The sequence below is a fragment of the Lissotriton vulgaris genome, chromosome 9 (assembly GCF_964263255.1).
Source record: "Lissotriton vulgaris chromosome 9, aLisVul1.2, whole genome shotgun sequence".
In the NCBI taxonomy this organism is placed as follows: Eukaryota; Metazoa; Chordata; class Amphibia; order Caudata; family Salamandridae; genus Lissotriton; species Lissotriton vulgaris.
The window spans coordinates 1075112636-1075598498 of NC_141697.1; the positions used below are offsets into that span (position 1 = coordinate 1075112636).

General features: G+C 45.1%; 1 protein-coding gene across 4 annotated transcripts; it reads left to right on the plus strand.

Moving 5' to 3' along the window:
• Positions 1-90868: 90868 nt before the first annotated feature.
• Positions 90869-454553, plus strand: PXK (PX domain containing serine/threonine kinase like). Of its 4 annotated transcripts, none has more exons than XM_086939058.1 (19): positions 90869-91240; positions 188417-188467; positions 190909-190956; positions 264845-265031; positions 278188-278265; positions 287943-288016; positions 293765-293839; positions 310921-311025; positions 330614-330715; positions 333468-333629; positions 335080-335197; positions 346261-346339; positions 359706-359754; positions 374714-374791; positions 375086-375172; positions 408643-408712; positions 428829-428891; positions 449210-449239; positions 453262-454553. In XM_086939058.1, exons 1-18 carry the CDS (start codon positions 91139-91141, stop codon positions 449224-449226), a joined length of 1545 nt encoding a protein of 514 aa, XP_086795184.1. In that variant the 5' UTR covers positions 90869-91138; the 3' UTR covers positions 449227-449239; positions 453262-454553. The 4 variants fall into 4 exon arrangements, with proteins under 4 accessions (XP_086795184.1, XP_086795185.1, XP_086795182.1 ...); XM_086939059.1 differs by having other exon boundaries at positions 428832-428891; positions 453262-453399; XM_086939056.1 differs by lacking the exon at positions 449210-449239.
• Positions 454554-485863: the final 31310 nt, after the last annotated feature.

Sequence of the window (485863 nt, forward strand, 5' to 3'; positions counted from 1 at the left end):
GGTTTTGGTACCAAAAGCTGCCCCGCCGGGCACCACACCTGAATTGAGATTCTGTGTGGACTACCGAGGACTAAATTCAGTAACCAAGACTGACGCTCATCCCATCCCAAGGGCGGATGAACTCATCGACCGGCTGGGAGCTGCCCAATACTTGAGTACCTTTGACCTTACTTCCGGGTACTGGCAGATTTCCCTTACTGAGGGGGCAAAGGAAAGGTCAGCCTTCTCCACACCTCAGGGACACTACCAGTTCTGTGTGATGCCCTTTGGGCTCAAGAACGCCCCTGCCACTTTTCAGCGGCTGGTGAACAAGGTCCTTTCTGGTATGGAAGCTTTTTCTGCTGCTTACCTGGACGACATTGCTGTCTTCAGTAGCAGCTGGGGGGACCATTTGCAACATTTGCAAGCTGTTCTTCATGCCCTGCAACAGGCTGGCTTGACAATCAAGGCCAGCAAGTGTCAGATCGGGCAGGGGTCGGTGGTGTACCTAGGCCACTTGGTGGGCAGAGGGTCGGTGCAGCCCCTCCAGGCAAAGATTGAGGCTATCATAGCCTGGGAGCCCCCCAAGACTCAAACTGAGGTCCGAGCCTTCCTGGGCCTCACTGGATACTACCGTCGCTTCGTGAAGGGGTATGGCACCATTGTGGCACCCCTCACTGAACTTACCTCTAAGAAACAACCCCGACGGGTAGTCTGGACGGAGGCTTGCCAGCGAGCCTTCATGACCTTAAAGCAAGCATTGTGTACTGCTCCAATACTCAAGGCCCCTGATTTTTCTAGAGAATTCATTGTCCAAACAGATGCGTCAGAACATGGCATTGGGGCAGTGTTATCGCAATTAAATGATGAGGGCTTGGATCAACCCGTAGTTTTCCTGTCTAGGAGACTACTCCCCAGGGAACAGAGGTGGAGTACCATTGAGCGAGAAGCCTTTGCGGTGGTTTGGGCTCTGAAGAAGCTGCGCCCATACTTTTTGGCTCGCACTTCCTGGTTCAGACTGACCACCGGCCCCTTCGTTGGCTGATGCAAATGAAGGGGGAGAATCCCAAGTTGTTAAGGTGGTCCATCTCCCTACAGGGAATGGACTTTCGGGTGGAACATCGGCCTGGAATGGACCATGCCAACGCAGACGGTCTATCTAGGTATTTCCGCCTTAGTGATGAGAACTCCCAAGGGATTGGGTAGCTCTCCCCACTTTCAGCTGGGGGGGACGCGTGTTAGACCTGTCTGCATCTGGGGGTGTTCTAACCATCATTATTTATTTTTGTCACCCTTAGCCTCCCAGTGTTTCTATTTTTATTTTTATGTCCACCAGGATTTTTCAGTGCTGTCAGGGGGCTAGGTGTTCCTTGACTATGAGGCCATTTTCCCCTTCATACTCTGTGAGGCCTAGTTAAGCTTCTGGAAAATCTAGGGACACTCAGGAACCTAAAATGGTGGCCACCAACTGCCATAACGGACATCCCAGGAAGGCAGACCCATAGGTTAACATGAGGAAGGTTCCAGAATCATCTAGTGGCTTCCAGGGGTCTGAGGCCAGCCTATAAAAGGCCAGTGACCAGCAGCCGTTTTGTGCAGTATCAGGAGTGACCAGTGTGGAGAGAGGCAACTTGAGGAGGAGGATTGCGCACCAGTAGTGACAAGATCGACCTGTGGGGCCGGCTGTCGCTCTACTGGGAAGTGCCCCCGTTTAGGCTGACCAAACCCCACTGTCACAGCGTTCATAAACAGTGACCAGAGACTATGTGCCAAGCTTTACAAATTACTGTGACTCTATGAAGAGTGACCCCCGAGTGACCTGACCGCCCCGCCCTGAAGGCCGTGTGCAGAGCAGGTGAATTTCGACCCAGAGACGTGCTGCCTGGCCCAGGAATCCGGGGGCGAGGAGTAAGGACAGCCGCAACTACAGCACTCGAGTCCGGGACCCACTCTGAGGAGAAAGGCGGTAGAATCGGCTGTGGCTCTTACCTGAGAGAGACGCCGTCACCAAGCCTATCCCTGAGGCGAGTCCGGAAACGAGTGAAGTGCCCAGCTGTCCCGTGTGTTGACGGGAGGAGTCGTCGCTGAGGGAGAGGCGGAGTCCGGAGACGGGAGGAACCCGGCGGCGTCAGAGGAGGCGCGCCTGAAGCCAGGCCAGCTGGTCGGAAGAGGCGGAGCTTTGGCCTGAGGGAGGGCGGAAAGAGGTGGAAGCGCCGTCACAGACCCGCCGGTGGAGCAGCCTTGACCGGAATAACTTCTATTTTCCCCCAGTCGCCAACTCCCACGGAGCCCTCATCTGCGGCGCCGGAACCAGACACCGGAGCGTGCGAGCAACGCCAGCCGGGTGGCTCTCTTCTGAGAAAGTAAGCGGGGGAAAACGTTGGGAAGCGGGAGGCGGCACAGCCGGCGAACAGTGTCCCCTGAATCGCCGCTAGAGCGAGTAACTGAAAACTGTCATCCCGCTTGGAACAGAAACTTGTGGAACTCGGTTTCCAACCCTCCGAGTATAACATTGAGATATTGGAAGGAGTTAGAAGGGAAACGGAGCACCGGGTTCAGGAGCCTTGCGCAAGGGTATTGAAAGCTGGGCTACAGGGTGCCAGTAGCAATCAGAAGCTCACCCTGAAAACCCCTCCAGGCAGTGAACCCTTTTGAGTCAGATCAATTCCAAGAGGGGTATAGTAGTAGAATAGACAAAAGAAAGCATAATTAATTCGCCTTGTCTTCTTTTAGCCATCTAGCTGGTTGCAAGCTTTGTGAGGAACGCTGCTGGGGGTAGAATTCTGTTGAGCTGTTCTGGACCCTGAGTGCAGATGGGTAATGTACATGCCAGGTTTATGTAAAGTGACGCCTTGAACCTATACAGTGAATTTTCCCTTCTATACTAGCTAAATGAGGAAGCAATACTGATGTAACTGATGGTGATTTACCTCAAATGTAATGTACCTTTGATTAATCTTCGCTGAATTGAGAAAAGTGTTGAAGATTGTGAATTGTATATGAAAACTTATGCTGAACTGTATGTAAACTGCTTTTGACTAAGAAAAGATCAAAGAGAACTTTTATAAAAGGTACTGGTATTTTTCTAAATTGGTGTAGTGTCCTTTATTTTTAGTGGTTAGTCATTGGGATACTGTGAGTGGGTTCTGTAAGCACTTAACCAACGCCTTGGAGTTTAGCTGTTCCCCCTACTGTGCCAGGCTACCCTATGTAGTCTAGGATACCCTAGGTCTAACACACTCACACATGCAACGCCACTCACACATGCAACGCCACTCATCCACGCAACGCCACTCATCCACGCAACGCCACTCATCCACGCAACGCCACTCATCCACGCAACGCCACTCATCCACGCAACGCCACTCATCCACGCAACGCCACTCACACATGCAACGCCACTCACACACGCAACGCCACTCACACACGCAACGCCACTCACCCACGCAACGCCACTCACCCACGCAACGCCACTCACCCACGCAACGCCACTCACCCACGCAACGCCACTCACCCACGCAACGCCACTCACCCACGCAAATCCACTCACACCCACGCAGTGCCACTTTTACCCACACAGCACCACTTTTACCCACACAGCACCACTCACACCCACGCAAGCCCACTCTCACACACGCAACGCCACACTCACCCATGCAATGCCACTCACACACGCAACGCAACTCACACACGCAACGCCACTCCCCCACGCAATGCCACTCACCCACGCAACAACACTCACACATGCAACGCCACTCACCCACGCAAAGCAACTCACTCAAAGCCACTCACACCCACGCAGTGCCACTTTCACCCACACTGTGCAGTGCACAATAGTTCTCGCAGTAGGAAAGTTGGAGCTATTGGTTTTGTAAATGACAAAGCCCTTTATGTTTTTAAAATGAAAACAAAAATAAAAGGCATTGTTATTTGCAATTGTAATAGCTCCAACTTTCCTACTGCGAGACCTACTGGCAACGCCAGTGCTTGTTGCATTTGTCACCCTCTAAACACTTAGCAGCTTTTGCCAGACACTTGTCAAATTTAGATGAATGTGACATGCTGCCACATCTATAACACACAATGTTAAGGTTCTTTCTTTCCTTGTTCCCAAAAGTCTCCTCTTCTTCTGTCCATCTTATGAACATTGTAGTTCACACTGCTTGGTCTATTCTTCTGTTTACTGTCTGAGATTTTCCCAGCAGAGTCAGCTACCTTCTTCTCCTGCGATAATGTAGCTTTAGCACAACGATCAGACAACACTGCTTTTTTCACCATGGCTATAATGTCTTTGAGGCGGACTTCCCCTTCAACCCATAGATTGACTTGAATGGACTTATTCTTTGTATACTTTACGATCTGGTCATGCACTAATCCATCATGTAAATTGCCAAATTTGCACGTGACCGCCAAATTTAAGAGCAGATACATAGTCCTCAATGGTTTAATGTTTCTCTTGCTTCCTTTGATGCATAGCAGTCTTGTGACTGTTATGCATTCCATTGGAGTGAAATGGTTATCAAGATCTAAGATCACATTCATAAATACATCCAGATCACCTCCAGTTCTATCGCGTTTGTGTAATTGAGTGTATCTGCGTAACCCTTCAGGTCACAAGCAATACTTAAGGATTCTTTTTTTCCTCTCTGCTGAAAATGAACAACAAAGTGGCAATGTAATACAGAAAATATTCTTTCCATTCGTTCCATTGGACAGCTGGTTCCCCAGGACTAGCCAAAAATTCTTTGGGTGTATTTAAATGTAAAGGGTTTCCACTCCATTCCCTGCTGCTGCTCCACTAGCCCACATGCTGGCTAAAATGCTAGCACAGGTAAAATGTACTTTGAAACACTTAGGGCCAGATGTAGGTCGCCAATTACCGGTCGGTAATGGCCGAATTCGGCCGTTACCGACCGGTAATTGGTGATTGAGATGTAGGGGCCATTATTTTACAGAATCGGTAAATTTACTGAATCAGTAAATTTACCGATTCTGTAAAATACCGAATCGGTAATTTTACCGAATTCGGTAAATCAAGATGTAGGTGGCACTCCACAGAGTGCCACAGGCCCTTAAGAATCGGTATTTTACCACCCAATCCTATTGGGTGGTAAAATACCGAATTCAGGTGTGCATGCACATCTGTGCATGCACACCTGTGCCATGTGACACACACACATGGCACACAAGCCGGCACTTGGGGTGCTAGAGGGTGTCAAAGTGACACCCCCTGCACCCTTGCTGGATTCGGTATTTACCGATTCGGTAAATACCGAACGGGTATTTCCCATTGATTCCTATGGGCTCCAAAGCCCCTAGGAATCAAAGGGGAATACCGATTCTGTATTTACCGAATCGGTAAATACCGGTAATTCAAAATAAAAAATTACCTACATCTCCCTCCTTCTAATTTACTGATTCATAAATACCGATTCGGTATGATTCGGTATTTATGAGTCGGTAAATTAGATTTACCTACATCTGGCCCTAAGTTCCTTACTCCAGCTGCATGCGTCCTCGTTTGTTCAGAAATTAATTGACTCCGATGCGCGCTGCACTTTTGTGAGGCTCTCAGAGTCTGCAAGCATGTAAACACACAAAATTACTGCTGATAACTTTCCCAAAATGGCTGCAACAGAGCAGCCCACATTCGGGGTGTGGTGTGTGCTGGTCACTGCACACAATGCATGAAGATGCGTTTTACAAAAACCTCTTGCACTGTAACACAGTTGCAGTGGCTGACGTTGCAAGCTCAATCAGCACAGTAAGTTAACTTTGGCATTCATCCTACGCCGTGCTCACGCAAAAGTAGCCCACTGCAAACCAACGTTGCCAGCAACACCTCAATGATTCCTTTCACAGAAAACATGAAATACAGTTACAGTGTTCAAAGTAGTTGAGCGTGTAATCTTGAAGTAAAAGCTTCTGTACAAAATTGTACGCTTTCGTCCACTCCAGCTCGTCGCAAATTGTGTAACATACTACACCACACAAAGGATTGTCATGTATAATGCGCCTTTATTAAGATGTAGGATACAAGGATGTCACAGCCTAGCAGACGTGAACAGCTTCCTCTCCAACTGCCCTGCAGGGTTCCATCACCTCCTACATATGCATAGAATATGACCACATTCCAAATGCTACAGGAGCTAGTAATTCTACAGGAAACTAACCCAAATGCTACACTGCTCTGACAACTCAAAGCGCCGCTCTCCAGGTACACACTCAACCATCTAAAGATAAGTGGCCATTACAAAAAAGATTACTTATTAACACATTCTTAAATCAACGCAGAGGATACTGAAAGCAAATAATGCTAGACTATTGCTGGCGGTTAAATGATCTTCTTCAAGCATATGCAGATTGAGAGGTAATCTTAACAGGGGCTTTCAATCTACACAATCTGGGCAATTATTCACATAATGACTAACATAGCCTGTTGGATGGTCTAGACCTGTTAGCCAAACAACTTAATATCTTACTAGCAGGTGCGAAACTACAAGCTAGGCATATTAACAAAAATTAAAAATAAGCATTTCCAAGCTCATGTAGAGGGATTTCAACAATTGACTACATATGTTTACAGATTTACTACTGTCTGTTTGCGAACAGTTTGAAATTATGCAATTCAATGACAGTAGCCATTACCCATTGACCTTCGGCCTACTGGTGGAATACCAGACCTCTGAGGGGATAATATGTTGGGAGTTTTAAAAGGAATTGAGACCATCCTGTTAGTGAAAAGGTGAAGTGGAACGTCCTCTCTTGGGCACAATGTATTAATTAAAATAAAATGGTACTTAAAGAGAACCTGCTAGATTCAATAAATAAAAATCATCAATTCCCAGGTATGTGGCCCAACATAATATCTTCACCTCTTAAGTGTTGAAAAATATGGCATAAAGGAGGGCAAAGCGCAAATGAACCATTTAACAAGGAAAATAATCCTTGGCATACCTCAAGAGTAAGAAGATGCAAAACAGAAAAATGAAATGTTGGAATTAATGTATAAACAAGCAAAGAAACAATATCAAGCTATTCTATGGGCAGAAAAACCAAAATATATAGAAACCTAATGGACGCATCTATTTTCATAGCTGGGGGAAAATAATCAGGCAAAATTCTGGGATTATGTTAATATGCTAAACAAACCATTTAAAGGAGGGAATGGAGTTACAAAGGCGCCATGATCACTTACGTGCAAGGCCTGTAAGCAGACAACATGGCATAAGGCACCCACAAGACAATATTAAGTGGACAAATCATTTATTACAGCAGCTAAAGTAAAGAAGGCATTGCAATCAATCAGAGAAGATGGACTACCAGGGACAAATGGTCCTCCAGCCTGGATCATTATTTAAAGCAGACATTGAGTTCTGGACTAAGTGGTTAATTCCACTTTACACTTCATCATTTACCCATGCACTCGTACCAGAATCATGGAGAGGATCCATTCTCCATCCAATTTACAAGAAAGGTGACGACATTGATCCAGCTAACTATCGTTTGATTGCTCTGCTGGATGTGGAAGCAAATGCCTATGCCAAGATATTACTGGCAGCTTGAGGAATGGACTCAAGAGGAAACATGAATACCATTCTACCTGACATGATTTAGGGACAACTCTTCCATGTAGGATAATAAAGTAGCTCTATCATACATGATAGATGGCTCAACGCTGCCCATCAGATGACCGTTGTACACCTGCTTTGTCAACTACTCTGCTTCTTTTAATGGAGTAGATCGTGATCTACTATGGTCAAATCTTAAGATTTGGAGTATCTCACAATCTTTACTTAAAGCAATAGATTCCTTGTAATCGGACAATTGGGTACAAGTTAAGTTAGGAGTCGGTGGGAAAGAGACCAAATAAATTGACATTAATGAAGCCTGAACCAGGGCAGCATCTTGGCCCAGATTTTATTTAATCTTAATATGGCGGCATGGAGAGTGCACTCTCAAGGCGAACCCCGGAATTGGAGGCAGCAGTCAGGACTGGACACGACCTTCCCGCGACGGCCATCGCACGCATCCGCCATACAGCGGAACACAGAGGTGAGCGGTCCGGCCTTGGATCCCTGGGGGTGACGCACAGCGCGGCGACCACAGGCAGGAGGTGGCGGACGAGCAGGCCGCAAAGCACCACATGCGCAACCCTGGTGTGGACCCTGCTTCTCTTCACCTGGTCACCAGCAACGCCAACACAGAGCCGCACACCCGCAACCAAACGCAGATCCCCACCTCCCCGCGGCGCTACAACCCCCAGCTCACAGGCGGCAATAACACCGGAAGCCTGCAGAAGGAGCGGCGGACCCCAGACACATAAGCCCGGACCGAGAGAACCGGCGGCGATCGCCGCCCACAGCCACGAGCGGTGCCCCCAGCCCCGGCGTGAACGCGGGGAGCGCCGGAGATCCGGACGGGTCGGTGGGCCCAAAAGCGCGGCCCGCAACAGCCTTGCAGCACCCACGCGCCAGTGCACTAGAGATCGCCCGCACCGCGCGCCGGAGGGACATCAAGGAGACTCGACTGCAACGACGCGGCCGGAAATCCCACGCACTCACCGGAGCTGATCGCAGGACGCGCTCCGTGACTGGGAGCGACCGCTTGGCCTGAACGCAACTCCCCAGCAACGGACATCGTGCAGACCCACAACGCACGGGGGAGAGGAAAAGGGTGCGACTGGACTCTCAGCACCTTGGGAACAGATGGGTAGCGGAGGCTGGATCACACACTAAGACAACTACCAGCCGACAGCAGCGGACATTCAGGCTGCACCACGCCGGCGCACCACACGGCCCATATGGATGCACACAGAACCTGAGCCCCTTGCCACAAACAAGCTCGTGACTAACCGGGGGCACAACGTGGAACCACGCCGTAAACTCAGCGACGCCCAGACACACTGCGCTGTACCGGGGAGAGCGGCGCCCAATAATTGCCTACTCCTCCAGGAGTGAACAAGTGCCACGCAATCGCCACACAAGCAGAATCTACCGACATCAGTTGCCAAGCCCCCACCGGAGGCCGACGACCCACAACCACCCACCCGCCATTGGCCAGGCTGGACGGGACCAAGCCGTGACAAGAAAAGCGGACTCCCCATCAGACACTGATGTCTGGCGGGACCAGGGCGCGGACCGGCACTGGGTGCGCGAAGCCTAAAGGCAAAATGGACAAAACCGGCAAAACCACAGATCAGGACCAAACGGCAGCGAAACTCGATACCATGCTAGCAGCCATGGAGCGACTGGAAGAATCGATTCAACTCACGCGCACCTCCCTGGCCACTAAGATTGACAGTGTAGCCATAGACCTCACGCACCTCCGCGCAGACCACAAAAAACTTGCTGACCGCACCTCGACGCTGGAGGGGACTGTGAAGGAGCTCCAACCCCAAGCCCGTCAGACACACACCCACATACAGGACTTACTGAACCGAGTGGAGTTCCTAGAAGACCGGGCCGAGGATGCAGAAGGCAGGGCGCGAAGGAATAATGTACGCTTAGTCGGCGTTCCGGAGAAATGGGAAGGGAGAAAGCCGGAGGAACACATGGAAAGATGGCTGGCAACCATCCTGCCTGAGGGCTCACTCTCGCCTCAATTCGTGGTGGAGCGCGCCCATAGAGTCCCGACCACACCCCTGGCGACAGGCTCTAACCCAAGACCCATGCTTCTCCGTATCCTGAATTACAGAGACAGGGACTCCATACTGAGAGAAGCGCGCAAACTTGATGAGGTGAGAATCGAAAACACCAAGGTAATGTTCTTCCCGGACTACACCATACAAGTACAGAGGCAGAGACAATCCTTCCTAGCGGCGAAAAAACGTCTGCGCCAGCAGGGCCTACAGTACTCCTTGCTATTCCCCGCGAAACTCAGAGTGATAGCCGGAGAGAGAACCTATTTCTTTACAGACCCAGATGAAGTGGAGGCATGGCTGGACAGCGGCACAGACACAGCCCCCAGGACTCCGGCAGACCGCACAAATGGACGCCAACCTGGCGGGAATAGAAGACGACGCCGCCCGAAGCAACGGGCGCAGGGGCACGTGAGCGGGCCACGGAAGATGCCTCCCCCTGCGGACGCTGCGCAGCAAGAAAAGGAAGAAGCCCTCCGACTTGTGCGGGAAGTCAGTCACTCCCCAGTGCCCAGCGAACCAACTGGCAGCGGCACACAAGACCTCCCAAGCGACGACGAAGCAATATACGGAATGTCGGACTCTCCTGTGACGGATCCTGGACCAGATGTCACCCCCCAAACATCAGACTACATCGGCTAACTGACTCCCAGAACATATCCACCGAGATTCTCACACGAGCACTCGGAAGACCATCCGTGAGGAGATCGCAGACTCAGACTGATTAAACCTGGCTCGACGAGACCCCTGGAAAGCTGTGAGCTACGATTTGCCCTGATGATGCCCCAACGGACACTGAACGGCCGGCCCCCTACTCCTGCGGCCAGCCATCCTGCTGCACGCTCATCAAGACACGTAATGTATGGCATTAAATGTTTGCTTTGTACCTATAACTCTTAAGATTGTGGCTGGCTTAGGCTTCCATGCACCCCCCGGGAAGGGGAGCAACCCCTATACGATGACTCTACAAACACTTAACCAGCTGCTACTGCTAGCACTGCACAGCCGCCCCCAGAACTGAACTAAACTTTGTTACTCTCCTTGAGAGCATGGACGGGAGCACGTTTGCCCACCGACCTTTTGGTATTTCGCATGTTTGCGATGTTCATTGGCTAACTGTTTTATTGGCCATGTTAACTGCCTGTTTTCCCCCTTCACAATACTGCAATGGCGTGCGGGACAGACAATGCTCCTTACGAACAGCGGGCGGGCGGGAGATGGGGCGGGGAGGCCACTCTGGGGAGACCGTTAATATAATGCAATGTCTGTGATCAATATATGCACATGGAATGTGAGAGGGATGCACACACCGTCCAGACGGTATCAAATATTCTCATACCTCAAACGCCACAACGTGCAGATTGCTCTCCTACAAGAGACGCACCTCTGTGCAACGGAAGTCACCACCTTACGCCGCAGATGGCGTGGCCACCTATATGCCACACACCACTCTTCCTATGCTAAGGGGGCACTGGTGTGGATACGCCCGGGCACCCCATGGATAGTGCAGGACACCTTGGTGGACCCCGGGGGGAGACACGTAGCAGTCAAGGGCAGGATAGACGGGAACCCGATAGTGTTAGCCTCGATCTATGCACCCAACACAGGGACACAGGATTTCTTAACACAACTATCCAACATCCTGGCGCCATGGCATGGCATACAGTGGGTACTGGGCGGGGACTACAACTGTACACTGGACCCTTCCCTGGACCGCTCCCGTCCTCCACTCCCTAATTCCCCAGCTCATCACGCAGCGCGAGCCCTCCTAGACTGGTCCGTGCAATGGGACCTATAAGACGCATGGCGCAGCCACAACCCAGACACCAGGGCCTACTCCTTCCACTCAGGGGCACACAACCTGCATGTACGCCTAGATAGGTACATGGTATCTAGAGACCTACTGCCGGCGATCAGAAACACACAATACATGGGCCGCACACATTCGGATCATAATCCACACCTCATGACACTCGCCTGGGAACAGCCGAGACCGCCAATCCCCACCTGGAGACTACAACCAGACCTCTTACTTGACGGCGCATTCAGAACCTCGATAGGGGCACAAACAGCACAGTACTTCGAAGATAACAACGACACTGCCTCCACACCCCAGCTAGAGTGGGACGCGTTCAAAGTGGTCCTGAGAGGGCTATGCCTAGGCACCCAGGCACACACCCGCCGACAGCTGGAAGCAGACCTGAAACAACTGGAAAGGGATTTGCTACAAAAAGAACAAGAGGCGACAGAAGGGGACGGTACGGAGCTGCTTGAGGCTAAGGCGGAACATGACAGACTGATAGGCAGACTGAAACAGGTCAACTTCACTGCACACTCGGCACGCACACACCGTTACGGCGACAAGCCAGGCAAATTACTGGCCTGGCTGATAAGGCGAGAAGACCGCTCCGCCCCAGTAACGGCCATAAGCCCTACCGCGGACACCGTGGTGTACACCCAGGCGGGCATACATGCTGCCTTCGTGGCACATTACAAGACATTATACCGGTCACAAATGGGCAATCCGCAACCAGACATCCAGGCATACCTGGAGGAACTCACACTTCCCGCCCCAACTGACAACCAACGAGATGATCTCGGAGCGCCGTTGGTAGCAGAGGAACTACGCGAGGCCATATTTGCCCTCTCTAACGGGAAGACCCCTGGCCCGGACGGACTGCCTGCAGAATATTACAAAGCATATTCAGACATCCTCATTCCTGAACTGCTCAGAACATATTCGGCAGCCCTAGACGACTCATCCTTACCAGCATCCATGAACGAAGCGATATTGGTATCGCTTCTCAAACCAAACAGGGAGGAGACGCTCCTTGGGTCATATAGGCCGTTAGCCCTGCTCAATACGGACTACAAAATCCTGGCATCAACATTGGCCCGTAGACTAGCGGCCCTAGTACCGGCCCTGGTACACAAAGACCAAAATGGGTTCGTCCCAACAAGATGCACATCCCAGAACATTCGGAGGCTGTTCCGGGTGCAGGAGTATGCAGTCCAGACGTGGCCAAGATCGGGTTGCCTGGTGCTGGACCTGGAGAAGGCGTTCGACTCTGTCGAATGGCCCTATTTATCAGCAGTACTGCGTAAGTTCGACCTGGGTGAGGACTTTATAGAACTGGTGAGCCTGCTGTATGGGAAACCTGAGGTGAGAGTACGCACTGGGAAACTGATCTCAGAGTCCATCAATGTCAGAAGAGGCACCAGGCAAGGTTGCCCACTTTCCCCATTATTATTTTCCCTGGCGATCGAACCCCTGGCTGAACGGCTGCGCGCCAGCGGAGCACGATGGGGCATCCCGCTAGCCGACGGCATGCATGTCGTGTCACTATACGCAGACGATTTACTATTGTATATCAAAGACCTTGATAATGTGCCGCCGGAACTGTCAGACATATTCCGCACGTTCGAATTAATGTCAGGCCTCAAAGTCAACTGGGCCAAATCGGGGGCATATTCGTTCACCCCTGACGCCCCGGACCCTGTACTCCACATCAATAATGAAAGACTGCCATGGTATCAAACCACGTTCAAGTACCTGGGCATTCATATATATAGGACCCCCCCAGACATTCTAGACGGCAACCTGACACGGGCCATAACATCTGTTCGAACACAGGTCGCCTTCTGGAAAACTCTTCCCATCAATGTGCCGAGCAGGGTGACCTTAGCGAAAATGATAATACTCCCCAGGCTCCTGTACTATTTTGCCAACCTCCCGCTCTATATCCCTGTCCGTATATTCAGGGAGCTGGAGTCCATGCTCAGAGACCTGATCTGGAACACAGGCAGGCCGAGAGTAGCACTGACGAAGCTCTACAACCCGGTCACTGAAGGCGGCATGGCTGTCCCGAACCTGGAGCTCTATTATCTAGCAGCACAGGTGCAATGGGCGGTGGCCTGGATTTCAGGCAGGAACCTCGAGGACACGGCTACGACTACAGACATCCTCTCCCCACTGCAAATACACACCCTATTCCACCCACTGACGAGCCCTAGGAAACACCCGCAATTACATGTAGCTGTAGCCACGAAATGTTATGACAGATGCTTACGTCTCACTAGAGCCACCATACCATACGCGCCAGCGTTGCCACTCCTGGGTACCCCCAAGGCCACGTCAGTCGTGACAGAGGCGGCACTGGAACAGTGGACACGCGCAGGCATAGAAACAATGACAGATTTGTACGCGGATGGCGCTCTGCTTTCCTTCGAGACACTGGCTGCTGATACGGGACTGCCCGCGGGACAATTCCTGCAACATGCCTCAATACTGCGGACACTCACGCAGAAGTGGGGGAACATTGCTGACGAACCGCCCACACACCAGCTAGTTCAGTGCATGCACGTGATGGGCAACGGGACGCATGTGGTGCACTGGCTAACGCAGGCGCTGCTCTCGCACACTCAAAACACATTGCAACCTCTCCGGGACAAATGGGCGGTGGACAGAGGGAAGGCATGGACGGACAAGGAGTGGGCGGTGATACTCTCAGGCCCCCGCAATATTCCCCGTAATGCACGCTTCAAACAGATCCAATTTTATGTCCTACACCGCGCATATCTATCCCCGGACAAGATAAACTCATATTTCCCGGGCACGGGAGCCACATGCCCGAGATGTGACACGGAGGGAGCAGACCTCCTCCACATGCTGTGGCGATGTCCCCGACTTCAGGCATACTGGCAATCGATACTAACGCTGCTGAAGCGCTGCACGGCGATGCCGATCCCATTCTCGTGGGAGGCATGCCTGCTGGGCCTCTTCCATAGGACCAAACTAAACAGGGTGCCTTCCCGCTTCTGGGATCTTGGCCTCATCACGGCCAAAAGACTCATCACAAAGCATTGGAAACGGGCGGCACCACCAGCGATGGAACACTGGCACGCTTCGCTAGATAACTGGGCGAAAGCGGAGAGTATATCTTTACATAATGAGGAGACAGCGGGATTGCGTAAATACCCCATAGCGGCACTCTGGGACGACATGATCCGCTCCTTCCACAATGGACCCCAGACACCAGAGACTCCAGAGAGACAGACGCCCCCAGACGGGGAACACAGAGATGGCCACCACACTCCAGGCGCCGCAGACAACAGCCGTAACGCCCACACTCCAGACCCCTAGACACCTCCTTTTCCCCCCCCCCGGCCCCGTTGACACACCAAGATTGCTGCCACCCTCCCGCATCGCCAACATAGCTCCCGAACTTGCAAGAACAGACACGAATCGACTGAAACATTACTACAGGACCTTCCCCTCTCTCTCCTTGACCCCCCCCCCCTTCCGCAGATCCCGCCAGCTGTTACACCACACGCCACAGGACCCCAAGTTTGATACCCTTTTCCCGTTACGCTTTTATTGAAGTTGCTCCATTAACAAGATACAATAACAGAGACGGCATGATCACGCAATGTTTGAACGTTAACTTTCTCAGCGAACTGTTGTAATATACTTTGCGATCCACTCCATGATCTATGTATGCATTTCTTTAACTACTGAATCCTCATACATCAAGACTCTGTATGGCATATGCTTGTTTTGTTTTTCTCCTTTGCACCGAATAAAAGATATATTTAAAAAAAAAAAAAAAATGGAGAGTGCACTCTCAAAATCTAATAGCTCTCCACCGAGACTTGGCACTCATACCATCCAACTTATTTAGTATGCAGATGGTCTGGTTATTCTTGGTCAAACTAAAATAGCAATGCAGTGCACTTTGGATAAACTGCACAACTATAACAAACTTCAAGTACAACCAAGGTGATGATATTTGGAAAATCAAAGATTAAGCCTATGAAATACTGGAATTTAAGTAAGTTAAAGATAGGATATATTACAACACACTACTACTTGGGCGTATTGGGCTCAGCAACTGGCGCATCGATTATTCACAGGAAAAATATGGAAAAAAGGTCTGTAATCTAATTTTTACCCTTTGTAAGCTCAACTCACAGTTATATAGCCCATCAGCAGAAGCAGCACTTCAAGTTACAATATCCAAGCTTATTCTAATGGTCTCTTATGGACATCTGACATTTCCTTTAAAACTCTCCCAAGTTATGGATAAAATTAATCGTACAAATTGCAGGTGTATTTTTGATACAACACAAGACACTGTTCAGGCACCGATACAACTAGAGTTTGGATTTTTAAGACAGGATTTGGAATGTGAGTAATCCTTTAATAAATATTATCACCAAGTCATGAACGCTTAACCTGATACACTTAAGATGAACATTCAAGATATTTTTTAACCAAAAGAACAATCCCTGGTTAAATTATCTGGCTGCAGCCACTAAAGACAATCTTCATTCTGGATTCCTGTTTTTGCACTATACCATATGTGGCATTGAAATCTATATTAAAAAAGCATGTGTAACACTTATCCAGGGAAGCAAATTTAACCAAAATACAAAGCAGGTCCAATTTAAACAAATTTGTAAATCACATGAGAAAGACCAGATGCAGCCATACCTAAAAAAACAAAGCTCTGAGCAGACAATTGAGAAACCAAATCCCGAGTGCAAGGTTCATGGTCTTGCGAATGAAGAGTACAGAGCAGCTTGGAATGAAATACAATCGGATAACAAGGGCTGTAGATTATGTAAGTAGGTAAGCAAATCGATAGCGCACTTACTATGCTGTTGCCCTGATTTTTCAACTGCATGCCATGCTCTACTCGGGCCAATGTTTTTATGAAATGCAATCAGTGCTTAATTTGTAAAATAATAAGCACCAGGGCCCTGGCCAGGAGGCCTCTGCAAATGTGAACCACCCTTTGCCCCTGTCATCACTGCGAATGACAATACCAAAACAACTCTCTCCCCTGCGAGTGCGACAGTTCAGATTATTCGGGGTCCCCGTAAATAGAGGAATGGCTGGGAAGGAGGACATTATTAATTTTTAATATATATTATATAAATAAACAACCATTGTTCTGCTCATCTCCATAGTAGATGAGCAGCTCCACCTTGTGGCAGACTGTCATAGGTCTGCTGTTGACAATTAAGTGCTGGTTCCGAGCACCGGAAACCACTGGCTCAAATTAGGCACTGAATCACTTGTGGCCCAAAAGGTATTATAAAACAGGATATGCATTATCTCCTTCTGTCGGTATCTGTGCAGACAGGTGTGAATGTCCTGTTGCTGACCAGGGCCAGAGGCAGGCCTCCCTGCGCAATGGGTGCGATCCAGTATAATCTCTTTATCCCACAGGTCTGGCACTATATGTCGAAAGAATCGGCGTACCCAGTCCTTAAATTTGCCAGCGTCCACTTGAAGTGCCATACCTTTGATACGGATATTGGATCGTCTCGAGCGGTTTTCCAAATCTCCCAGTTTGAGGTAGAGCTCCTCATCCGTTCATGAAGATCTACGAGTTCCCGGGCTTGTTCAGTGATTTCTTCTTCTCTGTGGTCCCCATTGCGTTCCAGGGAGTCCACACGATCTCCCACTTCCTGGATCTCCGTCCGCAACTGTTTGATGTCAGAGGCCACATCTTGCCGCAAGCCTGAAAAACCGTCCCTGAGTGAACTAAACAGCTTCTCCAGGAAGTCCCGCGTGATCGGGTCATCTGCTCGCCCAGCGTCCGGATCCATCTCCTTCTTGACAGGCTGGGCCATCTGATGTTCGTATCCAGAACCCCCTATTTTCTTTGTGCCCGGCTTCTGTAAAAAATCTTTAATCCTTGCGTCCTTCTTTGACCACGGCGTAGTCATTGCAGTGGTCTGGTGTTGTGTGGGTCTGAGGAATCTCCAGATTAAATATCTTCAGATTGGGACCAGTTCCGCTCCAATCACCCACTACGCAGTGGTCTTGAAGATCTGCTCTATGAGCACTGTGGCCCGTCGCCAGAAGGTGCAGGTGGGGACTCTACCTGATCACCAGCCTCTGAAGCTCTCCGTCCCCCGTCAGCCCTCACACCACCAAGGACCACTGTTTAAACCTCTGGGTTATTACTTCTGGCGCGAGGTCTGGGCCTGTTCGTGGCAATCAAAATGGCCTTTCCTCCAGTTGGGAGCAGGTTCCAACAAGGCCTCTCCACAGGAGTCAGCACTCCGCTGACCACACCCTCCTTGAAGAAACGCACCTCTGGCCCTGGTACAGGGCAGGTCACAACAGTGGGAGTGCGGCACTGCCTTCTGGCTACAGGCACCTAGTTCCCCGCCTGGCCGGCCTGGCTGATTGGGAAAGTCTATGTGTGACCGGATCCCCAGGTATTGGCAAGGATAGGGCAAGGATTCAGGGCCGATTCTGCCGTTGGGAGCTATCCTTAAGTAGGTACTCACAGTTCGCCGAGTCCACTTCGGGGCCTATAAAAGAGATTCACTCAGATATTGCAGCCTGTATGATGTCCAGTCTCCTGTCCAACAGAACTGCTAGTCCAACCTGGGGGACCGTCTCCAATCGGTGTCCAGCGAGGCCTCTTTGACGAGCCTCTCACCACGTCACCCCCATTGCACTGGCACCGCTCTGCGCCTTTCCTCACTCCCACACTCCCACACTCCGCCCGTGGCTCCGTCTGCGCCAATATCTCCAAGCGCCGCTGGCTCCTTGCTCTCCTTCTGCCTGCAGCATCTCGTGGCAGCCTTCACTCAACCCCAAACATGGCCGCCGGCCGTAGCTCCAGTCTCTAGTCCGCCACTTGCAGTGAGCTACGGGTGCCGATGCCAAAGCATCCCAACTCTGCTGCCCAGGTCTGGTGGACTGTCGCTGCCGGCCTCCTAATGCAGAAGTCCCCATAAGGCTGCGCGTCCTCTACAGGGCCTCCCCTGAGAATGCCGCTCCGTGGTTCCAGGCCCCAAGAAGGCCTCGTCGCCACTCCCTGCAAGGCAGCACTCCTGCCAGCACAGGCGCCTCTCCTCGCCGCCACCTCACTGCTGTGCACTGCCAAGGCTCTCACGGCTCCTATGTCAACAGGCGTCACGCCCTTTCTCAACAGACTGGCTCCTCATGGCGACCTCTGCGCTGTCTTCTCAGCTACCACTCGCAGCACCAGAATCGCCGCTGCCGGGTACAGCAAAAACCAGGAGTTGCCCTTGGACCTGCGCTGGCTTCTGACATCCAGGGCCCCTGAAGACCTCTCTGGAGCTGCCCCGGGATCTCAGAACTGCAGATTGATGCCTTGTCTTGGCCTCGGCGAGCGGAGCTCCAAAGAAACGGTGCTACTCCGCCGCCATCTTGGCCACACCGACACCCAGTTTATTTATTTACTTGTCTTGTTAAGCACCCGAATCACCCCCAAAGGGGTATCTCCGCGCTATGGAAGTGCTATAGAGTCAACGGAGGGGTTCAGAATAGTTCGGTTTTGAGAAACCTGCGGAATTGCAAATAGTTGGTGCATTCGCAGAGATGTAAAGGAACTTGATTCCAGTAGGAGGGGGGCAAAGGATAGAAGGCTTTCCCACCTATACGAGATTTATTACATGAGGTACCATAAGGGGCGATTTAGAGCCAGATCGGAGCGTTCTGGAAGGCTGGTATCGTATGAGTCTGTCTGCGAGCTCGCTGGGGCATGGCCGTGTAGGGCCTTGTGCACTATGCTGCAGATTTTAAAATGGATCCATTTGTGGTCGGGCAGCCAGTGTAGTCCCAGGAGCAGTGGCAAGTAAGCAGTCCTGGTAGGAGAATTGGAAACTAGGCGAGCCACCGCGCTTTAGATCACCTGGAGTCTATTAAGAGAGGATTCATTAGCTGAGATCAAGAGAGCATTGCAATAGTCAAGATGACTTATTACTAGTGCCTGAAGGAGTGTTTTTCCGACTGTCATAGGGAGGAAAGGGAAAACCTTCCTCAAAAGACTTAATGTGTGGAAGCAGGAGCTCACGGTGGTTGCCACTTGCTCTTTCATTCTGAGATTCTAGTCTAGGTGTACTCCTATGTTTTTCACCACTGCTTTCAGAATCGGTGCAGGACCTAGGTTGGTGGGCCCCCACTCTGGAGACTAAAGTAAGGGTGCCTCTCCAAAGAGCATGATTTCATTTTTACTAGCATTTAACTGAAGGAAGTTGTTCCTCGTCTAGTTCGAGATGGCTGTCATACCTACAGAGAAGGCGGACTGGGTATTGGTGGAGTTTTTGTTCAACGCCATTAGGAGCTGGGTATCATCAGCGTATGAAATTGGGATGAAGCCCAGTTTCCTAAGTAGATCTGCAAGAGGAGCCACATAAATTTTAAACAGTGTAGGACTAATGCAGGGTCTCTGGTAAACACCTTTAGTCAGCTCTGATGTTAGAGAGAGAAGGTGCCGAGATTTACAGTTTGGGTACGATAGGTTAGGAAGTTTGACAGCCATTAAAAGGCAAGACTTTGGATTCCAACCTTTCTTAATCTAGTTAGTAGGATGGAATGAGATGACATGTCAAATGCTGCTGACAGATCCAGCAGCACCAATAATGCTGCCTGTCCATTGTCCAGGAAGGGCCTGAGGTTATCCGTGACTTCAATAAGTGCTGACTCTGTACTGAATCTGGGACGAAATTCGGACTGCGAGGGGCCAAAGCCTTCTGAGTGTCTTCTTTAGATTTTTATGGTATAGGGCCAGAAGGCTCTTGTAGGCTTCTTTATCAGTTGTTTCATGGGAGAGACGCCAACTTCTTTCTAGCTTTTTGCATTGGCTTTTTTCTTTCCGTGGTTCAGGAGAGAACCATGTCGCCTGTGTTCTGCCGGGATTTGGTAGGGTAGGGTAGGGTTTTAGTGGGGCCAGTTGGTCTAATGTTATGTTAACTAGATTGTTATAGTTGGCCAAGTCCTCCTCTATATTATTTAGTGTCAAATTAATATTGGTGACGTTAGAACTTAGCTACACTGGCAGAAATCAGATCTTGACTCTTTGCTGGTGAAACCTAGCAAGCTGATCTACATCTCTTTCAGGTGTCTGGTACACCAAATCAAACTGTGTTTATCGCATGCAAAATTACCTAAAACCATTGTATGTAAGTATGTACAAAAAATAATTTTAAAAACAGCAATACAGTGTAATAAAAACATTATTTGAGAATATTAAAATCAAGTAATTGGCTGGAACTTGCAACGCTGTTAATTAGTCTGCAGACAGGACAATTGTTTTCAAATTGAGCCATGAACTTAACAAAACGAATATCCAGGAACACATTTTTGAAGGCTTCTAGTCTTCAATCGGGGTTTATCTGAAGAGTTCTTCACTCATTTAAGAGGCCAGGCGCAAGTATTATGAATAAGGGTTTTGTTATCCAGTTCTTTATCCACGTTGCATATTCTGCAGACAGAGGATGCAGTAGACTTTATCCAGTCCAGAAGATAATCACGGGAGGGAAAGACTCCAAGACGAAAGGGCATATATTTGGCTTTTAGGTACTTGGAATAGCACGTTGCCATGTAAGTCTGTGTTCTTAGCTCAGCATTAGAATTCATTATGAGCCAGGCATGAGAGCGACGTGCAAGAGTGTTTCTATCCTCCAGAGTGGATATCTTGTGCATGAATATGTTCAAAGCTTTCTTAAAAGCATCAGTAGATATTGCAGCATTCTAGAGCTCTCCTGCCTGCCTGAAGGCTCTTTGTGGATTCTTCTAGAAATTGACGATATGCGGACTTCTGTTTTTGATACTTGACAATTTCCAACCATAATAAAATGTCTAACATATCCAGGGGCGTAGCTTCAGGGAGATGTGTGGGGTGTTGCACCCCGCTAATAAATGCATTTTCTAATTAATAGTTGGATACTGTTGCTTTCAGTCGGGTATAGAGAGCTGTCTATCGGATTTCATCAGGAATATTTTACATACGCACAGACAAAAAACACACACTCCCTCTCCCTCTTTCTTCTTTTAAAAACTCTCAAAAATGTTGGATATTTTACACTTACAAGATGTTCGGGCACATGCATCAAGCGATTTTGGAATCACAAACGGTGCGAATCGCAAAATTCGGCCGTTTGCGATTCCAAAATCACTTTTTTCGATGCATCATTCATTTTTCATTTATCGCAATTTAGGAAATCGCAATTTCTCAAATTGCGATAGCATTTAAGAAATAACACATTTTGAGATTTTTTAAATACTATGCATGATTATTTTTTGGGGGCGAATTCGCAATTTTGAAGGGGAAAATTGCCATGAAGTACACCTTCATGGTAATTTGCGAAAAGTTTCAAAAATGCAAATAAATGCATTTTTGAAACTTACATTTTACACACACACATGCCCTTGGGACATGTGTGTGAGTAAAATGTACTTACGTGACATTTCAGGGGTGCAGGGGGGGTCCTTTGGACCCCCCGCACCCTTGAAATTGCATTCGCATTTTGTGATTCCTTAATTGCGAATTCGCAAAATGAGAATGCCTTCCCATTGATTCCTCTAGGCCCATAGGAATCAATGTAATGCGTTTCCTTATTTGCGATTCGCAATTAAGGAATCGCAAATAAGGAAAATTAAGAAATCGCAAAATCTTTTGCGATTTCTTGATGCATAGGAATTTGCGATTCCTAAATTGCGATTCCTTAATTTTCGCAATTTAGTAATCGCAAATTCCAACAATGATGCATGTGGCTGGTTGTGTTTTCCCTCACTTAGTTCTCCTACCAATATGTATTCCTCTCCCTTTCTACTATCACTTAAGCCCTTGTCAAGCGCCCTGCTAGTCTTATGATGTGCTCTAGCATTATGTGTGATAACGCAGAAAAATGCCTATAGAAATAAATCAATACTGATGTCAATTTGTCCCGAGATTGAATACGAAAACACATTTTAAAATGACACGTAGAAAATGGTGCAGAATGCACAAAGCAGACATTTCTATTGACAGAGCTTTAGCCTAGGCCTTTTCTTTCTACAAAATAGATGCTTCAGGAAAATGCTGAACTTTGCACAATCATATTCAGTAGAATGACCTTAATGTGACTATTAGATGGTGTCATAACCGTACAATGTGGTGAGCTTATAAAATGTATTATTTCTCCAGCTACATATTCGCGATAAACTAGAACTGAACTTTCTTCATCGTCACATGTTCATATGAAATTGAATAGACAGTGTATTTTGAGAATAAATGTATGCTTATAAGCAATTGACTGCCAGTACCTAACAGGAGATCTGCAAGCAAATGTTTCTGTCTTTGGTGTAGTTCATTGTTCCTCAGTGAATCATTTAACAAGTAATAGACCGAACACTGCAATATTCTTCCCTGGGAACCAAGGCTAACTTGTCCCAGTCTCAGAAATATTAACATGAGATGATACTTTTCTGGTAATGTATTGAGTGCTTCACATGTCTGCTGTGGGAAAGAAGGAACAAAATCGCTTACAGATGAAGGATGCCTTCTCACTGAAGGGGAACTTTCGGAAATGAAACATTGTAGTAATGTGTTTTTATGTCTTGCATAATAGTGTGTGTTGCTAGTTAGAGGGAAGCCATTTTTCCCTGAGCACCCATTCATGCTATTCTCTTATGCACTTGTCCTTTTTAGGTCGAGCTATTACATCCCGCAGGGATTAATAGCTCGAACATATAGTAGTTGAAACAAACTCTTGACCAAGCGAGGATTGTCCCCAATGCATGAGAGGTAATCAAGCGTAAGGCTTCGCCAGCGTGCGCTTGGCCTCACTTATCACTCACACCCTCTTGTTCCCTTCCACTCGCTCGCTCCCCTGCTCCCCCGCCCCCCCACCCGACTTGAAAGGAAGCCTCGCACACCAACATTTGTCTCTCTTACACCACCATCAGACATCAAAGGATGCTGCTCCAGACCCCTCACAGCAATGCCGAGAGCTTATTTCTTCGGCCTTTGTTAAGAATTATATGGTGAATTACCGGTTTCATGCCTCTCACTCACGAAGGCAACGCATTTAAATATAACCCTACTAAGCCTTTTTTCGGCACAGAATCCAGTGCGCTGTTATTACATTTCTCTCAGTGTCCCGTTTGTGAGTCGCAGGAAGGATGTGTCATCCCTGCAGGGTAACTATTACCGGCTATTGCCGTGATCCCGCCGGTGAACAATGCACATGACTCAAAAGATCCTTTTACGAAGCCAGTTAAAGTCGAGCTTTTGATGTAGATGCTGCGCTTTCATTATCAGTTACATGAGTGTTTCATGCCCTTCAATTCTCTAGCAAACCGTATGCCCGTGGTCTGTTTTTTTCATAGTTTGCTAACACAAACACACAACTGTTTTCCACTTCGTGCCCGTGGTGGTACAGTTGTAGAAACGATTTTCGCTTATTTTCTTGATAAGACTAAGAAACATAGACTCCGATTAAAGCGCTGTAGTAGCAGAAACCCCCCCACAGCAATGCCAAGAGCTTGTTTTGTTTCTGTGAGCGCCAGTTGTTTACATTGTGACAAACGGAGACGCTTAATCAACAAAATTCCCCTCGGCTTTTTTGCACTTTGACACATAGTCCAACACACATTAATTTATTTATTAATATCCCGTAAGCGCATTCGATGGAAAGCTATTGCACTGGTCAACTCAAATTTACAGCCAGGGCTAAGTCGTCACTTAATTACTCACATGACGTATCCCGACAAAGAAAATAAACAACCTTCCTTAAGAGCGCTCTTCTGTATATGAAGATGTTATAAATCGATATAGATGCTTTCGGTGTGGAAATATGAAATCTCTAAATACTGCATCCATTTTGTATTTAGCCTCCATTTTTGTATTGCCATCACCCAGGCCTAATTTCTCGAGTCATCACTCCCTGCCCCCGAAAACACATGCAACGCCTGCTTAACAAGTAAACCATTCATTGTTGACTCTGCTCGATAGGAACAATCCTTATACCAAGGGGATTATGTGAACCACTGACCTGCATTATGGCCCATGTTTGAGGTAGAGTTTGTTTATCCTTGTGCATTGTGACTCATGTTTGTGGTTAAGCTGTCTGTTCCTGTGGTGGGTGGTCTAAGTCACTAGACATGTTCATGAATAACTATGTTGCACGAGTGAAGAACTGAAGCACGTGATGATCCCGCCGCACTTTAGCAAACAAGGAATTCACTGACTGATTGGTTCAGTTTGTTTAAATGTGGGTTGGATATGGGTGTGTCTATTGCTTTAAAAGATTGTACGCTGTTGATTCAAGCAGCAGTCTCCCAAGAACGTATTTGTATTTTACTTCTGGGACCACTGTTCATGGCTGCAGCCAAATAAATACTTGCTCTTCCTCACAAGTAGAGTGTTCTGTGTCTCTGTGTACCTGGACAGGTGAATTCGAAGATTTCAGGTGTGCCCTGCACCACTGGGCCAATAAAAGGTCCAGTTCTTCAATTGGCGTCCCTGGGTGGGCGTCTTCAGTGGTTGCGGTCAAGCCGGAGGTTGGTGAGAGGTCTCGTGAACAAACTCTGAAGGAAGCGCACCAGCTAATAGACCCCTGCATGTCTTTGTGGACACAAGGTTTTTGTAGAGCTACTTCTCCTTCTCGAAGGCTGCCTGGCTGCCGCCCTGACTGACGCCCTGTCTTGGTCGCATTGGTTGGTTGAGAGAGCGAGACATTAGACGGACCTCTACCGGTGAGAAGAGAATTGGGTCAGGTAAGAGTGGGTAGCTCCCACTTGTCTGGTTTAGTCTTAGATGGTTTATTTGTTCGCATTTTGCAAAAGGCGAAACCAAGGGGTAAGTACTTGGATTGAGAAGTACATAATTAATTTTACCTCTTGATGTTTGTTTTTCGAACCAGAGATTTTTAAAGATGCCTGGTTTTAGCAAATTTCGTCCGTGGTGCTGTTGCACTTGTTCAAGGGACTCCCGACTGGAAGACACTTGTCCAGTGCCTCCGGTAGGAACTCCAAAATATGAAGTTTATTCAAAGCATGGGACTGGGCCTATCATTTTTATGGACCTTTGGGAAAAATACACTAAGAACAATGGTATTTTACAATTGCCCGGGATGGTAGTTTCGAGCCCTGTGTGTTGGACAATTTAGAGGAGAGATTATTTAAGAGAAAAGTCCGTCCGGCAATGTTTGATTCATTTCGCATATGGCGAAAAGAATCAATGCAAAAAGAAATTAGGCAACAGAAAATTCAGAATAAACAAGTTTGTATGTCTATTATACAAAAAGCTCAGAAACATGAGGATTACCAAATTGAGAAAGACATAGAGATAGTAGATAGGAGACATAGAATGGAGATAGATAAGTGTTATCCGGTTTTGCCTACTTCTCCGGCAATAGATGAGGAGAATGAAAAAGACCCTTTAATGTCCTTTATGTTGTCTGCTCCACCGCCTTATGTACCAGCTCCTGCTCCTCCGCCAGTGCCTATTATGCCTCCACCTGTGCCTCAACCCTTGATACCAGTAGTGGTCCCAGATACTTCTGCTGGTCCAATAGTCCCTGTGATATCTCCTGCATCAACACATGTGTCCACCTCTACTCCTTTATCACAAGCTTCTATTTCACAAACGGTTCAAAGAAAGGAGAGTGGATTCTTTTCAGCTTTTTCCCCCATATTAGATAAAGTCTGAAATTCCCCAATTATGAATAGAACTCTTCGGAGTCAAAATCGCTTTAATTCCTATGAAGAAACAATGCTTCGAGCTCAAGCTCGAAAATGGATGACGAATGAAAATATGTATGGGTCATCCGATATCCAAACTGTGACTTCACAATGGCCCTCATCTACCCAGCGTTATGTTTTTGACCTCATGTGTGAAATATTAATTCAAATGTGGGAGAGTGAAGTTGAGGATGGTCCACCTAGGGAATTAATGGAATTACAAATGAAAGTAGCTTCTGGAGCGTAGTAGGACAGGATTATCAAGATGCAGTAGCACATTTAATAACATTTTGAGATGTTCTGTTCTGTAGAAATAAGGAAGCAAGGGTGTTTGATACATTAGGTAGAACATACCCTATGCGAGAGGTACAACCAGTATGGCGTGATGCTGTAGGAGGAGCTCACCCTGTGGCTGCTCATTTCCAGCAAGTTTGGGTACATGTCCCATGGAAGAGATCGGAGGCTATTGCATTAAAACACGTATTACCTGATCCACGTAAAAACCCAGCAGGTTACTATAAAGAATTAACACAGACATTATCCTCTTGTACTTTAACATTATCCGATATAGATATGTTGATGTACCACGTAGTCCCATCTGAAATATGGAATAAGATTTGTAGGGAAGATCATGCAGCCGAGTTAGGTGGTAACTGGGCTGCCATTTTACAAGCAGACCAAAGACAAGTGGGTGGAGCTAAACCAGAACCTATGATAGCAGAATTGCCTGACAGAATAGTAACACTTATGAAAACTATAATGCCTGCCCAAGCAGTTAATTGGGATAAATTATCCGCTTGTAAACAAAAGAAAGATGAGTCGGTGTCTGATTTCTTTACCCGTTTTGAGGAATCATTTGTTGATCATAGTGGGCAGGATATGGCCGCACCAGATGGCCAAAGATTATTCGTGGATAGGTTTGTCTCTAACTTACTGCCGGAATTATCTATAGACTCAAGATGTCTGAGAGCGCATGGCCTGTGACAACGCCCTCAGGTATTTTGACGATGATCCAGTATTATGAGAATAGGGATTTGGAGGAGAAAGAGATGATGGAAAAGAAAAATAAAGATCTTAAAACGAAAGTTCTTTTGCAACAGGCTTTCTGTCCACGGGACCAACAGAGGATCCCTCAGAATGCGCCTCAAATTCAGAAACCATATCAGTATCAACGTCAGGGATATAATTTTCCGCGCTCACCACTTGGTCCTAATCAGTGTGCTTACTGTGGCACTTTTAATACCACACCCTTAAGCCACAGGTTCCCCAAGTGTAGAACCATTTTCTTTTTTTTAAAAAGACACACAACAAGAATTTACTCATATGGTAGAATTGATCTCAGCTCATTCCTAATAGGACCATGCAAAGAGAAGGAACAAATATAAAAAAAGGAGGGTATTTGTATAAAATTTCAAGTTAGGAGAGAATCATATACAAAGTGATATTCTTTATTATTATTATTATTATTGTTAACAACAGGGAGGAGGGTGTATTTCTAAAGCGAATTTTGAATGGCAGCACTACATAGCATAAAGAAGACTAGGAAAGGTGAGGTTGAAACCTACTGTGACAGATGAATATGAGTGAAGTAGCTGGTCATGTAAGACAAATGGCAGTAGAAGTTGTTGGTGGAAATGATAACGTCCGTACCAATCTATATTGCACAGAGAAATATAAGGATACGTGTATAAAAAATGTGTATGCGAAACAACTAAAGGTAAAACATATATCCTCCATGACCAATAGGTCATCCCTCCCTTTTAGTTTAAAAGCGACCAGGAATGGAAAACATACCAAGATAGTGAAAAACGTCACTCACAACTGTATGGATGTGGTGAAATATATATGATCACTTATTTGAAGGAGACAAGATCCCTGGTCAAGGATATTGAAGGGTAGGCTGTGATGAAGACTGTAAACAAAGTTGCAACGAGAGAGAAGACAATATATAAATATGAGTATGAGTAAGAGAAAATGTATCATTTTACCAATGCACTCCCTAAATTTCCCTTATTGGTCCAAACGTTCAAATGGTGTGTAGCGCAATACGAGTTGTGTACCGTCTATGGACCCGGTCAAGAAAAAGAGACAACATGGGCAGTAGCTATTTTGACAACTAACATACTTGAAGTTCAAATGATATTTATCCTCTAATTGCCTTATTTTTTTATATCTATTCCCACCGTATATTGGGGTGGGAGCACCGTTCGGGCCCTGGTTATTTCCTGGTTGACCCGATTACCCAGTAGTGAATCTGGTTCTGCTTCGGCTGTACAGTCAGGCAGTTAGAGGATCGCAATTAACCTCTTTTTCGGGTTCGTTATAGGCTTTTTCCCAGGACTTCTGGTGGGGATCAGCTAACTCTTAAACTCAGACGGGACCCATCTACCCCTACGGACCCGGTTATTCAGTAGTGAATTAGGTTCCACTTTTGTTGCACATTTTTAGGCAGTTAGAGAATCGTCATTACCCCCTTGTTTGGTTTTGTTTTAGGTAATTTCCCTGGACTTCTGGGGTGCTTCATCTAACTTTAAACTCAGGCGACCCTTTCTAAACCCCATGGTAGGTAATTGTGCTATGTATTTCTTGGGATATGTCTGTTTATTATGTGTTCACCTTTTATTTTTCGTCTTACTGTTCGACGGTCTGTAAGGTGATGGTTTCTTCTGTTCTCAACTCTATTTTGTTGAGGTTTTTTTCTCTACTTAATACATTAGCTCCCATCCTGTGCACATGGCATATTTTTTCTCTTGGTCTTGGTGGAGGTGCTCCAGCAGCGTATTGAAGTTCTGATTATTGTCTTGTAATTCCGATATTGTTCTCATTGTCCCAACAGAGATTGTTTTCATTCATTTCAAGTCGCAAGAAACAGCCCTACGATACCCTGATTTCTTCTATTCAAAAGACTTAATATTGTTGTAATAATTGAAGTAATCCAATTATCCCAATCAATTGTATATATGATATCGTTTTCCTTGCGCCCTGACGAAGGAACTGTGGATTATTGTCCTTTCCAAAACGCGTGTTGGCGCTTTCTTTTGCCTGTTTAATTTTTGTCTTTCTTCCTTTTTGCCTGTAATTCTGTTTGTCATGATTGTTTTGTTCCTTATTTTGATGTATGCTTGAGAGGATGCCTGTGAGTATTAGTATGATTGAGGGCTGTATGATGTATGATGTTGATCTATTTGAATTGTACATATTTGTATATATAGCTTGTATGAAATTGTTGCTTTCTATGGACGATTAAGAATAAAAAATCATATGTTTTTCTAAAGAAACCTGTTTGTGTGGGACTATGATGCTATATATAAAGAAATGGATGTTTCACCTATAGATTGTTAATGTTCTAGGAGAGGTTCTCTGTTTTTTGATATATCAGCCGTCTTCAGCCAGGTTAGCTGGACTCCAGTGATGTGGAGAGCATGGGACTCACGTCTGAGCATACCCATCCCACTCGGGGTGACTTCAAGATGGAGGGCATCCATCTACTAAGGGATCTTCTTCAAGAACCAGTTTGGATGGTTTGTCTCAATCTCAAGGATGCCTATCTGCCGGGCCTCATTTGTACCTCCAGTGGTCGAAGTGGGGAAAAAAAATTAGGGGAACTGTGGGCGGAGAATCAGGGGGCGGGAATAACCAAAGATTGGATCAGGGGGCGGAGTCCGGGGTGTGGCTAGAAATGGCAAAACATACCTTTTTTAGTACGTTTAGCATTTCACTGACCAGTTACAGCTTATAACGTTATTTAATTCAAACAATGGATAAACATGTTTATTTGAGGTTTAATCCAGGAAAAAGCCAACACTCATAGGGAATACAGGATTATGTAAAGCGTGTGAAATATAAGCAGGAACAACATGTTCCCTTGCTTTTACTCTCATTGTTCAGAAATCCATGAGTATTTTTTGTCTCAAACATTGAGGACATGAATACAGGGCTCCTCCTTTACACGTGTTAGGCAAGGCTCAGAATAGAAAGTTACTGTCAGGAGAATCTAGACTCACGGAAACCCACAAAGGCTCCTTCATAGTCATGTCAGCCAGTTAGCTGCTCAATCATAATATAGCAAAAAGAACAACTCGTGAACAGAATGCAGAACAATGTCATACATTCACCCCAGTACAGAGATATAGGCCTAAGTCCATTGTTTTTTTGCTCACCATGCCATTCCAGTTTGGACCCAGCCATATGCAAATCAGTCTTGATCCTGCGCCCAATGGGATCAGTCCAGCCCGAACTGCCAGGCCATATGTATTCAAGTGTCCTTTCATTCGGGAAGTGAACACAAAGCAGTACCCCTTGAACTATGCACATAAAATATTGCTCTTTGATATGCATGCTACACGTTCTTTCCAGCAAGCATGTTACCCCTCTGCGCTACCTTAGGTGAGTAAAACAGCTACTAGACAAAACATGCTCCCATCTCTCTCCAGCAGGTACATTGATCACCAAAGTTATCTTGGCACTTGTATTGTTAACCGGCACCTTCTGAATATACAAAGAACTTTGCAGTGTTTTTAAAACTCCTGCACTTGTACAAAACCGGCCCCCCCAAACAAAACTAGCCCCCTACCCTTCCAGTCGCCCTGGGAAACGCCTGATGCCTGGAACGGCCAGACCGGCATTGTTACCTTTTTCAATGCAGTACTGCAGATATGTATGCTTATTAGATATAAATGTAATGGATCACTGTGTTTCAAGTTTAGTGTGCACAGGTACCCCATTCAGTGTAGTCAGTTTGTTAAAATAAACTAGTTTGTGTGCCTCCCTGCACCACAGCATCCTCTACACACAGAGGATTTTACACTCCTTGTTCTGGAATCCACTGCTAACCAAGGGCCGATATTGCATTGTCAACAGTCTGCTCTGCTCTGTTGTGTCACCATTTAATTCACAGTTGTCTGATGGCCCTTTCAGAGTTGCTTTGCAGGCCCCTAGATAGAAGGGAAGGGGGAGGAGGTCATGGGCACTGCAGAGTAGGGTGCCCAACTGGCATGGGTGCAAATTCAGAATGGGGAGTGTAAAAGATCAGGACAAGGGGTCAAAATTCACAACAAAAATTCAGGACAGGAGGTCAAAATTCAGGACAAAAATTCAGGGCAACAGGTATGCTTTGCAGACACATCAGTGGATGTCATGCAATGGTATATAAATAAATAGGCAAGGAACATAAGTACAAGTCACTTCTCCTGCCCTGTCACTTTCTCCTGCCTGGTCACTTCTCCTACCCCATCACCGCTCCTTCTCTGTCATTTCCCCTGCCCCGTCACTGCTCCTTCCCGTTCACTGCTCCTGCCCCGTCACTGCTCCTGCCCCGTCACTGCTCCTGCCCGTTCACTGCTCCTTCCCGTTCACTGCTCCTTCCCGTTCACTGCTCCTTCCCCGTCACTGCTCCTGCCCGTTCACCGTTCACTACTCCTGCCTGTATACTGCTCCTGCCCGTTATCTGCTCCTGCCCAATATCTGCTCCTTCCCGTTATCTGCTCCTGCTCATGCCTAATCACCTCTCTTGCCCCGTCACTTCTTCTGCCCCGTCGCTGCTCCTGCCCCGTCACTGCTCCTGCCCGTCACTGCTCCTGCCCCGTCACTTCTCCTGCCCCGTCACTTCTCCTACCCCATCACTTCTCCTGCCCTGTTCACTGCTCCTGCCTTGTTCACCGCTCCTGCCCTGTTCACTGCTAATGCCCTGTTCACCGCTCGTGCCCTGTTCACCACTCATGCCCTATGACTGCTCCTGCTCATGCCTAACCATGCTTCTGCCCAGTCACCTCTCCTGCCCGGTCACCTCTCCTGCCCGATCACCTCTCCTGCCCGGTCACCTCTCCTGCCCTGTCACCTCTCCTGTCCCGTCACTGCTCCTGCCCCAGTCATTGCTCCTGCCCCGTTCACTGCTCCTGCCCGGTTACTGCTCCTGCTCATGACTAATCACCGCTCCTACGCCATCACTTCTCCTGCTTCGTCACTTCTCCTGCCCGTCACTTCTCCTGCCCGTCACCTCTCCTGCCCCGTCACGTCACCTGTCCGTCACGTCACCTGCCCGTCACTTCGACTGCCCTGTCGCTTTTCCTGCCCTGTGGCCTCTCTTGCCCTGTCGCCTCTCCTGTCGCATCTCCTGCCCTGTCGCATCTCCTGCCCTGTCAATGCTCCTACCCCGTCACTGCTCCTGCCCCGTCGCTTCTCCTGCCCCGTTCACCGTTCTTGCCCCGTTCACCGCTCCTGCCTCGTTCACCGCTCCTGCCCGGTCACTTCTCTTGCCCGGTCACTTCTCTTGCCCGGTCACTTCTCCTGCCCGGTCACCACTCCGCCCGGTCACCACTCCCGCCCAGTCACCACTCCCGCCCGGTCACCACTCCAATCCCGGTCACCACTCCTGCCCACTCACCTCTCCTTTCCTGTTGCCTCTCCTGCCCCGTCATGTCACCTGTCCGTCACGTCACCTGCCCGTCACTTCTACTGTCCTGTCGCTTTTCCTGCCCTGTCGCCTCTCCTGTCCTGTCGCCTCTCCTGCCGCCTTTCCTGCCCTATCGCCTCTCCTGCCCCGTCACTGCTCCTGCCCCATCACTGCTCCTGCCCCGTCGCTTCTCCTGCCCCGTTCACCGTTTCTGCCCCTTTCACCGCTCCTGCCCCGTCACTTCTCCTGCCCGGTCACTTCTCCTGCCCAGTCACCACTTTTGCCCGGTCACCACTCCCGCCCGGTCACCTCTCCTTTCCTGTTGCCTCTCCTGCCCAGTCACTGCTCCTGCCCCATCACTGCTCCTGCCCCGTCACTGCTCCTGCCCCTTCACTGCTCCTACGCTGTCACTTCTCCTGGCCTGTCACTTCTCCTGCCCGTTACTTCTTCTGCCCGGTCACCTCTCCTGCCCCGTCACCTCTCCTGCCCAATTACCTCTCCTTTCCTGTCGCCTCTTCTGTCCCATCACTGTTCCTGCCCTGTTCACTTTGTGTACACCATGGACAAAGTACACAAGGGGGCATGTTCCTCAGAGTACTCTGTTTGGGGAAAGCTCCTCTGTCATCACTAACTCTGACCTAATTGCAAACAGGAAAATGCGTTGTACCACAAATTCCCTGAGTGTGCGTCTTCCATCGGACTGCGTTAACACCTGGCGTGCATCGTGTTAGAGTTTTTTTTGTAAGCTTGAACAATCAGACAATTGTTATTATTGTTATTATTGTACAGTCTTATATAGCGCTCGACTTACCCTGGAGCATCTCGGCGCTTGCCTTGGGAACCCGTCCTGGCTTTTCCCTGTGAGATAACCCATACTGGGCATCCCCAAGGTGAAAGCCAGGCATCCCACCGTGGGGGGGCCATTGTGGAGATTAAGCAAGCTAATGCCCAGAGTTGCAGAGTGTGAACCCATGATTCGAGTGGGCACCAAAGCGAGAATTATCGAGTCCGTGGACATTTGGGCTCAAGACCCTGCCGCGTCGGGAATTGAACCCTGGTCCCGGGTCTGACCTCTGCTTCTGGGTCTGCCTCCTCTAACCAGTGAGCCACACTTCTCACTAATAATAATAAGGGCACCTTGTAAACTGTGGTATATTTGGAGGATCTGGACTAGAGGTTTTTACAGAAGACCTATTATATCCTGAAAAACGATCGATTTAATTCACTGATGACGCAGTATCCTAAAAGTGGAAAGGTCTTCACACCAAGACAGTCAAAGGAGGGGGATTTGTCTCGCAGAACACCATCCCTCAATCTCCAGATCCACACAAGATCGGCACACCATCGTCAAAGGCAGAGGGCGGGCCCATGTCTAATCAGCCTCAATCGGAATGACAATGAGCCTGCCCACAGTCTGTAGAACTCAGGGAGGGGCTGCTACAGCCTCTGGAGTTCACCAGAGAAGTGCGAGCAGCACCTGGAATGTAATGAAAAAAGTTATCGTTATTAAGTAGGACTATTCTTGCCGTCCCGAGACGATTTTTGAAAGAAAGAAGTAGGGGAACGGACTGAAATTATTTTTTGAAGTAGGGGCACGCCGTGCCCTTCCGATCCCGCCCACTTCAACCACTGTGCCCCTCATCGTCGGGTCCTGCAGTTCCACTGGAAAGGCCAATGAAACGAGTATCATTCTCTTCCATTCGGCCTATCCTCTGCCCCATGGGTGTTCACCAAACTTCTGAAACCAGTCGCTGTCCACTTAAGGGAGATGGGGTTTCATATGATCATCTTTCTGGACTACATGCTCCTCTTTGCTCAAGATCAATCCCTTCTGTTAAGTCATTTGTTTTGGATGATGTCTCTCTCCGCGAACTGGGATTTGTGATAAACACTAAAAGGTCCATGAATATTCCATCCCAGCAAGTGGTATTCTTGGGTTTTCAGGGGGACTCCCTAAGGGTGCAATTGCTTCTTCCTCCCTAGAAAATAAAGTCCATCAAGAGGGAGTTGAGATCGACTCTTTCGAAATAGATGGTGACTGAGATTCCTAGCCCAGATTGTGGGTTTGCTAGCATCTTCAATTCAGGTGCTTTTCCCAGGCCTGTTGCATTACAGAGCTCTTCAATGTCTGAAGATTCACTGCTTGCAACAGGGTTTCAGTTATGACCATCTAATTCCCTTGTCTGCCGAAGCCCAAGACGGAGTTCAGTGGTGGCTCCTCCATATGGATGCGTGGAGTGGCAAAGCCATTTTCGGATTACCCCCCCCCCCCCCCCCCACCCCCCCCCCCCCCGAAGTTGTCATCGAGTCAGACGTCAGTCGTTACGGATTGGGTGCACGATGCAGAGAATTTTCTATCGGCGGTCGTTGGTCAGCTGAAGAATTACGACTTCATAATAATTGCCTGGAACTTCTGACTGGCTCTTTTGCCATAAAATCAATCTCTCTCATCAAGAGCAACTGCTGCATTCTCCTGCGTCTTGGCGGTTCGGTTCATTACATCAACTGCTTGGGGGTAAGAGATCACGCCTGCTGGCCAACATTGCCTGGAAATTCTGGCACTTCTGCCTTGCCCAAAAGATTATGGTTCTGGCAGGACAATCTACAGGCAGATTGGAATTCCAGATTCCTGATGGACCACAGCGACTGGACACTCCACCCTTGCATCTTTCAGGAGATAATGTCTACTCAGGTCCGTTGCATCCCGGCTCAATGCTCAACTGAAACAGTTCTACAGTTGGAGGCCGGATTCAATATGGTAATGGATGCCTTCCTTCAATCATGGAAGGATCAGGTGAATTATGCTTTCTCACCGTTTGCCATGATTCTGAGGGTGGCGGCTCAAGTCAGACCCTGGTTCTGGTCACCACTCTGTGGAAGACACAATCTTGTTTTTCAAAACTTCTAGATTTATCTGCCGCTCTTCCCATTCTCTTTTCTGTTTTCCCTCTGCTACTCCTGGACTCAGTGGGTTCTCCGCATCCTCCGATACTTCAGGACCAGTTAACCCTCATGGTCTGGAAGATTTCAGGAGACATGACTAGATTGCAGGGCTTTCGGTGGCAGCTGCTGCATTTATTAATCAAGCTTGGGCTCCTTCCACCCATAAACAAAAATCTTCAGCATGGATAAGTTGGGTGGGTAGGTGCCTTCAATGGGAGGTGGATCCCGTGGGATACTAATTGAAAAATGTTCTGAATTTCCTTTCTGAGTGTGCTGAATCTGGTTTGTGTTACAGGTCAGTAAAAAATTTGAGATCAGCAATGTCCGCTGGACATAACTAGGTGGATGACAAGCCTGGGGATGTCCATCCCATGGTATGTAAATTAATGAAAGGTATCAGGGTGACTCATCCTCCGAAACCAAAATACACTCAGTTATGGTATGTTACAAATGTTTTGTCTTTATTGGAGTAATGGTCAGATAATCAGGATGTGATGTTGAAACAACTTTCTGCTAAATTGACTATGCTTTTATGCTTGATTTCATGCCGACGAGTGTCGGATGAACAAGCTCTGGACCTTGCAGGTAGGTTGTTTTCTAATGATGGTGTTTTATTTCTTATTTCGAAAAAGAACCAAAAAGAACAAAAACCATGTCACGGTCCATTGATTATCCTGCTTTTCCTCAAAATGCTAAATTATGTATAGTAACATGTTTGAAGGTTTATGAAGAACATACTTTAGCTCATAGAAATGATCTTCTTGGTCCTTTATTACTGGCTATACAAAAGCCTTTTTGTCCAGTGTCAGTAGCGACATTGGCGCGTTGAGTTTCCTGGGTCATGTCGGAGGCTGGTATTGATATTTCTGTCTATGGTGCTCATGCATCTGGGGTGCTATGGCATCTAAAGCGTTTGCTCTTAGGTCTAGAGTCGAAGATATTCTTCGGGCTGCTGACTGGTCATTAGATTCTATGTACAAGATATTTTACTATAAACCTATTGTGCATGTCTCTTCTGTTGTTGTTGATGAGCTTTGAACCAGCATAATCGAAACCTCCGGTCCTGCCATAGAATAGAAAATGTTCTAGCATATTCAACAAGAATTTTAGATTCTATTAAGGACAAGGAGGTGAGGATTATCCCACCCATGGAGACAGGTAAGAGTGATGATCTCATGCTGGTATTGTAATGTGTGATATATATCTGATGTTTCTCCCACCAATGTATTAGAATTTATGTGAAGGTGGGATTCAATTTCTTTTTTCCTTTCGGGTTCGGATTCTAAACAAAATTAAGACCATGGCTGGGCTGTTCCAATGGTTGGTGTTTTCTGTTCCGGTAGCTCTCCTTGGATTTCATTGTTCAGCTGGGCACTGTTGGTCTGGACTAACTCTCCATTGAGAGACTTTGAAACAATGTGATTTTCCCCTTTTGGACAAAGTTCATATTGGTGGACTGCTTGTCCGCAAAGAAAGAAGCAGAAAGATGGTGCCTCTCTATTTTGTACTGCTTAATGACTGTCTATTGGTGGGTTTTAGGAGGTGTGGTTCAAAGCCTCTTGGAACATGTAGTATTTCTGAATGTTTACTCTTTTTTCATTGGCTGCTGTTTTATTGGCAGTAAAGATTGAGAAGCATAATCCTCGCCTCCGTGGCCTTAACAGAATCAAAAAATGTTGTTGCGTATGCTAGAAAATTTTCTATTCATGAAGGGTGTGAATGCAGTCTATCTTCGTTGCCAGTGTTGTTGGCTTTTCCACGCAGCCCACCGTCGGCAAAGCGCATCAAGGAAACACGCGCACTCAGACAGTCAGGTGTCAAATGTGCGCACCTGCAGGGCAGGTGGACTTGTTTAGGCAATTGACGTCACTCGGGTTGGACTACATATTTTATTTAGTTAGAGCAGGCGCTCCAGGTTAGATGGGAGCACCCTTGTATCTAAGTGGTTATGCACAAAACAGCACACCATTGGCCTCTTTGTGCACCAGTTTTGGCAGTCACTATGGCGACTTCTCCACCACTTGGGGATGCAATGAGAGGGCATGCAAGACAATGGTTGTCTCACTGCCACCTCTTCCGTTTTTAGGGCTCGCCCCTCGCGCTGCACGCCGCAGCAGTCCTCGCGCAGGCGAGCCCTTTTGTACGGGGTTTGAACATGGACCCTGGAAGCGCACACGCTCTTGTGTGTGCTTTTACTTTTGGGTCGCTATTGGGCTTTGTGTGCGTGTGTTTTTTTTAACAGAGCACGCAATAGGCCAAAGGCGGGCGCATTGCTCTGCCCATGGCCTATTGGTGTCTGTTACGCGCACCAAAGCCCATATGTTTTCAATTATCGTGCCCAGACACGGGCATGATAATTGAAAACATATGCCCCACAGTGGCACTCGCTGGCGTTTTTTTCTTTGCGCCGCTTGTTTTTTATTGTTTCTTGTCGAGTCTGCCCTGCCTTATCAAAGGCATTAATCCTTCCCTAATAATGGCTGTATCAGCCCTTGTGAGACGCCAAAGTTATTCCATGTGATTTATTTTGCCGGGATTGTTCCGTTTTCTCTTCTTATGCCATGTTGTTGCAAAAGCTGTTAATTTGTAGTTTGTGAATTGTCCGTGGTAGTACTTTCAAAGTGTTTAGGAAAAAAAGAACATTTATTTTGCAAGGCTTGTTTGTGTGGACGGTGAATGTGATAAATAATATGTTTACCTGTGATTCCTTTAATGTATGTCTTAGTTTGTTTCTTGCTCAGTCTGCCTCGCCTTATCGGACCATCAGAAGCACAATCGATTACGTGCAATTTATTGCGTCTCCTGCATGTTCCGTTTTCTTCTTATTTCGTGTTGTTACTAAAGCTTTTTTAGTTTCTTTCAGGGTAGTTGGTGATACCTTCGTACTTTCTTTTGCAAAAAATTTACATTATTTGTTTTGCACGGCTTGTCTGTGTTGATAGTAAATATTATAAACATTGTGTTTCCAATGTTGTATGCCTTTGTGTGTTTGGGGCTTGCCCTGTTAACCCTGTGAGAAGCCCCGTTCCGCTCACAGTTGACTGAGTTTGATCCGATTTACCGCCTCTGCCAGACGCCGCCTGCCTCCATCCCAGCATTGGTGGCCGTGCAGAAGCTGCGATTTATATACGTGCCTGCCTTTGTTGTGAACGTATCTAGGACCCTAATTAAATATTTCCGAATTATGCCCTTATGTGGTTATAACAAATCATACCATTAGGAAAGGAATAAGAATCATATCCATATTTAGTAATAGCCAATGCAATCCAAATACGGCAAGGCTACTTCCTTAGACTCCTAGAAAGTACAACGAGTTCTTTCAACAAACCAAACCTCCAGCAACCTGGGAATTCCCCATGCTTTTGTTTTGATTTGTCCTAGAACTCCTGCGAGTCGGAAAGAACGGGCAGTTCTTAGTGACATCTTTTATTGACGTCTTATGTCTAACCTTACGTCAAACACGGCACCTTCCAGGTATAAATATACCAATGTTTGCCTTAAGCAACACACAGTGGTTTGGAGCAGAGCGGCTATCTACTTATCCGAAACCCAGCTGATGCCTGTGCCGAAGGAAGCCGTCCCTCCGATTTGACGCACTGAGAAAGACGCTGTCTTTTTCTCCTGCCGAGAAAATCCAGCTCCAGTGTTTCCAGTCACCCTTGCGGGTTACTGGGAGATCGAGTCCTGAGAGCGAGATACAAGACCTCCTTCATTCTAAAACCAAGGTACGGAGCTAATTAGACCCTTAGAGAATTCTTGAGTCAGATTCTTGGCAAAACTAACTTAACTTAAACTGCAAATTCCTTACTCCTTCCCACGTACTAGGCTTAGGTTAGGTACACTGGGGTAGGCGTATTTAGAAGCACCAGTTGAGTACGTTTAGTCAACTTTTATCATTGTATGTAATTGTATATATTTTATACCTTTTAAGTATCATATGGCTCAGAAACCATATCAATGCTTTTACAGTATTATTTCATAATACTCCTTTTACTGTACGCACTTTACTTTATGACAAGTATTGCAATTGTAGCAATTCACTTCTCTTGCATGAGAAAGAAGACTGCTCAATAAATAACACCTTTTATTGAAAACGCCCGTCTCTCTATTTCTCTGCACTCTGGTGAAACTAAGTATGCACGATTGACTGAGTGAAATAGCTATCTATTGTTTTCACAAAACTCTGGAGATATACTCCTTATTCTGGGGGAGAAAAGTTGTCATGTTTATGCGGTTGTCAGAAGCTAATCCCTTCTTGTCTAATCAGGGAGGTTAACTCCTCCCTGTTCATTCGAGAAAGTTTCTAGTGACCTCTGAGCTTGCTGGCAAACCTAATTAATTCTAACATATTCAATAGAGACCTAGTCGACCTCAGTCCTACGTCTAAACTATCGTTTATGTTATTCCAATGCGCAGAGCCTATTGGGAAAATAGGAACTGCACTACATGGTGCCCAACGTTTGGTAAGGCGATAATCTAACGCAAGATACTAGAGTAACTCAGTCATGCTTTTTCACACAGACCCCTTTTCCCGTAAAAACTCCAATCGACGTCCGGAGTGGGTATAAGGATAATATCCGCCGAAACTTAGTAGGATGAGAATCCTATGTATTAGTTTTTGGTTTAGTCAACGTTGTTGGATACAGTGTTCCAAAATATTGTGCACCTAATCTTTGTTTCCTCAAAACTTGCTCTGCAAACTTTCTGTCAATAAAAATGTCAGACAGTGAGGACGAAAGAGACAGAGTTAGACTAGCAGCTCAACTCGTAGCGGACGACACACTTGTCCGAGATAACGACCCGGATGCAATAATCATCCCGGTCAATATAAGAAAAACCATAACTATAAAACTTATAGAAAATGGAGTAACATCAAGAGGTGGTACAGTCGTATTTGTGGTAGAGGCACATGAATATTGGCAGACAGAGATATTCTATTCCTGGATAAATTTTCCAGCAGCACATGCTGTAACACATGAGTTCCACTACTACAAAATAGTGGAAGCTCCAACGGAATACTCTCCTTTCGAGGAAGTTGAAATTCCAATAACATACCAAGAGCACCTGCTCTGGTTTAATGGCGCCCTAAAACATAAAAATCACATTACCAGGCTCGGTCCACTAGGTAGACCAGGAGCCACATGGCCGGTTCTAGACAGCTATACACCACACCCCGACATTGAAAAAATGTCAAGCGAAGTGAAAAGCATATAGAGATTTAGTTCAATTAACACTTTACGGTAAAACCTACCGACTAAAAACACTAACTGAAAAATCCTATGAAGAATTAGGCAGAGATAGTTTGGATGGTAAACCAGTAAAACCCCAACTAATTGAAAATCCTGAAAAAACTTTTATTAAAAATAATCTCAATTCTCAAAAGAAGACGTGGGAGGGTAATAAACAAACCACTCCCAGAGAAAAACAGTTTCAGACCAGAGGAAGGTCTCCCCAAAGAAGAGATACATCTCCAGAAGGGGGGGCAAGTCTCCCCAAAGGAAGCCCTCTGAAAAAAGACACAACCTTAGAAATAGGGACAATTTGAGAAAACCTGACAGATATCAAGATATTGATACACGTCCCTCTCGATCTTTTCAGACTTCATCAAAGAAATCGGAAAGAAGAGGACGGTCAGAACATAAAGAAGAGCACGTCAAGTCCAAAGTCAAGGAACCTGCTCATCAAAGTAAAAAATTGCAATTTCCCAGAAAGAAGGTAGCCAGTAGTAAAATAAAACATGCAGAGAATCCTGAGGACACAACTGAAAAACGGAGAGTGGGCCCAGACAATGCTAGACAGCGCAGCAGAAGTGAGCATAGATCGCAAGATCCTGATGAATCTTCTGGAGACAGTGGACACGAATAAATACATTCAAGTGGAAACTGCAGACACCCGAGTGAGCGTGCCCCATAAACTATATGAAATAACATTACGTATAGAGGGAGATAAAACTAGGAAAATAAAGGTCTCTTTTGGGAGAATCTATCTAAAGGCTATGATATCCTTTTAGCAGAGAAAGGCTGGCCACCAGAGTTTGTCAGGGAGTGCCCACATGGCAAACAAAATGATTATGCCTGCCTTCTCGAATCACATTCCGATACATAAAAAATACACACTTGCTAGAAAATGGGCAGTGGTCCAAGCCCTTGCATTATATAAAAATCATGTAGGATGGAATGAGGATTCTCCTCACCATAAAATCCAGTTAAAAAATCAACCTACTGCACAGAGGCAGTATCCTGTTAAGCAAGAAGCTAAAAAACAAGTAAAAGACGTTTTAGATCAACCTGAATATCAGGGGGTGATTGAAACATGCACCTCACAAATGAACAATCCTTTGTTTCCTGTCTCCAAGCCAGACGATTCATATCGTCTAGTTTTGGACTACAGACATCTAAACTCCTGCTGTATAACTTTTGCAGTACAAAACTCACACAGTGCAGCACTAATGAATAACGTTGTGCGCAAGAAATATAAAACGACATCAGATATTTCAAATGGTTTCTTCTGTCAAAACATAGCACCTGAAAGCAGATATTTGACCGCTTTCTCCAGCATGGAGACCCAAAAACAATTTTGTTGTCTCCCACAGGGATTCAAGAACAGCCCAGGATTATTTTCATCCAGAGTAACAGAGTTACTACAAATGTATGATGACGAGGCATTATCCTATGTCGATGACATCTATCTTACAGGCGATGACCTGGAGACTCACTTGAAAAGAGTGAACACCATAATACTTGGGTTCGCATCTGAAGGGTACAAATTTAACTTTAAAAAAGTCACAAATTGCCCATCTAACTGTCCTATTTTTAGGATATGATTATCAAGTGAAGGCAAAAGCCTAGCAGACAACTTCTTAGAGAAGTGTGCAGTACTCCAAGCTCCAAAAATGCTCAAGAACTTACAATCAATACTAGGTTTCCTGAATTTCGGAAGAACATACATTCTAAATTATGCTGAGAGGGTTAAACCTCTCTATGAACTAATAAAACCTGATTTTAAACCAATTAATTGGACTCAAAAACACACAGAAATTTTAAGATCATTACAGACAGACATGTTAACCAAAACAAAACTGCAAACACGCGCAAACGAATGCAACCTTGTAATCCGAGCCATCCCAGGAACATGCGGATTCACATACCTGACCTCTAATGAGGGAGAAACGGTACCAATAGCTTACAAATCACATTTGAACACACAAGCTGAAATGAGATTCAGTTCTACTGAAAAAATTCTAACTGCGGTTCAAACTACTGTAGCAAAAGAAAGCGCCCTAGCCCAAGGAGATAGGATATCTGTTTTAACAGCAGTATCAGCCCTTGAGGCGGTAACAATACCAGGCAATCTTAATGCTAAAGCTCTAGATCCAAAATGGATAAAATGGGAAACTTCTCTTGCAACAGAAGACGTGACACATGCATTTGATCCGAAAATGAAAAAACTAGAATATCTGGAATATGAAAATGAATGTCCTCTGCCGATCGAAATTCTGCCTCTCGAACAGTACACCTGTGTAATCTACACGGACAGATTTGCACAACACTACGTTGTGGAAAAACAGATTCACAATGCAGCATGCGCGATTGTTAAAGGTCGCTGGCGCTTAGGTAAATTCAGACCGATGGTCACTAAAACTGAATCTCTCAGAAACTGTACAGCTCAACGAGCTGAAATAAGATCTCTAAAGATGGCGCTTGAAAATTCTGATCGTGAATTCCCGACACTAATAGTGTGCGATTCGCATTACTGCGTCCGATTTTACAATAATTCCATGCAGACCTGGATAAAAAACGGTTACAAAGATGAGACAGGTGCCACAATAAAGCATAAAAAAATATGGGAACAAGTAGTTCTTTTGCAGAAAGAACTACAAAAGACTCACGTGATACATACGCAGAGTCTTCAACGTGATGGCGTTCATGTTGCAGGGAATTCATTGGCTGACAAAGCCACAGCGGCAGCTGATTACTCGGCTTCCGTAGCTACAAAAAAGCGTACGAAAAAACAAATAGATGGCGAAACGCTGCTTGTAGTAAAAGCCTCAATGGAAGGCAATTATGCGGCGTTACCTCTAAACTATCCACTCTGCAATACATACATAATTGATGCGAACTCCGTTCTGCTTGCTCAAATCCCTGGAGTGGGGGATAGAGTAATTCCAAACACGAACCGGAGAGTCTTCTTGATACAAGAAGCACACATGGGATTGGGTCTGAGGCACCAAGAGATCCTGAAATCTCTAATAGAATTACAGTCACAATACTGGTGGCCGGGGATGAGCGTACAAATGTATAACTTTGCAATGAATTGTCAGGACTGTAACAGAGATTGCAGTTGTGAACCGGACCAGACACCAGCCCAGACACCACTATTAGACAGCATCAGGCTATCAATGCGCAGACGTCCGACCGGACAAATGCGGTCCCATAAATATTAAGATGAGATTCATTTGGATGTGGCCCGATCGCTCGGCTGACGCCAGAACTGTTATAAAAGATTTGCGAGTCTTTATCCGCACATTCGCAATTGGCATGCCACATTCTGACCAGGGTCCTGCGTTTAGCTCTCGGGCTTACAAGGAGGCCATGGCCAGCATGGGCATTGCATTGCGGTATTCTATTCCTTTCTATCCCAAGGGAAATGCGGTAGTGGAGAGAAAAAACCGGGACATAAAGCAATCTATAACAGCAGGGTATTAGGTTCGGGTGACGGGTGGGTCAAACATCTAATAAGTGTCCAACAAACTCTTAATAACATGCCAAGAAATTCTCAAGGAGTTATCAGTCCGTACGAACTTTTATTTGGTACTAGAATGATCATTCAGGACTTGGGTTGTCAGACTTCAGTGGTGCAACAAAAAGCCTTTGAATTCAAAGATCGTTTGGCTGTTTTACAGGACTTAAATGAAGCAAGAAAAAGTCTGAGTAAAGAAAAGCTAAAGCCAACTACCACTGAAGAAAAACCACCTTTCCCAGCAAGACCTGTCTGGATTCCAAAGATTGGGGATCTGGTCAGAGAAAAGATCGCGGTGAAGAAGGAATTTGGGCCTTCTTACAGAAAAGCAGTACCTGTCTTAGCTGTTAGCAGAACAAGATCTTGCTGGTAAAAAGGAGAACCGAGTTGTATCAATCGACCTGGTGAAACCAAAACCATGTGGCCAATAATAAGTAGTAGGCCCAGTGGACTCCCAAGAAATAGCAGAAGACCAAATCTTGCTACAATCCATGAGGTTCAAACTGAGAGACTAATCCCATTTGACAAACCTGCAGTGATTAAAAAAGGACTATGCAACAAAGCCATGGAACTTGTGCCTCTTGAAACCCAAATTGCAACAGTTCATCAAGAAACACCAGTCTACAACGATGTAGCCTCGGACTATACATACATAACAAAAGAAAATGCAAAGATCAATGGAAATCCGGAAGCAATCCCACCAATTGATAGAACTGCATCTGGCTACTTTATCAACTTTGATGACTTTTCCGATGATCCAAGTGAACATGGAGATAAGCCAGCAACAAAAACTTTCAAAAATAAAATCACAGAGCTCTTTCATCAACTCAGGGAAACATATCTAACTTCACCATGGATTAAATTATGGATTGTGTTAGGTGTACTTTTCCTCCTTCTATGGCTCATCTTGGTTTTAAGTTTGGGTAGATTTATTGATGGAAAAAATAGTACAATGGACACAGCAAGTCAGAATATCAACTTGGTCCTGAAACCACACAGATCCTCACACATCGAAAAAAGAGAACTGTCATCAGTCAACATCACAGCAAAGCCTATACCTGGTGGTATAGCATGGGACAAAACTGATTATGAAATCTATGGCCCGGTTGAGCTCTTGAAATATCCACACTAATTTAAGATCTCCTTAAGTGACTTTGTATCACCTAGTATTTTCTCTGATGATTGGGACTTTGAAAATATTAATAATATGATGTCAGATTTAGAAATGTCAGCAAAATTTACAGAACATGATTATTTACAGGGTTCGTCGAATTATGAGGAAATGTATTGTTACAATCACTTTGGGCATCATTATCTGCATAAATCTGCAAATCCTAGAAATATTTTCAGTTATAATCAATGGGAACATTGTCCAACTCCGCCAAAAGGCAGTTCAAAAACATTTTATGAGAAATTCCCATACTTCTCAGGGTTTAATGTCACTGATCCTGAAACATTCTATTTCAAAATGTTAAATAAGGCAGGAGTGAAAAACATGTTGACAAATACTAAACTGATTTATTCTGAAAAATTTTATGAAAAAATGTCTACATTTGGTTTTGAATTTTGGAAAAACAACATTGAGACAAAAACCATCTGGGGTACAAAAGAATGGCAGGTACAAGGTTTAGAAGCATTGTTCAGAGCCTGCATGATCCCAGAACAAATAATGTTCCTGAATGACACAATTCAGCAAACAACTTGTCTTGGTTTAGCCAAGATAAAAGATTTAAACAACTCGTCTATACCAAAGCCTATGCCTGATAGAAACACCACTACAGATGGGGTTAGACGTGGCCTATATTTTAAAACAAAACAGAACACTTCCTAACTGGAACAAATGGTTGATCTGGCCCACAGACACTTATAACTGTCAAGATAGATTCCTGAACAAAATACAGGGGTTGAAACAGAACAGGCCAGACCCAAGATATTCCCAGATACAACATCCAGGGATAGTTACAACATACAGTGTAGGAAAACTATGCCTCGACTGGCTACAGAGATCCACACTTCCCGAAATTAAGCAACACTTAACTTTACTTAAAGAAGGTGCTGACTTGCGAGATTTCATACTGGGACCTCGCAAACAGCGTCAAAAACATTTCATATATGCCGGTATATACGCAGCTTACAATGAAGCTTGGAAATTAAATCGAATTGAAACTGGAGAAAAAATACGAGAAATTGATCGTATTAATTTGGAAAAAACACTTTCTGTAGTGGACAATGGGTTGACAACTCTGTCCTCCAGAATCTATTCACTGGACAGCATTGTATCATCTGCTATAATAGAACAGGATATGATAATGTTACAACATGGTCAGTCCCAATTACGTTTTATTGTACAGCTAGGCTAGATGTTACAAAACCTCCGTTCAGGTCACGTGCCATGGCGTCTAATCAACATAACGTCATTATTTTCTATCTTTAACCTTACTGATAGACAAATCTCGTCGGCACAAAAAGGAGCAGACTATACGGTGCTGAGCATTGAAAAACTTGAGAGATTACCACTGACAATGTCAGAAAGACCTGTCATTGAATGAATAATACATGGCACCATTACAATCCCGATAACAACTTTTCAGTTTCAATACTGCCAAAAGTATATACCAGAAGGCGTGTATGAAAGGTTGGGTAAAGGATACATCGAATCAACCTGGAATTTACCTTATACACATAGATGTTGGAGTGGGGGCAAGAAAGAGGTATTTCTTAATGGTAATAATTGTAAAACATCACTGAGCGGTATACTTCTATGTCAAGGTATAAACTTGCATGGAGCCTGTGAAGGTTCATCAAACAACCTTTCATGTCATCTGCACAGCACCCCAGCTACACAGATAGAGCCCTTTTTCAGACAACTTTTCAACAGTAGCTACGTTATATTAAGTGACCACAGCTGTTGTGGCATGATGCCAGGAAAACCCTATCTCGTGAGCGTTACTTCCAGGGTCATTTGTTGTATGCAAGTATTGTATCCAAACAGCAATCCCGTCATCAAGGCAGCATTTTGGCCTTCTGTGAATATCTCTTCTATTCGAATTGATACTTTAAGCAGAATGAAGTCTATTCTTTTACAGACAACTGTGCCTTTAACCTCGTCCAAAGAGTTGTATGACCTGCAAGCTGCAAGGACAGCGGCAGAGATACATACCCTATTATCAACAAATTGCCCTGTGCATTTTGTAGAAATGTTAAGCCAAATTTTAAACTTGTCAGATACCAGTGGCATCGCACATGTATTTAAGACAATTTTTTCGGGACTGTTAGCACCTTTTGAAACAGTTCTGGGCATCTTCCCGAATTTTGTGCATTCTCTTATCGGAGGCCTGCCTCTTATTTTGGGACTCGTAGCAGGAATTTTATGTTTGTTCCTTCTGCTCCAATATGGCAAGCCAAGTCACAGACAGAACTCAGGCTACGATGGAAGAAGCGATCCTAGCAATACGATATCGAGACCGTATCACTAAGGTCCTCGGATTGGCCCGGCTAAGAGATCTGAATTCTACCTGGTTTCTTTCATTCAGACCGATCTGGCAAAATTGCATCTTACCTGTGCTTCGATGTCTGCTATGCGGAGAAGAATGCGTGTTGGACGTCTGTCTTACACTACCATCAGCAGTACCAATGGATATTGACGCTTTGCTTTGTCCGGTAACGACTCATGCAACGTGTTGTCCCCAGCGGCTACCGATTCTGATGACGGCATTCGTTGAGACTTCACCATTACGATTAGCTGGCGGTGAAGTACGAGATGAAAGCAGCAGCACACAGGTACAACCTTCTGTGAACATTGCTGATCTGAACACCGATGATGGCAATGCATCGCATATATGCACTATTTCTGATTTTTCAGCGTTGGCCCAACTTTCACCTACTGTTGTAGACGAATTTTTTGCTGGTCTAGCTGAGGTAATGTTCTCTCCTAACAATGAGAATAACAATTGAAATAGCGAGCACACAGCGTTCCCTGAACTCTGAATTCGGCCTTCAGTTTTTATAAACAGCACTGCTGAAAACACTTGGAGCTATTTTTTTCCCTTGAAAGCAAAATTATTTTTTCCAACTTCCAAAATATTTACCTTTTTTTTGGCACTAGGTACTCTGCTTAAAGTAGAACTATTCTTTTTTTTTTTTTTTAATTTTTTGAAAACCTTTATTTTCAAGTCAGTGCACACAGCTATTTAGCCATACATCCCGGAGGCTAGGCAGCATATCATCGATCAGAAGGCTAGTGTACAAGAAGCATGTTACCAAAGCATACCAAGGTTTTATTTTCTGTTTTTGTAGGAAATTAACTAGGACAAGAAGGAGAAAGCACCAAACTAGTGCTAAGAAGCAAGGCAATTTAAACAGTTGTGCAACAGAGACCGAACATGGGAACGGCTAGGCCAACTAACCTAAAAGACAGTAAGAACAGTACCCATTTGCAAGACCATAGAGGGGGGGGGGATACAGGATAGATCTGCGAATAGAGCGTGTGTCGGAGCCATAGACTACGGGGTCAGTCGTTCTTCCAGGGGGGCGGTGTCAGGCGGTATGCAGATGTCACCCCTATACTCGTTCCAGGCCCCCCATATCTTTTGCCACTTTTTGGGTTTACCCCTGGCCACATAGACCGTCTTCTCTCGGAACATACACCAATCCATGTTGGCCTTCCACTGTACCACCTTTGGGGCTGTAACAGCACCCCACATCTGTGCAATATCTCGTTTCGCGACCATGTTTCCCAGGGTGACCCATTGGGTTTGTGCACTGTTATAATCAGTAGGACCCCACACATTCAGTAGGCAGTGTCGGGCCTCCGCCTGAACATCCACCCCAGTCACTTTACTCATGATCATATGTATCCGCCTCCAGTAGGAGGCTACTGCACTGCACTCCCAGATAATATGCATAAAGGTGGCTAAAGCACCACAGCCGCGCCTATAGAGGCCGTCCACTGAATGACCCATGTGTATCAACCTGGGACCCGTCACATAAACCCTATGAAGAATCTTTTATTTATTTATTTATTTGAGTCTTATATAGCGCATGGTTACCCTTGGGCATCCCAGCGCTTATCAAGGAGTCCATCAGGCCGATGCGAAGCTATCCAGCGTGTTAAGATGGAAAAAGGTGTGTTTTCAGAGACTTCCGAAAACGAAGGATGCAAGTCTCACGACGCAGTTGCATAGGGAGCGAATTCCAAAGGGTGGCTGTATGCACCGAGAATCTTCTGCCTCCAGTGCGAGCTTTGTGGACTCTGGGGACCTGTAGCAAAAGTTTTTGATCAGAGCGAAGAGCTCTGTTGCTTTTGTAAGGCACCACCAGCTTCCTCAAAGAAGGGGGTCTTTTCCCTTGAAGAGTCTTGTGGGCCGTACAGAGAGCCTTAAACTTGACCCTCTCTCTCACCGGGAGCCAATGCAATGCTTCCAAGGCGGGCTTAGCTGATTGTCTCCTTGATGTGTTAGTCAGCAGCCTAGCCGCAGCATTTTGCACCTGCTGCAGCTTACTGAGCGTGGCTTCCGGAGCACCAAGGAATATGGCGTTGCAGTAATCAAGCCTGGAGATAATTAACCCCTGGATGAGTAACCTCCTCGATGGCAAGGGGAGGAGGGGCAGGACTTTACGGGCTGAACGAAGAAGCCCAAAGCAAACCCCCGCCGTTTTCCTGGCCTGAGTTTTAAAGGAGAGATCCTGCTCCAACCAGACTCCCAAGCTCTTGATCTCCTGCTTGGGGCTGGGGAGCTCCCCCAGACAGCTGGGCCAAACGGTCAAGGGGAGAGAGGGAGTCTTGTGCCCTAACATCATTATCTCCGTCTTGGAACCGTTTAGCTTAAGCAATGATTCACACATCCAGGTGTGTACATTAGTCAGGCATTGGACCAGCCGCAGCCTGGCCGGGATAGCCACCTCCTTGGGGGAAGACACTGCACATTGCCAGTCTTCATCGTCTAGCTCTATCCCATCACGCACCCACTGGTCTTTCACCCCAAGGAGGAGGTCAGTACGGACATTAATACGTTTTTTATAAATTAAGGAAATGGCGCTGTCCGGCATGTGGCCGTCCAGCACCCTATCCTCCAACGGGGAATACTCAGGGATCTTCTCGCCCTCCGGCATAGCAGCTAAAAGGGCATGACGCAGCTGGGCGTACCGGAAATATTCCGTTCCACCCAGCTGGTACTCTGTCTGTAAAAGAGTAAAGGATTTTATCTCCCCTTTCACAATCATGTCTTCCACCTTAGATATGCCTATCATGTCCCACTTGTCGAATCCCTTCGTGTGCCATAATTTGCCTAGTATTTCAGAATCAAAAAGAGGGGTTGCCATCGTAAGCCTACCCTTCCACCCCTGCGACTTTGTAATCGCCCGCCATATGTGTACAGCTGTCTTCGTTGGTCCCGACATTCGACCATCCAGAGATCTCGAGTATAGCGCCCTATGATACTTCCCGTCGTCCAGGAGCCACCGATCCATGGCATAACCTGGGTTTACTGCTGGACCGTAGAGGCCGTGATTAAGGGCTGCTAACCGGGAAGCCCAATAGTATCTCCGGATGTCAGGCAATGCTATACCCCCGTTATACCACGGGAGCGTAAGCTTCGTAATGGCGATGCGTGGTCTGCCATCCCAGAGAAGGGCCCGTTGCAAACCCTCGACCTCCCTAAAGTAGCTGGATGGGACCGGATCCTGGGTATTTTGTAGAGCATACAGGAACCTAGGCAGGGACATCATTTTAACAGTGCCGCACGCCCAGGCAGGGAAAGCGGGAGTTTTCGCCAGCCCTCCACGTCACGCCTGAGACGGACAAGAGGGGGAAGCAAGTTATTCATGTAGCGGATCTTGGGGTCTGTTGAAATATAGATCCCTAAGTATTTAAATCCCTGCCGCGAAACCTGCATGCCGCAATCCCTTGGAAGTCGAGGCGTCCCCCCTCTCAGCACATACAGGTGCGACTTCGACCAGTTGATAACCAGGCCAGAGTGCCAGCCAAAGAGACGGAGCACATCACACACCACAATGAGCGACTTACAAGGACAGGTGAGATACAGCAAGATGTCATCAGCGTATAGCGACACCCGGTCCTCGAATCCAGGGGACCAGCGTATTCCGTTCATATCTGGGTGGTGTCGCAGCCAGGCAGCCAACGGTTCAAGTGCCAGTGCAAACAACAGGGGCGACAGGGGGCAACCCTGCCTGGTACCCCTGCGGAGAGCAAAGGACGCAGACACACGACCATTAACCGTTACATTGGCCAGCGGACTAGCGTACAGAAGCTTGACCCACCCTATGAATTTCGAACCAAATCCGAACTTCGCTAACACTGCCCACAGGTAGTTCCACTCAAGGGAGTCGAACGCCATCGTAGCATCCAAAGACACCAGGACGGCTGGCTCCCTGAGCGTGTGGGCCCTGGCGAGGGCCCCATGCAGTCTCCGAAGGTTAAGGGCAGTGTTGCGGTGTGGAATAAAGCCCGACTGGTCCAGGTGCACCAAGTCGCCAATCGCGCCAATCAAACGGTTAGCTAGCAATTTGGCCAGAATCTTGGGTTCAGCATTCAACAGAGAAATGGGACGATACGATCAACACAGGTCTCTGGGTTTCCCTTCCTTATGAATGACCACAATGGTGGCCAGTCTCTGGTCCAGGGGAAGCATGCCCGTCTCCCGCGCCTCCAGTAACATGTTCCGCAGGGGTGGGGAGATGACATCAGGCTTAATCTTATAGAGCTCCACGGGTATACCATTGGGGCCGGGCGCTTTGCCGGACCTAAGGGAGCGAATGGCGAGGGCAATCTCATCGGCGGTAATATCTCTATCCAAGTCGTCCCGATCCGCTTCCGACAGACACGGGAGGTCCGCCTCCGCCAAGAGCTCCGCGGAGTCGGTCTCGGACTGGTCAGAGACCGAGGTGTAAACAACCTCAAAATAGTCTGCAAACGTCGCGACAATGGCACTCGGATCGGTGACAGTCACGCCGTCATCCCCCAACACCTCCGGGACCACCCGGCTGGCTCTCTCTTTTTTGTCCAACCAAGCGATAAGCTTGCCCGCCTTATCCCCGACATCGTAGATCCTACCCTGTTGCTCTCTACTCATGACCTTGGCAGTGTCAGTGACAGTAGCACGATATTCTGACTGTTTGAGTGAGAGAACATGGAGTAGGTCCGGTGTAGGGTCGACTTCCAGTTGGGAGTCCAGGTCTTTAATCTCAGATTCGATACGCACCACATCCTCGTCTCTGCGTCTCCGAACATCAGCAATAAGGGAGAACGCCTCACCCCTCAAGACCGTCTTAAATGCCTCCCATAGGGTGACAGCTGATGCAACCGACCCTGAGTTTTCAGAAAAATAGAGCTCAATAGCCTTGGCCATGAGTCCACGAGTCTTGGGGTTGCGGAAGTACCACGGATTAACCGATACCACCCTCTCGGTCACCACAATGTCGAAGTCAAAGGACACCCAGACCGGGGAATGGTCTGAGATGCCCCTAGCCATCAATCGGGCTTCAGAAACTGCCGACGCGTGGGCCGCTAGAGCCAGAACATAATCGATTCTGGAGAGGCTTCCATGTGCCCCTGAGTGGAATGAGTACTGACTCTGGGTAGGATGCATGAGCCGCCAGCAGTCAATAAGTCCCATAGTGTCCAGGAAGTCGGGTAGCCACGATTGCGAACTTCGGAGATCTCTGGGTGGATGTCTGTCTAGGGTCCCCGAACAAACTGAATTGAAGTCGCCTCCTATGATAAGCAAACCCTCAGGTAGACCCAAAATGGCGCTCCCAAGATCCTGAAATGTGTTGTTTTGCAACCCAGGGGGAACGTAAACCAAAACCAGAACCAAAGACCGTCCCTCCCATCTTCCCGAGACAGCAACGTACCGCCCCCTCTCATCAGCAACACTAGAGTCAATCTCAAGGGGGAGAGATGCGCGCACCATGATCCCCGCCCCCCGGGACCCCGAAGAGAACCCAGAGTGTGCCACCATCTTGAATCCCTTCCTATTAAGCGCTTGGCACGTATTTCCCACCAAGTGTGTCTCTTGTAGCAAAATTACGTCAGGCATACATCTTTTAAACAGTTGCAGAACCACACCTCTCTTTATGCGATCCCCCAGCCCGTTGACGTTCCAACACAATACTTTGTTTTCTACCCCCCATCGTCAAATCGTGGGCCTTTGCCGATCCTGGCAGGCATCATAGTTACACAAGTAGAAAAATTACAGTCTTTACGTTGCCTTGAAGAAGAGAAAGAGAAAAAAGGAAAAAACACACAACCAACAATAGAACCACCCGCCTCTCTGCACCCCTGCATCAGACTAAATAGCCCCCCCAACCAGCAGTGTGCCTGTCACCCCAGAAAACTACGCTACAGAAAGACCCTAGAGGAGAAAGGAGATCACACAGGCCCCCCCGCCACCCTCCATAACGAAACGAAGGATATGCGTTATAAAGTGCAGTAGTGTGACATCGGTTGTCGCCAACAGTTCCACCGTCCTATAAAGTTGCGAAAGTAGTCTCTACTCCTGTTGCTCAGGGCCTCCCGAGGCGCCCTTCGAATGTTCCTCTCGTTCATCATGTCTCTGCGGCAAAGTGTCCAACCACTCGCTCACCACTTCAGGCAAATCGAAAAATATAGCACGGCCATCATGTTCAACGCGCAGTTTTACAGGGAACATCATCGAGTACTTCATCCCAGGGTTTCTAAGGCGCCTCTTTACCCCAGCGAAACTTTGCCGCTGCCGCTGTACAGACCGATTGAAGTCCGAATAAAAGTTTATGTCCGCATTCTGGAACTTGAGCGGCCCATTCCTTCTTGAGGCCTGCAGGCTAGCGTCCCGATCCCTGAAATTGAACAGCCGTGCTATAATGGGTCTCGGCGGGGCACCCAGTTTCGGGCGTCCCCCCGGCAGTCTATGAGCTCGCTCCACTGAGAAGAAACGGCTGAGGCCCGCAGGAGCCAGATGTGTTTGCACCAGGTCTTCCACAAAGAGATCAGTGGCCGATTCCTCTGCCCCTTCCGGTACACCAATGATTCGAACGTTCTGTCGCCTGGCACGTCCTTCAAAATCATCCAGTCGCCTCGAGAATAGATCGTTGGCCGACTTCAAGTCTCGGACCTCTGTTTGTAGGTCCGATACATCAGTTGTGAGGCTTGTGGTTTTAATATCCAACGATTTGACCCTATCGTTGGTCTTACCCAGATCGGCTCTAATCAGATTGATCTCAATCGCCAAAGTGTCGACTTTATGCGTCAGGACCTCGTGTTGTTTGTGCATCTCGGTTTTGATGCCCGCAATGGCGCCCATAACGTCTCGAAGTGTCGGGTCCGACGTGTCTGGCGACTCTTCTCGATGAGAGTCCTTTGGCCGGGCAGCCGCACCTGGTGAATTCTTCTGCTGGGCGTAGCGATCCATTTTGTTCGACTGGGAATAAGTAGTTTTCCTACTTACTCGATTTGTCGCCTTGTCCGGCTCGCCCTTGCCCACCATGATGGTTTCGGAGACCAGAACAATGGGTCGTACACCAAGGCCACCCCGGCTATGCAAAGCGACTTCCAAGTGTCGCGGCCACCAGTTGTTCCTCAGCGATGGATCACTCCGTAACTCCGCGTGCTTCGTAGGGCCGGCGGAGTAGTCACTCTCACAGCACTCCGTTTTTGTGTTACAGCGTCGCCGTCGTCAGCCACCACATAGACAATAGCACATCCCTGGCCCGACTTTCCAACACGGTGTAACTCCGTCTAGGAGTGTCGGATTTTGAATCGGACAGCGGGTCCCGTCTCAACAACCGTTCACCCACAGTATTCCACTGCCGTGGATCAGGATTTCCATCAGGATTATGCGGAGGGTCGGAGGGTCTCCGGAGCTCCGAGCTTACGCAGCCATCTTACTTGCCTGCGAAGCTCCTCCCCCCAAGTAGAACTATTCTTAGAGAACAGAGCTTCTATTCCTAGAGACTCTAGAGACAATATTTTGAATCAGCCTCTAGCACATGTACAATCTTGTATAAATATGTGATTTAATGGTCTCGACCTTCTCTTCTGTATTAAGAGCCATTTCATAAATGTAATTTTCGCAATTCATTCAGCTGATATTTATATTTGCATTATCTGAATGATACCACTGCTTGAAAGCGTACAGTATAATACTAATTTTCGTGTATCTATACCATTTGGCATGCATCTGATGTATTTTGGGGTGGGCTGGAAAACACATGCATACCTATATGTTTATATATTGCTTAGTATTTAGTAATTATGGACATTATACGTAGAGTGGGTGTTTTGAACGTATCTAGGACCTTAATTAAATATTCACGATTTATGTCCTTATGTGGTTATAATAAATCATACCCTTATAAAGGCATAAGAATCATATCCATATTTAGTGATAGCCAATGCAATCCAAATACGGCAAGGCTACTTCCTTAGACTCCTAGAAAGTACAATGAGTTCTTTCAACAAACCAAACCTCCAACAACCTGGGAATTCCCCATGCTTTTGTTTTGATTTGTCCTAGAACTCCTGCGAGTACGAAAGAACGGCCAGTTCTTAGTGACATCTTTTATTAACGTCTTATGTCCAACCTTACGTCAAACACGGCACCTTCCAGGTATAAATTTACCAGCGTTTGCCTTAAGCAACACACGGTGGTTTGGAGCAGAGTGGCTATCTACTTATCCGAAGCGCAGCTGATGCGAGTGCCGAAGGAAGCCGTCCCTCCCATTTGACGCACTGAGAAAGACGCTGTCTTTTTCTCCTGCCGAGAAAATCCAGCTCCAGTGTTTCCAGTCACCCTTGCGGGTTACTGGGAGATCGAGTCCTGAGAGCGAGATATAAGACCTCCTACATTCTAAAACCAAGATACGGAGCTGATTAGAGCCTTAGAGAATTCTTGAGCCTAACTAACTTAACTTAAACTGCAACTCCCTTACTCCTTCCCACGTACTAGGCTTAGGTTAGGTACACTGGGGTAGGCGTATTTAGAAGCACCAGTTGAGTATGTTTAGTCAACTTTTATCATTGTATGTAATTGTATATATTTTATACCTTTTAAGTATCATATGGCTCAGAAACCATATCAATGCTTTTACAGTATTATTTCATAATACTCCTTTTACTGTACGCACTTTACTTTATGACAAGTATTGCAATTGTAGCAATTCACTTCTCTTGCATGAGAAAGAAGACTGATCAATAAAAAACACCTTTTATTGAAAACGCCTGTCTCTCTATTTCTCTGCACTCTGGTGAAACTAAGTATGCACGATTGACTGAGTGAAATAGCTATCTATTGTTTTCACACGACTCTGGAGTTATACTCCTTATTCTGGGGGAGGAAAGTTGTCATGTTTATGCGGTTGTCGGGGGGCGTGGCTTGGACGCCGATCGGGATGGCGGCGTGAGCTCGTAGCTCCGCGCGGATTCCCGCTAATTCTCCTGTTTTTCGGGACCCCAGGCGACCCGGAGAAGACGTTCCTGCCCTCTGAAGTGTAGGGGGACAGCTGGACATAATCGGTTAATTGCTGGGGGACTGCTGGCCCCGAGGAGATCGAGGAAGAGGCGGCCGAGGTGTAGACCAGGGTGTGAAGAAAATGGCGGCGAGGAGATCGGATGGTCCCGAACTACAGCCCTGAGTCCGGCTGTCGCCAAGCAGAGAGGGACCCTGCACCCGACTGCCCGACGCACTGGGATTGGCGGCGCGAAGCCTTGAGACCGGGGGACGCTGCCCGATTCACCCAGGGGACCCGGGGCCCTCGTCGGCCGCCGTCCCGTGACTCATCCTCCCCCCACCGGACTAGTGGGGGTGACGGACCGGAGCTCATCCGCCTGGTCATTACTCCTGAGACCATTGGCGGTGACATTGTGCTGCCTGGTGCCCGGTGCTCGGCACGGGCCCACGAGAGCGCCCCACAGACAGGGTGGCCGGACTTGTGACGCAGCGCCCTGACATGGCGGCGATCGGAGGGCCGACACCCGGGAGCCGCGAAGGGGACTCGGCGACATCGACCCGGTTGAGTGAGAGTCCCTCCCCGGAGCTTGACCAAGAACAGCGGCTGAACCGGCGCTTGGATGCCATCCTTGAGGCGATCACCTCCACCAAGGAGGCGTTACATAACGACATTGCCCAAGTGGCCACGGGCCTGGGGCTGCTACGTGCGGATCACGCGAAGCTGGCGGATCGGGTCAAGGATCATGACCAACTGTTGCTGGACCTGAAGCCCTCGGTGGTGACCGCGGAGCACAGGATTACAGACATTTTGGCCCGGCTGGACACTCTGGAACGGAGGGCGGAGGATGCCGAAGGCCGCAATAGGCGGAACAACGTGCGGGTCGTAGGCCTGCCGGAACGGATTGAGGGGGAGGATGCGGTGGCCTACATGGAGAACTGGTTCCGCACTGTGGTGGCGCCGGAGGGGCTTACTCCATTTTTTACTCTGGAGCGAGCCCACCGGGTGCCCGCTCGCCCGCCGGGGCTTGGCCGCCCCCCCCGTCCAATGGTGGTGCGGCTCCTCCATTACAAAGACCGAGACCTTCTCATCCAGCGGGCCAGGATGTCGGGCCCTTATGGGGTGGAGAACAGCAAGGTGACGATATTTCCGGACTACACGCAGGCGGTCCAGAAGGACAGGGCATCGTTCCTTGCTGTGAAGAAGGAGCTCAGGGAGGAAGGCATTCAGTACTCCTTGCTCTACCCGGCCAAGCTGCGGATTATCTTGGATGGCACCACACACTTTTTCCAAACTCCGGACGAAGTTTGGCACTGGCTTGAGTTGTACAGAGCGGGGACGGACAGGACACACCAAAGTAGGCGAGACCAGCCCAAGCAGCCCCGGGTGCGGCAGTCACAACGTATCAGGTCCCGCAACAGGCGCCAGCGGGAGAAGCGGGAGGCCCAAATGGCGGCGGAGAAGAGGGACGCACTCGCGGCGACGGCGGCCATTACAGGGTCGCAACAGAATAGTGAACGAGCCGAAACGGACTCGGGAGGAGAGGGCAGCAGAACAGGAGAGGAACTTTCGGAGGCAGAGAGCCAGAAGGGGCTGACAGTGACCCCACAGACTTCGGATAATATTATCTGCGGCTAAGACGGACTTTGGTCTTGATCGGGACTTCATGGTAGGGTGATATCCTGTTGCCGGGTGGGGGAACGGAGTGTATCTGAGGGGATGAAGGGCGGACGCGGGCTCCGCTGGCTGGGGTCGGCGGCGACTCACCCCCCCTAGGCCCTTAAGGCCGACTGTGGTGGAGACCACAGGGTAAGTGTGCGAGCAGTTGGTTCAAGGTTTGGATGGGGGCGGCCATTGGGTTCGTATGCTCTGTCCTGGGGAGTGGGGGTTGGGGAATGTTTCAGTTTTGGGGTTGTTGGGGGGGGGCAACTGCATTGGGGGGGTCATGGACCGTTGGAGTGTGAATTGGACTGTACGGACTTGGAATGGGGACATTACCTAATTTGAAATGCCTAACGTGGAATGTCCGGGGGCTGCGGACTATGGTGAAACGTCACAAAGTGCATGCATACCTGGTACGCAGGGGGGTTCAGATAGCTATGCTCCAGGAGACTCACCTCACTAAAAAAGAGTGCGCTGCCTTGCAGAAAAGATGGCGGGGCCAGGTTTTTGGCACCACTTATTCAGCGTATGCCAGGGGGGTCTTGATCTGGGTGAGGGCGGGGATCCCCTTCCAGGTCCTGAATCAGGTAATAGATCCGGATGGCAGGTTTGTAGCGGTGGAGGGGAGACTGTATGGACGGGATGTGGTTTTATGTTGTGTTTATGCACCTAACACTGACCAAGGCCGATACTTTGATGGCCTCTCGGGGTCCTTGGCCTCTTTCCTGGCGGGTCCGATAGTATTAGGGGGGGACTTCAATTCAATTACGGATGTGGCTCTGGATAGGTCCCATCCCCCCCTAGTAGACTCTCCTGTGCGCAGGCTGGCCGCGCACAGGAAGGACTGGCAAGAACGGTGGGGGTTGCTGGATGTCTGGAGGGAGAGGCACAGGGGAACCAGGGATTACTCCTTTTATTCTGCCTTACATGATTTACATGTTAGGATTGATTCGGTGCTTTGTGGGGGCTCCCTAGCACCATTGATCACCCATGCTGAGTACCTTGCTAGGACGATATCTGATCATAACCCCCTGTTGGTGCATATTCAATGGCAGAGGGAGCGCTCAGTAATTCCAACATGGCGGCTTCGGCCGGAGACGCTAGAGGATTCTGTGTTCGACGATGCGGTCCGGCAGGGCATTGATAGTTATTTCGGTGTGAACGACGGAACGGCGACGAGCAGGTCTGTTGAATGGGATGCAATGAAAGTGGTGGTGAGAGGGGTGTGCCTGGGTAGGTTCTCGAATGCTCGAACGACTGTGCTGAATGACCTAATGAAAGCGGAGGAGACTTTGAGGGACCTGGAACGCCGCAGGCCAACTAGGCCAGATTTACAGGCCCAGTTACTGGACGCGAAGGAAGTGGTAGCCGCGGAGACGGAACGCTTGAGATGCTATGATTACAGGCAGTACATGATTAGGGCGCACGCAGAAAGGGACAAGGTGGGTACCCTCTTGGCCAGATTAGCTAGCCCGGAACTTAGGGGTTGCCCGATCCTCAGCATTATTGACGCACAGGGAGAGATGGTGTACTCTCAGGCAGCTGTAGTGGACCGCTTTCGGGGTTACTATGAGGAATTGTACCGGAGTCAGCTGGGAGTGGGGGTGCAGGACATCGTGGAGTACCTGGGGGAGAGGCCGCTTTCGGTCTTGGACGAGGGCGACGCGAAGGACCTGGGTAGCCCGATCACGCTAACGGAAATCCGAGTGGCTATCAAACATATGGCCCGTAACAAGACACCAGGGGTGGACGGACTCCCAATCGAGTTCTATCAGCACTATGTAGACGCTCTGGCGCCCAGGCTGCTGGTGGTATATACGGAGGCCTTCGAGAAGGGGGTGTTGCCTGCCTCCATGCGGGAGGCCTTGATAGTACCACTCCTCAAGCCTGGCCGGGATGCCGCGGACGTGAGGTCTTATCGCCCACTGTCCATGCTGACGGTGGATTACAAGATCCTGAGTCGCATCCTAGCCACTAGACTGGCCCCGCACATGACGGGCCTGGTGCACAGGGACCAGGCCGGGTTTATACCCACGAGGAGCACGGCGATGAATATCCGCCGCCTAGTGGGAATAATGGACGCCATCTTGGAAGGGGAGGGGTCGCCAGCGGTACTGTCCGTGGATATTGAGAAGGCCTTCGATAGTTTGGAATGGCCTTTCCTGGATGGAGTGCTGGAGCGGTTTGGCATGGGCGATGGGTTTAGGAGGTGGACGAGGGTCTTGTATAACTCGGCGACGGCGAGGGTACGATTGGGCGGCCTGGTATCCGCCGCGTATCCGGTGGGCAGGGGAACACGACAGGGATGCTCTCTCTCCCCTCTATTGTTTGCCCTGGCGATGGAACCCTTGGCGGTCCATGCGAGGTCCGGCGACCGTTACGCGGGAGTAGTGGGGGATGGGCAATGGCATTATATATCGCTTTATGCGGATGACCTGCTCCTGTACCTAGCAGACACCTCGAGGGCATTGGTCGGAGCGATGGCTCTGCTGTCCGAGTTCGGCCGATTGTCGGGCCTTATGGTCAATTGGGCAAAGACCTGCGTGTTTCCGCTGAGAGCGGGATCGCCAGCCCCTAGCAGCGACCTGGGTGTGACGTGGGAGCCCTCATGCATCGTCTACTTGGGTGTCCGCATCTACCACTCGGCCGCCGACCTCCTGGAGGGCAACATTGGCCGTTGTGTCCGGTCACTGCGGGGTAGCTTGTCTTTCTGGTCGACCCTACCGCTGACAGTCCTGGGCAGGATAGCATTGTTGAAAATGGTGGCGCTCCCGCGCTTCCTTTATTATTTCCGAACGCTACCGGTTTGGATTCCCCAGGGGGTGTTTAGGGACCTGCGGTCAATGATTATTGGCTTTCTGTGGGGGCATGGTCGTCGCAGGGTAGCCTTGAGCACGCTCCTTCGCCCCAAGCTGGAGGGGGGCATGGCTGTACCCGATCTTGAGCTATATTATTTAGCGGCGCAGTTGCAGGTCCTAACGCAGAATGTAGCCAGGGTGTTCCGGGGGCCGGAGGAAGACCGGGGTCGGGGGATACAGCGCCACGTGCTGTCGTACATCATTATGCAGCAACAGCTCGAATTACGGGCCCTCACCATGGAGGAGCGGACGCTCCGGCTGTGCTGGCAGAGGAGCCTTCGGAGAGCGAGAGCATCGCGGCCTTATGCCCCGGAGATCCCGATCGGGATGTTGACAGCTTTGCCGCACGGAGGGGACTGGTCCCCGCTGATGGATTGGGAGGACGCGGGGTTGCAGGTGGTGGGTGACTTGTATATAGATGGGGCGTTGGCACCGTTCGACGTGCTCCGGGACCAGTTCGGACTGCCTGAAGGGGGCTTCCTACTGCACGCGGCTATAGTGGCTGCCGTGCAAAAGCACTGGAAGGAGGGGCTCCTGGAACCCGCGACGACTATGGCATGCCAATATGTGGTGATGGCGGCTGGTACATTCAAAGCTGTGACGTGCCTCCATAACAGGATGCTGAACGATGGGCTGGAACCACTCCATGGGCTCAAGGCTAAGTGGGAGGAGAGCGTTGGCCGGCCCATACCGGATACGGCATGGGGCCATATCCTGCGACGCACGTGGAAGGGCACTAGGAATGCGCGCTTTCAGCAGGTCCATTTTTATGTGCTCCATAGGGCCTACCTGACTCCAGAAAAACTACAGCGGCACTTTAGGGTGCCGGATGCCTGTTGCCCCCGGTGCTCGTCCCTAGGGGCGGACATGGACCACTTGTTTTGGGGGTGTCCGCAACTGGGAACTTATTGGGCGGAGGTAGGGGACCTCCTGAATGAAGTGACTGACAGGGAGGTAGACTTCGACATGGCGACGTGTCTATTGCTCTGGTTCCCACATACTAAGCACACCAAGGTGACCAGTAAATTTATAGATCTGGGTCTGATATTGGCTCAAAGGGAAATATCGTGGCACTGGAAGGCCAGGGGGGGTCCCTCACTGCGTAGGTGGAAGAATGAGTTGCTGCGATGGTCTGACTGCGAGAGCGTGCTCCGGATGAAGCAAGCAGTGAAGCTGGGGAATGAGAAGGCTCTGGATGCAGCGCGTGCGTGGGAGTTAGTGGTACAGGCTCTGCGGGATGCTTTGGTTGAGGATGAAGACGGCGAGGACTAAGCCGCTGGACACCGCGGGGCGAACACAGGAGTATGACATCACGCACTGTAGTGGAACCATCCAGTTCAGTAGAGCGAAACACGCACCTTAGCAGTTGCCAGGGGGGGGGGGGCGTTGGGGGGGTTAGTTGTAGGGGGGGTTGGGGAGGGCCGGAAGCCGTTGGAGGGTTGCTGGTGGAGGCCTGGATCTACTGGGACTGGGGGTATTGAGTGGCGGGCGGATTGAGTGGTTGGAACGGCCTGGCACGAAGGCCCGAATAGCCTAGAGCAGGCCCCGATGGGGGCGATTACGTTGATACCTCGGAGTTGGCTGACGGGACTGTTGTTGCGGGTGGGGGGGTAAAAGCAGATACTTAAAACGACCTTTCGCCAGGGTCCCAATGGGACGTACACTGTGTTGTGCTCCTCCGGAGCGATCTGATATGCCGCCCGGCCTCCGGGATGCGGGCTGAATGGCTGTGTACAATTGTGAACTGTTACTAGTGGGAGGGGCCCACAAATGTACTGGCTGATTACTTTTTCCTGCTGTTTATAACTCTGCAATAAAAATATATTTAAAAAAAAAAAAATGTTTATGCGGTTGTCAGAAGCTAATCCTTTCTTCTCTAATCAGGGAAGTTAACTCCTCCCTGTTCATTCGAGAAAGTTTCTAGTGACCTCTGAGCTAGCTGGCAAACCTAATTAAGTCTAACATATTCAATAGAGACCTAGTCGACCTCAGTCCTACGTCTAAACTATTGTTTATGTTATTCCAATGCGCAGAGCCTATTGGGAAAATAGGAACTACACTACACCTTAGAAGTGCCGGCTTCGATTCCAGCCTTTCTGTGGTGTCTCCCATTCGAGGGGAACCACCTCTCCTGTGGTCAAAGCTTGATGTAAGACTGGCCACAGAGGACGGGGCCTCTGACCCTCACTTGTGACAGGCAGACAGCACTGTATAACAACATCCCGCCCTCTGAAACAGAGCACAGACTGTAGCAACCAAAGTTCAAACACAGCTTATTCCATGACTCAGCTACATACCCATGTAATAACATAGCAACCAATATTACAACTAATGGACTGTGGTGAAAGTTTTTAAAAATCGAAAAGGTCATTTGTGCATAGTAGAAAGGGGCAAAGATTAACAGGGGTCTAAAGGGAAATCTTTGTTTGAGGCTTCGGAGCTCGGATCATCCCAGGTTCCCTCCTGGTCAGACACTATGCGGCCTGGATGTATGCCACAACCCGAGCATAGATAGGTGACATCTCCAACTGTTGGCTTCAGTCAGCGGCTTCCGCTCCATGATGTCTGAGTGGTGGTATCACACTCTGCCTCGTGGGGTTCTTGTCCGTGCACAGGAGTGCATAACATGGGACCGGAAGCGCCTGCATAACTTCACTTTGCTGTTTCTAGCAGAAAAATCAATTTGTTTCAATGCATGTAACATGGAAGAAACATTTTTTTTTAACATTAAATTTTATTGAAAAGAAAAAGCAGAGTCAATAATCCAGTCACACAGAAAATGACACTGTAGAATCAAAATACAGAATAATCAAAATGATAAATCAGTGTTGAGTTCGACATAAGGGTCCAGCTCGGTCCATGGCTAATTCCGTTGTCGGAGATTCACAGAGTTCACCACGGTATTTATTCCAATGGCCCCATTTCTTATCCCACTTCGTGGGGCAGCCTCTAAGTTTATACACTGTTTTTTCAGCCAGCATGCTGCGGTCCAGCTCAGCCATCCAACCCACCACCAGCAGCCTTTCAGCAGAGCCCCACTTCATAGCAATTGAACGTTTAGCAATCAGGAAACCCAACGCCGCCCACTGTAGTTCCAATTCGTTCAGGTCCGTGGCCCCCCATATATTAAGGACATTTTCTTTTGGCGACAGTGGGACGGGCTTTCCCAGACAGTCCCTCATTTTTTGAACAGTTCCCCCCCAGAATTGTTGTATTACCGGACAGTCCCATAAGACATGATAGAAGGTGCCAATCTGGCCACAGCCCCTTAGACACAACTCATCAGGGCGCCTCCCGATTCTGGCCAGTAGAGTAGCGGACAGCTAGGCCCTATGTAAAACCTTTAATTGGATCAATCGGAACCGATGGTTGATTACTGTCTCTCTAGGGGACATCAGGGCCGCCCGCCATTCCTCATCTTCTAATAGGCCTAGGTCTGCCTGCCATTTGTCTTGTAGGGGCTGGAAGGTGTCAGGGAGATTGTTACAGAGTTTACGATAGGTGTAGGATATGGCCTTTGCTGGGAGAGGTTCCGAGAGCAGTCTATCCTCCAAGGGGGAAGTCTCAGGTAGGGAGGAGAGGTCAGGGATGGCGGTGAGGATGGCATATTTGATTTGGAGATAGCGGGAAGCTTCTGTCCGTGCGAGTGTGTATTTGGTTTGCAGGTCCGCAAACGTCAGTAGCTTGCCTTTGTGTACTTGGTCTCCCTCAGTCGAAATCCCTATTGTGTCCCATCTATCGAATCCCAAGTCGAAGCAAAGGGAGCCAAGTTGTTGCGACGACCATAGTGGTGTTGCTTTGGTAAGTTTCTTCGACCAGCCCATACACTTGTTGGCCTGGTGCCATATTGCGACTGTTTGTGCCATGGATCCTATGTACCTCTTCCTGACCGGTTTGCTGTAGAGGGCCCCTAGATAACCCTCCCGCCCAGTCTGATATCTGTCCAGGTGGAAGGCCGGATCCAGGGGCGAGCCATGCATCCAGTGGCTAGTGGCCACCAGTTGCGACGACCAATAATAGAGTCGCAGATTAGGCAAGGCGATGCCTCCGTCATACCAACTCTGGGTAAGCTTGTGGAGGGCGATGCAGGCCGCCCCGCCATCCCACAACAGAAGCCGCAGATCACTCTCCACAGCATTGAAATAGTAGTCAGAAACTGGAAAGGGACAGTTCTGTAGGGCATACAAGAAGCGCGGGAGCGCCAGCATTTTAAACAAGGTCGCCCTACCAGGGAGGGAGAGTGGTAGAGATCGCCAATGAGCTATGTCACTGTGCAGCCTGCATAGGGGACCTAATAAGTTCCGGTCATGGAACACTGTAGGGTCCGAGGTGACAAAGATACCTAAATATTTAAAGCCATCTTAGGCCACTGTAATGGAAAACCCTCGGGGCAACAGGGGCCGGGGGCCGTGCAGCATGTATAATACCGATTTAGACCAATTGATCGAATAACCCGAATATTTTTCGAAGTTGGTGAGGACATGGAATAGACTATTAATAGAGGACCGGGGGGAAGTAACATATACCAGGATATCATCGGCATAGAGGGAAATTTTGTTGGCTGCCTCGTCATTCCATTGGAGGCCTCTAATGGAGACGTCCGTGCGGACCCAGTGGGCCAGAGGCTCCAGGGTCAGGGCGAACAGTAGTGGTGTCAAGGGGCAACCTTGTCGGGTCCCCCTGTGGAGCCTAAATCGTCGAGACGTATGATTATTGACACGCACTTGGCCCAATAAGCCTGTATATAAGAGTTGTACCCATTGGATAAACTTGGGTGGAAGAAACATTTTAACATCAGGGAGCATAATGTGGTTAGCTGTGCTGGGTGCCAGTGACGTCACTAGCCATGCACAAGTGAGACGGCAGGGGGCAGTGTAATCATTTCTGCAGAGCAGCGAACTGCACGCTTCTAATTTTTCCATTATTGATATCTGTGCTTGTTATTACTGTAACATTATTCTTTTTTTAGGTCTCGCTGAGTCAGCGCGCATGCGCTGCACGGAGAGACTTTGGTAGGTGAGTTTTCAAAGTGCTGCTGGCTGGCGACAATCTTGCATTCACTTGAGCGTGCACGCACGAACCGCCAGCCTTCAGCCCCATCTGTCTTTCCTCTTGCTTGCTCCCTGCCTGCTCCCTGCTACAACAGTTTTGGCACACTACCCACGCACCCAACCGTCGAACCAACGCCACCCTCCGCACCTGGACCACGGTGACCACTGAAGACACAGCCCGCACGATGAACACCATCCACTCCGGATCTCCGACTGACCCCTGCCCCCACCACGTCTTCAACAAGGCCAACTACACCATCGCACCCCAACTCCGAGACGTCATCAACACCTCCTTCGACACCGCCACCTTCCCGGAGAGCTGGAAGCAAGCCGAGCTCAGCGCCCTACTGAAGAAACCAACAGAGGACCCCACCGACCTCAAAACCTTCCGCCCCATCTCGCTCCTTCCTTTTCCTGCCAAAGTCATCGAGAAGATCATCAACAGACAGCTTGCCGCCTTCCTCGAGACAAACGGATCCCTCGACCCCTCGCAGTCCGGTTTCAGAGCCAACCACAGCACCGAGACCGCCCTCAGCGCAGCAACCGACGACATCCGAGCCCTGCTCGACAACGGGGAAACAGCGGCACTCATCCTCCTGGACCTCTCCGCAGCGTTCAACACTGTCTGCCACCGCACCCTAATACAGCGCCTCAGCAACATCGGCATCCAAGAGAAGGCACTGGAGTGGATTGTCTCGTTCCTCGCCGGAAGAACACAGAGAGTCCGCCTCCCCCGTTTCGATCCGAGGCCACCGAAGTCATCTGCGGCGTTCCGCAAGGATCATCACTCAGCCCCACCCTCTTCAACGTCTACATGAGACCTCTTGCCGCCATCGCACGCCAACACAACCTCAACATCATCTCCTACGCCGACGACACCCAGCTGATCCTCTCCCTCACCAGAGACCTTGACACCGCCAGAACCAGCCAACACGAAGGGATGAAAGACGGCGCCGAGTGGATGAAGAACAGCCGCCTGAAACTGAACTCAGACAAGACGGAAGTCCTCATCCTGGGACCCTCGCCCTCCGCCTGGGATGACTCCTGGTGGCCCCCAGCCCTGGGCACCGCTCCCAAGCCAACAGACCACGCACGCAACCTGGGATTCATCCTGGACTCCTCCCTCTCAATGACCAGACAAGTCAACGCCGTCTCCTCATCATGCTTTCACACCCTACGCATGCTTTGCAAGATCTTCCGATGGATCCCAACCGAAACCAGGAAGACGGTCACCCAGGCCCTCGTCATCAGCCGATTGGACTACGGAAACACCCTCTGCGCCGGAACCACAGCCAAGCTACAGGAAAGACTCCAACGCATCCAGAACGCCTCCGTCCGACTCATCCTGGTTATCCCCCGACGCAGCCACATCTCCGGCCACCTGAGGGACCTGCACTGGCTCCCCGTCAACAAGAGGATCACGTTCAGGCTCCTCACCCACGCACACAAGTCTCTCCACGACCTGGGCCCCGAGTACCTCAACGACCGCCTGACCTTCTACACGCCCACCCGCCAGCTACAGTCTACTAGCCTCGCCCTCGCCGCCGTACCACGCATCCGAAGACCAACCGCCGGAGGCAGATCCTTCTCCTACCTGGCGGCCAAGACATGGAACTCCCTCCCCATCCACCTTCGGCTGACCCAGGACCACCTCGCCTTCAGGAGACAACTCAAGACCTGGCTGTTCGAGCAGTAGCGGACCCCCTCCCCCAAGCGCCTTGAGACCCTTCCGGGTGAGTAGCGCGCTATACAAATGCTATGATTGATTGATTGATTGCCTCCGCCCCTCTCCTTGCCTTTGCGCTTACAAGCCTTCGGGATTCTCCCACACACAATCACAACCACACACACAACCACACATACAACCACACGCACACACACACACAACCATACCCAACCACACACACAACCACACACCCACAACCACACGAACACACACACAACCACACACCTTCAACCACATGAACACACACACAACCACACCCACAACCACACACAACCACACCAAACCACACAACCACACACACAACCACACACACAACCCCACACAAAACCACACACAACCACACATACAACCACACACATACAACCACAACCACACACACAACCACACACACACAACCACACACACACACACCCACACACACAACCACAAACACACACAACCACACACACAACCACACACATAACCACACACCACACACACAACCACACACACACACAACCACACACCACGCACACTACCACACACAACCTCACACAACCACACACACAACCACACACAGCCACACAAACAACCACACACAACCACACTCACAACCACACACACAACCACACATACAACCACACACACAACCACACACACAACCACAAACACAACACACACAATCACACAACCACAACCACAAGCACAACCACACATACAACCACACACAACCACACACACAACCACACACACAACCACACACACCCACACGCACAACCACATACACAACCTCACACAACCACACACACAACCACACACACAACCACACCACAACACAACACACACAATCAAACAACCACACGCACAACCACACATACAACCACACACACAACCATACACACAACCACACACACAACCACACACACCCACACACACAACCACACACACACACACACAACCACACACCACACACACAACCACACACAACCTCACACACAACCACACACACAACCAATCACAGCCACACAAACACCCACACACAACCACACTCACAACCACACACACAACCACACATACAACCACACACACAACCACACACAACCACACACACAACCACACACACAACCACAAACACAACACACACAACCACACACACAATCACAACCACACACACAACCACGCAGACAATCACACAACTACAACCACACGCACAACCACACATACAACCACACATACAACCACACACACAACCACACACACAATCACACACAACCACACACACAACCACAACACAACCACACACAACCCCACCCACCCACACACAAAAGCACACACACACAACCACACCCACAACCACCCACACACACACAACCACACACACAACCACACGCAACACCACACACACTACCACACACACAACCACACACACAACCACACACACACATGCACAACCACACACACAACCACACACACACATACACAACCACACACACAACCACACACACCACACAAACACCACACACACAACCTCACACACACAACCACGCACACAACCACACACACAAACACACACACAAACACACACAACCACACACACCCACAATCACACAAACAACCACACACACACACAACCATGCACACATACACAACCACACAGACAACCACACACACAACCTCACACAACCACAAGCACACATACAACCACACACACAACCACACACACACAACCACACACACAACCACAAACACACACAGCCACACACACAACACACACACAACCACACAACAACACACACCCATAACCACACACACACAACCACACACACAAACATCCACACACACACAACCACGCACACATACACAACCACACATACACAACCACACACAAACAACCACACACACAACCACACAGACAACCACACACACAACCACACACAAAACCACACACACAACTACACACACAACTACACACACAACTACACACACAACCTCACACACAACCACACACACACACACAACCACACACACAACCACAACCACACACAACCACACACAACCACATACACAACTACAAACACAACACACACACAACCACACACACAGCCACAGACACTCACACACAAGCACACATACAACCACACACACACAACCACACCCACAACCACCCACACACACACAACCACACACACAACCACACGCAACACCACACACACTACCACACACACAACCACACACACAACCACAACCACACATACACAACCACACACACAACCACACACACAACCTCACACACAACCACACACACACACACCACACACACACACCACACAAACAACCTCACACAACCACACACACACAAATACACACAACCACACACACACAAATACACACAACCACACACACCCACAACCACACAAACAACCACTTCATTTCATTTTTCAATCTTTATTTCGACCATTTGGTCATAAAAGATACACATACATTAAAATCACGTAGATACTGCCACATTTGATAAAACATCAGAGCATAATTTTAAAATCAAAAACCAGACAATATTAACAATTTTAAAAATTAAAGCGATTCTACAATCTACCCAGCATTTTTTTTAAAGACGATTACGCGTATGCCAAACATTTGTAAAGAATTTGGAAAGTGCAAAAACAATTGGGCCGGAAACATCGCATTTTAAAATCCTGTACATAGGTGTATATTCCCTGCCACCCAAATTCTTAATCAAGGGCAGCAGCCAGTACTTTCTGGCTGCCTTGTATGCTGGGCAGAAAAAGATCACATGCAAATCATTTTCCTCTTTGTCAGTGCAAAGGGGACAGTACTTGGTTGAAGGGACTTGTGACCAGGTGCTAGAAAAGGAGCGTAAAGGCAATGTACCATATCTCCACTGGAGAAATAACTTTCTAGTGAGTATGGGATATATGGGATCAAAAGCCTTTTCAAATATATAGATATCCTTACTTTGCAGGAATTTAGAAGAAAGGGACCCCTCTGTCTGGGTAGCTAAGGCCCTTACCCTTTTGTGTTCGTGATACAGATTCGCCAAAGATCTCTTGGAGATTCTTGGTGCTGTATTTGCTGGTTCGGTCCACAATTCGGGGAGCCCCAGATCTGTGCAAATTGACTGGATATTTTGGACCCAGGGAATACTAAGCGCCTTGGGGTGTTTTAATAATTCGACCAGTTCCGCCCTATAATCGGCGAGATCGTCACTGCTCCATAGCCTGCGCCAGAAGGCAATGGGTCTTAGACTTATCTCGTCGGCGAGAGGCCGTAACCCTAGATCAAGCCTCAAAGGGAGAAGTGGAGTGCTAGGGGGAAGTGAGGTAATTTGTCTTATAAACCTATTTTCCGTGGAAGACAGGTTCCGACATGGGATGTGGCCCCACAATTCAGCCCCGTACAGGATCGCCCCCCTGGCCTGTGCCTTATATATCTGAATTAAGGCCCCCAATGGGCGATAGGTCGAACCGGTCATCATCCGGGAAATACCCCCGGTAATTTGTATTAGTTTAAGGTTAGCCCTGGTTTGATGGGTCCCCCAGGTCATATTTTCGTTCAGTGTCACGCCGAGATATTCAAACGTGGCTACTCTTTCCAGCCGCGCTGCTCCCAGTAGGGGATTCGGGCGCTGTTTGGGGCTTGGATTCAAAACCATATATTTGGTTTTTGTAGGATTGATTTCCAGCCCTCTATCCTGACAGAAGGCCACAAAGGCATCAAGTATCCTTTGGATGCCCATGGGTGTTTTAGATACCAACAGTGTGTCGTCCGCAAACATTATTGCGGGCACACTGTTGCCATTTAATTTGGGTGCATCTGTGTAGTCGGTGGCGTTTAGATGAGCGATTACCCCGTTGACGAAGAGGCAAAACAGGGTCGGCGCCAGCACACAGCCCTGTCTTACCCCTCTGCCCACGGGGAATCTATCAGTCAGCTCCCCCGACCTCCCACACCTCACCTGGGCATAATTGTTGTGGTGCAGCCTCTGCAAGGTCAATAAAATATCTGGTGGTACGCCCATCCCTGCCAGAATGACCCAGAGTTTTCCCCTGGGCACTAGGTCGAAGGCGGCTCGTAGGTCCACGAAAATCGTGTACAAACTACCACCCTCGAACCTCACTGTCCTCCAGTAGACCAGATTCAGTCTGAAGACCTGGTCCACAGTCGATACCCCTTTCCTAAAGCCTGCCTGATATGGACTGAGGGCGCCTGCCTCCTCGATCCATTCCTGAAGCCTATTCAGGAGGACCCTGCCGAACAACTTCTGCGCTACATCTATCAGGCTAATCGGCCTGTAGTTGGCTGGGAGGAGGGGGGATCCCTTTTTAAAAATCGGGACCACCTCTGCCCCCAGCCAAGTACTGGGGATTTCCATCCCACCAAGGATACCATTAAAAAGAGCAGCGAGGTAAGGCGCCCAGACGGTGGGCTCCTGCTTGTACAGGTCTCCCGGTAGCCCATCCAGCCCAGGCGCCTTCCCCGAGGCCAGGCCTGAAATTGCAGCAGTGACCTCGCTCAGTGTTATTTGATCCGCCTGAGGGCCCTGCCTCTCTGGTTCAATTGGCACAGGAAGTTCTCCGGACTCAGCGCTATATAGAGACTGGAAGTGGGCCTGCCACACTCCAGGAGCTATGTTAGGCTCCACTGCTGAGTGTAAGCTCCCTGATCCCCCGTTTACCAATCTCCAAAACAGGCGTTGATCTTGCACTGCTAGGGCCTTTGTGAGTTCTTCCCACTGGTTTTCCTCCCATTCTATTTTGGCCTGGGCAAGAAGTTTCTTATAGGCTTGCCTACATTGCTTAAGGCGTTCCCCTCCTTTGCCCTCCTTAATTACTCCAAGAAGTTCTGTTTTGGCCCGTCTACAGGCTACATTGTACCATTGTGTTTTGCCTTGGCACCTCTCTCTTGGCTTTCGTACATTACGTGTAAAGTGGGGTGCCGCAACTTTTATAAGTTCCTTATGGGCATCAAACAGTTTACTCCTTATATCTGTTTTATTTGCTACACTATCAAGGTCCCCAACAATTTCCAGGATGGGGGTGATCTCTGCATAAAGCAGTGGGAGTTTGTCCTTATTTGTGACCATATGCTCCCACCTAATTCTTCTCCTGCTGTTATCTATGAGGAGCGTGGGGTAATTCCCTTCTTCATGGGTCACTAGGCCCTGAGGTGCTGGGTGAACAAGGTCTAACTCAAGGGCATTGTGGTCACTGTCCAGCCTGTCTGTTACCCTAAAATCCTGTATTGTTGACCACCTCGCTAATTGGACCAGAACGTAGTCCAAGTGTGACTCTCTTCCCCGGCGATTATAAGTATTTTTACCTGGTGTGTCTGAGTTAACTCGCCCATTACACGCTCTGAGTCCATACCTTAACGTAAGGGCAGTGATTTGCAACGCTAATGGGGTCCAAGCTTTTGGAGATGGGACATCAACCCCTGGTACTGCCCACCTGGCTTCTTCTTCTGATAGGAACCCTTCCTGGAGGCCGGGGAGTGGCTCAAAGTGAGAGTTAAAGTCCCCACCCACCACATAATATGCATCAGTCGACAGTTCAGATAAAAAGATCGAGAGTTCATTAAAAGTCGGTGATTCTTTTGTCTTTCCCATCGGCCTGGAATAGATGTTAACCAGCAGGAGGTTAGCTTTGTTTGGCCATGTTAATGAGACCGCCAGGATGTCATCAGAGTTGCATGGGAGCCGTGTTGCCACACAGCCCAGGTGAGCAGCAACCCATGTCGCAAGGCCCCCTGATGGGCGGCCTTTGCCTTCCCACCTAGCTGGAATAAAGAATGATGTGTAGCCTTGATGTCCATGGTCCTCTCTCGCCCAGGTTTCCTGGAACATACATATGTCACCAGTTTCTACATACTTTTCCCAGGTCGGCTCTTCCAATTTGTTTGCTAATCCCGCGATGTTCCAGGAGATTATCCTCAGATGTTCGGGGGTGGGAGATGACAAAGCATAAAGATTGGAAGAGGTGGGTCCGGGCTCCACTTGTGTTGCAGGGCCTGTAGCGGGGGGAGCAAAGGATGCATGTGGCACCAGGGATCCCCGCTCCCCCTCGCCAACAAGGAGAGGAACCGTAGTTATCCCCTCAACAGCAACTACTCCATCAGTGGCTAGGTGGGGGAATTCGATTCTGCCGTAGTCTAAGGCAGATGGATCATTCAGTGGGCCAGAGGTTGAACCGGAGGACAAAATGGGGGGGTCCAGGGGGCCACGGGCACCCGAGACCCCTGGCACTGTCTTACAGGCAGTAAGTCAGTCGACCCCATCCAAACCGTCCAGACAGTTAAAGCGATTAAAATCACAAAAAGGTGTGTCCTGCGGCTGGAAGTACGGGCGTTGTACAAAGCCTTTGTGATTGCGTCTATGTTCCACCCTTGTCCAGTCATCGTATATTGGGACCTGGTGCCTAGGAATCGGGGGAAAGAAAAAAGAAACTGGGAGGGTCTGTATGGTGGAGTCAAGGGATCGGTTCACTCCTCTACAAATGTGTCGGACCGTACCTGGATCCTTGAAGGTTACCATGATACAGTCCCCCACTATGGTTTTCCTGGTCTTCCCTAGCCATGGAACCCTTCTCGCCATGATGATTTCATTATTAAAATGGGGTGGCAAGGGTCGGTTCCAGTTAAGCCATTTGATTACCTTTTTCTTAAGGGATAGGTAATCCTCATTTTCCCCTGATCTTAAGTGGGGGGCACCAGCTAAGACCACCATTAATCTGTTAGCCTCAGGTGGGAGGTCTGGCCTCCGAGGTCTGGGAGTTGGGCGAACGGGCGTGAGTGGGGGGGCATTAACCTGATCTTGAAGTGTCCCAGAGGGCTCTATTTGTGAGCTATATGGGGTTAAATCCACTGGATGAGTAGGTCTGGTGCTTTGATTGTTGTGCCGTGCCTGGAGTTGGATGGCCATAAGCGGTTGCAGAGGAGGGGCAGATGGCATACTTCTACTAGGGGGGACTTTATTGGCATTGGTTGCGGCTTCTACTTTGGAAGGTTCCCCAGCCGAGGAATGGGTTTCCACTAGCTTTGTCGGCTTACTTACTAGAGTGCTCAGAGTGGTAGGAGAAGTTTCTAGTAAGGTGAGTCTAATCTCGACTTTTTTTAAGCTGTCGGTGATGGGCTGTAGAAGGGAGCGGAGTAGAAATTCAATGCTCCCCTTAGCAGGGAGTGGGTTGTTTGGATTCAGCGTAATAACCTCTGGTTCTTTAGTGGTGGCAGTTATACTGGGGTTTGAGAGCTTCGGAGGTGGCACTATCTCCGTATGCTTCCCCGGTGGAACGATATTTGGACGTTTCTTGCCAAAATCCAGATGTGATATTTTGGATTTCCCCCGCCCCCCCGTTGTTTTCCGAGCACGTTTACTGGGTGGGGGCCTATGTAACTCCACCACTACATTTAATTTGGACTTGCTCTTATTAGCCAATTGGATAGGTGGAATTTGGGTTACCAGGTTAACAGGAGTATGGGAAATCTCTAGGGGGACTGGCTCTATGTTTTTTACAAGCGCTATCCCAGGAGTAGAGGGAATTTCCCTTAGTAAGACGGGGAAATCCTCTAGTATCGAATTATTTAAACTGCTGGGTAGCACGCCTACCTCTTGAGTGGTGGGATAGGGGCTGATATCAAGCACAGGCCTAGTTTTCATGGATTCAATGGAGCGCCTGCGCTCCACCCTGCGTTTCTCCAGTGAACCTTCCATATCCACCTCTCCTTTATTGGGTTTGAAGTAGTTATCCAAAGTCCCAGAACTGGAGGCACCATCCCTTGAGGGGGTTTCCCGAGGTGGAGGCGAGGGCATTGCCTTGGTTATAACACAGAGGGGAATCAAGAGAGAGGGCCCAACCCGGCCTCCTTCGGCCACTGACGGCCACAGACGGTCCCGCCCTTGTCCCGGGCTTCTCCCGGCGTGCTCCCGCGCGCTCCCGCGCAGCGGCAGATGCAGGCTCCTTTGTGGATGTTGCAGAGGTGGGAGGATTGTTGGGGGCGGGGCGATGAGGGAGAGCGGCCCAGGTGGAGCGGGCGGGGGAGGACCAGAGACTCCTGGGAGATGGAGTCCTTGACGTAAATAATTAATTTACTCTCTTAATTTCTATGCAGGTAAGTACTTAATCAATAATAACTCAGATCGGATGAAAAAAGACAGAGTCCGTGGTGTTAGAGTTTCTAAGGGTTTTATTCCTCATAAAGGAATGGTCGTGACCAAGATATCGGATTCTGAACACCACAGGGGTGTCAGAAGGGATAGATGAGCGCGCTCCAGTTTATTAACAATACATAGCTTATATACTTAATTCACATCATAAGTAATAGTGCAGGAGGCGTAACAGTTGAGAGAAGACAAGATAACAGTATACACGTGGTACTAGTACGTAATCAAGAGGCGTGAACTAGGCGTGAACTGGAGGTGTGTGCTAGAAACGTCACAGATGGGTGACGCGAGGGGGTGGTACTAAGCAGAAATGTGGCAATGTCAGCAGAAATCGGAAGCTTGGATGCGCGCGCAGCTGCATGACGTGTGATTGACGGGGTGCAGGGGACTTGACATTTACACTGACGGAAAGAGACAGAAGTCTGGCATGTCAGATCAACTTGTACTTCTATCATATCTGATATCTGATGTTTAGGAACCATATTATCTGGACGGAAAGGTCTCTAGGGCAGAAGCTATTCCATGCTAACTGTGGATGCGTGTACAAGCGCCTAAGTGTCTGCATGAGAAGCGTGGGGCACGGGGCCTTCCATGGAAACATGGTAACAGAAGCTATGATTTTACTTGCATTGAGACAGGTCGGCCCTTTGGCTCTGCAGCTGGGGAGGATGTTTACTGAAGCTAGTAGGTAGGAATGCATTTTCGAGGAGCGGAACAGATAACTCGAAGGTTATAGTCAGTCTTGGCAGAAAGCAGGCTGAGCTGAGCGCGAGGGGCCGCGCTGGATGTAAGTCAGAGTTCACGGGTACAGAGGTAGCCTGGGCAGAGGCTGTCAGAGTCAGAAGCCAGAAAAGAGGCTCGATGGCAGGAATTCAGGGCCTACTCTGTCAGAGCAGGAAAAACATGTAAAGTACACTACAAAAAGACGGTGGCATAGCATACTTAGGAACGGACTATATAATCCATTCAGGGTGGATCTGAAAGAGGACAAGTTAACGTTGGACGCAAATGTATTTGCGTCTTCATAGCTGGTACAGGAGGGAAGTTACATGCACTTTAAGCTGGTACATGGAGTCGGTGGGGTACGCGCTAGGGAACATAACATGACCAAAAAATGTATATTTCCTCATTCCCTCCTTGTTCCCTACGGACCCTTCATGATATATCGATCCTCATAAATCGATCAGTTTGTTCTTGTAACATCATTTGTTCTTCTTTCTTTCGTTTACGTTTTGAGAGACAACTGGAATGTTCAATACAAGAGGTGGCACATAGTCCACAAATCGCTGGCCCACACTGTAGGCACAGGCAGCAACTGAATACTAGGACTAGGCCAATGCCTAGGAAGGATAGGATCTTCCATCCCCAAGCTGTTAACGTTGTCCAGAACCAACCGGACCAAGTCCAGGTGCCTGGATTCTGATGTATCTGATTTGCAATTTTATGGAGACGGGTGATAGCTTGATATACAGATGGTGCGTTTTGTGGTATGAAAACACAACAACTTGACCCGATGACCTTACAGGCTCCACCTCTATCTGCCAAGATGACGTCAATAACAAGACGGTTCTGAAGGACAACAACCCGCATGGCGGACTGCTCTTCTGTTAAGTTACCTAAGGCGGAGGCAGTTTCATTTACTACTGCTTCAAGTGTTCTAGTTAATCTACGTATTAATTTACTATTCTGAACAGGTCCTAAAAAGAAAAAGAATCCTTTATTAAAATCGGTGTACTGTTCCCATGCCGTTTCTGTGTAGTCGACAAGTGGGATATCTCTTCTGGGTCTATTCTTCACTAGATTGGTATTTCTATGGTAATCAGGGGGAGCTAGGAAAACAGGTGGCAGGAGGAATGCAATGTAACAGGTACCATCCCAATCTGGAGGTAAGCGTATGTATGCGGTATGACCACAAACAAAGTAAGAATGACTAATAGCTTTAAAGGACGATTTTCCATGATCACTGAATTCGACCACAGTAGGGCATTTACTATGACCTAAGTGTACTGAACCTTTCTTCCTGATACATAATTCACCAGTGACTGGCAGTACTGACATGATGGGTAGAATTGGCGTGTCTTCGGATTCAACAGTAAGAATCATAAGGCTAATTGTATAATTACCTAATCCATACACTTCATTTTCTAGATCAGTTCCTATTCTAGTGGGGAGTCCCTCCTTATCAGGGAAACAGACGTCGAGCAGGACTAAGTTCAGGTTTCCCCAAACCCAGCCCCCATCGAAAACAGCAATATCAGGATCTAAGGAATTAATTATTTTAAACCATGCTCCGCAAGAGCCATTGTGAGTGAACGGGTACGGAAAGAGGGGCAGAGCTCCCTTGTAGTTCTGGTAGGGAGGGAGTCGGCCACATATCCAGCAATTTGTAGCATTGTTAGTTTGATGAGAATGGTGTAGCATGCTAATGAATGTGTTGTTGCGCAGCGCAAGTCTGTAGGAAAGCTCGTGTGGAGGTAACTCACTAAAAGTGTGTTCAGCAGATACATTATAGACAGATTGTTCACGCTTGAAAATAGGGTAGTAGATAGGTAAAACGATGCTAACAACAATAATTAAAATACTCAGAATAAACATGATTAATAGTGTCACTATACAGTGACTACGAAGTGATTTACAGTATGTACGTTTCTTGGCTTCTCTCTCTCTCTCTCTATCTCGATCTAGGGGATACATGTCAGAAACTATTTAACCGATTCACCTAGGGGAGGACTTAAACAATTAAACTGTCTGACTTGCTAGATCGGAGTTTCATGCGATACACTTCTTGAGGAGTTTTTTCTCGTTCAGATTCTGTAAAGTCTTTTGGCTCGACACAGTCTTTGGTGGGGGTGGACGAGTCTCGATCTGGTTTCAGTCCCAAAAATTTTTTCACATGACTCGTGTGAACCCACCCCTTTCTTCCTTCGATTTTCACGGCCGTCCTCGTGGTGAGAAGAACGGTCTTCGGGGACTTCCAGCGGGGCTCCAACGGACTCTTTCTATCAAAATTACGCACTAGTACAATGTCCCCAGGACGGACGTCGTGTGGCTTTACATCAGTGTTGTCAGGGAAGGCTGCAGCAACCTGTGAACGACATGATTGGAGTGCAGACATCAAGGAGGCAAGGTAATCTGTCAACATATTACAATCAACATCAGTAATCTTTTTCGGAATGGCCGTCCCCCACATGTTCGGTGGTCTGCCAAAGACCACCTCGTACGGGGATAGCCCTGATCTCGAATGGGCGACCATTCTCATGTAGAATAGTGCCACTGGCAGGGCGACTATCCAGTCAACCCCTTTCTCCTGACATATTTTGGCAAGGCGGATCTTTAGTGTCTGGTTATGTCTTTCTACAAGGCCTGCGGCTTCGGGATGTCGGACACAATGGAACTTCCACTGGTATCCCAGTAATAAAGAAACTTCTTTCATTAATGCAGATGAGAATGGCTGACCGTTATCTGAGTACACGACACGAGGCAAGCCATATCGTGGGAAGAATTCACGAACCAGCTGCTTGGCAGTGGTCGGAGCAGTGTAATCTGGGACTGGGTATGCTTCGGTCCAGCGGGACAGAGCACAGACAACTACGAGAACATATTTAAATCCTCGACAACGGTCCATCTGGATATAATCCATCTGGAGGACTTCAAAAGGGTGATCGGGAGGATGAAATCCACCTTGCTCTACAGGGACACTTTTACCTGGATTGAACTGACAACAGATCATGCAAGTACGCACTTTCTGTTTCGCTGCTGCTCGTAAGTGTTTATTGTTCCAGAGATTTTGTAAACTGTCTAACATCGCTTTCTCTCCTAGGTGCGCTGGGCTATGTGCTGTATTTATCATGACTTGAACCATAGAGTCAGGGAGAAACCATGTAGATTTTCCCTTCGTCACCCAACCTTGATCCGTTTGGATCCCTCCTTGTTCAATCCATTTCTTTATTTCTTCTGGAGTAGCATGTGTCTGAATGTCGATAACATCTAGTGTGGGATCCCTGACTGTCATACAGTTTGTCGGATCGGTTGTCTTTGTCGTATCAGTTGTCTGAGTGTGAGTCAATGCTGTATGTTTTGCTGTCTGATCTGCCAGGTCGTTACCCTGGGAGACAGAATCGGTGCCTTTAGTATGTGCTTTACACTTCATGACGGATATGGCTGAAGGCAGATGTATTGCTTCTAACAGTGCTTGAATGAGGGGGCCATGTTGGATCTTGGCACCATGAGAGGTCAAGAAACCTCGTTCTTGCCATAGCATGCCGAAGTCGTGTACAACTCCGAACGCATAACGGGAATCAGTGTATATGTTAACATTTCTGTTCTTGGCTAGAATACAGGCTCGGGTCAGAGCGATGAGCTCTGCCGCTTGAGCAGACAGTGTATCAATACGATGTGTTTCTTAAACTTCGGTTTCAGTGGTCACTGCATACGCGGCCACTAACTCTCCTGTACTTGTTCTCATACATGAACCATCCACATAAAGTGTCAGGTCTAGATTTGTCAATGGAACATCTGTTAAATCTCGTTGGGGCTTTGTTACTGCATTAATGATCTCTATGCAATCATGCGGAGCTGGATCTGTCATAACTGTAGGTAACAGTGTTGCTGGGTTCAGGATACTGCAGCGTCTGATTTCTATGTGTGGCTGGAATAGTGTCAATTCGTAACCTGTCAGTCGTGCTATAGTCAAGTGTTGAGTTTGGGTTCTGTTTAACAGAACCTCTACAGAGTGTGGAACTTGTACTGTTAACTGATGGCCTAAAACAATTGAATCGCTCTGTCTTATTGCTAACGCTGTTGCTGCTACTGACTTTAAGCACGCAGGGAGTGCCTGGGCTACTGAATCCAATGTACTTGAAAAATAAGCACAAGGCTTATGTGTACCTGCCTGATCTTGAGTGAGGACAGACAATGCTGTGCCGTCACGTTCTGTAACAAAAAGTGTAAACGGTTTGCTGTAACATGGTGTCGCTAAAACTGGTGCTTGGCATAATGCTTTCTTTAATTCCTCAAAGGCTTGTGTGTGTTCCTGAGTCCAAGGGAGGGCAATCGAAGTTGCTGCCTCCTGCGTCGTTAACTGAATGAGTGGTTTAGCTAGAAATGCATATTGCGGAATCCATTGTCTGCAGTACGAGGTGAGGCCTATAAAGGCCCGCACTTCCTTTTGTGTCTGTGGTCGTGGCATATTTACAATTAACTGAATGCGATCGGGAGTGAGCTGTCTCCCCACTTTGGACAGCAAGTGACCCAAGTATACAACTTGCTGAACACAGAATTGTAGCTTCGAAGGAGACACCTTGTGTCCCTTGTCGGCCAGGAAATGTAAAACTGTCAATGATGCTTGTTCACATTCGGGCTCACTTCGTGCGGTGATCAGTAGATCATCGACGTATTGCAGTAAAGCGGTGTTAACTGGCATTTGAATACAATCTAGTTGTCTTTTCAGTGCTTGACTATAGATGCTGGGGCTTTCTGTGAATCCTTGAGGTGCGCGGGAAAATTTGAAACTTCGTCCATTTAAACTGAATCCGAAGAGATATTGGCTCTCCGGATCAATAGGTACACTGAAGAAAGCGTTCTTGAGGTCAATTACAGTAAAGAACGTTGCTTCTGAATCAATAGCAGTCAATAGGGAAGAGATATCGGGGACCACAGGGTACTGTGGTACAATACATTTATTCAGTTCTCGAAGATCAATCACCAGCCGATATACTGGCGGTGCATTGGGGTCTGTACGTTTAAGTATTGGAATGATGGGTGAATTACAGATATTGGAGTCGGTCTCTACGACCACTCCCTGGGCTATAAGCTCTTCAATTATTTTCAGTAAAGCCACTACAGCATCGGGTGGTAACTTGTATTGTCTGATTCTCGGTAGAACAACTCCTGTCTTGAGTGTAACACGGTACGGAGTGATATGCATACAACCTACGTCAGCTGGGCCTTTTGCCCATAGGTGATCTGGTACATTTTTCAATCTGACATCAAATTCTCGTAAAACGTAATGACCCTTGAAATCCCGTAGAAAGAGTCTAACTCCCTCCGGGGAACAGCATATTATAGCTCCTAGAGCCTTCAGTGTTTTTATTCCTAACAGATTTTCTGGGCATGAGTTCGTAAGTAACAAATCTGTAATTCGTGATAATGGGCCCACAGCCAAAGGTACTGGTTCCGATACTTCATTTACAATAGGCTGTCCTGAAAAACCAAGGGAAACATTCTGCAAGCCTGAGAGGGGTGCCCCTGGGACTTCATTATGACTGATTGTGGTGCGGCTTGCCCCTGTGTCAATTAAAAACTTTCTGTCTTTTCCCAATACGTGACTGTGTACATAAGGACCTTCTTGATCTACAGGAATTTCAATAAGAGGCAAACCACCTTCCCTCTCTAGGCTGTTTCATGTATATCGGGGGTAATCTGGATATGCAGATTGGGCATACTGGTACATCTGTTGTGAAACTTGTTGAGTCGCGGCAATGGGCTGTGGTACTGCTACTGTCTGTGCTGTATGGGATGGAGCATGCATAGGCTGTGTATTCTGCATTGGCTGTACATTTTGTGAGGTCTGTTGCTGGACCTGATCTTGTCTAGGCGGATGCGGTCTTTCTTTAGTTTTACCTGTTGAAATGTTATGTTTCAGGACTGGGCATTCATGTACGTAATGACCTGGCTGTTTACAGTAATTACATGTCCCCTTAACGGGAGCTGTAGTATGACTTGTCTGGGTCCCACCTTTTCTCTGACCGTCGGCTGGGACCGTCTGAGCTACTAACATTTTCATCTTTGTGTCTTTCATACGTTTCTGTTCCTGATCTTGTTCTTCTCTAATTCTGTTCTGATGATATTGTAACATTTGTAACATCTGGGATGGCGTATTTGCCTGCCAAGTACTTTCAACTTTGTACACTCTATTTTTAACTAATGGTAGGGAGTTCTCGACTAGTTTTGATACAAAAAGGTGTGGATATGACTCGCTGCTTGGTTGTAGGCCACTATTTATAATGAAACATTTCTCGAATCTTGAATAGAAGTCACTAGTATCTTCATCATGTTTCTGTTTACAGGACGAGATGGCGTCCCAATCTTCCTTTCTAGTTGTCAATAATCTTGGCAAAACCTGTACTATTAATCCGGGTAATGCTTTAGTCTTGTCCCCAAGGCCTAACCCTGGGACCCGTTTGCTTTCTTCGTCTTCTATTTCTGCCCATGCAATCTTTGTGTCCCCCACCTCCCATTCTTTTTCCTTTAATTTCTCGTAAATGCCCGTGGGCAACAGTACCTTCAACATTTTCATGATATCATCATACGTGTAATCCCCCATTAACAACATGTCTTTAAGCTCTCTGTGAAAACCTGCAGGGTCTTTATCATGACACGGAACTAGTTTCTTCATTTCTAACAGTTCTAACTTAGTCAGTGGCGTGTGTACTTATACACGTTTCAAGGTGTGATCCGTACCCATAACTGGGTGTACTTCTCGTAAGGGGTTCTGACTTTCAATGCCACTACCGCATTGCATGTGGTACATTTTCCTTTCTGGAGGTGGGGCCGGAACATATTCGGAGCTTATGAAGGTGTTATATTTATGTCGTTGTTCTAGAATTATTTGTATCAACTTGGTACTGAACCCTCTCCATCTATCCATGAGTAGTGCTTCTAATGTTTCATGTAAGGGACCTGGATCGGAATGATGGTTCCTGTACTTGATGAGGAGGTGCTGAATCATGTATACACCTGCTAATTTCTGCTCGTCTGGGGAGAGGTTCAAGAATGTCTGCGCTAACGTATCATCATTATATATGTCTGGATTTTCGGCCCATAACACGGCTGACCGAGCTAGTTCCTGTTCATCCATAGAATTCAATACATGGTACCCCATTCGGTCTCGAAGCCTTTTATCAGTTTCCTGGAACTGATGTTCAGAAGAATTCGGGTTTGTTAAAGCAGAGAGAAAAACTCTCTTGTTTTCCGGACGGATGCCTTTCCTAAGGTAGTTTCCCTTACCTACATACGCTATAGTATCTGTAGTCCTTCCTGGTTCTTCAGGTTCTTCTTCCTCCTCGGAGGAAGCTTTGTCATTCCCTTTCTGGTGTACCGTTATCACTGCTTTTCTAATTTTCTTGTACATACTGGCTATGCAAGCCCCCCTGTCATGTTTTCCATCGGCTATATTTTGACCCCACTTGTTCAGTGCATCTAATTCACTCTGATCTGTTTCAGGCCTGTCTCGTTCTCTTATTAGACAATTTATGAAAAATCGTAGTATTTGTGCTTGAATGTCAACTTTCTGTTTCTCCATGGCATCCTTGATACTGTCAGGGTCTTTCCCTGTCTGAACAAACTCATATATCCTATCTAGACGGTCCTTCATTCCTACATAGCATAGCAAGATATCAGTAGCAGATCTTAACCGTAGTGATGCCAATATCATTAGATCGTTTTTTCCGGGTACTGGATCATATCTGCAAACTGACATGTTTTCCTTTAATGCGTCAAGGCGGGGAGACTGGAACGTGAGAGGACTCTGCATATCCCTGAGATTGAATCTGCGTGTTAATGGCGGGGTCCGAAGACCCGCAGTCGCACCTCCTGAAGCGGATGCTTGGGCATTATCTCCCTGCGGAGTCTGGATCTGAACTTGAATTTGTCGTTTAGTAAGATCAGGTCGGAGTGGTTTCGGCAGGTCATTTTTTAGTGCGGGAAGTGGCGGAGCTGGCGGAACGGGGGAGGTCTGTCGCGGTACTGGCGGAACATGATCTGGGGGCGTAGTGCCACCCCCGTCCCTGTCAGTAGGCAGGGCACGAACAGGCAAATTGGTATAAGCTGGTGCTACATCCTCTAGATAAGAATTTAGGAATATGTCTTTAGTAGTCTTATGCATTACTTTAGTTGGAACTAATGGTGGCGGTAAGTTTTTCGGTATTTCTGATAGGGCCTCAGATGTGCCCTCGGCTGCAAGATACATACCGTTTACAAGATTGTTTCGGGCACGGTCTATTTGTTCTGTTTTTACTCGGATCCCTTCAATAACTAATTCGTTTTCTTGGGCCTTTTCTGATTCTTTAAGTCTGTCTTCTCTACGGAGTGCTTTCTCAGCACGCTTATGTGATTCCTTACGCCAAAATTCTATGGCGTCTTTCTGAGATTGTCTAGCTTTCTTTTTCCATAATACTTCTTCTACCTTCATGATGCACTCGGCATCCCATGTTCCGGTAACAGGCCACCTGTGTCTTTCGTCTAGGTGCTTGGTGTAATCGGCCCATAAGTCCAGATACAATATGGCATCTATGCCATGTTTATGATACATAAAGTTACCTGGAGTGTCCCTAGGGGGAATAGGAATTTCTTCCTCCAGTATCCCTTTCCTAGTTCCTATCTGCTTTAACTTGTTGAAAAACGGCATTTTGCTTACTTATTACTGAATACTCAATCCTTACTACTTAATACTGGTTACAGCTACTTTATACAAGAAACACAAAAATGCACATTAAACGGTCACATTCATACCACGACATTAATCACATAAGAAGACATTTAGAGACATAGATGACTACCCCCTATACTGGATGTACTGCTCAACAGTACAGATACACTGGTGTAACAGTGCAGAAATTCGGAATACTAGATATACTGCTAAACAGTACAGATACACTGCCTAAAAACAGTGCAGACCGGACTTGTGTACCCAAACCCGTCTAGATACGTCCCAGCAATGGTACTCACCGGGAAGCACGGAAACAGAAGGCCTCGGAAAACTTGACTGGACTCGACTCGGTACTTCGGAAAACTTCGGAAAACTTCGGAAAACTTCGGAAACCTGGTGGGCCTCTTGACACCTCGGACCTTGCTTCTTTCGGCTAGGCTCTGGTCGGGATCCTCCGCACTCCTCACCGCCTCGTCTGGGCACTGATCGCAGTCTTCGTCACCTCCGTGGGCCAGAGGGAGATGCAGGAAATCCTGCCAGTACGCGTAGGTTCCGTCTAACTGATGGCAGGGGACAGAGCTTGCAACGCACCAACCGGCGCGTGAGGTGGGGGAGGGGTCCCTATTCGGGCGCCAAAATGACGTAAATAATTAATTTACTCTCTTAATTTCTATGCAGGTAAGTACTTAATCAATAATAACTCAGATCGGATGAAAAAAGACAGAGTCCGTGGTGTTAGAGTTTCTAAGGGTTTTATTCCTCATAAAGGAATGGTCGTGACCAAGATATCGGATTCTGAACACCACAGGGGTGTCAGAAGGGATAGATGAGCGCGCTCCAGTTTATTAACAATACATAGCTTATATACTTAATTCACATCATAAGTAATAGTGCAGGAGGCGTAACAGTTGAGAGAAGACAAGATAACAGTATACACGTGGTACTAGTACGTAATCAAGAGGCGTGAACTAGGCGTGAACTGGAGGTGTGTGCTAGAAACGTCACAGATGGGTGACGCGAGGGGGTGGTACTAAGCAGAAATGTGGCAATGTCAGCAGAAATCGGAAGCTTGGATGCGCGCGCAGCTGCATGACGTGTGATTGACGGGGTGCAGGGGACTTGACATTTACACTGACGGAAAGAGACAGAAGTCTGGCATGTCAGATCAACTTGTACTTCTATCATATCTGATATCTGATGTTTAGGAACCATATTATCTGGACGGAAAGGTCTCTAGGGCAGAAGCTATTCTATGCTAACTGTGGATGCGTGTACAAGCGCCTAAGTGTCTGCATGAGAAGCGTGGGGCACGGGGCCTTCCATGGAAACATGGTAACAGAAGCTATGATTTTACTTGCATTGAGACAGGTCGGCCCTTTGGCTCTGCAGCTGGGGAGGATGTTTACTGAAGCTAGTAGGCAGGAATGCATTTTCGAGGAGCGGAACAGATAACTCGAAGGTTATAGTCAGTCTTGGCAGAAAGAAGGCTGAGCTGAGCGCGAGGGGCCGCGCTGGATGTAAGTCAGAGTTCACGGGTACAGAGGTAGCTTGGGTAGAGGCTGTCAGAGTCAGAAGCCAGAAAAGAGGCTCGATGGCAGGAATTCAGGGCCTACTCTGTCAGAGCAGGAAAAACATGTAAAGTACACTACAAAAAGACGGTGGCATAGCATACTTAGGAACGGACTATATAATCCATTCAGGGTGGATCTGAAAGAGGACAAGTTAACGTTGGACGCAAATGTATTTGCGTCTTCATAGCTGGTACAGGAGGGAAGTTACATGCACTTTAAGCTGGTACATGGAGTCGGTGGGGTACGCGCTAGGGAACATAACATGACCAAAAAATTTATATTTCCTCATCCTATCCCTTGTGCTCGCAGCCCTCAGCCCCAGGTACGCCCCAGTCAGCTGCTCCCAGGTGTTGGAAAGTGCCTCGCAGCGAAGCGGGACCCGCGCAGCGGGTACCGCGAGGCGTGGAATGGAAAACCGGCAAATGTCCTCTGAGATGCAGGGTCAGCAGAAACAAACAGCAATAAGGTCCCACGTAGCAATAAGCACTCCTCGCTTAAGTCCGTGCACAGATCTGTTGGGGGCGGGGCGATGAGGGAGAGCGGCCCAGGTGGAGCGGGCGGGGGATGACCAGAGACTCCTGGGAGATGGAGTCCTATCCCTTGTGCTCGCAGCCCTCAGCCCCAGGTACGCCCCAGTCAGCTGCTCCCAGGTGTTGGAAAGTGCCTCGCAGCGAAGCGGGACCCGCGCAGCGGGTACCGCGAGGCGTGGAATGGAAAACCGGCAAATGTCCTCTGAGATGCAGGGTCAGCAGAAACAAACAGCACACCACAACCACACACACAACCACACACACACACAACCACACACCACGCACACTACCACACACAACCTCACACAACCACACACACAACCACACACAGCCACACAAACAACCACACACAACCACACTCACAACCACACACACAACCACACACACAACCACACACACAACCACAAACACAACACACACAATCACACAACCACAACCACAAGCACAACCACACATACAACCACACACACAACCACACACACAACCACACACACCCACACGCACAACCACATACACAACCTCACACAACCACACACACAACCACACCACAACACAACACACACAATCAAACAACCACACGCACAACCACACATACAACCACACACACAACCATACACACAACCACACACACAACCACACACACCCACACACACAACCACACACACACACACAACCACACACCACACACACAACCACACACAACCTCACACACAACCACACACACAACCAATCACAGCCACACAAACACCCACACACAACCACACTCACAACCACACACACAACCACACATACAACCACACACACAACCACACACAACCACACACACAACCACACACACAACCACAAACACAACACACACAACCACACACACAATCACAACCACACACAGAACCACGCAGACAATCACACAACTACAACCACACGCACAACCACACATACAACCACACACACAAACACACACAACCACACACACAACCACAACACAACCACACACAACCCCACCCACCCACACACAAAAGCACACACACACAACCACACCCACAACCACCCACACACACACAACCACACACACAACCACACGCAACACCACACACACTACCACACACACAACCACACACACACATGCACAACCACACACACAACCACACACACACATACACAACCACACACACAACCACACACACCACACAAACACCACACACACAACCTCACACACACAACCACGCACACAACCACACACACAAACACACACACAAACACACACACAACCACACACACCCACAACCACACAAACAACCACACACACACACAACCATGCACACATACACAACCACACAGACAACCACACACACAACCTCACACAACCACAAGCACACATACAACCACACACACAACCACACACACACAACCACACACACAACCACAAACACACACAGCCACACACACAACACACACACAACCACACAACAACACACACCCATAACCACACACACACACAACCACACACACAAACATCCACACACACACACAACCACGCACACATACACAACCACACATACACAACCACACATACACAACCACACACAAACAACCACACACAAACAACCACACACACAACCACACAGACAACCACACACACAACCACACACAAAACCACACACACAACTACACACACAACTACACACACAACTACACACACAACCTCACACACAACCACACAACCACACACACAACCACAACCACACACAACCACACACAACCACATACACAACTACAAACACAACACCCACACAACCACACACACAGCCACAGCAACCACACACAGAGCCACAGCAACCACACACACAGCCACAGACACACACACACACAAGCACACATACAACCACACACACACAACCACACCCACAACCACCCACACACACACAACCACACACACAACCACACGCAACACCACACACACTACCACACACACAACCACACACACAACCACAACCACACATACACAACCACACACACAACCACACACACAACCTCACACACAACCACACACACCACACACACACACACCACACAAACAACCTCACACAACCACACACAACCATGCACACAACCACACACACACAAATACACACAACCACACACACCCACAACCACACAAACAACCACACCTACACACAACCATGCACACAAACACAACCACACACACAACCACACACACAACCACACACACAACCTCACACAACCACAACCACACATACAACCACACACACAACCACACACACAACCACACACACACACAACACACACCCATAACCACACACACACAACCACACACAACCACACACACAAACATCCACACACACACAACCACGCACACATACACAACCACACATACACAACCACACACAAACAACCACACACACAACCCCACAGACAACCACACACACAACCACACACACAACCACACACACAACCACACACACAACTACACACACACAACCACACACACAACCACAACCACACACAACCACACACACACAACCACATACACAACTACAAACACAACACACACACAACCACACACGCAACCACAGACACACACACAAGCACACATACAACCACACACACAACCACACACACAACTCACACAACCACACACACACAACCAACCACAGTTCGTGCTATATTTAAAAAAAATTAAATTGCAATGCAATAGGTCTCACATTACTGAATCTTTGAGCTGCTAGTGTTGCATTATTAATGGCAATGCCAACAGCTCAAACTTTTATAATGCAAGACCGAGTGCATTGCAAATGCTTGTTTACGAGTCTGGCCGGTGTTTTTCTTTGGAATCCAGCAAAAAAGGTGGCAACCGTATCTCCAATTGAGGCCCTAGTGTACTTTTCATTTTACTCTTTTTGTTGTATTTGCGGGTTGTGTACATTTCTTTGTGATACTGTTATTGGTGCCAGCCACACTATGGCATGAGTGCTGCTGGTCACGGTAAGAAGTAGGCTGATATCACAATGAGTAAGAGGTTAGTGGCAGGCTATCGGCTACAAGGATAAGGGATGCTATCAGATTCTGGTGGAGAAGGAGCGGCTAATAGGTAGGGGGAGGAGAAAAGGGCGGTAGGTGGAGTTGTAAATTAGCGAGCGACAGATAACTTGGTTACAGGAGGAAGAGCCAGAGGAGTAGACTGGGTTGGCAGTAGGAGGAGAAGTGGTTGTTAGGGGCGTAGAAGAGGATGGCAGGAGGCAGGGAGGGGGCTGGCTCTGATTAACAGAGGGCGGAATGGGGGAATCCGACCGCCGGCGGAGGTGGCGGAGGGAAGGAGGTTCCTTCACCCGACCGCATGCCAAGTGGTGCTTGCGCAGGGCTTTAGGACCCAGCGGGCGCCGGGGCTGTCCTGTTGACAGCAGGCCCGCCTCCGTCTCCAGCGCCGAGCCCCACAGAGCGCCGAATGCTGCCGGCCCGAGCGCTTCCCTTGCCGCTGCCCGTCCCCCGTACAGCCCGCAGCCGCGCGCGGCATGGCCTTCATGGACAAGCCTCCGGCCGGGAAGGTGCTGCTGGACGACACGGTGCCGCTGACAGCGGTGATCGAGGCCAGCCAGAGCCTGCATTCCCACACGGTAAGGGATCGGCGGGTCGGTGCGCTGGGGGTTGCCGGAGGGAGCTAGACCGAGCTCCGAGGCGGGTTAGTCGGGGCTGGGAGAGCGGTGCGTTGTCCCGGTCAGCGGGCCGGAGCCTTCCTAGGAGGGAGTGTAGGTTGCCTTGGGAGCGGGGGACGCCAGTGGACAAGGTCCTGGAAACTCCCAGGCCTCCTCCGTATCTGCTTATTCCCTTCCTTCGTTTTCTCCACCTTTGCCCCACACATATCACTCTGTTTTTATTTACATTTCTGATGCTCGACTCTGGGTATTTATGTGGTGGACGTGTCTTTACTTTTTTTCTTATCTGGCTCCATTACGTTTCCCGAACATCTTTATATCTATCTGTCAGTACATTCTAATCTGTATTCGTGTTTTCTTCTGTTTTTCCATTTTTCCCTTCCTATTTATGTTGTCTTGATCTTTCGCTCTTTTTGTGTTCTTCTCCACATTTGCTATTTTCCTTGCTCCACAGTTCTCAAACACATGTATGAAATCCTGTCTCTGTATTTCCTCTTGTCTCGTTTTATCTGTTTAGTGCCCCCACCTCCTCCCATCCTTGGCGGTTCATCTGTGTTTTTAGTGTTAACGTAATTTCTCTCTGACGTTTCCCTGAGACGCTCTTTATGTTTGTGTCTTGTATTTGTCTCCTCTAAATATCAATTTCCCCCACTGTCCGTTCCTTCACCAGTGAGGCGTTCTACCTACTTTCATATTTTAATTTCATGCTCTGGCGACTGTCGCCAGTAACGGCATGGGAATGAACATGATTGATAGATTATCAACAGTGTGCTAAGAAGGGCAGCCATGGAAGTCATAGCCCAGGTTCAGAGGAAGGCTAAGGCGTTCTGTGGTGTAAGCTCAGTGCTGTAGGACATATTTTGCTTCATTTTGCCTTGTGTGTGATACTGAGTTTATTCTCGCCACAGTTTCTGGTCTGTTGCCAATTTATAATTTTCCCTACTCGGGTATTCCCTAAATTGAAGGTTTTAACTATTGTGTTTTTACTGTTCGACGTTAGGTGATCAGTATGCACTAATGTGAAGTTCAGGGTACATTTTGTAAAATTCCTTTCCCTTTCTTCTCACTATAATTTGAATGTGTTTGCAGTTCTGTATATGCTCCTTTTTAATGCACTGTGTGCAAATGTCTGTTGTACTCAATAACTGATTACAATCTCATTAAAAGCAAGTGGTAAGGGCATCTAAAATCTTATCAAACTCACTTCACCCACCAGACACAACTCTACACTTCCCCAAAAGAGTCCAGTTTTTTTATTCTTAATATACATAGGGTTTTTACAGTAGAAAAATCATTATACAATCCAGCTGACACATTTTTTCACTAAATTACTTAGCCTTTTCAAAGCATGCTATCGTTTCAAGTTGTTGCAACTTAGGGTAAATATTTTGGGAGTACCTGTGTGTTTTTCTTTTGCCTGCCTTCTGAAATGTTAACCAAATTAATTTTTGCAAGACTTGGAAAGCCAATCACAGTTGCCAAATTCCTCCAGTTATTATGTCATCATTATGATCTTTGTCTTGTTCGAATTGGTAGTTTAAGCAGAACAACCCGGATGATGTTCACTAGTCAGTTTTTCGCCTCTCCTCTCCTGCAGCCTTAAGGTATACTAAGCACTGTGTAGACAACCCCTAACTTTTTTACTTGGCTGATGTGGGGTGCACAACTGCTGGTTTACAGCTGGTAATGATTTTTTTTTATTTAAACATTTTTTTTTTAGTCCTCATCAAGCAAAAAAAGATTTAGAGTATGGAGGAGTCAGATGCCCCGTTTCCTAGTTTTGACCCACTCTTCTGCACTGCTTTTTTTTCTCTCTCGGGGTACGGTTTACCTTGTACTCAGGGGCCCCCTTTTGTCCATATCTAGGCACATGATTATCGGCGGGAGAGGAGCTAGTCATTTTGACTACTCAGTTCAAAGCTCAGCTTGAAATCGATGTTACCTTTGCCTTAATCAGTTACCAAATTGTATTTTTCCCAAATATTCCAGAACCTGTTTTTCTTACTCTGCCTCCCCTGTTTGTCCAGTTTGTATACCCTTAAAAGTGAGTTTAACCATTCGGAGTAGCTTGGTGATGTTTGTTTTATCCAATTTATGCAAATTTCCCTCCTGGCTAAGAGGATTAGTAAAAAGAGGATACTTTCTTGGCCCTTGGACAGTGTGATACTTTGCGAGTTATTTGTAGCCCCAAAGATAATTAAATCAATGCTTACCTCTATTTGTTGTTCTAATACCTCGGAAAGAGTCTTACCGATCTGGTCCCAGTAATCCTCCAGCATCACGCTCTCTCCGAAAATGAGTAGGTCGTCCGCATTCTCTGTTCCACATTTGGGACATTTCTTTGCTGTACTGTTTTGAAATTTTGACAGTTTTTGGGGTCCAATAAGCTCTATGTATTGTGAACAAGTGTTTTTTTTTCATTGGAGCAGATTTTACCACCCTGCTAGCAATGATGTTCGAGGTTTCTCAAAGGTTTGCAATGTCGAGGTCTGGCATTGATTTTCCCCAGATATCTTGAGGTACTTTGTATTCCTCCTCACCTGATCTTATCAAAGCCCAATACCAATATGATTTCTCTTTTTTGAATGGCTCTGTGTTCAAGAGCTTTTGTTCGATGATTTCATCCCCTTGTAGATCCTCTTTTACTCCTTTAAGTCATCCGTTTAATTGATAGTATTTAAATCTGGATAGCGTCCCCTGGGTTTCTCTATCTAGGATCTCCCATTCTGTGATCTTATTGTCTTTTATCAATTGACCCCAGTAGTTTTTATTGGCTTCCTTTAGAGGGTTTATTAAGCTGTCTTTTAGACATTCCGGTGTGCCTGGGGATTCCCAGATTGGGGAGGATTTACTATAATAAGGTATTACCAGGGTAGTTCTTATATCGTACCAGGTTCTTGCTGCTGATCTAATCATCTTTAGTTTGATTTTTTTTGACAAATTTGGGGTGTCCAAATTTGTATAGGTAGTGATCCTTTCCAGGTCCGATTAATACTTTCCAGTGCGTAGGCCAATTTTCACTTATGCCTAGAAAAATCCTTATATTTTTGAACTGGAAAGCTTTATAATACTCCAATATGTCTGGGCTGGCTATGCCGCCTTGTATCTTACTACTTCTCAATTTTTTCCAGCTAATCCTTACTCCTTTTGAAGCCCATATAAAGCCAGATATCTCCCCTTGCAGCTTTTTCATCTCTACCTTGTTAAACTCTAATGGGAGCGAGTTAACCGCATCGCTGCTGCGGTGATTTTTTCGCTGTGCGGCTGTTTTCCGTTTTCCGCGTTACATGACGAGCTCAGCTCGTCATCAGCACACGCCACCCGTGGCTGACGACGAGCTGAGCTCGTCATCAGCAGCGAAGGGGTTAATCAGATAGTGCATTTCGGCAATACTGTCTTTTTTATTAGGTTGGACTTCCCTAAGAAAGATGTAAGCCAGACCAAGCCTTAAGGAGTATGCTTATTTCCTTATGTACTCTCTTGAAATTTAAACTGGCTATTCCTTCAATACTTTGGATGTACTCAATTCCCAGATACTTTATTTTGTTCTTCACTAAAGGGTTCCCAGACACGTCAGTCCACTCCATTATTTCAGATTTTAATTGATTTGCCTGGTAGCCTGAGACTGCCCCATATTTATTTATGATATTTTCTATTTTTGGAAGTGAAGTGGTTAAGTTTCCTGTAAATATCATTGTCATCCGCCAACAATGCGACTTTCTTCTCCCATCCTTGATAAGTGAAATGTATAATCTCTTCATCACTTCTTAAAAGACATGCTAAGGGTTCTATATAAAAATTAAATAATAAGGGGGACAGGGGACAACCCTGTCTGGTTCCTCTTTTTATTTGCACACTTTCTGTAAGTCCACATTTGGCCCATAATAGCCCACCACTGTGTATATGTTATAGATTTTTGCTTTCACGCTTACCCAGCTTCCCTTCTTATCTACTTCTGATCTCTCAATCACTGCTTTGAGGGATTTCTTAAATATGATCGCCACTCCTTTAACGTTCAGTTTTGATTTGTGCAGATGCAGTGCTCTATCCAGCTTTGATTTTTCCACTAAGGTTCCCATTCTTCCTTAGTTAAGTGAGATTCTTGGAATATTCTCTCGCAGTCACTGTTTTTTAAATATTCCAGTATTTTTGATCTACATTTTCTTATTCGCAGCCCATTTACATTCCAAGTTAAGACATTAAGCTTTTTTCCTTTCCCTCCTGTATTTGTATTAATCATTCTTGTTCAGTTTCTTGCATCTTGCCCTTTTGTATATCAGGTGTTTTTTGAGGTTCTCTAATTTTCTCTTCGCTAGAGCCCCTCTTCTCTTGTACCTTGAAAAAGGAATGGAGTGATGGAGTGATTTTTTGAGTACTTGTTCCCCCCGGCTTTGCTAGACCATTTTCCTTTTTCTGGTCCTAATGAAAACCTGGGATTGACCTCGTATAGGTTGAAACATGTAGACCATTCACATAGATACTTGCGGTCATAATCACCCACCAGTATCTTTTCACTATTTTTAATATTGTCCAGTTGCTTGCGAATAAAGTTTTTTCAATAAAGTTATACCAGGACAATTTTTAACATCGCTGCTTTTTTTGCACCAATCACTCAAAAAAAAAAACAGCTCCACTGAAGTTCAGATGTCGCAGCACACCCTGGTAACACTCGGTCATCAGGGTGGACCCCAATGATGAAGCATGCCACCAACCAGGTTGGTGAGTGAGAGTTTTTTTAACAAAGGGTAATACTCCTTTGGTTCTAAACACATCCCATTCATAATCTTCCTCAGATTCCTATGGTGATACTCCATTTTTGTTATATTTATACTTTAGTCCAGGAGACTTGGAGTGTATCCCTTTCACATATGTGAAAAAGTCCCTTACTCTCTTCCTTGTTTATACATGAGTCTGACTCATGCCTTCATATCCCTGTGCAAGTACGCTAAAAAGTGCACCAGTGCTTCATCCATCCCACATAAAAGAAGGTTTGACCACAGCTTTGAATCATTTTCAGAATCAAATGCTGTGGTCAAATCAATAAAAGCCAAATATATATAGAGCATTGTCTGGCTACAGTATACTTCCTTATAATTAAGGTCAAATTTAAACACTGTTCGATGGTCCTGACCCAACTTCAGAATCCATATTGGCAAGGGTAATGTGCTTCTCCTCTGACCAATCCTTAATCATGTTGTCCAGATGCCTTCCTAATATGTCTAATGTTGAGGCTATTAGGAAAATGGGCGTGTAACAAACTGGCTGCATGCCGTCACCCTTTTTGAAGATGGCCTCTATAATAGAGGCTGACCATGAGCTCGGCAATGGAGAGTGTACAAGATTGTTAAAATGGTCATTAAGAACTGTGCCCAGAAAGCAGGGTTATGCTTAATAAGGTCAATTAGAACTCTATTGGACCAGAGGCTTTGCCACCCGTACTCTGTTCTATTGCATCCTTAACTTTGCTCAACAGAACCTGGACTCCTATACCCCTTTGGGACCTAAAGGATTTCCGCCTCCTCTGGATTGGATACATAAATACTTGTAATAGTCTCCTCCCATGTTCCACCAGTGACGTGACAAGTAATTGGGATCAGTGCCTACATGCGTCTCATATCCGATACAGCAGACCAAAAAAAGTCTGCTGTTCTTTGCATTATCCACCGGCACCAGTGAGTCCCACTGTTTGGTTAGAACTTCCCTCTTTCTCCTAATGGTGACTACTTTATATTCCTGACATAGAGATGTAACTTCCTGTGGATCCCTAGGTTTTGCCATAAGAGCCCTATGTAACTGTCGGTTAACCTTAGAACATTCTTTGTCAAACCACCTGGGCTTATTATCGGTTGCACACAGTAACATCCTCCTTATATTAAGACAAAGCTGGCTAAAGGCACCAGTTACTTGGTGTTCGATATCAACCTCTATTAAACAAGTCTAGATCAGTTTTGGGTTCTCCCTACTCACTTTGTTAAAAAGTTGGGCAGGTTCTTCGACTCTTCTTACCAATCTTAAATTGTCAATGGTCAGTTGGAGATTTCTAGCTGTGCAATAAATCCTGTAAATAGGCTTGGGTATAGTTCAAATACTACCTCAATAGAGTTGTGGTCGCCATAGTGTGATGAGACAACTTTCCCATGCAGCAATGACTCCCTCCAAACTAGATGATATAAAAATATAATCTATCTAAATGCAGCAGCGTCTACCAGTAAAGGTGAGGATAGAAAAGTCATTTCTACCTACTACATCCAATATATTGTTTAAGTTGTGCGCAACCAGGTACTCCATCAACTCAAACCCTCTAGTGTCAGTGCTATTAAAACAAGCATTTGCAATGCAATGGTCTCGGCATCATTAAAGGTAGAGCTATTGGCATTGCTCATGACATTTTTTTTCTTTAAATCAAAAATAAATGGGCATTGTCATTAACATTGCCAATACACAGCACTCTGCACTCAACAGCACACAATGCTCTGCACACTGGCTCTGCACACTCACTACTCTGCACCCTCACCACTCTGCCCTCACCACTCTGCCCTCACCACTCTGCCCTCACCACTCTGCACTCACCACTCTGCACTCACCACTCTGCACTCACCACTCTGCACTCACCACTCTGCCCTCACCACTCTGCACTCACCACTCTGCACTCACCACTCTGCACTCACCACTCTGCACTCACCACTCTGCACTCACCACTCTGCACTCACCACTCTGCACTCACCACTCTGCACTCACCACTCTGCACTCACCACTCTGCACTCACCACTTATCCACCGTTCCCCTCGCCCCCCACCCACCCCCTCAATTAACTGCGCGTGTTGCATACAAACTGCACAGAGCAGACGTACTTTTTCGTCGGGCCAAATGCTTCCATTGTAGCTATGAGTTCGACTTCAGCATGATTGCAAAACGCTAAAATAAGTATAAATTGAAGTGTGCAGAGGTCCTGAGGCACTATGGGTGGGGTGTCGAGCACAGCAGGCCCGGGGGCGGATCTAGTCCAAACTTTAAACATAAAAGGCCACTCGCACAACAGGTTGGTTGTATGTGCCTTAAGTGGACAGCGTTAAAATGCAGCCTGCATCCCGCTCTCCTGGGCTTGTGTTGGACACGCCACAAAGGGTCACGGCTATGTGAATATTCGCCATGCCTTTCCCACGCTCAACGCCATTTTAAATTCACCCCTAAACTAACTGGCACACGTGGTGCAGAACGTGGGAAAACACAGAAGCCCTTGTTTCACATGGACAAAAGCATTAAATGTGCTGGAGAAATACCTTAACGCATTTTAATGTGACGCAAAATGCTCAAGGGTTTTAAAGAAAAAAAATCCCGATAAGTTTTTAAAGAGAAATTCCCAATAGGCCATACGTTTTCCATGAATTAATATAGTTAGTAAATGTCTAAAATAAATTATTGTGGCTGCAATTTTAAAATTTTTTTTTGGTGTGGGGGCAGATAAGTGAAAGCCCTGCTTAAGCCCAACCTGTTTGCAGTTTTCTTGCGCGGCCGCCCCGGAAGTCAGGCACGGTCGCCTGTGACGGGGGCGGGGCCACGTTCACACCGGAAGAGGAGGCAGGCGGAGTCGTAGCGTCTCGCGGCCCGGGGCTCCTGTGAGCGGTGTAGAGCCCCGGGGCTGCGCCAGCAGGAGGTTGGGCGCCGCGTGCTGAGGTAAGGTAGGTGCACGTGTGTGTATGCTCGTGTGTGTGTGTGTGTGTGTATGTATGTGTGCGACGGTGACGGCGGGGGAGGGGGGGGCCTCGGTGCAGGGGGAGGGGGGGCCTCGGTGCACTTGTGTGTGTGCGCGCGTGTGTGTATGAGTCAGGGGTGGTGTCTCTGTATGTATGTGCGTGCGTGCATGGGCGCGTGTGTGTGTGTATGCGCATGCGTGTGTGGTGCTTGCGCTTCCCAGTAGACAGCGCCTGGCCACAGCGCGTGTTCCAGTTACAAATCGCCTGGAAGGATGCGCGTGGCCAGGACTGTCTCCTGGGAATGATAGTCGCTGACAAAAGATCTCGGCGGAGACGCGCTTCCGCGCGTTGACGCCGAGACCTAAAAACATTCTGGGTTGTTTAGGACGTCAATATAGTGGGTGCTCGGGGAAGCCTGTATCATCTCCTCTGACCTAGATAGCCTTACTTCATCAAGCCTGCATTGTGTCCTCTGACACTGATAATTAACTCACTGTGTCTTCCATTATCGTCATCCAGTAGATTTTATAAAAGCAACTTTCTATTAGATTTAAATTCCGAGAGTTCGAGGGAGTGGGGATGTAGCATTGTAATTAATAATTTGTGGACTGTAGTTCATCTACATTGGTTTTGTTTTCTTTGCTTCTTAGTAAGCAACAATGGCAAACTCTTTCTTTCTAAAAGGCCTTTAATCAGAGATATTTTGCTGCCACTAAATAATCTCCATTTGTAAGCTGAGCTCTTGAATAAATCTCTAATGCAGTGGTGAGAGAGAGTTTTTTCTCCCTGGCCTATATTGAGTTTGCTGTCTGATTTGAAATAACCAAAAGGCCATTCATTGCCGTTGTGTAATTATGAAGTACAGCAATAGGAATGATGAACTAAAAGATCTGGTCGAAGTGTATTTTTTTCAGGTTGGAGTGGCGGGGGAGGGGAGGTGGCAAGGAGGGTAAATGTGGGGGCGAAAAACATTTGCTTTTGAAGCACCTAACGTATTTGTCTGACCTCTTCTTGCTTTGTTACGCCCCAACATGGGTCCTGTTTCCCCACCACTTTTTAGTTAATTTTATATTTTATTTATAAAGCATGGGTTCTACTAAGTCTGCATTTTGCAGTTAATACAGCAAGATCTTCTAAATACTGATTTTTAAGATTTGTTGCACCTTTTATCTGACCTATACTTTTTTTGTGAGTAAAGTTGGCCCACTGATCTTAACCGTCGGGCTTGAGCCTCAAGTTTCCCACTGTGGTTGGTTACTATACCTTTGATAGAAGTTGTGTGCTAATCTTTTTAACAGTATGATTTGCATAGCCATATGTGATGAAGGGCTATGCAGAAAGCATTATCACCAAACAAATTACAGAGCAACCTTATACCCTTTGGGGAATAGTGGTACAATGCACACAAAACAGGGGATTTCCAAGGGAAGTGTTTCTGTACATGGTTTATCTACCCAGTTCAGAAGATTACCCATACAGCCACAGTAAGAAATACATTAGACGTTATTCTTCATTCAAAATCATAAAAGATGACTGGGCCTGGAGACCATTGACAGTTAATTAGAGTATGTATTTGAATCCAATTTAGCCATGTACACTATTTTTAGAATGGATAAATAATGGTCAGTGATGTGAAAGATTAAATTAAAAGTCTACTCTGTGTAAGAGAAGTAATCCGTTCTTACGCAAGTTCAAGTTATTTCGAGTTCTGGATGTGTGAGTTTATCTAACAGTAAAGTTCCAACCTGTAATAGCAACGTTTTGGTCCGTGAACATCAAATGGCAGACCCTCTTCAGTATGGAATCATTCACAGTGGCCCCTGACTTGCTCATTAATATTGTGATGGTATGTGAACGCAGGAGCTGTTCCCCCTCATGCGATAGTGGGTGAATCCCACCAGGCACAAACAAGCTGAATAGATTCGCCTATTTGGAGCGATTGAGGGCCCTTAAGAAAATAACAGAAACATAGAACTACACAATGTACAGTACCAATAATAGACATTTCAAGATGTGGGGCCAGGAAGTTAATGGGGGAGCCAAAATGTAAGTGTGAGTGCCAAAAATATAATTGACAAAATTGAGATATTTGGTTCAGTTCAATGAGGGTGAAAAAGGCAAAGGTAACTGTCTACACTTATTAGCCAGATAAGAATAAGTGAAAAATATTTACTGAACAGAATGATGAATGACCCTTGGGTATCCCTTGTGTTTAGTAAGAATTGGCAAAGAGGATTCAATGTCTTTACTAGAGTTGCAATTGAGTGTTTTGTGCTCTTGAGGGTAATGTACATATTAAATGAAGCACTGTTAGTTTACCATATGTTTGTGATTGTCTGTAAGGCTGTTCCCGCACTCTGCACTGCCGAAGTAAAACGACATATTGACTACTTCTTAATGTTTGGTCTCAAGAATAATCTTTAAGTCTACTTATTGACGGTACATTTGAAAATGTTGTAGAGCCTGCCATTGTTACAGTGGTTTGTAATGGTAAATTAATTCTTAGTGTATTGCTTTTAAGATAATTGGCACCATTGAATGTTTTAAGAACATTTAACAGTAAGCTTCATGCAGATGTTACAAGGTTATTCATTCTAAGTACTTAGAAGTATTTAAAAAAAAAGAGATATTAGTATTTTAATTTCTTACCACACAACAGTATACATACATTTAATCATCAGTTGTACAAGTCATGGTAGTTCCGCAGCGTGTTTCGCTACTTAGGTTACAGTAGTTCAGGTTGCTTGTATCATTCACTGTTTATCGTTGGTCATTTCTACGATCTCATTCCTAACAGTGTTGTCCTCCCGACTTCCGTTTAAGAACTGCCCCCCCCCCCCACATACCCCTGCGCTGCTGTCAACTAAAAGACCTATGGCTCTCTGATGTGTGTGCGTGATCTGGGTCTTCCTCTACTGTGGCCAGGTGTGTTGGGCCGTGCACACCTTTCCGCGGCTACTGGTTTGGTATGTCATTGCGCTCCATACTACTCATGCTGTCCCCTTCGGGGTCTACTTGGGCCGGACTTACAGGTCGGGACGGTCCCTGAGGTGTGCTAGGCACGCAGACTTCTGTCCCTCATTCCTTATGTCATCGAGTAGTGTTCCCCACACCTGTGCCCTCTCCAGCCTCCCTATTCCTCGTTCTGCATTTCTGAGCAATATTCTGTGGTCACAGCCTGCCCATTTTGCTAATTCGCACTTCCACCTGATGACCCTAGGGCCCGCTGGAGCCTTCCACCTGCTGGTCAGTTCTCGCTTCGCCAGTATTCGCCACTTTAGTCTTCGCTGAGTGGGGAACAGGTTGAGCAACGCGTGGCTTGGCGTGCATGGTTCTACCCTTCCTGTGATTCGTGCTGTTTCCCTAAGTACTTAGAAGTAGCAATGCTTTCGCAGCATTCAACACCTGATTGCATTTTGGATGTTGTATTAGTTGTAATTCCACACAGAAGTGGAGGGCTGCTTGAAGACTTTGTTTAGTTCTAGCTAATCGGTGTTTGAGAAATAATTACCTGAGGACAAATGACAAATGGTGTAAGAGTCCTCAGCTGTATCTCAACTATGATTTGTCCATGAACGTTTGTGTGGAAGAATTTTGAGGTAGATGGGATGATGCATTCTGCCTGTCCTTATGAATCGAAGCTCACTGAAATCTCTTCTTTATCCTTCTTATAAGTACATTTTGTAAACGGGGTGGTGAGGGGTGGGTTGGAAGGGAGAACCGAAATCTGAGGGAGGTACTAATTTCAAGAGATGTTATAGGTGGCTCTAGTCTGCTGTATGTTGCTTATTTTTTGAAAAAACAATAAAAAATATTTTTAAAAAACCTTAAATGTTGGAAACATCATAAACGAGCATTTGCAATGCAATAGGTCTCGCATTAGAAAACTTTGAGCTATTGGTATTGTAAATGAATTTTTTTTTATTTGTGTGTTGGTTTTGTAAATAGCGAAATTATTGGCTTTGTCATTCACAATGCCAATAGTTTTAACTTTCGCAAATGTGACACCTATAGCATTTGTAATGCAATATGGGTTGTATTTATGTGACTTCGATGTATTGATATTACAAACAATGGCTTTTAATTTGTAATAATGAATACTTAAATAAAAGTTATTGTAATTTATAATGGCAATAGCTTAAAGTTTTGCAAATAACTTTTGTGAAGATTATCTTCAGTGTATTTTATTGTGACGAAAATCAAAGAACAGAAGTGAAATATTAACATCTTTTTGTGACATTTGTAATAAAGCTTGAAACATTGAGAGAACATATTTGAACCAGTTGTTGTTGAATGGTTGCACAGATTGATGCTGTGGTGGCGACGAGTGATGCTGTGGTAGCGCATAGTGATGCTGTGGTAGCGCATAGTGATGCTGTGGTGCCCCTGAGTGATGCTGTGGTGCCCCTGAGTGATACTGTGGTGCCCCTGAGTGATGCTGTGGTGCCCCTGAGTGATGCTGTGGTGATGCGATAGATAGATAGAGTGAGGGCGATAGAGTGAGGGTGTGTGAGGTGGTGAGGGTGTGTGAGAGGGTGAGGGTGTGTGAGAGGGTGAGGGTGTGTGAGAGGGTGAGGGTGTGTGAGAGGATGAGGGTGTGAGAATGAGGGTGTGTGAGGGTGAGGGGGTGTGTGAGGGTGTGAGGGAGGGTGTGAGGGAGGGTGAGGGGGTGTGAGGGTGAGGGTGAGGGGATGTGGAGGTGAGGGGGTGGGTGAGGGTGAGTGGGGGTGAGTGAGGGTGAGGGGTGATAGGGGGGTGAGGGGGTGTGATTATGAGGGTGAGGGGGTGTATGAGGGTGAGGGGGTGTGTGAGGGGTGTGTGAGGGTGAGGGGTGTGTGAGGGTGAGGGGGTGGGTGAAGGGGTGTGTGAGGGTGAGAGGATGTGAGTGAGGGTGAGGCTGTAAGGGGGGGTGAGGGTGGGTGAGGGGTGAAGGGGTGTGAGGGTGAAGGGGTGTGAGGGTGAAGGGGTGTGAGGGTGAAGGGGTGTGAGGGTGAAGGGGTGTGAGGGATGGTGAAGGGATGTGAGGGTGAGGGGGTGTGAGGGGGGGATGGGAGGGTGAGGGGGTGAGAGGGTGTGTGAGGGTGAATGAGAGGGTGAGTGAGGGTGAGAGGGTAAGTGAGGGTGGATGAGGGGGTGTGTGAGGGTGAGGGAGTGTGAGGGTGAGGGGGTGTGTGAGGGTGTGAAGGTGAGAGGGTGGGTAAGGGTAAGAGGGTGGGTGAGGGTGTGGGTGAGGGGGTGTGAGGGAGGGTGAGGGGATGTGAGGGAGGGTGAGGGGATGTGAGGGTGGGTGAGGGGATGTGAGGGTGAAGGGATGTGAGGGTGATAGGGTGTGTGTGGGTGAGAGGGTAAGTGAGGCTTGGTGGGTGAGGGTGTGTGTGAGGGGCTGTCGGGTGGTGAGGGGGTGTATGATGAGGGGGTGTATGAGGGTGAGGAGGTGTGTGAGGGTGAGGGCATGTGGAGGTGAGGGGTGGGTGAGGGGGTGTGTGAGGGTGAGGGGGTGAGAGGATGTGTGAGGGTGAGAGTGAGTGAGGGTGAGGGTGTGTGAGGGTCTGTGTGGGTGAGAGGGTGGGTGAGGGGTGAGAGGGGGTGTGGGGGTGTGAGGGATGGTGTGAGGGATGGTGAGGGGATGTGAGGGTGAAGGGGGTGAGGGGGTGTGAGGGAGGGAATGGGAGGGTGAGGGGGTGTGTGAGGGTGAGGGGATGTGTGAGGGTGAGAGGGTGTGTGAGGGTGAGAGGGTGTGTGAGGGTGAGAGGGTGTGAGGGTGAGAGGGTAAGTGAGGGTGAGAGGGTAAGTGAGGGTGGGTGAGGGTGTGTGTGAGGGTGAAGGTTTGTGTGAGGGAGTGTGAGGGTGAATGTTTGTGTGAGGGTGTGAAGGTGAGAGGGTGTGTGAGGGTGAGAGGGTGTGTGAGGGTGGGAGGGTGAGAGGGTGTGTGAGGGTGAGAGGGTGCGTGAGGGTGAGAGGGTGCGTGAGGGTGAGAGGGTGCGAGAGGGTGAGAGGGTGCGTAAGGGTGAGAGGGTGGGTGAGGGGATGGGAGTGAGGGTGAGCGTGAGGGGTGTGTGTAGGTGAGAGGGTGAGGGCGAGAGGGTAAGTGAGGGTGAGAGGGTGGGAGACGGTGAGGGTGTGTGTGGGTGAGGGCTGTGGGGGGGTCAGGGTGAGGGTGTGTGAGGGTGTGAGGGTGAGAGGGTGCGTGAGGGTGAGAGGGTGCGTGAGGGTGAGAGGATGCGTGGGTTTGAGAGGGTGCGTGAGGGTGAGAGGGTGCGTAAGGGTGAGAGGGTGGGTGAGGGGATGGGAGTGAGGGTGAGCGTGAGGGGGGTGTGTAGGTGAGAGGTGAGGGGGGTGTGTAGGTGAGAGGGTGAGGGCGAGAGGGTAAGTGAGGGTGAGAGGGTGGGAGACGGTGAGGGTGTGTGTGGGTGAGGGCTGTGGGGGGGTCAGGGTGAGGGTGTGTGAGGGTGTGAAGGTGAGAGGGTGTGTGAGGTTGAGAGGGTGTGTGAGGTTGAGAGGGTGTGTGAGGGGGTTAGGGAGGGTGAGGGGCTGTGGGGGGGTGAGGGTATGGGATGTGAGGATGAGGGGGTGTGAGGGTGAGGAGGTATGAGGGTGAGGAGGTGTGAGGGTGAGGGTGAGGGTGAGGGTGTTTCAGAACTCAGTTATTAACTTGGAGCCAGCGACATTTTGCAACACATGTATGTGTAATGCTAATGACTTCCAATGGCGTACAGGTACACACGCTAATTCGATACAAGGAGTAAGGCCAAGATGATGTGCCCTCACTTGTAGTGTATGTGATGGACAACACACTTTCAAATTAGTTATTAAATTAAACACCAAGCAAGCCTTTACTTTAAGTGTCAGCCCTGTGTTACGGAAACCACTGGTGAATCAAGATTGGGCTGTGCAACTAATCACAGGATAGTCAGGCGCTACACATTTTGCAGGAACCGTAAATATTGTTTACAGAATTGATACCAATTACAAGCCATAAATAAACAGATGGAACATGGGGAAAAGTGGCAAAGGAGTTTGCATATAACTAAGTGCCCTCCTGCGTCTCCCATCAAAACTTCAGATACTAACTGCTACCAGCTACAGTAGAGAATGTAGCACACACCCTTCAGCAGCAAAACTGTGCAGATCGATCCAGCTTGACTGCAAAAAACAACTGCGTGAAAAGACTGTGTAGCAGACTGATCTGGACTTAACAATACGTTATTGACCGACGTTTCATAACGAACACTCTCAAGTGCAAAGCAACCCAAACAGAAAAGTAATTCACATTTACCCAGAGTACAACATATGAAATATATTGCTTGCTCGGCCTGTGTAGTGTGTTCCTGTGAGCCCACTGTAATCTATTGTGACGCACTGCCATGCAAAGTATGGGGAGACTCACCGCGAAGACGGAAGCTCTGCACTGCTTGTAGATGACTGGCTGTTGTGTTATTTTACAGCCCCAGCTGGTGGTTTTGGTTTCACGTTTGCTTTTTTTCAGCTGCTCACAGGGTGCGTGGCTCTTCCTGTATCTGTGATCCTGAAAAACAAGCCCCCTCGTTGCCGGGGTAACCCTCCAAGCTGGTGCCAATCCCGGAGCGGCTTGGTGGTGGTCGATGGACTCTGGTCCCGGTGAATTCAATTTTAAGTGCCCTTGCGTCTCCCGGGCCAGCGGCGGTTGTGTAATCTGCATGTAAAGTGCAAGTCAAACAGGGGCATCAAAGGAAGCAGAGGAGATGGTGGGGGACAGCTGGGCATAGCGACGCGACCCGAGCCCCTTACAATAAAGACCTACCCCAGAGAACACATGGGAGAGGACTCGGCAAGGTGAAAAGGTACGGCTGTGAGACACGCTCTGTGTTGGGGGAGGGGGAGGAGCGTTAAAGCGCGCGCTTAAGAACAGCGATGCGAAGTGAAATTATAGCAGAGCAAGCGCAGGAAAACTGTAAGGAAACACCCAGCAGGGAAATAATAGAGTGAGGCAGCACACGTGTAAAGAAACACCCAGCAATGAAATCATAGCCGAGGAAGCAGCAAACGAAACGCCCGGCAGTGGATGCAGAGCAAGCCCAGCAAACTTGCAAAGAAACATCCGGCAGGGAAATCATAGCAGAGAAAGCGCAGCAAACGTGTAAAGAAACGTCTGGCAGTGAAATCCTATCAGATGAAGCAGTAACGTGTAAAGAAACGCCCGGAAGTGAAATCATAGAACAAGCGCAGCAAACGTGTAAAGAAACAGCCGACAATGTTGAGCAGCATAAACAACGCACCGTGAATTCAAGTCACCGCATCGAATTCACGTAGGAAGTGCCGTGAATCGATCTCGGAGCGGGGTGGGGAGACTTAAAACAAGCATTGGCGGCCGCAAAAAAACGGCAGCGAAATGAAGAAACAAGGCAGCGCTGGGAGTGGGGCTGAGCAGAAATGCGAGTCACGGCCTGGCGGCCGTGAAGTGTGAACCAGTGGGCGGGGAGGCAGAAGCAAATGGTAAGGGGAGCCTTTGAAGAGCAAGGCAGGGGGATAGAAGCGCGGTCACGAGCACGTGCACTTCTACAAATCCGCATCGTAAAAAGTCAGCTTTGTGGTTTGGCTGCAATAGGTCTCTCTGCGAGACCTAACCAGGCATTGCTTCAACCGGTAATTGCAGAACTGCATGCCAGAAGTTGCAATTAATACCTTGTGTGGAATACTGAGATTGGCACATCCAGAAGAATGCCTAGCTAGTTGGTACTAATTACTGGGGTGTGTGTGTGTGTGTGTGTGTTTGCTTGTTATGAGATACGGAGATGGGTGCTAAATTACTGTATTGCCCATATACTGCTGGAGGTTAACAGACGCTAACTGCCCTTCCCCTCAGGCACCTTTTTGCATCAAGCCCTTTATTGTGTGGTGGTAAATTAAATGCAAATAAGTTTTCAAGAGCACACTACCAAAATTAGCACCTTGTTCATCGAACAATGACGCTTAAGTAGCACCTGGGCTTTGTGGTAGAAAATGTATTTATATTTCATGTGCCTTTCGAAGATGTGACTGACATCCATGTTTTGATTAACCTCCACTTTGTATTGAAGTGTAATGTAAGATTTGTTTTTACTGATATATATCCGGCTCAATACTCCATTTCGCTGCGCAAATGAAGGGACTGCACACTTCAAGGTATTCGACTAAATTTATTCACCGAAGATTTCTATCTATCTATCTATCTATCTATCTATCTATCTATCTATCTATCTATCTATCTATCTATCTATCTATCTATCTATCTATCTATCTATCTATCTATCTATCTATCTATCTATCTATCTATCTCCAGTGTTCATTGCTCTCAATAGTGCGGGTGCAGCAGCTCGTGGAGGCGGTCTGTGATAATATTCTTTCCCAACAATATCTCCATTCGTGATAACAAAATGCTGCGCACTCTGGCTCGATATACTGATGATTCATTGCAGAACTCTTTCAATAAATATCCATAATTTAGAGACTTACATTTCCTGTATATTCAATGTACTGTCAATTATCAAAATTGGCACACTACTCGAATCCCATTCTGGCTCGGGATTTTGGCAAGTGCCTAATTCATCCTACAGCTATCAATTAAGCCAACGATTTTATCTACAGTGGGTCTAGAATCCTACATTCAACCTACTCCTCATATAAATAATTAAATGAGCATACAAAGTGTAAAATATCATTGAATGTTTCAATAGTAAAAACATAAAAATACATATTAAAATCATACCTATTTCAAATGTTTCCAACACTAAAAGCATCCAAAAAGGTTTTCCCGGCGGGGTCAAGTCACATAAAGTGCAAGTGCATTGTAAACAGACCTCTTCATTTTCATATTGTCTATCTATATGGATAATAAATCTATAAATAATGTTACCTTTGCGGCCAATCTATCAGAAGTAGTTTATGGTAAAGTACAAGTGCTTCTTTTAATGTCTACTTTAAAGTGCAAGTTTGGACTTCTAGTCAGTACAGTACATAAGATTGTATAGTGCAAGTGGTTTTCCAACAATTAATCCATTATTTGCCACCTACTAGACCATGTATCCCCATGGAACAATATGAAAGGTGCAAGTGCACTTTGAAATATAAGTATATATAAATAAATCCATTTGATTGCTGTAATATTCCAACATATTACCATCCTGATTCCAGATGCTAAAATCATACAATTTCATCCAATTGTTGTGCAATGTTCTCTGAACACGTCTAACACATTAGTCAATCTCGTTGTGGATTAAGGAGCTTGTTATTAAAATGAGCCAGCTGACCTGGATAATATTAGTGGCCTAAGAGTACATGTAGTCCTCGTCTGTTTTCAATCCTGACTTGATTCTGGTATTGAACAGCATTATGTATTTTGATTCCAACTGTCGCAATTTTCCCTCTCTATTACCTCCTTCTCATTTTAGCCACCTGATCAACTACAAAATTAGTTAGATCTTCTAATCTGCCCTTGTGTATCTCATTTATGTGGCGTACCACAGGGTAAGTTTTATCATTGTTTTTGACTGCCCGCATATGCTGGAGTATACGAACATGGACCATGTGGATGGTACTTCCTGAATATAACTTTGGGCAGGAGCACTGTAGGATGTAAACTACATGGTCACTCCGGCAGTTCACAAAGCATCTCATTTTCCATGGGTTTGCCATTAATGGGGATATGACTGATTTGGCTTTTTGGGCAATTGTACAGGCTCTACCCTTTTGGAATTTATAAAATACCTGTATTTGCCCTGAGCCAACTCTCCCATTTTTATTAGTTCCGGACTGCTGTAGACCAGCTCTTGCCTCATAGATTTGCCACTTTTGAATGTCACCTGTGGCCTGCGTTTTACCACTGTACTGAGCATTGGGTCACTTCTTATCAGGTGCCAGTGCCTACTCGCACAGTCTCTCACCTTTGTGTGGTAGGCACTGTACCCGGTGATCAACCTCCTTGTCCTGCCTCTCTTTTCTTTCTTTCTTTCTTTCTTGAAGAGGATGCATGATTGTGACACCACCTTTCTCCTTGCTTTGTAAATTCCTTTTCAGTGATTTCTTAAAGAGACAGTAGCAGGTACATGACATTCTTGGCAATCAAAAAGCAGTTCCAACTAGTGCACAACTCAAACAATGATGCAGCAGTGTGCGTTACTGCTGACAATGAAGAAATTGACATATCGGTTAGCCTTGACATTCCTCAGAATGTTTTCCACGTAAGCGACGCATTTCAGTTTTGTCTCCTTATTATACAATAATATAGTCTTATTGTTTAGGTCACTGACCCCCAGATCAGGGTACTTAGTACCCTTACTTTCCCGATTATTCTTCTATAGTCGAAGGTGACTCCATTATGCCATCACCCATTCATAGCAGGCATACTTTCCCAACTGAAGAGTACTTTTCCCTTCATAAATAATAAATAAATACCCTTCACTTCAAGTTCAAGTTCAAATAACTTTATTCGATTGTAAACCTTACAATCATAAAAGCACAATTCATAAACATACAGTTAAAAACAAACCGACCATTTCATTTATGAGATAAGAGTTTTCATAAACAATATAAAACAGGAGTAACAGGCAGAATAAACATTTTAAAAATATAAATAGTTACAGCAAGATAAAGTTAAAAATACCTAACGGCAACAGCAGCATAGTTATCCCTCCATACTTTTCCTGAAAGTAATTGCTAGTTTCAGAAAACATACAAACAAATAAGGTGCAGTCACATTTCAGAAGTTGAAGGTAGTAAAGTGCTGGTTTAATCTGTGCAAATTTCAGTTTTTTGAGGCAAGGTTTTAGATATAGCCTCCGAGGTACTGTATAATAAGGGCAAATAAGTAAAGTGTGCCAGATCTTGCGGAGACTTTCCTTCGCAGCCGCAAGCTGGCAACACCTGGCCTCGATGGGCCCCACTTGGTACCGCCAGTAAGAGATGAAACAGATCAAAACGGAACCTTGTTAATAGATAACGTTCATAGCCAGTCATGGGCCATGATAGATATGGTTCCATTTGTAGACAGGTTTTAAGTAGAACATGTTTCCTAACACTGTCTTTCTGCAGCTCAACCTCCTCCCGGGCAGTGTACCTGGTTGTCATAAATGTGTTTTTCACAAAAGTGACATCTGATTTGGTAATAAGGTTTGGGGTTAAAAACTTATTTTACCCTATTGTTTGTTATTTATTGGTTTGCTAATTAAGTAAAGGCCGGTAGCGGTCCTTTCTCTGGCATAATTTGTACGCAAGGGAAACATGCATGTCTTTTTTGTTCATTTGTATTTTTAAAGAGACAAAACATATCTTGCTAATTTAATTCCTACTCTTTCTTGCGATGAAACCATACAACTCCTATTATAATGAATCATTCTCCTTTTGCAGGAAATGTTCATACGTTGCCTTAGAGTTAGAATGATGTATGGTACTTCTATTTTGGTGTTAATAAAGTAGGCCAGGGCCTTCTTTCGAGCAGTAAGATATGAATCATTTCCTCTTCTCCCAATACAGTTCAGCAGGTGCTATGTGCAGGTTTATAATTCTCTTGTGGGGGTTGATTCATCTTCCGGCATCCGAGGCACATTGTGCAAAGAGAGCTACATTCAGCAATCATGTCTACAATTGTGTTCAAGTGTCATGAGCTTTTTCCTTTTGTGCAGTCTCTGTATCGATGCAAGTTATGTCTCTTATGCTTTGCCCACTGGGTAGGTCTAATGAATGATACCTTTTTTGTGTATAGCGCTTCTTACCACACAACTGCTAATTTATTTTCCCCATATGTTATTTATATTTTGTAATACGATATCCTCTACATACAGTTTTTTAAAAAGTATAGATATGAGGCAAATTTTTACAGCCATAATCGACAGGGCTGCAAAGCTGCTCTAACGTATATTCTCAAAATATTCATAGTATGTTAATATTTCTTCATATTTTAAGGAGGCATCACGATTACTCACTATATAAAAAGCCAGTTCTTGAAATTTCAGGGTTCCTTGATTGCACCAATTTCCGTTGTATATATGAAACATATGACCGGTTCCTATCCATGAGTTCCATCTAGCTAGTGCCATTGTTAGTCACGAGTGATACTTCGCGTTGCACTCTAGCTAGTGCCATTGTCAGTCATGGATGATATATTGGGCTGCACTCCATCAGACTAGGGAAATATGTTCGTAGGGGGACACAGATGTTTTTAGGGTGTGATGAGCCTTGCAATAAGCCAGATCTTTTTGCTAGCCTTTAATGATGGGCATTGCCCCATCCAATGTCACCTCAGCGCTTAGCCAGCAATAATGAGAGCACCATATGTTTTCCATTTAGGGGATGGAAGCTCCTTCACATAGCCCAGTAGGGCCAGCAGTGTAGATAGGGTAAAGTGTACAAAGTCGGCTTCTTGGTATTGACATCTGGGACATTTCTGGTCTACTTCTAGGCTGAAGGATTTTAGTTTCTTTGAATGTGTCACGCGGGATCAGAAAAAAGGAGGGGCAGGGGTTGAATGTCTGCGGTTGGGTGGCTCGAACGTAGGGTGACCAGATTTTGAGAACCAAAAACCGTGGCAGGCTAGAAATCAAAGTAGGACTAAAGGATTTAGTCTTACTTCTATATCTGGCCTGTCCCTGTTTTTGCGTAGCCTTGTAAAAATGAGTGTATATTTATGTATATATCTATATCACTTCCGAAAATGCTGCTGGCTTCTGTTGTGCGCCTGATCGAAGGGCGCATCGTCAATGAGCGGATTCCGCAATCTCAGCTTTAACTCCTTTTTCCCTTTTCCTTGTATGGTAAAGGAGTCGACGCTTTGTGAAGAAACTGCAGTCGTACGGATATTAGCTCAGCTCCAAACTTATTTGTGTGCACCCGAAATTACCACTAGATGCGTTTTTGCTGTCCTGCAGCCTTGCTTACTGATAGTGATTCACCATTATGCATGTGTATTTACAAAAAAGTGGTGTGCAACTTCATAATAGACAAGGAGAAAAGACTTTTGCAAAGACTGTCAAAATCTTACAGATTACTGTATTGTACATAATTCATTTAAGTATGTTCCGCATTTCAAGCATGCCTGATTGTGAAACGAGCAAACACAAAATTACATATTACTCTGCATATTTTTTCCAAAGTTACTAAGTAAAAAGTGATTGAGTCACAAATAATCCAGCCCAAGTGGGCAAATTCTATTGAGCTTTTCATTTCCTTTGTTACCCATGGTAGGTACCCTCCAAAATATTGTACATTCAATCAAGAATAAACTTATTGTGGTTAGCATTGGTAATATAAATATTAATTGTGGAGAGTGAAACGAAACAAATTGGAGTATGACAACATGTAAACCAATTATATAGCACAACCTACTCATCAATATACACATATGTTCTATTAAGACCCTCAGTGGGTAGCATACCTAAATAATTCCTTAAAGATCTTTTTAATAACACAGCTACTGTCACAGGGAGTTAAACATCCAATTTATTACCACTAACAAAACAGACATGTTTCAGCGCTCGGCCGTTGTCAATGTCAGGTCGCCAATCACAATTTTCTTTTTTTAAACCAAATCACTTGATACAAAAAATAAAGATTAACGTGATGTTATAGTTGGGCAAAATTGTACAAAATTAAACTAGTTAAAAACCTGTTTGAGATGTGTTGCACATAGATATTAGAAACAGTTCAAAACAAATCAGTTAAAAGAAAAAACGGCAGTTGCTCGGAATCTATAGAAACAGGCAGAAAGATTCCAACTCTTCTTTAACTATCTAAGTAGTGCAAAATTAGGTATGTTCCCTCTGCTTGCCATTGTAAGCTAGGAAAATAGAGCAGAAAAAAGAAAAACAATGTTCCATTTTCAGTGCTAAACAGGTGCTTCATTTATGCTCCTTGACCTGATCTGCCTTCTAGCAGCAGGGATTGTGATGTCAGAAGTCTACAATAATAACTTATAATAGTCGAGCTCAGCCATCTTTTCTTTATAATGTGTGACTGGGTGCATCACAAGCCGCTAATTATAAACAAATTAGAAACACGTTTATAAAGGGATTGCAGAATCCCATGTATTATATGGTAATAATATCTTACTTTGCATTAAAAAAACTAAAACCTCAGCAATTCACTGAAAAAAGTAAAGGTTATAGTTGGGCGAATTTGTCAGTTTAAATGTAACTTTTTAAACTAAAAAAAACTTTTGAAATTCAAGAGGGATAGTTATTTCAAGAAACTAACTTGCCACCCTCGCCATGCACTGCTTATACCCTTACATGTTATATAACTTCACGACATGTAATTGTTGACAACACTGTGCATGGCGGAGGGGGGGGGGGCACAACTGACATTGTCACCTAAGTTTAATGTCACTTTAAACATAGTTTTTTTTTCTTTGAAAAAATGAAATCTATATATAATGCCCTCTGCCGTACATTTTAACAATATTGCAAGTTATCTCCGCATTCCATGACCTTTTAATGGAACATTGCATATCGTTTAAACCGGATTATATGTATATTTTTTATGCAATCATGTGTTTAAAAATACATTTTATGACCAAACTATCAAGACTCCTTAAATGGACCTAGTACACAAACCAAGATTACTTTCACCGAATGCCACAGTGTGATTTTCACGGTTTCAGCACCACTCTTGTTTAAAAAACAAAAAAAATGCTGAGATTTACAGATCCGCCATGATTGTCATGGCAATTTAAAAAAAAAATGCTTTTAGGCATAGCCGGGGACCCTGGGACCCCACCACAAGACCTCAGGGGTCACGGTATTCCTATCCTGCCCATTCTCTTTTTATTTAACTTTTTATCATGGGACTTATTTCGTTGAAGTGTTGACTGCCAATCAGATCTCACCATGAGATCTGTCTGATGCACCAAGGATCCAAAGTCCCTAGATACACATTTGTTTTTTCTTTAATAACTCACAAAGTATATTGAACGGATTCACAGCAAATCACAACAAGCATTTGCAATGCAATAGGTCTCGCATTTGTGAGAGTTTGAGCTATTGGCATTGTAAATGACAATGCCTTTTATTTATGCGTTTGAAAACCAGCGAGCTGTGCCTAAACAAGCACTTTGTACTTGTAGTCCTTGCTTATGAGAAGCAAGGCTGGTAGTCTCCTTTTCTGCAAGCCTTGCTTCTCGTAAGCAAGGACTATACGTACAAAGTGCGTGTTTGTGCACTGCTTGTAGATTTTCAAAACAAATTAATAAAAGGCATTGTCATTTACAATGCCAATAGCTCCAACTCTCGCAAATGCAAGACCTATTGCATTACAAATGCTTGTTTTGACTAATTGTGACAGGGAGATGTCAGTGAAAACTAAGGGCCTGATTACGATTGCACAGTATTTATAGGATAGTAAATCTGCACACGAGATTTACATAACTGCGCAGTAACATCAAGCAAGTACTAAGCAATTGCAAGTTGAACCTCCTGGAATAAGGAATTAACACCTTGGACCTTTATGCAAATCAGAACAGCATAATCTCAAAAAGACAGCAAGCACACAAGTTACAACTATGGGATGAAGTAAGCCATCACAAGTGCAGGTGAATCTGAAGTCCGTTTAATGCAATACATTCAAAATAAACATGGTTGTGGTTAATTATTTCTGTATTTTACAAGTTTACCAGTATTGTTAGAGTCATAAATATGCTTTGCGAGGACACACTGGATACCTTTAAAACATATTTTTCCTCTCAGTTGTCCACAGATGTTGATATTCAAACCAAAATAAAAGACTCTGCGTGTATTCATGAACATCTCACAAAAACTGTATCGATGGAAGGGCTTCTGCTAAGCTGTTTTGTGATTGCAAAATTGAAGGACAGGGAGAAATATGCAACAAGCACACTTGCAAGAAACCTCTAGACACAAAGTGCACTGATAAACTCTCAAAAGGACACCAAGCCTACTAGCTGTGAGGAAACCATTTCTATGTATGACTGGTGCGTGTCTCGGTCACTGGGTGTGTTTTAGCCAATGACCGTGTAAGTTATATTACACACTTGTGTGAGTGATTGTGCAAATGTGTGACATACTGTGAGTGCAAGCCTATATATATATGGGTGCGCGAGTGGATAGGGAGTTGGGCAAATTCCTATGTGCTTATGTGTGTGCATGAGAGGGGGTGTGTGTATGTGTGTGTGTATGTTTATAGTTGGATGCGGGACTGTGCTGTGTGTATGTTTGGCCATAGCACAATGGGCCCACATGAACAATAATGCCTTGAAGCATGCTCGCCCACACAAATGTTCTCCCCCCACACCTGCCCGGACATTCTTTCATTTGATGTTTTAGCTGCTTATCTGGAGACAGTTCAGAAGCCTGAAGCTATTGGCATCAATGACCGCAGCACCGTAGCATAACAGCTGACTGACATAATCACATTTCACTGACAAACTTTAATGCTCAAGTAACAAGTGTGAAAAGCAGCCTGGCTCGGAATAAAGCCCACACAGATTTGCCCTGCACTGCTTGCTGCATTCTACCAGCTACAAGATCTGCACAGGGCCATTTCATGCATACAAAGGCCTGCTGTACTGAACAGCCAGCCTTTGCCAGAATAGCACTGTAGGTGGAAAGAAATATGAGACTTCCGTTTCCAGTGAATAAAATGAGGCAGCAGGGAGCCTCTTTTGTATTTAGAGGTCAGTTCCTCGCGGATTACTCCAGAGTTATGACTGCCCCATAAGGCATACATCTCTGCCCAACTCACCTGAATCACTCACAGATTAGCTCCTCACGCTGATGCCAAGTTATTTGCGGGAGTGGGCAACAGTGTGTGGCAGCAGGGGGTGAGAGGGAGTTGGGAGGGCAAGAAAGCATGCTGATGACATATTAATAACCGCGCCTGCAGCAGGTTAAAGAACAAGAACAAGACGTGCAGGGCGAGTGCCGGTCCGGAGAGAAGGGGCGGGACTGCGAGAGCCGATTCCGACGTGCGCCTTCGGATTGGGCCGCGCGACGTCACGTGAGCTGTCTACGGTAGAAGCTCACGCGCTCGACCCGATCAGAAGGCGCGCGTCGGAATCCGACACCGCCATAGGGAATGCTGGGCGCGCGGCCAGCTCTTGTCTCCCCTCGTCGTTTTTCGGCTGAGACGCCAACTATAGTTCTCGCTGCGAGAACGCGCTTAGCGCGTTCGTCGTAGCGAGACCTAAAAAGGGTTCTTTCTGGACCAAGGGCTAGCTTTTGGCCAAATTTAGTATGGTTCGGGCTGTAGTTGTCTCATATCTCTATAAAAATTTGCATGGGGAAAACTCGTTTTGCCCCCCCCCCCCCCCCCTTTTTCTCGTTCCCTGCTTGATGAATTACCCCATAACTTTCAACAGAGCCGCTGAAGTGAGTTGCAAAACTAGTTTTGAAAATTTCACGAGGATTCGTCAAACGGCATCAAAGTTATTGGCAAACCAATAAATGCTTTCCCTATGGAAACTAGGTGCTAACTATAACTACCTACTTGCGAGATATAAATAAATGAATAAATATATATATATATCTATATCCTCGCAACTTGCCTCGTCGCAGGGGGGGCACTCAGGAGCTGGTGCCATCGGCGGGATCAAGGCAGTATCCCGTTTCTGTATTCACACAAATTCGATGTTCGAAAATGATGGCACTCCACTCGGAACTTTTCAACAGCTTTTTATTTCACAACTGCGATCACCTACGTGTTTCGAACGTATCGTTCTTGTTCACGGTAAATATTCAAACAGTGAGTCCCAACGGGGTTGAACTAATCAAGCCGGTTCTTAATGGAAATAAAAGAGAGCCACTTCCTCTGAATTGTGACAGCAAGCCACTGATGAGATGCGAGGTGCATCGAAATGCGTAAGGCAGACAGAACTTACAAGCACGCGGTGGGGAGCAGGAAAAGTCAAGCCGGATGGTGTTCTTTTGGCAGAGTGACCCTCTGAAACAGCTTTCGGGCATTTGGTGTTTAAATACACATATATATATATATATATATATATATATATATATATATATATATTCTCTCCAGTTGATCCATTTTCACTGGCGCTGTGGCGCTTTTTTTGTATTTTGGTGGAGCGGACAACGCCACTAAAATCCCAAACAGCGTTACTGTTGCCATAATGCAAGATGAGTCGTACTCCCAAATCAGGGTTGTAATTCCATGTGTTGGTACTACGGTGGTGAAATGACTCTGACAAGGCCCAACATTTTTGTTTTCTCCTGGACCTTGCTCACAGGATGGATGTTACAGTACTTTTACTATGTTTATATCTGTTCTAGATGTTTTTATCTCTCTCTGTTATATGACAATTATAGTTCAAATATAATGCTCTACGATGTAAAAATTAGTAATTCAACAGATCAAAGTCATGCAGATTAGTGAGTGAGTAAAAGTGACTGTGCATTTACAAAGTTGGCACAGCTATTTTGGACTGAAGCAATTAGGCATAAAACGATTACATGACATTCAGTTCATTTGGTTTTTCAAGTCCCAAGGAGTCACTGTAATAACCTTTTCACTGGCTGTAATGACAGATTTTTCTGCTTCTTCGGGTGTCTCAGCTAGTTGTCATCAGCTGTCGTCAGCCCGCATGCCCTCCCCTCCGCTGACTACATCCTCCTGGGGGACCTCAACTTCCACCTGGAGAACAACAATGACCGCAACACCAGCACCCTGCTCGACAACCTCGCCAATCTTGGACTCAAGCAGCTGGTGTCCACCCCCACCCACCTCGCCGGACACACACTCGACGCAGTCTTCTCATCCAGCACAGACATCGACTTCAGCCACGCCACAGAGCTTCAATGGACGGACCACAGCTGCGTCCACTTCACCTTCAAAAGAACGACGACCCACCACCACCAGCAACAGGCTGCCCGCAGAAGCTGGAACAAGATCACAGCAGACCAACTCGCCACCTCCCTGAGCCAGCACCCTCCTGCCAGCTCAGCGAACCCCAGCCAGGCCGCCGACAACCTCACGAAGTGGATCAGCAACTGCGCGGACGAGCTCGCCCCGCTGAGGACCCCGCCCAGCAGACCCGGCAGCAAGAAAGCCCCATGGTTCACCGACGAACTCAAGAGCTCCAAGAAGAACTGCCGAGCCCTCGAGAAAGTCTGGAGAAGGGAACCTACACCGGACAACAGGACCACCTTCAAGCTGGCCACTCGGAAACACCACCAGCTGATCCGCGCCGCCAAGAAAACTGCATTGAAGGACCGGCTGGACAACAACGCACACAACTGCAAGGAACTCTTCAACATCGTGAAAGAGCTATCCAACCTCAGCGCAGGAAACAACGACATCACCCCATCGCAAGACCTCTGCAACTCCCTCGCCTCATACTTCCACAACAAGATCGTGGACATACACAACAGCTTCAACAGCCAACCAACTCACACCACGACCGAACAACCACCCCCCACCACCACCCTCCACGCCTGGACCCCGATCCGCACCGAGGACACCATCCGCACGATGAACTCCATCCACTCCGGATCGCCGACCGACCCCTGCCCTCACCACGTCTTCAACAAGGCCGATGCTGTCATCGCACCCCACCTGCGAGACATCATCAACACATCCTTCGACACCGCCACCTTCCCTGAGAGCTGGAAGCACGCCAAACTCAGCGCTCTACTCAAGAAACCCACAGCGGACCCCACCGAACTCAAGAATTACCGCCCCATCTCGCTCCTCCCGTTTCCAGCCAAAGTCATCGAGAAGACCGTCAACAAGCAGCTGGCCGCCTTCCTCGAGACAAATGGATCCCTCGACCCCTCACAGTCTGGCTTCCGAGCCAACCACAGCACCGAGACCGCCCTCATCGCTGCCACCGATGACATCCGAGCCCTGATGGACAACGGAGAAACAGCGGCCCTCATCCTCCTAGACCTCTCCGCGGCATTCAACACTGTCTGCCACCGCACCCTAGTACAGCGCCTCAGCAACGTCGGAATCAAGGACAAGGCTCAGGAATGGATCATCTCCTTCCTCGACGGAAGAACACAGAGTCCGCCTACCACCGTACAAGTCAGAGGCCACCGAAGTCATCTGCGGCGTCCCTCAAGGATCCTCACTGAGCCCCACCCTCTTCAACGTCTACATGAGCCCCCTTGCGGCCATCGCACGCCAACACAACCTCAGCATAATCTCCTACGCCGACGACACCCAGCTGATCCTCTCCCTGACCAACGACCCCGCCGCCGCCAGAGCCAACCTGCACGAAGGGATGAAAGAGGTAGCTGAGTGGATGACGACCAGCCGCCTGAAACTGAACTCAAACAAGACGGAGGTCCTCATCCTGGGCTCTTCACCCTCCGCCTGGGACGACTCCTGGTGACCTCCCACCCTGGGCACCGCACCCAAACCGACAGACCATGCACGCAACCTGGGCTTCATCCTGGACTCCTCCCTCTCCATGACCAGGCAAGTCAACAACGTCTCCTCGGCGTGCTTCAACATCCTACGCATGCTACGGAAGATCTTCTGGTGGATCCCCACCGAGACCAGGAAGACCGTCACCCAGGCCCTCGTCACTAGCCGACTGGACTACGGCAACGCCCTCTACGCCGGTACCACCGCCAAGCTCCAGAAGAGACTCCAGCGGATCCAGAACGCCTCAGCCAGACTCATCCTCGACATCCCACGAACCAGCCACATCTCCGGACATCTGAGAGACCTACACTGGCTCCCCGTCAACAAAAGAATCACCTTCCGCCTCCTCACCCACGCACACAAAGCCCTACACGACCAAGGCCCGAGCTACCTCAACAGCCGAATCAACTTCTACGCTCCCAAACGCCACCTCCGATCAGCCAACCACGCCCTCGCCGCCGTCCCCCGCATCCGAAGAGCGACTACAGGAGGAAGGTCCTTCTCCTACCTGGCCGCCAAGACCTGGAACTCCCTCCCGACCGACCTGCGCCTGACCCAAGACCACCTCTCCTTCAGGAAGAAGCTGAAGACCTGGCTGTTCGAGCAGTAGCGGCACCCCCCCACCCCCAGCGCCTTGAGACCCTTCGGGTATGTAGTGCGCTCTATAAATGTCTTTGATTGATTGAGTTATACAAACACCCATTACTTATCCGAGTCCCTTCTCAGATTGCCTAAGAATAACTCACTTCAGAATACTTACCTGAGAAAGGTATAGAACTAACTACTAAAGATGAAATAATTCATAGCACCGAGGGTATGTATAGCAACGCCTTCTGACGAACAACGCACATCTACGTGAGCAACGCACCCTAGTGCGAAATCAGCAACGTCTCCCGACGCGAATTCAGCAACGTCTCCCGACGAACAACGCGCATCTGCTCGAGCAACACACCCTGGTTTGAATCAGCAACGCCTTACGACGAACAACGAATCTACGCGAGCAACGCACCCTGGTGCGGAATCAGCAACGTTTCTCGGCGAACAATACGCATCTGCACGAGCAACACCTTTCGGTGAAAAATCAGTACATACCTCATACGCTATGTTGGGTTGATCTACTAATACTTCTGTTATTCCTGCTTAGGAGCGGATTTCCCTCCGTATCAACAACTACTTGTTTAGATGGGAAATAACTCATCCCTCTGTAAGCACTTGGTAAAAAAAGGGGCCCGACCTTCCTCTACAAAGAATAAAAACCAAATTCACATTCCAAGGGTCTTTATTACATGATAACAGTAGTGGCAAGAAATAAACATTAACACATACATTCAACCTGAAAATAAAAGGTAAAATTAGATGTACATGGAACATCTCACCAGGCTAGGCATCTGTAGCTTGAAGAAGGGTCCAACTCGCTCTCTCTGTCCCTCTCTGGTTAGACCAAGACTCTCTGCTCCACAAACACGACTGCACGTCTGCACCGTGAAGTTTCACCAGATCATCAAAGCTGCCAGACTGTTGTCTCACAGGCCATCAATTCCACTCTCACCCTCTACTTGGACCCGCTTTCCTAATAAGGAATCTAACCCTTTCTCGAAGCTTCTGGAAGAACCCGCCTACCGCTCTCACGGAATTCCTGTACCTCCTCGTACCAGATCCACAACAGCAGCTGGCCAAGCGTTCATGACACCGGTGCGGAGAGTTTATGATAGGTAAGAACAGGAGTACTGTCCTCGAGTTCAGGGTGTGCACACGCTTTATCATGGACCAATGATAGTCCTCTTAATCCATAATGTTTTTCAATGAAAAATCTTTAGAAACAATGTCCTTTATGTCATCTTTATTTGTATATTTTTAATGATGATTTCTCATTAAATTCGTCGTTTTTCAAATATTAGCAGGTTTCAATGGTACAACATTACACTTTCACCCAATGCATTTCGGGTACAAATGGACCCTTCGTCAGGGGTCTCTACGGAAAGAAATAAAGAATACATAATGAGCCCCAAGCTACGTTCAAGGTCTTTAAGTAACATAACTCATGTTCAAATAGCTAGTATACTACAAATCCTGAGTTTTACCTCTTAAAATAAACGAGTTGCTAAACCCATGCCTGACCATGACTTCATAACATTGTAAACTAAAGGTTAAGCATTGACAAAATTAAGAACCGACCGGCATCTAAATCATACATAACGCAGTTTAAACAAACAAAATTCCTCTCGCATTTGTGTGGCGTTGCTCGCCCATACTCACAGTGAAATGTAGCGTCACAGCTTCCTGCTCTATCATCCAATGCCTGCCGCATTTGGATTCCCTAGCGCAGACGCCCCTTATAGCTGCTCTGATAGGTCGGTTACGCGATCACGTGGTCGCTGCATATTATAGATGTTAACATTGCGTCTATGTGTAAATTAAAGACTAACTACCAATGCCCACTTGATTTAACATATATTATCTCTACATGAATCGAAGCTGAGGATTATCGTCCGTAATGATTTTTATGAACCTTCACGAGGTTATTGAATGTGAAACATATATAGGGCATTAATTAACTAATGGGAACTCTTAATTCTACAACATGTACAATATTAGTAGGCATGATAAAGTCTAGGTATAGAACACGGTGTATTTTTACTTTACTCATGCAAATCGGCCTGAAATCAAAAGCGGTCGGCCATTTTGGAACGGGCAATCGGATTCAATTGAAATACAGAGGTTCTCTGTGTTAAAGAGGAAAACGTATATCACAAAGTAAAACAATGAAAATTTCAAAAAACAATTCAAATGATATAACAAAACTCATGTTGCTTTCAAAATGTGTCACACAACGTCATGAAGACAAGCACTATGTCCTCCGCCCTGTCAGGGCAAATCCTGTCTCATAGTTCAAAGTTCTATAGAAAACATGTAAGTTCCAACCTGTCATTGAGCCCATCTGGCTGAAGGCTTCCCATTTTCTTTATCCAAAAGTATTCAGATCTCAGTCTCATTTTATGAGTATCAACATCTGGGCGCCCTTTGACCACTTCTAATATGGTGAAGCGTAACTGAGCGATATTATGTCCTGACTCTGTCCAGTGGGCTGCCACTGTGGATTTTGAATTCTATAACCGGATATTACTCTTGTGCTCGGTTATTCTTACCTTAACCTTACGTTCCGTTTGTCCCACATACAACTTACCGCATGGGCACTTGATCCCATATATAACTCCTTTGGTGTCACATGTACTTGAGTGTTTTAATTGTATCACTTGTCCCGTCCTGGGATGTGTAAAAGATGATCCCGTTATTACATTGTTACAATGTGTACAATTTTCACATTTTCGCATTCCTTTATATGTGGGTTCATTAGGATCTTTGTTTTTGTGCTTAAGCAATTCTTTTAGATTCTTGGATCTGTTGTATGCGAATGTTATCCGGTTAGCAAATAAAGGCTGTAAATCAGGTTCTTGGGTGATGATGGCCCAATGTTTTCTCATGATGTTTGTAATTTTGGCCGATTGCATAGAATATCTCAAGACACATACTGTGAGTTTTTGATCCATTTTGTCTTTTTTAGTTAGTAAAGATTCTCTTGGTAAAGCCATGACTTTCTTTTTTGATTCTTTTAGAAGTTGGTTGGGGTACCCTCTTTTTTCAAATTTCACGATCTGTCTGTCGATAGTTTCCGAAGCTTCCTTGGTGTCTGATGTGATCCTTTTATATCGAATGAATTGAGACATCGGAAGATGTTGTTTCAAAGCCTGGTGATGAAAACTTAAGTAATGCAACCCACTGTTGCGATCTGTTTCTTTGATATGTACACTTGTGTGTATTTGGCCCTGTTTGATAGCGACTTTCACGTCCAAAAAAGATAGTTCTTGCTGATCTATCACATGTGTGAACTTGATTCTGGCATGTACCGAATTCAGTTTCTCTATGTTGGTTGTCAGTTCTTCTTTTTTCCCTTTCCACATGATGAATATGTCGTCAATGAATCTTTTAAAGACAAGCAATCCTCTTTGCCAGTCCGGATTGTTCAAAATGTGTTCGTTTTCGAACTTGGACATGAAAATGTTCGCGTAGGAAGGTGCCCCAGCAAAGCCCATGCTGGTCCCACTGCACTGCGCATAATATTCTTCATCCCATTCCAGGTAACTATGGAATAGTGCAAAGTGTAGAATTTCCATCAAAAAGATTTTTTCTGAACCTTTCACTTCATTCTTTAGTAGGCACCACTCCATTGCCTCGAGTCCCTCGTTATGGGGGATCGAGGTATATAGTGCAGTGACATCTATTGAACTTAGCCAAATTTCTTCATTTTCTGCGTTATGTATGATTTAGATGCCGGTCGGTTCTTAATTTTGTCAATGCTTAACCTTTAGTTTACAATGTTATGAAGTCATGGTCAGGCATGGGTTTAGCAACTCGTTTATTTTAAGAGGTAAAACTCAGGATTTGTAGTATACTAGCTATTTGAACATGAGTTATGTTACTTAAAGACCTTGAACGTAGCTTGGGGCTCATTATGTATTCTTTATTTCTTTCCGTAGAGACCCCTGACGAAGGGTCCATTTGTACCCGAAATGCATTGGGTGAAAGTGTAATGTTGTACCATTGAAACCTGCTAATATTTGAAAAACGACGAATTTAATGAGAAATCATCATTAAAAATATACAAATAAAGATGACATAAAGGACATTGTTTCTAAAGATTTTTCATTGAAAAACATTATGGATTAAGAGGACTATCATTGGTCCATGATAAAGCGTGTGCACACCCTGAACTCGAGGACAGTACTCCTGTTCTTACCTATCATAAATTCACTGGACAGTGTTCATAGACAAAACACTCACAAGGGTGTTGCACCAAATTAACTTGGCTAAAGAAGCAAGATAAATATCAAGAAGAATACTCAGAGTGCAACTGTTGATCAATATAAGTATTTCTCAGTGTGTCTACCCCCCACAGTTAGCACCAACCCCAAGAAACAAGGATGAATTTGGAAGATATAGCATTAATTACAACCAATAAGGCAGAGACCTTAGCGTACACAACAGAAGAAGCGGAAGAAATATACGGATTGATTAAAGAAACGAGAGCCTTCAGCCCACAATTAAGCACAGCAAATCAACTATTAAAACAACTTGAGTATATAAGTAAACGGGAAATCAGCAAACGGTTACATGCCACTACATTAATTCATTATCATCGAAACAAACGCATACCAAGAGGCCTAAGAATAGCACTTAAACCAATGCTATGCAGGAATAACAAATCCTTTCTCAACAAGTGGTACCAAATTTTAAACAAATGCAGTTTAGATCTGATTCTATTGATAGTGGAGGAACTTTCCAAGGAATTAAAAGAAGTTGAAATTGAATTGGAAACAGTCAAAAGTGAACTTAATAAATATGATGATCTAACCACACAACTGGAAGATATAAACAGAAAACTGGAAAAATATGCCAAAGAGATTGAAGATAGAAAAATCAAAAAATACAAAAGAGACACAGTAGACTATAAGTTGGAAGAAGTTTACAGTTGGGCGGAGGTGTATAATCAGCGAAAGTGGCAAAAACCTACCACCAATATCACCTCGTCTCAGGAGAGTGTCGTGTCAGATTCGGAGACAACCCAAAATAGAAGACCGATAGAAAAGACATCACAAACAGGTCAAAAGACACAAACGGATAAGTCTTTTTTAGATGTGAGCTCGGCAGCCAACAATGCACCGACAACATCCGCAATCGTAGAACCTCCAAAACAAGGAGGGGACAAAGAAAAACCAAAGGAATCAGAAGCGGAACGCGAACTGAGATCCAAGAAGAAGAAAATGAACTTGTCATAAACATCTCAGACAGATCATTAACCAAGGCACAAATGAATTTATTGAATAAAGGCATCTCGTTTGTCCCAGTGTACAAATCTAATCCTGAAGAGACCGAAATAGCTTTGTTCAAATTCTTTCGTAACTTGAGGTTAAAGAACTTTTTCAGCACTCTTCCGCCCACAGACAGAGAATTAAGCACAGAGAAGGAATTCAAGGTGAAAAGCACATTCTGTGCTCCCATCTCACATAAAACTATAGATGCATATGAGCGTGTGGTGTCCACGGAAATTAAGAATATCAACTACAAAAGCGGTACTAAAAGCAATTTCTCGAAGAAAGAATGGAACACGTTGAACACTTTGAAAAAGATGACTGATATAACCATCCAAAAAGCGGACCAAGGGGGAGCCCTGGTTGTAATGAACTCAACTTTTTACAATGAGAGTGTGAAACAACATTTACAAGACACTACCATTTATCACAGACTGGAACAAGACCCTACAGAGACTTTCGCTATTACATTGAAAGAGATATTAGACAAGGCTCTAGACATGAAATGGATCACTAACAAAACTTATCAATTTCTGAATATAAAGTACCCAAGGAGACCACAGTTTTACATGTTGCCCAAGGTGCACAAGCACCCAACTAATCCACCGTTCAGGCCGATAGTATCAGCCTGCGGTTCGTTATCCGAACCCATTGGACAGTATCTCGACTGGTTTTTACAACCACTAGTTCAAAATTGGCGCACCCACCTTAAAGACACTACTGCTTTTTTAAATGTTCTAACAGAAGTCAAGATTCCAGAAAATGAAGAAATTTGGCTAAGTTCAATAGATGTCACTGCACTATATACCTCGATCCCCCATAACGAGGGACTCGAGGCAATGGAGTGGTGCCTACTAAAGAATGAAGTGAAAGGTTCAGAAAAAATCTTTTTGATGGAAATTCTACACTTTGCACTATTCCATAGTTACCTGGAATGGGATGAAGAATATTATGCGCAGTGCAGTGGGACCAGCATGGGCTTTGCTGGGGCACCTTCCTACGCGAACATTTTCATGTCCAAGTTCGAAAACGAACACATTTTGAACAATCCGGACTGGCAAAGAGGATTGCTTGTCTTTAAAAGATTCATTGACGACATATTCATCATGTGGAAAGGGAAAAAAGAAGAACTGACAACCAACATAGAGAAACTGAATTCGGTACATGCCAGAATCAAGTTCACACATGTGATAGATCAGCAAGAACTATCCTTTTTGGACGTGAAAGTCGCTATCAAACAGGGCCAAATACACACAAGTGTACATATCAAAGAAACAGATCGCAACAGTGGGTTGCATTACTTAAGTTTTCATCACCAGGCTTTGAAACAACATCTTCCGATGTCTCAATTCATTCGATATAAAAGGATCACATCAGACACCAAGGAAGCTTCGGAAACTATCGACAGACAGATCGTGAAATTTGAAAAAAGAGGGTACCCCAACCAACTTCTAAAAGAATCAAAAAAGAAAGTCATGGCTTTACCAAGAGAATCTTTACTAACTAAAAAAGACAAAATGGATCAAAAACTCACAGTATGTGTCTTGAGATATTCTATGCAATCGGCCAAAATTACAAACATCATGAGAAAACATTGGGCCATCATCACCCAAGAACCTGATTTACAGCCTTTATTTGCTAACCGGATAACATTCGCATACAACAGATCCAAGAATCTAAAAGAATTGCTTAAGCACAAAAACAAAGATCCTAATGAACCCACATATAAAGGAATGCGAAAATGTGAAAATTGTACACATTGTAACAATGTAATAACGGGATCATCTTTTACACATCCCAGGACGGGACAAGTGATACAATTAAAACACTCAAGTACATGTGACACCAAAGGAGTTATATATGGGATCAAGTGCCCATGCGGTAAGTTGTATGTGGGACAAACGGAACGTAAGGTTAAGGTAAGAATAACCGAGCACAAGAGTAATATCCGGTTAAAGAATTCAAAATCCACAGTGGCAGCCCACTGGACAGAGTCAGGACATAATATCGCTCAGTTACGCTTCACCATATTAGAAGTGGTCAAAGGGCGCCCAGATGTTGATACTCATAAAATGAGACTGAGATCTGAATACTTTTGGATAAAGAAAATGGGAAGCCTTCAGCCAGATGGGCTCAATGACAGGTTGGAACTTACATGTTTTCTATAGAACTTTGAACTATGAGACAGGATTTGCCCTGACAGGGCGGAGGACATAGTGCTTGTCTTCATGACGTTGTGTGACACATTTTGAAAGCAACATGAGTTTTGTTATATCATTTGAATTGTTTTTTGAAATTTTCATTGTTTTACTTTGTGATATACGTTTTCCTCTTTAACACAGAGAACCTCTGTATTTCAATTGAATCCGATTGCCCGTTCCAAAATGGCCGACCGCTTTTGATTTCAGGCCGATTTGCATGAGTAAAGTAAAAATACACCGTGTTCTATACCTAGACTTTATCATGCCTACTAATATTGTACATGTTGTAGAATTAAGAGTTCCCATTAGTTAATTAATGTCCTATATATGTTTCACATTCAATAACCTCGTGAAGGTTCATAAAAATCATTACGGACGATAATCCTCAGCTTCGATTCATGTAGAGATAATATATGTTAAATCAAGTGGGCATTGGTAGTTAGTCTTTAATTTACACATAGACGCAATGTTAACATCTATAATATGCAGCGACCACGTGATCGCGTAACCGACCTATCAGAGCAGCTATAAGGGGCGTCTGCGCTAGGGAATCCAAATGCGGCAGGCATTGGATGATAGAGCAGGAAGCTGTGACGCTACATTTCACTGTGAGTATGGGCGAGCAACGCCACACAAATGCGAGAGGAATTTTGTTTGTTTAAACTGCGTTATGTATGATTTAGATGCCGGTCAGTTCTTAATTTTGTCAATGCTTAACCTTTAGTTTACAATGTTATGAAGTCATGGTCAGGCATGGGTTTAGCAACTCGTTTATTTTAAGAGGTAAAACTCAGGATTTGTAGTATACTAGCTATTTGAACATGAGTTATGTTACTTAAAGACCTTGAACGTAGCTTGGGGCTCATTATGTATTCTTTATTTCTTTCCGTAGAGACCCCTGACGAAGGGTCCATTTGTACCCGAAATGCATTGGGTGAAAGTGTAATGTTGTACCATTGAAACCTGCTAATATTTGAAAAACGACGAATTTAATGAGAAATCATCATTAAAAATATACAAATAAAGATGACATAAAGGACATTGTTTCTAAAGATTTTTCATTGAAAAACATTATGGATTAAGAGGACTATCATTGGTCCATGATAAAGCGTGTGCACACCCTGAACTCGAGGACAGTACTCCTGTTCTTACCTATCATAAATTCACTGGACAGTGTTCATAGACAAAACACTCACAAGGGTGTTGCACCAAATTAACTTGGCTAAAGAAGCAAGATAAATATCAAGAAGAATACTCAGAGTGCAACTGTTGATCAATATAAGTATTACCGGTGCGGAGAGAACACATTCTTCCGATACGAACCGGTCCGTGCTGGTTCACTGCTAGCGAATAACACCTCAAAACTAAAACATAGCCTCTCACCTAAAAAGGCTCAGCAAGATGGTGTCAGGAAAGAACATGGCTTCGCTTGAGCACAGGCCCTTAGGCCCGAAAAGGAGCAAAAACTGTGCATAAGACAGCATAAGGTTGTCAGTCTATAGGCAAGCCCTATAAATAGGTGGAATAATAGTCGAAACTACATCATATAATGAGATGGTGGTGGGCAATGGTCATAACCAAGCCATTCAGAACCGGTACCGCAGTCATTACACTGGCTCTTCATTTTTCCATAGGTTACTGTTGAGATTTTCCCCCTTTCATAATATTTTATGCTTGGCTCCACTGTACTATGACCAGTGCACCCGTACTCCACATTCTGGGAATTGTAATCGTAGAGGCGTATTCAAGTTTTTCTTGTTTTGCTTTCCCTAGTTTTTAGAGTGCCCTGTTTTCCATTTATTTTTCCATTGCACCTGTGGCTTTTTCATTTGATTTTCCTCCAAGACTCTGAGCGCGGTGGCATTTTTATTACTGTGGACCACCTGCGCTTTGCATGCTGGTAGTTATAGTTATTTAGAGACAAATAATCATTGTGGATGTTGGACTGCTGGAATTTGATAATTGTGTGTCGCTGATATAGCTGCTTATACGAGTGTACTCATTCCATTGCTTCAATGTTAATTTATACCCTTGCACTGCCCTCTAATTGGCTGTTGTTGCTAGTCACTTTGATTGAATTAGTTTCATTAACTGTACTTGTTTCAATACTTCTCTATGTTCTTAAAACACATTACATTTTCTTCACCCGTTAGTGGGTAGATTTATTTGCTTATTTCTCTGCTGTTAAATCATTCCTCTTTTATTTTTATTAATCTCGGTGTATGTGCTCATTGGTTATTTTACATTCGATTATAATCCGTGTCAGATGTTTTGCTGAGGTTTTCTTTGTGTTTCTCACCCTGTTTGGGGGAACTCATCACATTCTTTCTTCAACTCTAATTGATGTTGTTACTGTTTCTATAGATGGACATACAGTTCCTCGTTTTGGTTCATACCATTCGGGTTAGAGTACGTAGAAGCAAGATATAGGGAGATTCTTTTTGTTGCAAACTGCATTCTGTCTTCAACTTGATTATCTTATTCTATTCGTTCTATTGAATAAAATCCCATTTGTGACCAATCACTTTGATGCTGTTCCAGATGTTTGGCTACTGCATTACTTCTATCTTAGTTGTTGGTGGCTCTTATAGGCCGGGCCTGGTGGCTCAGTGGACTTAGGCATCCACTGCAGTGTCTTGTGTTCGACCTCATGGTCACAGGTTTGAATCCTGGCGGGTCCACTCAGCCTTCCATCCATTTGAGGTCGATAAAATGAGTACAATTAGGTTGGGTAACAATAAACTTATGTTATGTTATATGTTGCAGGATTCTTTTTTCAATTCACAAATTGTGCTGCCAATATATTTTAATCTACAAGGGCACTCTATGACCAAGATTACGTATTAGCTTTTGCACGTAATGTGTTAGATTTTCAATTTGTGTTCCTTTGTTGTGATGACGTCTTGTGTCTCTATTGAAATTTTACAGGCTTTGCACTGTTTTCATTTCCAGAATTATGGATGTGTCATCCAATGTGTTTTTGTTGAATTGAGGGTGACTGTGCACAAGTCTATCTTTGAGAATTTTGGCTCTCCTGGACATATTTGAATGATTGCCAAATATGTTGCAACTGTTGGATCAAGTTTGAGTAGGCCCCAGTGTTTTCTCAGTACCTGATGTACTTGTTTAGCTTCTGCAGAGAACGTTGTAATCAAGCATATAGTTCATTTATCATTTCCCTTCATTCTTTTGGTTTTGGCCAATCCAGGGTTTATTACATGTTCTGGGTATTTTCTAGATCGAAATGTTTTTCTGTGTCCAGGCTATGTCTCTGTTTCTTTTGATTCTCAAGAATTCCCAGTGGCTCAACTTTAAACAGTGTTGATTGAAACTTTCAGCGTGCAACACTGAGTGTCATTTTGACTGTGACAACTCAACATAAGTGGTTTGGGCTGGAATTATTTTGGGATGGAAATGGTTGTCATGTGAGCCAGTTTGTGCTCAGGTTTATAGTAGCTCATAAGTGGATGTTTCAAAATCTCACCATAACACTTCACTTTTCCAGTTCAACTTGACTGGTGTACTGATTTTTTGTTTTTCATATCTTTTGGTATTTTTGTAAACACGCCATGAGACCACTTAAAATTTCAGTGCGATGTGTTCTTCTAGAAGACCTTTTCCTTTAAAGTTGCTACCGCTAAAGTTTTTAAAGCCTGTGGTGCTTCACACAACATGAATCTCCCCACTAAATCATGGCAGAGGTTCACACTGGTATTTTATTTTAAATATTCGCTTTTAGCGAATTTATCAAGTTATTTACAGAAAGCAGGTGATGCATGTGCAGCGCATGATATGTATTGAAAGATATTGTCAATATAGGTCCGGGCGGTTGTTAATAAAATGGATAATCTGCTAGAAAGGGCCACAGAAACAGAGCTGGATGTGGAGTGGGATGGGGAAAGTTTGGACATATTGACAGTTTCAGAAGTTAGAGAAAATTATTTGAAGCTGAGGGGGGACAAAAGGATGGTGGCCACGGAGAGAGGAGGGCGAACGCAAAGTAAACAAATAAGAAAAATAGGCCAGCTCCAGTGTAAGAAAACAAGCTGGGGTGATTGAAAGCTGGGCAGAAAAGACACAATTGTGTCAACGCAAGAGAGGAGGTGACTACAGGATACCAGGGAGAAGAAGAAGCATAGAACAGGGAAACATTGAATCAAATAGAGGGATTAGTTTATTACCCAGAAAGGGGACGACACAGGCTTCGAGTCAATATGGTTGGGGTAAAGAAAATATGCATGTAAAATTAAACAGATGTAACTGGAAGAAACAACCAGGGCCCATAGGATGATGGGTGTAGAAACGAGAAGTTTGGTGTGGTGTTATTCACAACTAAATTCGAAACAATTGCTTGAAAAATAAAAATATAATTAATGCAGCCTTCGGAAATATTTCACTAATACACACTTGCATCATAAACAATGTGCTTTTTACTCTCTCACTTTCCTTCCTTCCCTCTAAGGAAGTCGGGAACCTGGAGGGTAGGGAAACAAACATTTTTCATTCTGCAAGAGAAGAATTTCCTATGTTCAGAGACATCTTAACCTGCTGGTAGCGGCTCACCAAATGTTCCTGTAAATGGCTTCAAAGAAAGAAACACACAGCTACGCATATGCTTCAGTACCAAATGTTTTTCTTAAAAATCAAGAATAGCCATTCTATCCCTGCAATTGAGAGAGACCAAGACAGTCTGGGTAAACTCAAATGTAAATGTTTTTTGAGGTTAGAATATACTTTTCTTAGCATTTGTATGTCACCAAAGATGTGATCCTCATGTCGAGCAATCATGCAATTCTCTTCGAGAATGGCCTTTTGTACAGATGTGATTTGCCCGAATAAGTGTATATAGTTGATTCTATTGAGGGACCAAGGTTGCCACAGTGTATCTGTTGGGTCAAGGTTGTGTTTCTATGTACATTTTTAGACTGGAATACTGTGATGTATGTTTTGTTAAATTTTGATTCCAGTAATAAATAATATCTTTCCATGTTAACATGTTAATTAAAATGTACATTCTAATAACTCCAGAATCTGTTTCACGACTGTAAAAACAGCCTCTTTGTCCCTCGTGTAGTCTGTGAATTGAACAGTGTGGGCGCCTGGTTTTCAAATGAAGCAAATGTCGTTGTTCTGCTTGGTGGAATTGTAAAGAGTGACACTGAAAAGCTGACAGTTTCTCTCATTTGCAAAACCTTTTGGATATTCTCTAGAAGGCTGCCTCCTTTTGTGCAGCTGAAACCAGAATTTACTATGGAATTGATAGCAATGTAGAAAGGGTATTGACTATTAAGCTGTTGTCTAGTGATGTGCTTTAGTGTCACAAACTGTTAGGAGCCCGATATGTGGATCGGTCCGTAAGGTTTTTGTTTTCCAACTTTTTTATTTTCGTTTTAAGATATATATATTTTTTTTGCACTAGAAACAAGTCAAGCTTTAGTACAAGGAATAGTAAAGAAACAATAAGATAGATGGGTATTCATAAAATTATACTAAATACATTGTATCAGAAAGGTATTGGATAGAAATCAGAGTGAAAAATAACATTTGGCTACTCAGTTGTCGTATGAGACTCTATTGATCTCTAACTCCTTTAAATGCCCCGCCCCAGTCTTCTTTTCCTCCAGTCTTCTTATGTACTGCTGCCAAATCTCACTTCTCATGGAATTCATTTTCACTACTCCCAGCACACCAGATAAAGACTATCTCAAATCTCTGCTCATTCATAAGCAAAGTTCAAACACATTTTGGAAGATTCAGTGATTTAATAACTACATTACCCTGACCAAAGCTATTAAAAAGAACTACAGACAACTTTGCAACCTCTCGCACTTATCCCTTCTAATTGTATTTTTCCAGACTGGCTTAAAGTTAGTCATATCGACCCTCTTCTAAATTAACCTTAAGCTAATCCAAGCTGACTTGTCAACTTCAGGCAGGTAACCAAATTACCTTAGTTGGACAAAGTAATCTAGAATTTCTTGGCCAACCAACGCAACACAATCATTGACCAAAACAATCTACGGGTGTTCACAGCTGGTTAACTTCTTTTTTAGGCATCTGCTACAAAATAGTCAGGATGACCAACTCCATCCCTTCCTAACTACATGTTGTGTTCCCCAAGGATTTGACATGGGTTACATTTTATTCAATATATGTATGGAGCCATTGAGAGTATTGATGGAAAAGCCAGTGGTGTTTATAGATTAAGACACATTTCTACAATTCACAATATTTGTTGTCACAAAAACTGCTGTATAAAAACCCACAATTGCATGTCCTAACTTCAGTAGACTAAAAACTGAATAAATATAATGTTTCCTCCTTTACCAGCAACATGAGGCCAGACGCTGTAAGACTGTTGGCTGTACTGGGCATTCACACCTTACCTGGTCCATAAAGCAAAATTGTTAGGTTTGTTATCAGACCCTCACATAACTACTTCGTCTGATGTTCAACTCCGAGTGGAATCCACCAGAGTGGCTCTTCAATTGCTAATAAAATAAAAACCTCTGCTTCAGCCATCGAAGTTCCACACTGCTGTACATGCAGTGCTAATCTCTTGTGTGAAATAGGGTGATACCACCCTAATAGGAACGATAATAGCCAACCTTGAGCTTCTCAAAGTGATTCTGCACGTTACAGTTAGACTTATGTCAGGCAAAAAATACTGACTTTATCCACTCCTGTTCTGAGAGAACTACATTGACCCACCGTAGAGTCAAGAATGTAATTTCATTTTCATCATTTAAATAACGCCCTTCACCAAGAATAATACCAATAATACTCCGCCTAGAAAACATGTTTAAGTAAAAAAGACATTATGGGCAAAGATTGTCCTTACTCAAAAAGATATAAGCATCATGCTGCACCAATCCGATCATTGTCTAGAGCATCATGTGCTATGCAACTATTTTATACAATAACCAAAATACATTGAGGACCTTTTCTGTGTTCTGGAGGAACTTAATACTCCTCTTTTTATATTATATTTCTAGTAGTAATTTAGCTCTTTCTTCCATAATCTGTACTCTTCCCTATTTTGCCACTCTATCTTTCTTCCTACTTTGGGTTCATCTCCACTTATCCCTTTTCAATTTCCCACTTTCCACACTCTGTCACTTTCTCAAACATCTAACCTATCCTTATCTGTCCTCCACCCCCACTTTCTCATATTTTCACCCACCATCTTCCCTCACCATACTTTTCCTTCTATCGTGTCCATTTCTATCCTTCTTTCTGCCATGAATGGGATAGGAATATCCCCTGCATAGTAAACAGACGCGTACGCCTTCTCTTTGTGCCCAACTACCTGTAAAGCTGTTATCCTGACTTTTTCTGACTTTTTCTATGGCTCCAATGTCATGATAATGTGTGCTGAAGTCTAGGCCTGTCCCTGGTAATATGAGGTCCCACAACCTATTGTGTGAACTACAAGAGGCCCTCACAGTCAGCACAGGGCTACTGTCCATGCCCAGAATGAGACACATAACCGGTGGTGGCATCATACTGTGTTTTATCAGAGGGAGTGCGATCTACTGAATCTTCCTCTGACATCCTGTTAAGAGGCTGTGTGTGTGCATTCACTGCATGTTTAGCATCTGTATCTTAGTAGGACTCTGTGTGGTATGAGTCTGAGTACTGGGGCCAGTGGTGTCCATTTGAATGTGCGTTGTTTCGAATCATACAAGACTGAGGAAGAGTACAGCTACCCCAGACATTGAAATTGTTTTTCCTAGATTCCTGTGGCTGAAGAGTGGTGACCCAGACCCTGAATTGAACGAGGGTGGAAATGGACCTTAGAAAATTAGGAAGGGCCTTGGTATCATAGGGCTGCGGATTAGCTCTTCTTGAGCACTGCCATTTCGTAGACCTTCAGGTTGAGGGGTGGAACTGCAATTTTGATATTCAAGACTGACGACAACTACTTCATGGTGCCCGTGTTTTGATACTTCTTCCTGAAGCTAGTCCCATTTCTAGCTGCTATGAGAGCCATCACTTTGCACAGAGGCTGCGTCTGAAGAACTGTCCGAAAATAAAATTTGAAAGAGAATCAGTCTAAGCAGGTTCTGAGGTTTTAAGACCGTGTATCCACAACCTGCGTGTGGAAATTGTGTTTTAAAATGAGATTCTAACCTACCCATTTTGTTCCAGTTCTAATACCTGCTTGACCAAGCAAGTGACTGCTCTGCAGAGTACTCGAAGAGCTGCTGTGTGACCAGGTGTAGTGTCTGCCTGGCAGCTGTTCTCCTAAGTGTGAAGGAGCATCTGTCTGCTGAAAGAGAAAAGGAGCTGTCTATGGTGCCTTGAAGTCTGATGAGAGAGGGAAGAAGTGTGCCTGGTCCTGCAGGAAGAGAGTTTGTCCAGCAGGAGAAGCTTAGTGTGCTCTGGATGTGGGGAGCACCCAGAGAAAGTTGACTACCACAGACAGTGAAGCCAGCACCAATGCTGTGAGATGGTCCCCTGCCCTTCCTAAGAGGTTCCTGTGTGAAATGCGCCTGAAATTTTCAAGATTAAGCACCACTCAGTCGATCAGCAGTTCATTGTGAGTCCAAAACACTGATGCGGTTGCTGCTGCTGTATGGAGGGGAGTGTGATCACCATAGATGTGAAAAAGCCCTGATCGGCCTCAACGCCACAACTGCTAAAAACACCTCTTCAGAAATGAATTAGCAGGAGGCAGCCCCTCCGAAGACGAGTGCCGGCTGTTCAGACCAGCCATGCCAACTTCATTCAGTTGCCCCGATTGAACGCGAGGTTGCCGCTCCGAGGTCTGGTGTGAAACAGCACCCACCACACTACTAGAACTCTTAACACCAACCTGCAGATAAAAGCAAAGCTTAGCCAGCAACCAGAATGAGAGACTGGACCAAATGTGACGAATCTGATGCATGGACTTCAACTGTGCAGAGTAAACTCGAGGGGTAAAAAAACTTTAAATAGAAAAATATAGTAATTTATTTCTACGTCTAACTTGTAAATAAAAATCTTACTGTGGGTGGGATTTGGTTTTTTAAATATGTCTTAAGAAATTATTAATAAATTAAACAAATATTTTTTTATCATTTAATACACGTTCAATTTAGTGAGGTAATGTGCTGTAAAGTTCGAATTTATTAGTACAATATATATAATATTTTAAATTATGCTAGATTAACATTTGTTGTTATGTTGTTTAAAAGAATAACAATCTTTCCTTTAAACAGTTCTGAGACATGTTTGCAGGATTTCCATCTACCTGTCACAATTTACTAGTAGTAACTTTACACTCTTAAATCTTGTTGTAGGAAGCTCCAATGGGAGTGGAGACTAGCTTGTCTATGCTTAGGTGTACATTTACATTTGGGAATGGCAAAAACGTGTTGAGTTACACCTTGCTGTAGTAGTCCATATGCAAGTGAGTTAACCTATCCATCTTTATTTACCTTTTTGAAATGTGGCCATTGATTGTGAATGATCTTTTGGAACATAAGGATATATATGAATGGTTGAAAACACGTCAAGGGAAATTGTTAGACTTAATGCTGCCAAAAGATAATAGAATTATCTTTGACGATTATAGTAAGAGTAGGTGATTATAACCTGGTGCAAGGTCATTTTTTTTTAGATAAATTTGTGGTGATTCAATTGGGTAGTAAAAAATGTCTGAAGAAGCTCGAAAAGCTGACCCCTGATTTGAAAGTAGTGGAAGAATGAATCTTTTTCTCTTACTATTTCATAATGGGTCATTTATTTGTGATTATACTGTGTTTTACACAACATATTTACCTAGGAACAAGGGCCAATAGTTGTATCGGACCATGCCTCAGAAGTCCTAAAATTATCCTATGTAAAGGATGATAAAAATGTAAGCCGACTTGGAGCCCAATTACGATGTTGGATGGACCTGAGTTCGTCCGACATCATTTGGTAACTGGGACCGACTGACATCCTGTTGTTAGTCCCAAGCCAGTGTTCGGTCGCAATCCTATTCTTGACAATAGGAGTATGCAACACTGGGAGTATGCATTCTGACAGGAATGCATGCTCTCATTGGAAAGAGCTGAGGTGCAGTTCATCCCTGCACCCTAAGGTGCCTGCCACGGGTTGCAGGGATCAACAGGGGGGCACCACAGGTGCCCCCTCGGCCGCCATCGAAGGCCTTGCACCCATGGGAGCCCTACTGGGGGCTGCCAAAGTCCGAATCCCACAGCCTTTCTGTATCGGAGAGGCCAGCACAGAATTGCTGTGGGAATCTGCCATCATAATCCCTCTGGCGGAAAGAGCCGCCCTTCGGAGTACGGGCCTCTTTTCGAATGGCAGATGGGCTCTCCGAGCCCGTCGTAAGCCATTCGGAAATCCTGTTTGGGTTAATTTCTGACTGACTCCATAAAAATTGGTTGGTCAGAAATAATTAATCCAAACAGTAGATTACGATGCCAAAGGAATGGCACCGACCGAAGGTCGCAACCGTTTCCTAATGCATCGTAATCGGGCCCTGGATGTGGAACTATTGAAGGAAAGTGAGTTCTGTTTGTGGTTAAACACATAAAGACATTTATGAATAAAAATTGTGTTTCAAGTTATGGATAATTTATAGGTGCCCCTGACATCTTTTATCTGAGGAAGATCCATGTACGAGGATGTGGCATTATGGCCAGAGCTGCTGACTTTCGCAATAGAATGTTATGTTAAAAATTTCTTATAAAGCGCTCTTACACCGATTAGTTTATTGGCGCTGAACTTAAGAATTTTGCTGGGACCTCATGTAGCTAGTTGTCAACAAGTCTAGTTAGAAGCTTGGATAAATAGCCAGATCTTCAGAAGTCTACGGAATCTAACAAATTCAGTGCAGGTTCTAATGTCTATTGGGAGAGTATTCCAGAAGCTGGGAGCCAGTACTCCAAACAAGCAGCCACCTATTTGTTTCCGTTTATAGGAAGGAATGGTTAAGAGATTCTTGTGGGCGGGGCCTAAGCTCCGTGCAGGTAGGTATTTCTGGACAAGTCTGGATATATATTTTGGGCTAGCAAAATGTAAGGCTTTAAATATGAGGCAGCCAACTTTAAACGCACATCTTTGCGGGATGGGGAGCCAGTGTAGCTCTTTCATAGTGGGAGAGATGTTTTCCCATCTAGGTTGTTGGGAAATCAACCTTGCTGCCTGGTTGTGAACCATCTGCAGTTTTTTAGTGAGGTAAAGCGGAATGCCAAAGTAAAGAGAATTGGCATAATCCAGGTGAGATATTACCATGGCTAGGACCACCTGGATTAGGGCTTCACAAGTAATCTTCCTTATCTTCCTCAGCTGGAAGAAACAAGTGGAAGTTCCTGCTCCTATCTGAGATTTCATAGTGAGATCGCTATTGAGGATCACTCAAAGACTTTTAGCTGAGGAAGAAGGGTTAGGTGGGGAGCCTAGGTCATTTGGCCAGAATTGTGCGTTCTAGGTGTTTAGGGAGCCACCTATCCGAATCACTTCTGTTTTATCTGGGTTCAGTTTTAACTGGTTGTTTATCCAGTCACGTATATATAACATCGTTGCTTGGAATTCAGATATCGAGTCAGATGAATTATCGATTGAAAACACTAGTTGCAAATCATCTGCATAATTATACGTGCATACCTTCCAATTTTTCAAGGAGTGAAGTAAGGGAAGAAGGGAAAGATTAAATAGGTGAGGGGACAATGAGGAACCCTGTGGTACTCCACATGTTGTTGCCATTTTAGGTGCAGAGAATTGTGAGAAACGCACTGACTGAGTATGTTGCTCAAGAAATGACTCAATCCGACTGGACACCATCCTCTTAACACCGGCCGTCCTGACACGGTCGATCAGTATACCATGATCGACCGTGTCAAATGCTGCCGACAAATCCAGCAGCACCAAGGGCTGGGGGGAGCCCTTATCGGCTTCCTTTCAAAGTGTATCCAGCACAGTGAGTATTAAAGCCTCGGTAGAGTGGGCTGGGTGGAACCCTGCTTGGTTAGGATCAAGGTACTCCGACTGCTCAATAAATGTGCAAAGACATTTGGCCATGTGAGATTCCAATATTTTGGCCAAATAAGGAAGCAGGGAGATAGGCCGGTAGTTGGTCAAAGTCTCAGGGACCAAACCTGATTTTTTTTTTTTTTTTTTTAACTATTGCTTCTTTAAAAGCTCTCGGAATACAGTCCTATGTTAGAGAGTCATTAAGGAGTGCCAAGGCGGGTCCAGGTAAAATGGTGAAAACTTCTCTTAAGATGTGAGGCGGGCAACTATCCGTAGGTGACCCAGACTTCACATAAGGTTCAAGTCTCAGCATCGGCTCAGCATCCTATGATTTTAGGCAGATCACTTAATCGCCCTGTGCCAAAAAGTAAATAAATGATTGCGACCTTGTGTAATGTAAACTGGTGCTCATGTGAAGCTCTCCAATACCTTCTGGCCAAGATTGCGATATATAAAACTGCAACAACAAAATCCATTTGCTCAGCATAGAAAGAATGGAAATAAATAGGATTTTAAATAGCAAAACTAATACATTTGATGTATACATTTAATTAACTATTTGACAATACAGAATACAACATGTTCTAGGTAACAGCAGATATTTTGAGAAGCAGGGGAGAATAATGGAATGTCATATTAAGCTGCACAATTCTGAGGATGAATAGAAAGCACAGTAATGACATGGAAGAATTGTAGTACTCCGGGATTAGTTTGCTTTCCTCTGCTCTTGTTAAAGGGTGCTCACATTGACCTCTGGTTATCCAAACGAAGTGAAAGATGCAGCCAGGTGACAGCTATAGACCAGCAGTGTTGTTGAATGTGGATCCTGTGATTGTTTCCATGTATTGGGCCTCATCCGTTTGCTTGGCAAGGTGATAAGTGACATTATTAAAGTAAAACAGACTGGTTTTCTTTAGGATTCGTGGCTAGTGACAAATGGTGAAAATAAAAGGATTCACCCATAACAAAGTTACCAATAAACAATGAGAATCAGTAGAATGCCCACTTTTGGGATCTACTTCGGGGTTCTTAACCTTTTCAACCCCACTTAATCATTACTGGAACCCGGGGACCTTTACCGAATCTTAATGGGAGTCCGAGGACCCCCACTGAGTCGTTACTTGAAGCCAGGGGCCACAGCATAAACATTTCGAAGATTTGAAATGCAAAACAACACACAAAAGATACAGAAAAAAGCATTCATCTAGCAAATACATACGTCATATATTTTATTGAATTCACAAAGAAATATTTAAAAAATCCGAACTTTAATTTTCATGGGAAGGTTAGAGCTTTTATAAATTCAATTTAGGCCACTCATCGTCTATACTATATTCTTTTTTGTGCACTGCTCTCATGAATCAATCTAAGGATTCTAACTTAATTTTAGCCTCCAATTTCAAATTCCTATACATTTACAGAACGCTTGAAAAAGTTCAACTTGAAATATTGCTTCTTCGTTTATATACATTTTATTAATCTACTGATGTTATTTAATTTTCTAAGCAGTTGCAGTGCCCTGAGTAGGCTTTGTTCCCCCGCCCGAGGGTCCCTGGACAGCAGATTAAGAATTACCAATCTACCTTGAAACATTTATCTTTTTATTGCCATCAAAAACATATGACAGCGGTATTCAGCATAATCGATATAAGATCTATAAAGTGCATGAAATTACAATTGTCCGGATATTGAAATTACATTTCGTGTCTACCATTGTTTCTTCCTGTCTTCTGAGTTCAGTGGTATATATATATATATATATATATATATATCACTACTTTATGAATTTTCTGTTCCACATGAATCTTCATTAACAGGCAAATGAAGCATACATCTACTCTTGTTGCAGCGCCCCCCATTCTTGGTCCATTTGTTAGAACAACCCCTACTTTCATACACCGTACTCTCTGCCTGCATACACCAATCCATATAATTTTTCTATTCATTCAGGAGGTCCTGAGGTTGCCCTCCATTTTTTGCCATGTTAGGTTTTGCCACCATTACGCTAGCTGCAAACATTTTAGATTTTCAAATAAATTTTGCAGTTTGATATTGACCTCTGAACTAATACTGAATATTGCATTACTACAAATGGGTTACTGTCACCTACATTGAAAGCAGAGAAGGGCATGAGGCAGGAGTGCCTTCTTCCACCCCTATTAGTTGTCATTTTGGAGCACATATCAGAAATCATTAGTTTCAATCAAGCATTTGTGGCATTAGTTATGATGGTATGCAGCAAAAAAGAGGTTACGTATTAGAAAAAACAAAGCTTTGATATCAATGTTTTTGAATGTTAAGACAAGTTGCACGTTTGTTGGGACATGAGAGCTATGTAGTTTAGTGTGAGATGTAGAGAATTTCAAGGAGGTGCGTGTATGCAAATTGTTAGTATACCTGGCATTTTAGTTTAGTGAGAAAAATTACAGGAGAGATGGTTCAGGATAAATTGGACACTGTTTTTGAACAACTGAAAATATATATGGATAGGTGGGAGTTACTTTTTTCGCTTTAGACGGAGAAGGAAACTTTATAAAAATTATTTTGCAGCAATACACATATTTATAAAGAAACGAGCCTCTGTGACACAAGTAAGTTCGTAATTTGAACAGTAAGGAATATCCCTGTAGAACAAAATGCTAAATTGGGTGAGAATTGACAAATCTTTCATTAAACCAATGTATCTTTCTTTGGTGTTGGCAACTTTTTTCAGAAAAAAAGCTGATTTGCTCCTTTTTCATTAAAAAAAAGTGAAACGTTTAGAATATGGTAGATGCTAGTTTGGAAGATAATGCTTTAGTCAACTCAGAGGCATGCACTCGGGGAAATCTGCTGCTATCCAGTAAATTAGTATGGGATGTATGAATCACAAAGGCTATCTTGTATTTAAAACAAATATGAAAAGATGGAATGGTGTTCTCTGGCAAATTGAAAAAAGATTCTGGAATTTCAGATGCATAGAGGGGCAGGTATCAGAAGTTGGTGATTAAAGTGAAAAGTTAGATTGAGTTTTTTCCCATGGGCATGGTGGGAAGTTAAACATTATTTTCTATGACGACTGCCCTTAACATCAATCCATTATGTCTTCAAGAAAATTTTAAAACAGGAAATGGGATGGTGGTACTTTAGTCAAGGTAAAAAAAAAAACTTTGAAATATTACGTTTTTAGTTTGAAGCTGTAGTGGAGGGCTATGCCTTCCTAAAAAGACAATTGTATTTGTATTCTGTATAACAGTTTAATTAAAACATGTAGATAAAAAAGACAATTGTAGTTCTTGTCAGTGAGTGTCAATTTATTGCATATCAGAAAAAAAATGAGGGTCTATGGTGAACATTAAACAAGATAATATCTCTTTTGCAATTGTACAAGAGTAATTGAAGACCTAAAATGCTTCTTTTGGAACTGTAGCCTTAAAGCTGACGTTTGACAAAGGATATTTGAAAAATTGAGCACGATTTTGAAAAACGCTTTGTGAAATACAGACATTTCTTCATAATCGGTTCTGAGCAGCCTTTGTCCTACCTGCCACCACCAATCTCATCTGCTCTAGCATTTATTAAACTTTTTTGTCATTTATTGTTCAGCAAACTACTTTACGCTTCTCTTTCTGCTTCAGTTATTGTGATGGCGGTAGATGACACTTTTGAGGTCAAACCTGGGCAGCTCATGCGGTGCTGCGAGGCATGCAGTAGTGGAGTATGGCTTTGAAGTCCCGCCCACTCTCCGTCCGTATTTTTAATTGGCTTGTGTCATTGTCCTTCGTAAACGCTGGCTTCCGAGTCATTATTAGGCTTGTTAGTCCTTCCTTGGTACCGCCTTATCTGCATTTGTTACCACCAAATAACGACTGGACCTTTTACTGGTGGTGTTACACAGTCTGCTTTATAAGTCGGTGAGCACTATTTTATTTAATGCTCTTTACCTATTCACCCACTACCTCGCATTTTAATTTTTACTAATGGCGGTCCGCATTACTATAGCAGCTGCGTTTTTTATTAATTTCTTTTTGCAGCGAGGTCCGCATTTAGCTGCTGCACTTATTTATTAATTTATCAGTTTACTAGCACCCATGCGGCGCTTTGACATTCATGGAGGCCGCGCCCCTTTCTTTACACAAACCATGTCTGAAGAAAGGTATATGGCCAACATGAAAGTGAAAGGTCTTTTACCTAAAAAATAAAAAAAAATCTGTTTGTCAACTTGACAAAGAGATGCTTTTATTTGCCAAAGACCCCATGCCACAGTTTCACTTTAATGTCAGACACGCCCCTTTCTTTAGACGCGGCTTGTTTAAAGAAGGTGTGCGACTTTCATGAATGTGAAAGCGCTGCATGGGCGCTAGTAAATAAAACAAATATTTGCTATGTAATAGGTCTCGTTTTTGCGAGAGTTTAAGCTATTGCATTGCTAAAACTTAAACTCTTGTTAATGCGAGACCAGTTGCATTGCAAATACTTGTTTAATCAGCCTCCAACAGCGAATTGTAGTGCATTGATCTACAGTGTGTCTGTGTACATCTTTAAATGCCTAACACCATCACAAACACGACACTCAAGTTTGAAAGCATTTTTGTGTTTTCCAAAGTGAAATCATGAAGCATTTCCAAGTGCTGTTTCAACATATGTTGTTGCATCAGTCGATGACCCCGAAGGACGTGGCAGCAGAAAGCTAATAAGCATAGCAGAGAATTGTTTCATGACAGATCTGCCGCTGACTGCAGTACATTGCGTGAGCAACGGACAGTTTTGCAGATAAAAGATAACATTGGTGAGACTGAAGTGTGCTGTAAAACAAATCTATGCGCTTTCTCTCCTCACCCCATCCCTTGCGAGAAGAATCAAAATGAACTGTACAAAACTTTGCTGTATTTTGAAAGCAGAAATTTTGAATTGCCGTTTTGCTCCCAAACTACTTATTTATATATTTAGGTGTTTTTAAGGGCCTACATGTCCCCTTATAGCTCATTTGTTGCACAGAGATCAAGTCGCTCTGGAGCATGAGCTTTGCCTAGATGGGACCTTACAAAGGTTCAAAAGTGGTAGAGAAAATTTAACATCTCAAAAAAGCTCGAGATAAGAGGGAGTGTTGTAGTTAAAATAAATAGATTAATAACAAAATATTAAAAAAAAAACACAGCTGGGGTAAAAAGGTGAGCAATCTGTGTCTCCCATTTCAAAAAAGCTTAAAGTCAAAAAAAGGAAAATCCTATCTTAAAATAAATTATGAAAGATTTAAGAATGACAGAAGGAAATGCACACCCATGCTCACAAAGCACTCCACGACGCTGGACCAGCATACCTCAACAAACGACTCCCCTTCTACACTCCCAACTGCGCTCCACTGACCTCGCCCTCGCCACCGTCCCACGCATCCACCTAACGACCACTGGTGGCAGATCCTTCTCCCACCTCGCTGCCAAGGCATGGAACACTCTCACCATCCACCTGCGACAGACCCAGGACCTGCTGACCTTCAGGAGACTCCTCAAGACCTGGCTGTTCGAACAGTAGCAGCCCCCCCCCCTCCTCCAGCGCCTTAAGACCCGCGCTCTACAAATGTTTGATAAATTGATTGATTGACAAAACATGAGCATTCTGCTGTGAAATATATCCCATTGAAATGCCAACCAGAGACCATATTTAATCGAAAATTAACCAGAGGGTCGCCAATGGGTAGCTTGTGAGCTGCCAGTAGCCTCTAAAACAATCATAGTTGTGGAACGTAACCTAGTATATTTTTAATAGGCACTTAGTGGAACTGCCTCCTGGATATTACCACTCAACTCCTGAACCCTGCTTTAGCATCTAGCCACCAATAGTAATTTGTTGTGTTGCATTCTCTCACAAGGTCAGTTACACCATGTGTTTGGAAAAGTAGTGTCAATGGTAACCTTTGTAGCTCAAGTTTGGGAATAGGAGCGGCCAAGGAAACATTTCTGAGCTGGGCGAGAGAGCTTCTCAGGAGTCAAAGTGCTGGGTCCAGAGCTGGAGCAGGGACAGACCAGTGACTCACTGGCTATGTGGGTTGGGTACGAGTCTGTGTGCAAGCATGTCTGTGTGCATGCTGATGTTAGTGTGTGTGTGTATATATATAAGTGTGTGTATTTGTGAACATGTGTGGTTTAATGACATTCACTGGCAAACAGTGGCCTTCTGTGGCTGCCTTCTCTGGAATCTGGTGGCACGTCTGACATAACTGACTGTGACTGGCACATAGGTGGCCTTTCCTCACATAAGAAGCACAACAAACCAGAGCAGTGTTGGCCCCTAGAATGACCGCACTGGTGTTAGTATTAGAAATGCCAAAAAATAGGTATCAAACTCTTGTGGTTCCGCTGCTCGAGAACCACTATACAAACACCAGACTCTATTGAAGAGGGAACACTTCAAATATTTAAAAAAATCTTATTCTCAAAGTTCAGATTGATTCTCAGTTTAATCAGACTAATTTTCTTCTTTTGGTACACATAAGAGGAGAGAGAAATAATAAGATGTCCAAAAAGAACGTCTTTATTAATGTTTCATCAATACTTGGCAATCCAGTCCAGCCAACGCATTTCGTCCTGTACAGGACTTCATCAGGGCTGTAATTTAAAAATACATATAATTTTCTTGCTGAAAGATAATTTACACTAAAAGATATCAAATATTTTTCAAAAGACATTTACTAGTTACATCATAATCTGCATTCAGACATTAGAGAATATATATAAGGCTTGAATGAAAAACAGAAACCATTAAGACTTTGCACACCCTCCCAACAATTCACAATCGCAACACAAACAGTCCCCACATGTATTATTTATATTTTGCACCCCGGAAAGAGTTAATAATGATCCCATTCCACAACAAGAAAATGCTAGTTTCCAAAAACTTACTTTAGCATAATATAACACAATTTTTACACCCCCATTCATATGCTAATATTTGTAGCTCATAGGAGTAGGTACAATCATCCTCTAAAAATGTCTTATTAGCGCGTGATTGAAAACAAGCTAATATTGTTGAAATGTACTCACTGTGCGTGGTAGGGTACAAATTCTCTGAAACTAGGTAGAATCTGTATGAGTATGGCATTAAACAGCCAGCTTCTCCCAATTGGGATCTGGAGAGAGAAAGGCCAACAATAGAGGGGCTCTATCGCTATCTAGCCATTCCTAACTGAGTCTCAGTTTGTCCAAATGTTTTTAGCTGGCAATTGAAACAAATAAATATTGTCCTAATCTACTCACTTTGCATAATAGTGTAAGATACCTATTCAACTGGGTTGAACCAGTGTGAATATAGTATTGAACGAGTCGTATCTCCCAAGTGGGATCTAGGGGAAAAGGTCGAAGAGAGAGGGGCTCCCTAACTACCTTGACCATTCATATCTAAATCTCACTTCGTACAAGTCACTTCTTACTGGCAACAGTACCACACTGTACCAAATTTAACACTAGTGTCCTTTATAAATACCACACCCTCTTTTTTCATATACACATTTAAACTACACTTTCACCCTTCAATCATTGTCTCATACTATCAGTTCATCTCAATTCCAACCATGACTTTTCCACTCTAGTTTCGTGGCTCACTCCATTGATTTCATCTTCCTTCACTGGCAGAATAATGCAGTCTAGCATGCAATGGTGCTGATATGGATATCGGTTTCAATCACAGTCGGTCAGCGCATTATGTGCACATTTTATAATGCACCCTTGGCAATCCGATTCTCCCAAAATTCGAATTTACCAATCCTCCATTGACCTTAAAAACTCAATGTGTTCCTCATTATTATTATCCAATCACTGTGTCGTTTAACTTCCTTTTAGACAAATCATCCCACACATCGCAGTCAAAGCGTGACATTCGTAAATAACCCTGTACTTCTTATTGCTCCTTTTAGCGTGTGTGCACCATTCAATCGAAACGCTCAATTTTAAATGAGCCAATCGCCAAGTGTGCCCATATGGAGGCCCTGAAATTTCCATTGCAGCTAAAACTATCTAATCTCACATTGTTATCTTGTAAAGTGAACGTGATCGCCACTCACCAGGCGCAATAATTCAAATACACAAATTATCCAATCCTAGTGAGGAGCACGAGTGATGGATCAGAAATGCACCATGCTGTTCGTGTAAACGTTGCCACACATATTGCAAAACCAAAATTGGCTTAATAGCTGTATCCTCAAATTTAAAATGATCACTAAATGTAGGTAATACAATAGAAATGTATCCGACACAAACAAATCTAGACACAAACCGCGAAGCAATCAAAACTCTTAAGATTCGAAGTAAACCAATCAGATAGGACTAGCGTACAATTCCTGTAACCTGTTAATTCTGTGAGCGACAAGACCAAAATGAAAGAATACCATGCAACTAAATCATAAGACCACACGTTTAAAAACCTGTTCGGCCTAATAACTAGGTTCCTTGGATAAAAAAAGAACCCTGAATATGGGTCACACCTTTATAAGTGGTCTGTCAAAGAGAAATTATGAGCACCAATTGTCACTCAATCAAAACTCTTGAAATTTTAAATGGGCCAATCAGATGAAACCATCTACCAATTGCAGCGTCGGGCCATATTGTGGGTTCGAAAATGACAAAATGGACAATAGCATACAATTTGATCACTAACCCATGTTTCACGGCATATATTCTGCTGATGAATTATATTCTCCCAATATATGGTTGTGGACATAGGACACCACACAATCAAAGCTTGGATGTGTTGAAGAACCATTAAAATGAACCTCCTGTTGTTGAAACATTTTGATACAAGGTTTACTCCGTCACAGGTTTAGTTAATGAGTGTCCAGGATTAGAAAAGAGCATCTCGCCAAAATACATATATTCCATTTATAAATGGGATGTCAATGGGACAGGGATCCCAAACATCATTAAATACGTTTAAACACGCCTGTACTCTCAGAAGGACCAATCAAAACAGAGTCCATGTGTGTTACATAACCATACAAGCGACAGTCAATCACTCATTTCAGATGTCAGACCAATATAATATCTAGTCTCAGTTCCATAAACGATATACCGTCTATCAATGTGAGGTCCAACGAACGTGTCCTGATATGTCAATGTTCAAAACATCCAGTCCTTCCATTACACATTTGTTTTACCATTTTACAAGCACTGTGTGCCCTGAAATTTTGCTAATATGATAGGCTGTTATTATACCGAAAACCCTCCGGATGCAGCTGAAATGTTACTGCACTAAGATGCGAACACAATCGTACTCTGCAGCAAACAAAACGAGAATTCATGAGCAAACAGAGTCCATTAATCAATATACCAGAAGCATCATGGGAAATTGTGTAGCTCACTTTCCAGATTCAATCCTCGTTCCAGCGTTCTTAATCTAATAATCCATCTTGCCTCTGCTTGGCAAATATTGCAGGCTGTTATTATGCCGAAAACCGTCCGGGAGCAGCTATGTTACCGTACTATGATGGGAACACAATCGCACTCTGCTGCAAACAAAATCCTTTTGGTGGGCCTTGCGGCCAGTTCTCCTTGATGTCTCTAGGTGGTTCTAGGTAGTTCCTCATAACTTTGTCTCTCTCAATATTGGACCCGTTCTATAGATAATAGTAGGTTTTGCAGGAATAACTTCTGGCAAGCCTTGCATACCCATTGAGAGACATGCCTCAAAAAATCATAAAGCTTTTACCAAACATGCCGATCTAGTGACTTAATCTACTCAGCCCAAATGTAATGCTCTTGACCCATGAACTGGTTTCAAATTATGTGATACGGGGCAAATACTTTAATTCACTGAGCCGCCATTTTCTTTTGAGCACCTTCAAATATTAGAGTTGAGATTGTCTGCTTTACAAAAAGCTCTTTTGTTTGAGTTAATAGACTAACCTTTTGCTCAATATATAATAGAAATCTAGCCACATATAGGACACATATGACCCCTGACGTTCCTCTTAGTTCATTAGCAGCATTGTCATGAGGTTGGGTCTGGAATGTTTCTAAAGTCATGTTTAAAAGCTATCAATTTTAATAAATACTTAACTAAAGCATGAAGTGGTAGCACATTGTCTTGACATCTGCAATCAGCAGATTTTTCAATGAAATAGCCACAACATTTCCCACTGACATGCAGTTTTACTGGTAAAACTATATAGTGTACAAACAATGTTTGGAATTCGAGTTTCTGAAAATATTTGGCATTTGAACATCACCAAGTAAAGTGTTCTGATTTTATTTTGCTCCTATTCAAATCTTTGTTTGCCTCACACTTCTGAATAAAAAAAGGGCTTTCGTTATTCCTAATATATGTAGAAATATTTGTACTACTAATTTGCAAGCTATTTAAATGTTGTGTGTTAGAAAAACTGACATCCTACAGCCTTTCATTTCAGAATTATTGTCAGACAGCTCATTTGGCAAACACCTCTAATTGTAGTAAGGGAAAGAAAGGCAAACCTCATTTTCTAGGTTAAGATAAGCAGCAATTAGTAAAAAGACAAACTGACATTGCAGGCCTTGAAAAATGACAACAAAATTACTAGGCCTGCAGATCTAGTGATTTGAATAATCTGCTCGACCTAAAAGAAATGCACTTGACCCATAAATGTGTCCAAATTGCGTGATCTTAGGCAAATATTTTATTTCACCTTTTTTCCATTATTAAAAATGAGAGCACATTCGAATATGTGAATTCAGCATGTCTGCTTTACAAAAAGTCTTATGTTTGATTTAATAGACTAAACATTTGCACAGTGTTTAATAAATATCTAGCCCACAAAAAAGGTACACATGACCCCTCACTTGCCTCTTATTTTATGTTATGGAGTTGTACTGATAAAACTATTTTTTTTTAAATGTTATTTATTTATTTATTTTTTCAAATTAAGGAAAGCGAATACAAACATCATCTTCCACATAGGTACCATCGCATGATCATATTATACTTGCCAAAACAACCACATTTATCATCCGTTAAGTCTTACAGCGGTATCATATATCTTAGTGGTACATTGACATGTCCAGACAAATAGACAATAAAATCCAAAATGGAAGATCTGAAGAAGAAGCGCTGAAAAGACCCCAAAATAAACAAAAAAGGTAGCACAAATACAATCTTGCGGCTACTGCAGATAATACGTCCTAGTCCTCGTGCAGTCCAGTCGTCCTTGATTCCCGAACGCTGCCTGTCGCTCCCATTGAAGGATCCCTTCTACACAATGCAGCACACGCCTCGCCCCCCCCCCCCCCTCTGGGCACTCCGCACCCACACATAGCTCACTCATGTTTATTCAGCAGATACAATCGCAGTGGTTCCCATATGTCCCTCGGTCTCGACCTGGTGGGCAGTTCCTTGCATAGACGACAAGATTATCTCGACAGTTTACCAGATCGGTCAGCCATGCCTTGACCACAGGTCTGCGCCCCTTCCCTCATGTGATCGCTACCCTGCAGGCAGCCAGCAACAGCGCCAGGCGCACCAGAGTGCCCCTCGCCCCTCTCACATGCGGCACACAACACAGAAGACATACTAGAGGGGTGCAAGGGAGGTCTACCGCAAGCATTTCACGCAAGCAATCAACCACCGAAGCCCAGAAGTCTGACACCTTCCCACAGTGCCAGACCAAGTGCAGGAAGTCTGCATCATCTTGTCCGCACCTATCACACCTCGCCGACTTACGCAGCCCATACTGGAACAGGCGCGCCGGAATGTAGTATACCTGATGGATGTATTTAAAATGTATGATCTTAAGATTGCCATTCATACAGAGTGTCCCCTTTAGCGAGCAAATGTGCTTCCAATTATCCTCAGAGATGGCCGCAGGCAGGCAATCATTCCATTTAGTCCAGCTCTTGTCCACCGCATCCACCGACTCATCTTTAATGAGTTTATTCAGATTGGATATCAGCCTCTTATTACTAGGGACAGTGATAACCGATTGCAAAGACAGTAATCCCGGGGGCTTAGCTGGAAAATTGGGGTAGTGTACGCGGGCCGCATGACTCAATCTATGTATCGCAAAGTGAAAGAGGAGCGACTGGTTGGTGATATGCTGTAGATCCTCCTGCTCAACGCAGGTGCCACCGGGATAGACATTGCGCATATGTGAAATACCCGCCTCCCTGAGCACTCTCATTGACGGCGCCTTGTGAGTAACAGAGAGATGCGGATGATGTTCGAGACGCATAGCCGGTGCGTACAGCGGCAATTTCTGCGCCAATTTCCCAATCCTCTGCCAGGCCGAGATCGTAGCGTCTACCGCTTTGATCTCTGACTTCGGAGTACCACGCGAGTGGTGGGTGACCACGCTCAGTAGCTGGATTGGGGCAGTGTCCCCCTCCTCCACGGCGACATGCGGCGTGAATTCATGCGGCCTGTACCAATAGTAGAGATATTGAGCCTGCGCACTGAGGTAGTATGCATAGAAATCAGGTGCTGCAAAGCCCTCCCCCCCTCTCGTAACTCTTGGTGAGGGTCAACCATTGTACCCGCACAGCCCTGCCCCCCCAGACCAGTCGCAGTAGGTGGCCTCGAAGAGTTTTGAAAAATGCCATGGTGAGCACTATTGGCACATTCACGAATAAGTAAAGAAACCTGGGTAGCACCACCATTTTAATTAAAACGATGCGATCCGCGAGCGACAGCGGTACCGAAATCCAGGTCTCAACCAGGGCCTCCAGCTTCGAGCATTCTCTGCCATAGTTTTCCCTAACCACAACCGTGGGGTCTCGGTGTTCCCTCACACCTAGATATTTGACCGGGTCCTCAGACCACATTAGGGGGAATTCTAGTCCGGGCTGTGCAGTTCCTGCCGTGAGCGGGATTATATAGGACTTCTCCCAATTGATTTGCAGACCAGAGATGAGATAAAATCTCACATACTCCCGCAGAAGTCACGATAGATATGTAGCAGGCTCACGTACGAAGAGGACCATATCGTCCGCATAGAGCGGTATTGCGACTGGCCGGTGGTTAAAGTTCAAAGAAGAATCCCTGTGCTGCTGCCGTATGACGCAGGCCAGTGGTTCCAGGATAACTGCAAACAGCAATGGCGAGAGAGGGCATCCCTGCCTAGTTCCTCGTTCGGTAGTCAACGCCTCAGAAGGGATCCCGCCTACATGTACTCTCGCCGTCGTATTCGCATACAACACCTCTATCCACTGTATGAACATTGGGGGGGAACCCCATACGGCGTAGCACTCGGTACATATATTGCCATTCCACTGAGTCGAACGCTTTTGCGGCGTCCAACACCGCCGCTGCTGCAAGAGTAGGATCTAATACATGAAACATCGAGAAGAGTGTACGTAAATTGTGTGAGGTGGAGCGTTCCGAAACAAAGCCAGACTGATCAGGCAGTATCAGCCCCTGTAATAGCGGTTGCAATTTAGTGGCAAGGATTTTTGCCAGAAATCTTGGCATAGATATTAATTAATGACAATGGGCGGTACGACTTACAGCCATCTGGTGGCTTGTCTTTTTTGAGCAGGGTGACGATTAATGCCTCGCTCAACGAAGGGGAAGTATCCCCTCTTCATGCGCCTCTGCATAAACTTCTAACAGATGCGGCGCTAACAAATCTGCATACTTTTTGTAAAATTCCACTGTGAGTCCGTCCGGCCCCGGTTCCTTACCATTTGGCAGCGCCGCTATGGCCATTTTTATATCTTGTTCGTCTATGGGGAGGCAGAGATCTTTACTCTGCGCATCGGACAGCCAAGCACACGCAATATCTTCCAGATACCTATCGAAATCCTCCGCCAATAGTGAACCTCTCATGCTGTATAAATCAGCATAGAACACACGGAACTGCTCAGTAATAGCTTCCGGAGCGAAATGCTCAATCCCTGCGTCATCCACTATCCTGTCTACGCTTTGTTGGTCATGACGCCCTTTGATCTTAAACGCCAGTGTGCGGCCCGGCCTGCCCGCTTCGCATACCGCCTAGCTGTATGTCTACGAGATAAATATTTGATCTCCGACTCGGTGAAGGAGTCATATTCCCGAAGCAACTCTTGTATTCGAGCTAATTTTGGAGTCTCGGGCCGGCACGCATACTCACTTTACAGGACGCGCAGTTCCTCCTCTACTCTTTGCAGTTGGTGTCGTATATCGCGCAGTATGCTCGCTGCCGTACCCATGCACACTCCTCTTATGGTGACCTTCAAGGCCTCCCATAGAGTCGCCGCCCGATCCACTGTGCCTTTATTCATTGCAAAGTACTGCACTATGGCGTCATGCACGGTCTTCTCGTAAATAGGGTCTAGGAGGGCCTCGGAGCGTAGTCTCCACGTGAACGGGCGGTGTCCCTTCTTCGGATAGCGCATGGACAGTCTCACTGGATTATGATCTGATAATGTGCAAACTAGCGGCATCACCTCGTCAACCCAGTCCATCAATTCCCCATCAACCAGCCAGTAGTCTAGCCTAGACCAGCTGCCATGCACAGCCGTTGCATGCGCACCTTCCCTTTTGTTAGGATTCCGCGTTCTCCAGACATTATACAATCCAAACTCTTCCATAACCCTCTTCACCCTCTCCGCTACCCTTGGGGTACGATGCGTCATAGGGTTCGACTTGTCTAACTGCACATTAAGATAGGTATTCAGGTCACCTCCACAGACTATTGGAGCAGCCGGCCACTCTCGCAACTTACCACACATACGGTCTATACATGCTGGGTCATCCGCTATCGATCCATATAGGTTAATGATCGTGATCAACACTCCACGCAGCTTCTCACACACCATTGCACACCTCCCTTCCTCATCCACGTAAGTACACAGCTCTTGGAAGTCAACCCCTTTCCTGACCAATATCATCACACCTCTTGCGTACGACAAGTACGATGCAGCCAGACAGAACCCCGCCCATCTGCCCATCACGTCACTCGCTGCGTGTGGCGTCAGATGTGTTTCTTGTAGCAGGGCGAGTTGTATCTCATGCCTGTTCAAATACGCAATCACCTGTCTCACCTTCTTTGGAGAATTAAGGGCGCGCACATTCCAGGTCAACATAGCACATTTATCTGCCATCAGTCTATCATAGATCCTTAAAATCACTGTACACGTCACAGAGCCCAGAGGGGGCGCAGCGCAAGCAACGGTAGGCGACACTAGCAGCATCAAAACATTCTGACCTGACCTGCACGAATTGCCAGACCTAATACACAAAAAAAACATAGAAGAACAACCCATACCCAGCCCCCCCCCCGTGCCTCCCACTCCAACCTCAATCAGGTCGAGGACAGTATTCCATACTGCTACCATTTAGGTAATACCCTCTCGGGGAAGAGGAACAGCAGCGTATACACGCACTGGAGTGCGGCCGCCGGAACTATCATTGTCCGATCGCCTTCCAGGCCCGAACTGAAGACTTATAGCATCAACAAAAAACAGTCTCCTCACAGAACTCGAGGGGAATATTCTAGTTGGACCAACGTTGGCGCCCCCCCACCCCCCAACCGCCCCTCTCAACAAAGCAGAGAACCATAGTGTCAAAGGCAGGGCTCGCAAAGACGTTTCGATATGAACAGCGAACAATCAACTGTGGTATACTGTCTCTAGTCAGCGTCCTCCAGCCCTGATGTAGCCGGTTCCTCCTCCTCCTGCTTTCTATGTGGCTTTGGTTTACAGATATGCTTTGTGAATTTCAGCGCCGACTTTGCATCTGTGAAGAAGTGAGATTGTTCCTCATGCGTTACTTTTAGCTTTGCAGGGTAGAGCATGGCATATGGCACCGACGCCTCCCTCAACAGTTTTTTTACTGGCACAAATTCCCGGCGCGCAGATTGCACAGCCGGTGTGTAATCCGGGAAAAGGTATAGAGTATCCCCCCTTGTACACCAACGGCTCCTTTGCCCTTGCCTCTCTCAGGATAGCGTCCCTGTCGGCGTAATTAAGTAATCGCTCAATTATTGGACGCGGTGCCGCTCCTGGCTTCGGTCTGGGCCCCAGTGACCTGTGCGCCCTCTCCACAATAATGACACTGGACAATGCAGGGCCAAAGAGCTCGCGCAGCATACCGTCAATGAAGGGCTCCATTTTGGTGATCCTAGTGGTCTCTGATAGGCCAATAATGAGAACGTTATTGCGCCTAGAGCGCGCCTCTAAATCCTCATTTTTCAGCCTTATCACCTCGAGGATTTTCTCCATCTGGAGTAGCTGTGTGTGCACCTCTGCTTGTGCATAATGCTCATCAGATACCCTGTTCTCAAGCACATCTATGCGATGTTCATGTTTATCCACCTACTTCCTCACAACGTCCAGTCCGGTCGCAAGAGCATCTATTTTACTGTCAATAGATTTCATTCCGGCTCTCAGTTCAAGCAGGATCGTCCTGGTGTCGTCTTCCGTGTCGACCTGACCGCCCTGAGCACCACGCTGATCCCCCTGCTCATTAGGCCCATCCACATTGCGCGTCTGCCTTTTATTCTCAAATGTCAGCTTCACCTGCTTGGGCCCCGACTTACCCATTGTATATCACTGCCAGGGTCATCGGTCTAATCACAGCGGCAGGGCAGCGCGTTGGGAATGTGCGTGCCGCAGCGAGGAGAAAGAGACCCACCCAAACCACACCAGGCGCCCGCTGTGTCCACTGTCCCACTGCTTGCCCGCTGACCTGCCGGTGAAGAGCAGGTACTGTCGTCGAGGGTCTGTTCCACACTCAGTAGGCCATCACCGGGTCTCGCGAGCAGCCAGATCCGCAGGTTGACTAATGACCTTTCCCAGCGATGACCCATGGGCCAGACACTCAGCCGTGCGGGGAAGCGCCACAACTTGAAGTCTCAAGGCCACTCTGCTGCAAATTAGCACAACTGCGCTTGAAGCTGGGCCAGTCCTGTGTTCTGTGTCCTATGCCGCTCTGACCTGCACTCCGGAGGGCCAGCGACGTCGATGTTCTTATAAGGTGCTCCGGGTAGTCCGTCTGAGCCCAGCACAGACTCCTGCGGCGCCTCGGTGCCCCCTGCTACCCCCTCGGTCACCCGCAGCCGATTAAGGCCACAGGGCTGATCGAGATGGCCGACAGAGCCCCTCGGGCCTCTAGAGCCACCCAGTGCCCAGCTGAAGGTAGAGGGGAGCCACGGAGGCCGTAGCCCACTTAGGCCCTGCCGCGCAGACCCACCAGGCGCCGTCACTCCCAATGGGTGACTCATCCCGCGAGCCCCATGCTGCTTGCCCACTGAGCCCGGCCCCCCCCCCCAGTCCCACACCACGCACCTTCGCTCCTCGTGTGCTCTGCCCGCACCTTCCAGCAGCTCATCTGGTCCCCAGATCAGGCGCCGCTCTCCAGCCAGTTCACCGGTCCGAGCGATGTCACTCCTGTTCCCCGCCAATCGTCCAGGTGCTCACTAAGCAGCAGCTCGGCGGGCCGCCTGCAGGCAGTCAGAGCCCCCGCAGGCTGCCGGTTCTACTTCACGCGCCGCACTGCCGATCCTCAGTCATCCGTCCTGCGTCGACCGGGAGGGCCGCCCCCTAGGCCCCCCGTGGCTACACGACTCCGGCCGCGGCCTCCAGGCGTGCAAGGAGTCTGTGACGGCAGCTGGCAATCAGAGTGCTCTCCCATCTGCCGCCATTTTCTCCAGCACCCCTCGGATCACACTAGCACCGGTTTGAGGGGGAAAGCGCCAGTCACCAGCCCTCAGCTCCGGCTGAAAACTTGCCACAAGTCCCCAGAGCTCCTCCGAGGCGTCTAAATTTGGCCCCTGCGGGGAATCAGGATGGTAGTCGTCCAGTGTTCGGTTCCGGCGCGCGGAGCTCCCTAACTAGGCAGCCATTCCACCACGCGCCGTAGCCACGCCCCCAGTTTTACTGATAAAACTATATAGCGTACAAACAATTATGGGGAAATTGTGTTTCAGCAAATATTTATCTTTTGCACACCACCAAGTAATGTGTTCTGATTTGTTTTGAAACTATTAAAACATGTGTTTTTATCACACTTTAGAATTTTTTTAAAGTGTTTTCCCAACTACTGAAATATATATTTTGAAATATTTGTACAGTCGATTTACAAAGTATTTAAATGCTTTTTTAGAAACAAAACTGACATCCTCTAGCCTTTCATTGCACACTGCATGATTTTCAGACAGTTCACATTACCTTTCTTTCTCAGATGGCAAAGTTAGAGAAATGTATAAACAAGTTCTCCAGGATAAAATAAGAAACAATTTGTAAGAAGACATAAACTGACATCTGACCTCTGTCTCTGAATGCACAGCAAATGTACCAAGATTTAAAGGCATCTGTATTGTTTTTTCACTTTTTTTATTAGAAAGGCCATCTGTTCTTTGTTAACTGGAGTCTCTCACCATAGGGGGCCAGTAGTCCCTAAAAGTAGCTTGCCCTGATAATATCTGGCTCAGTATAGTGAGTTGGTGAGTAGATTTCCTGAGGCCTGAGAGAGACCATTTAAAAAAAAAATCTTGTATACTTTCCTGTGGTCCTGATTGCAAGTAGTTATCAGTGCCACTCTGTCAGCACATTTTTTCTTTGGTTTCTGAAACGGAGTAAGATTGCCATCCATTTCCGAATCCTGTTCTCTGCTCTGTTCAATAGATTGTCTTACCGTTGTGCATGTAATCTATATCTCGGGTCTCTCGAACATTGATCAAACTCCTCCTGACTGCAGTTCCTAAGTAGTCTAATCATCTCACCATATGGGATACCTCCAATTACTGAAAAAGGATGTGCACTATTCGTGCTCAATATACTGTTAGCAGTTTCCTTATGGTACAATCAGACAAATAATTGCACATCCAGAAAGTTTATTTTAACAGGACTGTGGCACATTGTAAACTGTTCATTAGAATTGTTCTTATTTAGGCACTGTACATATTCTTTCAAGCTCTCATTTTTTCCAGTCCAGGTGATCAGCACATCATAAATGAAGCACCCCCAGAAATAGACTTATCCCATCCAGTTTCCAGCAGATGGGGTCCAGGCATGCACCCTCTTGAACCAACCCATAAAGTGGTTGGCATAAGAGGGCACAAACCTGGACCCCATCGCAGTTCTCTGGGTCTGGTGGTATCAGTTGCCATCAAACAAAAATAAGTTATTTGTCAGAATCAATTCCAACATTTCTGTCAGCATTTTGGAGTGTTCTACCAGACTCGCACTCCTGTTGGATAAGAAATAATCCAATGCCAAAAGGCCAAACTCATTGCACATACAGGTGTTCAGTCTACTACATCTAAAGACACAAACGTCTTCAATGCCAAATCGCTCAACTTATTTAACAAACCCATTGTATCCCTTATGTATGAGGGCAATTTTACTACCAGAGGTTTCAAAAACATATCCACATACTTAGATAAGTGTTCAGTGAGACTCATCACATAATACCGACCAATCCTTTCGTAATAATAGCCTTGGCATAATAATGCTCCTGCTTAACTTTTTGGGGGGATTTAACACGTAATTATGGCACCCAGCATAATACTGGCCATGTTTAACATATTTTAACCTTCTTGGCCTAATTGTGGCTTTTCATAGCATAATGGTTCCAATCTATCTGTTATTATGTAATCATGCCCCCAGCACACTTGTGGTCATCCTTGGCACAACCGAGACATAATGGTGACCATTCTTAAAATATTGTGGACATCCTTGGCCTACTTATTGCAACTCGTAAGTATTTGATGAAAATGACGATCTGCTATTTGGGGACTAAAAATTAATTTATTAAAAAAATAAAAATGGTATTTAAAAGTCAAAAACTATGGGTTTTTTCCAAAATGGCAAACGTTTGTTTGGATAATGTTCAGAAACTTATAGGATTATGATTGAAGACAAAATGTTTGCATGTCCAAAATATATCTAAAACTGATAACTGGATGATATTCAAGACTGCCAGTTTTCATTTTCATTGATTTTTATTTTCATGTAGAGGGACTGAAAACAATGTGTTCAATTTCTTCAATGTTTGTATTTATTTTATTTATACCAACATAAGCATAGAGAAATTATGTCTTTTATTTAGTGACTCTTCATGTAGTCAGTGATGTCATCCTGGCCAATATTTGTGTAACTAGGGATGGAGGCCCGTAAAAATCTGCAGATGTGCACTTGTTAGTACTACTATGGCGATATTTTATTGTTGTATTTATGTGGCTCTGAATCGTGCTAAAACCCAAAAATCATCTAAGTGTGAGTGCACATATATTGTTTAAATAAAAATGTAAATGAACTATTTGCAACTTCCTTTCTCGCAGCACACATAATAAATATTATACACCCGGGGGAAAAAATAAACATGGATAATACAGATGGAAATGTTAAAAGTGCATACCACAGCGCCAGGACACCCCAGGGTAACAGAGCGCTTTAAAAATCCCAGTAACATAACATAAAACGGGAACCCTAATGACAATTCGTGCAAAGTTGGATGAGAATTATTGTAGATGTTGTTTCCTTGGTGTCTGAGGCCACTTGCTTTCATTGCTAACATTTCAGAATTCACAGGGAGCCATATACTATTGATAGAGTTGTATGACACTACTTTTGGTAAACCTGTTTAGATTGCTGTGGTGGTCGCTATAGGTAGTCCTGCATAGAACTCTCACGTTTGTAGTCTTGTCTGATGTGGTCACTTTTGTAACTGGGGTGATATTTGTTAATAGATGAGGGTGATTTGCATTGACAGACGTAGTTCTAGAAAAGGTTGAAAACCCCTTATTTAACCCAATGAAATGTATTATTTATTGAGAAAATGTATATAACACTACTTGACCTGCTTCGATCCTGAAAGATGTACAGAGGAGTGACACACCTCACGTATTACACTGATGATTGGCTATATTGTCTAAAATCATCCCTTGGAATCCTTTCATTTCTGACATTTCACTTCCTTCTTGCCTAATGCGTCAAAAGAGCAGATGTCAATGGGAATCGAAAGGAATCTGTAGATACAACCTGGTCTCATTAAAAAACCCAACCTGACAGAAAATCCAATTCTCATTTCATTTATTGTTGCATTGATTTGGGAGATATTTAATACACTCAATAAACATTCTTTATTTAATGATACGCCGCACTGCGCTGCATTTTTTTCGACTCATTTCAGGCATATTGTCTGACAAAAATGGCATAAAATTCTGATGCGCGTCTTCTCGTACACAAAGTGTAATATCGCACATTCACTTGCACTGGAATTGTGATGGGCACTGGAATGAATTCTAAAAGCCATGTTCTCTATTATAGGAATTATAAAGGCCCTCCCTTGTATTTTTAGTGATGACTGTGCAGACACTTCAGCTATTGCATCCATTAGGAAACAAATTGCCCCGTTTTTAAACCTTAGAAAAGCATATCCTTTATTATAGTTTCATTTAAATAGATTTGTTTTCCTTTTTTAAAACAATCTTTATTTAGCATTATGTGTATGGCAAAAGAATAAACAAGATTTCAGGGTCAACTCCCTACTTTCTCCCCATCGTTGCAATTTCTGTGTCTCATGCCATATCATTTCTCCATTCAGTGTACAGGGGCTTAGTCAATGTGATTTGGAGGGTGTGAATCTCAGATTTCTCAACTAAAACAGCAGTGAGCCACAGGGTGAATGTATAAAGTGACCAAGTTTCTTGATGGACTTTTCCTATGAGGAACAAGGTCAGTACTGATTTGTATAAGGTGGTCCTATGGGGATAATTTAGAGTTTGGCGGGCAAGTACTCTATTGCAATGGATCGTGATCTGCCCACCATATGTTTGGAGAAAGTGTTACTCTGTCAGTGTAAAACTTCCTTCAATGGCCCAATAGGGTAGGTGTCATCGGAGATAAGCTGTCCGTCCTTTTTGGAGTGGACGGTCAGATGCCTTTTTTTCACTGTCTGTTGAAAAAGGAACAGTAAAAAAAAAAATGACCCCTACACCATGCGAGAAAATCAATGGATCCGTCAGTTACACTTTTCCTACATTGACTTGACTACAGTTCCTGCCAATGTATTGAGATATCCGCTGTGTTGGCGGACATAACTAAATTTGGCTGGCGGAGGAAAGTCTATAAATTTCTCTGCCAGCCTGTCTGACTGTACTCCGACAGATAATCCTAAATCAGGCCATCTTTCTAGAGTGGCTCGGTAGGTGAAAAACAGTGGTTTGTAAGGCTACCCCCAGGAATTGCCAGTGGTTCAACAATTTGCAAGCACACATCTCATCACCTTTTGGGTATTTGATTGCCAGTACTGTACCTGGAAACCTGAGGCTGGTGTAACTTGCCAAGTATACTATTGTCAATGTTTGTGGATTTTAAGAAGTAGTAAATTTGCATCCACTTGAGGAATATTTCTATGGGTGCAGATCTTCAAATTGTTTGGTAAACTGGTCCCTAAAGAGCATATTTAAAAAAAAGTGGCGCAATGCAGTGCAGTAAGCAAAGTTGCTGTGCTGCCTGCGTCCCCTGAAGATAGCAAAACTGTGCAATATAATCATGGAAATGGCACAGTTCTGCTCGCTCCATGCACTGGTGTACTTTGGGCTGCCTTGCGCCAACACAGGCACATTTGCACCATAGTGCAAGGGTGTCGTTATCATGGTCAGAATAGTGTTTGGTGCATGAAGTAGTACCTTCCTGCACCAAATCTATCCTTGGAGGCTTTTTCCTCGTTTTATGTGACCTACATTCTGCAGAATTCAGCACACAATCAAAGAGTTAAATAACAAGGCGAAATAAAGATATTTCTCCTTGTTACACAAGCCTCAGGCAAGAGCACCATTTTGGTGAAAACTCATGTTTACAACTCCTCCTAAATATGGGTTTGTGTCAAAATCCATGTGTAGATGTACGGGACCGTTTATGCGCCAACCATGGAACGTCTACCTGATCCAAACGAACACAAGGCAGCGTGATGTGCTGCCTTGTATTACTTTCCCATGCAAATTAACATTTGCATGGCTTTCTAAATACCAAAAAGGATTTTGCGTCCAGGCTGCATCAAAAATGTAATACAACCCCAATGCAAAATCTTTGTAAATCTGGGCCTAAATATACTTATGTTCCTGATCCAAAAAATTAGCTAGTTAAACCCTCGTAGTGAAATCAAGATAAGAACAAGCACTGGCGTTGCCAATAGGTTTTTCGCATTTGGAAAGTTGGAGCTATTGGTTTTGTAAATGACATTTTATATTTATATATCGTTATTGGCATTGTCAATAACAATATATGAATATAAAATGTCATTTACAAAACCACTAGCTCCAACTTTCCAAATGCGAAACCTATTGGCAACGCCAGTGCTTGTTTTCTAAGTCGAGATCAACTTCCAATTCACCCAACACTGCTCCCTCTCAAACATACCACCCGTATTCACAATTAACAGCGTGGAAACCGCCCTCCATTAATTGTATGCAATACTTCTAAGCACCAACAACTGGTCACAACAATAAAGACCCGAAAAAAGGTCAACAAGGCTAATAATCAGACCGTAGGCACAAATTAAGCACTACAAATGCATGCATTGGAACTACGCCTAGCAAAAAACAATATATAAAAAATGTATCTTAAATGTTATGCAGCCAACAAAAGTTGCATCAATGATCAATCCAGTCCTCAAGTATTTAAAATGGATATTTTGTTTGAAGTCTCGTTCAACATAACAAACTTTTGTTCGCACAGGTAAAATATATATTATTTGTGGTACTGCGCTGACGATGACCTGTGTTCATCAATTCATAATGTTTGCTGCAGCCATATTTTTGCTTATTGTCGCTGATATTTGTGACGGAGGTGCTTTGACGGCTTTCAAAGTGCACGAAAAATGGGCGACTCTGTGGTAGTCATATCACATCTAAATATTGTACAGTAAAGCAAATACACCCAATTTCGCAACCGGTTAGTCCCGGGGTGGGAAGGGAGGGTGTCGATTTGCTGAAGGGCCCAATCAGAATACGAACTATTTGCACTTGGGTTTAGTGTAAAGGTTCGAGGGGGCCGGGGGGGGGGGGGGTGTTGTCTTAAAAGCGTCTAGTCGAAGCTCAGATTCCCACACTGAACATCAAACAAAAGGCAATCAGGAAGCAGTTGTGGGCAGCCCCCCGCGTGGCTTTGTAGTCAGTCAATCAGGTGGAACTTCTCGGCAAATCACGGTCGCACTTCCAGTGCCCCCGCAAGGAAAGGGGCGCCGGGCAGGCTGAGGTAGACACTCACTAGAAGGGAGAGGTGTTTGGGGGGGAAATAACAAAGGAGATGCAAAGTCTGTACCAGGCCGGGCTTCCCTGCTCTGATTTAAAAGAGTCGGGCTAGAGAGCTTAAACTGGGCACACGGATTGTTCAATGCAACATAGAAGTCGGGACCAATAACGGCTGGGCTTCTAAGCGGATACAACACGAACAGTATGCCATTCTGCATAAGTAACTGTTCGTTATACGGTCACACGCATGGCAAAGCCTGGCTAACAACTGTGCCACAACATGATATGAGATATTGTAAACAGTTCGTGTTTGATTCAATACAGTTTGATATTTACTGTACAACTCCGCCTGGGCTAATGACTCGTGGACCAAATCGTTAGAATGCGGGGCACAATAATGTATACTTTGTTTCAAATGATGCTTTGAAAACATCGAGCGAGGCTGTTTTTAGAGTAAGCATGTTTATCTCTTTTGTAGCGTTTGATTTTCCAAGTGACATACCCAGACAGCAAAAAGTCTCATCCCGGGAGGTTAAGACATCGTCGTCCAGTGGACAATGTGATTCACACAGCTCAGTCACACACTCAGCCAAACAAGCGCCTGCCTAGGTTGCTTGCAGTGCAAGCGCTACAGAAAGAAGAACCTGATTTTTCAATGAAACTTACTGCCCTGGCTACATACACAGGACAATAAAGGAAGCAGTAACCCTAAAATTTCACGTGCAAAACTTTGCTTGCCTGCAGCTGCGGGGGTTGTGTGCTCTAGATCGGAGAGGCCGCCGCATCTTCAGACACGCCCATATTGCTCGGAATTGAGGCGCAGCAGTTCTGAGTCACTGTCTGGATGTGTCACGGGTTGGGGTCTGTTTGACTGACTTTGCGGGTAACGAATAAGCGCAAGATTCAGCAGTTGCTGGATTTTCTGTGCAAATGGAGACAGTGCAGTTCCTTGATGGACGTCTAGATGCGCGTGCTTGTGTGGTCACGTGACCCGCTTTTGTGGTCACGTAACTCACATGCACTGTGGAAAAACCGCAGTGGTTTGACGAGTCGATTAAGCACTTGAATTTTCGCCTATTACATTCGCAAGCGAATGATAATAGGCGAAACCTAAAAAACTGACACAGACCTAGCAGACCCGACTCAAGGCCCCCAGAACCAACTACCAAGGCAAGAATGTATTTATTTGGTGGGTGTCACACTCCAAACATCGCCCTCCCTGAAGCTACGCCCCCTGACAATGTGGCTGTACACTATATAGGGTCACTGCATCAAAAAATGTGAACTGCTGACAGAAGATAACACATTTCCCTCTGAAGGAATGAAAGGTATATCTGTATGATGTTAATATGTGATCGAATGTGTCCAAAACACATTATAAGTCTATTCTATTGTCCTCCTTAAAAGTCCAATCAGGTTGTAGGGTTGTAGTGGTGGGTTTCTAACCAAACATGCTTATCTTCGTGGCTTTCTATTAATGGTAGGCACCTTGGTGCTGTTGTTGACCACAGGCAGATTGGCAGGCTCGGACTGAGAACCCAAAGCAGCCCTGGCAAATTTTGTCTGACCGTACTGTAAATAGCCAGTGCGGCGAGCGCGCCTGACCACTACAAAGGAGGATTTTGGGAGGTTCTCCCCTCAAAACAATTTGGGAACAATGGTGCATTCTACAACACTTGTCATTATATATTCAGTTGTATTCGCTTTTAAAGCATAGTAAATGATTACTTTACTGTGCAGCAGGATACAGCAATCTTTGTTGGGGCTCTTCAATGACTCCCTCACTATCAACCTCCCAACAGTGCCTCTCGTCTCTCCATAGCCCCTCTCTCACATGTATTTTATTTGTTTTACAGTACCTCTCGTACCAGTGTAGTGTGTCGGAGCACTTTACATCACACACACATACAGAGACAATGAATCATACATGTGTAAATTAGTGTATAGAAAATGTGACATACGGTAAAGTGGACTATAAGGTGTAGGATTCACATGCCATCAATACTGGTAGGGCACTTTTAAGAGTGCTAGGACTGTAGAAGCACACATTTAGGATTCAAAACATAACACAGTGGTTAGGGTTGATTTAAATAATAAGAATGTATTTCTACCCAAACAGACTATTTTTTTTCCAGCAACATCAGAATAATGAAAGTCTGGAGGGAAAACATAACTTTCTAAACTGTACAATGCAGCTTGCATGCAGCTTTTTGATGGCAGTTCATGGCTCAATGTGCTAGATTAACAGCCAGATCCATCAAAGTGAAATCGGCTCGCAAAGGGCCAGATTCTGAGAATCTGGCCCTTTGCGAGCGCTATTTTTGCATTTGGGATTCATCATCCCAAATGCAAAAATCGCAAGTCTAGAAATCGCTAAATTGCGATTAATTGCATTTAAGGAATCTCAATTTGAGATTCCTTAAATGCAATTCATGAACCATTTTTAAATTGCGAATTCGCAATCTGAGGCAGCTATTTACCGCGAAGTCTAACTACATGGTAAATAGCAAAAACTTTGAAAAATGCACTAAAGTGCATTTTTTAAAGTTTCATGTTGCGCACACACATGCCCTAAGGGCATGTGTGTGTGCAACATATGTGCACACATCAATTTCAGGGGTGCAACAGGGTGTCCTGCACCCTTGAAATCGCAATCTCAATTTGCGAATCGCTAATTGCGATTAGCAAATTGAGATGGTCTTCCCATTCATTCCTATGGGCCTCCAGGCCCATAGGAATGAATGGGGTGATATTCCTTAATTGCGAGTCGCAAGTAAGGAATTATTAGAAATTGCTATTTTTTAAGTGATTTCTTGATGAATAGCAGTTTGCTATTCCTTAATAGCGAATCGGTATTTTTCGCTATTAAGGAATCGCAAAATGTGTTCTCGATTAATCGAAATTTGCCTAGCATAGTAACTGTAAGTTTCAATTCTATTAAGGACACGGAGGCGAGGATTATGCTTTTCTCTCTTCGCTGTTTATTCAAAATTAATCGCATAGCAGCCAGAAAAGTAATAAACATGGAAAAAAATATCACATATACCCAACATCGGGCTAATAAGAACATCAGAAAAAATCGGAACACATTAGGGAACTACATATCCCATCAGTCCATGCTCATAGTTCTTCTATAGTGTCCACAATCCTTAAGGTAGGGCATCCATCTTGTGGTCTCGTCCTTCGCGCGAGACACGCCACATCATCAACGGTCCTGCTTTACACCATCATTACCTAGCAGGAAAAACACAACAGCGTGAGCGTTGCCATTCCGCTAGAAAAAATAAGACCAAACCGTAAGAACAACACTTGTCACAAGAACAAGTCTTAATGATCGCATTTAAAAAATAAACTGATTACTTACACCAATACGGGGAGGGATCTCCGCAGGAAGTGTTGGTGGGATAATCCTCGCCTCCGTGTCCTTAATAGAATTTAAATTTACGATTACTATGCTAGGCAAATTTCGATTCTATGTCAGGACCGGAGGCTTCAGATTATGCTTGTTCAAAGCTTATTAACCACCAAACTTGCAATATCCACCACCGGCTTGAAGTAAAACCCCTTGAAAGTGGAATCCGAGGATCAATCCGCTGCACGCATCGGGTCCTCTAAACGTGCTCCCAAGGAGAAAGCCTTCGAGGCTATAGCGCCTCTAGCTGAATGCGTTCCAAATTGTTTTGTATCAATGCCAGCTTCTTGGAGCACCCACCGAACCCAACGGGCTATGGTGGGGGGAAGACACCGCCTTGTGCGGTTTTGTAGCGCAATTAAGAGTTGCCTCTCGCCCGGAGGGCGAAATTCCACTGTAACGTCCTCGTATGTCTTCAAACACTGCACAACACAAAGCTTGGGAACGTCCACAAAGGCTGGATACGAGATAGACCTCGTAGCGGACTTTGTACGGCGCCCAACAGTAAAAGTAACCCCCTCTGGGGAAGACATCCGTGCAGAAATATCCAAGGCACGCACATCAGAAACCCTATGACAGGACACCAAACACAAAAGCATAGCCAATTTAGCCAATAACTCTTTCAGTGAAAGATACTAGTTGTGCTGCCAGGAAAGAAAAAGGTTTAGAACCACATTCACGTCCCACAAGACTGAATATCTCGGCTCCGGGGGTAAAGAAAGACGTACACCCCGAAGAAGCCTGCAAACCAAGGGATGTTCCCCGATGGGGGCCCCATCCAACGGTTCGTGCGCTGCCGAGATCGCCGAACGCATTGCATTAATGGTTCTATAAGCCAGCCCATCTGCCGCCAACTCCGCTAGGAAATTTAGGATGGGAACAACACCTGCGACCAGGGGATCCAGGTCCCGTCGAAGACACCAACGAACCCAATTGGACTATGCTGAGCGGTACCTCTTTGTGGTACTGTCAGCCCAAGCTTTAGACAAGAAGGACTCAGCCGAGCCCAAAAGTCCTGGGATCGACCAGGATTCTCTCAGCCATGAGGCGGAGAGAATCCTGCATGATGAGGTGATGAGGCTCCCCGTCCGCGTTGAGAAGGAGACGAGGAAACCGGGGGAGTAGGATTGGAGAGTCCCAAGAAAGTTCCAGAAGAACTGGAAACCAAACTTGCGACCTCCACCAGGGCGTCACCATCACCACGTCCGCTTTTTGGCGGCGAAGATGGGCCGCCGACCTCACCACCATCGAAAACGGAGGGAAAGCGTAAGGCTTTTCCCGACTCCAGTCTTGCAGGAACGCATCGGTGGCCTCTGCCAGGGGATCTGGTCTCCAACTGAAAAACCTCGGTAACTGGAATTCGAGGTGGGACGCAAACAGATCCACCGAAAACGGGCCCCACATGGTCTCTAACCAGTGAAACACCCGCGCGTCCAACTTCCAGAGACTCTAATCCCGCAGGTACCTCGAATGCCAATCCGCCACCTGATTGGCCTGGCCCGGCAGGTAGTCCGCCGTCACCGAGACCTGATGGGCTAGGCAGTAATCCCAAAAATCCTTTGCCAGATCTGCTAAGGCCCGCGACTGAGGGCCGCCCAGGTGGTTGACATAGCGGACAGCTGAGATGTTGTCCATCCGTAAAAGCACGAATGACTTCGCCGAGTCCTTGGTCCAACAACGGACCGCGAAAGAGCCCGCCAGGAGCTCTAGACAGTTGATATGGAGTTGTTGCTCCTCTAACGACCAACCGCTGCCTGTGGAGAAATCCCCGCAGCGGGCGCCCCAGCCCGTCCTGCTGGCGTCCGACTCTATTATCAAGTCCGGAACCGACCCGAAAATTGCCTAGCCGTTCCACGCCTCCATATGGGAGAGCCACCAGGACATCTCACCTTTCACTTCCTCCGACAGAGGAACCAACTGCTTGTAAGTCAGGCCCCTACTGAGGTGGTATGCCTTGAGGCGTTGAAGGGCCCGATAATGAAGTGGCCCCGGAAAGATTGCCTGAATCGAGGACGATAGAAGCCCTAATACCCTGGCAATCTGGCGTAGGGACGTGTGAGACTTGACGATCGTCTGTCGAAGCCCGTGCCAGATTTTGGCCATCTTCCGTGAAGGAAGGCTCAGAGACGCCTGCACCGAGTCCACAACGAAACCCAGGAACACCAGCCTCTGGGAGGGTGCAAAGACGGACTTGTCCTTGTTGACAATGAAACCCAGACCCTGCAACAAAGAAATTGTCAGGTCGAGTTGAAGCATCAACTTGTTGGGGCATTGGGCCATAAGCAGGATGTCGTCCAGGTAGACAATCATCCGAATGCCTAGACTCCGAAGGACTTCCACTGCCGGGCGTAGCAGTTAGGTGAAACACCAGGGAGCCGAGGAAAGACCGAACGAAAGGGCTGTGAACTCGAAAATCTGGTCCCGCCAGAGAAACTGTAGGAACCGACGATGTGACAGATGTATGGGAACTACCAGATAAGCATCCTTGAGGTCCAAACGAACCATCCAGTCGTTGGGCAGAAGCACGACTCTCAGGAGGTGAATCCCCTCCATCTTGAATTGGTTGTCGACCAACCAGCCGTTGAACTGCCGGAGGTTTATTACAGGCCTCTTGCCCCCATGTGTCTTTTCCACTAGGAAACAATATCAAGGGGGGCGTAGGAACATCCCACGCTGAATCTTGAGGAGCACCAATGGGCCTTGGCCTCTAGATTGTCAGACGTTACTTCAGTTTAAAGTTGGATATATCTTTATTCCAATTATATCAGCATTGTAGTATATTTGAACATCATATAATCAATTGTAGATTAGTCATTGGAATCGACATTTGCGTTACAATCCTTTAAGAATCCCGTAGTTAATCCCAATGCATTTCGGGACATGGAGTCCCTTCATCAGGGGATCTAGTAAGGAGATAAACATCGTATTAGGGCGGACATAAGAATGGGACTCATCTAACACCCGTGGGATTAAAGAAACAAGAAAGTGAGTATGCCGCATGAAAGTAGTAGCGTCATATACCAAATCCAGTTACTTATTGTATGGTCCATCCAGAGTCAAGGTGATGTTAACATGCAGGTGGTGTAAAATTAAAAAAACAAAGGCTATAAAAAATCTTAAAGCCGAGTGGAACGAAATTCAGTTAGAATCTAACGGAAGTTTCTGTTGGAAGCCCCGGAGATCGTGAAAGTGAACACATTGTAACAAACAAGGATAATAAACGGGTGCAAGAACCAACCCAAATTCGGAACCAATATGATAAATAAACATAAGTGCTCAGAGCGCAATGACTTCTGACGGACCCTAAAGTCCGATATAAAGTGCTTAATGGGACTCACCAAAGGGTCGGGCGTGTAGTTAGTAATCTGGCGTTTCCGTGTTCAGTGAAAGTGATGGCGTGCAGGGACGGATGAATAAAGTAAAAAACGGACTAACGAGATTTGGACGAACACATTAAACAAAAACATAAACAACGGACTCAGGAGAAAGAGTTACCAGTGAGGTGGTGGAGGATTAGAAAACGGACCATTGGAGGAGACTGGGGCGCTTGACACAAACATGGGACTATACTTGAAACCTCAGTCGAGTGAATTTGCAAATGAACATAATTCAACCCTGTTTTTTTCCACTAGGAAACCATTGCTGAGGAATTTGGGGGATGTCTCGTTGATCGGCAAATGGCCCCTTTGCGTAACAACTCCGAGACCTTTTCGTTGATCAACCGGGCATCTTCCCGGGAGAAAAGAATCGGGTGCGGGGCGTTCCACTGGTAGGGGCGGTCGTAAAATTCTATACAGAAACCCCGCACAGTCTGAAGAACCCAGGCGTACCTCGTGATGGCCGCCCAGGCCTCCGGGAAACAAGTCAACCGCCCCCCTATTAGCACTCGGTCCACCGGGATTACACTCGCTGTGGGAACTATTGTTTCCTGCGTCGTTCCTGAAGCCGCCTCTTCCTCGAAAGCGTTGGACTTTGGTGGGATAAAAGTTGTTATAGTTGGCCGAGGAGTTGTACTGGCCTCTGCCAGAGCCTTGCCCCTTATTGGGTTGAGTCTGACCGCCACGGCCGGTCGTGAGGCCCCTACCACGACCGGCCCCCCTAGAAAACGCTGCTGGAACACCCTTTTGATGGTGGATTGAACACTCTTTTGATGGTGTATTGGGCTTTGTCTAGGGAGGGGAAAGTGGAAACAAACTTCCCCAGTTCCTTTATGAATGGGTCGCCAAACAGGCCGCCTTGCGCCACCGCTCCCGCCTCCGAAGAGGCCAGATCCCCTAACTTGGGGTCTAATTTAATGAGCAGCGAGCGCCGGCGTTCGGTAGAAAGCGCACAGTTGGCGTTGCCCAAGAAAATGACTGCCCTCTGTGCCCAATTAGATAAAACGTCTGGGGCTATGGTAGAGCCCGATGCCTTGGCCTCCTCCGCCATATCGAGGATCTTCGTCAGGGGGCCTGTAGTATCCAAAAGCTTATCCTGGCACGACCGCCAAGAGCGGTCGATGCCCTTGCGAGGGTCCTTCACAAATTTTGCCATAAAGGTGGCCATCTTCCCGTCAAGCTCCGGAGTCATGGCCACCTTCCCTTCCAGCGTAGGACGCGGACATTCTCCCCTCAGGCAAATACGTGCCTCTTTCTCTAGAGGCTTGCGGAGGCACCCCGCCACGAACTTCGCGACTTTGTCGCCCGGCGTCCTGGCGGCCGACCTCGAGTGGATTATATCGTCCGGGTCCAGCATACCTGAGGCAACTCGGTCGAGGTACCGGATGGGCGCCAAGACTGAACCGAATCCTCGTCGGTTGTGTCCGCAGCGGAGAACCCTCCTGGGGAGGAAGGGGCTGTCCCCGTGTGCACCGAAGGGCTCGGGCCGGGAGCGACGCCGGAGCAGGGTCAGTTGCCTTAGCCAAAAACGCATCCCTTAGGCGTTCAAAGGCGTCCTTATCCACACCCGGCACACCCCCCGAGCCACCGTCCCTACAGACCTTCTTGGGTGCTGGCGGATTCCCCTCCAAGGGGGTCTGGGAAGCCACAGGGGAACTCAGTGGCGCAGGAGCTAGCTTCGCGCACTCATCTGGTATACGGGCCGAGAGCCTATCCTCCATAGCCATACTATCTCCTGCACACACCTATAGATGGATTGATCCACGGCATCATAAAATTCATCATCCCCCAAATACTGATGGGTCTCCTCCTCCACATTATACCCCTCTGCCATGCTTGCCGCTCTGCTATGCTGCGGAAAGGCAGAAGTTCACGACTGGCACTAGGGACCAGGGATATGGGCTAACCGAAGGCTAGCAAAGGTTTTTTGCCACTGGCGAACCAGGGAGTATAGAGGCAGCACTCCTCCCACAGCGCGCAGACCCTCTTAGCCCCCCTGCGCGCTCCGTTAAGGTAAACGCTGGCCAGCGGACTAACCGCCAATAGTGCTGGGAAAGTACAGCCCGAAGGCGTAAATTGCGGTAATCCGCTAGTACAAACCCGTCAAGGGCGTAAATCAAAATGGGGCAATACAACCCAACAGGGCGTCAAGGTGAGGCTGCAGAGGAAGGCTCCGGCGTGACTCCCCTCCTCAGCGCGGCTCCCGTCTGACAGGGAACCGCGCCGAGTAGAACGAGACCCGACGGCTCCCTCTAGCGGCGAGGAGGCAGCGCCGCAACTATCGGGGACAGTCGCGTCAGGGGCGAAACGTCCCCGCGACAATAAATAAGGGCTCTGAAAGATAAAACTTGCTCGTAAATATCAACGAAGAGCCCCTAAGTTCATCTACAAACACAGTGCCTAGAACCCAAAACACCCCCACAGTTACAAGAACGAGTGAGAGCATAGGAAAAAAGCACTTAACTTGCTGCGAAGCAGCGAAGAAAGAGGAAGAGACCCCAATTTGGATGCCCTACCTTAAGGATTGTGGACACTATGGAAGGACTATGAGTATGGACTGATGGGATATGTAGTTCCCTAATGTGTTCTGATTTATTCTGATGTTCTTATTAGCCCGATGTTGAGTATATGTGATATTTTTTTCCATTTTTATTGCTTTTCTGGCTGCTATGCGGTTACTTTTGACTAAACAGCGAAGAGAGAAAAGCATAATCTGAATCCTCGGGTCCTGACATAGAATCTGGGGGTAAGATTGTAATTTATGAACTGCATAGTGACAAAAAAATCTCTGACAAAATCAGTAACCCACTGAGTTATGCACGTAAATATTGTTCTTTGATAAGCATGATAGACCTTCTTTGCAGCAGGCATATTAAACCAATGCGCACCTTAGATGAATTAAAAGTGCCACTAGCAAAGCTCCCATCCCTCTACAGCAGGTACATTAATTACTAAAGTTAACTTTACACTTTTATCGATTCCCGAAAACTGTTGAATATACAAGGAACTTTCCACTGCTTTTAAAACTGCTGCAAATCCGCCCCCACTCTTCCAGACTCCTGGGAAAACGTTGGTGCCCCGTAGGGCCAGTCCAGCCTTGCAGTAGTGATGGGCGTTGCGATACTGGCAGCAAGAAGGCTTGTGCACTTGACCTCGTGGCGCTAGAGGTGACCTTGGACATGGGGGTCACAGGTGCACTGTCGCTGATAACTACCACTAGAAACTAAAATGATTTCATACAAAACAATTTATACTTTATGGAACACATGGGCTTTGCTATTGCTTTCAATTTGACCCTAAATATACTAATAGTTTGTTTTCATGCCTTCCCCCAAAAGCCCACATTGAGGTATCTGTATGCGTAAATACCTTGGCTCCCAGGAGTATGTCATAAATACATTTTGAATCAACGAATGGCCAGTGGAATGCGAGGACATAAGTGGCGCTGCCTTGTCGGTCTCGCTCGCGCTCGCTCTCTCCCCCCGTCACGTGGCCCGGGCTCTTATTTGTTTTGGAGGCAGGGGCTGCTGTGGGTGCAGAAAGTCCTGCTGAGCTGGCTGTAGCTGCCCTCCCCCGCCCACTCGCTTTCTTTTCAGTTATCTTTCACCACTTCCTGAAGCACGGGCTGAGAATCGGAAACCGAAACCAGAAAGGCAGATGCTCTATTGAACCGAGAGGATGTTTTCTCTCCTGTGCAGTTACTGGAAGAATAGCCATTATATTATTGTATGTTATTCGAATGAATCTGTGTATATCGAGTTGTGCTCGGCACATATTCATGATTTAAAAAAAATAGTGGTTTCTTATTTTATATGCTGTTTAAAAAAATTGCAGTACTAAAGCGAACAAGGTGAAAATAGATTAACGTCTGTCGATGACTCCCTTTTTACCAATCTACCGTCCTGTTATTCATTTATCTACAACCAATGTATTGTCTTTACAATTTAAATCAATAGAGACCATTACCAAGGCATTGTGACATACCAATTTAGATGTGTATTCTCGACAGACTTCTTATTTGATACATTCCTTATTTGCATAAATTGGGTAACAACTCATTTACAAAGCTTAATAGTAGCAGACACAAGGTATGAAGAGCTATCTATATAAACAAGCACCGACATAGTCAATAGGCTTGACTTACATCTGATAGTGTAGGCAAACTGCATTTGTACGTACCTGTGTTTCCATGTATCAGCACGTTGTTGCCAGGGGCCGGGTGGCTCTGTCAGTGCTTGTTAATAGTTTGTAAACTTTAGAAATTAATTTGGTTGTTTTTTACAACCTTGGGCGATGCGATTGATTTCGCAAGCCTCGCATATTCACCCTTTTCAGGACCCCAACAGCAGTGTTTCTAATACCAGCTAACATCAAGCCATCATTCAACAGTAGTAGTCGGGCTGTAAAACGTTTAGCTCAACAGTGAGAACTGTGAAAATAATACATAAAAAAATACCACTCGCCTGTCAGCCATCATCATTATTTATGTCTTAACTCGGGTTAGTTTAAGGAAGTAGGGGACCCCTATATATGAAAAACACTAGTTATACATAGGGAAAAAAATGTCTAATTTGAAAAAGGTCTATAACTAGTACAATTAACACATAAACGAATAGTGATATCAAGAACCCACTATATATAAATGATCGTGAACCACTTTGTTGTATTTTTATTCAAAATGTATTATATTGGATTGATTTTGTAAAGAATATATACTTTTTTTAAAAAATTTTTTTTAAAAAATTGAGTTTTTTAGAGGATGACTGATAAATAGTTTTGAAGAAACCTTTTATACAACACTAAATCAAATTGGTTTGTTATTAATGGTGCAAAAAAACATACATATGACAGGACATAAAATCAGACAACAAAAAGATGAATGAACATGATGTAGGCAAAGTGGTAGATACACACTACGTGCGTTTCGACTCGTTAGCCTTCATCAGGTGACCCGTCTTTGACTAAAAACAGCGTAGGATGAGTGGAATGCTAGTCCAGAATATTAGCTAGTTGTACGTTCAATGTAGTAGACCTAGCATACTGGTAGGGAAGGTGCTGATGCAAAGTTGAATTATACACGTATAATTTCCTTAGATGTATTTTGATCGCGACGTACAGTATTTCATTAATTCAAGGAATAGATATGGTGCTAGTGATAAAACACTTCAAATATTTCGACGTTGTGGTTAATCGCTCTTAAAATATGGACATCTAGAAGAAAAGCCAGATCGATTTTCATATGGAAATGATAGGATGATTTTTTAAGGGGTAGAAAGCAGTAAATCTTCTGGCTTCTTCAACGCATCATAGATGATGGATCCCGGCGTCTTGATATCACTATTCGTTTATGTGTTAATTGTACTAGTTATAGACCTTTTTCAAATTTAACTCGGGTTATAACCATAAAATCAAATACAAACATAACATGCCTAAAAACAACATACACAGCAGTAATAATACATGTTACGGACATAGAATAAATATAGCTGCAAAATCGTGATAAAATAGCAACCTCACGGGGCACATAATTAATGGCAACGGACTTAACCAAACACCGACTCCCTTTCATCCAGCTCTTAAAAACAAGACACTTAAAAAATAATATGTTCGTTAGGTAGCAGCTGAAGGAACATAAGAGACTGTCTAACTTGACCAGGATTCAGGGACTTTAGTAAGGCTTCATATACATTCTCCTGAGGGGGGCTTAAAATAACTGCAAAACATCACAAAACAAAGGGTGTCCTGCGGAGATGCATTGTTGCTGCCGCAGGGGACCAGTGAGCCTGGGAGAGTCCAACCCCTTGGAAAGGCCAGGAGGCGATGCAGTACGTTAAATCTAAATCTGTGCAAAAGAAATCGGGTCCCTGTTATTCTTCAAAAATCAAGTTCCATGGACTGGACTGTTTTTATCAACATATGCCCCTGTACCATGCATTTCAAAATTTCTGATTGTTCTCTACTTAAAGACTTGCGTTCTAAAAGGTTGTCCCTCACTCACTTCAAGTCTGCAGTACTCAAGGTCTGGGGTCTATAAAATAAATCCCACCAGCCCAGGTTGCTGAAAACATTCTTAATATATTCAATTCACAGAATTTTAACGGCATGATCCAAGGCTAAACAATCGTTGAGGCTCAGCCTAGTCCAGACCTTAATCCAACATATTAATGTCCTAAATGCGATCATATCTCCTACATACTGTACTGCCAACTTGTCATGCATGCAAGATGCGGAGTACTTTATGGAACCTGCAGCAGACGCATTACAAACTTATTTTCAATGGGCTGGATGCTGTCCACCTTAATGTAACCCCAGACTTCACTGCCATATAGGGCCTTAGAGATACGCTTGGCCTGTTAAACCTTGGTTAGCATTCTGGGTGGGCGGCTCCCCAATCTCTGAGCAAAACACATGACCGCAGCATTTGCCGAGCTCCGTTGTCTTGTTTTCACTCAAGGGCTTCCAATTTTTTATCGGAGTTACAAAACTCTAAGATACGAAAAGACTGGGACTTTAACCAGGGTACTAGTGCCCATTATAAATGTTTTGTATTTGGCACTCCTCAGGCCCTCTACCATCACATGGGATTTAGTAAAAGTAACCGTAAGGTCCAAGCCGTCCATAAAGTCTACAAACTTGTCCAGTAATAGCTGTAAACCCACGGCGATCCTCTCCATGAAGACCGCATCACCTGCATACAGTAATATCGGTAGCAGTCTTCACCCAGCCTTAGGGCAGTCGGCCCCCACAGAAAGAAGGGCAAGCTTCAGCCCACTGACATTTAGCATAAACAAAAGATTGGCAAGAATGCACCCTGGCAAACCTCCCTGCTAGGGCTAAAAGGCTGTGTGCAGGCCAAACCCTGAGAGTATTGCACCAATGTTGTTGTGTGGGTGTTTAGGATGCTTAACCCCTTAAGTGCTGCCGTCGGCCAACGGTCGTCGCGAGCACTACCTTGCCAGTGCTGCGCACGACCGTTGGCAGACGGGCCAGCATTCGTTCTTCGAACGTTCAGCACTGGGCGCTGAACGTTCGACGCAGCTATGAGGTTAAAATAAGCACAATGTTAGAATCCACCCCCATCGCGAGAAGTAAGCACCACCATTTCTCACGATTGTCCCTGTTAAAGGTGAATGTCAAATTCATGAAAGCCGTGTGGATTGACTCTGACCGTGTTCCGGTATACTTGTCATTTCATTTTATTTTCTTGACTTTATTCGGATAAAACATATCCATAAAAGACAAATGGTGTAATCAATAAAACATACAGAAACATGACAGTTAATAGAGCATAAAATGATGAGACTTGCAGGTTTTTTAAAAACCATCATTCAGTATTCATCGAGTTACGAGCTCCGAAAGCAGTATTCAAAAAAAGCCAGAGCGCTAATAATTAATTCATCATTGCCCAATTCAAGAAGAGTTCTATATGCTTCTCTATAATCAACATTAAAACATTTCTCAAAAAGGGGAGTAAAAAGAACTTTGTACATTGCACATAATACCTACAGAAAATAGAAAATGTAATGAAGATTGTCTCGAACGTCTGCCGCATGGACAGGGGAGGAAACAAGGTTACGCAAAAACCCAGAGGAAAACACAATAAGTTCTTAACTTTAAAGCTTTGTGGGGTCATTCTGGGACCGTCTTAACCGCCTGCCCAGAATCTGTTGGAATAAGCACTGCCTGGAACTCAGAGGGGATGCTAGCGCAGCTTTATGTCCCACGAATCACTAGAGAAAGGGGGTTATGGTCGCTAAAAGGGCAGTGTACCATACTAAAGGTAGAAATACAGGGGTACATGGGAGCTGACGCAAAGATGAAATCAGTTATAGAGGTGCACTGCCTACCTATAAAGGTAGGTAAAATACAGGGACTGATTGAGTTTACGAGATTTTCCAAGGAGAAAATAAGGTTATGGTTTCTTAACATCGCATTTAACTCAGAACCTTCCCTGATATGCACCATTTGTTACCCCTTTACCAACCAGCATTTGGGCTTGGTATTATTTGAGACCAAAAGGTGCTCCCAAAGATGACAATTGACATTACCCACTAGAATTACTTTCTCCAATCCATACCTTTGGCCTTTAAAAGGTGTCCAAAGCTAAGCTTGGAGTTGTAAGGTTAGAGAACTCCTCCATCCAGGCTTTGGCGTCATAAAGGTTAAATAAAGGAAAGGAAGTCAAGCCATGAACAGTTAACTTCAGCACTTGTAACAGATGTGAATCCCAGGCAAGATCAAACCCCCATGTAGGCCGCCCTGCCACTGTGGCCACAGCCGGGGTAAAATAAGTTCTGTACCCTTCTAGAAACAAAAAAGTTTGACTCTTCCCACGTTTCCTGTAGACCGATCACCTGATATCGCTTGACAAAGGAGAGCCAGTGAACATAATTGAATTTGGCTAAAAGGCCTGCAATATTTCAAGATAACAATAGAAGTTCTTGAGGGTTATTGGCTGATAATTCGGCAGGGAGAATTGAGGTCTGTGGACAACAGGAGGCAATGGCAAGGAAGAATGGAAGTTTTATCACAAGCCTCAAGGTTACTTAGAGGTGCAAATCTGTTCACTGACCTTGGTACAGGAGCTACCGAAAGAGCAGGTAGGCGTCTACCCTGAAGGACCTTCCCCTGAAGAGGCTGCTTCCTTATGTTCATGTGAACCATTTCCAGTCTGTTAAAAAAAAATAAAGTAAGGTGCTGGATGTTGGTCGAACTGAGATATCTAAATTAGCCTAGGGTTGTCAGAACTCATGCCGCAACAGTGTGCCTGTTAAAATTCATCACCATACAGTCCCCTGCCCACCTCTTCACATGGGGCTCTTCACATCTGACCCCAATCAGTTCACCCATCACGCCATATTGATGGTACCATATATCTGCCTCCCCGGGTTAGAAAGCCTATTTAGCCAATGTACCACTTTATTTTTAAGTTCGCCATAAGATTCTGACATTGGCCTGGTCAATAGAGGGACCTTACACAAAACCACTACATGCGGCTTGGCTTCAGGTGGTAGGTTCATTACAGTCTCAGTTTTAGGGTACATGGGAAGAGCCGCATTGATGGTACAAGAGCCTGGTTTGGGCCAAAAGGGGGGCTGAAGAGCCAGTAGGGGCAATGGAAACATTATGCAGAGCCCCAGTAGGCTGGGGTATTTCAAGGGGAGGATCCAACCTAGTATTACTCTCTTACAAAGTCAGTGAGTAGACATGGGATGGTTTATTAGATAAACCAGAGCTTAATCAGCTAGTTCCGGGAGTTGGGTCTCCAGCATGGTTCATCAGGTCTATTATCTGCAACAGTCTTGATTCAATGTTTGTTAACTTTGAGAGGCTTAGAGCCATGTTGGCACTAAAAGCACAGTTAAACTCCTTCAGGCAGTCATCAGACTAGGTAATCTTGTGGTGAAAAAGCTGAGCCAATCTCTCAGTTTGCATGGCCAAATGAGCATGAGTGCTCCCACTTTTGGGCACCGGGGCCTGTCTCCTGCGCTTGTTCTTGGGGCTTGAACAAGTTTCTGTAGGCTCATCAGATGAATTGACTGGAGAACCCACCCTTGCCACCGAAACTGAAGATGCTGAGGCTGATAGTGGGTTTCCCCTCTGTCGAGCTCCCCCCCTCAGAGTTATGGAGCTCATGACGTACAAAAAAGTCCCCAGGCGGATGATTGGGGATTTAAGAAATCAATCCAGAATCATCCCCAGTCAGAGATAATTGTCTCTCAGCTAGCTCAATATCCTTTGACTCTACCCCACTGCACGTGTCAGGAAGCTGTCAATTGTGGTAGCTCGATGGACCACTTGCGGGTGCAAAGGCTTCGAGGGGCAGCCTTTTTTCCCCCCATGATCAGCTGATATTTAATTAGGATGGGAGCGAAACGTAGCTCTCCAATTAAGGCAACCACAGAGGTGTAAAACAGAACATGTAAACAGTACCTTATCCTCGCTCAGGAGATGAAATCAAGGGGATCGTCCAAACGAACCAATGTAAGGTGATGATGGGCCCTGTCTTGGCCCTGGCGCATCCTGCGTTGCTGGGTAGGGAAGTGCTATTAAGGGTGGTGTTGAGGATGTGGGCGGCACCTCCAGGCGTAGAGCAAGGTGGCCTTTTTGGTCCCCAGCAGCCTACAACAATAAAGGTATCCCGCGTTGTGAGGTAGTGAAGCACTATTAAGAGCGGAGTCGAGGTGAGGGTCATCACCAACTAATGGACTGAGTGACAGGGTTCAACAGCCTTCAACCTATGTGTTAGTATGTCACAGTATTAAGTCCCCGTGTGGGATTACTTGTCTGCCAAAACCATCGGCAATGAATGAATGATGTGATGTATGTAATAATATAAAATGCCAATAAACAAGTTTTACAAAACAAAAAAAAAAGAGCGAAGTCGAGGGTGCGGGTGGCGCCTCTGGGCGCAACACAAGCTGGCATTTGAGGTCCTCAGTGGCCCACACTAATGAAGGTGACCAACTGTCAATCGACTGAGACCAGCATACTGATGTTAGAATAAACCATGGATCTACATATATTGTACTCGATCAACCTAATATAAAAGCTAATAAACTAGAACAGCTATGGTTTGTGTATCACAAATATACGTGCATTTATTTTTACTGTAATTGTGCTAAATGAGGAAATTATGGGCCAGCTCTGCTGTTGGCTATGAGACAAATGTGGCTCGATGGTGAGGGGGACCTTTTTTACGAACAAGCTTTGGTTTTTCTGTCATAGAAATAAAAGCAGTATTAAAACGAAGCCTCTCTCGCTACCCGATGTATGTGTCACCTGGGAACAAAAGGAGGAAGAAAGGTAGACTCCTTTGCTATCCAGCTTTCACCTCACTCGGTCTAATACGAAGAGACCTTCAGCACAGCCCTGCTAAAGTTTTTATGCGAAACCAAGTTCAAACTGCAAGGAAGCCTTCGTTATAGACCTGCTACGTCATAGAAAGATAAGCATGACTGTAATGAAGGCTTACTTGCCCTGCGAGTCGGGCCACTGGAATCATACGATTCTGCGGCTGTGGCATTTCCCCCATATTTATGTATTTGTCGCAAAATTCATCACCTGCTGTATAATCTCGAAATTCTTACAAAAAACTTGTTTCCAGCTCAAGCGGCTCAAAAGTTACTAAAAATGCAGCAACATGTGCTGCCACGCAAAGGAAGGTCCTTCACAAAAATTGATTGGTCACCTTTCAATTGCTTATTGATATGTTTGTGTGTTAAAACGTAACTAATGAGGTGAGACTTTACCCATACAATGTTAACATGACCACAAGTAACAAAATTAAATAATACTATTCCAAAATGTGCAGCAGTACTCTGCATAATTTGCCATTTCTTGACGCATAATCTAGTCAGCCCTGCCTCAAGCTTTGGTCCTCGTCTGCTGCATGATACCAGGCCCAGCCTATGACCTTTGGTTTGAGATAACAATTTGTCAATTGCACCTGTTCCTAGCAAAGGCCTCTATTTATCCAGTTTTTCCAATAACATGAGCTTTTTGTTGTTGCAGGAATGCTTCTGATGAGTCTAATTCTTTGTTATCCCCAAGGTTGATGTATTTTGAGTTACTTAATATGCTATACCAATATCCCCAATGGATGTTGGCTTTCTTTACCCCTATCGAATACTCCTCTTTTCAGAGTTGAAGTGACAAAAGGTGTGTGTGAGAAACCTTCTGCGACATACCATTGAATATACTGAGGAGATTTTATCTACATCTTTACTCTTTCTGGCCTGTAGTGGATTTGGGCCTATGAATACATTTACGAATGCTTCAATTTCCTACTGAATTATGTTGGGTATTTACAATTACAACCTCTAACATGGCTCAGTGAGTTAAACAGTTTCTGCTGACATATACTGTGATTTGAAGGCCACAATTGCCAGATAAGGCCAAGTTGGCATTCCTTTCTTCTGTAGTAAGTACATTGAATGCAATTAATTTTGGTGTGTATGTATGCACTATTTGTGTAGTGCAACCCTAACCAAAAGGCAGAGGAGCAATGTACAGATTTGAAGGGGAGGTAGCTGGGTTCTGGGAACAGAAGTGTTACTCTGTCATCAACTCTTTTCTAAATTGGAGAAGTGCCGAGGGAGTCCTGATCGATGGATATGGGGAAATTGCACCTGATCCAAGGTGGATAAATAGAAAAGGCCTTCTGCCTTTAGCCCCTTGCCTGCGGTCGGAATTCCGCTCCTGTGCGGCACATTCCGATCGCAGGCGTGGTCGTAACGGCTCCCGGCCGTCATCAGCACACGAGCACTGTGTGCCATGACGGACGGGAGCCGTCACCAGCATGCAAGGGGTTAAAATGGAATCAGGCTTGCCAGGTTAATGCTATCTTAGTAACAACTGTTATTTACCCTACTAAAAACGTTTCAAACTTGTGCTGTCAGCTCAGTACTTTGGTGAAGCACCACCATTCCCACCTCCTCATTTGGTGTCTTAAAGTTCTGACACCACCTCCATGTGTGTTGGGCTGGTAGCATCCCTGAAAAGTGACCTGCACTTTTATCCACTACAAACACAGGCCTTATGCAATAGACCCGGAAAATGTGCTATCTTTGTCACTTGAGTGTAGGGACAGCATACATGTTGTGCATGTGTATGAGGTGGTGGCTTCCTCCTGCACATAACCAGTGGCACTACTTAATATATTGTTTTGCCTACTCTGTTGTTCCCAGTCCTTGTACTCAAGACGCAGCTATAAAACTATAACCAAAGGCATTGACTGTATGGTTTCTGTTTCTCCCAACTCTAAGAATTTTTAGTGAATAACAAACCTCCCTTCTGCGTTTTTTTTAAAGTTCCTATAATCTATCAGTGAAGGCAGAATGTACCGATCCGCCTTGGTGCCCAGAACACCTAGTGATAAAACACCATCTATGGTTGATAGTTTCTTTGGTTGATTGGTAGGTATAAGGCATCTTGTTTTGGAGAAATGTCTATTTTCACTTTTTATTGTAACTAAACATGCCATAATATGAGATGTCTGTCTTAATGTGTCGGGATCTATTTTTGTTTGTATTTAGCCCTGGGTGATCTGTGGATGTGAGGATTTGTGGGTGCGCACATTTCTGGGCATTCGTGACGCGTGGGTGTGTGTGTTGTATTGGAGTGATGTGTTTAGAACTGGTAATGCACATGCTGGTGAAAACAGAGCTGTAGGAAACAGGTTCCCTGCCACTCCAGCTATCTTGCCCTCTTCTTTCTTTTATGTTTCACCTCTGGCATTTTCCTAAAGATATTTATCTCAAATTGTCATATAACTTGTTCTTTCAGTAAATCTTGTCCTTAACAGTCTGGCCTTCAGTGTGAGCCTGTCCAGCAGGGAAGGGGTCCCAAAAGCTCTACGTAGTGCCCTAATCTCTTGAATCTGTTAAAATCATCACCTACAATGTTTAATTTCCCATAAAAAGACTGTCTCTCCACTGGACCCGGCTTCAGAATTGAAAGTTAAAGGCCTTACAGAAAGCGAAGTAAATGGGAAAGAGCTTTTAAAGGGAGCCCCTGCACCACAGTGTCTGGATCACTAATCACAGGACTGCAGGTATTACACTTGCACTGCCTGGGAAGCTGTCCTCATCCTCCATTTCGAGCCATATCAAACTAGAGGCTTCCTAATCCCATTATGCTTTACACTGTAAGCCGAATTTGAGATGAGGAACATAAGCAGACGTCCCCTCCAGCATTTGCAGAATCACCTATCGGTGTTTGCGTCCAACTGTTACTTTATGCTAAAAACCCTGAGCTCATTGCAGTTTTCCCGATTCGAGTGCCTAGCAAACATACCTAACATAGTATCTTCTCATGCAAACTATATTGTTTCTTTCTACATACCTGCAGTCTCAAATGGCATGTTATCTCAAAACATGCCCCTATATTCCAAAACTCCATCATGAAAAACAGATCTTTATTTGAAACTTCCCTTCTGACCGCAATCTTCTCTAAATCATGTGTAGATTTTCCCTTAATCTCTATTAATATACTTTTCCTTTTAAATTGCTCTCGCCTTCCTTTCCATCCTCTGCATACCTCTTCTCTCTGAGCACCACATCTTTAAATTACGCTTACGTTTTCATTCATCTCTATTAATGTATTTCTGCAAATTGTCCACGTCTCTCTTTAAGTATCACAAGCTCTGCTTTTTGGAAAGTGATAACCCTGCAACCTAACACTGCCTAATCTCCTCTCGCTCATATACCCCAACAAACCTCTGCATGAAGTCATATGCCCGTCTAGCTCCACTAATGATCACACCTACATTCTGTTACATTAATCTACTACAAAGAAACTGAAGTGAATGCATGGAATAGTTCTAATCCCAGTTACCAACAATAACCAATAAGGCTGAACTAACTGCTAACCTTGGGTTTCGGAGCAGCGCGCTGCCCGGGATAAAGCGCTTCAAAGCCTTGTCAGAGGTAGTAAGCGTTATATTAATACAATTACAAATGCATGAAGCTCGGAATAAAAGGCAATATATGAAATAACAGAACAGAGTATAATTCAGATCCGTAAATAAGTCAGACGTCAGAGCTCAAACCAACTGAGTGTTGTCTTCCAGAGATTTGGGGAAACTGCTCCCAACACCCTCTGGGTGAGGGTCATTTGAATGCGTGAAATACAGGGTTCGTACATTTGGTGTGAATGTGCAAAGTTCTCGAAATGCAACCCAATCATGTTAAAGAAAGAACAATAGAGTTTAAAATCACCTTTGTCAGCACTTTCCTACGGATTCCTTTAATGTAGTTTCAATTCCATGTGCTACTATGGCATAACGAGGTCATAACACAGGCCCCTACAGCCCCTACAGAGCAGTGGGCCCCCCAACCCTTTAGGGGGACCCCATCTCTTCAAGAGATTCCCATTTAGCCCAATGCAAATTAATATCTGCAACATATGAAAGACTCAGAGGCCCCTCATTCTGTTCTACAGGAAGGCCCCAACATTTTGTGGTGCGCCACTGTGGCACAAACAGAACGGAAAACAGCCTTTACAACGAGGTTTTTACTGTGTTGTACCTTTATCACACGTTTTACCATGCAAGTTTTTAGAACGCATATGCTTTTACAACTTATGCCTTTACCACTCATTTAATATAAGTTCGGGGGCGTGTGGGGTCTCCCCCACAAGTACATTGTTTGTATATAAATATATATATGAACAATGTGTGGTAAAGGCATACGTTGTAAAAGCATGTGCGACCTAAAAAAAGGCTGGTTAAAAAATGTGTGGTAAAGGCATGCATAGTATTTCCCCGCGTTGTTCCGTCATACAACCAAACAAAACAAATTACTCTAAATCAAGGTTAAGTTCTTATGAGAATTACATTGTGGTCCCAATAGGGTGGATCTTGGTAAACATTCACTGTACTAACCATGAAAATAAAGCTTGATAGCTAAACATCATGCTGTACTCAAGAGAATGAGATCATGTTTCAAAACGTGTACAAAATATCCACTGAATGAAAGGAGGACAAAGATCACTGCGTGCTTGGGAAAGAGGGCAACAAACAGGAGAAGCCATTTTGAAATTGAGGCCTACTTTATCAACGCCGCTTCTCAGCTGAATATCTTGAATTCATTGTGCGTTAATTACATTGTGTTAATACAATTATGTTTACATTAAAACCGCTACACCAACTTCCAAAGGAACTCATTGCCATCGTAGCCTCGGGCACTTGAGTGAACTACTTAGTGTGTGGACATGCGCCTTGTAAACGTGCTGAGGGTCTTCACTCACTGTGAAGTTAACCAGTGGCTTAAGTGCGATGACCCACTGCCCCATGCTGTAAAGAGTAGTGGGCGGATTAAAAGCAGTAATGGGCCAATAAATGAAAACAATTCGTTGAAAACCCCTGTAAGCTACAAGTTAATACCCATGGCATGTACTTCTTTAAGCTTTGTGAAAACCAATAAAGAATTGTAATACAAAAAAAGAAAGCCCCTTTCAGTATTATTCATAGAATCTTATATATAGAATCTTCTCGCTCTATACATTTCTATTGCTTCTCCCTTTCTACATCACCATTGCCCTCTTTTGTACATCACTAGTGCACCTCCTCCTATATGCAGTTCTTCTTTTTGAATACCTTATTGGGGCTTCTTTTTCAAAGTATTTCAAACCTGTCTTCTCACTCCATTAATTCCATTTCTGTCTATTTCACGTGATGCTGATTTTCTATTCATATCTTAAACATCTGCTTCTCTGTAGATAACACGAATGTACTTCCGCTGTCCCTTTCTCTCCCTCAGGGGAACGTTTTTTAGTTTTGTCACATATGGGTGCCATCCATGCCTCTGTTCTTTATTGCATCTTCTATCCAGATAATGCTTCTATGCAGTCGGGTCTCATCCAATCAAAGAGCTGGAGACGGATTTCTAAAACCAGATTATAACTGGTTTTGTTCCCGGCAGAGCTTTTCATTTCAAATGACGGTCTTTATCTGTCCCTCTGGACCGTTCAGTGTTAAACTATTATCGACCGTAAGAGCCAGTGCTGAGTGTGACCCTTCACCTGGAAGTGCTGCTTAGGTTGCACATTAAGGCCTCCATATTGCCGTCCATTTTGAGTGCATAGAAATCGTATTTTGTTTATTTTAACAGACTTATGCTTGTTTATTTATTTTCCCTTCGATTAATCTAGAGTAAGCCTATGCATGTACTGTGTGGTGCTTGAAAAGTGTTCATACAACGGCACATGCTGGCAGAGGCATGGCAGCTCAGGGGTGACGCTCGAGTTACAAATAGGCTATCTGCTTGCGATAGGCCCAGGAGCTGTGTTGCCCGGCCGGGGACTGCAGCGAATTAGGAAATTCAGTATTTTAAGCAAGCACAGACTCGTCACAAAAAGCGCGCTAAAGCTTACATGGTTATTCCTTTCGAGTTAAAGAATGAAAATCTTATTCACTTATATTTTCAAAACCCACTAAAAATATTACGAAAATGGTATTGTATTTCAGCAGTCGGGCGCACATTTGCGACAGGTGAGACATTTCAGACCGTGAACACCAGTGTGATAGGGAACACGACTCGAGCTTTAAATTTGTATTTCAAATGAAAGTGTTTGCATAAGTATTCTGCAGGCGTGAAGTCTGCTCTTGACTGTGAGACGTGAACTGTTCGATCTCCTCATGTTTACACTGTTGTTTTTTTCAGGAGTACATCATCCGTGTTCAGAGAGGGATCTCCGTGGAAAACAGCTGGCAGGTGAGTTTGTGCACTGCATTTCACCCCTCCTCAAGCCTTTGAAGAATGCATTGTGGGGGGCTCCCACATGTGGATTGCAGCTGGCATACGGGAATAATAAGGAATTTGTAACTGCGGGAATTGGAATAGTATGTCGAAGGGTTGCCAGCCGTGAGCATTTTAGTAAACTATTTAGGGAAATTGAATATTTCAGAGCACACGAGCAGTGAAAATAATAAAGTATTTAAATATTGTTTTCCTGAGGTACCGCATGGGTTGTTTCCCAAGAGTTTTTAGGTCTGCATGATCTTTTGTTATCATCCATAGACTGAGCCCTGCCTCGTCCCAGATAAGTCTTTATCTCTACTCTCTCACCTCATGCTACTGGTTGTTTGTTGTATCATTCCACCTTCATTGGAGTGCTTGTATTGCATTGCACAAGGGACTATTTCTTATCTTTTAAAGTACACTATATTTATCAAACATTATATTCTTTATTTCCTATATGCATGCTTTTTATGGCAACGGGTGTTTAGTCAGGGTCAGGGCTCAAAGCAGGACGAACCTATTGTCTTTGCCAATCCTTGTCCATAAATACAGTGGTAAGTGGCTTAAGTGTAAGGATAGTGAGCGAGTAATATTTTCAGAACTAGAAATGATTTTAAAGAAACCTCTGGAGGATTCTGGTCCGAGGGAATCTTGAGATCTCTGACATGGAATTTAGGGAGAAATTAATGGCAACATAGGTATTTGACAGTACACTGCAAAAGTAACATTGCCCAAAACTGGTCTGGATTTTCAGTATTTATGTGGTATAGAGCCAGATCTTTGAACGTATCTTTGTTTTGAAGGCCACTTTTAAAATAGCTTTAGCCCATCTAGATTTTTTCATCCGAACGTCATTGAGTAATTCTCCATAATGCTTACGTTAAAAAAAATAAAAAGTTCCTGTATGGTATTATGCACTCATGCCTCTAATGGGACATGGATATTGTTTTAGTGTAGTCTAGCTTGCCCTCGCAGTAATCAATCCATCGTTTGCTAAACTTAACTAATGTTCTTCAGTGGTGTGCTTTGCTCTCCCTGGAAGTGACCCTCTGATGCTTCTGTCAGAGCCCCTCGGTTATGTTCTACATCAGTGGCGTAAAAAAACTTGAGGGGGGCCTCTCAAAGTACATGGAGAGAGGCCTCCACGCTTTGGCTCCAGTGAGTAGCTCTCAGGCCAAGGACCCTATGCCTGTGCACAGTGCCAGACGGCCCCCCCTGGAGCTCAGTGCACCCCCCACACCACAGGGGCTGCTGGGGCTATTGTTACACCACTGATCTACATCTGAGTAACACCTATACTGCACCTTGCATCATACTGGCAACTGTTGATTCACAAAGGGCCTGGGAGATTGTGACGCACCAGGATCTCCATTTTGGAATTCCAAATTAACTTGGCTAGAAACAAACAACGTAAGGTGGCCAGTACCACCTTCTGAGCTCCAACGCCCTTTTTATTGACACTCCAGCTCCTAAGAAAACAAAGAGACTAAAGCAATCCCTCTTTGGAAGTCCATACAGGGTGTGACCCTTCATTCCACATGCCATCAACCGAGAGTAGTTTCAGTGTTAACTCCCACCTATACATGACACACAATGTGTGGTATGGTAAGTACATAAGCCAAACAACTGACAGTGATCACTTTTGTTACACTTCTGTGAGGTTCCCCCAAGCCAGGCCTGGTCTAACTCAAGTCCTTGAACTTCTACTGTGACATTTCAGGATCTGCACCTTCGTACCCAGAACACTCTTCTGAACAGATATCTGCCCAGTAGATGCAATGGCCTTCTAGGAAAACCCTTAAGACTCACCTTTTAAAAACATAGCCTTTCTCATGCCTCCAACACATCTTTTTATCTAGACCCCTCACCAACTCCCCTCAACCATGCTGGTTATTGCAACCAACCGCCATACGAAAACCGGTACCCTGCCCACACTACCTGACATAGGTTTTATGCATAGTGGTAGTGCATTAACAGGACAAGGAATCTGCCTGCTTCTTTTATTCACTAGGGATTCATGTGTTATTTTTTGTTTTAGGAGAAAACGCCTCTTGTAAAGTGTGTAAGTTGCTGCTGCAAACAAGAAATTCTGCCCGTGTGTGAAATGGTTCCCATGGCATCGGGCTGCTTTTGTTCTCTTTTAGTGGCTGTTTGGCATTGCCCATCTGGTGGATTGTTCACATTTTGCTCTCTTTACATAACTAATGGAGATCTTACAATCATGCACTTTTGTGAATGGTCAAGTGCAAGAACTACCCCTAATCTGGTGGTGGAAAGGGCTTTCACCCTGTAACACATTAATATTAATACACCAGTATTAGGTGCCCCCCACAGGGTCACAGCACTAGAGACATCATTGGCCTAAATGATGATCATTCCATTGTGACATTCATCTGATTATTGCTGTTTTGCAGATTGTGAGACGGTACAGTGACTTCGATATGCTAAACACCAATCTTCAGGTAAGACCTGTTTTTTTATTGTTTGTTTGTTCAACATTGACCTGCGATCCTGCTGTAAGTGATTTTCTGGAGGCAGTATGTGAGGTGACCACAGTTGAGTTTGGCACCGCAGAATCTAAAGTGCCTTTTGAAGCAGTAACTTAGCCCATGCAGCCATATCATATTCACTTTCCATATTCATATTAAAAAAAAGCACGATTTTGAAATTGTTTTCATAAGAACATTCCAGGTGGTGTGCAAACAAACGTATTATCTACAAAGTAGAGTATTTAATACCATACGGTGTAGATATCTAATTTGAACCCTCTCCAAGTCCGCTAAATCGAAGGTTTTTTAGTTTTTTATCATATGTGACATTCATTGTAACTGATCTGTAAAGAATACCTTAGTAAGGTAGATTACTGTTGCACCTGCGATGAATGCGGCCAGCAAGTTAGTCTTTAGATCTTTCGGCATGTGGCCCGCTTCTTCTATTTCTGTTTGGTGCTCGTCTTCTAATTCATCCCCTCCCTCTTCTTGGAGCCAACTATCTTTGTTTTGCTGAAATGCTGATCCAATGCAGTAAAGACTTGTTCCTCAAAGGAGATGGATGGCATGCTAACCTCATCCGTAAAGACAAGCGAGTGGCATAAATCCTCAGGTCATAGATGTGAGATCCTCTTCAAAACTATCTTGTGGCTCCCAGTAGGCTCTAAAGGATTTGAGCCTCTGTGCCAGAAACAGAGAATTTCTTTGGCATGGAGTCTACCACTGACACATAGCAAATGTTTATGCCAAGGCTGCTCTCAATACCTGCGGCCCTTACACGTTTGAGGAGTTCTATTGTATGAGGAGAGCACTGCCATATAGAACATCCAGTATGGATCCAAAATATGCTGAAAATACTTGAGTAGTCTCCAATGTGAGTAAAAGCCTAAATCAAAGCACCTGCTCACAAAGAATCCTGCTAAAACCATCAATTTAGGGAACAAACATATGCACACAATATACACTCTTACCCTATAACTCGCCACCAGTTTCCTTCAAAAGTGTAGTAACCACACAAAAGCATCCGTGTGCAAGCTATAGCTTGGTATGTATTTGTGAGTGTGGGTATGTGTATGATATAGGTCAGTCCGTGCCAGATGTGCACAGGGATGCTTCTCCTGCGCTCACTCGCAAATGATGCCCTCTGCATAAAACAAATGTACGTACACCTAAATTAGCACATTGAGGAATTGTAAAACAACTGAAAATAAGACCTGCACATGCAAATTCATGGAAACCATCATACATATCCTTACACGAGTCGATGCACCAATTATTAAATCAAGAGAGTCGTTAAGCAGGAATGGGATTCCGAGTATCTCATATATTTAGTCCCCGGCTATCAATAAAACTGCACATGACAAAATTCTAAAGTTATCTACCTCCTGGGTTTATTCAAAATATAGCTCACTACAGAAAATAAAAGTAGTTAATAATTCAAGCAAATTAACAACAGACTGACTAAAGGTCCGTCTTCCAAAGAGAAGATCAAAGAGCTCTCGAGGCTAAGCAATAAATCTCATAGCAAAACTACAGGCAGCAAATCTGCTAGTAAGAGGTTAGGCGCATCCCAAATTCCATTGCTTTAAATAATGTCTTGGGAACAGGAGGCATATGCATTTCATGATACTTTATTATGTGGAACATAAATGTTTCAGTGATTCGAACCAATTAGTCTAATAGTTCGTACCACACCTCTAGAAACGCTTAATTCCTTAAGCATCTTATTGGTTGAAGCTGCACATAATGAACTAAGGAGATAAACTCATGATTATGAAATACAGGGACAGAATGGTGTGTTTACCAGCAGAACTCGCTTGGCTGAACGGCCTTGACATTCTTACAGTAAGACATTCGCCTACCTTACCTCTAGAACAGATTAGATTTACAGGCAGAGAGCATGACTGACACAGTATTTTTGATGAATTTCTGAAAAGAGAGAAAGACATGTGCGTGTACACCTAAAGTAAAAGCTGGCTTTTCTGCAGCATGTCATGCATGATTGTCAATGCAGACAGCTGCTTCCTAGTTATGCTAACTAGAGCATGCCTAAATTAATCATTATTTTCCAACAAATTACAATTTTCAAACACATGCACATACCTCCTTATCCACCACTGTGTCATGGTAATCACCATTGGATGATTCTGGAACATAAAAAGCATGCACATGCACAGAGATCACCTATAGGCATACACTTAAATACAATTACAGATTGCCTCAAATGACAAGTGGTGTCACACATACAGAAATACATGCACCTACAGATCAGCCATACCCAAAGATCCAGAAACACGACAATTTGTAGGTATACCCACAGAACTTCTCTCGGCCACACTACATTAAAAATCAAAAGAAATCTTCAGATATCCATAGACCGCCAGAGTCAAATCCACATGTCACAAGACATCATATGCATAGGCTAGGTAAAGGTAGATTAACATGCGCGTGTGTGTGTGTATGTGTGTGTGTGTATGTGGGTGTGTGTGTGTGTGTGTGTGTGCGTGTGTGTGGTTGTGTGTTTTCGTGTGTGTGTTCGTGTTCAACCTCAGGGCTTTGTATGAACTGCTGGCAACTCTTTTGAGAAAGAATGGCATACAGAAAACCTTTTGGCATTTCGAAATAAAAAAGTTGTCTTTGCTTGTCGTCTGTGGGTTCATTTTCTATCCCGAACGAAGAGTATATCAAACTAGTTATTGGAACATTCACTGGAGTTTTCAAAAACAAGGAGATTCTAGCACTTGTAGCTCTCATAAAATCTCATTGACAGGTCATGCAGGGAGCATGAAAGAGCTTCTGGAAAGCAGAGAATGTGGGCAAGGGATTGTGGTGATGGGGTGGCAGCGCTGACAAATTCATATTGTAGGAGCATTACTGTAAAGAGCGGAGGAAGCAAGGTTAAAGTTAAATCCTTATTTATTTAAATATATCAAATGACCCACTGGTGCTCAAGCTAAGGCGTCATGCCAGATCCGCTCCAACCGCTTCTCTGGCGTAGAACCTCCGCTCTACAACAAATTCGTTCTACATTACATACTAGACATTGAGTGATGTACAATAATTCTACAAAATCACAATGACCTAAAATGTTAAAGAACTACAATAGAAAGAGAAGAAAGATATTACCACATGTATCTTTTCTCAACAAAATAAAATAAACGAAAACAATACAATACAAAATTAGTCTAAGATATAGTCATCTAACTTTTTAGGCAATTTTACATTTCTTTTATGCAATACAAGAGAATCTTGTACAGATGTACTCATAGACGCATTGTCTGAATGAAAAGTTGAATCAAGAACAGATGGACTCGTACAAGCATTGTCTGAATGAGAACATTTCCCAGAATCATCACTACAAAGAAAAGACTTCCCAGATAGCAATGAATCACCAGATATATCCTCAAACAAAACACCATCACCATCTTTCCAAAAAAACGTTCCTGACCTGGTTTGAGAATAACCACTGACCTTTTGTTACACCAACCTTTGCCTTTTAGTAAAAAAATAGAATCTGTGACGTCTCAACTTCAAAAGGTACAGTAAATTTTAATAAACCTTTGGGTGTTAAAGTAGGTTTAATGATTCTTGCCCAATCTCCAACCTTTATGCTTTTATTCTTACAATGGTGAGAAATATTGTGGTATTTTTTTCCATACATGCGAGCAGTCATCCTGTTATTCCTAGCTTTAATGATAGAAGTTTCTAAAGTATCTCTCTGAAGTTTTCCTTTACTCAAGAAAGGCATTAATAAAGATCTTGCTTGTCTGCCTCTCATTAAAATTTAAGGAGAAACACCTGTGCAAGCGTTAGGAGTTAAATAGTAGCTCCAAACTTTCTCCTTAAGAAATTCAAACACATCAAGGTTGCTTTCTAGAGCAGCTTGAATACCTTCCATGAAAAATCTGTTAGCTCTCTCAACTTGACCATTTGAACGAGGACTATAAATAGGAGCTCTTTTTGCACATATATTAAACTTTTTCAAAGAATTTTGCTTGAAATGAATTGGACTCCATTATCAGACATAATTGATATGGGTGCCCCTTCAATCCTGAAAATATTATCCAGAAAGAATATTACTTCATCAGTGGTAGGATGTTCAACAAAAGAGTAGTACAGCCATTTTGAAAAATCATCAATGAGAACAATTAAAAATCTTTTTTTCTCTGCCTAAACATTCATAGGGTCCAGAAAAATCAATAGAACGTTTTTCCCAAGGACCTACAGGGGCATCTCCAATAGACAAAGGTTATGGGGAAACATCCCAGTGTTTTTCTGATTTAATGCACACTGAACAACTATCTGTAAATCTTTCAACAGATGCTTCAATTCCAGGCCACCAATAATGATTTTTAAGTAATGATTTTGTTCCAGACATACCAGGATGTCTAGAATGAGGTATATTGATGAGTTTGTCTCTGAGATTAGTTGGTGGTATAAATAGGTCTTGCCTCAACAACATGTCATTTTCAACACTCAGTTCCCCAGCAACTTGTGCAAAACTTCTGAGGGGTAATTCTAAATTCTTAACTGAGGGCCATCCATTGATTACATATTGCTTAACTTTATTCAAAACATTATCATTGATAGCATGATTCCATTCCTTCTCAGAAATAGCGAAATTGCAAGAATCAACTGCATCAATTGAAGCCACAACACATTCATGAAGATCTAAAACTTCATCACTAGATTCAATAACAGGTGGTAGTCTAGACATACAGTCTGCTGTAAAATTCTTTCCACCAGGAATATGTTGGATCTCAAAATTAAATTCCTGTAGTCTAGCAATTAATCTGACCAATCTAGATGATGCTTTTCCACTTCTAACTCCATCCATCATGTAAACCAGAGGTTTGTGATCCGTAACTAAAACAAAAGGTCTTCCCCACAAAAAAATCTTCAACTTTTCTACAGCCCACGCACAAGTTGGAGCTTCTTTTTCAATAGTATTGTAATGTACTTCTGCATCTCTGATGCGTCTGGAAATAAAATAAATTACTCTTTCCTTTCCCTCAACAAGTTGCGTAAAAACAGCTTCTAAACCTACAGTACTAGCGTCTACTGTTACAAAAAATTTTCCCTGAGGATCAAAGGTGTTAAGTCCAGGTGCTTTAGCAATAAACTTAATCACATTGCTAAAAGCTTCATCATGAACACTGGCCCACAAAAATGTTGAGCCTTTTTTGAGTAGTTGTCTAAGTGGCTCAACAACAAGAGCATAGCCTCTTACAAGCTTGGCATAATACTCGCCTAAACCAAGAAACAAGCGTAAATAATCTTTATCCTGTGGTTTGCTAACCCTTTTTAAGGTATTAACAATATCTTCTTTAGGAAAGATACCATCAAGAGTAATTTTGTGACCTAAATAATTGATTTCCTTAACCAAAAATGTACATTTATCTTTACTGACAGTCATGCCTTTGTCATTCAAAGTTTTTAAAACTCTCTCTAAAATTAAATTATGTTCCTCACAAGATTTAGCAAATATCAAAATATCGTCTTGGAAAGACTGCACTCCTTTTAAATCCTGGAACAAACTCTCAATTAACTTCTGGAAGACACTGGCTGCTGATGCCAGACCAAGTGGCAGCCTCAAAAACCTGTACAAACCAAACGGAGTAATAAACACCGTGAGATCTTTCGAGGATTCATCAAGGGTAACCTGATGATAGGCAGATTTTAAATCAATAATTGAAAAGAATTTTGCACCATTCACAGCAGTCAGCATCTCTTGAATTATTGGTAATGGGTATGTTTCTACGACAATATTCTAGTTAAGAGATCGGAGATCTACACACAATCTGATATCTTGATTTTTTTCAAGAGCGATAACAATTGCAGAAACCCATTCAGAACTGTCAGTAGGCTCTATGATACCTTCAGAACACAGATCATTAAGATGTGATTTAAGTTTATCTCTCACCCCCAAATGCACCATGCACACTTTATGTTGAACAGGTATTTCTCCCTTCTTAAGTTTAATTTTGTGTGAATATCCTTTAACCTCCCCCATACCATTTTGATAAACTTTCTCATTCTTATGGAGAATACAAGTTAAAGATTCTTCCAAAGAAATATTGTCAATAGAAATATCTCTTAATTGAATAGGATGATCAGAACCAGGACATAAATTTACTTCTAATATGCCCAAATCATCCCATCCAACAATATTTTTTCCATCAATTGCCACATAAATTTTAGTAAAAATCATGCGATTCTCAAATTTCAAAGAATCTTCAAAGAACCCTAACATCTTGATGTCAAAATTGCCAAAAGCTTTGGGATTGATGTCTGAAACAGTAATATTAACTCCTTTCCAATTTTCATTGAAGAAAACATCAGATAAAATAGTCACTGGAGATCCAGAGTCAGCCATAGCCTCAAAAGCAACATCACCAACTAAAACAGTTCCTAAAGGAGCTTTACAAGGAAGTGTGATTTTATTAATAGAACTGTCAAATGAATCATCATAAATGGTTATGATTAATTTTTGCATATCCTGTTCAACACTTGAAATGCTATTAACTGTGGAACTAGAATTAGAATTTCTTCTTAAAGTTCGGCAAAAAGACGAAAAATGACCAGCTTTCCCACATTTGGTACACTTTCTTTTAAGAGCAGGACAATCAGTAAAATTTGCCAAATGTGTTTTTAGATCCACACCTAAAACAACTTAAATTGAAGTCTTTACCTGTTTTAACACTACTCTTATTATGAGTTTGAACAGCACAGACAGAAGAATTATTGGTACTTTTAACCTCTTCGGCAGCAATAATTTTAGAAGACCCAATAGACCTCTAAATACCTTTAGCTAGGTCTATGACCTCAGCTAAAGTAGGGTTGCGACATGCAAGAAGTCTTTCCTGTACTTTCTTAGACCAACAATTAAATACAAATTGATCTCTGATTGAAAGATCCACATAAGCACCAAATTCACAATTGGCAGCCAAGACCATTAAAGCTGCCACGTATTCTTCAACTGTTTCATCAGATAACTGTTTCCTTTTATGAAAAGCATGTCTTTTCAATCATTACATTTGGCTTATCTTCAAACTGTTTTTCAAGTCTTGCTACAGCTTCTTTAAACACATTCCATCCATCACCCCCATCACTTGGTGGCGCTATAGGCACAAGGTTCTTAAAAATTTCTATTGCACCTGTTCCCAGGTAACTGAAAAGAATAGCTTTTTTTCTTTCCGCTGAAAACTTAGTACTATTGATAGCAACAATATAATTCTCAAATTTTTCCAGCCATTTTTTCCAACGCAATATGGGTTTTCCAGGAATTTCAAGAAATCTGGTAGGTTGATTACAAATTTGAGAAGCCACAGTATTCAAGTTTTATTGTATAACCAACAATGAGTACTTATAAATAGTCTGTGTGCAGATCACAGCTGTTAAAAACTTGTAACATGCACTTTAAATAATTTGTGTGCAAATCACAGCTGTTGTGAACTTGTGAATTTTTAAAATTGCTAAAATAACTTTATTCAACAGTAAAAGTTGAATTAATAATAAATAATTTGACTTGCACTTAATATTAATAAGTGTGCAAATTACTGATATAGTTTCCTCCTTCAATTTTAAACAGAAAGTAGCAGTGTGCGAATCACTGAATTCGCGAAGATCAATTTGTAGAAAGAGCTCAAAATCAGCTCATTAATGTAAGCACTGCTTCAATTTTAACCAGAAAGTGGCAGTGTGCGAATCACTAAATTTGCGAAGATTAATTTGTAGAAAAAGCTCGTAAATCAGCTGCGTTCCACCATCAACAATGCGTTTCAAGAGTCATAGCAACTGTTGCCAATGCGCTGACGTCACAGTTCCTTAAGACGAATTGCAGGGAGCGCACGATGATAGAGGCGCGAGCAGCTTCAAACCGATGGTAGAGGCGCTAGCAGCTTCAAACCACCAACGACCTTGTATCCTCAAAATAATTAATCTCCACAGTACCTTAATTGCCAGCTACAAACACCGCTGAGGATATCTTCACATGAGACAGCCGATCATGCAGTAAGTCCGGAATTGATTTTTCTCCGATATCCAAAATGAAAGTTGCTCGGCAAGCACAGTGGGTCGATAAATTAATTAAATAAAGCTCAACGCCATTGTAAAGAGCGGAGGAAGCAAGGTTAAAGTTAAATTCTTATTTATTTATTTAAATATATCAAATGACCCACTGGTGCTCAAGCTAAGGCGTCTTGCCAGATCAGCTCCAACCGCTTCTCTGGCGTAAAACCTCAGCTCTACAACAAATTTGTTCTACATTACATACTAGACATTCTGAGTGATGTACAATAATTCTACAAAAACACAATGACCTAAAATGTTAAAGAACTACAATAGAAAGAGAAGAAAGATATTACCACAATTACTTCAGTATTTCTAATTCTGATCCAAGACATCCCTGAACACCCCTATTCATCTTTGTCTTTGCTGTTTCCTATAAATAATGCGAGGACAATAATTAAAGTAGGTCATTTCTGTGCTTACCATTGCTACATCATCTCTTTGTTTACCTGTGTTACATTATCTCTTTGCTTACCAGTGCTACATAAATTCTGTGCTTACCAGTGCTACATCATCTCTGTGGTTACCAAAGTTTAATTTTCTTGAGTCCATCTAACAGTTCAGGCGGTTGTTTTGTATGACATGACAGCTAGTATATTGTTGTATGACATGACAGCTAGTGTATTGTTGTTTCCATCTGACTACTTCCTGTTGGGCGCCAGGATACCCGTAGGGTGACATTTGCGCGTTATAAATAATTAATACAATACAATACTACAATACAATACAATACCAGTGATTCATCATCTGTGTTTACCAGTGCTACATGAGCTCTGTGGGTACCAGTACTTCATCATATGTGTTTTCCAGTGCTACATCAGCTCTGTGGGTACCATTGTTTATTTTCCATGTTAGATGCATTGTGGGAACTGTTAAAAACTGTAAAGAAGAGTTGTAACAAATACTCCGGTCTCCGGGGTGGCACTTAAAAAAAAAAAAAAAAAAAAGTTATTGCTGCAAAAACAACACTGGTTCAGAGTCCAGCAGTGTATAGCTATAAAGGAACACATCAGGTTCAGGTTTAGGGTAACATTTCTTGTTCAAATGTGAGAAATTCTAATATCTCCAGAAGTCATTTTGCTTAAGACACTTTGAGATCTCATACACGTTTAACTATTCTGCAAAGGAATCGTGGGATTGCCTGTTGGTCTCTTGTTTCTGTGTCTGGTAAAGAGAATCAAAATGGCACCAAAGAATTAACTAAGAACCCTCCTTTTCCCTGGACATGTAGAAAAAGGAATGTGTGCCATCCATGTAAGGATTCTTCACTAAAGGCTAAATAAGATGTGAATAGATTTGTGTTTTATCCACAGGGGTCTTGTGACTCAATGGACTAAAGCTTCCTCACTGGGGGTCTGTGTTTGACTGGTTCACTCTACCTTTCGACCTTCCGAGGTCAATATCAATGAGTGCCAATAAGTTGGATACCAATAAGCATCTGTTATTTTGTGCCAAGATGTCCGAACATGCACCTCACAAAGCAGGAAAGGAGATAATAAAAATAAGATTTTTCTGGGGAGTCCAGTCATGAACCTCTGTGTAATTCACTTGGCCTGGGCGGGGTTAGTGTAGTTTTGCTATGCTGAACTCTGCGAAGTACGAAAGAACTCTGCCGCACTCTGCATGCGGCAGAGTGCAGTAAGTTGTGCTGATTTTTTTAGTGGCAGGAGTTTTTCCTGTGCTGTAAATATGGCACAATGCGCAGCACAAGAGTACGCTGCTGCTTTCTGCCGCTCGAGTAGATGTTCTACTTAAGTTTCAGCTTCCTTAACGCGAACGACAGGTTTCTCAACGCGAGCGGACGTGACCTGCTGCGACGTGACCTGTGGAGAAGTGTGGCTCACCGATTAGAGCGGCAGACCCTGAGGCAGAGGTCTGGCCCGGGCCCAGGGTTCAATTCCCGACGCGGCAGGGTCTTGGGCTCAATGTCCACGGACTCGATAATTCTCGCCTAGGTGCCTACTCTAATCATGGGTCCCACTCTGCAACTCTGGGCAATAGCTTGCTTAATCTCCACAATGGTCCCGAAAGCGCTAGGATGCCTGGCCTCACCTTGGAGGTGCCCAGTAAGGGGAATCTCACAGGGAAAGCCAGGAAGGGTTCCACAGCGGTATACAGCGCCAAGATACCTTCTAGGTGATAGTGCGCTTTACAAGTATACACACATTTACATTTACATCCCTCGTGGAGAAATCTTGCCAGGAGATGGTCTAGCTTGTGATAGTCTAATGTTGGCGAGCCACATAAGAGCAAAAACTCCGCTCCACTTCAGTGTTTTTCAGAACTCTGCGCGGAGTAAGCAAAACTTGGAATTCATCGCCCACCCCTAGAATTCACCCGTAGGAACATGGGTTGGTTGAAGACACCCCTCTTAGTGCGTGGAAGATGACCATGTTTCAATCCTGCTGCCCATTACTAAAAATAAGACACCTGACCATGGGGTTGTCATACATCTTGACACTGAAGGGGTTGATGGCATTGTACAGGAACACTCTGTGATATCCTGACCTTGTTCTATACTGAATAACTCACACGTTTCATTTATAAACCGTACAAGTAGTTGTCGGGCGCTGCAGCAGTCCAGACCTGAGAGTGACCTGGAATTCCTGCCTGCTCAGAGCCCTCACACTGCTGTGTAATTAACTGCTAAGCCTACTTTAACACCAAGTCCCGTTTATTGTTCATAAAGGCCTGCAGAGAATTTGATGTAATAATGTCTCTCTCTACCTGCCTCCCCGCCTACATGGTTCAGTCTGTCTGCCTTTTAGTCTGCTTGTCTCATCGTGTCTGGGTAGGTCTGGGTTTGTGTAGCCGGGTCTGGTGGCTCAGCGGACTAATGCATCCACTGCAGGGACCTGTGTTCGACATCATGGACACAGCAAATTCAAATACCGGCGGGTCAACTCAGCCTTTCATCCATCTGAGGTCGATAAAATGAGTACCATTGAGTTGGGTAACAATAAACATCTGTTATTCAGCGCCAAGATACCCCGTTCGGGGTGAACGTGCGTTTTACAAAGACACATGGTGTGTTATGTTATCCTGTAGTTGCTTGCTTCGTGTCTGCTTTCATCTAACTGCCTGTGTCTAGACCCAATTCCCAGTCTGCCGCTCCGGTAATCTACCTGTCTTTTGGAGTAATTATTTCACAGTTTTCATGTTTTTTCTCTCGCTGGCTGCCACTCACTTGCCTGCTAGTTTCTCTTGTTGGTGTGCTTGCTTCCTCTATGGTCTGCCTGCCTCGTCCTGCCTGTGTCTGCCTCTACCCAGCTCCTAGTCTGTCTCTTTGTATCTTATTTTCAGACCCTCTGACTCATGGCATGCTTGCTTGCTTTGTGATCTGTCTGCCTTTTTCTGGCTGTGCTTCTCTTCATCTGGCTGTGCTTCTCTTCATCTTCCTCTGATGGCCTGCCTATTTCTTCTTTCGTCTGTCTGCTTGTCTATCACTGAGTCAGTCTGGCAGAAAACCTGCTTGCTCTGTCCTCTGCCTACCTCTTTCTACCCTTCTGTCGGCCTGTGTGCCTCTCATTCTGTCAATCTAATGGTGTGCTGGCTTGCTGTTTGGTCTGCCTGCCTTGTCCTGTCTGTGTCTGCCTCTACCCAGCTCCTAGTCCATCTGCCTCTGTATCTATTTCTCGTTGCATGCTTGCTTGCTTTGTGATCTGCCTGCCTTTCTCTGGCTTTGCTTCTCGTGGCCTGCTTCTTTCATCCTGCGTCTGTCTGCTTGTCTATCACTGAGTCCGTCTGGCAGAAAACCTGCTTGCTCTGTCCTCTGCCTACCTCTTTCTACCCGTCTGTCGGCCTGCGTGCCTCTCACTCTGTCCATCTGGTGGTGTGCTTGCTTGCTGTTTGGTCTTCTTGCCTCTGTCTGCCACATACGCACACTATTTCTCATTTGCCAGACGTGCAGTAGTTTGGACATGTTTACTAACAATACTGAATGAAATGGAAGCCTCAGAATGTTTACGTCATCACGAACGCTTCTCGTGCATGGTTAGCACATGCGCTGACAATAATAATCACGCTCCTGAATGTGATCCCAAATTTACCCTGAGGCACCTGTACATTGTAATTAAACTGCATTGCGAGAGATTAAAGTACAGCTTACATAATGTTGTTTTTGGTATCGAGGTGCTATATTTAGTAACATCCCATTATCTTCCACCTCCGGGCCACAAATAGTAAAAGGTTGATATTTTAGTATTGGGATGAGGATGCGTTAATAATGCAGAGATATTAACTGTTGACAGCGTTTTCCAACATGGCAGCGTGCTTTGAATTGGCGCGAACCATTATTATACTAGTTTCCTTGTACACTCTTTAGCCATACCTGACTACTGTGTTTTTTAGGCTCCCAAGTTTTGGAGCACATCTATACTACTATAATAAAGGAAGAACTTTGCACCTTTGAGGCAGGTTAACTCGAGAACCACAGCGCCAATCCACACACCCGATACATCATTGTAATCGTCAGGGTGTTCAGATGGACATAGGCTATATATATTAAAAAAATATATGTTAGTTAAAAAATTGACCATAAAAAAAAGTAGTCCCTTGCAAGTAGCGCCGGCCGCGACCTGCGTGGTGACCTCAGGAGCGCGGGGAGAAGCGGCGTGCAGGAGCGGAAGAGGAGCGGCGGACATGGTGCGGGGAGGAGCAGTGACAAACGGCGGAATGGTGGTGAGGACCGGCAGACAGGCGGGTGGAGCGGTAAGCGGCGAGGAGCGGTGGAGTGGTGAAATGAGGCGCGCGGGGAGGAGCGGCGGCTGCTGAGGTAAGGCTCTGGGCTGGCGGGGATCGGGGCAGGCAGGGGACGGGGCAGGCGGGGGACGGGGCAGGCAGGGGACGGGGCAGGCAGGGGCCCGAGCTGCTTGACAATGTCAGGGCGGGCGGGGGGCCGGGCTGCTGCACAATGTCTGGGCGGGCGGGGTTCCGGGAAGCCTGATTGCTTCCGGACAAGGTCGGGACAGGCTGCTAGTAAATAATAAAGCCGGGGTTTGATAAAGCAGGAAAGAGGGCAACATGTGACCTTACATTAGGGATATCACAAAAAACCTTATAAGCCAATAATATCCGTAATTTGCCAGACCATTATGGAACAGGCTAAACAATACCCCAGAACCCAGCTAAAATGTGTCCAACCCATGACGAGAATAGGGTTGGAAGTTAGGAAAGAACTTCCCAGCTTCCAACAAGCCTCTCCTCAGGTCCTCGCTGAGCATTATGCTTGAAGGGATTCGTCCCTACACTTGCGTCAACATCCTAGAGTTGGTGAATGCTTCCCTTCTGCAGAAAGCTGCCGCACACCTTTGAAACATGCAGTTTCAACCCCTCCAAGCAATCACTGCAGACGCCAAAGGGCTACGTTACTATTGATCAGTGGTGGCTGGTGACATTTGAAAGTGGTGGGGGGCGTAAAAGATCGAGTGAGCGCCTGGTGGCAAGCGAGCATTGTGAGCACACCATCATAAAGGGATTTTGGGGGTGGGTTCTTCCCCTGAGAAAAGTTTGAAAACATAGAGGGCAAATGGCGCATTTTCAAGCATATTTGAGAAAGGAAGAAGCAGTTGTTAAAGTGTCTGCATCCAGATATATAACCCAGCAACTGACATACATTTTAAACCAGACAGGACTTTTGGCTTTGTCAATGGAGAGTAACCATGATTTTGTTATAAATAATATCGAAAATATGTTTCAGTTCTGAAATTGTGAGTCTGCAAATTAAACATGACGGGGGCCCATGGAAGGAGTAGTGGTCTTCAAAGTGTCGCAGTCATGCCTGTTCAACTCATTCCACGTTAGGCATGTGCACTCATATCTCGTCTACATGCATATCTCATCTTCCACAGCTTCTTTTCACTGACCCCTGAGTGTGCTTCTTTACCAATTAAGCCGGATGGAGTGTGTGAGCCACTATATGTGGGAGTGGAAAGAAGTGCGCCTGAGTGACTAGTGGGCGAGTGCGTAATTTTGAGGCTTTATAGGGTGTGTGGTGGGTTAGTGTGTTATTGTGTGCATGAGTTTAGAGAAGATAAGGTGTGAGGACATTTGAGCATTAGGAAATATACTCATGTTGATAGCACATACTGAAGACTAAAAACCGATGGTCTTTGAAACACTCATTTTCAAGTGGTAATGATCATCCTGGTTGTAGCACACTGAAGTCAGACACTGTAAATGCAGCCCCAAATCCCCAATAACTAAAAGCGTGCATAGCCATTCCCTTCTAAATAATTGGAAGGACTAACCTTGTCGTTTACTTTCTACCACAATCTCCTTCTCATAAACCTTCCTTGGTGTCGTTTGAAAACAACTGGAGCATTAACTGGACGGTGTTGGAAATTAGGCGCACCGAGCTCTGTGTTGTGCAAGTTACATTGCCATGTTGTCTTCGGCCGATTTAAAATTTGGCGGGTCTTCCCTGACATGTTTTATTACCTAACTTAAAAGCATGCATTTAACTAGGTCGGTTGGATGAAAACGGTCTCATCTGGCCACGTTGGGTTTCGAACCTGTGAGTATTAGATGATCACACTCGGACTTCTGCATTAACCAAGCGAGCGGTGACACACGAATTACACATCACAATAATTACATTTCATTTTTGAGAATTGCTATATTGTTGTGCATTAAGGAGCTTTCGTTCAATGCTGTTCTTTGGTGCCTACTGATGTATGTGAGGCGTGCTGAGTGTATGTCTACCAAGTAAAGTTTGAAGAAATATTGCACGCTTGTTTCACACAAGGGAGAATTGTTTTCATGCTTAAATATATTTTTTCCTTTAATTTATGAAGGGAACACACAGAGCCACACATTGTTGAACAGCTCTTTTATTCCAATACATATTACTTCAAGTAATTTCTACCCTGATTGCCAGTACGCATAATTTTTTCATAAATCATCAACACGACCCAAGTCAGTCGTCCGCTCGAATGCTGGAATCAACCATGTCATTGAGGCTGCTGGAGGTGCGCCTCTCTTTATTGGGAAGTGAAATGGCAAGTACTACATCCGTCTAGGCCAGGGAGTAAAGTTGCGTAGAGGTACGTACAACGGAGGCCCCCACCTCCCACCGAGGCATCTGCAAGACTGCGCATGGGGCTGCTGCGTCCTGCAGTGCTTGGAGCCCCCCCCCCCCCCCCCCCCCCCAGCTCTGCATGGCGCTCGATAGCTGGCAGTGTGTGGCACCGAGGCCTCGGGGCGGGTGGGTGAGTACAGGAGGCCTGCGGTGTCGGAGGTGCTGGCAGGGGTCCGTACAGTAGCGCAGGCCGGGATGTAACAGATGGAGAAGTTTACGTTTACCAACAGGCCACCTCGGTGCAGCAAGGTGTCGGAGGGGCTGGCACTGGCAGGGGTCAGTAGCGCAGGGATGATGTCAGGAATGCTGAGCTGTTTAACATGGGATCGATGGAGAGGTTTACCCTCAGTAGGGGCTGGCAGGAGTCAGTAGCGCAGGGATGCCGTTTAACGTCATGGGATGGAGTCTAACGCCATACTTGCCGGCCACTGGGCTGGGTGATGGGCAGCTCGACTACCATGATGACGAATAACAAAATTGTGATAACGGCGACGCCATTATCACCATTTTGTTATTTGTCATCATGGTAGTCGGCCTGCCCCTCACCCAGCCCAGTGGCCGGCAAGCAGTCGGTGCGCAGGTGACAGGTCGCAGGAGACTGTGGAGGCCGCCTCTCAGGCCGGGTTTAGTCTTCTAATCTGCATGCACACTTGACTTAATACTTACTGCCCCTGAGCTCCGACTCCGAGCCGAGGTCTAAGGCAGGCTTAATACGCCGCCACGCGCCACCAGCCCAGTCGTCAGACAATTGCGCCCCCCCGGCCCCGACAGACATCAGATGATGCATGCGGGTACAACCACCCACCCACCCAGGCACACACCCTGTAAAGAAGGAGGAATCTGGTAATCGTACTAAATTACGAGTTTATTAGGAAGCAAGCAGGTCCGTCCTTTCCAGTCAGGTACCGTACACCAACAGATGATTCTCTTACATTCTGGAGTGTGGATGTGGTGCATCATCTGATACTATGACAACCAGAGAATGCACCACGAGCACAACACCACATCTTCCCTCTTTACATTGATAGAAAAACACAAGAGCAATAAACTTCATAAAAAATAACTATGCAAATTAACATTGCAATAAGGTAAACTAATTGCAAACGAATTGCAAAAATAACAATGCAAAATAACATTGCAGAATAGCCATTCAAAGTAACATGCAATGAACCATGCAAAATAACATTGTAATGAGGCAAACGAAGTAAGAATAACCAACATAACCCACACCCCCCTCTTCCATAATTAAAACTGAAGGAAGAGCAAACACTACAAAGGCAAAAATGAGTTACATCACATAGCTCCTATAACGAGCAGGGACCTTAATTTGCCTACCAGTGCGTGTGGTATTCTGGTTGCTAGCAGATGAAGAATGCATCAGTGTGGGCAAATTAGAAGACGGCAACTGAGAAGGAGACGAACCAGACAACTGCGGAGAAGACTCAGATATATCATTAGTAGAAGCTCTAACAGCATCCTTCCCCACAACACCACCCTGCATAACTTCATCCCACATCCATTCAAAAGAGGGGTCAGGATCGGTGTTAGCCTTGGGACAAGAGAAGTTTCCTTTACATTTTGCCAATCTATTATGATGCCAAACTTGGTTGTCACTCAACTTAGCAGATTTCGAGTATAACTCTGTAACTTGCAAAGGATTAGAAAATTTACTTTGACCTTTCTTAACCCTGGTATCAAGTTTGATTCTGACCCAATCCCCAACTTTGAGCTCAGCCTCTTTTGTGACATTTTTCCTTCCAAAATCACTAATGTGAGAATCTTGAATCTTCCTTAGTCTGGAACGGACTAAAGGAGGAGACCATTTCCCAACAATTTTCCTTTGAATTCCAAGCAACGTTATCCTTAGTAAAGGGCTCCCTACCCCTAAGGATCCTGAAAGGGCTGTAATTGGTACTAGTGGGAGTGATTCTATAGGCCCAAATGGTTTCTAATAACTCTTTTTCCCAATCCTTATCAGCACTAATAGAGGCTTGGATGCTCCCCATGATTACCCTGTTGAATCTCTCAACAATGCCGTTGCCGGCAGGATGGTAGACAGGTGTCTTTTTAGGGGTAATACCGTTCCTATCCAAGAACTTCAAAAAAAATTCAGATCTAAATTGTGGACCAATATCAGTTAAAATGTTCCTCGGAACACCTTCTTGCAGAAACAACTTGCGAAGAAAAGCAACAACAACTTTAACATCAAACTTCTCAGTTATCTCAACCTCAGGCCATCTGGAGTAATTGTCAATCACAACTAGGATCTATTTAATACTGCCTTCACAATTTTCAACTGGACCCAACCAATCCATACTTAAATCCTCCCACGGATAAATAGGAATATGTCTAAATCCAAGAGTAGGTTAAAACACACGCAAGGACTTATCAGCATTAGCACAAGTATCACACTCTTGGATAAATCTCTCAACCTCCTTATCCAATCCAGGCCACCAATATGATAATTTTACTCTTGATTTCAATTTCATGATACCCAGGTGACCTTCATGATTGATGGATAGAATTTTACCTCTCAAAGAACAAGGAACAATAACTCTCTCGCCTCTACATAGGTGGTCGGCATCATCTATACAAAGCTCATCCCTGATTTCCCAAAATGGTCTCAGCGCCCCCTTCAAATTAGATTTAAGTGGCCATCCACTAATGACAAAGTTACGGACAGAGTTTAAGATCTCATCATTATTACAGCACACTTCCCAGTCTTTTTTAGAAATAGCTACTAGTCTCTGATCATTGTCCTCGTGGATAACAGCAACCTCATTGGACTCAAAAGAATCATCACAACCAGGTAAAGGAGAGCGACTTAAATAATCTGCAACTACGTTCTTTTTGCCAGGAAGATATTCAACATCATACGTATAGCCCAGTAACTTAAGACTCATTCGTGCAAGTCTCGGAGTGGCCTTCAACATCCCTTCTGAGGTAAGAATTTTTAGTAGGGGTTTGTGATCTGTCCGCAAGGTGAATCTAGTGCCCCAGACAAACTGTCTAAACTTCCCGATACCCCATACGACGGCCAGCATCTCTCTCTCAATAACTGAGAACTTCCCCTCAAGAGTGGTTAAAGACCTGGATGCAAAAGCAATGTGACTTCGAATCCATCCCTGACAGACTGTGAAAACACAGCACCTAATCCTTTACCACTAGCATCGCTAGTGATTATGTTGTGAAGAGAATGGTTGAATGCTTGGAGGGGAAATGCATTATCAATTTCTTTTCTTATATTATCAAAGTCATTTTCTAATAAATCATTACAGACAAACTCTGCTCTTAATCTAAGTAATTGTCTAAGATTAAAAGTTTTGTCAGCAAAACCCTTCACGAATTTGGAGTAAAACTCAACCATCCCTAGAAATGACCTAAGATCATCTTTAGAGCAGGGAATAGGAGCATTTTCAATTGGCTCAACCAACTTCTTTTTTGGAAAAATGCTCTTCTCACCCACTTCATGTCCTAGATAGGTCAAGGAATTCATACCAAATTTGCACTTTTTTAACTCAGCTGTTAAACCATTACTCCAAAGTATTTTTAAAACAGAAATCAGTCTCATGTCATGGTCATCTCTGGCTTTGCCCATTACCAGTATATCATCCTGGAAGTAAGTCTCACATTCCATACACTTGAACAATTTATGCATAAGGCGTTGAAAAACGGCCGCTGCCGATGCCAGTCCAAATGGCATTCTTATGAACTGATAACACCCAAAGGGAGTTATGAATGCTGTAAGCTTTTTACTTGACTCGTGCAGAGGAATTCGATGGTAAGCCGATACCAAGTCTATAGAAGAGAACCATTTAATACCGCAGCTTTGTGCTAAGAGTTCATCAATCCTAGGGAGAGGAAATTTATCAATTACAATGTTTTTATTTAGGTCTCTTAAACCAATGCATAAGCGGAGACGGCCGTCAGGTTTTCTCGCGACGACCAATGGCGCCAACCATTCAGAGCTTTCAATTGGCTCAATGACTCCCTTCTTTTCCAATATGTCCAAATCCTTCATGACATCACCCCTGATGCTTAAAGGGATATTCCTTGCTTTATGGCACACTGGTTTGGCACCATCCTTCAAAATAATTTTATGAGTAAAGCCAGCCAATTTTCCGATTTCACCTGAAAAAACTTTTGGAAATTCTAGGATTAAAACCTGAACATCGCTTCTTGCATTTAAGATGATACCCAATGCACCTTGATCGATCCAGCCAAGAACGGATGGACCAACTTCAGCAACATATAACTTGCCTAAACACTTCCGCCCTTCAGATTCAAAAATTTCCTCAACAAACCCCACCATGGGAATTTTTTCACCAGTATACGTAACCGGCTTAATGTCCGGTGGAAGTAATTCCTTTTTTAAAACATGTGCAAACAACTTTTTCCAAACATCACGTTTAACAATTGTGTAAGGGGAGCCAGAATCAGGTACAATGTTAATTAAAACTCCCCCTATTAAGTTTTTTAGATCTGCAATTTATATTCAAAACAGCGTTCTCATCTTCCCAGAAGTCGAGGATGCAAAAGATGCTATCATCACTAGATGCATCATAGTTCTCAGCTTTTGGCTCATTAGAGTCATCAATGCATTTTACTATTTTCTTATCTTTCCCAGACTTAAATTTACAAACTTTAGAACAATTTCCAATTTTATTGCAAAAATTACATTTTGATTTTAAGGCAGGGCTTTTCGGATCATTAGCATAATGTCCGTTGAACCCACATCTGAAACAATTAGGAATGCTTTCCTTCTTATCTCTAGAAGATGGACCAGGATTAGTGTTCTTTTTATAAGATAAAGAGGATTTATAATTGTTCTTTTTTTGGTAGTTATGAGACACTTTGCTCACAGTTAGACCATCATCTTTATCATTGTCCTTGAGGGCAACTTCAGCACATCTCTTAGACATCTCTGCCTTTCTAACAATTGCAAAAATTTCATTAAGTGGGGAATCTCCACAAGTCCAAAGCTTTTCTTGAATTGAGGTATTGTTGCAATGCATTACTAATTGGTCCCTAACAAAACTATCATGAAGAGTGCTAAACTCACAGTTAATAGCTAACTTCTTTAAAGATGAAACATAGTCTTCAACGGACTCAGACTTGCCTTGTTTTCTTTTGAAAAATTCATACCTGCTTATTCCTACACAAACTGGAGGATGGTAATGCACATCTAAATCTTCCAGAGCGCCTAGGAACACAGTGTTGTCATCAGCCCTAACCTTTTTCTCCATCTGATTAAAAATTCTATTCCCTTCTGGTCCTAGACTGTGTAAAAGCATTTTCTTTTTCCTTTTTTGAGAAAAAGCATCATCCTGTTCTTCTTCTAAGGCCTCTATATAATTAAAATAGTAGACCTTCCAATCCGACCATTTAATTGACGGTTCACCAGGTCGGGGTAAAAATGGAACAGGAGTATTCAACCCTCCTTGAGATGCCATTTAATAATTCAACAATTCAAAGGTAACCTGGAAAAAAAAAACGTTAATGAAAGAGTAGAAACACAGAATGAAAAATAAAAGAAATAAATAATAAATTCATAAGGTGTGCATGTCACCGAAACTTTCAATAGGACATGCGACAATGGTGTGCATATCACCGTCGGATTAATTCCAAAATAGTTCAAATGTTTCCTGAATTCATCGAAGAAGGATAAAAACAGTACCTTGAATAATTAAAGAAATCCGTTCGAGTAATGTTAAAATCTTCGATCACTCGAACATGAAGCATGGAACAGCTGCGAGTAATTTGACGAGCGTAAATGAAGTTGACATAGAAACAAAATGGAGTCACGTTGCGTGACCTTAATCACGTGATGATGCGGAACGTGACGTGCGTTGAACTTTGCAGCGTAGTTTCAAGCTTCCGTAGGCAACGTCATAACACTGGCAGAAGGAGAATGGAGCACATCACAGCAAGAACACGCATCTCTCTCCAGAACGTTCAGTCAATTCAAACAATGCGCAGGTACCGTTACTTTAAGAAAATTACGAAGTGCCGTTGTTTTCGATCAACTTGACTTGGCAATTTAAAATATAAATGTTCCCATTAAAGTATTAAAAGGTACCATTCAACTTGTGCGCATGCGAAATTTTGACTCAACAAAAGCAAATGGAGTCATTTTCAAGACGATCACTAGACAAGTTCAAATGTCATACTCAGCATAAAAAAGTCATGACAAGGTACTCACTGTACGCAAATGTTCATAGAAGAATTCCTGAGCTCAAGATTACGAAGTTCCTTTTTCCGGTGTTTAAATTCAGGAAAGGAGTAAAAGATGATATATATATTTTTTTTAAATCTTTGCATAGGTTCTTGATCTTCCTGCTTGCTAATGGAAAGCGAATCCTATCTTCTGTCGCCAAAATGTAAAGAAGGAGGAATCTGGTAATCGTACTAAATTACGAGTTTATTAGGAAGCAAGCAAGTCCGTCCTTTCCAGTCAGGTACCGTACACCAACAAATGATTCTCTTACATTCTGGAGTGTGGATGTGGTGCATCATCTGATACTATGACAACCAGAGAATGCACCACAAGCACAACACCACACGCCCCCCTTGCTGTACACACACAGACACTGTATCACACAGTCACAGTGTGACTGTGTAACTAAAAAAAAACTTACTACTTACATTGACTGTACTTGTCTGACTTAGTGTACTGTGTGTACACTACAAACAGCGGCGAGCCGGAGCCAAACACGAGGTGAGCAGAGCACTACTACTCACACACACACGACAACGACTGGGGTCGTGACTTACTCGTCTCGTGACTCGTGTACTGTAGCACAGGCACTAGCGCGCCGTGCACGGTGACGTCACGTCAACAATACCAACACTAGAGGAAATACCTGGCCAATCCACTGAATGGCTTCGCTTACGCCATGGTGTGATTGGCCATGCAGTGTGACATGAGCAGCCACCACCACACCCACGCGCGGGGGCACCATCTGTAGTCAGTGCGGTGACTACAGCCAATTCTGGCGCAGCATTAGCAGCGCTACTGCGCCAGGATTGGCTAAGAGCAGGGGTTATTCTGCCCATAATGAGACCCGGGGGCCCGGGTCCCTGCCAATCTCCCAGTTACAATTTAGGGAGGTCAGAAGCAGTACTGCGTGTGCGCATGCACGGGCCAGTACTAAAAATTACTAGGCCTAAAATTGACATGCGCACACTGACACTCTCTGCTGCAGATGCTGCTGATTAAGTAAATGCTGCGCTGTCACTCACTGCCTCAGCCCTGCCCCCACAGTCCGCAGCGCGATGTCCCGGTTCAGTCGGGCTTGTCCCGGCAGAGCTCTCTCCAGGCGAGTGAGTCACGAGTGCGTAAGTGCGCTCTCAGGAATAATTTTTTTAATGAAATAAAAGCGTGCATGAGCAGCATGACGGTCGTCCATGGCTAGTGGGGCAACGCCCCAACGCCCCCAGTGGACGCACTGCCACTGATCCATTTCAAATCTACTGCACCCTCGCCAAAGACTCTCGAGAACATGAAAAGGAGAAAGAACTCTCAGCCTGTTACATGACTACCAGAGACTGCCCTAATGAACATCAAAAAGAATTTCCTTAGTGCCTTAAATGGAGACCACCATTCCGCATTGCGACTGATTGACCTACAAAATGCTAGCCTACAAGCTATTACTTGAGTGAAAACGTAGAAGGGAGTCTCAGGCATAACCAGAGGGTCGATCAAATCAATTCTGAAATGTCTTTGCCAGGAAAACTGTTAGTGTGAATTCTTCAAAAAGAGTTGAACCATGATTTGTGCTGCAAGAATTATTTCTAGATCCCTTGCTGTTCCTCTTTGCCCTCATTGTAGCTTACCATCTGCTATTCTGGATGTACATCAGCAGTGCCAAGATCTGTCTTTGAGAGCAATGCACAAAGGTGCCGACTTCTAACTGTCCTTGTGAACGCTCTTGTGCTCTTGAGGCAAGTTGCCATGTTGAGTTTGCCACATCTCTAGACTTGACTTATCTTTGGAATTCTAACATTATCTACACAGGTCTCCCCAGAAGTTCTGCAATTATGAGCACTCTGATTACTAGCATAAGTTGCTCAGCACTCTAAATCCCTCAATTTTGTAACACCACGTCAGTCTGCTAACCACAAAGATAAACCGAGTGCACATGTTTTATACTGTGGAATACACTTGATTCAGCCAATAGTGTGCAGACAAACCACCTGGTCTTATGAAAACTCATAAAATCTACATTTTTGTGCTGGCTTCCAACTTCTAACGCAAACACCGGCATCTCTGCTAAGTAGCTCCTGGGACAGAACTCGTTCCATGTCGTGACCGACGTACACCTGTCCCAGTTCACAGCACATGGGTGTTCTTTTCCTTTGTTTATTAGCTTCCCGCCCCTAAAATGTATTTGGTTAGCATGTTATATTCCCTCACCAAATCTGTTTCTTGGTAACCGGGTTCTGAAGTGTTGGAAAGGTGACATCGTTGACTTTCTAATGAAGGAAATGAAAAAGAAATAAAACCGAATACTTCAGCTATTTATGCACAGATGATGCATTGAATTCCCATATAAGATTATACACCTATATGTTTGAGGTGTGGAGCAGCGGCCAAAGTAGCTGACTCTGTAGCGCGGCGCTCACGGTTTGATCGCCGCCGGCAGCTCAGCATTATGTGACTCTGGGCAATAGCTCGCCTAATCTCCCTGACGGCCCCAGTGCCTGGATACCCGTAGGGGTAATAAGTTTGCGCTTTACAAATGTGGAATTATTATTATTATGTTAATGGCTGCTGAGCAGTGAGTGTGGTCCCTCATTCACATATTTGTATAATTCTAATATTGAGGAGCCAGTTTTCTGAATGTTTAGGTTGTTCTGAAAATATGCGGTTTCCCTCCAAGAGTCCAAACACAAAGTGGTTATGAATATGAAGTTGTTCACTGAGCAAGGCACCAGTCTTTTATTGCTAAACTCGGTGTCAGGGGCTAGTGGTGTACAGAGTACGAGACCAGAGTAGCGTTATTCTAATGTTCACTTTTATTAAGAGTCCACACTACAGCTTAGGATGATTCTGTAAAGTCTTTCCTTCTCTGGGGTGCTCGTGGTTCTTGGAGCTCCAAAGGGTTGGTCCAATATCCCGGTTCTGGCCTCAGGGAAAAGAAAACAATCGGGAATTACTGTTCTGGTCAAAGCTATAACTGGTCGTGCTACCGTCACCAAAAAAAGGGGGGTCTGTGCAAGGCTCACCGCTGAACGTGCCCTACCTCCCGCCTCCCCGAACGTACTACCTCCCTCCTCCCCACACACCCCACCAGAATGCTCCTTTCAATAACACTTGCCTTGGGCTGTGGCCCGCCTCTCGGACCACAGCAGCAGGACCCGTGGCTTCTTCTCCCTTCAGCCCGCCGGGTATGGAAGCAGTGTCTGGAGCGACGGTCTCTGTTGCTGTTAGCACGCTCTCCACTCTTCGGTTCTCCTCTGCTCGCACGCTCTCCTCTCTTCAGTCCTCCGCTGCCAGGTGCTCCGCAGCCTTCTCTGCTCTCACGCTCTCCTCTCTTCGGTCCTCCGCTGCCAGGTGCTCCGCAGCCTCCTCTGCTCTCACGCTCTCCTCTCTTCGGTCCTCCGCTGCCAGGTGCTCCGCAGCCTCCTCTGCTCTCACGCTCTCCTCTCTTCGGTCCTCCGCTGCCAGGTGCTCCGTTACCTCCTCTCCGTCCTTGCACACCGTCTGTTCAAATCCTGCTCCTCTTATCCTTCCTGCTTCCGCTGGATGACGGGACTCCTCCCCCTTCCGCCGCTCAACCACTAGACCGCGGCTGTAGTCTTCCTGGTTCGGGATTATTGGCAACCAGGAAGTGGGGTATAGTTCTTCCTCCTCGTCAGCGAAGGGGTTCTCCAGCCGCTCCTCCTCCCCACACATCCTCCCCCTTAAGAACGGACGGGGTGGCCACTTGGGGTAGGGATGACGGGATAGGTAGTCCGCGCAGACCTGTTTGGAACCAGGAACATGCAGGGTCTGAAACGAAAAAGGTTGTAATGACATGAATCACCGAAGTATACGTTGGTTGGTGTCCTTGTTTCGAGCCAGCCAAGTGAGGGGTGCATGGTCAGTTAGTAAAGTGAATGAACGTCCCAAAAGATAGTACTGCAGGGCCTCCACCGCCCACTTGATGGCCAGGCACTCTTTTTCAACAGTGGAGTAATGTACTTCTCTAGGAAACAGTTTCCTGCTAATGAATAATACAGGTATCAGTTCTCCGTTCTGATCAGGTTGTTGAAGAACCGCTCCTAGGCCGACTCCTGAGGCATCAGTCTGTAACACAAAGTGTTTCCGGAAGTTTGGACACCGTAGGACAGGTGTGGAGCATATTGCAGACTTAAGGTTTTGGAAGCTGGTTTCGTGTCTTGGTTCCCATGCCCTGATATGGGTAGGCTGGTTGTTTGCTAGCAGGTCGGTAAGAGGTCCTGCGAGAGTGGAAAAGTGTGGGATAAACCGTCTGTAATAGCCGATAAATCCTAGGAAGGATCTGACATCCTTTTTCGTCTTGGGACTAGGTATCGCTTTTATGGCTTCTACTTTGCTCATCTGTGGTTTTAGATGGCCACCCTGAATGGTATACCCCAAGTAATGAATGGAATCGGTGGCCAACATGGATTTGTTTGGATTAATTCTCAGGCCGGCGTTCTGGATTGCTGAGAACACCTCGAAGAGATGTTGTAAGTGATCTTCCCAGGTTGTACTAAATATGACGATGTCATCGAGATATGCAGCCGCATAATCTCGGTGGGGTTGAAGGAGGCGGTCCATAAGCCTCTGAAACGTAGCAGGGGCCCCATGGAGGCCAAAGGGCAATACACGGAAATGGTAGAGGCCGGAGGGGGTTGAAAAGGCAGTTTTTTCTTTGGCCAGTGGGGATAAGGGTATCTGCCAATAGCCCTTCGTTAAGTCGAGAGTAGTCATGTAGGTTGCTGCTTCTAGCTTTTCTAGCAACTCATCGACCCTTGGCATTGGGTATGTATCGAACTTGGTGACACTGTTGACCTGCCTAAAGTCAATACAAAAACGCAGACTTCCATCGGGCTTTGGCACTAGCACAATGGGAGAGCACCAGTTGCTAGTGGAGGGTTCAGTGATGTTGGCCTCTAGCATGGCAGAGACCTCCTTTTCTACTGCCTCCCTCCTGGCCTCGGGTATTCTATAGGGCTTCTGCTTGATAATGGTATCGTTTAAGACGACGATATCGTGTTGTACCATCGAAGTTAGTCCGGGGTTGGAGGAAAAGAGACTAGGAAACTGTGCGAGGGTGGCCTCAAGTTGGGTTCTTTGGGTTGGGCTTATCACCTCTCCTATGGGAATTTTCTCCGGGGAGGAGACGGCAGTGGGGATCACATGAATGCCCAGGGGTTTCTGTGTGGTTACCAGTAATGTAGACTGACCCTTTCCTATCTTTTCAGGGGGTTCTACCCATCTTTTTAGAAAATTCACATGGTATATTTGTTTCCCACCTGGATGCAAGGGTTGAAGTACACTATACGTGACAGGGGTTATCCGTTTCTCTATAGTGTACGGTCCTTGCCATTTGGACAGCAGCTTATTGTCGGATGAGGGAAGGAGTAGTAACACCTTGTCCCCTGGTTGGAAGGACCTTAACTGGCTATTGCGGTCATAAAGGCGCTTTTGAGACAATTGGGCGTACTCCAAATGGTCATGGACCACACCCCATATGTGAGTAATGGAATTCCTTAAATCGGCTGCGTATTGGGGTAGGGGTTTGCCCTCCTCTTCTTCCTCCTCCCACTGTTCTGCTGCCATATCAAGTAAGGTTCGGGGTCTTCGGCCGAACAAAATCTCAAAGGGGGAATACCCCGTAGACTTTTGTTCGTGAGTCCTTATGGCAAACAGTATAAGGGGTAATTGATGGTCCCAGTTCCTTCCTGTGTCTGAGATGACCTTGCGGAGCATGTTCTTTATGGTCTTGTAGCGCTCCACAAGGCCATCTGTTTGAGGATGATAGGCTGAAGTCCGTATCTGCCTAATGCCTAGGATCTCACATATGTGGGACATTAAACGGGACATAAAGGGGGTCCCTTGATCGGTGAGGACTTCCTCAGGGAAACCCACTCGGGAAAAGAGAGTAATCATGGCTCTGGCTATTACGGGAGTAGACATGGAAGACAAAGGAAATGCTTCAGGATATCTACTGGCGTAATCGACAATCACCAGCAGATACTTATGGCCTCTTGCTGAGGGAGTTAGGGGCCCAACAATATCCATACCCACCCGTTTGAATGGCACGTCAATAATAGGGAGAGGATATAAGGGAGCCTTTTTGATAGCAGCAGGATTGGAGTACTGGCACCGAGGGCATGCAGCACAATGCTTAGCCACATCTCTATAAACACCGGGCCAATAGAATTTGGTTAACAGATACGCGAGAGTCTGTTCTTTGCCATAATGTCCTCCCCCAGTATAATTATGGGCGAGCTCCAACACATGGCTACGAAAGGACAGCGGCACAAGGGGCTGGGTTGTCACCGTGTCACCCCTTTTTGTGGCCCTATACAACAAACCACGTTGTACAAAAAAATAGGGTCCTACCTTGTTATTATCCTGTTCTTGTACTTGTTCCCAGGCATGTAATAAGGTATTGTCATCCATCTGGGCTGACCGGAAACTATGAGCAGGTCCAACCGTATCTGTAGGGGTCACAAAAAAAACAGGTGACCGTCCTTTCATCTGGGAATACTCGATTTTGTCCTTTCTCTTTTCCTTTCGACTTTTACGGTCCCTCCCTGCTATCCCTTATACTTCACTGTCTCCAAAAGGGGCCTCTCTCCACCAGTTTGTGGGGTCTCTCTTGGCTTCGTCAATGTAGTGATCGAACTTGGGGTGATCTGTCCCTATTATGACGGCCTCTGGCAGAGCGGGTATAACGCCCACTCGGCGCAATTGGGGGTCGTTGGATACCTCAAGCAACACCTCCGCTACTGGATACCCTTTGGTGTTTCCATGAACACAAGTCACGTATACAGTCTCGTCTTTTTGTATCTGCTGGGGATGTACCAGAGAGGTGTCAACCACAGACACACGACAACCGGTATCCAGTAGGGCTTGCTGTTTTTTTCCGTTGAGGAGCGCTTCTCTCTTGTACTGACAATGTCCCTTGCCTATGACGTATATACGTCCTTTGGAATACCCTATCTCCATGGGTTCTGCTGGTTGGGCTCTATGGGGGCAGTGTCGGGCTATGTGTCCCCACTCAGAACAATGATAACACTGGGGTCCTTGTGGGCTTGCACCAGGTCCAGGGGTGGCTGGCCTGAATGGAACGCGGGGAAGAAGGGGGACCCTAGGTTCTGGTCTGCTTTGGGGTCTGGTGTTTACGGGCTGGGGATTGGGGACGGGAACTTTATTAGGGCTAGTACGGAATTCCGGTGATCTGTGATATGCTCAGGCTAAGTCCACCGCTACATTAGGGTTAAGATTGGGATGTTGCCTAATCCAGGAACGAGTGGAAGGGGGTAAGGCATCCAGGAATTGTTCTAAGAAGACCTTTGCCATCAGATCGTCTATGGTTGTGTTAAGGGGAGTCAGCCACCGGATGCCTAAATCTTGAATCCGATAGTACAGGGCCCGGGGGTTGTCTCCTGGATTCCACCTTTCCTTCCTGAACTTGGCCCTGTAGTACTCCTGGTCGCAACCGAGTCTCTAGAGGATAGCTTTTTTTACGTCCTCGTATGATGTCCTGCCTGCGGGATTCGCAGCCTGGTATGCCGCCTGCAACTCGCCTGAAAGAAGGGGTGCTATATACTGGCTCCATCTTTCCCTGGGCCAGGACGCAGTCGTCGCTACTCGTTCAAAGTTTGTAAAAAAATAGTCCGGGTCCTCACCTTCCTGGAATTTTTGCAACACAGAACTGGGCACATTGGGATGGATACGAGCAGTGGCTATAGCATCTGTAAGGCGCAGGATAGCTGTATCCTGTACCTGTTGGTTAGTAGTAAGAAGGGTGGCCTGTTCTTTTAATGCTTCTTGAAGGGTATCCCTTTCTGTTTTGGCTGTTTGAAGCTGCTGTTCAAACACCAGCTGAAGGTGTCTCTGTCCCTCTGCTAATTGAGTGATGATATTCTCCACCGGGATAGGCACGGGCTGTGTCATGGCGCCACTTGTGTATCCCACTTCTGACACCAATTTGTCAGGGGCTAGTGGTGTACAGAGTATGAGACCAGAGTAGCGTTATTCTAATGTTCACTTTTATTAAGAGTCCACACTACAGCTTAGGATGATTCTGTAAAGTTTTTCCTTCTCTGGGGTGCTCGTGGTTCTTGGAGCTCCAAAGGGTTGGTCCAATATCCCGGTTCTTGTGGCCTCAGGGAAAAGAAAACAATCAGGAATTACTGTTCTGGTCACAGCTATAACTGGTCGTGCTACCGTCACCAAAAAAAGGGGGGTCTTTGTGCAAGGCTCACCGCTGAACGTGCCCTACCTCCCGCCTCCCCGAACGTACTACCTCCCTCCTCCCCACACACCCCACCAGAATGCTCCTTTCAATAACACTTGCCTTGGGCTGTGGCCCGCCTCTCGGACCACAGCAGCAGGACCCGTGGCTTCTTCTCCCTTCAGCCCGCCGGGTATGGAAGCAGTGTCTGGAGCGACGGTCTCTGTTGCTGTTAGCACGCTCTCCACTCTTCGGTTCTCCTCTGCTCGCACGCTCTCCTCTCTTCGGTCCTCCGCTGCCAGGTGCTCCGCAGCCTTCTCTGCTCTCACGCTCTCCTCTCTTCGGTCCTCCGCTGCCAGGTGCTCCGCAGCCTCCTCTGCTCTCACGCTCTCCTCTCTTCGGTCCTCCGCTGCCAGGTGCTCCGCAGCCTCCTCTGCTCTCACGCTCTCCTCTCTTCGGTCCTCCGCTGCCAGGTGCTCCGTTACCTCCTCTCCGTCCTTGCACACCGTCCGTTCAAATCCTGCTCCTCTTATCCTTCCTGCTTCCGCTGGATGACGGGACTCCTCCCTCTTCCGCCGCTCAACCACTAGACCGCGGCTGTAGTCTTCCTGGTTCGGGATTATTGGCAACCAGGAAGTGGGGTATAGTTCTTCCTCCTCGTCAGCGAAGGGGTTCTCCAGCCGCTCCTCCTCCCCACACTCAGTAACAAGAAATGCTAGATGCTGAAAAGTAGAACTCTAACATGGCTTTTCCAATATTAAGGGTGTTTCATTTCCTTCTCTTTTTATTGTGTCTTTAAGGTGGCAGTATCTCACAACATGACACTGTCCATTGAGCATGCCCAATGGTTTGTAACAAATGGTAGGGTGTTTAAATATCGATTACAAAAATATAGTTGAAAAAAATATAGTTGCATAAATATCGTTTACAAAAATATCGACACCCCTAAACAGGTAAGTACATAAATATCTACTCATAAATATCGATCTAATAAATATAGATGTTAAAAATATCGACTTTTTAAATTAATTAAAATTAGATTAAATGATTAAAAAATATAAGTACTATTAACAAAATACATTACATTACTTTTATATTTTAACTATTTATAACAAATTAACTACACTTTTTCATTATAAACTTAATAATTGTGTACATATACATATATTTAACACATAAAATTATATAACAACAATAATACATACATTTAATTAAAATATAAAAAATATTATTAGTTAAAACATTTGATAGCGAAGGGGTAAAAATTACTATTCCCACTCCAAAGGATGCAACAGTAGGGAAAGCGCTGGATAGCGTAGGGGTAAAAATTACTATTCCCACTCCAGAGGGTGCAACAGTAGGGAAAGCGTTGGATAGCGTAGGGTTAAAAATTACTATTCCCACTCCAAAGGGTGCAACAGTAGGGAAAGCGTTGGATAGCGTAGGAGTAAAAATTACTATTCCCACTCCAGCGGGTGCAACAGTGGGGAAAACGTTGGATAGCGTAGAGGTAATAATTACTATTCCCACTCCAGAGGGTGCAACAGTAGGGAAAGCGTTAGATAGCGTAGGGGTAAAAATTACTATTCCCACTCCAGAGGGTGCAACAGTAGGGAAAGCGCTGGATAGCGTAGGGGTAAAAATTACTATTCCCACTCAAGAGGGTGCAACAGTAGGGAAAGCGTTGGATAGCGTAGCTGTAAAAATTACTATTCCCACTCCAAAGGGTGCAACAGTAGGGAAAGCGTTGGATAGCGTAGCGGTAAAAATTACTATTGCCACTCCAGAGGGTGCAACAGTAGGGAAAGCGTTGGATAGCATAGGGGTAAAAATTACTATTCCCACTCCAGAGGGTGCAACAGTAGGGAAAGCGTTGGATAGCGTAGGGGTAAAAATTACTATTCCCACTCCAAAGGGTGCAACAGTAGGGAAAGCACTGGATAGCGTAGGGGTAAAAATTACTATTCCCACTCCAGAGGGTGCAACAGTAGGGAAAGTGTTGGATAGCGTAGGGCTAAAAATTACTATTCCCACTCCAAAGGGTGCAACAGTAGGGAAAGCGCAGGAACTCAAAAAAAATAATAAACCATCTGTCTAATTTAGTATTAAATTTAATGTAGATTATAAACTTATTTAATATATACATTAACATATTTTATTATTAACAAACACTTAAACACCTAAAATTAATTACTCAATTACATTTAATATTTACTAATTAATTATTGATTAGAATTGTATTTTCAAAATATTTACATAATTAATTATTTGACACCTTTCTCACCATATACACTTATAAACACCACAACACAAACTAAAATGTATTTACTCGTTTAAAAATTATTTAATTATAATTAATTAATCATTAATTAATTATTCAATTAAAATGTTATTACTTCACTACATTTTCAATTTAAAATTCCAGTACACAAACCTAAAATTAATTAAACAATTAACATAATTAATTACCATAATTAATTATCAATTAACTAATTGAAATTAATTAACTAATAATTATTAAACTATTTATATTAAATTAACACATTAATTAATCAATTATTTTATTATATTTAAATTACTTCCCACCATATTCCCCTATAAACCCACAACCCGCTACGGAACTTTTAACACTAAATTCAACATAAAATACATAATTAACTAATAAAATGCTAAAAAATATACTATTTTGACAAAAAATACTCATTAAAAACACTAAATTACTTATAATTATTTAAAAAACGATATTTTTGTAAACTATGTTTTTGTAAACGATATTTATTACAACTATATTATTGTTATCGATATTACCTACCTGTCTGTCGATATTCTTGTCAAACTATATTTTTGACATCGATATTTCTTCTTGTAGATATTTCTGCGGCGATATTAAGGTAACTCGATATTTTCCTGTCGATATTCCCGCTCTACACCGTAACAAGTAGCATAATCACTACTGCTGTTAAGGAATTGTATGTGGAAGAGCGTGTAGTCTTCATAGAAGTTAGAAAAGTGCTTTTGTCACACAAGTGGCTCTGCTGAATATTGTGTGGTTTATCCTATAGATGTATGGATTTTATCGTCATGATGTGAGGTTGTCAAGGTTGTTGGACTAGTTTAACAGGCAGTACCTGTTCCTGAGTAGCGAGTCTTAACTGTTGCTGTGGCGTAACACAGCAAGGGTGAATTAGTGTGAAAGGTCGTTATTCAGAAGTTTGTTGAAATGTCATTGCTTTTTTAAGTAGTCTGGATGTGGGGTGAAGGTGAGTTTGGTGAGAAAGAAGACATTCTTCTGGATGATCAGGCTCAGGAAGTGGCTTCTGTAGTCGCTAAGAACAATAGAGGCATGGCCTGGATTTTCTTCTAGCTCAATCCTTGATTTAACCACCCCCTCCCAAAAAAGAAAACCTCTTCTTAACTAAAAAACGATATCTGGGTTGTATGCTATTACCTTTATGACCACTACCTTAACCTGACCCTAAATTGATACCACTCGTTTGACTTCTGCTATGCTGACAAGGCAAGTGTCAGTTATAAGTTACCACGACTTTGCCCCGCCATATTCACCATATATAGACCCTTGGGTAAATGACATTTAACAGAATCATTTATTTTTCCCTAACTTAACCCGGATTGTAAACCTATCACTAAATCAAATTAAAAAAAACGTTTTATTATTAACCCTAATTTAATCCTAATACTAACCATGTTCTTAAATAATTATACTTTGATTCAATAAATAAAGCACATTTGAGAGCTAATTTTCCAGTGTACTATACAGTATATTGAAACGTTTAGAAAACAATAATGTTATTCTGCGTAGGCGTGCTCTGATCTGTGTGAATCATATCTGGCAGTTAATATAAAGCATTTCTAGACAGTGTACCTTTAGCTAGGCAGTCAGCCAATCCTGTGTATGTTTCCATTTCTCCTGGGCATGAGAAAACATAGTGTGTCATTGCCATACTGGTTTACTGGGGAACCTCAGGCTTTTGTAATGATTCCCTGCACTGAGGCATATACCTTTAAGATCAGCAGAGACATTGCAGAGTCGTTGGATCCCCTCAAGTCTGCAAAAGCGAGCCTGCAACCATGATGGCCGCCTAAACCCTCGGCTCCGCCGACCCGCTTGTTCTCATTCCGTACCGCCACTTCTCCTGCAAACTATCCTGTATTCTCGTCGTGGTATCGGAACGGGGAAGTGATGCTGCATCCGACGGTGTGCTCCCCGACGTGCTTCCTGCGGCAGGAGTGACAAAGCTCCTTGTCTCCTTTCTGGTGCTTAATGGTGGCGATCGGTTCTTTGTTCTCAGGGGCGGCCGGCCCCGACCACGATAACAGCGGCCACTGAAGGCAGGGCGGAGTCGGCCGGCGGAGAGCGGCTGCTGCACCGAGTTTTCCGCAGCAGTGTGCTATTCACTTCTTTTAATCTCCGCGCTTGCTTTGACATCGCGGCTACCAGTGATAGATTTGTATCCTTCCCCCTGGATGACTCTGCAAGCCTTTCATTATCCGGCGTTGTGAAGGGGGCCATTTTGAGCCGAGCGCTCTACACTCTGATGGCCCGACCTGCTGCTGAGGGTGCTTACAACGGCCGACGCTGCACTACAACCGTGTGCAGCGTCGGTATGGAGTGTGCTGCCCCAGTCCCCAGGACCTCGCTGTGCTTGTCGGGGCACCGATGGGATGACGAACTGCTGGAAGGGGATGACGGTGGACGGGCTCGAGGACTACCACACGTCTCCGAGCCCCGTGTGCAGGGAGCTACAGCATCCTCCTCTCCTGAGATGCCCTTAAAGATCGGAGATATTCTGGGCGCCCTGGCTACCTTGCGAGCTGATTTGTGTGACAACGCCCGGGACCTGGGGAGCCGACTAGATGTCATTGTGCCCACGCTATCCTCTACTGGCCGAGTTGGCGTTCGTCTGCAGAGTGCTTCACCACACCCTGGGTTCGATCATGGTGAGCTGCCTATCCAGAGGTGCATGGCGGCGCTTGAGGTGCGAGAGCTGGTTACTGCCGCGACCCGGTCTACTACAGCTGTGGAGAGGTGTGGGGTTCCTGGACTGTTACAGCGGCTGGGGAATCGCCTCTGGGCGCCATGTTTTACAACTTCTCCGGGATCTGCTGGCGATTCTTGCTATTGTGTCCTGGGCATGCTGCTGATGCTTCGGCTGTTTAACTTTGGAGGATTGCTGCGGTGCGCTGCCCTTCTTTGTACATTTATGGACCACATGGCTTTGAGTTGGTCGGATACTGGTGGACAGTGCCTTGTCCTGATGTGGTCCTTGCGACTGTTTACCCCATTTTGGAAGGCTGTTTTACTATTGCACCTCGTCGGCACATTGGATCGAAAGGGACAAGGTTGAAGATGTTTTTCCTTTTTACTTCCTGTTGGTTGCTTTGCTGGGATTGTGATGGGTAGACGGGGGAGCTGGACGTTGGTTATGTTTCAATTCGGGGTCGGGGGTGGGCGGCCGAGAATATACAGATTGGTTGCTTCGGCCACATAAGTTTGGCCCTCCTCCGGTTTTACAGGTATACCTTTTCTTCCTTTCTCTTCTTTCTTTATTTCGGGTACTCTTTTTGGGTGACAGGCACACTGCTAGGGGGGGGTAGGCCGTAGCCTCTGCATGCGTGTAGGGTTTTATTTTGTCCGTTTCAGTTTCTATGGGCCTTATTTTTTCTTTCTTTCTTCTCCAATTCCTTTCCTTTTTCCTTTTTCCTTGGGTCAATGGAATGGGTCGAAGTGGGGTGGGTGGTGACCGGCACACAACATGCTATGCGATTATCAATCCTTTCCTGATATCATTGTGCCGCCGTTTTGATTCTATTTTACTGCTTGCTGGTTGTTTTTGATGGACGTCGCCCACTTCTGTTTTGGACGGATTGTGTGAACTCTGATCCTTTCTAGCGTTTAATATTTAAATACGCTTTACAAAAATTGCAAAATTAAACCTTAACTTCTCCTGCTTCTCGGTAGTGCACGTATTTCCAGTGTAACCCAGGCTGCTTGTATTCTAATTTGAGATGCTACCGAGTTGCCATATTGCTTGCTAATGTGCTTCAAAAGATGTCGAGGCCGGCCGGATGGTTGTAGGCCCGTACTTGTTTTATGATACTGTGCAATAAAGGTTTTCCAAAAATTAAAAAAAAAAAAAAAGTCTGCAAAAGCGTCACCTTCCATCTGCGCCTAATTAGTCCACTTTGTATAAAGACACAGTGACATAAACCAAAAGAACAGACTACTTAATATAAAACTATCATTGTAGTGACACTTTATCATTTCGTAGTTCAATTCTTGCACCTCAGACTTCATCAAAACAGCAACTTCTGCTCACACATGTTTTAAGGAACAAACACTTCTTCAAGGCTGAAATAGTCCCAAATGTAATACCACTATCTTACAAACAGATATTATATTTATGCATTATCACACTAAACAGTAAATGTTTATCTAAAATATATCTTGATCTACTCTTGGCTCCAACATTGTGTTACAACCATTATGAGATTGACATACAATGTATACAGACAAAAGGAATATTTGACGTGAATTACAGTCCGCATGATAAGGCCTACTTCTGGTACTTATATTATTGTAGTATTCTTGTGAAATACTGCTACTGTACCCATTTAGTGTTACCTGATGCAGTCTTACATATGTTTACCACAAATATTGAAAAACAATGATCACTTTTGAATCCTCATTGCAGTTAATACTAATTTGTCAGACGATTATATACTTTTCACATCTGACTGTACAAAAATTAAAAGGTCATATTTGTCTAACTAGGATTCACCATTTCTTGTATGATAAAATGATTCTTTGTTATTAACAGTTTTTATTGAGAACTCGTATTCAAATAACCAGTCTGCAGTAATGGTCTAAATACATCTTACTCAACTGAGCTGGGATTCTGTTGTCTTATTAAGTTTTAATGCCGCCAGTTTGTTATTTTTTTCTTTATGTAAATTGTAACACTATTGGGTAGCTGATGCTATTGAGTTTACTCTAAAGTTCCAGGCCTGAGATCTTCATACCACACTAAGTATATTTTAAGACCACTTTGTACATGACTGCTGGACTTGAACAATACTTTGTACAACACCGCAATAAGATGTATTTGCTTGTTTTTTAAATATACATTTATTGATGAAGGTGCTGGGCAATTAGTACAGATTGTGGATCTAGCAGTCGGTTATGTTGTTGCATGCAGAACACAGTTACTCATTCACTCAGGCCCCCCAAGAAATCCCATCAAATCAGCGAAATGGTAGGCAATCATTTTTGGAAGAATTCTACTGGGATCTCATCCAAACCTGCAACGTTCCTGCCTTCATTAGCTGAATTTTCAGTTTGCTCCTTTATAGCCATAAACAGTTTTTTCAATACAAATATTATGATACTTGACAAGTGTAATTAGTGAATGTAATTTATAATGATAGGCCCTCTAAACAGATTTAATCTATACAAGTATTTTGAGGACTCTGCAAATGTCCCTTGTATGTTTTTCCCATGTTTACCACACCTGTCACAGGCAAATATTAGCTTACACTTAGGCAGGGCCCTTCTGTTGTCTTCTCAGCCAGTCAGGACCCACTCACAGTGGGCCTCTATTGACATTTAAATGTCACATCCTGATTGAGAGGTCTGCTAGGTTTACATATAATATTTGGGGTACATTTCAAAGAAAACAGTGTCAAAACAATTTACGTGTACCCACTGTCTACAGCTTTGCTATACCAGACCTCTGTCTCGGAGGCTGTTGTGGGTACAGGGACAGCATCAAATTGGATTTTGGTGTTAGATGTGGAAGCACACTAGGATTATCATAGTTCACTCCCCACAAACATACCCAGCCCTCATAGCCCAAGTTCAGTGTGGCCGAAGATTTCAACGATCTTGAAAATACCCAATGTGTGTATGTTTGGCCTTGTGAACCTTTACCCCAGGGGTCATTCCCTCCCACTAGCTCATGCTAGGCATAAATGTGGCATCTGTATACTCCTGTACCTGTTGAAAGCTCAGAAGAGCACTTTGCCTGCCACCTGAGGCCCGAGAAGACTGTACCTGTTATCCTCCTTGACCCAGGACAAAGAAGATGACTCCAAGGTTCATAAGGCCGACTTCCTGTTAAAGCTACAAGGACACAATAATCTACAAAAGGCCTTTACCGGCAACTACCCCACCCAGCTGACCAATGACTCCTGTCAGCTTCCACCTGCCATCCTGAGATTATCTAAGTGCTTCCTCTGAGGTCCTGGGGGGCTTTAGAAGTGTACTTCCGTGGTGGAATGGAACGTAAAGTGCTAAAGTCAGAAGGTAAAATCCTCAACCAGGATATACCTGGTTAGTATATCCGAGTTGCGCTCAGTCAGCACCAAATTGCACCTAGGTCCTGTTTTACAGTAGCCAATGACCATCATTGCCACTTTGTGCTACTTGGTGCGGTCTCTAGTTAAAATGTTAGAAATTCATACCACTGATTCTCTTTATTTGATTTGTGTCATTTTGTTAAATAAATTTTACTCTTATTTTTTCGACTAAAGTCAGAAGGTAAAATCTTCAACCAGGTTACACCTGGTTAGTATATCCGAGTTGTGCTCCATCGCAGTCAGCATGACATTGCACCTAGTTCCTGTTTTACAGCAGCCAATGACTATCATTGCCACTTTGTGCTACTCACTGCTGTCTCTAGTAGTTAAAATGTTACAAATTCATACCACTGATTCCCCTTATTTGATTTGTGTCATTTTGGTGTCATTTTGTTAAATCAATTTTACTCTTATTTTTTCGAATTCATTTTGGGATTTTATTGTTTTGCATTTCGACTTTGTTATTGTTTTAGTACTGCATAAATACTTTACTCATTGCCTCCAAGTTAATCCTGTCTGCTCTGTGCCATAGTTACCAGCGGGTTAAACTCCGGTTTAATTAGTGACTTTAGTGGTTCAACTTGACAAGGATTGTGATTATTACTTAAGGTGGGTACTCAACCCTCTGACCTAGTACTCCAACTTCTTACATTGTCTAATTCACCATTCAATGTTGAGATTGTTAAAAATTAATTTCAAAATGAGATTCAGGCAAAAAAAACATTACAATGCAAGCATAGGCTGTCTTCTAACCCAGCACTGTTTTGCAACCGCATTAGTCCGGTACAACATTTGAAACCACTCACGGGATCACCTACAAACCTCATCATCACATCATCAATCAGAACAATGACACAAAAGAGGATTTCTGCACTATAGAAAGAGAACTATGCCCATTCATCAATTCCTTTCATAATAGTTTTCGCCAAAGGTTGATGACTGTGTGCACGACAGCATATGAACCCCACTTTATTTACACTGGTCTTTGTCACAGATTAAAATAGTTTGTGTACTATATAAACAAAATAGAAACTTAGCTCAGCTGAAATAACATACATGTACACACAATTAAAAAAGCATCTCTTTTAATTTAACACCCGGGTTCTATTTCCAGCTTGTAGTACTCTGTTTTGCCCTCATATGATGTACTCTCGAAGTACATAGTTTCTATCACAAACAGGTAAAAATAATATTATGTAGGCATCATTCTTGGGGGAACCTTAAGGTTCCCTTCAAATGGATGCAAACAGTTTGGAAGCTTCAAAACTGCGCGTGCGCTCTTGATATTACTGCAACTTTGAGACCAGTGTCTGTCATGTAAACGGGAATTGCATGAACCAAGAAACTATATCATTTCTGTCTTTCCGCTTTATTTCAATTCCATTCAAATAAATATGATGCCAGTCTCACAAGAATCGAAATTTGCCTAGTGTAGTAACGGTAAGTTTCAATTCTATTAAGGACACAGAGGCGAGGATTATGCTTTTCTCTCTTCGCTGTTTATTAACATCACATCGCACAGCAGCCAGAAAAGCATCAAAACGTGAAAAATTTTGCAGTATTCCCAACATAGGAATCTCAGAAAAAATCGTAATAACATCGTTCAATAACTACAAATCCCATGAGATGCACATTTAGGCAGTCCTTCTTTAGTGTCCATAAACCCCAATATAAGGCGTCCAACCAACGAACTCCTCCTCTTTCTTCGTGGCGAGTCAGGCCAAATTCTCAGGCATCTCTTTTCGCACCATCATTCCCTGGCGGAGAAAAGAACAGCGTGAGCCAAGCCATACCACTAAGCATGAAGGCAAAGCAACAAAGCAGAGTAACCACTCATTGACATGCACTTCAAGAAGACAGTGACCAACTGTAAGTCGGAAAACTGATTACTTACTCCAGTACGGGCGGGATCTCCGCAGGAGGCAATGGGTGGGATAATCCTCGCCTCCGTGTCCTTAATAGAATTGAAACTTACCGTTACTACACTAGGCAAATTTCGATTCTATGTCAGGACCGGAGGCTTCAGATTATGCTTGTTTAAAGCTTACTCACCACCAAACTAGCAATATCCACCACCGGCTTAAAATAGAACCTTTTGAAGGTGGAATCCGAAGACCAATCCGCAGCACGCATGAGGTCCTCTAAACGTGCCCCAAGGGCAAAGGATTTTGAGGCCATGGCCCCTCTTGCCGAGTGAGCTCCGAACTGCCTCGTATCAATACCAGCTTCCTGCATAACCCAACGCACCCACCGGGCTATAGTGGGGGAAGAGACCGCCTTGTGCGGCTTGCGCAGCGCAATCAGCAACTGCCTCTCGCCCGGAGGGCGAAGTTCCGTAGTAACATCCTCATATGTTTTCAAACACTGTACCACACACAACTTGGGGGCATCTGCAAATGCCGGATAGGAAATAGACCTCGTAGCCGATTTCGTGCGTCTACCCACAGTAAAGGTCACCCCGTCCGGGGAGAACGCTCTCGCCGTGACATCCAGGGCACGCACATCAGACACCCTGCGACAGGATACCAAACACAAAAGCATCGCCAGTTTAGCAGACAGTTCTTTCAAGGAAAAGGTACTTGTTAGGCTGCCAAGAAAGAAAAAGGTTCAACACCACGTTAACCTCCCACAGGACGGAATACCGTGGTTCCGGCGGTAAAGCCAGACGTACTCCTCTAAGGAGCCGACATACCAGGGGATGTTCCCCAACCGCTGCACCATCTATTTGCACATGAGCTGCCAAAATGGCAGAGCGTATAGTATTAATCGTCCGGTATGCCAATCCGGCGGTAGAGAGTTCCGCAAGGAAGTTCAGGATAGGAACGAGGCCTGCGACCATGGGATCCAAACCCCGTCGAAGACACCAACGAACCCACCTGGTCCAAGCTGATCTGTACCTTTTGGCAGTGCTGCCTGCCCAGGCTTTGGATAGAAAGTGCTGAGCCGAGTTCGAAAGGCCAGGGAGCGACCAACGTCTCCTGAAAGCCTCCATGCCATGAGGCGGAGAGAACCCTGGAGGAGATGGTGAGGGACCCCGTCTGGATTGAGGAGAAGACGAGGAAGCCGGGGGAGTAGGATTGGAGAATCCCAGGAAAGTTCCAGAAGAACTGGAAACCACACTTGCGACCTCCAAACGGGCGTCACCATCACCACGTCCGCCACCTGACGGCGGATCTGGGCCGCGGCCCGTACTATCATTGAGAAGGGCGGAAAAGCATACGGTCGTTCCCGACTCCAGTCTTGGAGGAACGCATCCGTCGCTTCCGCCAAGGGATCCGGTCTCCAGCTGAAGAACCTCGGAAGCTGGAAGTCCAGACGGGACGCAAAAAGGTCCATGGAAAACGGACCCCAGCATGCCGCCAGCCAGTGGAACACCTGAGCATCCAGCTTCCACAGGCTGGAGTCTCGGAGATACCTCGAGTGCCAATTCGCCACCTGATTGGCCTGACCCGGCAGGTATTCCGCCTGAACCGAGACCTGATGAGCGAGACAATAATCCCAAAAGTCTTTCGCCAGGTCCGCGAGGGCTCTTGACCGCGGACCCCCCAAATGGTTCACGTACCGAACCGCCGAGTGATTGTCCATCCGTAGAAGGACACATGATTTCACCGAGTCCCTCGTCCAGCAACGGACGGCGAACGATCCTGCCAGAAGTTCCAAGCAGTTGATGTGAAGACGCTGCTCGTCTAATGACCAAGCGCCGCCTGTGGAGAAATCCCCGCAACGGGCGCCCCAGCCGGACCTGCTGGCGTCCGATTCTATCACAAGGTCCGGAACGAACCCGAAAATCGCGCGGCCGTTCCACGCCTCCATGTGGGCTAGCCACCAAGACATTTCCTCTTTGACCTCCGCCGACAGAGGAATCAAGTGGTCGTAGGAAAGACCCCTGCGCAAATGGTGCGCTTTTAGACGCTGAAGGGCCCGGTAATGAAGGGGGCCCGGGAATATCGCCTGAATGGACGATGAGAGAAGGCCTACTACTCTGGCCACCTGCCGGAGGGAGGTGTGAGACTTGGAGATAGTTTGCCGAAGTAGATGCTTTATTTTGGCCATCTTCCTGGACGGCAAACTGAGAGTCGACTTCACCGAGTCCACCACAAAGCCCAGAAACACCATTTGCTGGGCGGGGGTGAAAACGGATTTCTCCCTGTTGACAATAAATCCTAGACCTTGCAACAGGGAGATCGTCTGAGACAGATGGGCGGCCAACTTGCTCGGGTCCTGGCCCAACAGCAAGATGTCGTCCAGATAGACGATAAGCCGAATCCCCTGACTCCGCAGGGCTTCTATGGCCGGGTGCAGAACCTTTGTAAAGCACCACGGGGCCGAGGAAAGACCGAACGGAAGGGCCTTGAATTCGTACACCATGTCCTTCCAGCAGAACTGAAGAAAACGACGATGCGGGGGGTAAATCGGAACCACCAAATACGCATCTTTGAGGTCCAGGCGGACCATCCAGTCGCCCGGGAGCAAAACGTCCCTCAAAAGATGGATGCCCTCCATCTTGAAGTGGTTGTATACCACCCAGCCATTGAACTCCCTGAGGTTGATGACTGGTCGTCTGCCCCCGTCCACTTTTTCCACAAGGAAAATATTGCTCAGGAAACCCCGGGGATGGCGCGTTGCTCGACAAATAGCCCCCTTGCGCAGAAGCGCCGAGACTTCTTCGTCGATCAAGAGCGCGTCTGATTGGGAAAACATTATAGGCCGGGGCGGTACCGCCTGGCACGGCTGGTCGTAAAAGTCTATGCGGAACCCCCGCACGGTTTGAAGGACCCATGCGTCCGATGTAAGAGCCTCCCAAGCCTGTGGGAAACACGCTAACCTCCCCCCAATAACCACCTGATCTGCAGGAATTACACTCACCGTGGGAACTGTTGCCGCCGGACTCGTTCCGGAAGTTTCCGCGTCCCTTGTAACGTTGCCCTCTGGTGGGGTAGAAGTTGTTATATTTGCGTTGGAGTTGTAGCCTCCTCTGCCGGAGCCATGCCCTTTTCCGGGCTGTTGCTGACCACCGCGGCCGGTCGTGAGGCCCCTACCACGACCAGCCCCCCGGGAAAAACGCTGGTTGAAGACCCGCTTGATGGTCGACTGGGCCTTATCCAGGGAGGTGAAGGTGGAAACAAACTTCCCCAGCTCCTTGATGAATGGGTCGCCAAAGAGACCTCCTTGGGCGACAGCGCCAGCTTCCGACGAAGCCAAATCGCCCAATTTGGGATCCAATTTTATCAGTAGCGACCGACGCCGCTCGGTCGACAGGGCACCGTTGACATTCCCCAAGAAGACAACCGCCTGCTGCGCCCAATTGGACAGTACTTCTGGGCAAATGGCGCTGCCAGACACCTTGGCTTCTTCGGCCATATCGAGAATCTTGGTGAGGGGGCCAATGGTGTCCAAGAGCTTGTCCTGGCAGGAGCGCCAGGAACGGTCGATCCCCTTCCGGGGGTCCTTGACGAACTTTGCCATGAAGGTGGCCATTTTCCCATCAAGTTCCGGTGTCATGGCCACCTTCCCTTCCAAAGTCGGGCGAGGGCATTCGCCCCTCAGGCAGCTGCGCGCCTCCTTTTCCAATGGTTTGCGGAGGCGGCTCGCCACAAATTGCGCCACCTTATCGCCAGGCGCCCAGGCGGCTGACCGTGGGTGTATGAGCTCGTCCGGGTCCAGCATGCCCGAGGTGTCCTTGGGCAACTCCGTCGAATTGGACGACGGTCGCCATGACCGCACGGAGTCCCCATCGTCATCATCGTCGTCGTCGGTGTCCGCGGGGGAAGCCCCCCCCGGGGAGGTCGGGACGACGTTCGCCGGTGTAGACGGTGTGTTAGGCTGAGGTGCCTCGGGAGTCGATCCAGACGCTTTAGCCAGAAAAGCGTCGCGTAGGCGCTCGAAAGCATCCTTATCCACACCCTGCGAACCACTGGGACCCGCGTCCCCACGAGACTTCTTGGCCGCCGGAGGCTGGCTAGGATCGGTGGCCGGGGATCCCCCCGGGGCCGGTGCCAACTTGGCACATTCCTGGACAATGCGGGCCGAAAGCCTGTCCTCCATAGGCCCAACGATCTCTTGAACACACCGATAAATCGACTGGTCCACAGCCGCATAAAACTCGTCGTCTTGGAGGTACTGGTGTGACTTCTCCTCCTCGACGTAGTACCCCTCAGCCATGGTGCCACGCAGCAGAAAGGAAAGCGAAACTGAGGGTTCCGATGGCGTACACAGACCGCCACGTGTGGGCCAACCGAAGGGTGGCAAAAGTTGTGGGCCGGTGGAACCGGACAATGAAAAGGCGGCACCAGCCTTTACAGCGCGCCGACCCTCTCTCCAGAGACCGGGCCGCACCGCCTCCCAGCGCGCACAAGCGGGGAACACCCCAGCGGAAGCTGTTGTAGAGCAAAGGTGCCAAAAACGCCCGAAGGCTTCAACGTGGGTATAACCACAATACAGACCCCACCGGGGCGTTCAAAACTGGACAGTACAGCCCAAAAGGCGTCAGGGTTAGGCGGCAGCAGGGCACCTGCGATGTCGACTCCCCAGCGCAGCTCCAATCAATGAGACGGAAACTGCGCGCGGGCAGGCGAGACGCGACGGCGCCCTCTAGCGGTGACTCAGCACCGCGGAATACACGGGGACATCGCGTAAGGGGCGAAGGCGTCCCCGCGATGGAAGGGGCTCTGAAAGGGAAGAACAACCCCACAGGCCCCCCAAAGCAATACACAGTGCAATAAAATAGAAGAAAACAGAAAATAAACCTCAACAAACACAAAAGGGCAAGAGAGGGATAATAGCACTTAACTGGCTGTGAAGCAGGGAAGAAAGAGGAGGAGTTTGTTGGTTGGACGCCTTATATTGGGGTTTATGGACACTAAAGAAGGACTGCCTAAATGTGCATCTCATGGGATTTGTAGTTATTGAACGATGTTATTACGATTTTTTCTGAGATTCCTATGTTGGGAATACTGCAAAATTTTTCAAGTTTTGATGCTTTTCTGGCTGCTGTGCGATGTGATGTTAATAAACAGCGAAGAGAGAAAAGCATAATCTGAAGCCTCCGGTCCTGACATAGAATTCAGTCATATATATTAATGATGTCTGGCAACCTAATAGTCTTTATTTCTCAGCAATCAACAGTTGAAAGGTGATCGGTTAATTTAAATAAAGTGGCATACACACGGTGCTTGTACCTCATACCCACCTATCAGTATTTTTAATCTGTATAAAGCAAGATACCTTTAAATGTAATCTGAAAAGTAAGGAATTGGTTGTGGATTTATTATCAAATGTCTCAAATCATTATTTGTAAGGGAGCAGAGAGGCTCCTGGGCCCGGTGTTGAATGAGGGGACCCAGGGCTTCATTGTGATTCGAACTCGGGGGTTTTGTAGTGTTCGAGTTACACAAAGACCCTTAGTAAGGCTTAGACCGCGTGGGTTCCTAGGACCATGTCAGCAGAAGGCTCTGGTGGTTTTTGGTTACTTTGCCAGCCGCAGTCCGTTGACAGGATGTTCGCAGAGGGTTTATTTCCTCCTTGCAGCGTTTAATTTGCCCCATTTCCATTCTTCCTTTGACACTTGAACAAGAATGGCGCATTGAATGCATGCAGTTCTGTTTCTAATTTGGCTCGATGTGCTGAAGATCACATTTCAGTCGCCCGTTGTCCTGCGGTCACAGTGTTTGACATGTGACAGTTCCTGGTTTGGAGCAGATGCAAATACTTTGTTTTCAAAAACCATAAATGATTTGGCTCGGCTCCAGTTGTCTTACTGTGGCAAGAAATGGTCACCTCCTGTGTACAGTTTGTCAGAATCTTATTAAATGATGTGATCCTATAGACGGACTCGGAGGAACCTATAGGTACACAAACTGGCCGATATTCTGTTTACTACTGTGCACTGTAAGCCAGTGGGCCTTCGCATGTGCAGCTTCTTACACAGTTCTTGTGGGGCCCACCGTACCTGCCCCAGTTATGCTGATCAAAAAAAATATTAACTTTCTTTCTAGCCACAATTTTCTACTGTATGTAACTTTATTTTTTGTTGCTTTTAGACAGGTAACTTAAGAGTGTTGGAGTTTGTCTTGTATCAAGAAGTGTGTGTACAAGATAAGCTCCTATGGCCTGTACCATTACATTTTGAATATTTTCCATTCTCACAGGTGCCGTGCCTCATAGAGGTATGGCGAGAAACTGCTCCTGTAGCTGTTAATGCATTGCTTCGCCTGATGGTACATCCTGTGCATGGGTATATCATATTTGGCACACCCTGATCCATGTGCGTATATTCACCCTTGCCAGTTTCCTTTTTGTCTGCCCAATGGTGTGGATCAAAATCTGTTTCTTTCACGGTCAGCATTTTCTTCTTACGGAGATTAAAGCCATTATGCCAGATTCAAGCCATTATGCCTTGAATCTTTTCTAGATCCATTTCCTTTTTTCCCCTTTTTCATCTTTTTCCTTCAGCTCGGGTGTCTTATGTAGCAGTGCTCCTTCTTTGAGCCATACGCATTGCTCTACTGCCCATTTTCATCAGCTGCTGACCCTCAAACTCTTGTCCTGATCCAGCTGCCATTCCCTGCTTCTTTCTCAGCTGCTTCTGGTAGGCCATGTATAACAAACTATTCTCCAGGAAATCCAACTCTCCAGCCTTATCCTTGAAAGATGACTTGGCCAGAGAAACTAGACACTGACCTGGAATTCATTACCTGTGTCCATGAGGAGAAGGTCAAACCAGGCCTACCGTTTAGTCATATCAAAAGTTTGGTTGCTTTGTATGGAGACCCAGATGCCCCATGAGAGAATAAGGGAATTTACCACATTAAAATCAGTTATAAAACTTCAGGTTCTCAAGAAAGCCTAGAGTTTTTGAGAAAGTCTTTCTTTGAGCCTGCCATCTTAACAGCAAGTACCAGCACCTAAGAAACATTCAGTCTTTGTGCTCAGGAAACACCATACTCCTTTTGGGGTAGTGTTGGTGGTTTCACTGAAGAGTAAAGCCATATCCTCCCACATTGACAGGGAGGTCAAGTGCATGTGATCTATTGAAAAAGATGTGCCAGCCCACAGGCCTGTACCATATGCGACCAAACACCATCATGGCCAGTAGTGGCCTCCATCAATGGCAACTGTTCGACCGGTATGCTTTCTTGTTCCTTGACTTATAAAGAGTACAAGTTCATGCATAACATGGGCAAAAAGGATGTGAACAGAAATTGCTAATGTCTAGAAACCTCCTTGAGAGAGCTTAAGGACCATGAACTTTGGTTTGGCCATGCCCATACAGTCTTGCTTTAAGCCTTTGGGCTTGAAGCCAGATGTTCAGGAAAAAGTAATTCACCTTCCTTTTGATAGGAAAAAGATGCCCGATCCCTTGATGAATAAGGTCCTCCAGCAATACAAATATGGTTATGGATATGGTCATGGCCGAATCGATGACTAATGTCCAAGCATTACCTGTGAGACATCTTTCTCTTTTAAAACCAGCAAAGACCTCCACGTCATTTAAGATTCAGGAGGCCTCTTTCTCCAAAAACCTGAATGAATCTTCACCTTCCACAGTGAGCAGGCAGTCGAAGAGAAGGCACTTTAATGATAGAAGCAGCCCTCCACTCATACCCCAGTCAAGGCCGACACGCACCAGTGACTTCCCCCATTTATCTGCAGGTCTTCTTGCCACAATTGCAGTAGGCCCAATCCTCTCAAGTAAGGGCAAGACGGTACCTCCACTATCTCCCCAGACCCAGATAATCTGTTATGCATGGGTTGTGTCCGGGGCGAAGAATGGCTATGCTCCGACTTGACTGATGAAATCCTATAGAGCCAGCCCAGGCAAAATGTTCCCAGCTGAGAGTAAATTGTGGTAATCTGCCCAAACGTTAAAGTTGCCCTGAATTGTGAGGTATGTACAATAAACTGTTAATGTGGGTAGAAGTGTTAGTGGTTAGGCGACACATGCAGACATACTTCTGCCTCCCATGTCTTAGTTAGGGCCAGGATAAACTTGCACAGAACTGTGGTTCACAGTGCGTAGTAAAACGGTTCCTGGAGATCAGTTGTAATTCTCCTTCAATCTATTCAAAAGCTTTTCATACTTTAAGAAAGCTTTCATTTTTTTTTACATATCCGAAAACAAGCAACCAAGCACCTTTCTTCAAGATGGATATTCCAACAACCACAGCTCACATAAATGTTCCTAACTTAAGATTTTTCCATATGGCAAAGCCAGACATTAAAATACACTTCAATTCATTCAGGTTTCCTTCTGCAAGGGAATATTAGGAGCATACTGCCCCCTATAGTTTGGTCCTGTCTGAGAAGGCCCAAGCACTTGCCACCATCCGCATGGTCGTATCTTTGACTTTTCTGGGCTGTGTCTCTGAAGAACTGGTATAATGCCACCATGTTGGAATAAATTGCAAAGCAGTGCATCTATCTATCTAATTTATCAAATCTAACTAATCTATCTATCAAATCGAACTAATCTATCTATCTATCTATCTATCAAATCGAACTAATCTATCTATAATTCGGGATGAGCGAAAAAGATACTGGGGCTGGAATGAACAATTCCAGACACTATCTACACTCCTGAATCCAGGTGTTTTGAGTTAAAGTCCCTGGCATGGGGAATAACATGCAGATCCTGGAACATTGAGTGCTTTGCGATATAGGTTCGCTACTTTGCCTTTACCACGGACGTTTTCCTTCTGCTTTTCTTCTCTTGTTTTAACCACTGGGGAAATACACCCTTTAAAACTCGACCCGGCATACCTGCAACTGGTAAATTCTGGGGTACCCAGAATAAACTGGAGCGGTATTCCCCTCGTGCCCCCATACCACCCACCCTTAGGGTGCACGTGGGCGGAGCTGGGCAGGGCAGGCAGGTGTGCTGCACCCGCCTTGATCACTATCTTTAAAATGTCAGCTACACGTGCACAGACTCCTGTCTGCACGAGTTGGTAATGCGTTTTAAGAGGCATAACATTTCCTTCTTTTCTTGAGGGTGACTTTTGCTTTTTACCTCTTTTCAGTGCTAGGTTTTGAAAGACACGGAAAGCACAAGTGCCGGGTGTTTGCTACGAATTAACACTGTGGTTTTGGGATATCTTGTGTCAAATCAGACGGCTTGTGACCATCACACGCCCTTTACGCTCCTTTTAAGTTCAGTGGTGAGGAAACATGGGGTTGCAATGCTTAATCGAGCGGGCAGCAAGGGACACGCTGGCTAGAAGGCGATCAAAGAAGGCATGGCTGAAAACGGTGTTTGTTGGTGCCCTTTGAAGATAACACGCCTTATAGATTTAAAAACAGACCCTGAAGCAGATGTTTTTCTAACTAATTTCACAATTCGCAGAACTGGTCGAGGACGAGCAGATGGTGCGAGTGAGCACTTCTGGCATCATGAGTAACACCGCACCAGAGTTTCTGGGAAGAAGGGCACACTATGTTCTACTGCACCGGAAGTTAGGTCATGGAACTTCCCAGGTCTCTTGAGACAGGAAGTTGAGGGAGGTTTTCTGAGGTGGGGGGAGGCAAGACTCCTACTCTCAAACTAATCTGGTTAGTGAGCAATGCTGTTGGTGAGAGGAGCTCAGGAAATGCAGTTTACAGAAATCTGCAGACAGATGTGTTATGCTGTTCTTTGTGCACTGTGCAAGTACACTGGGCCCTATTCACCAAAGTGACCCTTTTCCCTCAGAATCACAGCTAAGAGTCTATGGAATTGCTGGGAATTATGTTGTGTGTTTTGTGTTAGAGATCCTTAGTTCTTTATAATGTATCAGACAAAATACAGTTCCAGAAAAGTGCAGTTGTATTTCAGTGTTTATATAGCGCTTAGTACCCCTAGGTGAGGCGCAGAAGTACATACTCAGAAGGGTAGTATGCTACACTGTGTAGCGTGTATGGTTGAATGGGGACTGGATTTGTTTTCCATCCTATATGGGAAGTGTTTCTGTGTTGTCCGTGATTACCACCGAAGTGCAGTTATTGTATTATGGGACGTAGTAATGCCTTGTGGTGTGATGGATGAAGAAATATGCGAGATAGAGGTTTAGTTAGGATTTACTGTGTGCTGGCTTCTTTTTACAGATGTATCTGTACTTTTAGGATTGTTATGATTTTCTTTTCCACTTTAGGATCTGAGGGACATAGGAATTCATGCATGGTGGTGGTGGGGGGGGGGGCGGTTCACAGTTCTGCTAGGATTGACTGTGTTAATATGGTCTCCTGTTGCAAGATGAGAGCGGCATAGTGGACTAGGTTGAAGTTCTGCTGGCCAGCTTTTTGTAGCACATCTCTTCATTCTTTGTGCGCCTGACCCTGGTTATCTTACATTTTGTGATCATTAGTAGCGAGAATTGACTTCTCAACATTTCATACATGAAGGTCTAAATTTGACTTTGCATGACTCACAAGTGTAGTCCCCTGTGTGCTTTGTTCACAGTTGGTGTAGGCATTTGCCTAGATTTTTTTGATTGTTTTATTTTACAGAGTTTCATACAGCGCGAACTTGATCCAAATCTAGTATCGGAGCGCTTTACATAGCACCAGTTGCATTACATGAGGACACATTCATTTTTTTGTTAGGCACGGGGAGATTAAGTGATTTGCCTAGAATCACCGGATGTTCAGCGTCGTTGCCGAGACTCTAACCCAGTTCTCCAGATTCGAGGTTGACCGCTCTAGCCGTTAGACAACTCCTCTCCCCTAAGGTCATCCCCAATAGGGGTATTAAGGACTGCCGCAGCTAACATCCATTGTGTCCTCTTTTCTAGCAAAAATCCTTGCGCCCGCCCTACGTATTTTGTCGCAGCAGCCAGTTTGTCAATTGACTTAATGTTGATTTTTTTATAGCTTGTTTTCAGAACTGTGGTTTTATGGAGGCAGACAAACTAAACTGTGTTAACCCCTTCGCATCGGGGGTAATTTCAGGGGGGAGGGGCCTTGTGCTGTCCCGCCGTGCTCATGACTAGTCCAGCTCGTCATGCTGCCCAGTGAAGCTGGGCTCATGACGAGCTGGACTCGTCATGACTCGCCCACTCCAATAGAACGCCCGCACAGACGTGGAATTCGCCGCGCGGGGGAGTGCCGCGGCCGTTATGACGAGCCCAACTCGTCATGAGCACAGCTCCACTGTGCCTCATGACGAGCTGGGCTCGCCATAAGCATGGATGTGGTTAAACAATTGGTCCCAGACACTGTTGTAGTAGAAGGAAAGAAGGCATGAGACATTGCAAAATCTGTCACAGGCGTGTGCCTGAGAGCAAACTCTTCCACGTGGAGGGGGCAGATTCTCATCAGGAGGCAGCTTCTTGAACATACTTTAAATTAACCTTATATCGTTTATGGCATAGAGGTTGTCAAGCAAAGCAAAGGTCGAGCCTGACTCAGGCCGAATGTCTGGCTCTGGCTTGTTTATGGTTCCTTTGGGACTGGCAAGCCAAAAAAGTATCCGGCCAAGCTCTTCAGGCACTCTCTTTCTCTTAAGCACTTTTACTCTCAATAAATGGCACTCGATGCTGTCATGTAATCTGATGTATTACATTCAAAAACAGATATTGAAGAAATAAACTTTTTTGAACCTTAATAAGTTTCAAAGAGTTTTTCTCATACTTTTGTTGTGTGATTTACCTGGCTAATCGTTCATTGTCTTAGCTTGTGCTTTTTTACTGTTTGCAACTAGCCTCAACCCTGGCTTGGATCAGCTCTCACTATGACTTTGATGGCTTACCCCCCTCTAGTTTGTGGTGTACCCCTCATGGAAGATTTGATGAGTATGTACATGGGGGGGAGGGAGACTGCACCCCCCACCCCCTCTCCCCAGAAACGGCCAAACATTGTTTCAGAAATCCATTCATTATTTTCCTTGGCCGTGTCATTGGAGAGCAGGCCCTTGGGAAGGCAGGAGTGCTTCGTTAGAGGCTGTGCTCTACCGCCCGCCAGGGTTGGGCCTGCCGGGTCAGCGGCAATGATGAGACGCTTAGATAAGACGTGGTTTTATTTTAACTTATTTTGGCAGTAATCTCGGCCCTTTCGCTCGAAGCCAACTCTTGCAACACAGTATGTTCTCCTTGTTTTACTGCGTTGACGCACAAGCCAAGAAAAGCAGGTAGAGAATAAAAGCTTGATTAATGAAGTCTGTGTAGCTGGAAGGCCAGGTTACCTTCAACGTTTGTTAGTTTGAAAACAATCTTCCTACTTCCTGGTGAGCAGGCTGTTGTGGAAACAGAGCCTGACTGGCATGCATACTTATTTACGAAAAGCTTTGCAGGCCGGCTGTCACCTGGAAAGTTTTTAATTCTGTCTGACCTTCACCTGTATCTTTAGGCAAGGTGCTATAGAACTGTACAGGCAAATATGTTACACAATTCACAATTCATGTTTTCTGGTTGTAGAGAGGTCAGCGTGCACTCTAGTTTCTGCATGAAAGGGATATCATTGGATATGCAAATACATGCTTCTTCCTACACTTAAACCCTTGGATATGTCTAATTTCCATTAGGTTTTAGGTGTAAAAACTTCTATCATGCAGTAGACACTTGTGATCTTATGGTCTACTCCACTGCCTCCTCAAATAATTCACAGTGCAAACTATTATTTAATATTTGTAAATAATTGAAGATATTAATATTTAATATTCGTAAACAAATGAAAGACTCTGGGAGAACCAGTGCAAAAGGGGAGGTGCCTCAAGAAGGATGATCGATGGAGAAGACTGTGTGTTGAATCTGTCGTAAATGGCACAACTGCGCCGAGAGAGCCTACCCATTTGAGAGTAGAAACAAAATTGAGGCTGCTGTTGCCTACTGGTATGGATTCAGGGTAAATAAAGCACCATGACACTGGGTAATAACGCCTGATATTTCTCAGTGCTTGGAAATGGCAGCAAAGTATATGAAGTACTGTATAACAAGTTTTGTGATCGTTATTGTATATAAATTCAAGAAAGGATTAACATTAAAAAATAGCATTTCAAGGGCAGTCATAGGGAAGGACTGAGAGGCAAGAAAGGAGCAATGGACCTCAAGAAGAGAAGACATTGATGATTACCACAGGTAATCTGAATACTGGTCCTTTGTCAGTAGTCCACACTCCATAGAATTGTAGGGGGAGGAGACATCCTGAAAGATAAAGTCGGTCCACGCTCTAGTCATTGCCCTTTCAATTTTTGAACCAGCCAATGGCGCATATACCCAGTCTTGTTTATGTGGGATATTGCCTACACCTAGTTTCTCAGGATATGGATGTCTGAGGAACCTTTATGGAAGAAGGACTAACTCTTAACCATAACCTTGCTGTCTCCCAACACTGATGACTAAAAGGGGTATAAGAAATGCCCACAGGGTTCAAGAGAGTAGAGTGCTAGGAGGAAGGAACATGTCGATAAAGGCTTAGAAAATGGGTGGACCGTGTAGGTAAAGACAATCCTGGAGCCAAGGAAGATGCAGGAACTGTGAAAGAAATGGACCCAACGAACATGCCACACATGAGGATCACACCATAGGCAAGGATATGTATGTCTGGCCATGAGCTTGATACTTAATGGAGAACTACAAGACATGAGGATGGGTGTCTGTTTACTTTCAACAAGTGACTTCTATTTGCATTGTAGTTCTCTGCTCACTGATGAACATTTTCATCTGATGCTTTGGTCACCCATTCAAGTAAAACATGTCCTAATATTGCAGCAAGCACACCACAAGACCCCATGAACAGACTTTTTCGGCGTATGCAACCACATTTCTGGTAGACTAGAAAATGGTCTTGGAACCTTTCACATCAGTTTGCATGTACTGAATGATGTGCAATTGTTCTTAGCAAGACATCATAACTGATTTCAATCCTGATGCAAAAGGAGGTTAACTTTATATTAACTGCACATGAAACAGCAGTTTAAAATTATTGTATTCCTGAACGAGGTACCCATCAGGCTTCCTGTACCTAACTGTTGTATTGCGCTCCTCAACCTGGACCAGGTCTGAAGCCACCGATGAACGAGTGAGGCCAGAACTGTTTCTTTTGTTTGGACCAAGACCAGACATTTTTCTACAGAGATGCTCCTTTGAAGAAGTGTTGGCTTAGCTTCATCTTATTGGTTTGAATTACCCAACTAATTTTGTAGCTAGTTATTGGGGAATGACTTTTCTTCAGCTCAAAACACTTTTCCAGTTAAGAAACTGCTGCTCAGAAAAAGAAAATCTCAGTATTCTGTCCTCACCCACTCATTGAACACCAGCAATAAGTATACCAAGCTGAAATACCTAGTATTACAGTATTACATGATGAAAATTAATTTCTCAAGGTGGTTTGCAGTTGAAGTGTGTAGAGACCAAGGCCTAGATGTATCAAGCAGTTTGCGATTCGTTAAGGCCGAAATTCTGCGAATTTCGGCCTTAACGAATCGTAAACTGAAATTTTGCATCTTTTGAGATGTATGTGTGATTAGCAAAATAAGGAATCGCAATAAATTGCGATTTCTTATTTTGCATCAGCATTTAAGGAATCGCAAATGTGCGATTCCTTAAATGCCATGTATGAAGCTTTTTTTTTTAGCAAATTTAGGTTAAGGACTCGCAAATTAACACGAACTTGAGGTTCGTGTTAATTTGCGAAATCCTTTAAAACAACAAAATATCACTATTTTGAAGGTGGCATGTGGCACACATACATGCCCATAGGGCATGTATGTGTGCCATATGCACACACATGTAAGTTTCAGGGGTGCAGCAGGGTGTCCATGAGACACCCCTGCACCCTTGAAATAATTCTCAAATTGCGATTAGCAAATTGCGAATTCGCAATTTGAGAATTACTGCACATTCATTCCTATGGGCCTCCTGGCCCATAGAAATGAATGGGAAAATTATTCCTTAATTGCGATTAGCAATTTGCTAATCGCAATTAAGGAATGTTAAGGAATCGCTAAAATATAGCGAATTCCTACATACATACCATTTTGCACTTCTCTAATAGCGATTCCTTACCAATCGCTATTAGAGAAGTGCAAAACGATTTCTTGATACATCTACCCCCAAGTCTCAGAGTTTTTCTATTAACATCTTAGCCTTATATTGATTTGTCTGAAGTGAACCCACTTCAGAATCAGAGTGAGAGCATTGAAAAGAGGTGATATATTTAGGGAGCAACACTCTTCTTAATGGAGTTGACCTTACCACAAGGGAAAGGTTAACCCTGGGCCAGCTCTCAATATTTGACTGAAGGTTAGCACTCGGATGAACCTGTTCAGAGATTCTTGAGAGAATCCACTCTAAATGGAGCTCATGTTCTTATCAATCAAGAAACATTTAGGGCGGCTGAATCAGTATTAAGGACATGCAGACAAGACTTTAAAAATGTCACATTTACTCCAGTTAACGATGTAGCGAAGTACTTGAGAGAAGGTGCATACTATTTTCAAGCAGAAGGCGAATGTCTCAGCACAATTGTGTTATTATGTGCTTAGAGCCAAATATTAGGCATACCCTTTGAGTGTTGACTCCTTCGATGTTTCAGCCTATCTGATTAAGCCTATCTCATGAAGATACTCTATGACTGCTATGAAATACGTCATGGGAGAAAGAGCGTAGCTGTCTCTCTTGCCTTGCTTGAGATGTAATGGAGCAGAAATCATTCACAGTTGTTAAACTGTACAAAATGCTGACAGTGCCCAAAAATGCGGAACAAAATCCCAGTGTTACCACTATTGTTAAAAAAAACCCAGTGTATCACATTATATGATCGCAAGTTTTCCTTGCGGCCAGAGAAATGTCAACAAGAGACGTATCATCATTGTGACCAGTGGGCAGGACCATAATGGGTTGCGGTTTGTTATTAGAGGTTTTTCATGGTGCTAAATGTGTTGCTATGATTAATGGCCAAAATGACCTTCCCCCCCAATCTAGACGTAGGATCTTTACAATGATAGGATCTTTACAATGATCTTATGTTTGATCAACTAAAAAACGCCTATTGCTGACACGCTTGATAGTTGGGGTGGCCTTCTTCAGGATATGAGAAATGGATGCATTTTCCATTGAGCTGCACAGCTATCTGGCTTGTCACACTACTTTGAGCATATTTTGAAATGCAAAGATTGCTTTCTTTTTCTAGTAATGTTCTGTAAAAGTCAACTGCTAGTCTATCCCCTCCGGTGGTTTCCCCATGTTCATTTTTTTATCCTGCCTTATATATTGTACTTAATGTAACTGGATGATCCAGGTAGCCTCTCCTCCGCTGTGAAAATTGCATTATGATAAACTCAACTAATGACATTTTGATATTTCTACATCATTGGAGAGTTTTGAATTGTGCATATTATTATTATAATAAAATTCCATGGAAGGTGTCTTTATATTTGTTAGTATGCAGGATCGAGGCCCATTGTTTTTTAAGATAGTTGGGTCAGAAGATTTACAGTCCGCCAACATTAGATCATCTGCTGCTGGCAGTATGACTTTTTTTCATCTGTTTAGGAATATGTCTGTTTGATTCTATTAAGTGTATGCTCTATTTTAGCAGAGAGAGTTGATGACGTTTTTATTATATACTAAGCAAGTCAAATGTAGTTAGATCTGTTTTGGATATTGTATAAGTACAGTCTAGGTTCTTAACTCGTAGGAAAAATGATTACACTTAAGTTCTACATCTTTAGATACTGAAACTTAAAAAAAAGTTAAGTCTTACCTTGCTCCACATTTAATTTCTACCTCCATCCTTGTGGTTGGTGTTTTTTTTCCAGTCTTTTCTCTGATATCATATTCCTTGCTTTAGCTATCACCCTTCAGATTGAAGCAGGCTCTCTGCTTAATCTTTTCATATTCAAACATGTTCTCTGTAATTTTCCCTTTGACTTGGTTTCTCAGGGTGTGACCAGATGCTCTTGAAACCTTTTTGCAGGTGGAGATCCCCTCAGTATGTCTTGTAGTTCGTAATTCATGGCTATTCCTTTACCTAGTCTTGAATTGTGCCCCTGAACCCCCACTCTCTTATTGATGGAGGTGGTGTTGCTTTAAAAGCTAGCGAACTAAGAATATTTCTGTTATTGGACTTGCTGAAGGATCCACCTCACCCTTTTAATGCTGTACTATGTGAGATATCTTAGTATCTGCTTACCAAGTATCTATGTGATCCTTCACATCGACACTGTATATCCTGTGAAATGTATATACCAGGAACATTGTGAGTGACTTTTCCATATTGATGTGAAGTAATAGAACATGTTCGTGGTCTAGGTGGGCAGACACTCTGAATGCATTCTAGAACACTGCAAAATGACTTATTCTGAAATTTTTGAGTAGGACAAAGTATTATTGCTGCCATAAAATGTATACTGTTTAGTAGGAATGGGATTTTTAAATGAATGGGGACATTGTTCTAGGCTTGTTAAAAGATTGCTCCATTCCTCTATACATGGTTGCCGTATATACATCAGGAAGGCACTCAAGACCTGGCTCTCGGACTGAACGGAGCTCCTGACCCCTCCTCACCCCTTCCCCCACCCTCCACAGTACCTTTGGGACCCTCACGGGTGAGTAGCGCCCTTACAATTTCCCCTGATTGACTGTTGCGTTTGCACAAAGGTCAATGCACATACTTTACGCTGCTTAGAATGAGATTGCTTTAATTTAAAAAATAAATAGCTAAATAAAATTGATTAGTTACTGTTTTCAGGAAAAAGAGATAGTTAAAATGTGCTATTGAGTGACTTCAAAACTCAGGGGCCGATCAGGATTGCGGTTTTTCCGCATCCTCGGGGCCGGCGGAAGCCACCGCCGGCCCCGAGGATGCGGAAAAACCGCAGCGGACTGACCAAGGACCCACCGCCACATTAGGATGGCTGGAGGGTCCTGGTTTCCGTCCGCAGCTTTTCCGCCGCGGTTGGCTTACAACCGCGGCGGAAAAGCTCTAATATGGTGACGGTGTCTCTCAGACACCGTCCACCATATTAGGATTGGCAGTGAATTATGCTTTTCCGCGGCGCGTTTCCCGCCGTGGAAAAGCATACGGAACTTCACTGCGGGGGCCCGTTGCGGGCCCCCTAGGTGAAGGGGGGGGTCGGGGGTGCACATGGGGGTTACCTATGGTACCCCCCTGCATTTGCATGCAGAAAGCGGCAGGCACCGCACGGTGCCTGCCTCTTTCTGCATGCAAAAGCAATGCGTGCATTTTTAACATTGCCGCGGGTGCAGCTTGAAGCTGCACCCGCCGCAATGTTAAAAATAGAGGATGTGACCGCCAGGGTGGCGGTCACATCCTAATTGCACAGGAGGGAACTCCGCATGCCATGCGGAGGTTCCCTCCTGCTCTGGGGTCGCGGACGGACGCAAGTCCGTCCGCGATCCTGATCGGCCCCTCAGTGTGGTTTATATTTGATAATTTATTTACAGTCTGAGAACCCGCTTTTGGAGCTGATTAGGCAGTTTTCCAGGATACAGGGCATTTTACTTCCTTCTCTCCTCCAGTGTAGATGAATTCACTCTTTCTCCGCAGTTCTTTGAATGTGGTCCTGACTCTTTGGGAATGGCAACCAATCTTCCTCCCCCCAGTTACACAATCTTTCTCTGACAAGACGCATATGTTTCTGTGGAACTTTAGGTTAACACATTTTCCTGCATCACATGGTCATCTTATATTGTCAGAAAGAGGCAGACACAACCATCTACTCAGAAAGGGTGCAACACCTCAGTTATGTTTTGTAGGTTTCCAGTCGTGGTTTATTGCCTGTTGCACAAACTTTAGTTTGGCCTCTTGGAAATGGTATCCCACAATGTTTTGAGTTCTTGTTGAAGTGTGGTGAAAGATGTCCATTAATATCCCTATGGATAATTGATTCCTCTCAGGCAGTATTTCTGCCACTTTTGCTGTCGGATGCTTCTGCCAATGTCTGACACAGAGGATGAGGCTGGCACTTGGCACATTTCCTGTGGGTCCGGTTGCTCTACTAACCCTTGTGACTATCTTTGATAAGGTGATGCTTTCTTCCAGGCCATTGACTGGTCTGAACCTATGGAGGTTCCTCGATTAATTTTTCCCTATTAATTTCAGTTTTGTAAATTGGAACCAGCTCCAAGTTAACCTGGCTTTGATAAGGAAGGTTGATGTAGGTGCACAGCAAAAGGACACGCTTTAGGAGAGTGGAGACTTCTACTTCAATACCTGAGCTGCCTATCTTGGCATCTTGTATTCATAAAGCTAGGTATTTGCTGGTTGATCGCCCTGCAACACCCCAATCTCTCGTGTACATCCCAACCAATCTACCACACACATCCAACACTGTGAGGGAGGTGATGGGCTCCTGTCATGTCAAACTGCACAGATTTACAAGGAAGGGCCAATAGCAGCCTTCCTTTACTACTTACTTGTTGAGTAGTGTGAAAATTGTCTGTCTTAGGCTTGTGCTGTGTTCTCAGGTATTCAAGGATGGGACTCTTTGTTCATCAGGCGGCGTACCTAATACTAAGTGCAGAAGGCGTGGTGTGGAAATGGGACAGTTACTATCTGTAACTTAGGAAACCTATTTAACTGAATGCTGTGTAAGCCCGGACTACTATGATTACTTGAAGAGCCGTGCTGTACAAGTGCTTTTTTTTAATTAAATTTTTTTCAAGATATTTATTTATGGTATTTGTACATATACATACAATACAAAAGGGAGTCTTTATATGGGTGATCTTGAGTACGAAGGCCTTGCCATCCATCGTTGGTCTTATATTGCAGTTTCCTAATATTGTCGTCTTTTCTTGAAGACTGCCTTGCTTCTCTCCTGCGTATCAAATTGACTGAGAAGTGTGTCGAATTTTCTGTCAACAGCAGTTACTGAATCTTATTTTGTTGCCAACCTCGTTTCAGCTGTCTCTTCCTCCCAGATGTTCACTGAGCGGCACGCTTTCCACGTCTGCCGTTCCAATGCGCGCGGCGGCCGGGGAAGGGGGCGTGGGGGACTGAGGGGAGACTCAGGGGTGTGGTTTCCATTGGTGGAGCAGGTGCATTGCCACCGGTGCCTAGAGGCCTAGGGTGACCAACCATCTGTAAATTTCACGGACAGTCCGTAATTTCGACCTCATGTCCGTTGTCTGTGAGAATCCTTTTTACGGACAGACCCCTTTTATCCGTAATTCTGGGCATTGCAGGGAACAGCACTGTTCCCTGCATGAAGCCGCAACTCCCTGATGGGGCCGCCTTGCACTCCTCCTCAGAGCACAAGAGCAGCCCCACCTCGCCCATTGTCATCCTGTATGGTGGCTGATTGCCACAAATAGAAGGACAATAGGCCAGTCTGGGCTGGTAAAGCATGTGGGGGCCTCCTGCATCGGTCTAGGGCAGGTCATTCTGTCAGACAGAAGAAAGGTGCTAAAACGCCAATGCTGCTACATGAGAATCCAGTTCAAGAAAAGAAGCTGGTGAAAAACGTTAAAAAGAAGGGGCTAGAGTTCTTTCGCAGTCTCGCCATTTTAGAACTGATGCATTTTTTATATTATATTCAAGGAAGCCATGATCGCTATTTTTATTTTATGTAACTAACAACCATTGACAACGCCAATAGTTCTGGCTTGTTGCAGGTGTAACATTACTTGTTATATATCTGGATACAATGATAGAAGAGGCAAAATACCAGTCAGGTGGTACACTATACTAAGCACAGATTTTACGCTTATGCGTTTTAAGCCACACCCTTAATTACATCGAACACCCCCTTTGGAGGGACCCCCCTCCCCCGTTTTTTCATCCCACTTAAAGCCCTGGAAACGATACCATATCACAGTCACCTCATGGCCTGGCACTGTGCGCATGCATGACTCATGATTCAGATTGCCTATGTACAGGAGCCTAGTGAGCCCTCCCGCGCGACACCCCTTGCTTTAGGAACTACAGCAAGGGTTAAATTCTGGACGGGCCTCTTCTGTCTGCAACTCTGCAGACAAACGCTCAACTCATTAATATGAAAAGGTGGGTGAGTAAGTGAAGGGATGGGATGGATGGATGACTGGATAGATTAGTGAAAGGGTGAATGGATGGATGAAAGGGTGAATGGATGGATAATGAGAGAAAGGATGGATGGATGAGTGCGTGGAAGGGTGGATGAGAGAAAAGGTAAAACAATGGACGTATGGTTATGGATGAGTGAAAGGATGGATGGATGAGTGAAAGGGTGGGTGATGGGCAAGTAAATGGGTGGATGGATGAGTGAAATGATGGATGGATTTATGAATTGATAAGTGAAGGGGTGAATGGAGGAACGGATGAGTGAAAGGGTGGATGTAAGGATGGATGAGTGAGTGAAAGGGAGGGTAGATTGGCAAAAGGATGGATAGATGAGTGAAGGAGCTAAAAGGTGGATGGATGAGTGATGAGGTCAATGGATGAATTCATGAGTGGATGGATGGAAGGAAGGAAGGATGGCTAAGTGAAAGTGTCGATGGAGAGAGAAAGGGAGGATGGATGGATGGATGACTGAAAGGGTGAATGGGTGGAAGGATGAGTGACTATGTGGATGGATGAGTAAGTGAAAGGATGGCTGGATAGGTGAAAGGCTAATATGCTGGATGGATGAGTGAATGGATTGATGGATGGGTGGAAGAGTGGATGGATGAGTGTACCGATGGATAGGGTGAATGGATGGATGGATAAGTGAAAGGGTGAATGGAAGGATGGATGAGTGAAATAATGGATGGAAGGATACATGATGGATAGGTTTGCAAATGATTGAATATGTTTGAATATGGTTAGGCTTAATTATATTCTATTGCATGACCACCTCTGATGTGTCTGTAAAACTTACCTTTTGTCCCGAAGTTTTGTCCTGAATTTTGACCTCCTGTCCTGAATTTTTGTCCTGAATTTTGACCCTTTGTCCTGAATGTTTACACTCCCCTTTTCGGAATTTGCACCCATGCCAGTTGGTCATCCTATAGAGATGCCTGGGGGGCATCTGTAACCCTGATTATTGTTCTAATTAATTACAGCTGCCACGGGCCAGTTTCCTTCCTTGCACTAGGGCCTATGACGCACTGGCTACTTCTGGGGAGGATTGGAGATTATGACTTCGATTTGGCGACTGGTATTTATTGTAATCGAATGCCAAATCTGCGTGCTTTAGAATATCTCCTAACTCCTAAAATACACGAGTTAGGAAGGGTTGACTTTGCCCTTCGAAGTGAAGTTCTACACGCGATGTGCAAATACTGTTACGCATTTTTTTAACTCCATGATGCAGTAATTAAAATATGTAATTCCGTATAGTGACATTTGGAATCCAACTTTTATATCGAATCCTGATGTAAATTTGTGAAAGAAATTGTAGCTTATACATTTTTTTTCTATTTCTGCAAATTTTTCCTCTGCTGACGTCATGCTCATGTAGCATTTCCACTTTTTGAGGCACCGCTCACTTGCCTCGATCGATGAGCAGACCTGAAGATAATTCCTTGACAGAAAATAGCATAAAGGCTTTGTTCTTTACCCTACACTGAGTTTTTGTCAAGACCAGTTTTAGTTGCATTTGTTTACTCTAGAATAAAATGTCATAAATTGATATAGCAGGTGATTGGGAGGCGTCTTCATAACTCTGGACGGACTGGGCTACAGGCAAGTTGTCTTACTCTTTGTACCTTGACTCTTCTGTTCCTTGATAGTGGGTATCATGTTGGCGCTGATTGCATGTAGTGCACTTTTATGTGAGGAGAGGATGAAAATGTTTCAGGCCCGCATCCAAGTACGTAGATCAAGAGATTACAAGTTCATTCTCAAAGTATAGAGAGTAACTGTATAGGTCCCTTTTTTCCTGCGCACAATTCTGCGCAATATTCCATTTTCCATGGGATTAATGCTCTCTTTTACCACTTGCTGTGATCAGGTACTATTCTGTACTATACTGTACTATTCGCACAGTAAGTTGTTCCGCATGTGTAAGTTCCAGTAAATATCAGCTCCTCAGCGTGGGGACACGCCGCTGTGCGTCACCAAGCGCTTTACAAAACCCCCTAAATAGAAAATAGAAAATAGGTGGTAAAGGTGGGCAGTAGGGCCTGTGTGGGTAGCTTCTGAGGGAGGGAGGTGGAAAGCTGGGTCTGGTGGCTCAGTGGACTAATGCGTCCATTGCAGGGGCCAGTGTTCGACCTCATGGTCACAGGTTCAAATCCCGGTGGGTCCACTCAACCTTTCATCCATCTGAGGTCGATAAAATGAGTACCATTGAGTTGGGTAACAATGAACATCTGTTATTCAGCGCCAAGAGACCTCTGTGTGAACGTGCGCTTTACAAATACACATGTTATGTTATGTAAGGATGGCAGTGGAAGGGAAGGATGTGGCTAGGCTGGGGGTGGGAGGGCATTACATCCTCTCCTATACCGTTTAAAGGGATTGGGCCGAGGCTGGGGACTAGGGCCAGGCCGCACTTGCAGCCTAATTGGAAATAAACTGTACCAGAGGATTTTACTCACCAGAGATGCTGATGACGAGCTGAGCTCGTCATCAGCATCGAAGGGGTTAAGAGAAGTAAACTTAAATTGGCGTCGGGAAAGCAGCTAAGTAAGTGGTCGGAATAAAGTTCAGCTCTCTGTGGACAGAATGCTGGTTACTTCCGGAGTAGTTGCTTTATATGAATAAGCTATACGTTTGGAGAGTTACTCTGGACTATTGACTTAGTACTAAAACTTCAGAAAGCCATCGAACATAACAAGTACCAGTAGTGGTGTGGTAGTTCAGTCATTTAAAACTAGCATAACTGATTGATTGCCCTTCCAATCAATCAAAGTACTTGTAAAGCACGCTCCTTACCCGTGAGGGTCCCAAGGTGCTGAGGGGAGAGGGGGGTGCTGCTACTGCTCGAAGAGCCAGGTCTTGAGGAGTCTTCTGAAGGCGAGTAGGTCTTGGGTCTGCCGTATGTGGGTAGGGAGGGTGTTCCAGGTCTTGGCGGCGAGGTAGACGAAGGATCTGCCTCCGGAGGTCGTTCGTTGGATGCGGGCGAAAGCGGCGAGGGCGAGGCTGGTGGAGCGGAGCTGGCGGGTGGAGATGTGGAAGCTGAGTCTGCTGTTCAGGTAGGCTGGTCCGGCGTTGTGAAGTGCTTTGTGTGCGTGGGTGAGGAGCTTGAAGGTGATCCACTTGTCGACGGGGAGCCAGTGTAAGTCTCTCAGGTGGGGGGTGATGTGGCTGCGGCGGGGGACGTTGAGGATCAGTCGGACGGAGGCGTTTTGAATGCGTTATAGTAGTTGTAGGTGTTTGGCTGGGATTCTTGCGTAGAGTACGTTGCCCTAGTCCAGTCTGCTGCTGACGAGGGCCTGTGTCACCGTTCTTCTTGTTTCGGTCGGGATCCACTTGTAGATCCTGCGAAGCATGCAGGGGGTGTTGTAGTAGGAGGAGGAGATGGCACCTTTTAAGTTCCTCGCCATTGGCAAAGTAGCTTACCCCAGTGTCTGGTGCCAAGCTTCTTACTCACTACATACACTGTTGGGTGGTCGAAGAGGAAGAAATGGGCAAAATGTACTACATTGTCTGAAGTTGGTCAGGCACCAGATTTAATCCTCCACTGGGCTGACTAATTTTTTTTCTCCTTTAACAATCACAATATGAGATACTAACTACATAGATTTTCACTAGGGGAAATCCTTCCAAGGAAGACCAAAACATTAAAAAAAAGATAATCTAGGCGAATCATTCACAAACCACTGTGCCTTCCACAGCCTAAGAGCCCTTAATGGCGGAACGAAGGACAACCAGCCTCCTTGTCCCACACATTGTATTGCAAGCTCAAAGTCAATCCTCGATTACACACTTGTGAATGGGCCACTGTTTTCCCTCTTCGACATTTTTATAATACACCAGCGTTCAGAAAGTGATCATTTTCCACAGCACATAAAAATGAACCTTGATATCCCAACTCAGAAAGTAGCCCAGATTCTGGGATCCACACCTCGCACAATGAATCTGAAGAGGTTATTTTTGAAGGACTCCATTGCAAGTTCAATTAAGTCAGTGCTCAAAGCTTTCCAAACCATGTCTTTGGCTAACTCCCAAAATTCCATCAGCACATGGAAGACCTTAGTAGCAACTATACTTGCATGCCAAAAACCAGCTAATGGCAATGTTTACCTACTGACTCTTAGCCTGGCAAGGCCCGCAGCCTGCCAGCCTTCCGCCCCATTCTCTCAAACTAGACAGAAAGCATTTTGGCGGTTTGTTCAACGCATACTACACACTCCTGATGAGCCATACAAAAAAAGGCCTGCAGATACAGTTAAACATTCATTGTACATTCATATTCCATCAAGAGCCATCTTGGGGTAAATCTACAGAAGACTAAAATAATGATTATAGGTTACAAAATCAAAGAGGGGGGCGAGTGGCTCCTAAACGGCAGCAAGATCCCCAAAGATAAGATCTATATGTATCTGGGTGTCCAAATTGAAATCTGAGGATCCTTCCTATCACACCAAAAATAAATTTGTAACGGGGCAGGATCCCTGCTTGACGCCTTTTATAAAATTGGCAAAGCACCTGCCTGTGTCCTCAAAGCATTTAGAGGTAATCAGGGAAAAACTGATCTTTCATACGGCTCAGAAGCCCTATACGGTAGGGATGCACAGCTATTTGGCACTCTGGTCTTAAGTACATTTCAGAAGATCTTTTTATTTATTATGAGTTGAGTGTTGTTGGCTCTGTAACTGTAGCTAATAGGGTGTGTACCAATTGCCAGAAACAGGCAATATCCGGGCACGCCCAAAGCATGTGCTGAAGGTCAGCCGACCGCGCTTGGCATCTAAGGTATTGCAAACAAAACAGGTGATGGACCGAATGTGGATCAATGTCACACATTCATCCCAGTCAAACGATCTGGGCCCAAATCCATAGTTTTTTTGCACTCCACACCACCCTGGGTTAGACAATGGCGATATGCAAATCAGCTCTGACCCTGTGCCCCATGGGAACAGTCCAGTCCGAACTACAAAAGCCATGTCCTTCCCAGAACGGAATCAAGCATCCGAGGACCGGACCGGTTTCGAGGTAACACCTCTCATCAGCCCGGCTAGCTTGACTCCAGTGGTGTGGAGTGCCTGGGACCCACGTCTGAGCATCCCCAGCGCACTTATGGCGGTATTGCAAACAAAACAGGTGATGGACCGAATGTGGATCAATGTCACACATTCATCCCAGTCAAAAGATCTGGGCCCAAATCCATCGTTTTTTTGCACTCCACACCACCCTGGGTTAGACAATGGCGATATGCAAATCAGCTCTGACCCTGTGCCCCATGGGAACAGTCCAGTCCGAACTACAAAAGCCATGTCCTTCCCAGAACGGAATCAAGCATCCGAGGACCGGACCGGTTTCGAGGTAACACCTCGCATCAGCCCGGCTAGCTTGACTCCAGTGGTGTGGAGTGCCTGGGACCCACGTCTGAGCATCCCCAGCGCACTTATGGCGGTATTGCAAACAAAACAGGTGATGGACCGAATGTGGATCAAGGTCGGAGCTGATTTGCATATCGCCATTGTCTAACCCAGGGTGGTGTGGAGTGCAAAAAAACGATGGATTTGGGCCCAGATCTTTGGACTGGGGTGAATGTGTGACATTGATCCACATTCTGTCCATCACCTGCAAAGCGTTCATACGCTTATATGGTCATAAACTGTTACAAGGCCCTGCACTTTCAACCCGATCTGGCAGCTGGCTTCTCTTCAATGGTGAAACAGCAGATCATCAGTTACCTACTCTAGATCTGGCAGAAGATGGCAGAACCCGGATGACCGGAATACATTTTGGTTATGCAGCTGTCTCTGGGAAACCATCAAACACATAACATGTGCCGGCACTTCTCTCCTGACGGAGCGTAGATATTGGCTGAACTGGATTTTGTTAACCAGACGAATCAGAACATCTAGAAGAGCAGGGATTGAGTCTCTGCTAGCCACTGATCTCTGACCACCCGCGCACTTTGTCAAATTCCTGTCTTGCGCAACAAAGAGACTAAAAGAGGAACCGGCACTGGTCTCTTGAAAACTTTGAATACAACATTACCACCACACTAACCTGACCATTGGCTCCCTGACCCATATCGCGTCTTTTAGCATTCCATTGCTGCATTTTTACCCTAGAGACTTGATTTTATGAATTAGCAGCAACATAAGTAGCTATAAATCTCAAAATATTCTCCACGTCTTTGTACGCAATGGCTTCATTAATAGAGTATTAAGTTGTATTATTTTGTTTGTTTAATTTTAATTTAAAAACATTTTTAATGCACACTGATTTGGTGTTAATGAATCTCTTTGATACATTTTGGGGCCCTATGACCTGCATTGACTTGAGTTATTGTACTTTTTAAAAAAGTTTCTTATCTATGTAATGGTTTTTAATAACTGTGCATATATTTAATAAATAAGTAAATAATAATAATGTTCCTTCACAATTGTCTTGCTGCATTATTACTGGTAAATACCACTTACCAGATCCTCTTATTCACTGAGTATTAATTAACCTTAAAGTCGGGATTGATGCAAATCTGTTTAAAACATGTTATGGAAAGTAGAACACTAGGAAAACATCTTTTTAAAGGCAAACCCTTTTTTTCTGTTCCCTACTAAGCATAAATGTATTTAAAAAAGGTGGAAGACGAAACCTTGAATAAAAATGTCCTTTGTTGTGTCTATTCAATAAGCCAGCATGAAGTTGTTGCTGGCCAAGATAACTCAGACCCAGTAACGTACTACAGTCCTAGTTATGTTGTTGGTCCAGTAACATCAGCAAGTATCGTATTCTACTGAGGCAAGATTTCAGATAATTAACCCGTTGCCTGCAGATGACGGAACCGCTCCATCATCAGCTGCGGTGGCGCTGTGCTGATGACGGAGCGGTTCCGTCATGGCCCGCTTGGAGCACCTGCGCGGCGCGAATTCCGCGCCTGCGCTGAGCGTTCCATTGAGCAGGGCGGGCCATGACGGAACCGCTCCTTCATAAGCACAGCGCCACCGACGCTGGTGACGGAGTGGTTCCGTCACCAGCATGCGGCCGCCGCGCGGCCGCCCCACCCCCTTAGCACTGCGGCGGAATAGCCGCCGCAGTGAAGGGGTTAAATAATGGAGTCTTTTTGTTGAGCTTTTCACTGTTTTTTTCAACGAACTTTGCAAAGCAGAAAAAACATAAGCTAGCAGGCCTTCTCCATCTTTACACCAGGTATCTTGACTGCCATCAGGCCTGCCTCAACCCTGTTTCAATTTAAGAAAGAGTTGAAGGCACACCTCTTTAAAGAACCCTACGTCACAATACAGTTAGTCAACATTCGCTCTCAAAACCAGCTACTCCTCCAACTTCTTGTTGACTGTATCTTTGCCTTTGACTATGTACAGTTCTCCGCTACCTTTTGGCTGAGTTTGTGCTATACAAAAAAAACCTGCATCCACACATGCATGCATACAGACTTTTACAACTCCTGAGTTTAATACAGACTTGAGAAATGTGATCCCGCCGCCTAACAATTTATTCTATTTCCCAGGTTTGGTGCTTCCGGCCATTACTTTGTGTACTGCATGCAGCTGTTGTGATGTGATGCAGATCTTTTGTTAAGTAGCGACACTGCTCGAGCAAGCACATCCACCGCCACAATCGTCCACCACTTTCTCACCCTTTGACTCTTCCATTAAAAAACATGGTAGCCTCATGTCCGACACTAAATCGAAAGCCATTGACTGTCATTCTGACCCTTCCACTGCTTCCCTCAAGCATAACGTTTGGAGATCACCCTCCATTTTATATGTCTGCGCAACTAAATAAACATTCATTATTTGAGGCTGTGTTTAATTGCCTGTTAATGAGACTTCGTGGAGAAAGTCATAGCAAAGCTCTAAAATATAACACCTTATAGCATATCTGCCTATGGTGCCTCTTCAGGATGTTCCAGAAATCCTTGCCACCTTCTTTATTTGCTAAACAATAGATTAGAATATCCGCCCAGGCGACATAGGTTTGCGGATCTCAAATCAGATTGGTGTGACCAGAGGCTATTGCCTGTAGTGTTAAGGAACCTTGACTTCAAATTTTTTTGATTTGTAGTTGAAGCAGTCTTTCTACTTCCTGCCAGTTTAAGAGTAGGAACTCCAGCTCTACTCAACTGCTTCAGACCATTGTCCAAGTCATTATGCAAATTTGCGCAGATGAAACAATATCAAAGAGTACAGTGACAACAGTATTTCAAAATCTCTTTATTGATCTGACATGTTCATTTGTGTAATGTGCACAAATCTCTCTCAAACTGTCCTAGACAGTAACAAAGGAATAGTTTTTAGTATTTTCATGAAGAATTTGTAAGACTGCCTCTTATGTAGACAAACTCTCCTACTTGTTATGGATCTGTGCTGAGAGTCCTTGGTATATTGGCACACCTCAGAAAAAAAGTTTTACAATATGCATAAAATATCATACAGCTGCAGTATATGCACTGAATATATATTGCATGAGTTGCAATCAAGGCAGCGGTGAAACCTACACAAATTTATTTAAATTATTTACGGTCTTTGTAATGTCACCTTGCAGCATGCTCTATGAACAGCTATTCTTGGGTAGGCTAAAAAGGTAGTTACAAGCCCCAGTGGCTGTGACAGCACATCTCAATTCCTGTGTTCTCAGTCTTCACCTTGTTTTTGAGGTTTTCATGTTATTGCCAACCTGAACAGCCTTCAGAATTTTGCTGAACTGTGAATGGTTTCTTTCTGGCCTCAAATTAGGGGCAATATCATTTCAGTGTTCTGTTGTTCTCCCGGGCCTTTGCATCTATTGAGCTTTATTTGCGATGCACAGAATCTTGAATTTAATTCAGAATTCCACTGGGAGTGGGTGGAATCATTTAAACACAACTTGAACATCATCCTTTTTCCGCAGCTCAAGACGTAGTCATGTTGTCTTATTAAGCACTGTACTGATTTGTTTTTGATAAGGTCTCCGTAGATGATGTTTCAAGTATCACGGCTCATCTTTAGCAAGACCAAAGTAGTTCAACTCTGTTTTGGGGTTAAAGATGTCAGAGGGTTTTCTTAAACATTCCTGTTTCCATAGATTAAGAGAGAGGTTGATTACAATGTTGTTCGGAAAGCATTCCGACCGAATCGGTTTCGGAATGGTTTCTGACCGAATCGGATTCGGGGAGTCCGAACGACCGATTACGATGGTTCTGCATACCATTTAGTCAGACTCCCATTGACTTCAATGGGATCCTGTATTACGACCGAATACACAGTCTCCCATTGAAGAAAGGGATGCCTGCGGAAAATCGTGCACCGTGTGACGGGCACCCCATGGTGCCTGCCACACTGTACATGGTTGCAAAGAGAGGTCCCTTGGGTACACCCACGGGCTCCATTTCAAAGGCTCCAGGTGAAGTAGGGCCTGCTACTTCCCCCAAAGTCAGATTGTGACAGCCGATTTGTGTCGGAACAACCGAGGCTGTCGGAATCTGACATTGTAATCGCTCGGTCAGAAACTCGGACCATTGACCTGTACAAGTAGTCTCCGAATGACTCGGTTCCTCCGAATGCCATCCGTAACCGAGTCCGATCCGAACGCTTTCTGAACATCGTAATTGGTCGTTCGGAAAGCTTTCCGAATCGGTCAGAAAGACTGGTTCCGAATGTGATTTGGCAGACCCGATTCGGAGCCTTTCCGAACGACATTGTAATTGACCCCTTAGTCTTGCTGTCTGAGTCTGCACTCTCTGCAACCTGATAGTGTGTTTTCTGTAGGTCTTTGTAGTTAATATTACTTGAATCTAATCTCCCATTTAACGCTACCTGAGTAGTTCCAATCTATTTTTAGTTGGGTTAAAAATATGGGAGGTTTTCCAAAGCTTAGTGTGCTGAAACTTAACTCCTTGACTTGAGAAGTAAATGAGAGATCTGTGTCAAACATGGCACTTTTTTAGGTCTAGGCTAGACAGCACAAGCTCTGTCTCTTCGAGACATGTTGTAAACAATCTGTGGGCATCAACCTGCCGATAGGCTTGCTATTTGTCCACTCCAAAGTTGCTCTCCTATCCGTTGTTTCTGTATGTCCATGTCATGCATGCGTCATGCCTCTTCTTGTGTTTATCCCTCCTCCAGAGCATGGACAAAGTACTTGTGGCTATTCACTGCTCCTGTTTTGGGAGCTACTTTTTTTCTCTGTCTTGGAGCACTCCGTATGAGTGCTCCTGTTTTCACATGCTCCGGCTCCTCCCACCCGCCCACATCATGTTACTTCATTCTCTCTGCAGATATAGTAATCTGAACTCTTAGCCAGTGGCTCACCTCCCTCCTCCTGAGTATAGGCTCCGGTACAAAAGAGGAAGGCAGACTACTAATCTAGGCGGTTCTCCCCGGAAAAGAAACAAAATCATAGGCCCCTTCATCTGTATCAGCTGCAGGCGGCACGGGTGCTACTCGGGTGGGTGTGTACTGATGGCTCTTGGATCACTTTCTCAGTGTGAATGTGCATTATAGTTAAGTCTTCTTTGGGAAACCTCCAGGCATAACAAGAAATAAACAAGAACAACTAGCCCATAGCACAAACATTTAAATATGAAGGATTGGAGAATCAGCGTATACCATTTTGAACTACTGAAAATGTAATCATGTTTGGAATAAAAATGTATATTACTAAATGAAACTGGAATGACTGCTGTCTCCCTAGCCAGGCAATGCATTCTACATTCAGGTCCCACCTATTTCTACTTATATTTCATGCTGCGCACCCCAACCATCCTCCACAAAACTTCTTAAACTACAAATACCGCTGACCCCTACCTGCACGTGCCATCCAACAGACCAAAGGGGCCTAGCCGGGTCAATGGAGTGGTTGGATAACTTATCTGGGAACCTAAATCCTCTCTTGAGTCCATGCATGAGCCTTGAGTTGCGTTTGGATCACTTTTTATGAATCCCCCTTGCACTGCACACTTTATGAAGAATTTACTGGCTGGGGTACTTGTACCAGGAGCGTAGCTGGCAGGCTATCGGTAAGAATATGTGTGCCCATCGTATGTTTATGATTTGCTTTTGTGTGATGTTTGCAGGGTTCCGATTTAAGCTGTATCGCTAGCTGTGTTCTTTTTCAGGGAAATGTAGTTTCCTCTTTATAAGGAAACGTCAAAACGAGTACCAGAATGCAATTCAAAGTGAAACAACTGGCTGAGCTACTTATGCTTGACATGGGATAAACGCACAATACATACATGCCAACATTTTAAAAAGGAAAGTGGGAGATTGTTTTCAATATCAAGGGAAGGCATTTTCCCCATTGACTTCTGTTGAAGCAGAAGCCATTTCAGGCGGATTAGGTCTGATGGCATGTATGAAATCGAGAGGAGACTTCAGAATTTGTCTCACGTTAGGTTCCCACATATTTTCTTCTATGTGGATTGTGTACTATCTTAGTGATTAACCACACCATATTTTACTTACAGACACATATTTTATTATATCAGAATGGATGGTCTGTTAGTATCCACAATCACCACCCCTCACACATGTAAAGCACCTTTGCGAGTGCTACACATTTTTCAAAATTACACAATCACTTAAAATTAAGTACTTTGCACCTACATACTTTGGTCCTGAGGAAAGCCAGTTTTAATCATAAAGGCCTGGCTGAAACATGTAGACCACACCTGGATGTAGGAGACCCTAATTAACCCACCTATAACATCCAACAGCCTTTTTTAATGCTAACAGTGACCCAGTTATTAAAATATAATTTACCCTCGGGTACTGGGATCCCTGTATAGCTTTAAAATTTTCACTTTCACGTCACTACACTGCACACTCAGAAACATACCTGCTCCGCTGTATTCAGGCGTCGAAGCACGCCCGGGACACACTCTGTGTCACTGGGTAGGCCCGATGATGAAGCATGCCACTAACCAGGTTGGTGGGTGAGGGCTTCATGAACAACCAAAAGGGTTTGTACCCTGTCTTACAGTCTTGAGTCTATGCAAATTCACAAATAAGCTAGTCCTTTTTGATCTCACATATAAAACCCCGGGGATACGGACTAGCTACCTAGTCCTCTCTCTCTCCTTTGATAGTGATAAGTATCCACATTGGGACTGAGAAACTAGCAGTCCTTACTAGCACATCTGAGCGACTTGTAGTAACTAGTCATAGAATGCAAAGTAAAAACCTGACCTGAATGAGTTACACACACTAGCTGCTTGAAAGCAAAACATAGCTGGTGTCCTCACATCCATCATCAACTTCAAATGCAACAGACGCCATGCTGCACACCAGCTAAACCAAGACAAAAGGTGTTTTTGTATCCAGCATATTTAATTAGCACCGTACAGGTACAATTGAGATATGGGTTTCTCCAGTGAAGGGTTTCAAGACATGAGGTCCAGACAGCTTCAGCTATGCATTCCACATTGACAATACCCATAGTTTTGGCATTGCCGAGACCGATTGGCTTTGCCAATGCCTGTTTTACATTGAGAGCTCTTGCCCAAGATAACCCCACACTGACAGGCCAATCAAGTGTGTTGGTTTTAAGTGTAGTGCCACACAATATTAAGATCTCCGGTTTTGTATAGACATAGCTTATGGTTCGTGTAAGTTAAAACCTTTTTTTTGAAAAAATATGTCCTTCTGTTTTAGATAACAAGCATGTGACATAAGGGTGGGCTCATTTAACCATACCAAGCAGTCAACAATTAACACGTTTTTCTTTGGTTAGCTCGCAGCCAATTGGATGTCAGGAGTACACTTATCTTGATATGTAAACTGAATTGCGCTTGATGCGTTTACTGCTAAATTTTAAATCTTAAAAGTGCTGCATTTGTCTTGAAATAAGATATTAATCATAAAATTAATAAAATATTGTAGTGTTGTTTAAGTGTTTCTTTCTTTGTAGTGTGTCCTACACAGTGAAGACAGCTCCAACATGCTTTTATCTTAATCTTTTTTTTTTTTTTAAGATCTCAGGTTTAAGTCTACCTCTTCCTCCGAAAAAACTCCTTGGAAATATGGACCGTGAATTCATAGCAGAGAGACAGAAGGGACTTCAAAACTATCTGAATTTTATCACTACAAATCACATACTGTGTAATTATGAGCTGGTTAAGAAGTTTTTAGACCCAAATAGCTACTCTGCAAACTATACCGGTAAGTTAAAATGCTTCTTTCCCAGCAAACCTGCCAGCTTTATGGCTCAGCCTTTTGTCATTTTACCTGCCCGCCTCGTTTAGTACCTTTATCACCCATCAGATCTCTTTTCAAAGCTCATACCACTTGTCTACCTCATTCACAAACAATAGACAAGCTGCACAACTCATTCCTTTGCTTTTTCTTATATGGAATGTTGTGTTGTATACCATTAATGTGGCAGTTTCCTGCATCGATCGCCTTTCTTATGCACCTCAGACCTGTCGTTGACCATATTGTGGCTTATTTTTAAGCTGTGTATCAGTCCTTTCATATATTTGTTTTAAATTCTCCTTCTTGCCATCTTTGGTTTATGTTTCCCCCAGTTCCCTGCCTGCCACCACTCCTCTTCATTCATCACCTTTATCCACGTTTTCATTTATCACGAAATCCACAGCATCACAATTTAATCTCTGTACTTCTACACTGAAGGACTGGGTTCTTTTGGACCCAGCGGTGCCAGGGCACAACACCTGAAACCTTCGTGGGTAACCTGTTCCGGCGTACAAGTCACAGAGACACGGGACACTTCCTTCGGCGTCAAAGAGTCAAGGTTTATTTACTGCAGGGAACACAGAAGTCACAGGAAGTACATCGAGTGTAATTCGGGGAGACTGCTTCAAATTGGTTATGTGGATCGCTCCTTTTATACAGTTTTTACCCATAGGCTAACATTGAAAAGGTTTACAACTCAGTTCCCACATCTAGCTCCCAGAGGGGTCGCTTTGGTCGCTTTGAAACACATAAGGTCCGGAACATAAGTGCGGAAACATTTGGCGGTTCCCAACTGTAAAAACCCATCTTCCCACCATTAGCAAATTCCAATCAGCAATCAAGTAGATCGAAACAGGAACGAAGACAGGTGCAGAGGAAGACGGAGACAGTGGGGAGATCGGAAAGGGTGTAAAAGGGGAGGTGTCGAGAAACACGAGATACAGGCATCAAAGGGACGTGCCTAATGAGATGCACGGCTGAGACAATAAGTCCGTGCGGCGAGATGAGCCTCGAGCGGCACCACCTGCCTTACAGTAGCAACCCCCTCGTCATAAAGACACTTTCAAAGGACATGTGTCTTCCGCAAATATCTTGGGAGTCCCAGGGTCTCGAAGCGGACAGCGTCCGTTCGCTGACTACTTGAGGGCAAGAGACAAAATGGATGCCGTATCTAAGATGGAACCCGTGGGTACAGATGAAACGCCCACGTAACAAACGAACGGTTTAAGTTAGCACAGCGAAACTGCGCACACTTACCAAACTCGTCATTTGCGGTTCATAGATACCAGACTCGACCATATTCGTACGAGTCAGAAACACCACTTACAATTGTCACGGAACCTCAGACGCTCCTTTTGCCCTCATGTAGGCAAGCACTAGTCGGAATCATATTCGATATTCATCAGACCATCAAGATGTCGCTGTAGCATAGCCTTGTCCAACCGAGTCCCCTTGGTAACAGGTGGTTGTCTCATACACGTTGTAGCACAGAGGCCACATAAGGCAGGACCACACTGCACACAAAGGCAACACGTGAACAGGAACACTACCACAACTCCGATGATCATCAGAATCTTCCAACCCCAAGTCGACATCAGGCCCCAAAACCAACCAAGTAGCGTCCAATCCCCTACATCCACGTGTATGGATTCGGAGATCTTATGCAACTTCGAGATGGCTTGATAGACAGTAGGAGCATTATCAGGTATGAAAATGCAACAGCTCGAATGGATCACTTTACATACCCCACCGCGATCTGCCAAGACGACATCTAAAACCATACGGTTTTGTAACGTCATAAGTCTCTCCGCCTGAAGTTCTGTGGTGATATTACCAAGGGCACTGGCAGTAACATTAGCTGTCGATTCTACCACTCGAGTCAAATGTCTCAGGTTCCTACTATTAACCATAGGTCCCCAAAACGGGAGGAAACCCTTGAAAAAGTCTCCTGCCTCTTGACCGGCAGTATCCTCTTCGCTAATTACGCCTCGTACAACTCTAGTCTTATGGTAATCGGCATCTACAGTGAACGTCGGAGGCAACAGATTTGCAACAAAACATGAGCCCATGAAGTCTAAGGGCAACCATGTATATGCACGATCATGACAGATGAAGTACGTACCCTTGGCAGCCAGAAACACAGGGGTCGGGGACATTGGCAGAACGTAACTTTCAATGCAAGCACTTACTCCAAGTGAGGCTTGCGAGCCACGACCCACAAGACAAAGATTACCAGTGTGGGGTACGACCCATATTGGAGGCGAGCTTTTAAGCTGCTTTTCATTAGCGAACATACTATATTCCCCTCTACTCAGGACCCTATAGGCTTGTACCTCTTCCTTAGGGATGAGAAAAGCATCATGGATCTCATCTTCCATATCCTCTATTGCCATCGATAGCACCCACTGGTACGAGGTAGGACCAGGTTTGGGGGAACGTTGTTCTGGAGTGGGGTGGAAACCTAGTGCGCTTCGAAGCATTGTTTGGAATGCTCGAGCTGACCCTTGGGAACTATACGGTAACACCAGATATGGAATTCCCTTACCCGTAGTATGTGGCATCAACCCACACACCCAACAATTAGTAGTGTTAACCACTAACTGATGCTGATGGAGGAGCTGGATAAAGGAATTGTTGCGGAATTCTACACGTCTAGCCTGTTCGTGTTCCGGTAAAATGTGAAAGGAATGGGGAGAAGCAGTAGTAGCAGTAAGAGTAAGATTAGGGTAAGGAGTAGGAGTAGGGGTAGGAAGTAAAAAGTAAGACATAGCATAATACACCCCACCCGCCAAGAATGCAGAAGCAGTTAAGAACAATACAAACAATTGGAATACAAAACATTTAGTACGACTGAGTTTCTGCAGTTTGACTCTATACGCCTGAGCTCCTTCCAAATCGTTCAGCTTTGAAAATGCCATTTCCCTATGACCGTCCGCAACGTTTCTTGACGCACTTCGTTCTGTGCAGCAATGGTCAATCCCTAGGAGTTCCTAGGAACCGACGGCCTTTAACCTAGCGTCAAGACCTACTGTCCAGAAGGAAGTACGCGCGCGGCCCTACGGCCCTCAATACACAATATGTATTTATTTAGCACAATAATTCAGCTGTGGAAGGAAAAAGATACAAGGAAGAAGCTTGATGTATGTACAGAACAATTTTCAATGATACGAAATGTTCAAAGTTGATCAGGGGAAACGAGGATATTACAGTTATCAATTTCAGCAAAGCAAGAAATTTTATTAGTCCTTAATGCGAGAACGCAAAGAATATCGATGTTTCCCGGGACGTGTCTGCTCGTCGAACAAAGGATCCGTTGAAGAGACAGCGTCCTGCTGATCAGTTTGTTGATTTGATCTTGAGTCTTTTGCTGACAATGTTCCAACAGTGGCTTTCTGCTGCGCTGAGTGTCCACCAATGAGTTGTGCGTCGCTAAAAGGTACAAACGCCGGCAATGTCTCTGCTTCTGTTGACGCAATGCCTTTCCTCACCCACGGGTCTGCCGGTAAAGGAATAGGGACTCGTTTACAATGGGTAGCATGTACCCAATTCTTCCGCCCCTCAAGACGAACGGCAGTCCTCGTGGCCAGGAGCACCTGGTGAGGTCCAACAAAACGGGGGTCCAGATTCTTCTTGCGTGAGAAATTACGGGTGACAACCCAATCACCGGGCTGGAGCTGGTGGCCTGGACCCTCCGTCTGCGTCGGCAAGGCGTCGTAAACCTGTTGATGAATTAACCTCAGTTTAGCAGTCAAGTCATGTAAGTAGTCAATCAACATCGGATACTCAAGATCAACGAATATACCTGGCCTAGGAACCCCCCACACATTCGCAGGACGGCCGAACACTATTTCATAGGGACTAAGCCCTATTCGGGAGTGTACAGTCGCCCTAGTTGACAGTAATGCTAGAGGCAAAGCGTCAGGCCACGAAAGTCCAGTCGTAGCCTGAATCTTCGCTAGCTTTAGTTTAAGGGTACCATTGTACCCTTCAACCAATCCAGCTGACTGAGGATGATTGGCGCTATGGAATTTCTGATTAATTCCAAGGCCCTTACACACATTCTTCATCACACTTCCAACAAACTCACTTCCGTTATCTGACCACACGACTCTAGGCATTCCATACCGAGGAAAGTATTCCTTCAGTAGGATTTTCGCAGTAGACAAAGCAGTATTGTCTTTGAGGGGATAGGCCTCAATCCATCGGGAGAATGCGCAAACCACAACCAAAACATATTTCAAGTTATTGCATCGCTCCATATGGATGAAGTCCAATTGAATCACCTCAAAGGGATACGAAGGAGGAGCAAAACTGCCAGGGGGAGTTGGGGTTCCTTTGCCAGGATTGTACATTATACACACCATACAATTCTTCACCAGACGTTCAGCACACTTTGTAATGCCATCATTCTTCCACACAGGCGACAACAACTTGCAAATGCCTTTCGCGCTGATATGTGCTAACCCATGTGCCATTGTCACAACGGCCAGCACATACGCATCAGGCAACATCCATCTTTTCTGATCCGACAAATCAATCCAACAACCATTCACATCCAACTTTCCCGTACTTTCTTTCCACTTCGTCTTTTCCGTATCGGTGGCCTCATTCTGAATTGCTTTCACGCTCTCTATAGTATTCTCACACATACTCGATTCTGTAGGCCACCTAACCGAACTCGTCACATACATTCGAGTGCTAAGGTTCCGGGCAGTCTCCTTAGCAATCTCATCTGAAAACGCGTTACCACGACCAACATCATCCGTCACTTTACGATGTGCACTACACTTAACAATCGCAACTTGAGCAGGCAAAGTCAATGCATCCAAAAGATCATTCACAAGCTGGCCATGCTGTATTTTCGTGCCGTGTGACGTCAAGAAACCACGCTCTCGCCACAATCGTCCAAAGCTATGCGCTACACCGAAAGCGTACTGGCTATCGGTGTACACATTCACACGCTTACCTTTCGCTAACACGCATGCTCTAGTAAGAGCAATCAGCTCTGCAGCTTGGGCAGAATTCTGATTCAATCTCGCAGTCTCAACAACAGTATTCAACGTCACAACAGCATAAGCAGTAGTCACATCACCATTCGGCAATTTAAAACATGACCCATCCACATACAAAGTGCCGTCAGGGTCTTCCAATGGGGTGTTTTTAAGGTCCACTCGACCTTTTGTTTCCTCTTCTGTACGCAAGTAGCAGTCATGTTCTGTTACTTGATCTGACTCTGCACTAATCGGTAACAAAGTTGCCGGATTCAGGACATTACAACGTTTTATTTGAATGTGGCTTGCCAAAAGCGTCAATTCGTACCCAGACAACCTCGCACTCGTCAAGTGCTGAGTTTTCGTTCGATTCAAAAGAGTATCGACTGCATGCGGAACCATCACCGTGAGCATATTATCCATGACCAATCCTGCTGATTGTCGGATGGAGACCGCAGCTGCCGCAGTTGCTCTCAAACAACTCGGCAATGCTCTAGCTACTGGGTCTAAGGTCGAGGAAAAATATGCACATGGACGTTGCTTATCACCAAAAGGTTGCGTTAAGACACTCAACGCACAGCCTTCTCTCTCGTGAACATATAACGTGAACGGTTTACTGTAGTCAGGGGTACCTAACACAGGAGCCGAACACAATGAATCACGTAGTTCAGAAAAACTTTTCTGACATTCTTCCGTCCATGGTAAAGGAGTTGAAACATCCTTGCACGTAAGAGCCACCAATGGTTTCGCTAGCAATGAAAAATTTGGAATCCATTGCCTGCAGTACGACGTAATACCTAAAAAGGCACGTACATCTCTTTGGGTTTGTGGCACAGCCATTCGTGCAATCGCTGCAATTCTCTCTGGGGTCAATCTCCTTCCCTCCTTTGACAATAAGTGACCTAGATAGGTTACTTCTTGACAACAATATTGGAGTTTAGAAGGTGACACCTTGTGATTCAACTCACAGAGATGTTGCAGCAATGACACCGTAGCAATTTTGCAAATGTCCTGAGTATCAGCAGCCACCAATAAGTCGTCGACATATTGAATTAGGGCCGCACCAACCGGCAACCTAAACGCATCCAGTTGACCCTTCAAGGCTTGACTGTAAATAGACGGACTTTCACAGTAGCCCTGAGGAGCGCGTTTGAACCGGAAGCTACGTCCACCAAGAGAGAAACCGAAAAGGTCCCTGCTCTCTTCGGCGATCGGGATGCTGAAAAAGGCATTTTTCAAGTCAATCACCGAAAACCATGATGCAGTAGCTGGAATCAGAGTCAGTAGCGCCGTGATGTCAGGCACAACAGGGAATTGAGGAACCACAATTTTATTCACCTCCCGTAAATCGATAACAAAACGATAAACAGGCGGTTTGGTAGGATCAGTACGTTTAAGAATGGGCAGTACAGGGCTATTGCACACGTTTCCCCGAGTCTCCTCAATAACATCTTTCTCGATCAAATCATAGATGATCGCTAACAAAGCTCGTTCACCATCAAGGGAGATACGGTATTGGGGAATACGTGGCAATCGTACATTTGATTTCAACTGAACAACATAAGGGGAGATATCAAGCAGGCCCACATCATTTGGACCCGTCGCCCACAAAGACGCAGGAAGAGAATCCAATTCCGGTGGAAGCTTATCGAGAGACAAATACATAGGAGAGACTACTTTCTCCCCAAACGTAAGCTTTACACCCGCAGGAGAACAATACAAAGTTGCATACAAACGTTTAAGCAAATCCAGACCCAAAAGATTTTCGCCACAACCAGTGGTCAAAATCAGTGGAGCTTCGAGCTCACGCGGCCCAATTTGAAGGGGCAAAGGGCGTGAAACTGGATTGCTAACGGGGGCGCCAGAGAATCCAACGGATACATTTGTTAAGCCAGACAAAGGTGCGCCAGGGAGTTTCGAATGCATAATGGAACTTTTCGCTGCACCAGTGTCCAACAGAAAAGGCTCAACGACGCCCGATGTAGCAACTGCGACGTAAGGCCCTCTCTGATCAACCGGAACTGATACCACTCCCTCTCCTTGTCTTCGGCTGTCCTAGTAATTACTGTCGTCAGTTCCCTGATCGACGTAATAATCGTCTACATTGTACTGCGCAGATCGTCCTTGCGATGATCCACGTTGGTCGAAACAGTTATTAGAATTTGATGAGTTGTCAGAGCGGTCGTTCTGAGCACCACGACCTCTACCACGTGATGCATTCTGTGAACCACCACGGCCTCCTCTAGACGAATTACCACTATTACGATCATTTAAAGCAGGACAATCAAATTTAATGTGTCCCTCCTGTCTACAATAAGCACATTGATTGTACCCCAACGAAGATCTGTTGAAAGAGGAATCATTACGCGACTGCGATCGATTCGATTGCGACTGTGATCTATTCTGCTGAGACGCATTCTGATTAGAACGCGGCGGGTATGCTTGTTGTAACAACACTTTAGTTTTCAGCTCTTTTGTCTTTTTATCAGCTCGGTCATTTTCTTCTTTCTCCCTATTTTCATAATATTGTGCCGTAGCCAGAATCTGAGCTGAGGTAGAAACGGCCCACGCACTCTCTGAATTCTTCAATTTATTGCACAAATCGGGCAATAAGTTCGATACAAATTTATCCACAAACAACCTCTGTCCACCCTCAGTACCCATATCCTGTCCACTATGATCAACAAATGTTTCCTCAAACCTCGTAAAGAAGTCTGAAACACTCTCATCTTTCTTTTGCTTACAGGCTGACAACTTGTCCCAATTTACCCTCATAGCTGGCATAAGCGTTTTCATTAATGTAATGATTCGCTGGGGAAGAAGTGCAATCAACTGATCGGGTTTAGCAGCAGCCACTTGTCCAGCGTCTGCCGCTGTAATGGCAGCCCAATCACCACCTAATTCATTTGTGTGATCTTGATGACGAATCTTGGCCCATACCGGTTGCGGTACGACATTGCCAAACAACATGTCAATATCGGCAAGATTCATTACCGTAGCATCCACAAGCTGCGATAATTCTTTGTAATACCCCGCAGGATTTTTGCGAGGATCAGGCAAAGTTTGTTTCACCTGAAGCACTTCCGATCGTTTCCATGGGAGATGTATCCATACTCTCTGGAAATGTGCTGCCACTGGAGCGTTAACATTAGTATTATCAGCGGGTACCCAAACCGGCGGAACTTCACGCATAGGATATTGGCCAGACTCAGCTTGCTGGCGTTCAAGATCCTCAACAAACAGTGCGTGAGGAATAGGAGCAAGGCGATAAGACAGCAACTGCTCAATAGCTCGTCGGACATTAGTATCGACTATCAGTCCAGTTGCGAACTGAAGCCGAAGATTAGACAGGGCGGTCAGCACCTCGTCAGGCGCAACAGCCGCTATCTGATCATGTAGGAGTTTACACATTTCGTCAAACACATATCTCTGAGTCGGGATGTTGAATTGACTAAATGTTTCAAGAACGACTCGGGGTGGATTTCTTTGCGGATTGTCCATCCAACCCATCGCCATATTGTATAGCGCAGCGCGTTCCCTATTACCAGGAAGCTGGCTACGTCTCTGAGGACCATCAGAACCAGCGGACCCAAAAACAGGTCCGAGCGACTGGAAAAAATTTGTCGCAATGGGAGAACTACGGTTACGAGTAGAGGGACAAGAGTAAGACACAGAACTAACAAGAGGAGGAGTAGAAGCGTTAGCAACAACAGGAGTTAACAACACAGGAGCAGTAGCGCGAGCAGGAGTATGTGGAAGCGGAGGAGCAGTAGGAATAGAAACAGGCACAGGAGCAGGAACAGTCGGAAGAGCGGGTGCAGGTTGAGGAACGGGTGGAGGAATAACAGGTGGAAGAACAGGTACGGCAGGGACCACAGGAGCTGCGGTACCCTGTACGTACGGGGGTGGCGACTTCATAAGATAGGACATTAAAGGATCCTCAACTGCCTCTTCCTTCTTATCCGACTCCGTAGGCAAAACAGGATAACATTTATCTATGGTCATACGTTGCAACCTCTCAAACACTTCCTTATCCTTATCCTCCTTATCACGCTGAAACTGCTCAGCTTTCTTCACAATGGTAGCAACATTATCTCGCTCACTACGTTTATTCTGTCTGATCTCTTTCTGTCGGGCTTCTTTGCGCCACAACCGAAAGGCATCAAACATGGCCGGCCTAGATTTGCGTTCGAACAACTTTATTTCCAAATTATCTAAGATCGACGCTTCGAAGCTACCGTGAGGTGGCCAACGAAGATCGCCGTCTTTCTTTGTATATTTTATCCAATAATCGTTAAAAGCAATCGGGCCTAGCCCATGTTTGCTATATAAGTCATAAGTAGGAGTTCCAACCGGAGGTATCGGACACGAGTCCTCCAGCAGGGAATCCGCACCACAAGGTCTACAACAACTGAACAAAGTACTGCGACCAGGCATCTTGCACACTAGCCGAGTTTCACAAACTTCAAGGGTTACGGGATTTACCAAGTCCCAGCAAGAACAAAACCCTCGGTCTTTGGCGGCTGCAGTCGTCAAACAAATACAACAACAAAGTACGCTAGCAAAGTGTCACCGACAAAAACACTCACACAGCGTGTACAACAAAGCCACTAGTGTTTACAACAAAGACACTCGCTAAAGTGTCTACAACAAAAACACTCGCTAAAGTGTTTACAACCAAGGATTCTGGGAGCGACCCACAAATACTTAACTCAAAGATCAATGGCGTCCTCAGGAAGGCCCGTCAATCGTCTCGCTATACCAAGGTCTACGCCAGGCGCCAAAACAGGTCTACAGTCAGGGCAGCAGTCCGTCGCAGCCGTCAGGAGGCGGGAATCTTCGCGGGAAAAGTCTTCGGGCCACTTATTTCGACAACAGGATCGATGAAGCGGGGTGCACCTTCCCTCGGAGATTTCACACGAAGTTCCTCACGATCGTCGGGCTTGGACCGGTACCACTGATGCAGCCCCACGTTGGGCGCCAACTGAAGGACTGGGTTCTTTTGGACCCAGCGGTGCCAGGGCACAACACCTGAAACCTTCGTGGGTAACCTGTTCCGGCGTACAAGTCACAGAGACACGGGACACTTCCTTCGGCGTCAAAGAGTCAAGGTTTATTTACTGCAGGGAACACAGAAGTCACAGGAAGTACATCGAGTGTAATTCGGGGAGACTGCTTCAAATTGGTTATGTGGATCGCTCCTTTTATACAGTTTTTACCCATAGGCTAACATTGAAAAGGTTTACAACTCAGTTCCCACATCTAGCTCCCAGAGGGGTCGCTTTGGTCGCTTTGAAACACATAAGGTCCGGAACATAAGTGCGGAAACATTTGGCGGTTCCCAACTGTAAAAACCCATCTTCCCACCATTAGCAAATTCCAATCAGCAATCAAGTAGATCGAAACAGGAACGAAGACAGGTGCAGAGGAAGACGGAGACAGTGGGGAGATCGGAAAGGGTGTAAAAGGGGAGGTGTCGAGAAACACGAGATACAGGCATCAAAGGGACGTGCCTAATGAGATGCACGGCTGAGACAATAAGTCCGTGCGGCGAGATGAGCCTCGAGCGGCACCACCTGCCTTACAGTAGCAACCCCCTCGTCATAAAGACACTTTCAAAGGACATGTGTCTTCCGCAAATATCTTGGGAGTCCCAGGGTCTCGAAGCGGACAGCGTCCGTTCGCTGACTACTTGAGGGCAAGAGACAAAATGGATGCCGTATCTAAGATGGAACCCGTGGGTACAGATGAAACGCCCACGTAACAAACGAACGGTTTAAGTTAGCACAGCGAAACTGCGCACACTTACCAAACTCGTCATTTGCGGTTCATAGATACCAGACTCGACCATATTCGTACGAGTCAGAAACACCACTTACAATTGTCACGGAACCTCAACACCACTCTTCACCAAGTTAGGTGCCTTTTCACTATGTGCTAAGAACTCTGATTGTTCTTATCATGATAAATCATCTATATGTCTGGACTCCTCCAGCGGTTTCCTTTTTTTTCCTACTGTCTCCAGGTTTTTAAACTTCCTAGTTGGCACCTAGATAGTAACGTTCCCTACACCTCACCCATCCTTTGTCCAGTAAAACTAGACTCTTACCATTTTCATCTCAGTTATTCACAGAACTTGAGCCTATCCGCATCCCCTTACACCATAAAATATTTTCTCTTTCAGTTAGAAATTTGTTGAATTTTCCTATTCTTTACGATTCACTGGTAAATGTAATGTGCTTCTCTGCCTCTAATCCGTTAGTGATCAAAATAATTTTCAGTAATTGTTTGTCCACATATCCTCTGTTATTCTATCAGCACATGCTTGATGTCACTTTATATTTCTTTTGTTACTTTGTCATTTGGTGCAGTTGCAGTCGTTGATTATAGTATCCCGAAACCTATCTCCTCTTGACGTATTGATAGACTCTTCACAAATCCCCTTGTTTTCTTTGGCCTCCTCTGTTCAAAAGTAAAACCTGATTACTGCCTTGATAGCCTGCCCCTCCATGCTCTCCGAAACAAGGCTACCCATATCATTGACTGTGTACTTCTCTGGTGATGTGTCTCATTGATCTGTGCGTCGAACTATTACGTCCCCACGTTTACTCTTCTTCTTTATTTTGTTGTACTGTTGCAGATCCCATCCCTGTTAATGAAAAGACCTTTTGCCTATATTTACCTTTAGCGTTTTCCCTAATCTTAAAGTAGCAGTAACCTTAATTCATATCCCTAGATGTAGCTAAATTAAAAATAATATATTTAAAATAATAACACATAAAATTACCAAATTGTAATACTAACACCACCCTGACCCTAAATTTAATTATTTTATTTTATATTGTATCAATCTTTTACAAACTTAACCCTATTTTTTGTTACATGAAAAATAATTAAACATTCAGTTATGTTACTGTAATAGTAATACTGACCCTAACCACATAGGTAATTACATTTAATATCTAAATGATGTTAACTAAAAGTAGCTCTAATTCGTACTCACTCTAATACTAACGTACATTAATATATATTAACTGTAAACCTTAATCTCACCTTTATATTAACCTTAGATTTAATTAAATAATCATATACTTTATCAATGCGAACTTTAATTGAAAGTGTTATAGAATGGAGTTACATATTTTATAATAAAAACAAGTAAAGAAGAAATTAAGAAAATAATGGCCAAAGGTGGGAAGTAAATATCAGGCACTAGTTGACATAGGGCTCGGAAAAGCCCAAATAATATATATGCTTCATAAGTGCTACTAAGCAGCTTGTTACCACTTCTAGCCCTTTCAAAAATAACCCTTTTTATGGTCTGGCTTTACAGTGGAGCTGTTGGCAGACAATTATGCGAGCGTCACTAAAGATGGGCTCTTACTCCGCCCACATGTTGGGAGTCAGGAGTATATGTTTTGATTGGGTAGAAGTTATGATTCCACAAAAAGTGCTTGTCCTTCACACACCTGTGATCATTTTGTTCATTTAGGTAACTGAGCTTAAACTTTAAGAGGCACACACATGACATTGAAATCATATTAGTGTCTTAGTTGCACTGTGAAGACATACATTAGCTTATTATCTGTCACCTGACTTTTTAACCTACACCAATATTATTCTACAGTTCTTTGCTCCCATACAATTACATATCTACTCTCATGCTACTTACGTGTAATGTTTCATATTACCATACCACATTCCTTTAAAAGCCAGACCTATTGGCAGTGCCATCGCTTGGTATATAACGCTTTCACTGAAGTGACAACAGCCGTCTTTTCAACGGTATGGTTAAGAAAAAGGAGAATAAAGAGTGTTTTTAATAGAATGTTGCTGCCTTGCATTTGTGTTTTTTCGTTGTTTTTTTTTTATTTAGAAGCTGTTATATGTAGTGCTTTTCTCCTGTCTTTTTTAGTCCTATTCACATGGCTTTCCACTTGTCTATTTGTGGTTGATTTTTCGTTGACATAACATAAACTGAAACAAAGACCTTACTGCTGTTGTATACTGTGCAAACATTGTTCTGTAGTGTTTTGCTGCAGACCCGGCTGTATACACACAAGCATGCAGCACTGAACGTTTATTGTGGGTATACGCAGTAGCCAATATATACTTTTTCCTTGTTTTTGCAGAAATTGCCCTTCAGCAGGTGTCCATGTTCTTTCGATCTGAACCCAAGTGGGAGGTTGTGGAGCCGCTAAAGGAGATGGGTAAGAGAAGGACATGTTCTGTGTGAAGAAAAGTCACTGAGGCATTCTGGATTTTAGATCTCTGTGGTAGAGTAATGTGCAGGCGAGAAGAAAGGCATTGTTTCTGTATAATTGTCAGCTGATTTTTCATCAATAAAATGCCCAAATCTACAGTGCACATCAATAATAGAATAATCAGCACTGCTTTTTGTTGCTTCTGCTTCGTGCTAAAAAACCTACTGATTCACTGTGTGGTACACAGCATTGGCTGTCTTCACACCTGGTTAAGAGCCGGTATCACACGGTGGAAGACTACGGGATCTAGAAACCTTTGTCTAGATTGGGTTCCCAGCTTGTATTTGAAGGCTTTACTCAGCCAATTGTGTTGTTTGCAACTTCCAAAGTATTACATCATCTGCAGCCTTAGAGGCTGTTCTTTGTGGGAGGAGATGCTTATGAAAAGCCTTCACCAGGTTCTCTATGGCCCCTGTCAGGGGCGTAACACAGGCTCCCGCAGCCCCCGCAGTGCGAGGGGCTCGAAGCTCCAGGGGCCCCCCTCAGCACAGCACGTTGACCGGAGAGCTCCTGATAGTCCGGAGTGGACCCCTCCACGTAACTTGAAGGGGGGGCCCCTCAATTATCGTTACGCCGCTGGCCCCCGGCCCTGCCAGTGGCTCTTCAAGACTGAAGAGACAGTTGCGGTACAAAAGGGGTGGTGATGGACGGAGCATCTGAACCAATCAAACACTCACACCCAGTCAACAGATCTGGGTTTAATCCATTATGGTTCTTTAGCCCATTCTGCCACCCCAGTTCAGACATGGCCATATGCAAATCAGTCTGACCCTTTGCCTCATGGGAACAGTCCAGCCCGAACTGCCAAGCCATGCCTTCCCTGGACCGGAAACAAGCTTCCGAGGACCGGTTTCTGGCATTTCAGGCGTCTTCAGCCCGGCTTGCTTCAATCCAGTGCCAAAGTGAGCAAGGGACTCGCGTCTGAGCATACCCTGCCAACTTATGGCGAACAAAGCGGTACAAAAGGGGGTGGTGATGGACGAAGCATCTGAACCAATCAAACACTCAAACCCAGTCAACAGATCTGGGTTTAATCCATCACCGTTCTTTAGCCCACTCTGCCACCCCAGTTCAGACATGGCCATATGCAAATCAGTCTGACCCTGTGCCTCATGGGGGCAGTCCAGCCCGAACTGCCAAGCCATGTCTTCCCTGGACCGGAAACAAGCTTCCGAGGACCGGTTTCTGGCATTTCAGCCATCTTCAGCCCGGCTTGTTTGAATCCAGTGACAAAGTCAGCAAGGGACTCACGTCTGAGCATACCCTGCCAACTTATAGCGAACAAAGCGGTACAGAAGCTTGTTTCCGGTCCAGGGAAGGCATGGCTTGGCAGTTCGGGCTGGACTGTTCCCATAAGGCACAGGATCAGACTGATTTGCATATGGCCATGTCTGAACTGGGGTGGCAGAGTGGGCTAAAGAACGGTGATGGATTAAACCCAGATCTGTTGACTGGGTGTGAGTGTTTGATTGGTTCAGATGCTCCGTCCATCACCACCCTCTTTTGTACCGCTTTGTTCGCCAAAAGTTGGCAGGGTAGGGATTGTTGAGTGCAGTCTTGCTTGGTTTACTTGAATATCTTTTCTGACCATTTCAAATTGTGCAGCTGCTATATCTGTTTGCCTTTGTGCTCTCCTATTAAATCCTCAGATTCCCAGTAAATAAACAAATCCAATAAATAAACATATTCTATTTAGGGCAGTTTGCATAGTGCATAAGGCACTTGTGTAAGAAAGTGGCTCTATATATACTAGACCAAAGTAAGGTACAGTGTTTACAGAGTCCCCAGTCTCCAGAGGTATGACAGATATTAAAGTTAGATATAACCTTACTCTCCAACGTGGTAGCTTGGTCGAGGACTAAGGCAGTAGCTGAGGACAGTGTAAAGTATTTATGTACACCCTCATTCAGCAAATGGTCTCACACACTCAAGAACTGAACTCTAGGCCAATTGTTTCATATCAAAAGATATAGTTGTTTTATTTTAGAACCAACAAGGTATCAAAATATACTTTCTCAGAATGAGTTACTTTAATTGAATACTTTGCAAATTGGCAATAGACTTTTGGAATGCAATAGTTAGTTTGTTGCAGTAGGCAACACAATTTCAAACCCAATAACACCCTGAGCTCAATGGGAATTTCTAAAAGAAGGCAATAGATTACTTCTAGGATTACTTTTCTAGCTGCAGGACTGGATCCTAGATTCAGTCCTGAGATGGGTACTGTAAACAGTTAAGCAAAATCGGTTAAGTCACTGTAGTGATTTTTAAGTAATATTTTGGTATTTTAAAAGTTGACACAAATGAAATTTCACAGAAAAACAGTCAATGATTTCCTATGGAGAAATTCACTTAGCCGTTAAGTGGGGTTATGGTTACTCTTTCTAACTCAGGAATGGATCCAGCACTGGTACACCGCCTGTTATCAGTTGCAGGATTGTGTTTTTGTCATACAGGCGATTTTTAATGAATATTTGTAAGTTTGAAAAATTGACACTTAGAAACTTTTTCAACAAAAACCAGGCAATGTTATCCTATGGAAGGAAATTCAGACTGCAGGTAAAGTATGTTGGCGTTACTTTTGTAATCCATTGCTGGACTCCTAGGTCCAGCACTGGGACATATATCTTAAACAAGTAAGTAATTAAGTTTTTGTAGTTTGTACGATTTTTGAGGAATATTTGTATTTTGCAAAAATCGACACTTAGAAGTTTCCTATGGAAGAAAATTGAGTTAGCGGTAAGTACGGTTGTAATACTTTTCAGGGTCAGTGCTGGGCACCAAGTTCCAGCCATGGGATCTCTGCTGCCAGCAGGTGAGTAAATCGGATTTCGTTGTTCGGCTGATTTTAGACGAATATTTTAAAGTTTCAAAACTCCACACTTGGAAGAATTTTCAAGTGAAACCAGTCCATGTGACCCTATGGAAGAAAAGTGAGTTATCAGCTTTTGGGTAAGTTTTCGACTGGCAGAGTTAAGGTTCTGGGCATATACTCGGGGGTCTCCCAGGGTCAGGTAAGAACAGTTGTTACCCCCTCAGCGGCACAGGGGCGACTGGGTGCAGAGGTAGTTAGGCCCAATGTTATCCTATGGAAGGCAGGGGGCCCTTGGTTGGTGGCTACTGGCTAGCAGGCCATGTGGCTTTGGGAGCTGAGCTCCTGGTCACTTACTCCGGGCAAGTGGGGAAGTGAGATAGGATAGAGGTTGCACTCCCAGGGGCACTTGGTGGCTGGGTGCTGGGTGCTTTTGAGCCGTCGGGCGCTCAATGTTATTCAATGAAGATCTTGGAAAGTGGACAAAGGCTGCAGGCTCGGGGACGGAGATTCTTCAGGTGCGACCACCACTTCGAGAGGTAAGTTGGGAAACTGGAGGAGGGGTGGACACCCAGGAGTTGGGCACAGGAGGCCGTGGAGCGCCGGGTGCAGGGGTGTCTTTTGGCGTCTGGAAATCTTATCCTCAGCTGGTCGCGGTAGGGGAGTACCTGGTTCCGAGGCTGCAGGCGTCGTCTGGTTCGTCGAGGGAGTTCTTTGGGCACTGGACTTCGGGTCCCAGTCACCGGGGGGACGTCTTCGTGGTCTTGATTCACTCCAGCACAGGCCAGGCTTGGCGGGTGCAGAGTGTGCAAGGTTCGCGGTTCCGGACTGATGCCAGGGCTTGTTACTTGCTTTGAGCAGTACCACTGCTCGTGGGAGACCCATTTAGTCAGGGTCACAAGGCAGTCAGGTCCTCCAGGGTTTTTGAGGTTGCTGACCACTGGAGACGCCGGGGGATTAGCAGGAGCAGGTTCGAGGGTCGACAGGCCGGTAGGGCTGGGGCCAAATCAGTTGGTGTCTTCCTCTTTTTAGTGGCTGCATGGCAGGTCTTCTTGTTCCTTGTTCTTCTTTCTGGTTTCGGAATCTGGATCTAAGGAAGGAAGGTTCAGGGTGCCCCTAAATACTAAATTTAGGGGCGTTAACCCTTTCGATGCTGATGACGAGCTGAGCTCGTCATCACCCACGGGTGTCGTGTGCTGATGACGAGCTCAGCTCGTCATAGTGCCACTAAAATGGCATTTTCCAGCACAGGGGGGGGAAAACGCCCAGCAGCCATGTGGTTAAAGGTACGGCAAGGGCAGGGACCAGTGGGTGCCTGTCCTGGGGTGGGTACACCCCCTAGCCTGATCCTCTCCTGATGGAGGGGGGCAGGAGCCTAGCTGTGATTGAGCAGGGCTCCCCATCTTCAAGATGGCCGGAGCCCGGGGTCGTGCTTCACCTCACCTCTCCCACCTGAGGGGTGGAGTTGGCACAGGCTGGCACACCCCCCTTTCTGACGTAGGGTTTCCCGCCAGTCTTCCTGCCAGAGTGGGGGTCAGAACTGGTGGGGGCCAGTTGCTTAGTACAGCAAGTGGTCTGGAGAAGCTCACACAGGCGGAATGTCTTTGAAGCTTCCCCTGCCCATTATGGCATCACTGCACTTACAGTGCCCAGGAATGGCCCTGGGTACTGTAGGGGCACCAGGCTCATGCACCTGTGCTCACACCACTGGCATAGGGCACCCAGCTAGAGGGGTGGCTGATGTATGCCAGGGCAGTGGGTTGGTGGGCATGGCACACCGGGATGTGTGCCATGTCGACGCTTTGTTTAGTTCTGCACCAGGACACTCAGCCTGTAAAGGCAGTGTGTGTGTGTCAGGGTACAGGGCCCCCTAAGGGTGGCACAATAAGTGTTGCAGCCCTTAGGGGTCTTCTTTGGTCACAATGCCCTAGATACCTAGGGTACCATTTACTAGGGGGAGACATGTGGCCAGAGATGCCAATTGGGTTTAGGCTTTAGTACAGTTTTTAGGGAAGGAACAGAGGCCCTGGGTACCTGATTGGCAGGGACCCAGGGCACACCAAGGGAAAGTGCATCAGGTATCAGGCAAAAAGTGTGGGGGGGGTGTACTGCAACAGAAACTCACTTTCTTACAACTTGCTGCTGCTTGTCGTTAGTCTCTCAACTCTCAGCTCCCGCCCTACCTGCCCTCTGAAATGCTTTGTTCCATGGCACCAAAGAGGGCAGACCTTCCTTCTTGGTTCACACTATTATTTCCAGTACACCAGAAATAAACTACTCTGCCCATCTAAGTGCAGATTGAGCGGTGTACCCGTGAGAGTGGAGGAGGAAGCACATTAAAGCAGGACCTGTTAACATTACCAATGCTCGTTGCAACATATATGTGGTAGCACATGAACCAAAGGTGGGTTCTCTAATCATCTAACTATCCAGTCATGAATATATTTCATATTTCTTGTCACGCGTTTCCCATTAACAGTCATTAGGATGGTCTCTTTAAAGTAGTTCAAAAGTGTATCCTTTGTCCTATCCAGGCCACTATGATGCACAGTAAAAATCGATAATTCATACTTTTAATTGTCATCTCAGCTGTGTTCTCCTCTTATTCATTGGAGAAGAGCTGGTAACCGTGTGAGGTTCAGACCTTGAGGAGTTATCACTTTCTGCGGTATCCTTTTTTCAGCAGGATTTCTGACCCCCCAAACACTCTTCTGTACAGAATGCACTCTTACCTTTCTGCTCAAGGAGGTAGGGTCAGACTACACTTGTATCCCCCTGACCAGTTCATTTTCCCTTAGCAGATCCTCTTCCATGACTAAGCTGGCCAATGTTGTCATTCTCCGTCATATGGAAGGCAATCCTCACTAACTGAGAGGTAATCACCCTCCCAATGGGTTTAATGACTTTAAGGGAAAAAAAAATCAAGGGCATTACATGTCCTGTTCTAAGGAAGGGTGGTATGAATTGAAGAAGGTCCCCCACACACAAATCACACAAACAAAACGCTTGATGAATGTCTTCACCTCAGCAGCCCAGGAATATTATGCCTCCCAGAGTCTGGTACACTGAATCTTCACAGCTTCTCTCCTCGCTTCAGGTTTGTTTTGTATGAACATCACCAAAACGCTGACTACCAATCTTGCTTGGCACGTACACCTCGCTTTGGAGCCACCTTGCATACTGCAGCATGGCATACACTCCCAGTACTAGCAGAGTCAAATTAGGACATAATATCCTTTTAGCGAAACTCAGTGTTCCGTAAGTCTCCATCAGATACCCCTCTTGCACCTGAAACAAACAAACACTGTATGAAAATGTTTCACTTGTTATGCTCTTAACACCACTGACTTTTCATATGTGTTAGTTCAAAGTCTACCCTTTGAAATTAAGCCACAGGGATCCTTTTTAGTGGAGACCTGTAGACCTAAGAATTAAGGATTTTACTGGATGAATTCACAAAACTAACCATTTATTTGATGGTTGAGAGACCAAAACCCAACTTGGGATCGAGCGATAGCCGAGCACTTCTGTGAATCTGGAAATCCTGTGTCTTTTTTTTAATTTCCCGAAATAAAAATGTGTAACTATAGTCTCCCAAGGACAATTTAGTGCTAACTGGAATTGTATAAAACTAGCATAATATAACCCCACCCTCCTGATATGGGGATAAAAACGACGTGGATAATCTATATTCCAGAAATAAGAACTATTTTTGGGCTAGCAGTGCAAATAAAGTACACCTCAGACTACATGTTGTTTTTTGAAGAATTATAGCGAGGAAAGATGTGTTTTATTCAAGTATGTACATGTTGGAAGGTAAAAAAGGCCAATTGCTGACCAGCCATTTCTTCCAGGAGGTTTAACGCATTCCGAGCTGAAATGTCTCCCTTCAGCAGAAGTAGGGTCTTGTGTTGTTCATCGACTGGGGGCATGAGGTGAGAAACAGCCTCACCAATCCACATGGACATGCTGGCAGGTTTTGAAGATCTGTCCTTACTAATAGAAACATACATGCAAGTGCCCCCCCCCCGCAATCAGATTAGCAAACAACTGATTTAATTTTGGTTAATTTGAGTAAAAAGTGCTCTGTAACCACCAGGTATGCTATGAAAATTTGGCATTAGTAGCAAAAGGGCCTAGGTTTAGGACCTGGCCACACCCACATCTGATACAAAACAAATTTAGAACAGATCAGCTACCTGGTGCTGTTACGGTTGCTCCATTTTTCTTCCTTTTTGTACCTTTAGATGCTTTTTATATAGGGACATAGGAACCTGCAGGGTCTTTTAAAAGATCCCTCACTCACCTACCTAGTAGGTGACATGCTTCATCATTGGGTTCCCACCCTGGTTGCCAAATGCTTCAAGGGAGTGCTGCGACACCAGAATTACTGCGGAGCTGGTCGTTTTTTTCAGTGCTTCTTGTGCAAGTGACGTGGTGATTTATTAAAATTGGCTCGGGAAGCCTCACAATGGTTTATTTAATTAAGGGTTTGAGGGTTCCCGGTCAATGTTAAAAACAAGTGGTGGATATATTTTGGATATTAAATTGATCCCATGTATCCTCATTCAGGTCATCCTGCGTGTGGTCTACATGTTTCAGCCACTAGTAGTAGCCCTGAAGGGTCAATGTGGCTTTCTTCAGGACCAGAGAATGTAGTGCATGCGTCCTAAAGCACGCACGGCAAGGGTATATGTAGAAGGTACTTACAACATATCCTTGTGATTGTTCGAGCACAATATGTCTTGTATTGTGTCCTGTGGAGAAAAATTAAAGGTAAAAAGAAAGAGATCAACAAAAAAAAATAATCGGTGGTCATTCAATTGAAGGGCTAAGTATCGTAGACTCATTCACAGCCCTGACTTATGATCGTATCGGCTCACTCACTTCAGCTCGGTAGTGATGAAGTGTGTTTCATTTACATCCATACTCATGCTTAGTTCTAGGATGTCAGGGAAAAATTCATACAATGAAAAAAAACATGTCGAGAGACATAGTCATATACAGTGCTTGTAGACGAGCACATGTACCGCGCCCCATCATGCCTGTTAATGTTTTAACACAGAGGAATCGAGGATCTATTTCCAAAGTTATGCCAAACGGCATCACCAACCAGGGCTTTAAGTGGGATGAAAAAACTGGGTGAGGGGTTGTCTCTCAAAGGGGCGTGGTCAATGTAATTAAGGGCTTGGCTTAAAACACGTAAGCTAAAAATCTGTGTTTAGCGCAGTGTGCCGATTGCATCCAGTCACATCATACCTACAAGTCAGGACTATTGGCTTTGTCAATGGTTGTTAGTTGCATTAGATAAATAAGCAGCAACTATGGCTTATATATAATATTGAAAAAACTTCCACTTTAAGCCTTGGTGACACCACAACGATGTTGCTGCTCCTGAGTTTCAAAAAGAGAAGGGGAATCCAGAGAGAAAATAACTCTCTTTAAAGGATTTCCCTTCTTCTACAACGCTCACCACGCGCACATCGATGTGCCAGCTGTCACTGCAGTCCGGAAAAAAAAACGGCCCGTCTGTGCCAGGGCACAAAACCGAGCCCAATAGAGACCCGTTTCGAGGCGTCCTTAAAAAAACTGCCGGTGCTCAGACCCGGTGAGACCTGGCCCACTTAAAAACTCGTGTCACCAACTATATCTACTCATGCAGTGCTCTCTAGATTCCTACTGGTCATGTGCACCTTGTTCCCAGTCAAACCCTCACATTTCTCAGATGCGAAGTGGAGGGTGACAAATTGTGGTGTTTTTAATGCGTGCCCGACTTTTTTTTAATCTCCATACTACATGCAGACTAACTCGAACTGCTCACACACATGCTCTTAAAGTGCGACATGCTTTTAACCGTGTGTGCTTATTATCCCGAGCTCGATGTTTTGTTTAAACACACCGTGCTCGTGAGTAAGAATGATCTTTTGAGAGTAACAGTTACTACCGTTTATGTTCGAGGCAGGATTCCTCATGGGTTACTGCTCAGACGTGGGCTAAATAGGCAACATTTTGAAAGATACCCAAGGTCATAATGTTAACTGTCACTTTTCGAAGTTCAAATTACTCCCCAGCCTCGCACAGAGGCGTGATCCCACATCTGCCCATCACTGCCTTGAATTGTTTAAGGGGCAGTTTGTTCCACAGAATGAGGACCTACCACCAGGCAGCATAAACGATAGGGCCTTCATGTTGACATGAATATGTTTTGCTGCTTATTAGTATTTGATATACATTAAATAAGTAATGTAAATGTAAATTGATACTTGTATAGCGCACTACTCACCCGCAAGGGTCTCAAGGCGCTTGTACGAATACCGCTGTGGAACCCATCCTGGCTTTCCCTGTGAGGCGTCCACTCCTGGGCACCCCCAAGGTGGAGGCCAGGCATCCTTAGCGTTGTGGGGGCCGTTGTGGAGATTAAGCAAGCTATTGCCCAGAGTTGCAGAGTGGGACTCCATGATTGGAATCGGCACCGAGGCGAGAATTATCAGGTCCGTGGAACTTTGAGCCCTAGACCCGTTGAGGCAGGGAATTAAACCCTGGTCCCGGGCTAGACCTCTGCATCAGGGTCTGCCGCTCTAACCATTGAGCCACACTTCTCCACTTTTTTTCAAACCTTTATATACGAAGAATTAAGAACTGTGCTTTCATGTGTAAACTTTTTTTTTTTTACTATCTCTGGTATATTTAGAGTTTGCACCTGCACTGTTAGTGTAGCATAGCAGGCTTTGGACTTTGTTGTCCTACTGATGCTGATGCCTTCTGTTCACTGCTGCAGCTCTTTTCACTTTGATTATTTTTCTCTGTCCAGGTTGGCGAATACGTAAAAAGTATTTTCTCATGAAGTGGAAAACCCAGTCAAAGGAGCGTCTGGTGCTGTGCTGGGTATGCCAACATGTTATGTTTATTCTCCTACTGAATGTGCTGCAGCATGTTTTTCACCGTTCTTTGAAATAGTTGCCTGCATTGTGCAAGTGCTGTTTTTCATTTCTGGTTTGTATTAACTTTTAGCATAGCAAACACATCATATATGTGGTCAGCATGTTTATTTTCATAATTGGATGCTAGTTCTTTTGTACCTGGTGGTTCCAAAGTCAACTATTGGAAAGCCGTTTGACCAAAGCAATTGACAAAAAACACAGGGTCTGGCTTTCATTCTGGTTTGAAGGCTCCTGGCCTATTTTGATTCATGGTAGTCAATCTGGACTGAATGGGACTTGTCTGTTTTTCATTGTATGACTTAAAGAATGTCAAGGTTGCAGGCTGACCCCCTGTACTGTTGCGCATATGTCATGTGTTCCTGGTTGCCCTGCAAGGCACGGTCTCGATGTATCAATGCACAGACCAACTTCAAGGGTAGCTGATCCATCCACACACTCCACTTCTCTAAAAAATGTGGCTCATGCCGGGCTGTGCTTTTATCCTGGGGGCAAAGCAAACCGCACCTTCATTCCTGTCTCGACAAATAGGTAAAACCACGTTTCTCCGACACCCAGGTTACACATATCTCTTTCCTCTGGCTGACTTCACCAACACCAAGGTCGCGTTACACCGGGCTCCTCCTAGACGATCTCTTCTCCTGCTGGGTTGTCATTCTCCTTCCTTCTCTCAGAAGGTGGACTACTTTCGGCAGCCCACGCAGCAACACCATGCACTCGCCTAATCCCTGTTGATGAGAGGTAATGACCTCGAAACACGTGTCCAGGGATGGCAAGCATATCAGTGAACACCCTTAAGACTCAAGACTCTGGTAGAAGCGCACCCGTTGATACCTACTACATCGACCATCATGCTCCGGGGTCACACGCTGATGGGACGAGCAGTGTGCGACCTCTTTTGGAAATACTACTTTCTAGGCACGTCCGGCCAGGGGAACAGCTTATTGTAGTAAGGGATAGATTCAGGTAATGTACTCTCACATCTGTGAAACTGGCTGTCAGAAGACTCTTGTGCAACTAGAGCTGGTGTTTGCCTAAGTACACCGCAGATCACTGCCTTTCCTGCTATTAGAGATTTTTATACTGGAACAACAAGAGGGTTAGTGGGTCCCATTTTTATACAGTCAAATCAGACAGGAGGTGTGACTCCACTAGCTGCACTTTCAGAACTGTTTTATGGTGGTTCTCCTTTGAAGTGTTCTTTACGAACTGTTCTCCAGACACAGACTTTGTATACAGTGATTCTCATAGCAGGGTTGTATCCAGCCTGGAGCATCCACAACAGAGGTACAAAGAGCGTTGAGTCTTTTTTTGGTGCCGGGCTATTATCAGCCATATTAAAGAGTGATGAGGGGAAAGAAAAAAGACTAGCCTCACATAAAGGGGTCCCTTTTGCAAGGAAGAAAAGAGACCATAGTGCCACCCTTTACCCTCACCAGCTACCAAATGGTAGTGCTACCGAAAGATTTTTCAGCAGAAGGCCCAACTGAATTATTAACGGAACCTTGTCTCGCCACTTCAGTAGCTAGGCCTCCTCCCTCTAGTTTCAGGTATGTCAGCAATTCACTTCCAATGTCTAGGAAAACAACTTCACCACCAAGGTGTGCATAAGGCCAGGCCTCAGATATCTCAGAACAGATCCCACATGCCTCCTTTACTTTGGCTCACTCAGATGAATGTACCACACAGGGTACATACACAAACATGTTAGCGCTAGGATCCAGTAGGATCCAGTTAAACATATAGCAGTGGGTTTTTACAGAAGAGGCATTCTGACATCACTGCTCTACTTTAGTCCACTGTCAGTGCAGTGAGGACAGGCTTGGCGCTCCCTTTCAGGTCACGGGACATTTCAATGCTCTCATTCATGTCAAGGCATATGCCTAGGCCTCTGCGCAAACACTAGATTAGTGTGAAGCCAGGGCAAACAGTACAAATCCAGGATACCAGATACACTCAGTCAGGCACTAGGGGTAGTAGAACTCAACTATATACTATGCAGGGAACATTCCCATTCTGCCACCCTATTTCGCCCCCCCTCTGCGCACCTCAGTTGAGCAGTTGAGTAGCGGTAAAAGAGGCGTGGAGGAGCTGTGTATAAAACACCTGCCTAAAGCCCCTGTCCCATCTTCAAACTGGTATCCTCACTCCCCACCCCTGTGGCAGTTCCTTCCTTCCTCCACCAAAATACTTTAAAAAAAACTGTTTGCATTTGACCACCCACCCACAACACACTTAGTCTTACCCACCCCACCCCAGTTTTAAAAGGAACCTACCTGATAACTTGCCACCCTCACCTACCAGCCTTTGAAACATTTACCCTCTCATTCCCGGCCCAAATTAAAAAAAGAAATTGCCATCCCACACAAACCACACACTCTCTATAGACACCTCCGCACACATATAAACACAAATAATACCTGGCCTCCTGCAATCCAGCCCTCACTTTAACCATGCCTGTGCCCTGCCTTGCCCCTCTCACTGAAGTCGCACTCTCAGCTCTTCATTGGGCAGAGATCGTCTGCAGCGCTTACAAGCTTTCTGAGAGTCACCATGTTAATATGGGTGTGATGTCACTAGTGACATTACAAACATCACACCCCACCACTGACCATGTGAATGAGTCTACTGGAGGGGCTAAGGACACCACCTACTACTGCCCCCACTTCTTCCTTAGCCAACCCCACCAGCCCGAGCCATTGTTAGGTCTGACTTGAATAGCACAGCTGTAGCCAGATGTAATGTGATCAACCTAAAAAAGAGCTTTCAGAAGTACTACAGAGAGGGACTTTGGCTCCGTCTGCATGTTGGTAGTCAGGAGTACATGTTTTGATTGGACAGAAGTTGTGTGGTACCACAGAAAAAAAGGCTTCTCCTCCACACAGATGTGAATATTTTGTTTATTTATTATACACACATTTGCATTGTAATGCTGTTGTAGATAACCATATGAATCATGGGTTTGTTTCTCTGGCAGCAGCACCGATGGGTGGAAGACATTCGGAATATATTGCAGTTCCAGAACCCTCCTTTACCATCATGAACTTTAGACTTCATAGTGCAGTTTTGTGTTTAAAACCTGTATGGGATGCCAGGGCTTTGATAATCTACGTGGATGTTTAGTTAACAGTGCAGCTGCCATCTAACCTTAAGTGATCAACAAAGAACATTTAGAGTACTACTGAGAAAGGGACTTAGGCTCTGGTGACATAGTATCAGAAACCATGGGCATAGAGTGTTTGCTCTCCGGGAATCCTCGTTAGACCCCCTTATGAGAGGGTAGTATTTTGCTTAGCCAACTGTAATTTTCCATATTTTTCCATTTTTATGACTGTGAGCTTATGGTTGCCTTGTGGAAAAATTTACGTTCAATACTGTAGGCGTGAGTTGGTTACGCTGCTAATCTAAATGCCTGATTTGTGCACTGGGAAACTTTATGTCCAGTGCCAAAGGTCTGGTCTGCTTATTATGAAACATTATGACAAAGGCAGTTGACCTAGCTTATTTATTGTGGAAAGCATTTCTTAAAGCTAGTAAACATTAAACAGATGTCTGCTATCACATTGTGTTACAGGCCACAAACGGGTATTTTGTTACTCATGTAATCTCACCGATTACCCTAGTAGGCAGGAGTTTTGTCATTGACCTCCACCCTGACAAACACTGAGGGGTTTCACTGTGAAGATACTTGTTAAGTCCTGTTGCAATGAGTAGTGTATTGTTTTGCAAGCTGTATTTGTCTACATAGTTTTAATTCTAGAACTATATGCATGTTGGTTGTCAGTTTTTGGGCTCTTATATAGTCCAATGATGGGTAAGGTATAAAGCCAGTGGTAAAGGGAAAAGACTCGATCAGTACACTGGGAAAAGTCATGCCAAATTTCATGTGTTTTGATCTGTCAAATATGAAAAATCATAACAAAGCCAGTAGGCTTGACCTATTCATTGTGAAAAGTGTTAAAGACAATTGAATTTTAAGGATGGGTTATTACAGTGTGGTAAAGCTTGTTGGCAGGTATTTTGTTGCTTGGAATTTCACAGATGACCTTAGTTGGTAAGGGTTTTAGTGTTATTGATCCACCTGAGCAAACCCTAGGGATAGAACATGTGCACCTCAATAACTCTTGTTATACTCTTTTAGGACAGACCGTGTTTTGCTTTACCAACTGTAATTTTGTATACCTTTGTGGATTTATATCTCTGCCAGATAGTTACCTTGTGGAAAGCTTACTCACAGTACAGTAGGCTTGAATTGGTTATGTATATAATATAGGCTGTAGTCCTGAATATTTATTATGAAAAGTTACAAAAAAGGCAGTGAGCCGGACATATTGATCGTGAAAAGCTTATGTTAAAGTCAATAGGCATTTAAAGGTGGATTGTTTATACTCCTTAAAGCCTACAGGTAGCTATTTTGTTACATGAAATGTCATGGATTATCTTTGTAGGGAAGGCGTTTGATGTTGGTTACACCTCTCACAAGCCCTAGGGGAGGCGAGTTGCACTGTAATAATTCTTATTAGAATCTCCTCTTAGCTGTCTACCACGTTCTTGGAACAAAACAAATAAATAATGTATTAAATAATTCATACATCCATTTACATAACTATGTATCTGCATAGATGCATAGGGGGCTTTGGGTCAGTATGTATAGATACATAGCCGGGGCTTTTGGTCATATCTGTTCTGCCATTGGTTTGTCTGAGTGTCAGTTACACTCTGGTTACATCCATGACAGCATTCAGCATGGGGTAATGGTTTAGTCCACATCAGTCATTGGCACCCTTGCCCTTTGAAGGACTGCATTTTTTGATGCATATATGTACATCTACCTACAAATGAGTGTGCTTCAGTGTCTGGGCTGATTGGCCAGTCCTTTCACTTTCAATGTTCTCCTCTACTAGTTCTCCTTTCATTTCTTTCCTTCTCCTCTTTTTATTTTGATGTTTTTTTGAGAGGACATTACAGATCTCCAAGGCAGTGGTAAAGTGTCGCTTGCTTCCCGCTCATTTCATTTGCATTGTGCCACATTCTGCGTTACTACTTCCTTTATACAAGAGACCATTATGGAATGCTATTGTCCATAGAATATTATTGCATTAAATTTCCAAGCTGGCCTTATATTGGTTTTCAATGTGGCGCCCATGCTGGAACTTTAAAACAACAATAAACTATCTGCAATATATCTATACAATGGATGCCTACTTCTGTGTTCAGTTTTGTTATTGCAAGCATATCCTTTTCTACTTGTATTCTTTTTATTCTGCATATGATGCATATTTATGCTTACTGAGGTTGATTCAGAGGGTGAATGAAAGAATGAGGTGGTGGATGGATGAAAGGATGCATGAGTGCAAAGAAATATATAATGAGTTATTGAGTGCCTAATCCCATCAGTAACACAAAAGGCACTTTCATTCATAAGCCAGACCTATTACTTGGCCAGTGCTTGTTTAATATATGCATCTTGTACGCATTCAACGTGACACCCTGTAGGCAGGCTTTACTTTTCCAACTGATCAACAGCTAAAAAGAAGAAAAACATTCCATGTGACCCTTAGTCAGCAAAAGTGTTTTCCATCCAGATCGGCTTAAGCCTGGATGTTGTTTACGTTGGGTTGGAGGTTTGCCGAGTCATTTGAACGTGTTGAGCAGTAATGTGCTGATCCTTACTACTGTATCTCTCTCTCTTCAGGCTGACCTTGGCCCAGACAAATACTTGTCTGACAAAGACTTCCAGTGCGCAGTGAAACTTCTTCCTTCCTGCTCGGTGAGTTTCTTTGGAATGACCTTTGAACCGTGAAGCTTAACATGCATTTTGGTTGCTGATCACGCAGAAAATGCTTTGCAGTGGCTTATGCTGTAACCTGAACTAATCCGTATTAGCATATAAAGCCTTTTTCTTGTTTTTATGGTGCATATTATGAAAATCGTGAGGTTTGTTGTGATGTAATAGTTTTGTAAAGGATAAACCTGTAAATCAAAGTAATGGCTTGAATCCACACCTTTTACTCTAAAAGTGCACGTGGGTTGCGGGGGGGGGGGGGGGGGAGGGCTGGAACTGGAAGTCAGTTTGCTAAAGTAGTATATAGCGCTGCTATTAAAGGTTGCATATGCACTTGGTTAAATCCTGACCTTAGTAGTCATTAGGTAATTAATTAAAATAGTTCACAAGCATTCTGTTAAACTGCCCAAAACACATCAGCAGTTACAATTTACAGGTGTGGTCCTCGGCTAAAGTAGGCCTCTCCCTCTCCTTAGTCCTACTGCTGTTGTGGACCTTACAGTTAATTTTAATGTAGTTAAGTTTCCATGTCTACTTTAAATCTAGTATTTGCTCAGAAGCTCATTGCAGTTTATTATAGCCATTGGGGTAGTTTGTATAGCAATACATATCTGATAGAGACTCCTAGCTGCAGATTCCTTAACTTGTGAATTATTTCCAGGTGTCCGATTGTATCTGTAAATTTTTCTTAAGCTGTATCCTCTGTGATGTCGTTCGGCACTGCGGGGCATCATCCGTGCTGTGTGATTTGCACAGTGCCCCCCCCCCTCCCCAACATGCTGGTGTCCGTACTTTTCATTCCACGCTATTTAGCGTACATCCGCAGAAGAGCTGCCCCTTAGTCAATTTTTTTTTTTTTTTTTAAAACTTTATTGGTAGGAAGGAATAATGGTCAATCAATTGCATACAATCATTTTGTAATCTTGTAGTTCGTACATCATTTCTGTGCAATAAATCGCGGGCTACAATTACGTAATCAAGACATAGTGCCTGCCGTGACATGGGTCTCGTCTAAGCTTTCGACTTGCCCCATCTGTTCACAATGTGCATTACCTCGACGATCCCTCTTCCCTGTTCCAGTGATGGCTATGTCTCCCTCCTCTAACTACTAAAAACAAATTCCCCAACATATCCCCCCAACCCTGTGTCATCACATCCCCGTAACTCCCCCCACAGCTCGTAGTCACCTGTGCCGCTGATCGTATCACAAGAAATGTTCAGGCCAGGGCCACCTGCATACTCATGTTACATGCCTGAGGCCTCCCTCTACCCGTTGGTCATTCACTCCTCCTCTCCCTCGGAGTCCGATTCCTCTCCCTCCGGCAAGGGCTCACAAAGTTCCCCTCTGTACAAGTTCCATGCCGCCCAAACTTTGTTCCATTTCCTGGGCGCCGCTCGAATCACATAAACCGCTCTCTCTGTTACCATTAGGACGTCCATGTTTTTGGCCCACCTATTGGCGGTGGGTGCTTCTTGTGCCCCCCATTTCTGTGCTATATCCCGCTTAGCCACGGTCAATGCCAGTGTCGCCCAAATCAGTTCATATCTACCCAGGTCGTTCGGGTCCCAAATGTTTAGAAGGCATTTACGCGGTTCAGGCAGGACTGAAAGTTTTAGGGCCTGGGAGATGGATCGGAGCACCTGTCTCCAGAATTCACGTATCTGGGGGCATTCCCATAGTGTGTGGAACAATGTCCCTTCCTCCCCGCAGCCTCGCAAACAGTAGGGGTGTGTTGCTCTTTGTATTTTGTGCAGCAGTGTTCTGGTGTAATAGATGCGGTGTAAGATTTTAAGTTGGACCAGTCTGAGCCTACTAGAGATTCCCACCTCCTTTGGGGAGGCCCGGGCCTCATTCCACTCAAACTCGTCTGTATCGCCTAGCTCCCCCTCCCACTTCTCCTTAAGTTTTAGCGTCGGGTCTTTGAGGTTGTTGATTAGCTTCTTGTATGTGAGGGAGGTGGCGCTCTGGAGCATGAAGTCAGTTAGCAATCTATCCTCCAAAGGAGAGGAGTCTGGTAGTGCGGTGCCGGCCGGGATGGCCTGTATTAATGCATGCCTAATCTGGACATACCTAAACGTTTCTGTGGGTCCGAGGTTGTATTGCTGTTGCAACTGTGGAAATGATAATACTGAGTCGTTTTCCCAGATGTCTCCTATTGTGGAGATACCTATCGAGTCCCACCGGTCAAACCCTTTACAGCTTCTCAGATTCCCCAGCGCTTTCGTGTCCCACAAGGGTGTCATTTTAGTGAGTCGGCCTGCCCACCCCAGACGGATCTGCGTCACGTGCCATAGTGCCGCCGTGTGTTTGGTCGGACCGATCAGGGCCTTCAGTTGTGACTTGTTGTAAAGTACGGACAGCATACAGTCCGTCCCCAGTTGTGACCAGTCCGCCCGATAGGCCGGGTCGTTCTTCGGGGCGTGGATCCAGTAATTTATAATCTTGAGTTGGGCCGCCCAGTAATAGAGCTGAATGTTGGGGAGTGCTATGCCACCCTCGTACCAGCTCTTTACCAGTTTGTCATAGGCTATGCGCGCCGGGCCCGTGTTCCAGAGCAGGACCGTGACTAGTGCCACTATCTGCTGAAAATAACGCTGCGGCACCAGGTGCGGAGTGTTTTCCAGTACGTAAAGGAGTCGTGGGAGGGCCATCATCTTGTACAGTGCCGCCCTGCCCAGTAGGGTCAGGGGGAGGGCTGCCCAGTGCTTAACATCCGCTCGCAGGCGGTCAATAGGCGGTTTTAGGTTGTTTACGAAAAAGTCTGTTTCCTCGCTTGCGATGATGATACCCAGATACTTGAAAGAGGCCGACGTCTTAAGCATAGGACAGTTCCCTTGTAATCTCGGCTCTGGGCCTTTCAGTGTGTATATGGTGGATTTCGACCAATTGAGAGTGTAACCCGATGCGTGCCCATGTGTGTCGCAAAGATCTAATAGTGCTGGGATGCCGGTCTCGGGTGTGGTCATGTATATAAGCATATCGTCCGCATATAGTGAGACTTTGTCCTCCCACCCCTCCTCCCATTTGATACCCGCGAATAGTGGCGTTGATCTGATTTGGATGGCCAAGGGTTCAAGTACCAGCGCAAAGAGCAGAGGGGATAGGGGGCAGCCCTGTCTGGTCCCCCTGCCCAGTGGGAATCTAGGCGATGTGTGGCCGTTGGCCACCACTTGTGCCACGGGTTTCGTGTAGAGCAGCCGTATCCACCGAATGTATTTCGGGCCAAAACCCATGCGTTCCAGCACCACAAAGAGGTATTCCCATTCTACTAGGTCGAACGCCATTTTGGCGTCGAGGGAGAGGATTACCGCTTGTTCCGTGAGGAGGTGCGCCCGGGCTAACACTCCGTGGACTCGCCGGAGATTTAGCGCCGTACTCCGGTGGGGCATGAAGCCCGACTGGTCTGGGTGGATTAGGGTGCTAAGATGGGGCATCAACCGGGTAGCCAGAAGTTTAGCTAGTATTTTGGCCTCGATGTTCAGTAAAGATATCGGGCGGTATGAGGTGCATTCTGTCGGCGGTTTTCCGGGCTTGGGTATTGCTACAATCGTCGCTGTGCGTTGGTCCAGCGGTAGCTCTAGTCTGTCTCTACTCTCTAAATACATAGCTAGCAGCGGGGCACTGAGGTCCTCCGCCATGGACTTGTACCATTCTACCGGTATTCCATTCGGGCCCAGTGCTTTACCTGACTGTAACGCCTGGATTGCCAGCTGGATTTCATCCCCCGTTGGGCCTAGTTCTAGTGCGTCGCTATCCTCCTGAGTTATGCTAGGTATGGTAATGTCAGCAAGTGTTGCCCTCGCCATTTGTTGTGTGACCCTCCGTCCCGGTGTATAGATGTCCTGATAATGATGAGCCAGTTCGCCCACTATTGCTTCCGGGTGTACCAGTGTTCGCCCATTCTCCGTATTGATTCTATGGATACCTCTCACTCCACTCCCTCTCTTGTCCAGCCACGCCAGCATTCGCCCCGCTTTGTCGCCCACATCATAGATTCTGTGTCTAGTGTTCGCTATGTATCCCTTCTCTGTCGTTTTGAGGTGGGCTAGGTATTGTTGCTGCCGGAGCGTGAGCGTGTGTGTCGTGGTCGGGGAGGGGTCTGCCCTATGAGCGTTATTGGCCGCATCCAGTGCAAGTTCTAGGTCTGTAAGTTCCTTCCGTGAGTCCCGTTTGTGTCCCGTAATCGCAGCGATGGCCGCCCCCCTGAGAACCGTTTTGTACGCCTCCCATAGTACGGAGGGTGACTCCACTGTGCCCGTGTTTTCATTAAAATACAGAGACGTTGCCAGTTTGAGTTTTTTCCGGATCTTGGGGATTTTCAGGAAGTTGGGGTAAATTGGGTATGGTCGTGCATTTCGTTTCCCTCCGGTGGTCAGTGATAGGACAATCGGAGAGTGGTCTGAAACCCCCCTGGGGAGTGTGTTTAATTTTTCTACCATATCCAGCCCAAGCCCAACGTCATGAAGTAGTCTATGCGAGATAAGCTGTTGTGTACCGCTGAGTAGTAGGTGTAGTGAGTGGTTTCTGTGTGTAGTTGCCGCCCGAGATCCACAAGGCCCATTGCTTCCACAAAGCCTGACAGTGGTGCAGTGCCTCGCGGCCGGGTTCTAGAGGGAAAAGTGTCCTTGAGTGGATCCATGACTGCGTTGAAGTCTCCCCCAACAATCATGTCGCCATCAGGGAGATCAAGAAGGAATTTGCCCAGAGCTGGTAAGGCCACCGAATGTAGGGCTGGTGGAATGTATACTGAAATCACATTTAGGGTCCTGCCCTCCCACTGTCCGTGGATTGCCGCAAAGCGACCCTGATCGTCCGCCACACAATTGGATACCATAAGGGGGGAAGACCGTCTCACCAGTATGCCCGTTCCCCTGGAGCCAGTAGTGAAGTCGGCGTGGATCGCCATTGTGTACCCACGTCTGTCTAAGGCTTTGCAGGTGGATCCCGTGAGATGGGTTTCCTGTAGGAGGACCACATCCGGGTTCTGCCGTTTTATGGCCTGGAGGACCAAGCCTCTCTTGATTTTGTCACCCAGGCCCCGGACATTCCATGTCAGTATGCGCAGTGGGGGAATCGTGCCGGTTGTGGAGGGGCCCTCAGCGGGCGTGCGATTAGGTGGCCTGGCCATTGGGTTGATGAGGAAGTCTGGCGCACAACGCGTGCTGCGGCTTAGCCCACGCTGTGACTATTGTCGTGTCGTGTAGGGGGCCTGCTGATACTAGGGTGATACTACTGTGTAGGTGGTGAGTGATGACTATAAACAAGAATAAACATTTCAACAAATAAACTTCAATCCCTTCCCCCCTCCCTGCTACCCTGCTCCACGGACAAACTCCCGCCCGCATCCCCAACTTTGCAGAGTGCTTCAGCCCTCCCCTAAACCTCTTACTTGCTCGTAGGGTTGGTGAGTCCCCTCCGGGCACTGCCTGTGCCCACCCTACTCAGCTACGTCCGAGCCACGGTTCCGCGGCCCGCACAGTCTCAAGAAACAATACAGGTAAATGTTACACCGGAGCCGCTTGTCCTGAGTCCAATGGATCCCTCTCGAGGTCAGAGTCAAGTTCTGCCTCGCCTCCCAGGTGTTGTCGGTGGGAGGACTGACTGGGCGAAGTCCGTTCATTTTGGTGTCGCGGCTGGTCTCGCTGTGAGCGGTGTCGTCGCCCTGCTGGCCGCCAGCCCTCTAGCCATTCTTGAGCCACCTCCGGCGTGTCGAAAAACCAGGTCTTCCCCTCAGCCACTATCCGAAGTTTAGCCGGGAACATCATGGAGTATGGTAGCTCTCTTTCGCGCAGTGCTTTCTTAACCTCTGTGAAGGATTTACGTCTCCTGGCCACCTCTGCCGTGTAGTCCGGGAAGAACGCTAAGGTTGCATTTTGAATCCGTACCGGTGGCGAGTTCCTCGCCGCCTGTAATATTGCGTCTCTGTCTCTGAAGTTGAAGAGCCGTGCTAGCACCGGTCTGGGACTCGCCCCCGTCTTGGGTGGGCCTCCCGGGACCCTGTGCGCTCTCTCCACTGAAAAGAAGTTCGACAGGCCCTTGGGCTGGAGCTTGTTCTTGATGAGGTCTTCTACATAGAGGTCCATGGCCCCCTTCCCCTCCGTCTCTGGAAGCCCAAGGATACGCACGTTGTTACGGCGTGAACGCCCTTCCTGGTCGTCCAGCTTGTCGTGTAGGAGTTTAGTGACTTTTTGCATCTTTTCCATTGCCAATTGGAGCTCTGAGGTGTCTTCTACGAGTGACTTCGTGACCACTTCCACCTGCGACACCCTCTCCGCCATTTTGTGGAAGTCCGCTCGCAGCAGGGATACTTCTGAAGAGATGGCACCCACCGTGGTTTTTACTTCTGTGAGCGTTTTCATGATGTCTTCCAGCGTTATCGTCGATGTCTTTTCCCCTACCTGGGCCTGGCCCGTGGAGGGTCGCCCTGTAGGTTGTTGCTGCCCCTGGTGACCATAGGCGAATTTATCCAATTTGGTTTGTGCTGATCCGCTCCTGAGGCCTTTTCCCGCCATAGTGCTGGGGCCTGTGGGTGCTCGAGTTATGTTCCAGGCGACCGCGGCCTGTGGGCCGACGGAGGTCACCGAAAGGCGTTATCAGTCAGCCAGGAGTAAGTCCCACTGGTCGGTAGCGCAGAGGTCTAGGAGCCACCGCTGCGTACCGTGTCGTTGTCCCCGGTTGCCTCTCTCCGAGACGGAGCTGTCTCTGCGGTCCCCCCCCTGTTGTTCCGCACTGCCCCGTGATCTGTGCGCTGGACTGGCCGCCGTGCGATGGGCACCGCTGGTGCGTTGACGCTGCTGACGGCGGGCCCGGGGGTTCCCCTTGCGTTCTTCGCTACTGCCCGGTGTTGCGCCGTCCCCCCGGGGCACCTGCCGATTGTCGTTTGTTCTGGCTCTTTGTGTGGGCCCTCCGTCTCCCCGCCTGCATGTGGTGTCTGAGAGTGCCCCCAGTAGCGACGCGGCGCCAGGTATGTCTGTTTTCCGGGGGGGGGGGGGGGGGGGGGGGGAGGGGGGATTTGCTGCAAGGCGAAGTCTCCGTTACTCGTGGCCCAGGCTTGGGTTACACTGACCTCTGCTTCGGTCTGGTCCTGCGTGGCGTAGGCGGCCGCCTATTAGTCACCGGGGGATTCCGCTAGTATTGGCAGGCTTGGTCCGAAGGTAGCGCTGTGCTCCGGGGTGCACCGGGGTGTGATCACTTTTTCCGGCCGGGTCCGTCTCACTTCCGCCGGGGCCGAGACCTTACGCCAGGCCGGTGCCTCGCCTCCCGCTACAGGCCACAGCTCGCCTCTCGATGCTGCTCGGGCTCCGGTGCTCCGATTTTTACGAGATTTGGACCGGCGACACCGCTTGGGTCCCGGACTCGGACGCCGCCGCTTCAGGCGCGCTTGATGGCGGATAAATATGTCGGATTTCTGAAAAGGCTGCAGTGCCCTCGGGAGCTCTCACGCTAAGCGGCCGCCATGCTTGGCTGCTAGCCACGCCCCCCCCTTAGTCAATTTTTGACTAACTTTTTTTTTTACTTTTTGTTGAGTCATTTTGAGGTTTCCTCCTGGTGTGGCAGGGATGTCCTCTTGGAAGGCTGGATTCAAGCCCTGAGGCGCCTCTCACCGCTCAGTGTTGATGACAGACGAACAACTTGTATGCTTTTGGTGCCTCGAGCGCAACCACGATCCGAAGGCCTGCTCTGATTGCTGCGCCATGAACCCGAAGGCCTCCAGGGAGCAATCCCTGAACTCCTGGCAAATCGACATGTGACAGCGCAACGATTCACATCCCAATCGAGAGGAATATCCTGGAAGTGGTCAGGGAGTCAAAGATCATTATCTCACTCGAGTTGTCTGGTCATTTGGGTTAGTTACACCACAAGAAGAAGTCAAAGAGATCTTCGACTTCTCCCTGTCCATCGGCTGATGAGATGAAGGAGCATCAACGTTCGAGGCCTGGCTCCGCAGTGGAGCCAGCGACTAGGCTTGGTCCGCACCGCCCCAAGTTTCTGGGAGCACACTTGCCCAATTAAAAGATCTATGAGGCTATGTGCTTCATATTTGGGCGGCCCGTTCCCTCTGGCGCGCCTTCAGCCACTAAGGGTTAGTGGAGGGCCCCTAATGGATTTGCGCCGGTGGCTCAGCCCCAGTGCCATCCGGACCCCTTGGATCTACAGATGAATCCAGACTGGCAGCCACCGTGACCTTCTCAGGCACTGGTCCCCATCCCGATGCTCCTGGCGCCCACCTGCAAAGTCATCCCAATTCTGATCCTGACTCCGACACAGAGCCGGAGGGGCGTCGCCCACTGCTGACTCGGGTACCAACTGGAGCCATGCCTTCCTGGCCAGAGCCTAAGCCCTATTCTTATGGGATAGAACTCAGGGAGGAGTGGGAGGGGCACTGGACCCTGACGAATACCAGCCTTATGACACAAACATGGACTGGTGTGAGGATTTGGCGGATGCCAGCGGACTGAATTCCTATCCAGATACTGGCTTGCTTTCTCCCTCTACCGTGGCTACAGAGGAGGGAGCAGTGGTGGTGGGAAGGCTGGCAGAGGTCCTGAACCTTAGCTTGCCCTCGGTGGCAGTCAAGACGAACGTGCTTCAAACGCGTAATATGACCGTATTCCGCTCACCCACCTCCCTGAGGGGGAGGGTATTGCTTGGTTATGTATTCACAAGTTACAGAATCTGCGGCTTGAAGCCTTTATCAGATGAACAAGTTGCTTCCCTTCGGTAGCGTTTTATCTGGTAGATAGTGTAGCTGCAGATTCCTTACCGACCCACGCGTCCTCCCTGCTCTATGAATGGATTTCTAGGGACAGGGCTGTTTTCCTTTCAGTGCCCTAGTTTTCCACACCAGGGGTCTGTGTTCTTCGTGGCTCCGCACTCCTGTTGTGGAAATTCGGGAAAAGAAACTGATGTCCACATGCTGGTGTGGCGCCTATATAGGCATCCAGCCCGCCACTTGTGGCACGGATGTCAAATGGAGCCGAAAGATACCACCTATCTGCACAGAGGGGGAACTGCTCTAAAAAAAAAATTCCAGATCCACTCGGACACCTGGAGATAATTCACAAGTTAAAGAATCTGTGGCTAGATAGAGTCTCTACCAGATAATGAGCTATCAAAGGGAAGTAACTTTATCTGTAGTTCAACTCTTTTTATGTACTTTGCTCATTATCTTTAGGTATTCTACATGGATCTGTGTAGTTCATACCTGTTCAAACAAGTCCATAACAGGCTACAGGAAGGAGTGTGGATGAAAAGTGTATCTCTCATCTTGGGGCTATGGTTATAATTTGTTTACAGGTTCCCCATAGTATATGTGTGTAGCCTTTCGTTTATTTAAAGTGCACCAATAAAAAAGCTGTTTTATACATGGGTGCTAAGTAGCTGGTAAGGTTGTCTGGGGTCGTGTACTGAGTGTGTCTCTGAATATCTGCAAGGTATTACAAAAGCAAATTAATTGTGAGCCAGGGAGAACTTAATTGCCCATGCTAAGCTGTCTGGAGAGGAGTCGGAGTTGAAGAAGTCATCCATGTGGCAATATTTCAAACCACATTGGGCCCGGAGCCTTATTTTAATTTTATTGTTAACCTATGGGAAAGTTCTCTGCAAAGTAGATTTTATTTAGGCTCCCTTAAAAGCCTTTTATGCCACACCCTAGGCATATATAACCAGGCAGTGATTCTACTTTGCCCATGTGATAAATCCTTGCTTTTTTTGTACATTCTATAACCATTTTAGCAGACTATACTTGATACCTGTACTTGGAGGCAGGGGTGTATTTTTGTATTTTCTTTTAAAGTAAGCCAAGACATGCCGACTGACGAGCTCAAGTCAGGGCAAAACTGGTTTGGGGTTGCTTGAGTTCTGCTTCAGGGAGGATCTGGTTAACAGTTCAGTATGGATTGTTTCTGTTGGTGTAGGGTCAAGACTGATTTGCTTATGGCTCGATCTAATCTGAGGTGGCATTGTGGATAAAAAACTATGGGTTGGAATGCTACCCCACTCAATTACTTACCAGTGGTTAGAATAATTACAATGTTAATGTTGAGAATGATATGTAGAGAGCACTTACACCGATTGGTTTCATGGCGCTGTAGGAAAAGGCAGTATTCTCTACTCGACCAAACATTAGTTGTAGGCTTGCTTATAGAGCCAGGTTTTAAGTGTTCTTCTGAATTTCATGAGGTCCGGACAGGCTCGGGTTTCCAAAGGGAGGGAATTACAAAGTCTAGGAGCGAGTGTGGCAAATCTGCAGCCTCCTGTGCGCTTCCGTCTGAAGGAGGGGGTGTGGAGAAGAGAGAGGTGGGCTGAACGTAGGTTACGGGTAGGGGTATGCCTGACTATCAGGTTGTTTATAAATTTAGGACTTTTGCCTTGTAAAGATTTAAAAATCAAACATCCAGTCTTGAAAGTGCAACGTTGAGACATGGGGAGCCAGTGAAGCTTCCTAAGTAACGGAGTGGCTGGTTGCCTTCTGGGTTGACTTAGAATCAATCTGTCTGCGTGGTTCTGAACCATCTGCAGTCGCTTTAACAGGTAGAGTGGCATGCCAAGGTATAGGGAATTGGCGTAGTCCAGGTGGGACAGGACAGTGGCTATCACCACCTGGGTGAGGGCCTCTGGCGTGAGGAGACGACGGACCTTTCTTATTTTCCTACTTTGGAAAAAACATTTAGAGACTACAAGACCCACTTGCGTTTTCAGTGAGAGATCGCTGTTTAGTGTGACTCCAAGTGTTTTGGCCGACGGTGAGGGAGAAGGTGGGGAGCCCATCTCTAGAGGCCAGAAGTGTGGGCCCCAGTGCTTGTGGCTGTCCCCTGTGAGTACCAGCTCAGTCTTACCAGGGTTTAATTTGAGGTGATTTGGTCCATCCAAAGTTGGATGAACCTCATGGTAGACTGGAAGTCTCATCCTCCCATCAACTTTTGTGTGTTTGATATCAAGCCATCACCACATTTTTCTTTTTCAAATTTGTGGCAATTTCACTGGAAAGTAGAACTTTAACTTTTAGATCCACCTGTATAATATTTCCAACCTTTAACCAAAGTGAACCAAATATTATGTTGAAATGCAATTTTCATGATGTCTTTTTAAAATACAATTTTGAAAAAAAGCCCTTTACACTCCGAAATTCTCTGTCAAAGAACAACAGAATGGATTCTAGTCAAAAAATAAACATCGCCCATTCAAAATATTCATAAGCATATCCCTGAAAACAAACACTCAACCATCAGTGGTTCCCAACGGCATATGGGTAAGGAAGTGGAGCTGGAGTGAAGGCAAAAGAAATCATACACAAATCAAAGACAAGCCTTCACAACTCCTTCCACACTTCGCACTTCACAGACTGAACCCCATACCTGATCCCTATCCCAGTCCCCAGCAACACTGCGGCAAAACGAATACTCTGATCTCTGTGTCCATAGTCGCCCAGTGCCAGGGTGCAACCCCTTTAGGAAATCCCTGGATGAATCTGCTTCCACAAAAAGAAGATATCTGTTCCCCAGATGTTCCAGTCTTAGACCTGTTGGAAAGCCCTCTCTGCAATATAGCTTTCCCAACCTGTAATAGTCCCCCATTTTTAGGTTATGCCTACAATGCGCATACGCTGTCAGAGAAATCTATTGTTTATGAAAAAAGAACGCTTAAAAACAGGCTTGGAGCCCACCCTTTACTTACCATTGATTGGAATCACGTCACTTACCTTTCCTTCCTTTTAAACCCTTCCATGCGGCCGCGATTCCCCTGGTGTGCTGTAAACAACACGAACAGGGGCGGGCCGTGACGAACCCCAGCTGTCATCAGCACACGAGCACCGTAGTGCATGACGGCTGGGGTTTGTCATCAGCATGGAAGGGGTTAATTGGATAGCACCTCCTACTCCTCCCTGCTTACGCCAGGCCTTCCGCTGTTGGTCCCTACTGTAGAGCATTGCCTGAGTACCGTAACCTGTCTGCTGGCCACAGACTCCTGCTGGTACTTTATTTTTCTTTTCTTCATGCTCTTTCCAAGAGTGCATGTCTCCAGTCTCCTGCCCTTACTTCCCCGACCTCCCTCAAGTTAACCCCCACAGTCTGTTTTATCTGCTCCCAGCCTCCCCCCCCAAGCCTCGTTAATGTTTTTTTGCTTTTGTTTTTTGTTTCATTTATTTATATAGTGAAAGGTATTAAAGCGCTTTACATGAGTACTAGCTACAGGTGGAAACAGTCCTGGTTTCAGCCCTTTCTCGTAGAATTAACAAAAAAGTGCTGTCCACCTAAACATATACATAGATAAATTAATGCTGCGCCTCTGTAATAAGTTTATTTACTTGTCCTTCTAAACATAGTCATAAACTGCTGGCCCTGCATCTGTGCAGAGCCTATTACAAGGCGCACCTATTCGCACTGCCAAACACTCTTTTATCTGTGATTGAACCTATTCCTTTTTTACCAGATCAAACGTTCCATTTATCCTGCTTTTTTGCGACCCCAAATAGCCTGCAAGATTGGTCAAATAGTTACGCGCTCACTGCTGACATCTGGCGTGCTAGTCACGCCCTTGAAACAGGGAAAATAGCAAAAAACACAGTTGATGGACAAAATGTAGAACAATGTCATACATTCACCCCAGTACAAGGATCTGGGCCTAAATCCATAGTTTCTTTGCACTCCACACCACCCTGGGTTAGACACTGGCTATATGCAAATCAGCTCTGACCCTGTGCCTCATGGGAACAGTCCAGTCCGAACTACCAAGCCATGTCTTTCCCAGACCGGAATCAAGCATCCAAGGACCGGTTTCTGGCTATCAGCCTGGATAGCTTGACTCCAGTGGTGTGGAGAGCCTGGGACCTTGAAACAGGGAAGGCCTGGTCAGCCTTTCATCCTTCCGTGGTTGGCAAACTGAGGGCCATGAAAAAGGACAATACCAGCAGCCGTTAGTCACATCTTTTAGAAACTGCAGCATCTGCAGAAAAAAGAGCTGTATAAATAACCAGTTATATTATTATAGAGAAGACACGATTACCACCAGACAGCCTGGTTCTTCTTTTAAGACCCTGACTGTTCTTTTTCAATTCATTTTTTTCATTACTATTTGATTTTGTAAAGAGCAGTGGCTCTCCTTTGGGTTATTTCAGGGCTCTAAGCAGTTTCTTCCGAGTTTGTGTTTTTGTAAGCCTCTTATATTATCTGAAAACACACCGGGGTGGGGGCATCGAGAGGAGGCATTAGTCCCAGGAGCGAGAACAAATCTTGCTTTCAAAGCCTTGATTGGCAGCCTCACAATCTGAAGATTAGACACATTTCAAGTCGATAATTCGGCGCTCCAGCGGCCCGGTGTTTGAGAACACGGGTGAGTTAGGCGCTAGAGGTAACGTAGGCACTATATTTGAAAGTGTAATGCCAATACAGGGGAAAAGCGCACACATACCAATAGAACCCACAAAAACATTGCCCCCAGGTCTCAGGAACTGGGAAAGCAGACTTTTGGAGAACCGTCCCTCGGAGTCCCTCCCAGAGACTCTTAAACGAATGGCGGTCATTTAACAATACCTGTTACACCATACCATATCCTGCTGGAATACTTAAACGTTGGTCTATGCTTTTGTTCGCTGTTATTTTTTATGTGTTCCTCACTTTGTTTAAGTATATTTATTCATTTGTACAGAGCTCTGATACCCTTGGGTCATCACGTCCGCCCTTTATAAAACACCCAATTATTATATATATATTTTTTTAACTCAGCACTGATTTAGCGAGGTGGTCCACCCTACAACCAGAATAGAGACACGGGCAGGGATGGGTCGTCCTGAGTTACTGAACTGCTTCTGAAAACGCTCCCAGATATAATTTCCAAGCAGCACCAGGCTTGCAGAATATTGTTATCTGATCATTTTCTGACACATTTCAAACTTCAATCTTTTCATAAATTTGGGGTTTATATGCCTTGATCTGCATTTCACGGTGACTGATCACCTGTTTAGATTCCACTAAGTGCAGCTTTCGAGCATATACCGTTGAGGCAGGACGGACCTTTCTGTATTTCCGAACAGGAGAAACCTATTGGATTTGCCAATGCTTGTCATGACAAAGTACCTGGATCCATATATGTAAAGAACATAATTGTAGCTTCTCCCACTATAACCATTTTTTCCGGATAGCCTGGCGTATGATCTGATATTTCAAATCCTGAGACTGCACCCGCAGCATTACTGCCCCTCCACCAACAGAAGTATCACCTCCACGTCTCGGGGATAGTCACCCGACTGTGTGCCCGTTCCCAACAAGTCACCCAGAACAGCCTACATGCAGACATAGAGAGCGTGAGTCTGTATCGCTTCAGGCTCTCCCAGCACTATAAAGTTGGCTCATCGCTGGGTGTTTTTCAACGAATGTATGACGTTACAACGAATTCCGTTGCAACGCATGCCTTTACCACGCATGCGTTACAACGGAATTCGTTTACCACGCATAACCTTTACCTCGACTATTTGCGTGGTGACGTCATACGTCGTTAAGAGGAAACGGAATTTTTTTCCGTTTTCTCTTTAACGACGCTGATTATGTGCAAATTCCGTCGTGACTTCTGGTGAGTTTTTTTATTTGGGGGGAGACCCCCCAAACCCCCCTTTTTTTACTCTTTACCTTTACCACATATGCCTTTACTACAAACATCGTAGTAAAGGTATGCGTGGTAAAGGCTTTAGTGGTAACCACGCATGCGTTGTACTGCATGCGTGGTTAAAGATTTCGTGGAAACGGCTTCGTTGAAAAGGCCGTTTCCCTTTTTCAACTAGCCCACTTTTGATTCTAGCTTCAACATGATCTCCGTTGGGCTTTGTCTTACCCTGTCCTGTGCTCCACAGACAGCACTCTTTCAGTATGGCCCCGTAGCTGCTTCGCCACACTCTGAAACTAACTTCTTAACTTTCTCCAGGTATTCTGTTTTCAAATTGGAGATGGAACTTAAAGTGCCTCTCCATCCTCTAAGGGTCCAACATACAGGTATATGTATGTCCTTAGTGGATTATGAGGATCTCACAGAAGGCATGCCACTTTGGTACATCCTCATTTCCATCCGGAATGGAGTGAAGAATGGGAGGTGAGGGGACAATGTCTGGATAACTTTCTAGTGATCTTCACTACTCTGATTCTCCCTTCCAAGTTCCAGTACTTGCAAGGCCATCCACCCACCCCATGGTCTCTTCAACCGCTAACAGGTTGTGTGATTGGCATGGGCAGGAGGTTGTGTTTCACAAGTGCCTGCAGCGGGCGGGCCGTATTAGAGAATAGGACTAGAAAGAGAAGGGTGGCTGGATCAAATAGGTGGGGCCTGTCACATGTACCTAAGTACTGGAACAATGAAGGGAGAAATGAAGATTGTCTGTAATAAGTAATTTAAGTAAACCAATATTAGGCCATCCTTCCAAGAACAGTTACGAGGTATGCACCCCCTATTATAACACAGTTATGTTCAGTAGGCAAAATCGTGTAACAGTTGTGGACGTAAACTGTGTGCGGAGACATTTCCTTTCAGCGACCCAACCACATCCTCTGCTCATATTGAGAAATTCTTTATTTGAAATGTCAAAATTGGTATTTTGCAATGTTGACCAATAACATGGCACGTGCATTCTGTCCGAATGTCGAGCAGTTCACATTTGCGTACTGGAACTGCGTTCTACACTGACCTTAATTCTACGGGCCATGTGTATAAAGATTTTTGTCTTTTTTTGCTGCGTATTCTGTTTATTCGCTTTGTTGTATTTCCTGCTGCATTGGAATTTAGTTTTAACTTCCTGGGACTGTGTGAAAATGTTGCTGACTGGTTGCATCTCCTGCTGTTATTTTAAGTTTAGCACTTTTCAGAGCATAACTAATGTAATGTCTTGTAGCTGTGTCCCTGGCAAGCTTTAGATGTTGATGACTTGTGTCTGTGAAAGTTAAGTACCGTACCACAGCAGCATGCATCTACAACTCTACAACTTCACAACTATAACTTTACAATAACAGTACTGAAACTCCAACACGACACAATGTAAGAATAATAAGTATAAACACCAGATTTGCCACTTCAACCGCACCACAGCCTCTATCATTATAATGCCACACCATATACCAAACGGTGCCACATGACGCCACAACACTATAACTATAGAAATACAACTACAAGATGACAAATATACAACAAAACCGTACTACGTACTAAATCTGCAACCGTATAATAGAACACTACTGTTCAAACACTACGGCTTAAAGACTGCAAATCGGAGTATGTCAACATCACAGTTACAAGAGGTGAGGTGTGTCACAACGGCCAGAGCGGCTGATTCCGGGGCTCGAGGTTCGATTCCCGGCGGCAGCTCAGCCCAGCATCATGAGACTCTGGGCAATAGCTCACTTAATCTCCCCAATGGCCACCAGCACCTGGAAAACGTTAGGGGTGATGAGTCACACATTACAAATCTGGAATTATTATTATTATTATATTACGACACTGTGCCACTACAATTGCAACACTGCAGTTGCAACCATCACTACAACCACAATCCTTATTCATTCTAACATGCCAATATCTACATGTATCTATGTGCATTAAGACCCTAGTTCACTGGACAGAGTTAACCCTTTCAGCTCAGCTTTTAGTGTTTTATATCTATTCTGTAGACGTATATGTGGTATCGACTTGTAGTGAAAATATTTTTTAAATGAACCCTCAACTACGGCACCACAGTTACTAGAGTGCAACAGCGTAGCTACAAATTTGAATTGCTACATGTGTGTCCTTATCCCCGGATTGCCTGAATTATCCAGTATTTGGGTGTCTTTCATAGATTCACATGCCTGAATCATTCCCCGTCGCCGAGACGGAATGATTCAGGCATGTGAATCTATGAAAGACACCAATACTGGATAACTGCTGTTACAGGTAAGTAACGCATTTCTTACAGCTATCCACTGGGTCTCTTGGCCAACCATAGGCGAACAACACTGTTGCATGATGATATGATAATCCATTGCGTTTGTTAATGCTTTTGCTTTACTTGCATAATTCGACAATTAAGGTGAATGTTTTTATTCCACAGCATCCCTACATCTACCCAATAACATTTGCAACAGCCAGTGACTCCTCTGCTCTGGTAATCCGAATGTTCAGTGAAAAAGGAACGCTAAAGGATCTCATCTACAAGGTAGGGTGCACCCGCAGCTTTTTACCTGTCTATATTTTCATGCCATCCTTTATTTTATATGATGTCTGTATGTTACTAAAGAGCTCTTTGAACTTGTAGAAGAATATGAAATGTCCTAGCTAACTTGAAAGAGAAATTGCGTTCTATTTAAATCGTGGAGGCAAAGATTAGGCATAAGCAGCATCTTTTGTCTTTATTTTCTCATCCACCATGTAACTCATTGCAGCATGAGAAAACACAATTAAAAAAATCTTAACCCCACAACTCCAATGAGTCCATTATGCAAACATTGTGTCCATTTAACATTTGAGACATCCTTATACAATCCCTCAGGATCTCTTCTTTCTTTTTGCAAAGTGCTTAACTGCCAGGTAGGTTCTACCATCATTACTCCTGTTTTGGATTCACCCCTGTCACAAAAGAGAGCGTGCGTCACACATTCACCAAATAATAGAATGCACTGCATAGTTTCATCAAGTTCAGTATCCAGAGATGCAACGTCAACAAACTCATTAATACGTTTTAGTATTGAATCATTTGTATATCGGTATTGAATGACACATAAACCTATATACTTACTCCTTACAAGGAGATTCCCTATCTCTGGTTGGGAATAAGGCATGGGCCAAACTCCAGGTGGGTAAATCCTTGCGTTTGTGTCCCTGTTACAACTGAAACTTGCCAATGGCTAGGTGATTAGGGAAGGTCAAATCTAATTCATCACCAGAGCAGCCACTCCTGTTAAAGACTTGAAATAATACTTCTTGAAGGTCGATTCTATGACCAATCTTCTGCTCTCATTATGTCCTCTATTCATCCTCTTAAACCAAATCCTTGGACAGCATTACTTCTCGTGTGGAATGAGCCTCGAATGCCTAAACCTGCATAAGCCAACAAATGCACCTTGTGCTATAGGGGGAAGAAACTGCTTTAGACAGTTTCCAAATGGCAATCAACTACAAACATCCATGTGCATTTTACCATACAAAGCTTAGGAATATCTGGAAAGGCCTGCTACAAAATGGACCTGTAATTGGATTTCGTTCTTTGTGCAGTAGTGAATGTTACCCCATCTGAAATATCCAGGGCTCGCACATATGAAAACCTGTGACATTGAACTAAATATAAAAGCATGAACATTTTGGCGAAAGTTCCTTACAAATAAGAGGTTTCTTTTAAGGCGATAAAGGGAAGATATTAAAACTATATTACTGTCCCAAAAGTTGGAATGTCTCAGCTCTGGTGAAAAAGACAACCTAATATCTCAGATGAGTTTGCATATCACTGGCAGCTCGCTCATTGGAGAATGTCCTGCTGAGGTGACGTACTTAAAGGAAGTAATTGTCGTATAAGATGTACTTGACTTGGCTAGTTCCGAAAGGAAATTTAGGATGTGCACTACCTCTGTTCCCAAATGATCCAGGATTACCAGCTCCCCCCGCACCAAACCCCAACGTGACTATCTTCACCAGGCAGAGCAATACCGCTTGACGGTACCCTTTGATCAGGTTTTTTTTGACTGAACAAGGAAGCTGTCTAGCCAGAAAGACCAGGATTGAACAGCATATCTTTTAATCGTCCGTGTTGTAAGATTTGATGATGTATTCAGCATTTGCTGGTGCAGGAGACTCTGTACGTCCATCAGAAAGGATGGAAACTCATGGAGAGGGATCAATAAATCCCAGGAAAGTTGAGAAGAACTGGAAACCAGACTTTAGATCTCCAGACCAGTGTTCTCAAAATCAGATCAACAGACTGCTTAGATTCTTCGGATGCCTTCCATTGGAAAGGGTAGAAAGGCATAGTATGCGCTCTTCTACAGTCCTGCAGGAATGCATGTACTTCTTATGCATGGGGATCAGTCTCCGGCTCAAGTAACAGTGCAGTTGAAGGGTCATATGTTTTGCAAAGAGATCAACCTCAAAAGTACCCCACCTCCTTATTTGCTGAAAGACTCCTGTGTCAAATTTCCAGTGTCTGGAATCGCAAATGTACTTGGAATCTCCAGGTGGAGAAGTGTGGCTCAATGGTTAGAGCGGCAGACCCTGATGCAGAGGTCTAGCCCGGGACCAGGGTTCAATTCCCCGCCTCGGCGGGTCTTGGGCTCACACCACGGACCTGATAATTCTCGCCTCTGTGCCTATTCCAATCATGGAGTCCCACTCGGCAACTCTGGACAATAGCTTGCTTAATCTCCACAACGGCCCCCACAACGCTAAGGATGCCTGGCCTCCACCTTGGGGGTGCCCAGGAGTGGACGCCTCACAGGGAAAGCCAGGATGGGTTCCACAGCGGTATTCGTACAAGCGCCTTGAGACCCTTGCGGGTGAGTAGTGCGCTATACAAGTATCAATTTAGTTAATCACCATGTATTACTGGCTTCGGCAGTACCCACAGTCATTGATATGTTTCATCTGGCAAAAGTGCCAAAAATACTTAGTCAGTTATGCCGGCATCCTGGATCATGAGCCTTCTAAGTAGTGGATGAGCAGGACACAGCACATTGACTTTTCCTTGGTAAAGTTGTTGATGGCTGCAACTTCTAACGGTTTCCTTCGCTAATTGATGTTTTCTTAACTCCCTATCTGAGTACCTGCCTTGAAAAAAATAACATTGCATAAATCATATATACAGCTATACAGTTACGCAGAGTGTAATATACTATTTATTATTATTGTTGGGGGAGGGTAGGTGCATCACCTCTTGTAATAGCCTCTCCCCACACTTAACAAGTGTGATCAATAGCATATTACACTCTGCATGTCTGCTTATGCAGTATATATTACATAGTTGGGTGTTTTTAGGCACAAAATGCAGCGGCATAAAAACCCATATATCAGAGGGAACCGTGAAATATGGGAACTATTTTGTGGTTCCTTGTGAAATATGGGTTTCATCGTTATAATGACAACCCTGAAGCCACTCTGTAGACTTTCAATATTGTCAGGGCTACTAGGATGGTGTAGCATGGAGGGCCAAATTATACGGAAAGGTTATGTAAATTATACACAAAAAAGAGCAAATTATGTAGCACTTTTTCTGGCAGAATTATTTTCATCAATGTGAGGTAGAAACAACATTTGTGACATTTGCACATTATGTAGCAAATGCAGTAAATCCAGAATTATATGGTAAGCGCCACAGCTTCACCAGTTTTATCAGGTAAGCTGTAAGATTTGAAGGCCTGTTTACAAACAATGCTGTATGCCTCCGCTAGTCTGCAGTGCAGGTTACCGCTGTGGAGGCAGGGAGGCAATAGATAATCAAATATAAGTTGTCCTCTTTTAGTAACTCACTACCTGTTATCCCACAGCTATGTAATAAATGCATACGTTGAGATGCGTGAAGGGCAAGCACTGGGTTGTATGCCTGATGGGCGTGATAGAAAATGCAAAAAAAACGTATTTGGTGTTGATAGGTGCACACTACCTCATTACATACATTACCTTGGTCTCTTATTAAGGATTTAGGTGGAGCAGGCTGCCTGCCATAATGATCCGAAGTGCAGTGCTACCTTTCCCGTTTATTGTTCGTGAGGGAAAAGCATACGCTACCTAGGTTACGAGCGCTTTCGGGACCCGCATTCATTCACAGTTTCGTGAATCATACCAGCAGGGATTTGTGTCATATGATGTAGCGCTGAAGCAATGTGTAACTTTATGCAACGCGGCCTGTGTGACTGCAGCTCGTGAATGCCTCTGCTGGAAAACGGAACTATATCTTGGTCAAACAAACTATATCTTGGTCAAACAAACAAACAAGCATTTACAATGCAATGGTCTCGGCAATATTATAGGTAGAGCTATTGGCATTGCTCATTATTTTTTTTTTTTTTTTGTATCCCTAAATAAATGGCATTGTCATTTATATTGGTAATAGCTTAATTGCTTGCATATGCGAGAACTATTGCATTAGCAGAGAGAGTGAGGTAGTGAAATAGAGAGAGAGTGAGGTAGTGAGAGAGAGAGTGAGGTAGTGAAAGAGTGAGGTAGTGAGGGAGAGGGATGTACTGAGGTAGTGAGATAGAAACAGAAAGTGATGTTGTGAGGTAGTGAGATAGAGAGAGAGTGAGGTAGTGAAAGAGAGAGTGAAAGTGACTTAGTGAGATAGAAAGAGAGAGCGTGAGGTAGTGAGATAGAGAGAGAGTGAGGTATTCAGTTAGAGAGAGTGAAGTTGTGAGTTATCAAGATTGTGAGTGAGTTAGTGAGAGAGTGATGTAGTGAACTTTTGAGAGGGTGAGTCATGATATAGTGAGGTAGTGAGAGTGAGATAGTGAAATAGAGATAGATAGAGTGAGGTAGTGAGATAGAGAGAGAGTGAGGTGGTGAGATAGAGAGATAATGAAGTTGTGAGGTAGTGTGATAGAGAATGATGTAGTGAGCGAGTGAGGTATGTAGAGATAGTGATGTAATGTGGTATAGAGAGAGATACTTAGTGAGGTAGTGAGATTGTTATGCTGTGAGATAGAGAGATGTGAGTAGTGAGGTAGAGAGTGAGTTAGTGAGAGAGAGTGAAGTAGTGAAAGAGATAGTGAGTTAGTGAGAGAGAGAGTTAGTGAGAGAGAGAGTGTGGTAGTGAGAGAGAGAGAGAGTGAGTTAGGGAGAGAGAGTGAGGTAGTGATAGAGAGAGAGCTAACAACACACACATACAGACCCACCCACACAGAGCCATACACACACAAAGTCTATTACCCACACACACATACAGAGCCACACATACAGAGCCACCCAGACACATACACAGAGCCACAGACATACACATACAAAGCCACTGACTTACACACATACAGAGCTAGCCACACACATACAGAGCCACCGAACATACATACTGAGCAAGCCACATAAACATACTGAGCCACCCATATACACACACAGAGCCACCCATGCACTTATTGAGCCACACACACATGGAGCTACACACACACAGCCACACACATAGAGCTACACAGACACACACAGCCCACACATACTGAGCCACACCCACACACAGATTCACACACACATACAGAGCCACACCCACACACAGATCCACACACACATACAGAGCCACACACACACACAGCCACACACACAGAGCACGAAGACACCACGGCCCATGTTGGACCTACAAAAGAGAGAATAAACATAAGATTAGCAAAAATAAAAATATGGCTTACCTCTAACATAAAAAAACAGCAACACTACATACCCGTCAGCACAACTTCGTGCACAGTAGTGCACACAGCTGCAGGGAGAAGCCACGGGCCATGTTGGACCTAGAAAAGAGAGAAAAAACATAGGATTAGCAAAATCGAAAAGATAGCTTACCTCAAACTGCAAAAGAGCAGCATATCGGAACCACTTCGTGCACAGCGGTGCACATCGCTGCAGGGAGATGCCCCGACCATGTTGGACCTAGAAAATAGAGAATAAACATAAGATTAGCAAAAAAAAACAAAATGGCTTACCTTTAACCGAAAACAACAGCAACATACATACCCGTCAGCACAACTTTGTGCACAGTAGTGCACACAGCTGCAGGGAGACGCCACGGGCCATGTTGGACCTAGAAAATAGAGAATAAACATAAGATTAGCCAAAAAACCCAAAATGGCTTACCTCTAACCGAAAACAACAGCAACATACATACCCGTCAGCACAACTTTGTGCACAGTAGTGCACACGGCTGCAGGGAGACGCCACGGGCCATGTTGGACCTAGAAAAGAGAGAAAAAACATAGGATTAGCAAAAAAAACCAAAATGGATTACCTCTAACCAAAAACAACATCAACATACATACCCGTCAGCACAACTTCGTGCACAGTAGTGCACACAGCTGCAGGGAGACGCCACGGGCCATGTTGGACCTAGAAAATAGAGAATAAACATAAGATTAGCAAAAAAAACCAAAATGGATTACCTCTAACCAAAAACAACATCAACATACATACCCGTCAGCACAACTTCGTGCACAGTAGTGCACACAGCTGCAGGGAGACGCCACGGGCCATGTTGGACCTAGAAAAGAGAGAAAAAACATAGGATTAGCAAAATCGAAAAGATAGCTTACCTCGAACTGCAAAAGAGCAGCATATCGGAACCACTTCGTGCACAGCGGTGCACATCGCTGCAGGGAGACGCCACGGGCCATGTTGGACCTAGAAAAGAGAATAAACATAAGATATTAGCAAAAAAAACCAAAATGGATTACCTCTAACCAAAAACAACAGCAACATACATACCCGTCAGCACAACTTCGTGCACAGTAGTGCACACAGCTGCAGGGAGACGCCACGGGCCAGGTTGGACCTAGAAAAGAGAGAAAAAACATAGGATTAGCAAAATCGAAAAGATAGCTTACCTCAAACTGCAAAAGAGCAGCATATCGGAACCACTTCGTGCACAGCGGTGCACATCGCTGCAGGGAGAAGCCACGGCCATGTTGGACCTAGAAAAGAGAGAATAAACATAAGATTAGGAAAAAAAAAACAAAATGGATTACCGAAAAACAACAGCAACATACATACCCTTCAGCACAACTTCGTGCACAGTAGTGCACACAGCTGCAGGGAGACGCCACGGGCCATTTTGGACCTAGAAAAGAGAGAATAAACATAAGATTATAAAAAATAAAAAAAATGGCTTACCTCTAACCGAAAACAACAGCAACATACATACCCTTCAGCACAACTTTGTGCACAGTAGTGCACACGGCTGCAGGGAGACGCCACGGGCCATGTTGGACCTAGAAAAGAGAGAAAAAACATAGGATTAGCAAAATCGAAAAGATAGCTTACCTCGAACTGCAAAAGAGCAGCATATCGGAACCACTTCGTGCACAGCGGTGCACATCGCTGCAGGGAGATGCCACTGGCCATGTTGGACCTGCAAAAACAAACAAAATGGCTTACCTCTAACCGAAAACAACAACATACATACCCGTCAGCACAACTTCGTGCACAGTAGTGCACACAGCTGCAGGGAGACGCCACAGGCCATGTTGGACCTAGAAAAGAGAGAATAAACATAGGATTAGAAAAAATAAAAATCTAACATCAAAATACAAGCATACATACCGTTGGAAGGAGTACTCGGTGACTTCTTGCAGAGACGATCAGCGCAAAATGGCATTTACAAAAGTACAGCCATTTTCGGAGTTGGGGGCGTGGTTTTGTGGTTCTGAGTGACAGACAACGTCACTGTCTAAAGAACAGCAAAACTCACGCCCCCAAATCCGAAAAAGACGGGGCTAAATTAGAGTGACGCATCTCTCCTCCAATGGCAGGCCTCCGTTTAGGAAGCCAGCCAATGGAGGAGAGACGGGGCAGGGAGGCGGGTTAAACAGCACTACTAAGAAACATTAAATCTCCGACCCCAGACTGCGCAAGCGCAGCCTTTAGGTCCTTGACCTAAAAATACACATTATATATGGCAGTCTTCTCCTACAAACCAACTATATATTCTCAATGTATTTCTTTAAGCTCCTCATGTTAATAACTGTCACAATTAAGTGGAGCAATTTTTTTATAATTTCTAAGAGCACAATTAATTTTTCATTAATAGATGTGTTTTATTTGTTCCATTTTGAATAATGGAGTTTCAGAGCATGCTGTATGCTCATTCATATGTAATCTGCTCTGTGCTGGGCCATTGATATGTGATCACAGTGTCAAAACGGAAGTAGGGACACAGCACCTTTGTCAAGTAGGCAGTAGTCATGCAAGACCCTCACTTTACCTCAACAGTGTCAACAGTCGTAAGAAAGCGTAAGTGACATTTAACTATAATTATTTCACACTGCAAAGACTCCATAGCAAGGTGCGATAGTACAAGAAGGTCGGAACTGGAATACATGCTTATTTTTTTATTTTTACTCAACTATTTTTCTTTTAAAATATGTTTAGGTCTGACGTTCGCCAAAACCTTTTGCTTTTACAAAAATGTTCTATTTAATTTTCTTACATTTAGGGACTTTAAGTGATCCCTCATCATCCATTGGTCTAATATTGTCATTCACATTTTGTTCTACCCACTAGGGTTTACTGCATGGAGCACTTGTTCAGCCCATTGGCTATCTTCGTAGTAAGTGACGGCTTTCCACACTTTCACGAGGATCACAACCTCCGACAAAGTGCTTATCTTAAGTGTAAGGGATTACTATAGCAACGTGTGCTTTTTGAGTCCCCAAAAATATTTGTGCTTTTATTTTATATAGGCGAGGACCCGCAAATTCCTCCAACAATGTAGTTGTACAAAAATTATAATAAATCAAGCATTGGCAAAGCCAAAGGCTGGATGTCTATGGCAGACCCATTAGTTTACCAATGCTTGTTCATGATTGAACTTCAATGCTAACTTTTTAAAGTTGTGTGGGTACAGGAAAGGAAACAAAAAAACTGCTTCACAAAAAATATTACGCATGATTACAATCGACCTGTGATTGACGACATACTCGGCATAGGCCAAGACTTATCCTGCTAAATCAACTGCTTCTAAGCTGCAGGGACTGATCTGCTGTGCTACTGCTCATTTACTCACCTGTTTGTCTGTTGGTGAGTTTATGCGGCTTCAGCTAAAATGTGTACACAGTTCTCTGTGAGTGCTTCCATGCGGCACAAAATAGGACAGTAAGTACGCACCGGTGGAACACTTGCATTAGCACAGGAGGAAAGAGCACATTGTTAATGAAAATAATATGGACTGTGGCACTATTCTCTCTATATTGTAAATAACAAGGACCCCCTGATTAGGTTTGATAATTCGTACTTCAGGGAAAAACTATTGTGTACATAAAATTCATGAAGCAATAATGAGGGTAGTTGCAAAAAAGGAATTCTAAATAGACCAATATTATACAAAAATAAACATCATACAACAATTAAACATATATCCACCTTATATAACAAACCCTCCCTACATGTTTTGGCAATATATCATTTGCAAAACAAGTTACAAAACTAATATATATGTATCTGAGCAGTTGTAGTAACTGCTCAGATACATATATATTAGTTTTGTAACTTGTTTTGCAAATGATATATTGCTAAAACATGTAGGGAGGGTTTGTTGCAACGGAATTTTTATTGGAATATGTCTTGAACTTGTTTCATACAATGACGGTTCATACTATCTCTGCTAATTTTAAAATTGTGTCAATGAATGTATTTTTTATGTTCCGCTATTATGTTTTTCAGGTATAGATTGTGGCTCCTGAGGAAGGCGTTTTTCAGAACGCCGAAACGCGCGTCGAGTATTAATTGCCACTTTTTTCTTTGAATTTTTAATGATTATGTAATGTATCATTGTTTAAGTTTTTTATGTAACAATTTTTATATAAGGTGGATATATGTTTAATTGTTGTATGATGTTTGTTTATTTTTGTATAATATTTGTCTATTTTAACTTGAAAACCGATTAAAAGTGATTTATATATATTTTTTATAAATTGTTAGAATTCCTTTTTTGCAACTACCCTCATTATTGCTTCATGAATTTTATGTACACAATAGCACTATTCTCTCTAACCTGATCTGTGCAGGCTTTGGGTCCCAGGTTCAGTCAATAGTGTCCTAACTATAGACAACATGAAGAAAGCAGCACCCAGTCATAGAAAAGGATGAACATACTCCTGTGGACTTAACATTTTTCAACTAGCGTTGAATGAGGTCGGCGGACCAAAAGCAAATAATGGTTTAAAGGCCCTGTCCCAAAGGCCCTCGCTGTGTATTTTTAGAATTCCCTTGAAACTGCATCAATTGTTGCCAGAGTTGATGTTACCCACACCAAAAATGTGCATAAGAGGGCCTTTGGATCATCCCTCCTCAGCCAGTGGTTCATTTGGGCATCTCATCTCAGTCACTGCTAGAAGTAAATGAATTCAAATTTCAGATCAAGCCACAAGAGTATTTCAGTCTCACTGGGAGCTACTGGCAATTATATGTATTAGATTTTTTTCACTAAAGTATTTTTTTTACCTAGAAGTGATTGTGCATTTAAATGTAATTTTGAGCTTCTAAAACCTTTATGAACACTCATATTGATGTTGCACAAAATCGCATTTTGTATTTCAGTGTGTTGTGTGACTTCAATGTCTTCTCTCTGAACTGACTGATACACCTTAGGTGCTTTTATTGCAGCTTTGCTATAATGAATTCGCTGCAAGATCAACGGCCAACATGTTTTTTGTGTGATCTTATTTGTTGATACACTGAATGCCCTGAAAGCACCTACTATGACTAGGAATGTTAGCACTGATAACTTGCCTACCATCTCCACTGACTGCAACACCATTAGATCGCCCTTCTTACCGTTCTCCATCTCCACATTACCACCCACACGACTCTTGTAATGAAACCAACAGCATAATACATTTTTGGGATATTAAGAAGAGCTCTTAAAAGTTTGTTTTCGGCAACTTCTCGTTGTTTAATATCCTCGAGACCCCAGAGTTCTGCCCCGTAGAGTGCTGCTCTTAAGCCTTTTGCCCTATGTATTTCCAACATGGGGGACAGGGCATGCGCAATCTACGTGTTTGAGTGTCAGAGCACTTTTTTTATAATTTGGAGGGACCATGCCAGGTTGGCACTGATTCTAACGCCTAAATAATCGAAGGCACTAACCTGTTCTAGTTGCTGGCCTTCCAGCAGAACTTTCCCCTTAGCAGATTTATAGTGGTTAAAAGTCATATATTTAGTTTTTGTGGAATTAATTTTTAAGCCCCTGTAATTGCAAGTGTGCAAAAATGTTGTTAAAACATTCTGAATGCCGCTTGGGGTTTTAGATAACAATAACGTATCGTCTGCAAATGGAAGTGAGGGAATTTGCTTGCCTCTCAATTTTGGTGGGTCACCTCCACAGTCGTATAACTCATTACTTAGCTCATTCATGAAAAGGGTAAACATAGTTCGGGCCAGCACCTACCCCTGGCGCACTCCGTCCCCAATTGAGAGGTTTCCAGTCAGTCTCCCATCTTGACCCCATCTGACTCTAGCATAGTTCTCATGGTGTCACCTGAACCTAATTTCCATATAGAAACACAACATGCACACCTCTTAACCCACTCAGGTTGGATTAGTCAGACAATGTTTTGATTCCATTCAATATTCTGACATTACTGCACCCTCACTTGCTAAATTGGAAATAGGTATTTGAAAACCTCAAACACATTGTAATAAGGGATAGCAAAACCAACAGACCTGACTTTAATATACTACCATGCAAACACTGGAACTACACAAATGTTCACAGACTGCATCTGTGCCCTATTTTAATTCCCAACTTTGTAGTATTGCTGTGTATTAGCTCTGGGTCCTGTGCCGTGTTGCATCAAGTGCTTGGCAAATTAAAGCTAGAGGAGGTGCATAGGAGGCATAGAAAGAGAAGGTGCTCATAGGAAGATGCATACCCATGGTTGCATATGTTAACACATTAAAACCAGACCTATTGCCTTTGACAATTCTTGGATTTTTGGGGTTAATTATATGATGTCACGCAGGCAGCTAAAGATTTGTTTACCAAGACCTAAAAGTGCGATGATATGCTGACACATAACCTGGAATTTTGAATTACGTTTTTGATCTTTCTGTGATCTGATGCATTACGTTGGCAGCTAGCGTGGGTATTGTGAAAACATCTCGACACAAAATGAACCATGTTAAGATGATTTAAATAACAGTTTCTGATTTTACTAGCCTTTTCGCCTGGTCACTTCATTTTGTGCATTTGTGTTTAAAACGCCCTTCAGTCAGTTGATCTATAAGGAAAAGCTTAGCTATTCTATTAACACATTTGGCACATTTCAAAACATGCTAAAAACCTCTTCCTCTGGCTGTTTCCTGTGTACAGTCATGTGGGGAAGGGCCGTTGAGTGACCCCAGTGACTCTGTCCTGGTTAGTAAAGGATGTGGTAGTCATTGTCATCATGGCAGTCGTTACTTATTGGCCAACATATGGTGATTCAGGGATTTGTGGAATTCACTGGTGCAAATGCAAGCTATTTCTCAGTCTGTCTACTCGTGTTTTTTTTAAGTGTAATTGCCAGTAAAAGAGAAACTGGCTTCATGAATGGGGGTGAATGGTTTGATGCCCCAGCACCAGAACTCCCGAAGAAATATTGAATGAGGAGACAATTAAAGAATACTGCCCTCTAAACATTGACAAAAAAGCGAAGTCTTTACGTCATTACAAGTCAACCCATGTTGACATTTCTTTGCAAAGCTATTTGTTCGAGTAAGCATGCTTGTGCAAGTCTGGAACCCTTTGTGTGTTTCCCGCTTTGTATTTCTGCTTTTGATATACTTCGTCATCCTTTGATTTCTTTCTCAGACCTTTCTTATGTTGACTCTGCTATTTAAATTCAATGACTGTCAGCAATGTGTTTTTTATAGCTAATAAAAAGTCAATTTTGTCATTCCTTTAAGCTGTTCTGCATTAGTGATATATAGGTTTTGAATATAGAGGTATAATGGTTCTTGGGAAACTGAAGAATTTCAGATTTTTAGACAAGTTAATTTATGATTCTAAGTTCTGTAGCAGATTATATCTCTGCAACTCACACTGTATTCAGTAACATTTGTGTTGTTCAGCTGCCACATTGGCAGAAAAGGATAGTGGTTACAGCACAAGGGACAGAGTCGTGTGCATGTGACCGACCCTGAATCCCTGTGTCTACCTGAAATGACAGGAGCACAGAATATCTGCACCTAGCGCCTAATTTTAGCAGGAGGTTTCGGGCGGGGGAGCCGGGGGGCATCGTGACTCATTTATGGGGACCAGCTCTTTTTTTTTCCTCATCAGTCATTCACTGCAAGCAACTGAGGGAAACCAGCCAAATGGGAAAGAAGTAGGAAGAGAAAAACGGAAAGCCCATTGCAAAAGAAGAACGCTGGAAGCTGTGCGAGTGAGATACAAGGGCAGGGAGAGTCAGATAGTGGTTAGAAGAGGCATGAGGACGATTCAAGACTACACTGCCTGGGTATTCGGTTCGCTGCCATTTCAAACCACTGGCTGCGGGTTTCCAAGCAGATCTTTGGGCATCAGTGCTCTTTCCATTATAATTAAACACTGGATTCAGCCTTCAGTGCTAAGTTCCTTCAGCACCAAGTTCCTTCAGCTATGGCTTTCTAAGATATATACCTCCAACAACATTTGAATATTATTTCAGATCGTTACACATTAATGTACTTAAGTCAGTCGTATCCTCGGGAGCGGTGGAGGAGGGAATTTATAAGGCAAGTCCTTGCAGTTGAATTGAGGTTGCAAGTGCACTAATGCCTGTCAGTGAGTGTTAGATGAACGGTTCTCGAATTACCTTGTTAGTCTTCTGGGCTGTATCAAGTGTCAAGTACTTGAAAGTTGTCCATTGTGACAAGTTCAGCTGATGATGGCTTCGCAGCCCTATGAGACGATTATCCGGGGAAGTGAAGTTGTTTTTCTCCCCTTCTGTGAATTAGAGGAGAGTGATGATCTTGGGATATCTGAGACTAGGACCATCATTGAGACCGAGATGCTACATAATTTTAGAGAATGTCACTTGGTCTGACTTATTGAAAGCTGTTGTCCCAAACCTTGTCACAAAAGGCTCAGGCTCCCAAAATTCAGATAAACATCATCCATCAAGAGAAAAACAAGATAATTTCTCTAGTTTCTGGTCTGTTAAAGACAAATGCGATCCAGCTTATTAGTACCTTTAGGGGTATCCTTTGACAATGAAGAGTAGTTTTCAATCAAGGAAGTTTTTATCATGCAGACATTACATTCATTCTGAGATCAGGCCTGCAGAATGATTCCTTCGTTTCATGCTGAAGGATTCTTGGCAGATGCTAGTGCTATGTGCCGCAACTTTCTTGTGTCGCAGCATTACACCTCTCCAGGTCATTCTTTAATTTTGGTTGGCATTCAGTAAACCCCTTTGTTTTATACTGTATGATATTAATTTCAAACTGACTTTTCATGGTGGAGTGGTCCACCCAGTGGTATTCCCAAAGAAAATCACGTATTGTCAGAGATTCCAGTAGAGTTTAAATGGAGGCTATCCATTGGAAGACTGGCCTGTCCGTCAATGCAGGACCATATTCGGGGGCGTTCCCGAGAATTTTTGGCTTTTGGCTACGTAACGCTACGTCAGCCAAAAGCCGGAAACGCCCCTGAATCTGGTCCGGCATTGCCGGCACCTGATTTTCGAGTATTTTGTCCGCTGGCAGGTGCCCACCCTGCCAGGGACCTTGCCGCTGTTGTGGTACCCCGAGCGAGTGCCCACCTCGCTTAATATTTAGATTTAAGGCCGGTGCCCACCCGGCATTGCTCGTGTATTCACCGCCGCGGCCCCGAGTGAGAGGAGGAAGCAGCGCCCGCCTTCAAGCCCGGGCCGCGCTGGGATTGGCCCAGCCGGCCGAGCCCCCTTCCGCGTCATCTCAGGAAGAGGAGGAGAGAGCCGGAAGGAGGAAGCAGCCTGCATCGACCGTTCCGAGGCTCCCGAGCATAGGAGGAGCCCCGGGGAAAGAGAACGTTCCTCCACGGCCACGGAGAGTCCCGAGGATGACAGGGTCTCTCCCCTCGTGATTTGTGAGTCACTGCACCCAGCGCGGCCCGGGAGACAGCTGCTCCGAGCGGCGGCGTCTGAGGTAACACGATGCGCGGGAGGCCGCCGCGGGAATACATCGCCTATCGCGCGCTTCTGGCCCGTTGTGTCTGTCAGTGCAGTGTTTCTCTTTCAGTTCGTGCTGCTGCGATAGTGCGCTTCCCAGGAGCTGTCCCGAGGATGACAGGGTCTCTCCCCTCGTGATTTGTGAGTCACTGCACCCAGCGCGGCCCGAGAGACAGCTGCTCCGAGCGGCGGCGTCTGAGGTAACACGATGCGCGTGTAACTGCACATAACTATATACTGCTGTATATATCCCACGTTGCCCGAATGTACAATATGCCTACCATTATGTTGTCTCACAAAACATGCCCGTGCTGCTGTGTTAGACTGCGCATTGCCCTATTGTCCTTGTTATATAACATACTCGTCAATACGTTAACTTGACCATATGATTATTTTCGGCATTTTTTACCGCTAATTATGATGTGTCTTTGCTCCGATTTATTTGCGATAATATATGCTCACGCAATATTTTGTGATATACCATACTCAATTATACGTTATTTCAACCATATGTGTATTTGCAGCATTTCTTACCGCAGGCTATGATGTGTCTTTGCATCGATTTACATGCGATAATACTTGTTCACAGAATAATTTTGTTTAGCCCACATTCATCTTTTAATCTACAATCTTGTTCCGACATGTTATTGTTTGTTATACTTTAATTCGTCAATACTACTTCTCTTTATGTACAAACTTGATCCTGTGTGACTATTAGGACACGCCACTCCCGTTTCACTTCAACATTGTTGTTCGCGCGGCACTTGCCATTTACCCTCCCGTTCAGCCTACTTCAAGTTAGCTTTCTAGCCTTTTAGTTCCCCCCCCAATCACTTCCGGTTCATGCAAAACACACTGCCGGATGGACCGGTATTTAAATTTACGAACACTGCCTCACGACCTCTCACTCTAATACCATGGAGACGAGCAATGAAGCGACCTTCAAACCACTAGGTAAGAGATCAGTAGACCACCTACTGCTTCATTAAGCAGACCGTAGTGCCCCGATACGCCAGCGGCTGATTTTTCTTTGACGTTGCGCTTCTTTAGATCACTCTGGCACAGATGCACCCGTCTGTGCTCTATATTCTCAACCCCTGCGTGACCGCACTTACGGCCCCATGCTCACCCGATGACCGGGTTGGAATTATCACCGGTTCTTAGGTGAGTGCCTACCTGGGCATATCGCTGACCTCATTTGTTTTTATTTTAGTGCTTCTGTATCTATTTCAGATCACATGATTACCGCTATTGATAAACTGGCATCCGCCCCCCACTTTTGTCTCCCTTCAGATCTTACGAATTACGCCCTTACAGGTAAAATCCCCTCACGTTCTAATTTTGGCTAATTTTTACCGTACTTTATACACGGTCTCTTCACGCATGCTCGCTCACCCCTAGACATCCCAGATCACTCTTGGCATGCCATTTACAGGATCAGGTTTGAGTCTCAGCTTAATGGATGTAATGTACCAATGACTTTGTTTACACCAGCCTTTATTTAAAGTATTTTTTTTTCCAATGCTGTTAAAGTAACGTAGACTTAAACATATGCATGTTTGCAAGAATGCTTTAAATTAGTCAATCTAAGAAGACTTCCTCCTGTTTTTAAACGTTTTTGGGAATGTTGGCTCTAAATGCTGCACGTGAGATCCTCTGCTCTTCTTTTGGCGTGTTTAGTGCCATGAGGGAGCACAGTCCTGCTTCGGCCTTTTAACAGTAGTCCCTTGGCATCGAAATGAGAGACCGCGTCTCCCGTTCTTTCGTCGCCACTACCTGCCCTCCTGTAAAAGTGTTGCTGTGTGTCATGCTGCCGTGGACTTGTACGAACGCTCATCGTGCTTCTATTGTTTGAGCGATGAGCTTGTTTCTTGTGCCTGTCTGCCCCGAGGGGGCTACACTTTTCAGGATCTTTAAGGCTGAAACTGTTGCCTTTATCTGTTGGATACAGCCATGTATGCTTCATCCGTGTGCTGGGCACCTCGACTGTGGCGTGGCTTCTGGTGGGTGTCTGGCAGTGAAGGGGTTATGCCAGGTGGAGTGAGCCAGCTGTTACTAGCCCATACTAGCCGGTCTTCCAGAGGCTTTAGCCTCCAATGGATAGTGACTTCGTCCGTCTTAGGAGCCCTCTACTCAAACTGAACGTGCATCCTGTTCTCAGAGGAGACATTGGAGTGGACACATGGGGGGGCTAGAGGAGCAGTCTGAGTTTGTGTCACGGCGGGGCCACCACAGGGGCCCAATCCACACAAAGTTTACAATAAAAAGCGCCAACCCAGGACGTGCTGTGGATGACATTGTACAGCATCGCCACGTGACTCCTGCGACAAACGAGGCTCATTCGAGGCCGACAAAGGCGCGCACCGTCCCGCGCTCGAGTATTTGCAGACAAATCAGGTAAGTACACGGTTGGGACTGAAAACCACAGCAGGGAGAGCAATAAAAAGGAATTAATTGTGCTTTCTCCTGGTTGGAGGGTGGGTTGGGGAGGCCTGCCTTGTAATTCAGTAATTGCATGGGTTGCTTGATGTGTTTTTTCCATTTAATTATGCTCTCTGCTTATTAAAGGGACTCAGTTGCAGAGGTAAACTGCTATTTATGGCGCAAACAAGGCAAATGATTTAGTTCTGGTGGAAGTCGGCCGAGCTTTTAAAGAATTGCTTATGTGGGCCCCTCCGGCATAGGGGGCTTCGAGGAATCCGCTGCAGCGAGCGGTCAGGGGGAGGCTGGGGGTTCACTGACGTTTTCTACTATTGACCACTGACGTAGCGCTCACCACAAGGTGACAGGTTTTTAGGCACTGGGCCTTGAGCAAGGGAGTAGCCAGGAAAATAAAATACCCAACTCTTTGTGTGACACAACGGAGCAAAGCGCGCAAACTCGAGCTTTCCTTTGGAAGCCAGTGACACTTGTTTCTCTTATTGAAATAGTGTGGAATTATGCAATTTACAGCATGATAGAATTTTTTTGTTCAAAACTGCATGTATCTGAATTGACATCTTTTGTTCATTTTTTTCTTCCTTTCATCTTTTTTCCTAATGTTCTTCTTTTATCTTGCCCTCCTTTCTATGCATCTTTCTTCTCTGCTTTCTATTCTTTCTATTTCCCATTCTCCTTTCATTTATTACCGCGCATACGTTGCTTTTTCTTACTGCATTATTTAGTTACGTCGGCTCCACAACCATGCACATAATTCCAGTGGCCTTGGTTATAATCTCGCCTTCAGCATTTGTGCAAAAATCGTGTGCGAGTAAGCACAAGAGTTTGTTGAAAGTAAAATAAAAGTAAAGTCTTTCAAAAAGGGGTCTTCCTCTCCTTTGGTAGCAAGGTTCCCACTGCAGGTTTAGTCCCCCAGGATAGGGACAGGCTCTCTCCTTCAGCTTCCTTGGGTCCTTCTCCTCAGGCAGAGGGGCGTCTTGGTTCACAAGCAGGATCTAATTTACAAGGAGCAGGGCTCCTACTTTTATACCACATGTGCCCCTGTTGCCTGCGTGTGCCCTCGTGTGCCCCTGTTGCCTGCTTGTGCCTCCGTGTGCCCCTGTTGCCTGCTTGTGCCTCCGTGTGCCCCTGTTGCCTGCTTGTGCTGTGTGGGTGTGTGTGGAGGGCTCTGTGTGGCTGTGTGTGTGGGAAGCTTTGTGTGGCTGTGTGTGTAGGAAGCTTTGTGTGGCTGTGTGTGTGGGGCTTTGTGTGGCTGTGTGTGTGGGGGGCTCTGTGTGGGTGTGTGTGTGGGGGGCTCTGTGTGTGTTTGTGTGTGTCATTTGCGAGAGATAAAGCTTGTGGCATTGTAAATGACAATGCCATTTATTTATGTTAAAAAAATAAATAAAAATAATGTCAAGAGCAATGCCAATAGCTCTAACTTTAACAAAGGCAAAACCATTGCATTGTAAATGCTTGTTATTGATTCAAGTCTGTTTTGATCTGTTTCCAAAAGTTGTTACCATGTGGATGCATAGCCCACACTGTGGCCATAAAGTGGAGTTCATCTATTCCTGTACTGTCATTCCAGGTTGAGTTTCTGAAAGTATTTCAAAGTTATGGGCAGTAGGGCAACCCCTCCCCCCTATTATTTCAATACATTCTTGGAAGCAGATTCAGATTTTCATCCCTTTGGTATCATCTGCACGATGTCTGAATGGCACTCTCCTAACCCTCTGCCTCGAACGCTGTGCCTGTCTAAGTAGCTTGGTATCTGGAATATGCCTACAGTTTCACATTTTTGCAGTACACATATTTGAACTTTACTTTGCAGCACTTGGAAGCTGCATCAAGGTGTTCTGAGCTCTATACAAGACTGAAGAACAAAATAATGAGGGGATAAAAATGTAGCTATTTCTGTCCCTTGAAATCCGTCCATATGCTGTTGGTGTTGCACTTAACATTTAGAATGCATTGCTGCTTGAATGTGGTTAAAATGTTCATGGCACCCACAGAAATCTGAATTCCCATTAGTTTCTAGTCCAAATTTTTCCTTGTAAATATTTCAAGCAGATTTATAGCTACTTTGTAAATTCATTGACTTCCTTACTGTGGCCGCCCAGAGTTGAGATACAGCTAAATAGTCATTATTGGAGCATTTCAAAGTTTAATTGTAGTTAGATCCAAAGTTCATGATTAGTTTTCTTTGCAAAGATCTGTAGGCAGTTGGAGTTCAAAGAGTTGACCTTGTTGCTGGCAATTGCCTTCCTGGGTTGGGGAAGATGCTTTGACCGCAGTGGATGGTCACTGACAAACACATTTCTTCTTTACGATGCATCTGGTTTGTTAGCAGTGAATTTGTGTACCTGCCTACATCTTCTCGTTAACTTGAGATAGCTTAGTTGACCAGTGTTTGCTGACTGGAATGACAGTAGCAGCAGTGTTTGCTTAGCAGTCCATGGGGTTTGTCCTCTTTCTTGTCCCGTAGCATTTTGTCTCGCTCTTGAGTTCATACAACTGTTCTTTACCTGTCTTCTGTTATTTTAGGCAAAACCAAAAGACCCATTCCTGAAGAAGTACTGTAATCCCAAGAAGATCCAAGGACTTGAACTTCATCAAATAAAAACATTTGGGCGCCACATACTTGAGGTAAAACCATCCTTTATATAGTGAAGGAATGAGTGCTATTTTCTATTTGTTCATTAAAATAACAGTTCTTTCAACAGCTTCACCTAAGGCATCATGGAAGTTTACTCTTTGCCTTAGGTGGTCATTTTGTTTTCTTTTAACTTAGTTAAATATAGCGAGTAATCATTTTCTATTACTCAAGCAGATAAAGCTAGAAGTAAACAAAGTCTACAAATTAGTTGGGGGTTCGAAAAGCTGTTCAGGTCTAGGTCACCAGTTCACCCTACCCCCCACCCTCCGCCCCCACACCTAAGTCATTAGTGAGAGAAATCATTAGTGTCTGAGGGTTTGTCAAGTAGGTAAAATTGAGTTTGATGATCTCGACCTAGTTTGCACTCATTTGAGGGACACACACATGTATCATAGCCTCCATTTTAAATTTTTACATTTAATACATACCTACTATTTAGCACATACATTAATACTGTCATCTGAAATGGCTAAGCAGTCAGAGAAAGTGATCTGCATTGTCTTTTGAATATTATTATATTATTCTAAGTATATAGCAAAGGCTACTTGAAGGCTTCAGGAATTAATGTCATGTTTTGGTACTTCCATAAGAGCTTTGAAAAACACTAGGAAAGCTACCAGCAGCTAAACATCATCTTTGTATATTTTTGTATCTACGTGTGTACTTATGTAACGAAGATCGTGAGTCTGTATGTATCTGCATATATATAAACATGTGTGTATATATCGCGCTATATAAAACTTTATAAATAAATAAATATATATGTTCCCTTTAAAAGCCATAGTTGAAAGTACTGGTATATTTACAAATTACAACAAAAAACACACCAAAATTCTCCTGCCATGCAAAAGGTAACTCGCACACCAGATGCAATACCAGTGCCCTCACTCTTGTTGTACAAAAGGGGGTGATGGACGGAGCATCTGAATCAATCAAACACTCACACCCAGTCAAAAGATCTGGGTTCAATCCATCACCGTTCTTTAGCCCACTCTGCCACCCCAGTTCAGACATGGCTGTATGCAAATCAGTCTGACCCTGTGCCTCATGGGAACAGTCCAGCCCGAACTGCAAAGCCATGTCTTCCCTGGACCGGAAACAAGCTTCCGAGGACCGGTTTCTGGCATTCCAGCCGTCTTCAGCCCGGCTTGCTTGAATCCAGTGGCAAAGTGAGCAAGGGACTCAAGTCTGAGCATACCCTGCCACACTTATGGCGGCCAAAAGCGGTACAAAAGGGGGTGGTGATGGACGGAGCATCTGAATCAATCAAACACTCACACCCCCTTTTGTACTCTGAACTGGGGTGGCAGAGTGGGCTAAAGAACGGTGATGGATTAAACCCAGATCTTTTGACTGGGTGTGAGTGTTTGATTGATTCAGATGCTCCGTCCATCACCACCCCCTTTTGTACCGCTTTTGGCCACCATAAGTGTGGCAGGGTATGCTCAGACGTGAGTCCCTTGCTCGCTTCGCCACTGGATTCAAGCAAGCCGGGCTTAAGACGGCTGGAATGCCAGAAACCGGTCCTCGGTAGCTTGTTTCCGGTCCAGGGAAGACATGGCTTGGCAGTTCGGGCAGGACTGTTCCCATAAGGCACAGGGTCAGACTGATTTGCATACAGCCATGTCTGTACTGGGGTGGCAGAGTGGGCTAAAGAACGGTGATGGATTAAACCCAGATCTTTTGACTGGGTGTGAGTGCTTGATTGATTCAGATGCTCCGTCCATCACCACCCCCTTTTGTACCGCTCACTCTTGTTGTGACAGATGCGATTACACATGACATAAACAATGTTACATGTGTGATTACTTCTCACAGTAGCATTAACATTATCAATACAAAATGCACTGAGTGCAATTTTATTAGTTGTTTGAGTATGTGTTGTTTAAAGATTCTCTTTTATGTGTTTTTATTTTTAGGTTTACTTGTTTGAGTGTGTCGTTTGAAGATGTGCTTGTAATTATAGCTATGCATTTTGTGTGGTCATAAGCATTGCATTTGATGTGCAAGTTATGATTTTCATGGCTGTTGTGCGAGTTATTGTGTGCTTAGCTAACCATAACTGGTGAATTTCAGTTTTTTGTCTTTTTTGTTTTCTTCAATTCTGAAGTATAACTGTACTTTTAACTGTGTTTAAATGAATGCTTCTCTGAGCATCCAGTATGATTCAAAAATGTATTCTTTGAGAATTCATGAAGAAAATAGAGGGCATTTTTTATCCTTTGGTGAATGGCTCACCAGACTGTCGGAGACCCTCGCCACCAATCCCCACTCACCCTACCCACCAGCGGAGCATCGCTGTCTTGTTGAGATATCCTATCTGCCTGAAAGGTGTCACTAAGAAAAGTACCTCTGCTGGTGTGATGGATGCACTTTGATCACAACTGAATGCACAGAGGGCTACCATATTGATGCGGTCTGCTCTGTGGCTTTTTAGTGTTTTAACAACAAAACTCAAAAGAAGGGGTGTTTCTAAAACGCAAAATAAAAATGTCACTGACATGCAGAAAGTTTTTTCCCTGCATCTTGGACCTTTCTCTCCCTGCTTGGGTCTTTCATAACTTGCATGGTCATCCTGGAAAGACCAAATGAGGGCCATATGTCCTACTCTAAGCATGATCAGACTGCCGTTTTGATGTTCATGAGCGGGTGGTTGTTGCATGGTACGTTGCAGCATCAGTTGTCTAAAACTGTACACCTTCTGGTGTCTCATTTAACTAGTCCATTCTTTTTGATGCCCAGGTTCTGAAATTCTTGCATGAAAAGGGGTTTCCTTATGGACATCTTCACGCTTCTAATGTGATGTTGGAAGGGGATACCTGCAGGCTATTGGACCTGGAGAATTCTTTGCTTGGATTGCCATCCTTTTATCGACCCTACTTTTCCCAATTCAGGAAAATTAATGTAAGTTGATTAGGACATTTTACCATTGTTTATTGTTGCCTTCAAAGCTCTAGGCCAGTCATGTCAAAGGGATGATACTAGTTTTTAATTCTGTGTCTGCGCCTTAGCTTAGCTTTCATAATTTCAGTACAAATGAACTGCATTTGAACTTTTAGAGGAGGACATGGGGTATGAGTTCGAAGGCCAGTTTTCAGATATGATCTTTGAAAGATTTAGATCTTAAAATGGGACGATGATGTAATCTGCTGGCGAAGACATAGTATGAAATTAAAAAATGCTTCCTTATAGAATTTAAATAGTATCTCTTAGTACAGAGAAATACAAAAATGAATATATAGTGAGTTGTTGAGGAAACTACATGATTTATTCACCTTGGATGCAATGCCAACTATTCTATTTTATTTGAATACTCGTTTAATACTGTAGTATCCTTTCCAATGTTAATAATTTAAAAAAAATGAAGAAAAATATAGCACATACGCAAATTAACCAAAGCTTTCCTCTCATCTACACCTATGTTTGACTATGTACTCCACACTGACCAGCAACTCATTTTCGCTCTGAAAAAGCCCATCGATAACACAAAACTGCTAAATCAATAGTTCAATATTTGGTAATTGTCTTTGTTCTGCTTTTTACCTTGCGTCTATGCATTCACAACTTAAATTGTTCTTTATTATGTAGGAAAAATAATTTGAAGTCACTGAGTTCAAGCATCTCTGGTTGCATTCCTTAATCTTTAAACAGAAATTCTTTTTTTTATAAAATCGCACCTTGGAGCATGTAATGTATGCCAATGCCCGACTCAAATAAGCGCCTCCTGCCATACAGGAGATCTAAAGTGCATCCTTTGTGATATACAATCTGTTTAAGTGTTAAAAAATTCTGGTCTATAACCGGAACATAGTTTCTGACGAAAACCTACAGGCTAGTAGTGAGTTGAAGTTAATATCAGCCAGAAAGAAGAAACTGCGTCAATGAGACGTTGATGCACCTAAAAGCATTGCTAGAAAATGTGCATTTAAAATGCGGTTTGGGCCTTCTTGTGAAGTGTCAAGTTTGATAATATTTTGAGGTAACTCGGAGATCATGTACATTTGATTAGGTGGTATACCCTGGCTTATGTAGATTAAAAATAAAGACACAATAGAAATATATAACAAGACATAGGAAACCAAAAATAGTTATGAATCAATTAATAAAGTATTCTTGTAGTCCAGGGCATTGTGAATGAATGTGGCGTTGCAGTTTGTTTGTCATAGAGAGTATATTTGGTATAGTATCATGCCTGGTGCCTTCACAATACACCATTTGTTTGATTAACTAACTGCTTGGTCAGTATTCATTTATACAAGTTATACATGCTCATGAATAGTTCGCATAATGTGTATGAGTTGTTTTTTATAACTGATAAACAACTTATTTCCCCCCTCCGTTTCTGTTTCTCCAGACTTTAGAAAGTGTTGATGTGTATTGCTTTGGGCACTTACTGTATGAAATGACCTATGGCCGCCCTCCAGATTCCGTTCCTGTGGACAGCTTCCCTCCAGCACCATCAGTCTCTGTGGGTCAGTATTCCGCCTACCTCTATCTACTTACCTCTTATACAGCAGCACTGTGTCAAGGTGGGTTCTTATTATGAACTGCCTTTGCAGGATTGCACTTCTGAACCCATACTGTAAAGAGTGATCAAGTTCTGCTGGGTAAGCTGGAAACGTGCTACCAAGCAAGCAGCTCAACTGAAGCGTGTGTGCAACATGATACCTTTAATCAGCAGACTGCTACTCCAAAACACAGCTTTTTTCTTTTAAACAAGTAGATTCATGTATCATAGACTTATTCATAGTCTTTTTTTGATTTCACACCTTTGTGAAATCAAAAAAGACTATGAATAAGTCTTTAAACCTAAAAATAAAAACACCTAAAAGTACATCTTTAAACAACACATACTCAAACAATTAATATAATTGCACTCAGAGCATTTTCTATTGATAATGTAAATGCTACTGAGAAGTAATCACACATGTAACATTGTTTATGTCATGTGTAATCGCATGATAAAAAAATAAAATAAAATGTACCTATCCATCTAGACTGGGAAACCTCCTAAGGAGTAACTGTGAATACCCACAAATCTCTCAACATTCCTGACTGCCCACTGAAACTTGAATTTCCTAATATAATAATTTAACTTTAGGACTTCTGCAAATCATCCACCCTGCAGGTTCTCTGCAGTTTTTTTTTTTGGAAAACCTTTATTGATACTTCAACCAGTTACAAGTATGGGCCTACAACCACCAGGGCTGGCCGCTGATCAATATCATTTCAACCAAGCAATTAGAACCAGACTCGGCCTCCCGGGAGGCGAATACAGCACGACTTCAATTAAAACTGGCAGCATAGCATATTATACGAATAGCCGGATAATAAAGGTTCCATTTTATAATATAAAGATAGAAGGATCAGGTGCCATACAATATCACAAAGATGCATAAAGGGCGGGCAAAACAGTAGGAGGTCCACAGTTAGTTCGATATCATTCAAAACAGTGGCGCTGAGGCATACGATTCAGGATAAACAAGCATACAATTAATGTTCGCACCAGTGGAGCGCCCGCACAATGGTACTGAAGTACCGTGAAAGTATAGGCACAGATAAAAAGTCGACAATTGACAAAAGAATAGACCCACTACGCTGACCCGAAAAAGAAGAAATAAAAGAAAAGGCGAAGAAAGATAAGGAAAAAAAAGGCCATAGAAACAAATAGTAAAAACAAAATTCCCCCCTCCAACCTCCCACCCTGCACCCCTGCAGATGACTACGGCCTACCCCCCTAGCAGCGTGCCTGTCGACCCGTAAATGAACCCGAAATATAGAAGAATAAAGGGAAAAAAAGAAAAGGGACAGAAAGAAGGGACTAAAACCCTGCCAAAGAGGAGAAATGGAGGAGGGCTATGTCATACGCATTCCCGGACTCTCCCCCCGTCTTAACGAAGAATCCCCCGCAATGCTAACACGATCAAGCAGACCACAATAAAACAGTACATCAGAGGAAACTAGAAATCCCGCCCCGGACTCCGTTAACCAAGTAAAGCAGTCCCATTACCAATAAATCAATATTGAGAAACCACAAACAACAGTCTCAGCCTTGGCCCAGTCGATCAAATTTGTTGATCCCCTCTGATAAAGAGAGCCCCACCGTAAAATTGTCATAGGTCAAACAGAAGTTGTCGAAACATAGTCCATAAGTCGAAGAAAGGATGGCAAGTCCCAAAGTAGACACTCGAGTCCAACGATGCCCCTTCCCGACTCTCAGACCAGGCACTATCCCATCCGCCATCTTGATGGACCAGCTGGGAAGGGGGTGCGACACAGTCCCACACAGATCACAATGACGAGCAAACGTCTCCAAATCGGGAAAAGCAGTGAAATGTTCCGCCAATTGCAGTTCCAAAGATTCCGACTTTGTAGGTGCATCACCAATCTCCACACGTTCGAACCGTTCCACCTCTGTAGGGGCATAGAAAGCTCCAAGCACCGGGTCAAATGGCATCGCTGGGGTAGCAATAGGGAAAGGAACAGGCCACCGGGTCTCGGGCAGCAAATCAGAGTCCGGTCCCGATCCTCTAATTCCGTCCGCCGCCAACATCAGATTCCAGGCCTGGGTCTTCATAGTCGCCTGAAGTGCCTCAAGGGCCGCCATCACTGACCGCAATGACGGGCCGCACTGAACCCGCTCCGCCGGGTTTCGCATAGCATCAAGCATATTGACCCCCACGGAGAGGCGCCTTCCCGGGGGTAAGATTAGGCGGAGCAGGAATGAACCGTGAGGGACCGATCGTCAATAGGCGTTAGTGCGCACCAAGTCTCCGATCCAACGGCACCCGCGCTACGAACGCCAGGCCCCCGGGTCTCGGACCCCCAGACACACCACCTCGGGCGTCACTCGTCTCCTCACCTCCGGTACAGTTACAGGCAGCAAATCGGCAGCCAAGCAATCATAAAGATGTCGGAAGTTCCATGGACCGGACCCTGTCGCTCTCTCCGGTCCGCTGTTGTTCAACTAGGACCCGGCTAGTCAAACACTTGAGACCCCGGCTTCCAGACTGGGCTAGGCCTCAAATTAAACCTCGACATAACTCCACTCCACCATATCGTAAAAATCTCGGGATTGCACCATCAGTCCGCAGAGTAGTTCATGCACCCGGATATGGGGTGAGAAATCAGGATATAAGACAGGATCTTCGAGCGAAAGACCGGGGTCAGCGGAGCCGGGAAGCTATGCGGCCATCTTGCTTGCTGTTGTAGCTCCTCCTACGTTCTCTGCAGTTTTAAGTTACACAAGCATCTCTAAATATTGACTGATCCTGCCTTTTACTCAAGATCTGTCCATATTTGACGCATTTGTATTATGGTGTGCAACAGATCCTGTAAATTGTGCCCTGACTAGTTATGTTATGTTATGTTATGTTATGTTATGCTCAAAAAAGTCAATATAACCCTGACTAGTCAGTACATAAGGTCTCCCGCAGTCATATCCGGTTCACAAAAGATGTACAAAGGAGCCAAGAACTTTCCAAATGTGTGTGATTGAGCTCCCCTGATTCATCATAGAATATAATCTGGTCTTTTGTATGGCTTTGATAAAGTGGGTTATTTCTCATTTGCATTGGCAGACTTTAATGCAGGAGGTTGGATGTAATCTGCTTGAAAATTCAGATGAGCATTGTACAGCCAACATTTCTTTAAATATACCTGTTGTGTCACTTGTTTTTCTGAAACATAATTGTATTACATTTCTTATTGGTGGGCTCTTACAAGTACATCATTTTTCCCATCACTCGGTTTGCAATAGTCTTTCTGCAGCAAGTAGTTGGTTATTAAAGGGCTAACAGAGGGATTAAATGTTTAACCTTTGATGCAAATGTAGTCAAAGGATATGTGATATCATTTCCACTATCCCTGACATTGTGACGAATCTGCCTCATGACAACTGGTGGGGGTGTTTGGAGGGCTATTTCTTGCTTGACTATGCATTTCATGATGTTCCCTTTTTCAAATGTGGACCTCTTTGTTCATTACTTTGCCCATCAAAATCACTGTAGTTGTCATTTCCTTGTACGAACACTGAGAAGATATCCTTGATATGTGGATAGAGTTTGTTAAAAAACACGATTGCGCATTAACAATAAGCATGTATGTGTGTCATGGAATAACATATATGTTTTTTAAACTCCAGGATGGTACCATCCTCGCTATGTTGTCAATACAGAAAGTCCAAAATGAGCGGTCACAAAACAGATCTCCAATCCATCATAGTTGATTCTGAGACATTACAGCATATAAATGCTCTTCAAGATGATGTAGTCCTTTGTCAAGAATAGGTACCTTGCTCCAGCTGCAGTGTAACGTTCTCACTAACAGTCAATATTTAAGAGCACCAGCCCTGAATCCTGCTTGCGCTAACCATAACGGGCCTATCTTGCAGTGGCACACAATAGTCCTTCAACTGCTTCTACAGTACTGTAGACCTAACTGACAAGTTATCTATTGCATTGCAGAAGATTGACCTTCTACCATTAACGAAGTACTACCTTCTGCAATGCCTTCAATTAGGTCTTTAGGCATGGAGACGTTGTTATCATCTTATAACCTGTGCTTAACAGTAACAGTTTGGAGGATTCACCTTCACTCTGCATTCCAGGTTGATTGCACTCCTCACTCACACTTAAATCTGTGTTCTAGGCTGTACGCATTCAAAACAGTATTTCACCAGATATTTGAACCCATGTCTACACACCTTTTCCTTAGCTCAGCTAGTACTGAAAAGCTTTCATGTATAAAGTCTTTTGTCATGTTTTTGCTATGATTTGCCATGATGTTGTGCTTCTGTTGCAGACAAATCTTTCCATGGTAATAAACACAAAAAACAGTTATTTCTGTGCAGAATAGAGCTGAATCTTGTAAACTAAATATTAACAAGTGATAGCAAAGCCCTGCCTACAGTTTGACAATTAAAGTACACCTACAAGTTTTAGATTTTGAGATTGGTTAAAATTCCTTCGAGAGGCCACACCTCTTTCAGATTTGTTTATCTACCACTGTTTCCTGGGATCACATTACTCTCCTATCTTTCAGCTGATGAAGGTTTATCAAATGTCTTTACTCTTGAAAATCAACAACTCCCATCTCCTGGCCCTAGCAGAATAACTGTGCACAAAGAGACATTCAGAAGCCTTGATGTGCTTGGCTAAGGATTTCTTTCTCATATTCATGAGAAACATGTTGCCCACCCTTTGGTCTTGTCAGAGTTTGGGAGACCGTTAACGTTTACTTCTGTGTGGTGTCCATGTGCTTGGAGAAATATATTGTTTCACTGTTTAAAGGAAATGAATAAGGTCTGAGCATGAGCCCTTTGAACTTGAATTGACTTGATTATTTATTTATTTATTTCATTTCATTTCTAAAGCGCTCTATCACCCAACAGGCATCCTGGCGCTGGCAAACTCAAGTACAAGGTAGAGAAACGTGCAGAAGAGAGGCAAGGGTGGAGACCTCCCAAAAGAATACAGCACCTTAGATTTTCGGAAACAATAGAGTTTTTAGTCTTCTTCTGAAGAGAAGGAGATCGCTAACTTGTCTCAGTTCCAAAGGAAGCCCATTCCACTGTCTGGCCGCAGCAACCATAAAGGTTCCTCCACCCGTTCTGACTTTCCTAAACCTCGAGATCTTAACTAATCTTGCCGAGGCGGAACAGAAGTTTCGAGCTGGAACATACCACTCAAATTTCCTCTGAAACGCGACAGGGCCCAACCCATGCAGGGCTTTAAACACTGGGCAGAGTGACTTGAACTGAATTCTCTGCCTCACCGGGAGCCAGTGCAGTTCTGCCAGGGCCCGGGAAGAGGAAGACCTTCTAGGCCAGCCCAAGGCAAGTTTGGCTGTGGTGGCCTGAATTCTAAGAAGTCTGTCCAGGAGAAACTTTAAAGATCCTAGCAGAAGGGCGTTGCAATAATCCAATCTACTCAGGACTGTGCTCTGTACAACTAATGCCCGTGCCTGAGGGGGTAGTAAAGGAAAGATTTTCTGTGGATCTAATAATCGCAAGACAGCTACCCACCGTTCTAGTAACCTGAGCCTCCATAGTCACCTTGTTATTGAACATGATGCCCAGGTTATGAGCCGTATCCACTGGTCTCACTGCAGTTGACATATCGCTAGGCCAAAAGTTACTGGGCAGCACCGGGGGAATCCTATACGCAGAGCAGAAGAGCACCTCCGTTTTGCCAGCATTAAATTGCAGTGAATTACCCTTCAACCACAGAGCAGTATTACGCAAGCAACAATGGAATTCCTCCAAAGAGGTAGACTGCTCTCCCTCCAATGAGAGAATAAGCTGCGTGTCATCGGCATAGTTTATAATGTTAATCTTATGCTCTTTAATAACTGCAATCAGAGGTTTCATATATATGTTGAATAAAATCGGACTGATTGCCGAGCCCTGTGGCACCCCTTGTGTGATGTTAATCAGATCAGATCGATAAGGAGGGAGGGACACTGCCTGCGTTCGACCCTTGAGGAAGGATTGAAACCACTGGAGAGCACAGCCCTTCACCCCCACCTCCTCCAGCCTGCTCAACAAAGTCCCATGGTTGACCGTGTCGAACGCGGCAGACAGGTCAAGCAGAATAAGAATGGCTGCCTATTCTAAGGACTCCCAGAGTGTGAGTCCTTTAGAATAGGCAAAGGATGTTTCCCTAGTATCTTGATAAGGCAATGTTTTCCGGGAACAGAGGCTAATGGGCAAATTAATCAGATGTTTTCAACCGGTAATCAGTACTCTGTATTTAGTCATCAAATGCTCAGATGAAATTGAGATATCCCACAATAGTGGTTGACTTTGTAAACATTTTTACAGTTTTTGACTTTCAAGTAACTTTTCAGGAATATTGTTGCAGTGTGTGGAATTATTAACTATTTTAAGGCTCCTGCCCAATGATCTGGGAGTGGTCCAGTCTGAGGATGCCTTTTTATGTTTAAGTGGAGCTAAGATGTTAGTTTGTCTTTTTCCCTCTGCAAGAAAGGCATAAATCACAGTTTTGTCAAAGTGGAATAGGTACTTCAGATGTTGCTGGTTAGATCTTCCACCTATCTGAGGTGCTACCAAGTCAAGTCACACAGCGTTATTCGATCTTTTGTAAAAACAGACCATAAAAGCACAAATCATCCTAAAATTATGCCACAAATATATAAGCATGTATACAAAGTTAAAAAAAGAATTAAACAGATTTGTCATGATCAAGGTAATCCATTCACATAAAAACATTTAAAATCAGTTAAAAATTGATATTAATAGTTACTACTAAGTTGTCGTCCCACCGTTTTCCTCTTTCTAATTCAGGCCCACAGGAATGAAGCTAAAGAAAAGCATACAAATGGGTCCGATAGGGCCTTTAGACAATACATAGCCACCCAATACTGTTTGAAATTATGATATCACAGAATTGTGAGGATGAATGTTTTCCTTTCATCTGAGTAGTTTTAACAGTATAGTATTATGTGTAGTTCTGACTGCACGGCGTGGTTATTACAGGGACAGGGTGACAGATCTGCCAATTTGTAACTCTTTTTAGGTTACCCCAAGAGTAACGGAATCATATTCAATCGAAAACTCAGTAAAACGCAGTAAAATGAATCTGTGCTGTGCATTATTAGTGTGAGAGATAATAATCTTCCCCTGGTCTTGGTGCAACCAGATCATAGGCAATAGAGGAGTGATCAATACATTTCTTTTAGCTTCGGGCGTAATTTGCTATCTGAGTAAATACCTCTGTTATTCTTTTTTTGTGACCCTTATACAGGAATCAGGGTCTTGGAATAGTTCTCCCAGCCCAAGGGCATTCAATTGGACCTCTAAATAATGTAACCATCCAATCCTATTGTAATAATCCAACTTACAGCAATCCCTGATAATGGTTTGAGTCCGGTCCACTGTGGACAGCCGCCATATTGAAAGCCACAGCAAGACTGGTGCAAGTCTTATACAATCGCTCAGATAAGGGAGCCCCAATTTGAAATGTAAAATATAGTTTGGGGCTGAATGGGGTAAGGACACTTGATTTTTGAAGAAGCTGTCTTCCACTTGCTGTAATGGTTCGACATTGGCCAACCCCCAAACTCCTGCCCCATATGTTGCAGCTGCCTTTTTTAGCAGAATAGATATTTTTAATTATGTCCAGGGGGCTACCTCCCAGCTTCTTTGCAAATCTTTTGACCGCATTGAGGCTCCTTTGCATACCCTGGGGTCTTGCCGCCGCTAGGTTAGACCATGAGTGATCCTTCTCAAAAAGAATTGCCAGATATGAAAAGGAGTCAACCACCTCGATTTTCTTTCCTGCCAGCTGGAAATGAGGATATTTCTCTCCTTTAGCGGCTCCTGCCACAATTATGAACGATTTGGATTTGTTTACTTTTAGTTCAAGGGAGGCCATGAAGGTGGAGTACGCCGAAATTAGAGATTGTAAGGCTAGCCCCGATCTAGCCATCAGTACTGCATCGTCAGCGTATGCCAAAATCGGAAGAGGGATATGATCGAATTTAGGCATGTCCATGGGTAAAGCAGAGAAGGAGGACTCTACCCTGTTTGTGTAGTTGTAAAAAATAAACGGTGCGAGAACACACACACCCCTGTCTTACTCCCTTTACAATTTTAAAGAGACGTGTGCGCTCCCCCTTCCTGCTATATTGAACACAAGCTTTGGCGTACAACTGGCAAATAAAACCAATTATCAGCGAATTAATGACCATCCCCTTCATCATAGACCACAGCCTTGGATGGGAAATACAATCAAAGGCTGTGGTCAGATCCATAAAGGCCATATAGATCTTCCCTCCTTGTGCCTTAGTATATTTCCCTATGGATAAGGAGAGGTTTAGACACTGATCAACCATCTCCATTCCTCTACGGAAACCATATTGTGCTTTCATAAAAATATTGTGGGTTTCAGCCCAAATCTCCAATCTGGCCAGAAGAACCTGTCCCATAAGTTTGGCAGTGGTATCGAGGAGAGTTATAGGGCGATAGTTCTTTGGGAACCCCCTTGCCCCCTTTTTTATAGATGGGCACAATTGCACTCTGATTCAAGGATGAAGGGGGACCTACGATCTCAATGCTATTAAAAATATTTTTTAGTAGAGGGACCCACATATCATAATTGTCCTGGAAAGGGGTCAATTGGGACTCCATCGGGCCTCGGCGCCTTTCCGGAAGTGCAGGCTACCAGTGCCTTTCTGACCTCCGATACAGAGAAAATTAGCCCATTCTGAGGTAAAAGTTCTGAACTAGGTAATGATGGTTTTGGGGAGGTTGGTAAACCAAAGACTTTTTCAAAATATCTCACCCATGCCTCTTCATCTACATGTACGTCTAACGAAGGGCCGCTGGGATCCTTAAAGTGCAGGGCATTCACTATTTTCCAAAAGTCTCTGCTACTGCCCGAGATGGCTGTTTGCTCCAGATCTTCCCATGCCTGCACCCTGAGGTCCTTTTCTCTAGCCCTCCTCCCTAGTTTGTAGTCCTTAAGTAATACGCAATTTTTAGTGGGATCTCTAGGGGTAGTTTTAAAAGAATTTACGAGGGCTTTTTTTGCTGTAGAACAGGCTGTGTCAAACCACCCATTATTTGCAGTAGCATTTGGCGACTTAAACCGAGTAAGTGCTACTTTTATTTTCGTCAAAAGGGCGCAGACCTGGGTAACCAAGAATGAGGGGGATGAATTCTCTCCCAGACATGATAGTATTTCTCTCTTTGCTTCGACTAAAATTTCAGGGACTAAATTTAACTTATGGGCCTGTGACCATTTCAGTTGATGACTATTTTTCCTGGTCAGGTTCACACCTTCAACTACCTGGTTATGATCTTTACCTTTGGACAGGATACTTAAGTGAATATATAATAAACGTCTATCATCTAATACTACTTTTTTAGCCTATTTTGCTGGTCACAGGGTGAGCCATTTTCCGACAGTTTCTTTTAGTGTTGTCTTTATAGCTTTGTTGGTCCTGCGGTAAACCATTCCCCTTGAATTGTTTCAGACATTCACATTCTATTTGTTATGAGCTAGATGTGCAACTGTATCTCTTTTAAGTGCCCTTTATGGGCATCCTTTTCTGCCTGTTGCCTGCATGTTGTAAACCAAGGAGAATATTTTATAGTCTGTACAGCAGTGATTGCTAAGGACGAGGGGATAATCTAGTTTTACAAGTACATTTCAGATGAAAGTGTCTGAAATCACAGAAGCTGGCATTTTTTTAAAACTTGGTTCAGCTTAAAAAAGCCCAGAGACACTTTAGCATGAAGCATTTTCTTTTTCAAAATTGAATGTGGAGCTGTCCACAATAATACTTAACATACACCTAAGAATATTAGACACCGGTCATGGATCAACTATGAATATTCTTGCACCTAAGGGGAATGGGCCAGTAGGAGGACTCTGTGGTGCTTATCATTGGAACTATTTCTCTTTTCTCAAGTAATGGCATTTCCTGCACACTTGTAGGCTAAAGCTGCCTTTAAAGAATGTCTGGGGGCAGAGTGTTAATGTATCGTCCTTATTCACCTGTTCAGAACCAGCCCAGCTCTTTATATCCCAGAAATTTGAGTAGAGGTTAGCATGTGGGCAAAGCTGGCCTTGTGCACTGGGACAGTGATGACGGCTCACTATACGTATTTTGCATTGTTGAAAGGTAGCTAGGTTGACAGCCATCCTGTATTGTTGAAAGGTGGCTATATTGACAAATATGAGCCTGAATGGAGCGGCTATAACTTTATGAATTGCTGTTGTGTGTAGAAGGACCAGGGATGGACTGGCAGTAACAGGCATCAGGTGTTTCCCGGAAGGTTGGTAGGGTGGGGGCCGGTTGTTACTGGGGCCCGGTTTTGCAGTGGTGCTGCAACATCAGCCCAGTAACAAAAGCAGCAGTTCCCCCTCCGCCCTCCCCCCCCCCCCCCCCCCTCCCCAACCCACCGGGAGGGCTGGTCCGGCAAAATTGCCAGGGCTACTTCGGGTTCCCAGTCCGGCCCAGAGCAGGGCAGGGGCTTTTAACCTCAGTGTTAATAGTATTACAAAGAGTATGCCTTCCTTCTTCGGACTCTCATAGTGCCAGGCTATTTATCCAGTGGGCCTTTTTATATAGGGCAGTAGTCTTCCAACCTGAAATTTAATTTCAACGGTGAACACACTCTTAAATTCAGTCTAGTTTCTCATCCCCTTTCTCTCCCATCCAGTGCAGTAATGATGATATAGTAACCAGATGATACATCCGCCAGCAGCTGCCGGTAGGCGAAGGATAGAACAAAATCACTGTGGCTCCTGAATTTCACTATTTGTCAAACTCATTCTGTATCTCCATCGTCCACAACTTCAACTTTGGTTGTTCAAAACATATTCATTATATCCAGTGTTTGTAGACAAAAGCTATGTTGATGTAGGTCTTAGTGGAGACTGGTTGTGATGCTCCACCTCATGAGCAAGAGATGCATTTCCTCTCTAAAATGCTCAGTTTAACATTTACCTGCTTTTTAATTTTTAAGTGTATTTAAAGTATTCTGTCGATTTTCTGTTTTACTTAGTGTCTGTGCTGGAATCCATACTCTCCAGTGAAGCCAGTAAAACCGGCATGCCAACAGTCTCTCAACTTTTACAGGCACCGTAAGTCACCATTTTTTTGCTTTGTGCTGCTCCAGAATTCGTGAAAGGGCCAAGAGTATTTCATTCTGTGATAACTTCATTATAGTCAGTGCTAGGTTGCTGCAGGGTGGGGTGCATGTAATGAATTAACAAATTTAAATAAGCAGTAGGCGGAACTCGAGTTTTTAAAACTGCATTGATTTTTTTCATTGTGAATCTAACTGGAGAGGATTGTCCTTTGGGTGACCCACCTGCGTGTAAGACATGTATTCCATTGGCTGCTGTGATATTGTTGGTTGTAGTTCCATCATAGTTACTGAAACAAAATGATTCAACATACATCTTTGCTGAAATAGTATTCTGTATAAAAAGAAATAATAAACTGTATGAGAACAGCTAAAAAATAATGACGTAGAAAGGAAAGACAAAGCAAAAGAGATTTTTTTTAAAGTTATTATTCGAACCACAAGAGTTAACTATTACATATAAAAAAATCAGCTGCTCTCACTTTAAAACAAAGATGGCGGAAGAGGGGGTTGAATATTATGCCATTGAAAAACAGGTTCACCAAATCACGAGTAGCTGGATGGGCTTCCTTTGAACGCACCTTAATACATACCTCCAGGACAACAACTAGTGTCGTGGAGGACCTCTATGGGCCCACTTGCTGCCACCAGGATAAGGGCAACTGCCCCTTTGCTGTCAAAAAAGTGAAAAGCCTAGGTTAAAAATGTCCTCAAAAGTTTTTTTCACCTGAGGATCCAGAAAATGATTCTCCCCAATCTTACCCCTAGTGACATTTCTTGCCCACAACTTCCACCATAGGCTCAAGGTCAGAGTACAGCAGAGCCTTGTTCTTGGATCCGTGAATAAACTGTTAGGTTTTATACAGTTGATTGTCACTGCCCACTTACCAATGTTACTGTTTTCGCTCCTTCAGATACGATGAACAAAGTAACATTGTGAAGTTCATCATTTTGTTTTTTCTTAGAACCACACCAAAATCTAATTTGTTTTCCACAAGGTAAATGTAATCAAACTTGCCTTATCAATCGCTAAGCCTAATTAACAGAAGTATTCGCCTTTCTTCTGGCAAAGCAATTGTTAGTAAGTAGGTTGAAATACCATGATGCATCTTATATTTAGGAAGGTGGCACAGTATCTTTTTAGACACAATTTACTCTGTAAGTAAAGAGTGGCTATTGAGACGATTCCTCGTTTTTTACCCCTTTTTAGGTCTCGCCTGTCGATGCGCATGCGCATCGAGCAAGGCGAGAGTATTGGGACTTATCTACTCTTTATCCACACTGCAAGGAATCGTGGCGATTCCTTGCAGTGCCGGTGACTTTTAAGCTCAATGCGCATGCGCATTGAGCTTAAAAGCGCGTGCACGTCCGTCTTTGTTTACCCGCTCCGCCCCCTCCCCTTCCCGCCGTCTCGCATTTCCCCCTGCCGCATCAAAGGCTTTCACGGCCGGCCGGCCGGCCATGCTTTCAGTTTCACGACCGGCCGGCCGTGTCAATTACATTTCAAAGCCCGCTCTCCCTGCTCCGCCCCCTGCTCCGGCCGAGACGCATTTCTCCTCCCTCCTCCCCCCTCCTGGGTCAGGTTACCTTGCTTTCTCGGAGCTGGGCAGTCACAACCCACCCAACCCCTGCGCCGCATGTCTGTTCCCAGCATTCTACAGTGTCGCGGTGCTTTGAACATTTTTGCAGGGTTGATTTTAATTTCCAATCCAGCCTTAGTTTGGCAGAGTTCTCTGTGTAATGGAGGGCGGTGGGTAGATGGCAAAACACACATATACAGGGGAATTATTCCCCAGCTCTCTCGCTTCTCCACAGACCCGCCCTCATTCATAGGCGACGAGGAAAGCAAAGCCTCGATCGAGTTCTTCTTAAAAAGTTCTTCTTAAAAGTAAACTTTCGTGTAGCCACGCTGTTAGTTTAATAAACTGCACAGATTGTATAGACACCATAGGGTGAAAGGCTGCGTAATCCCGCCTGGATTCGAGCAGGCGACTAGCCACCCCTATCCTTGGCCACCAACACCACCCGCACCTCCCCTCCCCCGCAGATGGCATCGCCGCGCTGGAATGCTAATACGTAGCCAGGAGGCAGGCGCACATTTCAGCCCTCGGGTGTTCTGCGACCTTTGTACCGCCGCAGGACTCTGCACCTTTTTCAGCGTCCTCCCTCGCACTGTAGCCTCACGCGGGGTCACGCTCTCAACGAGTCTGAAGTGCACCTTTACTTTTATTGCCGGGTTGTTCACCTCCAGCTTTATAAACAAACAAAAAAGACTGAAGTGTTCAGAACGCACACGTATTAAATGTGAGTTTTACGTAGATTTTTAAAAAAAAAAGAAAAGCAAAACGGCACACCTGAGACAGCGGCTAACCGGATCAGAAGTTTCTGCAACTTTTACGTTGGGCTTTCACCTACAGGTACATGCATGTAAAATATAAGGCGCGCGTCTTAATTTAAAAAAATCAAAAATCCAAGTTACATTTATTTGAGCGAAATGCTTTTTCCTGGTTGATGCAATCACTTTAATTAGTCCCAGCTGATTGTAATTCTAGTCGGTGCACGGGGGAAATAGGAATGTGTATTTATAGTGCCCAAAAGTCGAAATATATGACAAAACGCACTGTGAATAAGAAATCATAACATCTCCACTCCTCGATTCTTCTTATGATACTGGCGTCAAGTGCAGGTTTGGCTGTTTTAAGTCGCATTATTCAATGGCAGCTTCACTTTCAGGATTACTGAATAGGCAGCATTTCTTGGCAATATTTCTGCTCCAGGAGGGTACATAATTTCTACATTATTTTACGGTGTCATCACCAAGAAGAGATAGTACCAGTTCTCCCATTTCTGAAATTGGCATAGAAGTTAGTGGTCAATTTAGAGTTTGGCAGATGGAGTTTACTCCGCTGGGAAGGCAGAGCACATTACCATGACCACAGGAGCATTTGAGTTAGAGCTTTTAGAATTGTTTATGGCTTTTTTTATTTGTAATTCTTTAGCATTGGCTACAGGAAACAAAAATGCTAAAGATTTACAAAAAAAACACATAAACAATTCTAAAAGCACTAACTCTAATGCTGCGAGACCTATTGCATTTCCAATGCTTGTTGAGTAGTACTGTTGGTTGGTTAGAAAACAGGTTTGAAATGTTACTTTTTTACTTAATTGACAAGTTTTCAGAATAAAATAAATCCCTCAGACACTGATTTGCTGCAGACAATGCATCACTATTAATTAAATAAATTCGATTCCCTGCACCGCTAAATCAACTTTTAAGGTCTTCAACCTAGCCCCAGTCATCAGGCTTCCATCCCTGCTACTGATGGCAAAGCAAGAAGTTTTTAAGCACATTACTTCGGAATTCTTTGTATGTAGCCTTTTTTTCAAGATCATGGTAGCTGCACCATACATAACATGGGTTATATGAAGTAGAACACAGTGATTGCAGCAAGTAGAGAACATGGTGTAAAACATATATAGAGTGTGCTTTAATAGGAAACAGAAGTTCTTAAAGTATTTATAAAATAAAAGTGTAATGTTAAGAAAATAATAATGAAACCCAAACTTCATTTCAGAAGAAGTTTTAAATTAACTTTAGTGTTACTATTATGCTCGTGAACTGAGAAAGAAGTATGCAGTCAATATGTTAAGTTGTAAGCTGCAGAGTATTTGTATTTAATTTAGCTGTCAGAAATAAAACTCAAAAACATCGATAAAGGTGGGCATAGACAAACCGGTTTAATTAATACCATTAGACATGATTCAGTGCATTTCACCTCAAATTACTGCAAGTAGTATTCTTTCCCAGGAGGAGGGCAGGATCTGATGCTGGACGCTCAAAACAATCACAGAGATTTGAGTCTGCTCAGTCTGTGGCAAGAAAGTCCCAGGGAATAACATAGATTCAGGGGCTACAAGTTAAAAAAAAGACTATCCATTGATTGTATCAAGAACCAGTGGCACAGAAAACTCATTTGCGTAGAATCTCCCACTTTGATTTCCACACATAGTACAACGTTCAATATTAAGCTTTCCACCCAGGGAGGGAATCCCACTGTTTGTTTTCAGACTGTGTTGAAGTCCAGTATGGGCAGTTCTGTTTTGCACAACCGTCTTTTCTCTCTCCTTTTCCCCCATGTCATATGGTTTACTACTCATTTTACATACTGTACTACACCTTAATATCAATTGGACTACCACTATACATGGTTTTGACCTGAAAGATGTTCAGCATTTGGATCTGACGTTGAAGCTATTTACGAAATAGTATTAACCAAACTCCACCTTCATAATATATTCGAATACTTTATTTTGGTCAGTAGACCATAAAAGTGCAAATGCAGTAAAACCATACAGTAAGTTAAAACGATCGTATAAAAAGTACGCATGCAGGTTGCCGGAGAGGTCCTTGATTTGAAATACTAAAAAACCACGTCCTTACAAATTTCCCAAGAGTGACATACAAAATAAAATAAGCCCTATTAAAATATGCAAAAACCATACAATATAAATATTAGGCATTGCCAAGTTACACAATCAAATTGCCCGGTGAAATACTTATTTACATCAATAGTTGCCCTCCACCAGGAGTAAAACATCATGGCCTTTGATACTCTTAGAAACAGATCTCATTCAGCCATAGATGGTTAAATTGCAATAAAACAAGACATGACCTATATGTGTGGCGTGTCACCTTGAGTCTAAGAGTTAAGGCCCAAAAAGGACTTGTGCACACACCTTATAGAGAGTAGGAAGCACGAGACAGCAAATACAATTGGCATTTGGGTATTGTGTTAAAACAGCTTAAATGCAGCTGCACCCTACTTGGTCTCCAAATTTCTGCATAGTTGTATCAGCCATCTATGCCTGCCTTTTTTATAGCCAGGGAAAAAAAAGAATACATGACGTTCTGTCTCCACCTTGTTACTACAGGCTGCACACCCTAGAGGAGAGGTACCTACTCGTTTGCTAGAGAATGAGCTCAGGGGGAGTGACCCATGTCTAAATTGGACATATCATTTTCTTGCTAATGCAGGTTGTACATCGTCCAGGGAAGGCTCAAGATCGTAATGATCTTTGATTCTCATAAAGGTAACAGTTAGAGAACCAATTGCTGAGCTCTCATGTAGATAAGCATATTTTCTTTCCCTATAGCTCCTGACCAGTTCATTCCTTGTGATTGCAGGACATGCTACCTCTAGGTTACTCCATACGCTCATTTTCCCAATATAACGTAGTGTGTCCCTAATGTGTGCAAACCACACTATTTTCCCTGCTCCTGGGAGGCCCATTGCCTCTTTTAACTCTGACCTGTATACAGCCAGGTCCGGGGTCACCCAAAGAAGACGCCAAAAGATTAACGTTCTGAGATTTATTTCCTCTGCGATCAGTCTCACTCCTAAAACCAAATGCAAAGTAACAAGCAGGGTGCTGGAAGGGACCCAGTAACTGCGTAATTAAATTATTCTCAGACTTGATAATATTTCTTATAGGACTATGCCCCCAAAGTTCGGCCTATACATTGCAGCACCCCTGGTTTGTACTTTACAGATCTCAACTATTGGACCAATGGGTTTAGGGAAAGAGTTCTTATATCATTTGGCCAACCCCCCTGTGTTCTGGGCTAACTTAAGGTTTGTTTGATCAATTTGCAGTGCCCAATCAATTTTTTCAGTTAGGGTAATGCCGAAATATTCAAATACAGTGGGATTCCATTCTGACAAAGATTGGAGCGCGTTGTGCTAACCTCCATAATTTATTCCTACCAAAATTGAGTTTAGGATTCTCAAAGTCACTCCTGTAGCTCCTTTCCATTTGTCTTATTTTACCTTAAATTTTGGTTAGTTTTTAAAAGATTTTTAAATTTCACAATGCTTGCTAATTTTTATTGTTGATAATCTAGTTTTGAAATATTAAAAAAACACCTAATTGTCCTACCACCTTCGAAATGACAAATGGCAGGTATGGCTATCCCAGGAATTCCTGCAATACATTTTGGGTACTTATGGTAATATCTAATTGTTTTATAGCGTATGCTTTTTAGGTCTCGCACTGGGATGCAGGGCGAAGCCCTGCTGTCGCAAAAGAGGCCTATTGTCGGTGGTTCTGCTTACAAGGACTAAAAGAGGAGACAAGAGACTGGCACGCGCAGCCTGACGGAATCGGATCAGGTTGCGCGCGCGTTCACCATCTCCTGTCTCCCTTTTAGCTCCTTCTAAGCAGACACTCCCACGCACACACACGAGCGCACATACACACACGCACGCACACATAGAGACATACACGCCCGCCGCCGCGCATACACACACACAGGAGCGCACAGAGACACCCCCCTCCCCCCTACAACTAAGCCCCACTCTGCACACAGACATGCACACACACACATCTCCCCCCCCCCCCACTCCCCCCCACTCACCGGGCTCTTTCAGCGTGTCCCTCTCCCTTGGCAGTAGGTCAGTCTCGGTATCAGGCTCCATGTCTTCTCCGGCGATCCTCCTATGCGTGAACGCTCACGGCGACGCCATCTCGTGCGCTCCCACAGCGCTTTCAGTTTTGCGCCCGGCGTTGCCCTCACTTCGCTCCCACCACTCGACTCCCTTTCAGTTTGCCGACCCCCTTACTGCCGTCTCTACCTCTTCAGGGGCTCTTCTGGGCTCACTACTGGGCAGGGCGCAGGTTCAGGATGACTTTCAGGCTCTTGTGGGTCAGGCTGTCGTTCTTGCGGGATATGGATGGTCTCGTCAGGCTCCACAGGCCCGCGGGGCATGCCGATGGAGGAGCAGCCCATTGAGGAGCTTTCCTTGAGCACTGCGCGTGCTCAGCGCCTGCTTCACCATAACAACCGCACGAGCCAGACTGAGGGCCCCTTCTATGACTGGTGACAGGACGTAAACATAGATGAGAGACATAATAAACTAAATTGTTCTACAAACAGTAACAGCAACGACATAAACCTGCACATACGGAAGAATATATGTGCCATCAAAAAGCCACAGATTGTGACCAAATTAAAATCTCACTGAATGAACGTGTTTCGCTGGAATGACGAGACCAGGAAAGCGCAAGAGAGAAAGCTAATCCATCACAAACAGAAATAAAACATACGCAAAATAGGAGCCTGGACTGGTCTATGAACACATTCGACAACACTAAACAGAGAAACTAATCTCAGTAACAATAATCTCAGTAACAAAAAGCATAGGAGGCAAATATCAAATACTAATTAAATTACAGAAAAACCCCAAACATACAGCCTTAAGTACCACGCATCAGGACGTTCCAAAATTACTGCACTGAATAAAATATGCACTGCCGCTATGCCTGGAAAGAAATTTAAGCTACCGGCGCGGGGCATGGAGTACTCGTTGCTATGGTGAACACTGGATAAACTGTATCTTTCCCGTACGCAAAAAAGATATTGCTCTCTCTACAAGCCGTACCCGTCTCTGAGGCACATTGTGGCTACTGGTTCTTCCAGGGTGGGTGGGGCTGCTAACTCGAGTGTTGGGCAACGAACTGCTGCTGCACCCCTGCCAGAACGGACACCTAGGGAACAACTCGCTAGGACAGTTTCCGGCCAGCCTCCTGTGTCGCGTCCTTGGCCGCCGCCGAACGGAGCAGCCCGAGGTGAGAGCTTGACACTTTAAAAGTGCCAGAGCCGGCCACCTGCCCTCACCTGACAGGACTCCTCCGAGGGAGGAGGGCAGCCATGACGTCATGGCCAAGTGAGAGAAACTACAGCCTTCTAGCAACACAATGAGGCCGAAGAAGCTGCAACAACAGGCTAATAACTGCTGCTACCAACAGACCTGAATCGCATTTGGCTTAAGTTCATTGTTGCGTGATATGTGTAGATGCAATAACAAAATAAGCATTTGCAATGCAATAAGTCTCGCATTTGTGAGAGTTTAAGCTATTGGCAATGTAAATGACAATGCCTTTTATTTAGGTTTTAAAAACAAAAATAAAAGGCATTGCTATTTGCAATGTCAATAGCTCAAACTCACGTAAATGCGAGATCTATTGCATTGCAAATGCTGGTTATATTTTCAGGTGCCCAGCAGTTGTCTGTTACTCGTAATACATTAATACTGGCTGTGCTTTATAGTTAGGGGATTAGCTAACCTGGCCTCTTGAACACAGTGATAGATTCAGTGGAACACCTCACCTCCACTAAGCACTGAATTAAAGGGCTGCAGCTTCAATCAGCACCATGTAAGACCCAAAACCTAGAATATTTAATAAGCCGCATATAGGCTCTAAAGCTTTTCACTTAATTGAATACATCACATAAAAACAAAATTTTACAGGTAGGCATAATCACCTTGCAAGACAAAGTGGGAAAACACCAGCTGTCCTACCAGACCCTTTTCTTGTAACTCAGCATAAGTTCAATTGTGTGGTAATTTCAAAAATGTAACCTGACAAAGACCTGTGATTCAGGAGACCTTCATTTTAAAAGGTAAAGTAGGGGCCTAATGTGTAGATTGTGTTGAGGAAAGTAACAACATAGCTAAGTTTAAAATAACTACCTTCCCTTGTTATCTACTTAACAATTTATATTGCATATTACAGACTTTTAATCTGGGTTATCATGTAAGCAAATCACACACAGGGATGCACTGGCTGTTTGCTACCAGTTGGCAGCTTCAAGGCTCTAGAATTTATTTTGGCTAGAACTGAGCCATATAAGACTGCCAGTCACAAGTAGGTCTCTGCCACAAGAACCACCTTTTCCAAAGGAACAGTGTATATCTTTGGGATTCCATTTTTAAATAAGATGTTTTGGTGTGGTGTGCAATAATTGAAGAAAGTCATCCCACGAGTTTCTTCTGAAAAGTTCTGACATACAGTTACACTCTGGGAAATGTGATGTTTCTTGTTTTTTGAAGTTGCTTTTCTGGCTTTTGAGCCCAAGGATATGTTGGAAGGTGTCTGTATGATTTATCTTGGGTAATTAATCTCACTGCGATTAATTACTGAGTCCTAAATATTTTTTATTGCATTTTCATTAACCTGTGGGAACTTATTTCACAATTTAAAATTTAATCTCATTATTGCTGTTTTTATTTTTGCAGTTTTGACTAAATTCCTGTTTTTCAGGAGAGTTCTCAATATCGCCGTCCTCCTTTTTAACTTTTACTCTTTACCCATATCTCTATCCTTTTATTTTAATTAGGTGTTGCATTCACATGTTTAATAAAAAAAAATTTCAATAAAAAGAGGGAACCTCCCCATGCTTCTCAACTCCTTTATAATTTTATAAACGTCACTCCTATGTTTAATTTGTTTGTAACCTCTTAAATTACCCTAACACCTAAACCTATTACTTATGTGTACTTTTTAAAATATTTTTTTGAATCTTGTTATTGTTTTTACTAGTTAATTACCCTGAGATTTTTGTTTCGCCAGTGTTTAAAGAGACAACATCATTTCAGGGTTGAAAGCACTCCTTAACACCCACCTTATCAAATACAACAGCTTATCATAGATTCTGTCTCTTATTTACACTCTTGCATGCACTGCAGTCTAGTTCATAATGTAAACTATATGTGTCACCCTTCTTTCACAAGGGAAGGAAGGGCAGCTGTTCTACAGTAACACTGGCTCCTCTATTTTGAAGAGCATTCATTTTTTTTTTTTTTCTTTTTTTTTTTTTTTTTTAGTCCTCATAAGTGCAATATTTGAAGTAAGGAGTTGTCGGGGCCCCTTTCTCTCATTGAATCTTACCCTTCACTGTCCTAACATAGGGTGTGTGTAACTGGACAGTTCCCCTGGAGCGTCAATTATGAGAGAGGAGGGTCCCCTTGTTTCCAATACTTTGTAGAAGGATTGAGTACGGGGGGGTGGAGCTAGCCATTATGGCTACTCAGCAGGCCTTCTCCTGCGTTTCCATTGCTTACACATAATCATTGGACTTATGTAAACGTTTGTCGTATCAATCACACAGCCAGTTTTACATCTTGGATACCTCCATTATTTAATTTGCACCTTGCTGGTAATTTTCCCAGATTTCCCAGAACTTGAGTTTTTTTCTGGGGGCCTTTCTTTTATCAAGTCTATAGATTCTTAGTATGGAGTTTAACCAATCACTATGAATTGGAGGAGAAGAGCTTACCCAATTTATACAAATTTCTCTCCTTGCAAGCAAAATTAATAAAAAAAGGAGATTTTCCTGGAGAGTAGAAAGCTTATCAAATGCATTTGAGCTCCTCACCCCAAAGATAATTAAGTCGGTACTTACATTTAGATGTCTTCCTAACACCCCATCCAAGGTCTTACCCACATCATTCCAGAAGCCGTCGAGAAGGGGGCACTGCCGAAACATGTGTAGATCGTCGGCTCTTTCCAGCCCACATTTGGGGCAGGCCTTCACCGTTGACCCAGCAAACTTCGATAACTTTTTAGGGGTCCAGTAGGCTCTATGAGAGGTGAAAAGATGGTTTCTCTTTAAGGCAGCTGAAGACAAGATTGTCCAGCATTTACTCATAGATACTTGCCATTGGTTGTTTAACTCCGGCGTCGGCAGATCTTTCCCCCATACTCTCTCCGGAATCCTGAAATCTTCCTCTCCTCCCAGAATCAAGGCCCAATACCAAAGTGCGATTTCTTTATGAATAGTGTCTGTTTTCTGCATTTCACTTTCCAGGGAAGGGTTCCCAGATCTAGATTCTTTTAATGATTTCGACCAACCTGAAAGTTGATAGAACTTGAATTTAGAAAGTGTGCCCAAAGTCTTGGAGGATAGGATATTCCACTCCAAAAGGTTGTTTCCAGACATCAGTTGACCCCACGTGGTTAGACCAGCTGCTTTTATAGGGAGAGCTAGTTTGTCTTTAAGGCACTCAGGGGTGCCAGGAGAATCCCAGATGGGGGCCAGGTCGCTATAATAGGGAATGTTTAGAGTGCATCTTATGCTAAACCACAATTTGGCTGCGGATTTCAGCATCTTTAGTTTAATTTTTTTAAAGAACTTCGGGTGTCCGAATTTATATAGAAAGTGGCTGGTTTTACCGGTCATAGTCTGGAAATACAAAGGGTAGCAATTAAAAACACATAGGAGCTTTCTATTAGATTTAAATTGGAAAGCTCTACAATAATCATAGAGATCAGGGCTTGCAATGCCCCCCTGGATTTTTTTCCTTCTTAACTTGTTCCAGGCAATTCTAGGATTTTTTGAAGACCATATGAAGCTTGTGATCTCGCTCTGGATTTTTTTTAGAGTTATTTTATTAAATTCAAGGGGGATAAAAGTGATCATCTTTTTTTTAATGTAAATGTTGCAGTTTAGTTAAAGTGTCTCTTGCATCCTGCACTGCAGCTATGATCAGCTATGATCAGCAGCTGTAGGAACTGTAGCCTGGGTGCATTTAGTACAAAGATATTGTTGGTGCCAAGATACCACGGTCAGTGGATTAGCGCTTCAGAAATAGTTAACCTAATTTAGGGTTGTAGGACATGATATCTACATTAATGACTACTTTACTTAGTATTTTGGACAGTCATTTGCCAGATGAAAGAGTCTAATTGTAGCCACGGCCTGCTCTATAGCAGAGCTGGACAGAAAGGCATTTGTACTCTGCTGCAAAGTGTTTAGCACTTTTCATTGTACCCTTGAGACCGACAACTTGCCACTGATTTTTAGTACTCCTAATTATCAAATGGGGATATTCCTCCTGCTCCTTGTGATTCAGTGACATGTATAAAAAAAAATTAGTGCAATCCTTTCTCTGTCCCTAGACCTAATTTTGTTTCGGTTAAACACTTTGAACGTGTTCATGCTCATTTGGGTACCTCCTGGTCAGAAAGTGCATTCAACTGTTGCATCTTTGAGGTAATTTATAGTATTAGTCTAGAGCACAGATGGGGAAGTGCTGCATCAGATGAACTGCAGAGTTGACCTAGGCTTTTTTAGAGGAGCTGGTACCTATTGTTTGCAGTGCATCTCAGAATGGAAAATTGTATTAAAGAGGTTCCTGCAAACCTTTGCCTTCATTTGAGTTCCAATCTAAACAACCTGTATTAGAATATGCCTACATTTTAGAACAGGTTATGGTTGAAGTGAGCTTCGTTTTTAAACTCTTTTAGGTTAATGAGTTGAGATGTTCTTTTATAGAGGTTTAGTTCGATGAGAACACTTGTGGAAGAGTCACAGTAAACCACTATGCCATTTGCTTATTAGTACTGCAGCAGTGGAAGAAATGTTGTAATAATGCTTGTGCCCTCTCAGAATAAATTTCCTTTAGGGTACGAGCTACAGATAACTTTCACATTCTAGTTGTCCACTACGGTTGTTAAAACCTACACGGATTGCAAAACATTTTCTGCATATCTTGGTCATCAATCTTTAAAGTTTCCTTAACCCTGGAGCACCAGCCTCTCTTCCTTGGCCCTCAAATAACTGTATTAGAGATATTAAATAGGCCCCAATGATTTTATAAGTATTGCTGCTAGGCCTTCTTACTATAGCCATCTAAGCATTGGACAGATGTTGAAGATTTAATAAGGTGTCTTGAAAATGCTTGTAGGTGTTAATACCACCATGTCAGAGGGTTTAAGTCCCAAAGTGATTCATTTCATTGGAGCGTGTTCGATATTTGTCTCAGAGTTGGCAAAAGTAAGCTCAATATGCGTTGGCCGAGTTGCTCATTGTTACTTTTTCCAATAACACTCTGCTTTTGTCCATATTGACACGCAAAACGTGTATTTTTTAATTTTCTGACCTTCTGTTGTGAATAGAAAACGAGTTCAGATTTTACTAAATTGTTTCTGCCTTATTCCTTTCTTGAATTTTAGTTAATAGCTTCACTGTCTATCACTTGGTGATTACGTTGGGGACTTGGGCTAAAAATTAGTTACAGACTATGAAGTGGTTGCTTCACCTCAATGAATGTTTGGTTTTGTTGATTCTTTTTTAATGTTTTTGATCATATGATCTTAAAACATTACTTAGCCGCTACAGGTATGTAAAAGTATTTCCTGTCTTTGAAAATGTACAGTAAAATTGTATATTAAAACAGTCTGTTTTTGTGCCTCTTATCCATTTAGAATATTTCTTATAACAAAATGTCCTATTATGTAGTATAATGAACATTTATTTAGTACTTAAGTTACTAGTTTTAAAAATAAATAATTACTGATATGTTAGAGCTCTTAATTCAATATAGATGTATATGTACTCTGATGTTCAAGTGTATATTCATTGCTTGTATAGAATATGCAGAATGCAATGAGTATACTCAAGTACCTGTATAGTATGCATGTATTTCTGAGTGGTGCCTCCCCTTAAGAAAAGCTTATGTTGTGTATATAGAGATAAGGAGATAAGTATTAAGTCTTTTACATGTTTTTTTCTTTACTAGGCTGTTCAGTGATGTCCACCTTTCAACTTCTGAAAAGCCGCAATTCAAGGTATAGATTGTGAACAATCATTTCGGTAAAAAATGGACAATCCGCTGCTATGCTCATGAAAGATGTGTACAATGATATGTTTTGTTTCTTTTTTTCATGGAGCAAAATAATTCCTCCAATGAGAAACTCCTTACCTTACAACCCTATTTTTAGTATATTCTTTCCTACCAAAGAAAGCCATTTACTATGGCTTTTTGCATTAACAAATTACCATATGTTTCTTGCCACAGCCATATTGTTTGTCACCACTTTTCAATGGGACTTAGAAACTCCCCCAGAATATTCACATTGACACCCTTGCCTCTGAGTCTATGATTCCAAAACAGTTAGCCATACTGATGGGTGATATGGCCAACAATTAACCATAGGGATGGATGATCCTCAGGACTGTTTGGCAACTAGAGTGATTAATGTTTTGCTTTGCTAGGTTGTAGTTACATGTGCAGATGGAAACAATAAGACTGGTTTGTTACTTTTCATTACCAATTACAGTAGTATGCCATAAATAAAGCAGTCCAGGCTTAACTTCGTACATAAAAGGATAGGTGGATCATATAGTCTTCCATTAATATACCTACATTGGCAAATATTGGATAGAATTGAAGCAAGTTTTCTTTGCCATATCCTCTACTTAGATAGTATTGGAAGTAAGTTCATACAGAATCTGATCTTCTACATAGGCATAAAACTTGTTTATACGTCTCTCCTGTTGGTCATTGGGTTGTATATCACTGAACAGAGTTCATCTTTGTAGGTTTCAGTATTTTCTTCTCAATAATGTATTTTAAATGTTTCACTGAGTAACCTTTTTTATCTTCTCGGGTAGGGGCAGGGATCTTAGAACCAGGTAAAATGTTTTAACAAAGAAAAATAATTCCCGGTATTCCTAAATCATGGACTCTACAGAGGGAAACGTGATTTATATATCTCATTCATTAGCATAAGTGTAAGGTAGGGTTCATGTTTCTCCAAAATTTTAACCCAGCATGTAAAGGATTCCACCAACTACATAAATGTAAATAATGTAAGCCTGCTTGAAAAAGGACACAAAAGACAGGTGTACCAAGAACTCACTCAATAAACATATTTTTGGAAAACAGTTTCTCTTGGAAATATTATGTCCCCACGCCTCTGTTGCATAACAAACTTTGACCACTGATTTGGCAGAATACATTTCACTGTAGCTTCCACACGATTTCCCCATATATTATGCAAATTTCAAGATTCTCCATTGCACTTTTTCAATGCAGGTAAAATTTATATTGTGCTTTTTCTGTGACATTGATTACTTCAAATGAAGCCCAAGGTTATCGGATGAGATCATCTATTCAGTTTTCCCATAACTCCCCAAAACGTTTTTTTACACCTTTTAAGGGCATATTCCCAGCACCATGTAAGTTATATTGATCTTTATATTTTTCCCCACAAACAAAATGCTGAAGCAACCTTGACATTCCCTGCAGGGCATTCCCCATTTTAGCTACCAGGACTGTATGATGCACAAATAATAACATTAGGTATATATTATTTTTACTACTTTTGACAGCTGATTTACTAGGGCTGGCAAGAGAACCTGAGAGAGCACAATCTTGTGTCATGTTGGATAAATAGTAGGGGTGACAGTATTCGCCTCTGGAGTACTGCTCTACCTATCCCACAAAGTTCCATTCTTTCTCTTCTGTGGCCTACTCTTACTACAACCAGCATTTCTATCAAATAAACACAGTTCGCAGTTTAAAGAATCCCTTTTTGAAACCCATTTAGAGGTTAAGCCACAAATTAGTCTTGTTGCTCCTTGAAAATCATTGGAGGTGACCTATATTTATTTCGAAATTGGCATGTACTGCTCTCAAAAGAGATACGTAAAGGTGTAGCGTCTGATCTGTAGCAGTCTTAGTTGCCTGAATTCCTTGTTTGTGGGTTGCCATTATACCCTCACTCTGAACACCCTCATCTGCTCTCCTGTATAAGACTATGGCCAAATGATAACCTGGGCATTTAGGAGAGAACGTTGGTACCTCTATTTCCTTAGTTAATGAACTCCATGCTATGTATGTTGTCTACAAATGTTTGCAAAAGAGGTGTTTCATATCTCCGGTATATTTTTTTTCCTCTCCGGAAATAAGTTCAGGCACGGCTGCCTTTCTGTTTTGCTTTGTAAGGGCTTATAGATTTCTGTTTCAGTAAGTGGGAAAGCAGGAGAGGTAGTATAAATCTCAGTAAAATGTGGCTTTTATCCCTCCATCATCACAGATTTCCTCATGGGCATGTCAGCCTGCCATTGTAATGACACTCTCTGGCTAAATCTCTTCTTCTACTGACCATTTGGTAATAAATATCCATAAGTCTCTCATATCTTTACTATATGCCACTCCATTAGTCTCTTTTTTATTTATTGCTTTCTCTTTTCTTCCACCCTACCAACATCTTATATTCTCTTCTGATAGATACATCTGCCGTGTGGATTCCTCACCTTGTGAATATCCCCCTTGCGCCAGCAACGTTCGGAAAATTCTTCGTAGCACGCCGGTGTGGAAGACGTCATAGGAGCACGGCATCGCGCGCGACTCCGTCTGACGTCACCGACTCCATATAAGGCCCACGTCGGCGTGATGACGTCAGTTCCCTTTTTTCCGCGTCGTCGACGCAAACGGTTTCTGGGATCTTCTGCGATACTTTTGTATCTTTTCTCTGTTTAGCTGTTACAGTTTCTCTGTTGGAATTCACTTCTTCTCCGAGGATGTAGTTGAGGAAGACAGGTTTCAAACAATGTGGTTCCTGTTCCCGGATGATGTCGATCACCGATCCGCATTCCGACTGTCTGTGGTGTCTTGGTTCGGGTCACGATGTTAAGAACTGTCGTTCCTGTGACAAGATGAACCCCAAAGCCTTGCGAGAGCGGGAGGCGAAGCTTCTGCTTGCAAAGGTGAAGGAAAGAGAAGCCGGAAGGTCTTCGAGGTCGGTGTCCAGGCGCTCGAAGTCGAGACAGCTGTCGCGGTCGAAGTCGAGGTCGGCTTCGAGGGCCAAGTCGAGGTCGAGAGAGAGATCAAGGTCCAGAGAGAGGTCGAGGTCCAGAGGGAGGTCGAGGTCCGGATCCAAGTCGGCCTCGGGCCATGCTTCGAGCTCCTCGAGAAAGAAGCATAAGAGGAGTAAACATCACTCCAGACACCACTCTGGCAAGGAGTCTTCGGATTCGAGGAAGAAGTCACGTAAACATCACAAGGACTTCATGTCTCCTTCTCCGGGTCGATCTCACGTTGGTTCTCCAGTTCAGGAGCCGGAACAGGATCTGGAGTCGCACCATTCATCGGTGCATGAAGAAGAGGTTCCTCGAGCACCGACTCTGGCTGTGGAGCCTGAAGAACAAGAGGGCCAGGGTGCGCCTTTGCCGGATCAGCCTCCTTCGGAGCGGCCGTTGGGTTCGTACCCACCCTTTCCAGGTCCAGGTCAGGATCCCTCGCAGTTTTTAAACGCCATGTTTGGAGTTTACTCGAGGGCAATGTACCCCACTGGTGCGCCTGTTGGTCCCATGGGTCCTTTGTCTTTCAATTTGGGTGTGCCCCAGGCTTATGCCCCGGCCCCCTTTATGCCGTTTATGCCGACGCCTTATACTCCTTGGCTCGGTACGGCGCCGCCGAGGTCGTCGACTTCGCCGACTCCGGATCGGCTTCGTGGTGATTCGGATCGTGGTGCTTCCCGTCCTCAGGATCCTCGCTCGACGTCGGCTCCGGCGCCGTCAGAGTCGTTGCCGGATCCATCGACTTCGGTCCGCATGGAATGGTCGAGGCGCAGGGCACAACGCCTCTTGGAGGAGAAGGAGTATATGGACTCCGAGGTTGAGGAAGGAGAGTTGCAAGATCAGGGGGATTGTTTTGAGGACCTTCAAAACGCAAGTGGCCTGGAACTTTCTCCTGAGTGGGGTTTGCCATCCGTTTCAGATACTCCATCTAAGGACTTAACACCCTATCATGTTGTTATTAGGAAGGCTGCAGATTTGCTAGGCTTGACTTTGCCCACAGTTGAATACAAGCCCAACATCCTTACGGAAGTTTTGCATTCGCCTTCTTCAATTGTGGAGCCTACACTTCCTTTTACAGAGGCATTGACTGAACCAATAAAGGAGGTCTGGAAGAGACCTTTGTCTGCTCCTGCGGTTTCCAGGTCAGTGGCAAGGCGTTACAGGGTGGCTCCTGATGACCCTGAATTTCTTTCCTCGCATCCTGCACCGGAGAGTCTGGTAGTGCAGGCCGCCTGTTCCAGCAGGGCTGCGGGCTCTTTCCCTCAGGTGCCTGCAGACAAGGACTCTAAGAAATTGGACCAGTCTGCTAAAAAGATTTTCTCCTCGGGTAGCATGGCCTTGAAGTCCACCAATGCTACTTGCCTTTTGGGGAGATACGTTCATGCGTTGATGGACTCTGTTAAACAACTTTCTTCTATGCTTCCAGAGGACGATAGGAAGAACTTTAACGAGGTGGTTGCTGATACTCAGGCTGCAGCTCGTATGGTTATACAGAGTGGTATGGACACGGTGGACTCTGTTGCCAGGATTATGGGCTCTACTGTTGCAACAAGAAGGGCCGCATGGCTTAAGTCCTCCGATTTTTCTTCTGATGTTCAGTCTACATTGTTGGACTTGCCATTTGATGGGACAGGCCTCTTTGGCAAGAAGGCTGACGTAGCTCTGGAGAGATTCAAAGACAGCCGGGCTACGGCGAAGTCTTTGGGCCTTCAGAGAAGGGGCTCTGCGGCTAGGAAGTTCAGGGGTTTTGGCAGATCCAATTTTCGTCCCTACAACCAAGGACAGCAGCAGCAGCAGCAGCAGCAGCGTCAGAATCCTCTGTATAAAACCTACAGAGGAAAGCAAAGGGGCCGTGGTCGTGGACGCCAGGCCTCCTCCTCCTCCTCCTCTTCCTCTAATAATCAACCCCCTCCCTCTGCAGCAAAGCAGCCCTAGATCCGCCATTCTGGATCATGTGGCTTCGGTGGGGGGTCGGCTTACTCATTTTCTACGGGATTGGGAATCGGTTACATCAGATCTTTGGGTTCTCAATCTCGTAGAAAATGGGTATGCTCTTCCTTTCCAGGAGTTCCCTCCCAATTACCCTCCTTGCCAGGGTTTTTGTTCGGAGGACCACCTTGTTCGCCTGCAGGAAGAAGTCCTGGCTTTGTTAAAAAAAGGTGCGATAGAGGTGGTTCCAGAGCAGGAAAGGGGTCAGGGGTGCTACTCCCGGTATTTCCTGATCCCCAAGAAGGATGGCAGGTTACGTCCAATCCTGGACCTCAGGATTTTGAATCTCTATCTCAAGCAGGAGAAATTCAAAATGCTCACTCTTGCGCAGGTTCTTCAAGCGCTGTTGGAAGAAGACTGGATGGTGTCAATCGACTTGCAGGATGCGTATTTTCACATCCCAATCCTGAAGTCGCACAGGAAGTATCTCCGATTTACGGTGGGATCGCAACACTACCAGTTTGCGGTCCTTCCGTTTGGTCTTACTACTGCGCCTCGAGTTTTCACCAAGGTGATGGCAGTGGTGGCGGCACATCTCAGGAGGTCGGGGATACCTGTATTCCCGTATCTGGACGACTGGCTGATCAAAGCGAAGTCGCCCGAGAAGGTGCTTCATCACCTGCAAGAGACATCGCAGCTGTTGTTCAGGTTGGGTTTTTCGATAAACGTGCCCAAATCTCACCTGGTGCCCTCCCAGCGCAACCTGTTCATAGGTGTGGTACTGGACACTACTGTATGTCGTGCATTCCCTCCTCCGCAAAGGATTCGCGACATTCAGGAAATGATTCCTTTATTTCACAATGGAGCGGTTGTTCCGGTCCTGAAGGTCCTTCGCCTGCTCGGTCTGATGGCTTCTTGCATTCTCCTGGTCAACCATGCACGCTGGCACATGAGGGCACTCCAGTGGTGCCTCCGCAGGCAGTGGTATCAACACAACGGAGATCTCGGGGAGTCAGTGAAGATCTCCAGAGAAACTGCGGCGGATCTGTCTTGGTGGGGCATGGAAGGCAATCTGTCTCAAGGAAAGCCTTTTCAGCTTCCACCATCGGTGGCCACGGTGATAACGGATGCATCCACTCTAGGGTGGGGTGCTCATCTGGGGGATCTGGAGGTCAAGGGTCTTTGGTCTCCGGAGGAAAGGTTGCTTCACATCAACCTTCTAGAATTGTAGGCCATACGTCTGGCGCTCAAGGCATTCCTCCCTTCCCTTCGCGGTCGGTTGGTCCAGGTCCTGACGGACAACACGACCGCGATGTGGTACATCAACAAGCAGGGAGGAGTAGGGTCGTGGTGTCTTTGCAAAGAGGCTCTGCGTCTCTGGTCCTGGGTTCAGGACCACCAGATTTGTCTGATGGCAAATCATCTGGCCGGAGTCCTGAACGTACGTGCGGACATTCTCAGTCGGCAGTTCTCTGCCGACCACGAGTGGAGGCTTCACCCGGAGGTTGTTCGCAACATCTTTCAGATGTGGGGGACTCCTCGGGTGGATCTGTTCGCCACTTGCGAGAATGCTCACTGCCCGTCATTCTGCAGTCTCCAGTATCCGATGCAAGGAGCATTGGGGGACGCGTTTCAGTTGAGCTGGGGAGGTCAGCTCCTTTACGCGTTTCCTCCCATACCCTTGATTCCTCGGGAGGAAGATTCGCCAAGATCGGGCCCAAGTCATATTGGTCGCCCCGGATTGGCCAAGAAGGGTGTGGTACACAGATCTTCTCCACCTCTCCTCTCACCCGCCGCTCCGTCTCCCTCTCAGGGCAGACCTCCTCTCTCAGATGGAGGGGCAGGTTCTACACCCCCACCTCCAGACATTACACCTTCATGCCTGGGGATTGAACGGGGCAATCTGAATTCTTTCTCTCTCCCTCACGATGTGGTGGATGTCATACTTTCTGCCAGGCGCGACTCCACCAAGTCCATTTATTCGTATAGGTGGTCTAAGTTTGTATCTTGGTGTAGGGAGAGGGATGTTGACCCGTTAAAGGCTCATTTATCTGATATCTTGTTGTTTGCTCTTTCTCTGGCACGGCAAGGGTTTGCTGTTGCCACTGTCAAAGGTTACCTTTCAGCCTTATCGGCATTTCTCTGTTTGCCGGATCAGCCCTCTCTTTTTAAATCTCCTGTGGTATTGAGGTTTTTGAAGGGACTCACTAATAGGTTCCCTCCTTCTCCCTTCATTGTGCCTCATTGGGACTTGAATCTTGTGTTAACCTATCTGATGGGTTCGCCGTTTGAACCCTTACACAAGTGTCCAATGAGGCTTCTTTCTTTTAAGACAGTCTTCTTAGTTGCAATTACCTCGGCAAGGCGGGTAAGTGAGCTTCAAGCTCTTAGTTCCAAGCCCCCGTTTTTGTCCATCCATGCTGAAAGAATGGTTCTTAGGACCAGGGCTTCTTTTCGGCATAAGGTGGTTACTCCCTTCCACCTAGGTCAATCCATTACCCTTCCTACCTTTTATCCTCCCCCACACCCTTCCAAGGAGGAGGAGAGGCTTCATCGCCTGGACCCGAAGAGAGCGGTTAGTTTCTATCTTGATAGGTCTAAAGACTATCGAATAGACGATCAGCTCTTCGTGGGTTTTGCTGGCTGCAAGAAGGGCAGATCGGTGCACAAGCGCACACTTTCCAGATGGATTATTCTCTGCATCAAGATTTGCTACTCTCTGGCGGGTAAGGACCCTCCTGAGGGTATTAGAGCTCATTCAACTAGAGCGAAGTCTGCTACTTCTGCATTGTCTAGAGGTGTTCCTGTTGAGGACATTTGCAGGGCCGCGACTTGGGCCTCCCTCCACACTTTTGCGAAGCACTACTGCTTGGATGCTGAGGTGAGGAGGGACGGCCACTTCGCGCGCTCTGTTCTCCAAGATTTCCTGGTGTAGCAGAGTGGACACCCTCCTCCGGGAGTGGGGACTGCTGTGGGATTCTATTACAGGACCGGAGGCTTCAGATTATGCTTCTCAAACTTTACTGCATCAACACAGCAGCCAATGAAAATGTATTATTTTCGCAACAAACAAAATATTACTACATTTCCCATGAACACCATGGTTATAGGCACGCCCCCATAGTCCATAAGAACCCTCTGCGTGCGTTACACATCCTCTTTCTTTGCTGCTCAAGTCAGAGTTAAGTGCACCTCCCCTGGGTCCCCTCACTCTGCTTGTGTTTGGGTTGTTCCTTTGGGGTTAAATATGTTGATTTGCTATGTGTGTATGATTGAGCCGTAGCTCCGAATTGAATTGTTTTATTTCTGTTGAAATTGTTTTGCACTTTCTCTGTCAGTTACGAACCACTTCAGAGCCGTTGATTTTGGACGTTAGTCCTTCGGTCCTCGCGCTTCTGGCGTTCAGGACAACGGTCTTTGGCCGGCAAAGGGGCTGCCGCTCTCACGCATTCGAGCCTGTTCCCGTCGGCCGCAAGGCGCGCAGAGGCTTCCCTCGTACGCCCTGACGCTTCTCCGGGTGGCTCTCGGTCGACGCGCGCTACCTCCACGCTACCAATTTGGGCTCTTTGGGCGGTTTTGGTAGCGTTTGGGCGGCGCGCCTCGTTCTGATTCCCTGACTTTCTGCGAATGCATTGCTCACGCGTTCCACACACCGGCAGGTCCCCCCTGTGTGATCGCCAGCGCTCTTGAGCCTGTTGGTTGTAAAATCTGCGAGGCCCAGGGTGTGCACACGCTCTCGGAATCAAGGGCCCAGGTCTTTGACCTTGACTACAGCTGTGCTGAGGGGGTTTGGGGAACGTTGCCGTCGAATTAATTCAAGTGTGCCCGGGCTGACCCCCCCCCGTTACCCTCCCCTTTTGTTCGGCAGTCGGCCGGTGTTCCCTTGAGATGGAGGGCTGGGTTCGCTACCCAGATGAGGAGCATCAGGATGAGGAGGAGATTGTAGACGGACAGCGTGAAGCTGTTCTGGAGGACAATATCGTGGAAGCTCTGGATGTCTCGGTCCAGGCTTCGGTTTCGAAAGCTATGGAGACGCAAGTCCCACAGACAGTGCATCAGGCGCTTGCAGAGGCTCTGCGCCCTATTCGGAAACAACTCGAAGGTTTTGCTAAACGCCATGGCTATGGGAAGAAGAAGAAGCAGAAATCTAAACACGCAGCCACTTCTTCCGAGACGAGCTCGGCGGGTCAGCAGTGGCCGCATGCTCAGTCTCTGGCTTCCCTGCCAGCGAAAGGGCCGTCGGACCAACGCTCCGTGGGCGGAAAGGCCAAGTCTAAACGCCCGCTGCCTGTGGATACGGACACGGCTACCACAAATACGGACACGGGCACCGACACCGACACCTCGGAGGAACAACCTCCTCCTTTTAAGAAGCCCAGATCCGAACCGAATCCGGCAGAGGAAAAAATCGGGACATTCAACTTTGACCCGGCGGACATCATCCACCCCCGGTCCTCGGACTGGATTCCTCCCCCGGCGGTCGCTGAATATCTTTACGAGAACCTCCGCAAGCCTTTTAGCAGGGAGGTCATAATCGTTTACGGTCAGAGTGTCCCCGGCCTGAGATTGAAGATGGCGTCACCGATACTCCTGAGATAGACGCGAGCATGCTCACGTTCTTGCGTAAATTCTCCAAGGACCCGAAGAGAGGGTTAGATAGGGCCTGGCGAGGCTGCCAGAACAAGATGTTGGACGTCGTGGGACCGCTGGCAAAAATTCTAGAAATGGCACTGAAGGCCAAGGAGGGTCCGGACGCAGTGGATCCAGACATTCTGGCGGGCTGGGCCCAGCGCGCCATTTGCCTCGTGGGCAACGCGAACTGCGCCACATCTTCCGAGAGGCGGAAATCCTTACTCCTAAGGATGGACAGCAACCTCACAGAGCTGGCGGAAGCGGAACCCGGACCCCTGGCGGGGGGTTTCCTCTTTGGCGACAAGTTCGTGAAGGACATTACTAAATATGTCGGCACCTTCACCGCCCTTGACAAAGCCCAGAGCGGTATCAAGCGAGCCCTGAACCAAGGGGTTTTCAACAGGGCCGGACGAGGCGGGGGCCGCTCGTCAGGCCGAGGATTCCAGCAAGGCTCCCAACGTGGAGACTTTGGCCGTGGCCGTGGAGAGTGGGACTCCACCCGCGGTGGGACTTTCTATCCTTCCAAGCGCAGATTCTCGAAGGGCCGTTTCCAGTCTGGAAACACCAGGGCCAACTTCAAGTCCAGTCAGAACTCCGGTGAGTGTTCCAGACCTTTCTATTCTTCCATTGGGGGGAAGAACGCGGCATTGCATGGCGCAGTGGCGAGCTTTAACGCAAGATGCATGGGTACTGCAAACGGTTCAGGGGTTCCATCTGGAATTCTATTCCCGCCCAGTGCAGGGCTCTCCCCCCCCCCCCCCGCCTCTCCATTTTTCCCTACAAGATCACAATTTCATAACCGAAGAGGTGGAAGAGTTGCTGAAGAAAGGGGCAATAGCCAGAGTCCAGAGAGGCCCTCGGTCCTTCTTCAGCAACGTCTTCCTTGTCCAAAAGAAAGGAGGCGGAAACAGATTGGTTCTCAACCTCAGGGATTTCAACCAATACCTTACCTACAATCATTTCAAAATGGAGGGGATCCACCTCCTGGCAGATTTGCTGCAGGAAGGGGATTGGTTTGTCCGCCTGGACCTCAAAGACGCTTATCTGTCTCTCCCAATTTTTCCCCCGCATCGCAGGTTTCTGCAATTCATTTGGGGCGACCACTGTTGCGAGTACTTGGCTCTTCCCTTCGGTCTCTCCTCGGCTCCATGGTGCTTCACAAAGGTGATGAAACCGGTGGTCGCATTCCTCAGGGAAAGAGGGGTTCGACTGATCATCTATCTAGACGATATTTTAGTCATGGCGCAGGATCGACTCGGTCTCCTACGGCATCTGAACATGACCATGTCTTTACTCCAGAACTTGGGTTTTGTAGTAAACTCAAAGAAATCGGTACTGGTTCCGACACAATCAGTGGACTTTCTGGGCTTCACGATAGATTCGCTGTCGGCTCAACTATCCCTTCCACATTCCAAATTGCGGGATTTGAAATCAGAGATACGGAAGTTGTTGGACAGTCAGGTGGTGACTCTCAGGACGCTGGCCAGAGTAGTGGGCATTCTGGCATCGTCCATTCAAGCTATCTTTCCAGGGCCGTTACATTACAGAGCCCTCCAGAGGCTCAAGATACAACATCTTCGGAGGGGTCTCTCGTACACAGACTCGGTACCTCTCTCGGAAGAAGTACGGACGGAATTACAGTGGTGGTTAAGTCACGTGGATGCCTGGAATGGCAGGGCGATTTTCGGGTCACAACCAGAAGTTGTGATCGAGTCCGACGCCAGCAGGTGGGGCTGGGGCGCGCGCTGTGGAGACATTTCTACAGGCGGCAGATGGTCGGCGCAAGAACTGGAAATGCACATAAATTGTCTGGAATTGTTAGCAGGGTCGTTTGCGATTCGCACTTTGTCCCCGAAACAGACGTCTTGTTGCATCCTCCTCCGCTTGGACAATGTGTCGGCGGTGAGGTATATCAACAAGCTGGGCGGCACGAGGTCGTCGATGCTTGTCCAAATAGCCAAGGATTTTTGGCATTATTGTCTCCAGAACCAGATTTCGGTAGTGGCGGAATATATTCCGGGCCAAGCCAATCAAGTAGCGGATTGGAACTCCAGACATCTCAGAGATTACAGCGAGTGGAAGCTGCTCCCTCGTGTCTTTCGGTGGCTTCAGGCCACGTGGGGCCCGTTTCAGACGGACCTGTTTGCCTCCAGGCTCTCGTTTCAGATTCACCGGTTCTTCAGCTGGAGACCGGACCCGATGGCGGCGGCAACGGACGCTTTTCTCCAGGACTGGTCTCAAGGGACGCAGTATGCGTTTCCTCCATTCCTCATGATACCCAGGGTAATGACTCAGGTAATCAGACAGAAGGCGGAGATAGTCATGGTGACTCCGTGGTGGACGTCTCAGGCTTGGTTTCCCAAGCTCTTGCAATGGAGCTGCGATTTCCCGCGGATGCTTCCGGACTCGAAATGGTTGCTGCAGGGCCCTCAACAAGAACAACACCTGTTGCTTCTGGAAGGCAAGCTGTCGCTGATGGCATGGAGGCTTTCCGGGAACAGTGGCAGTTGCCGGGAATTTCGAACGAAACTGCTGAGTTTATCAGGCAGGCATGGGCGCCTTCCACCAGGAAACGTTATTCCTCAGCCTGGAAGAACTGGGTGGATTGGTGCGTGGGACGACGTTTGGATCCCGTGGGGGCAGAGTTGCCCCAGGTTCTGAATTTTCTGACGGAAAAGGCCGGATCGGGTTTAGCGTACCGGTCGGTTAATAATTTTCGGTCGGCAATTTCGGCGGGGCATGCCCAAATAGACGGGAAACCGGTTGGCATGCACCCGATGGTATGCAAGCTATTAAAAGGCATCAGGGCGGCCAAGCCGCCCGCGCCCAAATATACAGGATTGTGGGATGTATCCTTAGTGCTTTCGTTATTCAATACGTGGCCTAGTAATGCTCTTCTTTCCAGAAAGCAGCTATCGGCAAAAATAGCTATGTTATTGTGTTTATCGTCTTGCCGACGGTCTTCGGATGTGAGAGCGCTCGACGTAACAGGTAGAGTGTTCACCCCGGAAGGGGTTTCCTTTCATATTACAGGTCGCACTAAAACTTTGTCACGTCACATTTCATATAATGCTTTTCCTTCAAATGACAAATTGTGTGTGGTTCATTGCTTGAAAGCTTACGAGGAATGTACTAAGGCCTTGCGGCCGCAGGGTTGTAAACAATTGTTGATTGCCATTCGGAAACCCTTCAAACCTGTGGCTGCTGCCACGATTGCTAGATGGCTTCGTTTTGTGATGGCCGAAGCTGGTGTAGATACTAGAATATTTGGTGCTCATTCTGTTAGAGGCGCAATGGCGTCGAAATCGTTTGGGTTGGGATTGAGTATCCAAGATATTATGCGTTGTGCTGATTGGTCATCTGAATCGACTTCTAAAACATTTTACTATAAGCCGGTGGGAGATATTACTTCTGTGGTCTTTAATCAAGCTTTAAACCAAGCATAATCTGAAGCCTCCGGTCCTGTAATAGAATCAAAAATTTGCTAGCTTTCGCGCCAAGAATTTTCACTTCTATTAAGGACACGGAGGCGAGGATTATCCCACCCGGCTTAATGTTGTATATCATACGCTTGCCCACCCTGTATTTCAGTGATTACGGTGGTGTTATCCTTTTTCCAGGAGCTGAGAAAAAGTCGGATTGAGAGACGATGGACGTCAAGCTGTTGGGCTGAAGTTATTTTTCCAAGTTGGAGTTTGTGTTGGTTCAGGCAATGGACTTTCGCCTCAAAGAAAGAGGATGTGTAACGCACGCAGAGGGTTCTTATGGACTATGGGGGCGTGCCTATAACCATGGTGTTCATGGGAAATGTAGTAATATTTTGTTTGTTGCGAAAATAATACATTTTCATTGGCTGCTGTGTTGATGCAGTAAAGTTTGAGAAGCATAATCCTCGCCTCCGTGTCCTTAATAGAATTGAAAATTCTTGGCGCGAAAGCTAGCAAATCTTTGACTCTATTCACAAGGTGAGGAATCCACACGGCAGATGTATCTATCAGATGAACAAGTTACTTACCTTCGGTAACGCTTTTTCTGGTAGATACAATATCTGCCTGTGGATTCCTCACTGACCCACCCGCCTCCCCGTTGTCCACTCTGCTATACCTGGGTTTATGTGCAAATGTAATTATGGTTTTGTATATCTGATTTTGTATAGTTTTGCACTTTAATTGCTTTTGATTTGCATGTACTGTGTACATTGTGTATATATATATAGATATATATATATATATATATATATACTCGTTGGTCCGTCAGGGTGCCTCGAAGGCACGGAAAAAAGGGCGGAACTGACGTCATCACGCCGACGTGGGCCTTATATGGAGTCGGTGACGTCAGACGGAGTCGCGCGCGATGCCGTGCTCCTATGACGTCTTTCACGCCGGCGTGCTACGAAGAATTTTCCGAACGTTGCTGGCGCAAGGGGTATATTCACAAGGTGAGGAATCCACAGGCAGATATTGTATCTACCAGAAAAAGCGTTACCGAAGGTAAGTAACTTGTTCTTTTTGGCAATCTTTTTTATAGCCGTCATCCCTGTCATCTGTTATAACTACCTCATTTAACTCAGATTTGTATATAGTCTTTATCAACCGAGAGTTCCATGATGGGCACCTTGGAAAGATTCCATTCAATTATTGGTCTACATCGTTTCATATTCATATTGTTCAAGTAATGCCTACAAACAATTGCTTCCAACTTTATCCTTAGCCATGGTAAGGTTGTCACTAGGAGAATGGGACTAAATTGTGCCTGGCCTACATGATCCAATCCTGCTATAATTTGCCACCAAACGTTAAGACCCATTTCTTTCCTTGCAATACAATTTGTTGTCCGGTTTGTCTTCATATTATGCCAATAGATCATGATTACTTACGTGTTTACATGCAGCTTTAACATCCAGAACTACCCACTACATGAAGTGGTATGTATTAAAAGCTTTGATGTCCCCTGTAAGACTCCATTCGATTTTTTCAGTGCACATTAGATTAACAAACTGTTCAAGCAATCACTAGGGCCATCAGCTGATTTTTCAGAGGAACTGATGCAAGTGCTGGCAAAGAGGATTCCTTGATTTTGAACTTGAGGTCTTACATGCACACTAAGACCTCAACTAAGTTGTATGTATCTGACTTTGTTTAATTTGTGTGTGTGCATACGTGTTTGTGCATATATATGTGTGTGTGTGTGCCAGCACACTGGCCTTGCACCCGTTTAATGCCTAACAGTCTAGTACGAGCCTGCAGTAAAAGTCACTGACTTTGCTGAAAATGAATACCGTGTCTATAAGAGGTGGTACGAATAACCTTCTATGGGGATAGCTTGTGTTATAAACATTTCTTTTCTCCTTTATTATTTAATTTTTCCTTTTAATTTCAGATTCCCACAAAGCTAAAAGAGGCCTTGAAAACAGCCAAAGAATGCATTGAAAAGCGATTAGTCGAAGAACAGAAGCAGGTAACTTGCTTAGTCTTTGTTTTCGCCTGTCGAGCAAATAAACTATGAGCACGTTTGCAGGTTGAAAGGTTTTTCAAGCTGTTAACGTGGCAGTACTCATCTGATCACTTCAGCGATTATATAGTGACTGATCCATTAGGTGTGCCTTACGCTGACAACTATGTCAACGTAGAGAATAATTTACAGAATGCATGCCCATGACTAGTGTTGATGACTAATGACTGTGTCAGTTTGAACATTATATATCTATTGATTCATCAATGACCTTGCTTTCACCTGCATTGACTGTTATAGCTTCACCAACACAGAAGACTGACACGAGCCCAGTCACACCATGGATCGGAAGAAGAGAAGAAAAAGAGAAAAATCCTGGCACGAAAGGTGAGAGAACCTTTTTTTTGTGAATAAGAAAAATAGATGCTAAAAGCTATGCCTGCATGTGTTTGTCATCAGTTCTAAAAGCACCATTGTGGCAACTTAGCTTCTGTTACACCACATGCAAGGGCCCTTCAGGTATAGAATGAGATAAATGCTTGGAAAAGTGGCCAAAAAGTGTCCTCTGCACCAATCCTGGCATGAGCCATGCCTTTGTCAGATCAACCGAAATTAAGGAACAAGGGGACCCTACTCACATGGAACCAGGATGGTCAAATTATTATCAGAGACAATGGTTCCTGTGGAATAGTACAAAAACCTATACTGGTAAGAATGTGGGCAGTCGCAATGGGAAGGGTTAAGGTAATGTGCTTAAAGAAACTAAAGGGAACCATTAAACCAGCGCATACCATTGTATATAGCCGTGTTCTACTCTGTATATATTTCAAAATGGTCGACTTTATAGTGCTTTAGGAAACCAGTCACCCATTTTCACAAATATGTCACCCATGTTTTAGGTTCCAGTTTCACTGGGGACACCCCACATGATTTTTTGTATCTATTTCTGTATATGTTTGAGAAACATAAAAAAATAACTGATTAAATGAAAAATATGTGTATTTGGCCTTTTCTCCTTTTGGCATTACCTTAACCCTTCCAATTGCGTTTGTCAGATCAACCGGCATATAAATTCTGATATGCCGGCATGCTTTGTTATAGTCAGAAATATTCTCAGAAGATATTGAGGTTACTATGGTCATACTCATCGATTTACTTTTTGACAGCGAATGTCTTTTTGAAGGAAATTCTGAGAGCTCCTTAAAACTGTTTAGGAAGAGAAGGGCTAGTGCCTGTTTTCTGGGACTTGCTTATATACTGATGCGACTGCACCAGCAGAAACGGGCAATAAGCAGGTAATATCTACAGTGCACCAGCTACTTTAACTACACCCACCAAAGCACGTTTTTTGGCATGCCCAGTGCTGAAGGACAAGTAGAAGCAGACACCCACAAAGCTCTTTGTTCTCCACACTTTCAAACCCAACACCACTTTAATCAGCGAATGCTGAAGGTGTAAGCAACTCCTGTGTGTAGAAGGCTGTCAGAATTCCTGTCTAGAATTAACAGCTGGTGCTTAAAATAATGCAGTAAAGGGAACACCCTTCTGTTCTCCTGGAAGCTGTAACAATTTCTTCTCCCCCTGATACTTCTGCCTTGCTAGCACTCAGACATTTCAATGAACGATGTGATAACTACATGCTTCTGATAAGGGCATGCTACTTTCAGAAATCTTTCAGGTGCAAAAAAGGGTGTGTCCGCCCAATGTGGAATATTTTTTTTTTTATGCAAGACTTTATTGACATTTTGATAACTTACAATATCATGCCTACAACTCTGGGGCCGGCTACTTCCAATACTGTTCATCCACGGCAAAAATTACACAGCTATTCAGCCGACAACCATCGGTCCGGCAGCAGATCTTCTAATACATATGACATTTTTACGCATTACTTTTATACCCATAAAATAAGTGTCATCTTGCTTTTGTATTTTCTAATAACATAACTTAACTTTTGACTCAGTAGTTAAATGAGTGACATCATCCGTATTCCATCGTCCGTCTTACCTTGCGGCAGTTACGGTTGCCTTCACATTTATCTCGCACACCTTCCTCCCGGACCCGGTTCTATGCAATTAAACTGGTCTACGACCCGGCCGTCCCCCGCCCTCTAACATCTTCAGTAGTCCAAAACCCCATGCACTTAAGTATCTTCCATCTCATCCCCCGAACTATCTATATCCTCTTCTTCTAAAGGTTCACATAGATCGCCCCTGTAGGTGTTCCAAGGCAGCCACACTTTATTCCATTTGAGGGGATTCGCTCTCAGCTGATATACTGCCCGCTCTGTCACCATAATCGCATCCATATTCCTACACCATAGCGACAATGTTGGTAATTCCGCCGCCCCCCACCTCTGTGCTATATCTCTTTTGGCTGTCATTGTGCCTATCGCGACCCATAGTCTACCTTGATGTGTTAAGTCATTCGGACCCCATATATTCAACAGGCACAAATATGGGTCGGGTGTTAAGGACACTCCTAGTGTTTGCGAAATGGTGCGCATCACCTGTTGCCAGTATCTTACCATAGTTGGGCATTCCCAGAGTGTGTGTAAGAACGTGCCCTCTATTCCACAGCCCCTGAGGCAGAGCGGGTGTGCTGCTCTGCGCAGTTTGAACAATGTAGTTCTGGTGTAATATATTCTATGTAGAATTTTTAGCTCTACCAGGCGGAACCTAGCTGAGATACCCGCCTCACGCGGAGATGCTAGGGCCGCGTTCCAGTTCGAGTCATCAATGTCTCCTATCTCTTCCACCCATTTTTCACGCAACTTTACTAGTGGGTCTGGCAAGTTATTCAACAGTTTACGATATGTAAGGGATATAGCGCCCTCCTGCATAAAGTCAGTGAGTAGGCGATCTTCAAGCGGTGAGGCTTCCGGCACTGTAGTATTCGCCAGGATAGCCGCCATTAGGGCATGCCTAATTTGCACATATCTATATGTTTCTGTAGGACCTAGGTTGTAGTGCAGCTGAAGATGTGAGAATGGGACCACCCATTCCCTTGTCCACATATCTCCTTCCGTTGAAATTTCAATGTTGTCCCATTGGGTGAATCCTTTGGTGTGGCGTAGGTGTCCCAGAGCCTTTGTATCCCATAGCGGTGTCAGCTTTGTTATGACTCCCTCCCATTTCAGTCTCACCTGCGCCCTGTGCCACAATGTTACTGTGTGCCTAGTGGGTCCTATTAATTTAGTCGCTGTTCCTTTGTGGTATAGTGGTGCCAGCAAACTGTGTGTGCCTAATTGGGCCCTGTCTGCAAGATAAGCCGGGTCGTCCTGTGGGGCGTGCAGCCATTGATTAATAATCTTAAGCTGTGCTGCCCAATAATACAACTGTATATTTGGCAGGGCGTTTCCACCGTCGTACCAGCTTCTGTTAAGTTTTACATGCGCTATACGAGCTGGGCGATCTCCCCACAGCAGGCCTGCCATCGTCCCGGTAACCTTCCGGAAATAACCTGGAGGTATTAAGGTCGGTGTGTTCTCGAGCACATAAAGGAAGCGCGGCAGCGCCATCATTTTAAATAATGCCGCTCTACCTAGCAGCGTCAGTGGAAGGGTTTTCCAGTGCTGTACATCGTTCTGTAGTCTGATGAGCGGGGGTTGCAGATTACTCTCAAAGAATTCAGTAGCATCCTGGGTGACATAGATCCCCAGATATTAACCCCTTCCATGCTCATGACGAGCTCAGCTCGTCATGAGGCACAGTTGAGCTGTGCTGATGACGAGCTGAGCTCGTCATGAATAGTGGAGTTCACCATAAATCAGCACAGGAGGGGAAAATGCACAGCAGCCAAGGTGTTAAAGGAGGTAGTCGCCGCCGTCAAGGGGCACTCTTCAGGCAGAGTCAGTGGTGAGTTGTTTAGCCCGAAGATGACCGACTTCGCCCAATTTATAGTGTACCCAGATGCACTCCCATGTGTGTCACACACTTCCAACAGGTTTGGGACTCCTCTCACCGGGTCCGTCAGATAAATCAACATGTCATCGGCGTAGAGGGAATCTCTATCCTCCCAGGCGTCAGTCCAGCAGATCTCTCTCAGCAGCTGGGTTTTCCTAATTTTCACAGCCAGTGGCTCCAGGACCAGCACGAAGAGCAGTGGAGAGAGGGGGCATCCCTGCCTGGTCCCCCTCGCCAGTGGTATTTCACGGGAGATATGCCCATTCGCCACTACTCGGGCCGTCGGGCTCGTGTAAAGCAACCTCACCCAGGAGATGAATTTGGCTCCAAATCCCATGTGAGCCAGCACCGCAAAGAGGTATTGCCACTCCACCATATCAAATGCCATTTTGGCATCGAGGGACAATATGACCGCCGGCTCTTTCAATAACGGTGCACGCGCCAGTGCCCCATGTACTCTACGTAAATTGTGCGTCGTGCTTCTGTGCGGCATAAAGCCCGACTGGTCAGGATGGATCAGATGTTCCAGGTGGGGCATCAGCCTATTCGCCAACACTTTCGCTAGTATTTTAGCCTCAGCGTTAAGAAGCAATATCGGTCGATAGGATGTGCAGTCGCCAGGTGGTTTACCCGGTTTCGGGATTACCACAATAGTTGCCACCCGTTGATCGGGGGCAAGATGCCTACCTCTCGACTCTCCTCGTACATTGCCAACAAAGGCTCACACAAGGACTCTGACATTGTTTTGTACCATTCAATTGGTATCCCATTGGGCCCGAGGGCCTTGCCTGACCGTACCGCGTTTATAGCCAACTGAATCTCATCAATCGTCAAGTCAGAATCCAGTTCTACCACTGCTTCCGTCAACCAAGTCAGCGTTTGCACGTCACGGAGAGCTGCTGTCGCCATGTCCTCAGTGACTTCTACCGTCAGGGAGTATACTCCTTGGAACTGGTCTGCCAACGTGTCTACAATGTCTTCCGGACGCGTGTGCATTACCGCATCCACAATCTGTAATATAGTTCTGTTACCCCCTTTTTTCTTGTCTAGCCAAGCCAGAAGCTTGCTGGCCTTGTCCCCTATATCGTATATTCGATGGGCGGTTGCCGTCACATCTGCCACCGTCTGGCGTTTTAGGTGGTCATCATGGAGCTGCTGACGCAGCTGAAGAAAATGCAGTGTATCGTCTGAGGGGTCTGCCATGTGAGCCACGTTTGCTCTGTCGAGTTCCAGCTCGAGCTCCACTAATTCCTTCCTTTGAGTGTGTTTGTGGGTAGTAATGCTAGAAATAGCCTGCCCTCTCAGGACCGTCTTGTAGGTCTCCCACAGTATAGAGGGGATTCAACTGAGGTCTGCTTTTCTGCGAAGTAGTTTCGGGTTGCCTTTGTCAGGTCTTTATGAACTGACGGTACCCTGAGGTACCCTGGGTAGATCGGATACACTCTTCTATGAGTCTTCTCCTGACTGGATAAGGTTAAAGTCAACGGTGAATGGTCCGAGATGCCTCTTGGTCTGATTCGTATCTCCTCTATCGTGAGACGGCTGGTGCCTAATATCAATCAACCCCTGTGCCTCCAAGAAGTTACCAAAGCGAGAAGTACAGAGCGGTTGCGGTCGAAGTGGGAATCTGTTGTGCGCGTTATTAATAACAGCATTAAAGTCCCCTCCTACAATCAAATCGCCCTCCGGAAGCTCTAGCAGGAACTTCCCCAGGTCTGGCAAAGCCACTGCATGTAACACCGGAGGAATGTACACTGATACTATATTTAACTGTTTACCCTCCCACTGTCCATGTACGGCTGCAAATCTGCCCTGATCATCCACTTTAGTGGTCTGGACTATGAACTGCAAGGACTTACGCAATAAAATACCTACCCCCCGTGACCCAGAAGTGAACTCAGAGTGTGCTATCATATGATATTCCCGCCTGTCCAGGGCTTACCCAGCAGCACCCATAAGATGTGTTTCCTGGAGAAGGACTAGCGTAGGCCCCACTCTTCTGATACCCTGCAGTACTAGTCCCCGCTTGATCTTATCGCCCAGTCCCCTAACATTCCAGGACATGATCTGCAGTGGTGTCACCGGAGCTGTTTGATTGAATTTAGGATTCGGGGTAACCCATCCCTACTACGTGTGGACGGGATCTTGTGATGCCAGTGGAACCTACCTCCGTGCAGTGTGTTGTGTTTAGCCCGAAATGCGTGAGGGGTGTGTGGTGTATCGACACTGCCACTAAGTATCTTCTTACGTCTGTGCACCCCAATCATGGGAACAGTGTGCCATGTCCTGTCACCCTGAGTCAAAAAACCAAAACAATACAGTAGAGCAAACGCAGCCCTCTCCCCTCCTACCCCCCTGCTGTACGGACCTTGAACTGCCCGCCCCCCAACTTAGCAGAGTGCTTAACCCCATCCCCACACTTAAAGATACTTGCTCGCTGGGGTGAAGGGCTCCCCGTCGACGACGGCCTCTCTCCCTCTCTTCGGATGCCCTCAGCCCAGTGTCCAGAGGCAGTCCATCGGGCAGTCAGCTAAGACATTATAATGTTCTGTGCGCACCGGGCTATTACTGTTCCTCATCAGCATCTTCTGCCTCGTTTCTTCTCACCGGCGAGCGTTCCCCCATGTCATGTCCTGATGTTTGAGAGTTCTGAGAGCTTCCCGCCCTTTGGTTCTTGTGAGTCCTTTGTGATCGACGCGGTTGACTGGCCGGCCTCCATCCCTCCAGCCAGTCTCTGGCAATCTCAGGAGTACTTGTTGTCCGCCACCACACGCAGTCTGGCCGGGAACAGCATTGAGTATGGAATCTCTCGTGACCTGAGTTCCCGTTTGACGTCCAAAAACGTTCTCCTGCGGCGAGCAACTTCAGCTGTATAGTCCGGGAAGAAGGCCAGCGTTGAGTTTTGGATTTTGATCGGTGGTGCCACTCGCGCTGTTTGCAAGATAGCATCTCGATCTCTGAAGTTATACAGTCTGGCCAGGATCGGTCGCGGAGCTGCGCCAGGTTTCGGTCTTCCCCCTGGGACCCGATGTGCTCTTTCAACGGAGAAGAAGGTGGACAGGCCCTTGGGTTTGAGTTTGTTCTTTATCAAGTCCTCTACGTAGAGGTCCATTGCTCTCGTGCCTTCAGATTCCGGAACCCCAAGGATCCTTACATTATTCCTCCTACAGTGTCCTTCCTGATCATCCAGCCTGTCCCGCAGCACTTTATTCTCCACCGACATCCTTTCCCTCGCCATTTGAAGCTCTGAGACGTCCTCCACCAGAGACTTTTATAACCACCTCCATGGAGCTCACCTTCTCAGACATTTTGTGGAAGTCCGCCCTGATGAGGGTAATTTCGGTGGAGATCGTGCCTACTGTTGCTTGGACCTGCGCCAAGGCCTTCATCATATCATCCAACGTCGCTTTCTTTCCACCTGTGCCCTCTGTCGATTTAACAGCCGGAGACTTCCCGTCAGCCGAGGGAGAGAAGCTCTTGTCACAGGCGAATCTATCGATCCGGGTTTGCGTGGTGCCTCCTCTCCCGCCCCTGCCTGCCATGGTGTCTGTTCCTGTGCCCAGCTGCAGACTTTATATTGTGGATCCACTTACAAGAGGAGCACCGGGTCTCGTTTGTGCTGTTCCGGGGTTTTGCTCGGGGGCCCTGTATCACAGACAGTTTTACCGCGCCGCTATACACTTAGTTCATCTGAGGCCTCAGGCCTAACCTTTCTCCACTCCCCACTCTCCTAATGGAAACAGTTCAGTTTACTTTCAGTCGAGCGTGAGACTCTAGTCTTGCGGTCACTTAAACACTGGCAGGCCGATGTTGGCAGCCCACGCACTCAGGCACTGTTTCCCCGCCGCCACGGAACCAACTGCCCACTGTACTCCACTTAAAGGAGAGGTCTTCCAAAAAATCTCATCCTACTGTAGAACGCGACCATCGTGCTGCCACCACCCGGGCTCTCCCACTCGCTGATTATGTCTGAGGTGCGGGCGTTATGCTGCTCGTGTAGTGCCTGCAACTGTTAGTCCAGGGGCGCGAGGGGAGATCACCTTCAATGTTGAGAGCCCCACGTTGCTGTCCTCTGTGTCTCCTCCCCGGCTTAACTCTCCAGGGCGCCCAAGAGTCAATGCCTGTATCTATTCCACTTTGTCCTGTGGCGTCGCTCCCCCTCTTCTGCCACTTTTTCCCGGGTCCCACCACGCTATCCCAGGGGCCAGCAGCGCCGTGTCCGGATATTTCACCTTATCTTCCCGGTAAGTGAAGCTCCTTCGTGTGGCCCCGAGACTATGGTGTATCTAGACCCACCGGGCCTCACTGCCGCACCTGGGCCCTTTGCCGGTGCAAGTTCCCACATGTTGCCTCAGTTCTGAGCGCTCTGATCAGGCCACACTCCGATGCCTCACCTCACAATGCGGGCACCGGGATCTCCTCAGCCCCGGGGGTCCGCTGCACTCGTCTTCCTACACGAGTCCCGCCTCCATTGGTTGCAGCCCTCCGACTGGTTCTCACAGGCGCCACGGCGCCACTTCTCGCCTCTCACCTGTGCCCCGTCAGACTCGGAGCACTCCGGTCGTCCTTTCCGGCTTTTTTCCGGTGCACTGTCGTCCCTTCGCCTTCCGACCGGGCGCTTCCGGTACAGGGTGTTCGAATCTTCGGCGCTTCCGGTCGGTTATGTCCACAGGACAGCCCCCGGTTCCGCGCTGCCGTCCAGGCCGCAGGTGCCGCCGGTCACAACTTCTCTCTTCGGTGCCGGATTTTGGCCGGAGTTACTGCCGTCTGTTCCGCCCGGTCCTGGGCCTCAGGTCCCTCCTTCAGAGACCGTGGTGTGTACGGATTAATGCTTGGATAGTCGGAGAGGCCGCGTCTTCAACAGAGCTTGCCTTTCAAGCTGCCGCCATGCTCGGCTGCAAGCCACGCCCCCCCCTTTTTTTTTTGTTTTTTTTTTTACCAAGTTAGTCAACAACTGAAATTTGAGATGGTGATGTTGGTAAAGAGAGTGCTGGCTATAAATCAGAGGATAGGGTGATTTTCTTAGATTATCATGGTTCTTTTTTCCACATGTCCATTCAGCATTTTCTGAAATTTGCAGATGGGAAGTAGTCTTTCCGGTTCATGACGTTGCCGTTTGACCATACTTTAATTTTAAGTGATTAGCAAGGTTAGTGGCATAGTTTCTGCTTCCTAAGCAGGAGATGTATGCACTCTTCAGCATCAGAAATTAGTTGCTAACGGTAATATTCCCTGAAGTTTCTCCAAAACATCTGCTCCACAATCTCATGTCTTGTTAAATTTAGAGAAATCCCACCACTACTAATAGGGTAAATTTCAATGGGTCATTCTCAGATACAACTTTTGGAAATGTCGTCCTTGTACAAGCACTGTTAGACAACATCTATAATATAGTAATTCTGTTTTGCCAACTCTCTACATTATGTAGTTCTTTTTGTGTTTGCCGAGCTTTATTGCCTTCTACATTTTCCTAGTTCCTTAGGAGAGGCTTCAAGTAAGGTCTTTTATTCAGTGACATATCGAGGCACAGTTAAACAATTTGCATTGGAGGCTTTTTGTCTCACGAGTCATATCTCAAAATTGGCATAACCTCTTGTGTGATTATAGTCTGCCTTTGTGGAACAATTCTGCCTTATATTGCCGCAAGTGACCATTGTGGTACATGCATCTTTTCTTGTCTGGGATCCTTCACTGCTCTAGAGGACAAGGTAGGCCAGTGTTTAAGTAAATAGTTTAGAGGCGCTCACTTTTTGACGTGACCTCATCGCAATTCTCTCATTGGTGCCAGTTTTTCAAGTATATATAATATAATGGCAATACACTTCAACAACAAGTGGGAAGGATCTTTGTTGTAAAAGCAAATAGCTGTGGCTGTGGCCCACAGACAGACAATACTGTGCTGTCCACACATCAGACTGTAAAAGCTGAAGTTTTCTGTGTGCAGAAAAGGCACTCCCTGGTACCAGATAAATGAATTGCATGAATATATGCCAGATCCAGGCTGATGCCTCGACATATTCCTTGAGGATGAATCTGCAACAAGATTATATGATGACTGTAAAAATAAAAAAATATTTTTAAAGGTTTGTAACTTGTTCTTTGTTTGGTATCCACTGATTTTTCCCAAGCATTTGGATTAGTTATAGCTAAATTTCTAAGTGTGCTTAGTTTACTAATATATTTCTCCGTGTGTTGACACTTACCCACTAGTGCTGTCAGGCATAGTATCAGTCAACGTTGGGACATGAAAAGTACTGGTACATCAGTACTTATCCTACTGCATACAAATGAAGAGTATAGTATGTTTCAGAGTAAAAAAGGCCTTTCAAAATGCAAACTTTTCACAAGACCTACCAACATTGAAGCATGAAGATGTAGAATGAATCAACCAGATTTTAGATCTTCACTGGGAGAGTCAACCATGGATGTGTCCTGGTGAACAAATAAGACACATAAACATATACACATGGGATGTGATCAAGCAAACCATCAGAAGAGTTATGGACGTTGGGTTCACTGTTTTGAAATTTGTGGTGCTAGATATGTCATTGTAAATGACTCGGGAGAAGCACTAACTGGACATACTTTTAACTTTTCCACCGATGATGCAAGACTGATCCAGCCACAACACAGTTCCTTATGGCCATCATTGACTAATAGTACTTATAGTTGAAGCACACACAGTAATCAAACAGTCCATTACAAAGATGATATTTATCCAAAAAGCAGCAACTAATACCTTTCAGTTTGATCCTCACACAGATCCTGGAAAAAGTTCCAGTAGTTACTTCCTTGCCATTAAACTGAAGCTATACAGAACTCCACACCTCTGCTTCAAGAACGTAACTGTGCAAATACACTTTTGGTTACGCCTTATCCTAGACCTCTGTATTCTATACCAGTTTCTACCCCTTGAGAATGCCTTTTTTTTACACTGGCCTGGAATTTTCTGTTACTTCTGCTTATTTATAGTTTTTATGGCTATGCGTGTTAGCATTCCTGTCTTTAGTTTCTTTCATTTGTGGGAATTCCAGTAGTGGAATTGCCAGCCATTTTCATTGCCTCTAATCAGTAATATACTTTCATCACCTGGAGGAGTAAAAATCACACGACTTTATAAAAACAGACCACTTTAAGTTAGTAATAGAATTTCTCTTTATCGACTGTAGGTTACCTGGGCAATTCTGTGCAAGGGCTTAGAGTAAGATGTTCTTGGGGAGACTTTCTAACAAGCATTTGCAATGCAATAGGTCTCGCATTTACGAGAGTTTGAGCTTGTGGTATTGTAAATGACAATGCCTTTTGTGTGGTTTTTAAAATAGATAAATAAAAGGCACGGTCATTTACAATGCCAATAGTTCAAACTCTCTCAAATACGAGACCTATTGCATTGCAAATGCATTTGGTGCCCGTACTAGCCCTCTAAGTGAACAAGACAAGCCACTGTTAACATAGTTAGGAAGATTTAGGAGCAGCATGGATGGCACTCCTGAAGGTTGTCTGGGGCACTGTATTTCTCACCAGCTGTCATAGTTAAAGAAGTGCATAAAGCGCTTGACAAGCCATTTCCTCAGTCCACAGAATGTAAAAAATATTGCTGGCACCTTCAGAAGGCTAGAATATCATAAGCACCTGTTGCATTTTACTATCAGAACACATGGCACCCTACCTAATTGAAGACACTTTCCAGTCTTTAAAAAATTGCACCTAACAACCAGCTCTGTCACAATACTGAAACAAAAGCCTTCAACGAAGTAACTAATAGCCGCTCTTATGACTTACCACCGCTGAACCGTAATTACAATGTTTTCCATTGTTAATGAAAAATTAGGACATATTTTGCTCAAAGAAACGGCACGTGTATTTTTGTTTTAGTAAGCACTTTCGCAAATTACGCCTTTAATTCTGAAAGACGAATTTCTTGTGTACTCACAAGACGCTTTAAATGATTGTTGGCGCCATGCCTGGGTATTAAACGTATACAGTTACGGAATGACGGATGTGAAGCGGTTTGTTTTAAAAATGATTGCGTGTGGTGAGCCCTGCTGCACACTTTTGTTCCTGATTCATAATCTACGCACTTGTGAAGTAAGTGACATTAAACTCGGGCTCTGGTTGGATGCTGTCGCTTTCTCTCGCTGGTTTCCTGGGGGTGTATTTAGGGCGAGGAGGGTTTCTCTTGCAGCAGCCCTGGCTGTCAGTGGGTCCCTGCCGCAGATGTCAGTGGTTCCACTGCGCATGTACACACCAGAGAGAATCCCCTGTCGGATACAGTCCATCCTCAGGTCAGCATGGAGAGAATCATTTGTTTCTCATTCAAGGTACTCCTTCTTGCAGGTACGGTGCGCTACGGTTAATGAAGAAAAAAACCAAAATAAATACACCTCAGAATTTCTTCAGCTTCTCACCGACTTCGTGGGGTTCCTTTTCCCACAGATGTGTATTCTGCCGTCCGGGTCACTCGGGACCAGTTTTTAGCAGTTTCTCCCGCTGACAATGACCTGCAAGCAGGAAAACAGCAGCTTCCTGTATATGTACTGGTACCGACTGTACAGGGGGGGCTGGGCTCGCTCTAGTGGGCGCCTCGGTGAGAGGCAATGACCTCACCCTGGAGGAAGGCTTCAAACACTGGTATGAAATCACCAGGCCTGACTCTCTCCGGACCACCCTCAAGGTCCTGGTGGGGACAGGAATCCTCTCCGCCATCTACTTCTGTGCAGCCAGACAGGCACAGCGAGACGGCCCTGTGGGGGGCCTGCAAGAACTCAATCTTCTCTTTATGTTTCTATAATAGTTTAGACACAATTGTTTTGCAGTGACAGCTCTTTGAAGAGTTTGCATCAGCATGCATTGTAGAAAGGATTCATATTGTCACCAGGAAGTCAAGTCACAAACAAAGTCAGTGACCCTTGCACACGAGCCAATGGTAGCTTATCCCACACCCCCCTCTCTGCTGAAAGCTCTACAGTGCAGCGCGATAGTATAGCGCCAAGAACCGGAGAAAGCCAATTCTTACTCTAACTTCAACAAGCTGAACGAGACGCCGTGATCGCTGAAAGACACGGGCCCAAGCTTATGCAAAAGCTGTGCGCGTGCACATCGGCTGTCCGGGCACGGAAATGTTTTGTCTCCCTTCGCGCACCAAACTCACGACAATAGTCTCGCCAAGGCGAAGCAGCACATGCGCTGCGTTCGCTAGACGAGACCTAATAAAAAGATTTATAGAAATCTTCCACCCAAGCAAGACAAGTTATAATTACCAGCAGCTTACAAGGCTTAAAGGTCACCATAAGCTTCTTGAACATAGGCCCCCTCATGTGCACTCCTTGCATGGCCAGCTGAGTGAAAGCAACCCTACCCCAGTATTTTAGAGCTGAAAGCACTATTTCAGGTGTCTCACTCTGGCTCCTTAACAGCAAGGTGGTGCTTCCGTACCTTATTGACAATACTGCAACTCTTTTGTTTAACAAGTGGGCATTAATCATTCCTTCTATATGTGGAGCCTGCACATGCAGTTAGCTTTACAATAGCATCACAATGATCACATATTTTAAAACAAAACAGCCAGTGGTCTTTAGGTCATTAGTCTTCATTTACGGACATTAAAAGAAGCAACTTAGTAGAGTAAAATACAGTCATGCAAACTGAAATATCTTGAGGAAAAGAAGGTAAGCAAGATCCCACAAAAGAAAGACATGAACAGAGATGATTAAGTGAGAGAAAATCAGTATCCCTCGTCTAAAGCATATAGCCAATCTAATTGCAAAGTAGGAGCCAAAAGAGAGACAGTTGTTCATTCTTCTTATCGACAGCGAGTCCTTAGTTTTTAACAATCATACTGAGCAGCACCTCCTAAATAAATACGCTTTTCAGGAGAAGTGTTTGTTTATAACCTGCTCTGTGGGATCGTGAGGATTGAAAGATCAATTTTGGAAAGGGGCGACCGAATCGGTCCCCCCGAACTTATGGCCGAGTGCCTCGATCCCCCCGGGAAGCCATTTTGGGCGGGAGGCGCGTCTCAGCTGGTATGCCCGAAGCGGCGTAGCTGGGGCGCGCCCGTTCCCGCCCTAGAGTGGGCTGGCCTAGACACCGACGCAGCCAGCCACGCCCTCAGGGGCAGGCAGGGGCGGGTATACGCCCGCCCTGAAGACGGATAAAAAGGGACGCAAGACCAGAAGACATCCTCTTGTTCTTGTGCTCTGAAGCTGCACCTCCTCGCTGCACGTGAGCTCGGGACAGAACGAAGAGCCAATTTTGAGCGTTTTAATCTCTCTCTTTGTCTTTTAGATACTTCGTCGAAAGGATGCCCAAGAAAGGAACAAAGAGAATGTCGACTGACCAGTTGGTTCGGGCACTCATGAAGGATATGTCCGAAATTAAGAAGCGGTTGGCGGAGCGAGACGGCGAGGAGGGATCGGGGCGTCCACCGGCCGGAGGGAAGCCAAAGAGGCCGAGAAGGGGGCCGGTCGGGGGAGACGTCCCGGTTCCCTGTTCTCCGCTCGAGGCGCCAGCCCCGGTACCGGCCCCGGTACCGGATGAGGGGAATCCGATTCCCGTGATAGTTACCCCGACGTCTGCCGGAGATATGCCTCCCGAGTTGGCGGCACAGTTAGCAGCATGGTTGGGGGACAGTAATGGGGGCGCCATGGCTACCGAAGCGCAAGCTCTCATAAAGCAGTTGCGCGAGAAACGTGATACAGCCAAGGTGCCCGCGCCGGATGCGGCAATAGACAAGCCACGAGGGACGGAAGCAGCGTCCGGTGCAGGTAAGCGGCCATTGCCGATTGCAAGGGATGAGTCAACACCCTCTCGTAGAGAAAGATTGGGGCAACATGTTCCTTTGCCAATAAAGGAAAAGATTTGGGCGGGGGAATACGTTAACATTTTCTCCCTGCTCGTTGATCACTATGAGGTCGAAACTGTTAAGGGTCAAAAGGATCTGATGCATCCGAGTGTTTGGCGCGCAAAAATGGCCGCCTTTAAAGTGAATGAAAATATTGGTAACTGGGGTAATGCTTGGGGAATTTTCACGGCAATTTTGGGGGAACGTAGGCCTGATTTGCTCCCTGAATTTCCAGTATATCAGTCACGAATTATGGGGTACTCGACATCACATCAAGGTAACCAATGGTTCTGTTATGACAACCTTTTCAGGAAAGCGATGGAGCATAACAAAAGTTTAACCTGGGACTGTTACGATTCTTTAACGTGGAATAAGATGAAAGAGTCCGGAATGTTGAAAGTGCCATTGGTGGGGAGTGCTGTTAGTGAGTTCTCCCGCCAAAATGGGGGGGCGCCCTTTCGGTCGGGTACGGGTACAGACGATTACCCGAGACCCGCCGGCAATACAGGGAAGAGGGGGTTCTGTTTCAATTTCAACAGAAGCAAATGTACTAGGCCCCCGGGGTCTTGTAAGTTCAAACACGAATGTAGTGGTTGTGGGGCACCCCATCCTGAGTCCTCGTGCAGAGCCAAATCGGGTGAAAATGGGGGTAGAGGAGGCGCTAAACAGGTCTAATATAGTCCGAGGGGCGCCTTTACCAACCCCGATTGATACCCTGGCGATGATTCCCTGGCTCAGCGAATACCCAGATCGTACTTCTGCTGGGGTGCTACGAAACGGTTTTTCATATGGTTTCCGCATCCCGGTGGGTAGCTTTCAGGGTGTCGGGTCGTGCAAAAATCAACTTTCCGTCTTGCAGCATACTACTGTAGTACAGGATAAGATCCGGAAAGAGGTTACCCGAGGTCGGGTTGCCGGCCCGTTTCCTGTCCCCCGGTACCGAACTTTGTTTGTTCTCCTTTAGGGGTGGTCCCCAAGAAGGACCCGGGTGAGTTTCGATTGATTCACAATTTATCAGCCCCTCATGGCCTTTCTGTAAACGATGCAATTAATCCAGAAATGTGTTCGGTGCGGTACGCATCATTCGATGAGGCCGTAGCCATTTTGAATCGCCTGGGGCCCGGGACGCTGATGGCGAAATCAGATATCGAGTCAGCGTTCCGTTTGCTCCCGGTATACCCGGATGATCAACGTTTGTTGGGATTCATGTTTCAAGGTTTGTATTACATGGACAGGTGTATGCCAATGGGGTGCTCGATATCTTGTGCTTATTTCGAGAAATTCAGTAGTTTTCTGCAATGGGTTTACACGAAGAAAACAGGTTTTCGGAATGTGATGCATTACCTCGATGATTTTCTGTTCCTTGGGGCCGCTGGGGATGATGAATGTGCCCGGGCCTTGACTGAATTTTGTGTTTTAATGAATCAATTTGGCGTGCCGTTGGCACCAGGTAAAACTGTGGGTCCCACGACTTGCCTCGAGTTCCTCGGGATCGAGTTGGACTCTAGTGAGGGTTGTTTTCGTTTACCAGCTTCCAAAGTATCGAAATTCAAGACAGCCCTGCAAATGTGTATCACTGCATCTAAAGTTACGCTGCATCAATTGCAGCAATTGGTGGGGAAGTTGAATTTTGCCTTAAGGGTGATCCCGATGGCCCGCCCCTTCTCCCGTTCGATTGCACAGGCGATGGTCGGCCTAAAAGAGGGCCACCATCGCACGAGGTTATCGGCCGAGGTCCGCCAAGACATGCGTATTTGGTTAGCATTCTTGGCGGATTTCAATGGTCGAGTCGTCTGGAACAAACCGGCCTTGTCCTCTGAAGAGCTGGGTCTATGGACGGATTCAGCGGGAAGCATGGGTTTCGGCGCCATCTTCGGCACAAAATGGTCGGCACAAAAGTGGCCAACATGGTGGCACGATGAGGGGCTGACGAGTAATATTGCTTTCCTTGAGCTGTTTCCTATTTTGGTGGCCCTCAGATCCTGGCCCGATGGTTTCAAAAATCATTCTGTCATATTTTGGTCTGACAATATGACCGTTGTAGAATGCATTAATAGTCAGGCAGCACGTTGTAAAATGATTTTGAGGCTGCTTAAAGAGATTGTCTTACTGTGTATGCAACTGAACGTGGTATTCAGAGCAAAACATGTCCCGGGGGTGATGAATCAGGCTGCTGATGCACTGTCTCGTTTTCAAATGCAGGCTTTCTCGGGTTTCCTTCCCTCAGCGGACCCCGAGCCAGCACCCTTTCCCGAAGCTCTCTGGTCTCTCGGTGCCCCGAACTTCGTTACCTCGTGGGAGAGAGTCTAGCACCAAGGACGAGGAAGGCATACGAAGGGGCGTTTCGGGCTTATTTGGCCTTTTTGGGGACTGAGAGAGGGGGACTTTGGGGGCATGAGGATTGGGTAGTACATTTTCTGATGTCCTTGCGTAAGGCTGGGAAGTCGGTGGCTACAGCCCAGAGGCATCGTGCTGCCATCTCCTTTGTTGCCAGGGCTCATAATATCCAGGACCCGACAGCGTCTTTTGCTGTACAGAAAGCGCTGCGTGGGTGGCAACGCCTTGAGGGTCGCAGAGTAGATGAGAGGCGCCCGATAGGTCTGGATAGGTTGTCCCAGTTGCTGGCCACACTCCCCGACATATGCTCGTCTCAGTTCGAGGCCTGTTTGTTCCGAGCCGCTTTTACGCTTGCATTTCACGGGGCTATGAGGATAAGTGAGCTGGTGGCAAGGAGCAAGCGGGATGTGGCGGGGGGTTTGTGCCGGGAACACGTTCAGATCAGGGGTGAGACTATGACGGTATCCTTTGTCAAGTCGAAAACCGATCAACATGGGGTGGGAGACTGCATAGTCATTCGCAGGATTCCAGGATCCTCCATGTGTCCGGTGAGGTGTTTAGAGGATTACCTAGCACAAAGGGTGGCATCATGGGGGGGGACAATGTTGAGACACGCGGACGCCACCCCACTGACAAAGTTTCAGTTTCAGCGGGTGCTCGCGATGTCAATTGCCGCAGCAGGCTTGGACCCGGGTGAGTTTGGGACCCACTCCTTTCGGATAGGGGCTGCCACCGAAGCTGCAGCCAGGGGTCTTAATGTGGAACAAGTAAAACGAGTGGGGCGTTGGTCCTCCAATTGTTATAAGAGGTATGTGCGGTTGCACATGTTGTGAAGCTGTAACAATGTACTCACGCTTCTTGTCTTTTGTTTGGTTTTCAGTTACGCAAGCCTTCGAGGCGGGGCGGACTATGCAGTCGACCCAACACCGGGCCAGCGGTCAGACATCACCGGCTGTGAGAAAGGAGGTGTGGGTCGTGGGCCACTCATACGTGAGGCGTGCCGCAGACGTATTCAAAGCAGGTGACATGATTCACGTAGCTGGGGAATACGGGTACAGGATGTCCTTCTACGGAAGGGGCGGTCTCTGTATTGACCAGTTTCAAGCTTACTTTGAGGGTTTGTTAGGGCGGACGAGGTCACCGCCGTCAATAGTCATAGTACATTTAGGGGGCAATGATTTGGTCACCACCGGTAGACGACTTCTCCTGGAGGCAATGCTTTCCACCGTAAGTTGGTTGGCGAGGAGAGTTCCGGGGTGCATAATTGCGTGGTCTCATATGATCCCACGAAAAGTGTGGCGGGGGGCTATTTCGATCCCTGCTTTGAACCATTCTGTTAGGAAACTTAATAACAAAATGAGTAGGTTGTTCCGTTCCAGGACATTGCATTCTATCTCGCACGGTTGTATTAATGATGACAGTATGTATATGGGGGATGGTGTGCATTTGTCTCGGGTGGGAAATGAGTTACTCATAGGAGACTTCTTAGCATGGTTAAAAACGTTGGAACATGACCTTTAGCTAGGAGTTTTGGTGGGGGGCCCGGATAGCCGGTCAACTATCCGGGCCTGTGGCGGTAAGGTCATGATCGGTGAGCACTAATTAGTAGATCCCTATGAGTGGGCGTCACCCAACACGGATGGGAGCGCTCGGGAGAGGTGGCCATTGGCCCCTCAATGGGGAGGCGGTCCCTTCTAAGGATGGGTCGCCGGAAGTAAAGGAAAGGCGGTCAAGGCCCCTTCCTTTGTAGGAGGGGTTACAGCCCCCTCCTGGGGAATTTCCCGGGGCCAGTGACATCTGCGACGGCAGATGCGGTAAGTTGTGTGGGGTTGGGATAAGGGCCACGATACCTTCTAGATACCTCACACGAGTATTCGAACGACCTTTAACTGGCGTCGAGTTTTAGGTGCCCCCGTCAAGTCAAGGGAAATTGGTAGTAGTTGCACTTGAGGTACGCCTCCGTGCTGTCGCCCATCCCAAGTGGGAGGGGTAAGTCCGGTTAGGGATCTTGACACCGGTTATGACCTTGCTGTTGGCCCTTAAACGTTAGGTTGTACAATTTCAATATGTCAAGAAATGTTTTGTAGGTTGCTAGTTCGGCTAGGAGAACCTCTGTATTAGAGAATCTGTTAAGGTTAGCCAAACATCGCAATATGGTAATGAAATTGTACATAACATGAAACGTTTAATGTTTTAATTTTGTTTTAATAAATACGGCCGGGATGGTCACTCCATCCCACTTCCAAAAACTTCAAGAACTGTTTCCGGTTTCACTCCTTTGGGGATTGTGTTGAGAGGGGGTGGCGGGTATCTCGGCTATATGGAAAGGGGCGACCGAATCGGTCCCCCCGAACTTATGGCCGAGTGCCTCGATCCCCCCGGGAAGCCATTTTGGGCGGGAGGCGCGTCTCAGCTGGTATGCCCGAAGCGGCGTAGCTGGGGCGCGCCCGTTCCCGCCCTAGAGTGGGCTGGCCTAGACACCGACGCAGCCAGCCACGCCCTCAGGGGCAGGCAGGGGCGGGTATACGCCCGCCCTGAAGACGGATAAAAAGGGACGCAAGACCAGAAGACATCCTCTTGTTCTTGTGCTCTGAAGCTGCACCTCCTCGCTGCACGTGAGCTCGGGACAGAACGAAGAGCCAATTTTGACCCACCCACCAGCCCCTGAAGACAGCCAGTTGTGTATAATAAAGTTGATTAATTTTGTTTTTGTTTTCGTTTCCAGGTTGTAGTGCCATGTTGATTTTGAGTTAATAAAGAATGTTCGTTTTGAGTATGTTTGCCATTAAAGATATTCAGTTAGTGTCGAATTTTGATGTATGCTCTTTCGGTCATAGTGGCCAAGGTATTCTTAGGTTAATTTGCACTGTCGTATTTATTTTGGTAGGCGGTAAGGTCATGATCGGTGAGCACTAATTAGTAGATCCCTATGAGTGGGCGTCACCCAACACGGATGGGAGCGCTCGGGAGAGGTGGCCATTGGCCCCTCAATGGGGAGGCGGTCCCTTCTAAGGATGGGTCGCCGGAAGTAAAGGAAAGGCGGTCAAGGCCCCTTCCTTTGTAGGAGGGGTTACAGCCCCCTCCTGGGGAATTTCCCGGGGCCAGTGACATCTGCGACGGCAGATGCGGTAAGTTGTGTGGGGTTGGGATAAGGGCCACGATACCTTCTAGATACCTCACACGAGTATTCGAACGACCTTTAACTGGCGTCGAGTTTTAGGTGCCCCCGTCAAGTCAAGGGAAATTGGTAGTAGTTGCACTTGAGGTACGCCTCCGTGCTGTCGCCCATCCCAAGTGGGAGGGGTAAGTCCGGTTAGGGATCTTGACACCGGTTATGACCTTGCTGTTGGCCCTTAAACGTTAGGTTGTACAATTTCAATATGTCAAGAAATGTTTTGTAGGTTGCTAGTTCGGCTAGGAGAACCTCTGTATTAGAGAATCTGTTAAGGTTAGCCAAACATCGCAATATGGTAATGAAATTGTACATAACATGAAACGTTTAATGTTTTAATTTTGTTTTAATAAATACGGCCGGGATGGTCACTCCATCCCACTTCCAAAAACTTCAAGAACTGTTTCCGGTTTCACTCCTTTGGGGATTGTGTTGAGAGGGGGTGGCGGGTATCTCGGCTATATGATACTTATACAATCCATACTTAACTCCATGCAGCTCTTCAACATTACTGAGGGGTTGTGCTACCACAACTAATTTTTACATTATCACTAATCTGCTCCTTAAGCCTTACCAGTAAATTGTAAGAATAGTTCAAGTGGGAGTCCTGTCCTGGAGCTGGAAAATTGTTTTACGGCTCTGAGCCTCCTACAATTCAGGACACATTGATTAGAGGCCATTTTATAAAGACTATATTTCTCATGTTCTCTAATAAGGTCTTGAACTTTTGCTTTTGGCCTGTACCTTTCCTCTTTGTCTTCTTTTTTGAGAATTTAACAGGTGGATGATTTTGAACTAGTGTGAGAGTCATCATTTGGTTCACAAAGCCACAGGAAAACGGTATTTTCCCTATTTGCTTGAAGCTTTTCGTGCAAAAATTCCTGCTTCCCTGCTTTACGGCACTGAACTTATCGAAGTGAGTAGTTGGGGTTTTCTTCACTCTGTTGAAGGTAGACTCCTGCGTCAACTAACCTCTGTTAATACCGCCTGCTCTGTAGCCTCTCTTAGGCTTGAGTATGGCATGAGAAGTAGTTGGGTTCAGGGGCTAGCTGGAATTGTGAGATGGATCTTTCACCTAGCTAAATGTGATCCATCCTCATTAAGACAACTTATCCAAAAGGAATTATTAGGTCCTTTAAAGGAGTTTTCACCAATTGTAAAAAACTTCAGAAAGGCGGTCATGTTATTGCAATTGGAGGAATCTACCCTTTTTTCTCTTTCCCTTTATCAGCTAAAAGCTTCCTTAAAACTTGCAACATGGAAGCTAAGCTTTTCGTTGGATAGAGATCAGATAAGGACAAAGAAAGGCGATTTGCCCGTTATTAATTCCCTTAGTCTTAAAACTATGCAACTCTACACTACCTGGAATCTCCCACACGGCATTCGCCGTTTTTGGTTCTTATTAAGGCAAGATATGTTACCACTGAATAACCTTTTAGCTAAGTGGAATGGTTCCTCTAACAAATGTACCTTGTGCAATGTTTCGATCCAAGATCTCACCCATGTCTTATTTATATGTCCGGCTCTGAAAAAATCCCGTCGCAAATGGGTGAGACCAATTTGTTTAGAACTTGGGATCTTATCTGCTGGTGCCTTTTCAGATGCCATTCTTTCGCCTCCTAATGAAATATTTTGTTCTAGAATTTTCAACTTTTTTAAATGCTTCTTAGATTTGTATTAATTATGTGTGTAAGTTTCTCTTTTTGTATACTATTGGAGTGTTATTGTGTATGTAAATATTTATGTGGACCTCTTACGAGTTCCAAAACATAAATAAATAAACTTGAACTTGAAACTCATCATTTGGTTCTACCTTTAGGTAGAAGGCTGAGACTCCAGGATTCATGTTACTTCCACTTGTGTATATGTTACTGGGTGGAGTTTTGAGGTAAAAGCATTGGTGGCAAATGACGAAAATAGATGTAATTTTTCTTTGATCTTTTTAGACATGATGTGAACATTTCCGTCTCAGGTGAATTTGATTCTCTAGCTGCAGTGTAAGGTATTAGTGCAATCTGGTACAGCAGCTCTTTGACTGTTTGTTTACTAGTAATGACTTTATGGGCCTGCTACACGTCACATATGCTCTCTAACTCATATCTTAAAGTCTTTCGATTACAAGTCTGCTGTTTTCAGTAACTCACAGAACGAGGTAACAGCCTAGTCTTTAGTAATTAATTCCCTCTTCATGGTCACTCTGCATTGTCAATACTTGGGCTGATGGTGATCTCAGGAGTTATTTGTGACTCTCTCAAGAGACCTAGTCGCAGAAATACTGGAAGAATGAGACAACAAATAATTGTACTTAACAGACATGAGAAAGACCACGTTGAAGGAAGTGATGCAGTAAAATGACTGGCGTATGTGGACCAGGGTACTTGTCTTTAAGCCAGCTCCCTCCTTGTTTAATCAAAGAGAGCGAGGAAAGCACTCTTGGTTGTCACTCTGCTTGATCAAAAAGGTGGGAGCTGGATTGAGCAAAGAATCTACATTTTTAAGAAAGATTTCTAAAGCTTAGATTCTTTGTTTGCTTCTTTCCCAACTAGCTGGATTTTTGGCTGTTCGATCTATATTGGTTTTGGCAAATTTTCACATAGGTTCTTAATTTAAAAGTAAAGTATGGAACTATTTCCTAGGGTAAATTTATCAGGGTAAAATTGATGACCAAGCAGATCAGCACTAGGAGCTTATAAAAGACAATAAAGCACTTATAAATTTGCTAGTGAAAGGGCATAGTGAAGTATTAACAAAACAAAAACGTTTAGCCTATTTAGCATTTTCATACTACCACCTGGGACCGAAAAACATGTTTTGCATTCACTCAAGCTGTTTTCTTAGTGTAATCATGCAACACCTATAATCTACGGTCCACGATCTTCCTTGGGTATTTTGGGCCAGATTTTCAGTTTACCACAGCAGCAGCAGACATGTTTAAAAAATGTAAGAAGGAGAGTGGTGCTCAATCTCCTTTGAAGCTCAGTCATTCAGAGACCTCTGTGTCTCACGTATTACTTGACAAATATTCAAGTAGGCACCTGGCCTATTCTTCCAGGCTCCAGGTCCTCTTGACTACCCTCTAAGGCTGCCGTGGACCGTGTGGTTAGTCATATCCACTCAGGCAACCCCAACATCTCCAAGTGGGACCGGAGCTCCACCTCCTTCCAGGCTGTATGCTCTAGGTCATTGCTAAGCAGACAGTCCACAGGCATGAACGGACTTACAGCTACCCTCGAGGAACTTGAGATTTTCCTTCACCCTCTCCCCCTATTCAAAGGGAACCAACGCCACTGGGTAGTGGCTGTCACAGTTGTCCGCTGCAACAACTTGAAGGAACACATTGTAATCGGAGCAGAACTCCAGAGCTCACCTGACTCATGGCTCACACGTGAACAACACAGAACTTACTTGCATGACCCTCGGATGCTTCTGAAGCACCCCCTAATCCCTGAACCAACCTTCTGCTGAGGCAGCCCAGCAGAATCCATAATTGCTAAATAATGTAACCCTCTTATTATCAAATGTAATGGACTAAGGACATTCAAAGTTGGCCAAGCCTGGAGCATTGGAAAGAACTTAACCAGCCAGCTGTTATTTTACATTTGAATGGCCCTAAGACTGCTTCCATCCAAATTGAGTGTGACAATGGGTGTAGTAGACAGCCCTTCCTAGCATTTCTTTAGTGTTGCACTTAGCCTGCGGAACAATATCCCCATATCCATCAAAACCGCTTCATCCCTGCTCCAATTTAGAAAAGAAACTGAAGACACACCTGTTTAAAGCACACTGCATTAAACACTTTACCAGTCCACTTTCACTCTCTGAACTTAGCTACACCATGCATTACTTGTTGAATGTATGCTTCCTCTCCTTACACAGCAGTGTCATTGTAAAGTCATTGTAGCCTGATGGTAACAAGCATTGCTTCTTCTCGAAACTTGGCTGCAAAATAATTTTGCAGAAACCCCTTACAGCTGAGTGACCAGATAATTGTTGCTACTGATTTTCGCTCCCATACTCCCATTTATTGCCTGCTTAAGAATCTTTGCCAAATTTACAATTCAGGAAGCCAGGCGTAGGTGTAAGAAACGTTACTTACTTCTGCAGTAATTTTGACATTCTTAAGGCACCGTTCCGAGTTGCGAATCATTCGAAATGGTCCAGTGTTTCTAGATATAGACAAAGTTGTGAAACCGGCTGGGAATGTGGACAGGGGCACAATTCGACCACTGCCTGCGACTCCAGCACTGTGGGGGGGGGGGGGGGGGCAGATAGTGCTCCACCACCCCTGATATGCCACAGAATCCCCACACACCAGACACCCTTGCCGATCCACAAATATCTGACTTACAATCCCCATAATCTGGAAAACCTGTGCAAAAGTACTGATAATTCTGGGGCAGTGTAGTGTATGGGTTGAAGTGGAATGTGAAATACGGAATGTTGATGCAGGAGGAGAAGGCAGAATGTGGAATGTGCGAGTGGTGAGTGCAGAGGAACAGTGGTTGTACTTTTCTCCAATTTTAACTACTCACTGTGTATGGGCTCACTACAGGCAGGCATGTTATTCACCATTCTGGGGAGTTTAACTTGTAATCCTGTTGCTTCAAGAGTATCTACTGTCTGGAATCTTTATTTCTAGCCTCAGTATCTCCACTCAGAGTTCACAGGGAATTAAAATGGAGCCTCAGTGCGTTGACCCCATACCTTCACAGTAACGCATTCTTGCTCTCCACTGCTCTGAGTCAGTGTAAATGGACTCAGTCACTGCTTATTGTTTTGGATCCCAGGGGGAAGGCTCAACTGGAACCTTCTAGTATGGGCTCAGACACATAGGATAAGATGCACAAAGCCCCTTGGCCTCACAACACGTGTCTGACACATATCCCTATGCTGTCCTTGATGCTCATAATGTTCCAGCAAATTAGTCAAATGAATGAAAGTAACTACAGTGTAGCAGTTTCAGCTCTGGATGAGTGATGTTTTTGTTGCTATAGTGGCTCAAGAGCTAAAAGCAACACAGACTTTGAAATGCAATGCTCTTCCATTTCTTAACCTCGGTTTGCTTGCCCCTCCTTGTAGTGGAGAAATGAGTGTCCAAATTCATAGTAGCAAACTACCCGACCATTACTTTCTCCCACAATCTGAGTGTGAGTTGCGATTGCTTTAAAATGAAAAGGATGTTGAGCTTTCTTACGGATTTCTACTAACCACTGTTTCAGAAATATTCATAACCAATGCAAAGTTTTACTATTATGTGGAGGAGTAAATCGACCACAATCATATAGATACTGCACAGCACTGTAGCAGTCCTTTATCAAAAGTGGTCTTCCCAGAAGCAGTCAGGACCATGACTAGTTTGCACATGGTAAGTCTCTCTCTACAGTGGCATAGTGGGCTGAAAATGATTGTCTCGAATGTGGATCCATGCGATCACCACTGGCTGAGATTAATTCAAACATTGTTTTTTTTGTTTTTGCAAGTGCAACTGTTATGTCAAGACATAGGCCCTGTAGTCGTTGTGCCCTAGGAATGATGCTGCACTTCACTGATGATGCCCATAGGCCAAGGTGGGTCTAGAGTGGCTGGCTTGTATTTCCCGGAGGAGAATTGGCCTATTCTTATTGGAGCAGGACGAAGACTGGCTTACGCATGACTGGCTATGTCTAGAGGGGGAGTGGCTAAGGTTCAGATGAGGACGTACGTGTGAGCTGAGAGCTCCCCAATTATGCTGTTTTGGGAGCGGGTGGTTATCATCGGACCACAGGAGATTGAGCCTGGGTGTGCCAAGAGCTGCCGACAGCACCATTGGGAGAGATTGGATCCTCACCGCTGACCGAGCCTAGGCAAAACGGAGAACCTGGTTGGGGGATCACAAGATGGCCCTGATGGTGGTCGCTTTGAATCTGAAGTGAAACTGCAGGAAGGACTCGGCCGACGGCCCTGGCGAATTAAGAGACACGGCTGAGTGTGAAGAGGGACCCGAGGCGTTGACTCTGGTGCATCCCCTGCAGAGCGGATAGAGTGGGAACCAACCAGTCCCGAGAATTGCGTACTCTGACTTGGCCCTGGGGGCGTCCGATAAAGCGGTGGCCGATAGCAGTGAAGAGAGCGGGCGGACATATGACTGGCAGCGGTCACGGTAAGCGGAGACCTAGAGGGGACTGAACGGCGCCTCTCCTACCCGATGTCCGCTTTCGTGACTTGGTGCTGGTGGAGTGGCCTGTGAACTCAACCGCCATTTTGGCAGCTTTAAAGGGCGGCGGGCCCCGCGACTGCGAGTGGTTATGTGCGCACATCTGCCGGCATTCAGAGGGGGGGAGTTACCCCGAGGATGTGCAATAACTATAGCAGCAGCTAATTGAGGGGGCCCCTGGAGGACTGCCTGGGCAACGACTACGGGGCTGAAGCTGCTAAGAGGACTGACTTGGCGGCGGAGGGGGCCCAACGGGCGCACGACGATCAGAGGAGAGATGAGTGGCGGAGGAGCGGCCAGAGGCGGTGCAGCAGAGTGGAAGCTGGTGTGTATCTCCCTGAGGCATTGGATCGTTGACCTTGTTGAGAGTGCAGTGAATAGACCTGACTGCCGACCTGGTTGAGTCATGGTCGTCGGACTGTGCGATTGGGGGCAAGTTGGGGATATTGCAGGGCAGCGACTAGGACAGCTCTCTAGGACCGCCACCTGCAGAGAGACACTAACAACGGCAACAATGCGGATGGCAGGAGAGAGAATCAACTGTTAGGCACAGATTTTAAGCTGAGTAATCCGGCAGAGCGGAGTCCTGGTTCAGGAGCATTAGCTTCTAGATAGAGAACTCTTCACCCCAAGCACCTAGAGAAGAGGAGAGGAAGATTTTGGAGGGGGGGGGGGGGGAGTCTTAGCACGCCTGGGATGCTGGAATAGCAGTAAAGTTGCGGAGCAAACAGCTGAATAGGGAGCGTCCAGGAGGTTGAGGAGGGTTCCCCTGTGCGGTTGCTGATTGGACAGTGAGCGGATCACTACGGGCACTGGTGGGGAGCCCCCTTGCGGCGGACGCTGCCTGACGTCTGCGACCTGCTCGGACGAGGTGAGGGACCTTCCGGGACGTTTGGCTGCTGGTAGTGGCCTGAAGCACCGCAACTTATGGGGAAACCACAAGGGAAGCCGGGGGAGCACCCCCGAAGCCGGAGGAGGTTGCGGAACAACGGAAACAGGATGCAGTTGAATCACACTCTGAGGGGGTGATGCAGCAGCAAGCTGATCAAATACTTAAAGCTATTACGGATACTAAGGACGCCCTCCAACAGGACATTGCGCATGTAGCGCTGGGATTGGGCCTCCTCGAGCGGATGCCGCTAAGCTGGCTGACCGTGTAAAGCAGACCGAAGCCAGGTTGGAGGTCCTGGAGCCTGCCAAAGAAGTACTGGAGGCGCAGATGGGGGACGTCACTCACCGGTTACAGGCCTTTGAGCGGAGGGTCGAAGATGCTGAAGGGCGGAACAGAAGGAATAATGTACGGGTGGTGGGGCTGCCGGAAGGGGCCAATATGGTAGATTACTTGGAAAACTGGCTACGGATAGAGGTTGCGCCTCAAGGCTTGACACCCTTCTATACCCTGAAAGAGCGCATAGGGTGCCGGCACGCCTGCTGGCGCCTGGAAGGCCACCCAGACCAGTGGTGCCTCGCCTACTCCATTATAAGGGCATGGACCTGCTGCTGAATAAGGCTCGCTCCTTGGGCCCCTATAAGGTAGATAATAATAATGTGACACTGTTCCAGGACTACACGTTTGAAGAGCAGCGCGGTTGAGCTTCCTTTTTGGAGGTCAAAAAAACGCTCCGTGAGGAAGGCATACAGTATTCTTTGATGTTCCCTGCATGCCTGAGGGTGACAATGGACGGTAAAGCATATTTTCACAACATTCCCGAGGAGGCGTGGTCCTGGTTCGAATCCTATAGACCAGGGTCTGGGGCGGCAAGGTGCCGCGGCGGAGGCACCACCTTCACGCCGGGCACAGCGCGCTGGATGGCGCCGTCCTGGCGCTCAGAGACCTATGATGACTCAAAAGGAGAGGGAAAGATTGGCAGTGTTGCAGGCAGTGACGGAAATATCACAGGATAGAGGAGCAGCATTGATGGTGGCGACTTACTTGGAGAAGGGTTCGGCGGGATCTGACTCGGATGAGACTGACACAGGAAGTGTTTCACTACCACATGTTACACCAGGGACAGCAGATGAGATCACTGATGCGTAGAATTGTAACATTTTTCCCATGAGAACTTTTAGGGAGGACTGTCCATAGCTGCAAGGGCTGAAGGGCTATCAATGTGTGCGGCTCCCTCAAAGCGGAATACATCATGTGATCTTGGGGCTTATACATCTGTGGGGTATGGCGCCGGGTAAGGGTGGCATTGTGGACCAGACCCTCTCGGCTCTTGGTCACCTCCCCTGCCTTTGTTGATTGGGAAGTTCCCTGGTAGATCCCAGAGGAGCAGTTAGTTTGATAGTTTGGATGGGTACTAGGAATTTAGAGCCTGTTCTGGGGTAGGGTTGGTGGAGGTGTTGTGGGGTTTTATTGGGGAAGTAGGGACCACTGGTGTGTCCGAAAGGAGCGAGCAGTCGCTTATGGGACTTAGTGCACAAAATGGGGACGTTATCTGACTTGAAATGCATTACGTGCATGTACAGGGGATACATACAATGCTGAGACGGCATAAGGTGCATGCTTATTTGGTGCGTAGGGGTGTGCACATAGCCTTTCTTCAGGAAACCCACATTAGCTGCACCGAAGGTCTGGCGCTACAGTGCAGATGGAGAAGGCAACTTTTTTACACAACGTACTCCGATTTTGCTAGAGGGACACTGATATGGATTTGGGCGAGGTCCCATTCCAGATGACGCAGCAATTTGTGGACCGAGAGGGGAGATTTGTGGTGGTGGTGGGACGCTTGAATGGTATGGATGTGTTGCTGTGCAGTGTATATGCCCCCAATGTGGATCAAAGTGGTACAAAGGGGGTGGTGATGGACGGAGCATCTGAACCAATCAAACACTCACACCCAGTCAACAGTCAATATGCCTTCCCTGGACCGGAAACAAACTTCCGAGGACCGGTCCTCGGAAGCTTGTTTCCGGTACAGGGAAGGCATGGCTTGGCAGTTCGGGCTGGACTGTTCCCATAAGGCACAGGGTCAGACTGAATTGCATATGGCCATGTCTGAACTGGGGTGGCAGTGTGGGCTAAAGAACGGTGATGGATTAAAGCCAGATCTGGTGACTGGTTGTGAGTGTTTGATTGGTTCAGATGCTCCGTCTATCACCACCCCCTTTTGTACCCAATGTGGATCAGGCGGCCTTTTTTGCTCACCTGTCGAGGAGGTTGGAGCCCTGTCTGATTGGCCCAATAATAATGGGGGGCTATTTTAATTCTATAACGGACACAACTATGGATAGGTCTCACCCTCCATTGCCTGAAGCGCCCAAACATAGAATTTCTGAAGTCTGACAGGAATGGCAGGATAGATGGGGGCTTATAGACACATGGCGTGCACAACATTCGGGGGACTATTCTTTCTTTTCTGCGCTGCATGTACGGTTGGACGTGATATTATGCACCCCAGACATTCATTCAAAAGTGGGTCAAAGCGAATATCTTCGGATCATAATTCGCTATTGCTGAAAATACACTGGGTCCAGGAGAGACCTGTGATTCCAACCTGGTGGCTGCGGCCAGAGGCACTGGAAGACCCTGTCTTCTGCGAGGAGATTGATACGGGTATCACTCAGTATTTTCTCAACAATGAGGGCACGGTGTCGACGTTGGCACTGGAATGGGACGCTTTCAAAGTGGTGGTACGGGGACTGTGCATTACTAAAATGGTGGGAGTATGGAAGACGTTATTAAGTGAAATAGAGGCAGCAGAGCTACGTCTGCGAACGGCAGAGAGGGACCGCCCTGAGAATCCCGGAGCGCATGGGGAAGTCTCAGACGCTAGAGAGGCAGTGGCAACATAGATCAAGCACTTGCGTTGTTTCGACCACAGGTCTTATTTGGCTACAGCACTTGCGGAATGGGACAAAGCGAGCACGCTGCTGGCATGGTTGACCAACCCGGCTCCTAGGGGCGCGCCCATATTAGAGTTGACCTCTTCGACAGGAATGTCAGTCTATACCCAGCAAGGGATAAATGGGTTGTTTTTAGAATATTATTTCGAGTTATATCGGAGCAGGTCACGGGTTACTGTAGATGCCTAGGGGGGTTTCTTGGCAGAGATAATGTTGCAGAGGTTGGAAGAGGCGCAAGTAGACTTACTAGGACGGGAGGTTTCGCTGGGGGAAATACGATGTGCGGTTAAACACATGGCGCACAATAAAACGCTGGGTTCGGACGGGTTACCTACAGAGTTTTACTCGACATTTATCGATTTATTGGCCCCTAAGCTGTTTGCGGTTTTTAAGGAAGCACGGAAGGTGGGCAGGTTGCCAGCTATCATTATCCCCCTTTTGAAACCGGGGAAGGTCCCCTCGGATAGATCGGCTTATCGCCCGCTATCCATGTTAACCTCCGACTAAAATATTGAGTAAGATTCTCGCAACTCGGCTCCTCCCATACATGGTACAGTTGGTCCACAATGACCAGGCGGAATTTATCCCAACTCAGAACCCATCCACTAATGTGCGACGTCTACTCCGCATATTGGTAGAGGATCACAGTATGGATCCCACCGTGGCAGTCCTCTCGGTAGATATTGAAAAGGCGTTCGACAGCCTGGAATTTCCGTACCTGTTTCAGGTTATGCGTGCGTTTGGTATTGGGGAGGCTTTTGTGGGATGGACGTAGATTCTTTATAGATCAGCGACAGCTCGGGTACGGATGGGGACAACCTTCCTCCTCCTGCTCAGTAGGGAGGGGTACGCGACAGGGGTGCCCGCTCTCTCTGTTGTTCGCATTGGCCATTGAGCCATTGGCCGCACATGCTAGACTGGGTCGGATTAGATTTACGTGGGGATATGCAGTACATATCACTATATCCCGACGACTTGCTTATGTTCCTGGTCAATACAGAGGAGGCGTTAGACGGAGCGACGACCTTGCTTCGCGCATTTGGCGGGGTCTCGGGCTGGGAGTGAACTGGGCGAAGACCTGTCTGTTTCCGGTGATCCCATCTGAGGTCGGTCCTGCTCAGGTAGCGGGAATTCATTGGGAGCCTTACTGTTTGGCCTATCTTGGAACCAAATATCTATCATACCCCTGATGATCTGATAGAGGGTAACATAGGCAGAGCTATGCGAGGGCTTAGGGGTAGCCTAACGTTCTGGGATACTTTACCTTTTTCGGTGGCAGGTAGAGTGGCGCACCTGAAGATGATAGCGCTCCCCAGGATGTTGCACTATTTCAGGACACTGCCGCTTTGGGTGCCGGGAGCATTCTTCAGACCGCTTCGTTCATTGACCGGGATTTCTGTGGGGGAATGGTAGACGGTGGGTGGCATTGGCCACGATGACGCGTCCGAGAGCAGATGAGAGACTGGCGGTGCCAGACTTCGAGATATATTATTTAGCAGCTCAACTGCAGTGGCTTACTCAGGCAGTGGCTCAGGAGTTCAGGGGCCAGATGGTCCAGACGGGCGGTGGATTCCACGCCATGTATTGTCCTTTTTTGTACTTCAGCAGGAGCTGAGCTTTGGGACGCTGTCTAACGAAGAGCGGACGCTGAGGTTGTGTTGGAATCGGAGCCAACATAGAGCTGGAATTGACCGTCCTTACGCCCCAGAGATACCTTTGTTTATGTGTGCAGGCCTCCCTCACAGGGGGGATTGGACGGGGTGGGACGAGTGGGAGTTGCTGGGTGTACAAGTATTGGAGGATTTGTAGGAAGATTGGGCTCTACTACCTTATCAGGCCCTGCAAGATAGATATGGCCTCCCTCGGGGAGACTATTTATTACATTCGGCCCTGGTATCGGCAATACAACGTCACTGGGGGGAAAGGACTGGTGGAACCACAGACCTCCATGGCGTGCCAGTATGTAGTGATGGCGGCAGGGACTTTTAAAGCAATTGCGTGTCTCTACAGGATCATTGTGAATGAAGGACTGGAACCACTAAGGGATCTGCAAAGCAAGTGGGAGAGCGGACCTAGGTAAGGAAATCCCTGTGAAGACTTGGCTCAGTTAGTTAGGAGAGCATGGAAAAGTACCAGAAATGCTAGATTTCAGCTGGTTCACTATTTTATCTTACATAGGGCATATTTAACTCCCGCTAAGATTAATAAATATTTTAAAATAGATACTGCTCAATGTCCACTTTGCTATTTGGAGGAGGCGGAATTTCATCACATGATGTGGGGCTGCCCGCAACTAGGAACATATTTGGAGGAGGTGGTCGACCTGCTCTGCAGAGTTACAGAACAATGGGTAGAATCGGACATGAGCACTTGTTTATTGCACTGGTTTCCACATACCCCCAAAACTAAAGTTACGAGTTAGTTTTTAGACCTAGGTTTGTTGTTGGCTAAGAGATATCGCAGCGCACTGGAAGTCGAAGCGAGGGTCCAATATTGAGAGGTGGAAAGCAGAATTGATTAAATGGGTAACAAGTGAAAGTACAGTCCGGCTTCAACATGCTAAGCTGTCTTATAATGAGAAGGCGCTGGAGAATGCAAGGGCATGGGAGGCCGTTGTTGCGGCGTTGCTGATGCCTGAGGCAGATTCAGAAGTGAGCTTGGCGCTGGAGGCTCAATCGGGTTCTCCATGAACCACGAGAGTAGTAGGGGAACACGGGCCATAACACCTTGGGACACCTGCTGAAATGGAATTATTGGCAATTGGGTTGTATTGTTCTGCCGCTACTACGAACAGTATTGCAGACGGATTTGCTGTTCTTTCACTTATAAGCTGCAAGTAGAAAAGGCACACTGGTGGTAAGGGGAGGGTGGGGAGGGAGTTGAGGGAGGGTTGGCTTCTTTTATATTGTTATATTACTCCGATATTTTAAATATATTGATTGGTAATAGTTAACTTGAAATGGACTCCTGTCCGATGATGATGCGTCATTGATTTGAGGCGGGTTGGAAATAGCTTAAAAAACAATGAGAATATACAATCGCAGGCTCGAAATGATGGAGGAAACGAGGATCATTGGTTGGGGAAGTAGTTGAGATGCAGACTACTGAGTATCAATAATGCTGCATTATGTGCCAGCTGTTATTGGAAAAATGAATATATATATATATATTTTTTAAATGACTGGCTATGTCTAGATTCGCTAAGTGGGTGAAAAGCAATGGTCTGGAATGTGGCCAGAGTGTTCACCAGTAGCTGAAATTAATTGAAGCATTCCTTCAATCACTTTGTTGTTTTTTTCACTTTTCTGAATAAAGGCTGTCATAGGCACACTTTTCCAAAATAACAACTACATTTATGCCCAGTTAGAATGGCTCTCTTAGAATGTCTTGCGACCCTGACCTGTAATTTCCTTGAAGTGAGGACATGTGGCTTCAAGTCAGGTCCCAAATCAACCCATGACATGTAAAATTAAAATTATAATCTGTTGGAACTCTTTGAAGTTACTGTGTGAACAGCCACGTGAATCTCACACTATATTTGCTTTTTTTTGGTTGAAGAAGTCCAAACGCACTGCTGTAGAGAATAACGAAGAGCAGTCGGCAAAACACAGCAACTCGAATAATTCAGGTAACTATCAAAGGCATCTAATTTCAACAGTGAGTGTTTAATTTTCCCTTGCTTATTTTGCTGAGCACATTGTTATATTTATTTGAGTGCTATAAAAGTCATTGCCTTGGCTGGTCTGTTTAAATATTAGTGTATTTGCAACTTATTTCAGAATTTGAAATATACGTTTTTGGGTGGTTTATGCATTTTTCTTTCTCAGCAAAAAAGAAAGTGCTTCCAGCTCATTTTTACTCTTTCCGAACTTCCCTTTCTCTTCTCTTTTTTGCCTTTTTCTTTTATTAGTGCTTCTGGCACTATTCCCATTTTTCACTGGGTCTGTTTTTCAGATCTTGCTTAGACTGTACATGTGTTGTCTCTCCAAGACATTTTGTTTCCAGTTAGTGGGCTTGGTGGCCACCCATTTCTTGCCATTGGGTGGCTTCAGAGCCACTCTTGATTTCTTGCTTTATGCTGGTCAGCTCTGCGGCAGGCAGTTCACTCTTCTTGCATGAGACTGTCCCCTAGAGCATGGCCCAAGTACTTGTGTCCTTACCCTGCTTGTGCTTTTAGGAGCAATTTTTTTCTTTTTGTTGAGCCACTCTACAGAGTGCCCCCTTTGTAGCGGGCTCTGTTGTCTGCTCCCTCCCACCCTTCCATTGCCTGTGTCAGATTTTTTTTTATTTTGCTTTCACCACTATTTGCAACTGCACTCTGTAATATCCTTACTGTGTTTTAAAAAAAAAACATTTTCATCTGCATGAGCGTGTGTGTTTAACGCGTGACTGCGAGGGACACACAAATGTTTGTTTAGTCTTAGCTCAAGCACCCGTTATTGCATGCAGGGCACTGCTTGCCTGTTATACACACACTCTGTCGTAGTTCGTTTCCTTTGAGATAAGAAAATGTGCTTCCAATGCTCTCTGCACTTGCAGTATTATGGGGGAAATGTCATTCATCTTTTTAACAGGACTTTTACAGGTTCCCCAGCTTCAAGGGCCACTGATGTGCAGCTGATGAGACCCGCATCACTATGTGTTTGGTTATGTGCACAACTTCTTGTGATTGTGGTGCAAATGATTTAATGTGGACATGTAAAAAACAGAATACCCCCCCCCCTTAATATTGCAAGTCAAAGCAGCATGAAAGCACTTATCTCAAACAAAACGGACCCTGCGTGTGAGTGCTTGTTTATTTACATTTATTCCACCGTAGGCAGTGCTGCGTTTCATTTGTTCTGTTAGACAGCTTTCAACAATATTTGCAACTGCACCTCAAACACAACATCAGTTTTATTCCCATCGAACAATGCTGCCTTTCAATTCTTTTGTTAGACAGCTCAAAACAATAGTGGTGACTGCAAAAACACAGGATGTCTGCAATGTACGTGGGAACATGTTACTCTTCACAATTTTAGCTTATGGGTGTCCAAAAAGCGACAAAGAAGACAACATTTACATTCCACTTTAATGTTACCTTTATTCCACCTTGGACAATGCTTGCCGTTCATTTGTTAGGTTAGACAGCTTTAAACAATATTTGCAACTGCACCTCAACCACAACATAAGTTTTATTCCCCTCAAACAATGCTGCCTTTCAATCCTTTTTTAGACAACTTTAAATGATAGTTGTAACTGCAAAAACACAAGATATGTTACCCTTCACTTATGGGTGTCCAAAAAGCGACCAAGAGGGCAACATTTACATTCAGCTTTAAATGTACCTTTATTCCACCTCTGCAAATGTTACCTTTCAATTATTAAGTTAGACCACTTTAAACAATATTTGCGACTGCTTTCAATTCTTTTGTTAGACAGCGTTGAACAATAGTTTTGACCAGGGGAACCAAAACCGGCCCTGGCAAAGTGCTCGGCTGGCTCCCTGGGGGGTTGGGGATGCGGCTGTTCTGTTTGCCAGGGCCGGTTTCGGACGATTTTGTTACCTAGGCCGATATTGCAGCTATGCTGCAAAAACGGAACCCCAGGAGCCCAAAACAGGCCCCCATCCTGGCGGCCCTTCAGGGAAATCACTGGTACCCGCTACGGCCAGTCCAGCCCTGGTTGTGACTGTAAAAACACGGAATGTGTGCAAGGTACACAGGAAGAAGTTACCTTTCACGTATTTCAGCTTAAGGATGTCCAAAAAAGCGACCTAGAGGGCAACATTCACATTCAACTGTAAATTTAACTTTATTCCACCTCGAACAATGCTGCCTTTCATATGTTAAGTTAGACAGCTTTAAACAATATTAGTGACTGCACCTCACCCAGAACTTGAGTTTTATTTTCAACTTTACTTTGCCAAAAAACGAGCTACAAGGACACCCTTTTTGCTGTGCTTTTAAAAACAAATTCGCATTTATTCTTAGCTAGAGGACACGTTATCACATTCGGGTAACTGCTTTCCTGTTATACACATACTCTGTCCCATTCCGTTTCCTTTGAAATAAGAAAATGTACTTCACACTTTTCTTCCCTTGCAATGTTAACGGGGGATTTCATTCATCTTTTTTACATATGCACATTAATTAATTTGCACCATTTCCAACAATTTAAATTCAATTATTTCATAAATTAAAATTAAACGGTCCTTTCCACTACACATGATGCATATTTACTATTACTCTAACCATTAGCCTTCCTTGCTTATTACCTAATTCTGCCCATCCCGTTCTCTCTATTAAGCCCTGCCAACCCCTCATAAAAAAGTGGTGTTCACCATATCATAATACTATTTTTTTAGACAGCCATTGTTCATGTTGCTACTTCGTGTCCATTTCACATTTTAATTCAAAGCTCGTCCCTCACGCATTAATAAATAACAAAAGAATAATGGCTGTTTCATAGCAATCTATACTAATATAATAAAGAGAGAACCCAAACCTTTGAGGCAGGTAATCTCAGGAGCCACAGCACCAATCACAACACCCAATACAGCGTTGGAAAGGGCAGTTGCCAGCAAAGTAGTCCCATGTGGGCGTGTCTGCGTTGTGCTATGGGCGTATGCAGGGGGGGCGTGACAAACGCTGGGGGCGTGTGGTACGTTCCGCCCTTTATGCCATGTCTCATATCGTGTGCTGTGTGCAGGGCGCGGGATTACGGAAGAAAAAAAATTGAGCGTTGTGCCCAATATTTCATTGTTTTTTTCTTCCCAGGTTCTGTACATTCCAGCTCCGGGTATCCACCCTGCTCCCTTTAAATACCCCTGCACCCCATAATCATAACCCACCCGTACTCCTTAAAACACCCCAACACCCTTAAACACTAACCCATCTTAACCCTATAAATATACCCTGTACCCCAAAACCCAAATCTATCCCGAAACCCTAAAAATACCCTTGTACCCCAAAGCCCAAACCTACCCCTGCACCCTAAAAATACCCCTGTACCCCAAAACCCAAACCTAGCACTGAACCATAAAAATAACCCTGTACCCCAAAACCCAAACCTACCCCTGAACCCTAAAATACCCCTGTACCCCAAAACCCAAACCTAGCCCTGAACCCTTACAATACCCATGTACCCCAAAAGCCAAACCTACCCCTGAACCCTAAAAATACCCCTATACCCCAAAACCCAAACCTAGCCCTGAATCCTAAAAATACCCCTGTACCCCAAAACCCATACCTATCCCTAAACCCTAAAACTACCCCTATACCCCATAACCCAAAACTATATCTGAACCCTTAAAATACCCAAACACCCCAAAACATATACCCCTATACCCATACTTACCTTATCCAAACATTTTTAAAAAATATGCTTTTACCATTCATGCATTTACAACGAATTTCGTTGTAAATGTATGCATTGTAAAAGCATATAAAATGTAATGCCATGCGTTATAATGGCATTGCGGAGTCATGGTACTTTCATAATGAAAGTATGCGGAGTGATGGTATGCGGAAAGAAAGTTGCGGAATAATGGGTGTTTACCCTCCCCCGGTAAGTACATTGGTGGCACGGCCGCCCACATCTCCAGCAACATACTCATATTTTTTCACCACCGATTTGAAAAATTCACAGGTCTCTCTCATTGATGGCCAGCACTGACATACACTTTTAGACACACCTCCCGCCACAAGTTCTAGAATTGCGAACTTTAGAGCTGGGGAGCTACGTTTGAATCTCGGCATCAGCTCAACATCCTGTGATTTCAGGCAAATTACTTTGTCTTCCCATGCCTACCACAAATGAATGTGTTCTACTGTAATGTAAATTGTGCTCATGCCATGTTGTCGAATTCGAAAAAAAATAAAGTAGGGAGACTCGAGTTCACACACTACTGAATGCGCACTCTTAAGTGCATCAGCAGTGCACTGTGAATCAGAGCGTTTCACAGGCTTGTCACAGATAAGAAATGCTATCAAAACGAAATCCTACAAAACAATATACTACTGGTCGGCAGCAATTCATACCCGGACAACCTACCCCTGAACCCTAAAAATACCCCTGTACCCCAAAACCCAAACCAAGCCCTGAACCCTAAAAATACCCCTGTACCCCAAAACCCAAACCTAGCCCTGAACCCTAAAAATACCCCTGTACCCCAAAACCCAAACCTACCCTGAACCATAAAAATAACCCTGTACCCCAAAACTACCCCTGTACCCTAAAGTACTCCTGCACCCCAAAACCAAAAACTAGCCCTGAACCCTAAAAATACCCCTGTACCCCAAAACCCAAACCTAGCCCTGAACCCTAAAAATACCACTATGCCCCAAACCCAGCCCTGAACCCTGAAAATTCCCCTGTACCCCAAAACACATACCTATCCCTAAACCCTAACACTACCCCTGTACCCCATTACCCAAAACTATATCTGAACCCTTAAAATACCCAAACACCCCAAAACATATACCTCAGTACCCCAAAACATATACCCCTATACCCATACTTACCTTATCCAAACATTTAAAAAAAGAACATGCTTTTACCATTCATGCATTTACAACGAATTTCGTTGTAAATGTATGCGTGGAAAAAGCATATAAAATGTAATGCCATGCGTTAAAATGGCATTGTGGAGTCATGGTACTTTCGTAATGAAAGTATGCAGAGTGATGGTATGCGGAAAGAAAGTTGCGGAATAATGGGTGTTTACCCTCCCCCGGGTAAGTACATTGGTGGCACGGCGGCCCACATCTCCAGCAACATATTCATATTTTTTCACCACCGATTTGAAAAATGCACAGGTCTCTCTCATTGATGCCCAGCACCGACATACAATTTTAGACACACCTCCTGCCACAAGTTCTAGAATTGCGAACTTTAGAGCTGGGGAGCTACGTTCGAATCTCGGCATCAGCTCAACATCCTGTGATTCCAGGCAAATCGCTTTGTCCCCCCGTGCCTACCACAAATGAATGTGTTATTCTGTAATGTAAATTGTGCTCATGCCATGTTGTCGAGTTCGTGCTATATATTATTGCAAGGAACAATAAAGTAGGGAAACTCTAGTTCACACACTACTGAACGCGCACTCTTAAGTGCATCAGCAGTGCACTGTGAATCGGAGCGTTTCACAGGCCTGTCACAGATAAGAAATGCTATCAAAACGAAATCCTACAAAACAATATACTACTGGCCGGCAGCAATTCATACCCAGACAACGTCGAGACGGGCTGCTAGTATTTCATATAAAATCCCTATCTTTGCCCCTTTTAACAAAGCTTCAATAAATTCATTACATAGAATACCCTGTGACCTGTCATATTTATATAAGAAATCACGTAGCTGTAAATATTTGAAAAAATCATTTTTGGTTATTGCATATATTTCCATTAAATACGTAAACGGCATCAAAGCCCCATCCTTATACATATCACCTAAAACGACGAACCCCTTTATCTCTCCATACTTTCATCTTTGTATCGCAAAATATCCCCGGGAATATTTCCGTAGAGTCAAGGGGTGTATAGAAATTAATCCGTCTTATAGCCAAAATGTTACCAAGCAGTTTCCACCCTTTATATGCTGCGGTCATAGTTTTAAATCTAGTGCGTTTAAAATAACTCACTAAAAAAATGTAATCCCTAATAACATCGGGTACATATTAGGCGATTCAAATTGCCGTGTCTCCCCCGCTATTACCATATACTTTCAATTTTGTATAAGGCACACTAAATAATATAAAAGAAAGTTTGGAACCCCCCACCCACCGCATGCCAATGGTAGCGTCATATATTTTGAAGCCCGAAGAGCTTTCTTCCACCGCCAAAGAAACCTATCCGTAATTGATTGGAGCTGTATTAATTGTATCCGTGACAGTACCAAGGGAACTGTCTGAAAATAATAAAGCACTTTGGGGAGTATGCACATCTTTAACACATTACGACGCCCAACCATTGACAGATGTAGACATTCTACCTTTTCTAGCTGTCTTTTAACAGAACCTAATATATCAGTCCAATTTACTTCAATTAGTTCCTGAATGGACATCCTAATTTTAATCCCCAGGTACTTAGCCTCTGGTGTTACTCGTGGTTCGTCTGGGCACAGCCCTGCCGTGCAAACAACTTGGGTTTTAGAAATATTTAATTTGTACCCAGCAACCTGTCCAAACGCTTGCGTCAAGCATTCAACCTCTCTTAATGCAGGTGCGGGATCCGATGTCACAACCACTATATCAGCATAAGCTAGAACACGTACTTCATACTCGCCAACTAACATCGATTGTATAGAGTTAGTAGAATCTAATAACTGTAATAATGGCTCTATATAAATAGCAAAAAGCAGAGGAGAGCAAGGACATCCCTGCCTTGTTCCCCATGTGATATATACAAAAGATGATTCATGCCCCATAGTGCATATTTTAGCTCGATGGAGCTTATACATAGTCTGTAATGCCTGCAAAAAATCAGTTCCAAACCCCATCTTGTGCATTGTTGCCCATAAAAAAGCCCATGTAACACGGTCAAATGCTTTTTCAGCATCTAAAAAAAATAATACCAATGTTATTTTGTAGCGCGGTTGCATAGTCTATGACCGATATAACCCTGTGCACGTGATTAACCATGATTCTACCTGGGAGAAACCCCTGCTGATGCCGGAATACAAGCAACGGGAGAACTTGCAAAAGCTGAGTTGCCAGTAATTTAGAATATATTTTAGCATCGGCATTAATTAGTGATATGGGCCTATATGACCAAGGGGAGCGAGGGGGTTTGACCTTTTTTTTAAAAAACTACTATATTGGCATCGTCCCAAGACACCGGAGGGTTTCCACCTTTGGCTGCTATAAAGGTAGCAAGCATGTCCTCTTTCATAGTACCAAATAATAAACGATAGACCTCCAAAGGGAGTTTGTCCGGGCCTGATGCTTTCCCCAGCGCTAAATCTTGCTAACTGTAATTCTTGCATAGAGATCGGAGCCCCCAGCTCCTCCCTCTCAGAAGACCCAAGTTTGCAAAAGTCGAAGTCCTGGAGATATAGCTCTATTAGGTCCTCGACAACAGGATCTTGAGTATATAGTTCTTGGTAATACTTACAGAAAACGTCCATAATATCCTCCATAGTTTCAACCATATCCCTCTGTCATTCTCCAATATCTCAATACGTTGAGCCGCCTGCCTGCCCCACATTCTTTGAGCCAAGCATCTGCCCGTTGCCTCCACATATTCATATCTTTCTCTTTTATAAATCTGATATTGAGCAGCTATATCCTGACTCCATACCCCGTTAATCCTAGATTTACAACTAGCGACCTTGGTTTGTGCATTGTGAGAGCCGGTATTAGATCGAATTGTGGCAGTAAGCTCACACTCAACCAGTTTGATTGAGGAACTCGGATGGCAATCAAAGCTTTCTGTTGTTTTTGTTTAGTCCAGCCATAGCTACATGTTTCCCCCCTAGGACCAGCTTTAAAAGAGTCCCAAACCATTGGTTGAGTAGCAGTGCCACGATTATATCCTAAGAACTGCTTAGCCTATATCTTGATATGTGTCATATATTCCTCGTCACTTACTTTTACTAAAAGTGAATGCTCGCGCTTCACGCACCAACTTGCAGCAAGTCAGATCAATAACTACCGGGCTGTGATTAAAGGTAATTCGAGGCATTACTTGCATCTTTGCACCAACAGTTAGAAATCGAGGTAAAAAAATATAATCTAAACTCACAAGTTTAGAATGGGGAGAAGAAAAAAAAGTGTACCCCAGATTCCTAGGTTGCAACATTGACCAACCATCAACTAATCCATGTTGTGATATCAACTGGCTTCGAGCCCTATATACCTTCGGCTTGCGGCCTTTATAGTTCTTAAAAAGAGGATTCCTAGTTTGGGTGTCTCCATGTATATTAAAATCTCCAAGTAGTATCAAAGGGGTTACCCACTGTGCCAGTTCAACATTTAAAAACCCCAAGATTTCTGCCTCGTCTAGATTAGATCCGTATACGGTGCATATTGTGACCTTGGTACCCCCTACTATACACTCAGTAATCGCCCACCGCCCAAGATTATCAACCCGCATCCTGCCCGTGCCGACTACAGCCTGACTTCCCATTATGGGCACACCTCTATTCATAGTAGATTGTCTAGATACAGCTAGCAAAGTAAATCCCATCGAGGATAACATTTTATGATTAGACCATGGAATATGAGTTTCCTGCAAGCAGAGAACATCGGGATTAATTAAACGCTACTCATTAATCACATGTTTCCTTTTCATAACATTGTTGATACCGCAGACATTAAAGGAGCAGATTCGTAGACTCCTAGCCGTCATCAAAGCTTGTAACTTGCTGGTCGTTAGCTACTAACCAAGAAACTATGTCTACTCCACATTTCTTAAAACAAATGCTATGAACTGACATTTTATCTTTTTCTCCCCTTACCCATAACCCCGACTCTCCCCCTTACCCCCCTGTGCCCTCTAGCCCGCCCACACACCAACACACCAACCCCCCCTCCCTCCAAAGTGACCCCCCCCTTAACTAAGGAAATAGGGCTGGCCGCCCTTGTGATGTTCGGTGAGTGGTTCCCTGGATACTCAGCTCACTAGATACAGAAACAGGATCAAAAGGTAAAGGGAGAAGGAAAAATCAGTATTAAATCAAAAAATGTCCAGCTTAGTATACTAGTCCATCAACCCAGAGTATGTAAATACTCTTTCGCAGCCGCCGCCAATGTGAAGAAACGGGTCTGGCCCTTATGGACAGTTTTTAAAGTTGCTGGCTGTAGTAGGAATACTTGTGAACCCTTTATTTGAAAAGGAACAATTAATTGCCGTAGCCTCCATCGTTTCTCAACTGTAGATTGGCAAAAATCAGGCCGAACAAAAAACTGTATTCCTTTCCCAGTTCTCTTCCTGTCGGGTCTAGCCATATCGTACAGCACCTGCCTTGCCAAAAAATTGTTCAAAGAAATCAAAATGGCCCGCGGTAGCTGGGGTCCTACTTGCCCACTTCTTAACGGTCGCTGACGAAAAGGAAATCTATGGGCCCGCTGAATCTCACGAACCCAGTTCCATTTTGTTACTTCAGGAAGCGCTTCCTCGAATAACTCTGCCACAAATTTGCGTACATCCTGTCCTTCGAGACCTTCTGGGACCCCAAGTAAGCGTAAATTATTACGGCGGAGGCGATTTTCCAATTCAGCAATCTTATCATGTACATCATATTTGTGTGCCTTTATTTAAGCAATGTCCGACTTTTGCGACACCATCTGGTCTTCTAAAGATGATATCCGCGCCTCCACTTCCACCATTCGGTCAGTAAAGTCGTTACATGTTTTAGCGAGGCGTCGGACAGTGTTATGTAACTTCTTACATGCAGTGTGGGTTTTCAAATGTTCAGCTCAGGCCTCCAACCTATGGTTGTTAATAGATCTATAAATTTCCTCCAATGATACTTGACCGGCCCCTTGGCTAGGTACCTCTACTTCTGTACCCCCATTAGCTTGACCTGATAGATCTAGTCTCTCTAGTAACTGTGTGCCTACGGAGAGATCCCAGTCGGTCACTTTAGTGGTAGCCGATCCTACACTGCCTCCTCTGTCCTTCTTCCAGATGGTGGAAGCCTGAGCTGAAGTGCCCGCAGAGAGAGTATTTTTATATTGACTACCATCCAGCATATTAGGGGTATTATCTCCACCATCATCTTCTGGAAACGAGAGTTCCTCTTCCATATCTGACCCTTTGGACTGTTCTGAAAGCGAATAAAATTCCCCATCCTTACTGCTTAGCAGCTCGTGGGCTTCTTCTTCACTAACAGCACCCTCTCCATCCTCCAGAACGCCCAAATCTTTACCCCCTGCGCCGGTCTCTGCCGAGGTATAAAGTGTCGCAGAAAGTAGCGTGGGTACACCTAAAGTTATTTGAGATGGATGACATTGCTCCATGCTTTCTCCATTTCCAGTTACACCATCCTCCAAATTAAGATTGGAAGCAGCTGTGCCAGTTCTTTTCACCCCTGCAGCCGACTGAAACATTTGTGGTATCTTAGGATTGCCTACGGTAGCGTCTTTACTCTTCCCCACATGCCCAGAGTCTTGAACGCCCTGCATTTCTTTAGATTTTGCTGCAAGCGCTGCACGCGTACCAACTGCCCATTCACCAACAAGTCTGGTTTTCCCGCCACGAGCCGTCTTGGGTGGCATAGCAGAACAGAACCCGTTGTAGTAGTCTTACTATGTCGTAATGTGTTGACCAGAACACAATAGTAGTCCTCCTCCTCTCATATTAACAATCCGGAGGTCACTACACCGCGCAGCCTGAAGATCACTACAGTATTTACAATATACTGCCGAAGTAAGGGGATTTTCAAGTTCACCGAACGCATTCAAGCAGATATATGCCATTTCAGTCCCGGCACTTCAAAGATAGTAAGCTGTTTTCCTCTTCCTCCTTCATTTACAATGGATATATGATGTTACAACGCGGACTTTTACTCCGCATACCGTTACAACGCGGTTTTTACAACGCGGATACTGCAACAACGCATGTATTTACAACACATTTTTTTACAACGCAGGTACCTTTACAACGCAGACCATTACAACGTAAGTATTGGTAAGTATATGTTAATATTAATAATATAATAGTAACTTAATTTTAAAAATATAATTTAATGTAATTTAATTTCCGTTAATTAATTTAAATTTAAATTAATATTACTTTATTTTTACCATGTACCCCTGTACCCCAGAAACTCTAAACTGACCCTAAACCCCCCCAAAAAAAGAAAGTAATTTTTTTAAATATAATTAAAATTCATTATTGTAAATTAAAAAAATTATAACTTTATTTTTACCCTGTACCCCTGTACTCCAAAAACTCAAAACTGACCCTCAACCCCAAAAATAATGCAAAGTAATTTAATTTAATTTATTTACTATTAAATAATTTAATATAAAATTAAATTTAATTTATTTTTACCCTGTACCCCAAAAACTAAAAACTGACCCTGAACCCTAAAAATACCCCTTTACCCAAAAACTGAAAACTGACCCTGAACCCTAAAAATACCCCTTTACCCCAAAACTGAAAACTGACCCTGAACCCTAAAAATACCCCTTTACCCTAAAACTGAAAACTGACCCTGAACCCTAAAAATACCCCTATACCCAAAAACTAAAAACTGACCCTGAACCCTAAAAATACCCCTTTACCCAAAAACTGAAAACTGACCCTGAACCCTAAAAATACCCCTTTACCCAAAAACTGAAAACTGACCCTGAACCCTAAAAATACCCCTTTACCCAAAAACTGAAAACTGACCCTGAACCCTAAAAATACCCCTTTACCCAAAAACTGAAAACTGACCCTGAACCCTAAAAATACCCCTTTACCCAAAAACTGAAAACTGACCCTGAACCCTAAAAATACCCCTTTACCCAAAAACTAAAAACTGACCCTGAACCCTAAAAATACCCCTTTACCCAAAAACTGAAAACTGACCCTGAACCCTAAAAATACCCCTTTACCCAAAAACTGAAAACTGACCCTGAACCCTAAAAATACCCCTTTACCCAAAAACTGAAAACTGACCCTGAACCCTAAAAATACCCCTTTACCCAAAAACTGAAAACTGACCCTGAACCCTAAAAATACCCCTTTACCCTAAAACCCAAAACTGACCCTAACCCCTAAAAATACCCCTTTACCCTAAAACCCAAAACTGACCCTAACCCCTAAAAATACCCCTTAACCCCAAACATATAACATTTAAAATATTACTATATACTTACCAATACTTACGTTGTAATGGTATGCGTTGTAAAGGTACCTGCGTTGTAAAAAAATGCGTTGTAAAAACATGAGTTGTAACAGTATCCGCGTTGTAATGGATGCGTTGTAACAGTAGTGCGTTGTAAAAAATGCGTTGTAACAGGTGCACACCATTTACAATAATTGCAACAGCAGCCAAACTCAGATTAATCCAACCGAGTAATGTTTACTTCAATATTATCTCCAAAATGCATTGTTACATCCCATAAGTAGACTGTATCCTTTTTAGGTTTCGCCTAAGTGAAAGCTGCGCAAGCAGCTTTTCACGAAGGTGAAAACCTAATGAGAATAATATGTTGGTTGGGAATCCGCCCCTCTGTTCCATTGGCTAGCTCCATAAATGGAGGCTAGCCATTGGAACAGAGATCTGTCCGTCATGGCCGGACCAGATTCGTGGGCGTTCCCTCTCCACCCTTTTCGCATCGTCATCGCGGCCGTGGGCGGGGTTTATTTTTTGTTGTTGTCCAGGTTTGTTTTGGCCATTCCGCGGCCGACCGCCAACGGAGGAAGCCTTCCCGACCCCCCTCCCGCTGTCCGTTAACGCCCCCCCCCCCTGTCCGTGTGCTTCATGTTTTTCCTGCGGCCAGGAGGATCAATACAGACAGAGCCTGAAGGGCTCTCAGAGCGCACATTACCGTGTATTCTACTGGCCCTGGCCGCCTGCACCGAATGCCACTGGCTGCACAGTTTGCAAGGCCACTTGTCTGCACTGAGAGGAACGTACATCACTCATACAGGCCCCCCCTCCCGCTGTTCGTGTCCCCGTTCCCGCCCCCCTCCCGCTATCCGTGTGCCTGCCCGCCACCCATAGCTCTTAAAAGTCTTGCTTTTTTTTAGGTGCTATATTTTTCCACGAACAAGCTTAATCAAAACAATGTGGAGCAATCGGTGAAAATACTGGTTATGTTTGGTCTTTTTGTGGCATAGTTGTCAAAATCTAATCATACAACATGACCCCTCGTTAGCCATGCTGTTTCCTGGCAAAAAGCGTGAAATGTGTATTTCTTTGTCAGTTTCTGACAAGGTGTGTCCCTCCTTCGCATCTTCCGAAGACCCCGCCTGAACTGTTATTTATCTGTCTTTAAAACCCCGCAGCCTGCTCCCTGCAGAAACTACTGGCGGGGTTTAATGGGAAGCCAAGTGTCTGGCTGGCCCCAATTAACACCCCGTGATTAGCTGGCATTCCTCCGCAGCGTGTCAGACACCATCGAGGCTGGGTTTAAGGACATGAGCTGGTTTAATTTGAAGATTTATACAGCGCCACTTAACCCCAGTGAGGGCATCCAGGCGCGGTACATGACTCTCAGGCCGTTGCGAGATTCGAACCGCGACCCGGCTCCCGAGACGGCAGCTCTGGTCGCTGCGCCACACCCAGTGCCCGATCGTAATCGGTGCAAGCGACATTACAGGGTTTGGAAAAGCCACTGCGCATATAATGCAGTATTTGCGGGTACCGTTTTGTTTATTTTTTGTGTGTGTGTGGGGGGGGGGGGGTTACAAATTCTATCTCCTTTAAATCAACTGATATTTTTAATATGCACTATGTCTTTCCGTTTTTTTACAGATATCGTGATATTAATGCTCTGCACTTGCCGGAATGAGTGCTCAGTGGAAAGGCTTTTTCAAACACTCAACTTCCTTTTTATCTGAAGGTTTTGCTTTTAGCAGAAATGCCAATATGACACTAAGTTATAGATATTTTCTATCGGCTGTGCAAAGCCTTTCTTCAACCCTTAGAAGGATGAACGGCAGCATCGGCCCTGCTGGGCCACGATTCTGTGCTCTGAGGATTGCACACTGACCTCCGAAGCGCGCTCTCAACCCACCGAGCCTCTGCAAGGGAGCACTCTTGCTAGAAATTCGGGTCACATCGTCTTTATGTTCCTACCACTGGTTCTCCAGGGATTATACATGAGTTTGTGAAGTGCAATGAAAAGTAAACGATAATCAGTTACTTGATGGACTCAGAAGTAATGTTTCATTCACAGGCAGGGTGGAAAAATAAGATTAAATGACATTTAGTGTAATTTAAAAAATGTTAACCTCAGACAGCCAGTTAGTGATATTACACAGAGTGAGTGTGCAGAGTGAGTGTGCAGAGTGAGTGTGCAGAGTGAGTGTGCAGAGTGAGTGTGCAGAGTGAGTGTGCAGAGTGCAGAGTGAATGTGTAGAGTGAGTGTGCAGAGTAGTGAGTGCAGAGTAGTGAGTGTAGAGTGAGTGTGCAGAGTAGTGAGGCAGAGTGCAGAGTAGTGAGTGCAGAGTACAGAGTAGTGAGTGCAGAGTAGTGAGTGTGCAGAGTAGTGAGTGCAGAGTGCAGAGTGAATGTGCAGAGTGAGTGTGCAGAGTAGTGAGGCAGAGTGCAGAGTAGTGAGTGCAGAGTAGTGAGTGTGCAGAGTAGTGAGTGCAGAGTAGTGAGTGTGCAGACTAGTGAGTGCACATTAGTGAGTGTGCAGACTAGTGAGTGCAGAGTGTGAGTGCAAAGTGAATGTGCAGTGTAGTGAGTGTGCAGTGTAGTGAGTGTGCAGTGTAGTGAGTGTGCAGAGTAGTGAGTGTGCAGAGTAGTGAGTGTGCAGAGTAGTGAGTGTGCAGAGTAGTGAGTGTGCAGAGTAGTGAGTGTGCAGAGTAGTGAGTGTGCAGAGTAGTGAGTGTGCAGAGTAGTGAGAGTGCAGAGTAGTGAGAGTGCAGAGTAGTGAGAGTGCAGAGTAGTGAGAGTGCAGAGTAGTGAGAGTGCAGAGTAGTGAGAGTGCAGAGTAGTGAGAGTGCAGAGTAGTGAGAGTGCAGAGTAGAGTGACTAGGGAGTGCAGAGTGACTAGGGAGTGCAGAGTGACTAGGGAGTGCAGAGTGACTAGGGAGTGCAGAGTGACTAGGGAGTGCAGAGTGACTAGGGAGTGCAGAGTGACTAGGGAGTGCAGAGTGCATAGGGAGTGCAGAGTGCATAGGGAGTGCAGAGTGCAGAGTGCATAGGGAGTTCAGAGTGCAGAGTGCATAGGGAGTTCAGAGTGCAGAGTGCATAGGGAGTTCAGAGTGCAGAGTGCATAGGGAGTTCAGAGTGCAGAGTGCATAGGGAGTTCAGAGTGCAGAGTGCATAGGGATTTCAGAGTGCATAGGGAGTGCATAGGGAGCGCAGAGTGCATAGGGAGCGCAGAGTGCATAGGGAGCGCAGAGTGCACAGGGCGTGCAGAGTGCACAGGGCGTGCAGAGTGCACAGAGAGTGCGTAGGGAGTGCTAGAGAGTGCAGCGTGAGTAGGGAGTTCTAGGGAGTGCTAGAGAGTGCAGAGTGAGTAGGGAGTGCTAGAGAGTGCAGAGTGACTGCAGAGATTAAGCTAATGGCAATGTAAATGACAATGCCATTTATTTATCTGTTTTCAAAACCAACACATAAATACACATTTTGTCATTTACAATGCCAATAACTCTAACTTTTCCAAAGGCGAAACCATTGTATTGTAAATGCTTGTTTGTTTATACACTTGAAGCTAGCGACCTTCCCAGCACCACAAAGTTACCTTTGCTCTCCGCTGCGATGGGCTCCAATGTGCTAGCGACGCCAGCATTCGTACAGCCGCCGAAGTTTCACTCCCCGTATATGGCTTGTGGTGCTCAATCCAGCGCCCCAACGGTCGTCGTACGCCAGGTCTCTCAAGCGTTTTCCCGCTGCTCCCGCACACTAGCCTTCTTCGTCAGCACCCAACACTCAGCACTTTTCACTCGACTATCGCGCAGCACCACATTAAACACAAAGTTCCCAGTACATAGTCGCCAGCGGTCGCAGGCTTTCTCTACAACTGCCACAAATCTCCTCACTTCTTCTCCGGCAGCCAGGGGATCCTGCGACGATACGCTGCTGCTGTAGTAGCCAAGCCAGTGTTCTTCCACCGCTGTCAAAACCTCGCTCCCCTGCGTTAGAGTCACGGTTCTCAATGAGGCACCCCTGCGGTCAACGGTCCGTGTACGCCAAGTCGCTTTTCGCGCAGCTGCTGTGCCCCTCCACACCTCTCCGCCGGCAACTGCCAACAGTCCTGCGACTTAGCAAAGCAAATCAGCCAAAAACCTGAATGATTCAGCAGCAGCCCAAACAGGATAAACAGGTGAGCCGAGTCAGAGGACAGAACGCTCCTCACACACACGTCCGCGCTGCGGACGCCATCTTGCCTGTTTTTGTATGTTTTTAATCGACTTTTTTATCCTGCAAGGAGCTCATTAAATTAGATCGAGTTTAGAAATCATTAAATGCTATAGCCTCATGTCACTGAGCTGGGAGTTCATTGTCGTGGCATTTTTCATATAATGGGGCAGAGAATGAAAATCCATTTTCGGCCCACTGAGCTTTCATTCTTAGTCCAAAATGCACAGTGTACCTTGCTACCTGTTCATCGCAGGGGCTTGGCCACCTCGTCAAATGGAATTGCAAATCAGTGAAGTACAATAGCTACAGTAACTGGCCTTGCTTACACCCCTGTCTGCTCCTGCTAAGTTTCACTAGTAAACTCACCTGCCCCAGTTACTCCATTTCGGTCAGCAGGTACAATCTTCATTAAAGTCCTCTTCAGAGAAGTTCTCTGCCACTTACCCACCATTGTTAGCACCTCCCTAATACTCGAGGTCTCTTCCTGAAGCCTTCAATATAGAACAGATCTTCCTACTCCTAAAGAAGCCCACAGTTCACACTGATGACTTTGCCAATTACCAGTCCATCACACACTTACTAATCATTGGCAAGATAATTGAAATCGCGATCTTCTTACAACTGCAATATCACATCAGTGCTGACCGTCTCCTGCACGACCAGCAATCCATCTTCAGCTCATGCTGCAGCAAGTAACAACTGTAATATGAATCGTAGATAATATTCCTTCCGAACAGTGATAAAGATGGCACTAATCCATGTTTGACACCATTGACCATCCCACGCTCCTCTACACCTTCAAGTCTCAGATGGGATTCACTGACAGTGTCCTTCACGGGTTCTTCCCCTACCTGTTTAACCAACACTAGTTCGTTCATATGGGCTCTATCAGTTCCCAGAAGTTCACCCCATCGTTTTATCAATTCTCACATCATATTCAACCTGTACGTAGAGCCCCATGGAAGGCTACTCAGTAATGAATGCTATTCACCCGTAAACAGATGACACACAACTACATTTTTCAGTCTTTCCTGTTTATGACGCATACACAGTCTCTCAAACACTGCGTGCACCTCATCCACTTCACCTACCTGAAGCTTAACTCCATCAAAGCAAAATTCCTGCTATCCATCACCAACAACAAGGAAGAATTATTCCACGTCTGGCTCAGTAACTCTTCGTAAGTGGAATAACAAGGAGAAATATAAACTCCATGATATTGCTATTGACTCTCCGGAATATTAATTATAAAAATTTAAATGAAACCACTACAAACAGTAAAATCGACCTCACTTCCTCCCTTGCAGATGGTAAGAGCACAGTTGTAAAAACATTTGAAAGACTGGTTACCTTCATGAAAAAGGAATTGGAAGCTCCTTAAGACACTTCAAACTGTAAAGCATATAGGTATCTTAATGCAGCAGTGTTTGACAGATCAGACTCATCAAAAATGCCTAGAGTCTGAGTCATTCTGTGGTGGATTTTAACTGGAGATGTCTTTTTTCCATAAGACTCTTTAGTGACATGTGTAGTGTGAGGTTAGGCGAGTCAGATGAAAGTGCCATGTGCAATGATGTTAGATGGTTGAATGGCAAGTGTGAGAAAGGGATTATTGGCGATGAATGACTGTCCACCTCAAGGACTAATAACACTCCTTGTGAGGGTGAATCCTCAAAGTCGATAAGTTAATTTGAGCTCAACCGCCTGGTAGCTATGGCACAAAGCAGAAAGGCTTAACTTAAGGCAATGTGTAAAGTATATATGCAGTATTAAAACTGTAATAAAGTCAAAACACAAAGCCATGGAAGTCTCAAAGAGAATTAGAAAAATTTAGTAAAATGTAATAAACAAAATGACCGAAAAATGTCAAAATGCCAATAAGTTTTTAAAGTTTTAGGTGAAAATAGAGCTAAACGTGCTAATGATAGTCAGTTGTTCCACAGAGTGGCACAATTTGATGTTGATAGCGATGGACCGCTGGTGTGATTCACCAAGTGTATTGGTCCTGGTGAAAGTCTGCAAGTCAGTAAGTTCCAAATAGTTTCTAATTCCCACTTCAGAAAGAGATTTGTTTTCACTTTCAGAATGGGACATTTTCACTTTTTGAGAAGACATATCCTCTCTGCGTGGGACAGTGCGGAAGCTGTAGCCGCTGCCCTCAAACTGAAGGACAAATATCTGAAGCAGATTGGTCCCACTGATGCTGTGAAGCTCTGGAGATTTCTTGCTGAAGATCTTTCAAGTCCCAATGCAGAGTGGGACTTTGGCACTTTTTCAAAAGTGCAAAGATCTTTGCTTGAGTTAAAGCTGAAAATCAGTGCAACACTGTGGAAATGCAGGTTGGATAATTTTTCCAGCGAGACCCACTGACGCTCTCAAGGAAAAGTATTCAGAAGATTCAAACTTTCTTCTGGTGCCCAAGCAGTCACAGGAGCACAGTGCTCAAGTCCCCCCGGACTTCAGGGGAATGTACTTAGAAACTCTCATGGTGTCCGTTACAGGCCAGCCGCACGGTCCAGTCCAAGTTCACTTGCTGCCGGTCATCTAGGCACTTCAAAGAAAAGGCCTCTTGTAACTTGTTTTATCTCTGTAGCCACGCAGGTCAGGCAACTGACGCTTGGAGTCCACTTCTTTGTCCTAGGTACTAGAGGGAGTTTTCCAATCCTTCATGGCTATTCACATACAACAGGTACAGTCCTTGTATGACCTTCCGCAGGTCACTGAAACTGTTCCGAGGACGGAGCCTTATTTATGTTTGGCACTAGCTAGAGAGAGGGATGAATTCTTGTATGACCTTCCGCAGGTCACTGAAATTGTTCTGAGGAGGGAGCTTTATTTATGGTTGGCACTAGCTAGAGAGAGGGGATGAATCCTGGGCACTCCCTAGCCAATGGGGTAAATGTTTCCAGGTTCTGGCCTACCTACTTTTTCAGTTGTCCTGTTTGCCTTACTGCAAACAAGCTAATATTGCAATGTGTCAGGGCAGTTTGAAGATGACCAATGCTTCACTCACACTAAACCTGGACTCCGAGTGCCATTTAACTTCCATGCCCTGGATGTATTTCCTACACCAGATATTAGAGACGTCTAGACACGTTAAATGTATCCATTAGACATAGCCCAAATAATCGTCTTTAAATGGTGAGTACGGGTACCTTACAGGCACAGAGCTCCAAGTCCAGTAGAAATAGGGTCCAGAAACATTTGAGAAATCTGGGTTGACCATGCAGAAAAGGCAAATTTCCTACAGCAATGTATTATTAACTTGAGGATATATTATTTAGTGTTGAAGAGATGTGAGTGGTGGGATTGGCCAATTTGTTATGCATTTCTTAAATCTGTTGATTGTGCATGACTCAGTGGTTAGAGATAGTTGATGCACTTTGTGCCTACATAAGTTTTCGTTGGGTGTGTGTGCGCTCTGTGTTCTCTATTTTTGTCTCCATGATGAATGTGAAAATTGATAGAGGAAAAATCTTGAAGGCTTCTTAAACTCAAAAGATTCCGCAAAATGCCATTCATAAATATTATGATTCGTTGTTTTATCTACGATAATTGTTCTTTCAGGGGCTTTTGTATACAGAGTTCAGTTTGATTTAATTAAATGTTCCCTTTTGTAAGGCCATACTATCGGGGAGTGTATCATTGACTTCCCTGCAACCATGAGCTCATGCTTTCTGTACGGCTTCCAGTTAGCCATTAGGAAGGGACAGTTAGACCTTCGTCTTTGTAATACATTTGGCATTGAAATGTTCCTTTACTTACTGACCTGTGGCCTTTCTTTTTAGCAGGCTCTGGGGCAAGTTCCCCTCTGACATCACCTTCATCTCCCACTCCGCCCTCAACAGCAGGTATGTAATGGGTATTTTGTTAAAACTGGGTTGTTTAATTTATGATGGAACTGCTTTCCATCACACAGCACTTATTATTTATTTTACAGCCCTGTGTAAATGTCTATAGTGTAGCCCTTATGCTACCACCTTCTATCCGTTATTCACAATTACTTTGCACTTCCCGTGACAACGGCCCCCATCCAGTTAATACTGACGAATTAAGATATAAGAAATTAGCACCTAACCTATTTTACCATCCCACGTGAAAATGTATTTCTTCCTCCCCTACAAACAAACCCACCCATGTTTTCTCCTCACCTCTACCCGATGAGCATCTCCCAGTAATATGATATGCTCTTCAAATGTGCCATCCTGTCCTGCCAACCACACTTCTGTGGGGCCTCAGTGCACTACATCACCACCTTATGTGTAACATCAAACTAACTGGTCCCTACAGGTGGAAGAAATAATCTGGGGTCAGCTGCAGCACAAATAATGCAACTATGACTGTCATAGATTCAATATAGATAGTGTATGATTAATAAAAATGCATAATAATTAACTGCAGATTTACTTCCAAATCGGCTTACATATTTTCATCTGTGGTTCCCTGATATCCAAACTTGAATGGGCATTATTGGTCCGTAGGTAAGCAGGCTTGTTTAATGCTACGAAGCAGTGCATGGCTGGCGCTTAATATGTTGTTGGTTTAGCTTGCTCTTTCCTTGGGTGCTGGTCTAACCCTGGCATTGACATTTACCTCTCCAAAAACATGAGGTAACCGTGTGACAAACATCTGTTTCTTGCCCACGCTGCTGAGCCCAGCAAACTGCTGCTCACATCCTTTCCTTTGCAATACTCTATGCAGTTTCTGAATTTCACTCTGTAGGCTTGGGACTTGTGTTCAGAGCTTTAGTTTCCTATTGAACAGTAAGTTTTGTACTGATATCTCCAAATCCTAGCAAGATACATCTCACAGCACTATACTGCGCTCTAGGAGGGAATAATGCTGATTAACGTGGTGCAATACATACCTTTCTGAAGAGGCGTGCGTGCAATGGTTCATGCTCATGAGTATATCTTAATGATTAATAAATGAGTCCACTAAGGTGACAAGACTGTTTTTTTTTCTAGACTGACATCTGTCTATAGTGAAGAATTGCCAGGAGCGTGATACAATATATCACCTGGACAGCTGGTGCTAAATTGTCATAGACTTTACTGTTACCCTAAGCTTAAAAACGGTTCCTACCACACTTACATTACTTTATGCATGCCCGGAATTCACACCAGGATTGTTGGTAGGTGTAAACTAATTCTCCGAGTGCGAATATCTCTGCATTCGTAAATGACACTCAAGGGGGTCAATTTGGTTGTTTCAAGTAGTGCTTTGCTTTTCAAGATTATGAATGCTCACAAAAAACTGCTCTCATTCCCCTTACCAGCCTGTAAAAGATTGAGTTTTTACTCCATCACAGACCTGGCTTACATACCCTTTCTAAAGTGGGAAGAGGAATGAAACACTGCCAGATTTGGAAGGGATTTATAGGAATAAATGCCTTCATGGGGAAAAATATTTTCCTGAGATCATTGTTTTTTTCATTTGCACTAAGGATATAACTCCACATGCAGAATCCTCTACTTTAGAGAACTACAATGGGCATTGCATCCGGAATGAAATATCACATGACTTCCCAGGAATCTGTTTTGAATTCTGCCCATGGCAGATTCAGTTTTCCATGCGTATTCCTGTTAATTTCCCAAAAAGTAGTAAATCTACACTTGCATGTAGATGCAAATATACAAGTGTGGATTTATGACGTTTTTTTTTTGCGTGTTTGCTTCATGAATCTAACTAAAGGTAATAGATTGGGTCTCAATACATGCATAACTGACGAGTTGTATGTGGAATCTAGCAAAAGTGTGGTATATGTTATTCTGCATACTCATTGCAATGTAAGGGCAATGAATTCTAGGCCTGATTTAGACTAACCCTGGGCAAAGCACTACACTACGCTTGCGAAGTTTGCGCAACTTCGCACTACGCGAACTGCACGTAGCACAGTGCAAACATGCGTAGCGCAGTGCAGCGGTCATTTTTTGCTTGTTCGCTGTACTCAACGTTAAGTTCGCGACTGCGAGCAAGCAAAATTACATCCTCGCAAGACTTTTTCTTTGTTCGCGATTGGCAACATCAAGTTGCCGATCGCGAGCATGGAAAATAAACCTCCCGGCGAGATTCTCAACGCGGGGATGTCATGTTTCCCCTTGCGAGTGGTCGCACATGCTCGCGATGAGAAACTACCAGTCCGCGTTGAGAAAGCTGCAGCTTGAGTAAAAATCTACTCAAGCGGCAGAAAAGAACAGCTCGCACTGTTCAAGATGCTGTTTTCAATGATTGCATAGTGCCGGATGCTTGTCCGCACTGTGCAATCATTGAAAACGACATCTTGCACAGTGCGAACATGCTACTACGCAGTTCACGTAGTGCTACGCGTAGCTCGCGTAGTGCGAAGTGCACTTCGCGTATCGCTACTTCGCGAACTACACCCTCCCCTAATTTAGACCCAGGTGAGGCCAGACTAAGCCTGTCAGGGTGGCAGAGAACTTAATGTCCGCCACCCTGGTGAATGGTAGTCCGTCCTATATAGAGATGAGCTCTGGTCCAGCGATCATCTCTGTAAGTTCAAAAGAACCTCCATCCGTGCAGTTCCCTTCAAGAGACAAGTTTAGGGAATAGGGTCCTTCGGGTTTGATGGAATTCTACCTCTACCAACCTTTTAGCATTTTTGTTTTCCAAACCTTTGTTGTAGTTTATCTTCTTTGGATTTAGGGAAAATGCATAATAAACAAGGCTCAATAAGACCTCCAGTACTATTTTTGTATCCTGGTCTGATTTAACCATCTTATTTTCCCGTAACACTAATGCCCCACAGGTCTAAGTTCCGTACACAAAGGAAGCATCATAATTTCCCCTACATTTTGAGCAAGTAGAGGTCAGGGTATATCCTTTTAATTTTCTGCGGTGTTGAATGTTTACAACATAAAAAGTTAAAGTATTGTCATTTGAACCTCCCATTGCTAAATATCGTCTTCTGATGAACATGTTAGCTTCTAATGACTATCAGAGAGTCGTTCATGCATATCATTTATTCTCTTCTGCTTAACTTTCAGTAGTGTCCTCTTCCTGTCCAAGTTCAGCGTTTTATAAATCTGAGATCAAACTCCTAAAATCTGTCTGTGATACTTTAGGCTCATTGGGAAACTTTTTCAAAATTTCATGGCCACATCTATTGAAAATCAGACTAAACCACGTTTCCTGTGTTCCACATAGTCTCACAATGATCTATTTTAATCCCTGTATTGTTTGGATTCTGCTTGGTGCTGCTCTGCATTTTCATGCACCACAGTATACACTTGGTTCCGTTATAACAAAGGCTTAGATTCGGCTTCTAAAGCAGGCCCTGGGGAAAATTGAGTAGCTCATGGCCACTACTACAAACACGTTTTGTACAATATTGAAGCTCAGCTCAACAAAGACAGAATTCATGTTATTTGCCAAGAACAACAAACAAGAAACAGTACAAACCTGGCTTAGTGTTATCAACCTTGATGGCTTCGAATGTCACTTTCACCAAACACAAGTCACTTAGTTTCACCTTGAACACCAGCCTAACCCTCAAGGATCACTTTGCCCAAAAATAAAAGACTGCCTGGTACCAGCTGACTGTTGTTCTAAATAGTGTCAAACTGTTTCTTCCAGAAAGCACCTCCAGAACTACTGTTCAAGTTCTTGTACTCTTCCTATCTGGATTGGGGTAATAGCCTCCACTATGGAGGGCCTCCCAGACTCCATACTCGCACCTCTTAAGGGTATCCTACACTCCGCAGAATGTCTCATCCAATGCCTGAAGAAATATAAACATCATCCCTTCATAATAGAACTTCATTGGCTCCAGTTTCCGGCTGCGCCATCTTCAAAACCAGCTGCATCATTCACAAGGCCATAACGACCAGCACCCCTGCTTAACTTGCAGAGTAGCAATTCTTAGTGGTTCTAGGCAAACCAGTAACCACAACACCATAAGACTACAGACTAAGAAATGAAAAAAAAAAAACAAGGCAGCAGACATTTTCCAGGATCTGACACATCCCCCTATCAGGACTGTCTAAATGTAGGAAAGATTTTAAGACTTGCATCCTTAACCCCTTCGCTGCGGGGTGTTCTTTCCCCCCCCCCGCCCCCCCCACCCCCCCTCTGTGCGGGGGGGTGAGGGGGGCCGCGCGTTTTTAGAACGTTCAGCACAGCGGGGAAATTAGCCCTGCGTGCGAAAGTTCCAACGGCCGTGACGAGCTTAGCTCGTCAGCAGCACCCATGTGGTTAGAGAACACTAGGTCACACTGCAGTAACAATCTGTGACCCAGCTTTCACTTCTATAACCCACTGACTTTATGCTTGTCTTTGATAATGTACAGCACGTCCCTTCCTTTTGGCTAAGTGTATGCTGTAGAAGTAGCATATACATACATTCCACTCTTAGGACTGTGTAAATTATTGGGGGCTCTAATAGATTTTCTCCATTCAGCCTATTTGGCATCTGGAACTATAAGTTGGATCTGAGCACTCTAATTTTAAAAGCACTACTTTAGCTGCTACTTGAAGCTTGGAATTATTTCATTTGTTTTGCTTGCTTGTAAGGCTGTACAGAGATGGTCATGATTCCTGTAGGGTCAAGGAGTTCATGTAGTAAGGTAGTGTTCTCCTGAAAACCACCAAGATTCTTAAAGTCAAAGACTCTAAATCAGTCCTAATCGGGTTTGGTTGCAGAAAATTGGAAAGCTCTTTGTGTGGAACAGTGGCTTCTCAACTTCATGAGTTTAAGGAAAAATTCTGTAAAGTCATCTCTATTTTAGATGTGTCATTAATCCAACCTCTGTAAAGGTTACTGAATTGGAGTCTACTGACTGAACATTCTTGCATTGATTATTAAAGACTTCTTCTTATTTGCTTTCAGAAAAGCAACAAAAGCAGTCATATTGGCATTTATGGTGCAACAACCAGGTATTAAACATTTCATATTCCTGGTTTATCATGTGCCTGGAAGAACATGTATTTCACCTGCGAGGCCCAGCAGTAATAGCTAACATCATGGTGAACTAAATGTATGTTGTCTTATACATTGCTGACAACTGACTGTATAAGCAAGCTGTCTTACCATCCCACAGAAGTATCTTCAGTTCACTTTCTAGTTTCTTTATGAACACCTCCGCGGAGGAGAATGGGGTATTTTGAGTGACCTGTAGAAACAAGTGATGCGAGATCATTTTGAGCAGCTCTGCCTTCCCCATCAGTGACACCGGCAGAGTGCATCAGTGATTCACTTCTTCCCTGAACTTGTCTAGAGCTTGCTTCAAATACCGTTTGATGTTGTTATCTCAACTCCAGGTACCGGAGACTGTCTGTCCAGGCTCTTAATTGGGGTACCTGCAGTTCCATCCCTTCCCATGTGTGTACTCCAAACAGAAGAGACATCTGACAGTTTATTTTATATTCTGGGTGTGTCAAAAATTCCTGGAACATGTCTAATAGCCTTGCTAGGGAATGCTGTGCGTATCTCTTATCATCCATTAATAAGGAAATCTTGTTTTCTAGTTCTATCCCCTATCTAAAGCTATCCACCCTTGTGGTCCCTCTGATCCAGGAAGCCAGTGTTTCCACTGGCAGAGCAAATCATGGTAGCAACTGGGGGCCTTCCTGTCTTGTTCCTCTCTCTTGCCTTCAGACCAGGATGGCACATTGTACCTCGATCACTGGTTTGGGATTTAGTGGCCTGTCCCATGCCAGGAATTCTTGCTGAGACCCATCTTTCTAGTACCTCAATCTGGTACACCAGCCTAAATGCGTAGAATCCTGTTACATCATCCAGAGACGTAATTGTCAGGGATCCCACCATATCTCCCAGTCTTTCCATCCAGTTTTGCTGATTTCACAGAATGAGGCAGGTAGGTCATTTGGCATAGATTGCCATTTGGTCCGGGCAGCTGAGGGTCTGCATGACCTTGTTTCCATGTTTATTATTGCTGTTGATACGAGGAGGAGCAGACATCTCTTGACTGCCCCTCTTTATGAGTGACCACAATGGTCGCCCATTGTATGGTATCCAACATCTGACCTATGCATTTGTCCTCTATAAGCATGTTTCAAGTGTACATTCCTTATGTTGTAAATGTGTACAACATTTACAAAATAATACATTTTAAAGTGTTTCTTGATGTATAGTGCTTAGATACTGTTATTCTGTTTATCCCAAATAGAAAATGTGTAAAATAAAGATAAATATGATAGTGGGAGTCCGAAAACATGGGCTCAACTCTAGGTACCGTAGCACAAAAAGGAGCCAGGAGATTTGTAGCATATGTGCGACCTACACAGGTTAAAGAAATACCTTCATTACTAAGTTTGGATATTAACATGTCCACATCCTGAACTTCTGGAATTTTCGCTGAGAACCTGCAGTGTATCTACATACATATTCTAGTCATAAAGGTCCACTTGCAGTTTCTCCAGTTTATGGTGGCAGCAAGTATCATCGCCACATAACCTCTTCAGTGTCCTAAATGTATTATTTGCTTATTTGCTGGTCCTAGCTTCTCTTCTGACTAATGAAGAGCATGCATGATTGTGGAATTCCTACACACATTGCTGTGCTTTGTGAGCCATTGACGGTTTTTAACAATCGCAGAAGCCATTTTATTCCTGTGCCCACATAAGTATTCAAGCAATCCCTCCTAGCAGTGGGTCATGGCCAACAGATTAGACGCAACATCTACAGACATTGTGCCACCTTGGTTTGGTGGATCCAGTAATTTCTCAGCCTTATGAGCTTCTATATATTGAGGGTTTCTCAGGAATACCTCATGACAACAGCATCTCATTTCGACCTCTATCAATGGAATCAGGAAATGGAAGTGTAGACGAAGGTTAGCCTCATCTATAAACCATGTAGCCAGTTTGTATCTGGATAACCCTATCATTGGGGCTTGCACCAAATACCCAAACTTGCAGATGTATACAATTACCACATTTGACCCCTTTTGTAAACCATACACTGTCTAATATAAATAACAGCTAGGAGGTTGATAGTGGCCTACAACTTTACAGTATGATCTATATATATAATATATATATATATATAATATACTAGCTTACCCGTCGCAGCGATCTCAGAAGAAAAGAAATTCAAGGAAACTTGTTATGATAACATAAAATTTACATTGTGTCATTGTTATTGAAACTTATTCATTTTATTTTTGAAAACATTTCTAAGTGTGGCTTGGGCAGTGCGTCCTCGATTGGCTTCCAATCTTGATTCTAGTTGCTCTCCTGTTTCATTTGAGCGGGCTTGAGCAGTGCGTAATTGATCGTTTTCCAATCTTGATTTTGGTTGCTCTCCTGTTTCATTCGAGCGGGCTTGAGCAGTGCATAATCGATCTGTTTCCAATCTTGATTCTCGTTGCTTGTTCGTTTGAGGAAGAACGGGCTTGAGCAGTGCGTACTCGATCAGCTTCCAGTCTTGATTCTTGTTGCTCGTTCGTTTGAGAATTACGGGCTTGAGCAGTTTGTATTCAAACAGCTTCTAATCTTGCTCGTCTGTTTCTGAAGCTTGTAATGCCTTTTTCTTTCATGCTTCTGATGTAGATTGACCAATCTATTTCCGTTTGGGGGGTCATAACTATCGACGATGCTCGCAAATTCGCTGTCTATTTCAGTATTCGAAAGATTATGAGGGCCCTGGGCGGCCGATTTATAAAAAACATTATTTAACAGAAACCTTTGCGGGATGTGTACTCAACAACTTCCCAAAGTTTCATGGCGATCTGATGAATGGTGTAGTAATGCATAAAGGACAAACAGACAGACAGACATACTTTCGTATATATATATATATATCTCCCAGGAACAGTTGCTCTTACAGCATTGATAGCTCACAAGCCTATGAAAACTATTAGATGTCCGTTTACAAGAGGACTAGCCACAAGGAAGAATATTCAAACACTTCAACGTCGATAGTTTACTGCTATACATTCCTTTATCTCTTAGACATTCACTGGTAACTTACAGTCGTATGACCTTGAATGTAAAACAGGTTTGTTACACATGAAGACAGTTCTCTGTATAAAATCACGTTTTAGAATTCCTATATGTAATCAAGGAGCTAAACTCTCCCTCTGGTGTGTAATCTGTTAATCCTTTGAAAACGGGTCCTTTTATATATTTCTAAATTTAACAATTTTTAAGCAGGCATTTTCCAACAGACTTCAGTAAATGTACATCTTTAATTTCACTTTCAGATGATTTGACTTCCTGTTCCCAACTTGCCTCCCACCTCCTTTCTATAACCTATGCCTACTCAGATCCATCATTGCCATAGGGCTAGCCTCCAACTCATATTTTGAATAATCTTTTAATTAGATTTTCATTACAATTAACACCATCACAAGTAAGAGAGATCACAATAAGCTCTTATCAGTGGACCTATTGAAACCATCTCACTCCTTATACTTTGCCAGGATGCCTGTAAGCCCATTTGTATCCATAATGAGTCTAGGCCATCAGTAAACAGTTTCCCCCTTTCCAGTATCTCTGCCATGAATCCCACACTCTGTTATCTTTCTTTGGGCACCCACGGGCCTTGCACACCAGTCTCTCCCATACACAGTCGAGGTCCATCTCAGCCCTCCAAGCCCCGAAGGTCAGGACTCCTGCCGCCACAAACGTGCTATGTCCCTTTTGGCGACCCAGTCTCACCAATGTCCTTTCTGCAGTCATGTATTCCTCTTCACCTACCATTAGGAGAAGGTCAATTTTAGGTTTTAAATCCATGGGGGCAACCCCTGATGGTTCTCAGCTAAGCTCCCACAGTGTTTCAAAAAGGCCAGGGAACTGCATATTCCCAAACTGAATGCTAGAAGCCCCCCTCTGCATCCCTGCAGGGGAGGTAGTGGAGGTCAGATGCTCTTTTGCATGTGCCACAACCATTGAGGGTCAATTGCATGTGGTGTAAATATTTGATTTGTTTGAGACCCTGATGCCTCCCACGGTCCCATCCAGTGGGCCAAGGTCCTTCTCCAAACGTTTGCTTGCTAAGGTTTCACAACTCTAACTGTACATTACATGTAACAATATAGTTGACCAGTATCCGGCTGCGTTTAGGCCTGGTTTAAGCACAGAAATAGCATCTGAATTAAGAATATGACCTCTTTTGGTGGCAGATAATTTTCGACCGATCTTCATCGCTTTACAATGCCAACTACCAAATGCTTCTTTACTAACACTTGTCTTCTGGAATCGAGGAACTATCCCTGGCCTAGTTTTAGTAAGGACTAACCCTGTAGAAATGCTGCTGCTTGGATTAAACCATTGCCTGGTGCTTAGTACTGTACGTGTGCACAACCCTTGTCTTATGTGTATCGAAAAGAATGCCCCTTTTCTTTCACAGTAAGAATTTCTTGTAAGCCTAAGATACCTAAATTATCAACAAGTGAAGGGTGGTACAGTAAAGTGAGTGAACTTTTTCTGCAGAATATAAATCTGTGGATGCTGTATAATCACCAAAACCTCAGTTCCAGCACTAGAGGAGTTCTGATTAAAGGCTATATAAAGTCCGGGATGCATTACGTTTGACTATAGTCCATGAACTACCTTGTCAGCTGAAACAGTGGGTCTTAACTGAGGCTTGCCTAGTCATCCTCCTTTTACTCCACATGCCCACTTTCTCACGATTGTCAGCACTTGCATCCGCTTTCCATGAAGGATAGATACTTCAGCTTCACCTTTTGCTCTCCCATGTAAATTATGGGGTAACTTGATGTTTTTCCCCTCTAAACTTAAGTTTTTCTTTAAATGTAGATTCTTTCTTCTTAATATTTTGAAATATTTTTGCACTTTTCAAATTCTAGGCTATTTACTGTCACCAGTGTTTTAAGATCATTGCACTAGGTTATAATCTCCAACTCGATGATGTGGACCAAAAGGTGTTCTACACCACTGTGTCCTCATTCCATAAGGACTGATGTACTTTATATCTTCTCCTCCATCATGAATTCTTCCACAAGTGACGTCAAAAGTCCCCAAAAATAAAGACTAAGAGGTATTTTTCTGTGCGGGTCTTGAACTCGAATGCATGATTGTCATTGTTACTCTAACCATCAAACGTAATGTAAAGTGACCAGCCCTCAAAAAATGTCATTGACCTAAACAAGGGAGCTCTTTATCAGAAACTAGCAGCCCGCCCCGACGTTGTCCGGGTATGAATTGCTGCCGGCCAGTAGTATATTGTTGTGTAGGATTTCGTTTAGATTCTAACCTAGCTCCCCAGCTCGAAAGTTCGCAATTCTAGAACTTGTGGCGGGAGGTGTGTCTAAACGTGTATGTCGGTGCTGGCCATCAATGAGAGAGACCTGTGCATTTTTCAAATGGGTGGTGAAAAAATATGAGTATGTTGCTGGAGATGTGGGCCGCCGTGCCACCAATGTACTTACCGGGAGAGGGTAAACACCCATTATTCCGAAACTTTCATTCCGCATACCATCACTCCGCATACTTTCATTACGAAAGTACCATGACTCCGCAATGCCATTATAACGTATGGCATTATATTTTATATGCTTTTACCATGCATACATTTACAACGAAATTCGTTGTAAATGCATGAATGGTAACAGCATGTTTTTTTTAATGTTTGGATAAGGTAAGTATGGGTATAGGGGTATATGTTTTGGGGTACTAAGGTATATGTTTTGGGGTGTTTGGGTATTTTAAGGGTTCAGATATAGTTTTGGGTTATGGGGTACAGGGGTAGTTTTGGGTTTAGGGATAGGTATGGGTTTTGGGGTACAGGGGTATTTTTAGGGTTCAGGGCTAGGTTTGGGTTTTGGGGTATAGGGGTATTTTTAGGGTTAGGTTTGGGTTTTGGCGTACATGGTTATTTTAAGGGTTCAGGGCTAGGTTTGGGTTTTGGGGTACAGGGGTATTTTTAGGGTTCAGGGCTAGGTTTGGGTTTTGGGGTACAGGGGTATTTTAGGGTTCAGGGGTAGGTTTGGGTTTTGGAGTACACAGTTATTTTTAAGGTTCAGGGCTAGGTTTGGGTTTTGGGGTACAGGGGTATTTTTAGGGTTCAGTGGTAGGTTTGGGTTTTGGGGTACAGGGGTATTTTAAGGGTTCAGGGCTAGGTTTGGGTTTTGGGGTACAGAGGCATTTTAGGGTTCGGGTAGGGTTGGGTTTTGGGGTAGAGTGGTATTTTTAGGGTTCAGGACTAGGTTTGGGTTTTGGGGTACAGGGGTATTTTTAGGGATCGGTTTGGGGTTTGGGGACAGGGTATATTTATAGGGTTAAGATAGGTTAGTGTTTAAGGGTGTTAGGGTATTTTAAGGAGTAAGGGTGGGTTATGATTATGGGGTGCAGGGGTATTTAAAGGGAGCAGGGTGGGATTAGAATACAATTTGAGACATGGCATGAAGGGCGGAACGTACCACACGCCCCCAGCGTTTGTCACACCCCCAGCACACGCCCACAGCCCAACGCAGATACGCCCACAAGGGACTACTTTGCTGGCACGGTTCTTTTACCTTTTAAATGAATATGGTGGGCGTCTGCATAGCCTATGTCCTTCTGCTGCACTGCCCTTTCCAATGCTGTATGGGGTGTTGTGATTGGTGCTGTGGTTCCTGAGATTACCCGCCTCAAAGGTTTGGGCTCTCTTTATTATATTAGCATGGATAAGAGGCCTCTACACAAAGCACAGTGACTCCATGATTTGCTAGGTATTCAGGTGGTTTACTAGATTTAGGCATGCACACCTACAGCACATTACCATATATTTCTGGGAGTTTATCCATCTGTACATGACTAAGACAGGAAGAGTATTGTATGTGGTTTCGTTTTTCGTTTTCTTTTCCGTTTCTTCTTATGTTAGGTTTTCTACAAAATGCCTTTTTGATTCATTTCATGTTTTACTGTTCAGTTGAGGATCCCTTACTTACACCAGTGTGGCTTTCAGTGTGGGTTTGCCTCTACGTTTTTTGAGGGAGCTAATGTCTTTTTAATTTAATTCACTCTGAAGAGTTTTCCTTCAGTCTAATTTTACAGCTCTAAAACAGCTGCTTATGTCTCCAGTTTCTCATCATTGCTTCTCAGCTTGCTGTTTGTAACTCTTTGCTCAGCAGCTTCTGCCCTCTCCTGCCCATATAAAATGGTTTCTGCATTGAAATGTCAATGTATTTGGAAGATTTTTAGTTTCACATGCGTTGTTTTTGAAAGGGGAAGCCAAATGTTAAAGTACGTGTTCAACTTGCAGGCTGTTGTAAAAATAATTGTGTTACAACTAGATTGTTTTTCTGTAAAAAAAACTAATGGCTGAGCTCAGTTGAATTGTTGGTATGATCTCTCTGTGCAAGATGTTTTATGTTGTGCAGCAAGCTGAAACAAGATATTTTCTTGCACAACTAAGTGAAATGCATGTAAAAAGCTCTACACCCACACAGCCTTGCCTTTAGATCTTTTGTTTAAAGTTTCTCAGGTCTCAAGAAGTAGATACTTGCTCCAGAAGTCAGTAGCAAGAACAGCCTTCATGCGTTGCCCATGCAAACTGATCTAATCTTGAAGCGTCAGCTCAGATGCAGGCGGAGAAGACATATGACCTCTTTGATGTTAGGGGTTCATGAAAAAGAGTTAGGCCAAGGGACTGCCTTGTAGCTAATTCCAAAAAAGAAAAACAGAATTTAAATAGTCCTCCAAGTGATTTAATCCCACTCCAGCTATTGCTACTTCTTACTGCGATACATATTGTGCCCCGTGTTGTAAGTTTGCCATCAAGTGCCTGTGGGCTGCACTCTCTAAGCATAGTTTCCCAATACCATTGTTACAACTTTGTTAGCTGTCCAAATCAGTTCTTTGATTGGACTGCTTTCCAGAACAATTCAGACACACAGTCCTACTCCAAATGTGCTCATAAAGACCCTTTGATAAAATTCACAACCAGGAAGATTTACAAAACGGAAAGAATCACACATGTAGTATTTGTATTGGTTAGCTTGGCTTTGTATTTTCTCAGTAAATATGACTGATCATTTTGTATCCTGACAACAGATGTCAGAATTTACAATGGCATTCTGGGTGTATACTTAAACCCATACATGTATCCCAGTACCAACAATCTAAGTTTCAATGTGGTAAGATAAGCATAGCATTAAGCATGATTTTTATTGCAATTAAAGTTCAATTATTGATGCTAGATCAGTTCTTCTGCTGATTGATATAGCCAGATACCAAAAGCCCCAACCTGTTTTGGTCTGTATGCGTAGTGGCACAGAGTGGTAAAGTTACTGAATCAGTTTAGGAATTTGCCTCCACTCTGCTCTGCAAATTCAAGTTAATGTATTTCTCTAATTTTTACATGCCCACTGAAAAGTCTGATGTACAAGTTTCTGGGGGTTCAAACATGCTGTCCATTTTCCTGTGTAGTGTTGCAGTAAAAGAGACTGAATTCAGTTGACTAATACCATCCACATTTTAGAGGACTTCTTTGGTCCAGAAGAAGGCATTTTACAGTCCCCTTGCTGAAACACATCATTGTACCCAGTATCAGATGTCAATTGTCTTGTCAAATAGATAAGAGGAATCTAAAAAAAAACCTGTCTTAGTAATTGAAATGTATTTGCAACAAAATAGTGGCTTCATGGGTGAACGCACCTAGAATAAACCTTATCACATTGAGGCGAGCTTTGTTTGCATCGGGGCAACGGTTGGCTATCTGTAATAGAGTACAATGTACATTGATAATGCCATTATCGATGCTGACCCTGGTTTTGAGGATACAGTATTATCAATGATATGCATTGAAAGTATAGAAAGCCAAGCACAGCAACCCGTGATTTGTCTTTCTTTGTGTAAAATCATTTTGTGTGAATTCTGTCACAGTGACCTGTGGGTTTTGTGGTGAGCTTTTGAGTAACATTTTCTGACTATTTCTTGTTTGAAAAATATGCATTGATGAATTTAATTTGAAAGCTGACAAAGTTGAAATAATGTATCTGAGAGACTTCTAGCCGCAGATTCCTTACCTTTGAATATATCCAGGCATCAGCCTGGATCTGGAAGATTTTCGAGCAGTACCCCAGCACACCAGTAGGTGCCGTTGTTCAGTTCTGCGTCGGCATCATCCATGCCAGAAGTGACGTGTGCAGTACCTACACAGGTGCCACCTCTGCACGCTGATGTTAGTTCCTTCCTTTCCACTGCAGATAGTCCTCATCCGCATTGAGCTATCCCTCATTCACAATTTGACTCCACGTTTTTGACTTCATGTCGACTTTTTTGACATTTTATCTCCTGGTGTGAGGATGTCCCCTAAGAAACTGGGTTGTTTCAACCACATGAAGCCTGTTATCAGCAAATGTCGTGGACAGAACATCACTTGGTGTGTCTGTGGTGCCTGGCGTTGGGACATGACTCCAAGACATATGAGGTCTGTCGTGTGATGCACCTGAAGGCACTGAGGGAGCTCTTCCTCAAGCTACTTGGCCTCCAACATCAGTAGACTCTGCGATGCTCGAGGTCCCGTTCACTTGGGAGGTCTTTGGGCAAGTCGGGTAAGTCTCACAAACATAAGAAGTTGAGAACATTCAAATGCTCTTCGACTTTCCCTCATCTGCCGAAGTCATCCAATGCGACTAAGGAGCGTCGTCCCTCCAGGCCCGCGAGTTGGTGGGGTCTGAACTTGGATCCGCTCCGCACTTCCCCTATTTTCCATAAGTCTGAGCGACCCTCGCCTATTTAAAGTTGGTGTATGAGTCTACATTAATTAATTAATTATGTGCCTCATTTTTGGGTGTCCCAGCCCCTCCGCATGGCCTTTGAGCTCCATGAGAGGGCCCCTACTGGAACCACACTGGTGGGTTCGCTGGTGGCATCTGTCGGGCCTAAGAATTTCTTGCTGGATCCGTAGCATAATCGTCGGCGAGCCCGAGACCTTCCTCCGTGTCTGCTCCAATGCTGACACTCCACCAATTCTCCTAGATGGCGACATCGGCATAGTCATAACCAACTCCGACGCACAGCTGAATGGGTGTTGTCCGATGCGACCCAGTCCATCCTTCCTGAAGCGGAGACAATGCCTTATTTATTGGATAGGCCTGGAGGGAGTCGTTTGGGAGGGGTCTTTAGACCATTATGGAGACAAACTAGTTGAGAAGGACAACTGGTATGAGGAACTGGGTGAGGCCAGTGGGTTAGACAGCTCACCTGACACTGGCATAGTTTTCCCCCTCCTGTTTCTACGTAGGAGGGAGATTCTTTTGCTATGGTGCTGCACAGGGCGGCTGAGATCATGGACAATACCCTGCCCTCAGTGGTAGTCAGAACTAATGTTTTGACGAAGGTGCTCCAACCAGTAGTGCCCCCGTCAGAACCCCCATTTAATAAAGCCCTTAGAGACGTCACACTTTGGGCCTGGTTCAAGCCCTGCACAGGGGCTCCTGTGATTAGGTTGATTGCCTGCTGCCATCGCCTCTTGTAGATCCCGTTTTCCTTAAGCAGGAACCCACTCCAGAGACCTTGGTCGTTCAATCCTCCTCATCCTGCATTCACCCTGGCGCGTTCCCTACCACTCCACTGGATAGGGAATCCAAGAGACTGGACACCTTCGGTAAGTGAATGTTTTCTTCCACCAGCCTGGCACTGTGGTCGGTAAACACTACCTGCCTATTGGGCAGTTATTCACATGCTCTTTGTGATTTGGTTGCGTAAGTGCTGCCTATGGTCCCAGAACCCAGGCAATACTCTCATGCCATTGCTGACTGGATGGATGCAGGGAAAGTTCTCCATTAGATGTGGACTTGACACAACAGACTCACTAGGCAGATCGATTTAATTGTCGCGGGCCTTGTGGCACCACACATGGCTGAGAACATCTGGTTTTTCATGGATGTCCTAGCTTCTCTCATGGACATGCCCTTTGATGGTTGTCACCTATTTGGAGACATGGCGGATACAGCGCTCGTGCACTTCAAGGACAGCAGAGATACGGCCAGGCACCTGGGGTTGTCTGTGGCCTCTCCTCCACTTCAATCGTACTTCTGTCTCCTTCTTTGCTAAGGAAGGGGTCATCTGTTGCGCCCATAATCTCCCAGTCACCACGGGCAACAGGCTTCCCAGCCTTTTCATGACTGAGGATGCGGGTCCACCATCCCCCCTTGGAGCCGCTGCCTCCAAATCTTTTTATTCCGCCCACAGACCATCATGGGCACCCAGTGGTAGGCAGGATACGCCATCACTTCCCTCACTGACAGTCAGTAACATCAGACCATTGGGTACTACAGATTGTCCAAAGTGGCTATTCCCTCTCCTTTGAGACACCCCCTCCTTCCGTTACATTTACTTTCGACTGGCTGATGGAGGACCATCTCTCCTTGCTCCTTTAAGATGTGCTGGTGTCTTGTCAAGAGAGCCATAGTAAATGTGCCGGCGTCAGAGGTAGGTCGTGGTTGCTATTCCCACTACTTTCTGGAGGACCCTGTCCTATCCCAGATATGCGCACTCTCAACCTCTACTTGAAGAAGGAAACATTCAAAATAAACACGCTCGCCCAAGTCTTGTCTGCCTTGGATCCTGAAGACTGGATAGTAGCATTTGACTTGCAGGGCACCTACTTCCACATCCCCATCCTGATAGCCCACAGATGCTCTCCACGGTTAACGGTAGGCTATGAGCACTTTCAGTTAGCTGTGCTCCCCTTCGGCCTTACAAGCGCCCCACCGGGTGTTCACCAAGGTGATTGATGGAGGTGGTCGCAGTCATCTGCGGAGTTCGGGGATTTAACTCTTTCCCTATGTTGACGACTGGTTGTTAAAGGCTAGTTTGCCCCAGGCAGTCGTCTCCCACCTTCACACTACGGCAAACCTTGTACACTCATTGGGCTCACTATCAACATGCCAAAGTCACACCAGACTCCCTCTCAGAAGCTCACTTTCAACTGAGCTGTTCTGGAAACTGTGCAGTTTTGGGCTTATCCTCCTGAGCAGCGAGTCCAGGATATTAGGACTATGCTACTGATGTTTCAGCCAATATCCTGTATTTCGATGAGACTGACTGAGGCTATTGGGCCTCATGGCCGCCTGAATTGTGCTAGTGACACATGCCTGCTGGCATATGCGGGCTCTGCAGTGGGACCTGAAGGCTCAGTGGGCACAGCATCAGGGAAATCTCTCTGACGTGGTCCAGATCTCAGAACAGCATAGGATCTGCAGTGGTGGCTGACGAACCGCAATTGGGTCGGTGGCAGACTACTCCCTTTCCGAACCCGATTTGACTGTAGTGACAGATACGTCACTTCTGGCTGGGGATGCAAACTGGGAGAGGTGGAGATAAGAGGACTCTGGTCTCTGGCAAAGTCCAAGCTTCATGTAAATGTGCTGGAGCTTCAAGTGATCCAATTGGCAGTAAAAGCCTTTCTTCCTTCTGTCAAGGAAAGGCTGGTGCAGGTGTTCACGGACAACAGCTCTGCCAAGTGGTACTGCAACAAACAAGGCAGGATCAGGTCGTGGACGTGTCAGGAGGCCCTGCGCATCTGGACATGGCTGGAACATCGGGGCATTACCCTGGTAGTTCAACACTTGGCGGGCTCTCTAAATCCAGGGTGGACGAATTGAGCCAGAGATGTCTCCACCAGGAGGTGGTCCAAGGTCTCTTTCAGCAGTGGGGAGAGGCTTGGTTAGATCTGTTCACCACTGCCAAGAATGTGCAGTGTCAGCAGTGATGTACGCTGGAGTTTTCAAGGCGACTCTTGCTTGGAGACGGTGCTCGTCTCGAAATGGACCTCCAGCCTCCTGTACGCCTTTCCACCTATACCATTCCTGCCCAGAGTTCTCAAAAAGATCAGCAACGGCTGGGCTCAAGTCATTCTTGTGACTCCGGAATGGGAACAGAGAGTCTGGTTTACCGAGCTGTTGAGCATGGCCATCGGTCCTCTGGTCAGGCTGCCTCTTCGGGAGTAGCTTTTGTCACAGTAACAGGGCAGGGTCCTGCACCCGAACCTGCATAGCCTCCACCTCCATGCATTGAGATTGAGCCACGGCTGTTGACAGCCTTCAACCTCCCTCCTGAAGCCTGTGATGTTATTCTGGCAGCCAGGTGTCCCTCAATCAAGACTGCATACCCCTGCCATTGGGAAAGTTTTGTATCCTGGTGCACCTCGCAATATTGACCCAATAGCTGCACCTCTATCACAAGTGTGCTCTTACTTGGGCTGTCTTTGGCCCAGCAGGGCTCGACTTTAGGCACAGTTAAGTGTTACCTGTGTGCCATCTCAGCGTTTTTGCAGTTGTCGGACCAACCGTCTGTCTTTAAGTCACCAGTTGTGGCTAGGTTCCTTATAGGCTGCCAGTTCATCATCGTAGCCCTTTATTGTGCCTCAGTGGGACCTGGTCCTTACTTATCTCCTGTGCATCTCCTTTGTCCTCTGAGGCTATTTATGCCTTTTTGGTGTCCATAACATTGGTTAGGATGGTCAGCAAACTCTAAGCGCTATCGGCTCACCATCCTTATACCACCTTTTACCCAGACAAGCTGGTCCTTCAGATACATGTATCCTTTTCTACCAATGGTTGTCACTCCTTTCTACGTATGCTAGAACATCACCCTGCCTACCTTCTTTTCTTCTGCTCATTCCTCCAAAAAAGAAGAGAGACACTCCTCTACCTTGACCGAAAGAGAGCGTTGTCGTTCTGCAATGCCCATACAAAAGAGTTCCAGGTGGACGATCAATTCTTCGTGGCTTATGTGGGAGCACAAAGGGAGAAAGGGAGAAAGCTGTACAGAAAGAAACCATCTCTTGATGGATTGTCTTGTGTATTAGGACCTGTTACGCATTGGCCAAGAAGCAGACCCCCCCGAGGGCTTGCGTGCTCACTCTACTAGAGCCAAGGGTGTGACCAGTGCGTTATCCCACGACGTTCCTCTCCTGAATATCTTGTTAGGCAGTGACATGGGCATCCATGCAAAGTCCGGTCCTTTGTGACAGGTACTTCGCCCGTTCGGTCCTGCAGGACTTTTTGGTTTGATCAGAACTAGCAAACGCACCTCTGGGGAGGTTTTGCTCAGGTGTTTATTCAAAGGTAAGAAATCTGCAATTAGAAGTCCCTTTGAATGAATGAATGAATGAATGAATTTAGTACTTTTATAGCGCTGACTGTCACCCTACGGGTATCCTGACGCATCTGACTGAGAGGGGAACCTTGATAGAGAAGAGGTCGGGCCGAGTATATAGAAGGCGAAGAGCTAAGATTATGGAAAGAGCCAAGTTTTCAGGCTCAGATGAACATTCCTTACCTTCGATAACGCCTTATCTAGTAAACTCTAGCTAGCCGCAGATTCTTTACCGATCCTCTCTGCTCTTCGAAACCGGTTCAGGTATGAGTGACACTTAGTACTTTTCCACAACTATGGTCCGTTCTCGTCGTGGAACAGTGCATCTGGCATGGAAAGTTGCAAAAGTAATTGACGCTAGTGCGCCGAGAGGGCAGCTATATAGGTACCACGCACATCACTTCTAGCACGTAACCAAACCGCCACCTACCGGCGCCCCGGGGTACTGCTCAAAAATCTTCCGTATTCAGTCTGACGCCTTGGGATATTTAAAGGTAAAGGATTGTTTAAAGTTTCTTTTTTATTTTTTGAATAAGTTACAAAGCAGTCTCTTGATGGACCCCAATTTTCCTGTATATTGGTTGCCTGGTTCTGGATGGTTACACCCCTACACGTTTTAACAGTGCCAGGACAAGTTCTCTTGAGGATGCCTTCTCTCCCACCTTCTGATGACAGCTTTAGTTGGTTTCTATAAGATACATTTATAATCTTTTTAAGGCTGGCTGTGGGGTGGTTGCTAAGCAAACACACAGATGACTGTGTCGGCTGCTGACTTCAGTAATAAGTATCTACTACTTGGTTCCCCTCTGATAATTTATGGGTTTGGGTGAGACCATAGGCGATGGTGGTTTAGCTGTAACTTGTTGTTTAGACATATAGGGAGCTCCCCTTCAAACGATTGTGTTGAAATACACTGGGCCCTCTTTTGTAAGATATGTGCCTGCCAATGAGTAAATTTAACTTTTAGCAGTTCTGCACTAAAACTGCAAATGTGCATGTTAAATAAATTAGGTTATGTGACATCTCAGCATTAGAGTCTTGCTAACAATGTCAAAGTATTGTGTGTAGTTGAATGCTTTTAAACCTGAATAATGACTTGTGTCCTCTTTTTCTTTCAACGCTGTCTTCAATGTAGAGCATGCGACATTTTGAACGTGACCCTTCGGTAAAGTAATTCAATGTTGAACTTTCTGTATTTAAAGATGCTCTGTTTCTGTGTCATTATGCCAGACAACAAGACTCTACAAATGTGATTGAAAGTAAGGTTGACGCTTGAAGATCAAAACGGTTCTATTTGGGTTTTCAAGAAATACAGCATCTTTAAAAAAAACAAAAACAAACACAGACCATCCTCATCACCATGGTTCAACTTCTATCTCATTCTCTGGTCAACCCTCTCTGCAAAGGGCTGGTTAGTTTGCAAAGACTACTGTTCTTAAAATTAACCCATACCCACATTGACGTGCGTTGAGCGGTCCCCCTGATTTGGACCAAATGTAACAAGCGTTATTGGCCTACCCATGTTTCCACATCTACAATGGAAAGTCAGGAGTTTAAAAATACGTTTATTACCTACCGAGGTGAAGAAAACTTGTACCTTCCATATTTGGAACTGAATTCTGGTACCGCTTAAAAAACATGATTGTTGCTTGAAGTTGTTGACAAGCACCTTTTTAGGCTTTTTCCTGGTTGACTCAAAACTAAGCCTTGTCTGATCAGTGAGATGAAATGCATTTCGTCGGGACATTTTGTGGACCCATGAAATGACTATTAAGTTCACATTTGTTGTAGCGTTTAGATCGTCATTATAAGGTGGGTGAGATATAACTTCTCGAAATAGGAGACCCATTTATTACTTATAAAGAACCTTAAAATCAATTCAACTACTTAGTGTTACTTTGCTGTTCCTGTGTAAGGGCAGTATTGTAAAAGCCAATAGCTGTTCCAAACGGTATACTTGCATCAGTTAGTCGTATGTCCCTGTCTTACACTGAATCTGGCACGCTAGACTTGAACCAGCTCTCACAGTAGTTCCCCTGCAGTTCCTTCTTCCTGTGAGCATTTTTCACCATTTCTATTTCATCCTCATGTTTTTACAGATGTTTGCTGAACAAGCATGGCCTGTGTGACCGTATTCCACCATTTTTATGTCATCTTGGTCCCCTAAGTCTACGGTTTGGTGTGACCACCTCCATTTACAAATGTCCTGTACTTGCATGACGAGTTACCCTTGTCATTAGCATTGAAGAGGTTAAGTTTCATGTTTTACAGTTGCAGAACCCAATTTGAAGGACACAGCCCTCCGCCCCCCTCCCCCCCTCAGCAGCAGTAATTTTCTGGAAGTCTGTTTCCCCCACACTTTACTACACACCAAATAATATTTCTCTTCCATAAATGTAGTACTTTATTCAAATTGTGCCACTTTGTCTTTACAAATATTTTGTCTTTACTCATATGTTCATACAGAGGCTTATATAACCGTGTCATTTTCTATTTATAGTTTTGTTGCACCAAGATTTCACAAGTACATACATTGCTGATATTGGATAGTACATACATTCCTGATATTGAATAATACAAAAAGATTGGAATTTCTTTTGAGTAGTAATGGTTAGCACATCACATTTGGCCAGCACTTGAGTATTAGCATTAATGTTTTTGGGTTAGGGTTGGTGTTATAATAAGGGTAGGGAATCGTTTAGGATTAGGTTAAGGTTTCTTGTTCATATTTTGATTATGGTGAGGGTTGCAGTTAAGGTAATTGAAAGAGTGGCAGTTAGTGGGATGACTGGGAAAACGTTACAGTATGGGTAAAGGCTAAGATGAGAGTTATGGTTTAGAACCGTTATGGGTGAGTTAAAACAACATTTTAATTTCAGAGGGATTTATTGTGGCCGTTAAAGCAATGTTGATTGCGAAATTTGTTATGGGGCAGAGTTGTGACGGATCTTCTTTAATGGTATTCTCTGCAGTGGTCTTCCCTATAATGGCATACATACCCGCTCGTGCTGTTGACGTTGCTGAATTTCTGGTGTCACCTATAGCGCTATTTCAAGCATCAAACACAAAGATTTTGCGATTATATTTTTAAATTTCATATAGGCCATCGTAAAATACAATATTCCTATTAACCATCCTCAATGCTTAGAGCAAATCTATAGATTGTTTGATGCCGCACTTATTTGAATTTGCACAATTGCACTTTCTCCTATATTGTGACTCCAGGATGTTGTTGGTGTTCTCCAAAAGTGTTGAAATGTTTTTTTATTATCATTCAGTCACTTGAAATAGATATTAAAATGTTTTTTTATAGAAAAACGGAATAAATAACAATGTTTCCTTTATATTTGATCTTTGTTCTTGTTTGCACAGATGTTTTTATCATTTGGTAAAAGCATTATATATAAAAATTTGGCAATCACAATATTAAAATAAGCAGCCCATGCAAACCGAGCCGGATTAGAAAGCTAACATTTGAAATGGTATTAACTACCTCCTAAACATCAAGTGAATGCTTTCTTGGGTGTGCGTTCATTTTATGCTGGCAAATATAATGATTATCGCACTTTGTGAAGTTTTCAAATGTTTTAGTTTTATATTTGTACATTGGTACTTTTTTGTGAATTACATGTTCATTTTCACTGGATTGTTTGATAGCTTTTAATCTAATCAAAAGCAGCCACTGAGGAAAATGTATACTGACTTTTTCTACCTTTTACATTTTTTCTGTGCAATACTGCAAATGTAGGCTGATCTTTGTTCTCTGCAAGTTTATCTTTCAGGAGGTAAATTGTCCCAAGTGTCACACTATTCATGCAGATGTAGAAAACCTTCTCAAATTTGCACACTCCTAAAAGACTTGCATGCTTAACATCAAAGGTATATTTGCTGAGAAATGCAGCAAAGGGTCCACATTGTGCAGGTTTAAGGTGCGCTCTTGTGAAAAACGGCCTATGCATTTGCGAGGCAAGACTCCCAGTTCTTCACATACAATTCTGAGGTGGAATTTTTTTACTAAGTAGCTTAGTTTACTAGATTCTCAAAGAATTGTGGGACAAGAACACGTAGGAGGGTAACATATACATTCTTTTCATCAAAGGATGATAATTATGATGTAATAATTGTTGTCCTCTTTGGTGTTTGGCCACAATTGCATGCCCTGGTGCAGTTGGTTCTGAAACAAACTTTCATATTCTTGTATTGTTTAAATTCATAGACATTTGTTTTTATGAAAATCCATGTTAAAAGAATAGTTAATATCCAAGTGAAAGTAGATATCAATGGTGAGTGCCCTTTGGAAAAGTAGGACACCATTTTTATTTTCTGTTCACCATTTATCAATTCCTTGCGATAATTGTGTAGTGAATGGGAGACGTGTTTTTTACACAATGAATATGCAGGACTATCGTTTTCTTTTCCTTATCCTTCTGGTCTGTATACACTTGCTTCTGCTGCTGGAACAAAGCAGCCAACAATGTATTTGTTAAGGCAAACCCAACCCCTCTGGTATTTCACTAGAGTGCCAAAACATTAGCCTGTGGGGTCTTGAATTGGGAGGCCTATTCATTCATTTATTTATAGGTTTTGTGTAGGTCTGGGCATTGTTTTAGAGTGCTGGGGCATACAGAAAAGAACAACAAAGGGCTATTCAGAGTACATGACAGTTTGAGCCCAGCCCAATGCATAAGATGAACCTAAATCTGTCTTTCATTCTCAAGCAGATTAGAGTCTGTCCAGATAAAGAGTGAACTAAATTGTTGCATTGTTTAGTTGCACACATAAAGACCTAGGAATCAATTGAATGCTTACATGAAAAGCATACGGTAAGTGCACCCCAGGCAAGTCATTGCTTGATAAATTAAATGTCCCAGGGAAATGAGTACAGATAACACGTTATACACATTGCATATTGAAGACATTCTTGAAGTGCTCTTTTTCAGGTCCTGAAATCTTCATTCTCATAGGGCAATGGGTCCTACCAGGGCTCTGCTATCACCTCCCTGCCTTTATGTTTAGAGATGGAACTATGTCCCCACAAGACAAAAATAAAGACTATCATGATGGTATTCGTTATTCTCATCGATAGCTAGGATATATCTTGTTTGTAAAACAATTTTTTATTTTTTATTTTGCTTTAAACCCCTTTTTTGAGATAGATTACTAATTACATTGTTTTGAACTCAACAGGAGTGCCAACTGTCCCGGTTCCGCCTCCGCCTCCCCCGCCGGCTCCAGCTCTTCCTTCAAACATGGACATGCCATCAAAGCTTCCCCCTGTGTCTGTTAATGGAACAGGCCGGAGTGCCTTTCTCAGCTCAATTCAGAATTTTAAAAAGGGGACTTTAAAGAAATCAGATTGTTCAAGCATTAGCTGAATTTTTACCACCAGGCTGAATGTGTGATATCCTCAGTGTCTAATTGCACCGTCCAGGCACATTACTGTTGTGTAAGCATCTATGTCAAGACTCCTGCATACATTTTCAATTTTACAAATCATTATTCCTCTTCAGTAACAAAACGTTGGCGCTCAGACACCATTTTGTAAAATATGTTTAGTTTATCATAGAATAGAGTTTCACCATGATCTTAATTAGAATTAGGACATTGAATCATATGAATATCTTTCATTATCAGTTTGGTTTTTAGTAGTACTACTAGGCGTTAAACTAACGTTTCTGGTAAATGGGACTTCAGCATAAGTATCTTAACATTTTTAACTTTTTTTCTGGATTGAGGTGGCATAGGAAATATCTGAAACATCTTTCTGTCACTTTGCCATGCCAGAGCTCTTTCCAGATGCATAGACGATCTTGTTGTTGGATCAAGGAAAAGTAAATGTATGTTACATATTATTTTTATTGACACATTATTTAGGCTAAATACATAAAGTACATTTTTCCGAAAATATTTTTTAAAGCATATTCAAATGTGATTTGGAACCTTAAGGCCTGAATGAATGTATCTCATTATTATTTAACCTAATGTGCTGAAACAACCATCACCCACGTCTTTACCTGCATGTCACTCGGTGTGGGGAGGTAGGGGGTGTTCGAAACATCATGCCAAAGATGAATGTAAAATATACATTTATTACCTGCATGATGGGTCTCATTTGGTACTTGACTGCTTTCGAGTTAAAAAGAACAATGATTCGTTGTATCAACATAGACAAACTTGGAAGCGATAAAAGCAGAATCGGCCTCTTAGCTAAAGGACTGCAGAAAATGCTGGTTTGTACTTTTAAATGTTGCAAATGTATGGAAAATTCTTAAACGCTATACATTGCTTAGAACCGTTAACTAAATTGCACTTTAGAGGGTTGTAGATAGTTCATTTTTTATTGAAGTTCACCTCATCCAGTGTGTTTGTTACTCTGCAGAGAATGTCATTGTGTATAAAGATTCATGTAACCTGTGATATACAGTACATATATAATATATATAATTCAGTCATATTTTTATTAAAATAATGAAGCCTGATTGATTTTTTTGTGTCCTCATTTCACTTCCCAGTTGAAGTAGTGAATACTTTATATTGTAATATTCGGTTTACATTAGTGAAATATATGCCACAGAAGGCGTTTAAACCGCATTCTCCATAAAAAGCATAGCTTTACAGGTGTCTTATCTCTATTGTTCTTCATATTGTCGTTAAGTTTAATCTTTTTTTTTTTTTTAAATCGGTGTTTTGTGCACTTGGCACTGATTAAACCGATCAAGAGAAATTTGTATTACAAGAACATAGAAAGAATTGAAAGATATACATATAGAATATCTTCCACATTACTCTAGAAGGATCACAGGGCTGCATTTGCAAGGGCATATCTGAAAGAGACACGTTAATGATAAGATTCCTTACCTTAGAATATCCCCAGGCGTCAGGCTGGATCCGGAAAGTTTTTCTGCGTAGCAGTACCTCTGCACGCCAGTAGGTGGCGTCCTGCGGCTTCGCATCCGTCACTGGCATCGTAGGCGCCTAGATGACGTCACAAAGAGTACTTAGGCGCCACCCATGCACGCTGATGTCAGTTCTGTTCTTTCTTTTTCCATGCTGAAAGCGCAGATCCGGATTGAGCACGTACCTCGGTAATTTTTTTACCACTTTTTTTTAGACCTTTGTCTCCTTTTCTTGTCTCTTGGTGCACGCAGGGATACCCGGCTTTAAGTCTTACCGTTTGTGCCACCGTAATATGTCGTGGCGGACCCCCATGGTGTCTGCCTCTACTGCCTGGAGCATGACCATGACTCCCGGGATTGTCTGGACTGCCGTGCCATGGCCCTGAAGGCCTTGCGGGAGTGGCGTCAGAAGTTGCTGGAGGTCCGGCATTCATCTCACCGCCACTCCGGGTCTAGGGGCCGTTCACAGGACGGCTCGCGAGGACAGAACCGTCGCTCCTCGAACTCTAAGGCTTCCCCTTCAGATTCCGGTAAGCAACGCCATAAAAAGAAGTCGAAGAAGCGCGTTCGCTCTTCGACGTCCCCCCGTCGCTCCCTGGAGGCAGACGTGGGGGACTGGGAGTCCCGCGGCCTACTTGCTATACCCGGGTCCGTCGGCGACTCTCGAACAGGTGCAAGAGTTCCTTGCTGCCTTGGACCGCCTTTGCAGGCCCCGGGCTGGCGCGCCTTGTCAGTGTCCAGATCATGTTGGCCCGGCGGTACCGCCTCTTGCGCCAGCCCCGGAGCCACTGGATCCAGCGCCCTTAGCTCCGGCCCCGTGCAAGTCAACAATAAAGGCGTTCAATACCAATTTCTGAAGCAGAAAAGTTCAAGCATCAAATTAATCAAGTGATTACTAGTAGGCAGGAGTCGGTTTTACGAGAAGGAGGTAGAACCCGACAGGAACATTAGTTCAGTGGATTATGAGTGTTGTTCTGATGGAGCCCAGATGAGACCGCATTCAGGAGTGTCCAGAAATTGCAAGTGTTAGGTAAAGGATTAGGCAACTAAGAATGCAAGTTCAGGAGTCAGTAATTAGTGGCTCCAGAAGGATTTTGTGAAGTAAGTCGCCATTAAGTATTTGGCCACATGGTGGAGCTCCGAGCCAGTGTATAAGGCAAAGTCTTCTTTTTGTTACCTTGATGGCAGAGATCTAGGCTGGGCTAGAAGTCCTGTGTTTCTTTTTGTGCAACTACTCCGATTTATATGCAAAAACAATACATAAATGCTATAGAATGCCAAAGATTCCCCAGTTCAGAATGGGGAGAAATACTTATGCGGTCTTCGTGTAGCGCTCCTCGCTTATGTCAGAGAATGGAGAGTGATTGATGTAGAGTGGGTATAGTGCCGCTACGCTAATATGTATGCACACACAATGCATGGATGCTTCAAAATGCCAAGGAGCCCCTAGAAGAGTGTGCCTCATACAGACCGATCTCACTCCTAAACGCAGAAGCCAAAATCCTAGCGAAGGTTCTAGCGCTTCGGCTCCCCAGAGTAATAACCAGCATCAAACACCCAGACCAGTCCAGATTGATGCCCCATCGAAGTACTAGACTAAATTTGCAACAGCTCTATGGAGTGTTGCACACCACTAAAGATACATTTGAGGCAAGTGCAGTACTGCTGTCCCTCGATACCTGTAAGGCTTTCGACAGCATTGAATGGCAATATTTATTTGTGGTCCTGAAGCGGATGGTCTTGGCCCCAAATGTTATGCATGTGCTCAACTGCTATATGCGAACCCCCTAGCAAGAGTCCGGGTGAATGGGGTGATTTCCAAGCAAATGACGTTACATACAGGCACGATGCATGGATGCCAGCTCTCCCCCATGCACTTTGCCTTAGCAATGGAGACTCTGGCTTCATGGGTTATGGGAGACCCGGTGTTGTAATCAAGACAACATAAAAGGCAGGAGTTGTATTTAAAGGGTTTATTTCAGTAATAAATCAAGATAAGAAAACCCACAAGAAGAGGCTAGAAAGAGCGATGCTGTCGTGTCCAGATAACGGAACAGAATGACACGACAGCAAGCATCATTCATAGAACACAGAACAATATACATGTCATGAAAGAATAGAAAAGGTAATTAAAGGTACAGATACGACATCTCCTTCCCATAAAGAAAAGAAGAAAAAACAAATAAAGGTATAAACATTAATATAAATAATAATCTTTAAACCTAGAAGGAATAACAATATTTCTATTTCCACTATTCTGATTAGAATCAGAATTACCATCAGAATCAATCAAATCTTCATCTTAAAGAGTATCACTGTTCTCACCCATTTCCTTATTATTACAAAATTGATAACTTGTCTCACCAACATTTGAATCATGTAGTGATTGTTCTAGAACATCTGAATCTTGTAATGGTTGTTCCACAACATCTGAATCTTGTAATGGAGATTGTTCTACAACATCCGAATCTTGTAATGGTCGTGCTACATTCAAGAAATCTTTATAACACAAAAAAAAAGAATTGTCCAAAAAACCTTTGCCATCAACTTTTTTCAAAATAATGTCTTTTTGATAAGGTTCAATCTTTATAACGGCACTTTTGTTCCACCATCCTTTGTTTTTGATCATAACAGATGAATTTGAAGCTCTAACGGCCTGTTGAGGCAAAGAATACTTAGATTCCCCTTTAACAACTTCTTTTGGTTTTCTGATTATCACCCAATCTCCGGTTGCAAACACGCAGTTATTTATAGGAGAAATTCTATTACCCAACTTGTATTTTTTTCCAAAATTTTCTCTTACACATTCATCAATAGAACTCGAAGTAGTATCCCCATCTATTTTTTTTAAAGAAGACGAGCTTTTATCAAAACTGGTTTGATTTTATCATTTGCATCTCTTCCCTTCAACAAGAAAAAAGGTGTAAAACCAGTAATTGAATGTGGAGTGTTCAAATAACTCCAAACCTTTTGTTTTATATGTCTCCTTACATCCATGCCTGATGATAAAGCTGTTTGTAAACCTTCCTTGAAAAATGTATTTGCTCTCTCGACCAGTCCATTTGCAGCTGGAAAATACAAAGGACTTTTTACATGCTTTATATCATGCTTACTTAAAAAATCAACCATTCTTTTAGATACAAAATGTGTACCATTATCGGACACTAATTTCTTAGGAAATCCTTCAACATTAAAAATCCTCTCTAAAAAATCAATTACAACTTCTGTACTTGGAAATTTCACAAAATCATATGAAACCCATTTCGAATAAGTCAGTCAAAACTATTAAATATTTCATATCTTCTCCCAAAATATTATATGGTCCTGAAAAATCTATTGCTAATTTTTCCCATGCTTGATCTGGTAATAAATTAGTAGAAGTAACAGTTGTTTTACTCTTCCAATGCTTGTCAGACAGAAGGCATTCAGGACATTGGTTAACAAAGTGATCAACAAAAGAATCCATGCTTGGCCACCAATAAAATTTTCTTAAAATTTTCTTAGTACCAGACATACCAGGATGTCCAGAATGCGCTCTACTTACAAGACTTTCAATCAAAAATTTGGGTGGTACAAAAAGTCCACATCTAGTTATAAATCCATTTTCAAGACTTAACTCTGAAGACACTTGTTGAAAAGGTACCAAATCCTTACTAAGATTTCTTAATGGAGGCCATCCTTTTCTGATGTATTCTTTTACCTTTAACAGAATTACATCGTTCTTGTAAGCATCCAACCAGTCATTTTCTGTAAAACAACCCAAAGAATTTTCACAAGCATCTAAAGCGGAAACAACTACACATTCATCATCATAGATGTCTGAAACACCATTTTGAATTTCTAGAGGAATCCTAGACAAACAGTCTGCCCTACAATTTGCTCCTCCAGAGATGTGTTTCACTTCGAAATTATATTCCTGTAATTTTGAAATTATTCTTACTAATCTCGAAGTTGCTTGCCCAGTTTCATTTCCATTCATCAAGAATATAAGTGGCTTATGATCTGTGAATAAATCAAATTGAGTACCCCATAAGTAACTCCTGAATTTTTCTACTGCCCATGAGCAGGCTAAAGCATCACGCTCTATAGTGCTGTAATTTGATTCAGCTGTAGTTAAAGATCTTGAAATAAAAGCAATTGTATTCTCTTTACCTTTCACAAATTGTGTTAATACACCACCGAGACCTACACAACTCGCATCTACAGTGACAATACACTTGACCCCACAAGAAAATGGTTTTAAAGCTGGAGCATTCTTGATCATTTCCTTTACTTTGTTAAATGCTTCTTCATGAATCAAAGACCATTCATACTTCTCATTCTTTCTAGTTAAACATCTGAGAGGTTCAACCACAAATGCATATCCATGCACAAAACGTGCATAGTACTCACTAAGTCCTAAAAAAGATCTTAGTGAGTCCTTATCAACAGGAGCTGGTGCAAGCATAATTGAATCAATAAGGTTCTGTTTAGGTTTAATGCCTTCCTTAGTAATTGAATGCCCTAAATATTCCAATTCTTGAACTAGAAAATTACACTTTTCCTTAGATACAGTCATCCCTCTCTTGCTCAAGATGCTTAACACTTTTTCCAAAATTTTATTATGCTCATCTACTCCATTTCCAAAAATGAGAATGTCATCTTGAAATGCCTGCACCCCTTTGATGTCTCCAAATAACGAGTCCATTAGCTTCTGAAATACACTAGCTGCAGAAGCCAATCCAAAAGGGAGTCTTGTATATTTGAAGGCACCAAAGGGGGTAACATACGTGGTAAGATCCTGTGACCTCTCTGTCAAAACAACCTGATGGTAGGCTGACTTTAAGTCAATTAGCGAGAAATGTGTAGAATTGCCTATTGCCATCAGCATCTCCTGAATCAAAGGCAAAGGATGGCAATCCACCAAGATGTTTTTATTCAGAGAGCGCAAATCAGCACACATGCGCAACTTACCATTTTTTCGTTTAGCTAAAACAACGGCTGAAACCCACTCAGATGAATTCGTAGGTTTAATTACTCCATCCTTACACAAACTATCTAAATGTTCTTTCAACTCTTCCCTGACTCTTAAAGGTACATTTCTAACCTTATGTATCACAGGTGACGCATTTTTTTTAATTTAATATCATGCTCAACACCTTTCACCCAACCAATTCTGTCCTCGAATATTTCTTTATATTTTCTAAGAATAGAATCCAAATCATTTGAATTCGTAGATTCTTTGCAAACATCTATTGAAGCAATTGGAATGTCACCAAGAATGATGGGTGTATCACTACCAGGTTTTAACATGATGCCCATATTTCCTAAATCACGCCAACCAATTATATCTCTCCCTTTCTTTAGAACATAAACTTTAGTTGTTATTTCCCTTCCTAGTAACTCCACCAAACCAGTAAAGTATCCTAACATGTTAATGTAATGTCCACCAATAGCTTTTGGATTAACATCAGCAACCAAAAGTTTGCTAGGAAAAGAATAATTAGCATAAGTTATTTCATCTAATATGGTTATTGGCGATCCTGAATCTGCCATTACTTCCAATTTTACACCTTCAATAACTGCTTCACCTAGAGGTGCTTTGAAAGTAATCTCAGAATCAATCAAATTTACATTAATGACAAGATTACTAATTTCATCCTCCATGCCATCTAAAGCATTTACACTGGTTTGCGAAACATTTCTATTCTTTAAAATAGTTTTGCATGCACTTTCAAGATGTCCAATTTTTTTACACTTTGAACATTTTTTTCCCTGTGCAGGACAATTTGGATTATTTCCGATGTGAGTCTTTGACCCACAACGATAACATATCAAATTCTTCTTTACAGAAATGGTTCCTTTTTCTCTTCTATAGTCTTGTTTTTCCTTTCCTTAGAATAATCTTTTCCATCTATTGCAATAAGATAGCTTTCAAAAGATTTATGCCATTGTTCCCACCTAACTTGCGGTTTACCTGCATTCTGTAGAAAAGGATTTATTTGGTAAGGTTGAATTTGATAAGCCATTTTCAAATTTTTCCCTTTATATATATATAATCTTTTTTATTTTAAAGTTTCCTTTCATATAACAAAAGCTTTTAAAGTATTCACCTTTCTTTCCGATTTTTAAATAAATAGAAATACCAGCAACAATCTTTTATCTTCTTAAAATATCTGCTCGATCTTTTTAAAATTCACTTTCTTGCGATGTTTTCCTCTTCATTAAAATGGCCGCTGCGTGGGGTCACGTCTTTTGACCTTGAGTGATGACGAGTGTTCAGACACGCTCTGTTTGGTGATGACAAGTGCTCAGTGTTCAGCGCGTAGACACGCTCTGTTTTTGCTCGCGCCTTCACACTCTGTTTGGCTCGCGCATTCAGCTCTGCGAAGCTTTGTTTTGCTCGCGCCTTCACACTCTGTTTGGCTTGTGCATTCAGCTCTGCGCATTCAGCTATACGCGCTGAAATTACTCACGCGCTTCCTTCACGCGATGCCCTGGAACACGGAATCAATTTAAATCGCGCAGTCAACCTCCTCCTGACATCCGATGCATACGAAATAGGTAAATTAATCTTACCAAAAGTATAGTCGATGTCTGTAGAAGTTGTTCTTCTTCTTCTTTTTTTTTTTTTTTAAATCTTCGAAAAGAAAAGCTTTACTTACTTCTTGGTGGGTTATATTTAAACTCAACTGCCAAAAATATTTCATTAAAAATTTTTCGGATCCCAATCCATCGTCGCCATATTTATGTTGTAATCAAGACAACATAAAAGGCAGGAGTTGTATTTAAAGGGTTTATTTCAGTATTAAATCAAGATAAGAAAACCCACAAGAAGAGGCTAGAAAGAGCGATGCTGTCGTGTCCAGATAACGGAACAGAATGACACGACAGCAAGCATCATTCATAGAACACAGAACATTATACATGTCATGAAAGAATAGAAAAGGTAATTAAAGGTACAGATACGACACCCGGTCATAAGAGATATATACGGGGGGGCTGGGAGGACAGGATTTCATTGTATACTGACGACATATTTATATACGTCACAAAGCCCCATTCTACGATCAACAGTATACTTCATGTGTTCGGCAGCTACTCCGGGTATCAGATAAACTGGAGCAAATCCCTGTTGTTTGTCCTGTCCGCAGAGACACCAAATCTGCCAAACATTGGGAAAGAACTAGTAGTTAGGGACACATTTAAATACCTTGGAATGGTAATCTCTCAAACTGAGGCCGATTTCCTAGATAACGCTGCGAGTCTGCAGTACCAACAACATGACTTCTGCAGTACCTACAACATGACTGTCTTCACTCTCAATTTAGTAAAGTTAGATGAAGATTGGTCATTTGCAAGCCCCTGCCTACGACTCGAACAGTCTGTGAACACTGGGACAGAAAAGAAGTTCCAGCATTAAACAAAGTGAAGTCCCTAGACTAGAATTTGGGACTGCCAGAGACAGAATGGAAGTATGCAGTAACTGTGCGTTAGCTGCCCTGTAGCCAAGGAGATCAGAGGGTGATTGACAGTGGGGACAGGTAATGGCTTTGTTTGTTTCAGGTGATGGGAGTTGAGAGTGCATGCATGTAAGCGTGTATTTGTTAAATAGTTTCCCTGTTCTTATGTGCGCCTATGTGTACTATTATTTATGTGTTGTGTATCTGGTTAGGGTTGTGTCTCTCCTTGAAAGACATTGCCTCACCTTGGAAGGCATTCCTGGTGTCAGGGTACATCAAATGTATATGGTGTTCCCAATATAATGTGGTTCGCCTCAGGCACAATTAGGACCATTCCTGACAGAATGTCGATATTGGGATAATAATGGTACATCTTGACGTGTTGGGCATACTTAGACTAATCAAAGAATAAGGTTGAGTATGCTTGATCTAATTGTGGTCATCTGTCATATGTTCGTGGCCATCCTTGGAGTAATAAAGTTCATGACTGACATGATGTGGTGGTTCTTAACATTATGGTGGGCAGCCAAGACAAATTTGTGAAACACATAATGGTGGACATATCACTAACATAATGTCGGCATGTGATGTTAATACTTGAATAGGTGGAGCAAGATCTGCCAATTTGATGCATTTGTATTAGGGAAATACCAAGCTGACATTTGGGGACCGAGCTTGAAATAGATGTTGAGGCAACGGTTGAGTTTCTGTTCAGAAAATGACAAGCTGTTCTTTGAGTGAGTTAACCCAATATGAAAAGTGCATATTTGGTAGCAAAACGTGCATTTTGAAAAATTGATATTGAAAACAATATGATGACAGATTTGCTGCAAAACAAAATCTGCTCTTTGAATGATGATTCATATAGAGTTGAGGAGCTTTATATTTGGTAGTATTTCCTTTGTGCAAGTGCTCACTTTCCGTTGCAGCTGTTATTTCATTAGTCATGTGAAGGCATTTTATATTGATAAATGTTTTCCTGACATTGTAATACCTCTGTCTTATGTGTTACACTTGTTTGTTCTACTACCCTATTTTTAATATACTGTATCCAAAATATAGACTACCACAATATAATGAAGGTAAGTATTTATAGGTGTGTTTAGTTTTATTTAATATATGCAGAAGGGACCCCCTGAAAATGGATAATTTAGTTTAATTTACATTATTTAACACCACATCCATTCATCTCCAAGATATATGAAGCTCTAAGGTACATAGATGTGAAGTTAAAAAAAGAAAATAAACTTTTTACCTTTGTATATGTATTTTCACGATTATTCTGCAGCTGATATTTTGGCACTCAATGTTGTGGTCGCTACTGCAACAGTAGTCAACGCCATCAGTAGCTCAGGACTATTTTAATTGCTCATAAGTCGCTCTAATTAAAGAAAAGGCTGGAGACCTTTAGGCCCATACTTATCAATGTTTTGCTTTGCCCTTGTGTCACGTAAAGGGACGCAAAACCTAGAATGAGATTTACCAACCCATGCAAGACCACCTTGTTGGCCCTGTATAGCTTGGTAAATATGGAGTAACCCAAGGCAGTGCTAGTCGCCTGCCTTGCATTACTCTGCCCTGGTAACCTTTGAAATAGGTCAAAATGCTGCACCCTCCCAGGGGAGGCACAACAAAGAGAAATCTCTTTATTTATCCTCATTATTTTCTCTTTCTAAATGTCCTACCTTCTGCAGCAGAGTTAGAAAGAGGAAAAGGCCTCGGAGGATTTTTTTTGTGCATGAAGGTGGCCCTTCCTGGACAAAAACAATCCTGCCTACAACGCATTCACCCTTGCACCACGGCGCAAGGGTGTCTGTACTGGCACAAGGCAGCACATTGTGCACCAGCCCAAGTAGAGTATAGGAATGCACCATGTAATGTTAAATGTGGCAAATTCCTGCCCCTTTTCCTTTCACGCAAGCACAAAGTTACATTTGTGAATAAAGTGCACAAGTGCTTATTTACAGTATATATAATGTAGGGGCTGATGGTAAACAAAACTCAAAAATCTGAGTTCACTTTGTGAGAATATATATCCTCACCATCAGTCCACTAGTAGAAACCCGACACACAGTCAGAACGCAATCCTTCCCATTTGCTTCGCCCGTAGCTTCGAGTAAGTACAGCTCCTCAGCCACTTGTCGCAGTAAGTGCCTGCATTTCTCCACATATCTGGTACATATTTTTCCTCAATTTCACTCTTTTTAGAAATGATTGGGCCTGCATCACTGATCTCTGCTTGGTGCTGCCATCAATCAATCAATCAATCATAGCATTTATAAAGCGCACTACTTACCCGTGAGGGTCTCAAGGCTCGGGGAGGAGGGGGGAGAATGCTGCTGCTGCTCGAAAAGCCAGGTCTTGAGGAGTCTTCTGATGGTCAGCATGTCTTGGGTCTGCCGTAGGTGGAAGGGGAGGGTGTTCCAGGTCTTGATGGCGAGGTGGGAGAATGATCTGCCGCCGGAGGTCGCTCTTCGGATGCGGGGGTCTGTCGCGAGGGAGAGGTTGGCGGGTGGGGGTGTAGAAGCTGAGTCGCCTGTTGAGGTACGCTGGTCTGGTGTTGTAGAGTGCCTTGTGTGTGTGGGTGAGGAGCTTGAAGGTTATCCTCTTGTTGATGGGGAGCCAGTGCAGGTCTCTCAGGTGGGGTGTGATGTGGCTGTGGCGAGGGATGTTGAGAATCAAGCGTGCAGTGGCGTTCTGGATGCGTTGAAGCCGTTTCACGGCTCCTGCGTAGAGGGCGTTTCCGTAGTGCAATCTGATGCGGACGAGGGCCTGGGTGACCGATCTCCTTTTGATGGGGATCTACTTGTAGATCTTGCAGAGCATGCGGAGGGGAGGGTGTTGAAGCAGGAGGAAGAGACGGCGTTGACCTGCTTAGTCATGGAGAGGGTGGAGTCGAGGATGGCCCCTAGGTTACGTGCGTAGTCGGTGAGTGTTGGAGCTGTTCCCAGTGTGGTCGACCACCAGGAGTCGTCCCAGGCCAAAGGGGTGGATCCGAGGATGAGGACCTCCATCTTGTCAGAGTTCAGCTTCAGCCGGCTGTTCCTCATCCATTCGGCAAGGGCATTCATTCCTTTGTGGAGGTTGGTTTTGGCAGTGTGGGGGTCCTTGGTGAGGGAGAGGATCAGCTGGGTGTCATCGGTGTACGAGATGATGTAGAGGTCGTGCAGTCAGGCGACGTGGGCTAGCGGTGCCATGTAGATGTTAAACAGCGTTGGGCTGAGGGATGAGCCCTGGGTATGCCGCAGATGATCTCGTGGGCTTCGGAGCGGAAGGGGGGGGGAGGCGGACGCTCTGTGTTCTGCCGCAGAGGAAGGAGGTGGTCCAGTCCAGGGCCTTCTCTTGGATCCCGTTGTCGTGTAGGCGTGTTCGTAGTGTGTGGTGGCAGACCGTGTCGAAGGTGGCTGACCGGTCTAGAAGGATGAGGACTGCGGTTTCTCCGTTGTCTAGCAGTACCTGATGTCATCGGTGGGGGCGATGAGGGCAGTTTCGGTGCTGTGGTTGCTGCGGAACCCGGACTGGGACAGGTCCAGGATGCTGTTCTCCTCGAAGTAGTGGGTCAGTTGTCTGTTGACTTCTTTTCGATGACTTTTGCTGGGAACGGGAGCAGGGAGATAGGCCGGAGGTTCTTGAGGTTCGCCTTGGGTTTCTTGAGTAAGGCGTTGTTCTCAGCATGCTTCCAGCTCTCCGGGAAGGTTGCTGTCTCGAGGGAAATGTTGATGGCTTTCCGGAGATGGGGTGCGATGGCGGTGCTTTCTTTGTTGAAAATGTGGTGTGGGCTTGGGCCTGACAGAGATCTGGAGTGGATAGTGTTCATGATCTTGATGGTGTTGTCCTCGTTTATATTGGTCCAGGAGAGCATCAATGAGGGTAAGTTGATTTTCTCTTAATCCTTACTGACACGGGGACCTCTGTTTTTGTTTTAAAGGACCATCTGGGGATTTTATTCCCCTCCTTTATTTATTCTATCTATCGAGTCCCACAATTTACAGAAATGGGACTCATTAAGCCACTGTGCTGTAATGGTATATTTTGCTACCATCTTAGTCATGTTGTTGAAATCTTGGTTAACATCATCCCCTAGATTATATATACTGTAATTAATCACTTGTGCTTTGGAATATTGATTCAATCTGTAATCAATAAATTTGTTAATGTATGGTGTACCAATACTCACTTATGTATGGTTTTATTGGACTAGAGAGGATATGATGTTTCCTCTTTCAAAGTGGATCATTGTGTTGCATAACTGATTCATTACCCAGATCAGCAGGATTACTTAGTTGCCCCTTACCTAATATGTACTCTCCCTTTCACATAGCGAAATGAGATGTCTTGCTGCGTTGCATGAAACCTTGATAAATCAGCCCTTCAGTGCACACTTGCATGTTATTAAAGATTCACAAACATTTGTAGGTAATTTTCCACCAAGATGACACTCTTAAATGTATTTTCAAGAATAGGGTTAAATGCATTTTCGGGTTCTTAAAGCTTAGGGAACATCCCCAAAGTTGCTAGGGGAAAAGGAAAATAGTTTTTCCATATGGAACAGAAATTGCTGAAAAGAAAAGTACAAAAAACGTCATAGAATGAGTGACTGCCATAGATTCCAAGGAGCTGAGGAATCCATTGGGAACTCTAGGCTGGTTGTAAATTTAACTAACAGGGGAACTTGCTGGTTGTGACTCGTTGACAGATATCCCTCTCCTATCTCAGCTGGCAAAAAAAGAAAGAAAGGCTCAGTTTCCACATACGGTGCAGATTGTGGAGACGGGTGCAGACCCTTCCCTGTTGCTGAAACAGGTGGTCTTCCTGAAGAGGTAGACTCATCGGATGGCACATGCTCAGACTCAACACATCAGGGTACCACACATGGCCCAATCTTGGGCTATCAAAATGGGTTTGGTCTATTGTGATCTTTCGCAGTACTCAAGTTGGGAGAATTAGTGGAGGAACCATCTCTACTTCACTGCAGGTATAATGGGTCCCTCAGGAGCCCTCTTGTTGGAAACTCCAGCGCGCATTAAATTTGACACTGCTTGTTCTTTCCAGTGATGAAAAGATCCAGCCAGGGCACGCCTTACTAGTCAAATGTCATGTACCACCCCTACATGAAGAACCATTCATGGTCTGCAGCCAACACCTGCCGAGCTCATCTGCCGTGGCCTTTAGGGGCATATTTATGAGGGCCTTGTGTCATGCTTGCACCACGCAAAGTGGTACATGCACGACGCAAAGCCCCAAGTCATATTTATGAAGCCTCGCAAAGCCACTCCGTTATTAGCAAAACATGGTATGGTTTGTTTATTGTAATTTTTAATTGGTGTACATATATCTGAAAACACAAACTAATGTCATTGTTTTAATACTTGTAGTGAACCCCGGAGTAAAGGCTATCGAAAGCCCGAAATGCATTGGGTAAAAGCGATCCACTAACGCGGATGTTCTATGTATGTGTCGCTACTCCAGGGATTTCCGCTATGCTGTATCCCGAAAGAAATCATCCTGGAAGGAGTTCTTTGTATCATGAAAAAATTTAACCCTTTGGAGATATGTGCCGAGCCTAAGGCTTCCGCCATAGCCCCTCCAGAAATCTCTACGCGTGGCTCTTCTGGCAGCCCTCTTCTGTTATCCGTTGGACTCGAAGCCTGATTGGGACTAATCCGGACGACTCCTGATCCAACCGGAGTGGATTCACACATCCTGTATTTTGACAGTAACTGTGGGAATTGTTCCCGCTTTTGACGTACAGGTGTGTTTGTCCCACACACCATCCTCGCCCTGATGAAGGTGTTGCTCCGGCTGGGGCAAGACACAGAAACACGCGTTGGAGTTTAAATTGTTGCGGGTAGCTGGATTGTTTCTACCCCTATCCTTAGGATGATATATGAGAACTTGTCATCCAATCATCATTTGGCAGTTTCACCATCTTGATGTACCTGTTGATGCAATGATATTGTTTGTTGCATAGTATGAATGTATGTGCTAATTTGGAATGCATGCTAGTATGACCGTGGATTCTGATTGACGTGTATGGGACATGGTATATGTTTAAATCTATTGTTGAGTATTATTTTGTTATGTATTTATTCTTCAAAAGCTTGATAAAGTGGTTTTGATTATATGAAAATAAAAAAACTATTCTGATAAAATAATTTGGATTGTTGGATCATTTGATATCTGCATCTGTCTGTGCCCGTGTTTTTGTGTAAATATCTTGACCCTTTCCCTAGGGCCCTTCTGAATACTTGGATGCTCCTGAGAAAGGCCTGGATTGGCATATCTGTTGCAGTACAAACTTTCGAAAACATAAAGTGCCTCACATGTGACAGGATATTTTTTTGAAGAAGATGATGATTTGTTCGAGGATATGGAATAAAAAAAATTGATTAAATGTGGATAAATTGTAGAGAAGTTTTGGTACCAAAGACGGAGTGCAGTGCGTTCGGTTGGAGTGTTACCTCGCTCCAGTTTCTGAAGTGTTCACAGCACCCATGACACCACACTGCTCTGTTTGTTACAATATTACATGAAATTTGTGTTATCAGTAGAAAAACTTTACATGTTACGCATTGATGGTCGGAAGGAACGCCTTCAGTGCCAAACGAATCGCGTGCAATTACAATAAATGTTTGTGGAGATGTGCTTCTGTCTCGGGCAAGAGTCCTCTGATCTCCCCATCATCCAGATGACCTTCATAATCTAGCAATGATGTATCCATCATAACAGTTAGTTGTGGGTAGGGATAGAGGTCTGTCGCTGGTTGAATCGTTGTTGAGCAGCCACCACTGCTGGACTTTTGCAATCTCCCTTGACACATGGATGGAGTCTGAAAGGTTGCCACTGGGACTTCAGATTCTACTGCAAGGCCCGGATGTACCAGTGAGCCTAGTCCACAAGCAGGATACTAGAGGCCCTGAAGCCACAAAGCCACTTGGCCTACCTGAAACCTCAGGTAACGACAGGCATGTTAAAATTAGCTTCCTGCAAGGCCAGCGCTACCATGCGGTCTCCTGGATTAAGGGCAGACAGAACTTGGGCCAGGTTAGCATCTTGAACTTATCTTTCCGAAGGAAGAAGTTCAGAGGGTGAAGTTTTAGGATAAGGCGAAGGCCCATGTCTTTTTTCAGTACTAGAAAGTAACTGGAGTAACAACCACTTGCAATCTCTTATGTTGGCACCCTCTCTATTGCTGCCTTGGCCAAGAGAGCTTGAACCTCTTCACAGAGTATAGACCAGTGTCCTCCGGGAGGTGGTATGGTGCGGGTGGCATGTCAAGAGGTGGGTAGGACAGAAAGGGAAGGGAGTATCCTTTTTGCACGATCTAGAGCACCCATGTTCAGACCCAATGACCCTCCGGCTGTAGAAGTGAAAGGAGATACAACCTCCTGCCAGGCAATCATGTGCTGCCAACAACCAATTAATATTTTACTTTTGGGGGGGGGCACTAGCGGAGCAAAGCCCAGAAATCTGGCAGTGGCCTTCCTGTCTCTATCATTCAAGGGCTGTCTTCCTATGGTCCGAACAGCCTAGAGCCATCGAAGGGCATGTCCATGAGGGACTGTTGTACATCAAATGAGAAGCCTGTGGAGTCTTTGTAAGGTTAGGCGGTGGGGAGGTCCTCTGGGACAACTGGCAAAATGTCCGCCATAACAAACACAAGGAGATGATGGACGGAGAGCTGACACTTTTCAGACATTCACCCCAGTCACAGATCTGGATTGAATCCATCATCTTTCACTTTGCCACCCCAGTTCAGAAACAACTATATGCAAATCAGTATTGACCCAGTGCCTCATGGGAACAGTCCAGCCCTAACTGCCAAGCCAGGTCTTCCCTGGACCGGAAATAAACATCCTGGGACCAGGTTGGGGCTAACAGTCCTCATCAGCAAGGCTAGCTGGAATCCAGTAGCAAATTGAGCAAGAGACCCACGTCTGAGCATACCCTGCCAACTATGGACAGACAAAGCAAACACAAGGAGATGATGGACAGAGCGCTGAAACTTTTCAGACACTCACCCAGAGTCACAGATCTGGGTTGGATCCATCATCATTCTTTAGCTCACTTCGACACCCCAGTTCAGACACAGCTATATGCATATCAGTCTTAAACCTGTGCCTCATGGGAGCAGTCCAGCCTGAACTGCCAAGCCAGGTCTTCCCTGGACCGGAAACGAGCATACTGGGACCGGTTTCAGGCTAACAGCCCTCATCAGCCAGGATAGCTTGAATCCAGTGGCTAAGTGGGAGCAGTCCAGCCCGAACTTGGTTACTAGCAAAACATGGTATGGTCAATCAATCAATCAATCAATCAATCAAGACAGTGTAAAGCGCACTACATACCTGTGAGGGTCTCAAGGCGCTGGGGGGGACGCTGCTACTGATCGAAGAGCCAGGTCTTGAGTAGTGTTCTGAAGGCCAGTAGGTCTTGGGTCTGCCGTAGGTTGGTGGGGAGGGTGTTCCAGGTCTTGGCAGCGAGGTGGGAGAAGGATCTGCCTCCGGCTGTCGTTCTTCGGATGCAGGGGACAGTGGCGAGGGCGAGGTCGGCAGAGTGGAGCTTGCGGGTGGGGTATAGAAGCTGAGTCGTCTGCTGAGGTATGCTGGGCCGGTGTCGTGAAGGGCTTTGTGTGCGTGGATGAGGAGCTTGAAGGTAGGGTGACCAACTGGCATTGGTGCAAATTCAGGATGGTGAGTGTAAAAATTCAGGACAAAGGGTCAAAATTCAGGACACAAATTCAGGACAGGAGGTCAAAATTCAGGACAAAACTTCAGGACAATTGGATAAGTTTTAAAGACACATCAGAGGTCGCGCAATTGTATATAAGTAAGCCCAGCCATATCTAGACATATTCAGCCATTCGCAAACCTATCCATCATGTATCCTTCCATCTATCATTTCGCTCATCCATCCCTTCATCCATCCTTTCACTCATCCATCCATTATCCATCCGCCCCTTTCACCCTATCCATCTGTACACTCATCCATCCACTCTTCTAACCATCCATCCATTCACTTATGCATTCAGCCATTTACCCTTTCACCCATCCAGCCATCCTTTCACTTACTCATCCATCCACCCAGTCACTCATCCTTCCACCCATCCACCCTTTTAGTCATCCATCATCCTCCCTTTCTCTCTCCATCGACTCTTTCACTTAGCAATCCTTCCTTCCATTCACCCATCCATACATCTACTCATCCGCTCATGAATCCATCCATTGACCCTATCACTCATCCATCCGTTCTCTCATCCTTTTATCCTTTCACTCCTTCACTCATCCATTCATCATTTTGTCCATCTACCTTCCCTTTCTCCATCCTTACATCCACCCTTTCACTCATCCGTCCATCCATTTGCCCTTGTACTTATCAATTCGTCAATCCATCATTTCACTCATCCATCCATCCACCCACTCACTCATCCATCCATCCATCCATCCATCCATCCATCCATCCACCCACCCACCCACCCACCCACCCATCATCCACCTTTTCACTCATCCATCCTTTCACTCACCCATCCATCCATCCACCCTTTTACCCATCCAGCTACCCTTACACCCATACATCCAGCTATTTCCCTTTCTCTCTTCCATCCTTTCACTCACTCAATCCGTCCTTCATCTCCCATTATCCATCTATTCAATCTTTCATTCATCCATTCACCCTTTCACTAATTCATCCAGCCATCCCTTCACTTACTCACTCGCCCACCTTTTCATATTAATTTTGAGCTGAGCCTTTTTGAGAAGACGCCCATCAAGAACTTCACCCTCGCTGCAGGAGCCATTCCAGGACTGAGACAGGAGCCACCCGGGGCGGAGACAGGATCCAACACAGGGGGGGACAGGAGCCATCAAAGGCCGGGGATGGGGGGGGGCAGGAGCCATCACTGGGGGTGGGGGGGGCAGGAGCCATCACAGGAGGGTGAACAGGATCCACCAGGGTGGGCACAGGGGTGGGCATGCAGTATTCTAGTATCATCTTTAACTCTACCAGGGTGGGGTAGGGCTCCCCACCCCCTCCTGGACAAGACAAGGAGAAGACAAGCTCTGTTTCTACTGAAAGGAGATACTCCAAGATAACTGATTTAACTGATTGTCCTCCATACTTTGTTAATCAGTGTGGGTGCGATTGTGCCATTTCTTTATTTTATTACAATATAGACTGCATGTTTGAAGAATCGAGGTTTGTTTACAATTTAGTGACAGTAATTGAGCTCTGTGAAAAGAACTACGTGCTGCCTCGGTTTAATCAGGGCCGGTTCTAGGATGTTTGGGGCCCTGGGCAGAAAGGGAATGTCTCACACAATTGCAGATACAAGACGCATTCAGTGCTGTTTGCATCCGAATAGATGCCCCTGCTCCTGAAGCTGCAGCCCCTCCCTCTGTCACCTTCAAGCACCTCTTAACAGCTCATCAGGGGCTGAAGGTGTGAGGGTTGCTGCCATCACGCTGTGCCTCTCCAATGCTGCTGATCGGAGTCTGTTACTCCCGACCTCAACAGCATTCAAGTCAAGAAGGGAGGTGGGTGCCAGCTGTGCGACCAGTTAAAATTACGGACAAAAGGCATCCGTTAAAGAATCCTTCACGGACAACGGACCGACGGCCGTAATTACGGACCGTCCGTGAAATTTACGGACGGTTGGTCACCCTACTTGAAGGTTATCCTCTTGTTGACGGGGAGCCAGTGTAGGTCTCTCAGGTGGAGAGTGAAGTGGCTGCGGCGGGGGAAGTCGAGGATCAGAGGTGCCGAGGTGTTTTGGATGCGTTGCAGCTGTCTCAGGAGTTTGGCCGATGCGCCTGCGTAGTGGGCGTTGCCGTAGTCCAGCCTGCTGGTGACGAGGGCCTGGGTGACTGTTCTTCTTGTTTCAGTGGGGATCCATTTTAAGATCCTGCGTAGCATTCGGAGGGTATTGAAGCAGAAGGAGGAGATGGCGTTGACCTGCTTAGTCATGGTGAGGGTGGAGTCGAGGATGACCCCAAGGTTACATGCGTGGTCTGTGGGAATCGGAGCGGTTCCCAGTGCGGTCGGCCACCAGGAGTCCTCCCAGGCCGAAGGGGTGGACCCAAGGATGAGGACCTCCGTCTTGTCAGAGTTCAGCTTCAGTCGGCTGATCCTCATTTAGTCAGCGATGGCCTTTATTCCTTCGTGGAGGTTGGTTTTGGCTGTGCGAGGGTCTTTGGTGAGGGAGATGATCAGCGGGGTGTCGTCGGCGTAGGAGATGATGTTGAGGTCGTGTTGACGGGCGACGTGGGCGAGGGGTGCAATGTAGATGTTGAACAGCGTCAGGCTGAGGGACGAGCCCTGGGGTACGCCACAGATGATCTCGGTGGCGTTGGAGTGGAAGGGGGGGGAGGCGGACGCTCTGGGTTCTGCCAGAGAGGGAGGATGTGGTCCAGTCCAGGGCCTTCCCTTGAATTCCAGCGTTGTGTAGGCGTGTGCGTAGGGTGCGGTGGCAGACTGTGTCGAAGGTGGCTGACAGGTCCAGAAGGATGATGGCTGCTGTTTCTCCATTGTCTAGCAGGGTCCTGATGTCATCTGTGGCGGCGATGAGGACGGTTTTGGTGCTGTGATTGCTGCGGAGACCGGACTGGGATGGGTCCAGGATGTTATTGTCTTCGAGGTAGCGGGTCAGCTGTTTGTTGATGATCTTCTCTGTGACCTTAGCCGGAAATGGGAGCAGGGAGATGGGCCGGAAGTTCTTGTGGTCCTTGAGGTCCGCCTTTGGTTTCTTGAGTATGGCGTTGATCTCGGCGTGTTTCCAGCTTTCCGGGCAGGTTGCTGTCTCGAAGGAGATGTAGATGGCCTTGCTTAGATGGGGTGCGATGGATGCGCTGGCTTTGTTGAAGATGTGGTGGGGGCATGGGTCTAGCGGTGAGCCGGAGTGGATGGTCTTCATGATCTCGCTGGGGTCCTTGTCGTTGACGCATGTGTAGGGAGCAGATGGATGGTGCGTGTAGTGTTGGTGAGGGCGGTGGTCGTCGGGGCGGTCATGGCGTTGAAGCGGTCATGGATGTCGGTGATCTTGCGGTGGAAGAAGGTAGCCAATGACTCGCATAGGTCTTGCGACGGCAGGATGTCCTTGGCGAGTTCCTTCTCGTCAGTAGGTAAAATGACTATTAAGGAGGCACGGGGACACCACTCGCGCTTCCCATTGTCATCTAGGTCATTATTCTACTAGTCCTCATCCCCCGTTAGAGCACTTATCTCTGATTCAGATTCTATATCCGCCCCCTTCAGTTCAGTAACAAGGGCCTCCATGCTCACGCTGCCTCTAGTGCTTTGTCATTGTGGGACCTATGTGCCTGCTGAAGACGAACTGTGCCCTCGCTGCTCGCCCACATGATAAATGCAGCCCTCCACCTGAGGTAGCTGGGCCCCGCTGAAGCTTTCCAATGGGACGTAATATCTGTCTTTGCAAGCAGCAATCCCAAGTCCAAGAATTTACTTGTCAATTTCGTTTTGCTAGTATGTGGAAACCAATGTAGCAAGCAGCTCCCCTTATCCCGGAGTAAGCTGTTGGTCCGTCACCCTACAAAGCAGCTCGACCACCTCTTCCCAGTGCGTGCCAAATTGTGGGCAATCTCACAGCATGTGCATCAGGTCCGCGTTCCGCAGCATACATCGGGGGCATTGTGCAGTATCTACCTGGAAATATTGGTTGATTTTTGCCGGTGTAAGATATGCTCTGTGCAAAATATAAAATTGAACCAATTGGAACCTGGCGTTTCTAGTGCCCTTCCACGCCCTCTTAAGGATATGCGACCAGGCCGAGTCGGGTATCTCTTTATCTATATCCGCCGCCCATTGCGCCTGAAGCTTCTGTAATGGCGTCAGCCCCTCCCCAAGCATGCGCCTATACAAGCAGGTGACCGCCTTATAGGTGTCAGCTGCCATCACTACATATTGGCACGCCTCGCTTACTGGCGGTTCCGAAAGGAAAGTACCATCTGTAACCCTAACATCTTCCACTCCGCGAGGACAGACGAGTACCCCCATGAGGTAGGGCGTACACATCCGCAGTGGTATCTCTGGGGCATAGGGTCGCTGCACACCAATTCTGTTGTGGTATCGCTTCCAACAGTGTCTTAAAGCGCTTTCCTCGACCGATAGTCCGTCAGCCCGCAATTTTTGTTGTAGTACCACATATGATAGTAAATGCCGCGGAACATCCGGCTCGAATTCCCGTTCCGGTCCTCAGAATTCCTGTGCCACTGCTTGAGTAAGGCCCTGGAACTGTGCAGCCAGATAATACAGCTCTAAGTCAGGGACAGCGAGGCCCTCCTCAGCTCTCGGTCGCATCAGAGTATCCAGTGCTACTTGGCGTCTTCCCGACCCCCAGATAAAGCCTCCCACCGCCAAGCAGAGCTGTCGAAATAGTGCGACGGGTATTCTTATGGGTAAGGTACGGAGAAAGTATAGCAGCCGAGGAAGTGCCACCATTTTCAGCAGTGCCACCCGACCCGCCACCGACAATGGCAAGGTTCCCCAGAACTGCATACTGCTCTTAAGACCCCTTATTGCTCTGCCTATATTACCCTCAAGTAGATCCTCCTGGGTATGATCTACATGCGTCCCCAAATAGGTCTGGTGACCGGAAACACAAAGGTCTTTGCCCAATTTACTCGCAAGCCCAAGATATCTCCGAAACGGCGGAGCAGGTCTCGCGCCCCTCCAGCGTCTTTCAAGAAAATCAAAAGGTCGTACAGCGAGATATAGTGTATCCGGCCGTGAAGCCGCAGGCCTTGAAACTCCCTCCCCATTCTGGCTCGCGTCGCAAGAGGTTCGATGGCAAGGGCAAATAACAACGGGGATAGTAGGCAGCCCTGCCTGGTGCCACGCCCCACTGGGTAGGAGGAGGAAATGACCCTGCCCACTCTCACCCTGGCGCTCGCCGAGGCATACAAAATTTCAGTCCAGCAGATATAGCCCTCCCCAAGTCCGAACGCTCTCATGATTGAAAACAAATAAGGCCACTCCAGGCTGTCAAATGCTTTTGCAATGTCCACCGAGAGGATTATTGCTTGGTCTTCCTCGCCATAGTCCCCGCTCAATATACGTATCAGTCTACGTACGCTACCAGCAGTGTTGCGAGTAGGGATAAAGCCAGCCTGATCCGGGTTAACCAACGGCGTCATAAGGGGGAGGAGTCTATTAGCCAGCACCCGGCTCAAGAACTTATAATCAGTGGTGAGCATTGATAATGGCTGATATGCTGCCGGGTCCGTGGGGTCTTTCCCCGATTTAAGGAGGGGAATAATAATGGCTTCCCTAGTCGAGGTCGGCAGCACTCCCAACTACTTGGCCTCTTTATACATTGACAGCAATCTAGGAGCCAGGACATCAATATAAGCCAAATATAACTCAAAGGGTAGCCCATCACTGCCCGGAGTTTTGTTACGCGCCAACTGTTTAATGGTGCAACGAATTTCAGCAATCGAGATATCTTGTCCAAGGGAGTTTGCTTGTTCCGCCTCCACCATAGGCAGCTCTAAGTCCCCGAAGAACGCCTGTATGTCCCTCTCCCTGGTTTGCAATTGGCTCGTATATAAGGTAGCATAGAAGGAACGAAACCGATCATTTATTTGATGTTGCGTATATTCCAGTCTCCCGGATGCGGAGGCCTGCGCCAGAACAGGGACGCATCTAGGGAGGGGGTTGGCCAGCCATGCCAGCAAGGTGCCCACCTTATCCCGTTCAGAGTGCACTGTGCCAAATAAGCTCTGTGGTCAAAGCACCGTAAGCACTCCACAACCGCTGCCAACGCTTCCTTCAAGGTCCGGACCGTGTCTCGCGCCTCAGGGTTAGTGGAGTGGTCACGCTCAGCTTCCCTAAGGGACGTCTCTGCAGCCTCCAGTAAGAGCTTCCGCACTCCCACCCATTTAGCGATGCAAAACCCTCGAGTCATTACCTTGAAAGCGTTCTATTCCAAGGCCGTTGTCGTAGCCGTGCCTTCATTCTCAGCAAAGTATGTCTCAATCCCACTCACCCAGCTCCGCGCGGAAGACCGGATCTTCCAGCAACTCTGGGCGTAATCTCCAGGTCGAGACAGCGGAGCGCTCCGCGGCTCAATAGAAACTCACAAGCAGTGGATTGTGGTCCGAGATGGTGCGCGATAAATACTCACTATTAGCTGCCATAGCAGCCAGATCTGGACTACACAAAACCGCATCAATCCGCACATGCAGATCATGTAAAGCGGAGCAGTAAGAGTAATCCGGTTCAGCCAGGTGTTGTACTCGCTAAACGTCTACAAGACCCCAATGATCCTGCCATTGGGCCCTAACCTTGTTAGCTTATGAATCAGGGCACCCGGTAGCAGGGGGTGGGATCTATCCATGACCACATCTAAAATGGAATTAAAGTCTCCACCCATCAATACCGGGCTTGTAAAATAAGTCACCAGGGCATCAGATAGATGCTCATGGAAGGGCGCCTGCTCGACGTTAGGGGCATAAATACTGCAGATAGTCACCTCTCGTCCACGCAGGGCCCCTTAACCGCCACATAGCGGCCCTCTGGGTCTAATAACTGATCAGTCATTTGAAAGGGGACACCAGCCCTAACTCAGATCAACAACCCTTGCGCGAAAGCTGAATAGGTGGTGTAATAAAGCTGCCATCGCCACCTACGCTGCAGCGCCAACCCCTCTTCCCTAGTCAAGTATGTTTCTTGTAGAAATGCTATCTGCGCACCAAGTAGGAATGGACCTTATATCTGCGCTGCATGGAGTGCAATCCCCGTACGTTCCAAGTCACACACTTCACATCAGGTAATGGACCCATAGCACAAAAAACACAGGAACTCTTCATTTCCCCCTAGACTCGCCGGAATGTCCCCCACCCCATTCCGACCAGTCCCGTCCCCCAACAGTCCCGCCCCACCCACAATATCGCCCCCCCCTCCCCCCATAACAGGCACTAACGTAGTGAATCCCATCCAAATCAGCCCAACTATAGCCTCAAACGATGCTCAGGCTATCTAACTGGGGACCATCCAGTCGGGGTTGAATAGAGCCCAGCAAATAACCCGCAAATAGTCAAGGCAGCACCCAATTACCGCCCCAGGAATCCCCCAAGAGCCATAACCATCCCGCTGCCCTCCACATAATTTCACATTCCCCGTCTACTTAGGCGTTGCACTGGTACATCCGTAACCCAGAAAATATCTAAACGGCTTCACAGATCACCCACCCCAATATTCACTTTTTGGCATCCAGTCACAGCAGCCCCCCAATTCCCACGCAGCACATAGAGTTTACTCATCCAGCAGTCCATCTGCCGTTCCCGGGGTGACCAGCGGCAGCTGTGCACTGTCCGATGCTGTAGAGTCCGCCTCCGATTGACCCTTATTAGTATCCAGGTCTGAGCCTCTCGGTGAAGTCAGCAGCATATCTCCGGATATCGCCGTTACCGCTTCTAGTGCCCCTCTGTGCTCCAACTCCGTTTGTGAGGTTGTCTGTTTCCGCAATCCCTGCCGCCGGCGCCTTATACGTTGGGACCTGCGGGGCTGGGAGTCTGCAGCCAATTCCTGTGCTTTTCGCTCTGGTCCATCTTTGCCAGCTCTGTAGGACTCCAGCCAAACCCACGCATCCTCCGGCGTGTCGTGAAAGTAGGTTTTCCCATCCAGGACTTTGCGCAATTTGGCCGGGAAGAACAGGGAATATTGGATCCCTTCTGCAAAAGTTTACAGATCCAGTCTGGTGCCTAGGGAAATTCACAAGGTGAGGAGGCATCTGCAGTTAGATAGTCTCTACCAGAAAAGGCATTAACAAAGGTAAGTAACTTGTTCTGTAGTGCCTTTTATTAACAATATTTGATTTCCTCATCAGCGGTTTTTCACTTTTGTGTTTTTTCTATTGGTGCTATTTTACTCATTGCTGGTTTCCTACTCCTTAAGTAGCCTCCCACACTATTAGCAGGCCATGCCCAAACCAGAAACAATTGCCCAATCTGAGCTCAAGAAAGGAATATGTTACTTGCCCAGCAAGCATCTGGTCGTGGTGTGTAGTGCCACAGATTCATATGCTTAGCATGATCCTGCCATCTAGTGTTGGGCTCGGACGATTAGTTGTCTTTCTTCGAAGAAGTCTTCCAATCCCAATATATAGTGCCCTCCAGTGTGTATTGAACATATTCCATAGCTCCATTGTTACACTGTTTTTGGCTCATCGGGTGAGCTTTAGAAAGATAGGAGCACTAAAGTGACAGAATATAAAGAACATGAATATACAAGATAAAAGTGTTAAATACAAGTTAAATATTTAGAAGTAATTAAACCAAAAGCTTCTGGGGAGGTGGGTGGGTGCATATGAATCTACCGCACTACACGCTACGAATAGCTGCTTACTGGGTAAGTAACACATTCCATTTGTAGAATGTGTTGGCCGTAGATATAGATGCTTAGCATTGACTAAAAAGCAGTTTTCCCCTTGCTGTGGTTAGTGAATGGTTGAATCACTTGTTTGAAGCATATTTTTATTACAGCTTGACCCACTCTTGCTTGATTAGTAAGAACATGAACACAATAGTGCATAATGAATGTATGTGGGTTAATACATACAGCTGCTTTACAAATTTCTTCTACTGGAATAGTTCCACAAAAAAAGCCATAGTGGCTCCTTGTTTTCTTCTGGAATGAGCCTGTGGTGTTACTGTAAGTACCCTTTTAGCTTCGCTGCTAAAAGGCATACATCGAGAGGGCGGGCATATGACGCTTCTACCCCTGAGAGGCCACCACAACAGGAGCTTCCCTAGAGGTAGAGGCAGAGCGAGAGAACGCAGGGGATCCAGAACAGGGATGGACATATAGCATTCTCTCAGGAGAGGTCGACCAGGGGATACCTGCGGCAGACTTTCACACACGATCTGGCACGGGGAGGTACCTTTCCGAGCTATAGAAGTATAATGAAGACAGAAGTGCGGAGGGGGAGACTGTAACCAGGGGGACCCACTGCCCCAGCGAAGGAGGTCCGGTGCATCCCTTTTTGGGGACTTACCCCGTGACCCCCCCCTCTTTTCTCCGCAGCAGCCTGAATGGAGACAGTCCGGCGAACCGTGGTGTATTCCTGACGAGGAAGAGGAGTACGTCCCCTTTAACTGGTCCGGGCTGGGAGAGTGGGCGGAACAAGACGTACCGTCAAAAGCCAATGACCACAAGGATCAGGGGTGCTTGTACACAAGATGCGATTGGAGGCGAGAAGGAGAGAAGGCGTTTGGAGGATTGCAGGAGGAGGACAGGACGGCTGGAGGAGTCGAGGGATCAGCGGAATAGACGAAAACCGAAGGAACAACTACGGGAGTCGGGAAGCAGAGTGAAGAACCGTCGGTGGTACGGGAGCCAGGAGGCCAACGACATCACGAGCCGCCCCGCCGCACGCCAGGAGGAGGTGTGTGGCTCCGCGAGGTACGAGACCATATAGCGGGTTGGGTGGGACGTAAGGGCGAGTCTGTAACTTGACCGCTTCCCTTGGTTGTTTCCCGGTGTTCCCTTCCCTTCACTGTACTCCCCGTCCCCCGAGCACCTGACGAATGGTGTCTCCCTCATTCCTTCCCCTTTACACTGTATAGTAGTGCACTCGGACGCATTCTTCTCCTCACCTTTCCCCCCCCCGCCTCGAACGTGACCCTGCATCACGGAGCAGATCGGTGCGAGACCCAGGAGGAGTCCCACCAGAATACAGCAGGCAGAAGGCGTTTCCCGAAGGAGAAGGCAGACAGATAGAAGCCGTTCACCTAGGAGGGTGTCCGATCGTAAAACCTGCACTGACTTTCTGTTGACTAAAATAAATCAACCTGCAACCAAGACAGGTCTCCTGCCCATTCCTCCTGCACCCGTTACAGAGACCTCGTTAACTGTTTGGCTTGTTTGGGAGGGGGGGGGGAATAAGGATCACGCAACATTCTCCTTCCGGGTAACGAGAGGGGACGTGGAAACATTGGACAGTTGAAAGGGACCACGGAATGGGCCCTGGGATATACTGCCAATAGCTACGGCCAGCATATATTTGTATCACAATGCATAATGTCACAGATGGATATTAAATGCCAATAAAGTTTGTTTTAAAAAAGTGACCTTTTAGCTTTTTGATAGCAAGTCTGAATACATCTGACTATCCATCTAGAAATTCCTGCTTTGGATATTGGTGCCCCTTGATGTGGTTTACTAAAAGCAACAAACATTTGTTGTGTTTTTCTAAACGATGTATTCCTATCAATATATAACTTAATGGCCCTTCTAACATCCAATGTATGAAGAGGCCTTTCTACTACTGTGTCTGGGTTTGGAAAAAACTTATAACTATAGTTTGGCTTGTGTGAAAAGCTGACATCCTTTATAGGCAACAATTTAGGTTTAGTTCTTAAAACTACTTTATTTGAATAAACCTTGAAGAATGGTTCTTGCAAAGTAAGTGCTTGCAATTCACTTACTCTTCTGAGAGATGTGATTGCTACTAGAAAAACTGTAGTTGGCATGAATGAAGTTGTTAAAATGGTGGTCTCATAAGCCTCTTAAGTCCAAAATTAAAGTTCCAAGTTTGGGCCGGTGGAATGGACAGTGGTTTAACAACTCTTTTTAGCCCTTCCAATAATGCTTTAATAACTGGTATTTTGAAAATAGACCTATGTTGTCTATTTTGCATGCAGGCTGCTAGTGCTGCTAAGTATAGTCTAATAGATGTGTAAGCAAGCCTGTTTGCTATAAATGGAAAAAAATTATATTGTACAGTAGATGATAAAGGTTCTATTTGTTTATCTTTACAAAAAATGACAAAACTTCTCCATTTAGCTGCATAACAAGCTCTAGTAGTTGGTATACGAGCCAGTTTAAGTATGTCCATACATTCTTGTGGTAGTTTTAAATATTCAAATTCTAAGGCCTCAAGACCCAAATCACTGTTTGGGATTGGGGTGTATAATGTTCGTAGATCTTGAGAACACAGGTGTGGCCAGAGAGGTAGTTTCTTGTATGGCACTAGAGATAGCTGCAGTAACCATAGCTGCCGTGCCCATTTTGGGGCTATTAGGATTAGTGTCAGACAGGTTTGCATTAACTTCTGACCTACATATGGACTGAGTGGGAGAGGAGGAAAAAGGTAAGTAAATATTTCTGACCAATTCATCCATAGGACATTGCCCTTGGATAGTGGTTGAGGGAACCTGGATACAAAGTTTTGGCATTGAGGTGAGTGGCAAACAGGTCTATTTCCAGTATCTCCCACTTTTTGAAGTAAGAGTGAAGTAGTGTCTGATCGATTTCCCACTTGTGCATTTGTTGATGTGTTCTGCTGAGCATAGCTGCACAGTTGTTGTCAATCCCAGGTAGGTATTCTGCTCGAGGTGGATGTTCTGATAAATTGCCAGTACCAAATTCTCTCTGATAGCAGAGAGAGCTGTGAGGAAAGTGTCCCCTCTATTTTTGAATACAACACATTGCAGTCATATTATTTGTTCGTATGAGTACTATTTTGTTGTACAAGTGAACCTGACACACTTAGAGGGCTAGATGAGTAGCTGGGAGCTCAAGATAGTTTATATGCAGATGTGTTTGAGCTACTCTCCATAGACCACGAACTGTAAGATATTTCATATGTGCCTCCGATCCCCAAAGGGTTGCATCTGTAGTCCTGGAGATTTGTGGAATTTGGGCTTTGACGGGCCAGCCTTGCAACAAGTTGTTGCTGTTCCACTACTGCAGAAAGCAATAAGTTGCTGGCCCTACCAACACTAGATCTTGTAGACCCCCATTTGCTTGAAACCATTGAGGTTGAAGGTGACGCAGATGTAGACGAGAATGTGGTATTATACCATGGCTAGGCATGAGGCCATCATCCCTAATAGTCTCATCACATTTTTTTACTGTGTTGTAAACTTGTGGCTGAAATTGGGGTGGTGTTTGAAAGAACTTTGTTACTCTTTCTGCACTGGGCTATGCTTTGGCTATGATTGAGTTGAGGGTTGCCCCTATAGAAGGGTGACTTTGTTTTGGTTGCAAATGGGACTTCTGTGTGTTTAGTCTAAACCCTAGTTTGTGTAGAAGGTTTATTACCCGTTGAGTATGTTAAAGACACTGATAGTTTGTTGAACATTTGATAAGCCAGTCATCTAGATATGAGAAAACATGTATTCCTTCACTACTTAGATGAGCTGCCACTACTGCAAGACACTTTATGAAAACTCTTGGAGCTGTTGTGACTCTGAAAAGGAGCACTTTGAATTGATAATGTTGTCCATTTCGCTTAAGCGTAGGTAACGTCTGTGTGCTGGGTGAATCGGGATATGAAAATATGCATCCTTGAGGTCTAAAACGGTCATGAAAATCTCCTTGCTGTAACAATGGTATTACTTCTTGTAGTGTAACCATGTGGAAGTGTTCTAATGAAAGGTACCTGTTTAGCATCCTTTGGTCTAAAATAGGTCTTAATGTTTTGTCCTTTTTGGAAATGAGAAAATAAACGGGGTATTCTCCTTGTCACTGAGGATGTAATGTACTCCTTCTATTGCCCCTTTTTGATGGAGAGAAAGAACCTCTTCCTGTAATAGTGTTAATGTTCTTTTGGGATTTTTGTTGTGAATTGGGTGGAATTGTGGGGGGTTTGTTGGAGTTTCAAACAATACCTGTGTTCTATTATTGATAACACCTATTGATCTGTGAGTATTATCGATGTGCATCGAAGCTTCCATCTTAAGACGGTTAGCTATTGGCATCACCGTTTTAAGGTGGCAGCTTTGATGCACATAGATTTTATGCCGCCACGTAATACAGCTACGTCAGCACGACATCTTTTTGTGCCATAAATAGATGCCGGAAAATGAAATGCGGTTCAGCCTTATCCCCTCACAAGACTGAAAACAGACTGATTACGGGTAAGATGTCTGACCTGGAAATCAACATAGTTTTTGCTTTCCTAGACTGATTTTCGATAACATGCTAGTTGAATTACAATTTCGCCTACATCATGGCTCATGTTTTTCCCTTTGTGGACTAATATACTGCATGAGCCTTATAAACAATATGGAGAGATTATCTCGCTCTCGTTTTTGCTGTGGGTTAATTCTAGTTTGATAACTGCTTTACCCTGTATCCAGCATTTTCCTATAAGAAATTTAGCATATCGTTATGCTAATAGTCATATATATTTTGAAAGACTTATTTCTTCCTTTTTTTTTGATGCAGAGCTGACTATTGATTGCTCTGATATCCGGTGATACTCATGTACCCGGTTTTGAAATGATGGCTATTAAGATTTGATTTCTTTACATCTTTGGTGAGTTCTTTTATATTCTCCCTAGATACACATACGGCCAGGACTTTTACCCTGTTTCTCCATACAATTTAAACGTATTCTTTTTTCATTTATTAGGTTACGTTCGATTGAGTTTCGTGCCATTTGAGGGGATACATTTTATTACATGTTTATTTCGTTTTTTTATCACAAGCAATTCATACGGCCTCGAGTGGACTCACCATAGACACTTTACAGATTTCATTATTAGTAAATGGGAGACAGTTTCCTGTAATCTATTGACAGGTGCCCAGTGCACATATTACAACTCAATTATCGTATTCTGTTATTCCAGATTTACCAGTTCTCGTTGGTCTAAAAAAAGTTCTCTAAAGACAACAGTTTGGCTAAGGTTTACCTTCTGGATGTCTTACTTATGACCTTTGAAATCCTAACTGAATTGACACTTTAGGTAAGATGAAGCGACTCTTTATGATCCTTACTGTTATTTCTAATGAGCACCCTTTCTGCGTATGCTATTTTTGTCCTTAGATCAGAAAATAAGGCATCTATAGCTGACATTTTGAACAACCCCATTTTCTAATCTAATGAACGATTGTTGGATGAATATACATGTCCTAAATTTTTAAGGTAGACTTCATACTGTCAAACAAGATTTTAAGCATGAGTATAGCTTTTAATTAATTCAAACAATTAGATTCCCTTCCCTGTCAGTATTAGGCATAAATGAGTGAACATTAAGTAATATTGATTTAGCCGCATTTGACTTAGTGTTTTTTCTCTTGTTTTAGCAAACGAATTAATGGAATTTGTCCTGAAGGTGATGAAAATTGGCTTTCACCGAAACGCCGTATCAACACTTTGCTTGAACCAGCCAGTTCCTTATGAGCCTGCTGGTTTTTGTATAAACATTCTCATGAAACAGTTATTGTGTTATTTATGTACTACATGATTTGTACTAATGAAATAATAGATGTGATGTGTTTAGTGCAATTATTATGCGATAACATTGTTTTACTATGCGCAGAATTTTAATCAATTGTAAATAACGGTTTTGTTATTGTGGACTGATACAACTGAATTGTACATTTTTCATATGATTTGTTTTATTGACTAGTCGTATATGTAATAAACGATATAAAGACATTGTCTTTTTTAACATAACAAATGCTTTATCCGTATTTTTTGATGATATTTGA

Bases quoted from the DNA above. Each gene is read 5' to 3' on its own strand.
- PXK (XM_086939056.1), top strand. From the start codon at position 91,139: ATGGCCTTCATGGACAAGCCTCCGGCCGGGAAGGTGCTGCTGGACGAC. The intron at 311,026-330,613 runs GTAGGGTGCACC...CTGTTATTTTAG, and splicing joins TAAAGGATCTCATCTACAAG to GCAAAACCAAAAGACCCATT. The intron at 359,755-374,713 runs GTATAGATTGTG...TTTTAATTTCAG, and splicing joins CTGAAAAGCCGCAATTCAAG to ATTCCCACAAAGCTAAAAGA.